This window comes from Rana temporaria, chromosome 4, assembly GCF_905171775.1.
Source record: "Rana temporaria chromosome 4, aRanTem1.1, whole genome shotgun sequence".
Lineage (NCBI taxonomy): Eukaryota > Metazoa > Chordata > Amphibia > Anura > Ranidae > Rana > Rana temporaria.
The window spans coordinates 59,301,272-59,877,987 of record NC_053492.1 but is presented as its reverse complement, the minus strand read 5'-3'; the positions used below and the strand labels follow the sequence as shown (position 1 = coordinate 59,877,987).

General features: G+C 44.9%; 4 protein-coding genes and 1 non-coding gene across 17 annotated transcripts; 3 read left to right on the top strand and 2 right to left on the bottom strand.

Moving 5' to 3' along the window:
• Positions 1-5,134: 5,134 nt before the first annotated feature.
• TDRD6 (tudor domain containing 6) lies at positions 5,135-120,269 on the bottom strand. Of its 8 annotated transcripts, none has more exons than XM_040348449.1 (14): positions 114,540-120,268; positions 93,338-94,132; positions 84,572-84,658; positions 71,924-74,332; positions 70,699-70,776; positions 50,257-50,379; positions 49,969-50,082; positions 49,658-49,780; positions 47,422-47,544; positions 46,070-46,192; positions 40,377-40,496; positions 33,519-33,647; positions 24,442-24,537; positions 5,135-5,529 (listed from the first exon to the last, which is right to left on the bottom strand). In XM_040348449.1, exons 1-14 carry the CDS (start codon positions 120,226-120,228, stop codon positions 5,447-5,449), a joined length of 10,092 nt encoding a protein of 3,363 aa, XP_040204383.1. In that variant the 5' UTR covers positions 120,229-120,268; the 3' UTR covers positions 5,135-5,446. The 8 variants fall into 8 exon arrangements, with proteins under 8 accessions (XP_040204383.1, XP_040204384.1, XP_040204385.1 ...); XM_040348450.1 differs by having other exon boundaries at positions 70,699-70,764; XM_040348451.1 differs by lacking the exon at positions 24,442-24,537 and having other exon boundaries at positions 114,540-120,269.
• Positions 120,270-164,450: 44,181 nt separating this feature from the next.
• On the top strand, positions 164,451-278,994 carry LOC120936244 (24-hydroxycholesterol 7-alpha-hydroxylase-like). 2 transcript variants are annotated; one of them, XM_040348457.1, is made up of 13 exons: positions 164,451-164,793; positions 192,153-192,288; positions 198,339-198,513; positions 228,120-228,269; positions 232,450-232,543; positions 234,934-235,029; positions 237,835-237,925; positions 246,606-246,739; positions 249,036-249,131; positions 254,280-254,368; positions 262,490-262,577; positions 275,457-275,541; positions 278,959-278,994. In XM_040348457.1, exons 1-12 carry the CDS (start codon positions 164,557-164,559, stop codon positions 275,526-275,528), a joined length of 1,458 nt encoding a protein of 485 aa, XP_040204391.1. In that variant the 5' UTR covers positions 164,451-164,556; the 3' UTR covers positions 275,529-275,541; positions 278,959-278,994. The 2 variants fall into 2 exon arrangements, with proteins under 2 accessions (XP_040204391.1, XP_040204392.1); XM_040348458.1 differs by lacking the exon at positions 198,339-198,513 and having other exon boundaries at positions 164,626-164,793.
• A 2,822-nt stretch (positions 278,995-281,816) lies between these two features.
• SLC25A27 (solute carrier family 25 member 27) lies at positions 281,817-329,676 on the bottom strand. Of its 5 annotated transcripts, none has more exons than XM_040348444.1 (10): positions 329,465-329,666; positions 323,889-324,077; positions 320,129-320,213; positions 305,730-305,852; positions 302,108-302,220; positions 299,318-299,402; positions 295,823-295,915; positions 294,328-294,430; positions 293,365-293,449; positions 281,817-282,029 (listed from the first exon to the last, which is right to left on the bottom strand). In XM_040348444.1, the coding sequence occupies exons 1-9, from the start codon at positions 329,595-329,597 to the stop codon at positions 293,378-293,380; spliced, it is 996 nt and encodes a 331-aa protein (XP_040204378.1). In that variant the 5' UTR covers positions 329,598-329,666; the 3' UTR covers positions 281,817-282,029; positions 293,365-293,377. The 5 variants fall into 5 exon arrangements, with proteins under 5 accessions (XP_040204378.1, XP_040204377.1, XP_040204381.1 ...); XM_040348443.1 differs by lacking the exon at positions 281,817-282,029 and adding an exon at positions 289,643-289,839 and having other exon boundaries at positions 329,465-329,664; XM_040348445.1 differs by lacking the exon at positions 281,817-282,029 and adding an exon at positions 292,987-293,153.
• A 294-nt stretch (positions 329,677-329,970) lies between these two features.
• Positions 329,971-452,004, top strand: LOC120936240 (24-hydroxycholesterol 7-alpha-hydroxylase). Its single transcript, XM_040348442.1, has 13 exons — positions 329,971-330,260; positions 345,382-345,517; positions 350,584-350,758; positions 353,349-353,498; positions 355,655-355,748; positions 364,723-364,818; positions 369,417-369,507; positions 379,103-379,236; positions 381,905-382,000; positions 389,088-389,176; positions 405,827-405,914; positions 436,880-436,970; positions 451,919-452,004. Exons 1-12 carry the CDS (start codon positions 330,051-330,053, stop codon positions 436,949-436,951), a joined length of 1,431 nt encoding a protein of 476 aa, XP_040204376.1. The 5' UTR covers positions 329,971-330,050; the 3' UTR covers positions 436,952-436,970; positions 451,919-452,004.
• A 42,632-nt stretch (positions 452,005-494,636) lies between these two features.
• LOC120938737 lies at positions 494,637-494,826 on the top strand. The gene has a single exon (XR_005749202.1). It is a non-coding gene; the product is annotated as a U2 spliceosomal RNA (small nuclear RNA).
• Positions 494,827-576,716: the final 81,890 nt, after the last annotated feature.

Here is a 576,716-nt window from a genome sequence, read left to right as displayed (position 1 = left end):
GAATTCAAGTCCCACGGAGGCAGTGGAGGACACACAGGAAGTCACAAGCCTGACCCCCCCGTACAAACGTACGCACCAGGGAGTGCGTAGCCAACGGACACTGAAAATAAACAACCAAGGGCCGAAATCTGACCCATAACCATACTTATAAGCGGAGTTCCGGCCACAATTTCACTTTTTAAATATAAATACCCCTGTATTACACATCTTAATGGATTCTAGTAAAGTAGTTCTGTAAACTAAGGTCCGTTTTGTTAGGTTGTTTACAGCATTTAGACACTTTATAAAATAGAAATTGACTGGGCCATCTTAAGTGTGTGCATCATGAAGCCAGACTGTATGACTTCCTGGATTCAGCCTTGCAAATCTCGCACATGCTCAGTGCTGCACAAGCAGTGTCAGATCAGGGTTTCAGCACCTGTGCTGTCCAAGTCACATGATTCTTTGAGACTGGGGAATGCACAGACTCCTGGAAAGTTACAACCCACTAGCATTCCCAGGAGTCTGTGCGGTGTAGGTTAGGAAGCATTAAGCACCTAGGTGCAGGAAGTGGGGAAGATTAACTATTCTGCCTAGCAACAACACTTTGAAGGCCATCTTAAAAAAAATATTAAAAAAAATTCGTAAAGGACTAATGACATTTTTTTAAAACTACTGATGTAAGGTTATATATTATGGGTGGAACTCCCACTTTAAGGTGAGAGCTTGGCCCACTCCCCCGCTGTAGGAACAGCAGCATCTGGACAGCACGTATGTGCGGGGGTGTCCCTTTCATCTCGCACACAAAGAGATGTAGGCATCTCCTCCCTTCCACTCTGCGCAACAGGTGAGGTAGAAGCTTCAGAGGAGGGAAAGCGTAGATTTAGGGCGATAGTGACCCCAACGGTGCCACCAACGCATCTGACGCGTCCGCCCAAGGGTCTCTTGACCTGGCCACGAAACATGACACCTTCCGATTGAGACGGGACGCCCGAAGGTCCACGCCTGGCGTGCCCCATTTTTGGCACAACTCTGAAAACACTTCCGGTTGCAACGACCATTCTCCCTGGTCGTGTTTGGCGACTTGGTAGTCTGCTTGACAACTCTGCACCCCTGGAATGTACACGGCCGACAGAGCCGGAGCGTACCTTGTGGCTCACCGGAGGATGTGTGCAACCTCCACCACCGCAGCCGAGCTCCGCGTGGCCCCCTGTGATGGTAGACATACGCCACGGGCCGTGGTGTTGTCGGACTGGATCCTGACCGAACGGTCCCTGCAGACCCAGAAACCACTTGGGGTAGACGCAGGCCTGATAGGCCCGAAGCTTCAGGACATTGACTGGCAGGCGGGACTCCACATGAGTCCAGCGCCCATGGTTGACTGGACACTCCAGAACGCCCCCAGCCGGAGAGGCTGGCATCCGTCGTGACCACTGGCTCGAGATAGCATGGCAAAAATTATTTCTCCGGTCCGAAGGTACCGGAGGAGATGTCAGCCACCACACTAGGGAGGACCTGACCAGGCGACTTCACCCAAAACTTGGTAAACCAGAGAGACGAAGGGAGCTTGTCCCAATGTGACAGAATCTCTTTCTGTAACACTCGGGTGTGAATTGGGCATACGGAACCGCTTCGAAAGAGGCTACCATGGGACCCAGGAATTCTTCTGCAAAAGGCGAAGCGACGACCAATGCTGGGGGGTCGCAAACCGCTGCACCGCAGATTGCAGTGTCTGGAGTTCTTCTATCCGGAGAAAAAACTTGCTTCTGAGGAATCGAGGACCAACCCCAGGTATTCCAGTCGCTAGGACGGAACCAACATTGACTCCTGGACATTCAGTAGCCACCCGAATCTTTTGGAAGGGCTGGCAGGTGATGAACCCATCCTCTCCCAAGTCTGAGCTTAAAGAAGCTCTCAGGAGAAAGTCGTCCAGGTCTCCCACAATAGCGATTCCGCGCTGCCTTAGGAGGGCCAGAATCAGAGCGAGCATCATTGTGAAAACTCGTGGTGCCGAAGCCAGGCTGAAGGGGAGGGCCACATACTGAAAATGGTCCTCTTCGACCACAAACAAGGAGAAACCTCTGGTGTTTTGCAGGTACGCATCCTGAGTACCCAAGGACGCCATAAAGTCTCCCTGATGGAGAGCCGCCACTACCGAGCGAACAATTCCATCCTGAATCTTTGCACTTTGACAAAAGAGTTAAGAGCCTTGAGGTCCATGATTGGATGGACCCCTCCTTTTTTGGGGGACTACAAACAGATTGGAGTAAAAAAAAAAAAAAACTGAAACCGTTCCCTTGAAGGAACCGGTATAATCACTTCCCTGACCAGCAGATCCTGACCAGCCCCTGACAGGGCCACCTGGCGTACCGGAGGAAGCTGGAGGCTGGAAGGAAAAATCTGTTTGGTGGACAAGAGAGAAAACTCTATCTTGATACCCCGAGGAAAGAGGGATCGGACTTTAGCCACACAAGGTGGCATAGTACCACCGCGTAGTCGGAGGCCCTGGAGAGCAAGGGGAGCGTATCCAGGGCCAATTCACAGACAAACTGCAGGCCCTGCACCAACTGGTCAGCCAGGCCCACACAGAGCTCAGGAGCATTATGCGCCTCCAGCTCCTGCAGCAGGGACTTTGCCCGCTCGGTAATTGTCTGTGACACTAGAGCTCCGGCCAAAACCGGTCTCACTGCCGACCCCACTACTGTGAACATGGAGTGGCCACAGCCGCAGCTCTCCTAGCTGCAGGGTCCATAAAGGCGGGAGCCCCTTCCACAGGTAACGTGGTAGACTTGTTCAGTCTGGACACAGGGGGGTCCACTGACGGAGGACTTTTTTATTTTATTTAAAGTCTTCCTCAAAAGGATAACGGACCGCAAAGTATTTTGGTACAGCAAAAACTTTCTGCGTCCGATCCCATTCATTGTACATTATTTTGTCAGGTATGGAACACAAGGAAACACTTTTTGCGGTGTGGGGCAGCTTGCGGAACCCAAAAGGGACCGGTATCGGACGACTCCGCCCTCCTCAAGTTTTTTGAGTACGGCGGAGTTTTTTTACCCCCCTTTCTGGCCATTTGTCGCTTCAATTCTAGCAATAAAACGCCTAAGGACTGCCGTATGGCTCTTCAGAGACCGCAGGGGCACCAAGGGTTAACTCAGGCATGGTTGGGGTAGAAGCCTCTGTTCAGACTCCATGTGGACCCACCGCTTATGCCTCCTTAGTACTGCAAGGTAGACGCCCACCGGTCACCCCTCCCGGTTGCAAAACAGAGGGCAGGGGACCACCAGGGAACTCACCACTCGACCCGGTTGTAGTGTTAGCTGAAGCGCTGAGAAGTGCTGGCTGCGCTGTCCCTCAGGAAGCTATTCGTGGGCTTTTGCTGCGCTATTACAGGCACTAGAGGCCAAGACTTTTCCAAGATGGCCACCGTATGCAGGGAAAACAGCATGCGGGCCACAAGAAAATGGCCACCGACCTATACACACTGCGTCCGCGGTAAAATGGCGGCCATACGCGTGTTTAAAACACACAGTGACACAGCAGAAAGACACAGCCCAGCACATACAGCAACTCCTCCAACAAAAACAACAGCACCTTACAGTACACCGGTCCCCGGTAGTGACAGAACCCCAGGAGGGCCCCCCCCCTTACAGCCGCCACCCAGCATGGGGAAGGAGGGAGAGGAAGAAAGAGAGGAAAGCAGGGTGGACCCTCATTCGACCTCCCCAAGGAAAGCACCAGCCATACCACCTTGCCAGGGCAAGGGGCCACTACTTACCCATCCTGCGACCACCGGGTGGAGGCATTCCGGACAGAATCAACGTCCGCTAAACGGCATGGCTGTCGGCCAGACACACTGCGACAAAGCCATAAAGACCGGTCATATGTGTGCCCTGGAACATGTAGTTCCCCGGCCACCCCTGGAGCAACGGGGCATGTCGTGGACGACCCAGAGCTCAGCTGAGGGCCGGCACACGCTCGATGGCCGAGCATGGGGGGACTCTACAAGGATCAAGATCCAGCCTGTCACCCAGTCGGCAGTTGATAGAAGATATCAGGAACAAAAATGCAGGAACAAAACAAAATAAAAGCAAAAAAAGTACATGGACTCCAGAAGGCCATGTCTACTCCTGAGGCTAGGCAGAAAAAAACTGAAGCTGCTGAGTCAGAGAGTGGGTTATACCCGGGGGACCACACCCCCTGGGAGGAGCTGTATTGAAAAGTGTTTTAACACTTGAAGTGCTGTTTTTTCTGCCTAGTCTCTCTTGGAAGGAAGGATATAATACCCCTAAGGTCAATTGCTGCTGTGTCCGTCCATGAACGGAAGAGAAATTGTGATTTTACTTCCTCACTACCTTTCCGTTTCGGTGGCCCTGTAATATCAAGCTTACACAACCAATCCCCCCCCCCCATGACCCCATTTTGGAAAGTAGACACCCCAAAGTCAAATACCTATTTAGAGGGAGGAGGGACAATGCCCCATCATTGGTGTCAGTGGAAGAAATCTCTCTACTAATCGCTGTATTCTTATCTCCCTCTCAGTAAAACTCTGCCCCTCTAACTCATCTGCTAACCTCTGTCCCCCAAACCCCTCATTTTCTAACCTCTGCCCTCCAACCCCTCCTTCCCATTCAACTCTGCACCCCTCCTCTGCGATCACTTCTACATGCCCCCTATGCTCACCTGCATGCTGAGGTGTGAGCGTAATTTGCATATAAAATCGCGTTTTGTTTCTCTCCCTGTAGCAGCTGAAGGCAGGGGAGAAACAGGATTTTGGCAGGGGCTGAGAGATGCATAGGGCATCGTTCTGCCGTCGGAAAGGTCCCCTTATCGGCTCTCCTGGTCAGTATTCGCTCCATAAAACGGACACACATTTCCCCGTTTTTTTAGGGGGGGGGGGGGGGGTGTCTTATGGAGCGAAACATACGGTATGTTTTATAGAGGAAAGTAAAAAAAAATGTTTTCGTCTTTGTTTGTAAGAATGATATACAATTTCATTTGCATACAGTGTTGCATGACCGCACAATTTTCAGTAAAAGCAGCGCAATGGTAAATAGCAAAAATGGCCTAGTCATGGAGGGGGTAAAATATTACAGAGGTCAAGTGGATATATGATGCAACGCTTAAAATTAAAAAAAACGATATATAGAGAAGCTTTAGTTACCAAAAGCAAGTTTATGACTGTACAACCCATTTACACATCTCCTAGCACTCAAAGCCAGTGTGTGTGATGAGAATAAGAAAAACAGGCATACAAAGAAAATTCAGTACAACTTTACTGGAAAAAAAAAAACAATATCTGCATAGTTTAAACCAAAAATGCCTAAAATTTTCTCACACTTAGGCAACATACAAAACAAGTCAGCTGAACCTAAAGTGGTATTAAACTCCAAACCAAAAATGTAATAGAATACAATTGTTAAAGTCTAACTTGTCTCCATCTGATGGATCATGATCCTCGGTGATCCTACTCATCTTCAGGAAGTACTTTCGCTGCACAGCACACAGGCAGAGCGTATCCTACTGCCTCGCGAGAGATGATCGCAACATCTACATCCAATTAAGAGGAATTAGAAAACATCAATTATTGAAAGGAAATCAACCGATAACCATAACAGATCTTAATTCAAACATCTTAACGTGGTTCTAAAGGCAGATTTTGTTTACCTTAACCACTTCACCCCCAGACGATTTTCCCACTTAATGACCAGGGCATTTTGTACCCAAACAAAATTGAGGTCCTTTTACCCCCCACAAATAGAGATTTCTTTTGGTGGTATTTGATCACCTCTGCGGTTTTTATTTTTTGCGCTATAAACAAACAAAAAAAAATACAATATTTATTTTTTTACTTTTTGCTATAATAAATATCCCCATTTTTTTTTTTTTAAACAAATTTATTCACAGTTTAGGCCGATATGTATGTATTGCAATAAGCGTATATTTATTGTGCAAAAGTTATAGCATCTACAAAATAGGGGATACATTTATGGCATTATTTATTTATTACTAGGAAGGAAAAAAACACTGTTGAAGGCATCTTTTATTCATATCTTGTATAGCAGATGAAATCCAATACAGTCACTTCATGTTACAGAAAACAGGAAAAACTGACACGTTTCACACAGTAAGAAGGTGCTTAATCGTAGCTTAATCAGCTATGATTAAGCACCTTCTTACGGTGTGAAATGCGTCAGAGCCTTTTCCTGTTTTTTGTAACATGTGTCTGACCAAAAATATGTAGAAGAATACGTATCGGCCTAAACTGAGGGGAAAAAAAGTTTTTTTTTATATATTTTTGGGGGATATTGTAGCAAAAAGTAAAAAATATTGATTTCAAAATTGTCACTCTATTTTTGTTTATAGCGCAAAAAATAAAAACCACAGAGGTGATCAAATACCACCAAAAAAAGCTCTAATTGTGGGAAAAAAAGGATGCAAGTTTTGTTTGGGAGACACGTTGCACAACCGTGCAATTGTCAGTTAAAGCGAAGCAGAGCCGAATCGCAAAAAGGGGCGGGGTCCTTTACCTGCATAATGGTCCGGGTCTTAAGTGGTTTAAAGTCAGCAGCTACAATCCAGCGACATGGCCACCCAAACCCTCCATTCTCTCCCCTACTTGTCTACGGTGCTGGCAATACTACTGTGGGCATCCAGCCTAGACAGCTTGCAGCTTCATAGCCGGGGGCGCATGTCTCACTGCACTGTCCTGCATAGCCAGGCAAGCTTCTGGGACCTGTGAGGTGTTCCAGAAGATTGCAGCGAGGAATGGCCGCCTAGACAACCCAAGCGGAAGTGGGAGCTCGTCAGTAATCGTGATGCATCGCAGGATCGAAACAAAGACCAGATAATCGTAATCAAATCGTGAGACCAGTTTTTTTAAAACAAAAAACACAGGATACATGCCACAGCAAACGGGGTACAAGCTGACACGTTTCACACCAAACCTTAGTGCTTAGTCATAGCTTGAAACTATGACTAAGCACTAAGGTTTGGTGTGAAACGCGTCAGCATGTACCCCGTTTGCTGTGGCATGTATCCTGTGTTTTTTGTTTTACACTAAAAGCAACTAGTTTAGGAGTGCGGCTGTCCAGAAATCCTTTCTTCATTTTGCATTATCCTATGCATTGCCAGCACCCGTGGCTTCGGATCAGGTGGTGAGATTTTCCTGATCAGTATCCTTGAGCAGTGATTTCCTCTCTACCCCCTAGTGCTCTTAAAGCGGCCGTAAAGCTACAACGGCTCGCCCAGGTTTGCCAACCTGCCGCAGTAACATAACTGCGGAGGCTGGTCCTTAAGTGGTTAATATATTCTATGCATGAAGGTAAAAAATCCTTTTGAATATAATCCTTCGCTTATATTTACTTGAGCCTGATCTCGACACAGCGATGTGCATGAGAGCAGTGTCTCCCTCATTTGTTTACACAGCCGCGGGAGCCATTAGCTCCTGCTGCTGTCAATCACAGCCAGTGAGCAAATGAGGGGAGGAGTAGGGAGCAGGGCCAAGCTGCACTGTGTGAATGAATGGGGTTGCTCTGTGCAAAACCACTGCACAGAGCAGGTAATTATGACAGGTTTGTTATTTTGAAAAACGTATACTTTTGATATAAAAAGCCCCCTTTGCCCCCTTACAATCTTACAAACTGATCTGATGATTTTAAAGTCCTTCCTCAGCAATGCATGGAAAAAGCAGTTCTTGGGTAGTGAATTGGAACAGCAGGTTCAACAGTCCAGCAATACTGTGAGCCCAGGCTGTGATGGAGAGTGTCACTGACACCCTGGGATCAAAGGACGTGAGTTGGGTGACTGAAATTCTGCGTTAAGCACATATTTCCCCAGGAAATCATACACAGGATTTTTGCACTGGGGATTCCCTGATAATGTAGTAAGGCTAGCATACAGGAGCCAGCGCCTTTGTACGTACCCAAGTGCAGAAGATATTTAAAGCGGTTGATTTACTAAAGGCATATAGGCTGTTCAGCAAGTAAACAGACTTCACTTTTCAAGGCAAGTTGCAAAGAATACCCAATCATGTCCAAGGAAAATAAGCATACAGCTGGGCATCACCTAATGCACTAAACTCTGGGGAAGTTTCCCTTTGAAAATGAACAGTTGATTTCCCTTTAATTAAATCAACCTGCCATAGGATTTTTGTACTCACTAGAAGTCATATACTGTCTGGTTATACTGCTGCCTACAGGACGATTGGATGTTGGCAAAAACGAAATGAAAGGCCAGCTGAGGATAGCCTCTCCTAGCTCAAAGACTGGATGGATGACGTCCTGATTGAGGTGAATGTCTGGAGCTATCTTAGGCAGGAAGGAATTTCTGGGTCTCAACACCACCTCATCTTTGTGTAATACCAGAAAATGCTCTTTAAAGGGTAAGGCCACCAGCTTAGATACTTACCTCACAGAGAAGATAGCAACAAGGAACGCAACCTTGTGAGAGTAGAAAGATTTACAGAATAGGTACAAAATGTGATTTTAAAAGGGCCAATAGAATCAAATTTAGATCCCACAGTCGCCGGAGAGCAAACAGACAGACAGCCACATGGGAGTGGTGCCTGGAACAAGATAGCAAGTGCAGAGACCTGATCCCTCATGATGCTAAGGGCCAAATGCTGGTCCAGACCCATTTCTAAAAAGACCAGGATGTTCTTTTTATTCAGATTAAAGTCTCTCACCTCACACCAAATTAAGTATGTCTTCCATGCGCAGTAATAGACTTTGCAGCAAGTATGCTTTCTAGTTTTGGCATTGTGAGAACCATTCCGTCTCTCAGAACTTGGGTTTCAACAGCCAAATTAAGCCAACGACCATGAAGCAGGGTGGTAAATCAGTTGAGACAAGATCTGGATGATCCAGAAGAGCCCAAGTCTGCCAGAAGTCTCATCAGGTCAGAGTGCCAAATCTGTCTGTCTGGGACAAGGAAGAAATGTCAGGGAAAGAAAGGCACAGATCAGGGTCACATCATGCCACAGAAACACAAGAGTATTCAATGCACCAGCTAGGGGTTCCCTGTACTGTCTAGTTCGTTGTTGAGTCTGGAGGCCAAGAGATCCACTTTCGGCATCCCTCAGTCTTTTTATATGGGTATAGGGACCAGGAGTCTGTAAACATCAGATGCAACAGCAATGTGTTGAACGACTTCTGGACAGAAAAGTCATCAGATTCTAGGAGTGTAGAGATTGAGGTTTCGCCTGGCAAAGGTTTATCACCCAACTAAACCTCTGAAACGTCTTGATTGTAAAGGCTATTTTATCTGCCAGAACCTGTAACAACTATTCCTTCAGCAGGAGGTTGTCGAAATATCCCACAATGGTGATACCCTGAGAATGTAATAAGGCTGGCCCACAAGGGCCAGCACCTTGGGGAATATCCAAGTGCAGTCTTCATCAATGGGAAATTGATCAGTGGCTAACTTTTACAAGTACATACAGGTCTGGAAAGTGCCACAATACTAAAACCAGTGCCCAAAAGGTCTTATTAACAGACCAGCCCCAAAGATCCCGTTCAGTGTGGTCGGGCGTGGCAATCCAAAAGGAAAGATGTCCATACCCCATGGGACACAAGCAAAAAAGTTAGGCGGGTTCCTCCTGGGCTGCAAAGAGAAGGGGCAGCACATCCAGAGATGAAGAAAAATGTGTTGGTTTATTGTAGAGTCAAAGGTTTAAAAAACATGACACACGAGGGTTCCACACTGTTCAGTAGACGCGTTTCACACAAAGTGTTTAATCATTGCTGACTATCACCAGGTATGCATACTAATTTATAGACCAAAGTGTGTGGCTGGAACCAATCAAAAAAAAAAAGACGGGTAAAAATCAATTACCTGTCTAAATAAAAATGTTTAACACACTGTGTGCAAATAGGATGATCTTTTAAAGGAGACACATGCACACCTAGACAAAGCACATATACATGTATATGCAATACAAATGTCAAAATGTCGCGGGAGATAGTTAATCGCATACCAATGTAAAGTAGTATAAACATTGAAAAACATGTATAAAAAGGGGTTAAACCATATACATAAAAAAAAAAAGAATATATATGTATACTTTCAAAAATACAAAAAACACAAACCAGCAAAGCTAGTGATGGAATCATGATAGGAGGAATCTCATATGTAAGAATATATAACACATGCATACATGACAGATTCCCACATGGACCAGAATTTACCAGTAGCCCCTACTGGGTTGACCAACAATTTTATTTTATTTGCTAGTGTCCAATCTTCCTTTACGCAACAGTATAATGTGACAATATCTGGATTCCGGTGCCCATCAAAGAGAAAATGCAGTGCCAGACTGGATCTATACAACCTAAACTTACTGTATATACCATATTTATCGGGGTATTGCGCGCTTCGGCGTATAGCGCGCACCCCTAATGTAGACCAGTTTTTCCTGTAAAAAAAAGATTTTAATACTTACAGTTTTGGTGTCTTGACCGGCGTCCTTGTCCGGTCCGGCTGCGGCCTTGGTGGTGTCCTCCCGGCTTCTCCCGCGCTGTCTCAGAGTCGAATCCCTGCTTCCCGCGCTCAGTTTGAACGCCTCCGCCGACATATACCGAGCGCAGTAAACTCGGGTATATTCGGCCACGCTCGGCTTCTCACGCATAAACGTCACAGAGCGTGACTACGAGCGAAACAAAGCCTGGCCGAATATACCCGAGTGTACTGCGCTCGGTATACGTCGGCGGAGGCGTTCAAACTGAGCGCGGGAAGCGGGGTATTATTTTAAGGGGAAAAAAAGTGCGCGGTATACGCCGATAAATACGGTAGTTATAACTAACCCACATTACAAACCTAATTATTAGTTACTGCAGTATCTGTCCAAAGGGGAATCAGAAGGCCCTAGTCTAAGCCTCAAATTGTAGTGAAACCATGTTAATGTTGACATCACATTTCAATTTTGGTCATAGTCTTTTGACTAAAATGTCATTTTAGTCATTTGTATTCTTTTAGTTGCATTTTAGTCAACTAAAAGCTCCAGTATCATAAAAAAAACAAAAATATAGCTTTTTAACAAATGCGGGGGCATTTTTTCAAGAGGCGGTCTTCAAAAGGGTAACGGACGGCCAGGTGCTGAGGGACCACAAAGGACTTCTGTGGCTTTCCCCATTCCTTATGGGGACTGACCCCTCCGTGGACGCCGCAGCTGCACCATCCAGCTTAAGGGAGTCCCTCACAGCATTGATAAGCGCACTGACAAGTGCCCTGTCCTGCACTGACCCTGGCGAGGGGTCTTGCTCACAAGAAGGTCCTGGTCCATATCCTCTGACAACCCAGAACAGGGGTCCTGTGCCGCAGCCAGGCCCGGGTCTGAGTCAGCGCAATCCCCAGGAGATGGTGGGGGGTGGTGGTGCTTTTTACCCCCCCATATGCCCGCATGCCGCTTCTTCCCTAGCAACAAATGATTTCAGGACTGCGGACAAAGTGTCCATGGGAACCGCAGGGGCATCAGCTGCCACCTCTGGTATGTTTGGGGGGAAAAGGACCAGAAACTGGCTCCATAACACCACAGACAGCTCTCAGGGACCAATTCAAGACCTGAAAAAGCCTGCCCTCCTTGCTGCACTGACCGAGGGGGGGTTACCCAGGGGACTCACCAACCCAGAAAGACTGCTCAGCGCCACCGCCCGCCCTCTGTACACAGCGTGTGTGTGAGGAAAATCTGTCTGTGAGGAGAGTAGTGCTGTGCGCCGTTCAGGAAGCCGCCACTAGAGGCCAGATGCCAGAAATCCACACAAAAATGTCCGCCAGACCCCTCAGAGAAAGAAAAAAAGGGCGCGACCACAAGAAAATGGCCGCCCGCAATATCAACCTGCGCCACATTGCGGCCACGACAAAATGGCCACCAATGGGAAAATGTAATAGAAAATGCAGGCATACTAATAATGGCTTCAGAGCACCGCAATGTGGATGAGAAGGCTGAGGCAGCGAGCCCTTACGAGTATAAGGGGAAATGTGACAGAGCAGGGAAAGGAAGGAAAGGAGAACACCCTAATCCCAGGAATGCCCAGCTGTTCCAACCCACCGAGGCAGTAGGGACAGTACTTACCCGTCCATGCGAGGACCCGCTGGTGCGTTCCTGACAGGCCTACAACCATAGCTGGAGTAGCTGTCTGCCTGGTCCACTGTGAGTGAGACCACAAAACAGCCCAGTCATATGTGGACCCTGGAGCAAAAATAGTATTTTTGTACTCACCGTAAAATCCATTTCTCTGAGTTCATGGACGGACACATCATCATTGACCTTAGGGTTATGTACCTTTTCTCTAGGAGAGACTAGGCAGACAAAAACAGCACTTTTAGTGTTAAAAACACTTTTAAGTACAGCACCTCCCATGGGGGCGTGTCCCCCGGGTACATCCCACTCTCTGGAAGCATCCAGCCTCAGTTCGTAGACAAGCAGTACAAATAAGGAGGGGTTGGTGCTGTGTCCGTCCATGAACTCAGAGAAATGGATTTTACGGTGAGTACAAAAATCCTATTTTCTCTTTCGTTCATGGACGGACACAGCATCATTGACCTTAGGGACGTCCCCAAGCAGTGGACGTCCCCAAGCACATTTCGAGGGGTGGGAAAAAACACAGCAAACCAGGCTTCACCCCAAACAAACCAGAGTTCCTCAACGGAGGAACTTCAACCTTAAACTGCCGCCTGTAAAACCCTGTGGCCAAAGGAGGCATCCGAAGATGCACTCACATCCACCTTAAATTTTTTTTGAGAAGGTGCGGATTGACGACCAGGTCGCTGCCTTACAAATCTGTAAGACAGACGCTTGATGACGGAAAGCCCAAGAGGCACCAATCGCTCTGGTCGAATGCGCCATGACCTGAAAGGGAGGCGCCCGCCCCTTTAGGGCATAGGACTGGAGCACGACTTGTCTGATCCACCTAGAAATGGTGGCCGACGAGACCGCCAGACCTTTTTTAGGACCAGTCACTGACACGAACAGTGAGTCCGACCTCCGAGACGGAGCCGTAGCAGACAAGTACACCCGTATGGCTCAAACCATGTCCAAGGAATGTAAAGTGGTCTCCTTCAGGTTTTTCGGCTGAGGGCATAAGGATGGAAGAACAATGTCCTCATTAAAGTGAAAGGTCGAAACAACCTTTGGAAGGAATGATGGCTGCGGTCGCAGCAGCACCTTATCCTTATGGATGACTAAGTAGGGGGCCTTGCTAGACAAGGCCGCCAGTTCAGATACTCGTCTGATCGAGGTAATCGCTACCAGAAAAAACACCTTTTGTGACAGAGTCAACAAAGGGTCTTTCGGATGTCCCCAAAAGGAGCATCCTGAAGCACCGAAAGGACTAAAATTCAAGTCCCATGGGGGTAGTGGACCTTCTGAGACAGAGTCAACAAGGGGATCTCCCGAATGTCCTCAAACGGAGCTTTTTGAAGCGCCGAAAGAACTAAATTCAAGTCCCATGGAGGTAGCGGAGGCCGCACAGGAGGGGTCACATGCCGGACCCCCTGCACAAACTTACGCACCAAAGAGTGCGATGCCAAGGGTCGCTGAATGTAGACAGCTAGAGCCGAGATCTGACTCTTCACCGTACTCAAGGCTAGAGCCTGATCCACTCCCTGCTGTAAAAACAGCAAAATTCGCGACACAACGTATGTACGAGGGTGCCACTTCATCTCTTCACACATAGAGATGTAGGCCCTCCATGTACGATGGTAAATCTTTCGTGATGTGGACTTCCGTGACCGTAGCATGGTAGAAATCACCGGGCCCGACAGGCCTCGGTCCTTCAACACCTGGCTCTCAACACCCACGCCGTCAAAGCCAGCGACTGTAAAGCAGGGTGAAAGATAGGACTTTGTGACAGCAGGTCTTCTCTCAGGGGTAGACGCCAAGGAACGTCTGCCACCAGCTGCACCAGGTCCGCGTACCAGGGATGGCGCGGCCAATCCGGGCGATCAGGACTGTTGGTATCCCCTCGGCTTCCACCCTGCGTAGCAGGCGAGGAAGAAGCTGCAGGGGACCTCTTGAAGAGACACAACTTGATCGCTCGGAGCTCCAGTACATTGATCGGAAGACGGGACTCCTCCTGAGTCCAACGCCCCTGGGCTGACTGGACACCCCAGACACCCCCCCACCCGGAGAGGCTGGCATCCGTTGTGATCACTGTCCAGTGACACGGCAGAAACGACTTTCCGTTCCTGAGTACCGGAGATGTCAGCCACCACACTAGGGAGGACTTGGTCAGTCGACTCACCCGAATCTGGTAATCCAGAGACGAAGGAAGCTTGTTCCATCGTGACAGAATCTCCTTCTGTAACACTCGAGTGTGGAATTGGGCATACGGGACTGCCTCGAAAGAGGCCACCATCAGACCCAGTACTCGCATGCAAAAGCGAAGCGACACCCATTTGTGGATCACCAACCGCTGCACCGCAGAGTGCAGAGTCTGCAGTTTTTCTGCTGGGAGGATAACTTTTGCCTCCGAAGAATCCAGGACCAACCGCAGATACTCCAGCCGCTGAGATGGTACTAGTACTGACTTCTGTATATTCAGTAGCCAACCGAATTCCCGAAGGGTCCGACAGGTGATAGACACGTCCTCTTCTAACTCTGAGCTTGAGGAAGCTCTCAGAAGAAGGTCGTCCAGGTATCCCACAATAGCGATCCCGCGCTGCCGCAGCAGGGCCAGGATCGGGGCGAGCAATTTGGTAAAAACCTGAGGTGCCGAGGCCAGGCCGAACCACAAATTGAAAGTAGTCCTCTCCGATCGCAAACATTTCTGGTGTTTTGCACATAGGGGGATATGCAGGTACGCGTCCTTGATGTCCAAGGATGCTAGGAAATCCCTCTGATGGAGCGCCGCCATTACTGAGCGTATCGACTCCATCCTGAACTTTTGTACTTTGACAAAGCAATTGAGGGCCTTGAGGTCCAGGACTGGACGGTCCCCATCCTTGGGGATTACAAACAGATTGGAGTAAAACCCCTGAAAGCGTTCCTGTGAGGGAACCGGCACAATCACTCCCCTGACCAGCAGATCCTGGACAGCCCCTGACAGATCCTTCAGGCGCCCCGGAGGAAAAAAATCTGTTTGACGGACAAGAGAGAAATTCTATCTTGTACCCAGAGGACATTACTTCGCAAACCCAACGGTCGGAAAGAAGAGACCTCCACCGAGCCGAGAATTCGCAAAGCCGGCCCCCCACCCGTGTTGTGGGCAGGGGCAAACCTTCAGGCGGAGGCAGGCTTGTTGGGCTTGCTGTACCAGGTGCGCTTTTGTTCTTCAGTGGACGTCTTAGCACCCGGAAAACGTTTTCCTGTCGCACTTGGCGAGCGAAAAGACCGCTTTGGGGTAGTAAATGAGGGCCCTTTCCCTTCCCAGACTGCGGGAGCAGAGTGCTCTTACCGCCTGTGGCATCCTTTATGATGTCATCCAGGGAAGCCCCAAAAAGCCGTTCACCCATAAAGGGTAAGTCCACCAGGGACTTCTTAGAGGACTGGTCCGCAGACCAACACTTCAGCCACACAAGGCGGCGTAGTACCACCGCGTAGGCGGAGGCCCTGGAAAGCAAGGGAAGCGTATCTAGGGCTGACTCACAGACAAATTTTAGACCTTGGACCAACTGGTCGGCCAGGTCAACGCAGGTCTCAGAAGCACCCTGCGCCTCCAGCTCCTGCACCAGGGACTTAGCCCGTTCGGTAAGAGTCTGTGACACCAGAGTCCCGGCCAAAACCGATCTCACTGCGGACCACACCACTGTGAATAAAGAGCGGGCCACAGCTTCAGCTCTCCTGTCTGCGGGGTCCTTAAAGGCGGGAGCCCCTTCCACAGGCAACGTGGTAGCTTTGTTCAGCCTGGACACAGGGGGGTCCCACTGACGGAGGACATACCCTTTTGGGGAGGATTTCCTAAAAAAAAAGTGGGTAACGGACCGCAAAGTACTTTGGTACAGCAAAAGCTTTCTGCGGCCGATCCCATTCCTTGTATAACAAGTCGTCCAGATACGGAACACAAGGAAACACTTTTGCAGTGCGGGGAGGCTTGCGGAACCCAAAAGGGATCGGCATGTCTGATGCCTCCGCCAAATCCTCAAGTTTTAGAGTATCCCGCACCGCAGTGATAAGAGCTCCCACAAATTCCTTATCCTGCTTTGACCCTGAAGCAGAATCATCCTCACTGTCCGGGTGGGTTAAGTCTGCATCCTCTGACATGACGGAAGTGTGGTCAAAAACAGAAGCAGCACCTAATTCTGCGTCAGACACATCCCCAGAAGCAGGTTCAGGGAGGGGGCGCTTTTTACCCCCCTTCTGGCCACTAGCCGCTTCCATCCTGGCAACAAACGCCTCCAGGACTGCCGTCACAGCATCCAGCGAGGCCACAGGAGCAGGGGCACTAAGGGTTAACTCTGGCATGAGTGTGGAAGATGCATCACATGAGGGCCCTGGTGGTTCAGACTCCATGCTGCCCACCACAAAAATGTTTTGCCACCTTAGTAAACAGACCCAAAAACGGGACCCACCGGTCACCCTCCAGGCTAAAATAGAGAGCACGGAACCCCAGGGACTCACTGCCCAGGACAGGCTGTACCGCTGAGCAGAGCTGATAGAGAGTGCTGCTGTGCCGTGTCGTTTCCCTCAGAGAGAAGCCGCGGTGTGCGCGCCGTTATTTCAGGCACTAGAGGCCAAAGAATTTCTAAAATGGCCGCCGACATGCACAAAACAGCATGCGGGCTACAGTAAAATGGCCGCCGAATGCATAGAACCGCGGCTCTGGCAAAATGGCGGCCGTACATGTGCAGAAAACACAGTGAAACACACAGCCCAACACAGACAGAGCACCTCAGTAAAAAAATAGGATTTTTGTACTCACCGTAAAATCCATTTCTCTGGAGTTCATAGACAGACACAGCATCCTTTGACAGTAGGGTTATATCCGCTTCCCTTTAGGAGAGTTTAGGCAGAAAAAAAGGACTTTAAGTGTTAACAACACATTCCTTAGTGCAGCTCCTCCCAGGGGGCGTGGCCTCCGGGGTATAACCCACACCCTGCTTTAGTAGCCTCAGTTCGTAACAAGCAGTACAAACAAAGGAGGGGTGGGTGCTGTGTCCATCTATGAACTCCGAGAAATGGATTTTACGGTGAGTACAAAAATCCTATTTTCTCTTCCGTTCATAGACGGACACAGCATCCTTTGACAGTAGGGACGTCCCCAAGCAGTGTCAAAAAATTTCGAGGGGTGGGAAAATAACACAGCAAACCAGGTTACACCCCAAACAAAACCGGAGTTGCTCAACGGAGAAACTCCAACCATAAACTGCCGCCTGTAACACCTGCGGCCGAAGGAGGCATCAGAAGATGCACACACATCCACCTTGTAAAACTTTGAAAAAGTGTGGATCGACGACCAGGTCGCTGCCTTACACCCCTGTAACACAGAGGCTTGATGCCGGAAAGTCCAAGAGGCACCGATTGCCCTGGTCGAATGCGCCGTAACCCGAAAGGGGGGCGCACGCCCCTTCAGGGCATAGGCCTGAAGCACAATCTGTCGTATCCACCCAGAAATGGTGGCCGACGAGACTGCCAGACCTATTCTGGGACCAGCCACCGACACGAACAGTGAGTCCGACTTCCGGAACGGAGCCGTAGCAGAGAAGTACACCTGTAGGGCCCGAACCACATCCAGGGAAAGTAAAGTGGCCTCCTTCTGGTTTTTCGGCTGAGGACATCAGGATGGAAGAACAATGTCCTCATTAATGTGGAAAGCTGAAACCACTTTCGGGAGAACCAGCACCACCTTATCCTTATGGATGACCAAATAGGGAGCCTTGCAAGACAAGGCCGCCAGTTCAGATACTCGTCTGATCGAGGTAATCGCTACCAGAAAAAAACACCTTTTGTGACAGAGTCAACAAAGCGTCTTTCGGATGTCCCCAAAGGGAGCATCCTGAAGCACCGAAAGGACTAAAATTCAAGTCCCATGGGGGTAGTGGATGGCGCACCGGAGGAGCCACATGTCGGACCCCCTGTACAAACGTACGCACCAAGGAGTGCGCCGCCAAGGGTCGCTGAAAGTAAACGGCCAGAGCCGAAATCTGACTCTTAACCGTACTCAAGGCGAGAGCCTGATCCACTCCCTGCTGTAAAAAACAGCAGAATCCTAGACACCACGTATGAACGAGGGTGCCACTTCATCTCCTCACACATAGAGATGTAGACCTTCCACGTACGTTGGTAAACCCTACGTGAGGTAGACTTCCGTGCACGCAGCATGGTAGAGACCACCGAGCCTAACAGGCCTCGGTCCATCAGTGGGGGGTAAGATCTCGCACCAAACCTAAATTAAATAATAGTGTATATATAGATAATGTATAACCTGAGCTGCAGTCCAAGTGATTGCAAAGAATTCCTGCAATGACGTGAATATGTGAAAAAGGAACGTATGCGCTAGGAAAATTGAGCAATTAGATTAATTATATAACCAATTGGTCAAGATAAAATTATTTTAAGTAACCAGCAATCATAAGTGAATGAAATAATAAAACATATTAATAAAAATAATACTATAAGAAAGATTAATGTCCATCAAAAGTGCAAGACTCCTTATTAAGGGAGATCGTAGACAATAATGTGCAATAAACAGTCCAAACAGCAGTGAGAAAAAACTTGCAGGATGTATCCACTAGTTCTGTGCAGACTTCCACCTCCACCAAAAATAAAGGAAATAATCACCGCAAATAAAAGTGCTTATGGATGGCACCTTACCAGAAGAGGTTGACCTCTTTAACTAAAAAGAGGTCAAAATAAGCATGGATAAACCATAACATCTAGGCTCCAAAGGAATCGATGACGGCAGATCCAGCATCATATAAAGCAAACCAAAAGAGAGATCGCCATAGCTGCAGCTCCAGGGACCACCTGGCAAGGCACAGCTTGAGTGCTCGGAGCTCCAGAACATTGATCGGCAGGCGAGACTCCTCCTGAGTCCAGCGCCCCTGGGCTGACTGGGTGCCCCAAACGCCCCCCAAGCCGGAGAGGCTGGCATCCGTCGCGACCACTGTCCAGTGACATGGCAGAAATGTCTTCCCGGCCCGAAGCACCGGAGACATCAGCCACCACACCAGTGAAGACTTGACCAGTTGACTCAACTGAATCTGGGAATCCAGAGAAGACGGGAGCCTGTCCCAACGTGACTGTCAGGGCTCCATTCCCGGCTCCATTGAGTTCCCGCGCATGCGTGGGGCGACTGGGCACGGGCGCACGTCCGGGCGCAATATGTGCGCGCGCATGCGCGGTACAGCGGCGCGCCGTGTGCGTGGACGCGCGCACGGCCGTGCACGTGACAGCTCTGTGGCCAATCAGAGGACTGGCTCTCCTATTTAAACTGGCCTCATCCCCTGAACAAGTTGCTGGCTTGTCTTCAGCTCCTATGTGCTTACCTGTTGCCGTACCTGCCTGTTTTGACCCGGAATTCCTGACGACTCTCCTCTCACCTGGAACCTCTGACCCTTTGGCTAACGTTACCTGGATTGCTGTTGTCTCCTGCCCCTTGACCTTGGCTTGCTCTCATGGACTCCCTCTGAACTCTCCTGCCCTTGACCCTCGGTCTGTGACTCGGATTTGCCTTCATCTCCTGTGGACCCTACCAGACTCACCTACCAGTTCCTGCCTGACCAACGCATGTCTCCACTCTTCTGCACCTGCCCTGCTTCTGTCAGCTGCACTAAGTCTTCCTGCCAGCTCCCGGCACCGGTGCCTCCTTGTGCCGTCCCTCCTCTGTCCCAACTCCAGGGAGTGGTCTGCACAGGGTCGCAAAGGTGAGCCGCCCTCAGCATCTCGGTCTCGGTGAGTACAGGTTCTGACAGTGACATAATCTCCTTCTGTAGTTCCCTGGTGTGGAATTGGGCATAAGGAACTGCCTCGAAAGAGGCCACCATCAGACCCAGAACCCTCATGCAGAATCAACCCCCAGGGGAAAATGCTAGGGGGCGTCCCAGGAATTCCAGTCCCAGAGACGGGACCAACACTGACTTCTGGACAAAAACAGAAGCCAGCCAAACTCCTGGAGAGTCTGACACGTGATAGACACGGCTCCACAAATGCAGAGTTCTCAGAAGCTCGTAGGAGAATGTCGTCCAGACATCCCACGATAAACCCCCGCTGTCACAGTCGGGCCAGTATCGGGACGAGCACCTCGGTGAAAACCCGTGGTGTCGACACCAAGTCGAGCGGGAGGGCCACAAAAAGAAAATGGTCCTCCCTGACCGCAAAGCCCAGAATCTCTCGTGCTTAGAGCATATGGGAACATTCAGGTACGCGTTCATGACATCCAAGGACGCCAGAAAAAAATCCCCATCCTGAAATTTTGTACTTTACAAAAAAACAAACGAGGGCCCTGAAGCCCAGGATTGGACGGACCCCGTCCACCATGGGGACTACAAACAGATCAGAGTATTACCCCTGAGACCGTTCCATCGAGGGAACTGGCACCATCACTCCCCCGATCAGAAGATCCTGGACAGAGCCAACCGGCGAACCGGAGGAAGCCAGAGGATGGAGGGAAAAAATCTGTTAGGTAGCCAAGAGAGAAAATCTATCTTGCACCGCGAGAAAACAACTTTGCAAAGCCAACGGTCGGAAAGAAGAGGCCTCAACCGAGCCGCAAAGTCACAAAGCCAGCCCCCCACCCGACACGGGTGGGGGCAGACCTACATGCGGAAGCAGTACTGTCCGCAGGCCTGTAAGGCACGCGGTGCCAGGCGCGTCACAGCCCCGCAGCGGGGGCCTTAGCACCCTGCAGACATACCCACCGTGCTGGGCGCACGAACCGCTCGGGAGAGGAGGGCCCTCGCCGACGGCGAGGCTCCTTCCCCTTTCTAGCAGAGGAAGCAGCGTGCTCTTACCACCCGTGGCATCCCTAGGGGTGTCAACCCGGGAGGCCCAAAAAGCTGCCCACCCTTAAAGGGGTGAGTCCACCAAGGACCCTTTGAGGATCGGTCCGAAGACCAGCATGTAAGCCACACGAGGCGGCGCAAACACCCCCATACAGGCGGAGGCCCTGGAAAGCAAGGGAAGCGCATCCAGGACTGACTCACAGACGAACTACAGACCCCGAACCAAACGTTCAGCTAGGTCCTTACAGGGCTCAGCAGCATCTTGTGCCCCCAGCTCCTGCAGCAGGAGCTACGCCCCTCTAGTCAGAGTCTGTGACACCAGAGACCGAGTCAAGACCGTTCTCAGCGGGGTCCCCACAGGCAGGAGCCCCTTCCACGGGCAACGTGGCGGCTTAGCTCCATCCGGACACTGGAGGGTCCACAGGAGGAGAGACCCACCTACTTACAAAGGGGTCGCAAAGCATTCAGGGACTGCAAAAAAATATATATATATATATATATATATATATATATATATATATATACTGCGGTGTAACATAAAAAGTCCAAAGAAGGAACACAGTTGCAGTGCGCTGCGGTTTGCGGAACCCAAAAGGGACCGGTACATCTGGTACCTCCGCCAAAACCACAAACCGTCTAGTTACTGAGCTATAAGCTCTAACCGCAGAAAAAAGGAGCTCCAATAAATTCCTTCGGTCGCGTGGGTTTTTAGCCCGCATACACTGACACCACAGAACCAGAGCCAGACGCAATAGCCGGGCATGGTCTAATGCCAGCGTCATCCCCCGAAGCAGGCTCAGGGAGGCGGCGCTTTTTTACCCCCCAACCAGGCACTAGCTGCTTCAGAAATAACACTCCCTCAACAGAAGTGGCAGGGGGAGGGGCATCAAGGGTTAACTCAGGCCTTAGTGGGGAGGGTAGTACCTAGTACAGGCTCCAGGGCATCCAACCACCGAGTTACCCAAACTGCTAAGCAGAGAACCACCCACGGTCACCTCCCGGCTGTTCTAGCTCTAGTTCTGAGCATGAGGGCCCCCAGGGAACTCACCACCCCGCCTGGTGCATCGCGCTGAGAGGAGCCTGATGATGTGCTGAGAAGCCGGCTGCGCTGCCGACAGTCCCCACGGAGAGATTTGCGGTCTCTACGAGCGCTAAAACGGCCACACGAGGCCAAACGAAAATGAAAGATCCGCTAAACGGCATGGCTGATGGCCAGACACACTGTGACAAGGCCATAAAAGACCGGTCATATGTGTGCCCTAAAACCGAAGTTCCTCGGCCGCCCCTGGAGCAACGGGGCCTGTCGTGGACGTCCCAAAGCTGAGCTAAGGGCCGGCACACGCTCGAAGGCCTAACCTGGGGGGACTACAAGGGCCGAGGACCCAGCCTGTCACCCAGTAGGCTGTTGATAGAAGAATCGCAGGATTAAAAAATGCAGGAACAAAATAATAAAAAGCGAGAAAAATTGCAAGAAAAATTGCAAGAAAAACTCCAGAGTCCAGGACTCCAGAGAGAGCCTGACTCTCCTGTCGGTTAGACAGAAAACAAACTGAAGCTGCTAGAGCAGGGTGTGGGTTATGCCTGGGGGAGCCACGCCCCCTGGGAGGAGCGGCATGAAGGAACGTTTTTAACACCTTAAGTGCTGTAGAATTCTGCCTAAATCTCCTGGTAGGAAGAAGCATAACCCTAAGGTCAATGAAGGCTGTGTCCGTCTATGAACAAAAGAGAAATAGCCCCAGTACAGTATACACAGTACCCCCCAGTAGGACAGCCCCCCCCCCCCCCCGGCAGTCGCAGAGCCCCCCAGGTGGACCCCCACCTCACAGCCACCACCCAGAAATGGGGAAGGAGAAAGAGGAAAGGGAGAGAGGAAAAAGCAGGGCGGACCCTCAGTCGACCTCCCCAGGAATGCACCAGCCGAAATCACCCCGCCGAAGCAAGGGGACACTACTTACCTGTCCTGCGATCACCGGCTGGAGGCATTCCAGACAGAACCAACGTCCACTTGCGGCATGGCTGTCGGCCCGGCACACTGACACAGCCATAGAGACCGGTCATATGTGTGCCCTGGAACATGTAGTTCACCGGCCGCCCCTGGAGCAACGGGGCATGCCGTGGACGGCCTAATGAAAGACTGGCACACGCTCGATGGGACAACTACAAGGATTCAAAATCCAGCCTGTCACCCAGTCGGCAGTTGATAGTAGATCCCAGGATCCAAAAAGCAGGAACAAAAAATAAATCAAGGAGAAAAAAAATAGCAAAAAACTCCAGAGCACAGGACTCCAGAAAAAGGCCAAGCTCTCCTGATGCTAGGCAGATGAAAACTGGGGCTGGATGCTTCCAGAGAGTGGGATGTACCCGGGGGACATGCCCCCATGGGAGGTGCTGTACTAAAAAGTGTTTTTAACACTAAAAGTGCTGTTTTTGTCTGCCTAGTCTCTCCTAGAGAAAAGGTACATAACCCTAAGGTCAATGATGCTGTGTCCGTACAGGAACGAAAGAGAAAAGCCCACGGCCACCACTGGAGCCATGGGGTATGCCGTGACCGACCCAGAGCGTAGCTAAGGTCTGCTCATCCTCGATGACCGGACTGTGGAGACAAGGATCTATGTAATCCAGCCTGTCACCCAGCCGACAGTTAATAGAAGAATCTCAAAAAAAAAAAAATTTCAGGGCGCTGGGCCCAAAAGGGAGCCACGTCCTTCTCCTCTGCTAGGCAAAAAAAAAACTGAGGCTGCATGCTGCAGGGTTATGTCCGAAGGGACCGCCCCCTGGGCGGGGCTGCTCAACTCTGTTAAAGTAACATGTATTTAAATACCTAATATGTTCTGCCTAGTCCTCTCCTATGAACAGGAAGAACATAACCCATATGTCAAGATTTGTGAAGGCTGTGTCCGTTCATGGACGAAAAGAGAAAAAAAAAAAAAAGTTTCCCCCTGCAGAACAAAAGCATAATGTACCAGTATGTATCGCATGCTAGAACGTTATAAAGGACTTGCCTTAAAACAAAGCCATTTAGCAATGTGCTGTCATCTCTGCAAAGGCTTTAATCGTCACTCGGTCTTCCTTCTGGGCTTGGGCTGCTTGATTGGCCAAGCAGGGATGAATTTTTTAGCCGCAGCACACAGCTCTGAAGGAATGGCACGGTATGTCATTATTTCAGAGAACATGCACCAGTGATGGCTGCTGCTTGCTAAATGGTGCACGTTTAGGAGATATTCGTTTTACCTAAAGGTAAGCTTTATTATAAACTCACTTGTTGATCAACATTAACACTGACAGTTTACTGCCACTTTAGCGCACTTACCTTCTACAGTATTGCTCCCTTTCTTCTTGAACCAAAAGGGTATTGCTCCATCAATGGCAAATGAGACTGTGCAGTATATCAGTCACTAACAGAACAATACTGTAGGAGCAAGAGAGTGGTCTCTTTTGCATCCCTGTTGCTGGCGAGTTACCAGAAGCAAAAATGGCATTTGATGGGTTCCTCCAGTCCTCCTAACCTTTTATACACAGCAGACCTCCATATGGTGCCCCCAGGGACGTTACAACAAATATAAGATATTAAGCCTAGTAGTTTACCTTCGACTGATGGGTCACTAACATCGCTGCCACTTATGCTCTCAGTGCTTGATATGACTGCTGGACTGTCTCTGTACACGGTAAATAAATCTGATCCTGTCAAGCAAAATGGTGGTAAAACATAGTGGGTTTCTTTTCACAAGTGATTTAAAAACACATGAAAATAAGCAAAATTTGGTGATAGTTTTCGTTAATGCTGTTTTTTATGTCTGCTGAGACCCGTCTGTGTACCATCACATAATGCTACTGCTGCGTAGGTATACACACACACACACTATATGGCCTCCTGACCATCATACCTAAAAGAGCTTGTTGAACATTCTGTACATAAATCATGGCCATAAAATGTCAGGCTCTTCCACCACTGTTTGCAGCTAAAACTGCCTTCAAGTGATTGTAAAGTCTTGTTTTTTTTTTTCTATTAAAATTACAAACATTTCATACTTACCTGCTCTGTGCAGTGGTTTGGCATAGAGCTGCCCCCAATCCTCCTCTTCTCTGGGTACTTTTTCGGTGCTCCTGGCCCCTCCCTCCTATTGCGTGCCCCCATAGCAAGCAGCTTGCTATGGGGGAACCCAATCCAAGCTGCGGCTCCCTGTGTCCATTCAGACACAGAACTGTGGTTCATCCCTGCCCCCTCCGTCCTGATTGTGTGACTTTTCAGCGGGAGCCAATGGCACCACTGCTGTGTCTCAGCCAATCAGGAGGGAGAGTCCCAGACGGCCGAGACACTCATGGGCATTGCTGGACAGAGATGGGGCTCAGGTAAATATTAGGGGAGCCGAGAGGGGCTGTTTCACATACAAGACTTTATCGTAATGCATTAGGATAAGCCATAAATGTGAAAAGCTGGTATATCCTGGAATGAGGAGGTAAGTAATAAACCTTAATAGGAGAGACCCAACATCCAGCAGCCCCCGTCGGAATAGCAACCACAGTGCGTTGTACCTATCTACAGGGGCTGCAGGACGATGTACTAGCGTTTTAACACTTATGGCTCTCTTGACATTAATGGGCTTATTGGGTTGAATGAACCTTTATTTACCTGATGCCCTTACCTGGGATAGATTCCTTTATTATCGATCTACATTTATATCAAAATCTCTGTGGAAAATCAAAATACTGCGCGGTCACAGTAAGTAGAACAAACAAAAAAAAGGTATCAAATAAATAATACAAGGGGGCGTGGCTTGGACATGGCCGAGTGAGGCAGCAGACTCCCTGAGCTCCTCACACACCGACGCTACAACAGCCTGATCCGGCGGATTCGCGGCCACAAATAGGACGCCAAAGGCATGTCCCAGAACCGGAGAGCCTCCTCCAGGACCAGGACAGCTTTACAGCCCGGAATCGGCACGATCAACGCCTATTTCGGCGGCGGAACGCAGTCGAGTGCTGGGCCATTCAAGATGGCGCCCGGGAAAAGCAAGGGCGCGGATGCTGCAACGAAGCACGCGCTGAGGCCTACTACACCGCCGCAGCACAGGTCCCCCATACAGACGCCGGCACTGGTAAGGGATCCGACCCCCCCTGTCTCCCCAGTCTCCACTGCATCGCTAGGTCAGGGCTCTGACATCGCAGATCTGATGGGGGATAGAGACCTGCGACAGCATCTCCTGTCCCTCCCCACCAAGGAGGACCTGGACCGCTTTGCCACCAGGGTTGAGAGGGCCTTTAAGCAGGACATTGAACAGCTGAAGTCAGACACCACTCAGCTAGGCACAAGGCTGGAGGCCCTGGAGCAGATAGTGGAAGAGGCCTTGCCTACCATCTCCCAGCTAAGGGATAGATGTGCTGCACAGGACAACCATATTGAGAGTCTCATATCACAATTGGATGACTATGAGAACCGTAGCAGGAGGTCCAATATACGCATAAGGGGACTGCCTGAAGCTACTGGGGCCAGGGATATTATCCCTACACTGCAGGGCATTTTCAAGGAACTACTAGGCCTCTCCCCTGCCGAGACTGTGGAAATTGACAGAGCACACAGGGCCCTGCGACCCCCATCGCAAGATGCGGAGAACCCGCGTGATATAATCTGTAAACTACACAGGTACACGGTCAAGGACCAGCTCATGCAGCGAATGCGTAACCGCCCTTTCTTTGACTTTGATGGAGCACGCCTGTTCTTCTACCAGGATTTGTCACGCCGCACCCTGATGCAACGCAGGGCCCTGGGCCCTCTCCTTGAATCCCTACGCTCGTCCAATGCCACCTATAGATGGGGGTTCCCCTTTGTTTTGCAGGCCAGCAGGGAAGGCAAGTCGGCAACCCTACGTACCAAGGATGACCTCCCGCATTTTTTGTCACAGCTACAGCTGGCCCCTGTGGATTTCCCGGACTGGAGGATCAATTCTGGCATTCCGATGGTGGCGATGCCCCAACCATGGCAGCAGGTTCGCCGCTCCCGAGGCCGCAAACGGTCCTCTTCGGCTGCAGTGATGCCGGGGTCTTCAATGGGAGAATGAGACACCACGGAGACGTTAGACTTCCCATCTGGGTCTCCTAGGAACTGACCCTCTGATGTAAATGGCCAGTATGGAGGGGGGCCATTGCAACTTTATTCCCTGGGATATCCCGGGCTTCTTCAGTATCTACAGCTCACATATTGTGGATTGCCTACTCACCTGCCAGAAGCCTGGTGCCTTGTATTAAGGCCCCCTTCAGTTTTTCAATGTTTCATTTTTTGCTACCTTTTCAGCATTTTTTCTTTTTAAGATGGCCTTTTAATACGTGTTATGTGCCCTGCTGTCCGGGAGATACTTTGAGACTTTGTGGAGTCGCAATGCTCCCGGATATATATTGTTTGCTTTTTGCTGTGTGAGGGGTGGGAAACACCTGACTTTCCATGTCCGATCACTTCTCCCACATAGGACTACCCGTTTTGGGTGCCAGCCCAGATTTGGGCGCTTCGCCCAGCCCAGGTGGCCCTCACAAGTTGGGGGGGCTCCCTGGGCTTGGTGAACAGTTTGGGGCTTCTCCTCTTATCGCCTTTGAGGCGTTCGAGTGGCCCTGTTTTATGTTTAATGTGCCTTATGTAATGTCTTTTTTACATATGTGTTTTCTTCTCTCCCCTAACTTCCTCCTCTTCTTCGTCTCTTCTCTTCCTTCTGGACTCTTACCTCTAGCGCTTATTCAGTGTCTGGCGGAGGGATCAGCACTCGCCGACTATAACAAGATGGGGACTGGCGCCTGGACAACCCTTAACGTCAACACATGGCTACGATCAAGGTAGTGTCATATAATGTGCGTGGGCTGTGCTCTCCCAATAAGCGGAATAGGCTCTGGCTAGTGCTTAAGAGATTGGGGGCCCAGGTAATATTTCTGCAGGAGACCCATTTCACCGCCTCCTCGCTTCCTAAACTGCCCAGCCACCTTTTTTGACAATGGTATCTTAGTAACTCCCCTACACCTAAGTCCAGGGGTACGGCAATAGCTGTCCATAGGAATTGCCCGTTCCAGCCCTCTGACCACAAGGTAGACCCCCAGGGGCGCTATGTGTTTTTGAAGGGCACAATAATGGGCCAGAAATACACCTTCGCAACCTTATATGCCCCGAATTCACAACAGATCACGTTTTTGGACCGGGTCCTGGCCCAGCTGAGTGACTTCCGGGAGGGCAGACTGATACTGGGAGGGGACTTCAATGTCAGCCCTGATCCTCTCTTAGATACCTCTGCGAGCAAATCTACCCACTCCCACGCCTTCCTGAAACACTTCAAAAAGACCCTTCAGAGACACACACTGGTGGACTGCTGAAGGGCCCTTCGTGCTGAAGGGAGGGACTACAGCTACTTCTCCAGTGTACATAAAGTCTACACCAGAATAGATTTGATGCTGGTGGATCAGGGTTCTTTGGACCTCCTGCTAGAAGCAACTATTGACCACATTACTATCTCCGACCACGCCCCTATGACCCTTACGATCTCTTTAGCGCAGGCGCTGGCCAGGACTTGGAAGTTAAACGAGAATTTACTTGACGACGTGGGGGTGGTGGCGGGGGTTCAGGAGACTCTAACAAACTACTTTGCTGAGAATGCCAATGGTGAGGTCAGTGAAGGCATCCTGTGGGAAGGTCATAAGGCAGTGGTTCGCAGTACTTTCATCGCCCTGGGAGCCAAACTTAACAGGGAGAGGCAGGCGGACTTCCAGAGGGTACTACAGGCGCTGAGGCAGGCCGAACATAAGCGGACATCGGCCCCATCCGAGCTCTGCCGTCTGAACGAACTTAGACGGCTTTTTGCTAAGTTGCTAGATAGGAAAATCGCTCGTAAACTGCGTTACATGGCCCACGCGTACTATGAATACGGCAATAAATGCGGACGGATGCTGTCGCGTGCGCTTCGAAAGAAGAGGCTTGCAGCTCACGTGCATAAGCTACACTCCCCTAAGGGAGAACCGGCTCAGCACTCCTCAAAGATTGCCTCGATGTTTCGCGAATACTACGAGAATTTATATAATCTGGGAGCCACCGACTCCCCTGCGGAGGTGACCCACAAAAAAACTAAAATTGAGTCGTATCTTGCCTCGATCGGGCTCCCCACCCTGCCCCCTGAACAGGCGACTGGCCTTAAACACCCTATTTCCACGGCGGAACATTTAGCGACTATTAAGTCTCTTCCCTCTGGCAAAAGTCCGGGCCCGGACGGGTTCACGAAGGCGTATTACGAATTTTTTTTTGACAAACTACAGGCCCCCTTATGCACCCTTCTTAACTCACTGGCGTCGGGTGGCCAACTTCCAAGGGAGACTTCGTTGGCACACATTACGGTGCTTCCGAAGGACGGTAAGGACCCTACTCAACCCCAGAGCTATCGCCCGATTTCCCTCTTAAATACGGACCTGAAAATTTTTTCAAAGATTTTGGACAACCGATTGAAACCTCTCCTTCCTGACTTGGTACACGTAGACCAGGCTGGCTTCATACCGGGGCGGGAAGCCAGAGATAACTCAAATAGGGCGATACAGCTGATCCACTGGGCGCGTACACGCGATCGGATGCCTCCATACTTGATACTGTCCACCGACGCTGAAAAGGCATTCGATCGCGTGGACTGGCAGTTCCTCAGCGCGGTTCTGGAGAAGGCAGGGTTGGGCCCACATATGCTAAGCTGGATCTCTACGCTTTATGTCTCCCCTACAGCACAGGTTAAGGTGAACGGTGGTCTCTCGGCTGGGTTCGCGATCCGGAATGGCACGAGACAGGGGTGTCCGCTCTCGCCCCTTTTGTTTGCATTGGTCCTGGAACCGTTGCTGCAAAGGGTCAGATCTAACCCCAACATTAGAGGGGTAAATGTAGGCTCCCTAGAACACAAGCTCTCTGCTTATGCAGATGACATACTGTTTCATGTGGTAGAGCCCCTTGTCTCGCTGCCAGTCTTGATGGATGAATTCGGGGAGTACGGGGAGGTGTCGAACTTCAAGATAAACTATTCGAAATCCGAGATACTGCCTGTCACTGTCCCCCCTGCCTTAGCGTCCTCTTTGAGGGACTCATTCCCCTTCAAGTGGTCCACGTCCTCCATGGTCTCTCAAAGGTTACTATCCTATTTCTTCCACGTAGGGACTTCTTGCTAGATCTCCCAAATGCAGGTTACCCATGTGAAAATAAAATATGCCATGGTGTAGTACTTCCAAATATTTAATAATAAAATCAAAGGCATACACTCACATTTGGTAGAATAAAAATAAATAAGCGTTGCTGTTGTGAAAATTCTCAAGCTGGCCGGCTTTCACTATCCGCCCGTCCTTCCAGATAGTAGCGTAATCTCGTTGGTGACTTCAGCACGCCGCTCCTCCCTACGCCGTTTCGTCAAAAAGCTGACTTCTTCCAGGTGCCCCGGCCGGCTGGAGAATTTTCACAACAGCAACGCTTATTTTTATTCTACCAAATGTGAGTGTATGCCTTTGATTTTATTATTAAATATTTGGAAGTACTACACCGTGGCAGTTTTTATTTTCACATGGGTAACCTGCATTTTGGAGATCGAGCAAGAAGTCCCTACGTGGAAGAAATAGGATAGTAACCTGTGAGAGACCATTGAGAGACCCTGGGCAGGGTTAACAGCCACAGGCGAATGTGATCTCCTTAACAAGAGATCCATGGAAGTCGGTAAGGAGACTTGCAATAAGAGGTGGAGGAACTATATCTATATCTCTTGGCACTTCTTGGGTGTTAATCGTCTAAGTCACGTATACTCCACTTTAAATGGACGATTATTTTCATAATCAATTAGTTGGCCGATTTATTGTTTAGATTAATCGACTAAATCGGATAATCGTAAAAAAAGTGTGGTGTACAATTTTTAGTTAATATGGAAATAAAAGAAAAAGGCAATTTATTCTTAAATATCCATACGCAGTGGTAAATATAAATAAAAAAATACTGTAATTTTAATGCCTTCTATTACCTCCACTTTCTCTGGGTTCAGATGCGGATCTTCCCTGCACAGAGTCTTTAAAGTGATTTTTTTTTTTTTTTTAAACAAACTTGTTATACTTACCTGCTCTGTGTAATGGTTTTGCACAGAGCAGCCCCGATCCTCCACTTCTGGGGTCCCTCACCGATTCTTCTGGCTCCTCCTGCCTTCAGAGTGCCTCAATAGCAAGCTGCAAAGTATAGTATAGAGCGCCCGCTATAGCAAGGTAAAAAAAAAAACTTCTGCCTTTAGAACCACTCACTTCCTGCCCAGGACTACATGTCCCATGAGGCATTGCTCCTCACACTTTCCAAAACCAAAGCTAAATCTGCGCTATCATAATAGTGAGCGGCCACAAACAATCTAGTGAAAAAAGAAAGCAAAAAATATAGTATACAAAAATTGTAGCGCTAAAATAAAATTGAAAAAATGCAAAAAGACACCGATTGTCTCTGTCCAACACTAAATAACAGTGCAATCAAATATAAGTCCATAAATATGTAAGAACTTGGTAGAAGAATGGACCATGTGCAGAAAAATAATCCAAACTCACAGTGATTCACAATAACTTTAGTGAATGAAAACAGGTGCCCACCACCAATTGAAGGGGAGGCTTACCAGATATGTTAAACCCAAGTGAGCGTACGCTCAAAGGGTCAACAAAGCTTAATATATGTAGATGATGGCTGCATCAACAGGATACGCTTGGAATCTTACCTTCCCCTGTCTTGCTTCAAGTGAAGATTCCAAGCGTATCCTGCCGATTGGTTATTCGGTTCCTGTTGATGCAGCCATCATCTACATATATTAAGCTTTGTTGACCCTTTGAGCGTACGCTCACTTGGGTTTAACATATCTGGTAAGCCTCCCCTTCAATTGGTGGTGGGCACCTGTTTTCACTCCTCACACTTTCACATTCACAAATTCTCAGGCACTTAGTGACATGTATGGACGGTGTACTGAGCTGTATGTGTACTGCACTGTATTTCCTGTTATGTGAATAATGCATTCTATATGCAGGCCAACTAATCAACTGGCCGATTAATCGATTATGAAAATAGTTGACAACTATTTACATAATTGATTAGTTGTCGATTAATCGATTAGTTGTTTCGGCCCTAAATCTATCCACACTCCTGGACTGACCAATACTATGGAATGATTGTGATTCAAGTCTCCATGCAGTTTATTGATGGTTATGTACATTAGCTGCATTTTAGCCATTTGTGTTGATTTATCAATGTGTTTTTTTAGAGATGTAAAAAAAATAAAAAATGTTTTTTATATCTATATTTGTATAACTGGTTGGTTGTGCCTAAAAGGTCCAAGCCCTATCTTCTTTATGCATCTGATTATTATGCAATAGAGGAATTCACATAACGTGGCACAATATCATTTGATGTTTTTTATTTATTCAAATATTCACAATTGACATTTGCACTCTATGGATCAGAATTATATGCTAGTATTACTTATATAGTATTAATACAGAGTTATTCATACAGCGCGGCACAATTTATTTTTTGATTTGTCTGACACAGCTTTTGGGAGTGTGGCTAGTGTCAGCAGCGGAAAGAAATGAAATCATCTCTTCTCACTTAATGGATTCTCTTTTAGACCTATAGTCTATCAAAGGGCTCAAAATTTCAAGTCCTGAGCTACTACCCAGGTCTCAAGGGTTACTTGCCACCAGTTGCCCCACCCCGCCCCCAAAAACACGCCCTCATAAATTATCTCATGAAATGACACTTAAATGTTTTATGAAGAATTAAGTTGTAAAAATATTTATTAACAACCACTTTATCAGTGCCCACCAATGCAGCCTTGTGCCCACCTATGCAGCCTACTTGTGCAGGGGAGGAGAGAAACAGGAAAGCCGCCCAGGTGATCAGAATGCAGGGAACACATCGATAACAGCTTTCATTTCAATTGCTGTGTTCCCGCAGCTCAACATCATATACAGCCACGCCCCCTGACCGGGGAACTTTGACTGACCGATCACCCGTCACCAGGATTGGACGGGTGATCTGTCTGTCAAAGTCCCTGGATCAGGAGGAGGGGATGTATATGACAGCGAGCGGAGGAGAACACAGCAATTGAAATCAAAGCGGTTATCGCTGTTCCCTGCACTGCGCTCTGATCACCTGGGCTGCTCGCTCTCTCTCTTTCCCTCTGCGATCGCTGGGAGGACTCCCATTCCACCCAGGCTGCTGGCGGTGCTCGCCCCCGCTCCCAGGCAGCCAATAGCTCGCCAGCCCTCAAAATCCACTCACAAATGGATGTCCAAGGATGCTAAGGGACCAGTCTAAATGTGCAGCACGTCTCACAGATGAGCAGTGGGGAGCCAGCCGTTATACAGCAGGAAGTCACAGCCAGCTCCCCACAGTCAAGATGGTGGTGCTGGGGATCCAAAGACCAGCAAAGAACCGATCCAGGTGAAGACTGCTGGTGTCTATTTATTGAAAGGTAGCAACTACGGCATTTGTTGCCGACTTGAATTTTTGCCAACAGTAGCCAACATACAGTAAATGGTATTTTGGAAACAAGAAGGGATATATAACAGAATGCAGAACACAACTGCAACATCATCAAAAAGAAAACCATTGTTCTGAAGTAGAATAGGTCCTAAATCTAGGAATTGGTAGAGTAACTTACTTCTCTTGCCTCTGTCATCCATGTCCCTTGAGGTGTCACAGAGATCACTTTCATTCTTGTTTTCAGTGCTGGTTATCGCCAATGGTTGATGATCTGTGTGTATACGGCACGGCTCTGCTGATTTTTTATCTGCAAGGCAAGACAGAACTCTTCTTAATGCTGACCTTTTCCCATTTGTGCAGAGACCTTCACATTACTGTGCAGTAAAATAGGAATTTTGTACTCACTGTAAAATAACTTTTCTCTGAGTTCACCGAGTCACACAGTTTAAATACATCCAATCACCTGAAGATAAAGGCATATAAACCATGGTCTACGAATACAAGCCCTGTATCCTGTACTGTACTCCAAGATGTGGAATGTAAAAAGGAAGGCATTTACAAGAAAGACCATTTTTTCACGTGATCGTTATGCAATCACGTCAGGTAGTAAACAAGAGTCATGAATAGAATACATTCATGACATCATTGTTTACTACTGTGTGTGATCTGTGATAGGTCACCAGTGATCACATGGTACGTGGGCCAATATAAATATAAAAACTGTGTTCAAACCACACGTGAGGTACCGGCGCGATCGTTAGAGCGAGAGCAATAATTCTAGACCTCCTTTGTAACTCAAAACTGGTAACCTGTAGACATTTTTATGAGCAGGCGCAATTTTGAATCGTGGCATGTTAGGTATCAATTTACTCAGAATAATATCTTTCACAGTATAGAAAAAATTGGGCTAAAAAAAGTGTATTTATTTCCAAAAAAAATTGCGCTTGTAAAACTGCTGCGCAAATACGGCACGACAAAGTATTGCAATAACCGCCATTTTATTCTCTAGGCTGTCTGATAAAGTAACTTTCTAGCCAAAAAAAAGGATTTTTGAATTTTGAATTCTACAGCACTTAAGGTGTTAAAACCTTTCCTTCATGCCGCTCCTCCCAGGGGGCGTGGCTCCCCAGGCATAACCCACACCCTGCTCTAGCAGCCTCAGTTCGTAACAAGCAGTAAAAAACAAAGGAGGAGTGGGTGCTGTGTCCGTCTATGAACTCAGAGAAATGGATTTTACGGTGAGTACAAAAATCCTATTTTCTCTTTCGTTCATAGACGGACACAGCTATCATTGACCTTAGGGACGTCCCCAAGCAGTGTAAAAAAATTTGAGGGGTGGGAAAAACAACACAGCAAAAACAGGTTACACCCCAAACAAAAACCGGAGTTACTCAACGGAGGAACTCCAACCTTAAACTGCCGCCTGTAACACCCTGCGGCCGAAGGAGGCATCAGAAGATGCACTCACATCCACCTTATAAAACTTTGAAAAAGTGTGGACCGACGACCAGGTCGCAGCCTTACACACCTGTAACACAGAGGCTTGGTGTCGGAAAGCCCAAGAGGCCCCGATCGCCCTGGTCGAATGCGCCGTGACCCGAAAGGGGGGCGCCCGCCCCTTCAGGGCATAGGCCTGAAGCACAACCTGTCGGATCCACCTGGAAATGGTGGCCGACGAGACTTCCAGGCCCTTACTGGGACCGGACACAGACACGAACAGCGAGTCCGACTTCCGGAACGGAGCTGTCGCCGACAAGTAAACTCGAAGGGCCCGAACCACATCCGGAAAATGTAAAGTGGCCTCCTTCGGGTTCTTCGGCTGAGGACATAAGGATGGAAGAACAATGTCCTCGGTAATGTGAAAAGCCGAAACGACCTTCGGAAGAAAAGAGGGCTGAGGGCGCAGCACCGCCTTATCCTGACGGATAACCAAGTAGGGGGCCTTGCAGGACAAGGCCGCCAGTTCAGACACCCGTCTGATAGAGGTAATAGCTACCAGAAAGACCACCTTCTGTGACAGAGTCAGCAAAGGGATCTCCCGAATGTTCTCAAAGGGAGCATGCTGAAGCGCCGAGAGGACCAAATACAAGTCCCATGAAGGCAGTGGAGGGCGCACCGGAGGGGCCACATGGCGGACCCCCTGCACAAACGTGCCAAGGGACGCTGAAAGTAAACAGCCAGAGCAGAAATCTGACTCTTGATCGTGCTCTGGTCCACTCCCCGCTGCAGGAACAGCAGGATCCGGGACACCACGTAAGTACGGGGGTGCCAGTTCATCTCCTCACACACAGAGATGTAGGCCTTCCATGTATGAGGAAAAAAACCTACGTGAGGTAGACCTCCGTGCACGCAGCACGGTAAATACCACCGAGCCCAATAGGCCTCGGTCCTTAAGCCCCTGGCTTTCAACAGCCGCGCCGCTAAGGCCGGTGGCTGTGAAACAGGGTGGAAGATCGGACCCTGTAGCAGAAGATCATTTCCCAGGGGAAGACGCTAGGGGGCATCTGCCACCAGACGCATTAGGTCTGTGTACCAGAAGCGACGCGGCCAAACCGGAGCAATCAGAACTGATAGAATCCCCACAGCTTCCACTCAGCGCAGCAGGCGAGGAAGAAGCTTCCGAGGAGGGAAGGTGTAAAGTAGGCAATAGTGACCCCAAGGAGCCACCAACGCGCCTGATGCGTCCGCCCACGTGTCCTTAAACCTGGCCACGAACCGTGGCACCTACCGATAGACGGGACGCTAGAAGGTCCACGTCCGGAGTGCCCCACTTTCGGCACAGAACCCCGAAACACCTGCGGGTGGAGAGACCACTCTCCTTGGCCCTGTGCAGTGCGACTTAGGTAGTCGGCTATCCAATTCCGTATTCCCGGAATGTACCCGGCCGATAGAGCCGGAACGGACCCTTCGGCCCACCGAAGGATGTGCGCGACCCCCGTCGCTGCAACAGAACTCTGTTTTTGGCCCTTAGCACTGGAAACGCCAGCCACCACACCAGGGGAGACATGATCAGATGACTCAATTGAATCTGGTAATCCAGAGATGACGGAAGCTAGTCCCATCGTGACAGCAAATCCCTCCGTAGTACCCTGGCGTGGAATTGGACATACGGAACCGCCTCGAACGAGGCCACCAACGGACCCAGAACCTTCCTGCAGAATCGCAGAGATGACCGTTTCTGGGTCGGCAACTGCTGCACAGCAGACAGCAGAATCTGAAGTTTTTCCGTTAGGAGAAAAAACACTCCCGCCCCGGCGGAATCCAGTACTGGTCCCAGGTAACACGTGATAGACACGGCTCCACCAATGCAGATTTCGAAGAAGCTCGAAGGAGAATGTCGGCCAGACATCCCATGATAACAAAACCCCCACTGTCACAGCCGGGCCAGTATCGGGACGAGCACCTTGGCGGAAAACCCGCCGAACGGGAAGGACACCAATAAAAATGGTCCCCCCCGACCGCAAAGCACAGAAACTCTGGTGCATTGAGGATACGCGAACATGTAGGTACGTGTTCATGACATCCAAGAATGCCAGAAAAAAATCCCCCTGATGGAGTGCCGCTATTACCAAGCGAATCGACACCACCTGAAAGTTTGCACCTTGACAAAACAAACAAGGGACATGAGGCCCAATATTGACCGGGCCCCATCCTCCGTGGGGACACAAACAGAATGGAGTAAAACCCCCGAGACCGTTCCAACGAGGGAACTGACACAATCACTCCCCTGACCAGAAGATCCTGGACAGCCCCTGACAGAGCCAACCGGCGAACCGGAGGAGGCCAGAGGCCGGAGGGAAAAAAACTGTTTGGCAGACAAGAGAGAAACTCGATCTTGTACCCCAAGGAAACCACTTCGCAACCCCAACGGTCGGAGAGGAGAGACCTCCACAGAGCCATGAATGTGCGAAGCCAGTCTCCCACCCGAGACACGGGCAGGAGAAGACCTACAGGCGGAAGCAGGTACGTCCGCGGACTTGTTAGGCAAGCCCTTTCCAGACCGTGAGACAGCATGTGCTTACCACCCGTGGCATCCACAATGATGCCACCCAGGGAAGTCCCAAAAGGACCGTTCCCCCTTAAAGGCCATCACCAAGGCCTCCCTAGAGGACTAGTCCGCAGACCAGCTCCTCAGCCACACAAGGCGGCACAGAACCCTGCATAGACGGAAGCCCCGGAACGTATACATGGCCGCCTCGCAGAGAAAATTCTGACCCTGAACTATCGTTCAGCCAGGTCCCAAGAGGACTCGGAAGCCCCTTCTTCCAGCTCCTGCAGCAGGAGCTTCGCCCTTCCAGTCGGGGCCTGACCAGGGCCCCGGCCAGAGCCGGCCTCACCGCCCAACCCACCACCGTGAATAGGGAGCGGGCCACGGCCTCCACTCTCCTATCAGCGGGATCCTGAAACGCAGGAGCCCCTTCCACAGGCAATGTGGCGGCCTTGCGCAGTCTGGACATAGGGGGTCCACTGGCGGAGGAGAGACCTATATATATTTTTTTTTTTTTAAATCCCCCTCAAGGGGGTAACGGGTTGCAAAGTTTTTTGACAAACTTTTTGTGGTGCATCCCATTCCTTGTATAACATATTGTCCAAATAAGGAACACAAGGAACCCTTCAGCAGTGCGTGGCGGTCTGCGGATCTAAAAGGTACTGACACGGTGGTGTCTCCACCACAACCTCAATTTTTAGAGTCTCACGCACCACAGAAAAAAACAAGAGCTCCAAAAATTTTGCAGCAGACATCCTCACTATCCATGTGGGCAAGTCCGCAGCCTCTGACATACCAGAACCAGATTCCATGTCAGAGACATCCCCAGAAGCAGGCGCAGGGGGGAGGCGCTTTTTAACCCCCCATCCGGGCACTAGCTGCTTCAAACCTGGCAAGAAAAACCAGGATAGCCAACATAAACAGATGTGGCAGGGGAAGGGACGCTAAGGGTTAACTCAGGCCTAGTGGAGAGGAAGACCTGGCTCAGGTTCCATAGTGCCAGCGCTGAGACACCCCCCTGCAAGGCAGGACAAAAAAATCCCCACTGGTCACCTCCCTGCAGCTAAAGGAGAGCATGGGGGCCTCTGGTACTCACCACCCCACCCGGTGCAGCGCGGTCCGAGAAGGACAGGGTGTGCTGAGAGCCGTGCAGCGCTGTGTCTGTTTTTCCCTGAGACACAGCCGAGGTGATTGCAGCGCCAACAGCCGCCACACGAGGCAGACGAAAATATGAAGATGGCCGCCGAATGCTGAAAAAACAGCATAGGACTACAAGAAAATGGCCACCGGGCTATATAAGGCTAGGCTCCGGCAAAATGGCCGCCAAAATGGCCGCCAATGACGCAGATTTAAAAAGACAGCGATTTTTTTTTTTTTTAGCAACTGTCACACAGAAACACCTCACAGCACACTGCAAAGGCCCATAAGTGAACACCACAGCCCCCTGCAGTGACACACACACAGCAGGGGGCACACAAAGGGAAGGAGGGAGAGGAATAAGGGAGAGAGGAAAGCAGGGAAAACCCTCAGTCGACCTCCCAAGGGAAACATTCCAGCCAGACCACTTACCTGAGTAAGGGGCCGCTACTTACCTGTCCTGCGACTACCCGGCTGGAGGTATCCCAGACAGAACCAACGTCCGCGAACGGCATGGCTGTCGGCCAGACACTGTGACAAGGCCATAAAAGACCGGTCATATGTGTGCCCTAGAACCGAAGTTCCCCGGCCGCCCCTGGAGCAACGGGGCCTGTTGTGGACGTCCCAAAGCTGAGCTGAGGGCCGGCACACGCTCGAAGGCCGAACATGGGGGGACTACAAGGGTCGAGGACCCAGCCTGTCACCCAGTCGGCTGTTGATAGAAGAATCGCAGGACTCAAAAATGCAGGAACAAAATAATAAAAAAGCGAGAAAAATCGCAAGAAAAAACTCCAGAGTCCAGGAACTCCAGAGAGAGCCTGACCTCCTGTCGTTAGGCAGAAAACAAACTGAGGCTGCTAGAGCAGGGTGTGGGTTATGCCTGGGGGAGCCATGCCCCCTGGGAGGAGCGGCATGAAGGAAAGGTTTTAACACCTTAAGTGCTGTAGAATTCTGCCTAAATCTCCTGGTAGGAAGAAGCATAACCCTAAGGTCAATGAAGGCTGTGTCCGTCTATGAATGAAAGAGAAAAGAGGTTTACATAGGACTGTATATATGCAGCCTCTTGGCTTTAAAGCCCACCAGCCAAGAGGCTGCATATATGCGTATGACTGCCAGGAAGAGGTTAATGAGCGTTGAGCCCTCTGTGAAGAAGCAGGGAGCAAGCTCCTGACAGGGACCCACCCCTAATCCTATAGTGGAAAAAGTTGTTTGATAGTGTATTCTGCATGTAACACGATATGTAAATAGGGAAGAAAATCCAATGACTCTTCAGACTCTCTCCCATTCACAAATAATGTTACAGGTCATGTAATTAATGAAATAACTTTTCTGAAAGAAGGAGGTGGCGGGTCCCTGTTGGGAGCTTGTTCACTGCAGATTAACAGAAGACTTGGAGCCAATAACCCCTGCAGGATCAGAGGTGTAAAGAGACAGGAAGAGTATAGGGCATCCTTTCACAGAAAATTTCTACAGGTTTCAGCTACCTGAACATGGGACATACTTCATTATAGGTAAATTAGGTCACTGACACTCGAGAGCGCCCCCCCCCCCCCCCTCCAGCTGAACTACAGATTTAAAGGTAGACTTCAAGATGAGCAAATATTGCCTAAAAACAAGAGGCATGCACATTCGCACTTTAATATTGGTGCGCTTTATGTATTTCTTCCAGATCGTTGCAGTAATTCAGCATGAAGCTTCTCTGTGCAGAAGCTTACTGTAAAAGAGACCGGTCACTGCTGCTCCTCCCCCTTGTGCAGAGAGACTGGTCTTCTATGAACCCTTATTGGGATTACAAGGCCAGATGGTGCACACAAAATGGGTTTATATCCTTTGTGGCTGTTCAGGAATATCTTAAAAGTTTTTATACCTGGTATTTATCTTTCAAGCCATCAAATAGATTAAATAATTTACCTTCCTTATTTAAAGTATCTTGATCAGCCAAAGAATCACCATCACTTTCATACATGACCTCAGAGTCTGTTTTAACCCCCAACTGGTCTCTGTACACTGTAAATAGGTCTGGCTGTTTATCTGTAAAGCAAAAAGATACAAGACACATAATGGTTTCTTGCAACGAAAAAAATAGGATTTTTGTACTCACCGTAAAATCCATTTCTCTGAGTTCATGGATGGACACAGCAGCAATTGACCTTAGGGTTTATCATCCTTCCTTTCAGGAGAGACTAGGCAGAAAAAACAGCACTTCAAGTGTTAAAACACTTCTCAGTATAGCTCCTCCCAGGGGGCGGGGCCCCGGGTATATCCCTCACTCTGCCTCAGCAGCCCCAGTTCGTAACAAGCAGTACAAACAAAGGAGAGGAGGGTGCTGTGTCCGTCCATGAACTCAGAGAAATGGATTTTATGGTGAGTACAAAAATCCTATTTTCTCTTCCGTTCATGGACGGACACAGCAGCAATTGACCTTAGGGACGTCCCCAAGCAGTGTAAAAAAAAATTGAGGGGTGGGAAAAAACACAGCAAATTAAGCTTCACCCCAAACACACCAGAGTGCCTCAATGGAGGAACTTCAACCTTAAAGGGTCACTAAAGGAAAACATTTTTTTAGCTGAAATGACTGTTTACAGGGTATAGAGACAATAATAGTTAACTGATTCCTTTTAAAAATTATTAAAAATAGATAAAAAACAATCATATAAAAGTGCCTGCAGTTTAGTTTCCTTTTTGCTGTTGTTTGCTGGTTCTCTGATGTACAGAGAGCCAATAGAGGGCAGTGATACTTTGTCTAAAACTCCTCAGCACCAATCCAGTTTTGTTTTACACACAGTAATCACACCTCCTTGATTAGTCACCACAGTGAGAAATCTCCCAGTACTGTGGTGATCAGGAGACAACCAGGACAGAACAGTGTCCAGAACAGAGGATTTACAGCAACATCAAAGCAAAAACGAACAATGAGGACATGAAACCAGGACTGCAGTAAGGTAAAGGAAGCTATTTAGCTAAAAAAATAAATTCCTTTAGTGACCCTTTAAACAGCCGCCTGCAAAAACTTGCGGCCAAAGGAGGAATCCGAAGATGCACTCACATCCACCTTGCAAAACTTGAAGAGGTGTGGGTTGACGACCAGGTTGCTGTCTTACACACCTGTAAAACAGACGCTTGATGGTGGAAAGTCCAAGAGGGATCAATCGCCCTGGTCGAATGCGCCGTAACCAGAAAGGGAGGCGCCCGCCCCTTTTAGGGCATAGGCCTGGAGCACGACCTGTCTGCTCCACCTCAAAAATGGAGGCCGACTACCGCCAGACCTTTTTTAGGACCAGTCACTGACACGAACAGTGAGTCCAATCTCCGGAACGGAGCCGTAGCAGACAAGTACGCCCGTAGGGCTCGCGCCACGTCCAAGGAAAGTAACGTGGCCTCCTTTGAGTTCTACGGCTGAGGACATAAGGATAGTAAAACCAATGTCCTCATTAATGTGAAAAGCCGAAACAACCTTCGAAAGGAACGATGGCTGCGGCCGCAGCACCACCTTATCCTTGTGGATGACCAAGTAAAAGAGCCTTGCAAGACAAGGCCGCCAGATCCCAAACTCGTCTGACCGAAGGAATGGCTACGAGGAAGACCACCTTCTGAGACAGAGTCAACAGAGGAATCTCCCAAATGTCCTCAATCAGAGCCCTTTTGAAGCACCGAGAGGGCTAAATTCAAGTCCCACGGAGGCAGTGGAGGACGCACAGGAGGGGCCACATGCCTGACCCCCTGTACAAACACACACACCAGGGAGTGCGTCGCCAACGGCCGCTGAAAATAAACAGCCAAGGCCGAAATCTGACCCATAACCGTACTTAAGGCGAGAGCGTGATCCACTCCCCGCTGCAGGAACAGCAGTATCTGGGACAGCACGTATGTGCGGGGGTGCCATTTCATTTCTGCACACGTAGAGATGTAGGCCTTCCACGTACGATGGCAAACCCTACGTGAAGTAGACTTCCATGCAAGTAGCATGGTAGAGATCTCCAAGTCCGACGGACCTCGGTCCTTCAGCACCTGGCTCCCAACAGCCATGCCGTTAAAGCCAGCGACTGTAAAGCAGGGTGAGAAAAATCGAACCCTGCGACAGAAGATCTACTCTCAGGGGTAGAAGCCAAGGGACGTCTGCCACCAAACGCACCAGGGACGGCGCGGCCAATCCGGGGCTATCAGGATTGCTGGTAACACCTCCGCTTCCACTCTGCGCAACAGGCGAGGGAGAAGCTCCAGAGGAGGGAAGGCGTAGACTAGGCGATGGTGACCCCACGATGCCACCAATGCGTCTGACGCGTCCGCCGAAGGGTCTCTTGACCTGGCCACAAAACGTGACATCTTCCGATTGAGACGGGACGCCAGAAGGTCCACGCCTGGAGTGCCCCATCTTTGGCACAACTCTGAAACACATGTGCAACGACCATTCTCCCTGGTCCAGTGTTTGGCGACTTAGGTAGTCGGCTTGTCAACTCTGCACCCCCAGAATGCACACGGCTCACCAGAGAATGTGTGCAGCCGCTGCGGCCGAGCTCCGCGTGCCCCCTTGATGGCAGACATACGCCACTGCCGAGGCGTTGTCAGACTGCATCCTGACCGGGTCCTGCAGACTCAGAGACCACTTGGAGAGCCGCAGCCTGATAGCCCGGAGCTCCAGGACATTGATTGGCAGACGGGACTCCACCTGAGTCCAGCGCCCCTGGGCTGACTGGACACTCCAGAATGCCCCCAGCCGGAGAGGCTGGCATCCGTCGTGACCACTGTCCGATAGCACGGCAGGAATAATTTCCTGGTCCTTAGTACCAGAGATGTCAGCCACCACACTAGGGAGGACCTAACCAGGCGATTCACCCAAATCTGGTAATCCAGAGACGAAGAGAGTTTGTCCCAACGTGACAGAATCTCTTTCTGCAACACTCGGGTGTGGAATTGGGCATACGGAAACGCCTCGAAAGAGGCTACCATGGGACCCAGAATTCTCTTGCAAAAGCGAAGCAAGGACCACATCTGGGTCACTAACCGCTGGACCGCAGATTGCAGTGTCTGGAGTTCTTCCGTCGGGAGAAAAACTTGCTTCTGAGGAATCGAGGACCAACCCCAGGTATTCCAGTCGCTGAGACGGTACCAACATTGACTTCTGGACATTCAGTAGCCACCTGAATCTTTTGAAGGGGCTGGCAGGTGATGGACCATCCTCTCCTAAGACTGAGCTTAAAGAAGCTCTCAGGAGAAGGTCGTCCAGGTATCCGTCAATAGCGATTCCGCGCTGCCTTACCGATCACCATTGTGCCGAAGCCGAAGGGGAGGGCCACAAACTGAAAATGGTCCTCTTCGACCGCAAAACACAGAAACCTCTTGTGTTTCGCGCGTATGGGAATATGCAGGTACGCGTCCTGAGTACCCAAGGACACCCCAAAATCCCCCTGATGGAGAGCCGCCACTACAGAACGAACAATTCCATCCTGAACCTTTGCACTTTGACAAAGGAGTTAAGGGCCTTATGGTCCAGGATTGGACGGACCCCTTGGATTGGAGTAAAAACCCCTGAAACCGTTCCCTTGAAGGAACCTGTATAATCACTCCCCTGACCAGCCCCTGACAGGGCCACCCGGTGACTTTGCCTGCTCGGTAATTGTCTGAAACTAGAGCTCCGGCCAAAACCGGTCTCACTGCCGACCCCCACTACTGTGACATGGTGATAGCTCTCCTATCTGTGGGGTCCATAAAGGCGGGAGCCCCTTCCACAGGTAACGTGATAAACTTGTTCAGTCTGGACACAGGGGGGTCCGCTGACGGAGGACTTTTTTTTTAAAGTCTTCCTCAAGAGGATAACAGACCGCAAAGTATTTTGGTACATCAAAAACTTTTTGCGGCCGATCCCATTCCTTGTATAATATTTTGTCCAGGTAAGGAACACAAGGAAACACTTTTGCGGTGCAGGTTTTTGAGTATCCCGCACCGTAGTGATAAAAGCTCCAACAAAACGCCTTATCAAGCGCTGACCCTGAAGCAGAGTCATCCTCACTGACTGTGTGGGCTAAGCCTGCAACATCTGACATGACAGAACCAGAGCCAGCAGCAGGGTCTGGTTCAGTGTCAGAGCCGTCCCCAGAAGCAGGGAGGGGGTTTTTACCCCCCTTCTGGCCGCTTGTCACTTCAATCCTGGCGATAAACGCCTAAGGGACTGCTGTATGGGCTTTACAGAGACCGCAGGGGCACTAAGGGTTAACTCAGGCATGGTTGGGGTAGAAGCCTCTGTTCAGACTATGTTGACCCACCGCTATGCCGCCCTAGTACTGCAAGGCAGAGAGCCACAGGTCACCCTCCCGGCCACAAAACAGAGAGCAGGGGACCCCCCGGTAACTCACCACCCGGCCAGGCTGTAGTGCTGCTGAAGCGCTTAGAGTGCTGTCCGCTCTGCGCCGTCCCTCAAGAAGCAATTCGCGGGCTGCAAAATGGCAGCCATACACATGTTTGAAGCAACAGTGACACAGCAGAAAACACAGCCCAGCACACACAGCAACTCCAGTACAACAAATTAATAAGAAGGAAGAAGCTGCTGCTCCAGGTGAGCACACCTGAGCAATCAATGTCCTCTCAGAAACAGGTGGGTGCCTGCAATGCATGAGGCAAAAACTTGAAGGCAGGGTATGGACAGCCGCACACCAATGAATCTTAAAAAAGTAAGCCTTTATTGGTGAAAAAGGAAAGGCACTACAGAAAATTAATAGCACCACACAGCAGCCGTAGTGACAGAGCCCCAGGCGGGCCCCCCCTTAAAGCCGCCACCCAGCATGGGGAAGGAGGGAGAGGGAGGGAGAGAGGAAAGCAGGGCGGACCCTCATTCGACCTCCCCAGGAAAGCACCAGCCCTACCACCTTACCAGGTCAAGGGGCCACTACTTACCCGTCCTGCGACCACCGGCTGGAGGCATTCCAGACACAGACACTGTGACAAAGCCATATGTGTGCCCTGGAGCACATAGTTCCCCGGCCACCCCTGGAGCAACGAGGCATGTCGTAGACGACCTCGAGCTGGGCTGAGGGCCGGCACAGGCTCGATGGCTGAGCATGGGGGGACTACAAGGATCAAGATCCAACCTGTCACCCAGTCGGCAGTTGATAGTAGATCTCAGGATCAAAAAATGCAGGAACAAAACAAAATAAAAGCGAAAAAAAAAAAAAAATAATAATTGCAGAGTACATGGACTCCAGCAAGGCCATGTCTACTCCTGACGCTAGGCAGAAAAAAACTGGGGCTGCTGAGGCAGAGTGAGGGATATACCCGGGGGCCCCGCCCCCTGGGAGGAGCTATACTGAGAAGTGTTTTAACACTTAAAGTGCTGTTTTTTTCTGCCTAGTCTCTCCTGAAAGGAAGGATGATAAACCCTAAGGTCAATTGCTGCTGTGTCCGTCCATGAACGGAAAATAAATAAAAATAAACTGAATACAAAAATGAAAACTAAAATACTGCTGCTCTTCTTTGCACAAGGTAATATCTGGGTTTACAAAGCTGTTTGGGGCACACCAAATGGGTTTATATTCTTTGTGGCTTTTCAGGAATATCTTAAAAGGTTTTTATGCCCGGAATTTATCTTTCAATCCAAGATTTGTATCATTTACCTTCCTTATCTAAAGTCTCTTGATCAGTTGAAGAATCACTATCATCACTTCCATATATTACATCAGGGCTTGTTTTAACCCCCGGCTGGTCTCTGCACACGGTAAATATGTCTGGCCGTTCATCTGTAATGCAAAAGGCACAATAAAAGGTTTCCTTCAAAAACAAAAAAATCAAAAAGAAATCTGAATACAAAAAATAAATAAAACTGAAGCGTGCTGCTCTTCTTCCTTGTACAATATAATGTCTGGGTTTAACCACGTAAGACCCGGACCAAAATGCAGCTAAAGGACCTTGCCCCTTTTTGCGATTCGGCACTGCGTCGCTTTAACTGACAATTGCACGGTCGTGCGACGTGGCTCCCAAACAAAATTGGTGTCCTTTTTTTCCCCACAAATAGAGCTTTCTTTTGGTGGTATTTGATCACCTCTGCGGTTTTTATTTTTTGCGCTATAAACAAAAATAGAGCGACAATTTTGAAAAAAATTCAATACTTTTTACTTTTTGCTATAATAAATATCCCCCAAAAAAATATAAATGTTTTTTTTCCTCAGTTTAGGCCGATACGTATTCTTCTACATATTTTTGGTAAAAAAAAAAAAATCGCAATAAGCTTTTATCGGTTGGTTTGCGCAAAATTGATAGCGTTTACAAAATAGGGGGATAGTTTTATTGCATTTTTATTATTTTTTTTTTTTTACTACTAATGGCGGCGATCAGCGATTTTTTTCATGACTGCGACATTATGGCGGACACTTCGGACAATTTTGACACATTTTTGGGACCATTATCATTTTCATAGCAAAAAATGCATTTAAAATGCATTGTTTAATGTGAAAATGACAGTTGCAGTTTGGGAGTTAACCACTAGGGGGCGCTGTTGGGGTTATGTGTTCCCTGAAGTGTGTTTACAACTGTAGGGGGGTGTGGCTGTAGGAGTGACGTCATTGATTGTGCCCCCCTATAACAGGGATGACACGATCGATGCCGCCGCCACAGTGAAGAACGAGGAAGCTGTGTTTACACACGGCTCTCCCCGTTCTTCAGCTCCGGGGACCGATCGCCGCACTCCAGCGGCGATCGGGTCTGCGGGACCCACGGTCCGGAGCTTCGGACCGGGTCGCGGGCCGGCAACCCACGGCTGGGTACTAGTACAGGACGTACCTGTACGTACATGTGCCCAGCTGTGCCATTCTGCCGACGTATATGTGCAGGAGGCAGTCCTTAAGTGGTTAAAAAGCTGTTTGCTGCACACAAAATGGGTTTATATCCTTTGTGGCAGAGTTCAGAAAAAGATCTTAAAACCTTTTCAAGCCCGAAATTTTTCTTTCAATCCAAGAATTCAATAATTTACCTTCCTTATCTAAAGTCTCTCGATCAGTTGAAGAATCACCACCATCACTCCCATGCATGACCTCAGAGCTTGTTTTAACCAATGGCTGGTCCATGTACACTGTAAATAGGTCTGGCTGTTTATCTGTAATACAAAAGAATAGAAAAAAAAAAGCCACACATACGTTGAATATTTTTGGAAAAACCTTCCCTGATGCCCCACCCTCCACTCCTGAATGTGAAATCTGTGTGTGGATGGGGATGCTTTGGAAATGGGGCTGATAAGTAAATTACCCGGTTTAGGGCTCATGTACACAGATGCAAAAAACACACCATTTATTTTAGTGAACTTTAACAGATCTGAATGCAGATGTATTGGTTTCTATAGGTCCATGCACAAAGCTATGTAAACTTGCTGTACATACATATCCAAAAAAAAAATGGAGAGAAATATGTCTCTAAGGTCATGTGCATGAACAATAAATGACGATGTATGCTTTTAGACATTTGTGTTAAATAAATGTACTCTACTGGAGAGTCTCTTGCCTCCAAGCAACAGAAAGATGCTAAGCTGATTGCCTCAGAGACGTTAAAGGGGTTGTAAAGGAATTTTTTTTTTTCATAATAAGCATCCTTTACCTGCAGACATTCCTCTTTTCACTTCCTCATTGTTCGTTTTTGCTCAGAAGTTGATCTATTTCTTCTCGGTTCTGTTCACTTCCTGCTTGTCTGATTTTTGCTCACCCCCGTGAAGGGAGGCTTTACTGCGGTGGTCAGTGACGTGCTCGCCCCCTCCTGGGAACTACATCTGTGCGGCAGGACGCTCTCTACGTGTTAGAGACTTCAAGGAGGTGTGAATTACTAGGTGTGCCGCAATTCATACTGGGAAATGTAGTTCTTACATGAACGAGCGCCGCAAACCAGGAAGTGAATGAGAGAACAGAAACTAGAACGCCGGAGGTGATATAGATGAAGGAATTTAATAGGTATTTACTCATTTTTTAACAGAATCATTACACTATTCTGTCAGTCTACCTTGCAGACATTAATTTTAGGCAAATTTTTTTTTCTTTACAACTCCTTTTAACGCCCAACATAAGCAAAATAGCGAAATACAAGAGGCACATGTATTCTAAAAGCATAAAGTTCACTTTTCCTAACATGTTACACCTATATTCAGGGTGTAACACGTTACTGATGCAGCTGATCATGGGTGCAATGTTTTACAGGCTCCAAATAAAAATAAATTATACAATTTTTTTTTACATGTTAAAAGACGTGTATTTATTGTTATTCATATTTTTTACAAAAAGGTGAAAATATTCTTTAAGCCTGGTATAGACACGTTGTTTTCTTGGTGAGCTGAATAATAATAATAATAATAATAATAATAATAATAAAAAAAAAAGCAAGATTCCCCCATCCACACAAGCAAAGTGGATGAAGGATGCTTCCCCGCTGTGCTATTGTATTCTGACAGCGGGAATCACTCATCAGCGCTGCAGTTGGCTTCTGTTGAAAAGGGAGGGCCACATACAGATCAAAATTCAGCCAGTCCCTACTAAACCAACCAAATTTTGATCTGTGTGTACCCACCTTTACCTGTATCTTGGTAAGCTTTGAGTAATTTTTTCCAAAAGACCCGTGCAGTAATTCAGCTTGAAACATCACCTGCAGGAGCTTACTGTAAAAAAAACGGTCACTGCTGCCCTTTCCCTTGTGCAGAGACTGGTCTTGTATGCACCCTTCTGCTCTGCACAGGCTATTTACATCACAGTCTGTTACTATTAGGATCCTTTCACACATGCTTGTCCGTTTTCACTCCGCTTGCTCAGCAGGGATCACTCCACTGATTCCCGATGAGCTGACGGATGACAGGTCTGTGCAGACAAACCTGTCAGATATCCACTCTCCTCTATGGGGAAATCAGATGAAAACAGACCGCCTGTTCAGTTTCATCTGATCCGATAGACGGACGGAAAATAGGGTTTCTATCCTTCTGGATTTAGCGGAGCGGATGTCAGCGGATATGTCACCGCTGACATCAGTCGCTCTAAAGAGCTACATGAAGGGTCCACCTGAAAAAACTAACAGGCAAACCTAAATGGTCCGCATGTGTGAAAGGGGCCTTAGAAGGTAGTTTACAAGGTTAGTGGTGCACAGAAAATTGATGTATATCCTTTTGTGGCTGTTGAGAAATATCTTAAAAGTTTTCATGCCTGGAATTTATCTTTCAATCCAGAAATTCAATAATTTACCTTCCTTATCTAAAGTCTCTTGATCAGTTGAGGAATCACCACTATGACTTTCATACATGACCTCAGGGCTTGTTTTAACCGCTGGCTGGTCTCTGTACACTGTAAATAGGTCTGCTTGTTTATCTGTAATGCAAGAGACACAATGAAGGTTTCATGCAAAAAAAATATGAAAACTGCTTCTCTTCCTTGTACAAGGTAATATCTGGGTTTATACATAAAATGGGTTTATACCCTTTGTGGCTGTTCAGAAATATCTTAAAAGGCTTGTATGCCCGGAATCTATCTTTAATCTAAGAATTTAATAAATTTACCTTCCATAGCTAAAGTCTCTTGATCAGTTGAATAATCGCTCCCATAAATGACATCAGGGCTTGTTTTAACCCCCGGCTGGTCTCTGCACACTGTAAATATGTCTGGCTGTTTATCTGCAATACCAAAAACACAATAAAGGTTTCCAGGTACAAGGTAATGTCTAGGTTTACAAAGCTCTTCTGGGGAACTCAAAATGGGTTTAAATCATTTGTGGCAGTTCAGGAATATCCAAAATAATTTTCATGCTCGGATTTTATATCTTTCAATCCAATAATTCAATAGTTTACCTTTCTCATCTAAAGTCTCTCGACCAGTTGAAGAATCACTACCATCACTCCCATGCATGACCTCAGAGCTTGTTTTAGCCACTGGCTGGTCTCTGTACATTGTAAATAGTTCTGTCTGTTTATCTGGAAAGCAAAAGAAACACAAGACACAAAAAAAAAAAAAAAAACACAGGTTGAATATGTGAACAATCTTCCACCTTACAACTCTCGAATGTAAAAATATGTATGTGTGGAGGGGGGCCCTTTGGAAATGGGACTGATTATTAAATTACCTGGCTCATGTACACAGATGCAAAAAACACACCATTTTTATTAGAGACCGTTTTTTTATTTTTAACAGATCTGAATGCAGATGTATTTATATGGTACCCCAGTTGAAGTCTCTCAGACGAAACACGTCGGTATACACGCCAGCTCCAGCTGGCTACCACGCTTTTTTTGATTGCATATTTGGATTTTTTCTTCTTATTCAGTTGTTGAGCTTTTTAAGATTTTAATAAATTGCATTTTATATTTGGATTTACACCATGTGGAGGATTTCCCTTTCTTTTTTTATACATTTGATACCTGGGAAAGTCCTAGTCTGGATATTTAATCTTGTCACATTGGGTCCCTGCTTTGGAGTTAGTGATCCGGTAGGAAGTGCTGCCAGAAGAGAGAGGAGGCGGTTTGCAGATACAGTTCCCTTGAGTCCTTGCTGTGGACATAAGCGCAAGCGATTCACCACTGTATGGTGAGCTGGGTCCACATTGGAGGGTAAGAAGTATTCATTTCTCTCCCCTGCCCAAAGGTGAAGGCACTCCCGGGTGATGTTTCCAAACAGCATACCACTTCTGTCTACATAGACTATTTGAAGTTATTTGTCATTACAATATATTAACTTGTGACGTTCAATCTGGACACTCATTGATGAATTTTATAGTGACGGCTGTCACAGAATTTTTGGACTTATCTCCATTTCAGTGATTATTTGATTTATTTATTTTATCACAGTGGGATTTTCATTTCATGTGTGTGTGTGTGTTTATTACTTATATGACTTTTGGTGCTTCACGAATCTTAGTCATATATATTGTGCACATACACTTTTATGGTCACATGACATATATATTTTAGTGTTCTTAGCGACTTGTTAGTCGCACACATCATATATAGGGTTTTACACCCTATACTCATTCCACTTCTCAGCAATATATAGGCTATAGAGATAGGTCATCCTATTTCTTTAACACATAGCGCTACACTTTAAAATTCCTGTACTGTTACAATTTTGTCTGATTGTTGTGTTAGCAGCTTTTGCATTTTTTCCTCACTTTATAGGTCCATGTACACAGCTGTGTAAAGGTCAGTAAACTTGCTGTGCATCCATATCCGAAAAAAAGTAAAAAAAATAAAGGATGAGACAAACATGTCTCTGAGGTCCTGCACATGAACCATAAATTACGCTGTATGGGTGTAGACATTTGTATTAACTAAATGTACTCTACTGAAGAGCCACCTGCCTTCAAGCAATAGAGAGCTGCTAAGCAGATTGCCTCTGAATCCTACCAATAGTATGCCAGCTTCAAAGCTGAACCCCAACATAAGCAAAGGTTGCCAAAATTAAGGATACGTTCACTTTTCCTAACATGTTACACCTATATTCAGTGTGTAACATGTTACTGAAGCAGCAGCCCACCCCCTTGTTGTGACAGAGGGCCAGGGATCTTTTCCCCACACCTGCTGTCACAATTTTAAAAAACATGGCAGTGTGGGGCTTTGCCCAGCCGGGCCACGTTATTTAGTCACAAAGTTATGTGAATGGGAAAACTGCTATTGTGGCTGATGGCTTGCAGTTCTCAATAAACTACCAGGGAGCTGATGAGCTCTCTAGATAGTTAAGTGATGCTTCCCATTATTCAGTATCTGCCTGCCCATACAAGGAAAGGCAGGCAGCTACACAGAGTCTGCAAGAGCTTAAGATTGCACCCGTGATCTGATGGTCGCTTGTTCAACACGTTACAGGCTCCTAATAGAAGAAATCATAAATGCACATTTTTTTCTACGTGCAAAAAGATGTGCATTTTATTTTATACAAAAAGTGAACTTCTCTTTTAACCACTCAAGGACCGCCTCCTGCACATTTACGTCGGCAGAATGGCACGGCTGGGCACATGTACGTCCTGTGCTAGTACCCAGCTGTGGGTGGCAGGCGTGCGACCCGTTCCGAAGCTCCGTGACCGCGGGCCCGATCGCCGCTGGAGTTCCGCGATCGGTCCCCGGAGCTGAAGAACGGGGAGAGCTGTGTGTAAACACAGCTTCCCTGTTCTTCACTGTGGCGGCGTCATCGATCGTGTGATCCCTTTTATAGGGATACAAAATCAATGACGTCACACCTACACCCACACCCCCCTACAGTTGTAAACACACTTCAGGTCACACATAACCCCATCAGCGCCCCCTTGTGGTTAACTCCCAAACTCTAATTGCCATTTTCACAGTAAACAATGCATCTTAAATGCATTTTTTGCTGTGAAAAATAGGATTTTTGTACTCACCGTAAAATCCATTTCTCTGAGTTCATAGACAGACACAGCCTTCATTGACATTAGGGTTATGCTTCTTCCTACCAGGAGAGATTAGGCAGAATTTAACAGGACTTAAAGTGCTAAAACCTTTCCTTTGTGCCGCTCATCCCAGGGGGCGTGGCTCCCCCAGGCATAACCCACACCCTGCTCTAGGAGCCTCAGTCCGTAACAAGCAGTACAAACCAAGGAGGGGTGGGTGCTGTGTCAGTCTATGAACTCAGAGAAATGGATTTTACGGTGAGTACAAAAATCCTATTTTCTCTTCCGTTTATAGACGGACACAGCCTTCATTGACATTAGGGACGTTCCCAAGCAGTGTCAAAAAATTAGAGGGGTGGGAAAGTAACACAGCAAACCAGGTTACACCCCAAACAAAAACCGGAGTTGCTCAACGGAGAAACTCCAAACATAAACAGCCGCCCGTAACACCTGCGGCTGAGGAAGACATCAAAAGATGCACACACATCCACCTCGTAAAACTTTGAAACAGCGTGGATTGACGACCAGGATGCATCCTAACACCGCTGTAACACAGAGGCATGATGCCGGAAAGCCCAAGAGGCCCCGATCGTCCTGGTCAAATGCGCCATTAACCCGAAAGGGGGGCGCACGCCCCTTCAGGGAATAGGCCTGAAGCACAATCCGTTGGAACCACCTAGGAACGGTGGCCGACGAGACTGCCAGGCCCTTTTGTAGGGCCAGCCACCGACACGAGCAGTGAGCCCGACTTCCGGAACGGAACCGTAACATATAAGTACACTCGTAGGGCCCGAACCACATCCAGAGGATGCAAAGTGGCCTCCTCTTGGCATTTCGGCCGAGTACATAAGGATGGAAGAACAATGTCCACATCTAAGTGAAAAGCCGAAACAACCTTAGGGAGAAAAGACGGCTGCGGCCGCAGCACCACCTCATCCTTACGGATGACCAAGCAGGGAGCCTTGCAAGACAAGGCCGCCAGAACAGACAGACACCCGTCTGATCGAGGTAATTGCTACCAGAAATAAAATCACCTTTTGTGACAATAAACAAAAAACCTCCCGAATGTCCTCAAAGGGAGCATCCCGAAGCACTGAAAGGACTAAATTCAAGTCCCATGGGGGTAATGGAGGGCGCACCGGAGGGGCCACCTGCCAGACCTCCTGACCCAACGTACGCACCCAGGAGTGCGATGCCAAGGGTCGCTGCAAGTAAAAACAGCCAGAGCAGAAATCTGGCTCCTAACCGTACGTAAGGCGAGAGTCTGAACCACTCCCTGCTGCAAAGACAGCAGAATCCTGTACACAACGCATGTACGAGAGTGCCAGTTCATCTCCCCACAGGAAAAAACCTACGTGAGGTAGACTTCCGTGCAGGCAGCACGGTAGAGACCACCGAGCCCAATGAGCCTCGGTCCTTAAGCCCCTGGCTCTCAACAGCCACGCAGCTAAGGCCGGTGGCTGTGAAACAGGGTGGAAGATCGGACCCTGTAACAGAAAATCAATTCCCAGGGGAAGACGCTAGGAGGCGTCTGCCACCAGACGCATCAGGTCCGCGTACCAGAAGTGACGCGGCCAATCTGGACTGATAGAATCCCTACAGCTTCCACTCAGCGCAGCAGGCGAGGAAGAAGCTTCCGAGGAGGGAAGGTGTAAAGTAGGCGACAGTGACCCCAAGGAGCCACCAACGCGCCCGACGCGTCCGCCCACGGGTCCTTAAACCTGGCCACGAACCGTGGCACCCATCGATAGAGACGGGACACTAGAAGGTCCACGTCCGGAGTGCCCCACTTTCAGCACAGACCCCGAAACACCTGCGGGTGGAGGGACCACTCTCCTTGGCCCAGTGCAGTGCGACTTAGGTAGCCGGCTAGCCAATTCCGTATTCACGGAATGTACCCGGCCGTTAGAGCCGGAACGGACCCTTCGGCCCACCGAAAGGATGTGCGCGACCCCCGTCGCTGCAACAGAACTCCGTGTGCCTCCCTGATGATCAACCTACGCCACGGCCGTGGTGGTATCGGACAGGATCCTGAGCGGTCGGCCCTGTAGATCCAGGGACCACCTGGCAAGGCAAAGCTTGATTGCTCGGAGCTCCAGAACGTTGATCAGTAGGCAGGACTCCACCTGAGTCCAGTGCCTCTGGGCTGACGGTGCCCCAAGCGCCCCTCCCCAAACGGAGAGGCTGGCATCCGTCGTGACCACTGTCCAGTGGCCTGCAGAAAAATGACTTTCCGGCCCGAAGCACCGGAAACGCCAGCCACCACACCAGGGGAGACATGATCAGATGACTCAATTGAATCTGGTAATCCAGAGAAGATGGAAGCTAGACCCATCGTGACAGCAGTTCCCTCCGTAGTACCCTGGCGTGGAATTGGGCATACGGAACCGCCTTCGAAAGAGGCTATCAACTGACCCAGAACCTTCCTGCAGAATCGCAGACATGACCGCTTCTGGGTCGGCAACTGCTGCACAGCAGATAGCAGAGTCTGAAGTTTTTCCGTTAGGAGAAAAACACTCCCGCCCCGGCGGAATCCAGGACTAGTCCCAGGTATTCCAGTCCCTGAGACGGAATCAACCCTGATTTCAGGACAATCCAGAAACCAGCCAAACACTCGGAGAGCCTGACACGTGATAGACACGGCTCCACCAATGCAGAGCTCGAAGAAGCTCGTAGGAGAATGTCGTCCAGACATCCCATGATAACAAACCCCCGCTGTCACAGCCGGGCCAGTATCGGGACGAGCACCTTGGCGAAAACCCGCCGAATGGGAAGGACACCAATTGAAAATGGTCCCCCCCCGACCGCAAAGCACAGAATCTCCGGTGGTTTGAGGATATGCAGGTACACGTTCATGACATCCAAGGATGCCAGAAAATCCCCCTGATGGAGTGCCGCTATTACCAAGCGAATCGACACCACCTAAAAGTTTGCACCTTGACAAAACAAACAAGGGACTTGAGGCCCAGGATTGACCGGGCCCCATCCTCCGTGGGGACACAAACAGAATGGAGTAAAAACCCCAAGACCGTTCCAACGAGGGAACTGGCACAATCACTCCCCTGACCAGAAGATCCTGGACAGCCCCTGACAGAGCCAACCGGCGAACTGGAGGAGGCAAGAGGCCGAAGGGAAAATACCTGTTTGGCAGACGAGAGAAACTCAATCTTGTACCCCAAGGAAAACACTTCGCAATGCGAAGCCAGTCTCCCACCCGAGACACGGGCGGGAGCAGACCTTCAGGCGGAAGCAGGTATGTCCGCAGACTTGTTAGGCATGCGTTATCAGGTGCGCTGCTACCCCACAGCGGGGATTCAAGCACCATGTAGACCTACCCCCACCGCACAGAGCGGGCGAAAAAACGCTCAGAGGTAGGCAAGGAGGGTCCTTGCACAGGGCGAGGTCCCTAGCCCTTCCCAGACCATGGGAACAGCATTCGCTTACCACCCGTGGCATCCTCAATGATGCCATTCAGGGAAGTCCCAAAAGGACTGTTCACCCTTAACGGCCATCACCAAGGCCACCTTAGAGGACTAGTCCGCAGACCAGCTCTTCAGCCACACAAGGCGGCGCAGAACCACTGCATAGACGGAAGCCCCAGATCGTATCCATGGCCGCCTCGCAGAGAAAATTCTGACCCTGAACCAATTGTTCAGCCAGGTCCTTAGAGGATTCGGAAGCCCCTTCTTCCAGCTCCTGCAGCAGGAGCTTTGCCCTTTTAGTCGGGGCCTGACCAGGGCCCCGGCCAGAGCCGTCCTCACCGCCGAACCCACCCCCGTGAATAGGGAGCGGGCCACGGCCTCCATTCTCCTATCAGCGGGATCCTGAAATGCAGGAGCCCCTTCCACAGGCAACGTGGTGGCCTTGCGCAGTCAGGACACAGGGGGGTCCACTGGCGGAGGAGAGCCCTACTTTTTTTTTTTTTTTTTTAAAGCCCCCCTCATGGGGGTAACGGGTTGCAAAGTTTTTTGACAAACTTTATGCGGTGCATCCCATTCCTTGTATAGCATATTGACCAAATAAGGAACACAAGGAAACACTTCAGCGGTGCGTGGTAGTCTGCTGGTACTGACACGGAGGTGTCTCCGCCACATCCTCAATTTTTAGAGTCTCACGCACAGAAACAAGAGCTCCAACAAATTCTTGCCAGCAACTGACTGCAGCAGAGTCATCCTCACTATCCATAAGGGTTAAACCCGCAGCCTCTGACATAACAGAACCAGAAAAAAACAGCGATTCTGTGTCAGAGACATCCCCAGAAGCAGGCTCAAGGAGGGGGCGCTTTTTACCCCCCCTCCGGGCCCTAGCTGCTTCAAACCTGGCAAGAAACCCAGGACAGCCAACATAACAGATGTGGCAGGGGAAGGGGCGTTAAGGGTTAACTCAGGCATAGCTTGAGAGGGAGACCTGGCTCAGGTTCCATAGTGTCAGCGCTGAGTCACCCACCCTGCAAGGCAGGACAAAAAACAAACAAAAAAAAACACTGGTCACCTCCTTGCTGCTATTGCAGAGCATGGGGGCCCCTGGTATTCACCACCCCACCCAGCTGCAGAGAGAGCTGAAAACCTGAGGTGTGCTCTGATGTGCTGGCTGTGATGTTTCTGTCACCTCAAGGAAGATTCACAGTGTTTCACAGCACTAAAACTGTTACAGGAGACCAGAGGCTGTGCTGTGTCTGTCACCTCATGGAAGAATCACAGCGTTACCAAGGAGATTTCCAAGATGGCCGCCGTCTGAGGTAAAAAAAAAACACCTCATAGAACACAGCAGCACACAGCAGCACCCCCCAGAATAACAACACAGTCCCCCAACAACACACGGGCCCCGGTGGTAACAAAGAAAACCCTGGAGGCCCCCGTTCACAGCCACTACCCAGTCAGGGGAAGGAGGGAGAGGAAGGGGAGAGAGGAAAGCAGGGCGGACCCTCAGTCGACCTCCCCAGGGAAAACACCAGCCAGACCACTTACCTGAGTAAGGGGCCACTACTTACCCGTCCTGCGACTACCCGGCTGGAGGTATCCCAGACAGAACCAACGTCCGTAAACGGCATGGCTGTCGGCCAGACACAATGTGACAAAGCCATAGACACCGGTCATATGTGTGCCCTAGAACCGAAATTCCCCGGCCACCCCTGGAGCAACGGGGCCTGTCGTGGACGTCCCAAAGCTGAGCTGAGGGCCGGCACACGCTCGATGGCCGAACATGGGGGGACTACAAGAGTCAAGACCCAGCCTGTCACCCAGTCGGCTGTTGATAGAAGTCACAGGATTCAAAAATGCAGGAACAAAATAATAAAAGCGAGAAAAATCGCAAGAAAAAAACTCCAGAGTACAGGGACTCCAGAAGCTCCTGACTCCTCTCCTGTCGTTAGGCAGAAAAAGACTGAGGCTCCTAGAGCAGGGTGTGGGTTATGCCTGGGGGAGCCACGCCCCCTGGGAGGAGCGGCACGAAGGAAAGGTTTTAACACTTTAAGTGCTGTTAAATTCTGCCTAAACTCTCCTGGTAGGAAGAAGCATAACCCGAATGTCAATGAAGGCTGTGTCCGTCTATGAACGGAAGAGAAAGAAGGGAAGTATACATAGTGTAATCCCGTTTCAAATGCTTTAATCACACTTATACATAAAAATCCATCCGGATGTCAACTCACATTTAAACAATTAAAAATCAGCATTTGAGATCATAAGTGTACCACAGTTGCTTCAGTGTTGGATGGTTTAGACAAGGATCTCCTACCGCTCTCTCCTGTGTCAGGCTGCGGGGGCAGACACACTCGTCTCCAGCACTGTAACTGTCCTCACTCGTTAAAGTGAGTGAGGACGGTTACAGTGCTGGAGACAACGAACATCCGTATCAACGAACATTTAACGAATATTAAAAAGAGTTTTCCTAACCACAGCGTGTCAAAACATTTTGCCAGCCACCATGAAAGTGACCCTAGTCTCTGCACTTTTTATGGTATAGACAAAATCGATAGAAATTGGCGAGGCACACACACGCTGCGGAGTGTTTCACAAAATGAAATGAAATGGGTACATAAACTACGTACCATGCAACCATCAGGATTAAACGTTGAACTTGATCTCAACTGTTTTTTGACTGACGATTAACCCAATTTTTCTGCCAAATTTGTTCCGGGAGTTTTTAGAACAATACATTTTTTTTCACTATTTTCTATACTATATTATACATTCTTTTTCATTATTTTATAATGTCATAATTTAAAAAAAAAAAAAATTTGTATAACTTGTACATTTATCATGAATTAGTACCACATTGAATCACATTTTTAGCTTGAATTTATTTTTATTTATATATGGCTTTATTTGTATCCATGTTTTGGATTTTGGACGAAAAATGCACCTCTAGAGGGAGTTAGGGAAACCCCCGTTTTTGGGTTTTTCCCCTTTCCTATATTATCGATAATGTCCATATTTATGGTCTGGTTAACCACTTCGTTACCGAGACTGTTTTTCAGATTCAGTGTTTACGAGACTAAAACAGTTTTTTTTGCTAGAATATTACTTAAAACCCCCAAACATTATATATATTTTTTTTTCTAACACCCTAGAGAATAAAATGGCAGTCATTGCAATACTTTTTGTCACACCGTATTTGCGCAGCGGTCTTACAAGCGCACTTTTTTTGGAAAAAATTCACTTTTTTAAATTAAAAAATAACACAACAATAAATTTGGCCCAATTTTTTTATATATTGTGAAAGATAATGTTACGCCGAGTAAAATGATACCCAACATGTCACTCTTAAAAATTGCGCCCGCTCGTGGCATGGCGTCAAACTTTTACCCTTAAAAATCTTGATAGGCAACGTTTAAAAAATTCTACAGGCTGCATTTTTTGAGTTACAGAGTAGGCCTAGGGCTAGAATTATTGCTCTCGCTCTAACGATCGCGACGATACCTCACTTGTGTGGTTTGAATACCGTTTTCATATGTCGGCGCTACTCGCGTATACGTTCGCTTCTACGCGCGAGCTCGTCGGGACGGGGCGCTTTAAAAAAAATTTTTTTTGCTTTTCGCATTTATTTTTAATTATTTTACAATTTTTAACACTGAAATAAAAAAAAATAAAAAAATTATCACTTTTATTCCTATTACAAGGAATGTAAACATCCCTTGTAATAGAAAAAAGCATGACAGGTCCTCTTAAATATGAGATCTGGGGTCAAAAAGACCTCAGATCTCATATTTGGGCTTAAATGCAAAAAAAAAAAAAAGAAATTTGGAAATGTCATTTTTTCAAATGACAAAAAAAAAAATCTCTTTAAGAGGCTGGGCGGGACTGACGTTTTGACGTCACTTCCGCCCAGCAGAGCTATGGGGGACGGGCGAAGGAGATTTTTCCTTCAGTCTCGTCCCCGCTCAGCTGCCGGATGGTCGCGATCCCCTCCGCCGCTACCGACGGCTCCGGTAAGCGGCGGAGGGCGCGGGACAGCGGCGGGAGGGGGGGGCCCCTCTCCCGCCACCGATAACGGCGATCTCGCGGCGAATTCGCCGCGGAGACCGCCGTTATCGTGTACAGGACCGTCGGCACTAAAGATGGATACCTCAGTTGTGGCAGCAGCTGCTGCCGTTACTGAGATATCCATCTTTAAAAACAGGACGTCATTTGACTATGGGCCAGTAACGAAGTGGTTAAACATTATTTTACATCTTTGGTGCTATCATAGGCAATGATGTATTGAATTAATGTGCTGAGAGTTGCTTTATATCGTATCTGAGTTATATTTTAGTGACCTTGCACGTCCGGAGGGATGCGAGAGTAGCGTTTCTTTGTAAAACCATGCTATCCTCTTGTTGCTTTTTTAATTTCTAATTGCGGGGTTTTCTATTATTATCTTTACAGTCTTATATGTAAAATATACCTTTGTTTAGAGATTACAAGATATAGGACCTGTTTATATGTTTGCTGTATATTTGTGAGTGTTATCGCGGCACCAAGGCTGAACTTACATTTGATTTTCAATTCAACCAATTACCGGCCCGTACATACTACAAATACCATGATGCTTTAGTGACCAGGTATGCCCCCTGATGACGTTAGCATAACGAAACATACGTCGGAGGCAGTCCTGGTCACGTGACGTCCCCCCTGCGCTGTGGAGTGTCGGCAAGGATCCATTGGCGGTGAGATAGCGGCTTCCACCCCCCTTCGAATCCCAAATTTGAAACCGCAGATTGGCGGTAACAAGTCCGTAGCCTCAGTGCCGGGTGGGCACCCCCCAAAGTAAGAGGCCATTTGGCTGTTTTTATGTTTTTTAAACATTTTTAAATAAACGTTATTACGCTTTTTGGTCTTCCTGGCTTTCTTCTCTTGCATAAATATCCCATGTGGAGCTCCTGGATCTGTCTATCGGTTGTCCATATCCTCATGTGCGCAGGCACAATCCTGCATAAGCTGGTGTGACCATCTTTTCATTAAAATGGTCAACTAGCTCTGGTAAGAGCAATTTATATATCAAGCACCTTGGGTGGAATTGAAGTTATTAAGAGCGGTGGTGGCACTTTCTCTCCTTATAAGAAAATCACAACGAACGAAGTGGATTGCAAAATTTTCTTTATTGCTTGGGACTTTTTTTATGTATTTGCATTGATCACATTGGAATTTCACGCTGTGTTTTTTTTCTCAATGTGCAGCGCTGTCTGCAATATATGGGACTTTATTTTGATTCTATTTGTTATATATCTACTCACTAGGGATTGTTAATTAATTGCCAATCTTAGCTGATTGGTTCACGGCACTATACACATTATTTGTATGGGCCTAGCGCCCTCTATTTTCCACTTTCATATATGGGTTCCTAAAGCGCTCGTTTGATTTGTGCGGGGCTGTGAGCGCCTTATTTTAGCCCATCACCAATCATTTGTGTTTTATATATACAGCCATATTACCTACGGTACTTTTAGCTCCTTTTTGTTTCCTGGAAAATGACTGCCATTCAGAATACAATTCTTGCGCAATTTCCTGCTGTTGCTGTGTGGAATGGTCCCTATAGGCTGGGTCTGCAGGACTGTAAAGATAAGTCCCGGACCTCACAAGCTGGATTAGAACTTATGTCCTAACCATCTTGGCTGTGTAGGAATGAATTTCCTGTTTTTCTGTGCAGCATGGGAAGTCTGTTAGGAGGTTTTTGTCATGCAACATTGTCAAAACGCATTGGAAACGCATTAAGAACGCAACACTTGTTCTTTTGAAGTCTATGGAAGCAAAAATGCAAACTGCTGCAGGTAACAAAAGTTCCTGACCCTTTTCAAAAAAAAAAAAAACAGCAGCTGAAAACACACAGATATGAACGGGATCCATAGGAAATCCTCTCAAATGAACTGTAGTGCATTTCAGCACACCGCAAAACGCTTAGTGAACCTAGCCGTAGGAAAAAGAGGACGGAGGGGAGGTGTCTGTACTGTACAAGATAAAAAAGATAAGATATAAAGGCAAGTTTAAATTCATATAATTTCAATTATACAGCACAGGATTTAGATTTAGATTCATTCACCTTGGGAAATCCTTACACAATAAACTGAGGGGTGGTGGGCAACAACAGAGCGAATATAACCACAAAAAAAAAAAAAAAACACACACCTGGTTCTACCATTGCTACAGGTGAGAGTACCCACAGAGTAGGGAGTGGAGATAGGGTAAGCATGTTCAAGAAGAAACACACATGGGTGCAGATTAGAGGCCGATATATCGGCCGATATTTGGCGTTTTTAAATTAATCGGCATCGGCCGATTTGTGCTTTAAAAAAGCCGATTTGAACTTCAGCACCGCGACTTGCAAAAAGCTTCTGTAATAGAAGTCAATGCAAGTTGCCTGAAGCTTCCCGTAGAAGACTTCTCTCTCTCCTGGGCAGCCTGCCAAGTTTTAGAAAAGATATACAATGTTGCTACTTATCAATGAACTGAACTCCGTGTAGGAGAAATCTCAGTTTATTTTATTTTTTTTTTTTTTTTTTTTTTTTTTTTTTTTTTTTTTGGATTCAAGCTCTTTTTTTATTTAAGAATTATAATACATAAACAAATAATACATAAACAAATGATACAACTGGGCATTTCAGTATAAGATAATATATCACGCACTATACTATGGAGCATCCCCCTTTAACCTTAGTCACAACCTTGCTTTCGTCCCTCCTCCTGGTTGTCCGGGGGAGACAACAATGCCACCCATCGCGGTATGTAGGAAAAATAAAAAATAAAAATAAGATTATAACAAACAGAAAAAAAAAAAAAAAAAGAAAAAATAAAAACAAAAAAAAAAAAAAAAAAAAAAGAAAAAAGAAAAAAAAAAGGCTAATCCCTCCCCGTACCCTCCCTCCCCCCCCCCCCCTCACCCGCAGCCACCTCCATAGACTCTACCCTGGAGTCCAGGAAGGATTTCCAGGAGTTCCATGTTCCTAGATATCTTTCCTGTTGATGTCGTGCTGTCAGTACTAGTTCTTCTAGCTTACTAATTTCCTTCACTTTATTTATCCACATCTCTATAGTTGGTGGGGCCGGTGACTTCCATTTCTTTGTAATACATGCTTTGGCTGCATCTAATAGATGACATATACTTGTTTCCTTATATGCTTTCTCGGGGATTGGATTCATGTGTAAGAGATAAAATTCTGGATTTTCTGGTATCTCATATTTTGAGCATAGCTGGAGTATCCTTTTAATCTCTGACCAATAGAATTTTAGCAGGGGACAATCCCAAAATATATGGAGCATCGTCCCTTTGCTTGCCTGACACCTCCAGCATTTCTCTGTCATTTCTGGAAAGATTTTGTTTAATTTTTCTGGTGTCCTATACCACCTTGCAAAGATCTTGTAGTTTGTCTCTTGGGTTCTCGCACAGATTGATGTTTCATGTGTTCGTTTATATAGTCGTTGTCGTTGTTCCATATTAAATGTCTTTTTTAATTCCTGTTCCCAGTCCTGGACACACTTCGGAGGACTGCTCCCTGATTGCGCTAGTATTTCATAGCTCATTGATAGGGTGTGTGTCAATATTCCCTTCTCACTGCACATTTTCTCAAATCTCTTAAGTGGCCTCTCAAAAACCTCTGGATTTGGTAGTGTGTTCAGGAAGTGAACCATCTGAAGTGCATTCCAAAACTTTAAACGGAATTCTTTCCCTTGTTCCATCAAGTCAGCTATTGTAACCCATTTTCCCATTCGAATATAATTAACTACCTGTGTGCATTCTTGATCTCTTAAATGTCGGAAAGCACCCTCTTGGTATCCCATCGGAAACAGGGGGTTGCCTATCACTGGGTATAATGGGGAAGTCCTTGGATCAATACCAATCATAGAAAATGCTGCTGCACATATCTTCACTGTATTTCCCCATATCGGGTTCTTATTTATTTCTTTAGGAGCTGCGGCAAACCACCATGATGCTCTTTCTAATGGTATTTTAGATTGTGACTGTTCAATTTGTACCCATAACTTTGTATTTGAGTGTCTATTCCAATCTACTAATCTATTTAGGTGTACAGCGTAGTAGTATTTCCTTATATCTGGGACTCCAAGTCCTCCCTGTTGCTTAGTATACATTAGTTGTTTTCTTTGTATCCTTGGATTTTTATGTGCCCACACAAATTCAAAGATAACTCTTTGACATTGTTTGAGATATTGCACTGGGATATGTATTGGTAGTGTTTGTAGTAAATAGAGGATTTTCGGGAGTATATTCATCTTAATGATGTTGCATCGACCCAACCAAGTATGGAACCCCTGGTTCCATTTGTCAAGTAACGACTTCACCTTTTGCAGTAATGGTGGGAAGTTTAAGTCAAAGATCTTATCCACTTTCCCTGGTAATTGTATACCAAGATATGTCAGTGCTCTATCTGTCCACTTGAACTTAAATGTTTGTTTTAGGTGTGTTATAGATGTTTGTGGGACATTAACTCCCATTGCTTCTGATTTATTAAAATTGATACTCAAGTTCGATAGAGATCCGTATTTGTCAAATTCCCTCATCAAGTTCGGGATTGAAGTCAGCGGGTTAGTGAGGGTAAACAACATGTCATCTGCATATGCTGTAATTTTGCAGTGGTTCTTCCCTATTTGTATTCCTGAGACATCCCGGTTTTTGCGTACCTTACTCAGAAAAGGCTCTAATGACAGGGCGAAGAGGAGTGGGGACAGAGGGCAGCCCTGTCTAGTCCCGTTCGAAATCTGTAGTGGGTCTGACAATATTCCATTAGCCCGTACCTGAGCCGTTAATCCTGAGTACATGGAGAATATCCATTTTATTATTTTATTTCCAAATCCACCATGTTGTAAGACTGCCCTCATAAAACTCCAATTCACCCTGTCAAAGGCCTTCTCCGCGTCCGTATTCAAGAACACGCATTGCGTCTGGGTTGTATTTGCTATCTGTACTAAGTTGATGGCTTTAATAGTATTATCACGTGCCTCCCGCGTGGGGACAAATCCCACCTGGTCCAAGTGTATCAGATCTGGGATGTATTGTTGTATCCTGTTTGCCAAAACTTTAGCGAAAATCTTAACATCTAGATTTAGTAAGGAGATCGGCCGGTAACTTCCACATAAGCTCAAATCTTTCCCTTCTTTGGGTATCACCGATATATAGGCCAATAAGGTTTGTTTAGTTAAATTTGCCGCTGTCCCCAATGCATTAAATAATTTAATCATGTATTTTGATAACGAGGGGAACAGAGTTTTATAGTATTGACCCGTGTACCCATCGGGTCCCGGGGCTTTCCCCATTTTTATTGAGCTTACTGCCACTTTTAATTCTTCTTCTACTATGGGGGCATCTAATCTCTCTTTGTCTAATTCTGATAGTCTTGGGATATCTGATTCCGTGAGGTATTGATCAATTTGGTCTTGGGTCGGGAATTTACTCTGTATATTGTAAAGAGAGCAGTAATATTTTTGAAACTCTTTTGCTATATCATTTGGCTTCGTAACCTTTGGTTTCTTTGGTGGCTTAATCTGTGGGATATAATTGCTCATTTTCTGTTCTCTTAACAATCTAGCGAGTCTTTTCCCGCACTTGTCGCCTGATTCATATGCAAACTTTTTACATCTCTGTATTGCTGCTTTTGCTTTATAGTACAGAAGGTCCGTAATTTCCGCTCTCTTCCCCACCATCTCTTCCTCTACTATTGCTGATCTAGTTTGCTTATGTCTACCTTCTATCTTGACTAGTTCTTCCAGTAACCTTTTTAGTTTTTCAGTTCTTTTCCTCTTTATTCTGGATCCGTGTTTAATTAACACACCTCTGATGACCGCCTTGTGTGCTTCCCAGACAATTCCTGGGTCGCACTCTGGGGTATCATTAGTGCTAAAGTAGAACTCCAGCTCTTTAGTTATATCTTCTAAGACCTCTTTATCTTGTAGGAGACTTTCATTTAGTCTCCATTGGTTTGGTCTAATTTGTCTTAGGTCTTGTAACTCGTATTCCAAGAAAATCGGTGCGTGATCGGACCATGTAATAGATCCTATTTTGGCTGATCTTACTGAGTGCAGTTGGGCATGTGGAATAAAGAAAAGGTCTATGCGAGAGTATGTTTTATGTGGGACAGAATAAAACGTATAGTCCCTTTCTTTATTATGTATCAGCCTCCATATGTCAATCAACTGGTTTTTATGCAGAATTTGGGTGATGCGATTCCTCGCCCCATACGAGATATACGACTTTCCGGCCGATGTATCCTCTTTAGGGTCTAGCGGGATATTCAAATCCCCTCCCAAGATCAGGTGTCCTTCTGTAAAATCTTGCAGGCGCGTGATCATTTTACCTAGAAAGATTTCCTGTTTTTCATTTGGTGCATATACAGTGGCAAGTGTTACCCCCACTCCTCCTATCCTGCCTTTCACGAATATATATCTTCCTTTCGGATCTCTCATAACATCTTCGTACGTCCAATTAATTCTCCCTGCTATGAGGATAGACACCCCCTTTGACTTAGCCTCCTGGTTTGTCGCGTGATATACTATTGGGTATGTTCTTGTCTTTAAAATAGGGGTTTTATCTTCTCTAAAATGTGTTTCTTGTATATATGCCACATCTACTCCTAATTTTTGTAAATCCTCCATGAGTATCCTCCTTTTTTCGGGTGTATTTAGTCCCCTCGCATTCAATGATAATACGTTTAATGCGTCCATCCTATTTTCCTATTTCCACACCTATGTTTTATTATACTTATGTGGTAAACGTGGGCCAACCACGGAAAGAGAGCGGGGGGGGGTGGGGGAGAGGGGGGGAGAGAGAAAAAAAAAAAAAAAAGAAAAAAAAAAAAAAAAAAAAAAAAAAAAAAAAAAAAGAGAAAAAAAAGGGAAAAAAATTAAAGGGGGGGGTAGTCTCCCCCGTATTCAAGTGGGGGGTCCCCCCTTACTAATATTAGCTATCTTGCTACTAAACACTCACCGTATTAACGGTATTTGAGCGTCGTCCTATGTGTAGGGGCGTGTACCCTGGGTGGCTCCTATGTTATATCTATGTCCTTTATCTTATAGAGATTCAATCTCAGAAAAGAAAAATAGATATATAAGGAAGAAAAAAGAGAAAAGAATCTCAGGACATGGAAATTCCCTTTTAAGAGAGACAACAAACACAAAAAAGAATAATATACAAGAATAAAAAAAAATAAAAAAAACAGTTATCCAAAATCGGAAATTTAAGAAAAATTCCACACGAAAAAAAAAAAAAAAAAGCTTGGAGCTACGGGCCTCTCCATAGCCCCTTTATAGTCATCCAGACTTGCCGAAATACCGTGCCATAAAAAAAAGAAAAGAAAGTCCCATTCAATAGATAAAACATATATTCCCTTAATCATAAACTTTTAGATCATAATTTATCGTATATTATCGTACACATAATCATATACACTTTAGCCTTTACATTTACCCTTTGACTCTTCTTCTAGCCCCCTTGCTGGAAAGGGAAAGGAGGGAAAAAACAAAAGAAAAAACAAAAAAAATAAAAAATGTAGACCGGTCATTAGAAAGCCCCAGATCCCCCCCAAAAAAGTGAAATGTGCTAACGGGGAGAAAAAAAAAAAAAGAAGAAAAAAGAAAAACAAGGGTAAAAAAAAAAAAAAAGAATTTGTGTATTGTGATCTGTGTCCCCCGGGGATACCCTCCCTATACACCCCAAATTCCACCACTGTTACACAATTTCCACCATGTACCACTTGTTAAGTGGTCATGCGGGAAAAAAGTTTTAGTTAATCCACCCTGTAGATGTTTGTGTTCTGTGATGTGCAATAAAATAATATGTGTGTTTTAGTATATGTTGTGTTAACGGTACTTATTATTATGTGATCTAATATCTATCATAGTGTTTATAATTTCTGTATATGATTTAGTGTCTTAGTGCCCTAAGCAGGAATATATACCATATCCCTGGAGTGTCTTATATCCAAAACAAACAGGGAAAAAAAATAAAAAAATACATTAAACAAAAAAAGAGGCTTTCATAGACCCGTCCCTCTTTCTCCCCTACCCTCCCAACCTGTTACATAGCTTTATCCATTATTAGGCCATCTTCATATCATCCGCTACCCATACATATTAGACAACATAATAAACAATCATTTATCTTACTTCTTAACTTATTTCCATGATACCAGTTTCTATACATTGGGCACCTCTACTTCAGACCTCATAAGGCCATTTTACTTGTCCCCCTCCCCCAGCCCCCTTCCATCTCAGTTTAACCATTTAAAGGCTAAATCTTTTTTGACACTTGATGCTTACAAGTAAAAATCCTGTATTTTCTGCTAGAAAATTACTTGGAACCCCCAAACATTATATATATTTTTTTTAGCAGAGACCCTAGGAAATAAAATAGCGATTACTGCAATATTTAATGTTACACGGTATTTGCGCAGCGGTCTTTCAAACACATTTTTTGGGGAAAAAAATATACTTTAACAAAAAAATAAATAAACAGTAAAGTTAGCCCATATTTTTTTTTTCATCCAAAAGTTTTCATTACCTGTTGTTGTGTAAAATATATATATATAAAATGTAATACACAAAAACAGGTAATGAAAACTTTTGGACGAAAAAATAAAAATATGGGCTAACTTTACTGTTTAGCCCAAAAGCGCCTGAAAAATCGGCTTAACATATCGGCCCAAAAAAATCGGCATCATAAATCGGCTATCGGCCGCCGCGATTTCTAAATATCGGCATCGGCCAGAGAAAAACCCATATCGGTCGACCTCTAGTGCAGATCATCCTGTGCAGACAATCCTCTAGCAAAGTCCTCATGGAGAAAGGGTGGGAGGAAGCACCTGAATACCTTATAAAGGCCCTAGGCAAAGTAGCTGTAAAGTGTGTGACCTGTAATGTGATGTTTATCCATCTGACACAAAGTTTTAGCACCATGTTTGAAAAGTTTACAGTGTAAATAGAACACATTATTCCCAGCACATTTCGGGCTTTGTCCGCCATGATGGGCATACCCCAAAGGGGTGATCAGGGTCTGGGTTTAAAAGGGGTGGGCTAATGCAGCTAACTACACATGTTGCACAAAGTGAGTCCACATGTAGGATTCAGTTCCCAAAGCAACATTACAACTGTCCCCATGACGTGGGGGTCTGGGTATGGCACTCCAAGGTTTTACTGAGTTTGGCACACAGGGCTGGACTCAGCCTTACCCCCTGCTCCCTCCTTGTTAACCTTCTGCCTTTAGAACCATTTTAAAAACAAATATTTAAATAGAAATATATATATATAATTTTTCTTTTTTTTAAACCAAAAAGTTTAGCTTCACTTTAAACGTCTCCATATTTTCAGAAATATAAAGCTGCTTGGAGATGGTCTTGTAGCCTTTATGTTCGATACGCTGATCTCAAACAACAACACAAATTCTAAACCCCCAAGGCCAGTCTCTTGTTTCTGGTCCATGATGTTACCAAACAGCAGAATAACAATTTTTCTTCATTTAACTAGGCTGATGGACTGATTACAAGATTGCAGATATGTGTGATACTAACTACATCATGGTGATCCATTTATTTATCATCTTTTCTATGGGTAACAGCAAATCTGTCCAGGCCATTTTAGAATATCTTCGTACAATAAGCAATAAACACAGCAATCACACTTTCTTTGCATTACTCTATGACATACCAAAAGGCATGCTTATACACAAGAGAACCCCTTTATGATTTCATCACTTTATGGAGGAATGAAACGTTGTTTCGATGAACTGTAGGGACACAAACAAATCGGTCGACAACTGGATATAGCAGCAAGGGGGAATCCTTCCTGCTGAGCTTATGTATTCTGATGGCAGGGATACTTCCCCACTGTCAAAATATAATGTTCAGCGTTGCCAGCTATAGCTGTCAGCACTGATCATTTGCCAAAAACCAAACAGGCTAATCGATAAATCAACTTGTGTAACAAGGAACCTGCCCACACATCGAAACTCGGCAGGTCCCTGCTTGGCCAGCTTAACACTAATGCCGTGCGCACACGATCGGAAACTCCGACAAGAAAAGTTTAATGTGAGCTTTTGGTCGAAAATTCCGATCGTGTGTAGGCTCCATGAACCTTCTTCTGTCGGAATTTCCGGCAAGAAACATTTGAGCGCTGGTTCTCAAATTTTCCGACAAGAAAAGTTCTTGGAGGAAATTCCGATCGTCTGTATGCAATTCCGACGGACCAAAAACCATGCATGTTCTGAATCAATTAGACGCATGCTCGGAATCATTGAACTTAATTTTTCTCGGCTCGTTGTAGTGTTGTATGTCACAGCGTTCTTGACGGTCGGAATTTGGTGTGACTGTGTGTATGCAAGACAAGTTTAAGCCAACATTCCGTCGGAAAAAAATCCACGGTTGTCGGATTTTCCGATCGTGTGTACGCGGCATAACAGTCCAATTATTCAGTCCAGCACCTACCTTGATGTTCTAAAGTGTGTGAAGAAGCATATTCTGAATCCTCGCCAACACAGCATCCTTCCACTTCTCCAGGACAGTCTGAAGAAAGGGTTATTTATGCACAAGAAAACAGAAAATACCAAAATAAGCAACAGAAGGACTTTGTACTATATGGATTCCTGTAAGGCAAAGCATGCAAACAGTGCACAGAATGATGAAGAGCTCTCAATATGGTCAAAAACTACCTACCAGGTCCATTTAGGACACATTATAATAGCAAGATGCTCCTTTTGGTAAACATCAAGGGAACAAGGGAAAAACATTGCAATACTTCCAAATCCTGCAGTAAGAGCCGGTTCACACAGGGGCGACCTGTCAGGCGACTCAGCCGCCTGACAAGTCGCAGTCCACAGTAGTCAATGGAACCGTTCTAATAGGAGCGACGCAAGTCACTCCAACTTAGAAAAAGGTTCCTGTACGACTTTGGGGGCGACTTGCATTGACTTCAATACTGAAGTCATTTTGCAAGTTGCCTCTCAAGTCGCCTTGAGATCGCCTTGTCGAGTCGCCCCCAAAGTCGTGCCGCCTGTGTGTGAACCGGCTCTTAGTGCATTGTATACCCTAGTTATCAAAATATTTACATTCAATTGAATAAAACTATCAGTAAGTGCCAGTTCACACTGCTGCGCTGTGAATTTGTTCCTTTTTTTCAGTCCATTCTGAGGTGTGAATTTACCATGTTTTTATTGCGATTTGAATGCAAATTTCAAAAGTAGGACATAGCTGCGATTAATGTTCTAGCCAATGGAATCAAAATGTAAAAAAAAAAGAAAAAAAAAAAAAGGGTGTTCACTTCCTGTTTTTTGTGGAGAATAGTGTGGTGGAATTCGCACACATGTGAACCATCAAATGCGATTCCAGAACGATTTACATTGATCTCTATGGAGACTAAATTCGCAACGCTTTAAACTCGCACAAGACCCTTTTTTTCATTGCATCACATTCGGCGAGGAATTGCAACGCATTGATGCGAACCACCATCTTTGAAAATTATTACTTTTTGGATGACATGCGAATCTAGTTTGTGTTCCAACGCATCGCATTCGTTATTAACAAATTGTGAACCGGCACTAAAGTGTAAAAACTCCTAAAAAAAAAAAAATTAAAAAGGAAGGAAGGAAGAGCTTAATTTTAAGTTTTTACATGGGGACAAAAATATGCATCAAAAGATAAGCATTTCAAATACCTTGTTCTTGAAACTGCCGACCCCTGTGCTGTAATGACACACCTCTGGTAATCTCAGGAATAGTACTCTCTCTCAGGTCTTCATTCGATACATCAATTACACGTTCCCAAACTTGGTTCCCAAATTGTTTGGCTTCCAAAGTCTCTGTGACATCTCGAGAACCCAAAGTGTCTTCACATTCCATTGTGTCCTCACTAGGCCTACAGTCTTCACTTCTCACAAGCTTTGTAATTCCTATGAAGTCTTCCGTTTTGAAAACCTCCTCTACTATGCCTGAGCTCACTACAGTCTCTTCATCCTCAACAGTTTCTTCACTTTTTACAATACTTTCCCCAGTAGCATCATCATCTCTTTGTAACTGGTCATCTCCCACTAGAGCTCTTTCAGATTCTACAGTAACTTGGCTAGATACAACCAGAGATTCCACAGCTGTATTGATAATATCACCCCCAGAGTTTTTACTTTCACCAATGTCAGGAACTGCTACAGCATTGTCCACAGAAGTGAAAGCTTTAGACGATTGAGGTTCACCAGTGTCAGGAACAACCACTGCTACTTCACTGGTCACATAAGTAAAATTCTTAACCTCTTCATTGTCATCAGTGTTACCAGCTTCAGGCTCTGCACTGTCCATGTAATTGATAGTCTCATTTTCTTTAATTTCATCAATGTCTGAAAAATGATCAGCCTCTACCTCTATACATTCAATGTCACCAACAGCTGCATGCTCTACACAGTTCATGTGAGACACAGCCTCCACCTCTTCACTTTCATTAGTGCTTCTTACAGCTACAGCCTCAACCATGTCCACATAAATGATATCTTTAACTCCTACATGTTCACAAATGTCACCAACAGCCTTTACACTGCCATCATAAGCGACAGCTTCAACCTTCTCACATTCCGTAATGTCACCAGTAGTTACAGCCTCTACACTGTCCACAAAAGTGGCAACCTCAACCTCTTCACATTCACCAGTAATTACAGGCTCTACTCTGTCCTCAAGCTCCTCATAGTCAACAATAACTACAGGCTCTACTATGTCATCAACCTCTTCATATTCCCCAATAACTATAGGCTCTACTCTGTTCTCAACCTCTTCGTAGTCACCAATAACTAAAGGTTCTACTATGTCCTTAATCTCAGCATCGTCACCAATAACTAAAGGTTCTACTATGTCCTTAACCTCAGCATCGTCACCAATAACTAAAGGTTCTACCATGTCCTTAACCTCAGCATCGTCACCAATAACTAAAGGTTCTACCATGTCCTTAACCTCAGCATCGTCACCAATAACTAAAGGTTCTACTATGTCCTTAACCTCAGCATCGTCACCAATAACTAAAGGTTCTACCATGTCCTTAACCTCAGCATAGTCACCAATTTCTACAGGCTCTACTATGTCCTCAACCTCTTCATATTGAAGAACTACAGGCTCTACTATGTCCTCACTTACAGCTACAGCCTCCATCATATCCACATAAGTGATAGCGTCAAAGTCGTAATTCATATCAATGCCAACAAACATTGCCTCTACACTGTCCACGTGAGTCATAGCCTCAACCTCCTGACATTCACCAATGTCACCAACAGTTATAGACTCCACACTGTCCATAAAAGTGATAACTTCACGTTCACCAATTGCTAAAGCATCTGTACTGTCAACATAAGTGAATTCCTCAACATGTTCACTAATAGCTATGGGCTCTACATGGTCCACAAATGTGATAGCTTCAAACTCTTGATGTTCACCAACAGCTAAAAAGTCTTCTTCGTTCATGTAAGTAATGGCCTCAACCGCCTCACATACACCAGTGTCACTGAACTCTAAAGCATCCACACTGTCCACAGAAGCCTCTTCACTTTTCTCAACTTCACCCACTACAGCCTCCACAGTGTCCACATTGGTTGCATCTTCATTCTCACTTTCAGCAAGGACTCCAGTAGCTAGAATTTGCATAGTTGCATCCTCATTAATTTCAAGCACTTGGTTTTCAACACATGCGCAAGCTGAATGTTTTTCACGTTCCAAGGTGTCCTTTTCATTTGGCAAGACAAAAACTTTGCTTTTTTCAGTGTCTTCACTTTTGTGGACATGTTCAGGTGTTGGATCTTGTAAGGTATCATCTATTGGCTCTTTACTTTCTATGACAGCTTTGTAAGTTGCAGACTCTTCCGTTTCAAATTCCTCTTTAGCTAGACATTCATGTTTAGTATAGTCATCGTCATATTCCAGGCTGCTGCTATATGATACAAGTAGTCCACCATGACATTCATAGCCAGTTTCAAAAACATCTCCAGCTAGGGTATCTTTGTGAGTAATGGTTTCCACAAGTCTTTCGTAAGCTTGGTCGTCTTTGCTTTCCACAAGATGCTCAATACCCTGATCACCCTCTTCCTCACTTATTCCTGAAAGCATAAACCAATAAAAAATGTTAACCTGCTGCACTTCAGCCATACCATACGTACCTCATTTGCCATCATAGCTCAAACTGTACATTGTGTCTGTTTGTTATTGACATTTTAAGAAAAACGATCACAGTAGGTCTCAGCCTCAACGAAAAATAAGCTTATCCTATACAGGTTCAGGTGCAAAGGACAGTCTACTACTAGCAACCTATGCATTTTCCCAGTAAAGGCTACTTTTGAAGTGTGATCCTGCGATATGGAATGGATCTATAATTCGACTTTCTCAAAATAACAAAGAAACTGAAAACATTACTGTTGTAATATATGTTGGCCGATTTATGTGGGATATATATATATATATATATATATATATATATATTAGGGCTGTGGAAATTAACTATTAATTCATCGATTAATCTTTAATTTTTGTGATCGATCAAAATTATTTTGATTTGTACTCACCTCTCCGCCGGCTTCAGGGAGTTCTGTCGGAGATCCGGTGACGTCACGACTTGCCGTGTCCATCTGAAGGGCTCCTTTGCTGTGCCTTTATATCTGCATGCCGGCGGGACCTTACTATCTGCCACACGCAAGGGCTGTTACACTTCCCCCTATCACTTCCCTCTATTAACCTGGGATTCTACAGCCATCCACTGGGAGTTGTGATAGTTCCCTTCACAGGACATCTACATGCCAACGGACTGATGTTCACTTCTCCTCATCTGGATTCAGCAGTGGCATCGTTGTACACATTTTTATACCAGTATCATACTTAGCTACATGTTTTTATGACTGCTTTTGTTACCGTTTGGTATTACTCGCACCATTTTTACAGTTTATGTAGCTACATCGATTTTATCTCCAGTGCAATATTTATTTTGTTACCTACTTGAAGACTATAAAAGTTTTAATGCTATTCCCATCGAGCGCTGCCTTTGTGTGTTTTTTGTATCCTGCTATCCATTTTTCCAGTGGTTGGTAGCTGCACTGGGAATCAGCCTGCAAGGAGATCAGCTAAAAGTAGTTGGATCTGTATGTGCGTTATAATTAATCGAAATTAGTCGATTAATCGAAAAAAAAAATAAAAAAAAAAAAAACGATTAATCAAACACAAAAATGTTGATCAGTAACAGCCCTAATTATATATATATATATATATATATATATATATATATATATATATATATATATATATATATATATATATATATATATACACACACACACACACACACACACACATACATACTCACTGATTTTAGTATTAAACTTACCTTTAACCACTTGAGACCCGCGCTTTTGACAAAAGACATCAACAGCGCGGCTCTCAGGTGCCAACTGGACGTCTTTGGACGTCATTTAAAGTGCATTACCCGCGCGCGCCTCTGGGGGGCGCGCAGCGGGTAAACACTGTCCCGGCGCATCGCTGAGAAGTCTAAGCGTGTACCTGGCCGCCACGATGTCCGCCGGGTACACGCGATCGTCGGGAACACAGCAGGGACGTGGAGCTCTGTGTGTAAACACAGAGCTCCACGTGCTGTCAGAGGAGAGGAGAACAATGTGTGTCCCTTGTACATAGGGACACCGCATCGGTCACCTCCCCCAGTCACCCCTCTCCCCCCACACAGTTAGAACACACCTAGGATACACATTTAACCCCTTCCTCACCCCCTAGTGTTAACCCCTTCACCGCCAGTCACATTTATACAGTAATTAGTGCATTTTTATAGCACTGATCGCTGTATAAATGTGAATGGTCCCAAATTTGTGTCAAAAGTGTCCGATACGTCAGTCGCAATATCGCAGTCCCAATAAAAATCGCAGATCGCCGCCATTACTAGTAAAAAAAATAAAAAAAATCATAATTCTGTCCCCTATTTTGTAGGCGCTATAACTTTGTAGGCACAAACCAGTCGCTTATTGCGATTTTTTTTTTTTTTTTTTACAAAAATACGTCGAAAAATACTTATCGGCCTTAACTGAGAAAAAAATAGTTTTTTTAAAAAAAAAATTGGGATATTTATCATAGCAACAAGTAAAAAATATATATATTTTTTTTAAATTGTCGCTTTTTTTTGTTTATAGCGCAAAAAATAAAAACAGCAGAGGTGTTCAAATACCACCAAAAGAAAGCTCTATTTGTGGGGAAAAAAGGACGTCAATTTTGTTTGGGAGCCACGTTGCACGACCGCGCAAATGTCAGTTAAAGCAACGCAGTGTCGGAAGCTGAAATTTCGCCTGGGTACGAAGGGGGTTTATGTGCCCAGTAAGCAAGTGGTTAATAATTGACCAGCATCCTTAAAGACAAACAAACAAGATTCGACAAGGTATGGTCCCCATGGATTAAATACCTCCAAACTCCATGATCCTTAGGTCTGACTATTGAAATGGTTTAGATAAATATACATGAATTCCGACTTGATGATTGTAATTTTATTATCTGTGTTTTATTATTTATTTATATATTCATTTTGATTTTTTTTAAGTTATTTTCTTCCCTGGGATGTGTACCTTTTTTTTGTATTGTAATTTCACTTGCATCCAGACTAATATTATTCAATCTTTAATAAAAATATATTAAATCAGAGATTAAAATGTTAGCTGAATCGTCTTCCCCTCACGACACAACTTGTTCCCAAATGGGGTGTCTGAGGGTATCAGATGATTTTCCTAACCATTGAACCTTGAAATAGATTGCAAGGTTTACATATGTTTATTATAATTGTTCTTTCAGTTGTAACCATATAATGACCCTACTTCATATGTCCTACTGTATGGTTGATTGTTTAACCCCTCCTTTTTTTTCTGTTCTTCCTGAAAACTACAATAAAAAAATATTGAATGAAAGTTCTTCAAAAAAAATAAAAACTTACCTTTAATAACAGTCTTCCATTCAGGTATCGCCAGCTGTTGCTGTCCCAGGCAGAGTGCATTTGGTATCAACACCTGTGACAGGAGTTGGCGCTATCCATGAAGCATTGGCTTATGTCAACCCGCTATTCCAGAGCAGGCGGTCGCGGGCCACTGGTTGGGCACCCCGATCTACAATATGGGAACGCAGGACTTCTGCTACCAAAGCCAGCTGCGTAAGCCACCAGACCAGGTAAGGCCTGGTTCTACATGCCAAATTAATCTGTCCTGGGATCGGATTGACTTGTCCCATGGGAGGTTAGGAAACAGCCTTGTAGAGGTCTGGGGTAAAACTGTGCAAATGGAACTGCCCTTGAAGGAGCCTACTATCAGGTCCAGAAGCCATCATGCAAGAGCAGAGACACAAGCAGTCCTAGACTGAAAAGCTTGAACCTAAAAACAGAAAATCTGAAGCTTTTCCTCTTTAAAGAACCACTGTGACCTAAATTGTAGCCAAGACTTAACCCAGACCTTTCTTATGATTAGTTTTTTCCAGCAACCTTTTCTGAAGGTTCAAGATCTACCCGAACCACTGCAATTGCTGGACAGTCAAGGCCACATTGTCAAGACAAAAGCCTGTGCCAAAAGTTCCCTTAAGAGGAGGTTGTGTAAGTATCCATCAATGGCAATGAATGAATCAATGGGAATGAGCACAACAGCGCTATTACTAGGACTAACACTTTGATTAACACCGGAGGTGCAGACAAGAAGCTGAAGTCAGGGCCACAAACTCAATGTAGGAGGACACAGCTAAATTTAGGAAACCGATGTGATGGAAAGATGAAGACATGCAGATCAGAAAGTGCCCCTGGTGAAGGGAAAGCGATGACATATGGTGGATTCCATGCAGAATTTGTGCATTAAAATAAATGCTTTTTGTATGGGAATGGTGAAGTTGGAGAAAACAAATAATAATCCTGAAACTACTCCACCACAGGAACTGGAGAAATGACAGGTTGAAGGTGAATAACCAAGAAGCCCAGGAAAATTACCTTCTGCCCTCAAGTGTCAGAGATGCTTGGAGGGTCTCAATGTGAAAAAAATTAAATAAAAAAAAACACACCACATTTTTGTAAGATCGGGGAAGGCTATATTAAGTTTCTCTTGCTGAGGAAAATGGGTCCTCTTGCCTTCAGCAGTACAATAGATAAATGATATCCAGAAACAATCCAAACAGATGTCCCTCAAAGACCATGCAGAACAAATACTTCTAATACAAATATTTTGCAGTCTAGCACCTTATCCAGGGTCCCCACACATTGGTACAGACAAAAGAACCGTGCAATAGCAAAACTAGAAAGTAGACCTTAAAGCAGAGTAGAGCCGAAACTAATCGATTATTCGACAACTAATCGATTATGAAATTAAATCGATTAAAATTTTCATAATCGATTAATCGGCCATTAACATAATGGGGTTAAAAAAAAAAAAATTAGCCCTTTATAGTACAAAAAAGCAAATCGCTACTGTAATTATTACTTTCACTATCTCACAGTAAAAAAACTGTAGCGATTATTTGCTCTTTTTGTACTTATTTTTGTTTTTTTACCCCCATTATGTTACTAAACATCTCAGGCCTGGGTCACACCTCTGTTTTTTGGTGCTTTTTGCAGAAACACACTACAGTTTATTTACATGTTTTCCTATGGGACACGTTCACATCCATGATTTTTTTTCAGCTGCTGCATTTTTGGAAAGGGCAAGGAGTTTTTAATGCAAAACGGTGCTATTTTTTTTTTTTTTCTGGTTTAATATACTTCAATGGAGAAGCTGCAGAAAAGCATGTAATGTGTTTTTGCAGCAATTTGTGTTTTGTAATCTGCCAAAAAAAAATTGGCCCCAAAAAAATTACAAAAATGCAATTTTTTTTAAGGCCATTATCCGATAAATCAAAACAATAATGAAAATAATCGTTAGTTGCAGCCTTAAAGCGGAGTTCCACCCATTTTTTTAGTGTATATAAAATGCAATACGCAAAAACTGGTAATGAAAAATTTTGTACGAAAAAAAAAATATGGGCTAACTTCACTGTTTAGTTATTTTTTATTTTATTTGTTAAAGTATATTTTTTCCCAAAAAAAGTGTTTGAAAAACCGCTGCGCAAATACCGTGTAACATTAAATATTTCAGCAATTGCTATTTTATTTCCTAGGGTCTCTGCTAAAAAAAATATATAATGTTTGGGGGTTCCAAGTAATTTTCTAGCAGAAAATACAGGATTTTTACTTGTAAGCATCAAGTGTCAAACAAGATTTAGGCCCCATGCACACGAGACGCTGCTAAACTCGAGTTCAGAGGCATTTGGGCATTTTTTTCAACTGCCCCTGAACACATTTAATGTGTCTATGTGTCCATGCACACAATCACGTTTTTTGGCGTTTCAAAGCAGTTGGGTTTAGGGCCATTTTTCCAAACCCAAAATTTTGGGTTCAGAAGCATTCAGCTTTTGCGTTTTAGACGCAAATCGCGGCAAATCGCGGTACCGGCGTTTTGCCGCGATTTCGTTTATAGGCGTTTTTAAAGGTGACCTATTTTTTTACATTAGAAATCTCAAAAATGATGGCAAATGATGAAAAACCATAAAAAAAACATAAATGTAATTGCTTGCATTGCATTGTGGACAATCCACAACTTGTGGCAGGTGACGTGGCCAGTGGACAATCCACAACTTGTGGCAGGTGACATGGCCAGGTGACGTGGCAAGTGGACAACCCACAACTTGTTGTAGGTGACGTGGCCAGGTGATGTGGCAGGTGACATGGCCAGGTGACGTGGCAAGTGTACAATCCACAACTTGTGGTAGGTGACGTGGCCAGGTGACGTGGCAGGTGATGTGGCCAGGCGACGTAGCCAGGTGACATGGCAAGTGGACAATCCACAACTTGTGGCAGGTGACGTGGCCAGGTGACATGGCAGGTGACGTGGCTTGGTGACGTGGCCAGTGGACAATCCACAACTTGTGGCAGGTGACCTGGCCAGTTGACGTGGCAGGTGACGTGGCCAGTGGACAATCCACAACTTGTGGCAGGTGACGTGGCCAGTTGACGTGGCAGGTGGCGTGGCCAGTGGACAATCCACAACTTGTGGCAGGTGACGTGGCCAGGTGACGTGGCAGGTGACTTGGCCAGTGGACAATCCACAGCTTGTGGCAGGTGGCGTGGCCAGGTGACGTGGCAAGTGGACAATTCACAACTTGGCAGGTGACGTAGCCAGTTGATGTGGCAGGTGACGTGGCCAGTGGACAATCCACAACTTGTGGCAGGTGACGTGGCCAGGTGACGTGGCAGGTGATGTGGCCAGGTGACGTGGCCAGGTGACATGGCAAGTGGACAATCCACAACTTGTGGCAGGTGACATGGCAGGTGACGTGGCAGGTGGCGTGGCCAGTGGACAATCCACAACTTGTGGCAGGTGACGTGGCCAGGTGACGTGGCCAGGTGACATAGCCAGGTGACGTGGCCAGTGGACAATCCACAACTTGTGGCAGGTGGCGTAGCCAGGTGATGTGGCAAGTGGACAATTCACAACTTGGCAGGTGACGTGGCCAGTTGATGTGGCAGGCGACGTGGCCAGTGGACAATCCACAACTTGTGGCAGGTGACGTGGCCAGGTGACGTGGCAGGTGATGTGGCCAGGTGACGTGGCAGGTGACGTGGCCAGGTGACGTGGCAAGTGACACGCTAAATACACGTACACTGCTGCTCTCTCAGCTGCTCTGGTCTCACAAAATAGCTGAAATGGTTAAATAATATTGTTTTTTGAGCTTAGGGAGGGTCTTATGATGTTTCTTAACCAAATGCTTATAAACGCAAACGCGGTAAAACGCGGTAAAACGCCGTGAAATTCGCGGCAAAAACGGGCGTTTTAAACGCCGGGTTTTGCGTTTGAAAACTTGTTTAGATGAGTTTGCATTTGCTTCTCGTGTGCATGGGGCCTTAGCCTTTAAAGGGTCACTAAAGGAAAAAAAATTTTTAGCTGAAATGACTGTTTACAGGGCATAGAGACATAATAGTTAACTGATTCCTTTTAAAAATGATTAAAAATAGATAAAAAAACAATCATATAATGTGCCTGCAGTGTAGTTTCGTTTTTGCTGTTGTTTGCTGGTTCTCTGATGTACAGAGAGCCACTAGAGGGCAGTCAGCCAATAGAGAGCAGTGATACTTTGTCTAAAACTCCTCAGCACCAATCCAGTTTCGTTTTACACACAGCTCCTTGATTAGTGACCACCGTGAGAAATCTCCCAGTACTGTGGTTATCAGGAAACAGGCAACCAGGGAGTGTCCAGAACAGAGAGGATTTACAGCAACATGAAAGCAAAAACGAACAATGAGGACATGAAACCAGGACTGCAGCAAGGTAAAGGAAGCTATTTAGCTAAAAAAAAAAATTCCTTTAGTGACCCTTTAATTGGTTAAACTGAGAATTCTCCTACACGGAGTTCAGTTCATTGATAAGTAGCAACATTGTATATCTTTTCTCAAAACTTGGCAAGCTGCCCAGGAGAGAGAGAGGTCTTCTAAGGCAAACTTCAGGCAACTTGCATTGACTTCTATTACAGAAGCTTTTTGCAAGTCGCGGTGCTGAAGTTTAAATCGTTTTTTTAAAGCACAAATCGGCCCATGCCGATTAATTAAAAAACGCCACATATCGGCCGATATATCGGTCGACCTCTAGTTATTTACGAAAGGCAAATCAACTTTGCACTACAAGTGCACAGTGCACTTGAAATTGCACTAAAAGTGCACTTGGAAGTGCAGTCACTATAAATCTGAGAGGTATATCTGAAATAAGGGGAACCTCTGCTGATTTTATTATCCAATCATGTGCAAGCTAAAATGCAGTATTTTTTTCTTTGCATGTCCCCCTCGGATATCAGCGACTGCACTCCCAGTGCAATTTCAGTGCAATGTAGTGCAAAGTAGATTTTTCTTTTTCGTAAATAACCCCCAATGTCTCAGATGTGGATTTAATGGCTGCAGACTGAAACTGGTCTGAACGATTCTTCCATCTGAAGGGATTGGAGTCCATAGAGGATCCACAGAAAGTTCCTGATCCAAACCAGATTAAGCCCAGCATGTACACAACGCTCCCAAAGCGCCCCTGCCCATTGAAATGAATGGGCGGCGCCTTGGCAGTGTCACTTTGTGGGCTCTTTTATTCGCACACTAGCGCGCGGGGGGGGGGGGGTATTGGCCGAAAAACGCCCCAGTGTGAAAGTGCCCTTAGTAGTCGCTCTCAGGAGGACGTGTGACAGTAACAAAGCAGGAGACATGGGAAGTTGTTGTCCAATAACAGGACATGCCTGAAACAGGGACCTTCAAGGCAAGGTATTATTTTACTGAAATAATTAAATAAAAAGGTTACACGGGAGCAAACGGAGCCTTAGTATTTAAAATATTGTACAGAACCCCTTCTATGGATTTTATCAAGACCTAGACCCAAAATATGTACATCACCAACAAAATGAACTGTAGAGTATACGTACTGCCAAGAATCTACATGCAAGAAAATGTGTACTTCCATCTGCCCCCCAGGGTTTGTCTATTACCAAGTATCTGCCCCCACAGAGCTAGTCTACTACCAAGTATCTTCCCCCCAGGGCTAGTCTACTACAAAGTATCTGCCCCCACAGGGCTAGGGTACTACCAAGTATCTGCCTCCAAAGGGCACGAGTACAAGTGCTCGGTATTGGCACCGATACCAGTATCCGTGCAACCCTACTACCAAGTATATGCACGCCAGGGCTAACCAAGTATCTGACCCCCAGGGCTTGGGTACTACCAAGTATCTGACCTCCAGGGCTAGGGTACTACCAAGTATCTGACCCCCGGGGCTAGGGTACTACCAAGTATCTGCCCCCCGGGGCTAGGGTACTACCAAGTATTTGCCCCCCGGGGGGCGCGAGTACAAGTGCTCGGTATTGGCACCGATACCAGTATCCGTGCAACCCTACTACCAAGTATATGCACGCCAGGGCTAATCAAGTATCTGCCCCCCGGGGCTAGGGTACTACCAAGTGTCTGCCCCCAAGGGGCTAGGGTACTACCAAGTGTCTGCCCCCAAGGGGCTAGGGTACTACCAAGTGTCTGCCCCCAAGGGGCTAGGGTACTACCAAGTGTCTGCCCCCAAGGGGCTAGGGTACTACCAAGTGTCTGCCCCCAAGGGGCTAGGGTACTACCAAGTGTCTGCCCCCAAGGGGCTAGGGTACTACCAAGTGTCTGCCCCCAAGGGGCTAGGGTACTACCAAGTGTCTGCCCCCAAGGGGCTAGGGTACTACCAAGTGTCTGCCCCCAAGGGGCTAGGCTACTACCAAGTGTCTGCCCCCAAGGGGCTAGGCTACTACCAAGTGTCTGCCCCCAAGGGGCTAGGCTACTACCAAGTGTCTGCCCCCAAGGGGCTAGGCTACTACCAAGTGTCTGCCCCCAAGGGGCTAGGCTACTACCAAGTGTCTGCCCCCAAGGGGCTAGGCTACTACCAAGTGTCTGCCCCCAAGGGGCTAGGGTACTACCAAGTGTCTGCCCCCAAGGGGCTAGGGTACTACCAAGTGTCTGCCCCCAAGGGGCTAGGGTACTACCAAGTGTCTGCCCCCAAGGGGCTAGGGTACTACCAAGTGTCTGCCCCCAAGGGGCTAGGGTACTACCAAGTGTCTGCCCCCCGGGGGCTAGGGTACTACCAAGTGTCTGCCCCCAGGGGCTAGGGTACTACCAAGTGTCTGCCCCCAGGGGCTAGGGTACTACCAAGTGTCTGCCCCCAGGGGCTAGGGTACTACCAAGTGTCTGCCCCCAGGGGCTAGGGTACTACCAAGTGTCTGCCCCCAGGGGCTAGGGTACTACCAAGTATCTGTCCCCCGGGGCTAGGGTACTACCAAGTATCTGCCGCCCGGGGCTAGGGTACTAACAAAGATTCTGCCCCCCGGGGCTAGGGTACTACCAAGTATCTGCCGCCCGGGGCTAGGGTACTAACAAAGATTCTGCCCCCCGGGAGCTAGGGTACTAACAAAGATTCTGCCCCCCGGGAGCTAGGGTACTACCAAGTATCTGCCCCCCGGGGCTAGGGTACTACCAAGTATCTGCCCCCCGGGGCTAGGGTACAAGTGCTCGGTATTGACACCGATACCAGTATCCGTGCAACCCTACTACCAAGTATATGCACACCAGGGCTAACCAAGTATCTTTACTTCAGGGCTAGAGTGCTACTAAGTATCTGCACCTGAGGGGTATTGTACTACCAAACTATCTGCACCCCAGGGCAAGTGCACTACCAATTATCTGCTCTAAGAATAGGATTATGTGTACCTCTTGCTATAGCCAGAACATAGAGTAATACCTTCTTCATTTTCCATTTGTCGAAGATCCCTTGGTGATGAATCCCCTGTGTCATCTTCAGTCTCCTCTGTATTCAATGGATCGAAACCTAGGGTAATATATCATAAAAAACAATAAATTAAAAAAATGTAACAAGTTCTACATGTTACAAGAGGCAGAGCAAAAATGCCTTCTTTGGTCTGGACAACAGATGTGTCTATTAGGGCAAGTAAACCAACCTGTATGATTAAAAACATACCAACGCTCCATTCTGACTTCAGAACCCACTTAGAAATAAAACAATACTGTTTTATATAATCCTCGTGTCCATAAATTAGTAATCACAGGCAAATCCCTCAATTCCCTGCATCTATTTCTTCCAATGGTGCGAAGAAATGTTGTCCACTTTTCTAACTGGTGGTTAAATAGGGACAAAAAGTCACACCCATAAATATCTGGTCAAATAAATCCACAATCTTAAATGCACGATCAGTCAAAAAATGGTGGTTACTATAGTATATATATATATATATATATATAAAAAAATAAAAATACAAAAAACCTGTTCATTTCTGTAAGTACAATACAAAAAAAAATGGTGTGTTGCTTTTACCTACGGGCTTCACTATTGTCGTTTCCTCTCTGCATTTTCTGGGAAACCTTTTTGCTGATGAACGCAATATATACCTTTGGAACCTTATGAGCTTTGGATGCTTCTTATCCTTGATGTTATCTGTGGATTATCGCCTTCCATCTATACATCCGATTGGAGGTGTGACTGCCATTGACCCCTGCATTATTTGATCTTATATGCTCATAATGATGTCTTTCTGGTAAGCAGTTTGACTGCACAGGGTGTGGTGTGTTTCCATGTCTGCACACTGAAATCTTGGTGGAGGTCCTTCTTTTCAATACTTTGAAGACCATACTTATTTGGACACTGTTTATTTAACCACTTCCCGCCCGGCCTATGGCCGATTTACGTCCGGGAAGTGGTTACACAATCCTGACAGGACGTCCATGGACGTCCTGCAGGATTTCATGCCGCGGGGCGCGCAGCGCGGCGACCGGTGATGCGGGGTGTCAGTCTGACACCCTGCATCTCCGATCTCGGTAAAGAGTCTCTCACAGAGACTCTTTACCACGTAATCAGCCGTGTCGAATCACGGCTGATCACGATGTAAACAGGAAGAGCCGTTGATGGCTCTTCCTCACTCGCGTCTGACAGACGCGAGTAGAGGAGAGCCGATCGGCGGCTCTCCTGACAGGGGGGGTTCGCGCTGATTGTTTATCAGCGCAGCCCCCCCTCGGATCGCCACATGGACCACCAAGGAAGCCCACCAGGGAAGGGCAAAACAAAAAAAAAAAAGTCTGCAAAAAAATAAAAATAAAGCATTTAAAAAAAAAAAAGATGCCAATCAGTGCCCACAAATGGGCACTGACTGGCAATATGAGTAAATCAGTGCTGCCACCCCAGTGTCCATCAGTGCCACCCCACAGTGTCCATCAGTGCCACCCCACAGTGTCCATCCGTGCCACCCCACAGTGTCCATCCGTGCCACCCCACAGTGCCCATCCGTGCCACCCCACAGTGACCATCCGTGCCCAGTGCCCACCTATCAGTGCCCATCTGTGCCACCCATAAGTATCCATCAGTGCCACCCATAAGTGCCGCCCATGAGTGCCCAGTGCCGCCTATGTGTGCCCATCAGTGCCGCCTATGTGTGCCCATCAGTGCCGCCTATGTGTGCCCATCAGTGCCACCTCATCTGTGCCCGTCAGTACCACCTCATCGATGTCCATCAGTGCCACCTCATCTGTGCCCGTCAGTACCACCTCATCGATGTCCATCAGTGCCATCTCATCTGTGCCCATCAGTGCCGCCATATCAGTGCCCGTAATTGAAAGAGAAAACGTACTTTACAAAAAAATTTACAGAAAAAAATAAAAACGTAATTTTTTTTCAAAATGTTCAGTCTTTTTTAGTTGTTGCGCAAAAAAAAAAAAAAAATCGCAGAGGTGATCAAATACCACCAAAAGAAAGCTCTATTGGTGGGAAAAAAAGGACGCCAATTTTGTTTGGGAGCCATGTCGCACGACCGCGCAATTGCCATTCAAAGTGCGACAGTGGTGAAAGCTGAAAATTGGCTTGGGCGGGAAGGTGCGCAAGTGCCTGGTATGGAAGTGGTTAATTATTTCATGGTAGCGCTGCACTTTTCTCACACAGACACAGCGTGGGCGGAAAGAACTGCCAACAATCGACCAGCTGTGATTGGACACAGCTGATCACATGGTAAAGGGCTGCTGTGATTGACCCTTTACCGCAATCTGCGATTAGCTGTGCCCGAAGGACACAGTGGTCACAAGAGTGCGCCCGATGCACACCACAGGGGGCAGGTTTTGGAGGACTTCCATGGATAACAACAAAAACCTGGGGAATGCCCAGGGCAAAACCAAGCCTACTTACCATGGATGCCCACCCAGAACTAGACAACCGCGCTGTAGCAGTCTTCTGACTAAAATGTGGTCAGGAAAGTGTTATCAAGCACATACTGTACTTAGCTGTTCTGAGAGCAGACAGACATGCTTGTTGTAGGTCGGTTAAAAACAAAGTACAGGAAGGATGATAATGCTTGTGATAGGTTTCTTTTAACCTCTTAACCTTGTGGATGACCACAACATAAGACAAGCAAGATTAACGAAACCCTCTAAATACACATCATACAACAAAAAGCCTATTGTAGAACACAATACAAAACACAATGAAGTACCAGAGGCTTCTTTACACTGCTTAACCACTGAGCGACCTTCCCATGTACATTTACTGGCGCAGGATGGTCGCTCTGTGCCAAATCACTGTATTTCCGGCGTATAAGACGACTTTCTGGATGCAAAAACATGCATCCAAAGTCGGGGGTCGTCTTATACGCCGGGTACGGTCTCCGTGCTCACTTTTTTTGCCGGCGGTGACAGTCTCCGTGCTGCGAGCGCGAGCGTCAATGATTTAAAAGACGCTCCTTCTCAGAGTGTTCTGTGATAGGAGGAACATAAATCTTTTCCAGCAGCGCCTCTGTTCTGTGTTCCTCCTATAACAGATGCCTTCTCATCCTCGGACGAGATGAGAAGACGTCCTTGATAGGCGGAACACAGAACAGAGGTGCTGCTGGGAAAATTTGTGTTCCGCCTATCACAGAACACTCTGAAGAGAAGGCGCGGCTTTCAAATTCAAATCAAAAAGTGAGTGTTTGCAGTGATTGCACTGGGGGGCAACAAGTTCAGGCACAGTGGGGGCAACAAGTTCAGGCACAGTGGGGGCAACAAGTTCAGGCACAGTGGGGGCAACAAGTTCAGGCACAGTGGGGGCAACAAGTTCAGGCACAGTGGGGGCAACAAGTTATGGCACAGTGGGGGCAACAAGTTCAGGCACAGTGGGGGCAACAAGTTCAGGCACAGTGGGGGCAACAAGTTCAGGCACAGTGGGGGCAACAAGTTCAGGCACAGTGGGGGCAACAAGTTCAGGCACAGTGGGGGCAACAAGTTCAGGCACAGTGGGGGCAACAAGTGATGGCACAGTGGGGGCAACAAGTGATGGCACAGTGGGGGCAACAAGTGATGGCACAGTGAGGGGCAACAAGTGATGGCACAGTGAGGGGCAAGTGATGGCACAGTGATGGCACAGTGAGGGGCAAGTGATGGCACAGTGAGGGGCAAGTGATGGCACAGTGAGGGGCATGCAATGTAATGGCACAGTGAGTAATGTAATGGCACAGTGCAGTGAGATTTGAAAAAGCCTGTTTCTGTCAGCGGTTCTGGCTCCCCCTCAGCTTCCAGAAAGACTAGTAAGAAGGGGGTAGTCTTATACAGTGAGTATATCCCAAAACCCAAAATTTTCCTGGAAAATTAGGGGGTCGTCTTATACGCCGGAAAATACGGTACCTAGTATGTAGGGGTGCAACGGATCAAAAAAATCACGGATCGGATCGATCCTCGGATCAGGAGTCACGGATTGGATCGATCCTCGGATCAGCAGAAAAAAAAAAAAGACTAATCTTGTGGTGCCCCCCTCCACTCCACTCTGGTGTCCCCCCCCTCCTCGGGTGACTCAAAGACAGGTTCACATGCCTGCATACGGTTGGTCCCAGGTCTGTAGTCAGCGCAGTGATGCGGGGAGGAGTGTAAACGCTGTGCACTGGCAAGCACATGGGGTGGAGCAAGATGGCCGCCGCTCCGGAGCTAGGCCGAAGCCGGGGACTTTCCTACGGCCGAGGCTCCGGAGCACTCCGCGGATCGCGGGGGGTGCCGATCCGAACGGGGTGACCCGTTCGGATCACGGATCGGTGACGATCCGTTGCACCCCTACTAGTATGTGAGCTGACACTTCCAGGTCTAGGGGGCGTGCGCACACTCCGCCGGCAACCCGTTCCTGCTGTAAATGGACATAGTGGGAGCCAACCAGCGGGTCTGGTGGACTCTGTCCACCAGGACTCGCCGATCATTCAGGAAAAAAGCAGAACGGCAGTCTGCCTATGTAAACAAGGCAGACTGACGTTCGGTCAGCAGGGAAGGCTTTGATCCTGGGTTTCTGCAAAGTAGATGGATATTTGCCTTCCTATAGTGAAAGCAACTCCCCCACAGTGTGTAAGCACAACCTAGGCATATATTGTACCCCTTCCCTGTCAGTGACAGGGACGGTAGAGTGACCGTGCATTATTTTTTTAGCACTAATCACTGTATTTGTGTCACTGGTCCCCTAAAGGTGTCTGATTCGTCTGCCGCAATATCGCATTCCCGCTATAAGTTGCTGATCGCTGCCATTACTAGTAAAAGAATAAAGAAAAATCCCATAGCTTGTAGACACTGGAACATTTGCGCAAACCAATCATATGATTATTGGGATTTTTTTTTACCAAAAATATGTAGCAGTAGCAGAATACATATTGGCGTAAATTGAAGAAATTCAATTGTATACATTTTTTTATTGGGTATGTTTTATAGCAGAAAGTAAAAAAAATAAAAACAAAAAAGGTTGTTTTTTTGAATTGTCTGACTTTTTTTTGTTATAGCACAAAATATAAACAAAAACTGCAGAGGTGATAAAATACCACCAAAACAAAGCTCTATTTGTGGAAAGACCAGAAGAAAGCCGAGATCGGCTTTGATTGGGTCTTCACTATGGTAACCCGGAAGTGCTGACACCACTTCCGGAATAGTGGCATCTTAACGACATAATTTTGTTTTTAATTGAAAGTATTCAAAAACACTGATCTAGGTGTTTTGAAAGCTTTCAAGTGCAAGGAGGGATTTGGGGTCTTATAGACCCCAGATCTCTCAATAAAGAGTAAGGGCCCTTTCACACGGGGCAGGTCAGTAATGATCTGCCTCCGTGTGTCCGTCAGCTCAGCGGGGATCGCTCCGTAAAATCCCCGCTGAGCCGTCGGCTGACAGGGCGGTCCCCGCACACTGTGCAGGGACCGCCCTGTTTTTTCTCTGCTCTCCCCTATGGGGGGGGGGTCAGATGAACACGGACCGTTCATCCGATCCGATCTGCAGACGAAAGAAAAAATAGGATTTTCTTCCGTCCGCAAAATCGGATATTTGCGGAGGCGGGTGATTACGGGTGTCAGCGGATGTTCGTCCGCTGACACCCGCATTAACATAGGGACCAATGTATGTCCCGTTTTCATCCGCAAGCGGACGGATGAAAATGCGGACATACGGCCCGCACATGTGAAAGGGGCCTTACTGTCACAAGGATGTTTACATTTCTTGTGACAGCAATAACAGCAATCACAATTTTTTTTTTTTAAATGAAAGCAATAGGTGCAAAATATATATATATATATATATAAAAAGTAAAGTGTCCTTGTCCCACCGTGCAAGTTGAACGTGCGTGGGTCCTGCACTCACGCAAAACGCGATCATCCCACATATGGGGTATCGCTACGAATGTCGGATCGTGGGCAGCAATTCTAGTACCAGACCTCCTTAGTACATCTAAAGTGGTAACATGTTAAGGCTTTTAAAACGTTGCCTATAATTACTACAATTTACATCAATTGTGGGCATGTGCAATTTTAAAGTGACATGTTTAGTATCTATTTACATCTTTTTAAGGCTGCAACTAACGATTATTTTCATAATCAATTAGTTGGCCGATTATTGTTTCGATTAATCGGATAATAGCCTTAAAAAAAAAAATATAGCATTTTAAAAAAATGTAGGGACAATTTGTTGTTGGGCAGATTACAAAAAAACAAATTGCTGCAAAAACACAGTACATGCTTTTCTGCTGCTTCTCCATTGAAGTATATTGAACCAAAAAAAAAAAAAATCGCACAGTTTTGTGTTAAAAAGCCCTTGCCCTTTCCAAATACGTATCAGCTGAAGAAAAAAAATCATGGATGTGAACGTGTCCCATAGAAAAACATGTAAATGAACTGTAGTGTGTTTCTGCAAAAAGCACCAAAAAACAGAGGTGTGACCCAAGGCCTGAGACGTTTAGTAACATAATGGGGTAAAAAAAACAAAAATAAGTAAAAAAAGAGCAAATAATCTCTACTGTAAGGGGTTCATTTTTTTACTGTGGGACAGTGAAAGTAATATTTACAGTAGCGATTTGCTATTTTGTACTATAAAGGGCTAATTTTAGTTTTTTAACCCCATTATGTTTCTGGCCGATTAATCGATTATGAAAATTGTAATCGATTAATTTCATAATCGATTCGTTGTTTCGGCCCTACATCTTTTACAAAAATATTGGGTTATGTATTGTGTTTTTTTGCATTAAAATGATAAAAAAAAGTGTGTATTTTTTCCCTCAAAATTGCATTTGAAAAACCACTGCACAAATACTGTACAACATTAACCACTTAAGGACCGCCTCCTGCACCTATATGTCGGTAGAATGGCAAGGCTGGGCACAAGCACGTACCTGTACGTCCTCCAAGTGCCCAGCCGTGGGTCGCGGGCACGCGCCCCGGTCCGCAGCTCCGTGACCGCGGCACCAGCGGACCCGATCGCCGCTGGAGTCCTGTGATCGGTCGATCAATGTCACACGTCCAGCCCCGCCCCCCTACAGTTAGAAACACATATGAGGTCACACTTAACCCCTTCAGTAGCCCCTAGTGGTTAACTCCCAAACTGCAATTGTCATTTTCACAGTAAACAATGCATTTTTATAGCATTTTTTGCTGTGAAAATGACAATTGTCCCAAAAATGTGTCAAAATTGTCCGATGTGTCCGCCATAATGTCGCAGTCACGAAAAAAATCGCTGATCGCCGCCATTAATAGTAAAAAAAATTTTTTTTTATAAAAATGCAATAAAACTATCCCCTATTTTGTAAACACTATACATTTTGCGCAAACCAATCGATAAACTCTTATTGCAATTTTTTTTACCAAAAATAGGTAGTAGAATACGTATCGGCCTAAACTGAGGAAAAAAAAACGTTTTATTTATATATTTTTGGGGGATATTTATTATAGCAAAAAGGAAAAAATATAAAAAAAAATTCAAAATTGTCTTTATAGCGCAAAAAATAAAAACTGCAGAGGTGATCAAATACCACCAAAAGAAAGCTCTATTTGTGGGGAAAAAAAGGACCCCAATTTTGTTTGGGAGCCATGTCGCACGACCGCGCAATTGTCAGTTGAAGCGACGCAGTGCCGAATCGCAAAAACTGTCCGGGTCCTTTACCTGCATTTTGGGCCGGGTCTTAAGTGGTTAAAAAGTTAAAAATCCATCAATTTATTCTATAGTGCCTTCGCTTTAAAAAAAAATATATGTTTGGGGTTCTAACAAAATTTTCTAGCCCAAAAAACAAAAATCCACAAACAAAAAGTGCCAAAAAATGCCTGGTCTTCAAGTGGTTAAACAACTGTAGTATGAGGCTGTAACATAACTCTGGAAAAAGTGAAGGGGGTCTGAATACTTTATGAAAGGAATGTACCTACTAAATATTGCACAAAGCGTTAGTGTAGCTCTTCTTTGGCTATTCTCTGCACACAACTCGACCACAGCCCCCGCTCCCCCTCAAAGGATTTGACTGCTCTTAGTAAAGGCTGGGAATCCAGGAAGAGAGAACGGAGCTGCCAGTGCAAACAGCATTGGAATGTGAGAGGTGTAGGGTAAAAAAAAAAAGAAAAAAAAAAGAAAGAAAAGAAAGACACCTAGATTTTAGAACCACTAGAAATACAGCACATTTTATAAAGTGGCTACATTTTTGGGGGTTTAGTTTAAAGTGGTTGTACACCCTGTACAACCACTTTTACCTACATGTAAGCTTAGATTAATTACCTGTAGGTGCTCAAAATATCTCCTAAACCTCCACAGTTTAGGACATATTTACAATATTGACAGGCGCCGACAATGGCGCAGGCGCACTTTAAAAAACAGTGATCGTGCCGTTTCTAAGGGAGGTTATGCCACGACTGGTGGCTCCTGCGCGCATGTGCGGGAGTGACGTCATCGCGCCTCCAGCCAATCACAACGCCGGAGCCGTGATACCCAGAAATAACTCTGGGACGACATGTAGCCAGCCGGTGCTGTGTCGGGCACTGCAGTGGGGGTTTCGATCCCAGGTATTACATAATGAGCTAGTATGCTATGCATACTAGCTCATTATGCCTTTGTCTTGCAGGTGTTGTTTACACCCACTTTAAAACCAATGTCCCATTGCCTTTACTTCCTGTTCTATACACACACAAAATAAATAAAGCTTAGAACTTAGATACACATGAACTATATAAACATTATGGTAAATTACAAAGTAAGAGCCAAAGCATACCCATATTACGGTCAGCTTCATCTTCCATACTGGGAATAGGCCAGTCCAACTCTTCAGCGCCAAGCTGCTTTTCCTCCACCGTCTGTCTTTCTTCAGTCATGTCTGGTTTGCTAGATGCTGACTCTGCAAGGTTTGAGTATTCTTTTTTGCCCACTTGCCAGAAACGTTTCATTTCTTCATTAATGTCCATTTCATTATATTTCAGTCTTACAAGTGCCAGAGGAATTTTACACATTTCATCATGTTGTATATCTTCAACAGTCAACTCCAGTACGTCTTCTGTAGCACGTTGGAAGAAATAATCACACCCCTCTGAAGTCCATGTACCGGCAGCAACATTAAATTCAGCAAGACAGCATGGGAAAGCTTGGGTCGGAAGCCTGGCAAGAATGGTAGGAAGCTGTCGAATTTCCTCTTTAACAACATTCTCTACGTTTCCATAGTCAACAAACCTTACAGTAGCAACATCGGCCTCCATTTTGGAAACGAGAGCCCGGTACCAGTTTTGGTCTTCGCTGTACATGACATTGCAGAGGCTGCCAACCTCAATGGTAGCAATAAAATGGTCATCTCTGACAGACTTTTCTCCAGCTTCCTGAACTTGTTTTGCTAGGACATCAAAATCTGTTGTGCTTAACTGGCACCAGAAGAGGCCAGGGCTGTCTACAGAACTTGTAAAGACTTTTACAGTTTTTCCAGTTTTTGGCACGTTCCAGGTGAATGATTTAATGGCAGCAATATTTTCTGGTCTAGTCTGCCATTCAACAGTTGGTTCTACATGACATGTATCCAGTGCTGTAAAAGAAAAAAAAAACAGTAAGACTGTAAAAAAAAACATTTAAGAATGCCTTCCACAAAACATTTTTCTCATCTCATGATCAGGCCACCATCATGTACCCCAATATCTCCTCTAAGGCCTCGTACACACTATAGGTTAACCAGAGGACAACGGTCTGAAGGACCGTTGTCCTCTGGTTAACCTATGAAGCTGACTGATGGTCCGTCGTGCGTACACACCATCAGTTAAAAAAAACGATTGTGTCAGAACGCGGTGACGTAAAACACAACGACGTGCTGAAAAAAAACGAAGTTCAATGCTTCCAAGCATGCGTCGACTTGATTATGAGCATGCGCGGGTTTTTAACCAATGCTTTTGCATACCAACGATCGGTTTTGACCTATCGGTTAGCAATCCATCGGTTACATTTTAAAGCAAGTTCCCATGTTTTTAACCCAAGGTTAAATAACCTATGGGGCCCACACACGATCGGTTTGGACCGATGAAAACGGTCGTTCAGACCGTTGTCCTCTGGTTAACCTATCATGTGTATGAGGCCTTAATCTATACTGATAAAAAAAATATATATATATATAATATATATATATATATATATATATATATATTTCCCAGGTAAAATTAATTTATTAAATGAGATACAGTACCATGTTCAGCACATCTTCCCCTATTATACAATACAAATCCCAATAAAAAAAAAAAATAGCCAATGTTTAGGCCCCTTTCACTGGGGCGGGGGCAGCATCGTCGGTAAAGCGGCGCTTTACCGTAAATTTTGCGGCAATATTCGGCCGCTAGTGAGGCGCTTTTACCCCCTCGCTAGTGCCCGAGAAAGGGTTAAAACCACTGCAAAGTGCCTCTGTAGAGGTATAGCCACGGTGCCCATTGATTTCAATGGGCAGGAGCGGTATACACACCGCTCCAAAGATGCTGCTAGCAGGACATTTTTTTACCATCCTGCTAGCTAGCGCACCGCTCCAGTGTGAAAGCCCCGAGACAGCAGCGGCTGTTTAAGGTCTTTGCAGGCGCTATTTTTAGCGTTATAATGCCTGCAAAGCCACCCAGTGTGAAAGGGGTCTTGGAGATGAACAGCCCAAAATGGCATACTTAAAGCAGTTGTATACCCGCAATTTTTTTTTTTTTTTTTACACCTGTAAGGCAAAAGCTTACCTTAAAACGAGGTGTAGAGAACTTACCTTGTCCACGCCGAGCGAGATGTCACCTTGCCTCGGCGTGTCTTCCGGGTATCGCCGCTCCAGCGCTGTGATTGGCTGAAGCGGCGATGTCTTCACTCCCGCGCATGCACGCGTGAGATTTCATTCCGGCAAGGGCCGGCGGCTGCTTTAAAGCGGTGTTCCGCTGTTTTTTTTTTTAAAGTCGGCAGCTACAAATACGGCAGCTGCTGACTTTTAAAAAATGGACACTTACCTGTCCAGTGCGCCCGCGATGTCAGCAGCTGAGGCTAAGCAATCGCTCGGTCCTCAGCTGCTTCCGCTGCCATCCTCGGTGAGGTTATCAGGAAGTGAAGCCTTGCGGCTTCACTGCCCGATTCCCTACTGCGCATGCGCAAGGATCGCGGCGCACCGTCACTGGTCCCCGCTTTCTCCTAGGAACGTGACAAGCTGGATTCCCCGCGGGGATCAGAACCCGGAAGTGGTGCAGATACCTGTCTCTGCAAGGCTTCACTTCCTGATTCCCTCACTGAGAATGGCGGCGGCAGCATCCAAGGACTGAGCACGCTGGACAGGCAAGTGTCCATTTTTTAAAAGTCAGCAGCTGCAGTATTTGTAGCTGCTGGCCTTTAAAAAAAAAAAAAAATTATTGGGTGGACCTCCGTTAAAGCTTAAAGTATATTTAAACCCCGACAACACAAATATCTCATTTGCCCTGTTAAATGTTTCATAGCATTTTCTTATATCTGTTTGAAAAGTGCAAAAAAATATCTGTTGCTCATGTCAGAAATTCTCAACACTTCCTGTGTTATCTCAATGAGTCCAATTAGCCCTCCTAGCTGTTGTCTTTAGACTTCGGATTAGTCAGGGTTTACTTTCCCTTTAAACGCTGTGCATTGTCAGCTCAAAAACAGGATTAAAGCTGGATAAACACTATACAATTTTCTAAAGTTTTTTCCTTTAGATTTACCAAAACCATATAAACACGAGATCAAACCTAAACTCTTCCATTTGTATACAATCAGACAGGCCCTTGCACTACATAGTTGAAGGTAAATCTAAAGGAAATCGAACAAAAGTTGTATAGCGTGTATCCAGCTTTATGAGCTTAATGCACTTCTGGCTAAGCAACAGACATTTTCCACAACTTACGTGGTCTTAAACCACTTGCTGACTGCCCACAGTACATTAACTGTGGGTGGGCGGTGCATTGCCACGAAATGAGATTTGCCATCGGATGAGATGGTCCGCCTCCATCACATCCTATTGGCTCACTCCTGTCACGTGACATATTTAAACGTCAAGTATCCACGCGAACATCAGTCTCAGCTAGGCTATCATAGGGAGAGGATCTCCTCTCCCTGTGATAGCTGAAGGTGCACGGAGCTATTTGCGTAGTGCTGCGCCTGCGCACTACTACTTTACCTGCACCCGATGCTCTACTTTCTGTTCCCCATTCCCTGAGCCTTAACAGGGGACGGGGAGTAGAGCTGCGGGCGCGGGGTGTAGTTAGCACTGGCGGGAGGCACGCTGACAGCGCTATCGGGCATTGGGATCCCGATAGCGCTGTGGATCTATCGCGCTCGCGGGGAGGCATGACAGCGCTATCGGGCAGAGGGATCCCGATATCGCTGTAGATCCCGAAGTGACATTGTAATGAAGGAGAACATTTATTAGCCTGACATTGTAATAAAGGATAACATTTATTAGCCTAGTAAATGTATGAGCTTCTGTGGCCCGATTCCTCTCTCGGAATCGGGCCACAGAGGCCATGTGAGCTCCGTGCACCAGCTCCGTGCAGCTTCAGCTATCACAGGGAGAGGAGATCCTCTCCCTATGATAGCCTAGCTGAGACTGATGTTCGCGTGGATACTTGACGTTTAAATATGTCACGTGACAGGAGTGAGCCAATAGGATGTGATGGAGGCGGACCATCTCATCCGATGGCAAATCTAATTTCGTGGCAATGCAGCGGCATGTACCGGCAAAGTGACATATACATACGTCATTTTGCCTGTACAGACACAGATGGGCGCTGCGTGACCAGTGCTTATATGAAGGCTATGCGATCACATGATCAAAATGTCAACAAAGCTGTCTGTTATGCATCAACATGATTCATAACAGCTTTGATTCCTTTAGCCCTGGTTCACACTGAATATCACTTTAAAATCATGCTACTTCACTTGAAGTAGCACAATTTAATATCCGCAGGTCAGTGCGATTTGGGGAGTGACTTGTCTGACATTTGTGCAACTTCATGCACGTCCCACCTGAAATAGTGCAGGAACCTTTTTTCCCCCCCAAATCAGTGCGGCAGCGCAAAATGGGAGTCGCGATTTGAACGGCTCCATTGCATATAGGGTGCAACTTATCATGCGATTTAAAATTGCATAAAAAGTTGCACCGGTGTGAACGGGGTCTTACTAGTGAGCTGTGATTGGCCCACAGCTAACACATGGTAACAGAGCCAAACCCAGCACCCTGTACCGTGTGATTAGCTGTAGCCAAATCACTAGTATTCACAGCTGTCATGAACTTAACCCATCTATGACAGTTCAAAGCATTGCTGGCACAATGATCTTCATTGTACCACTAATGGTAAAAAAAAAAATCTGATTAACACTATGGAAACATTGAACTAAAATTAAAGTAAAAAATCTTTTTTTTTTAAAACATGCAATCACCAGTCAATGTCCCTGATCACCGCCACACCAGTCATATCATGACACTGTACTGCACTGGTGACGGTATAAAAATTTAGAATTTTTTTATTTCTTTATTTTCCAAAAAATTGTGACAAAAATTACAATGTCAAAAAAAAATTGCCATGTCTCTTACTAAGACTTAGATCACACCAATGCAGGTTGCAGCTGATGCATATTCCAGACACATGTTGCGTTTTTTCAATACACATTTTTGATCCATTGAAGTCTATGGAACCAAAAACAACCTGCTGGTCCTTGGCCCTTTCCATAAAATGCACAGATGTGAATGTGACTCAGGAAACCACGTTAAATGAACTGAAGTGTGTTTGTGAAAAAACGCACTAAAAATACGAGTGTGAACCAGGACTAAATGCCTACTTTCCAAAAAGGGTTCATTTTGGGGGTATTTATAATGTCCTGATATATTCGGGCCTCAGGAAATGAGATAGGCCGTTAATACATCAGGATTGCTCAATTTTCAAAAATACAGGTGCATCTCATAAAAAAAAATTAATTTTAATAGGGAAAAGTTGGCTTACTGAAAAGTATGTCCATGTGTATACAGTATAGTATGCACTTAATACTCGGGGTACCATTTGCATGAATTACTGTATCAATGCGGTGTGGCATGGAAGTGATCACCTGAGATGCACCTGTATATACCATAGTTTCAGGACTCTTATTTTGATACAGACCAAAGTCATTTATTGGGGATTTTTTTTTTTTAAACAGACATGTAGCAAAATATATTTTGGCCAAAATGTATGAAGAAATTTGATATTTTTTATTGGATACATTTTATAAAAGATAAAAAATATTTATTTATTTTCAAAATTTTCAGTCTTTTTGTTTATATAATACAAAATAAAAAACCCCAGTGGTGATCAAATACCACCAAACGAAAGCTCTATTTGCATGGAAAGAAAAAAATGTGCCTGCGTGGGTTTCCTCCGGGTACTCCGGTTTCCTCCGACATTTAAATACACAGGTATGTTTATCGGATCCTGTCTAAATTGGCCGTGTATGTATGAATGTGTATTAGGGACCTTAGGTTGTAAGCTCCTTGAGGGTAGGGACTGATGTGAATGTACAAAATAGATGTAAAGCGCTATATAAGTGTAGCGCCTTGCTCCTGTTGAGTAGGCGCCATTTGTAAGTTTAGTTATATGAGCTGTAGTTTAGCTCAGAATATTATGCCAAATTGTGGGTTTCTGTTCCAGTTCAGCTGCGTTGCACGTCTTCCACTTGACTGTAGGTGTCGCTGTCACCAGGAGTCAAGGTTGGAAATGCAGTAGGCTGGGTGCATAGAGTGCCTTCTTCCCAGAAACAGCCCAGAAACAGCCCAGTGTCGATTTAACTGACAATTGCGCGGTCGTGCGACGTGGCTCCCAAACAAAATTGGTGTCCTTTTTCCCCCAAAAATAGAGCTTTCTTTTGGTATTTGATCACCTCTGCGGTTTTTCATTTTTGCGCTTTAACCACTTAAGCCCCGGACCAATATGCAGCCTAAAGACCCAAGGTGTTTTTACAGTTCGGGACTGCGTCGCTTTAACAGACAATTGCGCGGTCGTGCGACGTGGCTCCCAAACAAAATTGGCGTCCTTTTTTCCCCACAAATAGAGCTTTCTTTTGGTGGTATTTGATCACATCTGCGGTTTTTAGTTTTTGCGCTATAAACAAAAATAGAGCGACAATTTTGAAAAAAAAGCAATATTTTTTACTTTTTGCTGTAATAAATATCCCCCAAAAACATATATAAAAAAAAATTTTTTCCTCAGTTTAGGCCGATACGTATTCTTCTACCTATTTTTAGTAAAAAAAATCGCAATAAGCGTTTATCGATTGGTTTGCGCAAAATTTATAGTGTTTACAAAATAGGGGATAGTTTTATTGCATTTTTATTTTTTATTTTTTTTTTACTACTAATGGCGGCGATCAGCAATTTTTTTCGTGACTGCGACATTATGGCGGACACTTCGGACAATTTTGACACATTTTTGGGACCATTGTCATTTTCACAGCAAAAAATGCATTTAAATTGCATTCTTTATTGTGAAAATGACAGTTGCAGTTTGGGAGTTAACCACAGGTGGCGCTGTAGGAGTTAGGGTGCACCTAGTATGTGTTTACAACTGTTTGGGGGTGTGGCTGTAGGAATGACGTCATCGATCGTGTCTTCCCTATAAAGGGAATGACGCGATCGATGCGCCGCCATAGTGAAGGACGGGGAAGCCGTGTTTACACACGGCTCTCCTCGTTCTTCAGCTCCGGGGAGCGATCGCGACGGAGCGGCTATAAACAAATAGCCGCGCCGTGGTCCCGGATCGCTCCCCGAGCGGACCCGACCTCCGCATGTAGCGGGGGGGGTCCCGATTGGACCCCCCACCCGCTAATAGGCGAGGACGTACCTATACGCCCATGTGCCTGTACGTGCCATATTGTGGACGTATATGTACATGGGCTGGTCCTTGAGTGGATAAACAAAAATAGACTGACAATTTTGAAAAAAAAAATGAATATTTCTTACTTTTCTTTTTTTTTTAATCGCAATAAGCGTTTATTGCAGGGCTCGACAAATCCCGGTCGCCATGGCAACTAGAAATAGCATCCTGGCGACTTGGCTTGGAAGGTGGCGCCATCTGGTGGTGAGCCGTCGGTATTACGAGTTATTACCACCAGATGTGTGAGCTGGCGCCATCTGGTGGTGGCCGTTGGTATTACAAGTTAAGCATTACAAGTTAAAGCGGTGGTTCACCCTGCTGAACAACATTTCAGCATAAAATTCGGCATCGTAGCGCGAGCTACAGTATGCCGGTCTTACATTTTTTAACCCCGTACTCACTGTTTAATCGTACATAGACGATTCCGTCTGCCGCGGGGAATGGGCGTTCCTAGCAAGAGGGAGGGTGATTGACGGCCGACTCTGGCACGTCACGCTCCCCGAAGACAGCCGGAGTAGGTCTCGGCTCTTCACGGCGCCTGCGAACCTACGAATTTCCCCGCAAATCGCTATCGCACATTTCTGCAAGTGATTATAATTTATTATCGCTGTTTTCTAGCTGATCTAAAACCATTTTTGACATAAAGGGACACTTTTGGACAATCTACAGTTTTTAGGCAGAAATGACATTTTTTATTATATAAAAGTACATGTAGGACACTGGGCAGACCACTAGGGACAAGGGGGGTGTGTATTTTTTACATACAGTACTGTAATCTATAAGATTACAGTATACTGTATGTAATGTGTTTGTTTACTTTTTTGAATTTGGCGCCGTTCTCCGTCCCCGTGCGTCGTAACGTCGCAGGGAACGGAGATCGGCGTCACACGGGGACTGTGAATCGAGCGAGGAGGTCCCGCTCGCTCACACAGCGTGTGGCATCGCTGGATCCAGGGACAAGGTAAGTAAACCATGCCTGTGGATCCAGCGAAAGGTAAGCCCGTCCAGCCCGAGCGTGACTCGGGTTTGCCGATCCCAACATGTAAAACCAACCCCGAGTCACGCTCGGGTTTACCGTCAGGGGGGTTAAACAGCAATTCTAATGTCATTTTTCACAATTTTTCACTGCCATCTCCTTCCCTCTAATTAGAACCCCCAAACATTATATATATTTTTTATCCTAACACCCTAGAGAATAAAATGGTGATCGTTGCAATACTTTGTCACGCCGTATTTGCGCAGCGGTCTTACAAGCGCACTTTTTTGGGAAAAAAATTGCACTTTTTTTAATTAAAAAATAAGACAACAGTAAAGTTATCCCCATTTTTTTTAATATTATGAAAGATAATGTTACGCCGAGTAAATTCATACCCAACATGTCACACTTCAAAATTGCGTCCGCTCGTGGAATGCCGACAAACTTTTACCCTTTAAAATCTCCATAGGTTGCATGTTTTGAGTTACAGAGGAGGTCTAGGGCTAGAATTATTGCTCTCGCTCTTCCAATCGCGGCAATACCTCACATGTGTGGTTTGAACACTGTTTACATATGCGGGCGCTGCTCACGTATGTGTTCGCTTCTGCGTGCAAGCTCGTCGGGACGGGGCGTGTTTTCTGGCTCCTAACTTTTTTAGCTGGCTCCTAGATTCCAAGCAAATTTGTCAAACCCTGGTTTATTGATTGGTTTGCGCAAAAGTTATAGTGTTTATAGTGCTCTATATTTGATCTTAATATCATTTTTAGGGTCATATGATATACGATTTATTTTGGTTTATATGCACTTGGCTTATGATGGACTGATCACAAGCGCAGCTCTTTACTGTTTCTTTAAACCCTAATCCCTCCCTGCTCTACCTATTTAGGAAACAAAACAAAACAAAAAAAAGGCGGAGGTTTTCGCTTCAAGACAGCCAGGCAGCAATTATTCCAAATATACAGATCATATCACAACATGGCCTACTTGTAATAGTTCTTCATGACAACCCTTACAACTGAAGGCCAGACTAAAGTCTACCAAGCACTGTAAACGGGACAGTGACTATATTCACAATAGAGGTCGACCGATATAGGTTTTTCTCTGGCCGATATTTAGAAATCTGGGCGGCCGATGGCCGATATATGATGCTGATTTTTGTGGCCGATATTTTAGGCCGATTTTTTTAATTTTTTTGGTGGCACTGGCTCGTGGCACTAATTGGCACGTGGCCCTAATTGGCACTGGCAGGTGGCACTGGATGGCAATAGTTAGCACTGGCAGATGGCACTGGTTTGCATTGGCAGGTGGCACTGATGGCTTTAGTTGGCATTAGTAGGTGGCACTGGATGGAAGGTGGCACTAATTGGCACTGGATGGTGGCACTGGCAGGTGGCATTGGCAGAGGGCACTGGATGGAAAGTGGCACTAATTGGCACTGGTATTGGCACTGGCAGGTGGCATTGGCAGATGGCACTGGATGGAAGGTGGCACTAATTGGCACTGGATGGCAAGTGGCACCAATTGGCACTGGCAGGTGGCACTGGTGCAAAAAATAAATAAAAAAAATGGTGTCAGACCCCTCTCCCTCCAGTATAGACACCCCCCCTGCCCCCCGTAGTACAGACACCAGAGAGCGGTGTGTGTCCCACGAGCGCAGCCCCCTCCTCCTCTGTGGGTGTAAACAGAGAGGAGGGCCGCCGCACTGGGTGTACCAAGATGGCCGTGGTTCCGGAGCTAGGCCAAAGCTGCAGCCTTTCCTGATGCTGTGACAGCGGCGGCAATCCGCGGATTGACGCCGCGGTCACATCATCAGGAAAGGCCGCGGCTTCGGCCTAGCTCCGGAGCCGTGGCACCGCTAGCGGCCATGTAAAACATCGGCCTAATTTGGATACAAATCGGCCGATGTCGATTTCTCCAAAACTGCCAAATATCGGTCGACCTCTAATTCACAACCTGATGATCTCTTTATACTGCCACCTACAACTTTCTTAATGACCCTCACTCTGTGGGTACATAAACTATAACCCATCGTTGGGGGCGCATGAAGTGTTAAACACAGCATCACTTCACACCAGGAGACCATTACCCCATACAGGTTTCTTTCTCCTGAATACTGATGGTCAGGGGCTCAGCTATGGATTTATGTTCGAATAAACACCTGAAACTGATATGCATAGATTGTATGAAGATCCATGGCTGTATGTCTATGCGTTTGCAGAAACGTTCTACATTCCATTTAACATTAGTTCCTATTAGAGGTCGATCGATATAACAGCCGATTTTTGGCACTTTTTAATTAATCGGCTTTGGCCGATTGTTTTAAAAAAAAAGCTGATTTACTTCAGCTAAACTTGCAAATAGCTTCTGCATCATAGAAGTCAATGCAAGTTGCCTTAAAGAGGTTGTAAACAAAAAAAAACAACACACATGTTATACTTACCTCCACTGTGCAGCTCGTTTTGCTGCGTCACTGGATGTGATTGACAGCAGCGCTGCTTTCAATCCAACCGCTCTAGCCAATCAGCGGCCAGGCTGAGCGGCGAAGAGGATCTCGGGGCTGAGCGCGGGACTTTCAAGGGGTCAAGTGAGTATAACGGGGCCGGTATACTCTGAATTTTTTTCACCTTAAAGCGGGAGTTCACCCAATGATTTTTTTTTTTATCTTTTCCCCTTAGATGGATGCTTGTTTTGTCTAGGGGAATCGGCTAGTTGTTTTAAAATATGATCCGTACTTACCGTTTTCGAGATGCATCTTCTCCATCGCTTCCGGGTATGGGTCTTCGGGAGCGGGCGTTCCTTCTTGATTGACAGTCTTCCGAGAGGCTTCCGACGGTCGCATCCATCGCGTCACTAGTAGCCGAAAGAAGCCGAACGTCGGTGCGGCTCTATACTGCGCCTGCGCACCGACGTTTGGCTTTTTTCGGAAAATCGTGACGCGATGGATGCGACCGTCGGAAGCCTCTCGGAAGACTGTCAATCAAAATAGGAACGCCCAGTCCCGCAGCCCATACCCGGAAGCATCTCGTAAACGGTAAGTACAGCTCATATTTTAAAACAACTAGCCGATTCCCCTAGACAAAACGAGCAGGAATCTAAGGGGAAAATGTGTTATGTGCGGGTGAACCCCCGCTTTAATGCATAGAATGCATTAAAGGGGTTGTAAAGGTTTGCCTTTTATTTTCTAAATAGGTTCCTTTAACCACTTAAGGACCACCTCCTGCAGCTATATGTCGGCAGAATGGCACAAGCACGCACAGGTACGTCCTCTAAGTGCCCTGCCGTGGGCGCGTGCCCGAAACCCGGTCCGAAGCTCCGTGACCGCGGGACCCGATCGCCGCTGGAGTCCCGCGATCAGTCCCCGGAGCTGAAGAACGGGGACAGCTGTGTGTGTAAACACAGTTTCCCCGTTCTTCACTGTGGTGCTGTCATTGATCGTGTGTTCCCTGTTATAGGGAAACACGATCAATGATGTCACACATCCAGCCCCGTCTCCCCCTACAGTTAGAAACACAGATGAGGTCACACTTAACCCCCTTCAGCGCCCCCTAGAGGTTAACTCCCAAACTGCAATTGTAATTTTCACAGTAAACAATGCATTTTTAATGCATTTTTTGCTGTGAAAATTACAATGGTCCCAAAAATGTGTCAAAATTGTCTGATGTGTCCGCCATAATGTCGTAGTCACGAAAAAAAAAAAAAAAATCGCTGCTATTAGTAGTAATTTTTTTTTTTTAAAATGCAATAAAACTATCCCCTATTTTATAAACGCTATAAATTTTGCGCAAACCAATCGATAAACGCTTATTGCGATTTATTTTACCAAAAATAGGTAGAAGAATACGTATCGGCCTAAAATGAGGGAAAAAAATGTTTTATATATATTTGGGGGATAATTATTATAGCAAAAAGTAAAAAATATTGAATTTTTTTCACAATTTTTGCAGAGGTGATCAAATACCACCAAAAGAAAGCTCTATTTGTGGGAACAAAAGGACGGCAATTCTGTTTGGGAGCCACTTTGCACGACCGCGCAATTGTCAGTTAAAGCGACGCAGTGCCGAATCGCAAAAACTGGCCGGGTCCGTTACCTGCCTAAAGGTCCGGGTCTTAAGTGGTTAAGCTAGTGCATTGTGGGTTCACTTACCTTCTCCTTCGATTTCCCTTCTAAATGTTTTTTTTCTTTGTTTGAATTTCTCACTTCCTGTTTCTCCTCAGTAAGCTTTCCACCATCATCTGAGTGGTGGAAAGTCATTTAGAACAGCTTACTACTGAGAAGTGAGAAATTCAGACAAAGAAAACAAAAAAAAACAAAAACATTCAGAAGGGAAATCGAAGGAGAAGGTAAGTGAACCAACAATGCACGAGCTTAAAGTAACCTATTTAAAAAATAAAAAATTAACCTTTACTACCCCTTTAAAGGTGAAAAACGTTTTGCTTTACAACTCCTTGAAGTTTCCTGTGGAGCAACTTGTCTCTGGGCAGCCTGCCAAGTGTGAGAAAAGATACAATGTTTCTACTTATCAACAAACTGAACTCTGTGTTGTGAAATTCTCAGTTTAACCATTTAAAGACTAAATATTTTCTGACACTTGTTGCTTACAATTAAAAATCCTGTATTTTCTGCTAGAAAATCACTTAGGACCCCCAAACATATTTTTTACATAGACCCTAGGGAATAAAATAGCGGTTGTTGCAATATTTTGTCATACGGTATTTGCGCAGCGGTCGCTCAAACGCAATTTTTGGGGGGGAAAAAATACACTTTAATGGATTTTAAAAAACAGTAAAGTTAGCCCGTTTTTTTTTTTTCTTCGTCCAAAAGTTTTGATTACCTGTTTTCGTGCCTGCTTCCTGATTCCCTTACCGAAGATGGCCGGGGCAGCAAGGGAGAGACGGGTAAGTGTCCATGTATTAAAAGTCAGCACCTGCAGTATTTGTAGCTGCTGACTTAATATTTTATTTTTTTGCGGAACTCCGCTACTTTCACACTGGAGCAGACAGGCGTGTGGACAGTAAAAATGCAGCTGGTTTTAGTGGCCATCATTTTAGCTGCGCTATACGGCTGCTAGTGGGGCGCTTATGATCCAGCTAGCGGCCGATGAAGAGGTTAAATGCACCCGTGTAGCACCGCTGCAGAAGCGCTTTGCAGACGCTTCGGCAGCAGTGCCCATTTATTTCAATGGGCAGGAGCGTTGTACACCCCTCCAAAGATGCTGCTTGCAGGACTTTTTTTTTAACGTCCTGCCAGCGCACCACCTCAGTGTGAAAGCCGGCACTTTACAGGCGCTATTTTTAGCCCAAAAGCGCCTGAAAAACACCCCAGTGTGAAAGGGGTCTAACTGTTCGATTTTATGAGATGAAGGAAAAAAAATAATGTAAAATCGGCATAACATATCTCCCCCCCGAAAAAAAAAAAAAAAAAATCGGCATCATATATCGGCCATCAGCCGCCGCAATTTCTAAATATCGGCATTGGAGAAAAACCCATATTGGTCGACCTCTAGTTCCTATGTGTCACGTTCACATCTATGCAGCTTCCATCTGGGCATTTTTGGGAAAGGTGCAAGGACTTTTTTTTCCCCCATGCAGCACGGTGCTTTTTTTGGCTCCATAGACTAATTGAGTTGCATCAAAAATGCATGAAAAACACATGTACATGCATTTTCTTGCATGGCAATAGACACCTCTTCCTAGCAACATTAACACATCCTAGAAAAGCAAAACACATTGAAAAAAAAAAAAAAAATAGAACTGGAAAACAAGCCTCAAAAATGCATTAATGACACATACATAAATGTAAACCTAGCCTTACAGTATAATTCCAGGTAAAACCTGTCCCCTCCCCTTCCTAACACCTGTGCTGACTAACCTGTGGAAGATATAGGGGAGATGGAGAGAAAAAGAGAAAGACCCCTATTTTAAGCTCGCTTTGGTCACATGACTGGCGGACACAGGGGAGGGGCGAGTGCTTAACAGCAGCTGGAAATGCCTGGAATCGCTGAAATCACCCATTGGTTACCATGGTCCATTTGTTGTCATTGCCACGCCCTCTCCCTTTCAGGGGAGCCAGATCACATGACCAGAGCGGGCTGAAAATAAGTATATACATCTTACTTACACAGGTTAGTCAGCATAGATGTTAAAGTGGAGGTTCACCCGAAAAGTTAATTTTTAAGATTAGATTGATGCTCATTTTGTCAAGGGGAATCGGGTAGTTTTTTTTAAATCGAAGCAGTACTTACCGTTTTAGAGAGCGATCTTCTCCGCCGCTTCCGGGTATGGGCTGTGGGACTGGGCGTTCCCATTTGATTGACAGGCTTCCGAGAGGCTTCCGACGGTCGCATACATCGCGTCACGATTTCCCGAAAGAACGTCGGTGCGCAGGCGCCGTATAAAGCCGCACCGACGTTCGGCTTCTTTCGGCTACTCGTGACGTGATGTATGCGACCATCGGAAGCCTGTCAATCAAATAGGAACGCCCAGTCCCGAAGACCATACCCGGAAGCGGCGGAGAAGATCGCTCTACAACGGTAAGTACGGCTTTGATTTAAAAAAAACTACCCGATTCCCCTAGACAAAATGAGCATCAATCTAATGTAAAAAAAAAAAATTCGGGTGAATAGGGGAAGGGAGCTTTTTAATGAATAGTTAAAGTAGAAACTGAAGCTAAAACTAGCTATGCCTAAAGCTGCTCCCACCCCTTCTAGCACCTATACAAGCTATCCTGTAGAAGAAAGATGCATTGCGTGTATTTACCTATTCTCAGAGTGCACTAGTTCAGTCACGTGATCAGCTTCAAGCAGCTGGCTTCAGGGGAGAGGAGGGACAGCCGACAAGGCATAGCCCATAGTGAGCCTATGGGTGGCATCACCACACAGGCACTCCATCCATTGTCTGTGCACTCTCCATTCCCCTGAAGCCAGACACTTGTAGTAGATCACATGACTAGCCCATAGCGCCCTGAGAATAAGTGTATGCATCTTCCTTTTACAGGGTAAAATAGTATAGGAGTCAGAAGGTGGGTGGGAGCAGTTTTGAGCACAGTTAGTTCTGCCCGGAATTCCATTTTCCGGGGGAAACATATGGTTCGATGTAATTTGTCTGATACAAGTTCTTACACTGCTCCAATATTGCAAACCCTCAATACATTTTTTTTTACTGAAAACAGAACAAGGATAATGGAATTCCTGGATTGTTAAACAAGGACTACACAATTGAAGGACCTATGAACATACCACGCAAATAATATCCTAGGCGACAGGTGCTTTCTATTTGAGCCTAGGTTCACACTTGTGTGCTGCAGGACACCGCATTCCTGTGCAAATTACATGCAATATCTGCACATTGTGTTTGGCTTAAATCGCATCAAAACGGTGCAGGACCCTTTTTTTGCTGCACCTGAACTACATCGCATGGGTGTTCACACCCATGCAATCCGATTCTGGCAATCGCACTGTTTTGCGTGCCATTTCGGGGTGTACCGTAGTTTTAACATGGACACCCGCAGCAGATCGCATGGACACATCAGTGTGAACCGAGGCTAAAACTGAAAACCAATAAGGTAGATGCATAAAGCAAGATACAATAAAGGTAAACCTTTGCATTACATACCATATCAAACTTCAGTAATTATATTTTTCAATGTTATAGACAGCAGAAACTGACCTGGTTGCTATTAATAACAGTCTTATTTTTATTTGCTCCATAATGTTAGCAAAGGGAACTGGACTTAACCACTTGCCACTCAGACCCTAGGGAGTAAAATGGTGGTTGTTGCAATTTTCTTTTTTTTTTTTAGCTTCCACGGTATTTACACAGCAATTTTTTAAACGCTGTTTGTTTCATGCATTTAAAAATAAAAATAAACACTAATGCCGTGTACACACGGTCGGAATTTCTGACAAAAAATGTTCGATGTGAGCTTGTTGTCGGAAAATCCGACCGTGTGTATGCTCCATCGGACGTTTGCTGTCGGAAATTTCCGACAACAAATGTTTGAGAGCTGGTTCTCAATTTTTCCGGAAAACAAAAGTTCTTGTTGGAAATTCCGATCGTCTGTAGCCAATTCCGATGCACAAAAACCCTATGAATCAAATTGACGCATGCTCAGAATCATTGAACCTAATTTTTCTCGGCTCGTCGTAGTGTTGTACGTGACCGTGTTTCTTGACGTTCGGAATTTCCAACAACATTTGTGTGACCGTGTGTATGCAAGACAAGTTTGAGTAAACAATCCGTAGAAAAAAAAAAATCCACGGTTTTGTTGTCGAAATGTCCGATCGTGTGTATGCGGCATTAAAGTGACACTAAAGGTTTTTTTTTTTTTTAAATAACAAACATGTCATACTTACCTCCACTGTGCAGCTCGTTTTACACAGAGTGGCCCCGAACATCCTCCTCTGGGGTCCCTCGGCGGCACCTCACAGCATTAGATAACCCCCTAGGAGAAGCGCTTTCCCAAGGGGGTTACCTTGTGGGCGCGCTCGTGAGTCATTCCTTCGGCGTCCCTGGACGCAGAATGTATGATTGGGCCCCACCCCCTGCGTCATTGGATTTGATTGACAGCAGTGGGAGCCGATTGCTGCGCTGCCATCAATCTAGCCAATCAAAGCCAGGACCCTGTGGAGAGGATGGTGCGTCCATACCGAGAAGATGAAGGGGCTGAGGTAAGTAAAACAGGGGGGCTGGTGACTGGCAGGTGTTTTTTCATCTTAATGCATAGGATGCATTAAGGTGAAAAAAAAAACAAGCCTTTACAACACCCTTAAGTTAGCCCGATTTTTTTCCATAATGTGAAAGATGATGCCATGCTTTAAAATTGCACACACTCATGGAATGGGGCCAAACTTCGATACTTAAAAATCCCCATACGCTTAAAAAAAAAAAAAAAAAAAAAAAATTCAAAGGTTACCTGTTTAGACCCCGTTCACACTGAGGTGCTTTGCAGGCGCTATAGCACTAAAAATAGTGCCTGAAAAGCGCCCTTAACTGGTTGCCGAACAGCCGCCGCAGTTCTACGGAGAGAGCCCGTAGCTCTACGTCGCCTCGCAAAGTGGCCACTAGGGACCCCCCCCCCGCTCCTGACTCCCGCGCGTGTGCCAGGCGGTCGCGATCACCGCCGGGCACCCACGATCGCTCGTTACAGAGCGAGGACCTGGCGCTGTGTGTGTAAATGCCTGACCCTCTGTTTATACAATGTATGAACAACGATCAGTCATTTCCCCTAGTGAGGCCACCCCCCCTACAGTTAGAACACACCCAGGGACATACTAAACCCCTTCCCCGCCCCATAGTCTTAACCCCTTCCCTGCCAGTGTCATTTTTATAGCACTGATCGCTATAAAAATGCCAATGGTCCCAAAAATGTGTCAAAAGTGTCCGCCATAATGTTGCAGTACCAAAAAAAAAAAATAATATATATATATATATATATATATATATATATATATATATATATATATATATATATATATATATATATATATATATATATATATATATATATATATATATATATATATATATATAAAAATAAAAATCGCTGATCGCCGCCATTACTAGTAAAAAAAAAAAAAAACCCCATAAAACTACCCCCTATTTTGTAAATGCTATAACTTTTGCGCAAACCAATCAAACGCGTATTGCGATTTTTTTACGAAAAATACGTAGAAGAATACGTATCGGCCTAAACTGAGGGAAAAAAATGTTTTTATATATATTTTTGGGGGATATTTATTATGGTAAAAAGTAAAAAATATAATTTTTTTAAAAAATTGTTGCTCTATTTTTGTTTATAACGCAAAAACTAAAAACCACAGAGGTGATCAAATACCACCAAAAGAAAGCTCTATTTGTGGGGAAAAAAGGACACCAATTTTGTTTGGGAGCCACGTCGCACGACCGCGCAATTGTCAGTTAAAGCGACGCAGTGCCGTATCGCAAAAAGTGCTCTGGTCTTTGACCAGCAATATGGTCCGGGGCTTAAGTGGTTAAAGAGCCGCTCCATTCACTCCAGTGTGAAAGCCCGAGGGCTTTCACACTGGAACGGTGCACTGGCAGGGCGTCAGAAAAAGTCCCGCCAGCAGCTTCTTTGCAGCGCATTAGGATCGGTGAATACACCGATCCTAATGCGCCCCTGCGCATTGAAATCAATGGGCAGCGCCGCCGGCGCTTCTTAACCCTTTTTCGACCGCTAGCAGGGGTTTAAAGTGCCCCGCTAGCGGGTGAAAAGCGCTGCAAAAACTATGGTAAAGCACTGCTAAAAATATCTGCGTTTTACCGTCGGCGCTCGGACGGTCAGAATTTCTGTCAAATGTTTGATGTGGGCTTGTTGTCGGAAAATCCGACCGTGTGTATGCTCCATCAGACATTTGCTGTCGGAATGACAACAAATGTTTGACAGCTGGTTCTCAAGTTTTCCGACAACAAAAGTTGTCGGAAATTCCGATTGTGTGTAGCCTTTTTTCGACGCACAAGATTCCACGCGTACTCTGAATCATGCAGAAGAGCCACACTGCCTATTGAACTTAATTTTTCTTGGCTCGTCGTACGTCTTGTATGTCACCGCGTTCTTGATGTTTGGAATTTGCAACATTTGTGTGACCGTGTGTGCAAGACAAGTTTGAGCCAACATTCCATCGGAAAAATATCCACGGTTTTGTTGTCGGAATGTACGATCATGTGAGTTACAGAGGTCTTGGGCTAGATATATTGCTCTCGCTCTAACATTTGCGGCAATACCTCACGTGGTTTGAACGCCAATTACATATGTGGGCGTGACCTACGTACGCGCTCATTTCTGCGAGTGAGCACGCGGTTATGGAGGCGCTCTACTTTTTTTTCCTCCTGCCATCTGTAAAAACAAATCAAGCGGTTGAACAGCATCATACAGACATCACGACCAAAAGTCTTTGACGTCATATGATGTCATTGGGTGGCAAGTGATTAAAGGGGAAATATACTCAACTTCTCTAGCACTGCCGGGAGACATCACCCACTTTCATTGGCCAGGATGAGATTGCATCACTTCCATGCATGCGTGAGAATTTATCCACCTCAGCCTTACCACAATTGCACACTGAGCTGCACATGTGCTGCTCAATGTACAGGGCATACAGGTGGGTAAAGGAATGTTAAGGCTCTGTTCACATCTTGGCGTATGGGGGGTGACAATTGCGGTATAACCGTGCAAATAGAATCGCAGCACGCCCGTCGTCCAAAAGAAGCTCATATACTTCTTTTGGACAACAGGCGCCCCGTTATTCTGTAAGCACAATTTTACTGCGATTGTCGCCCGACGAATTACGAGAACATTGCGCCCCATTTGGGGTGCTATTGAAATCTAGGGGCAACCCACTGGGAATAAAACAGGCGCCCTGCGTTTTGTCACTATTGCAAATCACGGCGATTCCGCCCCTGATTCGGAGTGCGGAGATGTGAATGGAGCCTTAAAGGGGAGTTCCAGACTTGTTTTTAGGTTTATTAAAAGTCAGCAGCTACAAAAAGTGTAGCTGCTGACATTTGACACTTACCTGCTCCACGGTCCATAAATGCGGCCGCCTGGAGCGTCGCTCCTTTGCCCCCTTTCCGCCAGCACCTCCATTCGCTCTGTGGGCACCCGGCCGTGACAGCTTTCGGCTTCACGGCTGGGCGCGCATGCGCGATAGGCGATCCCCGAGTGGACAGGCGATCTCCTGGGACCGGTCACGTGTCCCTGGAGATCGCCTAGAGGGAGGGGCCGCCTAAGGCGAGAGGAGGAGTCGCCGAGGCGGTCCCTGGGCGGAAAGAGGAAGTGGGACAGGAAGTCCCACTCCTACCAAAGCCCCCATTTCCCCCCCCCCCCCCAAAAAAATGACATGCCAAATGTGGCATGTAAGGGGGTGAGGAGTGCTTAAAGCGAAAGTTCCACTTTTGGGTGGAACTCCGCTTTAAGTGATTGTAAGGCTTTTTGTTTTTTTAAATAACATGTTATACTCACCTCCTCTGTGCAAGGCCCTGATTCTCCTCTTCTGGGGTCCCCCCATGGCACTCCTGGCCCCTCCTCCTCTTGAGTGCCCCCCAGGGAGAGCTGCGTCAATACAGAAAGCAGGACTAGGCCCCGCCCTGTGTCACTAGATTTGAGCAAATGGCTCCTGCTGCCAATCTCTCCAATGAGGACCCGAGACAGCGGCTGGAGCTGCTGTGCTCGTCCCAGTCACTGGAACAAAATCGGGCTCAGGTAAGAAAAGGGGGGTGGGGTCTGGGAAGGAACTGCAGCACAAAAGTTTTTGTACCTTAATGCAATAAGGTGAAAAAACCTTGAGGGTTCAACGACCCCTTTAAAGAAGAAGACACACAGAGGAAGATTTTCTAAAAGTGGAGCGTGCAAAATTTGCTGCAACTTTGCATAGGAACCAATCAGCTTTCAGTATTTTTGTCAAAGCATAAATTGAACAGGTTGAAGTTAAAAGCTGATTGGCTACCATGCAGAGGCAACAGATTTTTGCACTCGTTTTAGAAAATCTCCTCAGAATGTCTCTTCTGCATTAAAAATCCTGTCTGACACTTATTTTTAAGTTACACTTTTGTGGAGCCATTTTTGTCTATTTGGACCGAGTAGCAAATGGTTAAAACCAATATCCCATTACCTTCACTTCCTGTCCTATACACACACAGTTTAAAACTTGGGCCCCTTTCACACGGGGCGGATGCGTTTTGACGGGCTCCGCTTGCTCAGCAGGGATTGCTTCGTTGATCCCTGCTAAGCAGGTGGATGAAAGGTCCATCTCCACTCACTGTGCTGAGACAGACCTGTCAGAGCCCCGCTCTCCTCTATGCGAAGTTTGGATGCAAAAGGACTGTCTGCCCATTTTCATCCAATCCCATCTGATCCGACTTGCTGGATGGATGGCGAACGTAACGCCATATATGTTTGTTTTCAGCAGATTTTGTCGGATTTGATGCCAGGTAGGTGTCAGCAGACATATCCACCGACATCCGCCTCCCCGTAGAAGTCAACGAGTGGCCTGAAAAACGTACAGTCGGATCCAATCGTGTGAAAGGGGTCTAAAGATACACATTAACTATATAAAACATTATGGTAAATTATGAAGAAAAAGCCAAACGCATACCTTTATTATGATCAGCTTCATCTTCCATACTGGGAATAGGCCAGTCCAACTCTTCAGCGCCAAGCTGCTTTTCCTCCACCGTCTGTCTTTCTTCAGTCATGTCTGGTTTGCTAGATGCTGACTCTGCAAGGTTTGAGGATTCTTTTTTGCCCACTTGCCAGAAACGTTTCATTTCTTCATTAATGTCCATTTCATTATATTTCAGTCTTACAAGTGCCAGAGGAATTTTACACATTTCATCATGTTGTATATCTTCAACAGTCAACTCCAGTACGTCTTCTGTAGCACGTTGGAAGAAATAATCACACCCCTCTGAAGTCCATGTACCGGCAGCAACATTAAATTTAGCAAGGCAGCATGGGAAAGCTTGGGTCGGAAGCCTGGCAAGAATGGTAGGAAGCTGTCGAATTTCCTCTTTAACAACATTTTCTACGTTTCCATAGTCAACAAACCTTACAGTAGCAACATCTGCCTCCATTTTGGAAACGAGAGCCCGGTACCAGTTTTGGTCTTCGCTGTACATAACATTGCAGAGGCTGCCAACCTCAATGGTAGCAATAAAATGGTCATCTCTGACAGACTTTTCTCCAGCTTCTTGAACTTGTTTTGCTAGGACATCAAAATCTGTTGTGCTTAACTGGCACCAGAAGAGGCCAGGGCTGTCTACAGAACTTGTAAAGACTTTTACAGTTTTTCCAGTTTTTGGCACGTTCCAGGTGAATGATTTATTGACTGGCACATCTTCCTGTCTTGCTTTAAATTCAGTTGTTACTTTGCCCTTCTCTACTAAGGGTTTTAGTAAATCATTGACACTGCCTCTCTTATCATAAAGATCTACATCCCATTTATCATCTTTCAATTTGATGAATTCACACTGTAATTGCTGGTCAAACACGCGTTCATAAAACATTTCCACTATGTTATGACTGTTGGAGACAGAAGAAGCCCCTTTAGTAGAATTTAAAGAACAGTGAATACTCTGAGCAGGAATGGAGCACAGCTTCTGGGGAAGTTTGTAGATTTTGCAATTGGAAATCACAGATGTGTTACCATAGTCTATATACAGCACATTTAAACCTACAGCACTTTTCTGTTCCACAACTCCTCTGTAGTACAGTTTATCTCCATCAAACAACGCACAAACTACATCTCCAATGTTGACATCCTTTTCAGACACCTCCTCAAAAGTACTCTTGTCACGGTTTAAAAAATCTGAAATCTGGTCCAGTAAGCCAGTCTCTGCAGTCTGTACATAGAAGTCAAACATGTTTTTTGCATGAGAAGCATAAACGCACAGTTTTTCGCCTGGGGAGATACTTCTGGTAGATATTTCACTTATCTTTGTTAGAGGGTGCTTTGGTGTGCTGCCACAAGGCTTTGCAAATGGGTTTGGTTTTAGATGCAACTCTTTACCAAAATTTGGCTTTGAGTTCTGACTTGACGGCTGCTCATAGTATGAGTTTCTTTGTGTGCTCTGAAATTTAGTCACCTCTTTCCTTCTCACACTACAGTCCTGATTGTCTTGGTACAATGCCCTTTTCACATTGCTCTGGAAAGGCAGGGTGTCTCTTTTTTGTGAACTGGGCTCCCGATTGTTTGCATTGTAATCTCTATCTGCATGCTGTTCAAAGGGCATTTGAGTCCCTGGTGAGGATCGGTCTCGTTGTGGCAGTGCAGGTCTATCTGCCTGCTGTTCAAAAGGCATTTGAGTCCCTGGTGAGGATCGGTCTCGTTTTGGCAGTGCAGGTCTATCTGCCTGCTGTTCAAAAGGCATTTGAGTCCCTGGTGAGGAACGGTCTCGTCGTGGCAGTGCAGGTCTATCGGTCTGCTGTTCAAAAGGCATTTGAGTCCCTGGTGAGGATCGGTCTCGTTGTGGCAGTGCAGGTCTATCGGTCTGCTGTTCAAAAGGCATTTGAGTCCCTGGTGAGGATCGGTCTCGTTGTGGCAGTGCAGGTCTATCTGCCTGCTGTTCAAAAGGCATTTGAGTCCCTGGTGAGGAACGGTCTCGTCGTGGCAGTGCAGGTCTATCGGTCTGCTGTTCAAAAGGCATTTGAGTCCCTGGTGAGGATCGGTCTCGTTGTGGCAGTGCAGGTCTATCGGTCTGCTGTTCAAAAGGCATTTGAGTCCCTGGTGAGGATCGGTCTCGTTGTGGCAGTGCAGGTCTATCTGCCTGCTGTTCAAAAGGCATTTGAGCCCCTGGTGAGGATCGGTCTCGTTGTGGCAGTGCAGTACTACTGTCTGTTCTGGCAACATTAGACCCCCGAGTGTGTGAAATCTGCCCTTGGATTGATTCACAAGTTTTTCTCTCTCCGTTTACAGTTTTTGCTTCCTGTTGGGTGAATTTTGGGGATGGTTGACTGCTGGGGCAAAAAGCTGGCTTGCATGCTAGTGCGTTTTTAGGAACATTTAATCCCAATTTGCTTTTGAGAGTTGCATTGATTTGTTCATTACCATCATAGAGTTCCACTAATAACTTTCCATCAGCTTCCTTGGCAACAACTAGTGCCCTCAAAGCTCTGTTCCAAACGATGCCTTCAAACCAAGTCATAACTTCTTCTGGAAGAATCAATGGGATATCAGACAAGGAACATTTAATTGCCTGCATTGGTAAAAGCAACAGATCATGCTCGCTTTGCACAATGGGTTGAAGATCATCAGCTGCAACTTTTTCAGTGTTTCCGTAATCCACAAAAAACACCTCTGCCCCATCGGTCTCTGAACAGATAAAGGCACGATACCACTGTTGGTCAGTGAATTTTGCAAGACACAGTGGTACAGCGCTAGGCAGCTTCAGACGCTGTGTTTTCTTGCAAGATTTTGTAATAGCTTCTGCAATCCTTGCAAGAGTGCCTGTATTCTTTAAAAGTTGGCAGTAAAACTCCAAAGAAGGATTGACGTGTGTGATGGAAACCTCTTCCTCACTTCCCGTTTTAATGTCATGCAGTGAATAGTAAAACGACTGAAGGTGCACAGATGGCGCGAGGGTCTTATGAAAAATGTACGTTGCAAATCCTCTCTTTGCCAAGTTAGCGCAAATGTTTTCAAACGGGGTGTACAGATCCACTATATTAATCAGTTCGTTATCTACAAAAGCTGTGGCAAAAAACATGCAGTGAAATTCCCGCCCTTTGGCCGCTTTTACGGCAAAATCGCAAAAAGCATTTGTGGCTTTATTGTCCCAACAAAAAGGATTATTGCCCAACGGGGCAATTATGTTGTATAGACTGCACTTGAAAGCGTGAGTTTTTACATTAAAAAAGCCGCTTTCCATTGCACGGAGATTTACAGCAGGAACCATCTCTGTCATCCCGTAGTCTACATACAACACTTGTACACTGTTGGATTTGGTTTCACTCACTGGGATCTCTGAAATGAAGCCTCTGTACCATGTTCCATTTGTTGGGCTTTTAGCAAAGCAAGCATTGGCATTAGGTTCAGGAGCTGTGTTTGCAAGGATACAATACATCTGTATGGAGTCCATCAAATTATTTAGAGCAGAGGCCTGTGCTGCATTTTGACACCAAAACAACCCAGGATTTTCTATATGGGAGACGATCACTTTAATAGTCGCACCAGGTTCAAACAGCTGGTCTTCATAGGGTGAATACTGTAGGCGTTCATCATCCGACACGCCTACAGTAGCTTCTTTCTTTTCTGTCTCAGATAAACCCGAAATAGATACAGGCTGGCTTGGGGTAGTCTTTCTACCTCCACTTTCCCCAATCTGCACAGTGGTAAAGGTTTCAAGCTCTTCGTATTTTGCATGCCCAGCCAATGACAATGCTTTCCCTACATTTTTCTCTTTGGCTCTGGATTGATCAAGGACTTCTACCGCATACTTATCAAGATCTTTGGACATTACATATAGTACGAGCTTCCTATGAACAACTGCTACTTTAAAAGCACAGATCGCTTCTGGGCTCCAACTCTCTCCCAAGGGGTAGATGTCAACCAGGCAGCACCTGTTGGCCAATGCCGACAGTTCTTTGAATTCATCCGGCAATTCTTTTATGCTATACCAGTCAATCAACTCAACGTTTCCGTGGTCCAAAAAGTAAACTTTGACTTGCTTATTCTCACAGGCAATGACTTCAGCCCGATAGTAGATACCGTCTTTGAATTTGGCACAGCAGATTTGACCAGGCTTAGGCTTGGTTATAATGCCCTCTAACCTGGAGGCCTTTGTATACATATTGTTAATGAAATCCACCATCTCCTGGTGTTTCTTGGAGTCCTCTTCGGTTTGAACATAAAAATTGGAAGGGTCAAAAATATACTGCACCATAGCGTCATAAAAAGTGCCAGTCTTGAGCTCTACGGTGGAAAATTCAGGGACATAAAAGTTTTCTGCGGGTAACTTTGGGGTACCTATTTTCTCTCCATCTTTCTCAGGACAAAGAGATGCCTGAGCAACGCTGGGAATGACGCAGGTATCAGACTTGGGGCTCCGATTTTGAACTTGCATGCCAAAGAAGTAGTTAAGGTTACACCCATCTGCAGCCAACAGGGTGACCACATACAAGTGTTTGTATGAGTTGAAGAACTGAATTGTAGCGCTCACCTGCTTCCCCTGTAGCAAAGAGCGCAGCTCAGCGATCACAGACAGCTCCCAGTCCTTTCCTCCGTCTGAAATCCCATACAATGCACAACGAAATGTGATCACAGGCAACCGAAGGAACTCCGCCGGCAGCGGACGCAGGCAAGTCAGCGGAACAAGCTCTTCGCGCCCCCAGTCTACATGGATGACCGTGGCCAGCTGGCGCTCTTGGAAAGCCTCCTGCAGCAGCGAGCGGTACCAGCGTCCGTCAGCTCCACGGGACGCACATGGCTGTCCTAGCTTCAAAGGGTTCCGAAAAGCTGGGCCAGTTTCCACGGTGTAAAAATGCTGCATGGCCTCCGAGAGGCTGTGGAACTCCTGCGCCACGCTAAGGAGCTGGCAGAAGATGCTGTGCGGCTTAGACACGTGGGTGACTAACACCTGTTCCGTCACGCCGCTTTCAAGGCGCGGGTAGCAGTAGTCCATGCTTTCTGCTTGCCAGGGACCTCCCCGCCCGACACCGTTCATAGCTGGTATTGGGGTGTGGCGGGTTACGCTGTTACAGCCAAGAAAGGGATGGGAAGGTAACACTGGAACTGTTTTGGCCAGTCCATACAACAGGGCCTGCTGGGCAATCTCACTCGCTTCTAATAGCACCAGTCCTTGTGGGAGCAGATCCTGCACCTGCCCTGTGATGACCTTATCTTGCAGGGAGTAGAAGTAGTTGAGAGTGCTGTAGTTCCAGTGCTGGCCGTTAGGGGGCACCAGGCCGCTAAGCGCGCACACTAGCGTGTGTGGGGGCAACGGAAAGAAAAGAGAGGCCTGGGCCTTGCGCAGCCTGGTGGGGCTCACTGAGGTGATGGTTCCCTCCTCCAGCAAGAGCACCTCACACTCGGCTCCTCTCTTCAATAAAACTTTACAGCGCTGCCACTCTCCGCTCACCTCCACCAGGCACAACTCTCCCAACAACACCGCAGCCGCCGCCTGAGGCCTACTCTGCTCCCCAAACACCGCCGCTTGAGGCGACTGCTGACTCCTGTGCTCCTCCTTTGTGTCCTCCAAACTCCCCCACAGTTTGATTAACGGTACCTCAGCCCGGGCCTCAACGCGACACACCCGCAGGCGGAGAAAACAACCTGCCGCTCCCGCCATACTTTCTCTCCCGCGCCAACGTACAACTGAGACGCAGAAGGCCACGCCCCAAGGCCCCTTGGTGGACGCAACGCGAGGGCGGCGCCATAATGACGTCACAAACCGGCGACTGACTGCTTTCCTGGGCCGGGCGGAACTGGGGCTGCTGACAAATTGTTTCCCGACTTATCACCTTCAACTGAACACTGCATGCAGAGCGTTCCCTTACCGCCGGGTACAGGTGGGAATTGGAGTATCAGTACGGGGGTGCCACTACTACTAAAGATTTATTTACCTAGCAGAACGTAGAAGTGGAGTACCCATACTGCATTCAGAGCTGAGTACTGGTGCTACATGCATTTTATTTAGCAAAGCTGAGTACTGGTATAGTGCATAGTATTTATCTGCTAGAGCAGAGTACTGGTACTACATGCATAGTATTTATTTAGCAGAGCTGAAGTACTAAATGCAGAGTATTTATCTGGTAGAGCTGAGTACTGGTACTTCATGCCTAGTATTTATCTGGTAGAGCTGAGTACTGGTACTACATGCCTAGTATTTATCTGGTAGAGCTGAGTACTGGTACTACATGCCTAGTATTTATCTGGTAGAGCTGAGTACTGGTACTACATGCCTAGTATTTATCTGGTAGAGCTGAGTACTGGTACTTCATGCCTAGTATTTATCTGGTAGAGCTGAGTACTGGTACTACATGCCTAGTATTTATCTGGTAGAGCTGAGTACTGGTACTACATGCCTAGTATTTATCTGGTAGAGCTGAGTACTGGTACTACATGCCTAGTATTTATCTGGTAGAGCTGAGTACTGGTACTACATGCCTAGTATTTATCTGGTAGAGCTGAGTACTGGTACTACATGCCTAGTATTTATCTGGTAGAGCTGAGTACTGGTACTACATGCCTAGTATTTATCTGGTAGAGCTGAGTACTGGTACTACATGCCTAGTATTTATCTGGTAGAGCTGAGTACTGGTACTACATGCCTAGTATTTATCTGGTAGAGCTGAGTACTGGTACTACATGCCTAGTATTTATCTGGTAGAGCTGAGTACTGGTACTACATGCCTAGTATTTATCTGGTAGAGCTGAATACTGGTACTACATGCATAGTATTTATTTAGCAGAGCTGAGTACTGGTGCTAAATGCAGAGTATTTATCTGGCAGAGCTGTGTACTGGAGTTCTGGCACTACATGCAGAATACCTTCATACATGGCAGTGCTAGGCACTGGGGGTACTGCTACTGCATGCAGAGTGTTCCTTACCTGGTAGAGCTGAGTACTGGAACTACATGCATGGTATTTATCTGGCAGAGCTGAATACTGTAACTACATGCTGAGTACTGGTACTACATGCATATTATTTATCGGGTAGAGCTGAATACTGGAACTACATGCAGAGTATTTATCTGGTAGAGCTGAGTACTGGTACTATGTGCATGGTATTTATCTGGTAGAGCTGAGTACTGGTACTACATGCATAGTATTTAGCAGAGCTGAGTACTGGTACTAAATGCAGAGTATTTATCTGGCAGAGCTGAGTACTGGAGTTCTGGCACTACATGCAGAATACCTTCATACATGGCAGTGCTAGGCACTGGGGGTACTGCTACTGCATGCAGAGTGTTCCTTACCTGGCAGAGCTGAGTGCTGGAACTACACGCAGAGTATTTATCTAAGTCCTGTTATTCCATGCAAAATAATTTCTTGCCTGACAAAGCTGGGCAGTGGAGTACTGTTACTACATGTAGAATATTTGTTTACCTATGAGAGCTGAGTACCAATACTGCATGCAGACCAATTTATTATCTAGCAGAGAATTTATCTGGCAAAGTGGAGTACTGGTACTACATGCAGAATAACTTCATAGATGGCCGTTGCAGTATTACTACATGGCAGAGCTAGGCACTGGGGGTACTGTTACTGCATGCAGAGTGTTCCTTACCTGGCAGAGCTGAGTACTGTAACTACATGCAGAGTATGTATTTATCTGGGTACTGGTATTCCATGCAAAATAATTTCTTACCTGACACAGCTGGGCAGTGGAGTACTGTTACTACATGTAAAATAATTGTTTACCTGGGAGAGCGCAGTACTGGAGTACCAATGCTAAATGCAGACAGATTTCTTATTTAGCATAGCTGAGTACTGGTGCTACATGCCCGAGTATTTATCTGGCAGAGCTACAGTACTGGTGCTACATGCAGAATAACTTCATACATGGCATAGATCAGGCATCACTAAATAATGGACCGCGGTCCAGTTCCGACCGCAGCCTCGCCAAATAGTTGCCTGTGTGTCCTCTCCCTGCCGCCAGCTCACCTGCCTGCCTAGTGCTGCTATGCTCAAAGCATGGCAGGCGTGCTGCGCACGGGTCTGTCCCGTCGATATGATTGCTGCACTGCTTGTCTTATTCACACACGATAAGAAGCGCGGCCGCTCTGGACAAAGGGCGGGAATTTTTAAGATAAGAAGCAGGTGATTGGTTGCTACGCAGCGGGGCGGTCCCAGCAATCAATCACTCACCTTTAATGTGAAAAGTCCCACCCTTTTGTCCAGGGCTGCTGTGCTTTCCGTCTTGTGTAAATAAGGTAGGGCTCTATGGGGAGGGGGAAGTGCTGTGCTGGACAGGAGTCCACTATCAATGGGGGTCTGTGATTTGGGGCCACTCTTGTGATGGGGGGCCAGTCTTGTGATGGGAGGTCTGAGATGAGGGGCCAGTCTTGTGATGGGGGGCCAGTCTGTGATGTGGGGGGCCAGTCTATGATGGGAGGTCTGAGATGAGGGGCCTGTGACATACACAGGAGGCTGCGATGTGATGGATATCATGTGGAGTCATAGCACCAATATGACACTTGGTCCTCCGCTAGAATAATTTTTTTTTTTTGTCCAGACCCCCATGAATTTTAATTCACTACCCCTAGCATAGATGGCCATTGCAGTATTGCTACTATATGCAGCATATTCCCTTTCCTAGCAGAGCTGGGTACTGGAGTACAAATACTGCATGCAGACAGATTTCTTATTTAGCAGAGCCTAGTATTGGTGCTACAGGCCATAGTATTTATCTGGCAGAGCCGAGTACTGGTGCTATATGCATAGTATTTATCTGGCAGAGCTGGGTACTGGAGTACTGGTACTACATGCAGAATAACTTCATACATGGCATAGATGACCATTGCAGTATTGCTACTATATGCAGGATATTCCCTTTCCTGGCAGAAGTACTGGAAGTACATGCAGAGTATTTATTTATCTGGCAATGCTGTATACTGGTACTACATGTAGACCAATTTCTTACCTGGCATAGATGGGCACTGCAGCATTGATACTACATGCAGAATATTTTGTTCCCTGGCAGAGCCGAGTACTGGTATTTCAATCTGATTATGTCCTTCTCTTCCAGGGATATATACTGGGGTGCCAGTACTACTTGCAGAATAATATCTTGCCTGGCAGAGCTGTGCACTGACCTAGGGTAGGAGTGCTGAAGTGCCTGCTGTAGTGTCCAAAATTGGGCACTAGGTGTCATGATATTCAATAAAACTAAAATTAAGTTTCTGGTACAGAGAAGGCAACATATTAACGTATCAATATATATAGTAATCATGATACATTAGTGTGTTGCCTTCTCTGTACCAGAAACGTAATCTTGGTTGTATTGTTTGTGTATCATCACTCAGGGCTGATGAAAGGACAATTTCTTGTATTGTGTAGTGCAGTAAGAATAGTAATTATAACTGATAAACTACAGCGCTACTAAATCCAAAATACACCACACAATTAATGAATAAATATAAAAAGCTGCAGTATGTGAAAAGGGTTACCAACCAAACAACAAAATGTGAAAAATATAAACATATGCGCTAAAACAACTAATTTTATGTGATACCTTACTAAGATCAATCCAATTGTGATAATAATTCAAAACCCTGAATAGGGGATTAGTCGTGTTGCCACAGTGGGGTGAAGCACACAAAATATATATAGATGAGGAAAAAAATTAGTGTATAAAAATTAATACAAAGCTAATTAATTCAGAGCATCAAATAGTACTCAATCTCAGAATACCGTCCCTATAGAGTAGATGGTAAATATAGGGTTAAACAATGTTGATTAGCAGCAGCGTGAGAGTGTCACTGGATACAACAGCTCTGTGAAACAGGTATCTCATACTCAGCTTCAAATCACTTCAGTAGCTCCAACGACACAGCCTTGGTCATTAGTGATAGTGCAAAAAACAGGCTTCAGACCCTCTCCTCAATACACCACAGCAGGTTTTGGACATGTAAGAAAAAAGGGGAAACACAATAGTGTAATACAGCCAGACATGACAAGAATAGTGTTACCAGTAGATTTGGGCAGGAAGAATATGTTTTTAAGGAAAACTTGCAGCTTTTGATTGACACTTTGTATAATGACTACAGTAATGCTGCGTACACACGATCGGAATTTCCGATGAAAAATGTCAGATGGACTTTTTTCATCGGAAATTCCGATCATGTGTGGGGCCCATCGGACTTTTTTCCCTCTGTGTTTAGAAATAGAACATGTTTTATTTTTTTTCCGATAGGAAATTCCTATCGTCTGTGTGCAACTCTGGCAGAGAAAAACCCACAAATGCTCAGAATCAAGTCGACGCATGCTCGGAAGCATTGAACTTTATTTTTCTCGGCTCGTCGTAGTGTTTTGCGTCACCACGTTCGGAATTTGGTCTGACAGTGTGTATGCAGCTTGAACGGAATTCCGACGAAAAATTCCATCGGATTTTAGGCCATCGGAAATTCCGATTGTGTGTACGGGGCATTACAGAAATTTGAAATAAACTGTTAGCGCAAACACTGGTACTACCGAAACCTTTAAAAAGCGGGCAATGTATATGTCTAGAAAACAGTCAGTTTTATAGTCTATATAGTGGTGCAAAATGACCAGTCCTAAAAACGAAGGAGATGGGAAGATGGTGGGCGGCAGCTGTCCTCAGAGAAAAGCCAACTCTGTTGGGGGAAAACAAGAAAATGAAAAAGGGAAGCGCCACCTAAGTGCAATATGTCAGATACTATGTTTAAAGGGGTTGTAAAGGTTCGTCTTTTATTTACTAAATGGGTTCCGTTAATAACAGCTGACTATCCGAGTGGTGGAAAGTCATTCAGAACAGCTTACTGAACACCTTACTGAGGAGGAACAGGTAGTGAGAAATTCAGACAAAGAAAAAAAACATTTAGAAGGGAAATCGAAGGAAAAGGTAAGTGAACCAACAATGCACTAGCTTAAAGTAACCTGTTTAGAAAATAAAGAACCTTTACAACCCCTTTAATCTCAAAAGAAATGCACTTACAATACACAATTGCAAAACAGTCTCATGAGGCGCAGTGCGGTCCGATCTCAGGTCCATCTAGATCCACGGATCTGCAGGCAGGGAGAGAAATCCATCCTGTGGCCACCAGGAAACATCCAGGTTCAGCGTGGAGGTGCAGATGGTGTTACCAGAGAGCGGGACCAGGGAGAGCACCGGAAGGAAGGTGAGAGTAGAAACGGGCTACGCGCTCGGAGACAGGCTCCTTCTACAGGCCTACTGGGATACTGCAGGTGTGATGGTGTTTATATACTGTGGCCACCCAGAGAACAGAAAACCACAGCATATTAAGACATCTATAGACTATAACGAAGGTCTGATCCTGAATGATCAGACCTTCGTTAAATTGTGTATAGATGTCTTAATATCACCTGAAAAGCACCTATAAAATTCCTTTTGTGCAGCCCCAGTGTGAAAGTTTGTGTGCTTTCACACTGGGGCGGTGCACTTGCAGGATGGGGGGAAAAAAAGTCCTGCAAGCAGCATCTTTTGTGCGGAGCGGTGTATACACTTCTCCTGCACCGCCCCAAAGCGGGCACCGCTGCCAAAGCGCTTCGGCAGCTGCGCTTTTAACCCATTCCTCAGCCGCTAGCAGGGGTTAAAAGGACCCCAATAGTGGCACTTTACCACTAATGCCCCCCACCCCAGTGTGAAAGCAGCCTTAGATCAGATTTAGCCCTGGTTCACACTGGGTACGATTTGGAACGATTTGAGATGCGATTTGACATGTCAAATTGCATCTCAAATCGGCGGCAATTGTCGGCAATGGCACTGTCCTAATCAGTGCGACGCTGCATCTGCAATTTCAAAAAGTAGTTCCTGTACTACTTTTTGCGATTTCGGGCCGCGATTTACATTAAATTGCGGCCGCGAAATCGCGGTAAAATCGCGCATTTTACTGCGATTTTGAATTCGCAGCAGTGTGAACCTAGGCTTAAGCTTGAACCTCTGTTTATTTTCAGGTACATTAGAGACCTGATTAGTCACTATGGTGTTGATTTGCTAAAGGCAAATAGACTGTGCACTTTGCAAGTGCAGTTGCACTCTGTAAGGGCATTTGATCCCGAGCTTAGTAAATGAGGGTTCACTTTGCAAAGAATACCCAATCACATACTCGCATCACAGAATATTTGCTTGCACGTAATTGGATGATGGAAATCAGCAGAGCTTGCTCTCATTTATTAAGCTCTGCAGCAAATGCCCTTGCAGAGTGCAACGGCAAATCAATCCACTTGGTAAATCGGCCCTCATAGTTTGCCAGCATTTCTTAACCTTTCAGTTGCAACATCCTCTTAAAGCAATCACAATTGCAAGGCATCCCAGTCTAAAATGTAAATATTGTAAATGGTACTTATCAATGGGAAACCTTAGCCTAGAACAATGGCTCCCGCTGCTGCAAATCTGCTAACATGGGAGCGGGGGCAGAGCTGAATCCCACTGTCTGTCAATAAATGCAGCAGTGGGACCCAGGAGTGAGCATGTGTGGGTGCCCCCAGGGAAAGCGGCTTTCTGTGGAAGTACCCAATGAATAGGGGGGGGCCTGGAGCTCCGACGAGGCAGCCCAGAAGTAGAGGATCAGGGCTGCTCTGTGCAAAACAATTTTAAGTATAGGCATGTTTGTTAGTTAAAAAAAAAACGGGTTTACAACCTTTAATCTCGCATCAGAGTCCTCCCTATACATTAAAGCTCCTATGACCTCAGAACCCCACTATAACAGAGTCGCCTAATCACTGAGCTAACCCAGTCTCAGTCCCCCCTTCACATAGGATTACGGATCGACCAATCTAGTTTTTTTTGGTGCCAATACCGATATTTCGGCAAACTGATAGCCGATATTGTCTGCTGATATTCTATACATTTAAGAAAAAAAATGTACACTTTTTTTTTTTTAATTATTTTTTTTTATCACTGTTATTGCTGTTGCAAGGAATGTAAAAATGCCTTCTGACAGTAATAGGCAGTAACAGGTACTCTTTATGGAGGGATCGAGGTTTATAAGACCAATAACCTCTCCTCTGCACTTCAAAGTATTCAAAATGTCAAGATCTGCGTTTTTTGAATACTTTTCTGTGTTTTAAAACCTGGTGCCTTTTAAGATGCCAGTAATTCGGGAAGTGATGACATCAATGCCAGGTTACTAGATCCGAGACCCGAACGAAGCATCGGCTTTGTTCGGGTCTTCGGCCAGCCGGCGGACGTGTCGGCTGGTTGCTCAGGCCTCCTGTTGGGGCAGGAGAGGATGTCCTCTCCCGCTGTTTGTAATAACAGCCGAGCGGCAACTGAGCACGTCCGTTGTTTATTACAATAAAGCCGACCATCTGCTTTAAAGAATGGTACCGGGGTGATGCTTGCAGCTGCAGGCATCGCCCCGGTAAAACCCCCTTGAAGTAATATCGGTCTAGTTTGCAACCGATACCGATTTTTCAGAAAATGCTGATATCGGCCTTACAGATAATCTGTCGATCCCTACATCGGATCCCTGCCTTTTCACTCCAGCGGAGGGCAGGAGGTGGAGGAGATATGGAGGAGGCAGACTGGGAGTAGCCCTGAATGCCTCCTACGTTGGATCTGTGTGAAGCATTGCTATAATGTGGATGGGACGGTGGCCAACAATTGACACTGCATCCTGCCCTAGAGCGTCACTGATAGTTATGGTGCTGGTGGACGACCCAGCCAACACCATGGCAAAACATGACTCTGATCCAGGGCAAACTGGGTCTTGGCCCGGCAACTTTGATGAACCCAAACAGCACCCTGGGTGAAACTATTTGATGGGGGGGGGGCACTTCTCGACAGAACACCGGCTGTCAGAATAAAATAGCTAGAACACCAAATGGCTTTTCCTTTTTTTTTTTTTTTTTTTTTCTTCCTCTCTCCATCTCTTTTACTCCTTTTTTCTTTTTTGTAGTACTCTGGTTTATTACCATTGTTCTTCCTCTATAAACTAGTGGCACGTGGGGGGGATTTGATTTAAACCCTTTAATATGTTTTCTATTTTCTACTGAATAAATACGGGTTTATAAAAGGATTGAAAAATCATTGGAGAGTAAAAATCCGGCATCGGACGTCTTGCCATTAAAAATCTTTATTTAATCCATCAAACCATAAAAAGGAATCCATTTCTAAAAATGTTTCCTTTCAGCCTCCTACATAGGCCTATGTAGAAGGGTGAAATGCATAAATTTTTAGAAATTGATATCTTTTTATGGTTTCATGGCTTAAATAAAGATACAAATGTTTAATGTCAGATCCCAGATTTTTACTCTCTTCATCGAATTTTGGACGATCAGTATTACATGAGTTTCGGCACATATGTCTTGATCTCGCAATGTCTATCCTTATGAGATTTTGGGGTTGTAACAATTCCTTTTGTTTTGAAAAATCATTGCATTCTGTTTTATGTAGATTTTAGACAGCATCAATTTTTTGGGAATTGGAGTTGTAGATTGCGGACTGACTAGGGAGCAAACAGTTTACAATATGTGTAAGACATGCAAAGCAGAAAATAAGCCACAACAAATTTCTTCCATTTAGTGCAAATAGTTTTATATCCATGAACTAGTTTTAGACATCATTTTTATTTTTTATAAATAATTAAATTCTCAAATTTCAGGAGGCCATTTTTGCAGCTTTTCAGAAGTGTAATTGGAAGTAAATCTGCATATCTCTTCTACTTCTACAGTGTCACTTGTGTCTGCTGGTGATCCCTTGTTCTGCTTCTACTTCCCCCTCGCTGAGCTCTGCTGTAAAAGGGACTACAATAAACTGATATCAAAGTCAAAATCAGGTACTTGCATTTTAACAACAATTTTGAACTATTTTAATTACATGTTTAAATCAGCATTTAGTGCTAGAATTAATTTTTTATTTTTAGAACCCCAAACATATATTTTCTGAAAGCAGAGACCCTGGGGAATAAAATGGTAGGGAACCCTTAGCAATTCTAATGAGTATTTAGCCAGGTGTGGTTCATCAAGAGGTAGTTGGATATTATCCCCTAGACGTGTGTGTGTGTGTGTGTGTGTGTGTGTGTCGGTTGGAAACTCTCTCCTGGCCATCCAGTGTGTTGCACTGTGTGTGAGTAGTGATAGGGAATGGTATGTGAATACCCATGTAACTTGGATGTGAGATAAAGAATTCAACTAAAGGTTGAGTATAGGGAAGATGGGGAGGGAAGATGAGAGCGACAGATGTCTTGCGTTGCGTGATGGGCAACAACCCGGTTTTCCCCTGTTGGGGGCGTAGGTGCGACTTGGGGGGTGTTAGCCACCATGGAGTCTCTGTAATGTGTCCAGCATGACCATGTGGTTCTGAATTTAGTGCGAGTGTCTTTAGCTTGGTGAATGAGCCTTTCCATCTCTGCTGTTTTTGTCTACTCGGCAATGCACAAGGCCCATGGTAACTCTAGAGGACCTGCAGAGATCCACAGTTCAGGTGGGAGAATCTGTGCACAGGACAACTATTAGTTGTGCACTCCACAAATCTGGCCTTTATAGAAGAGTGGCAAGAAGAAAGCCATTGTTGAAAGAAAGCCATAATAAGTCCCGTTTGTAGTTGTTGGGGGACACGGCAAACATGTGGAAGAAGGTGCTCTGGTCAGATGAGACCAAAATAAAAAACGCTATGTGTGGGTGGAAACCAACACTGCACATCACCCTTAACACACCATTACCACCATGAACCATGGTGGTGGCATGATCATGTTGTGGGGATGCTTTTCTTCAGCATGGACAGGGAACCTGGTCAGCGTTGATGGGAAGATGGATGGAGACAAATACAGGGCAATATTAGAGGAAAACCTGTTAAAGTCTGTAAAAGACTTGAGACTGGGGTAAAGGTTCCCCTTTCAGCAGAGCAACGACCCTAAACATACAGCCAGAGCTACAATGGAATGGTTTACATCAGGGATATGCAATTAGCGGACCTCCAGTGGGGCAAAACTACAAGTCCCATGAGGCATAGCAAGACTCTGACAGCCACAAGCATGACACCCAGGGGCATAGGCATGATGGGACTTGTAGCTTTGCAACAGCTGGAGGTCCACTAATTGCATATCCCTGGTTTACATCATGGATATGCAATTAGTGGCCCTCCAGCTGTTGCAAAACTACAAGTCCCATCATGCCTCTGGGTGTCATGCTTGTGGCTGTCAGTTTTGCTATGCCTCATGGGAATTGTAGTTATGCAATAGCTGGAGGTCCACTAATTGCATATCCCTGGTTTAAATCAAAGCATATTCATGTGTTGGGTCCAATCAAAGCCCAGACCTAAATTCAAATGAGAATCTGTGGCAAGATATGCTGTTCACAGACGCTCTCTGTCCAATCTGACAGAGCTTGAGCTATTTTGAGAAGAATGGGGGAAAACTGTCACTCTGTAGATGTGCAAAGCTGGTAGGGACATCCTCAAAAAGACTTGCAGCTGTAATTGCAGTGAAAGGAGGTTCTACAAAGTATTGACTTATAATTTTTCCCTCCACTTTACAATTATGTGCCACTTTGGTCTATCAAATAAAAAAACCCAATAAAATACATTTACGTTTTTGGTTGTAACATGACAAAATGTGGAAAATTTCAAGAGGTATGAATACTTCATGGCACTGTATTTGTATCGCTTATATCTGCCTGAGGTTCATCTATAGTACAGTTGCCTGAGTGCAGCCTACCTGGTCAAATATCCCCCCCCCCCCCCCATTAGGATGATTTTCATTGCCCAGCCCTGACTAACAAAGCAAAGCCTTTGTTCCAAAAACATCCTCTGATTCCTCTTGTACTAAATTGTAATGTAACTGTAATGTCTGCCTTCATTTTGTTAAGTGCTGTGCAAAATGTTGGCGCTATATAAATCCTGTATAATAATAATCCTTGCTTACTGTGTATGCACGCTGCTGCCCTATTCATTCCCCTGGGTGAACTGTGTACATGGTGGCCTTCATCTGTCACGTATGGCTAATGCACACGATGGAAAGCGACTAGAGCCTGCATGCACAATAATAACAGGAGGCGTCAGGGACGTTTTCGGAACAAAGACTGTGTGGCGCCAGGCAGGACTACAGAGAAGATCACTTAACAGAGAGGAAGGCAAGTTCTTGACCAGGTATTCTGCATTTCCCAGGTGGGGGAATTAAAGTAGAACTAGAGCCTCCCATTAAAAAATATGTGCCTCAGCAATAAATTATAAGTCTGTGTGCAATTACAGTTTTCTCTTGGTCACTCTGCAAAGTCCCAGCAATAGCTGTACATTTTTCCAGCTTCCCAAGATGGTGTGGTAAAAATGCTGCACAGCTTTTAATTTCAGAGCAGGGTGCCACTTTATAAAACTCTGATTCGGCTACATCTGGAGTATTCTGTCCAGTTCTGGTCACCAATCCTCAAAGGATGTACTAGAACTGGAGAGAGTCCAGAGAAGGGCAACTAAATTAAATGGGGTTGTAAACCATTTTGTTTTTTTGATTTTTTAACATGTCATACTTCCACTGTGCAGTTTGACTTCTGGTAGCTCCTCTCTACATTGAGTGTCCACGTTGGAGATGGCTCTCCTAAGGTGGACACTCGTGTGGGTGCGCGCCCAAGTCTAGCATCTGTGCACAGTTACGTCTGCGAGGACCTCAATTATGAGGGAAAAACTACAAGCACTAAATGTATTCTTCCTGGAGAAGAGATGCTTGAAAGGAGATACGATTGTGATATACAAATATCTCAATGGTGATCCCAGCGTTGGTAGTACACTCCCAGGGAGTGTAAGAGGACACGGGGCCACACGATGAGAAAAAAATGGAAAAGAAGTGGTTTAACCTTTAAAGAGGAAGTAAACTTTCGCTGCAGACTTTTACCTATAAGTAAGCCTATAATAGGGCTTACCTATAGGTAGTGAAAATATCTCCTAAACCTGTACAGTTTAGGAGATGGTTCCAGTGCATGAAGCTGGTGCACTCTAAAGGGATGCCCCACGGGTGTCGTTCCTTCCTACCTGGTGCCGTGAATGACTCTGGTCGGTCAAAGCACTGCAGCCCGCAAACCCAGAAAAAGCTTCGGGAAAGATGTTGGCCGTGACAGCGGTGTGCGGGTACTGCTGCAACAGCTTAATTTTAAGGTACGTATTGCATAATGAGCCCTATGCATACTAGCTCATTATCCCCTTTGTCTTGAGGAGTCTTTTTTTTTTTTTTTATTCTTGTTCTGCTTAGGGGTTTTCACTGTCGTGGGCAGTAAGGATGTGGAACTCTCTTCCATAATTTGTGGTGTCGGCAGGAAGGATAGTTTTAACAGACATCTTAACGAAAACAATTAAAGGGGGTTATGGGCATTTTTACACACACACACACACACCCACACACACCCACACACACACACACACACACACACTGAACTAGATTGACTGCTGTCTTTATTCAATCTGCTAGCACTACAGTGGAGTGAGAAGATGTTGTAGGGAGTGTGGCTATCAACATTATCACTGCTGATTACAGGCATGTAGCTTGTCACTCAGCACCTGGCCACACCCAGTCATGCCCACTGCTTTCTGGAAAGAAATTGCTTTCTCTGGTGCTGAAACCCTCTGACTGTGAGCTGCAGTGTCTGTGTGGGGGGGAACGTGTAAGACACAAATGAAGGAGGATTTTGCCAACTCAGGAGCATCATTCTTTCTTTTTTTTTAAAGGAAACGCCTGCATCACACACTAACTGGATTTGCTACTCGTTTATACTCCACCACTTACCGGAGCCGTCGATAGCGGCTGAGACGACCGGGTCCCCTTACCTGCTTGGCTGGCTGCCTAAATGAGGGGGGGACGATGGCCCCTGCTCGACTCCATGGCGAGGGAGGGCAGAAGCGCCGTCCAAGTCACTTCCGCCCACAGCTCTTAAAGGAGTTTTTTTTTTTTGTGTAAATATGAGATCTGAGGTCTTTGACCCCAGATCTCATATTTAAGAGGTCCTGTCATGCTTTTTTTCTATTACAAGGGACAAGCACCCACATGTGAACACGTGTTCAAACCACACATGTGAGGTATCATCGTGATCGTTGAGCAATAATTCTAGCCCTAGACCTCTGTAACTCAAAACTGGTAACCTGTAGACATTTATAAATGTCGCCTATGCAGATTTTTAGGGGAAAAGTTTGTCGCCATTCCACGAGTGGGCACAATTGTGAAGCGTGTCATGATGGGTATCAATTTACTCAGCGTAACATTACTAGTGTGTGTGTGTGTGTGTGAGATTATATATATATATATATATAATTTTTTTTTTGTTTTTTTTATATATAAAAAAAGGCTAACTTTACTATTGTGGTTTTTTTTTATGAAATTTTTTTTTCAAAAAAAAGTGCGCTTGTAAGACCGATGCGCAAATACGGTGTGACAAAGTATTGCAACGACCACCATTTTATTCTCTAGGGTGTTAAAAAATATAATGTTTGGGGGTTCTAATAAATTTTCTAGCAAAACAAAATGATTTTAACTTCTAAACAACAAATTTCAAAAAGAGTCTCGGTCCTTAACCACTTCCTGCCCGACCTATAGCAGATTGACGGCCAGGAAGTGGTTCTGTTATCCCGTCATATGATTTCCAGCAGGATAACATGCCGGCGCGCACCCGTGGGGGTGTGCAGCGTGGCGATCACGAGTGAGGAGTGTCAGTCTGACGCACCGCATCTCCAATCGTGATAAGGAGCCTCTGGAGGCTTCTTGCCACGTGATCAGCTGTGACCAATCTCAGCTGATCATCATGTGAACCAGGAAGTGCCGATAAACTGCATTTCTCGGTTCGCACTGACAGGGAGAGCCTATCGGCGGCTCTCCCTGTCGGGGGGGTTGGGGGGGGGGGGCATGTCTGTGCTGATAATCAGCTCATTACTTATCAGCACAGCCCACTCAGATCTGCCAATCGGCTGTTAATCGGTGCCCAACAATAATAAAGCAATAATAGTCTGCCAGTGCCCACCACAGTACCAATCAGTGCCCAGCAGTAACATCTGTCGGTAACGAATCAGTACCTCATGATCAGTGCCACCTATCAGTGCTGCATATCGGTGCCGCCTATCAGTGTCCATCAATTCTACACATATATGTGCCAACTCATCAGTGAAGGGGGGAAAAACACAATTTTATGACAAACTAAGATTTATTTATTTTTTTTAATTTTGGAATTTTTTAGTTTAGCAAAAAATAAAAACCCAGAGGTGATCAAATGACACCAAAAGAAAGCTCTCTTTGTGGGAGGAAAATTATAAAAAAATGTAGTTTGGGTACATGACCGTGCAATTGTCATTCAAAGTGTGACAGAGCTGAAAATTGTCCTGGGCAAGAAGGGGCGAAAGTGCCTGGTATTGAAGTGGTTAATTGGTTAATGGACAACGGTATCAAAGGAACAAAAAAAGTAATCTTGTTTTATAACCCAGAATTGTGAACTAAGCATTCTAGAATATAACCGCTGCCATAAGCTGGCTATTCTCCCCTCCGATTTAGTTTCACTTTCCTACTGGGATTCAAATTTTTACTGATTCCATGGCTTAAAGGGGTTGTAAAGGTACAATAGCTTCCTTTACCTTAGTGCAGTCCTACCCAAGATTAGTGGATCGCATGTACTAGGTCAACTCTCCCTCCAGCTTTCTGCCTGTATCTCTGTACAAGCTTTCAGTTAGAAAACTGGCGGAAGTGTCAATGGTCTATGCTGATCAGCACACTTCGAGCCCATTGAGAACTACAAGTTTGTCTGAAGCAAGAGAGAATCACTGTAGATGAATAGTGCGGCCAGAGTAATTTTAAATGTGATGCAGCTGCGGGGGAGAGGAACCCCTGCCCACTGGAACAGGATGGCGCTCTAGGAGTGTTGTGCAGGTGCTTAAGTACATCTTATATGTTGCACCCTAAATATGGGTGTAACATGTTCGTAAAGGTGATACCGACATCACCTCCATAATTTCGGCTAGGGACACATTTTATAAAAATTTTACAAATATTACATTTCCCCCATAGGGCTTTTTATACTCCAATGACTGGCCAAAATCTATCTGACTTCTAGTCCCTTTATAATGTTTTATGTGGAGCTGATCTAGTTGGCTTCATTCACATGGATGTGTGTCCTTGTACTTGCTTCCCTGTGGATCCTGCATTGTATACCCACCCCTCCTCAAATTTTCTATTTACTTTATCTAATACCTTGAGAAAAGGAAAAGACTACCTCCTTGAAATATTCCTTGATAATGTTCTATACCATCACTTATGTTGCCGTAAAGGAAGGTGAAAAAACATCTCATGATACCGGCCCCCCCGAGCCACCGTTTTACTTATCTGACCCCTCAAAAATCCCGCTCTGTCCCGAGATCCTCTTTGCCGCTCAGCCTGGCCGCTGATTGGCTAGAGCCGCTGGATTGAGAGCAGCGCAGCCATTGGCTGGCACTGCTGTCATATCGCATCCAGTGACGCGGCGTGCTGAGGGGCGGGGCCGAGTGATACAGTGAGCGGCTACGGCCGCTCGCTGTATCACGGGAGCGCGCCCGCAAGGACTCCTCACCATGCGAGCTCTCTCGCATGAATGTGATAAGTTCTTGCGGGGAGGACCAGAGACAGCCGCCGAAGGACCCCAGAAGACGTGGATCGGGGCCACTCTGTGCAAAACAAACTGCACAGTGGAGGCAAGTATAACATGTTTGTTATTTTAAAGAAAAATAAATAAATCCTTTAGTGACCCTTTAAAGGGGTTGTAAAGGTTCATTTTTTATTTTCTAAATAGGTTCCTTTTAAGCTAGTGCATTGTTGGTTCACTTACCTTTTTCGTCAATTTCCCTTCTAAAAAATGTTTTCTTTGTTTTCTTTGTCTGAATTTCTCTGACTGACTTTCCACCGCTCAGATGATGGTGGAAAGCTTACTGGAGGAGAAACAGGAAGTGAGAAATTCAAACAAAGGAAAAACAATTTAGAAGGGAAATCGAAGGAAAAGGTAAGTGAACTAACAATGCACTAGCTTAAAGGAACCTATTTAGAAAATAAAAGACAAACCTTTACAACCCCTTTAACTCTCTTCTTTGTGATGTTACTACATTGATGATTACTAAATATGACACGCAGTACTGTTTGTATTTATCATTGTACTAATTCAATAAATGTTTTCTGTGAAAAAAAAAAAAGTGTGAATGTATCCTTTAAATCATAAGCCTTTCTGATTAGCAAAGCTTCAACACTTCCTTGTGGTGTTTTAGGCCCCATGTACACGGAACGCTGAGGCAAAGTCATCTGAACGATTATTTTTTATTTTTTTTTGACACCTTGAAATCAGCGTTTGAAAACGCCTGTTTCGTCGTGTTTGCATGCCGCGTCTAGCGGCATTTTACCACGTTTGCGTCTAGAAGCATTAAGTTAAGATAACATCATAAGACCTTCCCCAAGCTCAAAAAACAGTATTATTTAACAATTTCAGCCATTTTGTGAGACCAGAGTGAGTAGCAGCAGCTGAGAGCGCAGCAGTGTACTTGTATGTAGCGTGTCTCTTGCCACATGTTGCGGATTGTCATTTGCCACGTCACCTGCCACAAGTTGTGGATTGTCCACTTGCCATCATTTTTGAGATGTTTTTTCATGTAAAAAAAATAGGGAACTTTTTTAAAAAAGCTTATAAACGAAAACGAGGCAAAGCGCCGCTACCGCGTTTAGCTTCTAAAACATAGCAATCTTTGGCGTCTGAACCCATATTTTTGCTTTCAAAGAAACACTGTTAAATGCAACTGCCTAAAAACCGCAATAAACGAGACTGTGTACATGGTCACATAGGATAACATTGAATGTGTTCTGGAGCAGTTGAAAAAAAGTGTCTAGCTGCCTCTGAACGCGCGTTTAACAGCGTCCCGTGTACATGGGGCCTAAGGCCCAACTTAATTTTTAATTGGTTCCCCCGATCGTTCTAAAAAGGTTTGCTCCCTCCTGCCTTATCCCACATTTCTATTAGCCTCATTATGATGTGCTCCCTTACTGGGCAATAGTAATCATCCATTATTATTATTATACAGGATTCATATAGCGCCAACAGTTTGCACAGCGCTTTACAATGTTGGGGCAGACAGTACAATTACAATTCAATACAGGATGAATCAGAGGGCCCTGATTCTTCGAGTAGTAATGTACATGAGGCTGGATGTGGGATGAGCACCTCAAGGCTTGTATGTCTGACAGAGGTTTTTGTGTGACAGAATTAGGCAGGCCATATATGGTTTGAATATCGGCCAGTTCAGCAGGAACCGGAGATTTGAATTGTGTATGGGCAGCCTGAAATGTACCACATTGATCAATCAACTTGGGTACAATCAGATTGCCGTGTTTACCTACCGTCTTCTCCAGACGAGGACGCCTTCCCCTGCCCTCCCCAAAGGGACAAGACAATGGCCCGGCAGGAGGGATTCTCGTATCAGCACTGTGTTGATGAGGGAATCCAGTAAATTTCTTTCCTGCAACCCGTGGTTGCAAGAAAGAAATTTTCTCTGTGTATAGCCTGCCTTACTTTAAACTTCACCAGCTGCCTTGGTAGCCAATAATGCCTCTCCATTCACCAGACATGACGTGGCAGTTTGCAGAATTTAGCCATAAAGTCAGTGAATGTCTGGCCACAGTAACTAACCAATAAATGTTTTGCATACCTACAAGACTTCTGCCTAATAAAGAGACTCCAGTTCTGCATTGTACATGAGGACACCAGAGTGCAACCGTTGACCGGATGCTCTTACAGAAGTGGCCTCAGGGCTAGGGCGCATAGCATGGAGCCAGAGCGAGAAGTCATGCCAAGAGTTTGAAGTTTTAAAAGTTTTAATTCTGCGGCAAGCCAATACAGTTTATCGTAAACAAGCAGGTGTATGGAGCATGCATCCAAGTACTATTTATATTAGTAGCCACAGAGCAGACAGTACAGTTTCGGTTCAGAAATATGAAATATATCTTTACATTGTTAAATTCCTTCTGCTCGTCCTGAGAAACCCCAACGGCGAAACGCGTAGATGATGTACAGAGGATACTGTCCATATATACTATACAATTTATATGGTTGTATTATCTTTGTTTTTTTGTTAAATTTCTATTTTTGTAATAAAATGTATATTTTTTTATATATTCCCGTCTTGCCTCCAAAATCCGACCATCAATTGCTACTTCCTTGAGTAATTGCCCCTTCTTTTGTCTTATTAGGAATGAGCTCAGGCGTGTTTGGATCCTAGTCCAAACCCAGCTGAATGATCCCACTAGGAAGCGGTCAATATACTAGGCCAAGCAAAAGCGACCAAGACATTTGCCACCCCGCAGCTACATGTATACATACCCCTTGTATACGTGCGGCTGCGAAACAGGGAATGCTTTGGCTAACCACTTCCCAGAGGAGATGCTCAGATGGGTTCAGAATAGGCTCCAAACACACCTGAGCTCATCCCTATTCTTTATCTTTTAGGGACAGCAGTAGTAAGATCAAAAGTTTCAGTTTAGGTCATCGCTCTTAAAAGATAAGTGAACTTTTGAATTCAATACCCCGGACACAGCCCTACTCCAAAATGTCTATAGGAGCAAATGCTTCAGGTGTGCAGAAGGATGTTTGCACTGTCCATTAAACCCAATTCTTGTTTTGGCACCCTCAACTGCATGTGTTTGTGCAAAACTTGGCCATAAATTATAACCACGGTCTCTGTCTTTAAGTTGGTGCATGGTGCCAATAAAACTAATAATCTTGGTGGCCAAGCCTGGTGCATGGATACTGCAATTCAGAGTAAATGCTGAGCTAAGGGCTTCTATGCAATTGCTAAAGGCCCTCTATTTTTTGAATAAATCCTCTTCCTGCAAAGAAGATAGTGGTTACTCACCTCTCCTGCTGCTCACTTGGCTCATATTTTAAAGAAATTGTCACTGCACTTGTTTCCATTAGCAATTTATCTTCCAAGGAGTCTAGGAGCAAGACATATTTTTTTTTCCTTTTGGGCACTTTCCATACCCAAGTCATATTTCTAGTGAAATAGAATAGTTTATGGACTCTGACCTAGTTATTTCTCAGCCAAGGTTCTGTAGATCCTTTTTTTTTTGTTTACCAAAGTTTATTGTAAATTTAAATGTGAATAAGCATACAGTCAATATTAATTCTGTTCTGTAGATAAGGTTCTGTAGATCCTTATGCCGCGTACACACGATCAGTCCATTCGATGAGAATGAACCGATGGACCGTTTTCATCTGTTAACCGATGAAGCTGACTGATGGTCCGTCGCGCCTACACACCATCGGTTAAAAAAAGCGATTGTGTCAGAACACGAAGGTTAATGCTTCCAAGCATGCGTCGACATGATTCTGAGCATGCCTGGATTTTTAACCGATGGTTGTGCCTACTAACGATCGGTTTTGTTCTATCGGTTAGGAATCCATCGGTTAAATTTAAAACAAGTTGGCTTTTTTTTTAACCGATGGTTAAATAACAGATGGCACCCACACCTGATCTTCCTAATCTGCCTCTTCCCATACCGCGGAAGGTCTTCTTCCTCATCCTCCTTGCGTTGTCTTCTGAGGAATGGGGCGTGCTGCCTTCTGGGAACTGTGTGTATCCCAGAAAGCAGCCGCCCATTCACAAAGCACCGCGAGACTGTCTGTTTCCCTTAGTGAGGATGGCGGCACCGAGAGCTGCTAGGATCGAGGGATCGGCCTTGGGGGGGCCAACATCGCGGGCGCCTAGGACAGGTAAGTGTCCTTATTAAAAGTCAGCAGCTACAGCGTTTGTAGCTGCTGACTTTAAAAAAAAAAAAAAAAAATCGTGGGTGGAACCCTGCTTTAAAGCCCTTTTCATACGATAAGCACGCTCGGATCCGCTTGTCCATTTTTCAGGTGGATCCGAGCGGCCATCCATTGAATTGTGTGGAGCGGTGGACGTCAGGGGAGATGTGTCCGCTGCCATCCAATCTGACAATATCCACTCAAAACAGGCGTATGGCGATATAATCGCCACCCGTCTTGGCGGATCTGATGAAATCGGACATGCTGTCCGTTTTTGTCCAATCTCCCCATAGATATCGTTGGGGCTCTGAGAGGTCCCTCCCTGCTCAGTGAGCAGAGATGGACCTGTCATCTGCCAACTCAGCGGAGAATGGAGTTCAACAGAGCGATCCCCCGCTGAGCTAGTGGAGTACGCTGAGCGGATCCACCCCGTGTGAAAGGAGCCTAAGCCTTCTGTAAACTGGAAGTGATGTCACGACATTGCTTCCGGATTACTAGATCCGAGACCTGATCAAAGCCAATTACGGCTGGTCGCTCGGACCTCCTTGTGGGATGGGAGAGCCCGGGTGATCCGTGAGTGGGGGGGTGGGGGGGTGTCCCCTCCCGCTGCTTGGGGATAATAGCCGAGCGGCTTCCCAAGAATTCCAACCACTGGCTCTACAAAATGTCTGTAGGCCGGGTGCACATGAATTCATCACGTGCACCGACGGGCTGGCCATTTAGCAGCGGTAGGCTGGGTGTGCCCCATGGGCCGTAAGTTGCCGACCCCTGGTGTATACTATATTATTTTTCTTTGAAAGTGGATTTACCCATTAATTATAGCATATATTACTTTTTACGATTTTAGTATATTAATCTTTTTATAATTGTATATTACTTTTTTTTATTATATATTACTTTGTATCTGTGCTAGCAAACCGGTAGAGCTGTAAGCTCTTTTTTGTTTTTCTATTTCTTTACAGCCTGTTCTAAAAAAACCTGTTTTATTGACCTCAATAGCCCAAGGTGAAGTTTACACACACAAGTGATTGACTCATCCTTTATCAATCTGACATCAAACCCTTCATTACAGCAGGCAGCTTCTGGGAGGTTGTCTTGTGATAATCCATAGTGCTCTGGGAATGCTTTGTCATATACTTTATTATTTAATTTATTTTGTAAATAAACATCGTTTCCCCCAAGCCATTATATTTTCCTTTAACCACTTAAGACCCGGACCTTTAGGCACCTAAAGGACCCGGACAGTTTTTGCGATTCGGCACTGCGTCGCTTTAACTGACAATTGCGCGGTCGTGCGACGTGGCTCCCAAACAAATTGGACACATTGGCGTCCTTTTTTTCCCCACAAATAGAGCTTTCTTTTGGTGGTATTTGATCACCTCTGCGGTTTTTATTTTTTGCACTATAAACAAAAATAGAGTGACAATTTTGAAAAAAATTCAATATTTTTTACTTTTTTTTTCTATAATAAATATCCTCCAAAAATATATAAAACATTATTTTTTTTCCTCAGTTTAGGCCGATACGTATTCTTCTACCTATTTTTGGTAAAAAAAAAATTGCAATAAGCATTTATCGATTTTGGTTTGCGCAAAATGTATAGCGTTTACAAACAAGGGGATAGTTTTATTGTATTTTTATAAAAAAATATGTTTTTACTACTAATGGCGGCGATCAGCAATTTTGCGACTGTGACATTATGGCGGACACTTCGGACAATTTTGACACATTTTTGGGACCATTGTCATTTTCACAGCAAAAAATGCATTTAAAATGCATTGTTTACTGTGAAAATGCCAGTTGCCGTTTGGGAGTTAACCACAAGGGGGCGCTGATGGGGTCATGTATGACCTCATTTGTGTTTCTAACTGTAGGGGGGTGTGGCTGTAGGTGTGACGTCATCGATCGTGTGATCCCTTTTATAGGGATACACAATCGATGTCAGCGCCACAGTGAATAACGGGGAAGCTGTGTTTACACACAGCTCTCCCCGTTCTTCAGCTCCGGGGACCGGATCCAGCGGCGATCGGGTCCGCGAGTCCCACGGTCACGGAGCTTCGGACCGAGTCGCGTGCACGCGACCCCACGGCTGGGCTTAAAGAGCCACGTACATGTACGTGCCCAGCCGTGCCATTTTGCCGACGTATATTGGCGTGAATGGGTCCTTAAGTGGTTAAATATAAACTCTACCAAAGTGAATTTGACTTCACTACATACAAGCCAGATGAAATCAGCAGCCTTAATTCTGCCTTTGAATTTAACACGTTGCTTACTTTACAAAACAAAAATCCCGGGAAATACTGTGACATATGGTATTGTCCTTTTTGAGGTTTGTGCTTCTTAGTAGCAAGTGTTTCACAGTGTTGTATGTGGTCAGATCTAAAAGAAAGCACAAAAAAATAGCTGGTCACAGTCTGGTTTATACACAAATCGTGGACTTCTTTTGGTTGAACTGGATTGACTTTTGACTTTTTTCAAGCAAATAAACTATGTAACTATGATAGAGCTCAGGATTCACTGTAGTGAGGTATGACACATGGACAAACATTTACTTTACTTTCATAAAACACAAGGTGAAGTACTGGCAAAAACAACAAACCACAAATGCCTATAATCCCAAATATATGAAGTCAACACTCTGCAGAAATAAAATGTGCAGTCAACAATTCAGATGCAATGAGACAATCGCCACTAAGAAGCAGGATAATTAGAATGGAGGAAAACTACCTGGATTGTCTGTAAGGCTCGGTTCACATTTGTGCGTTGTGAGAATGCACAAATAACGCACTTCCCTTTTGAAGGCACACTGCTGTGCTAATAAAGCTTAATGGCACTCTAATGCACCTTGCTAAAGTGTGCGCTTTTGCGCATGTCGGAACACATGGTGACAAATTACCATACATTTTAATGCAATGAGATTTATTTGAAAACAAAAAGGGTCATGCGCTTCTTTTAATGCGATTTTCCTACTGCCCACTGAAATGGAAATGCAAAGATGTAGAGGTGTGAATGGACCCTAATGGTCTGTCTCTTGAAATAATGTTTTTTAATGCGCAAAATGCAGTCATAATAGCTGTGGTCTCTACACATCCAAACACATACAGTTGTGCTCATAAGTTTACATACCCTGGCAGAATTTATGATTTCTTGGCTATTTTTCAGAGGATATAAATGAAAACACAAAAACATTTCTTTCACTCATCGTTGGGGTTTGGCTAAAATCATTTATTATCAATCAACTGTGTTTACTTTTTTTTTTTTTTTTTAATCATAATCACAACAGAAACTACCCAAATGACCCTGATCAAAAGTTAACATACCCTGGTGATTTTGGCCTGATTACATGCACACAAGTTGACACAAAGGGGTTTGAATGGCTATTAAAGGTAACCATCCTCGCCTGATCTTTTTGCTTGCAATTAGTGTGTGTGTATAAAAGGTCAATGAGTTTCTGGACACCTGACAGACCCTTGAATCTTTCATCCAGTGCTGCACTGACTATTCTGGATTCTGAGTCATGGGGAAAGCAAAAGAATTGTCAAAGGATCTGCGGGAAAAGGTAGTTGAACTGTATAAAACAGGAAAGGGATATAAAAAGATATCCAAGGAATTGAGAATGCCAATTAGCAATGTTCAAACTCTAATCAAGAAGTGGAAAATGGGGGGTTCTGTTGAAATCAAACCACGGTCAGGTAGACTAACACAAATTTCAGCCACAACTGCCAAGAAAATTGTTCGGGATGCAAAGAAAAACCAACAAATAAATTCAGGTGAAATACAAGACTCTCTGTGGTTTCAAGATGCACAATAATGAGGCACTTGAAGAAAGATGGGCTGCATGGTCGAGTCGCCAGAAGAAAGCCATTACTATGCAAATGCCAAAGTATCCTGCTTACAATATGCCAAACAGCACAGAGACAAGACTCAAACCTTTCTACTGGGAACAGCGAGGTGGAACGCTAATGTTTTAGGGATGTGTGAGGCGTGTGAGCTACAAAGGCACAGGAAATTTGATCAAAATTGATGGCAAGATGAATGCAGTATGTTAAAAAATATAAAAAATATTTAATTTTTTATCAAAAAATACTGGAGGATCATTTGCATTCATCAGCCAGAAAGCTGCGCATGGGACGTACTTGGACATTTCAACATGACAATGATCCAAAACCCAAGTTGACCTGTCATTAGCTCAGGGGTTGACAAATTTGCTTGGAATCTAGGAGCCAGCTAAAAAAGTTAGGAGCCAGAAAACGCGCCCCGTCGCGACGAGCTTGCGCGCAGAAGCAAACACATACGTGAGCAGCGACCGCATATGTAAACGATGTTCAAACCACACATGTGAGGTATCGCCGCGATTGGTAGAGCGAGAGCAATAATTCTAGCCCTAGACCTCCTCTGTAACTCAAAACATGCAACCTGTAGAGTTTTTTAAACGTCGCCTATGGAGATTAAGGGTAAAAGTTTGACGCCATTCCACGAGCGGACGTAATTTTGAAGCGTGACATGTTGGGTATCAATTTACTCAGCGTAACATTATTATTAAAAATGGGGATAATTTTACTGTTGTCTTATTTTTTAATTTAAAAAAGTGTAATTTTTTCCCCAAAAAAGTGCGCTTGCAAGACCGCTGCGCAAATACGGCATGACAGAAAGTATTGTAACGATCGCCATTTTATTCTCTAGGGTGTTAGGATTAGAGGTCGACCGATATGGGTTTTTCTCTGGCCGATGCTGATATTTAGAAATCGCGGCGGCCGATAGCCGATTTATGATGCCCATTTTTTTGGGCCGATATGTTAGGCCGATTTTTCAGGCGCTTTTGGGCTAAACAGTAAAGTTAGCCCATATTTTGTTTTTCGTCCAAAATTTTTCATTACCTGTTTTTGTGTATTACATTTTTTATTTATATATATATATATATATATATATATATATATATATATATATATATATATATATATATATATATATATATATATATATATATATATATATATATATATATATATATATATATATATATATATATATATATATATATATATATATATATATATATATATATATATATATATATATATATAAAAAATGTAATACACAAAAACAGGTAATGAAAACTTTTGGACGAAAAAAAAAAATATGGGCTAACTTTACTGTTTAGTCATTTTTAATTTTATTTGTTAAAGTATATTTTTTCCCCAAAAAAATTGTTTGAAAGACCGCTGCGCAAATACCGTGTAACATTAAATATTGCAGCAATCGCCATTTTATTTACTAGGGTCTCTGCTAAAAAAAAATATATAATGTTTGGGGGTTCCAAGTGATTTTCTAGCAGAAAATACAGGATTTTTACTTGTATGCAACAAGTGTCAAAAAAGATTTAGCCTTTAAATGGTTAAACTGAGAACTCTCCTACACAGAGTTCAGTTAATTGATAAGTAGCAACATTGTATATCTTTTCTAAAACTTGGCAGGCTGCCCAGGAGAGAGAGAAGGTCTTCTACGGGAAGCTTCAAGCAACTTGCATTGACTTCTATTACAGAAGCTTTTTGCAAGTCGTGGTGCTGAAGTTTAAATCGGCTTTTTTAAAGCACACCGATTAATTAAAAAACGCCAAATATCGGCCGATATATCGGTCGACCTCTAGTTAGGATAAAAAATATATATAATGTTTGGGGGTTCTAATTAGAGGGAAGAAGATGGCAGTGAAAATAATCGTGTACTTATAGAGCTTCAACATCGCTCTATTGTGGCAATCTCACACCCTTGGTGGGTGAGTTTGGCTACAGAGGTATTTTTCTCTTGAATTGTTTTGGTGCACTGACACTTGGGAGTCCACTACCTTTACACCAACTGGACCCACAGGGTTATTTATTCTTTTAGTTTTGAGCTGATATTTCATCTCACCAGCGCTGTTTATCTTTTGAACTGTTTGTTCACACTTTTAAGATACTCACTACCATTACTTTAAATGGGGTTTCCCTGTTTATTTTAACAGCTGCTAATTAGACAACACCTCTTTCACTTTAGAGGTGTTCTCTCACACTTTATTTGGTAAAATTATATGCCACTTGACACACAGTCACTTTAAAGGTGTTGTTGCAACACTAAGCGCCGGCAGTGCAATAATAGGCCTTTCATTTGCACTCTTCACTTTATTTCCTTATATATCTATTTATTTATTTATTTATATATTTATTTATATATTTTGCCTGGGCCGCTATGGACGCACTACGCTTCTTGAGTGACAGAAATCTGGATATAAGTACCATTTTCACTGTCAATGAGCAAACCACTGCACAAACAAATTTTAATAGTATTTTGACCACCTTGGGAAACACACTCGAAAAACAGGTTAGAACATGGTGGGATATCTGCACGTTGGAGCAATATCTCAAAGAACGTATCATCATAAGGAGTCTTAGATGGGAAGTAACACCTCAAGATGGCCTTGATGATAAAGATTCCATGCTCGAGTGGCTTGAATTCTTCAATGGTGTAGGCCACAAATTACAAGACCTTATTCTAAAAAGGAAGAAAAGGAAGATGATCAAATTAGAGTCAAAGATTAAAGATCTAGAGACATTATTGGACCCTATTAAGGATTCTCAGCAGGTAACAGACTTTAATATTCGTATTAAAAAACGACTTGAAAAAGTTGATAAACCCAAAAAACAAAAACCAAGAAATTTCACCGAGACGTGGGAGATTTCAGGACCAACTCCATTTACCTCTGGCAGCAAAATAATACCATAGAAACAGATGAAAATGATGCAAATATTATGGAGACACAACAAGAACAGGCAAATGGTGAGACACAATCTGCCTCAAACACAGGTCCACATTATGCCAATGGGAGAAATACAGCTCCTACTCCCAATAATCAGTCTACACCGATTAGAAATGACGCCAACCAACCAAGGGGTAGAGGTAGACCTCCCGGGCCATCTAATCGTAACCAGAGACCACCACCCATGGAGACCTACCACCAGGTACCCGTACACAATCGATACGAACTATTACGTGATGAGGGGTATGAACAAAGGTACCCATCACCACGTCCTTTTTTAGGAAGAGGCCGGGGATGGCAGAAAAGGGGCAGGGGGTCATCAGGACACAGGGGGAAACCCACTGCGCAACCCCAATACTATACCCAATACAGAGATCCGAACCAAGTTCCAATACACAGAGACCCACAATGGAGGGACCACCCATATCAGGAACAAGAAACCAGTCACCAACCTGGCCCCTGGAGAAGAGATCCAGAGGTTGCAGAGCAGGGAGACGGACCAAGGACCAGCAAAAAAAGAAGGCTGAGGGATCGAGATTAGGAGGCATTTTTAACCTAACCGATATTATTTTAACCGAAAAGGAGACGAACATTTTAAATTTAGGGCTGAAATGTGGACTTAATCGCCCAATAAATAAGTTTGATGTTTTTATTGATGTACACAAGTACACTAGGAAATTAAATATGAAAAAATATTTTCTAAACAAATATCCTAATGTTACTGACAGAACACCTATACCACCTAACGATGGTGGTCTAATGAATAAGTCACTCTTTAATCCTATGACAGGAGCCAATCAACCACTGGAAGTGTTTAAAGGTCTCCTACTCAGAGATTTGGAACAAATTATCCCAAAAAAGAGTGTAAATCCAAGACACATCAGGGATGGGATAGAAGCATTAGAAAAAAGAAAAGATATTGTGATAAGGCCGGCTGATAAGGGAGGAGGCGTAGTCATCTTGAGTAAAGTCTATTACCACCAACAAATGACTAATATGCTCTCGGAATCAAACACATACACTAAACTAACAAAGGATCCCTCTTTCCAGTATTCAGAAAACCTACGTGTACTGGTACAGTCAGGATATCGCACAAATGCAATATCCATCAAGGAAAAGAAATACTTGATCCCTAGTAGCAATAGAATTCCGACCATTTACACACTGCCGAAGATACATAAAGACATACAACAGCCTCCTGCTAGACCAATAGTAAACGGTATTGGTTCAGTCACATCCCGTGTTGGAGAATTTCTGGACCATTACCTCCAAAAAAGTGTTATCAACACTAAGGCATACTTGAGGGACACTAAAGACCTACTGATACAGCTAGAAGGAATAGATCTAACCGGTCTTAGTGACGTGTATTTGGTCACTGCTGATGTTTCGTCATTGTATACAATTATACAGCATGACGATGCCCTTTTAGCATTAAACTGGGCACTTTCCAAAAGAGACGACATCAGACATAGCCTCAAAGTCTTTTTACGTAATTGCCTTGACTTTTGCCTCAGTCACAATTTCTTCTGGTATAACGACTGCTTTTACCTACAGAATAAAGGAGTTGCTATGGGGGCTAAATTTGCCCCCAGTATAGCAAACCTTTTTATGGCGGAATGGGAGGACAAGACCATTTTTAACACACCGCGTGAGGAGCTTTTATTTTACCGTCGTTATATCGATGACTTATTTTTTATCTGGGCTGGTCCACTTTTAACATTAGAAACCTTTTTAAAAGATCTAAATGCAAATACATGTAATATCCAACTCACCAGCGAGTACAATCAACAGAGTGTGCATTTTCTTGATCTTAATATTTTTAAAGAAGGAAATAAGCTTGGTACTAATGTTTATTTTAAACCGACTGACTGTAACAGTTATCTGCCAATGATAAGCGGCCACCACCCAATGTGGTTAAGGAACATCCCTAAGGGCCAACTGATGAGAGTAAAACGAAATTGCAGTAACGTTCTAGACTTTAAATCACAGGTCAATCTCTTGAAAGAAAAATTTGTAGAAAAAGGCTACGACAACAATAAGCTTGTTCGGACTATAGACGAACTGGCAGTAATACCACGTTCCGACTGCCTATCGACAACTCGAGTACCTGCTAAAAGAAATATTCATGAATGGAGCTTTATATCAGGATTTCACAGTCAGTACAAAGAGGTTGAGATGATCTTTAAAAACCATTGGCACATCCTATTTCTAGACAAAGTTTTAAATACTGTACTTCCAAAGAAACCAGGATTCATATACAGGAAAGCGTCCAATTTTGGTGATAAGATTGTCAAAAAAGTCCTTGATCCTCCAAGAAAACTACCATCATTTTGGGATAAAGAGGCCTTCTTCCCATGTAAAAAATGTCTCCCATGTAAGGAAGCAGACAGATCAAGAGGCACTGTAGAGTCCTTCACTGCCACGTCTAACGGTATCGAATTTAAAGTGAAATCATTTATCACATGCAACACAACACACGTCGTGTATATGCTTGAATGCCCGTGCAAGTTGTTGTATATCGGCCGCACAAAAAGAAAATTGAGAATCAGAATTGCTGAACATGTTGCAAATATCAAATCAGGGTACAAGGACCATAATGTTTCCCTGCATTTTAAACTTTATCACAACAAGAACCCTGCAGGTCTGAAATTTTGGGGTGTCGAACATGTTGAACCCTCCTGGAGAGGCTGTAACCATATAAGGGAACTTTCAAAACGTGAAACTGAATGGATTTTTATGGCAGGCACTCTTGTGCCGAAAGGATTGAATGTGGACCTGGATATTAACTGTTTTATCAGTGACCTCTGATTTTATTACAGTTTCAGTTTTACCCCCCCCCTTTCTTTAGCCATTTTTATTATTTTTTACCAAGTTTTACCAAGTTTTACGTTCCCTGCTTTATCAGTCTCTATTATCAGTACCGGTTATTTTCTACTTTTTAAGATATATATTTTATATTTTATATTTTTTATATATTTATATATAATCTATACCGTCCTTTGACTTTTATCTGCCTCCCGACCCTCTTTTACAGTTCCTCTCTTTTTTAAGCTCTCCTTACCATTATGACTGTATACCGTCCCTGTCCATAAACTTTTGATGACATTAAGCCACATAATATACCAAACTGATCTTCCACTCAAAGATCCTTCTTTTCATTAACAAAATATATGGTAGCTATTACTAATGTCAGTGTGGCAATGCCCACACAAGTTTGGCTATGTAATCGGTATATAAGAGCATATTTTGGTTCACCAACGCACGACGTACACCATATATATATATATATACTGGTACGTATCATTTGTACATCTTCCATGATGTCACCTGGAATTTTTTCAATTTTTTCATTTATAAGCACATTCTCACCGGAAAAATGTGCGTTGCTGTGCATCTTTTATTTATATTTTTTGTACATTTCCGGATCGCTAATCCATTAAATGTCTATTTTCTCTCCATTATCATAGACATGTTGCACTGTAATGTGCACTAACCAGCAAGTCTAATCGAATGTTCTAGATCATCTTCCTCTCCGAATACTTTTTAATAGCTAATTTCATATAAATCCCGAGTTGTCTGATGAGCATCTGTAAACACGCCCACAGCACTCGGTGATTGGGTGAATCGACACCCGTGTTATACAAACACATTCCCTTCCTTTTTACTAGCTATTCTAACAAATACTTGTTAAAAATATCGATGTACATTTCTGCTTGTAGTGAGCATTTACAAATGCTCCCTATACCTATGGGTGACAAGCAACTTCTATATTTATTTATAGGTTTTTTACCTTATTAAATGCAGTAATCCTTCGTTTTTACTATGCCGTTTTTTCACTTTACCCTTTGTGGACTTTACACAGCAAGGCTGAGGTCAGTCCGCCCACCGGATCGGAACAGCACCAATCATGACCAGTGGGCGGTTAAACTGATTCAATAGCCTTTGCTGACAGAGTATAAAGGAACAGTGAATGCGTTAGGTAGCCACGCCCTCTGTTGAAGTCAGGAAGTGACGAAACGCGTCAGGACGTGGCTACAACGACGCTACATACGGACATAGCCTGCGTTCCACCGCGCTCCACCATCCACCAACCTCGATCCAGCGCCTGTCATAAACAGCCTCTGCTCAGCACGCGCGCGGCCCCTGGAGGATATTAAACGGCGGTGACAGCGGTGATCGTATTCTATGCTTATTTTTCAGTGATTTATTGTACGGGCACTCACTTAAGGTTGTTAACTCTCTCAAGATAGGTTAATTTAAGCAATATTGCACTATTTTTGGTTTCTTTATTTGTCTTTCATGACACCTTGCTGAGAACTGTGTCTGACGTACTGATACCTGGAGGACCAGATGGTGTACTTATAGAGCTTCAACATCGCTCTATTGTGGCAATCTCACACCCTTGGTGGGTGAGTTTGGCTACAGAGGTATTTTTCTCTTGAATTGTTTTGGTGCACTGACACTTGGGAGTCCACTACCTTTACACCAACTGGACCCACAGGGTTATTTATTCTTTTCGTTTTGAGCTGATATTTCATCTCACCAGCGCTGTTTATCTTTTGAACTGTTTGTTCACACTTTTAAGATACTCACTACTATATATATATATATATATATATATATATATATATATATATATATATATATATATATATATATATATATATATATAAAAATAAAAAATGTAATACACAAAAACAGGTAATGAAAACTTTTGGACGAGAAAAAAAAAATATGGGCTAACTTTACTGTTTAGTTATTTTTAATTTTATTTGTTAAAGTATATTTTTTCCCCCAAAAAATTGTTTGAAAGACCGCTGCGCAAATACCGTGTAACATTAAATATTGCAGCAATCGCCATTTTATTTACTAGGGTCTCTGCTAAAAAAAAATATATAATGTTTGGGGGTTCCAAGTGATTTTCTAGCAGAAAATACAGGATTTTTACTTGTATGCAACAAGTGTCAAAAAAGATTTAGCCTTTAAATGGTTAAACTGAGAACTCTCCTACACAGAGTTCAGTTAATTGATAAGTAGCAACATTGTATATCTTTTCTAAAACTTGGCAGGCTGCCCAGGAGAGAGAGAAGGTCTTCTACGGGAAGCTTCAGGCAACTTGCATTGACTTCTATTACAGAAGCTTTTTGCAAGTCGTGGTGCTGAAGTTTAAATCGGCTTTTTTAAAGCACACCGATTAATTAAAAAACGCCAAATATCGGCCGATATATCGGTCGACCTCTAGTTAGGATAAAAAATATATATAATGTTTGGGGGTTCTAATTAGAGGGAAGAAGATGGCAGTGAAAATAGTGAAAAATTACATTAGAATTGCTGTTTAACTTGTAATGCTTAACTTGTAATACCAACGGCCACCACCAGATGGCGCCAGCTTACACATCTGGTGGTAATAACTTGTAATACCAACGGCTCACCACCAGATGGTGCCAGCTCACAAAAAAAAAATTTTTTTTTTTTTTTTTTTTTTTTTTTTTTTTTTTTGCCCCCCCTTCCAAGCCAAGTCGCCAGGACCCTATTTCTAGTCGCCATGGCGACCTGGCGCCCGGGATTTGTCGACCCCTGCATTAGCTACAGCAGAATAAAGTGAAGGTTCTGGAGCGGCCATCTCAGTCTCCTGACCTCTATCATTGAGCCACTCTGGGGAGATCTCAAACGTGCAGTTCATGCAAGACAGCCCAAGAATTTACAGGAACTTGAGGCTTTTTTCCAAGAGGAATGGGAAGCTTTACCATCTGAGAAGATAAAGAGCCTCATCTGCAAATACCACAAAAGACTTCAAACTGTCATTGATGTTAAAGAGGACAATACACGGTATTATGAACTGGGATATGTAAACTTTAAATCGGGATCATTTGGGTAGTTTCTGTTGTGATTATGATTTAAAAAGGGTAAACACAGTTGATTGATAATAAATGGCTTTAGCCAAACACTGACCATGAGTGAAAGAAGTTTTTGTGTTATCATTCATATTCTCTGAAAAATGGCCAATAAATTATAAATTCTACAAAGGTATGTAAACTTATGAGCACAACTGTATAAATCCAGTAGATGATGTGCTTCTGCCTTTAGGGAATGCCAAAAACACACAGCAAGCACGTGCAGACTACTACCTTTTTGCTGTCGCAAAGGGGGTAAATAGCACCTGTGCCCAATCTATGGACAGCAAAGTATTTACATTTTCTTAACAAGCCGTAAAAGTGCTTTAAACAATTCTTTACTAAAGACCCCAACAAAGCTCTAAAGTCAGTTTCTAACAGCTCAGAAATGAGTTTACATTAAAGAGCTGGCAAGCTGCGAAGATTCGCTGCTATAGAAAGGAAAATCGAAAGAGTCCACATTTTAGTGTCTGCTCTAGGAACTTTGAAAAATCTATTTCTCCACCATGCCTAAAGCTACAGAGATGAATACAGGCCCGATATAAAGTCTTTTACTGCTTGTTTGAGATATGTAGAGAACTTAGTGTGAATAGCTTGGGCACAGGTCCCGCCTAATTAGGGATGCACCGATATCAGTAAGGCTACTTTTACCCTGGGGGGGGCGGGTGGTGTTGCGGTGCTATTCGGCCTCTAGCGGGGTGCTTTTAATCCCTGCTAGTGGCAGAAAAAGGGTTAAAACTGCAGTACTGTCGTTTTTTAGTTTGAAAGTTTTGCATGTGGCCCCCATGGGATATAAACACTGTCTTGTGGCTCTCAGGTAATTTGACTTTGAGACCCCTGCTCTATAGGAATAGAATGTCATATAATAAAAAAGTGTTTGAGGATAACGTACAAGAGAGGAAAAAGTTGCTGTCTCCTTTTCCAAGTCTCAAATTTGCTCATAGGCCACCATGTGGACTCTGGAGTACACTGTACAAGAAAGAAATAAGGAATGTGAGTCAGACTCGCAACCTTCCAGAAAATAAAAAGATCAATAAAAACAGGGAGTAGTCAGGAGCAGAAAATGAATGCCAGGGTGAAAATGAATGCCCATGTCCTTTAACAATTTTACTGTCATCGCCATATGTAGTACTGCGGTGGTTCCCAAGGGCTGCAGTTGTGTAAATCTGACAAACCAACCATCAGCAGTCAGATGGAAGCGAGCACAGCCAGCAGATCGCTTCACACACCCCATGCCGCCAGATAGAGGGTAGGGAAATTGGAATAGAAGCCAAGCTATTTGACTCGCTTCCAATTGTTTTATACTCATTGGACAAATCTTCTATATAGGAAAGTTAAATTTGGCCTGAGCCAAGTGATCTAAATCATAAAATATAACAAAAAACAGAAACTCGTCCGGGACCTTAAATGAGGTGAATGCGGTTAGCCAACAATTGACAAAGTAAATGCAGTGTCAAAATGTTCTAAAATTGTCATGCAAACATAATGTAAAAATGTAAATTGCAAAGTACACAGGTATTATAAGTATTGGAATACTTTTCATGCCTGTGTATTTTGCAATTTACATTGTATACCATGATACGTGTAATGACATTTTTTACTGTATGTATCATTTCAGTGGCTTATCTATGATTCAGGTTTATGTTTGCATGACAATTTTAATACATTTTAAGACTGCATTTACTTTGTCAATTGTTGGCTAACCGTATTCACCTCATTTAAAGTCCCGGGGCGATCTTCTGTTTTTTGTTGCATATATTGGGATGGAGGTAATTGTGGGTGACACCAGACCTTTTCCTTTTTGTCTAAATCATAAAATATGGCACCAAACAAGGCACTATGATGGCCATGTATTTCAATGGAAAAATTGGAATAAGAAGCCAAGCTATTCCTATATGAAAACCATCTTGGCGCAGCCAAATTCCACTTTTTTTTATACGTTTTATACTCATTGGGCATCCTACTATATAAGAAATTTCAATTTGACCTGAACCAAGTAATATGAATCATAATAATACTTCTGTGGCTCCGGCACAGCTGGTTAGAGATAGACTGCTGCTACTTTAAGCCCTATGGGAAATACCGTAGATGGCTACCTGAGTTTAGGGCATCAACCATTTGATAAATATGTGTTTTGAGAAAAGAGTTACCCTAATTAGCCCACTTATAAACTTAGGTGGACTTTCTGGTTCACCTACCTTATAACTTCGTTGTAGCTGGCCCCAGGGGCAGGAAAAGAGGAAAGGAAAATGCATGTATTTAATGCTATGTTTTATTTCTCTTGTTTTATATGCTGCTATCCTTGATACATATATCGCTGGTATTTATACGATGTGTGTCAGCCTGTATTACTGGAAATTTGACTGCAATGTTCTATACGATATGACTAATGCACGTATTGCATTCTTGTCTGTCAGAAATAAAAAATGTTTTGATAAAAAATAAATATGAATCATAAAATATAGCACCAAACTTGTCAACCTGTTACCAATGCATTTCAATGGGGAATTCAGAATAAGAAGCCAAGCTATTCCTATATGAAAACCATCTTGGCTCACCCAAATTCCACTTGTTTTATACTCATTGGGCATCCTACTATACCGCTGCACCAGGAGTACCCTCAATGTGCAAAAGTTGCTACTTTAAATGAAATTATATATAAAAGTATTTACAATATAGGTTAAATTAAATAGTAGAGCTGATTAAATAAACAATATAAATAAGTGAACCCGGTGACAGATAATTAAACCTCCATACATTAGTAAACAAATAAAAAATAAAATCCGTGATTAAGCAGTCCATCAATGAAACCAAGATGTTTTAACCACTTAAGACCTGGAACTTTAGGCAGCTAAAGGCCCCGGACAGTTTTTGCAATTCGGCACTGCGTCGCTTTAACTGACAATTGCGCGGCCGTGCGACGTGGCTCCCAAACACCTCTGCGGTTTTTATTTTTTACGCTATAAACAAAAATAGAGCGACAATTTTGAAAAAAAATCAATATTTTTTACTTTTTGCTATAATAAATACCCCCCCAAAAATATATTAAAAAAAAAACGTTTTTTTTCCTCAGTTTAGGCCGATACGTATTCTTCTACCTATTTTTGGTATAAAAAAAAAAGCAATAAGCGTTTATCGATTGGTTTGCGCAAAATTTATATCGCTTACAAAAAAGGGGATAGTTTTATTGCATTTTTATTAATTATTTTACTACTAATGGCGGCGATCAGCGATTTTTTTCGTGACTGCAACATTATGGCGGACACATTTCGGACAATTTTGACACATTTTTGGGACCATTGTCATTTTCACAGCAAAAAATGCATTTAAAATGCATTGTTTACTGTGAAAATTACAATTGCAGTTTGGGAGTTAACCACAAGGGGGCACTGATGGGGATATATATGACCTCATTTGTGTTTCTAACTGTAGGGGGGGCTTGGCTGTAGGTGTGACGTCATCGATTGTGGTTCCCTAATAAAAAGGAACACACGATCGGTGACAGCGCCACAGTGAAGAACGGGGAAGCTGTGTTTACACCGATCGCGGGACTCCAGCGGCGATTGGGTCCGCGAGTCCCGCGGTCATGGAGCTTCGGGCCGGGTCGCGTGCTTAAAGAGCCACGTACATGTACGTGGATGTGCCCAGCCGTGCCATTCTGCCGACGTATATTGGCGTGAATGGGTCCTTAAGGGGTTAAATATAAAAAAAATATATGAAATTGTCCTGATGTGAGATCTTCAAAGCTTTCACCGCACCACGTGCAATCAGTGTTTCCACTCCCCTTTGGTTATGCACTCACCAAATAACGATGCCTTGCACTCTCATGCTCGGCAAACCAGTATCAACCCTTAAGCCTCATACACATGCATGGTTTTCTCTGCAAAAAAAGCTGCTGGGAGAGCTTTTTTCCGAGAAAACCGTGCCTGTGTATGGTTTCTCATCGAGAAAACTGCCTAGAATCTCGACGACAAAAATAGAGAACCTGCTCTCTATTTTCTTGTCGTGATTCTCGACAGTGTTTTCCTGCCGAGAAACCAGAGCCTCTGTATACTTACCTGCCTCCCATGGAAACGCATGCATGCTCCATGAGACTTTGGCGCATGCACGGTAGCTTCCAAGGCATAGCGTAGGGTGGGAGTGACGGCATTGAATGTGACGAGCGCATGCTCGTCGTAGTCGATGACGTCGCCGCATTTTTGCCATTCAAAAGAGCGGCGGTTCTTTTGAATGGCCCGAGCAAGAAAGCTTTCCAGGAATCTCGTCAGGAAAAACAACAGTTTTTTCCTGACAAGATTCCCGACCGTGTGTACAGGGCTTAAAAGCGGGTTAGGCATCCAATTATATCCAGATGTGACACCCAATATAATGGATTCTCCATACATAAAAAAAAAAACAAGGTGCTCCAATGGTGCAGTATCTTTATGAAAAGTATATTTCTATTAAAAAGCTTCAAACATTGCACTCACATGAGATACGATCAAATAAAGCATAGAAACATTGACTTGCAATAGCAAGTACTGGCAAAGTGTGGACACAGCGGACATAGCGTGTGTGAACTGAACCTCGCCAATGAGAGGTCGTGCTTTTCGGAACATCAATTCCGGTATAGCGTCAAGCATTGACAACTGGTTGCCATACAGCCAACGTCCTGATGTTTCGTCATCAAGACTTACTCATGGGATTGGCTGTACGGCATGGCAACCTCCCTTTTATAGTGTCCCATCAATTAAGCGGAAAACAACCTACAGCGCATGTGCTAGCAGCGTGTCTCCGCAACCACAATACAACCAGCACTTCCTCTGCTTACATTTATATTGCGGGATACAACAGCAACCACAATTAGCACATATGGTATATAAAAATTACAGAATATAATGTATAGGTGATTCTCATTGCATATATATGAATATACATGAACCAAAAAATAAAATAAATCTAAATATATAAAAAATATATTATAAAACATGTAAACTAACCCAATACCTAATAATCCATTATAGGAACCTATTACTCAACAATGACAACAATCCCATCAACTTAACCACTTAAGGACCCCTTCACGCCGATATACGTCGGCAGAATGGCACGGCTGGGCACAAGCACGTACCTGTACATCTTCTTTAAGAGCCCAGCCGTGGGGTCGCGAGCTCGCCGTCGGCGGCACGCTTGCGACCTGGTCCGAAGCTCTGTGACTGCGCCCGCAGGACCCGCGGACCCGATCCCCACCGGTGTCCCGCGATCGGTCACAGGAGCTGAAGAATGGGGAGAGGGGTGTGTAAACACACCTTCCCCGTTCTTCATTGTGGCAATGTCAGTGATCGTCTGTTCCCTGATATAGGAAAAGACGATCACTGATGTCACACGTCCAGCCCCGCCCCCTACAGTTAGAAACACATGAGGTCACACTAAACCCCTTCAGCGCCCCCTAGTGGTTAACTCCTAAACTGCAATGGTAATTTTCACAGTAATGGTGCATTTTTATAGAACTTTTCGCTGTGAAAATGACTGGTCCCAAAAATGTGTCAAAATTGTCCGATGTGTTCGCCATAATATCGCAGTCACGAAAAAAATCGCTGATCGCCGCCATTAGTAGTAAAAAAAAAAAAAAAAAAAATAAAAATGCCATAAAACTACCCCTATTTTGTAAACGCTATAAATTTTGCGCAAACCAATCCATAAACGCTTATTGCGATTTTTTTTTTTTTTTTTTTTTTTTTTTTTTTTTTTTTACGAAAAATAGGTAGAAGAATACAGATCGGCCTAAACTAAAAAAAAGTATATATTTTTTGGGGATATTTATTATAGCAAGATAATTTTTTTCAAAATTGTCGCTATTTTTTTGTTTATAGCGAAAAAAAAAAAAACGCAGAGGTGATCAAATACCACCAAAAGAAAGCCCTATTTGTGGGATAAAAAGGACGCCAATTTTGTTTGGAAGCCACGTCGCACAACCGCGCAATTGTCCGTTAAATCGATGCAGTGCCGAATCGCAAAAAGGGGCAAGGTCCTTAACCTGCATAATGGTCCGGGTCTTAAGTGATTAAAAACTATTTATAAAGCAATTGAGAGCTAGCTCAATATTTAACCCTCTAAGACAGGGGTGCCAGAGGTGGCACACAGCTACACTTGGGATGGCACATGAGAGCAATCCCGGCAGACTCATCTCCCACATATGAACAGATCAGTGGCTGCATACAGGGAAAGCAGAGCGGCTGGTTCACAGCCACCTCTCTTCCCGCCCACTTTCCTTTCCACATGTGACAGTTCTGCACTCCTCGATCTGTGCAGTGAAGCAGCTGGACACTCCAGGGCCAGGTAGCTCTGCTATTTTTATGGTAATTATGCACTTCTCCTCCGTGGCACCCTGTCTTTCATCCTGAGCCATCTCATGGCCAGCCCTCTCTAATCGGTGTACAAGTACATCTGCATCTGCTACCTCTGAACACTCCTCGGCAGACCAGCATCTGCAGGGGACACCATTATAGCCAGGAAAGTTGAGGCTGTGGATAAAGTTATTGGCTTTGAAGCTGTGAAGGAGCGGCAGTAAAAGCGCCCCGCTAGCGGCCGAATACCTCTGAAAAAATGATGGCAAAGTGCCGCTAAAAATAGCGGCGCTTTACCGCTGCTCCACTGTGAAAGGCCAAAAAAGGGTTAAAAACCACCCGTAAAGCAAGCGGTTCGGCCGCGCTGCCCATTCATTTCAATGGGCAGGTGCGGTGGAGGAGCGGTGTACACACGCAATTACTCTCTCTGATTACGCCCCAGTAGTGATTAAACTAGAAATACCAAGAAGCTCCATGGCGGGAAGGAACTGGAGATTAAATGATTCTCTTATTCAGGACCCAGCGATAATTTAAAAGATCGAGCAAGAGTTGGAGAACTTTTTTTTTGTAAATGATACACCAGAAATCCCTCGGTCAACTCTGTAGGAAGAGCACAAGGCTGTCATAAGGGGAATATTGATCGGGGTCAGAGCGAGGAAGAAGAGAGAGAGGAGAGAAACTCTGTGATTGATTGATTTAATGGATTTATAATGTGCCAAACACTGGCTCATCAGGGCAGCGTCTAAGCGCAGGAAGCATAACTGGAGAAAATCAAATCAGGGAGTGAAAAAAAAAAAAGGGAAAGGGAGAAAATAGAGCAAGAAAGACTAATAAACAGATCCACAGGGAACAACGGGGAGAACTAACGTAACTCGGCATGCTTTCTCTCAAAAAGCCAAGTTTTTAGCCTTTTTCGAAAGGCCATAATAGAAGGAAGTGACCGAATAGAAGCAGGGAGACTATGTCTTATATAGACAGATACAGGACAGATACAGAACAAAATACAAGACCCCAAGGTATCCCAGAGAGACCAGAATTAGAAGCAAAAAGGGTGCAATTAGCAAAACTGCTAGAACAGGAGAATTTTTTTTTTTTAATATTTTCATATAGTAAATAAGGAGAGGTATCAATGGGGAAATAAATCTGGGAAATGGCTTGCCAGAGTAGTAAGGGAAAAAATATATATCTTTTACCCCTAAAATCAAGAACAATCAGGGAGAGATGGTGCATTAGTTAATGCCTATTATGGTTCACTATAGAATGTGAATCAAAGAGGGGAAGACAGAGCGAAACAAGATGCAGAAGTCCATGAGTACCTGCGGGGCCTAGACCTTCCTATGCTGCCATAGAGGAGCTTGAACAACTCAAAGCCCCAATTACCCAAGAAGAAGTAAGGCGAGCAATAAAAAAAATATGGCATTGGGAAAGAGCCCGGTCCCCGACGGTTACTCTATTTTATATTATAAAAGATTTCAAAAGCTTTTGATCCCTAAATTATGTAAATGTCTGAATACTTTAGCAGAAGGAGAAACCCTGTGGGAGGAATCATATACTGTATTTATTGGCGTATAACACTCACTTTTTTACCCTGAAAATAGAGGGTAAACTGTGCCTGCGTGTTATACGCAGGATGTTGTGGAAAGTTTGGTTCCTGAAACTTCCCTCTTAAAGTTGGGGTGCGTGTTATACGCCGATAAATACGGTAACTCTTATTTTAAAGGAAGGGAAGGATCCAGCAGTCCCAGTGAGCTACATGTAAATATCTCTCTTAAATACAGACATAAAGATTTTTGCTAAAATAACTGCAGAGAGATTAAAACCGCTACTACCAAGCTGGGTACACAAATGGATACTTGCTTTCTATCATCATCCAACGGCTAACATTTGAATAAATGGGAATTTATCTCCTCCTTTTGACTTCTCTAATGGGACAAGACAAGGGTGCCCCCTCTCCCCAATGCTGTTTGTAATAGCACTGGAACCCCTGTTAGCTGCAATTCGTAAAAACCCGGATATTAGAGGGGTAATGCCGCGTACACACGATTGGTTCGTCTGATGAAAACGGACTGATGGACCGTTTTCATCAGACAAACCGATCGTGTGTGGGCCCCATTGGTGAAAAAACTAGGAACTTGTTTTAAAATTATCTGATGGTTAAAAAAACGATAGAAAAAAAGATCGTCTGTGGGTACGTCCGTCGGTTAAAAATCCATGCATTCTCAAAATCAAGTTGACGCATGCTCGGAAGCATTGAACTTCATTTTTCTCAGCACGTCGTTGTGTTTTACGTCACCGCGTTCTGAAACGATCGTTTTTTTTTTAACCGGTGGTGTGTAGGCACGACTGATGAAAGTCAGCTTCATCGGATATCTGATGAAAAAATCCATCAGACCGTTTTCATCGGATGAGCCAATCGTGTGTGTACAGGGCATAAGAGTAAGGAAAGGGAGTATAGAGTAGCTGCTTACGCGGACAATCTTCTTTTCTATGTCTCCAATTATAGAATAACAATTCCGATCATTCCTGATGAGTTGAGCTAATATGGAAAGTTGACTAAATAAATTAGTCCAAATCGGAGATTCTGAATATCACTATCCAAAGGGAGGAGCAGCGGGCAATCCAATCTAAATTCACCTTGTTATGGTTATGTTATGGTGTAAGGAGTGACTGGGGTACCTGGGAATAAAATTGACAGCAAGGGGACGATGTTTAGGGCCAACTATATACCAGCACTTAATAAAATTAAGGAACATCTGAACAACCTGAGACATAAGCCCCTTTCATGGATAGATAGAATTAATACCCTAAACATTTATATCTTACCAAGGATTTACATCTTTCAAATGATCCCAATAACAGTACCCCAGGATAATTTTAGGAAATCAAGATCAATGGTACTAAAATATGTCTGGGCACATAAACGCCCCAAGAATACATATGCAACACTGGTAAAAGCAAAAAGGTCAGGGGGATTAGCAGCTCTGGACTTTGAGAAATACTATAAGGCGATCTCTGTCTTCCGGATGCAGGGCCGTTTGAAGGATTTTGGGGGCCCCAATCAAAATGGACATTAAGGCCCCACCAAACCCACCCCCCCCCCCACACACACGCACGCACGCAAACTGAATTCCAGCCAGAGTCCGGACTGACAGGAGGAAGAGGAGCTCGGCCACACTACAGAGAAGGGGAAGTGACAACTCAAGGCAGCAGTGCTGCAGGCTCTCTATAGAGCGCTCAGGCAGCTGCAACATTTTGGGAGCGTGGCAGGGGCCCTTTTTGGGGCCCCGGGCCAGTTCGGGGCCCCAAGCAATTGCTTGGTCTGCTTGCCTTGTAGCGACAGGCCTGCCCGGATGGTAGAGTGGATTCATAAAGCGGAGTTCCACCCAGGAAAACAACATTTGGCCAAAAGTATTAAAAAAATTAAATAAAATAAAAGTGAAAAAAAAAAAAAAATTATACTCACCCGAAATACCTGTTGCTATGCGGAAGTCCGTAATCTGCCTCTTCGGCACCGCGGAATGTTTTCTTCTTCTTCTTCTCCTAGTGAATGGGGCGCGCTGCTTTCTGGGAACTGTGTGTGTTCTCAGAGAGCAGCCGCCCATTCACAAGCCGGCACGAGACTCACACAGGCGTAGTAGGAAATGGGCAGTGAAGCCGTAAGGCTTCACTGCCTGTTTCCCCTAGTGTGAATGGCGGCGCGGGACCTGCATCGATCGTGGGATTGGCATCGGGGGGGGCCATCAGCGCGGGCACGTAGGACAAGGTAAGTGTCCTTAGTAAATGTCAGCAGCTACACTGTTAGTAGCTGCTGACTTTAAAAAAAATAATAATTGCGGGTGGAATCCCGCTATAATAAAGAAGGGAAAAGCTAGGTAAATATGGAGATATCACAAAGTAAAGTGGACCTAGGAAAGATGGTCTGGATACCACGGCAGCACTGGGATTTAGCCACTAGCACAAACCCAATATAAATACTTTTAAGATTTGGGACAGTCTAGGGCAGTGGTCATCAACCCTGTCCTCAGGGCCCACTAACAGGCCAGGTTTGCAAGATAACTGAAATACATCACAGGTGATATCACTTGCTGCTCAGTGATTACAGTATTGTAGTCTGCATCTCCCCATGGTAATACATAAAATCTGACCTGTTAGTGGGCCCTGAGGACAGGATTGATGACCACTGGTCTAGGGATGTATCGCTGGAATTATAATTCACCATTAATATCTATACTGGGCACAAATTATTTTAAGCCAGGGAATGAGGAATATATACAGAAGGCCGAGTACACAAGATCGGTCAAAACCGATGAAAACGGACTGAAGGACCGTTTTCCATCGGTCCAAACCGATTGTGTGTGGGCCCCATCGGTTAGTTATCCTTCGATCAAAAAAATAGGAACTTGCTTTAAAATTGAACCGATGGACGCCTAACCAGTAGGTCAAAACTGATCATTAGTATGCAAAAGCATCGGTTAAAAACCTGCGCATGCTCAGAATCAAGTCGATGCATGCTTGGAAGCATTGAACTCCGTTTTTTTTCAGCACGTCGTTGTGTTTTATGTCACCGCGTTCTGACACGATCGGTTCATTAACCGATGGTGCGTAGGCACATCAGACCATCAGTCAGCTTCATCAGTTCTTCGGACCGTTGTCATCGGATGGACTAATCGTGTGTACGCGGCCTAAAACCTTGGATTGCAAGCATAATTCGTTCCAGAAACATGCTTGTAATACAAAGCTCTTCTATATATAAAAGCAAATTTCCCCATAAGAAATAAAGGAAACTCAATCCGTTCCACCGGACGGAAGAAAAATAGGGTTTTCTTCCGTCCGAAAAACCGGATCCCGACGGACGCGAATGGTTGCGGACATTAGCGGATGCTCTATCCGCTAACGGACGCGATCCCATAGGGATGCATTACAAGTCCGTAAACGGACTTGTAATAAACGGACGAACGGTCCGCTAATGTGAAAGGGGCCTAACTCAGTAACTCGTATGGTTCTTTAACTCGTGTACTGTGTACTCTTGACTTGTATCCAGTTCTTGAGTGTCTCTGTGCCTTGAGCACGCTGATTGGTTGCAGGGAGGGGCCAAGCTCTCTCACTCTAGGATCATATTACCAGACCTGCTCTCCTATGCTATGTATTGAGTGCACAGAGAACCATTCCAAACGGTTCAGTTCACTCAGATAAATCGGTTCAATCAGTTCACTGAAAAGAACCGATTCAAAAGAACGATTCGTTCATGAACCAGACATCACTAGTGGGGAGGATGGAGGAGGACCGGATGATGGAGCTTCGCTCCGCGGTGGGGATCTTGCTGGGGCTCCTGGCCGGCTTGCTGGTGGGATTCCTACTGACCAGAACCCGGCAGAGTGGACCCCCTCCTCCTCCCTGTATACGGGGATGGATCCCCTGGCTGGGGGCAGCGCTACAGATGAGGAGAGAACCCCTGGAGTTCATCCACAGATCCTGGCAGAAGGTCAGTGTACGGGGAGTACTTATACTACATGGCACAGTATTCCTCACCTACAGAGATGGGGATATGAGGAGTACTATTATTTATCTGACAGATCTGAGTACTAATACCACATGGCACAGTATTCCTCACCTACAGAGATGGGTATATGAGGAGCACTACTATTTATCTGACAGATCTGAGTACTAATACCACATGGCACAGTATTCCTCACCTACAGAGATGGGTATATGAGGAGCACTACTATTTATCTGACAGATCTGAGTACTAATACCACATGGCACAGTATTCTTCACCTACAGAGATAGGTATATGAGTTCTGTACTGCTACTATTTATCAGTCAGATCTGAGTACTGGAGTACTAATACTACAGTACATGGCACAGTATTCCTCACTTACAGAGATGGCTATATGAGTACTGCTAGTATTTGTCTGACAGATCTGGTGGCACTGAATGGCATTGGCAGGTGGCACTTGGATGGCAATAGTTAGCACTGGCAGATGGCACAGGTTTGCATTGGCAAGTGAAACTGGATGGCAGGTGGCACTGGATGGCACTAGTTGGCACTGGCAGGTGGCACTGGTTGGCACTAGCAGGTGGCACTGGTTGGTACTGATTGGCAGGTGGCACTAATTGGCACTGGATGGCAATAGTTAGCACTGGCAGATGGCACTGGATGGCATTGGCAGGTGGCACTGGATGGGACTGGTTGGCACTAGCAGGTGGCACTGGTTGGTAATAATTGGCAGATGGTACTAATTGGCAATAGCAGGTGGCACTAATTGGCTCTGGCAGGTGGCACTGGATGGCACTAGTTAGCACTGGTAGATGGCACTGGTTGGCAGGTGGAATTGGCATGTGGCACTGGATTGCACTAGTTGGCACTGGCAGGTGGCACTGGTTGGTACTGATTGGCAGGTGGCACTAATTGGCACTGGCAGGTGGCACTAATTGGCACTGGCAGGTGGGACTGGATGGCATTGGCAGGTGGCACTAGTTGGCACTGGCGGATGGCACTGGTTGGCATTAGCATCTGCAGAGCAGCGCCGCGTGTGTGAAACATTAAGGAGAGAGAGAGAGAGAAGCTAACTGTTATTAGCAAGGTCTGATGTCGGGGGTGGGCGGGACCCAGCAGCTATCCAGCCAATGATCAGGCCATTAAAGAAAGGGGCGGGCCACATACATGTAGCGGTCCGCCCAGATCTCATCCCATTGGCTGGTGTTGGATAGCCGAGTCCCGCCCACCCCGGCATCAGACCTCGCTAATGACAGCTCCCTTCTCTCTATCTCCTTAATGTTTCACGTGGCGTTGCTCTGCAGACAGAGTGTGGAGAACGGAGGACCCCACGTTCCTCCTCCCTTCTCCACACTCTGCTGACACAGGTGCGGGCAGTGTTAAATATCGGCCTAATTTGGATAATAATCCGCCGATGCAGATTTTCTCCAAAATGTCCGAATATCGGCCTGCCGATATATCGGTCGACCTCTATACAGAAGGGCAGAGTACAGGGGGGGCAGAGTACAGGGGGGAGAGGGGTACAGGGGGCAGAGTACAGGGGGAGTTGGGAACAGTAGGGGCTGATGATCCATGGACCGCGTCATGCCATCCAGTATATTTTTTTCCGCTGGCCTTGGTTTTACCTTCAGGGGACTTTTTTTTTTTCCTCCCTGGTCCCATGACTAGATCTTCAACAAAATGGCCGCTGCCCCACGTCCGGTTTTCGGAAGATGGCCGCCGCCCCACTTCCCGGAGCTTGCCTGTTTGGAAAATGGCGACCGTCTGGTTGGATGAATTCCCACCATACTATATAATGCATCCCTAATGTACCTCTCACCACTCCTGAAGAAGTCACGTGTCGTGACGAATACGCGTAAGAGTCCGCCAAGACGTTACCGGAGGTGACGCTTGCGAACTCGCCACTTGTTTTTATGCCTGTTTTTATTGCATTCATGGGAGTACCATAATGTATGCCTTTTTTAATTATTAAAAACTTTTAAAAGATACTGCACTATTGGCGCTTTTTACCTCCCTGGGTGAGGGTCATTGTTGTCCATTGGGTGTGACTCCTGAGGGGGAAAGATTACAGTTCACTGGGACACACTACATTCTGAAACGACTGGGACACCATTGGCTATATTATACATGCTGTTACCTTACAGCAGTAAGGTGGGGGGACACCCTCACTAAAACTTCAAAAGGATATTGGAATTCCTTCTCTGCACCACCTTCACGCTGAATATTTCGGCATAAGCACCAGCACTTTATTGTTGATTGTTCCTTTGATATTTTGATCTTTTAAACAGCTTTGGTTTTTGCTGTTTTCTGCATGGACACTGATGCGATTTCTTATTATCACTTGTGTGTTGCTTTAGGTTTGCTACTATATAGCAGTGCATGCTTCATTATCACTGAGCACTCTGTATTTTTGTATTTTTGATTGGAAGTCATTTTGTATCACCAATATCAGCGATTAATATTTTTTGATGTTCACGTATCAGTTATAGCAACTGTCTTTTCTTTCATTCATCTACCCTATCACACAGCGCAGCACTATTTATTTATTTTAACAATGTTGAGTTTGATACACCTTCAGTGTTGCAGCAGTATTTCCTTTCTATCTTTCTCTTGCCCTCCCCCTTTTCTTTTCCCTCCCCCTCCTAAACCCTTCCCTCCTCTTTGGTAGCGCGGTAATATCCTATCCACTATTTACAGTAGAGCACAGTACAGGGGGGAGAGGGGCAAAGTTCAGGAGGGCAGAGTACAGGGGGGAATGGGGCACAGTACAGAAGGGCAGAGTACAAGAGGGAGTGTGGCACAGTACAGGAGAGAAGAGTCCAGGGGGAGAGGTGCACAGTACAGGGGGAAGAGGGACACAGTACAGGAGGGAAGAGTCCAGGGGGGAGAGGGGCACAGTACAGGGGGGCAGTGTACAGGTGCACAGTACAGGGGGGGGAGAGGGGCACAGTACAGGAGGGACGAGTCCAGGGGGGAGAGGGGCAGAGTACATGGGGGAGTAGGGCACGGTACAGGAGGGCAAACTACAGGGGGAGAGGGGCACAGTGCAAAGAGGGCAGAGTACAGGGGGAGAGGGGCATGGTACAGGAGGGCAGAGTACAGTTGTAGCAGGGCACAGTACAGGGGGGAGAGGGGCACACTACACGAGAGCAGAGTACAGGGGGGAGTGGGCCACAGTACAGGAGGGCAGAGTACAGGGTGGAGAGAGGCAAACAGGAGGCTAGAGTTCAAGCGGCAGAGGGGCACAGTACAGGAGGGAAGAGTCCAGGGGGGAGAGGGGCACAGTACAGGGGAGCAGAATACATGGGGGGAGAGGGGCACAGTACAGGAGGGCAGAGTACAGGGGGAGAGGGGTACAGTACATGGGGGCAAAGTACAAGGGGGAAGGGGCACAGTACAGGGGAGAGAGGGGCACAGTACAGGAGGGCAGAGTACAGGGGGGAGAGGGGCACAGTATAGGAGGGCACAGTACAGGGGGGCGGGGCACAGTACAAGAGGGCAGAGTACAGGGGGTTAAAGGGGAACACAGTACAAGGGGGGAGTTACAGAGCTCTGTGACCTGGAAAGCCTGACTGAAAGAGTCAGGCTTATACAAGTGAATATACTAATGCACAATCCAAAATGTAAATAAAGCTGAGCAGCTGCCAACATGAAAGGGTGTTCCCACACAGTGATAATTAAATAAAAGTATATGTGGCGCTCACTCAATGAGGAATTTTAGGCTGGGCTTCTCCTAAGGGTCACAGGAGTGCAATTCGCTTTGCACTCCTGTGACCCGTTTTCAGCGGAGAGTGGTCTGAAGTCCTCTTTCTGCTGACGTCACTGACATCCGTCCAGGCACCGCGTCATCCCGACTTCCCAAGTCTGGATCCGCCAGCTTGATTGCTGTCCGTCTCAGCGAGCCGCTGAGATGCCCACTCCCCGCCCCTCCACAGCTCAGCGCTCCAATGAGGATCAGAGCAGCAGCAGCGGTGTTCGGTGGTTCGGTTCTCAGTGCAGAGACGCTGGGGGACAGCTGCAGCATTGGACTGATGCTGCATCCACCTAGGTAAGTATGATTAGGCAAAAAAAAACAAAACATATTTCTCTTTTAATATCTTCAATTCATAAAGTGCAAAATACAAAAGTGACAGTGCATCAAATGTCCAATAACATGATCTTCACTCACCGTAAGATGCTGCAGCATTAAAAGTGACAATGCAATACAGATGTGTTCATAAGTTTACATACCCTGACAGAATTTATGATTTCTTGGCCATTTTTCAGAGAATATGAATAACACAAAAACATTTCTTTCACTCATGGTTAGTGTTTGGCTGAAGCCATTTATTATCAAGCAACTGTGTTTACCCTTTTTAAATCATACCCTGAACTAAAGTTTACATACCCTGGTGATTTTGGCCTGATAACGCACACAAGATAACACAAAGGGGTTTAAATTGCTATTAAGGCCCCTTTCACACTTGGGTTTTTTCAGGCGATTTGGCGTTAAAAAAAGCCTATAAAGCGCCTGAAAAAAGCCTCATCTGCAATCCCAATGTGAAAGCCCAAGTGCTTTCAGAGCCCTTTGACACTGCCAGCGCCTGAAAAACGCTGGTAAAGCGCAGCTAAGACCCCTTTCACATGGGGGCATTTTTCAGGCGCTTTGGCGTTAAAAGCTCCCTCAATGGGAAGGGAGCTTTAGGAGTGGTGTATTCAACGCTCCTAAAGCGCTGCAAAGAAGCTGCTTGCAGGACTTTTTTTGATGCCCTGCCATCGCAGCGCCTCAGTGTGAAAGCACTCGGGCTTTCACATTGGGATTGCAGATGCAGCTTCTTTCAGGCGCTTTCTTAACGTTAAAGCGCATGAAAAACGCCACAGTGTGAAAGGGGCCTAAAGGTAACTATCCTCACCTGTGATCTGTTTGCTTGTGTAGCGCCCTGCTACTTTTTATGGCGGATGCTGCCTTAAATTTAGAGGGTAAAAAAGGACGTCAATTTTGTTTTAGACGGAAAAATGGAAAGAAACTGCGCTAAAATGACAGAAAAAAAAATGGAAAGAAAAAGACCTGCAACGTAGTCAGTCTATTCCTTCTAGGTGCTGCGATTACTATGTAAACAATAAATGCAAGAAATAGACATGAGAAAAATATAAATCGCGCTACCTATACCACCCTTCTTGACAAACACAAACGTATACAAGTGGGTAATCTCTGGTGATATATATGAGAAGCTCACTGCTATATTAAAACCGTGACATATGATGGCCACTAGGGTGCACCATGCAGCCACCTCAACACCCCTCAACAATAATAGTGATGATGATTAAAGGAAAAAAAACAACAAATAACACTTAGATCAAAAACCACAAACTGAATTTGAGTTTTAGCTCTGAATGAAAATAATAATAATAAACAGTCCAAAGTATTGACAATAGAAGGTCCATAAAAAGCAGGTAAGATGTCAAACACCCGTGCATCTGTGCCACATTACAGATTGGTTGTAAACGTGTACAAAAGAAGAAAGTGACATGTCCTCCACCAGACTTATAGATTGGCTTTCTACCGGATTTCCACGATCCCTTATGACAGGGGATCAGAAACGGCATGTAATGGGTCCCAATCTCGCAGTTTCAGATATATGCGGTCCTGATGGGTCTCGTTCACAAGAAATTTCACCGGTATCCGTGCCACTGCCCGCCATGTAAGAAACGGTAACAGCCTTTAGATCTAGATTGCTGGCACCAGTAGAGTGTTGCGTAACTGTCCTTCCATCAATTCTCAAAGTATGTGCATTTCTGGGATCTCTGTAGACAGCAACACTATGCCACTGCTTATCATTTAAAGCTCTTTCCGAGTTGCCTTTCTTCAAGGATGGACCATTCCCAAGATCAAAGACATAGTGTATATACCTAGACGCATGTACCACCAAGGAGACCAATCTTCAATACACAGTGAGCCCTAACCTAGAATGGTCCATCCTTGATGAAAGGCAACTCGGAAAGAGCTTTAAATGATAACCAGTGGCATAGTGTTGCTGTCTCCAGAGATCCAGGAAATGCACATACTGTAAAAATGACACTGGCAGTGAAGGGGTTAACCTGTAGGGGGCGCTGAAGGGGTTAAGTGTGACCTAGGGCATGTGGCTTGCCGGCAGCACACGCGCGACCACACGGCTCGCATTTTAAAGGAATGTGTATATATACGCCCATTTGCGCAGCAGTGCCATTCTGTCAACGTAAATAGTCGTGCGCCGGCCGTGAACCGGTTAAAGGATCTGCAGGAAAAGGTAGTTGAACTGTAAAAAACAGGAACAGGATATAAAAAGATACCCAAGGAATTTAAAATGACAATCGGCAGTTTTCACACTCTAAACAAGAAGTGGAAAATGAGGGGGTTCTGTTGAAACCAAACTACAGTCAGGTAGACCAACTAAAATATCAGCCACAACTGCCAGAAAAAAAGTTTGGGATGCAAAGAGAAACCCACAAATAACTTTGGTTGAAATACAGGACTCTCTGAAAACATGAGGTGTGGCTGTTTCAAGATGCACAATAAGGAGGCACTTAAAGTGGTTGTAAACCCTTGAAAACCACTTTGTGCTACAGGTAAACCTATATTAAGGCTTACCTGTAGCTAGCTACCCAGGATATCTCCTAAACCTGCACGGGGCAATAGGGCAAACTGAAGCAATGGCACCTATGTGCCGCTGCTTCAGTCGGTGTGCAGTTACTGGCGGCTTCCGCACGCATGCACGGGAGTGACGTCATCGCTGCTTTGGGTAATCACAGCGCCGGAGCCGCGATACCCGGAAGCAAGCCCCGGGTGACATGTCGGCGGCCAGAGGGGGAGATGAGGACGGCTGCGGGGACTTTGATGTGAGGTAAGTAATTCATAATCAGCTAGTATTCTATGCATACTAGCTCATTATGCCTTTGTCTTGCAGGGTTTTTTTTTGGGGGGGGGGTTTAAGGAAAGATGGGCTGCATGGTCGAGTCGCCAAAAGAAAGCAATTACTACTCAAATGTCACAAAGTATCCCACTTGCAATATGCCAAACAGCACATAGACAAGCCTCAAACCTTCTGGCCAGGGCCGCTGATAGAAATCATGGGGCCCCTTCAGCCTACCGGATGGGGCCCCCTTCAGCCTAACCCCTGACCCCAAACCTGGTCCCTCCTTCAGCCTCACCCCTGGTCCCTCCCCAGAGCCTGCTATAAACAAAAAAAGACTGTCAATTTTTAAAAAAAAAACATAATTTTCTCTAGTCGTCTTCCAGGACAGCCTCTTGAGACCTTGGGCTCCTCCCTCCGGGACAGGAAACATGTACACCCTTTTCTTTAAAGGGCGGTCCTCCAGGTCTCCTCCTCAGTTATTGTGTTTCCTGCCAGAAGGGAAGGAGCACGTTTTTGGGACTTAAAAAATGCTGGACTCCCTCTCGGCCTTGGTACCCTTCTGTTCCTACAGCGGAAGAGGTGGTCACCGATTCCCACTGCTGTCCGACGCTCGGGGAGAGCGGGAACCCTTGACTGACGGCATCCGCCCCCCTAATTCCCCAGTACCTGAGAGCGTTAGCCTTCCAGTCTTGTGAAGCTGGCGGAGGGTACAGCAGCGATGGCGGAGAGAGACGCTTGCTTTGCCATGCCGCTCTGCACTGCAGACTTCCTCCTTCCGGAGCGGCGCTGAGGGGCGGGGCGGATGCGTTCCACAGGGCGGAAGTGCATCATCGGAACGGCGTCATCAAAGGGCGCCGTCGAATATGGTCCTGTTCGATTCAAGCGCGGCAGGGGAAGAAGGCACACGGAGCGGTGTGTTACAACGCAGCCGGGCTGCATAAGGACACCAGGACCAATGGAGGAAGCGAGGGCGGCCACAGACTCCGGGTCCACCGGCTCCGGCGTCTCCCAGGTAAGGGGGCGAGGCTGTTCTTTCCTTACTTCTGGGGGACCAGGTCTGAAGATCTCGGGACCTTTTTCTTTCCCTCCCAGGGTGTGGAACCTGTGGTGGAGGGATCCCCCGCACTTCTTTCTGACATAAGCACAGTGGTGTATAGTCAGGGGGTATTTTCTTCCTAACGGACTGTTTTCTTGGTGTTTCTTTCTGTTTACTTTCAGATCAAAGCTCAGGACAAAACTCCAGTCCAGGCCCCTAAGAGAAAGTGTGCTGTATGTGGGGAAAAATTAAGTTCCAACTGGAAAAAGCCTCTTTGTGCAGAGTGCATCGCCAGTTTGGTTAAAGATGACTCTGCGGCGGAATGCCACAAAGTCTTAGCATCCATTAAGGATGAACTAGCGTCCACCTTTAGGTCCTTCAGAGGATGATGGACAGGGTGCAGATGCCGTCCCCTGTCTACAGAGCCTCTAGTGCTCCATCTTTGGTGGCTCCTGCAGGAGGGGATGAGCCAGAGGAGGAGGAAGCAGGAGGGTCTACACGATCCCAGGCTTCCTCCCAGGTAGATTCTGAGTCAGGCTCAGAGGTAGAGGAAGACTCCTCCAGGGGGGTGAAGTACAAGCTGTCTCTGGAAGATGTGGGAGACTTGCTTAAAGCCATTTATGAGACCCTAGAGATCAGAGAGGAACCGGTCCAGTTGTCTAAGCATGACCAGCTATATCAGGGGTGTGGTGCTCAAATGACCAGGGTTTTTCCTCTTCACAAGTCGCTGGTGGAAGCGATCTTGCTGGAGTGGGAGCAGCCAGAAAAGAGGCCCTTTTTTGCTGGAAATTTGAAATGAAGATTTCCTTTTGACAATGACGCATCACAGCCTTGGAATAAGGCTCCAAAACTGGATGCGCCCTTAGCCAGAGTTTCTAAAAGAACCGATCTGGCCTTTGATGACTTGGGGTCCCTTAAAGACCCTATGGATAAAAGGGGTGATATCCTTCTCAAAAGGGCATGGGATGCTTCCACTATAGCGCTGAAACCAGCACTAGTGGCTACATGCGTAGCCAGAAACTTGGAATGCTGGCTCAACCAGCTTCAAGCCCATATCACAGCCGGTACCTCCAGGCAACAAATTTTAAAATCATTTCCGTTGCTCATGAAGGCGGTAGGCTTCCTAGCAGATGCTTCTTAGCAGTCAGTAAAGCTGGCAACTAGATCAGCGGCATTAGTTAACGCAGCCAGAAGGTCGGTCTGGCTAAAGACCTGGACCGGAGACGCTGCATCCAAATTAAAGCTCTGTGGCTTCCCCTTTTCAAGAGACCATTTGTTTGGTCCCAGCCTCCATGAGGCTTTGGAAAGAATGCAGGACAAGAAAAAAGCCTTTCCCGAAAGAAAGAAAAATGATGGGAATAAACGTTTTTTTCGAGGGTTTAAGCAAAACCAGAAAGATAAGGAGACCCGTCCTAAAACACACTGGTCCAAACCAGAAAGGACGTGGAAGTGGAGGTATCTTGTTCTACCCCCAAATCCCAGTGACGCTCAGGTCCAGGTAGGAGGAAGGTTGGGGGAGTTCCTCTTGCAATGGACAGATTCAACTGCCAGTCCGTTTGTGCAAGATCTCATAAAAAATGGCTACAGGCTGGAGTTCCCCCCCCCCCCCCCCTCCGGTGTTTTTGATCACCCAACTCCCAAGAGATCGGGAAAAAGCAGAGGCATTAGGCCTCCTTCTGGGAGACCTTTTAGATCAGAGGGTCTTAACAGAAGTTCCCCCGATAGAAGAAGGTCAGGGGGTTTATTCCCATGTCTTTGTGGTGAAAAAGCCCCCTGGGAAGTACAGGCTGATCTTAAACCTTCGTCCCCTCAACAAATGGGTCAGGTACAAACGCTTCAGAATGGAGTCGATATTTTCGGTGACCAATCTGATCTTTCCAGATTGTTTTATGGCCACGGTGGACCTCAGAGATGCATATTTTACACATCCCGATTCGCCCGGAATGCCAAAAATTCCTGAGGCTAGCGGTGAGGCTGGGTTCAGCCATCAAGCATCTTCAGGTCCGGCCCCTTCCCTTTGGACTTTCTTCCTCACCAAGAATATTTACCAAAGTCCTAGCAGAGGCCTTAGCGCCCTTGAGACTCCAGGGCATCACGATAATCCCATACCTAGACGACCTCTTGTTCGTAGCCCCGTCAGGCCCTCAACTAGAGAGCGACCTGAAGGTAGCCCTGTCCTTCCTGCGCTCCCTGGGTTGGCTGGTTAACACAGACAAGTCACAGCTGTTGCCAGCCCAAGAGGTTACGTATCTGGGGTACAGGATTTCCTCGGTGGAGAAAAAGATGTTCCTTCCCCAGGAGAAAATTCTAAAACTAGATCAAGCTATTGCACAGCTTCAGACGAATCAGAGAACCAGCATAAGGGAAGTGATGAGAGTTTTGGGCCTGATGTCGGCCTGTTTTCCGGCGGTACCCCCAGTGAGGTTAATCCCCAGGGTGATTCAGAAATTCCTAGAGGAGCCGACAGACCTGATCTTGGTCACGCCTTTTTGGCCCAAACGGCCATGGTTCGCCAGCCTGAGGAGGCTGGCCCTGTATCCGCCTTGGATGCTTCCGGAAAGAGAAGACCTGTTATCCATAGGTCCAGTCCTTCATCCTCGGATAAAGAGTCTGAGACTGACCGCCTGGTTTCTGAAGAGCAACTATTAAAGGCCCATGGTTTTTCAGATAGGGTGGTTAAAACCCTCCTGGAATGTCGAAAACCGATAACAAGGGCAATCTACTCCAAGATTTGGAAGAAGTTTAATTCCTGGAAGATACAGCAGGGGATGGACCAACCTGACATTCCAGTAGTGCTAGATTTTCTGCAGGCGGGGGTGGACTTGGGGTTGTCTGTCAGCACCCTTAAGGTGCAGACAGCTGCCTTAAGTATTTTTTTGGAAACTCCTCTTCAGCAAGATCGTTTTTGTTAGAAATGTTTTCAAAAGCTTGACAAGGTCCAAGCCGGCGAGGGTCAGAGCCTGCCCCTCTTGGGATCTATCACTGGTGCTGAGGGCTCTCACCAACAAACCATTTGAACCTCTGGAGGAGTCTTCACTAAAACATGTTACGTTAAAGACAGCCTTTCTAGTGGCTATAACCTCAGCCAGGAGAGTAAGCGACCTACAGGCCCTATCTATTAGAGAGCCCTTCTTGACAGTTTTTGATGACAGGATCATACTTAGGACAGATCCTAGTTTTTTGCCGAAAGTGGCATCTACCTTTCATAGAACTCAGGATATTATCCTGCCAACCTTTTTTTCCGCTTCAGACGATGATGAGGGGGAATTACTGTCCTTGTTGGATGTGAAAAGAAGCCTTTTATTTTATTTGGAAATCACAAAGGAATTCAGGCTTTGTGATTCCCTGTTTGTTAATTTTTCGGGTGCCCGCAAAGGCCACAGAACTTCAAAATCCTCCATTGCCAGGTGGCTTAGGTCGTTGATTAGCGAGGCGTTTCAGATAGGGGGTAGAGAACCACCTACAGTTAAAGCCCATTCTACCCGAGCAGTAGCAGTTTCTTGGGCAGAGAAAGCCGGAGCTTCCCCGGAAGAGATCTGTAAGGCGGCAGCCTGGACATCCTACTCAACCTTTGCAAGACATTACCGGTTGGACCTGCTGTCAAACAAAGATCAGGCCTTCGGACGGAGGGTCCTCCAGACAGTGGTCCCACCCTAAAAACGAGTAAGTTTCTTGCTTGTCATCTCAAGAGGCTGTCCTGGAAGACGACTAGAGAAAAACCGGAGTTAGGCTTACCGATAACTCTGTTTCTAGGAGTCTTCAAGGACAGCCGTAGTTTTTCCCACCCGGTGTCTATTTAGGAACTGGTATTTCTGGTAATGATCTAACGATGTGTTAGTAGATTGTGTCTTTCAGGATCTTCTGGTATTTCTCGGGCTAACTGAGGAGGAGACCTGGAGGACCGCCCTTTAAAGAAAAGGGTGTACATGTTTCCTGTCCCGGAGGGAGGAGCCCAAGGTCTCAAGAGGCTGTCCTGGAAGACTCCTAGAAACAGAGTTACCGGTAAGCCTAACTCCGTTTTTTTTACTTTCTGCTATAAAACATCTAATAAAAACGTAAATAGAATTTCTTAATCAATTTAGGGCAATATGTATTCTGCTACATATTTTTGTTAGAAAAAAAATCCCAATAAGCCAATGGCGCAGGAGCGCTGCCCCCTCTCTCTCTCCTGCATCGTCACTCAACAATAGATAGATTCATGCATTGCATGCCGCTGCCGCCCCCTAGTCAGCCTGTGGGCGAGAGAAGACATCGAGGGAGCATGGAGGAGGATAGCTGACCCGAGAAAGGTAAGTGCCGGGTGGGGGACAATCTGGCAGAATTTTAAGGGGAAAACTGGCAACATTTTAAGGGGCACAGTGGCAACAATTGATGGCATAGTGTCTGCGTTTGATGGCACAGTGGCGACAATTGACGGGCACAGTGGTGACAATTAATGGCACGGTGGTGATAATTGATGGCACAGTGGCTGCATTTGATGGCACAGTGGCTGCATTTGATGGCACATTGGCAACAATTGATGGCACAGTGGCTGCATTTGATGGCACAGTGGCTGCATTTGATGGCACAGTGGCTGCATTTGATGGCACAGTGGCTGCATTTGATGGCACAGTGGCTGCATTTGATGGCACAGTGGCTGCATTTGATGGCACAGTGGCGACAATTGATGGCACAGTGGCTGCATTTGATGGCACAGTGGTGGCAATTGATTGCACAGTGGCTGTTTGATGGGTACAGTGAGGCTGCAATTGATTTTTTTTTTGTTTGTTTGCGCCCCCCAAAAAAAATTTTGAGCACCAGCCTCCACTGCAATGAGCATATATTGATTGGTTTGCACAAAAGTTATAGCGTGCCATAAATGTGTATGTGCTGCAGAGACCATTCCAATGCCATAATGTGTATGTTATGTGCTGCAGACAGAGACAGATTCAGTGTAATCATTAGATCTTGTCTAAAATCAAAGACACACCTCTGTTGGACACTGGCAGCCCCACGACCTGTTTCCTCACTGTTCCACTTCCAGGACAAATGTCAACTGAGCTGCCTCTGCCGCCACCGCTGTTCGCATCACAGCTTCTCCAGTCTCAGGCCTAGTGGAGAGCAGAGCTGAGCGCAGGTAGGAAAATCACTCCGCCAGGATTAACGTGCGGAGCGCGTGCGGCACGATTTGACATGCGCCCGAAACAGAGCAAATAGTCCCTCCCACCGCACACTCAGTATCACATTACAGAGGGAGAGAGGGGCCCAAAAAAAGATAAAAAAAACAAACAAGCAGTGTTAGTAGGAGGGGTGCGGGGGTCGGATCGTGGTTCAGAAAGGCTTTTCTTTATTTTGCACTCTGTTTGGATTGCCCGGGCCCACCTGCAGAGCCGAGGACACCGGGCCCGGTACAACGCGGTTGGTTGTACTGGCTTATCAGCAGCCCTGCTTCTGGCACAAAGTCATTTGGAGTGATGGGACCAAAATTGAGCTTTATTGCCACAACCATAAGCGCTTAATTTGGAGAGGAGTCAACAAGGTCTATGATGAAATGTATAGAGGTGGATCGCTGATGTTTTGGGGATGTGTGAGCTACAAAGACACAGGAAATTTTGTCAAAATTTATGGCAAGATGAATGCATTATGTTATCAAAAAATACTGAAGGAACATTGAATTCATCAGCCAGGAAGCTGCACATGGGACGTACTTGGACATTCCAACATGACAATGATCCAAAACGCAAAGCCAAGTCGACCTGTCATTGGCTACAGCAGAATAAAGTGAAAGTTCTGCAGTGGCCATCTCAGTCTCCTGACCTCAATATCATTCAGCCACTCTGGGGAGATCTTAAATGTGCAGTTCATGCAGACAGCCCAAGAATTTACAGGAACTGGAGGCTTTTTGCCAAGAGGAATGGGCAGCCCTTGCTATCTTAGAAGATAAAAAGACTCCAAGCTGTCATTGATGTTAAAGAGGGCAAAACGCAGTATTAAGAACTGGGGTATGTAAACTTTATATAATAAAGGTGCTCAATCATAGAAAGTTCATAAATAAAGGTGCTTGTGTGAAGAAAAATAGAATCCAATGAATCCAGATCATAAACAACTTCCACCATCCATAGTGTGCCTGAGGTTTGCCGCAGACTCTCACCTCAGATAAAGACCCTTACAGGTCTAGTTGGACTTGTATATAATATGAGTCTCCAGGATCCAAACAATTAATGCCTACTCCTGGGACCTCCAATCAGACAGGACACGATTTCCACGGATACCAATAATATCTTTAGACAGGTCCTCACTTCCCTCCATATAACGTTCACATGCCAGGAGTCCTCCCTTACCCTACAGTCAGGGCTGCCATCAGGGTGGTACATATGATACAATTGTAAGGGGCCGTGGGGCCCACCCAGGCCAGAAGAAGCAGGACAGGTGAAGGGGAGCCGTGTTGTACACTATAGAAACAATCTTGCAGCTTCTGCTGCTCTCTGTGTCATTGAGCTCAGACATCGAGCTCTTCACTGTCACTTCTGGCTACTATGTGCATGTACACCCCTCGTGTGAGCTGTCTGTACTGTGCTCCCCTGTGTCAGCAACATTTTAGCTTTGTGAAAACGAGCTGGGACTAGGTAGGAAGATTTCCTTTACAAGTAGGAGCTGTGAAGGAAAGGGAGGGGGGCCGTTTTGTACAGGGAGGGGCCAGAGGCTTTTGTGTTTACAGATTTGTGTAGGTGTGGTGCTGACATATATACAGGTGGGAGGGCTGGCATAGCTACAGGTGTGGGGGGGCTGGCATATGTACAGGTGTGGGAGGCTGGCATATATACAGGTGTAGGGGGTTGGCATATATATATATATATGGCATATATACAGGTGTTGGAGGGGCTGACATATATACAGGTGTGAGGGGGGCTGGCATAAATATAGTATTGGGGGGGGGCTGAGTGCGTACAGGTGAGGTGGCCGGTGTGTGGATTCAGTGGGATGGCCTGTGGGCAAGCCCTTGGGAATGTTGGTGGTCAGGCTTGGGGGGGGGGGCAGGCCTAAAGCTGTGTAAGGGGCCCAACAATTTCTGCTGGCTGCCCTGCCTACAGTGCGGCAGCAGGGTGGGAGATGAAGCCAGGAGAAGCTCTGCAGAGGAAGTTCAGTTTCTTTCTGAATACTGGAGAAGTGTATCATTGATTGCTGGTATGCCAGCAGTCCTAGATGACAGCAATAGTGAAGGGGATACTGTGCAAGGATCAGGTGTAAGGAGGGTTCACCATCCTCTATATGGTGTTACCTCAACTGGACACTTCCCGCCGCTGCTCACACTCTGAGTGTCACCCCCTCCCATTCTCCGGGTGTCTGCCTCTCTTCAGTGACAGTCTCCTGCGGGTTCCACTCACTGCTCTCCCGGGTCCTCATGCTGTTCCCATCGGAGCTGTCCACAGGTTCTCAGGGTACAGTCGGCAGTGCTGAGAGGCGCAGAGAGGAGTTGAAGCTCCTCAGCATTGCACTCCTCCTTCCTTCTGCACTACGCCCCCTTTCCCTGGTGCCTCTCCCTGTACCTTCAGGTGCAGACTCTGCATACGTGTAGACAATCAAGGAAGATAGCTGAACAGCCGCACTCCAAATATACACCTTTAAAAACAGTGTTTACAAATCCAGAGCTGTCACAACATGGCTGAGGTAGGTACAGAAAAAAGGTCTAATGTGTTTCACATCATGGTAGATGCTTAGTCATAGCTAGTGACCATAGTCTGAACAAGAATATATATAATGATGTTGGACCAATTAAGGAAGAAAACTCCCCACAGCTCCTCCTATATATAATCAAACTGGAATGGAAACCTGGTTTGCAAAAGAGGACAACACGGAAAAAAAACTGGAAAAACCACACTGGATGTATGGCATAATAAATTCATCAAGTCAATTAGACTATTACTCTTTAATAACATGTTATACAAACACGATATGCACTTCGTAAATGCATAATGATACACTGAACAATGAAAACAGCAAAAAAAACACGACAATTGTAAATCTCTAAATGACCAAAATTCATATTTGTAAAAATGTATATTTATAAAAAAATTTGTAACATGAAAATTACTATATCAAACATTTAATTTACTATTAATATGGAATAATAGAATGATGTATATTTTCATAAAGTCATGCGATCGTTCTCCCCAGAGCCGTAACTAGAACCTTCAGGGCCCCGGTGCAAGAAACCACGAAGGGCCCCACTGACTTCTGGCCAGGGCCCTTCCCACTGATCCGAGGGGCAGCAGGACCTGGATAGGAGGGGGGGCGGGGGCAGCATATGGAGGAACAAATCCCCTCCATTTTCCTCCTGCAGCCACTAAATGCCTATGGGAGGTAAAGGAGGTAAAGCAGGCTTTTAGCGGCTGCAGGAGAAAAATGGAGGGTATTTGTTCCTCTATATGTCCCCCCTATCCAGGTGTACAGGGGCAAAATGTGTGCAATTGCAATTGTGACCCCTGTAGTTACGCCACTTGGATGAGTGGCAGCGGTGGTGGTGGGGGATAGGATGAGTGGCAGCAGTGAGGAAGAGATGGGATCAGTGTCAGCGGTGGTAGGGGAATGGGATGAGTGGCAAGGGTGGTGGGATCAGTGGTAGGGGGGATTGAATGGGATGAGTGGCAGAGGTGGTGAGAGGATGGGGTCAGTGGTGAGGGTGGTGGTTGGAGAAGATGGGTTGGGATGAGTGGTAGTGAAGGGGGGGATTGAATGGGAAGAGTGGCAGCAGAGGTTGTGGTGGTGTGGGGGGTGGATCAGTGGCAGCAGTGGTGGTGTGGGGGGTATCAGTGGTGTGGGGGATATCAGTGGTGGTGTGGGGGGGTGTTATCAGTGGTACTCGTGGGGGTGTGGGGGGATCAGTGGCAGTTGTGGGGTATCAGTAGTGGTGGGGTATAAGTGGCAGTGGTGGGGTATCAGTAGTGGTGGTATCAGTAGTGGTGGTGGGGGTATCAGTGGCAGTAGTGGTGCTGGGGGATATCCGTAGCAGTGTTGATATTTATATCAGTGGCACTTACTCGCAGATCGCTCGCAAGATCACTTGGCTCCCTCTTCATGCTATGTTTTGCTTGGCCGGGCAGAGAGGATGGGCGGGGCCTGTGAGTAGCCATGTGTGCGGTTAGAGAGGATGGGCAGAGTGAGCGGGGACTGTGCCCGTGAGTGGGGGCGAGGAGGATGGGTGGAGAGGATTGGCGGAGACTTTGCATTGTGCCCACGAGTGAGGGCGGGGAGGATGAGCAAAGCGGGCGGAGAGAATAGGCAGAGCGCGGACTGTGCATTTTGCCCATGAGGATGGGCGGGGACTGTGCCCGTGAGGGTGGTGAGGATGGGCGGAGCTTGTGCTGCAGTGTGCCCGTGAGTGTGGGCGAAGACTGTGTGCCCCTGATATATGATCAGTGTATCTCCCAGCGGAGGCGGCCCCCCTACTGTGGTGGAAATCAAGGGCCCAGTCGCAACCACCATTAACCACCATTATCCGTGCATATCAATGCAATATTGCATCACAAGCAATCAGATGCATGAATATAGGACCGTTATTAATCCAATAGAAAACTATTCATAGAAATAAGAAACAACCCCTGGGGGGGAAATAAATATGCCTACTAAAGGTGATGTCAAATTTGGCATTGTGTAGAAAGGAAGTTTACTGGATTTTCACTTTACACACAAGAAACCCAGTAGGCCCCATGTATATGGGACGCTGCTAAACAGACGTTCAGAGGCAGTTGGACACTTTTTTCAACTGCTCCTGAACTCATTCAATGTTATCCTATGTGACCATGTACACAGTCTCGTTTATTTGCCGGTTTTAGGCAGTTGTGTTTCTTTGAAAGCAAAAAAATGGGTTCAGATGCAGAAGATTTCCACATTTCAGACGCTAAACGCGGTACAGGCGTTTTGCCATGTTTTCGTTTATAAGCGTTTTAAAAGGTGCCCTTTTTTTTTTTTACATTAAAAATCTCAAAAATGATGGCAAATGATGAAAAACCATTAAATTTTTTTTTTTAAATTGTAATTGCTTGCAATGATTTATAGACCATTCATATACCCTAATGAGCCCTTGATCCCATCCAATACACCATTAGCATTGCTGTTATCCGAGGTATAATTGGAATTTGACCCACATGTTGTTAGATTAGCAACTTGTGGCAGGTGATGTGGCAAATGACAATCCACAACTTGTAGCAAGTGGACAATCCACAACTTGTGGCAGGTGACCTGGCCACGTGACGTGGCAAGTAGAAAATCCACAACTTGTGGCAGGTGATGTGGCAAGTGGACAATCCGCAACGTGTGGCAAGTGACAATCCGTAGCTTGCGGCAAAAGACACGCTAAATACAAGTACACTGCTGCTCTCTCAGCTGCTGCTACTCACTCTGGTCTCACAAAATGGCTGAAATAGTTAAAAAATACAGTTTTTTGAGCTTGGGGAGGGTCTTATGATGTTATCTTACTAAATGCTTCTAGATGCAAACACGGTAAAACGCCGCTAAACGCGGCTTGCAATCGTGTCTAAATGGGCTTTTAAATGCAGGTTTCAAGGTGTAAAAAAAATCGTTCAGAGGACTTTGCCTCAGCGTCCTGTGTACATGGGGCCTTATGCCGCGTACACACGGTCGTTTTTTTTTATGAAATAAAACAACGTTTTTTATCGTGAAACAAAACAAAGTTTTTCAAACTTCATTTTAAAAAACTATGTTGCCTACACACCATAGTTTTTTCAAAATGCTCTAGCAAAGCGCGGTTACGTTCAGCACGTACGACGGCACTCTGTTCCATTCAAGCTCACGTCATAACTTGCTTCAGAGCATGCGCGGGTTTAAAAACGTTGTTTTAAATGTCGTTTTTCCCACACACTATCATTTTAAATTACACAAAAAACGACGTTTTGAAAAACGACACAAAAAATTGAAGCATGTTCGAATTTTTTTTGGTCGTTTTTCAGAAGACATAAAATGACGTTTTCCCCACACACAGTTATTTTAAATGACGTTTTTAAACGTTTTTATCATGCAGGTAATCATATAAACAGTCCCTCAAATTCCGAGTTGTCCTTTCTACATATTGGACCTGGCATGTAGTGCATGTAATTGCATACACCACATAGCGTGTATCACAATTGATGGGAGATCTAATCCCAAAGGATTTACCTGTGGACAATGAAGTGACACAGTCACCCTCCTTTCACCACTTGAGGCCCAGAGGACGTCATATGACGTCCTGGGATTTGTGAGGCTATATTTGAATGATGCCTGCAGCTACAGGCATCATTCAGATATCGGCATTTTCAGCCAGCGATTTCCTACACCATAGGAATGATTATATCGGCTGTTCCGCCACTTGATCGTTCCTATGGGTGGCAAAAGGGGACTTCCCCCCCCCCCCTCCCGCCGCCCTCTGGTGCTTCTACCGACTCACCTGTGCGATCGGTGAGTCAGTGACAGGATCTGCCGGCCCCTCATGTTGATCATAGAGATTTCCAGGGGACCAGATGGTCGTCGGAGTCTCTATGATCGTCGGAGGCCGAGCGTGTGCATTCAAAAAAACAGCGCCGCTTCTGCTGTGAATCAGTGATCTTTTTTTTTTTTTTAGGCTTCCCAGCCTAGAGGTGAGATGTGGGGTATTATTGACCCCCCCCATATCTCACTGTAAAGAGGTCCTGTCATGCCATATTCCTATTACAAGGGATGTTTACATTCCTTGTAATAGGAATAAAAGTGATACATTTTTTGTCCAAATAAAAAAATTAACAATGTATATATATATATTTTTTTAAAGTGCCCCTGTCCCCGTGTGCTCACACGCAGAAGCAAATGCATACGTAAGACCCGCCCACATATGAAAACGGTGTTCAAACCACACATGTGAGGTGTTGCCGCGAAAGTTAGAGCTAGAGCAATAACCTCCCCTGTAACTCAAAACATATAACCAGTATAACATTTTAAAGCGTTGCCTATGGGGATTTTTAGGTACCGAAGTTTGGCGTCATTCCACGAGCGTGTGCAATTTTGAAGCGTGACATGTTAGGTATCTATTTACTCGGCGTAACTTCACCTTTCACATTATGCAATAAAATTGGGCTAACTTTACTGCTTTTTTTTTAAAGCATGAAACTGTTTTTTTTTTTTCCCCCCAAAAATAACGCGTTTAAAAAATTGCTGCGCAAATACCGTGCGAGATAAAACGTTGCAATGACCGCCATTGTATCCTCTAGGGTCTCTGCTAAAAAAAAAATATATATATATATATATATATATATATATATATATATATATATATATATATATATATATATACATATATACTAGCTGAATACCCGGCGTTGCCCGGTCTTCCTATCTTAACCTTTTGGGGAGGAAAATCATAGTAATATAAATATACCCATCTTTTATATAAGGGTGTAGGTAAGGGTTAATTTAACTGTCATATATTTTTATTTGGCATATAAGTAATATGTGTACCAGGTATTATTGAAATATCTCCAGGCGTACAGAAGTTATGTGGGAACATACATTTCCCATTGATTTGCATGGGACTTTAAACAAAAACCCCGACCCTCACAAATGGGGGTAGTTAAGGGATAAATTAACTATCCTATAGTTTAAGTGGACATATAAGTAACATGTGACCAAGTGTTATCGAAATATGTACAGCCGTTTGGAAGTTATGAAGTAACATGTATTTCCCATAGAGTTGAATGGGACTTTAAAGAAAAACCCCGACCATGGCAAATGGGGGTGGGTAAGGGTTAAACCACCTATCCTATGTTTGTTGCTGACATATAAGTAACATGTGTGCCAAGTTTCATGTTAATATCTTTAGCCGTTTGGACGTGATGCTGGAACATACATACACACGTTGAGTTTTTTATATATATATATATATATATATATATATATATATATATATATATATATATATATAGTGTTTTGGGTTATATGTAATTTTCTAACAAAAAATAGCAAAGATATTATGATTTTTACATGTAGAAAAGTGTCAGAATTGGCCAGGACCTGAAGTGGTTAATAAAGAAGCAATATGAGCAACTGCTAATATACATTGTTCTATTATTATTCCATATTAATTGTAAATTAAATATGTTTGATGTAGTATTTTCATGATACAAATTTTTACAAATATGAATTTTGGTCATTAGAGATTTACAATGATGGTTGTTTTTTGCCGTTTTTCTGTTTGTCTGTGGTATTTTGATTGCACAAAGCATTGCATATATATTCAAATGTATTGTTCAGTATATTATCATGTTTTTACTTTTTACACTGTATATGGTGTTTGTATTAGAAAATGTTATATTAATGCTATTTGCTAGAGGACAACATGTTATTAGAGAGAAATAGTCTAATTGACTTTATCAATTTATTATGCCATACATCCAGTTTGGTACTCCGTGATTTTTCATGTTTTTCATGTTGTCCTCTTTCGCGCACCAGGATTCTATTTCAGTTTGATTATATATAGGAGGAGCTGTGGGGAGTGTTAATTGGTTCAACATCATTATATATATATATATATATATATATATATATATATATATATATATATATATATATATATATATATATATATATATATATATATATATATATATATATATTTAGTCAGACGATTGCCACCAGCTATGACTAAGCATTTACCATGATGTGAAATGCCGTTTTTCACAATGGCATAACCTGGATTCATGCCGTGTTTTCGCGCATGCACAGGGTTCTGCCGGTCCCGCATGCATGCGCGGGAGTGACGTCATCGCCGCTCCGGCCAATCACGAAACAAGGAGCAGTGAAACAAGGAAGTATCTGCAAGAGGACATGGCGGCGGCGAATGAGGAGGACTACGGGGGCTTCAATTTTAGGAAAGTGGCACATAATGAGCTAGCATGCTAGGCAAAGAAAATGTCAAGAAAGACCTTCTAGAACAGTTGAACTTTATTTGGGGTTAACTTTAAATGATTGCAGGTGTGTATTGACTTCTATTTAAAGGGTTGTGTTAATGCATCCTATGCAGTAAGGTGCAAAAACTTCTGACACTGACCGGCCCCAAGCCCCCTCGTTTTACTCACCTGAGACTTTCATTCCCTCGGCAGAGACGCGCTCTTCCTCTCTGCCCGGGGTTCTCGGCTCTTTATTGGATAGATTGATAGCAGCGCAGCCATTGGCTCCCCATGCTGTCAATCAAATCCAATGAATAGGAGGGCGGGCCGAGTCTGGCATTCTGTGTATATGCACGCAAATGCTGGAATCGGGAGCACGCCCGCAAGGTAACCCCCCGAGCACAATCGGAGGACCCCAGAAGACGATGATCGGGGCCACACTGTGCAAAAAAAACTGCATAGTGGAGGTAAGCAAGATATGTTTGTTAAAAAAAAAACAATACAATCACTTTAACATACGTTTGATTGTGATTGCCTAATTCTGAACCTAACTACATCCCCAGTTATAAGACGGTGTGCACACGTATGCAACCACATTATTGTTTTTCTTTTTTTTTTACTTCCCCTCCTAAAAGATTTCAGTTTGTTTTTCAATTGAGTTGTACAGTTTGAATGTCACATTAAAGGTGGAAAAAGTTCTGAAATGATTTATCTTTGTCTCATTTTTTTACGTCACAGAAACCTGACATTTTAACGGGCGTGTATAGACTTTTTATACCCACTGTATGTATACAGTATCTCACAAAAGTCAGTACACCTCTCACATTTTTGTAAATATTTTATTATATCTTTTCACGTGACAACACCGAAGAAATGACACTTTGCTACAATGTAAAGTAGTGAGGGTACAGCTTGTATAACAGTGTAAATTTGCTATCTCAATAAAATAACTCAACACACAGCCATTAATGTCTAAACTGCTGGCAACAAATGTGAGTGCACCCCTAAATGAAAATTTCCAAACCGGGCCCAAATTTCCCTCCCTGGTGTCATGTGACTCGTTTGTGTTACAAGGTCGTAGGTGTGTTAAATTTGGGGTTATCGCTCTCACTCTCTCATACTGGTCACTGGAAGTTCAACATGGCACCTAATGGCAAAGAACTCTGTGAGGATCTGAAAAAAGAATTGTTGCTCTACATAAAGATGGCCTAGGCTATAAGAAGATTGCCAAGACCCTGAAACCGAGCTGCAGCACGGTGGCCAAGACCATATAGTGGTTTAACAGCACAGCTTCCACTCAGAACAGGCCTCACCATGGTCGACCAAAGAAGTTGAATGCACATGCTCAGCGTCATATCTAGAGGATGTCTTTGGGAAATAGACGTATGAGTGCTGCCAGCAACGCTAAAGACATGGATTACTGGAACCATGTCCTGTGGTCTGAGGAGACCAAGATAAACTTATTTGGTTCAGATGGTGTCTTTGTACTTCTCACCTGGTTGCTGCCACACGCTTGACAAGTATGTTATGCCTACAGTCAAGCATGGTGGTGGGAGTGTCATGGTTTTGGGCTGCATGAGTGCTGCCAGCACTGGGGAGCTACAATTCATTGAGGGAACCATGAATGGCAACATGGACTGTGAAAATACTGAAGCAGAGCATGATCCCCACCCCTTTGAAGACTGGGCCGTAGGTCCCATTAGGTCGGAGGAACTACAGATTGCTGGATTGTTACCCCTGAGGGGAAGGTGTCATTAGACCCTATATTGGTTCTCCGTGTGAGTAGAGTACATATAGAGACTGGTGGTGGATACGGTGGTGTGATTAATCACTACAGTTTGGGTTGTCACTTATGAAGACTTTATACACATGCAAGAAGAGTTATTCACTTTGTTTTATATGATTATTCACTTTTTATTTTACTAGCTATTGCTATTTTTGGACTAAAATGTATTTGCTCATTGCAAAATGTTTATACTTTGATCACCTATTTGATAATTACCACTCATTTGTATTCAGTCCCCACATTTGGCTGTGGTTGCGTTCATTAATTCTATTTTAAACAATTAACATTAACAACCCCAGCAAACAGAACCAAACCCTACTAACAAAATCACTAAACAACTAAACTACGGACTAAGTACAACTACTGTATATACATGTCACCTGTCACAAGTTGCAGATTGCCACTTGCCACGTCACCTGCCACATGTTGCAGATTGTTACCTGCCACCAGATGCAGATTGTTACCTGCCACAAGTTGCGGATTGTCACTTGCCATGTCCCCTGCCACACGTAACGGGAGGGCCGTGGGACCCAGAAGCTTTTAGAAAACCTTAGACAGAATATATCTTGGACTACCTGAGATGGGACTATTATGTAATTTATTATTCACAATATATTCCAGGATATCTTGAACTATTACTTGCAAGTTAACAGACAGTCTAAAGGTCATGTGTCTGAGACATCAGTTGTAGTTAATTAGCTCATGTAAATTATGTCAGAGCTGGAGCCAGAATGTCTGACTAAAAGAAGTGTATTGGAGCTTGTTGGGCTCCTTGTGTGATGTTGTGGGTGGAGTTGAGTCATTGTTCATTGTGGTTACTGGAGGATCCTAAATGTATATAAGAGCCTGCTTTTCTCATTAAAGGGGCTATTCGTGTGGAACCTCAAACAGAGCTGTGTGTCTCGTTATTGGGGTTCGTTTGCCTGACTGTGGAGTGTCGGTAGCTGTCTTGAGTTCGGGAATGGAATATTTTAAATGGCGTTAACCCCTGTCCCATTTGGGGTTCCGTTACAGTAACAAGTCAGTAAAGCATGCCAGGGGGTCAAACCAGGAGAGCGGATGAGACAGGTCAGGAACAAGCCGAGTCACAACAGGAAATACAAACAGCAGTAGTACAGAGGCTCAGGAACTCAGGAAGGCTTACGACAATCCACCAATTTGGATCAGACAGTGGCAGCCTTTTATAGGCCAGCAGGAGGATCCACCTGTCACATGATGTGCCTATGGCGCCCATTTCTTCTACTGGCAAGATTGCCAGTACTTCTTCTATGGCCATTTCCTTGATAGATGGCAACCAGATGAGGAGTACAAAGACAAATGTGTCTTGTCTACAGTCACGCATGGTGGTGGGAGTGTCATGGTGTGATGCTGCATGAGTGCTGCCGGCACTGGGGAGCTACAGTTCATTGAGGGAACCATAAATGCCAACATGTACTGTGACATACTGAAGCAGAGCATGATCCCCTCCCTTGGGAGACTGGGCTGCAGGGCAGTATGTCAACATGATAATGACCCCAAACACACCTCCAAGATGACCACTGCCTTGCTACAGAAGCTGAGGGTAAAAGTGATGGACTGGCCAAGCATGTCTCCAGACCTAAACCCTATTGAGCATCTGTGGGGCATCACCAAAGGGAAGGTGGAGTAGCGCAAGGTCTCTAACATCCACCACCTCCATGATGTCGTCGTGGAGGAATGGAAGAGGACTCCAGTGGCAACCTGTGAAGCTCTGGTGAACTCCATGCCCAAGAGGGTTAAGGCAGTGGTGGACAATAATGGTGGCCACAGAAAATATTGACACTTTGGGCCCAATTTGGACATTTTCACTTGGTAGTGTACTCCCCGTTGTTGCAAGCGGTTTAGACATTATTGACTGTGTGTTTGAGTTATTTTTGATGGGACAACAAATTGACACTGTTATACAAGCTGTACACTCACTACTTTACATTGTAGCAAAGTGTCATTTCTTCAGTGTTGTCACATGAAAAGATATAATACAATATTTACAAAAAATGTGAGGGGTGTACTCCCTTTTGTGAGATGCTGTATATTAGGACCCATATTGAATTCTCCACATGGAGTAAAAAATTGACAGCAGTTGCTGAGCATCAACAATTAAAATGATCATGGACTCTGGATTTAATTTAGCACTGCTTTCTGTATTTCCATGGTTGTCTGCTACTGTTGGGTGGCCTTCAAGGGAAGCCTTGCATTGTGGGAGATGCCTCACCAGTATTTTGAGCTTGTTTGAGGTTTTCTTTCATTTGACTACACAGGCAAGTCGAGAAATTCCCAGAACCTGTTTTCAAAAATGACTGCATCCCCAATATTTTCTTAGGTCTATATTAGGGTATATACATCATAGTAGGTTCTCCTATCTATGATCATTCAATGGTGTGGATCTGGAAGTCACCAAGAGAATGGGCTGCAACTTATGATGATATACATATCTGTTCACCATGCATAAAAATAAATAAGTGATCTGTATGGAAAGCCTGATTACCACAAATTCACTGGGCTTGGACAAACTAGTTTTGTTTCATCACTTTTTAACTTACCGTAGTTTATTTCATTTTTCCCCAATTTTCCAGCTTTGTTTAACAGGGTCATTCTAGGGTGCATGACACAGATATATTACAACAAGAGATAAGATTATGAAAGTTTGGAACAGATTGTATGTAGAAATGACTGATCTGAAAGCTTTACTTTGTCCGCTGAGTAGACTTGTGCTCCGTGAAGACACAGCAATCCATCAGAAGACCAGGAAGTAGACCGCTCATTGGCATGTACCATTCGGTGCAAAGAGAACACTTCAAGCTGATAATCAATTTTTAATTAAGAAAAGGATCTGGTACTAGAAAAAGTTTACAATTTCTAATAAAAAAAAGGTTCAGTTAGTATGATCATTTTACTACATGTAGAGGAAATATATTCCCTAGTCTGATATTGTATTGTAGTACGCTTTTAGGTACTTTTATTTATGAGAAGTCAATAAGTGTCTCATATGTGTAGCGCTACCCCCGCAGGAGCCGTTTGGTAATTTAGGTTTTCTGTTCTGTGCCTGAACTCCAAGAACACCCTCAGCTCCCTGACATACCTGGTTGATTGAAAGTTACTGCAAGCACTTATAAGAACACATGTATAGATGCTTTTTAACTTGGCTGTGAAATAACACTTGGAAATAGTCCCAAGACCTTTTAGGCCTTGTACAGACGAGCGAACCTGTTCGATGAAAACGGTCCGCGGACCGTTTTCATCAGACATGTCCGCTCGGAGATTTTGGTCTGATGGTTGTACACACCATCAAACCAAAATCCCCGCGGACCGAGAACGCGGTGACGTAGACGACACCGACGTTCTCTATCGCGCAAGTTCAATGCTTCCACGCATGCGTTGAATCAATTCGACGCATGCGCAGGATTTTGGTACTAACCAGCGGACATGTCCGACGGACAGCTTTCCATCGGACATGTTTCTTAGCATGCTAAGAAACTTTTGTCCGCTGGAAACCTGTCCGCTAGGCCGGAAAATTGTCCAGTCGGCCCTACACACGACCGAACATGTCCGCGGAAACTGGTCCGGCAGACCAGTTTCAGTGGACATGTTCGGTCGTGTGTACGAGGCCTCAGTGGTAAATTAACTGCGGGTTAGCATATTTCAGTGATAGCGTAAAGAGTTCCTACAAACTGTTATAATTTGTTCATCATAGCTAAGTACCTGGCTACACATATTTCATGAATCATCTCCACACTGTCTTTCAGCATGGACCAGTCTTCACTGTAGTAACTACAGGCAACCGACTGACCTGTGTCAGTGGAGACGAAGGAATGTCTGTCTTCTTCAAATCCAAGCAAGTGAGCCTTCCACAGGCTCTGCAAAAACCTCTTCAGCACACAGGTAAACACCAACAAAGCTCAAATGTTCTTTATACCTTTCTGGGTTATACCATCACGATCCAGAGAACATTCTAGGTGCATCAAAACAAAAGTCTTTAGGGCCTGTGACGATGGTTTTTTTCAGATTTGTGTCGATGGCATTAGTGTGATGTCAGTTTTAGTTCATTAAGATTTCACTGACAGGTGCAATGAACTGCAATGTTGTTCTCCTTTTGGTTTTGTATTCTCATAGACTTGCAGAACATTAGGCGCCATCGGTCAGTTCAAACTAGCTGACATTTGGCCCGTGTGTACTGCAGCTGGTCCAACAAAAGCCAGCCATTCATCCGACTTCTGTTGAAGTATGACCAAAAAAGGTCTGCCGGTCAGCATCCAATCAGCACTCTCAGCCGTTGGCTGAGAGCGTTGATCTGTGTTTTTTAGCGTCCCCCCTGTCAGAACACAATTTCTCAGGGGGGGAGATCGCTTTACTGACATTGCATAGTTAGTACAGTGGCTCCTACCGAGCTGTCCCCCGCTGGGTTGAAAAAAAAAAAAATAGTATTTTCTATGCTTTAGTGGAAAAGCCTGTCCACACCAACATGCTGTAGATACGAGGGCTTGCGCTCTGTGTGGAAGCAGTTGTCTCTGCATGGATGTCCTTCTGTTGAGTCTGATATTTAGCTTTGCAATCAGAATATTGTCATGCTATCTGCTGATTGGAGAACTCTAGGTTCGCCACAGACAGACCACTTTTTTACAGGAACGAGAACAATGTTTAGGTATGGGCAAGTAGGGTTTGGGCAAAGTTGTACCACTAGCAAAGAACCCAAGGTCAGACCAACCTTATAAGTAGATCATCAGACAGGATTATACAGTGTACAGGACACTGGGAAGGTGTCCCGTATAGCAGGTACATTTCCCCCGATATTTGAGTAGCACCACTAGCAAAGAACTCAAGATCAGACCAATCTAATAAGTAGATCATCAGACAGGATTACACAGTGTACAGGACAGCTGGAAGGTTTGAAAATGCCATTTCCTGTCACTCCTCTTCTTGCTTTCCACCAGCATCTGAGCCGTTTTGCATGGTGGAAAGCAAAATGTGCTCACCCTCTCCCTATGACTACAGCCCTGCATGAGGATGCTCTCTTATCCCTCACAGGCATGGAGGCTAAGCCTAATGGGAACTATAGTCAGTGAGAATAATGATTCAGAAATGCTGGAGGTGAATAAAACGACTCGATTTCAACAGGTATCAAACTAGTTATAATGCAAAACATTACTTTTTACTTTATCAGCTACTATCAGACTTTAATTTAAGAGGAAATATTTTTGTCTTTACAACCCCTTTAATATAACTCTGCTCCTTCTCTCCTTTCACTCTTTTCCCACACACTAGATCCAGCCCCTTGTTAAAGCTCTCATTGGCTGTGTCAGGGCAGGTACTATTAAGTACCTACTTATGGAAATTTTCCTCCCTGCCAACTACCCATAATTCATTTATCCAATTGGATGAAGAGCACACAATTTGCGGCTGGATTTATAACGTCCGGACTAGTGCTGTGTCTATGTTATTTGTGAGTCCTGTTAGTCATTTATGTTCATGGCAATCTATTTTCATATGATTACATTTTTCAAGAGGTTTTGCATAAACTGCCCTTTTTATATGTCATTTTTGGAATAAAATAATTTTGTATTGATTCCGATTAGATCATTACTTGTTTAAAGCGGGGGTTCACCCTAAAAAAAAAATGTTTTTTTGTCTATCATGCCATGCAGCATACTAGCGCCAGCTACAGTATGCATTTATTTTATTTTTTTCCGCTGTACTCACTGTTTAATCCATTTCAGACTCCCTCGGGGAGTAGGCGTTCCTATCAAGAGGAGAACATGATTGACGGCCAGCTATGGCGCGTCACGCTTCCCGGAAATAGCCGAAATAGGGCTTGGCTCTTCACGGCGCCTGCGCAGTCAGCTCCTAGTCTGTGCGCAGGCGCCATATAGCGCCGTGAAGAGCCGAGACCTACTCCGGCTATTTTCGGGAAGCGTGACACGCCATAGCCGGCCGTCAATCAGGTTCCCCTCTTGATAGGAACGCCTATTCCCCGTGGGTGTCTAAAACGAAACTATTGGATAACACTGTGAGTACAGCACAAAAAAAATAAAATAAAGGCATACTGTCGCTGGCGCTAGTATGCTGCATGGCATGGTAGAAAGTAGTTTAGTTTTTTAGGGTGAACCTCCGCTTTAAATTTAAATGGCAGGAAAGGGTCAAATATAATCTATCACAAAGATATGTAGATAGGATGGTATTAGAGTGGGAAGGGCAATAAGCAAATGGAGACACGATGCGGGATGGATGTTCAGAGAGGGGGGGGTGGGGTGGGGGCGTGTGGCTTGGGAGGTGAGATGGGGCGGGGAAATTTGTAATAATTGGAAATTTAAGCACCTTTTGTATTTTTTAATTTTTATTCCGGGCTAGAATAGGCTCTTTATATTTATGCATGTAATAAGCAAAGCTTTAAAGCATTTTCCTACTATGATGTGAACTAAGATGGAGACAGCGAATGAACACAAAACTGATTAAGTCTTCTGATTGAGTTCTCTGAGGTGAGAAAAAAAAAAAAGATAATTACTTGTTGCTATAGGTAACCGCTTTCAATTAGCCTTCTCTTAGGCTATCCCCTTTCCTTCCCCTTTTATTTTCTTGATATACATACTGGTTACAGCAACAAAACCCAACAGGGTACATGATCAATTATAGGCAGTATTACCGACGACCTATAGATTAGTGGTTTAACTTCCATATCCCCTTTCCCCAATTCCCCACCCCTTTTGAAAAAAAGGTAATGGTGATCCACCTCTACCTTTTTGCACAGTACTAAGGGATGGTTTTACCAAATAAGGCTCCAATGAAACTCCACCAAAAAACATTTCATTCATTTTATGCAGACTGGAAGAACATCACTCTACCAGGATTTGATTGCAGTACAGTGCCTTGAAAAAGTATTTATACCCCTTGAAATTTTTCACATTTTGTCATGTTACAACCAGAAATGTAAATGTATTTTATTGGGATTTTATGTAAAAAACCAACACAAAGTGGCACATAATTGTGAAGTGGAAGGAAAATAATGGTGTTCAAACATTTTTTTACACATAAATACAGTAGGTGACCGCGATATTGTGTCAATCTATTGACCACCTACGTGTCCCGTCGCGGGAGCCAGTGCCGAGCTGGCTCGCCGGGAAGGAAAAGAAACCGACATACGTCCGACTTACAATGAACGGGGATCCGACTTGGATTCCTGCCAATTCTCAGGCACTGTGTTTGTTATGAATTATGAGGGGGAACTCCACGCCAAATTTTTAATAAAAAACTGGCATGGGTTCCCCTCCAGGAGCATACCGGGCCCTTAGGTCTGTTATGGATTTAAGGGGAACCCCCCTACGCCGAAAAAACGGCGTGGAAGGTTCCCCCAAAATCCATACCAGACCCTTAACTGAGCATGTCGCCTGGCAGGTCAGAAATAGAGTGGGGACGAGAGAGCGCCCCCCCTCCTGAGCCGTACCAGGCCGCATGCCCTCAACATGGGGGGTGGGGGGGTGGCATAGAGCACTGAGGAGTGGCAGAGGGCACTGGCAACCCTGGCCGTTGGTTGTCGGGGGCTTATCAGAAACCGGAAGCCTCCTTTAATAAGGGGGCCCCCAGATCCCGGCCCCCCACCCTAGGTGAATGAGTATGGGGTACATCGTACCCCTACCCATTCACCTGGAGGAAAAAAAGTGTAAAAAAAAAACACACTACACAGGTTTTTAAAGTCATTTATTAGACAGCTCTTCTTCCGACTTCTCCACGCTCTCCGGGGGTCTTCTTTCAACTTCGGGGTCTTCTTTCAACTTCTCTGCTCTCCGGTTTCGTCTACTCTCCGGTGCCTTCTTTCTTCTGCCGCGTGATCCGCTATCTTCTTGCAGCTCTTTTACTAGCGGCGGCCCGGTCTTCCCCTTCGTCTTCTTCCATCTCCTTTTCTTCCGATGTTGCCACGACGCTTCCTTCCAGCTGTAATGCTGGGTGTGTGGTGCGCAACGATTTATATAGGTCTCTTATGACGTCACAGTCCCATCAGGTGGTGACGACATAAGGGGCGCGGTAATTATGTCGTCACCACCCAAAACCTCTGCCCCAGTCTCAATTATTTTGCAGACTCTAAAGCCCTGTACACACATTCGGATATCTGATGAAGCTGACTTTCATCAGTCTTGCCTACACACCATCAGTCAAAAATCCGACCGTGTCCAACGCGGTGACGTAAAACACTACGACGTGCTGAGAAAAATGAAGTTCAATGCTTCCAAGCATGCGTCGACTTGATTCTGAGCATGCATGGATTTTTGACTGATGGACTTCCACACAGACGAACGTTTTTTTTTTTCTATCGTTTTTTTATCCATAGGAGAATTTTAAAACATGTTCTATTTTTTTTTCACCGATGGAAAACAAACCGATGGGGCCCATACACGATCGGTTTGTTCGATTAAAAGGGTCCATCGGTCCGATCGTGTGTACAGGGCTTAACCTGTTTTCTTCTACGATTGCCCTGTATTTTGCTCCATCCATCTTCCCACCAACTCTGACCAGCTTCTCTGTCCCTGCTGAAGAAAAGCTTTCCCACATGATGTTGCCACCACCATGTTTCACGGTGGGGATAGTGTGTTTAGGGTGATGTTCAGTGTTGGTTTTCCGCCACACATAGCGGTTTGCTTTTAGGCCAAAAAGTTCAATTTTGGTCTCATCTGACCAGAGCACCTTCTTCCACATGTTTGCTATGTCCCCCACATGGCTTCTCACAAACTGCAAATGGGACTTCTTATAGCTTTCTTTCAACAATGGCCTTCTTCTTGCCACTCTTCAATAAATGCCAGATTTGTGGAGAGCACGACTAATAGTTGTCCTGTGGACAGATTCTCCCACTTGAGTTGTCGATCTCACCATGGGCCTCTTGGCTGTTTCTCTGATGAACTCTCTCTTTGCCCGGTCTGTCAGTTTAGGTGGATGGCCATGTCTTAGTAGGTTTGCAGCTGTGCCATACTCTTTCCATTTTCGGATTATGGATTGAACAGTGCTCCGTGAGATTTTCAAAGCTTGGGATATTTTTTTATAACCTAATGCCGTTTTAAACTCCTCAACAGCTTTGTCTCTGACCTGTATGGTGTGTTCCTTGGCCTTCATAATGTTGTTTGTTCACTAAGGTTCTCTGACAAACCTCAGAGGGCTTCACAGAACACCTGTATTTATACAGAGATTAAATTACACACAGGTAGACTCTATTTACTAATTAGGTGACTTCTGAGGGCAATTGGATCCACTAGATTTTAGTTAGGGGTATCAGAGTAAATGGGGTTGAACAAAAATGCACGCCACATTTTCCTTCCACTTCACAATTATGTGCCACTATGTGCTGGTCTATCACATACAATCCCAATAAAATACATTTACATTTTTGGTTGTAACATGACAAAATGTAGAACATTTCAAGGGGTGTGAATACTTTTTCACGGCACTGTATGTGTCCCTTGTGAGGAATTTCCCTTCACTTCTGTTCCAGTGACATATGGGGCATCGATGTGAGCTGGACTTAGTGTTCCCCATCTATGGAAAGTCATCCTTCAGGAAATCCTCTAGGTTATTCTGCCTGGCTCCCCAGTGGATTGTCCATATGAATGTTTAAAGATTGGACTCCAGAGAGGAGTTAGTCAGTTAATGTCATTTGGATCTGGAAACAATCCCACCATCTTTCCTTTTTTATGCGACTCCAGAGAGGAGAAACAAGTCTTCACTTTCTGTCTTGTCTCCAATACAGGAAGTAAAGGTAAATCTCATTAATGGGGACACAGACAGAAATAAGTGCTTATCAAAAGTTCCAGCTTTTCACCTATCAATCTAATGTAAAAACGACATTTTTTAGTGCCACAATTTCCAGCTTAGGTCCACTCCAGTAATATGAGTTTTTTTATTGCTGTACAAGCAAATAATCCTTTGCATCATCTATGTTTCTCCAAACCAAATAGCGTCCATTGGAGAGGAAAGCTTCAACAAGTCACACAATGACCTCATGAAAATGTCAGCATTTAGGCTGTCGGGTAACAGACTGGATGCGTGTATCACCTTATCGTGCAGTGAGTTTTCCTTGCATCTGGACCAGCTGGGCTCACAGGGCACCAAGGAACTCTACAACCTGACAAGGTAAGAGATAACCCAAGGTTCCTGGTATGGAGGATTTATGCACCTTATGACCTGTGACCTGTATAAATGTTGAGGACTGCAAGTGTTTTATATAGTCACAGAACTAAGAGGTGACTTTTTCAGATAAATCGAAGTCATTGACAGGACTCTGCCTTATCTGGATAAATACATAAGATTATTTTTAACTACAATTTCCTTTTGTTCTTCCCATCAAACATTTCTTCTATTTTTAATCAATTACCAGCAGATGTGTTTTTTTTTTATATCCACAGACTAACAGATTGTTCAATGCTTATCACAACAAATATAAAGTACATACCAGCATTGCATTATGGATTTTTTTTTTTCTTATACAGTTCCATTGGAACAGAACATAAGTGGCAATACAAGAGTACATTCCTAGGTGGCATATCTTACAAAATAATGTACATGTACTGTATGTCTTATTAGTTCTTCAATTTCAAGGTAGTGATTCCTGTTTGCTTTTGTTTGTCATAGCAGGGGTAAGGAAGTGGACTCCAGGCGCCTGAATTTCGGTGGTGGGGGTGTATTTTTGAAGCACCTGATTAGAGCCATAGGCACTAATTGGCTTAAAAAAAGGTAAACTGCATGCACCAGGCCGGTAGTATTATGGTTGGGATTCGCTGGATGGAAGTGATAACCACTTAGCCATGGTGCTTCCCTACTTCAATTCTGTATATGGGACGTGTAACGAAATGTCCCACACTCCGCTTGAGTGCTTTCGTCATATACCACTTCCTTCCAGTCTGAAAATAGATATCAGATATTCCAACTGCTGACAACTACAAACAAGACAATATTTGCTTAATTGCTGAACATGAACTTTTAATTAGAACCAGAATACAAGTCTTATATACAGTAGAAGAGGAGGTGCATACCTCCTGCTCCTATTACTCTGCAATACATTTGTAACCAGAAAGTTATACTAGACTCATTTACATTATAACAGACAGGTGGCTGGAGTTGACATCAGCATCTTCTAACATTATGTGTCCCAACAGTATGAATCTGTCACTCTTTCTCATATGACATATACAGGGTTCCCAGAGTCTGTGTGTCTTGGGGGGAAATGGACCTGAATCCAAGGTAACACCACCTCAATGGTGCCCAGGCATACAGCTCACAAACAGCACCACCGTTCCTCCAAATGCCAGGGCCTATGATCGCAAGGCAAGAGGCTAGCATTCAGCCCTCTCCAAAAGCCTCTGTCCCTGGTGAGTCTGTCACAGGACCTTTACTCCCTACTATGGTTCAAAGGAGAATTGCAGTATATACCATTCCTACAAAAACTCAGTTTAAGTGTATCCCATATTTTAAAAAACAAATAGGTAGATTCACGTACGGCGGCTTAACTTTGTGCGGGCGTAACGTATGTTATTTACGTTACGCCGCCGCAAGTTAGAGAGGCAAGTGCAGTGTTCACAAAGCATTTGCTCCTTAAGTTGTGGCGGCGTAGCGTAAATTGGCCGGCGTAAGCCCGCCTAATTCAAATGTGGAAGAGGTGGGCGTGTTTTATGGAAATTATTCGTGACCTCACGTAAAGGACGCTTCGAACGAACGGCACATGCGCTGTCCGTGGACGTATCCCAGTGCGCATGCTTCAAATCACGTCGAAAAAAGTCAATGCTTTCGATGTGAACGTAACTTATGCCCAGCCCCATTCACGGACGAGTTACACAAACGACGTAAAACGTGAAAAATTTGACGGCTGTCCCGACGTCCATACTTAACACCATGTTTTTGGTGGTTTATTTTTACGCCTGAAAACGCCTTACATAAACGGCGTATCTTTACTGCGACGGCCGTGCGTACGTTCGTGAATAGGCGTATCTTGCTGATTTACACATTTTAGGCATAAATCAGCGTACACGCCCCTAGCGGTCAGCGTAAATAGACAGCTAAGATACGACGGCGTAGGAGACTTACGCCGGTCGTATCTTAGCAATATTTAAGCGTATCTCAGTTTGAGCATATGCTTAAATATACGGCGGCGCAGATTCAGAGTTATGACGGCGTATCTACTGATACACCGTCGTAACTGTACCTGAATCTGGCTAAAATTGTCTTTGACTGGCAGACTTGCAGCCTTAACATGGTTGTAAAGTCAGAAGTTTTTTTATCTTAATGCATTCTATGCATTAAGATAAATAAACTTCTATGTGCAGCAGCCCCCCTCATACTTACCTCAGCCCATTTTGATCAAGCGATGTTGCATGATGGACTCGGCCAGCCAGGACTCTCCCTCTTGATTTGCTGAGATGGCAGCAGTGCTCCATTGCCTCCTGCTGCTATCAAACAGTGAAGTAAGTGAACTAATGAGGAGAGAGGGGAGCGGGCCAGGCCACATCTCCATGTCTAAATGGACACACAGGGCAGCCACTGGGCTGGGGTGCCCCCATAGCAAGCTTCTTGCTGTGGGGGCACTCGGTAGGGGGAAGGGGCTAGAACTGCCAAAGAGGGACCCAAGAACAGGAGGGTCGAGGCTGGGAAGTCTCTAGCAAGAGCCAAATTGCAATGGTGAGTCTAAAGCAAGAGCTCTGCAAGCCTACAGCATGAAGATTCAGCCACAGTGCCCCCTGTGACGGGATGACTATTGCACATCATAACTGAAACAGAACTTGCAGTAGACTTGCTGAATGTTTGCAAAGAAAGTTGATCTGGAGTCATGCAATGCAGACTTGCTGCAATTGTGCAACAAACTTGTGAAGCCTGGCAAGTCTAGCAATAGTTTAGCAAGTCAGTTTCAAACTTGCAGCACAAATGCTTGCCATCTGGGATTGAGAGCCGCTCATTCTCGGGAAAAAATCTGTTGTCTATTATGCCATGCAAACATGGCTGCTACGCTGAGCTACCTTTCCCCAACTACTACTGCTTTTCTTGATTTTGAAGAAGCACATCAGTGTGAAACGTGTCACCTCTAACCCTGTCTGTGCCCTGGTGACTGTCCATTATATGTTCAATAAATCCGTTGGATCGGCGAAGGTTTGCAGCCAATTTCTTCTCTTTTAATTTTATGCTCACAAATGCGAGCCGGGGCTAGCATCCAGTCTTTCCAGCCTTGTGGATCATCTTACTTATCTGGAGCAACAAGCTTGTTTTTTGTTTCCTACTACTGCTGCCCTATTGCCCTGACGTGATCTTCATTTATTTACCATTTCAGAAATGTATACTTACTTACAACTTACTTACTATAACTTTAACTGTTTTGAGCCCTATTATTCCCAGCCTTGTTTCTGATTCATTTGTTAATTAATTTTTTTTTTCATTATAATTGTTATGTTAAAATGATTAATTTCTCATTTTCAGAATTTGTTTTATATATTCAGAATCAATTTGTTATAGGTTTGTGTATCTATACTTTTCATTTGTGTTTTTTTTTATGTACTTTTGATGCTATCTTTTTGTGTTTTCTTTTATACAAGGATATTAATCCTTGTACACATTTGATTGTTTGGCTTTCTTCCTGGACAGCCTAGAGCGGTGAAGGTGGTTGGAACCTGGATTCTTGCCACGATTAACATCCATGTATTTTTTGTTATATCGCCAACCCTTTTCCAGAAGTCTTGCAGCTTAATACAAGACCTGGAGATATGCAGAAACAATTTTATATGTTTCAGATTACGAGTGTCTCCATAACAGGGAGTGAGAGGAAATTCTCTATTAGGGACATAATGGCAATAAAACAATTACAGTGCCTTGAAAAAGTATTTATACCCCATGAAATTCCCCCTGTTCACTTTTGTATTGTTTAAAAGCTCAAACTTTGATTATAAAAAAAAGGTTCAGCTTTTCAAAAAAATTAAATGGTTTTGCACAGAGCAGCCCCAATACTCTTCTTCTCAGGCCCCCGCCGGTGCTCCTGGCCTCTCCCTCCTGCTGAGACCCCCCCCCCCCCCCCAGAGCAAGAATTCCCCTGTAACTGTAGCTAAAATGATCAATGGTGTCAGTTGTTACTTGTCTGTGTATCAGAAATTGCTCATTGCTCAATGAACCCTTAGGCTGCATTCACATCTATGCGACAGCGGCGTATTTTGCCGCGAGTGTGTATCTTTTTTTTTTTTTTTTTTCAGATTCTTCCCATTGCTGTCAATGGGCGAACGCCAATGTCGCCTGAAAAAAAGGGGTCCGGGACTTTTTTTCAGGCGACAGGCGTTCGGCGTCTATGAGATGTGAACCATCTCCATAGACAGCAATGGGAATTCTCCCCTCTAGCGGCAGAAGCGTCCGGCGTCGGGCGTTTTGTCGCATAAATGTGAATGGAGCCTTAGCAACCACTGGAGGACCCCTGCTTGAAAATGTCTGCACTAAAACCTACCGATTGCACTGATGTACTATCTTCTGTAAATTAAAAAAAAAATTAGCGGAGGGTTCCCTGGACCTGAAAACAATGTCATAAGTGGTGAAAAAAAGTACCGCTCCAAGTCCTACAACCTATGCTATGCTCCCGCCCTGTTGCACTGGAATGGTCTTCCATGAAAAGAAATGGTGTTTGGTAACTTGCCACTGAGGTACCGCACATTCCACAATATCACAAAACGGGGCAGAGTCTACCAGTTGAAAAGGCAGCAGCTGCAGTGCTGGCAATTTGGCCAAGCTAGCATTCAGATGCTGAAGATGTGGATGGCTGGGACCGAATTTCTTTCTATGGTTTAGAAACTGGGGTAGGGATATTTGCTTGCTAAAATCGGGGTAGCAGACGAGTTCCGTGTTACTTCTGGTATTTCCAGCCCTTACATGTTACACCACGTCACGTGGCTTCATCAGAGGTGCCGGATTGTTCAGAAATCTTTTCATTTATACACAGAGAGCGGAAGTACAACGGCGGCCATTTTGTGGGTTGGTATTCGCATTGATAATCCTTATTAAAAGGGATTAGACTACTTTAATGTATAGCAGTATATTCCCGGCGGCCATTTTAGCGGAGTGCACGTCTCCTCCAAGGAGCTCGCCATTTTGCAGGTTAGAAACAGTGGTCCAGATTCACAAAGCACTTACGCCGACGTATAACAAGTTTCGCCGTCGTAAGTGCAAATGTGCGCCGTCGTATCTGTGTGCCAGACCCACATACTAATATGCGCCTAAAAACATGCTACACCCCGCCGACGTATCTTGCTTACGCTGGTGTAGGGTGTGCGTACATTTAGGCTGGGAGCATAGTGCCGCTCCCATTGATTAGCCATTCAAACATGCAAATGAGGGAAATACGGCGAGATGCGCGTAAGTTGTACGTCCGGTGTAATGTTATTCCACATAAAGGAGGTGCAACCCAGCAACAGACATGCTCAGGTCTGCACCAGGGAAAACAAGCTGGCGTATTGTGCGTTGGACGTGTGTCTGGCTGGGCGTACGTTATGTTCACGGCGTACGCAGTGATCCGGTGTAGCTTAGGCAGTTGTGCCGGCATGGTTATGAGCAGGTGCAGAGCGGTGCGTCCACGTCACAGAGCATGCGCAGTTCGTGATACGTACCTGTCTGGCGCTCGGCCCATCATTTGCATGGGGTCACGCCCACTTCCACCTACGCCGGCGTATGCCTTCGAAACCCATGCCATGCTGGCGCAGCGTTGGGAGCACTGGCTTGCTGAATGCAATGCTTGCCTCTCTGCACTGCCTTGGTGTAGCGTACAGTGTTTGCTCTACGGCGGCGTAATGTGCGCCTTGCTTTCTGTGAATCTGGGCCAGTGTGTTTGCAGGCTTTTATGGCCAAAAACTGGAATAATAATACATTGGCATAAAATTGACTGCATCAAGTATAACAAGAATTATAACCACTGAAGTCATAAGGTTAAATACAGTAAATAAAATTAAATATATTCTATAAAACATGGCTAATAATGATATCACTACTGGAATATTAATATTACCATTAAAATTGCATGACATTAAAATACATAAAATTGATAAAGTTAAAATGATTTAAAAATGATTTAAGAAACAGTTAAGGTCAAACTCCACATTCATTCCACCAGGTACCATTGTCTGCAAACTATGGCCGGGATTCAGAAAGAAATGCCTATCTTTAGGCGAGCGTAGCGTATCTCATATACGCTACGCCACCGTAACTTTGAGAGGCAAGTCCCGTATTCAGAAAGAACTTGCGCCCGAAATTACGGCGTATATGGGCCGGCGTAAGCCCGCCTAATTAAAAATAGGCTGGTAGGTGGCATGTTGTATGCTAATTAATCGTGACCCCATGTAATTGACGCTCCTAACGAACGGTGCATGCGCCGTCCGTGAAAGTATCCCAGTGCGCATGCTCCAAATTATGCCACAAATAGTCAATGCTTTAGACGTGAACGTAACTTACGCACAGCCCTATTCGCGTACGACTTACACAAACGACGCAAAATTTTACGCTGTCCCGACGTCCATACTTAACATTTGCTACGCCTCATATAGCAGGGGTAACTTTACGCCGAAAAAAGCCTTAAGTAAACAACGTAAATCAATGCGCTGGGCGCACGTACGTTTCTGAATCGGCGTATCTAGCTCATTTGCATATTCTACGCGTAAATCTACGGAAGCGCCCCTAGCGGCCAGCTTAAATATGCACACCAAGATACGAAGGCGTAGGAGACTTACGCCGCTCGTATCTAGGCAACAGTGAGGCGTATCTGATTCTATGAATCAGTCGCAGAGATGCGACGCCTCACACTCAGAGTTACGACGGTGTATCTGGAGATACGCCGTCGTAACTCCTTTCTGAATCCGGGCCTATATATCCACCTGGATTCTTTTTGGCTGATGGATCTGACCAAGTGTGCCCCTCTCCATGGTTTCTTGTATTTTTCTATTGCCCAAAAGGACAAATGTGAGGGGTCTTTATTGTGGAATTGGGCAAAGTGTTTGCTAACATTGGCCTGGATTCAGAAAGCACTTACGCCGACGTATCTCCAGATACACCGCGTAAGTGTAAGTATGCGCCGTCGTATCTATACGCCGTGCCCATAAACTGAGATACGCCTGAAAATAGGCTTCACCTGATCGACGTAACTTTCCTACGCCATCGTATCGTGAGCGCATATTTACGCTGGGCGCATTTGCAGCTCCCATTGATTTTCTATGCACATATGCAAATGAGGGAGATGCGCCGATTCACGAACGTAGTTGCGACCGGCGCATAATATACGCGGTTTCCGTAAGTCGTAAATCCGGCATAAAGTTATTCCCCATATAGGAGGCGCAACTCATGCAAAGGTATGGACCAGGGAACACAAGCCGTTGTATCTTTTGTCGTTTACGTTGTACGTGAATATGACTAGGCGTAGGTTAAGTTCACTTCGTAGGCAGTGATTCGACGTATCTTAAGCAGTTGTTTCGACATGATTCTGAGCATGTGTACTGGGATGCGGCCATGGGACGGCGCATGCGCTGTTCATTTTCAGTACTTCTATGACGCTTGGCCCATCATTTGCATGGGGTCACGCCTCATTAGCATGGCTTACGCCCACCTACACTGGCTTACGCCGAGGAAACCCAGTGTATCTTTAACAGCGAGTGCTTTGTGAATCCAGTGCTTGCCTCTGTGCGCTGCGCCTGCGTAGCGTAAAAGAGATACGGTACGGCGGCATAAATATGCGCCGATGTATGTGAATCCGGGCCATTATGTTTAGGGAAACCTTTTCTTATATTTTTGAATGTGTTCCCTAATCCTGACCATGAGTAGTCTTTTTGTTCTGCCTACGTACTGTAAGTTACACGTACATTATAATACATATACCACCACCTCTGTGTGGCAACTAATAAAATCCTTGATGGTATATGTTTGTCCTGTTTTAGTAGAGGTAAAATCCAGCCTTTTATTTTGAGGTCTTTTTGAATGCCTACATGCATAACAGTATTTGCACGGGACAAATCGTTTACTTGTGAAAAAATTATAACCTTTATTAGGTGGTGGTTCCACCACATTTTTTACATCTATATCTCTCAGTGTCGGGGCTCTTTTGTAGACTATATTGGGCTTATCTGGTTAAATATTTTGTGGCCCAGATTCTCAAGAGATACGATGGCGCATCTCCAGATACGCCGTCGTATCTCTGCCTAGTGCCGTCGTATCTATGCGACTGATTCTTAGAATCAGTTACGCATAGATATTCATTAGATCCGACAAGCGTAAGTCTCTTACGCCGTCGGATCTTAAATGCAATTTTTTTTAGGCCCGCTAGGTGGCACTTCCATCGATTTCCCAGTCGAGTATGCAAATTAGCTAGATACGCGAATTTCCGAACGTACGCGCGGCCGACGCAGTAAAGTTACAACGTTTACGTTAGGCTTTTCCTGGCGTAAAGTTGCCCCTGGGTCTATGAGGCGCAGCCAATGTTAAGTATGGCCGTCGTTCCCGCGTCTAAAATTTATAAATTTACGTTGTTTGCGTAAGTTGTCCGTGAATGGGGCTGGACATCATTTACGTTCACGACGAAACCAATGACGTCCTTGCGACGTCATTTGGAGCAATGCACACTGGGATTTTTTGACGGATGGCGCATGCGCAGTTCGTTCGGTGCGGGGACGCTCTTCATTTGAATGATACACGCCCCCTACCTGCCGAATTTGAATTATGCCGCGTGATTTACGCTACGCCGCAGCAAGTTTACAGGCAAGTGCTTTGTGAATAAAGCACTTGCCTGAAAAACTTGCGGCGGCATAACGTAAATGAGATACGTTACGCCCGCACATTTTTGCGCCTATCTACGTGAATCTGGGCCTAAGTGTCTGTCACTTTTAAGTATGTGCCAGTGTTTTTTATTAATTTTTCAACCTCACGATGTTGTATATTATAATCTAAAATAAGCATTGGTGCCTCCGTATTGCGTTGTTTAGTCTTTGACCCTTGTAGCATTGCTTTCCTATCCATTTTTGATACTACTTCAATCTGTTTCTGAATAAAATCATCTGTGTAACCCTTATCTTTAAATCTATTCCCAATGAATGTGGCTTGCTGTTTAAAATCTTCTTCATGTGTGCAGTTCCTTTTGACTCTTGTAAGTTGTCCCTTTGTGATGATTGGGGTATGAAAAAACTGCGCCCGACTGATAACCCACTACTGCGCCAGATGGAAAGAAGTTGAAGCGCCTAGCTGCTGCTTAAATAAATAGTATGTGAAATAAGGGAATATATTTTGTACATAAAGTGTCAATATAAAACCACAGCGCTATGAGAATAAATTAATATTCAAATCTAAATATGCAAACACAAGTGTACAATGTGATATCACAATGTTAAGTAAATAACTTATAAACTTGTAAACATGCAAAGTAAGTGAAAAAAAGTGAGAAAAAGTTTGTGACGCTACAGAATACGTAACGTATTCAAAAAAGAAAATTCATGTGACTTCAAGAGTAGTTGATCCACTTTCCAGGACTTCCACCACACCTCAGTGTTCAGTGCTCCAATCCCCCTCACAGTGGACACTCACCACAATCATATGCCTCCCACTCTCGTGTTTGGCTAACGAGCTTGTAATAAGAGTATCTCCAGGGTATCACCAATATACATCCAAATGTTAATTCCGAGAAGTTTCCAAAGTGATAATGCAAAACAAGAGAAAAAATGCACAATAGTGTAAAAACGTAAGACCAGTTTATTAAAACACTCAAATGAACCTTCAAAAGTTGCACTCACAAATCAGAATCACAAAAACAGCTTTGTGTGATAGCAGATCACTGCACACTTCAAACTCCTTAACTGTAGATAATAGTGGTCACGGCGGACCCTCGATTAACCGAATGATCTCACCGCAATCCTTGGCACAGCACACCACCTCAAATGATAACTCCTTCACTCGATAACACAAAAACAGCTGAAAGATGGTTGCAAACACTCCTAGATGTAACTTGGAACTTATTTTCTCTCTTTCCTTTTCAAACATGGATTAGGCCACGCCCCGACATGTTTCGACTTCCTGTCTTATTCATGGGTATGGCCAAATCCCCACTTCCCTCTTTTATATATACCTGGGGTTATATAGCAGCGAATCAGAGCAGAGAGTGACGAGACGCCATCCTCTGCTTGTGTGTATCGCTCTATCTGGCAGCGAATACGTCACCGGGTCACGTGCAATGGCGCGTCCAATAGGGTGAAAGCATCGCCGTATCTATGGGCGGGAGCTGTGTATGACGTCTCACTCGTCAGTCCAGCAGCACTGAGCGCAGCCAATCATGCTGCGTATCTCTTGTGACACGTTGCCTTGCCGGAAATGACGAGTGAGTGTTGTCTATCGTCAAGGTGCCGCGTTGTCCTAGCAACGGGGGACGCGACCAGCTGGTCACATGCACGTCGCAGCCAATAAACAATTGATCGCAGCAAAAGCCCAGACGGAAGTGCAATGTACATATGGCACATTGACATATCACACAGCGGTTTACTAATTGTTAAAGAAGGACCATACTAGCAGATCAGTATTAGAATTATTAATTTTTTGTGTGAGTGTAACAGTAATTTTTCAAAAACTAGGGGAATTTAATCATAAATCAGGGGACGGTCTCTCGAGAGTCCCCATGACCACCAATCCCCAGTTATTACACACTAAATAAAAAATATAAAATACAATCAATATTTAAAATCAAATATAAAATTAGCACTATAACTTCGATCTGATATACAAATACCACTACTAGCATTATCTTTAATAAATTAATCTAGACTAAATCAATTCATCAAACACAATGTATACATATACTCACTATTATAAGAGTATTGGGCATCATGCATGTGTATAAGTACACAAACTAACTGCATATAAATTAAAAATACTACTTAATTTGATCAAGGAATGAATGGTTAATGGTGACTATTGATCACAAATGATCCAATAATTCATGGGTGGAACATTTCTGACATCACAATAGTAAGACCAATTAAATAAACATTTGAATAAACATACAAAATGTATGAAAATATAAACTAGATGTCTGACCACATACTGACAATTGCAGAGACAAGGGTTTAACTGGTATCACCCATGCTACTTAGCTAATAGTCCTGCATACCAGTAATCTGGTACAGTCCAGATACGAACTATACGACACATTGTATATTGAGGTCAGTGTTCACCTATAGCATATATCAATAACACAGTTATACAATAAGAACAAAAAAGGAAAAGAAAAAATTGGAGAAATTAAATCTGTCAAGAGTTGTTAATAAAACAATTGAGGTCAACCTCTATGTTTAAACCCCTAGGCTGAAGACATCTAAGCAGGTATATCCACTGGGTTTCGCGTTGTGAGAGGTCCCTAATTCTATTTGAACCCCTCCACCCGAAATATACCACATCAATACCACAGAATTGAATCAAAGATGGATCCTGCTTGTGTCTTTTCTTAAAATGCATTGAGACGCTATGATATTCAAAGCCCTTTTTAATGTTCGCCAAATGTTCAGCGATTCGCACCCTAAGCAATCTCTTTGTCCTCCCCACATAGAGTAGACCACATGGACACCATAATAGATACACCACGTAAGAGGAGTTACATGTGCTAAATTCTTTGATCTCAAAAGCACTACCATCGCTTCCTCTTACTTGACATATCCCCCTGTTGTGTATTTTGACTGTTCGACAACATATACATCTTCCACAGGGAAAAAAACCTTTCAAGTCAATTTTAATGGAGGGAGTTGGGGGGTCCAGAATTTTCCGGACAACTTTATCTCCGAAATTTGGTGCCTTTCGGTAGATAAACCGAGGATGATCCGGTATTATAGTACCCAAATGTGTGTCTCTGGCTAGGATGTGCCAGTGTTTACGAAAAATCGTTTCAACATCCTTGTATTGGGAATGAAAGCCTGTTAAAAAACCCCATTGATGCTGGCTGTTAGACTCAACAGATGCCCTCTTCCTTAAACATTGTTCCCTCGGTACTTCTGCTACATCTCTTATGATGTTATTCAATTTCGCTTCATTGTATCCCTTCTGTACAAATCTCTGTTTCAACATAGTTGCTTGTTCTAAATAGTCTGATTCCTCAGTACAGTTTCTCCTTACTCTTAGGAACTGTCCTTTCGGGATATTGCTTATCCACGCCGGATGATGTCCACTCCGGATCGACAAGTAGCTGTTACGATCGGTTGTTTTGAAATGTACTTTCGTCTTCAATTTCCCATTTAGATGTTCAATGTTGACATCAAGAAAATCTACTGAATTCATACTAATATTATATTCAAGCTTGATGTTATTCTTATTGTTGTTGAGATCTGTCAGGAACAATCTGAGATCCACCTCCGATCCCTCCCAAATTAGTAAGAGATCGTCGATGAATCTGCGATAGAAGATGAGCTGTTGTCTCTGATTGCAGAAGATATATCTATCCTCCCACTCCGCCATAAACAGGTTGGCGAGGCTGGGGGCAAACTTAGCCCCCATAGCCACGCCAACCTGTTGCGAGAAGAAAAAGCCATTGAACCAAAAATAGTTGTGCGCCATGCAGAACTCCAGAGCTTGGCCCAAAAATTTCTTTTGGACATGAGGGATGTCATCCCTCCTACTCAGTGCCCAGTTTAATGCCAGCGCAGCGTCCTCATGCTGGATTATAGTATAAAGGGACGCTACGTCCGCTGTTACCAATATGATGTTGGACCCAGGGTTGATATTTAATAACTCTAAAGATGTTAATAAATCCGTTGTATCTTTCAGGAACGCCCTAGTATTACGAACACTCGGCTGGAGAAACTTATCTAAGTACTCTCCCAACCTAGCAGTCACAGAGCCAATCCCATTTACAATGGGTCGGGCTGGTGGGACTGTTGGGTGTTTATGAATCTTAGGTAACGTGTATATCACTGGAGTCCTACATACAGAGGGGGCTAAATAAGCCTTTTCTTTGGCATTAAGAGCCTGCGTGCGGTATCCCCAACAAACTAGAGCACCCAATTGCGATTTGTAGTCCTCAGTAGGGTCTGAACCCAATCTTCTGTAGGTCACAGGGTCGCTTAACAGTGTAGTCAATTGATTCAGATAAAACTCTTTATCCATAACGACCACTCCGCCTCCCTTATCTGCAGGGCGGATGATGATCTCCTTGTTGTTTTCAAGGCTTTTTATTCCTTCTTTTATAAATTCAGGGTTCACCTTCTTCTTTTGCGGTAGTTCATCAATATCCTTCAACACCAAATGCTTGAAGACCTCGATGTAATGATTATTCGGGTTTTGGGGATTAAATAGGGATCTATTTTTTAGGCCGCTATCTATATGTGCTGGGGCGGCAGTACTCTTAAAAGATGATTCTGCCGGATGACTCAAGAAGTATTTTTTCATATTAAGAGTCCTTATAAATTTATGAGTGTCAATGTACAAATTGAACTTGTTCATGACTCTCCTTGGTGCACATTTTAGACCAGTATTAAGTATGTTCAATTCTTTCAAATTCAACTCTACTTTGCTTAAATTAAAGATCCCTGTACTTAGGTTTTCCTCGGTCTTTTCTTTGGATTGCTTTCTCCGTCCGGCCCTACAGCCCCTTCTTCTCTTTGGGGGTAGTCTCCATTCTTGGGGTGAGGATATGGATGACCATTCCTGTCCCCCCCCTTGTTGTGACCATTGTGAGGGGGTCTCTTTGGGGTTGCTCCTCTCCCCCTCCCCCTCTGCCCTAAAAAAGGCTGCGGTGGATGATGATAATAATTGGGTGCTGGGTGTGCATACCATTGTTGATATTCTTGTTGAGGATAATACTGACAATGGTTCTGTTCACCCTGTGTGTAATAAGGGCGAGGTGATTGATGACCATGACCATATTGATAATCATCTCTCTCTCGTCTAGGTGCTGCAGGTGATTCGAATTGTGGGCCATACTGTCCACTCCCAGAAGCCTGTGAGTCAGAATTCCGTCTCTGATTAGGCAGTAGATGTTCATTTTTCCTCAGTATGGCTTTACTGGTAGTATGTTTAATCGAATCCTTTTTCTGGCTAACGGTATTTAATTTTTGTGTAGGCTTCACTTCCTCATTACCGTTTTCAGCTCTGGCAGCAATTTGCCAAGCATAAATCTTGTCATTTTTAAAATCCTCGGAGTCTCGGTTATATTTCTTAACCTTTCTCTTTTGTGTCTCCCTATCAGTCTTCTCCAATTTTTTCTTCATGTTCGTATTGAATTCTTTAATCATAGCAGAGTCATTAATTGGTGCTAATTTATCTTGTATGATTTTAATTTTTTCATTGATCAAACTTAATTTTATCTGTTTCCTTTTCAGGACCAGCACCTGTAATTCCATCCCCACTTTGTTAAAGAATTTCTTCCATTCATCCATATATTTAGTCTCATAGAGACCATCCTGGGGAGTCACCTCCCACCTTAAACTCCTAAAAATCAGTTCCTCCTTATTATAGTGCTCGAATGTAAACACATCCCACCAGGCTTTAATTTGTTTTTCTAATAAAATTTCCAGGGTTTTTAAAATCCCTGGATAATCCTCCTCACAGTCTGTCATTTCCTGACTGGTGGAGAAGATCGTGTCAGCACTCAATTGCCTATTCATCAAAAAATTGATAGATTCCATGGCTGCTAATAGTTAAAAAGTATAGAAATGTGATGATTGGGGTATCAAAAAACTGCGCCCGACTGATAACCCACTACTGCGCCAGATGGAAAGAAGTTGAAGCGCCTAGCTGCTGCTTAAATAAATAGTATGTGAAATAAGGGAATATATTTTGTACATAAAGTGTCAATATAAAACCACAGCGCTATGAGAATAAATTAATATTCAAATCTAAATATGCAAACACAAGTGTACAATGTGATATCACAATGTTAAGTAAATAACTTATAAACTTGTAAACATGCAAAGTAAGTGAAAAAAAGTGAGAAAAAGTTCGTGACGCTACAGAATACGTAACGTATTCAAAAAAGAAAATTCATGTGACTTCAAGAGTAGTTGATCCACTTTCCAGGACTTCCACCACACCTCAGTGTTCAGTGCTCCAATCCCCCTCACAGTGGACACTCACCACAATCATATGCCTCCCACTCTCGTGTTTGGCTAACGAGCTTGTAATAAGAGTATCTCCAGGGTATCACCAATATACATCCAAATGTTAATTCCGAGAAGTTTCCAAAGTGATAATGCAAAACAAGAGAAAAAATGCACAATAGTGTAAAAACGTAAGACCAGTTTATTAAAACACTCAAATGAACCTTCAAAAGTTGCACTCACAAATCAGAATCACAAAAACAGCTTTGTGTGATAGCAGATCACTGCACACTTCAAACTCCTTAACTGTAGATAATAGTGGTCACGGCGGACCCTCGATTAACCGAATGATCTCACCGCAATCCTTGGCACAGCACACCACCTCAAATGATAACTCCTTCACTCGATAACACAAAAACAGCTGAAAGATGGTTGCAAACACTCCTAGATGTAACTTGGAACTTCTTTTCTCTCTTTCCTTTTCAAACATGGATTAGGCCACGCCCCGACATGTTTCGACTTCCTGTCTTATTCATGGGTATGGCCAAATCCCCACTTCCCTCTTTTATATATACCTGGGGTTATATAGCAGCGAATCAGAGCAGATAGTGACGAGACGCCATCCTCTGCTTGTGTGTATCGCTCTATCTGGCAGCGAATACGTCACCGGGTCACGTGCAATGGCGCGTCCAATAGGGTGAAAGCATCGCCGTATCTATGGGCGGGAGCTGTGACCAGCTGGTCGCGTCCCCCGTTGCTAGGACAACGCGGCACCTTGACGATAGACAACACTCACTCGTCATTTCCGGCAAGGCAACGTGTCACAAGAGATACGCAGCATGATTGGCTGCGCTCAGTGCTGCTGGACTGACGAGTGAGACGTCATACACAGCTCCCGCCCATAGATACGGCGATGCTTTCACCCTATTGGACGCGCCATTGCACGTGACCCGGTGACGTATTCGCTGCCAGATAGAGCGATACACACAAGCAGAGGATGGCGTCTCGTCACTCTCTGCTCTGATTCGCTGCTATATAACCCCAGGTATATATAAAAGAGGGAAGTGGGGATTTGGCCATACCCATGAATAAGACAGGAAGTCGAAACATGTCGGGGCGTGGCCTAATCCATGTTTGAAAAGGAAAGAGAGAAAAGAAGTTCCAAGTTACATCTAGGAGTGTTTGCAACCATCTTTCAGCTGTTTTTGTGTTATCGAGTGAAGGAGTTATCATTTGAGGTGGTGTGCTGTGCCAAGGATTGCGGTGAGATCATTCGGTTAATCGAGGGTCCGCCGTGACCACTATTATCTACAGTTAAGGAGTTTGAAGTGTGCAGTGATCTGCTATCACACAAAGCTGTTTTTGTGATTCTGATTTGTGAGTGCAACTTTTGAAGGTTCATTTGAGTGTTTTAATAAACTGGTCTTACGTTTTTACACTACAGGGAGTGCAGAATTATTAGGCAAATGAGTATTTTGACCACATCATCCTCTTTATGCATGTTGTCTTACTCCAAGCTGTATAGGCTCGAAAACCTACTACCAATTAAGCATATTAGGTGATGTGCATCTCTGTAATGAGAAGGTGTGTGGTCTAATGACATCAACACCCTATATCAGGTGTGCATAATTATTAGTCAACTTCCTTTCCTTTGGCAAAATGGGTCAAAAGAAGGACTTGACAGGCTCAGAAAAGTCAAAAATAGTGAGATATCTTGCAGAGGGATGCAGCACTCTTAAAATTGCAAAGCTTCTGAAGCGTGATCATCGAACAATCAAGCGTTTCATTCAAAATAGTCAACAGGGTCAAAAGAAGCGTGTGGAAAAACAAAGGCGCAAAATAACTGCCCATGAACTGAGAAAAGTCAAGCGTGCAGCTGCCAAGATGCCACTTGCCACCAGTTTGGCCATATTTCAGAGCTGCAACATCACTGGAGTGCCCAAAAGCACAAGGTGTGCAATAGTCAGAGACATGGCCAAGGTAAGAAAGGCTGAAAGACGACCACCACTGAACAAGACACACAAGCTGAAACGTCAAGAAATATCTCAAGACTGATTTTTCTAAGGTTTTATGGACTGATGAAATGAGAGTGAGTCTTGATGGGCCAGATGGATGGGCCCGTGGCTGGATTGGTAAAGGGCAGAGAGCTCCAGTCCGACTCAGACGCCAGCAAGGTGGAGGTGGAGTACTGGTTTGGGCTGGTATCATCAAAGATGAGCTTGTGGGGCCTTTTCGGGTTGAGGATGGAGTCATGCTCAACTCCCAGTCCTACTGCCAGTTTCTGGAAGACACCTTCTTCAAGCAGTGGTAACAGGAAGAAGTCTGCATCCTTCAAGAAAAACATGATTTTCATGCAGGACAATGCTCCATCACACGCGTCCAAGTACTCCACAGCGTGGCTGGCAAGAAAGGGTATAAAAGAAGAAAAACTAATGACATGGCCTCCTTGTTCACCTGATCTGAACCCCATTGAGAACCTGTGGTCCATCATCAAATGTGAGATTTACAAGGAGGGAAAACAGTACACCTCTCTGAACAGTGTCTGGGAGGCTGTGGTTGCTGCTGCACGCAATGTTGATGGTGAACAGATCAAAACACTGACAGAATCCATGGATGGCAGGCTTTTGAGTGTCCTTGCAAAGAAAGGTGGCTATATTGGTCACTGATTTGTTTTTGTTTTGTTTTTGAATGTCAGAAATGTGTATTTGTGAATGTTGAGATGTTATATTGGTTTCACTGGTAAAAAATAAATAATTGAAATGGGTATATATTTTTTTTTGTTAAGTTGCCTAATAATTATGCACAGTAATAGTCACCTGCACACACAGATATCCCCCTAAAATAGCTAACACTAAAAACAAACTAAAAACTACTTCCAAAAATATTCAGCTTTGATATTAATGAGTTTTTTGGGTTCATTGAGAACATGGTTGTTGTTCAATAATAAAATAAATCCTCAAAAATACAACTTGCCTAATAATTCTGCACTACCTGTATTGTGCATTTTTTCTCTTGTTTTGCATTATCACTTTGGAAACTTCTCGGAATTAACATTTGGATGTATATTGGTGATACCCTGGAGATACTCTTATTACAAGCTCGTTAGCCAAACACGAGAGTGGGAGGCATATGATTGTGGTGAGTGTCCACTGTGAGGGGGATTGGAGCACTGAACACTGAGGTGTGGTGGAAGTCCTGGAAAGTGGATCAACTACTCTTGAAGTCACATGAATTTTCTTTTTTGAATACGTTACGTATTCTGTAGCGTCACGAACTTTTTCTCACTTTTTTTCACTTACTTTGCATGTTTACAAGTTTATAAGTTATTTACTTAACATTGTGATATCACATTGTACACTTGTGTTTGCATATTTAGATTTGAATATTAATTTATTCTCATAGCGCTGTGGTTTTATATTGACACTTTATGTACAAAATATATTCCCTTATTTCACAAGTTGTCCCTTTGGAATATTAAATAGCCATGATTTGTGGTGACAACTTCTCATGGATAAGTAACTGTTGGCATCTATATTCTTGAAATGTGTTCTAGTTGTCAATTTGTTATCCATTACTGAGATATCTAAATCTAGGAAATTGACACATTGGTTACTAATATTCCATGTGAGTGAGATGTTCTTGTCGTTGTGATTCAATTTTTGTAGGAATTTTTCTAGCAATTCCTTACTGCCATTCCAGACAATGAGTATGTCATCTATATACCTTTTATATGGTGTAAGTTCCATTGGTATATCTGAGTACACTGAGTCTTCCTCCCACTGTGCCATGAATGCATTTGCCACGCTAGGGGCAAATTTAGCTCCCATGGCAATTCCATTTATTTGCTTATGTAGCGGGGTCGTCCTGTCAGAAGTCTAATGACAGGCTATGCCCACTGGACTTTATTCATGCTTGTAAATATGTGAGTTAACTTTAAGGAGTTATGCATTGTGGGATTGCAAGTAGCGGGAGATATGGACTCCATTGACTCTTAGGAGAAACAGACTACACATCCCACAATGCCCTGCGACATTAGAACATGTGAAACCTCCGCACAGACTTATGGGGGAGGTTACTTAAAGAGAGGGCGCGGCTGATTTCGCTCTCTCGGGACCTGCATCTTCTCCTCTGCGGAGCTGCTGACAGAGCACCACCGTGCGAATAGGCCAGAAGCCTGGGCCTAAATCCACCGAGAGATCAGCCATCCGGAAAGAAGCAAGACTCCAGCATCCAGCCCGTGTTCCCGAAGATCGAAGAGGCAGCCCAGCTGACAACTGAAACAGTGGAGCCACCCCCGTCCGGGATCCTTGTGCTGTGGAGCAGTCCTTCACCAACGCGCGCCTTCTGAGGAGAATTCAGGCGGATCGGCCTGTCGGGTGAGAGAGCATATGCTCAGCTTTTGACTTCCACATAGACAGACACCTTAGTGCCACCCCACAGGCCGCAGACACACGTTCAGCCTCCGGCTGGCTCTTAAAGGCCCAGTTAACTGTTTAAATGTTCATAGAAGTGACTGACGCTGATGCGCGATCAGTTCACCAACGTTTACTGTTCCCGATACTTCGTTGTGTACTTTCTTCCTGATTGCCACTTGTAGATTACAAATTTAACGTGCACTAACCGACCGCAACGTGATATTAACTGTTCTGCGGAACTGCTCGCTAGAGGGAGCTCGCGAGCATAGACTTCCTACTTTAGTTTAAGTGAAGAGCACTATTCTTTAGTTTGACCTTTTATTTGCTATCTTAATTGCTGGTTCCGGCAAAGGGCCCTTGTGGAATCATAGTGAGTCATTACCTAACAGTTGTTTGTAATTCAAATCTATGCCTGTTTCTTAAGTTCACATAAAGTAAACTTATCCTAAATGGATCAATTTTTCCAGTTCTTTTTTGTATTGGTTTGTAGGGTTACCTAATAATTTTGTATAAGTATCTGTATCCTGTAGTTGTCTTTTAATTTCTGTCTGGTATTGTTCCTTAGATTGTACAACTACTCCCCCGCCTTTTTCGGCCGGGCGGATTACAATATCCGATCGTTTCATTAAAGATTGTATTCCCTTTTGAATGTGTATCGGATTAGTGGCTTTTTTAATTATAATTGTGTCAAGGTCCTGTAGCACCAATTTTTTAAAAACATCGATAAAATGGTTATCGTGTACTTATGGGTTGAACACAGAGTTGTTATGTAAATTGCTGTGTTGTACTGAGTTTGTGGTATTTGGTTTAGTGATAGTGGTATTAATAGGATTTCCCATAATATACTTTTTGATGTTAATCTTCCTAATGTATTTTTGGATACCTATGAATGTATCAAATGTGTTAAGACTTTTTGCTGGAGCATATTTGAGGCCATTATCCAGGACCGCGATTTCTTCAGTGGTGAGGGGTGAACCACTGATGTTAAAGATACCCTCCCTCATTATTCGCTGTTTCTTTTTCATTTGGGTTCTCTTTCCCGCTCGGCATCCTCTCTTCTCTCGGGTGTAGTTCTTACTCTGGGTTCTGGGGTTCTCCTTCTCTGTGACCTGGGTTGTTCTTGGTTCCTCCGTCCGGGTGACCGGGGGTTGTCTCTGTAATCTCTTCTGGGTGTATGGTCTCTCCTCTCTCTGTCTAAAAAAAGATCTTTGTTAATGTTATCCCGAAGCCTGGGAAAGACCATGGGGACTGTGCCAATTACCGTCCGATCTCTTTGATCAACACGGATCAAATTTTTTTAAACTAAAATACTGGCCCAAAGGCTTAATACTTTTCTTCAGTGTTGCATTCATCCTGACCAGGCTGGTTTTGTCCCGAATAGGCAGGCATCAGATCAAACCCGTCGGTTAATCTCATTTCGGCGGTTCAGTCCGACTGGGATGGCAGGGGGGTTAGGAGGGGAATGCTGCTTTCATTAGACATCCAGAAGGCGTTTGATTCCTTATCCTGGGACTATTTATTTGACGTGCTCACCCGTTTCGGATTTGGGGGGCGCTTTCTGGGTCTCCTCCACACATTATATGACTCCTCGAGTGCCTCTCTAATGCTCAAGGGATATTTCTCTCACTCATTCACAATTAAAAGGGGAACAAGACAGGGTTGCCCGTTATTGGCGTTATTATTCGCACTAGCGATAGAGCCGTTGGCAATTAAAATTTGCGCTTGTGAGGATGTTCAAGGTATATTTTGCGGAGATTATGAGCATAAATATATACTCTTTGCGAATGATTTGTTGCTGACAACTTCGCCGATCACCTCCCTGCCCAATTTATATGCTATATTACAACCTTTCTCTGACATCCCTGGGTTGACTATTAACCACAGTAAGTCAAGAGCGCTTAATCTATCGTTACTGAGCTCCACTCAGGCTACACTCGAGCGATCATTTTAATTCCGATGGGAATTGGATGCACTCCCCTATTTAGGTGTACATTTGACTTCATCTTTTGATAAGTTATACAGGGGGAATTATCCAGCCCTTTTTAAACGGTTGACAGAAGATTTGGCTAAGTGGCAAATTCACCCACCATCGTGGTTTGGCAGACTACACTCGATAAAAATGAATGTTCTACCCCGATTATTGTACTTTTTCCGTACCTTGCCAGTTTCATTGGCCCGCAATGACCTTAAACAGTTCCAGAATAAAGTTCTGCAATTTATTTGGGGGGACAAGAGACCCAGGGTGAATAGAAGCACTCTATATATGCTGAAGCAGAAGGATGGACTTGGTCTACCGGATTTGCTGAAATATTTCTATGCTGCGCAGGTGGCCCAGCTCTCTAGATTTCATTCTCAACGGGCGCAAGCTATATGGATGGCCATGGAATCTCACTCTTGCGGTTCCAGCCTGATCTCTCATATTTTGTGGCTCCCAGTCAGGGAGTGGCCTACCATATTATGCCCCACTTTATCTTTGTCTTTGGACATATAGGATAGACTATCAAGATTTCACAAATTTAAGTCTCCCCATGCTCCGTTGGCACCTCTGCTTCGAAATAGAGCATTCACCCCGGGTCTCACTCCCCATGCATTTGAATGGTGGACTAATAAAGGTCTCATGAGGATCGCTGACCTCTGTGATCATAGGGGTATGTTATCCGAACAGACTTTGATCGATACATATAATATGCCCCCAGCAGAAAGGTATAGATTTGCTCAGATTTATCATTATGCGCAAACCCTTGCTCGTAAGAGCGACTTAGCTACTCGAACCCCCATGGAACATCTGTGTAGTAATTATGATAAAATCAGGGGTCACATATCAGCGGTATACTCTATATTGCTGATCTTATCTACCGAACTGAACTATATGGTTCAATGGGAAATTGATTTACAAGAAGCCCTTGATTTGGACGAATGGCATAAGATAGCGGAGACAGCTTCTCGGTCTCTTATTAATACTTTGATAATAGAAGCAAATTATAAGGTTCTGCTGAGGTGGTATATGGTGCCGGCCAGATTGGCTACTTTTGTGATGGGAGCCACTCCGCTATGTTTTAGGGGATGTGGCCAGGTTGGCACCACTTATCATATTTGGTGGACATGCCCCAAGGTTAGGAGGTTCTGGATCAGGGTGTACAATTGTATCTACTCCCTCACCCAGATAAACCTGACTAAATCGGCTAAGCAAGCATTACTGGGGTGCGGGGTAGTGGAGGCCTCCAAGCCCTGCAGGCTGATTTTGGCATTTATTTTTATTTCAGCTAAAATAACCATTGCCAGGAATTGGGAGGTTGGCTGCCCTACCATTTGAGCAGTTTAAAGGTAAATTATCTTGGCTGATGCTAAATGAAAGGCTGACAGCATTGGCCCAAGATAAAATGAAATTATTTCACAAAGTATGGGACCCATGGCTTTGCTACCTTACAAATGATCCTATGATGACTTTAGCTTAGTCTTGGTTCTTAGATCAGAAGTCTTTTGGGTGCTGAATTGGGGCTCCTTCTTCCCCCCCCTCTATTTCCTCACTCTCTTTTCCTCTTCTTTGCCTTTGTTTTTAGCATCGTATCTTCTTTGGCGGGTCAGATCCAGGCCTTAAGGGTCAGAGTGACTCCCGATACCAGCGGAGATCGTGGATTTTAATATTGTACTCCGCTACAGTTAGTACGTTTATTAAGGATCATTGTCAGTCTGAATTGGCTTGAGAGGTGCCCGTGTGGTCTGGGGAGTTGTGCCCCCCAATATGTAGATGGGGGTGGGCTCTTTTAGCTGGGCGGTTCACTTGTTCTGATCTGGGATGCAAGGAGGGGCAGTGGACTTTTGGAGGACGTCTAGGGGTGCTCTTGGGTTCCAGTCCACGCTTAAGTTTGTTTACTGTTCATTAATGTTATGCCGGGGGGCCCCTGGATGTCATGACTGAGTTTATTAATCCCATGTACTGTTTTTTAGACTGTACAATGTCAAGTCGAGCTTTATTATTGGAATATATTTTTGTATGACAAAACTTTAATAAAAATTATTAAAAACATAAAAAAGATCTTTGTGTAGGCTGGTCATAGTAATTTTGATAATAGTGCGGGTATGGTTCTTGGTAGTGTCTGGTGGGTTCATATCTATTATGGAGAGGTAAGGGGCTCCTTTCCGGCCTTCTATATTGTTCATAGTGTTGTGGCTGTCCCCTATTATGTCCATAATCCCTTTCTGAATTTCTTTTGTTGTTAAATGTTTTTTTTGTACTGTTTCTTAAAAGGTTTTTTCTTGAACTTTCTTGGAGTTTGATATCCCTGTGTTCCATTTCCTCTGTACTCTTGTTGGGGTCTCGGGTCTCCCACATAATGTTCCCAATTAAGAGTGTGGGTGATCTGTGGAGGTTCTTGTATTCTGACCTCTCTTTCTGGAGTAGAGTATGCGTATAATGGTTGAGGTTTTTCAATTTTAGTTTGCCATTTGAATACTTGATCCAGTTTGTAGTCCGAAATATCTTGTTGATGCTTTTTCATTTTCCTTTGTTGTGTTTCTAGATCTTTAGTTGCCAAATCCTTATTAAGTTGTGAAGCCAATGTGTTAACTTCAGAGGATTCTTTGTACGGTTCCAATTTAGATTTGGTGTCTTCAATTAATTTATCCACCATTTTCATTTTCTTTTGTTTGCATTTAAGGAGGAAATGTAGTGCCTCCAAACTCTTTCCATTAACCCCCTTGGCGGTATTCCTGAGTCTGACTCGGGGTAAGATTTCAATACCAAAAGCGGTATCCCCGAGCCAGACTCGGGGCCGCCTCGCAGCATCCACAGGCACAAGTTACTTACCTTGTCCCTGGATCCTGTGATGCATCCCCACTGTGTGAGCGAGCGGCGTCCTCGCTCGATTCACACAGTGCCTGTGTGCCGCCGATCTCTGTTCCCTGCGACGTTGCGACGCACGGGGGTGGAGAACGGCGCCAAATTCAAAAAAGTAAATAAACACAATACATACAGTATACTGTAATATTACAGATTACAGTACTGTATGTAAACAATACACCCCCCTTGTCCCTAGTAGTCTGCCCAGTGTTCTGCATGTACTTTTATAAAATTATAAAATAAAAACTGTTCTTTCTGCCTGCAAACTGTAGATTGTCCATAGCAACCAAAAGTGTCCCTTTATGTCAAAAGTGATTTTTAGCAGCTAGAAAACAGCGATAATAAGTTATAATCACTTGCAGAACTGAGCGATAGCGATTTGTGGGCAAATTCGTCATAAAAAAATAAAAGTAATGACAGCAACATTTCTGCAACTGAGCAAATTTTAGTGTTTTTGATTTGATTACATTATTGAATATTTTTTTTTTATAATTACATTATTATTTGTTATAATTATTTATAGTTATTTATTATATTATAATTTATGATTTTGTCTTTCAAACTTTATCATACCCGGGATGTCTACTAGACTCTTGTTTGGACAGATTTAAGTGAGTTATTCCTAAGGCCTCATACACACGAGGGGACATGTCCGATGAAAACGGTCCGCGGACCATTTTCATCGGACATGTCCGCTCGGAGATTTCTGTCTGATGGTTGTACACACCATCAAACAGAAATCCGCGCGGACACGCCGCGACGATGACGTGGCCACGCCGCGACGATGACGTGCGCGACCCTGGAAGGTCAATGCTTCCACGCATGCGTCGAATCACTTTGACGCATGCGAGGGCTTTCGGCCGAGCGGACATGTCCGGTGAGTCGTACAGACGACCGAACATTTCCGACGGACAGGCTTCCAGCGGACATGTTTCTTAGCATGCTAAGAAACATTTGTCCGCTGGAAACCTGTCCGATCCGCCGGAAAATTGTCCGTTCGGCCGTACACACGACCGAACATGTCCGCGGAAACTGGTCCGATGGACCAGTTTCAGCAGACATGTTCGGTCGTGTGTACGAGGCCTAAGAATTACAGGCCTACAATGTAAAACACCAAATTTCCATGCAAAATAATTGTACTGCTTTTGGTACAAAATTCCAGACATAATCATACCGCCAGGGAGGTTAAAGAATTGGAACCATTCGTCCATGGAGTCCTTATCAGTTAATCCATCATTTGGTGGGATATCCCATCTCAGCCTTCTTGGAACAATTTGTTCCCTGATGGATCTGTCAAATGTGTTGATATCCCACCAAAGATTTACTTTCTTCTCTAAATTGTGGCCTAATTTTCTAACAAGGCTTTCTAGATCTGTATATCTAGATTTAGTGTCCGTATTGAATACCTCATCTAAATTTATATTTCTGTGATCCATGAAGGTAAACACATCCATGGTGGCTGCAAAAGTGAATGTGAGTGAAGTGCAGGAATAATGTGGGGGTGCTCTCGCGCCACCAAATATATAAATATGTAAAATGCTGCTCAATCTAATTGGGTAAATGAATATAAACCAATAGTGAATGAAATTAGGAAGTGATCAGCGCATTAATGAGTATACAAATACTGAAATCAGGGCTAGAACAGCCTAAAGTGACAATGTGCAATATAAACAAACAAATGTCCCATAGGTGAAATAATCTTCGTGAGTGTCCCGTTTTATATGGAGGGATGGGCGTCCCAGGGTTTCTAGAGAGACTCTTTTCAGAGCCAAGTGTTCAGGGGGCCTGGCTTTACCTAATTTTAAAGCTTACTATCAAGCAGTTATATTAGCACGGATAGCGGACTGGAAATATGCCTCCGCCTCCAAATTATGGGTCCAATTGGAACATTCTTTATGTGGCTCTGATCTCTCTGTGACCCCTTGGATCCCATGCTCTTTTTTTAGAGATCTATCCCCTACTACCTCGCCTCTCACTTCATCTTCCCTACAAATTTGGGATGATCTACATAAGAATTTTACATGGCTCTATAATTCCCCATTAACTCCCTTGATGTCTCACAGATACTTCGCCTGGGTCTCCTTGACTCAGGTTTTCAGAAGTGGTCATCGGATGGCCCTCTCCTATTGTACCATGTTGTCTCGTCCAATTGTCTTAGGCCCTTGTCTGAGATTTTGGGTCACAATTCACTTTCATTCTTAGACAAATGGAGATACAAGCAATTGAGTATTTTTTTCCATACACTACCTCGTCCCTTAAAGGGGTTGTAAAGGTTCATTTTTTATTTTCTAAATAGGTTCCTTTAAGCTAGTGCATTGTTGGTTCACTTACCTTTTCCTTCCATTTCCATTCTAAATGTTGTTTTTCTTTGTTTTCTTTGTCTGAATTTCTCACTTCCTGTTCCTCCTCAGTAAGGTGTTCAGTAAGCTGTTCTAAATGACTTTCCACCGCTCAGATGATGGTGGAAAGCTTACTGAGTAGAAACAGGAAGTGAGAAATTCAGACAAAGAAAAACAACATTTAGAAGGAAAATCGAAGGAAAAGGTAAGTGAACCAACAATGCACTAGCTTAAAGGAACCTATTTAGTAAATAAAAGACGAACCTTTACAACCCCTTTAAGAGGTATCCCAGATCTCAACGGCATAGAACAGGTTTTTCTGCCTAGAGACCCTCCTACACGTTCTATCTCCCAATTTTACAAGGCCCTTTTAGACTTACAATGCCCTTTGTATCCAGAATATCTATCCCGGTGGGAGAAGGATTTGGGGACTACTATTACAAATAAAAAAAAGGATAAGATGCTTAAGCTTACGCATGTCTCTTCCCTGGCTTCTTCCATGACTGAATCTAACTTCAAGCTCCTTACTAGATGGCACTACACTCCTGCCAAGCTTCACCTTATGTTTCCTAGTAATTCTCCACTCTGTTGGAGGAATTGCGGTCAAATTGCCACCCATGCCCACATTTGGTGGTCTTGTCCCCTCATTCGTCCTTACTGGACAGAAGTCTTAAACTTGATATTCCAGATCACTGAGGTACAAATCCCCCTTGAACCGTGGACGGTTCTTTTCCACGCCACCTCTAGACCCATTGGCAAATACAAACGTTCAATCGTCCCACACCTTCTTAATGCAGCTAAAGCTATTATCCCTCGTCTCTGGGGTCAACCTGAAACTCCTTCAATCAAAACATGGTTGCAAAAGATTTCTGAGGTTAGTCTCATGGAAGAACTCACTCACGTTGCAAGAGACACCAGCGAACAATACTCCTTAATCTGGGCGTCCTGGTCTTCATTCATCTCTATACAGTGTTATTTAGATATTATTTCTTCACCCCCTTACATGTCTGAAACCACATGAGGCTTCTTTTCACCAAATTGTGACCCTCTCTCCCACTCTCTGATATGGTTCCTCCTTTTAGCTGATGTCTTACTAATTACGCTCGTTTAGCGATGTGCTCGACACGACTGCCATGTGTCCCGGCTCTCCCCCTTCCCCACCCTTCCCTGCTTGTCCACCCCCCATCTTTTTTCTGCCCTCTTATCTCTTCCTCCCTACCTCTTTTCCATCTCTTTCCTCCTCCCTTTTCTGTAATCTCTCTATCTCTCTTCTTTTTCTTTATTTATAGACAATTGAAACGTTTATGCTCTCTATGATGCATCATCTGTAATATTCCCCAACGTATTACTCTGTAACGATGCTTCTTCAAAGAGTTGATTTACTTTTATTGTACTGTCTATTTCTATCAATAAAAATATATTAAACAAAAAAAAAATCTTCGTGAGTGAGGTAAATAATCTTCCAGAATCTTCTATGATGCTCTTCTAAGTAATGTGCTCACAGATAGATAGCAAACGTCCCTTTATCCATATACATTGGAAAGTAAGTGAGTCTTCAGTACCTTACCAAAGTGAATTAGCGAGTTAATTTTCCACATACTCTCAGGAAGATTATTCCATAGAAATACACCAAAGACTTGGAGAGTTTTTCCACCAACTGCTGCAAAATTATATGGTTTAGGCATAAGGTGGTTTTCATTCGCCGAACGTAAAGATCTTGTGGGAGTATAGTGGGAGAGAGGTGGGCCAAGCAGCAAGGCTCTGCAACTGAAGGCTAGAGAGCCAAGAGTGCGAAAGAGCTGAATGACACAGTCAAAGAACTGGTAAGAGGAGCAGCAGTGCTGCCACCACGTGATGTATATCGGATAGAATGGAGTGATGCTGGAGTGCTGCCAACACGTAAGCCAGGTGGCTTGGTAATTTTGTTCATTCTTGTTTTGTGGAAGAAACCCCTGCATGGGCAACAGGTGTATAAGTGAACTTTTCTTTTATCAATAAAGGTGGGCTGCCACGCCCTAAAACTACAGTTTAGACTGACGCTGCTCATTGTGAATGCACCTGCTACGTGAGTTTAATTCCCCCAATCTTACAATATATATATATATATATATATATATAAATGTATATATATATATATATATATATATATATATATATATATATATATATATATATACGAGACTGACTGTATATACCATATATACGGTATATATATTAGGTACACTGAAGCTAACTGAATAACCTGCCTCCTCAATCTAAATCACACTATCTCCCTGTCCACGCCAACAACACACTACACAGGGCTGATGTGCAGGCAGCCTTATATAGTGTGGGGCGTGGACTTAGTCCCCCTGAGCCATGATTGGCCAAAGGCACCCTGCCTTTGGCCAATTATGGCTCTTTTAGCAGAGGGCGCTGGGATTGGCCAAAGCATGCAAGTCATGGTGCATGCTTTGGCCAATCTGCGATCTCGCAGTGCATTATGGGACGTTCCGCTCGAAATTTGGCGCAAACGCCCCATAATGTTTGTTTTTTGACAAACAGGCGAACACCCAATGTTCGAGTCGGACCTATGTTCGACCCGAACATCGAGCTCATCCCTACTGTTCAGATAGCACTTGACAGGAAGTGAGGAGGCGTTGTATGACCTCCTTACCGCCTGCTTTAACCCTTTGAATCTTGTACCAGCTTGCCGCAACCGCATACATTGCATGTGGCTGTTGGTCACTTGCAGAACAGCCCCATTCACTTCACTCGTTTTGGTGGGTGCTACGCCTGCTGCAAGTGATGGGGGTTATAATTCCTGCTGAGGCAGCAAAGCATCATTGTACATCCCCAGCTGCTGCCTCTGTAGCTAAAGTGGGAGCAGTTGGTGGGATGGTAAAAACTGGTCTCAGCCATGGAGTTTTACCGCCCCCTAAACTGCTAGTAAGAGGTTACCAGTTCAGTGTCCATGTTGTGCTGGTCTGACTTCAGTTGAGTGAGTTCTGATTGGGTAATGTACTTCAATCCTTTACCTGTTTATTAAATATGTCAACAAGAATAAAGAGGAACAGTATAAAACTAAGTTGTATCTTGTTCTCATTGACAGGGAGGTCCTGTACCCCACCATGGTGGACAATCTCTTCGGTAAAGGAGTGTGCCCTACTACCAAGGACACAATAAAGGAATTTTTAGAGCATTTCCAAACCTTTGAAGAAGGATTTGTGTATGGCTCCCAGTTTCCAGAGTGGGTTTTCAGGTAAGGACCTTTCCTTAGTAGAGTGTTAAAGGAGAAGTATGAGGGTTAACAAAACTCCCCTCAGATTGATGAACCACTGATCTCTTAGTTTTCTCTCTCCGCTGTGGTCTGAGAGCAGAGACTGTCAGTCAGTGACTCTCTGCTCTAGCCCTCCAGCACTCACTGGATCACTGGGCCAGGGAGGGAAGAGAGCACCTGGCTCAGTTTCCCAGACAAGTCCTTTATTAAAAAATAAAGTCCAGCGAAGTCCATTCAACCTGCCAGCCGAAAACCCTCCCGTTGCAACAGCTCTTCCTTCATGGGCGGCTCCCGCCGAGTGATGCATCTCCCGCTGTGACAGCTGTTATATAGCTAAGGGCGGGGCCAGCCTCAGCTATACGCATGACCCTTCCCCCCTCTGATGCCAAGGAGGTTTACGTCACTGGGTGTCCCCGCCCTCAGCTATATAACAGCTGTCACAGCGGGAGACGCATCACTCTGCGGGAGCCGTCCATGGAGGCAGAGCTGTTGCAGCATTTTTTTTTTCCGGCGGCACAAGTTAAATGGACATCGCTGGACTTTTTTATTTTTTAATAAATGACTTGTCCCAAAGTGTCTCCTGTCTTTTTTACAATTTTTAACCGGTACCAATTCACATAGGGGGGGATCTGGGGGTCTCCTTGTTAAAGGAGGCTTCCAAATTCCAATAAGCCCCCCGCCCGCAGACCCCCACAACCCCCAGACAAGGTTTGTGGGGATGAGGTCCTTGTCCATATTAACATGGGGACAAGGTGTTTTGGGGTGGGGGGTGCAGAGCCCCCCCTGCCCCAAATCACCCATTACCCCATGTTGAGGGCATGTGACCTGGTACGGTTCAGGAGGGGGACGCTCTCTTGGCCCCCCCATTCTTCCTGCGGCCTGCAAGGTTGCATGCTCGGATAAGGGTCTGGTAGGAATTTTTGGGGGGACCCCTACACCTTTTTGTTTTATTTTGGCACATGGTTCACCTTCAAATCCATACCAGACATGAAGGGTCTGGTATAGACTTTTAGGGGGACCCCTACGCCATTTAAATTGGTATCACTCCACCTGTGACAGGAGGCAGCGCTATACAGGAAGCAAGATGTTCAATGGTAAAAGATAATCACTCCCGAATGCTCAAACCATAACACCGATGTATGGAGAGAGGTAAACAGAAGAAGCACATAGCATAATACTGTAGGAACTGGATTTTTAATAATGGTTATAAACATTTACATGAAAGTGGAAATAAAACAGCATATCGATCAATATGTCCGTGGCAGCAGTTGAATCACCCGACGCGTTTCACAAAAACTTGCTTCGTCTGGGGTATGCTTCCACTGATGCTGCTCCCACTTAAATCTGCATTCTGACCCTGGCACGGAAACACCCTCCGGGGTCCGTGCAATCGGAGACAACTTCCGGGTTAAAGGATCAATTGAATTAAAATTAAATCTCTCATGTAAGAAGCCAAATGAAGGTAAAAACAAATGAAAGAGAAAATAAATAAATTAATATGGCTTATAAACACACCTGTCAGTAGCGACGAGTGTCTAAACCAGGGCAATAAGCACTTCCTAATTATCAGCCAATCGCGCATCGCCGTGCGCCATAGCAGCGGTGTCTGACAGGACTATTGGCCAATCGCGCATCTCATAGCGCCGTAAAAATATCAAATGACGAAGCCCATTAACAGGTCCGAATGGCCATACCAATCATAATCGTCATGTGCTGTAGTGTAGTCACATGCCACATCACGTGGGCTGTGACTTCCTATTAGAGGTAATGCTTCCGTGATGTGGCATATGACTTCACTACAGCACATGACGACTGTGATTGGCCAGGGCAATTCGGTCCAGTTAATGGGCTTCGTCATTTGATATTTTTACGGCGCTATGAGATGCGCGATTGACTGATAATTAGGAAGTGCTTATTGCCCTGGTTTAGACACTCGTTGCTACTGACAGGTGTGTTTATAAGCCATATTAATTTATTTATTTTCTCTTTCATTTGTTTTTACCTTCATTTGGCTTCTTACATGAGAGATTTAATTTTAATTCAATTGATCCTTTAACCCAGAAGTTGTCTCCGATTGGACGGACCCCGGGGGTGTTTCTGTGCCAGGGTCAGATTGCAGATTTAAGTGAGAACGGCATCAGTGGAAGCATACCCCAGACGAAGCAAGTTTTTGTGAAACGCGTCGGATAATTCCACGGCTGCCACGGACATATTGATCGATATGCTGTTTTATTTCCACTTTCATGTAAGTGTTTATAACCATTATTAAAAATCCAGTTCCTACGGTATTATGCTATGTGCCTCTTCTGTTTACCTCTCTCCATACATCGGTGTTATGGTTTGACCATTCGGGAGTGATTATCTTTTACCATTGAACATCTTCCTTTACCTTGGCGGTGTTGTCGTGTGAAGATTGAGTCCTATCCTGATACAGCCTTTGTATACATCCAGCTTGATTGACCCTCTGGGCGTAGGCTCATTTGGGTTCTATACATCTGGTAAGCCTCTACTTTATTGGTGGCGGGTTTAGCACCAGTGTTTATCACGCTCAAAAGAAAATCACCATTGATTTGGAACTATTCACTTTGTTCACTCATCCATCAAGTTTTCTCACTATATATATATATATATATATATAGACATGGACTTTTTCCCCTTTTTTTTATATATTAGTCATTTGATTTTTTATCATCCATATTTTTTAGCGCTACTATTTGTATGTTTCAATCCAGTATTTCAGCAGGACTTTAACAGAACTTAAACACCTTTTTAGTTCCTTTTTTTTCGGGACCTAAGTGGACCCAAAGATCTTAGAACAGAACATTTTACCTAAACACATATTCTGACTCCCAACTTTCAATATATCTGATCATTAGCAACAAACAAAACATTGATGAGTAATCAACATTACATCATTAAGGCCACGTACACACGACCGGTCCAAACTGATGAAAACGGACTGAAGTTCAGTTTCATCGGTCCAAACCGACCGTGTGTACGGCCCATCGGTCTGTTGTCCTTCGGACAAAAATTAGAGAACTTGTTTTAAAGGAGTGAGGGAGGAGGGGAGGTCTTTCGGGAAGAGGGGAGAGGAAAGAGGGGGTTTTCCTTTTTTTTTTTTTATTATTATGTTTTAATGTGTAATAGGTAGATTCAGGTAGGGGCGCGCAAATCTAGGTCGGCGTAGCCTAGCGTGTTTACACTACGCCGCCTTAAGTAAGAGAGGCAAGTACATGATTCACAAAGTACTTGCCTCCTTACTTAGGGTGGCGTAGTGTAAATGCGGCGGGCGTAAGGGCGCCTAATTCAAATGGGTTGGGGGGGGCGTGTTTAATGGCAATGAGGCTTGACCTCACGTTTTTGCCGTTTTTTTGTCACCGCGCATGCGCCGGGCGACTACATTTCCCAGTGTGCATTGCCGTTACGTACGCCGCACGGGCCTATTGATTTTGACGTGGACGTAAACGACGTAAATTCCGATTCGCAGACGACTTACGCAACCGACGTTAAAAATTCGAACCTCGCGGCGGGAACGGTGGCCATATTTTAACATTGTTATTCCACCTAATAGGTGGAATAAGTTTAGGCCTCCTAAGGCCTTACGGAAACGGCGTAAATCGACTGCGGCGGCCGGGCGTACGTTCGTGAATCTGCGTACAAACTCATTTACATATTCTACGCCGACCGCAATGGAAGCGCCATCTAGCGCCAATCCAAAAAATTGCAATCTAAGATAGGACGGCGCAAGCCGTCGTATCTTAGATATGTTTAAGCGTATCTCTGTTTGAGCATACGCTTAAACATAAGTCGGCGTAGATTCTGAGTTAGGTCGACTGATCTACTGATAAGTCGGCCTAACTCTACCTGAATCTACCTATTAGTCTGTAAGTATTTTCTTTTTTTTTTTTATATTATTGGGGATTGTATGTAAAGGCATGTATAATTATACATTTTGATATACTAATGTTAAGTTTCTTGTATGTTTGGAGTGTTGTAAAATTAAAAAACTTTGAATAAAAATTTTTGTGAGAAAATGGCTTCTGTCATGTTCCCAAAAAAAAAAAAAATATATATATATATATATGATGCAAAGGCTTTAGGAATTCATTATTTTTAACCCCAATAGTCCTGACAATCTGATCTCTTCTATTCTGTCTTTCAGAAACTGGTCTGTGTCCAAACAGTGGCTGCTAAAGATGTTTAAAAACATTGTACTCAAAGAAGAAGAAAGTAATCCATCTGAAGACAGTGCTAAGGTAGATTTCTCCTCACTTCCTGTTCTTTTGGGTACATGAAGTAAATGGAAATCATTCCAATGGGGAACCAACATGTGCATTTGGACAACATTGTATGAAACATTTATTAGATTAGGATGATTTTATTACATTTTTTGGTAGTGCTAAGTAGATATTAATAATGTTCAGTGTATCTTATTTTTTTTTTCTTTCAATCAGTTTGCTTACATTTTGTTGGGTTATATCAGGGGTCTCTAAACTATGGCTTGCAGGTCACATCCAACCCACTACAGGACTACAGGCCATTGGCAAATCCTCAAACTGCACAGATTGGAGATTAAGTTCAGCAAAGGCTGCTTATGCTCTTCACTTCAGTCCCCTCCCTAACCCGCCAGCGTCATAGTAACCAATAACATACTTGCACAAGCATCCATAAGGGGATACAAATGTCTCTGTTCAGACCTGCTCCATCTCCCACATCTGGCACCGCTGCCACATAGCTACAGCCATGCTTACAGCGGTAAGGGAAACTCTGATAGAGACCCTGATGGAAGCAGGGATTGATCTGATGGGGACACTGATATAAATGGTCTCTCTTGGGGACACTGATGTAAGGAGGTCTCTGATGGGGACCCAGAGGTAAGGGTGGACTGTACTGTAAAAAGGAAGGGAGGGGAGAGATTTTGATTAGGACATCAAAATAAAGGGGACTCTGATACGAACCCTGATATAAGGGGTCTCTGATAGGAACCCTGATGTAAGGGGTGACTGTGATGTAAAGGGGGAAGGAGACTGATTAGGACATTGAAATAAAGGGGACTCTGATGGGGACACTGAAGGAAGGGGGCACTCTGACCGGGACCCTGATGTAATCAGGAGTCTGATAGGGACCCTGATGTAATAGGGGACTGATGTGAAGGTGTTCTGGTGTGGACCATGATTTAAGGAGGACTCTGATGTAAGGGGGACTCTAATGGGGACCCTAATGTAAGGGTAACTGGTGCAAAGGGAATTCTGATGGGGACCCTAATGAAAGGAGTCTGATGGGGACCCTCATGTAAAGTAGACTCTGATGGGGACTCTATTCTAAGGGGGACTGATGCAAAGGGGATTTTATAGGGACCCTAATGAAAGAAGGAGTTCGATGGGGACCCTGATATAAGGGGGACTCTGATATGGACCATGATGTAATGGTGGACTGATGGGAAGGAGACTCTGATTGGGACCCTGATGTAAGGGTGACATGTTCTGAAATTCTATATATTGTGAGATTGGGGATCTCCTTGCATTGACGGTTGTCTTTTTTTTTTTATTTTTTTTTTTTGCTGCTGTGAAAATGAGGTATCTCGGCAGTGTAGGATTTCTTATAGAGAAGGGTCTTTAATGGAGTCACCTGGAATTGGTATTCTAATATGTTACATAATGTCTAATACACTTGGGTCCAAAAAGATTTTACAACTGAATTGTCTAACCATATATGTCTGAATGTACCCTATGACAAGTATCCTCTAAAGCAGAATACAGAGTTTGGAAGCTTTTTTAATTCTGTGTGCCAGCAACACCTACTTTGTATACTTCAAATAAAGTTTGTACAGAGAAAATAAAAGGAGCTGTGCGCGATGCTCCGAATCGCACACCAAATTGCCCCTGTTTTTTTGTAAATTCGGCCTTCTGTCTGCCATCTCCTGAACATTCTTCTCCACTGTAGCTAGACCAATGACCAGCTTTTACACCTAGCCAAGTTAGTTGACTTTAAAGTGAAGTTGGCCATACACCGTACAATTTTCTTATTCAATTTTATTTAGATTTACTTTCAAGTATGTAGTGCAAGGGCCTGCCTGATTGCATACAAATTGAAAGGGTGTAGGTTTGACCACCTATTATATGGTTCAGGTAAAGCTAAAGGAAAGTTGTTCAAGAAAATTGTATAATGTATGACCAGCCTAAGGACAGAGCTTTAAGCATGTATCTCATCAGTAAGGTTCTGTTGACAAGCATTGTGTTTAAATTGTTCTATATTTCTCCTGTATTTACCCCTGTTCGAACCTGTTTATACCCTCCGTCTGAAATCTCCATTTATAAGCCATTGCTTGTGCACTAGGAGTCTGTTTTGTACCTGTTTGTCTGCACCATCCCATGCTAAACACCTGCTTGTCTGTGCGACTTTCTCTACTATTGTAGGTCATTGCTCAGACCAAAGTTCTGTGGCTCTGCAGGTGCTGTTGCCCTTAATCTGCCTTTTCCAGATTTGCTACAGACAATTAATAAAATTTGAGCTGTCAATGAAATGGGTGCAGACCAGCTCAGAGGGATTAGACAATGCATTGACATTTTTTATTATCCTGGTGAAACTTTTTTTTAAAAAAAGATTCATATGATTTGATCTTTTTCTTTTTCTTGATCTTTTACAGACCTTTCTACATCATCTGCTGGACACTCTGAAGGGAAATTGCCCACATAACTTCTGTCTATTACTGCTCTGGGCATCACAGGCCAACTCCAACCCTGTAAGGGCATCTACATAAATTGTCTCAGCCATGGTAGTTTTTAGCTTGGTGGTGACCCTTTGCATTTGCATAGATGCTTCTAAAAAGAAAAGTCTTTAAGAGGACCTGATCTGTAGAAGTTTTGCCCAAAAAGAAGACAGACAGATTGCAAAGGACTAGTCATTATTAATGCCTGTGGTCTCCCTACAGCTGATCTTTCCCCATACCATGACATGCAATGCCTTGTTCAGTACTGTGTCCCTATGTAGGGGGTAGCTATCTTGGCATCCTCATGTCAGAACTGCCCCACTTGACTGGTGATCTTATAACTAATGGCTGAAAACTCAAGAATCACCAAATCACCAGGGAAGAGGGGGAGAAACTACAAATCCATATCACGAATGAAGCAGGAAAATCCTTGCACTACAGATCCTCAGGTACTGCTTTTCCTCTATTAAAGAGAACAATGCGCAGCACAGAAGTGACTATTATTCAGAGGCAGTTCTGCATTAGATGATCTCACACTGCAAATATACAGCTATGAGAATGAAGACACAGGAATGCCTAAACATGGGAAGCGTGCTTCAGGGAATCCCAAACAAAATGTACATTTTGCAGGGCACAGCTGAGGTGCAGTTATTGTTCTTAGATTTTCTCAGGTGTAGCACCCTCTAGTGTGTGCTACTAGAAGAGTAATGTAGGTAAAAGCATAGCCTGGCTCTAGGATTAAACCTGAGTTAACTAATTGGGTCAGGGTTATTAGAGGCCAGGCCTGGATGACTCAGCCTGGCAGCTCCCTGTTTCTCGGACATTGGAGATTGTTATAGTTCTATTGAGCGGAGGCTAGGAGGGGCTGCTATGAATATTTATGGGACCTCAGCCAATCCCCACAAGTGAGCTGGCAGGGGACAGAGAAATTCCCATAAATAGACATGGGCCATGCCAGCAGGGGGAGTCCGGTGGAAGATGGAGTGCTGAGGAGAGGCTGTTGGTGGCCCTTGAGGTACCCCCCTTTCCCGGGGAGAGGTTTTACCTCAGGCTGGAGCTCGGGAATGCTGGCCATAGGAGGCAACTGGAGGGATTCATGCCGAAAGAGGCAGCGGGAAAGAGCAAGCAGAGACTGTGAGTAATATCAGGGCAGTACAGGGACAACACAAGGGGAGAGACTGTCAGCTGTAATGGTGCTCTATGAAGACAGCAGTGTGCTTAGGCCCCATCAGGCTGATTTGACATGTCAAATCGAATTCGAAATCGGAGTCTATTGACGTCCGAATCAGTGCATCACCAACTTTGCGGCGCCGCACCAATTCCTAAAAGTAGTTTCTGCACTACTTTTGGTTACTTCCAGGGCAATTTCAATAGATATCTGTGCATGAACCCGCACAGATGTCTCTCAAATCGCCCCCCGAAGTCAGACTGAAATGCTGGTTCAAAATCCTGCGAGTTCAGCTTAATTTGCACAATTTCAAACCCGCATTCAGTGTGAACCTAGGCTTAGTCTTCATCCTTGCCCTGGGGAATCTCCATGGAAGTGTGCCAGTCAGGGAGGACTGGGGATGTGTGCCAGTCAGGGAGGACTGGGGAAAAAGGCAGCCAGGTGGGCTGGTGTCTTTTGCGTCAGTAGAACTGGGCTCAGGGTCTACTAGAAGGCAGAAGGATATGCTTGCTGTTCACTCCATATTGTACCACTTTATCCACAAAGGCACAGGATATTCCCAGCCTGTAATGGGCAGTTGCTGAATTAACACAAAAGACTGTCAGTTCCCCTGGTGTGACCAGCAGGAGCTGCATATGTGAACCAAGTTTGTGCAGGAGGAAGGAAATAAAGAACTTTGTGTAAATAAGGTGTAAATAAGGAGGTAGTTGTCCCCTTGTTCATAGTTCTGGACATTTTTCAAGTTCATACCCTCTACACTCCTCTCTGGTACATAACCTCTGTCATACCCTCCACACTCCTCTGCTGTGCATACTGCCCACTGTCATACCCTCCACACTTCTCTCCTGTGCATACTGCCCACTGTCATACTCTCCACACTCCTCTCCTGTACATACTGCTCACTGTCATACCCCCCACACTCCTCTCCTGTACATACTGCCCACTGTCATACCCTCCACACTCCTCTTCTGTACATAGTGCCCACTGTTAGACCCTCCACATTCCTCTCCATCATACTGCACATAGGAAATCTTCTCAGTCCTCATATTTGTTCTGCCCATTATTAGTACTCATTTAATTTTGTGATTTCTACTGTGATGTATGGAGGAACATAAGGGATCTCAGCTACTCTAAATATAGCACTTGTAAAAAAAAGTGTCCCTTAAAAATATTTTTGAAATGTTGGCAACTATGCATTTAGGCACTGCCCAAGGGCCTCTCTCTCTCTCTCTCTCTCTCTCTCTCTCTCTCTCTCTCTCTCTCTCTCTCTCATCCTCTCTCTTTCTCATCCTCCCTCTCTCTCTTTAATTTAATTTGTTATACCAAAAAATTGTTTGTATATTTATTATTTATAAAAGGCCCACCAAAATCCTCAGCACCAGGCCCATGATGTTCTTAATCTGGCCCTGATTGTATGGTGCCGACAGGGAAGGCTCATGGCCAGCAGAATATAATAGCTCAATGTGTGGATAGGAGAATGACATTTTTTTTATAATTTTTTTTTTCTTTCAAACCCCTGTTTGTATGAAAAATATTACCAAAGTATAGGCTGCCTTAGATCCGTTAGTATATGGCTTTAGGTGCTTATAGTATAATTTGAGTAATATAATAATTGTAAAGCTGTTCATTATACCAGCAATTCATTAATGTCTTCATCTTATATTTTTTAGATTACATTTTGGACGCTTGCTTTCATAATTTCGGAGCCAGAGGTTTACAAGAAGGTCATAAATGAAATTACTTCTGTGTTTGGTAAAGGAGGTAAGTATGTTTTAAATGCCAACAGGCATGAAGTCATCTAGCCTAATAAAAGAAAACCAATGCAAACACTACATTTTAGTCCACGTTGTGTGTGTCTGTGGACAAACCCTGCCCAGCTCAAGAGCTCGTCCACACATGTGCCCCCATAGGAAGCGGCTTCCTGTGGTGGTACACGGAAAAGAGGTGGAGCGAGACCTCAGAAGATGAGGTTAAAGCGGGGTTTTAACATTAGATTGAGGCTAATTTTACTAAGCAGAATCAGATGTTTTTTTAAAAATCAATGCAGTACTTACCGTTTTAGAGATAGATGTTCTCCGTGGCTTCCGGGTATGATCTTCGGGACTGGGCGTTCCTATTTGATTGACAGCCTTCCGACGGACGCATACATCTCGTTACCAGTTGCCGAAAGAAGCCGAACGTCGGTGCGGCTCTATACGGCGCCTGCGCACCGACGTTCGGCTACTTTCGGGAACTCGTGACGCGCTGTATGCGACAGTCGGAAGAGCTGTCAATCAAATAGAAACGCCCAGTCCTGCAGCCCATACCCGGAAGACACGGAGAACATCTATCTCTAAAACAGTAAGTACTGCATTGATTTAAAAAAAAAACACCCGATTCTGCTTAGTAAAATTAGTCTCAATCTAATGTTAAAAATTTATTTTTTGGGTGAACCTCCACTTTGAGGGCCACTCTGTATAATACCCTTGCACAAAGCAGGTAAATATAATGGGCGTCCTAACTTTGTGGCGGCGTAGCGTATCGTAGTACATGATTCTCAAAGTACTTGCCTGCTAAGTTACGGCGGCGTAGCCTAAAGCGAGCGGGCTTAAGGGCGCCTAATTCAAAATAGGCTGAGGGGGCATGTTCTATGTTAATTTGTGTTGACCTTACGTGATTGACGTTTTTTTGGAACGGCGCATGCGCCGTCCGCCTACATATCCCAGTGTGCATTGCGGCAACGTACGGCGCACGGGCCTATTGGTTTAGACGTGGACGTAAATGACGTAAATCCCTATTCACGGACGACTTGCGCAAACAACGGAAAATTTTCGAATTTCGACGCGGGAACGGCGGCCATACTTTAACATTACTATTCAAACTATTTGTTGGAATAACTTTAGGCCTGATAATGTGTTACGTAAACGGCGTATCTACTGCGTCGGCCGGGCGTACGTTCGTGAATAGGCGTATCTAGTGATTTACATATTCTACGCCGACCGCAATGGAAGCGCCACCTAGCGGCCAGCCTAAATATTGCACCCTAAGATAGGACGGCGCAAGCCGTCGTATCTTAGATAGGTTTAAGTGTATCTCTGTTTGAGAATACACTTAAACTTAGGTTGGCGCAGATTCCGAGTTAGGTCAACGTATCTACTGATACGCTGGCCTAACTCTATGTGAATCTAGCTAAATATCTTTTATATTTAAGTAAAAGGGGAAAAAAAAGACTTTGCAACCACTTCATTAGTGAAAATACTAATTTATTCCAATGTAAAATCATGTGGAAGACCACAACAAGAGATCTAGCATGTTTTGATGGGCAAAATATGCCTTATTTATAAGGAGTTCAAAAGAATATGAGATGCTGACAAATAACATAATTCTTCACCTAATTGGTTATATAGTTACATAGTAGGCGAGGTTGAAAAAAGACAAAGTCCATCAAGTCCAACCTATGTGTGTGATTTTATGTCAGTATTACATTGTATATCCCTGTATGTTGTGGTCATTCAGGTGCTTATCTAATAGTTTTTTGAAATTATCGATGCTCCCTGCTGAAACCACTGCTTTTGGAAGAGAATTCCACATCCTAACCGCTGTTACAGTAAAGAACCCTTTACTCAGTTTAAGGTTAACCGCTTTTCTTCTAATTTTAGTGAATGGCCAAATTTCTCATAAGAATTCCCTTTTGCAAAAAAGCTTTATCCCTTTTGTGCATTAAAATCATTTACCCTCTCAAGCGTCTCCTCTCCAGAGAGAACAAGTTCAGTGCTCTTAACCTTACCTCATAACTAATGTCCCCCAGTCCCTTTAGTTTTGTTGCCCTTCTCTGGACTCTCTCCAGTTCCAACACATCCTTCCTGAGGACCAGTGTTGCCAACCCCCCGAAGTGAAATTTACAACAAAACTTACAAACGGCACCAATTTTTTACTGGCAAAAAAGCATTAAATTTACTGGCAGGTCCACATTTTTTACTATACGTCGTACCGCCATCTTGCCTGATACCGGAAGTTGCCGCATATGAGGCAGCAACGAGCAGGTGAGCCTGGCTCTCATTACGGGGGGCCATTCTTATATATACTGGAGTGGGCTGCAGTGGAGAGACACCCCCAGATAACGTGTCATTACACAAAACACGTCGGGAAGACTCCATTGCCGCCACATCTTTATTTACCACATGCGATGTAACTTCCATTTTCATGTAAGTGCAATTGCTTATTAAAACCTTTGCTTTTTTACGGTATCACGCTATGTTGCCTCCTCTCTTCTTCTCCATATCTTTTCACTGTTGAAAACATACCTGTGGGCAAGCTGTAAGCCATTTTGGGCTAAGTGCACACTCATCTGGGCGAATGCTACCCTATTGAAGAGCCATTGGTCGGTCTCTTGTTCCTTGAGGAGTTTTCCATGATGTCCTTATTGGTTTAAGCCTGTTTGACTCATGGGATAAATAAATGATAAGCGCTCCAGATATGTGATAAAAATCACAATAAAGGTAAATAAAATTAAATTATAAAAAACGTAAAATATACAAACAGATCCAAGTGAATGAACAGACTATATTAAATACAGAGTCCGTCCAAAAAATAGTGCAAAGGGGCAAACCTCTGGGTACTGGGGATGACTAGCCCTCTGTATGTCCAGATGCGTCAAAAACGCAGTGATGTGCACTAATATTTGTGACAGTCTATAAGACAAGGTGCAATGAGCATGTGTGATAAGTGCTTCCAATGAGTGAATCAATCACAACCAAAGTACCATACCAAGTGTATATGTACAGACACACTCAATGGGCCAGATTCAGGTAGAATCATGCAATATTTGCGTGGGCAAAGAGCAAAGATTTTTCTCTGCGCCCACGCAAATATTTTGAAATGCCCGCGATTCACGGAGCAGTTGCTCCGTAAATTGCGCGGGCGATATGCTAAATAGCCCTGCGTAAGGGCGCCTAATGTAAATGATCCCGCCGGGGGCGGGAATCATTTAAATTAGGCGCGCTCCCGCGCCGAGCGAACAGCGCATGCTCCGTCAGGAAACTTTCCCGACGTGCATTGCGGCAAATGACGTCGCAAGGACGTCATTTGCTTCTAAGTGAACGTGAATGGCGTCCAGCGCAATTCACGGTTCACTTTCGTAAACGACGTAAACTTCATCAGTCCCCTGATGAAGTCACGAGGTACGTGACGTAACGCCGTAGGGAGTCGAGACCGATCTAAACACCCGCACAAGCCGGAGGCCATCGGACGTCAGGCGGCTTTTCGATCGCCACGTCGTCGCGAATTTCAAAAGCAGTTTTGCACCGTTTTTGTATACATTTTTATATTTTTTTTTTTTTCTGTACTACCAATTTGGTACAATAAATCCTGTCCGAATTTTACCTACTACACCATTGGAGGCTGTTTTTCTTCTCCCCTCCCTTACCACATCCCTGACTCTGGATATTTAGCTCGGACATATCGGAGGCACATAACAGCTGGAACAGCCTGAGTGACCAACTCTGGGAGACACGCGAGACGGGATCGCAGCACTGCAGAGACAGTACTATATGCTCACATATAGCACCCTCAAGGTAAGGGCACTATATTACCTGTGAGGACGCACCACCTTTGTTCTGAGTGAAGAGAGCAGAAGCTCAGGAGGTCATCCCTTTATCATCCTCTTATGGACTGTTCATCAATTTATTTATTTATCTATTTATTAATTTTTGCACTTTATTTTGCACCATTTGCACATCTCTGTGCTTCTGGATTCGTCCAGGCACCTAGAGGTTTTCACCTTTGCACCATTTAGAGGTTCATTTGCATTTGTCATATCCCCAGCAGGACATCTACTCTTTTATAGTCATTGAGTGTGTCTGTACATATACACTTGGTATGGTACTTTGGTTGTGATTGATTCACTCATTGGAAGCACTTATCACACATGCTCATTGCACCTTGTCTTATAGACTGTCACAAATATTAGTGCACATCACTGCGTTTTTGACGCATCTGGACATACAGAGGGCTAGTCATCCCCAGTACCCAGAGGTTTGCCCCTTTGCACTATTTTTTGGACGGACTCTGTATTTAATATAGTCTGTTCATTCACTTGGATCTGTTTGTATATTTTACGTTTTTTATAATTTTATTTTATTTGCCTTTATTGTGATTTTTATCACATATCTGGAGCGCTTATCATTTATTTATCCTATTTATCCTTTCGTGTTATGTGAACACTTTAGATATAGCTGCCCCAGGTATTATCTATTCACTATTTTATCATATTTTGTATACTCACAGTAGCGCATTGGCCTTTCTTCTATATTATTCACTGTTTGACTCATGAAATCCCAATGGGAGCAGGTTCTCTATTTTCCCGCCGGGATTCCCAGTTGTTTTCCTGACGGGAAAACTGCGAGGAAGCATACACATGTCCGGTTTTCCCGGCCAAAAGCTCTCCTGGCAATTTTCCTGCCGGGAAAACCGGTCGTGTGTACGAGGCTTGAGACTTCCATAGGAGGATAGCCATGCAGGCAAATGCATCCAGCAAGACACCACATCTGCATGTGTAAAAATACTCCTATAGCAACAGTCTTTAACAGTTCCAAACACAAGACTTAACAGTTCCTTCACTTTTACTGCAATTGCTCCTTGTAGTTCTCCAATACACTGATCTCTCGGTCTCTCACTAGACCCACTGATTCACTGTCACTGAATCCCTTGAGCACCTCCAATCTTTACAGTGGTTTCTTCCTCAAGCGTCACCCCCCCTTCTCTGCTGGGTCCCTAGCTTGACACTCAAGATACTTCTCAAGCTTCACCCTCACTGGCCTGCTTGGTCCCTAGCTTGATACACAAGGCTGCTCTGCAAGCGTCACCTCCGCTGGCTGGGTCCCTGGCTTCATTCCCACTGAAGTTTCCCGATTCCTCACCGTTCCCATCTGGTGAGAATGCTGCTCCGGTACTTGCCTCAGTTACTCACTGTGGTTCCTGGTAATAGGGCAGATAGTCCCTTACTGGCGACAGCTTCCCCTCTACCTCCGACCATGTCAGGTTCTCCGGCTGGCTTCACCCAAATATAAAGGCTCCACCAGCAGACCAAGGGATTCAAGAAAACCCCTGCCCATTGGCTAAAATACCCCATATACCCATAACCTGACTTTGGGTTGCCCTTCTCATATCTAGTACCACCAAGTACCACGTAGTGGTAGAAGAGAAAAAGTGCAACAAGGCCAAACTTAGGGAGAAATCAATGGATCTCTAGCAATCAATCAGGATAACTACTCCTGGCAAGTTTGAACCCCCAATCACGTTCCCCCCCCCCCTTGCTCCCTGTTTTTCCTTCTCCCTCCCCTTTTCCTCCCTTCCCTGTCATCTCAGGCTCCCACTGGCATCCCCCCCCCCCTTGCTCCCCGTTCCCCACCCCCTTCCTTTTCCTCCCTTCCTTGTCATCTCTGGCTCCCACTGGCATTTCCCCCCCCCTCCCTTTCCTTCCCTTGGCCCCTTGCTCCTCCCCCTTCCCCCCCCTCTCATTCAACCATTATACACCTACTTCTCACCCATCACCTTCTTATTTTTGATCACGCGTGTCACCATCCCCCCACTCCCCTCCCTGTTCATCCTAGGTTCGGCCTTAGCGCTCATAAATACTCTGTTTACGTTAGACACACGGGTCCCTCCATGTATGTGTTCACCCCTGGCCACCGTGGGGGTTCTATCTGGCCTCGTCCGCCTTATTCCATCGGCGGACTCGCCTTAGGTGAGCAGTTATACCCATGTCTTTTCCCTGTGTTTATCTACAGTGTTGTTTTAGTCTATTATTGATATATTGTTTAATTGTCTCTAGATCTTCTCCTGACGAAGCGGGTTAACCCGCGAAACTAGTTGAGATACTGCCATAACCCTCAACTCATCGCAATGTTTTCCTCCTTCTGTTCATGGTGTTGTTTGGTTGTGACCATTTTAATTTTGTCAATTGTCTGTCATGTTGTTTTGTGTAATAAAGATTTATATTTTTTTATATATTTTTATTCTAATGTGTAATTTTATAGTGGTACCGCAATAGTCCTAATTGGCCCTTTTTGCTCCCTCTTGGCTCTTTGGTTCGGGGACCTTAGATCCAAGTACCTTATATCTACTCCTGGCAAGTGAGGAGCAATCCTGTCTAAGCTCCAGGGTTCTACATATACAAAACCATAATGTGAAATACCTCCACGCCAAATAAGTAATGATTAAAATTAGGGTTGTCCCGATACTAGTATCGGTATTGGGACCGATACAGAGCATTTGCGCGAGTACTTGTACTCGCACAAATGCTCCCGATGCCTGACCCAATACTTGGTCAGCGGGCGGTGGTTTTGAGCATATAGGTCGGGCAAAGTTTGCAAGCGGAGAGGGCAGGTGTATGTTGCTCTCCCCCTCTGCTCGCCGCGTCCCCCTCTGTGCTCCTGCTGTCCTCCATGCTGTGTCCTGTGTCCCCCCTAGTGATACTGCTGTCGGCGCTCCTCCGTTTTCCTGCTGTCCTCCATGCTCTGTGTCCCGATGCCTGTGTCCTCCATGCTGTGTCCCATGTCCTGTGTCCCCTACCGTGATGCTGCTCTCCCCCCGAGTGATGCTGCTGTCCGCGCTCAGTGTCCCCCTCCATGATCCTGCTTTCCTCATGTCCTCATCCATGCTCTGTGTTGTCCTCCTCCGTGATGCTGCTCCCCCCTACAATGCTGCGTGTCCCGTGTCCCCCCTCCTGCTGCTGTCCCCCTCTGCGCTATGTTTCCCCTCCATGTCCTCCTCCACTCCCTCTGTCCTCGTCAGGATGGAGAGCAGGATGGAGAGCGGAGGTAGGAGCCACTAAACCCGGCTCCTACCTGTTCTGAATGAACAGAATCAGTGATCACTGACTCTGTCCATTCACATAACTGAAGCATCGTAACCTGTGTTTACGATGCTTCAGTTTATGTATGGACAGGAGCCTCTGTCTCCCGTCCATTCATTTCAGCTGAGGCTGCTGAGAAAGGGACTGGGGAACCTGTATCCCTACAATAAATAATTAAAAAAATAAAATGTAAATAATAAAAAAAAACACTGACAATCCACTACCCCCCCCCCCCCCAAAAAACAATATATATATATATATATATATATATATATATATATATATAATCACTGTAAAAATAAAAAAAAAAGTCAGTGTCACATGACATTAAAAAAGTATCGGTATTCAGTATCGGCGAGTACTTGAAAAAAAGTATCGGTACTTGTACTCGGTCTCAAAAAAGTGGTATCGGGACAACCCTAAATTTAAAATATATTCAACTAATGAGAAAAATGCTGCTCCCCTTAAAAAGTGAAAAAACACCTGATTTTTCTAGCATAAAATTAGGCATAGTAGCGCGAGCTACAGTATGTCTGTCTTGATTTTTTTAGCGCGGTACTCACAGTGCAATCGTACATTGAAGATACCGACTCCCCGCAGGGAATGGGTGTTCCTATCCAGACGGAGGATAATTGACGGCCGGCTCTGGCACGTCACGCTTCTCCGGAAATAGCCGAAATAGGCTTGGCTCTTCACGGCGCCTGCGCAGGCGCCGTATAGCGCCATGAAGAGCCGAGACCTACTCCGGCTGTCTTCGGGGAGCGTGACGTGCCAGAGCCGGCCGTCAATCATCCTCCGTCTGGATAGGAACGCCCATTCCCCGCGGGGAGTCGGTATCTTCAATGTACGATTGCACTGTGAGTACCGCGCTAAAAAAATCAAGACAGGCATACTGTAGCTCGCGCTACTATGCCTTAATTTATGCTAAAATGTTGCTATGGAGGGTGAACCACCGCTTTAATGTAAGGAGCCATTTGGCTGTTGTTTTTATGCTTTTTTTAACAATTAAATCAGTATTACTCTATGGATGTCTTACATTCTTGTTATATATCCTGTTTTTAACTATGAGGAAGAGGTTTATCACACTACTTCTGTCATATCCAAATGTGAGCAGGCATTATCCTGCCAAAGCGATATTTGACTTTCTTTTTAATTAAAGAAGTTGAATACATCTGGTAAGCAGATTATTTATCCTTTGCACTTTGGGTGTTGTTTCTCAAGTTGTCTGGTGAAGGATTACCTATTTGTCTGGTGGAGCAATCATTTTCACTCACACAGCAAGATTTTTCTGACACTGGATTTCTATGAACTAATTAATTTTTAGTTGGGACTTTTACTATTACTGGATTTCTGTCACTGGATTTTTATGAACTTTATGATTTTTTGCTGGGACTTTATTGTTCGTAATAAGGAATTTTCACTTATGTGTTTGCTGCAGACTCAAATCATGGTATAATATGCTTGTTAATTAATATCACTGGTTCATATCACCTATTGTGATCTATGAACAGCGCCCCCGATTTCACTTTACATACAAAACCATATTTAATTTTGTTAATGTGATTGAGCAAATAGCTCCCTATAATGTTTGTGTCTCTCTTTGGGCAGGTCAGCATCATTTGAGTATTACCGCGATTGATTTGAAGAAAGTCCCCTTTGTGAAGTCCTGTGTCCTCGAGGCCTTACGGCTGAGGTCTCCAGGAGTGGTTTTCAGGAAAGTGGTAAAACCATTGAAAGTCTATGTAGGTATTTATTTCTAACCTTCTGAAAATGTAATAGCCAATGGGAAGTCATTGTTTTATTCATACCTTCCTACTCTGATAGCAGGTGAAATTGCATACTGTGTTTCTCCATATCATACTGAAGTTGTTTAAATCCTCTTTCGAGGTCTAAATTGGCACTAAGTGTTTGTTGAAATATGTCCTCAATGTTGGTCTGGCGACCTTTCATAAAATTGAATACATCCATGTCTGGGTAGATAAAAAACCATATAGATTTCAAGTGATTGTGAAGAAAAATATCTTGCGCCAAAATATAAATTAATAAATAAATCAATAAACTGCAGCTGCTACCCAAATAATCATAAGATTATAAACAGTGGTATATGTGAGGGTGGGTGCGCTAGTGATGAATACACTATACATATAATTATAGCTAATAACATATATATTAAGTAAAGTGCATGTATACAACAACATCAATACAATTTTCCCAGTGGTAATACTACTTTGCAGGCGCTATAGCACTAAAAATAGCGCCTGCAAAGCGCCCTGAAAGAGCGGCTCCATTCACTCCAGTGTGAAAGCCGAGGGCTTTCACACTGGAGCGGTGCGCTGGCAGGGCATCAGAAAAAGTCTTGCCAGCAGCTTCTTTGCAGCAACCCTGCCCATTGAAATCAATGGGCAGCGCCACCGAACCACCAGCAAAGCGCTGCTGTATCGCAGTTTTGCGGGTACTTTAACCCTTTTTCGGCCGCTAGCGGGGGTTAAAAGCGCCCCACTAGTGGCCGAAAAGTGCCGCAAAAACCACGGTAAAGAGCCGCTAAAAATAGCGGCGTTTTACCTCTTTCGCTCGGGCGCTTTTAGTGTGAAATCAGCCTTACCCTTACCAGATATATTGGACATCTTGTATTAACCTTACTTTAGAGTGCTGGAGTGCTATATGTTCCTTTGCATATACAGTGCATCGGGAAAGTATTCACAGTGCTTCACTTTTTCCACATTTTGTTATGTTGCAGCCTTTTTCTAAAATTGATTAAATTCATTATTTTCCTTAAAATTCTACAAATAATACCCCATAATGACCACGTGAAAGAAGTTTGCTTGAAAAACTTTGCAAATGTATTAAAAATAAAAAAATAAAAAAGATCACATGTACATAAGTATTCACAGCCTTTACTCAATACTTTGTTAAGCACTTAAGGACCAGCAGCCGCAGCTGTACGTCGGCTGTTTGAAGCGATTACCGTTGTTATGGCAGCAGCTAGCTGCCATAACCCCGGTATCCTCTTCCACAGTGGGAGGCTGGCTTTCAAAAGTGGTCTCAGCAGCAGATTCGCAGCAAGATCACTTTAATCGGGGGCGGGAGAGGCCCTCCCTCCCAACGTGCCCTGGTGGTCGCGGCAAGGGGCGGGCTGGGCTGGGGGGGGCAGGGTGGGAGTTGTAGTCAAGCTGTGCTAAAGGTAAGGACCTTATTAGTGCAGCAAACTACATCTCCCAGGAGTCTCAGAGGCAGGTCATGTGGCACGTCAGGGGAGTCCCATGTGACTTGCTCAGCTTGTGGGCTGGGGCCGGGCGCCCCAGCCCACAAGAAGTTGCCACTCCTTTGTTATCTTGGCTTTGTGCTTAAGGTCGTTGTCCTGTTGAAAGATGAACCTTCGCCCCAGTCTGAGGTCCAAAGCAATCTCGAGCAGGTTTTCATCAAGGAAGTCTCTGTACACTGCCACTGAAAAATATTCCCACAGCATGATGCTGCCACCATCTTACTTCACTGTAGGTGTGGTATTGGCCAGATAATGAGCAGTGCCTGGTTTCCTCCAGACATGAAGCTTGCCATTCAGGAATTTTGTTTCTCACGGTCTGAGAGTCCTTCTGGTGCCTTTTGGCAAACTTCAGGCAGGCTGTCATGTGCCTTTTACTGGGGGATGGCTTTGGTCTGGTCACTCTACCATACAGGCCTGATTGGTGGAGTGCTGCAGAGATGGTTCTTCTTGAAGGCTCTCCTCTCCACAGATAAACACTGTCAGAGTAAACATTGGGTTCTTGGTCACCTCCCCTGATCACTCAGTCAGTAGGAAGAGCCCTGGTGGTTCCAAACTTCTTCCATTTATTTTTAATACATTTGCAAATATTTCAAACAAACTTCTTTCACATTGTCATTATGGGGTAGAACTTTTAAGAAAATAATGATTTTTTTCCACTTTGGAATAAGGCTGTAACATAACAAAATGTGAAAAAAGTAAAGTGAATACTTTTCGGATTTACTGCAGTGTGTTGCTAACTAAAAAAAACTCATTGCTGTATTTTGTTCTTTCTGCAGAATTATGAGATTCCTCCTGGGGACATGTTGCTCCTGTGTCCGTATTGGGCTCACCGGGACCCAAAATATTTTCTGGATCCTGAAAAATATAAACCAGTAAGTTTATCAAACACATATATAAGGTGGCTTTGGTATGCAATGTTTAAAGATAAATGAAGCATGTTTAAAGCTAAACTCCACCACCTAAATCACAGTTATGACATGTATGTAGATATAGGAAGGCCTGGGGGAAAAAAGGAAAAATTAGGGGAATAAACATTTTTTTTCAAAGTAAATTTTTGTTTTATTCCAGAAAAATTTGAAATAAGAACAGGTGGGATATGTTGTTTCACAGTGATAAATAGTATATCTATGACATGGTATTCAAACTATATAACATGAAGACCTTAACCACTTAAGACCCGGACCAAAATGCAGGTAAAGGACCAGGCCCCTTTTTGCGATTCGGCACTGCGTCGCTTTAACTGACAATTGCGCGGTCGTGCGACGTGGCTCCCAAACAAAATTGGCGTCCTTTTTTTCCCACAAATAGAGCTTTCTTTTGGTGGTATTTGATCACGGTGCGGTTTGATGCGGTTTTTATTTTTTGCGCTGTAAACAAAAATAGAGCGACAATTTTGAAAAAAATGCAATATTTTTTACTTGTTGCTATAATAAATATCCCCCAAAAATATATAAAAAAACACATTTTTTCCTCAGTTTAGGCCTATACGTATTCTTCTACCTATTTTTGATAAAAAAAAATCGCAATAAGCGTTTATCGATTGGTTTGTGCAAAATGTATAGCGTTTACAAAATAGGGGATAGTTTTATTGCATTTTTATTCATTTTTTTTTTTTTTTTACTACTAATGGTTGCGATCAGCGATTTTTTTTCCTGACTGCAACATTATGGCGGACACTTCGGACAATTTTGACACATTTTTGGGACCATTGTAATTTTCACAGCAAAAAATGCATTAAAAATGCATTGTTTACTGTGAAAATGTTAATTGCAGTTTGGGAGTTAACCACAAGGGGGCGCTGAAGGGCTTAAGTGTGACCTCATCTGTGTTTCTAACTGTAGGGGAGTGTGGCTGTAGGTGTGACGTGATTGATTGTGTTTCCCTATAAAAGGGAACACATGATTGATGACGGCGCCACAGTGAAGAACGGGGAAGCTGTGTTTACACACAGCTATCCCCGTTCTTCAGCTCCGGGGAATGATCGCGAGACTCCAGCGGCGATCGGGTCCGCGGGTCCCGCGGCCGCAGTCACGGCTGGGTACGTGATTGTGCCCAGCCGTGCCATTCTGCCGACGTATATCGGCGTTAGGCATGTAGACAAGCAAATCCTGGAATACAATTCAAGTAACACTTTACTTCTCAATGCAGTTCTCAAACAAGAGAAATATGCATTTCTGCCACTTGGGGGCACGGCAGGGGGAAGTTTTCAGTTTTTAGTTTGCTTGTGGGCTCCATCTTGTACTTCCTACAGTTGGGTGATTGTTGAGATACAGTAGATCAGGGGTGCCCAACCAGTGGCCCGGGGGCCACATGTGGCCCGCTGGGCTCTCTGATGTGGCCCACGACCTCCTGCTCTGGGATGGAATAGATTAGAGTAAAATACTGCTACTAAAGGTAAGTTTATTACTAAAATCCCAGTGTATAGCTTCCTGGGACAACCACTAGTTGGACCCTAGGGAGTCGAGAATATAGCTCATTAGTTTTATTCTTATTTTTTTTTTATTTCTATTTTTTTTTACCATTCAATTAATGATTTAACAGTGGAAGAGGGGAAGGATACGGTAAAAAGGGAACATTGTGTTTTTCCTTGATTATTCTTACGTCATATGGATATATTAACTCTTTTTTGTCTATAGGTTTTATGTTTAGGATCATTTGTATGAGTAATATAATCCGACAGAGCTCGATTGTTATTTCCATCTTTGTCACTTGTGTCTGATACAACATTGTTCATTTTCAATAAAAAAAATATTGAAAGCAAAAATCCCAGTGTATAAATGGGAATATGTGTTCTGCAGTGGTTACTGGGCTGCTTTCAAACGGATGTGCAGGTGCAGAGCAGTGCACCTGCAGGTTACCTGCATTGAGCCATAGACTTCTATTACCTGCAAGTTTGGTGTGCTTTCTGAAAGTGCACCACACCTATAGGATATAATAGAAGTCTATGGCAAAGTGCAGCTAACCTGCAGGAAAGCTACAGGTGAACCCGCGGTGCGGGTAAACAGTGTATCAGTGTGAAAGCAGCCTTAGACCCTACATTCACCTCTAAGGAGTGGCAGATGTAAATGGACTTGTGTCTGTTTACAAACACCTACCTCCAATCTGATCTGCTAAAAAAAGACTTGAGTGGGCTCTATAGAGTAGAGCGGGCTGCCATCCACTTGCTCCATTTATTGTGGCCCGCAACTGGTTACCAAGTCGTTTAAGTGTCCCCCGCTCATCAAAAGGTTGGGCACCCCTGCAGTAGATGATAGTTTCTGTACTCTCATTAGTTGAAAGGTAAGAGGGGAAATGTATCTGACAAATTTTTTATCGTTTTAACCATTCATGTTCTCCATCACAGCATGCTTCCCTTCCCTCCTCTCAGTAAAATGGTGAGACCAACATCTAATTTGGAAACATTTTCACAGTGTAATTTCTGCTGAGAATAAAGCTTCAATTTGCAAATATTGTGAGAATATTATTTTACAAATGCTACAAGATTGGAAGAAAGGAAGGAGATACATCAAGGGTCACTCCCACATAGGGCCCTGATCGCCAGTAGTGATACCCAGATATAACAATAACATGCCGAGGGAATGTCAATGGCTGCATCCCAATTGTGCTCCATATACCTGTGGAGCTGTATTGATTTTAAATGTAATGTCTAGTCACTTTTGTGACTGTCAATTGTTCTATTTTGTAATTTTGTGTTAATATTGTGTTAATATTTTTGTAACAAATTGTTAATTTTTACTAACCAAGTGTCTCGTATCTGGGTACTGCAACAGTCCTATCACTACTGGCGATCAGGGCCCTATGTGGGAGTGACCCTTAATGTATCTCCTTCCTCTCTTCCAATCTCATAATTCAGGATGATGGTACCCACCCCTATTCTTATTATAATATTGAGGCAACCCCTTTCTATCCAAATGCTACAAGGATGACAAAACACATCCTGGCATGCCAGAGATGCCCTAAAGATACTTAAAAAAATACTGTATTCATCGCGGTATAACGCGCTCCCGCGTATACCGCGCACCCCTAAAGTTGCCCCCAATCCTGTTGGAAAAAAAGTTTTTTTTGTACTTACAGTTTTGGTGTCTTGCGCGGCATCCATCGTCGGCCTCGTCGGGTCCGGCGTCCTTCTGCGGCTTCGGGTGTCCTTTTCGTCGGGTCCGGCGTCCTTCTGCGGCTTCGGGTGTTCTCTTCGTCTGGTCCGGAGTCCGTCTGCGGCTTCGGGTGTTCTCTTCGTCTGGTCCGGAGTCCGTCTGCGGCTTCGGGTGTCCTCTTCGTCTGGTCCGGCGTCCTTCCCGCTCGTTTCCAGCGTCGAGTTTTGAATACTGCGCCGACATATACAGAGCGCAGTACACTCGTGTATTGTCGGCAATGCTTGGCTACCCGCGCTGACGTCCTGTACAGCCAGGACGTGAGCGCGGAAGGAGCCGAGACTATCCGACTATACCCGCGTGTACTGCGCTCGGTATATGTCGGCGCAGTATTCAAAACTCAGCGCGGGAAAGCGGGTATCCGCGTATACCGCGCACCAACGATTTTGCCCTGATTTTCAGGGCAAAAAAGTGCGCGGTATACGCCGATAAATACGGTACTTTATGGATTGAAATGATGAGGACCAGAATGAAAGTGTGGGGAGCTTTTCCCTTCAGAGTTATTCCAGAAACACTCAGTTTCTTCACTAGCAGCATCTTCAAGTAAGGAAGTGTTACAAACCACGGCCTCCCAAAAATACACAATCTTTTCATATTTAGATAACATGACACCTGAAAGTCAGGAGAACATTCTTCAAGCTCTTGCAAGAGCAATATATGCTTCTGGATCAGCATTGTCAATAACGAAAAATGCATATTGGCAGGAAGCTTCTAAATTATTATAAAGGAAAGAGGGGTGGTTTCCTGTTGTGAAGTATAGGCGAAATGTTCTTAACATATACAGTCCTTGGTATTCCATTTGTAATAACAATCAGAGATAAAAAGAGCCATTGATTACTGTATACATGCCACTGGCAGGGAAGGGGTTAACACTAGGGGCGATCAAGCTGTTAAATGTGTTCCCTCACTGTGTGTTTTAACTGTGGGGGGATGGGAGTGAATAGAGGAGGAGACATATTGTTGTTTACACACACACATCCCTGTTCTCGCTCTGTCAAGCTCTGCTGTTCCGATGCTTCTCGCTACTCGATCAGAAAAAACACAGCCGGCGTTCAGGACGGAACGCGATGACGTCATGGCACCCTACGATCGTTTCGTCACGATAGGACTTCAACGGGGGATTAGACGGATCTGGCTAATCCCCCGTTGAAGTCCTATCGTGACGAAACGATCGTAGGGTGCCGTGACGTCATCGCGTTCCGTCCTGAACGCCGGCTGTGTTTTTTCTGATCGAGTAGCGAGAAGCATCGGAACAGCAGAGCGGAGGCGCTTCTCCAATCCACCACCTCATGCACAAAATTCACTGCATAATTGTAAGTGCATTATCTATTAAACCATTCTCCTTGTTAAATGTTATACGCTATGAGAGATCCTCTTTTCTTGTCGTTTACGTTATCCTGGATCATATGCTGAGTTCCTGAGTCTTACTGAGATTATCTAGACGGACAGGGTATTGGGAGACCATACTTCCCACAGGCTCCATGAGACTGATGCAAAGCAGTCTTTTCCTTCGGTAAGCAGGCAATCTTATCACACGGGTGTTCTGTTGAAATTTATCCCACTAATAGCAACCAGGAGGTCATCACATTGTTTGTACAGCATTTTTTTTTTCACAAGAAACGATGCTGGATTAAGTCACTTGATTCCTTCACTTCATGGCTTCTATTGACTTATTTCTTTAATACACCAATTTTTTCTCTTGTCTTTCTGGCTTTCTATTCCATTCCAGAAATGAACTTTTTTATTTATTAATTTCATTTAATGAATCCTATATTTATCATTTATTAGCGCTGCACTGTTCTCTGTTTTTATATGTGAGGGTTTACAACCACTTTAAGGCCTCATTGGAAATACTGTGCTTTCTTCCCACAGGAACGCTGGACGGAGGAGATGGTAAACAACAATGTATTTCCGGCTGGCTTTATAGGCTTTGGTGGAGGGAAGTATCCGTGTCCTGGCAGGTCAGTGTAGCTTCATGACATGGAAAAGGACTTGTTAATAAAAACTGCTGCTAAATAAAATAGAAGTGAACCTTGTAACACCCAGTCAGAATCAGGCTGCCATTGTTCTGGTGCAGGTTGGGAAATGAGAGCAGGTATCTAACTGGTTGCTTTAAAGTGATATTACACACATGCTGTTTATTTACATTATCCCTTCTCTTTCTGTATATGCTAAAGTTTGATTGCTGTGCCCTTGGATGGCAATCAACATCCTTGGTACATAAAGTGCCACATCCTAAGTAATTGTGTAGAATATGAAAGAAAAAAAGAAGAATGGACTTTGTAGGCACTATTAGAAATGTAGAAAATGATTTTTAATCTATAAACAAATATAAATACAAAACAAGATGCCTGATGCATCTGATAGAGTTATAAAATACATAGTATTAAAAGAAACAATGTAAGAATATGAAAACCAGTGAGTGGACCACAGGTAGGAGTGAGTGATGGTTGTTGTCACTGTCGCTGATAAGGACTGGTCTAGCCTGGGTCAACACTGTTCAATTCTTGACATGTATATGTAGTGTTCCAGAAGTTGCTCTACTAGTTTCGCGGAAACAAGGCCTCTTCTTCGGGAGCTTAGAAACTATGACATAGAAGATGGTATCAAAAAATAAATTAGAACACTAGTGTTGAGAACATATGCTGAACAATACAACCCACAACTGGGCATTTGAATAAGCATAGAACAAGTATTTACGATATACTGAACAATTTAATGGTGTCTTGGTAGAGTATTTGGTGCGGTCGCGCGCTGTCCAGGTTGGTGGCCCCTGCCCCACTGCACCCAGCCGGGTCAGCGGAGGTGGAACAAGCTCAATGCCAGTGGCCACTGGAGTCCAGAAGATGGTTCAGTCTGCATACAAGGGGGTACATCAGGTAACTGAAAAGGTAAGTCTAGGGGACCCAAAGGTAATATTTAAAAGAGGGGGAGGGGAGGGAAATTGATTTCCCTATATACAGAAAAAACGTCAGCTGAAATCTAGGTAGGCCATTGCTTGGATGGTTTCCCTTTTTTTTCCTCCCAGCAGCGAGTCAGGTGACAGCCATCCACCAATGGCACACGGACTCATCCCATCTTAGTCCCACAGCTCTTCCGCCCATCCAGCGCCCTGGGGCTTGCCCACAATCTCCAGGTGCGCACGCGCCATCGGGTTGCGTGACGTCTGGCACGTCCGCGCGCAGGGTACAAAAACAGCATAGCGAGTGTGCACTCTCCAGTTGTCTTGGGGAGAGCCACATCGCTTATAGTGGAGCCAGCGAGGATCGTACATATACAATACAAACAGGTGAGCTGCAATACCTTCTAGGTCCAATAATACCCTTCCCCCTTAACGTTCTCACCACAACTTGGCAATGTTTCCTGTTATCTTTTTAGACCCACCTGGACCGCAATCCATTAGCAAGGGCTGTATCAGTCCACAGCCTGCTTGTATGCAGGCTGAACCATCTTCTGGACTCCAGTGGCCACTGTCATTGAGCTTGTTCCACCTCCGCTGACCTGCTGGGTGCAGTGGGGCAAGGGCCACCAACCTGGACGGCGCGCGACTGCACCAAATACTCTACCAAGACACCATTAAATTGGTCAGTATATCGTAAATACTTGTTCTATGCTTATTCAAATGCCCCGTTGTGGGTTGTATTGTTCAGCATATGTTCTCAACACTAGTATTCTAATTTATTTTTTGATACCATCTTCTATGTTACTGGGCCATATTCTGAGTAAGGATACGATGGAGTATCTCAGGATACTCCATCGTATCTCTCTTTTTTGGTCCGTGTATCTATGCGACTGATTCTTAGAATCATTTTCGCATAGATACACTTAAGATCCGCCATGTGTAAGTCACTTACACTGTCGGATCTTAAATGTATTTACTCCGCCCGCCGCTAGATGGCGTTTACGTTCAGGTCTCATTTGTTTATGCAAATGAGCCTGATACGCCGATTCCCGAACGAATTCGCATCGTGTAACCGTCGCTAACGTCGTTTGCGTAAGCGTAAACTTACCCCTGCTATATGAGGGGTAAGTTTACGCAAGTCCCACGTAGGCCATGTTAAGTATGGCGTCGGGTCCGTGTCGTGTTTTTCCGTCGGCTACGTCGTTTCCCTAAGTTGTTCTTGAATACGACTTTACGTCAATGACGCACACGTCGGCGTCATTGACGTTTTACGCCGAGAACTGGAGCATGCGCACTGGGCTATTTTAAGCCTGGCACATGCGCAGTTCGTTAGAATCGGGGGCGCGCTTAATTTAAATAGAAGCCGCCCCCTTGGAGATACGTGTGGCTACGCCGGGCCATTTACACTCCGTCGCCCCAAACTACGGAGCAAGTGTTTGGGGAATACAGCACTTGCTCCTGTAGGTTGGGGCGGCGGAGTGTAAATGGCTTACGCGCCGCCCGCGGGAAATCTACGAGAATATGGCCCATAGTTCCTAAGCTCCCGAAGAAGCGGCCTTGTTTCCGCGAAACTAGTAGAGCAACTTCTGGAACACTACATATACATGTCAAGAATTGAACAGTGCTGACCCAGGCTAGACCAGTCCTTATCAGCGACAGTGACAACAACCATCACTGACTCCTACCTGTGGTCCACTCACTGGTTTTCATATTCTTACATTGTTTCTTTTAATACTATGTATTTTATAACTCTATCAGATGCATCAGGCATCTTGTTTTGTATTTATATTTGTTTATAGATTAAAAATAATTTTCTACATTTCTAATAGTGCCTACAAAGTCCATTCTTCTTTTTTTCTTTCATATTCTATACTCTTTCTGTATATGGTTGATGGTGTTTCGTCAGATTAGGCGACACGTCAGAATGGTAACGGAAGTTAAATATGTGACCAGCAGCAGGGGACTATATGCTCCTTCTGCCACTGTTTCCCTTCAAACAGGCTGGGAAAGAGCTAGGTCATATGACAGCTGTACATTGATTAGGAAAACAGGGACTTAGATTTCGTTTTTTTTTTTTTTTTATAAAATAATTTTTGTGCCATTGTTTCATCAGATTAGGCAACCCGTCAGATGTGTAATGGAAGTGATGTTCCATTACCTCCATCTTGCTACACCCCACACTCCTCCATAGTAAGGATACACTGAGAAGGGGGAAAGCGGACATCTTGTTGCACCCATCGGAGTTTTGAATTCTACACATATTTTTAACAGTAAAGTGATTTTATATAGTGAAATACAGTACTTAGAACTGGTTAGATGTTGAATTTTACAAGCAGCGAAATTCTGTCAGATTTGCAAACCTATGAGCTTGCCACTGCTTTTAAAATTTAACATCAAACCAGTCAGACGGAGTTCTAACTACTGTATTTCACTATATAAAATCACTTTACTGTTAAAAGTAAGTGTAAAATGCAAAACTCTGGTGGGTGTAACAAGATGTCTGCTTGCCCCCTCTCAGTGTATCCTTACTGTGGAGGAGTGCGGGGTGTAGCAAGATGGCGGCACAAAACATCACTTCCGTTACACATTCTGATGGGTCTCCTAATCTGATGAAACAATGGCACTGTAATTATTTTATATATATAAAAAAACATCTAAGTCCCTGTTTTCCTAATTAATATCCAGCTGTCATATGACCTAGCTCTATCTCAGACTGTTTGTAGGGAAACAGTGGCAGGAGGAGCATGTAGTCCTCTGCTGCTGGTCCCATATTAAAAAAAAAAAAAAGACAGTCTTTGGAATACAGAGTAAAAAAAATGATATCAAACAGTTTCAAATTAGCATTCAAATATATTTTAAATTATACAATATATATTTTAGATATTTATTATATACTGTATTTTAAAATATTTTATAATGTAGCTGTGCGGAATCAGCACGCCTGCATCACACATTTTAGTGCTTCCCAATGATTGAGGGGGGAGGTAGTGTCTGAAGAATGATTGGACATGAAATTCAGAATAGTTTTGGAAATCACGGCTACACAAACAGAGCCTCGTAACAAATTGTCATTGAGCCTACAGTTCATACCCCTACGAGCTGTCGGGGGGCGCACTAGAGTCAGATACACCAGGGCGTGATCGGACCAAATGAGATGTCCCATGTAATCCGGTAGGGGTGTATCTAGGAGGGACTGAGAAATAAAGAAATGGCCCAGTCTGCTATAGGAGTTGTGGGCTGCGGAATAGTGGCTGTAATAGCTCTCCCGTCGGGTGTTGAATGCACCAGACATCAACTAGGTGTGCGGAGTGTACCAGTGATTTAATGCGTGTCAGTGCAGAGAAAGATGAAGCAACCAGCTACGTCTATAAGGGAGTCTAGGACCTCAGGGTTAAAGGATTTATGAAACGCAATGGAAACTTCTTTAGATTTGGCATGAGGGTTATTACTATGAAACAAAAGTTTGATAATATTGGTTACGCAGGACTGGTATGGAGCCCGTGCGTTTCCTGCAGTAGCAGAATACAGTAAAACCTTGTTTTGCGAGCATAATTCGTTCCAGAAACATGCTTGTAATCCAAAGCAATTGTATATCAAAGCATTTTTTTTTACAGGGTATAAAAGAGAAGAGAGGCACCTAAGTGTAGCAATAAGTTGCTAAATGTTGTACCTTCATTAAATGTAACCATATTGCTACACTTAGAGGCTCCTCCCTTCTTTTTTATACTCAGTTGTGACATGATGCTACTCTTATATCAAGACATCGCTTGTATATCAAGGCAAAATTTATTAAAACATTTTGCTTGTCTTGCAAAACGCTCTCAAACTGTATTTTTCCCTTACTGTATTGGATAGCATTTTATGAAAATGGTAAAGGAATTGGCTCCATTTCTCCGGCACATGAAACCCCCTGCAATTAAAAGATGCCAAGTTAATCGGGCAGACAGTCGCCATAGGACATGAAAGGGAGGAGAGAGAGAGGAGAAAACAGGCAAACCAGGCGTCTCATAGATCAGCAGTTCTCAGCAGATAGAGAGGGACCAGAAAGGGTAAAAAGGGAAGAGAAGGAAGGGAAGAGGTAGAAAAAAAAGGAGCAAACAAAAAAAGAGAAGAAAAAGGAGTGACACAAGAAGGGGAATCTATAAACATACAGGAACATGTGGTATTGTCACTATCACTGTTCAAAAACGATAAGAGAAGACAAAGGGTTGAGTCTATATAGAATCGGTGGGGAATGGGACAAATGGACCAGAGAAAAAAAATAAAATAAAAATAAAAAAGGGGCCAGTAGGTGGCTCCAAAGGACTACAAGTAAACAAAATAAAAACCTTACATTGTGGCATATAGCAGTATACCAGACGGCGCCCATACTGGCACCAACAAAAAGCCTAAGAGGGGTGCGAGCAAAACCCACAGGGCATGGCAGCTCCCGGGTCTCCGGCACCACAGGGTAACAACCATATGTAAAACATAAAATTGGACAGTAAAATTATAAAATGTTGAAGCAAAACAATGATCGGGATCAGGCCAGGGGAAACCCTACATGGTGGAAATATACGATCAAATTGAGGATGGGCAGAAGGAGGAAGTCATTGGTAGAAGGCAATGATGGAATATAATCATACAATTTGAGATTTAAGAAACAGACACGGAACTCTTATGTGGCCCACGGAGCCCTCTGATGTGGCCCGTGACCTCCTGCTCTGGGATGTAATAGAATACTGTTATTAAAGGTAAGTTTATTACTAAAATCACAGTGTATATATAGGCATATCTGTTCTGCAGTGGTTACTGGGCTGCTTTTATACTGATCGATCTGCAGGTGCAGAGCAGTGCACCTGCAAGTTACCTGCACTGAGCCATAGACTTCTATTACCTGCAAGTTTGGTGAGCTTTCTGAAAGTGCACCACTCCTACAAGATATAATAGAAGTTTATGGCAAAGTGCAGCTAACCTGCAGGAAAGCCACAGGGGAACTGCGCTGCACTTGCAGTGCGGGTAAACAGTACAGCGGTGTGAAAGCAGCCTTAGGCCCCTTTCACATAATCAGTCAAACCCAATTGGACCCTCCATTCACCTTACAAACGCTTACCGCCAATCTGATCCGCAAAACGAGTAGGTTCTATAGAGTAGAGTGGGCTGCCATCCAACCGCTCTGCTCATTGTGACCTGCGACCGGTTACCAAGTCGCTTAAGTGGCCCTCACTCTACAAAGGGTTGGGCACCCCTGGCTTAGGCCATCTGTGGTGCTTTCAGTGCTTTCAGTGTCCTCAAAGCGACCCCAATATCTTTCTTTAGATCAGATATTTCCTGCTTGTAAGTTTTTTTTTCTATCCATTTGATACAGTGTTCAATGTCTGTTTTGGTGGGCAGGGACCTGATATAGCTGTGCAGGGACTTCAACTGTGATTCATTGTTTCAGCCCTCACCCGAGCCCAGGGAGACATTAGAGCGGCTTCTGGTGAGCCTAGAGGGATAATCACAGTTCTCAGGGAGGGGGGAATGTCCATGTGAGCTGGGAATGCAGGGCTGAGTCAGAGTGGGCTGGAGATGCTGGCCCCATCTTGGATCCTAGCTGGCGCTGTGCTGCGGCCAGAGATCTGGTGAAAAAGTGCCCCAAATTGCCTCCTTGTCGGTTGCCGCTGGAGCCCTTCTGTGCCTTGAACTTATCCTTCCCCATGTGCCTGAGTAGAGTGGGGTTTCCAAGCGAAATGAAGCCTGTAGAGCCACGGGACTCTGGGAACTATGCAAAGACACGTCTCACTGCTCCATGCGGCAAGCCACGCCCCTGAGCTTATCCTAAGACAACCAGACCGCAATCGGCAGAAGCAAAAAAACATTTGAGGAATAAGTGGACTTTTTGTGGTGCATTAAAGACATACCGTACTAAAACGTTAAAAACAAATTCTTTATTGAAATAATTAAAGTCTACACACCCCTGTTAGAATGTCAGGTTTCTGTGATGTAAAAAAAATTGACTTTCAGAACTTTTTCCACCTTAAGGTCCCCTACAAATTATACAACTCAATTGAAAAACCAACTGAAATCTTTTAGGTGGAGGGAAGTTGCAATAAAAAAATATGGTTGCATAAGTGTCCCCCCAAACTAATACTATGGTGAAGCACCTTTTGATTTTATTACAGTCTTTATGGGTATGATCAGCATAGCACATCTTGACTTGGCAATATTTGCCCACTCTTCTTTGCAAAACACTCCAAATCTGTCAGATTGTGAGGGCGTCTCCTGTGCACAGCCCTCTTCAGATCACCCAACAGATTTTCTATCGGATTCAGGTATGGGCTTTGGCTGGGTCATTCCAAAACGTTAATCTTCTTTTGGTGAAGCCATTCCTTTGTTGATTTGGATGTACGCTTCGGGTAGTTGTCATGCTGAAAGATGAAGTTCCTCTTCATGTTCAGCTTTCTAGCAGAAGCCTGAAGGTTTTATGCCAATCTTGACTAGTATTTGGAACTGTTCATAATTCCCTCTACCTTGACTAAGACCCCTGTTCCTGTTGAAGAAAAACAACCCCAAAGCATGATGCTGCCACCACCATGCTTCACAGTGGATATGGTGTTCGTTTGGTGGTGTGAAGTGTTGATTTTGCGCCAAACATATCTTTAAAATTATAGCCAAAAAGTTGAACCTTTGTTTCTTCAGACCATAACACAGCCAGTACTTGCCATATATTCCTGCAGCTCCTTTAATGTTGCTGTAGGCCTCTTGGCGGCCTCCCTGACTAGTTTACTTCTCGTCTTTTCATAAATTTTGGAGGTACGTTCAGTTCAGTTTATTTAGGGATAATCAGAGGAATTTTAAAAGATGTCAGGTGTGTACTGACTCCTATTTAACACGAGTTTGAATGAGATTGCTTAATTCTGAACACAGCTACATCCCCAGTTATAAGCGGGTGTGCACACTTTGGCAACCACATTGAAAAGGAAAAAAAGGAAAAAAGAGAAAAGTGGAAAAAAAAGCTAAAAAAAAAAAGCTAAAGGGAATTAAAGAATAACCAAAAATGATGCAAAACCATAGCAGAGACGGAATAAGCAAGAAAAACGTGAGCAAGTCTCGCGTCCTTTCTTTTGGTGGAGTCTGAAGTGGTTATAAAAAAAAAAAGCTGTCTATCTTAATTATCAATGGCCAAGCTTACATTGTTTTTTTTGTTTTTTACATGCAGGTGGTTGGCCTTGATGGAAGTTCACATGTTCGTGATTTTATTCCTCTACAAATATGAGTTAGAGTTACTGGATCCACTTCCAAAAATGGTACATGTTTCTATTGCTTATGTGGCTTGTGGTGGGTAAGGGGGAATTCCAGCTATGTAAAATTGATACATAATACATTGGTTCAGCTCAGACCAATGTAAATATATAAACCATACCTGGCCAATGCCCATGGACGCTGGAAACCATTGAAGTAGACACCACTACTCCAGTGACCTCCACTTGTTTTCGGGTCCTGTTTGTGTGGCTGTTCATTGTGAACCATTTTGCATGGGTGCCATTCAGGGCATGCTATGCATTTTCTGAACTAATGCAAAGCATTCTCTGATTAGAAGAGATGGGCGGGCAGAGTGTTGATATCTCACTCTCCACCTTGTCCAATTAGAAAACAATTTACATGCCTTCAGAAATTTCAGCAGTGATTTCTAGCTTTCAGGGTCATTAGTCAGGTTTGGTATATACCTAGCTACATTGATCCCAGCTGGACCATAATTAGTATGTATAAAATGTCCAAACCTGGAATCCTTTAAAACTGACATTCAGGCGGCAAAATATAGTCTAAATACAAGAGACATATGTATTCTTAGTTGAACCTTGCTGTATTTTTTATATTATCTCCACATTTGTACAGTTGTCCAGTATCTATACCTTGTCTCTGTGCAGGGGTTTCCGGTAGTAAAGACCAGTCACTGCAGTCTCTATCTCTGTGAAGGTTGATTGGTCCATCCCCTGTAGCTTTCTACCTTGCCCCCCTCTAGCTATGAACAGTATGCACAGCAAATTTATGATGTTACCACTAAATGTACAAGGTAATATGGTTTGCAAAGGCTTTTGGTGCACACAAAGTAGAATGGCTACTGAAGAATATATGTAATGTTTTTGTTCCCGTAATTCAGCTTTAAGGTGGAACTTCAGCCAATGCAGTAGATTGGGGAAAGTTTAGAATATGGGTCGCAGAGGTCACAGGTGCAACCACACCAATTCTCCAGGGGGCCCCTGCAGTCTTCCTGTCACTGTAACAGGCCAAGCGGAATCCGAGTCAGAGTGCAGACCAGGGGAGCTTTTGGTGCATTTTTAAGTCATTTGTCATTACCTAGTGGGTGGGTCTTCTGTCATTACCAGGAGGGGGAGTAATCTGTCTTTACAGGAGGAAAGGGCCACCTGTGATTATCTGAAGCAGGGGGCTCCTTAAGGAGGGTGTCATCTGTCATTACCAGGCAGGTCAGCAGTCTTTCCCATGAATGAATGAATGAATGAATGAATGAATGAAAGAAAACTTATATAGCGCAGCACATGCGAATTTAATCGCCTCTGGGCGCTTGTTGTTCCTGTCTCCATGATTGTGATTCCTACTGAACCTGACTGAGAGACAATTTAAAGGCTCAGGAACCCTTTGCAGGTGTTATGGCTTAAATAACTGATTAGAGTGTGACACTTGGAGCCTAGAATATTGCACCTCTTCACAATATTCAAATTTTCTGCGATTGTGGATTTGGGGTTTTAACAACTTAAGCCCCGGACCATTATGCAGGTTTTGCGATTCCACACTGCGTCGCTTTAACTGACAATTGCACGTGCGACGTGGCTCCCAAACAAAATTGGCATCCTTTTTTCCCCACAAATAGAGATTTATTTTGGTGGTATTTGATCACCTCTGCGGTTTTCATTTTTCGCGCTATAAACAAAATAGAGTGACAATTTTGAAAAAAATTCGATATTTTTTACTTTTTGCTATAATATCCCCAAAAAATATATAGAAAAACTATTTTTTCTCCCTCGTCTTCCAGGACGGCACGCTGAGAGTAGACTGGCCACCTGACAGGAAACACAATCAAAAAAAGAGGTTAAAAGGCCCCACCCTTCCCGTGTGCCTCAGTTTCTGATTGTGTTTCCCCTACAGCGAAACAGTTTTTTATTTTTCACCTGACCTAAGGCCTGGGGCTGGTGGTCCCCCCCCCGGAGTCTAGACCACAGGTACTGGGTGCTTTTGGGTCCGGTCAAGGTGCTTGCACTTTCCCGGGGGGGTATCCCTTCTTTTTGGTCTAGGGAGGCTGAAAGTGCTAACTAAGAAGAGTGCCTCCCTGGACGCCAGAGCCTCCTAGCTAGCAGGGCTTCCCTAGTGCTCTGAGGCGGCCGTTCCTCTCTCCCCCCCCCCCGTCTTCCCTCCTACCTTACAGGGAGACTTCCCCTCTGCAGCGTGGTGTCGGCTGGGCTGGGCGCCGCTCCGAGCGGCGCCGTCACTTGCTGGGCGCGTATTGATGACGCGCACGACGGCGTGACGTCACTCCGCCCCTACAAGATGGCGGCCTCCACCGACGGATGCCACATTTCGCTGCAGAGCACAGCAGAGGCAGAGCAACACGCAGCCGGGGAGAGAGAAGGGCCGGGCGCCCTCATCATGGAGGACCGTCTGACAGACCTGGCTGCTGAGGAGTCCACCCGGGGTGAGTCCTCCTTGTGTTCGGGGGTGGGGGGTTTCCCCCCCCCCCCTCTTGTTGTAAACCCTCAGCTGTGAGAGTATGTTGCTAATGGGCCTTTCTATTTTACATTAGGTTTTAGGAGAGGACCCTTCTGCCCAGGGGGAAGCCAGTAGATCTTCTAAGCCCCTTAAAAAAATTAAGAAATGTGGGAATTGTAATGATAAGCTCCCGACAGACTATAACAAACCCTTTTGCTCCAAGTGTATCCTTAAACTAGCTGGGAATGCTCGCCACTCTCAAGGATTTTAAATCTTCCTTGAAAAGTAGGGAGTCTGATCCCCATGTGCCTGGTCCTTCGTCTCAGGAGGGATCCACTTCTGCGCGGCTGGCCCGCCAGCGAACTAGGAAGGCTCCTTCCTCTGACTCCGAGGATTCTGAGGTCACTCTTCAGGACGAGGGCCTGGTGGAAAGCCAGGCGGAGGAAGAGGACGAGGATGCCAGGTCTGGAAAATATATATTTTCCGCAGATGATATGGAGGGTCTTCTCGCAGCCATTTACGCCTCTGAGCAGATCCAACATCCAGCGGAGCAGGTTTCAGCCCAGGACAGGATGTATTTGGGTTTAATTAAGCCTCAGTCTAAGACTATCCCAGTGCATCAATCCCTCAAGGATATTATCCGGAGGGAATGGGCTGAGCCAGAAAAGAAACTTCCCAAGTTTAAGACCTGGAAACGCCGTTGCCCCTTTAAAGTTGAGGTGGAGGATACCTTTTTTAAAGTTCCTCGTCTTGACGCATCTTTAGCTCAGGTCTCTAGACAATCCGATCTCTCTTTTGAGGATGCAGGGAGTTTAAGGGATGCCATGGATAGGCGTGCTGATACCTCCCTCCGTAGAGCCTGGGAAGCCAATGCAGCCGCTTTGGGTCCTGCGTTAGCTTCAGCATGCGTCGCAAGGAACACTGCCGCTTGGACTTCCAGGCTGTTAGATCATCTAGCAAGTTCTTCCAAGTCTAGAGAAACTCAAGAGTCCCTCCAGGTGATCGGCAGTGCGGTAGCCTATTTGGCAGATGCAGCTATTGAGACGGTTCGCGCTTCAGCCAAGACTGGAGCACTTATCAATGCTTCTAGGAGAGCTGTCTGGCTGAAAACTTGGAGGGGCGACCTTGCGTCAAAAAACCGCTTGTGTGCGATTCCGTTTGAGGGTTCCCTCCTGTTCGGCACCGCATTAGATCAGGCCCTAGCGAGATCCTCTGAAAAAGGAAATAAATTTCCCTCCAGACCTAGAGCAAATAGGGGGAAGTTTTTTCGTCCCAACCAGAGGAAAACCCCCCCCCCCAGGGAAGAAATCGGCGCCCGGCAGGCGCTGGGGGTTTGGAAAGGATAAGCCAAAGAGTGGGATCCTTTTTTCCAGCCCCAAGCCTGGTGAAAAGGATCCCAAGTGACGAGAGGGTAGGGGGCAGGCTCTCCAGGTTCCTTCCCGCTTGGGAGGAGATAACCAGGAGTCCTCACGTCCTTCAGATCATCAGGGAAGGTTACAGGCTAGAATTCCGCCAGTTTCCTCCCCCCTTTTTTCTCCTCACACACCTACCAGGCGATCCTCGCAAAGCCGCTGGACTTTCCCAGAACGTTGCCAGCCTGGCCGAACAGGGACTCATAGTCCCAGTCCCTCCAAATCAAGAGGGCCAGGGGGTATACTCCCATATTTTTGTCGTTCCCAAACCACTCGGGAAATTCAGATTGATCATCAATCTCAGACCCCTAAACGTTCATCTTCAATACAAAAAATTTCGTATGGAGAATGTTTACAGTCTCAGGGGCCTCTTGTTAGAAGGCGTGTTCATGGTGACAATAGACTTGAGGGATGCTTACCTTCACGTTCCTATTTGTCCGGATCACCAGAGATTCCTCAGATTCGCCCTCACCTCTGCCCAAGGAGTTCAGCACTGGCAGTTCTCGGCCCTCCCCTTCGGACTGGCTTCCAGTCCGAGGGTGTTTACGAAGGTCCTGGCAGAGGTGATGGCTTTTCTACATTTTAAGGGGATCTCCCTCGTCCCTTACTTGGACGACCTTTTGCTCTTCAACCTGAGTCGGGATCAGCTCCTTCTGGACCTGGCCACTGTCATAACCACCCTGGAATCCCTTGGTTGGATCGTGAACAAGGAGAAGTCTTCTCTCCTTCCAGAACAAAGGAAGATGTACCTAGGTTTTCTTATAGACTCCCTAGAAAGGAAGCTTGTCTTATCCCAAGACAAAGCACAGGGTCTTATGACAGCGGTCAGGTCCCTAGTAGCGGCTGTAGATTCCTCTTTCAGAGAAAATCATGAGGTTGTTGGGACGGATGACTTCGTGCATCCCGGCAGTTCCTTGGGCACAACTCCACTCAAGGCCCCTGCAGGCCTTCCTTCTCTCATCTTGGGGGGGAACGGAAGAGACGTTGGATACCAGGGTCAGTATCCCGGTTCCAGTAAAAGACACCTTACAGTGGTGGCTGTTTCCCCAGAACCTTTTAAAGGGTCGTCTGTGGAGTCAGGTCAACCCGATCAAAGTCACTACAGATGCCAGCAGCTGGGGGTGGGGAGCCCATACGGAGGAACTTCGAGCCCAGGGTTCTTGCAATCCCCAGCAAAGGCGGGCTTCTTCCAACTACCGGGAGTTATTGGCGGTTGGGGAGGCTCTGGAAGCCTTCGAGGAGAGAATTCAGGGCCGAGAGGTCCTAGTCCTCTCCGACAACGCGACTACGATCGCCTTTCTCAACCGGCAGGGGGGCACCAGGTCACACTCTCTCCTAGCCCTCTCCCTGAGGATCCTAAGTTGGGTAGAACAGAGGGTGCCCTCTCTTCTAGCGGTCCATATAAGAGGGACCCTCAATCTGGAGGCCGATTTTCTGAGCCGCCAGCCCATCCTTCAGGGGGAATGGGAATTATGCCCGGAGACCTTCAGCTGGGTTTGCCAACAGCTCGGTCGCCCAGAAGTAGACCTCTTTGCGTGCAAGGGGAACAAAAAGGTGAACAGGTTCTTTTCCCTCTCCCGAGAGCAGGGTTCACTGGGGGTGGATGCGTTGGCTCAACCCTGGAGATTCCGGTTGGCCTACGCCTTTCCTCCCTTGAATCTCATCCCAAGGGTTCTGCAAAAATTGAACGCCTCAGACACCAACCTGATTTTAATCGCTCCTTGGTGGCCCAAGAGGTCCTGGTTCCCCACCCTGAAACATTGGGCTCTAGCTCCCCCGCTTCCTCTCCCTCCCCGGGCGGGTCTTCTGCGGCAGGGGCCGGTCTCTCATCCGAACCCAGAATTCTTCAGCCTGACGGCATGGCTCTTGAGAGGTGGAACCTGCAGCAGAGAGGCTGTTCGGAAAAGGTGATAGGAACCCTGTTGGCTAGTCGCAAGAAAGTCACCAGACTCATCTATGCAAGAATTTGGGGGGTCTTTTCGCGCTGGTGCTCCGCGAAACAGATCTCCTACCCTGACATCCCCGTCATCCTGGATTTCCTCCAGGATGGGGTGGAACTAGGCTTAGCCACTAAGACCTTGAGAGTCCAAGTTACGGCCTTGTCCTATTTTTTGGACAGGAGCCTTTCTGGGGATCCTCTTATTAGGAGGTTTCTGACAGCTAGGGACAGACTTTCCCCTATAAAAGTGTCTAGAGTTCCCCCTTGGGACCTCTCCCTAGTCTTGAATCAGCTATCTAAGGCACCATTCGAACCTATAGATAGTATTCCAATTAAATTACTTTCTTTTAAATTTACTTTTTTGTTGGCTATCACGTCTGCCAAAAGAGTTGGAGACATGCATGCTTTTTCCATTAAGGAACCCTTTCTTCGGGTTTTTGAAGACAGGGTGGTACTGAGTCAGGATCCTCTGTACCTGCCCAAAGTGGCAACTAAATTCCACAGATCCCAGGAGGTAGTCCTCCCTTCGTTTTGCGCAGATCCCAAGAATGAGAAGGAGGCTACTTTTCATTGCTTGGACGTAAGACGTTGTCTTTTGATTTATTTAGAGAGGGTAAGTGAGTTTAGGAATTCCCCTCATCTTTTGGTTAATTTTTCTGGTCAGAAAAAGGGTCAGCAGGCAACGAAAGCTTCTATATCCAGATGGATCAGGCAGGCTATCTCTTTATCCTACACCTTAGCGGGTAGACCAGTTCCTGTTATCAAGGCCCATTCCACCCGATCACTGGCAGCCTCCTGGGCAGAAAGAGCAGGAGCTTCCATAGAACAAATATGTAAAGCGGCGACCTGGTCAAGCCAGAATACGTTCGTCAGACATTACAGAGTCGAACTGCTGTCACCGCAAGATCTGATGTTTGGTAGGAAGGTCCTACAGACGGTGGTCCCGCCCTAAGGTAGGCCCGAAGATTGCTTGTTTTTCTCTCAGCGTGCCGTCCTGGAAGACGAGGGAGAAATGACCAGTTACACTTACCGGTAGCTGGATTTCTACGATGTCTTACAGGACGGCAGGCCTACTTCCCTCCCTGTTATTTACTGCTATTCGGAGTTATTTTTTTGTGTTCTAATAGCGGTTACTTATCTACAAACTGAGGCACACGGGAAGGGTGGGGCCTTTTAACCTCTTTTTTTGATTGTGTTTCCTGTCAGGTGGCCAGTCTACTCTCAGCGTGCCGTCCTGTAAGACATCGTAGAAATCCAGCTACCGGTAAGTGTAACTGGTCATTTTTCCTCAGTTTAGGCTGATACGTATTCTTCTACTTATTTTTGGTAAAAAAAAAAATCGCAATAAGCGTTTATTGATTGGTTTGCGCAAAAGTTATAGCGTTTACGAAATAGGGGATAGTTTTATGGCATTTTTATAAAAAAAATTTTTTTACTAGTAATGGCTAATGGTAGTGATCAGCGATTTTTTTTCATGACTGCGACATTATGGCGGACACTTTTGACACATTTTTGGGACCATTTTCACAGCGAAAAGTGCTATAAAAATGCACTGGTTACTGTGAAAATGACAATGGCAGCAAAGGGGTTAACCACTAGGTGGCGCTAAGGGGTTAAGTGTGCCCTAAAGGAGTGATTCTTACTGTAGGGGGCGTGGCTGTAGGCGTGACGTCACTGATCGCCGTTCCCTATATCAGGAAACAGACGATCCGTGTCACTGCCACACAGAAGAATGGGGAAGGTGTGTTTACACACACCTCTCCCCGTTCTTCAGCTCCTGTGACCCGATCGTGGGACACCGGCGGCGATCGGGTCCAGCACGCACAACCCACGGCTGGGTTCTTAAAGGTGACGTACCGGTACGTGCCTGTGCCCAGCCGTGCCATTCTGCCGACGTATATCGGCGTTGGGCGGTCCTTAAGAGGTTAATGTAAGCCATAATCGTCACAATTATGACAATTCACGGCTTGCACTATCTTGCTTTGCATGTAATGAGTATATCTCATATATTAGTTTCACCTTTTAAGTTGCATTAGTGAAATGAACTTTTGCAAAATATAAAAAAAAAAAATGAGTTTCACCTGTACATGAAGAGACAGAAAGATATGGGGCCGCCTATATCCACAGAAGATCTGTGGTTAATTCTCCAAGATGTTAGAAACAACCTACCTGCTGAGTTCCTTCAAAAAATGTGTGCAAGTGTACCTAGAAGAATTGATGCTGGGTTGAATGCAAAAAGGGTGGTCACACCGAATACTGATTTGATATGGATTTCTCTTCTGTTTATTTACTTTACATTACTTTTACATTTTGTTAATTGATAAAAAATAAACCATTAACATTTCTATTTATAAAAGTATTAAAAAATGAGTATGTTTTTTGTAAATCCTGCTTACCTAGGGTGAATGCAGCATTGGTCCCCCCCCCCCCCCGGCTCGAAGACCGAGAACCAAGCGATCAAAGACCACTGATCACTCAGTTCTCAGAGCTTCATGAGCAGAGAACTGGTGACTGTCAGTCACTGGCTCTTGGCTCCGACCCCCCTCCCCCCCTTCATGCTATAGAGCACTGGGCTGTGGAGGGGGCGGAAGCAGGTGGTTTGCTGAGAGGCTGAGCCAGGTGCCAGTCCAGAGAAGTGGGCGGTTCGCGACCATATTGTTGCAATCTTGCCCCAACCTGGACCGGCTCTGTGATGTCAGCTGACAGCGGGCTTCAGCCTGCTGTCTGCTGAAAATGGGTAACAGTAATGCAGCAGGAATTGCACTCCTGTGATCTACAGGAGAAGTACAGCCAAACGAGCTTTGCTGGACTTCTCCTTTAATTTACAACCTTTTTTCACACCTACCTAAAACTTTTGCACAGTATTTTAATATGAGCCCACTTATCAGAGGTGTCCAACATCTTCACACACATACTCACTCATCACGTGTTATAGGGAATTAATTCACCTATTACTGGAATTCAAGTGTTCACCCCAAGGCAGCGCCAATACCCCTACACTATAATAATTGACTTTTACACTCCTCCCTAGGGAGGCTTGCCAGGGGGGCAGCAGCCCATATAACCTACCGTAGCGCGGAATATATTTTACCTGTTTTGCACAGTATTGTGTGCGTGTGTGTGTATACAGTAAATACTGTGGGCCGGATTCAGATACATTGCAGTATCTGTCGGCGCGGCGTAACGTATCTCAGATACGGTACGCCACCGTAACTTAGGGCGCAAGTTCCGTATGCAGAAAGAACTTGCGCCCTTAGTTGTGGCGTAACGTATGTGTGTCAGCGTAAGCCCGCCTAATTCAAATGGGGATGATGTGGGCGTGTTTTATGTAAATTCACTGTGACCCACGACCCATGCGCCGTTCGTGAAACAATCCCAGTGCACATGCTCGAAACTACGCCGCAAGTCGTCATTGCTTTAGACGTGAACGTAACTTACGTACAGCCCTATTCATGAACGACTTGCGCAAACGACGTAAAATTTTCAAAACTCGCGCGGGAACGACGTCTATACTTAACATTGGCTACGCCTCATATAGCAGGGGTAACTTTACACCGAAAAAAGCCTAACGTAAACGACGTAAAAAAATTTGAGTCATTTTCTAAGGTAGCTTAGGGTGCATTCACACCACGATTTTGTCATCCTTTTTTTACTCACGATTTTTGCTTTTAAATCGTCCAAATCTGTATGGCAAAACGGATCCATTCACTGCCATTCATTAATTTAGGTCCCCAAGTGCATCCGATTTGATCCGCATACGATTTGATACGATTTAAAATCGTATCAAAAAACGTGTTTGCCCACGATTTTTGGTCCTGATTTAAAATCGTATTACAATCGGATGCGGATCAAATCGGATGCACTTGGGGACCTAAATTAAATGAATGGAAGTGAATGGATCCGTTTGCCATACGATTTCAAACCTACAATCGTGAGAACAGCAGGAGAAGTGAAGTGACAGCAAGCGGCAGGAGAACTATTCTAGTTCTCATTGTGCAGGTCATTGGGGACAGTAGCAGCAGCAGGAGAAGTGAAGTGACAGCAAGCGGCAGGAGAACTATTCTAGTTCTCATTGTGCAGGTCATTGGGGACAGTAGCAGCAGCAGGAGAAGTGAAGTGACAGCAAGCGGCAGGAGAACTATTCTAGTTCTCATTGTGCAGGTCATTGGGGACAGTAGCAGCAGCAGGAGAAGTGAAGTGACAGCAAGCGGCAGGAGAACTATTCTAGCCCTCAGGGAAGATGAAGCTGATCTCTCCCTGGAGGACAGTCTATGATTGCCATGTTCAGCAGAATAAGCAGGACCATCGTTGTAGCGCCTGGTAATGACTTTTCCACTTTCTCTGCTGCTGCTACTGTCCCCAATGATCTGCACAATGAGATCTAGAAGAGTTCTCCTGTCGCTTGCTGTCACTTCACTTCTCCTGCTGCTGCTACTGTCCCCAATGACCTGCACAATGAGATCTAGAAGAGTTCTCCTGTCGCTTGCTGTTACTTCACTTCTCCTGCTGCTGCTACTGTCCCCAATGACCTGCACAATGAGAACTAGAAGAGTTCTCCTGTCGCTTGCTGTTACTTCACTTCTCCTGCTGCTGCTACTGTCCCCAATGACCTGCACAATGAGATCTAGAAGAGTTCTCCTGTCGCTTGCTGTCACCATCACCTCCGGGCTACTCATGGTGGGAAACACAGGACCCCCTCTCCGTTCACAGCTGGATTCTCAACACACAAAAAGTGCCCAAAAAGTCCGCAGGGTGACAAGATATTCTCCGCTAACGCCGCCAATGTACTAAAGAGAACTGCTGCGATAAAGGTAAAACATTTGCCATGCTAATACAGTATTCCCTGCAGCCACAGAACTAAATTTTCCGTTTAAAAATACAATTACAATAATCGGATTTTTACTTCATTTGACAACAGCAGACTTTTATGGTTATCTATCTCCAAATGTTCTTTTTTGTAATTAAAATACAGTGATCAGCCGTAAGGATTTTGAAGCTGTTTCAGTAGTTCCGATATTAAATTCTGCAAAAATTTTACTTTAGAAGCAAGTACATTTAAAGTACACTGTGACAAACAGCGAGCAAGCAGGCTTTTATTGCAGAAGAGACATGCAACAAAATACAATGTTACAATGTTTATTGAAATTGTACTTATTCCAAAGGCAACATCTTCTCATTTACAGCCAATAGGGTGATAGCTCAATGTAAGTTTTGGGAACTTTGGGAAATGTATAAGCAGAGGGTAGAGGGATATATATTCTTAATTTATTTTTTATAAAAAAAAACAAGCGGAGTGAAATTATTCAGTGAATTTATACATCAGATCGCACAAGTCTGTGAAAAAAAATTAATGACTGTTGTTTGATATAATGTTACTAATGGGAGACAACACAAATTACTAGGAAAGGATTTGTTGGGAACCAGTTTATTGTATATTATGCTACAGAAAGGGAAACCTTGTTCTAAAAAAAAAAAAAAAAACCTACATTATTTAAAATCAGGATCCGATTTTTTTTGACATACGATTACATACGATTTTGACAGATACGATTCCATCCGATTTAACGGTCCGTTTTTCGGATGGAAAAATCGTGATGTGAACCTAGCCTTATGGAAGTGGACAGGTGGCTTTAAAGCCCACTGAATAATTTTCACATAAAAGCCCATCACCAGCTCTACAAATGTTTACCTATTTCTGGCTGCTATAGATGTTTAAAATCTCTGTCTGTGGGCCGCAATTTATATACAGCCCTGGTAGACTAGTGGTTGACTGCAGCAGAGAAAAATCCATCTTGCCTGCCAGGTATATGCTGCGTGGTAAATCTCAGCAATGGATAGATAAAAATACCATAATTTGTCAAGTAAAACACCTGTGTATTTATCTGGAGTTCTGCTTTTTTTCCCCTTAAAGTGGAACTTCACTCTTCCGATCTACATTGATTATGTTTAATCCACTTGCTGCTAGCATTAGTAAATAGATAGGAAAGTATTTCGGCCCAGATCCACAAAGATCTGCCTATCTTTAGGCAGGCGTAGCGTAAGTTACGGCGGCGTAGTGTAAAATGTGTCGGCGTAAGGGCGCGGAATTCAAATGGCTAAGATGTGGGCGTGTTTTATGTCAATACATCTTGACCCCACATAAATGAAGTTTTTTTGGAACGGCGCATGCGCCGTCCCTGGGGGTATCCCAGTGCGCATGCTCAAAATCACGTCGCAAATAGTCAATGCTTTCGACGTGAACGTAATTTACGCAAAGCCCTATTCGCGAACGTTTTACGCAAATGATGTAAACGGAAAATTCAACGCTGTCCCGACGTCCATACTTAACATTGCGTACGCCTCATAGACCCAGGGGTAACGTTACGCCAAAAAAAGCGGTGCGTAAACGACGTAAAAAAGCGCCGGGCGGATGTACGTTTGAGGATCGCCGTATCTACCTAATTTGCATATTCCTCGCGTAAATCTACGGAAGCGCCACCTAGCGGCCAGCGTAAATATGCACCTAAGATCCGACGGCGTACTAAGACGTACGTCAGTCGGATCGAGCCCACATTCAGTCGTATCTTGTTTTGTGGATACAAAACAAAGATACGACGGGGCATCTTGGAACTTACGCGGCGTATCAATAGATACGCCGGCGTAAGTTCTTTGTGGATCTGGGCCATCATGTTTATCAAACTTTTTTTTTTTACATTTGCTTAATTCCTGGTTTCTTGCCTAGGTGCCTTCAGGAGGGCAGTGGGTGGGATAAGGTTTTCTCAGCAAAGCACACCATCCTGCATGCATGCTTGAGCTAAGGGCAGATGGAATCCAGGAAGTAAATGCTACATGAATAATTTGCCCTTACTCAAAATGGTCACAGCCAGAAATGCTAGGGTTTATTTTTCAAATTGATTTCTCAACAAAATGAAGCATAGAGGCATGGATAGATGGTGAAGTTTGCTTTGAATATTACAAATTAATTAAATATTGTTGGCTTATGGAGCTCAAATGCAGTGAATATCTGCTTTAAGAAATAGTATGATGTCCATTTCATAAGTCTTGTCCTGTTCATTGGTGCAGAGAATTACGTTTTCTGGTGTCCTAAAATAGCCCTATCCAATGTTTTACAGGATAATATGCACTTTGTTGGGGTCCAGCGACCCGATGGACCCTTCCGTGTTAAGTATAAGCTAAGAGAATAAATGTGCAAGAAATGTAAGTATTTATAGTTTCTCTATGATGTGACCACTACTTCACCTAATAATATTGTAATGTCCATCCTGCGGAAAACGTTCTGCAGAGAACTACGTAGTTACATAATATATCTTTTGTATTCCATATGTGAAGAATTCTGAGGCCATTCTGTACCCCATTTTGAAATTTAATATTGCATAATTGTGTGTGTGTGTGTGTGTGTGTATAAATAATGTATTCTTATAAAAAAATATATATACAGTGTATGTATGTATGTGTGTGTGTGTATATATATATATATATATATATATATATATATATATATATATATATATATATATATATATATATATATATATATATATATATATATATATAAATATATGTGTGTGTGTACAGTGCATCCATAAAGTATTCACAGCGCTTACATTTTTCCACATTTTGTTTTGTTACAGCCTTATTCCAAAATAGATTAAATTAATTATTTTCCTCAAAATTCCACAAACATCCCATAATGACAACGTGAAAGAAGTTTGTTTGTTTGAATACTTTGCAAATTTATTAAAAATAAAAAAAACAAAAAATTACATGTACATAAGTATTTACAGCCTTTGCCATGACACTCAAAATTGACCCGATGGTCACTCTAAAGCCGCGTACACACGATCAGTCTATCCGATGAGAACGGTCTGATGGACTATTTTTTTTCGGTTAACCGATGAAGCTGACTGATGGTCCGTCGCGCCTACACACTATCGGTTAAAAAAACAATCGTGTCAGAACGCGGTGACATAAAACACAACGACGTGCTGAAAAAAACAACGTTCAATGCTTCCAAGCATAGGTCAACTTGATTCTGAGCATGCGTGGATTTTTAACCGATGGTTATGCCTACTAACGATCGGTTTTGACCTATCGGTTAGGAATCCATCGGTTAAATTTAAAGCAAGTTGGCTTTTTTTTAACCGATGGTTAAATAACCTATGGGGCCCACACACGATCAGTTTTGACTGATGAAAACGGTCCATCAGACCGTTGTCCTCTGTTTAACCGATCGTGTGTACGAGGCCTAACAGAGCTCCAGCATTTCTCTGTGGAGAGAGGAGAACCTTTCAGAAGAACAACCATCTCTGCAGCACTCCACCAATCGGGCCTGTATGGTAGATTGGCCAGATGGAAGCTACTCCTCAGTAAAAGGCACATGACATCATGCCTGGAGTTTGTCAAAAGGCACCTGGAGGACTCTAAAACCGTGAGAAACAAAATTCTCTGGTCTAATGAAACAAATTGAACTCTTTAGCATGAATGGCAAGCGTCATGTCTGGAGGAAACCAGGCACCGCTCATCACCTGGCCAATACCATCCCTACAGTGAAGCATGGTGGTGGCAGCATCATGTTGTGGGGATGTTTTTCAGTGGCAGGAACTGGGAGACTAGTCAGGATCGAGGGAAAGATGAATGCAGACATGTATAGAGACATCCTTGATGGAAACCTGCTTCAGCGTGCTCTGGATCTGACTGGGGCGAAGGTTCATTTGCCAACAGGACAATGACTCTAAGCACACAGCCAGGATGACAAAGGAGTGGCTACGGGACAACACTGTGAATGTCCTTAAGTGACCCAGCCAGAGCCCAGACTTGAACCTGGTTGAACATCTCTGGAGAGATCTGAAAATCGCTGTGCACTGATGCTCCTCATTCAACCTGATGAAGCTTGAAAGGTCCTGCAAAGAAGAATGGGAGAAACTGCCCGAAAATTGGTATGCCAAGCTTGTAGCATCATACTCATCATACTCCAAAAAACAACTATAATTGGTGCCAAAGATGCTTCAACAAAGTATTGAGCAAAGGCTGTGAATACTTATGTACATGGGATTTTTTTTATTTTTAATAAATTTGCTAATATTTCAAACCAACGTCTTTCACATGTCATTATGGGGTATTGTTTGTAGAATTTTGAGGAACATAATGAATTTATTTCATTTTGGAATAAGGCTGTAACGTATCAAAATGTGGAAGAAGTGAAGTACTGTGAATACTTTCTGGATGCACTGCATAGTCCTATGTATATAAAATAATAATTCTAAAATATTAATATTAATCACTTCAATACAGGGCATTTTCACTCCTTTCCTGCCCAGGCTAATTTTCAGCTTTCAGCACTGGCACGCTTTGAATGACAATTGTGCGGTCTTGCGACATGGCTCCCAAGCAAAATTGACGTCCTTTTTTCTTACAAATAGAGCTTTCTTTTGGTGGTATTTGATCATCTCTGCAGTTTTTATTTTTTGCGCTATAAACAGAAAAATACTGGCAATTTTGAAAAAAACACAATATTTGTAACTTTTTTTTCTCTCAATTTAGGCCGATATGTATTCTTCTACTTATTTTTGGTAAAAAAAAAAAATCGCAATAAGTGTATAGTGATATAGTGAGTTTGCGCAAAAGTTATAGCGCCTACAAAATGGGGATAGATTTATGACATTTTTATTTATTTTTTACTAGTAATGGCGGTTATCTGCGATATTGCGGCGGACAGATCGGACACTTTTGACACTATTTTGGGACCATTCACATTTATATAGCGAACAGAGCTATAAATATGCACTGATTACTGTATAAATGTTACTGGTAGGGAAGGGGTTAACACTAGGGGCGATCAAGGGGTTAAATGTGTTCCCTAGGGAGTGATTCTAACTGTGGGGGAAGGGGACTGACTGGGGGAGGTGACTGATCGATGTCCCTATGTACAAGGTACACACCATCGGCCTCCTCTCCCTGACAGGACGTGGAGCTCTGCATTTACACACAGAGATCCACGTCCCTGGCTCTGTAACTAGCGATCGCGGCCTCCAGGCATGCGCATCGACACCCGAGTGACGCGGCGGACACGTGCCCCCTAGTGGCCAGGAGGCCAGATGACGTCATATGGCGGCCACCCAGGATGGTAGAGCCACCTTGAGGCCGTCATATGACTATGGGCGGGATGGAAAGTGGTTAATTACTATGACTATCATAATAAAATTATATAACAAAATAATTTTTTTATACAGTATAATGTAGATTTATATGATTTTAATTGTGTGTGTGTGTATGTATATGTGTGTGTATATATATATATATAATCTCTATCACACACACACACTAAAGTAATATTGTATAATGACTAATATTGTAAGAAAGCATCATGTTAATGTTTTTTAAGTCTTAAAAAATTACAGTGGTTGCAGGTTTAATTAAAAAGCACATTCATAATATATATTTTTTTTTTTTTTTTAAATAGAGTAAAAAATAATTAGAACCTCTCAGTTCATTGGAGAGATTTTCAACTCGTTTTCTCTGTGACATTTTTAACGGTCAGGAAGAGACAACGCAAACAGCAATAATCATGATAATTGTATTATATAATTACACCTTAATTTTTTTTCTTCTTTTCAGGCCACCAGGATAGAGCAAAAGTGACAAACCACATACCAAAAACCGTTCATCTGTATCTTCACCTTTTATAAATGTTTTCTTGCTCTTTATAATTTTGTACCACTAGTATTTATACCAAAAAAATATTCAAAGCTGAATTTTGGAAAAAGTCCTCCTTTGCAATGGGGTAACACTGCTAGACTGGTCCTGGCAGTCTCTTCTCCCATTTCAGTGGTCTAAGGTCCTATGATGTCACCAAGACTGATTTAACGACCATAACCCTGGAAAAAACATGGCTCAACCACCTGGTCTTACTGCCACGAGTCCTCAGTCTATGTTCACATTGGGCTGATTTGGCATGCTATTTGACATGCCAACAATAGCACCGTAAGAATCAGTGCGACGCCGACTTTGCGGCACCACACCGATTCCTAAAAATAGTTTCTGTACTACTTTTGGTGACTTCAGGGGCAATATTAATAGACATCTGTGCATGAACCCGCACAGATGTCTGTCAAATCACCCCCGCAGTCGGACTGAAATTCCGGTTTGAAATCAATCACCTATAGATGCCTTTAGCTAGATTCAGAGAGAGTTACGGCGGCGTATCAGTAGATACGCCGTCGTAACTCTAAGCGTATTCTGGAAACCATATACGCTTAAATTAGGCTAAGATACGAGCGGCGTAAGTCTCCTACACCGTCGTATCTTAGGGTGCATATTACGCTGGTCTCTAGGTGGCGCTTCCGTTGTTTTCCGCGTCGAATATGCAAATGAGCAAGATACGCCGATTCACGAACGTACGTGCGCCCGTCGCAATTAGTTACGCCGTTTACGTAAGAGATACGCCGGCGTAAAGATAAAGTTGCTCCCTAGGTGGGGCAGCCCATGCAAGGTATGGATGTCAGAACAAGCCTATCTTTTTACATCGTTTGCGCAAGTCGTACGCGAATAGGGCTGGACGTAATGTACGTTCACGTCAAAACCAATACGTCCTTGCGGCGTACTTTGGAGCAATGCACACTGGGATATGTCAATGGACGGCGCATGCGCCGTTCGTTAAAAACATCAATCACGTCGGGTCACGAGTCATTAACATAAAACACGCCCCCCTGTTCCTCATTTGAATTAGGCATGCTTACGCTGGCCCATTTATGCTACGCCGCAGTAACTTAGGAGGCAAGTGCTTTGTGAATACAGCACTTGCCTCTCTGACTTACGGCGGCGTAGCGTATATGCGATACGCTACGCCGCCTCAAAGTTAAGCCAGTCTTTCTGAATCTGGCTACTTGTTTTTTTTTCTCTGAATGAACCATCTTGTGGAGAGAAGAGTCTATCTATGCTTACAGAAGTGGAATGCCTGAGATTGTAAAAAGGGAAAGTGTTCCCATAGGGGGAGTTTAAGCTTGCTGTTTTGCCAATTTGTTTGCATTATAATTATATTGCACGTAATTCTATTTTAAATATGATTGATTTTAAATATTTTTGGACATGGGATATGTATTGAGATGCTTTTTTCAATAATTTTTTTTTTTTTTTTGCATATTTTATATACAGTGCTGGTGGTAGAAATCAATTACATGGGCTACTGATAATTATGGGGCAGATCCACAGAGCGAGTACGCCGGCGTATCTACTGATACGCCGGCGTACTTTCAAATTTCCCGCGTCGTATCTTTAGTTTGAATCCTCAAACCAAGATACGACGGCATCTGGGTTCGATCCGACAGGCTTCGTACGCCTTCGGATCGCAGATGCAATACTTTGGCGTCCGCTGGGTGGAGTTTGCAAATTAGCTTTTTCCGACGATCCACGAACGTACGCGCGGCCGTCTCTAGTCGGCTTTTTCCGGCGTATAGTTAAAGCTGCTATTTTGCGGCGTATAGATAGACTTGCCATGTCAAAGTATGGCCGTCGTTCCTGCGTCGAAATTTGATTTTTTATTTTTTTTCCGTAAGTCGTCCGTGAATAGGGATGGACGTAAGTCACGTCTAAGTTCAAAAAAATGACGTCGTTGCGTCATTACGTAATTTAGTGCAATGCACGGCGGGAAATTTTAAAAAACGACGCATGCGCATTTCATTCGGCGCGGGGACGCGCTTCATTTAAATGAAACCTGCCCCCAACCCGCCCAATTTCAAATCCGCCGACAGAAATACACTACGCCGCGAACTCAATGAGGATTTGAAAATGCGCCAGGTAAGGTACGGCGGCGTAGTGTATCTCTGATACGCTGCGCCGTTCCACATGTATGTGGATCTGGCCCTATGTATTTATCATAAGGTATTTCAATGCAGCTGCTAGATACATTTAAATATCAAATTTTTTCCTATACACACTAGTAGCACAGAGTGGTTGATTTATGATTTATTTCTAAACATTTGATATGTTTTCTATTGTGAATAAAATAGGGATTTGTGAGATTTTAAAAATCATTGATTTTTTTTTAGGTTAAAGTAGATTTTACACAGCTTCCAAGCTTTTTTGGAATTGGAGTTGTATATTGCAGACAGACTTGAGAGCAACCAGTTTACAATATATTTACAGTGGGAGAAAAAAGTTACAACAAATTATTAGTTACATTTAGAGTAAATAATTTATATCCGTGAAGAATTTTTCTTCTTTATAAAATAAAAAACATAGCTTAGAAAATTCTCAGAAATTCTAGGTGGCCATTTTTTCAATTCCTCAGGAAATTAGTGTATATATCTCTTCTTATTCTTCTTCAGTGGCACTTTTGTCTTCTGGTGATCCGATTCCTGTCATTCCACAGAACAGATGAAAATAACATATACTGTATATGGTTTATAAATACATAAATATGTTGTACACTCACCAGCCACGTTATTGAGTACACCTGTTCAATTGCTTGGTAACACATATTGCTAATCAGCCAATCGCATGGCAGCAACTCAATGCATTTAGGCATCTAGACGTAGTGACGACGACTAGCTAAAGCGAGCATCAGAATGGAGAATAGAGAGGATTCAAGTGACTTTGAAAGTGGCTTGGTTGTTGCTGCCAGATGGGCAGGTCTGAGTATTTCGAAAACTGCTGATCTTTACAATTCAGCAGGTTTACAGAGAATGGTCCTAAAAAGAGAAAATATCCAGTGAGCGGCAGTTGTGTGGATGAAAATGCCTTGGTGATGTCAGAGGGGAATGGGCAGACTGGTTTGAGATGATAGAAAGGCAACAGTAGCTTAAATAACCACTCGTTACAACCAAGGTATGCAGAATATCATCTCTGAATGCACAACACATCGAACCTTGCTGCAAATGGACTACAGCAGCAAAAGACCACACCGGGTGCCACTCCTGTCAGCTAAGAACAGGAAACTGAGTCTACAATTTGCAGCCTACCTGAGTATTGTTGCTGAGTATATCCATCCCTTTATGACTACAGTGTACCCATCTTCTGATGGCTCCTTCCAGCAGGATATATAATGCACCATGTCACAAAGCCCAAATCATCTCACTGCTGGTTTCTGGAACATGACAATGAGGTCACTGGACTCCAATGGCCTCCACAGTCACCAGATCTCATCCAATAGAGCACCTTGGGATGTGATGGAACGGGAAAACCACATCGTGGATGTGCAGCCGACAAATCTGCAGAAACTGCGTGATGTTATGTCAATATGGAGCAAAATCTGAGGAATGTTTCCAACACTAAATCTATGCCACGAAAAATGATGGCAGTTCTCCACAACAATTCCTTCAAAAAGTTATCAGAATAACAAAGAAAATACAAAAAGGCAATATTATCTTATGTGGGGACTTTAATGCAACGATGGACCCTACTCTGGACACCACTAAAGGGATCCAATCCAAACGAAGAGGTTTGAAGAACATCTTCTCACAAGAAGACCTCCATGATCCTTGGAGGTGTCTCCACGCAACAGAAAAGGACTTTACGTTTTATTCAAATGTCCATAAATCCTATTCTAGGATCGACTTCTTCATCACTGACAGAGCTCTCCTCCAGAAAACCACAGATGCCCATATACATAACATAACATGGTCTGACCATGCTCCAATCTCTTTAATTATTGATCTAGCCCAACAAAATTCGAAGCATGTTCTTTGGAGGAACAATACATATATTTTGTCACATAGAGGAGCTCTGGCAGAGATGAAGGAAAGACTAGAAGAATATTTTAAATTTAATGACAACGACGAAGTCTCTATCTCTAGTATATGGTGTGCCCACAAAGCTTTCTCCAGAGGAATGCTGATACAATTGACGTCTAGGGAAAAAAAAAGGCGGTCACAGGAGGTAAATAATCTATTAGTGAAAATAGACAAATTAGAGAAGGAACACAAGCTAGCCCCCAAACACATCCTCCTCCTCCAACAACTTAATGAAGCCAGACACGAGCTTAGAGCGACTTTGATCTCTGATCATGAAAAATACCTCAAAAAACTAAAACTAAACCACTACTCCCAAGGAAATAAAGCGGGTAAGTTACTTGCCATGCAACTACGTATTAGACAGAACAAACAGAAAATCCATGAAATTGTTCACCACAAGTCAGGAAAAGTATTGTATAACCCACAGAGTATAGCTGATGCGTTTGCAGAATACTATGAGGGCCTATATAATCTAAAAAAAGATCATACTGTCACCCAACCAACCCTAAAAGATATAACCCAATTTCTTGATAAACTTAACATCCCTACAGTAGATTCCGCTACATTAGAAAAATTAAATGATCCTATAACAGTAAATGAAATCAAAAAAGTAATCTCAATGTTACCACTAAATAAAGCGCCCGGTGCAGATGGCCTATCTAGTGAATACTTTAACCACTTAAGCCCCGGACCAATATGCAGCCTAAAGACCCAAGGGGTTTTTACAGTTCGGGACTGCGTCGCTTTAACAGACAATTGCGCGGTCGTGCGACGTGGCTCCCAAACAAAATTGGCGTCCTTTTTTCCCCACAAATAGAGCTTTCTTTTGGTGGTATTTGATCACATCTGCGGTTTTTAGTTTTTGCGCTATAAACAAAAATAGAGCGACAATTTTGAAAAAAAAGCAATATTTTTTACTTTTTGCTGTAATAAATATCCCCCAAAAACATATATAAAAACATTTTTTTTCCTCAGTTTAGGCCGATACGTATTCTTCTACCTATTTTTAGTAAAAAAAATCGCAATAAGCGTTTATCGATTGGTTTGCGCAAAATTTATAGTGTTTACAAAATAGGGGATAGTTTTATTGCATTTTTATTTTTTTTTATTTTTTTACTACTAATGGCGGCGATCAGCAATTTTTTTCGTGACTGCGACATTATGGCGGACACTTCGGACAATTTTGACACATTTTTGGGACCATTGTCATTTTCACAGCAAAAAATGCATTTAAATTGCATTCTTTATTGTGAAAATGACAGTTGCAGTTTGGGAGTTAACCACAGGGGGCGCTGTAGGAGTTAGGGTGCACCTAGTATGTGTTTACAACTGTTTGGGGGTGTGGCTGTAGGAATGACGTCATCGATCGTGTCTTCCCTATAAAGGGAATGACGCGATCGATGCGCCGCCATAGTGAAGGACGGGGAAGCCGTGTTTACACACGGCTCTCCTCGTTCTTCAGCTCCGGGGAGCGATCGCGACGGAGCGGCTATAAACAAATAGCCGCGCCGTGGTCCCGGATCGCTCCCCGAGCGGACCCGACCTCCGCATGTAGCGGGGGGGGTCCCGATCGGACCCCCCACCCGCTAATAGGCGAGGACGTACCCATACGCCCATGTGCCTGTACGTGCCATATTGTGGACGTATATGTACATGGGCTGGTCCTTAAGTGGTTAAGGCATTTGAAAATATGCTTTCTCCATACTTGACCAGATTGTTTAATCAAGCTGTCAACACCCGCTCATTCCCTAAGGAAATGCTTGAAGCAATTGTCATCACAATACCAAAGCAAGGGAAAGACCCGACATCTCCAACTAATTATAGACCTATCTCGCTACTTAATTCTGATTTAAATTTTTTTGCTAAGGTTCTAGCTAATCGACTATTAGAAATTACTCCTTATCTGATTGAACCAGATCAAGTTGGATTCGTGAAGGGACGTCAAGGCCCGGATAGCACCAGACGGATGATTAATCTACTTAGCCATGTAGAGCGCGGTCGGATGCCTTCTCTGCTTCTCGGACTGGATGCGGAGAAGGCATTCGACAGAGTGCACTGGGGATATGTAGCGGAAACCCTTAAGAAATTTGGTCTCACAGGATTTATTTTTGAAGCCATAATGTCTCTCTATACTACACCATCTGCTAGGGTATTTACATCGGGAAGTATATCTAAACAGTTTAGTCTCTCAAACGGTACTAGACAGGGATGCCCCTTATCACCCATTATATTCTCATTAGCAATTGAACCGCTGGCGATATCTCTCAGATCTAACCCCAATATCGTAGGAATCAAGGTCGGTCAAATAGAACATAAATTGGGATTATTCGCGGACGACGTTCTTTTAACTTTATCCGCTACCGACACACTACTAGAAGAGGTAACCGCTATCCTAGATAAATTTGGATCAGTCTCTTATTATAAGATTAATCATAGTAAATGTTTTGTACTACCTATGAACATCCCGCCAGACCTAGTTGATAAACTAAAACAACAATCTAGCTACAATTGGGACAAACCCTCCATTACCTATCTTGGGATTCAACTTACTTACCCACCTAATAAACTGTATGAAGCAAATTATCCCTCCTTATTAACTCAAATCACTCAAGATACACAGTCTATTAAAAAGACACAACTATCTTGGATTGGAAGAATAGCAGCCTTTAAAATGAAGACGTTACCAAAAATTCTATATTACTTCCGCTCCCTCCCCATCCCATTACCGACTAAATTTTTCACACAAATTAACTCGAAATTGAGCAACTTGGTCTGGTTGGGAAAGAAACCTAGAATTGCTTTATCTACTATGTCATTGGTTAAAGCTAAAGGAGGCCTAAACCTCCCAGATTTACGCCTATATTACTTCGCCTCACTCCTTGATCAAATGAGATACTGGTTCAGATATTCAAATGATAAATTATGGTTGAACGTTGAACGAGAAGTGTCTAAAGGGAAGGATCTATTTTCCCTTTCCATGGCCTGCTATGCTCTACCAAAAATTAATACACCCAACTTCCTAACAATTAGAGCTACTCTGGCAGCCTGGAAGTTTGCTCTAACAAAATTACAGCCGACATGTAACCCAGTCCTAATGCCAATACCACTAGGAGTAATCGATTACTGTAAAGTAAGAATTACTACCACACCCTGGTCCAAACAGGGAATCAATTTTTTTGATCAGCTATCACCCGATGACATACATAAAATAACGAATAAACTCATAGCCAAACCGTTCAATAAAAACTTTGACCCAAAGAAAAGTGTGGAACTCCCTAGGGCGCTGTGGGAATTCTTCACTTCCTATAAAATAAGTGGGAAGAGAGGCATATCCCATATATATAAACTACTTTCATCTTTTCCAATTCAAACCAAAACTTTAAATATGATTAAATGGGAGAAGGATCTATCACAAACTTTTACGTGGGAAGAATGGCAAAAAGCCATCCATATTAACAGTTCTTCTTCTGCATGTGTAGAACATTGGGAGAACGCCCAGAAAATACTAAACCGCTGGTATTTGACCCCTTACAGACTATCCAAAATATTCCCTAGCTCCTCCCCCATATGCTGGAGATGTGAATCCCACACTGGCAATTTGTTACATACCCTCTGGGATTGTAAAACCTTATCTAGCTTCTGGAATAATGTATCCTCCTTTATCGCATCCTTCACTGGTAATCTAAAAATACTCACACCTGAATTAGCCCTACTAGGTTTAAATCTAGATGTCTATCCTCCTCAATTTAGAACTATAGTTGCCAACTTCCTTACAGCAGCGAGACTCACCATAACAAAACTATGGAAATCTACCTTAGCACCTAACTTATCTGATGTTGTCCAGAGACTCAATACTCAGGCTCACTATGAGCTAATGTTAGCACATAGGAAAGGAACCATAAGTAAATTCATTAAAAATTGGAATGAATGGATTACTCATCCTAGGGCCTCAAATTTTCTGAAGAATTTTAATAATTATTAAGTGTGTTCCTGAACGACTACACTCCTAAACTAGACCGGATGTAAAAGATAACTTCCTACTCACCTTCCCCTCCCCTCCTTCCCTTGATACCCCTTTATGTTAATTTTGATTTTATTAAATAATATAAGATAATGAGCCATAATCCCTTGTTTACAGCATGATCCCGTTGGGGTAAACAGGGATTGCTAGTTACTTGTTTAAGCATCTGACCACTATCCAACTGGACTAAGGCCCTATATGGTTACTGTTTAGTAAAATGATAATTTGAAGCCTACCCAGGCACACTGTTGAACACATAGTATGACTAAGAAACTGTTGTATTGTTATGACTCTTATTTGTGCTTTATTGTGTATCTTTGAAAAATACAATAAAAAACATTTGAAAAGAAAAATGATGGCAGTTCTGAAGGAAAAAGGAGGTCCAACCCGGTACTAGCAAGGTGTACCTAGTAAAGTAGCTGGTGAGTGTACATACACACAAACCTAAACACAAATTATGTATTTACAGACTGCACAAATGTGTGGTGCACAATTGCCACGTTGCCGGTCTTTCTCTCTCTGGTTTCAGAAAATTACGAGTCACTCACTGTCCTTGAACAAGCAGACGGCAGAAAAGTGTAAATCCGTGACCATCAATGGATTTTTTTTTTAAGCCAACACTATCTACTCACGAACATTGAGCCACCAGGTCTTTACAATCACATTACAGTCAGCTGCCTCCATGTGTTCAACTTCAGGCAGAAGCTCCTCTTGGACAGCTTGTACCACCCACTAGCTTATCCACGTCCAACGTGTTTCACCAGTCACAGGCTGTCAAGAGCTTCCTATTACCAAAGCCCAGAAGCTGGCCACGATGTGATTGTAAAGACCTGGTGACTCGCTGTTAATGTGCCCTTGGCTTATGTACCGTATTTATCGGCGTATACCGCGCACTTTTTTTCCCTTAAAATAAGGGGGAAATCGTGGGTGCGCGATATTCGCCGATACCCGCGCTCAGTTTGAATGCCTGCGCCGACATATACCGAGTGTAGTACACTCTACTACATTTGGCCAGGCTCGGCTTCGCTCGTGCTCACGCATAAACGTCACAGAGTGTGAGCACGAGTGAAGCTGAGCCTGGCCGAATGTAGCCGAGTGTACTGCACTCAGTATATGTCAGCGGAGGCATTCAAACTGAGCGCGGGAAGCAGCGATTAGATGGGGAGAAGCCGGGAGGACACCACCGAAGCCGCAGACGGACGCCGGACCCGACGAGGCCGCCGATGGACGCCGCACAAGACACCAAAACTAAGTACTAAAATGATTTTTTTTTTACAGGAATTGCGGGTCCACATTAGGGGTGTGCGCTATACGCCGAAGCGCGCAATACCCTGATAAATACGGTACATTTGAGTAGAGAACGCTGGCTTGATAAAATTCCCTTGGTGGGTACCGCATTACACTATTGTGTTGCCTTCTTTTTCTCTAAATGAACCATCTTGTGGAGAGGAGAATCAATGCTTTCTGAAGTGGAGTTCCTGGGATGGTGAAAAGTGAGAGACTGTTCCCATAGGGCGAGTTTAGGCTGATGTTTTCCAATCTGCAAATTGATTTGGTGAGTAAATCTCACTTGGGTGTGGGGTCACTGTGCACAGATTTGAGCACCTTTTGTGGAATGAAGACACAACACACTTTGCACTGAAGATAGAACCTGATTGAATAAACTTCTGCACTATTAAACATTTTTTCATAACTATAGTGCACTTAGCATATTCTATATTATTACTCTGCTATGACTGATTTTAAATTTAACAATTTTTGGACGTGGGATATGTATTGCGATTTTATGCTTGTTTTGAATAAGTAGGAATTTCTGTGCCTTTTTTTTGCACATACAGCACTGCTTGGTATTTATTTATAAAGGGGTATTTTAAAAGGTAGCTGCAAGTTAAATGCAAGTATCAATTACCATTTTCTTCCTCTACACATTTGTATCACGGAGTGGGGATTATATTTAAACATTTAATATGTTTTCTATTGTGAATAAATATGGGTTTACAAGATTTTAAAAATCATTGGAGAGTGTAAAAGTCCAGCACCAGGACGTCTTGTAATTAAAAATGTATATTATTATTTAATCCATCAAACCATAAAAATAAATCAATTTAATTAATTTTTTTACGTTTTAGCCTCCTACATAGGCCTTAGTCATACTAATTATGACTAAGGCCTATGTAGGAGGCTAAAACGCGTACATTTTAAAAGGAATGGATTCCTTTTTATGGTTTGATGGATTAAATAACAATAACAATTTTTATTGTCAACATCCTGGTGCCAGATTTTTACTCTTCATTGGATTTTGGACGATCAGTACTACGCGAGTTCGGACACAAATGTCTTGATCTCATCCTGTCTATCTATGAGATTTTGGGGTTGCAGCAAATTCCTTTGTTGCTTTGAAAAATCATTGCATTCTGTTTTTATGTAGATTTTAGACAGCATCTCAAAGGTTTTGAAATTGGGATTGTATATTGCAGAATGACTTGGGAGCAACCAGTTTACAATATATTTAAGACATGCAAAGCAGGAAAAAAAGCCACGACAAATGTGTTATTTAGTGTAAATAATTTATATCCATGAACAATTTTTTTATGCATATAAAAATTAAAGAAATAATTAAAAGATTCCCAGAAATTTCACGAGGCCATTTTTGCAGCTTTTCAGAAGTGTAACTGGAAATAAGACCGAATATCTCTTCTTATACTTCTTCAATGTCACTTTTGTCTGCTGATGATCCCATTCCTGATCCTGTCATTCCACAGAATAGAAGAAAGTTACATATACTGTATACAGTATATATATATATATAATATATATACACACACACACAGTGCCTTGCGAAAGTATTCGGCCCCCTTGAACTTTGCGACCTTTTGCCACATTTAAGGCTTCAAACATAAAGATATAAAACTAATTTTTTTTGAAGAATCAACAAGTGGGACACAATCATGAAGTGGAACGAAATTTATTGGATATTTCAAACTTTTTTAACAAATAAACAGAAAAATTGGGCGTGCAAAATTATTCTGCCCCCTTAAGTAAATACTTTGTAGCGCCACCTTTTGCTGCGATTACAGCTGTAAGTCGCTTGGGGTATGTCTCTATCAGTTTTGCACATCGAGAGACTCAAACTTTTGCCCATTCCTCCTTGCAAAACCGCTCAAGCTCAGTGAGGTTGGATGGAGAGCGTATGTGAACAGCAGTTTTCAGTTCTTTCCACAGATTCTCGATTGGATTCAGGTCTGGACTTTGACTTGGCCATTCTAACACCTGGAAATGTTTATTTGTGAACCATTACATTGTAGATTTTGCTTTATGTTTTGGATCATTGTCTTGTTGGAAGACAAATCTCCGTCCCAGTCTCAGGTCTTTTGCAGACTCCATCAGGTTTTCTTCCAGAATGGTCCTGTATTTGGCTCCATCCATCTTCCCATCAATTTTAACCATCTTCCCTGTCCCTGCTGAAGAAAAGCAGGCCCAAACCATGATGCTGCCACCACCATGTTTGACAGTGGGGATGGTGTGTTCAGGGTGATGAGCTGTGTTGCTTTTACGCCAAACATAACGTTTTGCATTGTTGCCAAAAAGTTTGATTTTGGCTTTCATCTGACCAGAGCACCTTCTTCCACATGTTTGGTGTGTCTCCCAGGTGGCTTACTTTAAACGACACTTTTTATGGATATCTTTAAGAAATGGCTTTCTTCTTGCCACTCTTCCATAAAGGCCAGATTTGTGCAGTATACAGGGACTGATTGTTGTACTATGGACAGAGTCTCCCACCTCAGCTGTAGATCTCTGCAGTTCATCCAGAGTGATCATGGGCCTCTTGGCTGCATCTCTGATCAGTCTTCTCCTTGTATGAGCTGAAAGTTTAGAGGGACGGCCAGGTCTTCGTAGATTTGCAGTGGTCTGATACTCCTTTCATTTCAATATTATCGCTTGCACAGTGCTCCTTGGGATGTTTAAAGCTTGGGCAATCTTTTTTGTATCCAAATCCGGCTTTAAACTTCTCCACAACAGTATCTCGGACCTGCCTGGTGTGTTCTTCATCATGCTCTCTGCGCTTTAAATGGACCTCTGAGACTATCACAGTGCAGGTGCATTTATACGGAGACTTGATTACACACAGGTGGATTCTATTTATCATCATTAGTCATTTAGGTCAACATTGGATCATTCAGAGATCCTCACTGAACTTCTGGAGAGAGTTTGCTGCACTGAAAGTAAAGGGGCTGAATAATTTTGCACACCCAATTTTTCAGTTTTTTATTTGTTAAAAAAGTTTGAAATATCCAATACATTTCGTTCCACTTCATGATTGTGTCCCACTTGTTGTTGATTCTTCAAAAAAAAAATTACAGTTTTATATCTTTATGTTTGAAGCCTGAAATGTGGCAAAAGGTCGCAAAGTTCAAGGGGGCCGAATACTTTCACAAGGCACCGAGAGATAGATATATAGATTTTGTGTGTGTATATATATATATATATATATATATATATATATATATATATATATATATATATATATATACACACACACACACACTTTTTTTTTTTTATGAAATGCTCAATTGGCTAGTTGTCCGTCTTCTCTCTGTAACTGAACAAGCATGTAGCAGCTAAAAATCTGACTTTTAAATCTGCTTGTTCTAATAAGCATTTAGTGCTCAAAGTTTGTAGAACCCCAAACATTATATCTTTTCTGAAAGCAGAGGCCCTGGGGGAAAAAGTGGTTGCAATTTAAATTTTCTAAGTCACAAAATTTGCACAGTCGCTGGACGAGAAACCATTTAATCACAAACTGCGTATGGGGATTCTTTACTGCTATAGTGGTAAGGATGTAGAACTGCCCTTCTACAATTGATGGTGTCAGTGGGGGAATGTTGAGAATTTAAAAAAGCTATTTGTGAATGCACTATACAGAAATATGGGAAACATAATTACAAACACACTCATACACCAACGCAGATTGAAATAGATGGATTGAGATCTTTATTCAATCTTACCAATTATGAAGCAAAAAAGAGAACTTCATTGTTAGGGTTTATATACACTTGAGAATGTATTAATGACTACAAAGCTACAGTTACAAGGCCTTGAAAAAGTATTAATACCCCTTGACATTTTCCACATTTTGTCATGTTACAACCAAAAAGATAAATGTATTTTATTGGGATTTTATGTGATAAACCAACAGAAAGTGGTACATAATTGTGAAGTGGAAATTATAAATGCGTCTCAATTTTTTTTTTTTTTACAAATAAATATGTGAAAATTGTGGCATGCATTTGTATTCAGCCCCCTTTACTCTGACACCCCTAACAAAAATCTGATGACGTCATATGACGAAACGATCAGCAGGATGCCACGCTCTGCGCATGTGCGATCGTTTCCATGGATTTTTACAATGGTTTTGGCTTGTTTTCAAACTGGAGATTCAGCTCCAGTGCAAACGTACTGTATGTATGCAGCACTTGCCAATAAACAGATTAAAAGACAATATTACACTATTCAGAGTCTCTCGTCTCGATACATATTTTACACACCCTGTTGCTGAGGCTGTCCGATTCCCTGGTTGCTGATTACTTTCCAGTGCACCTAAAGGCTTTTGGTGAGGGATGCCTGGATACTCCTCCATTGAATCTTTGAATTCAAACAAGCGCTTTGTGACCCCCCTGAGCAAGTTGTATTGAAGCATTCTGAATTTACTTGATAATGTTCTATACCAGGGATATGCAATTAGCGGACCTCCAGCTGTTACAAAACTACAAGTCCCATCATGCCTCTGACTCTGGGTGTTATGCTTGTGGCTGTCAGTCTTGCTATGGCTCATGGGAATCGTAGTTCTGCAACAGCTGGCGGTCCACTTATTGCATATCACCGTTCTATACCATCACTCAGGAATTTCCTTGAAGTTATGTTGCCTTAATATACACTGTACCTCCTATTTGGGTTTTGATGCTTTTGCTTACTTCTTTGTGATGCTTACTACATTGATGATTACTGAATGTGACATGCAGTACTGTTTGTATTTATCATTGTACCAATTTAATAAAAGTTTTCTGTGGGGGAAAAAAAAAGTAAATGTATCCTTTAAATCATAAGCCTTTCTGATTAGCAAAGCTTCAACACTTCCTTGTGGTGTTTAAGGCCCAACTCCAAACATGACGTGGCAGTTGGCAGAGTTTAGCCATAAAGTCAGTGAATATTGGGCCCTAGTAACTAACCAGTAAATGTTTTACATACCTACAAGACTTCTGCCAAACAACTTACCTAATAAAGAGACTCAGAATGAGCTAACCCCTACAATACGTCTTATCTGCTCATAAGTCAGCCAGAAGACCAGTGACCAGGGAGCCTGTAACAAAAATGAATATAAGATACACTCCCAGATGCAAACTTTAAAATGTTTGAATACCCTTGCAGTCCCCCTGCCCCCCAACCCAGCACCCTCCTCTGAACTACAAGGGTTAGGTGCTTGTTAAGTCTAGGGGAATAAGCAGTTACTCATACCTTGCTCCAGCACTCTCACCTTTTCTCTGACACTTCAGGCTGTAAGTGGGTCTGTCATCCTCATATACAAAGCAGGACTACTGGTTCTGCACTGTACATGACGACATCAGAGTGCAACCATTGACGGGATGCTCTTACAGAAGAGGCCACGGGGGTTGGGCGCATAGCATGAAGCCAGAGCGAGGAGTCAGGTAAGTAGGCAAGTATTACAGCTTAAGCTGGCCGTACACAGATTGAAAATTGTCTAGTTCCAATTTCGATCCATGTACGGCTAGGCTGGCTGTACTAAAGTCGATTTATAACTAAAAGAAATTAAAAAAACACCATAAACACAATGAAGCAGGGCAGTGGGAGCATTAGGTTTTTGTGCCATTTTTCTTCAACTGGATCTGGGGTTTTAGTCAAAAGGCAGATGCACTTATGAATAGTTCCAAATATCAGCCAATTTTGGCACAGAACCTTCAAGCCTCTGATATAAAGCTGAAGGTGGATTTCACCTTTCAGAACCACAACGACCCAAAGCATACCTCCAAATCATCAAAAAAAAGAATGGCTTCACCAAAGGATCAAAGTTTTTGGACTGGTCAAGCCCAGACCTGAAGCCAATTGAAAATCTGTGGGGGTGACCTGAAGAGGGCTGTGCACATGACAGATTTGGAGCACTTTTGCAAGGAAGAGTGGGCCGTCCCATTTTTCTTAATAAATATTTGTGAAAGTTATTACCATTCTCATCCAAGTGGGAACGAATCCTTTGTAGAGGGACAAGAATCCCTCTCCTCGCACAGCTTGGATGAAACAGTCAGTGGAAGACTTGTACAAGATTCCCCTGGGGAGAAAAAATAAATAAATCACAAGACATAAATACCATTAAATCATTCAACAGATTGTTTATTCTAAATAAGCTCAGGCAGGTTTGGATCCTAGTCCAAAATCACCTGAATGATCCCGCCAGGAAGCGGTCACTGTACTAGGCCAAGCATAAGCAACCGAGGCATTCGCCACCCCATAGCTACATGTATACACACTCCTTGTATATGTGCAGTTGTGAGACAGGGAATACTTTGGCTAACCGCTTCCCAGAGGAGATGCTCAGGTAGGTTCAGAATAGGATCCAAACACACCTGAGCTCATCCCTATTCTTTATCTTTTAGAGACAGCAGTCTCTAGAAGCAGTCTTCAGAAACCAACACGGAGGAGGTAATGTAAGCCCTTGGCAATCTTATTTACAAATCAGGACTGCTGGTCCTGTATTGTAGTATGGGACCATGTTGTAGAATGGTGTGATCATTCAGGAAGTGAAGAGGAGTGACATTGGGGGGGGGGGGGACTTGTCTTATGAAAAGGAGAAAGCTTGCAGTAGTGAAGAATAAGTTGCACTGCAAAAGGTTACTTTTCCTAAAGCCCCAAATTCACCTTTAAAATGACCCATTATTGGCGTGTGCTCTCTCACCTATAAAAACATCAGTGTGTCTCTAATTGATATTAGTTTCGTATTTTTCATACTTGCATAAGTTAAACGACACACTTTGTCTTTTATATATACTGTATTTTTCGGCGTATACCACGCACTTTTTTCCATGAAAATCAGGGCAAAATCGTGGGTGCGCGATCCCCGCTTTCCCGCGCCGAGTTTGAATACTGCGCCGGCATATACTGAGCGCAGTACACTCGTGTATAGTCGGGCATGCACGGCTCCTCTCGCGCTCACGTCCTGGACGTACAGGACGTGAGCGCGAGAGTAGCCGAGCCTGCCCGACTATACACGAGTGTACTGCGCTCAGTATATGCCGGCGCAGTATTCAAACTCGGCGCGGGGATCAAGCGGGGAGGACGCCGGACCCGACGAAGAGGACACCCCCGAAGCCGCAGACGGACGCCGGGCCCGACGAGGCTGCCGCGCAAGACACCAAAACTGTAAATACAAAAATCTTTTTTCCACAGGAATGCGGGTCCACTTTAGGGGTGCGCGCTATACCCCGATAAATACGGTACACACTTATCTTTATTCATGTGACATTGGTATTGTATGCTGATGTATACTTTGATGTTGCACAAATTTGTAAACGACTGTTATCTTACTTACAATACTGGTATGTAATGTGTACACTGTGGCTATTGTCATTATTGTGTCGTAAATTTCTAATAAAATGTAACCTTTAAAAAAAAAGGAAGAAGGGGTGTTGAGGAAAGGCTGCAATAAATGAACGTTGACACATACCGGCCATGTTTGTCTCTAGGCTGGTTCATTATTCGGGTCTTGATAACATCAGCCGGGGTTCCCAATGTAGCAGCCACCAGACCTGAACATATACTGCTCCAGACACACCAAAACATAAAAATAAATGACTGGCGTTGGGTAGATTGGATGCAGGCATTGTAACAAAACTACAGCAACAATTCTGACTGGTTGACAGTTTTGTCCCTCCCTCTCCAAGAGTGCTGCTGTGCAGGGAACTGCAGGAGGCTGATGGGAAGACAATACAAGATACTTAAAAAGGAAAATGATATGTTCTGGGTGAAGTTTTTAGAAAATTTGTATACTGATATTTTATATACGTTTTTAACCTAGATTTTTTCAGGGCTGTGGAGTCGGAGGAAATTTTGGGTACCTGGAGTCGGAGTCGGAGTCGAGGAGTCGGGGGAAATTTTGGGTACCTGGAGTCGGAGTCGGCAAACAATGCACCGACTCCGACTCCTACTAAATTTAGATTGGAATAAAAAAAAAAAAAAGCAAGTTTAAATGTCCCAATTCACAAAAAGTTATAATTAATGACTTCTCTACTGTAAGAATAAAGACCAATGCATGCAGTGCCTCACGTAACCGCAAAACGAACACGTTAAGTGACCGTGAAGAAGCATGCTTTTCATGTGCTTCACTATATGGCACGCAACGCACAATTAGGAGCTGCAATACTTATACTTTCCATAGTGTTGTGTTCTGCTGTTACAGGGAACGCATGTTAGAGAACCAGTAAGTGTCCAAATAAAAAAATTCCAACAGGAGTTTTATAAAGCACTAAAAGAAGTTGAAAAGTATGATCGCTCATCAAAACTTACTGTTGAAGAAGCCATCCTTGTTTATCCAGAGATCGTTAGTGATGTGGCCAGAATAGTTACTGCAATGCCACCCACCCAAGTCAGTGTCGAAAGATTATTTTCAGCCCTAAAAATAATAAAGTCTGACTTAAGAGCCTCTATGAAAGAGGCAATTCTCTTCCTTAGAACTCTACATTGAATTGATTTGCATTTGCTAAGCCTATAACTACATTTCAAGATTAATATAAACCATTTCTAGGTTTTACAGATTTTGTTTTTGGTTCATTATAGATAAGCTTTGTTTTTCTTCTAAAACAACCAAATAATGTGGTTTGTATTTTTGAACTGGTAAAGATCCTGTTCCTGATGTTTATGCCTGCTGCTACTATCCAGCCACTTGATTGATTAATACATTTTTTTTTATAAAACTTTGTTTTCATTGTGTTTGTCTTTTGCTTAAACTGTGCAATACAGTAGACTGTTGGCTTCCCAGCCAGTAGTCCTGTGGTAGGTTGCGTTTCTTTCCCTCAAGGAATGTATAAAATACATTTGCATATTAATACAGAGGAGTCGGAGTCGGAAGTACATAAAACTGAGGAGTCTGAGTCGGAACATTTATCTACCGACTCCACAGCCCTGGATTTTTTAGAAGTTACATTTAAAATGTGTAGTTGACTTATTTCACGCTCACCCCAAAAAATGTTATTAAATAAATAAAAACAAAAAACAAACAGAAATAGCGATCAACCTACAAAATTACGTGTATAGATACATTTAAAACGAGTGCATTAATAAAAGAGCTGTGTGTTTGACCATGTCTTGTACAGACGGATTCTGAATTGGAGGGTCTTCATTATAGTCATCTGGTGCACACTTAGTATTCGGATGGAAAAAAGCTACAGTGTCTGCATCCATTAACCCTTAGAGGGTATCTCACCACAAATTAAATTTCCGTTGCAAAGGATGCCTACAATGTGACTTGTATTTTAGGGCAATCATGCAAGCTGGGAATTACATTTTTCGAGGAGTTCCGTACACCACGGGTGTATATAATACCTCTAGGTTGTCCTATTGCATTGAATTTTACAGAAAGCTACTGTGCTGGAAAATCATTTTTAATAATATTATAGGAGAAGTTTAGCTGTACTTCACCAATTCATTTTGCACTCCTGTTACTCGTTTTCAGCAGAGAGCAGATTGAAGTCTGCTCTCTGCTGACGTCAACAATGTCAGTTCAGGTACTGCGTCATCCTGACCATGGAGTCTGAATCTGCCAGGTGCCTGGACTGACAACTGGCTCAGGCTCTTAGCAAGCCGCTGAGAGGCTGAGCCGGCCGCTCCCCGCCCCTCCACAGCTCAGCGTTCCAATGAGTAAGGAGGGAGAACAGCAGAGATCTGTGACTGACAGTCTGCAGCTCTCCGGCCACGGAACTCTGAAAACTGAGCGATCAACGATGTTCGATCGCTCCGTTCTTAGTGTAGAGGTGCCGGGGGACAGATGCAGCATCTACCTAGGCAAGTATAAATGTGCAAAAAAAAAAAAAAATTAATTTACTTCTCTTTTAAATGATAACGTCACCTTTTGTAACATGTTACAATTGCAGCAATAGTGTAGGCTACACTATTATTTTTATTCACCCTACCACTAAAATCTCTACATCTACAGGCATCCATGATCTAAGACTAACCTAGCTGGCCCTGTAAAGAAGAAATTAGTATACCTTTTGTGAAGCCTCTCCGGTCTGGTCTCCAGCGGTGAAAGCTTTGCAGAGGAGACAGCCGACAGTGGCTGGGAAATTAATGGCAAGTGACGTCACCCATAGACTTACTATGGGGCTTCCATTGTCAGTTGCCTCCTCTGCATCCACCCACACAGCGAAGCCACTGCTGACAGCTCAGCAGGGGACCAGACCGGAGTGGCTTCAGAAAGGGTATGTATACTTATTTCTTCTTTACAGAGCCAGATGATTCGTTCCACAACCATTATTCAGAAGTCCTTCCGTTTATAGTCCATATAAAAAGATTATAGCAATGTGAGGTTTTGTAACCATATAATGTCCATCCACAAATGGAAGCCTCCCCAAGAGGATTAGAAGCAAAATCCAGCAGGAGCTACAGAGTATAAAAGAGAAGAGAAGCGCCTCCAAGTGTAGCAATATGGTTACATATATTGAAGGTACAACATTTAGCAAGTGACATGGTTGATGATTAGGAGAGGTACATCTAAGTATGCAGGCAACCGGGGTAAAGCTGTCCACATAGACCGTCATCCTCACCGCCGGCTCTCACCGCTGTCCGTCTGCAATCGTGACTGGAAAGACTATCTTGCAGTAGAGCGATCTAAAAGCGAGGCTTGAACCGCTTGTGGCGTGCAGCGTGGAAGGGACAACGTTGATGACGGGGCCAAGGATGGTCTATGTAGACAGCTTTACCCCGGATGTCTGCATACTTAGATGTACCTCTTTTAATCATGTGAGTTGCTAAAAGTTCAACCTTCATTAAATGTAACCATATTGCTACACTTAGAGGCTCCTCTCTTTTATACTCAGTTGTGACATGACGCTTCTATTATATCAAGACATCGCTTGTATATCAAGTCAAAATGTATTTAAAAATGTTGCTTGTTTTGAAAAACACTCTCAAACCAAGTTGTTCTCAAACCAAGGTTTTACTGTACCTGGAAATACTGTGACATATGCTATTGTCCTTGAGGTTTGTGTTTCTTAGTAGAAAGTGTTTCACAGTGTCGTATGTGGTCAGATCTAAAGAAAGCATAACAAAAAAAGTTTACTTATGAAGTCAATATTCTGCATAAATAAAATGTGTGGTCAACAATTCAGATGCAATGAGATCACCACTAAGGATCGGGATAATTAGAATGGAGGAAAACTACTGTACCTGGATTGTGTGTAAGGCTAGGTTCACATTTGTGCGTTTTGAGAATGCACAAATAACACACTTCCCTTCTGCAGGCACAGTGCTGTGCTAATAAAGCTTAATGGCACACCTTGCTAAAGTGTGCGCTTTTGCGAGTGACAAAACACATAGTGACAAAATTACCATACGTTTTAATGTGTTGACATTAAAAAAAAAAAAAAAAAAAAGTTGGTCAAGCACTCCTTTTGTGCGATCTGCCCACTGAAATGAACAGGCTGTCCTAAACAAAGACGCAGAGGTGTGAATGGAGCCCAATAGTCTGTCCCTTAAAGCGGTTGTATACCGCAAGACTTTTTTTTTTCCCCTGCAAGGTAAAGTCATAATGTGCTAGTATGCGTCGCAGTTTTCTTTTCTTTTTTTTTTTTTGCCAATCCCGGAGTTCTGCTTCAAACAGTAAAAGCTTTAAACAATTCTTTGCTGCAGCACTATGAAACATTTTATTCTCAAAAGACCCCCAACAAAGCTCTCAAGTGAGTTTCTAATGCCTCGTACACACGATCGGTTTTCCTGATGGGAAAACTGCCATGTTTGCTTTTGGTTGGGAAATTCGGCCGTGTGTATGCTCCATTGCAGTTTTCCCGACAGGAAAACTGCGAGCAAAAAAATGAGAACTTTTTCTCTTTTTTTCCCCGCCACGATTCTCTGCATTTTTTGCTCTGCAGTTTTTCTATGGAAAACACTGCGGTGGAGCATACACACGGCCGGTTTTTCCGACCAAAGCTCTCATGGCAGTTTTCCTGTCGGGAAAACCGGCTGTGTGTACATGGGGAAAAGCAACCCAGCAGGTTCTCGGTTTTCGGAGGACTTTTGACCGCCGGGAAAACCGATACGTACGAGGCATAACCGTTTCGAAAGGTTGGCATTAAAGGGCTGGCAAGCTGCAAAATCTTGCTACAATAGAAAGTAAATCGGTAAAGAGTTCAAATTTTAGTGTCTACTCTAGGAAGGTTGAAAATGTATTTCTCCACCATGCCTAAAGCTACAGAGATGAGTAAGGGCCGGTTTTAAAGTGCTTATACTGCTTGTTTGGGATATGTAAATAATTTAGTGTGAATAGCTTGGACACAGGTTCCTTTTCATGTGTAGCAAGTCAATTACTTGGCCATATTTTGGAGATCACAGTAGTTTCATAGTGATAACACCAAATATTAAGAGGTCTATGTATTATATGTTCACTGTACAAATGTAACAAACATCTGTACAGTCAGCACAAAAACTCCCTGCATTTCTCCAATAAAGGTAGTTCCTATATCATCAGTGCAATCCAGTGGTCAGAATAAAGCTTTTCCCCCCAGAAACACCTCGATCAAAAGAACAATGCATTATGTCCACTAGATGGTGTTGACAATATATGAATGAAATGTTTTGTATGTAGACCTCAAAATGAATTTTTGACAGCCCTTCTGTGTCAGATATACAGATTCTTAGCTTTACTCTTCAAGAGCCTAAACTGACAGCAGAGATAACGAGACAGGCAAGTTTTTAAGTGATTCTAAAGGCTGAAGGTTTTTTACTTTCGTGCTTTCTATGCTGAAGGTAACAAAACCTTCAGTATGCAGCCCCCCCCCCCTTCCCTAATACTTACCTGAGCCCGATCTCAATCCATCACTGTGCACAAGAGCAGCGGCTCTCCCAGCTCCCTCCCTCCTTATTGGCTCAGAGACACTTGTTCGCTCCCGCTGCTGTCAGTCACAGCCAATGAGAAGGGAGTCGTGCTCTGCGTGTCCTATGGACATGCAGATTAGGGCTCAGGTTTGAGCACACACACACACACACACACACACGTGTCCACATAGCAACCGGCTTGCAATGGGGACCCTCAGCAGAAAAAAAAAAAAAGGGGGGAGCTCTACAATTAACATTTCATACTTGCCTCCTCTGAGAAGTTGGTTTTGCACAGAGCAGTCTGGATCCTCCTCTTCTTGGGTCCCTCTTCTGTGCTCCTGGCTCCTCCCTCCTGTCGAGTGACCCCACAGCAAGCAGCTTGCTATGGGGGCACCCAAGTCAAAGATCCCCGTGTCCATTCAGACATGGAGCCCCGACCCCGCCATGCCCCCTTTCCCCCCGATTGGCTAACTGACTTTGATTGACAGTCTTGGGAGCCAATGGCACCGCTGATGTGTCTCAGCCAATCAGGAGGAGAATCCCGGACAGCTAAGACACTTGTGGACATTGCTGGACAGAGATGGGTCTCAAGTAAGTATTTAGGGGGTGCTGGGGAGGCTGCTACACACAGAAGGTTTATCTTAATGCATTAGGATAAAATAAAATAAAAAGTCTGCCTTTACAACTCCTTTAAGCAATTAAATCCATTTTTTTTAACAAAAAAATATAAGGGACTCTGCTTTGAAATTCAAGGGTAACTGGACTTCCCCAAGCTCAAAATTAGCTTTAGTGCTTGAGACCATATCCACCGTTATTATAATGAGGCCCATTAGATGCCTCTATCATGCCAATATCATACAGCCACTTGCATGCATTGCACTACTAGATACAGAAAGAGGTCATGTCAATAAAAAGGTCTAGTTACCTCCCATATTTACCAGTGCAGCTCTCTGAACATTCGGCACCCAGCCAGCCCACAGGCCACGAATTCCCCCTTTAGATAGAATGGTCACAAAAGCATGATAAACGCCTCGGACTCTATGAATGATGAGAACACAAACAAATCAGAAGTCACAGGGAGAAGAGATGTTGTCCATAGCATAGTACAGACAAGGAAGAGAGATGAGAAGTTTGAAGGAGCCAAGCGAAGTGGGGGCGACCGGCTGTTGGACACATGTGGGGACAACACTGGATGGTTTTGTAACACTAGCAAAAAAAAATCGATTTAGATCTCTCATTCATCAAGTTGCTCAGACTCGGACCAGAGTTGATTGCAGTTAACAATCACCGATAGTCTGAATAAGCCCTAACTGTTAGAAATGTATCCTACTCCTCCTTTCTCATCACTAGGGTTGAAAACAATTCTACTTAGAAAAAAAAATAAAGATCGAACCACAATTTTTGACCGATATTCCACTAATATACTGTATGGCCATCTTAAATGGGTTGTAAAGGTAAAAAAAAAAAAAATGGCCCTAAATAGCTTCCTTTCCCCTAGTGCAGTCCTCCTTCACTTACCTCATCCTTCCATTTTGCTTTAAAATGTCCTTATTTCTTCTGAGAAATCCTCACTTCCTGTTCTGTCTGTAACTCCACACAGTAATGCAAGGCTTTCTCCCTGGTGTGGAGAAAGCCTCTTGAGGGGGCGAGCAGGAGGGTCAGGACGCTCTCTACGTTGCAGATAGAGAAAGGAGCTGTGTGTTAGTGGGCGTCCTGGCACTAAGGTAAAGGAAGCTATTTAGGGGAAACATTTTTTACCTTTACAACCCCTTTAAGTGACTGCCAGCGGTCTGTTGAGAGAAATATATATTTTCTAAGATTAGTTTTGAACTTTTACTTTTGCTAATCTGAGGTCATGTCCCCGTGTTATTCATCTTAGCTTCAAAGTCAAACTACTGCCCTCCTAACCCAATGTGTTCCTGTGAGGTCCTAAGATATTATATAGGTGATGAATGATGCAAACAAAATCTACCGTAAGGGCTCCTGTTTTTAACACAAACCATTAGACAGGATAATTCAGTTGGTTGCAGGCTGGTTGGTAAGATGAGCCGGAAAATGTTCTTGGTTTTGTTTGACATGCGTCACCCTTCCATGTGCTCCTTGCTGTGAAGGCCAGTTATAGGTGAGGGCAGTGGCCATTTGTTTGTGCTGTTGAAATATTGGTGAGGGGACGCACTGGACTCCTTTTGCTGCCATTGTGCTATATGCTGGGTGTCCAATGCACCCCCTGTGCTCTCCCTGCCGCCCCAAGGCCAGGTTCCACAGTGCACCCCCTCCCCGCCCACCGACCCCCCCCCCCCTAAAATCAACGGAGAATTGCAACCGGAGGGAACAGGGGCGGCACGGTTATTTGAAAATGTGTGCAAACTAGCCTAATTTATTCCCCCAGCTATTCTACAACACATGAACTTTATATTTTTTTTTTATAGGTTCATTCAATTCTATTCATAGATGACATAATTATATGATATTATTTCAATCAACTTAATTTCTCAATTACTTGTCGTCAAATAGCTGTCATAAAGCTATGATTATGACACTTCATGTTACATAATCGTATCCTAAAATATGCTAGGTTATCTATTTTCATTTACATTTATAAAAGAGTTACTTTCCTGAATGATTACACCTTTTTTGTTCTGTTAATGGAATATCTATTTCTATTATATTATTATATTATTGTATATGCTCGGTTAATGGAATTTTGTTGATAATGATAAAATTCAATAAAATATTTGAAACAGAAAATGTGTGCCAACTAAACCTTTTTGGGTTTTATTTGTATTTTAAGGGGATTACTAGAAATGAAAAAACACCAAAAAATATAACATTTTACATTTTCCTCTTCCCTGTCACAATACGGACAAAACAATGAGAAAATGCATTGTTACAATATATATGATATGAGATTACACAATGAGAATTTTTTTTTTGTAATTCTCCTCGATTACACCTCATAATTTATCCCTCACTCTTTTTCTTCCTCTAATTTTTTTAAAAGCCAGCAGCTACAAATACTACAGCTGCTGACTTTTAGAAAATGGACACTTACCTGTCCAGCGCGCCCGCGATGTCAGCAGCCGAGGCTGAGCAATTGCTCGGTCCTCGGCTGCTTCCGACGGCATCCTCGGTGAGGGAATCAGGGAGTGAAGCCTTGCGGCTTCACTGCCCAATTCCCTACTGCGCATGCGCGAGGATCGTGGCGCGCTATCACTGGTCCCCGCTCTCTCCTGGGAACAGCGTTTTCCAGAAGACAGCGGGGGAGGGGGGGTGGTGTGTGACGTGACGAGGCTGGATTCCCCGGAGTCAGAACCCAAAAGTGAGTGCAAATACCTGTCTCAGACAAGTATCTTCACCCCCCTCCCCCTGAAAGGTGCCAAATGTGATACTGGAGAGGGGTGGGGGCTAGATCCAAAAAGCGGAGGTTAACTTTTTGTGTCTGCTTTAACAAGAGAAAGTACCTTCTCTGCAATTACTGTGTTGCTCTTTTTTACTCCTGGTAATTGTCCCTCCTAAACTGCCTGTATCTCACCATGTAATATATGATAAGAAATTGTTAAAACCCAATAAAAAAAAATAAAAAAATACTGAAAAATAAACCAACTTTTTGAAACCCATCCCGCAATGACAGATGCTTCCGGGGTTGTGGTCAACGAGGAGATAAACTGCACACGTGGTGGTCTTGCCCCCATCTTGTAGGATTCTGGTCAAGGGTCTTTGGCCTACTATCTTCCCTATTTCACGTACCCTCCTGCAAGGACCCCAAAAGTGCATTACTTCATTGCCCAATCCCGGGCCTTTTCTCTCACCAGCAGAAACTAGCCACATTCTTATTTATCGCTGCCAAGCGAACAATAGCGAGGGCCTGGAAAAAACCTTCTGTCTCATTTTCAAAAGGTAAAGAATACCTTGACGACCCTTAAGATCTATTAAAAAAAAGTCCAGCGTCCTCCACACTTCCCATGCAAAATTCCTTAAGGTGTGGGCCCCGTGGTGGTCCTACGCACTCCCTACTCTACATTTGACTAGTCTAGGACTCAATTTAATTTGACCCTGTCTCCAGCCTGGGGGACCCTCCTTTCTCCTTCCCACTCCTTTTCTGTTTATGGGCCTTTTGCTTGCTGCTCTGTTCTACTACCACCCAGTAGCCCCCCTCCTCCACCCCACTGTTGTGTGTGTTGTTTTTTTAATTCCTGTTTTTTTTCAAATTAGTTTTTTTTTTTTTTTTTATTTTTCCCACTGCTGTTCTACGGACAACTCCGCTCCCCCTTGTCTGCCTTAGCCCCTGGGTCTCACGTCTCGGCGCATTACACACTGACCCCCGGCTGGTGGGTCGATGTCAGTTTATAATCTATACCCTCATAATATGTGTTATCATGTACCTTTACGTGAACTCCTTTCTTACTGTATGTTTCATGTCCATATCCCCTGTGTGGGAATTTGTTATCTGGTTTCCCCCGTTTTATATCTCAATAAAAATACTGTACCGAAAAATAAACCAACTTTTTTTTTAAATCTGCTCCAGACTATAAATTAGACACACTGACCGGGGAGGTTTTCCTTCAAGCCGTCTCTTTCCTTCCATCTGCATCTGTACTTTCACCAGATCTGTAGGACTAGCGAAAAACTGACCAATAGCTCCAGCCGTCATTCCTCCTACAACAGACTTCCTGAAATAATAAAAAAAAAGGAGGACACAAGTAGAATCAGAGAACTGTACTATTCTGGTATTCTCATCTTCTGGAGTGATACCAAAACTAAGGCTATGGAAATAAATGGCAGTGTGATCCTTGGTTGTAAAAAACCACCCTCTCTGAGCTTCACTGCCTACACGTATTGAAGCACTGGAGGGAAGTTGTATGCACAGAATCACATGATAGGATTCTACAAGTCACATCCAGAAGCCCTGTGAAAAGCCTCCTAAATCTGGATGCAATTAATTTTGTTCTAGTTATAAACTAAGTGGACCTTCTGCTCTTCATACAGTTAGGCTGCATTCACACCTGAGCCTAGGTCGTTTTTTCCGGCATTTTTGTCGCGCATATTCATGCTTATTTGCACGTTTGCATACAGTGTCGTCCGACGTTTTTGTACTTCGACTTTTTTTATTTTAGCCAATAGGAAAAATTATCATCTTTTCATCACTTGTTGCTATGTTGGTAGATTTTTTTTTTATCTTCTGCCTGGATGAAATGCTCTATTGATTAAAGCGACAAAAACGCCCGTAGCAAACGCTTGTTGTCGTGCTAGTCGCTTGAATCGAGCGTTTCCATTACTTTCTATGGGAAATAGAAACGCTCAAAAACGCCCAAACCGCCCGATTCGCACGCGACAAAAAAGGGCTCGGAACTTGTTTGAGCTTCAGGCATTCGGCGTCAGGCGTTTTGGTCTGGAGATGTGAACCATCTCCATAGGGAATAATGTATTTTTTCCCCTCTAGCGTTTTTGAGCCTTGCGCTTCAGGCGACAAAACGCTCAGGTGTGAATGCAGCCTGAGGCCCTGTACACATGATCGAACATGTCTGCTGAAACTGGTCCGCGGACCAGTTTCAGTGGACTGATCCGACCGTGTGTACAGCCTAGCAGACAGGTTTTTCCAGCAGACAAGTTTTAAAGCATGCTTTTAAACTTGTCGGCTGGAAACCCGTCCGTCCGACATGTCCGCTGGTTAGTACACCTAACCAGCGGACAGAAATCTCCTGCATGCGTCGAATGGATTCGACGCATGCGTGGAAGTATTTTACTTCCTGGTTTGGTGACGTGGCGGCATCAACGTCACCGCCACGTCACCACGCTGTCTGTTTGCGGGGATTTCGGTTTGATGGTGTGTACAGCCATCAGACCGAAATCTCCGAGCGGACATGTCCCCTCGTCTGTACGAGGCCTTAAGGTCATGGCACATTAGTTTTCACCAGCTAGAGCAGGGATATGCAATTAGCGGACCTCCAGCTGTTGCAGTACTACAAGTCCCATGGGGCATAGCAAGACTCTGACAGCCACAAGCATGACACCCAGAGGCAGAGGCATGATGGGAATTGTAGTTTTGCAACATCTGGAGGTCCGCTAATTGCATATCCCTGAGCTAGAGGATTGCTATATAAAGCAGGGTAAAGCTCGCCCATTTCCACACAGTGCTCCCTCACTGGTTGGATGAACGAGGAGTTCCTCTGTTGCTGATTTTGCAATGTTTCCATTAGCCAACAAGCATTGACTTGCGTACCCAGCCATCCTGGAAATGGCGCATGCAATCAGGTGAGTAATTTCTCTGCACTTTCCAGCCAGGATCAGGTATTGTCCTTGGACCTCACAATTCTTGGATAGCAATAGAAGCTCACTGGCTTACCTAGATGCTCTTTAAAATAGTTTTTTTTTTATTTTTTTATTAAATTTGCATAGCTGGGTCCAATCCTTGACCCAGGCTGAGTTTTGTGTATCTTGAGCCAAGCCACAGCTGCCAGACTCCAGACAGGGGAAATGTTGAGGTTGTGCCAAATAGGTTTAACTTCTGCTGTGTATGAAACTAAATCGAACCGACTCCGCAGTTTTGCTGGACTGATATTGGCATCCAGAACAAAATGAAAAAAGTTGCAAGAGAAGCTACTAGTATCCGGCCTATTAGTTGATACTTTTAGATTGTGTGTGTGTGTGTGTGTGTGTGTGTGCGTGCGTGTGTGTATACCAAGTTCTCCTAGCAGAGAAATTGTTCACACCGGTTTGTAATGGACAGTGGCTCGGATTCAGATACGAGTTACGACAGCGTATCTCCGGATACGCCGTTGTAACTCTGAGTGTGCCGGGTCGTATCTATGCGACCGATTCGTAGAATCGGTTACGCATAGATTTCCCTAAGATCCGACCGGCGTAAGTCTCTTACACCGTCGTATCTTAGGCTGCATATTTACGCTGGCCGCTAGGTGGCGCTTCCGTAGATTTCCACAAGGAATATGCAAATTAGGTAGATACGCCGATTCAGAAACGTTCGTCCGCCCGGCGCATTTTTTTACGTCGTTTACGTAAAGGCTTTTTCCGGCGTAAAGTTACCCCTCATAAAGCAGGGGTAAGTCATGTTAAGTATGGACGTCGGAAACGACCGAACAGCGTCGTATTTTACGTCGTTTGCGTAAGTCGTTCGCAAATAGGGCTGTATGTAAGTTACGTTCACGTCGAAAGAACTGACAGTTTGCGGCGTAATTTGGAGCATGCGCACTTGGAAACGTTCACGGACGGCGCATGCGCCATTCATAAAAAAAAACGTGAAATACGTGGGGTCACAAGTAATTTAAATATAACACGCCCACATCATCCACATTTGAATTAGGCGGGCTTACGCCGACACATTTACACTACGCCCCCGTAACTTAGGGTGGAAGTTCTTTCTGAATACGGAACTTGCGCCCTATGTTACGGCTGCGTAATGTATCTTTGATACGTTACGCCCGCCCATAGATACGAAAAAATATCTGAATCCAGGCCAGTATATTTAAAGGTCTCTGCTGCATAAAACTTGCTTAAAGCGGAGTTCCAGCCACAATTTCACTTTTTAAATATAAATACCCCTGTAATACACAAGCTTAATGTATTCTAGTAAAGTTAGTCTGTAAACTAAGGTCCGTTTTGTTAGGTTGTTACAGCATTTAGACACTTTATAAAATAGAAATTGACTGGGGCCATCTTAAGTGTGGGCATCATGAAGCCAGACTGTATGACTTCCTGGATTTCAGCCTTGCAGATCTCGCACATGCTCAGTGCTGCACAAGCAATGTAATAGTTTTCAGATCAGGTTTCAGCACCTGTACTGTCCAAGTCACATGATTCTTCGAGACTGGGGAGTGCACAGACTCCTGGAAAGTTACACCCACTTCATTCCCAGGCGTCTGTGCGGTGAAGCTTAAGCACCTAGGTGCAGGAAGAGGGAAGATTAACTATTCTGCCTAGCAACAACACTTTGAAGGCATCTAAAAAAAAAATTTTTTTTCTTAAAGGACTAATGACATTTTTTTAAAACTACTGATGTAATGTTATATTTATGGGTGGAACTCCACTTTAAATATCTGGAGAATGTATATGTAAGGCACTACCTTCAGTCCTAATCCAGTCTTTGGGAGCTCAGAATGATGTGTAGCAGTAAATAAACCAAGAGAACTGTTTCCTGAAGGTTATTCCTTCATATGGAGAAACAATAGATCCCAGTGACCAGATCCAAGCCCAGTTATGGAGAAGAGGTTGGTATGCAAACAAGGGGATTAGTTCACATTAGAGACTTATTGTTGGGGATTACAGGAAGGATTGGTGTGCAGGTTAGGGTTAAATGTATGGTTACTGTGAAAGTTGAGGTCACAGGGAGGGTTAGTGCGAGGGTTAGGTGGGGTGGGGAGGGCACTTTGAGGGTTATAGGAAAGGGTTATTGTGAGGACAAAAGGTTACATGGAGAGTAAAGTCTCATACACACGATCAGATTTCCAGACAACTGTTTGTCAGTTATTTGTTGCATGCTAGTCAAAGCGGTTACTCATCATTAGGGATGGGTGAACGGTTCGGCCCGAGGATAAGTTCGGGCCGAACTTTGGTTGTTTGGGTGTTCTGGTGAACACCGAACAATATGCTGAGTTCGGGGAAAATGTTAAACCGCGGAAACCCGTTAAACTCTATGGGACACTAACATGAAAAATCAAAAGTGCTAATTTTAAAGGCTTATATGCATGGTATTGTCATAAAAAGTGTTTGGGGACCCGGGTCCTGCCCCAGAGGACATGTATCAACGCAAAAAAAATAAAATAAAAAAAAGGTTAAAAACGCCTGTATTTTCGGGAGCAGTTATTTAACCACTTAAGGACCCCTTCACGCCAATATACGTCGGCAGAATGGCACGGCTGGGCACAAACAAAATAACGGACAAACAGTTGTCTGGAAATCTGATCATGAGGCTTTACTCTCCATGTAACCTTCACGCAACTGTACGTGTCTCTTTAAGCACAGTCGTGGGGTCGCGAGCGACCCAGTCCGAAGCTCCGTGACCGCGCCCGTGGACCTGATCGCTGCTGGAGTCCCGCGATCGGTCACCGGAGCTGAAGAACGGGGAGAGGTGTGTGTAAACACACCTTCCCTGTTCTTCGTTGTGGCAGTGTCAGTGATCGTCTGTTCCCTGATATAGGGAAAGACGATCGGTGACGTCACACGTCCAGCCCCGCCCCTATACAGTTAGAAACACATATGAGGTCACACTTAACCCCTACAGCGCCCCCCAGTGGTTAACTCCTAAGCTGCAATTGTAATTTTCACAGTAATCAATGCATTTTTATAGCACTTTTTGTCCCAAAAATGTGTCAAAATTGTCCGATGTGTCCGCCATAATGTCGCAGTCACGAAAAAAAAAAAAAAAAAAAAAAAAAAAAAAAAAAAAAAAAAAAAAAATCGCTGATTACCGCTATTAGTAGTAAAAAAATATATATATATTAATAAAAATGCAATAAAACGATGCCCTATTTTGTAAACGATATAAATTTTGCCCAAACCAATCGATAAACGCTTATTGCGATTTTTTTTTACCAAAAATAGGTAGAAGAATACGTATCGGCCTAAACTGAGGAAAAAAATAAGTTTTTTTTAATATATTTTTGGGGGGTATTATAGCAAAAAGTAAAAAAAAAAATATTTTTTTTCAAAATTGTCGCTCTATTTTTGTTTATAGCGCAAAAAATAAAAACCGCAGAGGTGATCAAATACCCCCAAAAGAAAGCTCTATTTGTGGGAAAAAAAGGACGCCAATTTTGTTTGGGAGCCACGTCGCACGTATAAAGTATTTTTCCCGTGTTTAGAACAGTCCTTGCACAAAATGACATTTCTAAAAAGGAAAAAAAGTAATTAAAAACTACTCGCGGCTATAATGAATTGTCGGGTCCCGGCAATACAGATAAAAGTCATTGAAAAAAAACGGCACCAAAATTAAAAATAAATAAATAAATGTGTGGGGGTCCCCCCAAATTCCATACCAGGCCCTTCAGGTATGGTATGGATATTAAGGGGAACCCTGCGCCAATACAATTGTTATTTTTTTTTTTTATGACATAGGGGTCCCCCTCAAAATCCTCAAAGCAGAACCTCATCCCCACAACCTTTTCCCAGTGGTTGTGGAGGTCTGCGGGCGAGGGGCTTATCGGAATCTGGAAGCCCCCTTTAACAAAGGGGACCCCCAGATCCCGCCCCCCCCCCATGTGAATTGGTAACAGGTACCCCTACCATTTCACAAAAAAGTGTGTTAAAAACCACAGGAGACAGCTGTGGTTTTTAAAAAGTCCTTTATTAAAAAAAAAAAAAAATTCCAGCGATGTAATCCATTCTCGAGCGTAGGATACTAAAAAAGTAAAAAAAAACAAAAAAAAACACGATTCTGCCTCCATGGGAGGCACACGCCGAATAACGCTCTCCCGCCATGACAGCTCTTAAATGGCTGACCCCCGCCCTCCTCTGACACAACGGGGAAACGCCGCAGGGTTACCCAGTGACATGTACGGGTGACTCCGCCCCCCTCTGACGCAGCGCGGGTTTCTGTGCATGCAGCTTTTGTCGGATGAAAAACCAGAATACATTTTTCTTCCAATTTTCGTATCGTGTGTACAGGTCTTTAGGGTTGAAGTTACAGGAAGGGTCCCTTGCGGAGGATACATGGATACCAGGCTTCCCTATCAGAGCTACTTTTCTTGCACTCAAAGATGGCTTTCACTGTTAGCTTTGCAATAATGATCACTTGGTTTATTGGATTATTGGTTGAACTGGATGGACTTGTGTCTGCTTTTTCAACCAGACTATTTATTATTTAGGTACTTATATAGCGCTGTCAATTTACGCAGCGCTTTACATATACATTCACATCGGTCCCTACCCTCAAGGAGCTTACAATCTAAGGCCGCGTACACACGGTCGGACAAAAACGATGAGAATGGACCGAGGTTCAGTTTCATCGGTCCAAACTGACCGTGTGTATAGCCCATCGGTCTGTTGTCCTTCGTTCCAAAATTTTAAAACATGCTTCAAAATCGAACCGATGGCCTGCTGCCCGATCGGTCCAAACAGATGGTTAGTACAGAAAGCACCGGTTTAAAACCCGCACATGCTCAGAATCAAGTCAGAAGCATTGAACTTCGTTTTATTCAGCACGTTGTGTGTTTAACGTCACCGCGTTCTGACCCGATCGGTTTTTGGAACGATGGTGTGTACGCACATCAGACCATCAGGCCACTTCAGCGGTGAACCGATGGAAATGGCCCATCGGACCATTCTCATCGGTTTGGAACGACCGTGTGTACGCGGCCTAAGACAACTATGCGGCTTGCAAGTTGAAAGTTCATAATAACCTTCAGACTTCAGATGCCATTGGTGTCTGAAGGTGGCAGTGTGCATCTGTCTTTAAAATCTGTCTGTAATTGTCTTAAAATAACAGTATTAAAAAGATAATTGAAAATAGAAATGTACATGTTTGTGCCTTTGATAGCATATGATGAAAACTGAGGAGTTTTTCTTTTTGTTTTAAATTAAAACAATGTACATAATTAAAGGAGAAGTACAGCCAAAGCTGTTCTGCACTCCTGTGACCTGTTTTCAACAGTCCGCTGTCTGCTGATGTCACAGAGCCGGTCCAGGCTCGGGCAAGATCGCGACACTGGAGTCTGGATTCGCCCACATGCCTGGACTGGAACCCGGATCAGCCTGTCAGTGAGACACTGAGAGGCTAAGCCGGCCGCTCCCACCCTCTCCACTGACTGACAGTCAGCAGCTCTCTGCTCAGGGGGCTGTTAGAACGGATCGATCTGCAGTGTTAGAGCTGGCGGGGGACCGATGCTGCATCAACCTAGGCAGGTATAAATCTGCAAAAAACCCAAACCCCATACTTTCCTTTTAAAATCCTAGGAGTCCTTTAAAAAAATTGGAAGTGGGTTGAATGATGCTTTCACACCTATGCAGTTTGCTTTTGATGTGTTTCTGCAGTGCTTTTTGCGGTACGTTGTTGCCACGTTTTTATGTTTTTTTTCTAGTCAATTTGTTGTTGCTTTTCTGCAGATTCTCTGTCTATTAAACCAAAAATGCAAAGTTTTGAGTTTTAAAAATTCCCTGATCCTTTCAAAAAATGCAGGGTCTTAAATAAAGCCTAGATGTGAACTTGGCCAAATAGAAAGCATGTTAAATGGACTGCAGTGCATTTCTGCAAAAATCACTAAAAAAAAAAAAAAAAACACTGAGCTTAGGGCATCCTGGACCCACCCCAACTTGTGACTGGACAGTGAAAGGAGAAGCAGTACAATGATGAGCTCATCTCTCTGCTCCTGTCAGCATATGAACTGACTGGCTCCTTGCACTGCTTCTTCCTCTCACACTCCAGTCCAGCTGTACTTGGACTGCAAGAGGCCGATACTAGGTCAAATTCAGGTACTTAAAATGATGCATTAAGAAATACAGAGCTGCTTTATTATGCATCTTTTATAACTGCCTGAAGTTCAGCATTAAGCAGCTTTGCAATGCCCCTAGGCGTGAGGAACCAGTTATCTGTCTATAGGGATGTGATTAGTGGCCACCTAAAAACATAGGGCCAGATTCAGAGAGAACTTACGCCGACGTATCTGTTGATATGCCGCGTAAGTTCTAGGATGCGCCGTCGTATCTATGCGCCGTATTCTTAAAACCAGATACGCCTGAATTCTGGCTCTATCCGACCGACACAAGTCTCCTACGCCGTCGTAACTTGGGTGCATATTTACGCTGGCCGCTAGGGGCTCTTCCATTGATTTACGCATTGAATATGTAAATGACCTAGATACGTCGATTCACTAACGTACTTGTGCCCGTCGCAGTAAGCTACACCGTTTATGTAAGGAGTACGCCCGGCATATAGTTATCCCTCATAAAGCAGGGGTAAGTCATGTTAGGGTATGGATGTCGGAACAGCCGTCGGATTTTACGTCGTTTGCATAAGTCGTACGTGAATGGGGCTGGGCGTAGGTTACGTTCACGTCGAAAGCATTGAGCCGACATATCTTAGGGCAGTGATGGCGAACCTTTTTGAGCCCGAGTGCCCAAACTCCAACACAAAACCTAATTTTTTTTTGAAGTGCCAACACTGCAATTAAACATGAATACCAAGGTTTTCGTTTAGAAAAATCAACTCGTACACTTGTCCAAACTAATTAACAGCTTTTGTTTTAAAAGAAAAACACAATAACAGAGCTTTCTATTAAACATTTTTTTTTTATTGAAAAAGATTCTCAACAACTGTACTTGTGCATGTATTTTTGGATAAGGATACATTTGCAGATCGCTGGTAAAGATGCCTTTGCTGATCGCTGGTAAGGATGCCTTTGCTAGGCATTTTCAAAGATGGCTTTGCTGGGCATTTCCAAAGATGGCTTTGCTGGGCATTTTCAAAGATGACTTTGCTGGGCATTTTCAAAGATGACTTTGCTGGCCATTTTCAAAGATGACTTTGCTGGGCATTTTCAAAGATGACTTTGCTGGGCATTTTCAAAGATGACTTTGCTGGGCATTTCCAAAGATGGCTTTGCTGGGCATTTCCAAAGATGGCTTTGCTGGGCATTTCCAAAGATGGCTTTGCTGGGCATTTCCAAAGATGGCTTTGCTGGGCATTTCCAAAGATGGCTTTGCTGGGCATTTCCAAAGATGGCTTTGCTGGGCATTTCCAATGATGGCTTTGCTGGGCATTTCCAAAGATGGCTTTGCTGGGCATTTCCAAAGATGGCTTTGCTGGGCATTTCCAAAGATGGCTTTGCTGGGCATTATTAAAGATGCCTTGGTAAGGCATCTTTAAAGATGCCATTGCTGGGCATTTTTAAAGATGCCTTGTCTGGGCATTGGTAAAGATTGGTAAAGATGCCTTGGCTGGGCATTAGATGCCTTGGCTGGGCATTGGTAAAGATGCATTTGCTTACACAAGGGATAGAGATCTACAATGCTGTGATGGGTACAGGCACAGTATACTTTGCATAGCTAAAAGACATTATTGAACATAAGCAGAGGATGAGTCTAATGATCTATTGCTGGGCATTATTAAAGATGCCTTGGCTGGGCATTGGTAAAGATGCCTTAGCTGGGCATTGGTAAAGATGCCTTGCCTGGGCATTATTAAAGATGCCATGACTGGGCATTTTTAAAGATGCCTTGGCTGGGCATTGGTAAAGATGCCTTGCCTGGGCATTATTAAAGATGCCATTGCTGGGCATTTTTAAAGATGCCTTGGCTGGGCATTGGTAAAGATGCCTTGCCTGGGCATTATTAAAGATGCCATTGCTGGGCATTTTTAAAGATGCCTTGGCTGGGCATTGGTAAAGATGCCTTGCCTGGGCATTATTAAAGATGCCATTGCTGGGCATTTTTAAAGATGCCTTGGCTGGGCATTGGTAAAGATGCCTTGTCTGGGCATTGGTAAAGATGCCTTGGCTGGGCATTGGTAAAGATGCCTTGCCTGGGCATTATTAAAGATGCCATTGCTGGGCATTTTTAAAGATGCCTTGGCTGGGCATTGGTAAAGATGCCTTGCCTGGGCATTATTAAAGATGCCATTGCTGGGCATTTTTAAAGATGCCTTGGCTGGGCATTGGTAAAGATGCCTTGTCTGGGCATTGGTAAAGATGCCTTGGCTGGGCATTGGTAAAGATGCAATGACACATTTTTGTTTTTTTCATTTTAGCCCTTTGGATTCTTCTTTGCAATTCTTGTAGATTAGAATCTACAGCAGCTTCCAGACCCAGCAGAGCAGTGGGCATTTTTAAAGATACCTTGGCTGGGCATTTTTAAAGATGCCTTGGCTGGGCATTGGTAAAGATGCCTTGCCTGGGCATTATTAAAGATGCCATTGCTGGGCATTTTTAAAGATGCCTTGGCTGGGCATTGGTAAAGATGCCTTGCCTGGGCATTATTAAAGATGCCATTGCTGGGCATTTTTAAAGATGCCTTGGCTGGGCATTGGTAAAGATGCCTTGCCTGGGCATTATTAAAGATGCCATTGCTGGGCATTTTTAAAGATGCCTTGGCTGGGCATTGGTAAAGATGCCTTGTCTGGGCATTGGTAAAGATGCCTTGGCTGGGCATTGGTAAAGATGCCTTGCCTGGGCATTATTAAAGATGCCATTGCTGGGCATTTTTAAAGATGCCTTGGCTGGGCATTGGTAAAGATGCCTTGCCTGGGCATTATTAAAGATGCCATTGCTGGGCATTTTTAAAGATGCCTTGGCTGGGCATTGGTAAAGATGCCTTGCCTGGGCATTATTAAAGATGCCATTGCTGGGCATTTTTAAAGATGCCTTGGCTGGGCATTGGTAAAGATGCCTTGTCTGGGCATTGGTAAAGATGCCTTGGCTGGGCATTGGTAAAGATGCAATGACACATTTTTGTTTTTTTCATTTTAGCCCTTTGGATTCTTCTTTGCAATTTCATCCAAACAGGCTACAAATCTCTCCAAGACCCGTCCTCTGCTTAGCCATCGTACATTATTGTACATAAGTAAAGTATTATACTGTGCCTGTACCTCATCAAGAAGTGCTTGAAACTGTCGAAAATTAAGAGCACGAGCCATGATGTAATTCACCATTTTTGTGACATCCTTGAGGATATCGTCTAATATTTTGCTGCTTTCCTTGGCACAAAGAGCTTCTTGATGTATAATACAATGAAATTGAATGACTGGGTGCTTTGCTTCTTTGACAAAAAACTGTATGAAACCAGATGTTACCCCCACCATGGAAGGTGCCCCGTCACTAGTAACTGAAACCACTTTTTCTGGCCTTATGTCTTGTGAGACAAAAGCCTCCATCACAGCATTGTAGATATCTATCCCTTGTGTTCTTCCAGGCAAAGACAACAGTTTCATGAGCTCCTCTCTCATGGTGTCACCAACAGCATAACGCAAAATTACTGCTAGCCTTGCATGATTATTTATGTCTGTGCTTTCATCCAAGCACATGGAGTAACAGGCTGCCTTTTGTAAGTCAGTGGTGAGCTGCTGACTAACATCACTTGCCATACGCAGGACTCTATCTTTAACAGTATTTCTGCTAAGTGGCATTTCAGAGATTCGTTGCTTAATTTTGTCCTTGTTTGGAAATTCATGAAAAAGGGAATTACTCACAGCCAACATGGCCGTTTTGATAAAATCGCCATCAGAGAGGGGCTTTCCATGTTTTGCTATGCACAGTGAAATTTCAAAGCTGGCATTTGCCAGATAATTTGTTTTAGAAAGATAGTTGCAAAAACTACGATACTGGCAGTGATATCTCTTCAATTTCCCATCAAGAAACTCTTTTCTTTCAGCTACACCAAGTTCGGCAACACTTTTGTGGTTGGTATCAAAATGACGTTTGACACTAGATGTGCGAGATACCACACTTTCACTACACAGAACACATAACGCTTTCCCATTGCGTTCAATCACTCCAAATGACTGTGTCCAGGTCTCTTGGAATGATCTTCCACTATCTGTTTTTAATTTTGCTTTTTTTGATGTACTCATTTTTGGTTGTTCATGTCTACAAAAAACACAAAATGTATAAAATAAGGATGGATGAAGCACCCAATACAAATCTATCCCTACCTACCTATACCAAAAATATTATTGCAACATTTCACAAAAAAGGTAGAACAACTCACGGTTTTGTAGACAGATATACATCGTCCAATATCCTGTGAAACAAGAAGTCGCGCTGTGCCGCTGCTGACACCGCTATGCTGGGTCTGGAAGCTGCTGTAGATTCTGAATTGCAAAGAAGAATCCCAAAGAGAGGGCTGTAATGAAAAAAAAAATATGTTTTCATTGTTGTCCATAGGGACACAGGAAACTACCATAGCCCGGGGGCCAGATGTGACCCTTAGCAACTTACGTTTCTGTAATGTAGACAGATATAAGCTCAAATCGTCCAATGTCCTGTGAAACAACAAGGCGTGCTGTGCCGCTGCTGACACCGCTCTGCTGGGTCTGAAAGCTGCTGTACATTCTACAAGATTTGCAAAGTAGAATCCCGGAGAGAGGGCTGTAATGAAAAAAAAAATATGTTTTCATTGTTGTCCATAGGGACACAGGAAACTACCGTAGCCCGGGGGCCAGATGTGACCCTTAGCAACTTACTTTTTTTAATGTAGACAGATATAAGCTCAAATCGTCCAATGTCCTGTGAAACAAGAAGTCGCGCTGTGCCGCTGCTGACACCGCTCTGCTGGGTCTGGAAGCTGCTGTAGATTCTACAAGAATTGCAAAGAAGAATCCAAAGGGCTAAAATGAAAAAAAAAAAAAGTGTGTCATTGTTGTCCATAGGCCAGGACACAGGCCCAATAACAGCAATGAGGGGGGTAATATGTTTGCAAATGACACCTAGGCCCAATAACAGCAAACATATTACCCCCCTCATTGCTTTTATTGGGCCTGGGTGTCATTTGCAAACATATTACCCCCCTCATTGCTTTTATTGGGCCTAGGTGTCCTTTGCAAACATATTACCCCCCTCATTGCTGTTATTGGGCCTGGGTGTCATTTGCAAACATATTACCCCCCTCATTGCTTTTATTGGGCCTAGGTGTCCTTTGCAAACATATTACCCCCCTCATTGCTGTTATTGGGCCTGGGTGTCATTTGCAAACATATTACCCCCCTCATTGCTTTTATTGGGCCTAGGTGTCCTTTGCAAACATATTACCCCCCTCATTGCTGTTATTGGGCCTGGGTGTCATTTGCAAACATATTACCCCCCTCATTGCAAATGACACCTATGCCCAATAACAGCAATGAGGGAGGTAATATGTTTGCAAATGACACCTATGCCCAATAACAGCAAACATATTACCTCCCTCATTGCTGTTTTTGGGCCTAGGTGTCATTTGCAAACATATTACCTCCCTCATTGCTGTTATTGGGCATAGGTGTCATTTGCAATGAGGGGGGTAATATGTTTGCAAAGGACAACTAGACCCAATAACAGCAATGAGGGGGGTAATATGTTTGCAGAACAAAGTTTCCCAAGTCAGTCAGCAACTGTCAGAACACCCACCAGCGAGATTAGCTAAAGTAATTGTTCAGCAAAATTTTACATTTTAGATTGGGTGATGTTAGCAGGGCAACCCATAAAACGACCCAGGTATCCCATGTCTAAATAGTATTCGAGTAATAAGTATTCTTACCTTTGTCTGCAGCTGAATCAAACTGCGCAATGAAGAAGATGGCTTCACGAGTCTTGCAGCTCTTTCCCGCCGTGCGTCTTCTCCTCATGCTCCCAGTCACGCCCAGCAGCACGTCAGGCAGTGGATGATCTGAGAGCTTTCATTGGGTAGCAAGCTAACACGTGACCTCCGGGCGCTCATTCTAAGTTACGCCCACTCGGACACGTCACCGCTAGCACAGGGTAGTGTGGGAAATGTAGTTTCTAGTTGCGGTTGACGATTTAATTTTTTTTTCTTTGACATTTCTGCATTGTCACCGCGTGCCCACCAAAACAGCTTGCCGTGCCGGGAGCGGCACGCGTGCCACGCGTTCGCCATCACTGTCTTAGGGAGTATATGCGACGTGATTCTGAGCATGCGCGCGCATGCAGCGTTCGTTTCGGGAATTCATTTACATGGGGTCACGGCTAATTTTAATACAACACGCCCACTACCTTCCTAATTTGAATTAGGTGGGCATACGCCGGCCCATTTACGCTACGCCGACGTAACTTAGGGAGCAAGTGCTTTGTGAATACTGCTCTTGCCTCTCAGAGTTACGTCGGCATAGCGCATATGAGATGCGCTACGCCCGCACAAAAATACGCCGCTGTCTCTGAATCTGGCCCATAGTGTTGCCAACAGGTGGAAGCCAGTAGTGCCCATTGTGAGCTCCAGCCTTGTCCATACACAACACCTAATCACTCTATAGGAATAGAATGGTAATATAATAAAAAAATAGAGTTTGAGGATAACCTACCAGAGAGGAAAAATGTCGCTGTCTCCTTTCCCAGATGGGGAGTCTCGAATTTGCTCATAGGCCACCATGCGGACTCCGGAGTATACTGTACAAGACAGAAATAAGGAATGTGACCCACAACCATCCAGAAAATTAAAAAAATCAACAAAAAACAGGGAGTAGCCAGGAGCAGAAAATGAATGCCCATTAGAGGGTCACCCATGTCCTTTACCACTTTTACTGCCACCGCCAAATGTAGTACCGTAGAGGCTTTGTGGGGTTTTTACACACACTCCTGGTGCCTGCAGGTAAGTAAATCTGACAAACCGACTGTAGGCTGTCAGATGGAAGGGAGCACAGCTGGCAGATCTCTTCCACACATCCTTGTATGCATTTGTCCCGTCCCCCCCCCCGCTATATTTTTTGGACTCTATATGCCCATTGGTGGCCCGTGGACCATGGACTGGCATAGCAAGTGCGGCTGGGTAGAGGGAGAGGGAAATCAGTGAATGTCTGTTTTCTGATCTCCCCTTCCTGCTTATGACCCAGAAGTGAACGGTCCCCAACAGGTATGGATAGAGATTAAGCTAATGGAGTGGGATATGCACTCTATTAGGTTTACTGGAGGACAGGTGGGACATCGGGGGTCTTTTAGATCCCTGATGTCTCATTAAAAAGAACCTGTCACCAGAAAAAAAAGGCACCACATGGGTAATTTTTGACCCCTATGTGATGAAAAAAAATAAAAAAATAAAAGAAAGTTACACCCAAGCACCAAAAATCCCCTCCCCAAAAAATTTAGCTCCCTCCACCCCCACATACACGAACGTTCGAATGTAAATGCACGTGTTGGTGGCTCCTAGGTTTAAAAATTATTCTTATTATATAGGATTTATATAGCGCCAACAGTAAGCTTCCCTGATTAAGTGAGCTTTCAAGGATCGCCTAAAGGCAGGCAGCGTAGAGGCTGACTGGAGGATGGGAGAGGCTCTGGAGAAGTCCTGGAGGCGAGCATGGGAGGAAGTAACAAGGGAGCTAGAGAGACGGAGGAGCGGAGGGGACGATTTGGGTGATATCTGCAGATGAGGTTGGTAATGTAGCTGGGGGCAAAGTTGTGGATGGCCTTGCATGTTTTTGAAAATGTTGATTACAGTATATACACACAAACAATATAAAAAAAAAAAAATTATATATATATATATATATATATATATTATTATTCCACAATGAGAGCACCAATTAGTGACCATTATTCATGGTTAACTCTACCTAATGGCCTGTAGGGGCTTTTAAAGCCTTGCCTATGGAAAATATAGGGTACTGAAGTTGGTCCCCATTTCACAGGCACATGCAATTTTAAGGTTTAATTATCCATTTACTTGGCGCAACCTAATTTTTTATATTTTACCATCAAATTGGGTAATTTATTGTTTGTGTGCCCTAAAATTAACTTTAGTCTAATGGACATTTTGCATTTCTAAACCATTGCACTAGTATTGTGTGACGTTATATAATTAGAACAACCACTATTTTATTCTCTAGGGCAGGGCTGGCAAACACAAGGCCCGCCGGACCTTGTAATGTGGCCCGCACAGCAGCCTCCTCATTTTGGCAGCCCAGTCCCGCGAGCGGCGCGGCAAATTAGCGCATGCGCGGCCAGTCAGTCTAAGGACAGGCATAAACATCTTCCCCTTACTGTACCGCTCTGTCTCCACCCGTCTCGGCTTAGGCTGCCACTCTGGCCTCCGCCCTGTCTCCGCCTTCACCGCTGCCTCCGCTCTGTCTCCACCCATGTCGGCTTACAATGCCGCTCTGGTCTCCGCCTCTGCCATGTCTCCGCCTCCACCACCGCACCGTCTCCACCCCGCCTCCCCAGCCTCTCCAGCCAGCGATGCCGGCTTTTTTAGCATGCCACTGACTGTGCATAGTAGCAGAGATTGTTGGCAGCTTTTTAGGCATTTTTTTCCCCCACCCAGCGGGCTGTGTCCTGTGGCTTGTCTTAATAAAGTGTGTGCTGCTATTTTACAGTTATGGTGAAAAAAACAAAACAAAGTACTGATACTAAACACAGGAGATCCGCCCACAGAGGGATGGTACCACTATAGCCCAACAAAAAAAAAGTACTATAGCCCAATACAAAGGGAGGGAGCCGCCTATACAGGTAGGTACCAGATCTGGGCCAGGTAGGAGAGAGTACAGATGTGAGGAATTTTTAGGCGCAATCCTGACCCCTGCACTGTATACGTAGCGCAATCCTGACCCATGTACTGTGTACTTAGCACAATCCTGACCCATGTACTGTGTACCTAGCGCAATCCAGACCCATGCACTGTATATGTAGCGCAATCCGACCCATGTACTGTGTACTTAGCGCAATCCATACCCATGCACTGTATATGTAGCGCAATCCCGACTTATGCACTGTATATGTAGTGCAATCCTGACCCATGCACTGTGTACTTGGTGCAATCCTGACCCATGCACTGTATATGTAGTGCAATCCTGACCCATGCACTGTGTACTTAGTGCAATCCTGACCCATGCACTGTGTACTTAGTGCAATCCTGACCCATGCACTGTGTACTTAGCGCAATCCTGACCCATGCACTGTGTACTTGGTGCAATCCTGACCCATGCACTGTGTACTTGGTGCAATCCTGACCCATGCACTGTGTACTTGGTGCAATCCTGACCCATGCACTGTGTACTTGGTGCAATCCTGACCCATGCACTGTGTACTTAGCGCAATCCTGACCCATGCACTGTATATATAGTGCAATCCTGACCCATGCACTGTGTACTTAGTGCAATCCTGACCCATGCACTGTGTACTTAGCGCAATCCTGACCCATGCACTGTATATGTAGTGCAATCCTGATCCATGCACTGTGTACTTAGTGCAATCCTGACCCATGCACTGTGTACTTGGTGCAATCCTGACCCATGCACTGTGTACTTGGTGCAATCCTGACCCATGCACTGTGTACTTAGTGCAATCCTGACCCATGCACTGTGTACTTGGTGCAATCCTGACCCATGCACTGTGTACTTGGTGCAATCCTGACCCATGCACTGTGTACTTAGCGCAATCCTGACCCATGCACTGTATATGTAGTGCAATCCTGACCCATGTACTGTGTACTTGGTGCAATTCTGACCCATGCACTGTGTACTTGGTGCAATCCTGACCCATGCACTGTGTACTTGGTGCAATCCTGACCCATGCACTGTGTACTTGGTGCAATCCTGACCCATGCACTGTGTACTTAGCGCAATCCTGACCCATGCACTGTGTACTTAGTGCAATCCTGACCCATGCACTGTGTACTTAGCGCAATCCTGACCCATGCACTGTGTACTTAGTGCAATCCTGACCCATGCACTGCGTACGTAGCACACCCGGCCCTTTGAGGGTAACCATACTGCTGATGCGGCCCCCGATAAATTTAAGTTTGCCACCCCTGCTCTAGGGTATTTGATTTCATAAAATACACGTTTGGGGGGTTTTATGTAATATTCAGGCAAAAACGTCTGTTGGTGAAAGGATTAGAAGACAAATATTTATATTGCTTTCGGAACAGGGGATCTGTCCAGGCCGTTCTAGTAGATTACATTATTTGCTCCATAAACTTGAAGCTTCAGTTAAAATGATAAAAGGATTTTTTGGCATCTATGTCCCCAATGAGATCCGTCCTTATTTTGTTTCCTGGTGACACCCTCCTTCTCACACTGTCCCAGAATAAATAACGCCTTCTTATCAGAGGACTTTCCAGCTGGTTACCTATGTGGCGATAGACGGCAGGTGTAGCCCCCTGCCAGAGTTTCAGTAAGCCTTCCTCCTGCACTATGCCAACTGCAGTGCGCACCATCCCTCTATAGGGCCCCGCCAGGCCGGCTTCTCCACCTTGCTTCAGGGCCGCTTCTCCTTGGATTTGTAGGCGAGTTTTGGTCAGATCCAGAGGAAAGGTCACTATTGGCAGAGACAAAGAACATCTATTACCCAAAGCCTACAAAAACAAAAAGGATACAAGTAACAAAAGCCCATTAAAATTATAATAACAAAACCAGCTTTTGCTGCAGTATTCACCATCAACCCAGAGATTTCCTTTTTTCTGCCTCCAGATGTCCTCAACCTGATGGCCAGCATCATTGAACCCAATTCCTCAGAGCCCAAGTTGTCCTGGACCCACAGCCAGTATAAGGGAGAGGCAGCACAATGCTGAACCCATCTATCACTCTGCTCTCTCCTCCTATCGGCATCATTCTTGTGACCACATAACAGATTGGCTACTTATGTTGCTTCTTCCTCTCGCACTCCAACCGTGTTATATAGGGATATCAAGACGCTATTAACATGCTTGCATTAAAAAAAATTAAATTAACCACTTAAGACCCGGACCTTTAGGCAGCTAAAGGACCTGGCCAGTTTGCGATTCGGCACTGCGTCGCTTTAACTGACAATTGCGCGGTCGTGCGACGTGGCTCCCAAACAAAATTGGCGTCCTTTTCTTCCCCACAAATAGAGCTTTCTTTTGGTGGTATTGATCGCCTCTGCGGTTTTTATTTGTTGCGCTATAAACAAAAAAAAAAAGAGCGACAATTTTGAAAAAAAAAAACAATTTTTTACTTTTTGCTATAATATCCCCAAAAATATATTAAAAAACATTTTTTTTCTCATTCTAGGCCGATATGTATTCTTCTACATATTTTTGGGGAAAAAAAAAAAATCGCAATAAGCGACTGGTTTGCGCAAAAGTTATAGCGCCTACAAAATAGGGGACAGAATTATTATTTTTTTAATAATTTTTTTTTTACTAGCAATGGCGGCGATCTGTGATTTTTATTGGGACTGCGACATTATGGCGGACACATCGGACACTTTTGACACATTTTTGGGACCATTCACATTTATACTGCGATCAGTGCTATAAATATGCACTAATAGAAAAAAGGTGGAGTTGCGCTAACAAATATAATGGTGGTGTGTATCAAAAGAAAAACATTATGATAAAATATTTTTCTCAATATTGAAAACTGAAAAATCTTAACAAAAAAATGTGATAACTGTGATCAAAAAATCATAAGTCATTCGTGTGAGTAAACAAGAACATAGGTGATTTGTTCAAAGATGGTGGAAAAATCTGGAAAGAAATCAAACGGTGATTCCCTATAGAGTCCTTTATCACTTGTTCAAGTATAGGAGTCATCTACTTGTTGCAATGCCCTTGCGGGCTTCAATACGTAGTAGGGGTGTAACGGATCAAAAAACTCACGGATCGGATCGATCCTCGGATCAGGAGTCACGGATCGGATCATTTTCGGATCAGCGCAAAAAAAAAAAAATGTGTGTGTGTGTAATATATATATATATATATATATATATATATATACACACACACACACACACACACACATACATTTCACGGGTGGATTAAAGAGGAAGCAGGTGAGGCTGTTTGGGACTTGTTAAAAGTACAATCTTGATGTTTTTACAGATATATATATATATATATATATATATATATATATATAGCTGTAAAAACATCAAGATTGTACTTTTAACAAGTCCCAAACAGCCTCACCTGCTTCCTCTTTAATCCACCCGTGAAATGTGCTCTCCCCCCCCCTCCTCCTCTCACACTAGTGCTTCTCTGCTACTATTCCCTCTCCATGTCGGCTTGCCAGAGCCCAGTGCACAGCGTGACACGCCTCCCCGGGGAGGCGGGGAGGCGTGTCACGCTGGGCTCTGGCAAGCAGACTGGGTGGAGCAAGATCGCTCCGGAGCTAGGCCGAAGCCGGGGACTTTCCTAGGCCTAGGCTCCGGAGCGCTCCGCGGATCGCGGGGTGTGCCGATCCGAACGGGGTGGCCCGTTCGGATCACGGATCGGTGACGATCCGTTACACCCCTAATGCGTAGGTACTGTAGGACTAAGCGCCCCCTCCATATTCGTCTGAACGAACACTTAACGAATATCATGAGTGGTTATTTCGACCACTCAGTGTCAAAACATTTTTTGCTATGTCACAACAAGGACCCTAAGGGCATTATATGTGTTGGCATAGACAAATACCAGGCACATTGGAGGGGTAGTGACCTGGTAAGGAGCATCTCAAGGACCGAGATGTTGTGGGTACATACTTTAAAGTGCTATGAGCCTCACGGTTTAAACATCGAGGTTGATGTCAATTGTTTTATAGACAACTCCTAGCTTTCATTTTTGTGCACCTCTGCTGTAGGCCTTGTTCAATTTTCGGGGTGTTTTGGTATCCGTTATGATATTTTTAATAATGGTTTAATCACTGCAATTTATTTACATGTGTAATGGTTTGCCAATTTTTTTATTCATTTTTTATTTGAGCATTGTATTTGTTTGTAATGATGAACCATGTATATCTTGATGGACATGTGTCTCCAATGTTTGCTTTTCATTGAGAAAGTGTTTTCTGTACGGTTTTGTACATGTTTGCAATATATTTCTCATCTATGGAGACATATTTTTATTTTCTTTGTTTTTAATAATTAATATATTTTTTAATTTTGTGGCCAATATGATATTTGAGTAACCTTTTATGACTAAATTTTTGGCACAGATTTGGCTGCATCATTTATACCACCATCCATGGTGGTTACGAAATTACCAGTATGATGGTTTTTAATAGATTATGCACGCAATATAAAATACACCATTCTAAATAATTGACTGTCTGTGACAGAGGATATTTCCCTAGTCTGGCAGACGATATTTTATTAATTAACCCAGGTTCCTGTGGCTCTTGCGGCTTCTGTTCCGACGGATGCTGATGATATGTCAAATCATTGGTGTCCGCAGCGCTCAGGGGACTTCCTTTCTGTTTTTATCGTTTCCCTTAAGTTTTCCCTTAACCAAGATGGCGGACGGCTTGCCATTTGGGACATGTGTCCATCATTTGCTCCGCCCGCTGTTGTGTATATAACGCGGTGACGTGGGACGCCTCCTCATACCCCGTGAACAAGTCTGATTGGACGAAACGTTGGGAGGAGGCGTGCTGACGTCACCGCGAGAGAGGAATTCGTTCCATTACCGGCCGGAATTGTTTTATGCTGTTTTATTTCAACTATGCTGTAAGTGCATTACCTTTTTACATAATAAATCCCTAAATGATGTCACACTATTGTGAGTTCTCTTCCACATGTGTATACAACATCTAAATATTCGTTTGAGGATCGATCTGTCCATTCCCTATCCTGCTGCACACATCTCATTTGCTGTTTACGCTAGCCATCCCTAGGGCTCTGGTAAGGAGCAGTGTGTACTGTGGTGGTGGTCTTTCTGTTTCACTGTTGGTCTGCCAGTCACTGGGTGATATTTATCATTGGTGTTCCATACAGTATCACACTATTTTTTGTATATTTGTTTTTTTCTTGGAAACTCTGCTGGAGAACCTATTGTGAGGATCCTAAAGATTCCGATCCCCTGTGCAGTCCAGGTGTGTGGCTGCTTGCTTGGCCTTATCCTTAAGGATCAATCTATCTGGTAAGGGTCATCAATACCAGATATTTGGGATCCATGTTCACCGTTTGATTTCTTTCCAGATTTTTCCACCATCTTTGAACAAATCACCTATGTTCTTGTTTACTCACACGAATGACTTATGATTTTTTGATCACAGTTATCACATTTTTTTGTTAAGATTTTTCAGTTTTCAATATTGAGAAAAATATTTTATCATAATTTTTTTCTTTTGATACACACCACCATTATATTTGTTAGCGCAACTCCACCTTTTTTCTATTGTTCACTTTTGTTTGTATAAACATTTGAGTTTGCGGCTATGTATATTTTTACTTGATAAGCGCACTTTTTCTTCTTTTTGTCAAATATGCACTAATTACTGTATAAATGTGACTGGCAGGGAAGGGGTTAACACTAGGGGGCAAGGAAGGAGTTAATTGTGTACCCTGCATGGTGTTTCTAACTGTGGGGGGAGGGGACTGACTGGGGGAGGTGACCGATCTGTGTCCCTATGTACAGTACAAGGGACACAGCATCGGTCTCCTGTCTGTCAACTGTATATTTGTTTTTACTTGTAATAAACTTTTTTACATCACTTTGTATATTGTTTTTTTTTATCATTCCTGAGATAGTCCATTAATTCCTTGGGTGGGAACGCTACAGGGTTAGCTTCAGCAACTACACCCTTGGCCCCACCCCCTTCTGTTTCTATTTAGTGTCTGCTTAAAGCTTGTAGGAGGAGTTCATTCTTCTCTGACTGTCCTATGAGGAGGCATGACCCCTGCCTGGACATTGCTGATTGGCCCTGTGCGGACTCTCCCAAGAAAAAAAATACACACCAAACCGAGCATGCGCAGAGTGCCCACAGGTTCCATACTATCAGGAGATGGATTGGGGACTGTGGAAGAAGGGGAGGATCAGAGAAGACAGGATCAGACAGCATTTTTAACACAATGCAGAGGATTGACCCCCTCGGGTTTCACAGTGAGTATAACAAGCATGCTTTGCTACATAGACACACTGATACAGATAGCCCTTACGCCGGCGTATCTATTGATACGCCGCGTAAGTGCTACGAAGCGACGGCGTATCTTCTTTCTGTATTCAGAAAGCTAGATACGCCAGAATTTCCCTGAGATCCGACCGGCGTAAGTCGCTTACACCGTCGTATCTTAGGCTGCATATTTACGCTGGCTGCTAGGTGGCGCTTCCGTATATTTCCGTGAGGAATATGCAAATTAGGTAGTTACGCTGATTCAGAAACGTACGCACGCTCGGCGCATTTTCTTACGTCGTTTACGGTAGGATTTTTCCGGCGTAAAGTTACCCCTGCTATATGAGGCGTATCCTATGTTAAGTATGGACGTCGTTCTCGCTTCGAATTTTGAAAGTTTTACGTCGTTTGCCTAAGTCGTTCGCGAATAGGGCTGTACATAAGTTAGGTTCACGTCTAAAGCAATGACAATTTGCAGCGTAATTTCGAGCATGCGCCGTTCGTAAAATACGTCAAATACGTGGGGGCACAGTGAATTTAATAAAACACGCCCACATCATCCACATTTGAATTAGGCGGGCTTACGCCGGACCACAGACGTTACGCCGCCGTAACTAAGGGCGCAAGTTCTTTCTGAATATGGAACTTGCGCCCTAATTTACGGCGGCGTAACGTATCTGAGATGTACCAATGTATCTGAATCCTGCCCACTGATTACAGGGGTCTTCTATTATGACTTTCCCAGCTCTACAGAACTCCTGCACACTGTCTCTATCATTACCATCGTGCAGCACTACAAGTCTCAGCAATCCCTAAACTTGTGTAGAGCTCCGCCCAGACCACCCCCCATACTACACACAGTGCCAGTACCTAGCTCGGCCACGCTGGCGGCACAGGCGGACAGGACGAACTTGCTGAGCCGGGGCCATGAGTCCGGTAGTGTCCTCTCCCTGGCTGCCATCTGGGGTGTCCATGGAGGGTCACCTATGGACCGTGACGTCATGTGTCTAAGAGGATGACGGGAAATGTAGTTCTGGACATGCCTTGCTGCATGTTACGCGGCTTACTCGCCCACAGACACGCCCATGTGCCCAGCCCACAATTGTGATTGGTGAGTAGAAATCTCCACTCCTCTCGGCATGTTCGTGACTGGCCCGCCCCGCAGACACGCCTTCTAACACACCCATGTGCCCAGCCCACACTTCTGATCGGTGGGTATCTCCACTCCTCTCGGCATGTTCCCTGACTTACCCGCCCCGCAGACACGCCTATGTGCCAACCCACACTTCTGACACGCCTATGTGCCATCCCATTGGTTGGCCGGGATCTCCCTCTCTTAGACACGCCCCGCTCCTCTGACATTCGGGAGGTCTCCAGTCTGTGTGGCCCCGCCCCTTCCCTGCTCTGTACTGGCGGTACTCTGTCAGGGGGTGACAGGTGCCTGTCTGTGGGGAGGATGGAGGAGGACCGGATGATGGAGCTGCGCTCCGCGGTGGGGATCTTGCTGGGGCTCCTGGCCGGCTTGCTGGTGAGATCCCTACTGACCAGAACCCGGCAGAGTGGGCCCCCTCCTCCTCCCTGTATACGGGGATGGATCCCCTGGCTGGGGGCAGCGCTACAGATGGGGAGAGAACCCCTGGAGTTCATCCACAGATCCTGGCAGAAGGTCAGTGTACGGGGAGTACTTTTTTTTTGGGGGGGGGGGCTTTTTACATACAGTGCCTGCCGCTTCTCGGCGACAGGGTGCCGACATCTCGCACTCGCTGGAATAGTAAAAGCCATTCCAGCAAGCACGTCATAGAAGCGACGGGAGATCCGACTTGGATTCCCGCCAATTCTACACGTGTGCGGCGTTTGGTATGAATCCTGAGGGGGAAGTCCCCGCCGGATTTTAAATAAAAATCCGGCATGGGTTCCCCCCTCAGGAGCATACCAGGCCCTTAGGTCTGGTATGGGTTGTAAGGAGACCCCCCCCTACGCCGAAAAAACTGCGTAGGGGGTCCCCCTACAATCCATACCAGACCCGTATCCAAAGCACGCTACCCGGCCGGCCAGGAAAGGAGTGGGGACGAGCGAGCGCCCCCCCCCCTCCTGAGCCGTACCGGGCTGCATGCCCTCAACATGGGGGGGCTGGGTGCTCTGGGGCAGGGGGGCGCACTGCGCCCCCCCCCACAGCACCCTGTCCCCATGTTGTTGGGGACAGGGCCCCTTCCGGACAACCCTGGCCGTTGGTTGTCGGGGTATGCGGGCGGGAGGCTTATCGGAATCTGGGAGCCCCCTTTAATAAGGGGGCCCCCAGATACCGGCCCCCCACCCTAAGTGAATGAGTATGGGGTACATCGTACCCCTACCCATTCACCTGCAAGAAAAGTGGTATAAACACAAATAAAAAAACACAGGGTATTAAAATATTTTATTAGTCTGCTCCGGAGGCCGCCCCCTGTCTTCTTTAGCTCTTTTCACCAGGGGGGGGGCTTCTTCTTTGACGTCTTCGGGTGGGGGCCGCTCTTCTTCGCCGCCGTCTGGTTCTCTTCCACCGCCGGGGGGGGTCGCTTTTATAAAAGCGCCCACCCCCGGCGGGTTTCCTCCGACGTCTTCGGCGGGGGGTGGTGTGCTTCTCAGGGGGGGCTTCTTCTTCTGCTATCCGGGGGGGTCTTCTCCGCTATCCGGGGGGTCTTCTCCACTCTCCGGGGGTCTTCTGCTATGTTCGCCGCTCTCCGCTGTTGACTCGGCGCACCCCGGTTCTTCCTCCCGCTGTCCGGTGCCTTCTCCTTCAGCGCTGAACGTCTTCATCTTCTTCTTCTTCCGTGCTGTGACGTCTTCTTCTTCCGGGCTGTGACGTCGTCTTCTTCTTCTCCCGATGTTGACACGTCGCCTCTTCTCGCTGCAATGACGGGTGCACGGCTTGCATCTTACTTATATAGGCCTCACAGTCCCATCATGCTCCGTACCTACCCATGTGATACCTACCCACGTGGGTAGGTACCGGAGCATGATGGGACTGTGAGGCCTATATAAGTAAGATGCAAGCCGCGCACCCGTCATTGCAGCGAGAAGAGGCGACGTGTCAACATCGGGAGAAGAGAAGAAGAAGAAGACGACGTCACAGCACAGAAGAAGAACACACCGGAAGGAGAATGCACCGGACAGCGGGAGGAAGAACCGGGGTGCATAGAAGAAGACCCCCGGAGAGCGGAGAAGACCCCCGGATAGCGGAAGAAGAAGCACACCACCCCCGCCGAAGACGTCGGAGGAAACCCGCCGGGGGGGCGCTTTTATAAAAGCGACCCCCCCGGCGGTGGAAGAGAACCAGACGGCGGCGAAGAAGAGCGGCCCCCACCCGAAGACGTCAAAGAAGAAGCCCCCCCCCTGGTGAAAGAGCTAATAAAGAAGACAGGGGGACCCCATATCCATTCACTTAGGGTGGGGGGCTGGTATCTGGGGGCCCCCTTATTAAAGGGGGCTCCCAGATTCCGATAAGCCTCCTGCCCGCATACCCCGACAACCAACGGCCAGGGTTGTCGGGAAGGGGCCCTGTCCTCATCAACATGGGGACAGGGTGCTCTGGGGTGGGGGGCCCCAGAGCACCCAACCCCCCCATGTTGAGGGCATGCAGCCCGGTACGGCTCAGGAGGGGGGGGGGGCGCTCGCTCGTCCCCACTCCTTTCCTGGCCGGCCGGGTAGCGTGCTTTGGATACGGGTCTGGTATGGATTGTAGGGGGACCCCCTACGCCGTTTTTTCGGCGTATGGGGGGTCTCCTTACAACCCATACCAGACCTAAGGGCCCGGTATGCTCCTGAGGGGGGAACCCATGCCGGATTTTTATTTAAAATCCGGCGGGGACTTCCCCCTCAGGATTCATACCAAATGCCGCACACGGCGTTAGCGGATCGGATGGTAAACGGATCATCCGTTTTTCGTCCGTTCCGTTTTTTTGACGGAAGAAAAATAGGGTTTTCTTCCGTCCAAAAAAACGGAACTTAACGCAGACGGATGCTAACGGACGTTAGCGGATGCTCATATGCTAACGGACGTTAGCGGATGCTCATCCGCTAACGGACGTTAACCCATAGGGAAGCATTGCGGTCCGTTAACGGACGTCCAAAAAACGGACGAACGGAACGGACGTGTGAAAGAGCCCTTAGTAGTTGGATTCTTACTGATTGTATGGGGTGGACAGGTGTCTTTATGCAGCTAATGACCTCAAACAGGTGCATCTAATTTAGGATAATAAATGGAGTGGAGGTGGACATTTTAAAGGCAGACTAACAGGTCTTTGAGGGTCAGAATTCTAGCTGATAGACAGGTGTTCAAATACTTATTTGCAGCTGTATCATACAAATAAATAGTTAAAAAATCATACATTGTGATTTCTGGATTTTTTTTTTTTTGATTATGTCTCTCACAGTGGACATGCACCTACGATGACAATTTCAGACCCCTCCATGATTTCCAAGTGGGAGAACTTGCAAAATAGCAGGGTGTTCAAATACTTATTTTCCTCACTGTATGAGTACTACTATTTATCTGAAAGATCTGAGTACTAATACTACATGCACAGTATTCCTCACCTACAGAGATGGGTATATGAGGAGTACTACTATTTATCTGACAGATCTGAGTACTAATACTACATGGCACAGTATTCCTAACCTACAGGCAGGCCCGGATTTCCCACAAGGCCACTGAGGCCAGGCCTTGGGGTGGCAGGGCGCCAAGGGGCGGCAGTGGCATGGAGTCCCCCGACGCCCGGAACATACAGTTAAGGGCGGTAAGTTAAGGAATCCTAGGACTCCTGTTTTGGAGGTGACAGGGTCAATAAAGAGAACATGTCACCTCCAATTGCTATTACACAGGGAATTGTTTTCTCCTGTGTGATAGCAAAAAAAAGTTAAGTGAAAAAAAAAATTGATAAAAAATAAATAAATAATAAGAAATAATAATTAAATTAATAAAATAAAAATTGAAAGAATAAGAAAAATAATAAGAAAATTATACAAAAATTTAAAAAAGTAAGCGACAAGCTACAAAAAAAAAAATGTGCTAAAAAAGTAAAAAAAAATGTAACTAACCGCGCCGCCCATTCTCCGTTGATTTGGGGGGGGGGGGGTTCGGTTGGCGGGGAGGGGGTGCATTGCGGAACCCGGCCTTGGGGCGGCAGGGAGAGCAAATCCAGCCCTGCCTACAGGGATGAGTATATGAGGAGTACTACTATTTATCTGACAGATCTGAGTACTGGAGTACTAATACTACATGGCGCAGTATCCCTCACCTATGGTCAACCGATACCGATACTAGTATGGGGACATCCCTAATTTGAACTCATGAGTCCCTCAAAGCCTGAGTTTTTCAAGAAAGAAGTGCTGACCACTAGCCTATTGGGCATAGCACAATCATACATAGAAAATACATTTACTAGTGTTTGATGTTTCTTCTCCCTGTGCCGTCTCTCCTGCCACCGCCGTCTTCTCCCGCTGCTGTGTTCTTCCGCGCAGCCGGTTACCCGCTAATAAAAAAAAAAGCTGCTCTTCTGTGGCAGTCTTCTGTGGCCATCCGATAACGTCACCCGGAGAGCCCACTCCATGGCTATGTAAGAGACGCCACAAAGCGGGTGACAACACAGTGGAGGAAGACCGCCACAGAAAAAGAGCAGCTTATTTTTTTATTAGCGGGTAACTGGCGTTGCAGAAGAACAGCTCAGGTAGAAGATGGAGGGAGAGACAGCATCTAGAGAAGACGGCTCAGGGAAGAAGACGGCTTGGAGCTATTTTACAATAAAGGACTTGTCAAAAACCGGCTATTGATTTTTAATTTTTTTTACATTTCACTGCTTTTTTTGGTGAACAGGTAGGGGTACGATGTACCCCATACCTATTCACATAGGAGGGCAGGATCTAGGAGCCCCCTTTCTGATTCTGATAAACCCCCTGTCCACAGACCGACAACCACCGACCAGGGTTGTCAGGAAGAGGCCCTTGTCCCCATCAACATGGGGACAACGTGCTTTGTGGCATGTGGCCTGGTACGGTTCAGAAGGGGAGGGTGCTCGCTAGTTGTCGTCGTCGTTCCTTATCCTAAACCTCCAGGCTGCATGCTCGGATAAGGGTCTGGTATGGATTTTGGGGGGCCCCACGTCCATTTTATTTGACATTTTGGTGTGGGGTTCCCCCTTAAAGTCCATACCAGATCTGAAGGGCTCTGCAAGGTACTAATGTTTGAACATCAGTATTCATTTCTAAAAGTTATTGCATTTATTTTGCGCATATTTGTGCGTACACATATCCAAATAATTTCTAGTTCTCAGAATGGAGTTTTCACCTCTGCTTTGTAGAGAGATGGGGCAGTATGTTTGAATTGGCGCTCATGTGATCAGACGTTGCTTTCCAGCTTGCAGCTTTACCTTGTTCTTCTAAATACTCCATATTCTGAAAGGCATTGTGCGTCACTGGGAAATAATTAACCTACTTCACCTATGTGCTGCTGTTTTTCACAGAAAAAAAAATAGGAAGCATGTTCATGAATGCTAAATGTCAACAGTAAGAAAACTCAGCGGGCCAGATTCACAAAGGACTTACGACGGCGTATCTCCACGTACGCCGCCGTAAGTCCGAATGTGCGCCGTCGTATCTTTGCGACTGATTCATAGAATCAGATACGCCTCACTGTTGCCAAGATACGAGCGGCGTAAGTCTCCTAGGCCGTCGTATCTTGGGGTGCATATTTACGCTGGCCGCTAGGGGCGCTTCCGTATATTTCCGCGTCGAATATGCAAATGAGTTAGATACGCCGATTCAGAAATGTACTTGCACCCGTCGGATTTAGCTACGCCGTTTACGTAAGGCGTCGGTCCGGCATAACTTTACCCCTCATAAAGCAGGGGTAAGTCATGTTAGGTATGGACGTCGGAACAGCGTCGTATTTTACGTCGTTTGCGTAAGTCGTACGGGAATGGGGATGGGCGTAGGTAACGTTCACGTCGACTAAGCATTGAGCCGGCGTAACTTAGGGAAAACATTTGACGTGATACTGAGCATGCGCGTGCATGCACCGTTCGTTAGGCGCGTCATTTACGTGGGGTCACGATTCATTTCCATACAACACGCCCCCTACCAGCCTACTTTGAATTATGCGGGCTTACGTCGGCCAATTTACGCTACGCCGCCACAGCGGCGTAGCGTAAATAGGATACGCTACGCCCGCACAAAGATGCGCCCAGATACGTGAATCTGGCCCAGCATTTTTAGGTATACAGGCATTTTGTTCTGTACTTTTACTGATTTAAAGCGGAGTTCCAGCCACAATTTCACCTTTTAAATATAAATACCCCTGTAATACACAAGCTTAATGTATTCTAGTAAAGTTAGTCTGTAAACTAAGGTCCGTTTTGTTAGGTTGTTACAGCATTTAGACACTTTATAAAATAGAAATTGACTGGGGCCATCTTAAGTGTGGGCATCATGAAGCCAGACTGTATGACTTCCTGGATTTCAGCCTTGCAGATCTCGAACATGCTCAGTGCTGCACAAGCAGTGTCAGATCAGGTTTCAGCACCTGTGCTGTCCAAGTCACATAATTCTTTGAGACTGGGAAAGTTACACCCACTACTCCTGGAAAGTTACACCCACTACATTCCCAGGAGTCTGTGCGGTGTAGGTTAGGAAGCATTAAGCACCTAGGTGCAGGAAGTGGGAAGATTAACTATTCTGCCTAGCAACAACACTTTGAAGGCATCTAAAACATTTTTTTTTTTTTCGTAAAGGACTAATGACATTTTTTTAAAACTACTGATGTAATGTTATATTTATGGGTGGAACTCCACTTTAAATAGAGCCCATTGTATTTCAATGTGCCAATACACACTGGTTCATAGACATGCGCTGCGTATAGATGAGTAAAAATAAAAAAACAGAAATCTGTGTTTCCAGTCAGTATTTTTTGCGCATATGCATGTAAAATGTTAATTTGAAGAGGTGAAAACACCATTCTGAGAACTAGAAATTGTTTGGATATGTGTACGCACAAATACGCCCAAAATAAATGCAATAACTTTTGGAAAGGAATACTGATGTTCAAACATTAGTACCCTGTGCAAGTATCCTATGTGGATTTATAGTCGGACAAAAAGAAATAAAAAAAATTAAGAAATAAAATGGCGCAGACTCAAGGGACCACTTGGTATTTTTCCAGCTGTCACTCTTCTATCTTTCATTCCATAAATGGATAAACTGTATTATTTTGAAATTCATTTTATCAGGCTCCACTAGCCTACTGGCTAATGTAGGAATCTGACCCAAAGTAAGCAACTTTATCTTTATGTGAGTTGACTGATATCTCTGATTGTATTGGACTTGTACCAGGTGCTCAGGGCCATGAGATCACTTCAAATAAAATTACCATGTAAAAGTTCAAAGTTTGTGTCTCAAGGGTTTACACATTCCAAACTTTTTTTCAATTAATTTTTTTCTGCAAAATCCAGTCTTTTTGCTTTCTGTAGCTCCTAATAAATCAAGTTGTGACATTCCCTGTAAGGTTTAGCTACTGTAATATGGGTAGGCCTTTGAGCAGATTTGAGTTGGTGTGTTATATATATATATATATATATATATATATATAAAATTACATACACAGCCCTCAAATTTTCCACTCGCCTACTCGCAGTTTGCGAGTGGAAAATTAGGTCTTGCGAGCTGGGCTGCCTGCCTGGGAGAGCACCGCCGGCGGGGTTGATCGTGAGCATGGAGGAAGAGGAGAGCTGTGGGATAGCACGCTGTTACGGTGCTTACATGATGTCTCTGCTCTGCTCGACACAGCTCCGCCTCCTCCTGACCTGCGCCTGTGATAGATAGAACGCATCGCAGCAGTGGACCGGCGTTCTATCTATCACAGCCGCAGGTCAGGAGGAGGCGGGGCTGTGTCGAGCAGAGCAGAGACATCATGTAAGCGCCGTAACAGTGTGCTATCCCACAGCTCTCCTCTTCCTCCATGCTCACGATCAACCCCGCCAGCGGGGCTCTCCCAGGCAGGCTGCCCAGCTCGTAAGAACTAATTTTCCAGCAGAGCGGAGACAATCATAATGTAAGTGCCGGTAACAGTGTGCTATCCCACGGCTCTCCTCTTCCTCCAGCAATGCATTCCTCAGCCCAGGCGAGGTTGCAATGGGCACAGTATGGCTGCAATGGGCACAGTATGGCTACAATGGTCACAGTATGGCTACAATGGGCACACTATGGCTGCAATGTGCGGCTGCAACGGGCACAGTATGTCTACAACGGGCACAGTATGGCTACAACGGGCACAGTATGGCTACAGCGGGCACAGTATGGCTGTAATGGGCACTGTAAGGCTGTAATGGGCAACGTGGGGCTGTAACGGGCACAGTGTGGCTGCAATAGTGGGCACAGTGTGGCTGCAATGGTGGGTGCACAGTGTGGCTGCAATGGTGGGTGCACAGTGTGGCTGCAATGGTGGGTGCTCAGTGTGGCTGCAATGGTTGGTGCACAGTGTGGCTGCAATGGTGGGCACAGGTGAGGCTGCACTGATAAAGTTGTAATATTTATTTTTGTAACTTATTTTTGCATAAAACATTTAAAGCGGATGTTCCGCCAAAAAAATATATTAAAAGCCAGCAGCTACAAATACTGCAGCTGCTGACTTTTAATATTAGGACACTTACCTGTCCTGGAGTCCAGCGGCGTCCGCCGCAGAGGACGAGCGATCGCTCGTCACCCTGCTGCTCCCCCCTCCATCCACGCTGAGGGAACCAGGAAGTGAAGCACTCCGGTTTCACTGCCCGGTTCCCTACGGCGCGAGTCGCGCTGCGCCCGCCGATTGGCTCCCGCTGTGTGCTGGGAGCCGAGTGTTCCCAGCACACAATGGGGGGGCGACGGGATGTGACGCAATGCCCGTCTTTTGCCCGTGAATGTCGGGCCGGAAGTGGGTGCAAATACCTGTCTTTAGACAGGTATCTGCACCCCCTCCCCCCTGAAAGGTGTCAAATGTGACACCCACCGGAGGGGGAGGGTGCCGATCAGCGCGACTCCACTTTAGGGTGGAGAACCGCTTTAAGTGTCATTTCATGAGATGATTTATGAGGGCGTGTCTAGGGGCGGAATTAGGGGCAGGGTAGGGATTGAGTGGGGCACTGGTGGCGAGTAACCTTTGTGGCCTGGCTAGTAGCTCAGGACTTAAAATTTTGAGCCCTGTATATGTGTGTATATATATATATATATATATATATATATATATATACACACACACATATATACACACTATATATTACAAAAAGTATTGTGACGCCTGCCTTTACACACACATGAACTTTAATGGCATCCCAGTCTTAGTCCGTAGGGTTTAATATTGAGTTGGCAAACCCTTTGCAGCTATTAGAACTTCAACTCCTCTGGGAAGGCCGTCCACAAGGTTTAGGAGTGTGTCTATGGGAATGTTTGACCCTTCTTCCAGAAGCACATTTGTGAGGTCAGGCACTGATGTTGCGAGAAGGCCTGGCTTACAGTCTCTGCTCTAATTCATTCCAAAGGTTTTCTATTGGGTTGAGGTTAGGACAGGTGCAGGCCAGTCAAGTTCCTCCACCGCTCATCGATGTCTTTATGGACCTTGCTTTGTGCACTGGGGCGCAGTCATGTCAGAACAGGAAAGGGCCGTCCCCAAACTGTTCCCACAAAGTTGGGAGCATGAAATTGCCTAAAACATTTTAGTATGCTAACGCCTTAAGGGTTCCCTTCACTAGAACTAAGGGCCAAGCCTAAACCTTGAAAAACAACCCCCACACCATAATCCCTCCTTCACCAAATGATTTGGACCAGTGCACAAAGAAAGGTCCATAAAGACATACTGTAGATGAGAGAGTTTGGGGTAGAGGAACTTAACTGACCTGCACAGAGTCCTGACCTCAACCCGATAGAACACCTTTGGGATGTATGAGCCAGGCCTTCTCGTCCACATCAGTGCCTGACCTCAGAAATGCACTTCTTTAAGAATGGTCAAACATTCCCATAGACACATGTTATTCTGTACACATGATAATTTGATCAAGACTTATTTTTAAGTTTAGAATTAATCTTTTTTTTTTTAAAACACATATCATGACAAAACCATTGTACAAACGTTGGCCTTAGCTTTTAGGCCTCATACACATGACCGAACATGTCTGCTGAAACTGGTCCGCGGACCAGTTTCCGCGAACATGTTTGGTCGTGTGTAGGCCCGACCGGACAATTTTCCGGCCGACCGGACAGGTTTCCAGCGGACAAATGTTTCTTAGCATGCTAAGAAACATGTCCGCTGGAAGCCTGTCCATCGGACATGTCCAACGGTCAGTGCGACTCACCGGACATGTCCGCTGGCCCGAGAACCCGTGCATGGCGTCGAAGTGATTCGACGCATGCGTGGAAGCATTGAACTTCCGGGTTCGCGCACGTCGCCGCCACGTCACTGTGCTGTCTGTCTGCGGGGATTTTGGTTTGATGGTGTGTACAACCATCAGACCAAAATCTGCTAGCGGACATGTCCGATGAAAACGGTCCGCGTCTGTACGAGGCCTTAAGAGACAGACACGACTGTGTATATCTCTTAATATTTGGAATATATTTATTTCATACTTATAAATAATACAACTCCAATTTGCCCTGCCATATATTTAAATGGTTTTAGAATGTATATGCAAAAACAATTCAATTACCAAAAAGGTATACATGAAAAGATTAATACTTTACCAGGACTTAAGAATTCTGTCGTTTTGAGACCAAGTAGGTGTCCCGCAGGACCTCTTTCAACATTCCTGCATCTCTCTATTATCTCCTCATCTCGTCTTACAAGACTTTCTCCAGATTTCCTCTAGATCTTAGCCTCTCAGCATCCTTTGGCCTTCTTTAGCCTGCTATGTGTAACTACTTTTATCCCACCGAAAAAGTGTGTGTGTCACTACTACATAATGGATGGTGCAAAATGACGAGCTGTTTTCATGTTACCATCACAACCATGTATGTGCTGCCATCTTGAATTCTTTAATATTTTCCTCTCTAGGGAACAGTGTTGTATAAGAAATTACTTTAAATGTTATTTTCGTGACCTTCTGACTGTGGCTTAGTAAAACACCATAAACTGTCTAATGTTGACAATCATGTGCCAATTCCCTCCAGACAGGCTGTAAATGAAAGTGAAGTTATGATTCTAACGATAAGCATAACAGTTATTCATGAACATTCTCATTAATAGGATACCGTGTTTGCAACCTTTATCATAATATATATATATGCATTAAGGGGTTTAATGAATATCCAAACAATACAATATGAAAATATTATGAAAGAAACATTATTATTTAAAATATAAAATACAATAGTTTCATTTGTGAATAAGCCCTCTTGTTTCGTGGCTCAATTCTGGAAATACCAATTAGGTCTGTAAGCCCATGGTTTCCTTATCTTGTTTAACTAAGACCTTTCAAGATTTATAACCTGGGAAGATGGTACACTGGGTCCTTAAAGAAAAAAAAAACTCTAGTAACAATAGGGTAGATTCACAAAGGGCGCCCTAACTTTGCGGCGGCGTAGCGTATCGTGTTTACACTACGCCGCCGTAAGTTAGCGAGACAAGTACATGATTCACAAAGTACTTGCCTGCTAAGTTACGGCGGCGTAGCCTAAATTGGGCGGGCGTAAGGGCGCCTAATTCAAAATAGGCTGAGGGGGCGTGTTTAATGTCAATTTGGCTTGACCTGACTTGATTGACGTTTCTTTGGAACGGCGCATGCGCCGTCCGCCTACATATCCCAGTGTGCATTGCGGCAACGTACGCCGCACGGGCCTATTGATTTAGACGTGGACGTAAATCCCTATTCACGGATTACTTACGCAAATTACGTAAAATTTTCGAATTTCGACGCGGGAACGGCGGCCATACTTAACATTACTATTCCACCTATTTGATGACAGGTATTTGCACCCACTTCCGGCCACACAGACGTCACCTCCCCCCCCCCCCCCCTTGTGTTCTGGAAACACTCGGCTCCCAGTACACAGCGGGAGCCAATCGGCAGGAATAGCGCGACTCGCGCATGCGCGGTAGGGAACCAGGCCGTGAAGCCGGAGCGCTTCACTTCCTGGTTCCCTCACCGAGGATGGCGGGGGGGCAGCAGAGTGACGAGCGATCGCTCGTCCTCTGCTGCGGATGGTGCTGGACTCCAGCACAGGTAAGTGTCCTAATATTAAAAGTCAGCAGCTGCAGTATTTGTAGCTGCTGGCTTTTAATATTTTTTTTTTCAGCGCACATCCGCTTTAAGAGAATGGGCTGCAACTTTAAGATGCTATACATATTTGTTTACACTCTCTCAGCATTGCTTTGTCAGCTAGTAGACTAGCCCTTCGTGAAGTTATAGAGTTGGGCAGTGAAGGGCCGAAACAGGCACTGCCTCCCAGTTTAGAAACAATTTTAGAGACAAAAAAAGCGGGACTTTTAAGGTGCCGAAGAATAAAATATATAAGAAAAAATATATTCCCAATTTTTATTTCATAAAAAATTTAAAAGGTAATAAGTTATCACATAAACATGCGATTAATGCAGCAATACAGCCACTTCTGCTCTACATGTTTCACCCAGAAGAGCTTCCTCAGGAGTCTTAAGAGTGCTGCATAGAGTTGATACTATAGATCAGGGGTCTCCAAAGTACGGCCCGCGGGCCACATCCGGCCCGCTAGGAGGTTTTGTCCGGCCCGCAGCTTCAGTCACCAGACTCACTGCAGGAACGGAGTCTGCTCGAATTGCGGGGCTTGCTTTGCCTTCTGACAGGCATTGAGGGAGTGTCCCAACAAAGCCTGTGTTTCAGTGCAGACCTGCTGCTCCTCCCAGCTCCTCCCCCGGAGTTAGATTAAGTTTCGTTTTTGCTGTAACAGCTTGTCCGTGTAAGAGGGGCGGGACCCGGCAAGTGCAGTGTGTGTCTGCTCTAAACCAGCTCTTCAGAGAAGCAGCACAGAACACACTGATCTACGGGGAATAGCAGAAGGTGATGGGGAGAAAAATGTGCTGGAGGAGGCTGGGCTTCACACAAGTTAAGAGGGGGGCTCTGATGGGGATGTAGATGTTCAGGGGGGTGTGGAGGGACTCTGATGGGGGAGACACATTTGTGCAGGGACTCTGATGGGGGAGACACATGTGCGCAGGGACTCTGATGGGGGGGAGACATGTGTGCAGGGACTCTGATGGGGGGGAGACACGTGTGCAGGGACTCTGATGGGGGGGAGACACGTGTGCAGGGACTCTGATGGGGGGGAGACACGTGTGCAGGGACTCTGATGGGGGGGAGACACGTGTGCAGGGACTCTGATGGGGGAGACACGTGTGCAGGGACTCTGATGGGGGAGACACATGTGTGCAGGGACTCTGATGGGGGGGACACATGTGTGCAAGGACACATGTGTGCAGGGACTCTGATGGGGGGGACACATGTGTGCAGGGACTCTGATGGGGGGGACACATGTGTGCAGGGACACATGTGTGCAGGGACTCTGATGGGGGGGACACATGTGTGCAGGGACTCTGATGGGGGGGACACATGTGTGCAGGGACTCTGATGGGGGGGACACATGTGTGCAGGGACTCTGATGGGGGGGGACACATGTGTGCAGGGACTCTGATGGGGGGGGACACATGTGTGCAGGGACTCTGATGGGGGGGGGGACTCTGATGGGGGGGACGCAAGTGTGGAGGGGCTCTGATGAGGGACGCAAGTGTGGAGGGGGCTCTGATGAGGGACGCAAGTGTGGAGGGGGCTCTGATGAGGGACGCAAGTGTGGAGGGGCTCTGATGAGGGACGCAAGTGTGGAGGGGCTCTGATGAGGGACGCAAGTGTGGAGGGGGCTCTGATGAGGGACGCAAGTGTGGAGGGGGCTCTGATGAGGGACGCAAGTGTGGAGGGGGCTCTGATGAGGGACGCAAGTGTGGAGGGGGCTCTGATGAGGGACGCAAGTGTGGAGGGGGCTCTGATGAGGGACACAAGTGTGAGGGGGTTCTGATGAGGGACACAAGTGTGAGGGGGTTCTGATGAGGGACACAAGTGTGAGGGGGTTCTGATGAGGGACACAAGTGTGAGGGGGTTCTGATGAGGGACACAAGTGTGAGGGGGTTCTGATGAGGGACACAAGTGTGAGGGGGTTCTGATGAGGGACACAAGTGTGAGGGGGTTCTGATGAGGGACACAAGTGTGAGGGGGTTCTGATGAGGGACACAAGTGTGAGGGGCTCTGATGAGGGACACATGTGTGAGGGGCTCTGATGAGGGACACATGTGTGAGGGGCTCTGATGAGGGACACAAGTGTGAGGGGCTCTGATGAGGGACACATGTGTGAGGTGCTCTGATGAGGGACACATGTGTGAGGGGCTTTGATGAGGGACACGTGTGTGTGAGGGGCTCTGATGAGGGACACGTGTGTGAGGGGCTCTGATGAGGGACACAAGTGTGTGAGGGGCTCTGATGAGGGACACAAGTGTGAGGGGGTTCTGATGAGGGACACAAGTGTGAGGGGGTTCTGATGAGGGACACAAGTGTGAGGGGGCTCTGATGAGGGACACATGTGTGAGGGGCTCTGATGAGGGACACATGTGTGAGGGGCTCTGATGAGGGACACGTGTGAGGGGCTCTGATGAGGGACACAAGTGTGAGGGGGCTCTGATGAGGGACACAAGTGTGAGGGGGCTCTGATGAGGGACACAAGTGTGAGGGGCTCTGATGAGGGACACAAGTGTGAGGGGCTCTGATGAGGGACACAAGTGTGAGGGGGCTCTGATGAGGGACACAAGTGTGAGGGGGCTCTGATGAGGGACACAAGTGTGAGGGGGCTCTGATGAGGGACACAAGTGTGAGGGGGCTCTGATGAGGGACACAAGTGTGAGGGGGCTCTGATGAGGGACACAAGTGTGAGGGGGCTCTGATGAGGGACACAAGTGTGAGGGGCTCTGATGAGGGACACAAGTGTGAGGGGCTCTGATGAGGGACACAAGTGTGAGGGGCTCTGATGAGGGACACAAGTGTGAGGGGGATCCTTTTTTTAATCCTACTGTATTCCATAGCTGAGGAGTCATTTTTAAATAGCTTCTTTTTTTTTTCGGCCCGCGAATATCTGTAAAATATACAATGTGGCCCTCGAAGTAAAAAGTTTGGAGACCCCTGCTATAGATGAAAAGAACAAACATGTATGAACATTTACAGATATTTAATTTCAATATAGTTTACATAACAATTTTCATTTTTTAAATTTCACCAAACTTTTCGTATATATCTATATATTGAACTAGGGGGACAGGCCTACCAGATGCTTAAAAACAAGGATTTGACGAATCAATTGAGTACGAGAGTTCCAATGTGAACATATCAAGAAAAAAACACCTAAAACATAAGAAATAATTGAGTAACCTAAACCATCGAGACATAAACTAGCCTGTCTTTGTGTGAAAGGGTATTCAGCTACTGGAAATGGAAAAGGAGATAGAAAATTGAAAAATTATTCTGAATCAGCGGCAATCCCTTCCAATATAGATGCTTATTAGATCCACCCTCCGTCCAGAATCCAACCAAAGATTCCTAAGGGAATAAGGATGCTTTAGTAGGATAAGTTTACTAAATGCAGATGAAGCATATTGCCTAATTCATGCAGTCTGATATAGTAGTACGCTGTTAGGTACTTTTATTTATGATCAATCAAGGTACTTTTATTTATGATCAATCAATAAGTGTATCACACATTTCATGAATCCTCTCCACACTGTCTTTCAGCATGGACCAGTGTTTACTGTATTGGCTGCAGGCAACAGATTGACCTTTGTCAGTGGAGACGAAGGAGTGACTGCCTTTTTCAAATCCAAGGAAGTGAACTTTCCACAGGCTGTGCAGAAACCTGTCCAGCACACAGGTAAACACAGACAAACAAAACCACCTCAACATTCTTTATACCTTTTTCTTTTTGGGTTATACCATCCTTTTCCAGAGAAAAATAAAGCAAAAGGTGTGCAAAGAATTGGGGCCTGCGAGGACCAACTACAGTCTTGTGCCAATGGAATAAGTGTGTTCCTCTTCTCAGATGAGGGTAATGCCCTTTTTAGCTCCTGCTCCCAGTTAGGTAATGGGCAGTAAAGAATAAGGTATAGCTGACAGTTATACCAGATATACAGCCATGGTACCTCTACTTCACATATATTTTAAAGGGGTTGTAAAGTATTAAGTTTTTCACCTTAATGCAAACTTTGTTTGCTGCAGCTGCCCCCCAGAGCCCCCCTTTTACTTAACCTGATCCCGATCCATTCCAGCGATAGACACAAGCCCCCCAGGGAAAGTGGCTCTCTGTGGGGGCACCTGATGGAGGAGAGGGGCCTGGAGCGCCGGCAGAGCACCCCAGAAGAGGAGGATCACGGCTGCTCTGTGCAAAACCCTTGCACAGAGCAGGTAATTATAACAGGTTTGGAACCTTTTCCAACCCCTTTAAGTTACCGTATTTTCCGGCGTATAAGACGACCCCCTAATTTTCCAGGAAAAAATTGGTTTTGGGATATACTCACTGTATAAGACTACCCCCTTCTTACTAGTCTTTCTGGAAGCTGAGGGGTAGCCAGAACCGCTGACAGAAACAGGCTTTTTCAAATCTCACTGTGCCATTACATTACATTCCTCACTGTGCCATTACATTACATGCCCCCACTGTGCTATCACTTTCCCCCACTGTGCCATCACTTGCCCCCACTGTGCCATCACTTGCCCCCACTGTGCCATCACTTGCCCCCACTGTGCCATCACTTGCCCCCACTGTGCCATCACTTGCCCCTCACTGTGCCATCACTTGCCCCCCACTGTGCCATCACTTGCCCCCCACTGTGCCATCACTTGCCCCCCACTGTGCCATCACTTGCCCCCACTGTGCCATCACTTGCCCCTCACTGTGCCATCACTTGCCCCCTCACTGTGCCATCACTTGCCCCCTCACTGTGCCATCACTTGCCCCCTCACTGTGCCTGAACTTGCCCCCTCACTGTGCCTGAACTTGCCCCCTCTCTGTGCCTGAACTTGCCCCCTCTCTGTGCCTGAACTTGCCCCCTCTCTGTGCCTGAACTTGCCCCTCTCTGTGCCTGAGCTTGCCCCCACTGTGCCTGAACTTGCCCCCCAGTGCAATCACTGCAAACAGTGCCATCACTCACTTTTTTCTGAATAGACTTCAGGCGGTGCGGTGCAGTGACAGTCTCCCTGCTGCGAGCGTCAATGATTTAAAAGACGCGCCTTCTCCTCAGACTGTCCTGTGTTCGGCGGAACACAAAATTTCCCAGCAGCGCCTCTGTTCTGTGTTCCGCCTATCACAGACGTCTTCTCATCTCGTCCGAGGATGAGAAGGCATCTGTGATAGGAGGAACACAGAACAGAGGCGCTGCTGGGAAGATTTGTGTTCCACCTATCACAGAACACTCTGAGGAGAAGGAGCGTCTTTTAAATCATTGACGCTCGCAGCACGGAGACCGTACCCGGCGTATAAGACGACCCCCGACTTTGGATGCATTTTTTTGCATCCAGAAAGTCGTCTTATACGCCGGAAAATACGGTATACCTGTTTGCTGATCACAGTGTATATGTACTTATTGGTGTTTTTTATCTATTAAGAATAAATAAATCTCCTGAGAAAGCGAGTCATCGCGAAACATGTCAAGCTCAAACATCTCACACTGACCTATTCCAATTCTGCTGGAGATCGCTATATGGCTCTGGCTTACCAGCTGGCTCTTGTCAAGTTTATAGAGTTGGGTTAAACACAGTAGTATGACAAACCTATTTTATGGGTGTTTATGGATATATATGTAATTTTGTAATAAACTTTTTAGATTTTTTATGACTGGTGCCTAAAAAGTCCATGTATTTTCTTATGTAAATGTTATAGGGATTAGGATGTGGCACCCCCTTACTAACATTTATGCACCCACAGTACCACCCTGTGATGGTGTAATTCAATACAGGTCACAAAGCTCCGATCGGGTCCAGGTACAAAGATCAGAGGGGCATATCCACAAAAGAGATACGACGGAGTAACTGCTGTTACTCCATCGTATCCCTTGTCCTAACTATGGAACTGATCCACAGAATCAGTTTCCCATAGTTAGGACGAAGATCCGACAGGTGTAATTGAATTACACTGCCGGATCTTAGGATGCAGTACCGCATCCGCCGCTGGGGGCATTTCGCGTCGAAATGCCGCTTCGGGTATGCAAATTAGGACTTACGGCGATCCACGAAGCTATTGCGCTTTGTTTTGTCGCCGTAAGTTTTAGTTTGCAAGTGCAAAATTAGGGCTGCTTTTACAAAGTGTAAACTGTTTACACCATGTAAAAGCAGACCCTTCTTCCTCGCGCCGCGCTTTTTTTTCGATTTTTTTTTTTTGCCGCCGTATCTTTTTTTTTTCCCCGACGCAACTTTATTGACCCGTCGCGATCCACAAAGCCCGACGTAACGTAATTTCGCGCTATGCCCGTTGGGAAAATGACGTCACGAGCATGCGCAGTACGGCCGGCGCGGGAGCGCGCCTCATTTAAATGGGATTCGCCCCCTGATGATGAGGAATGCCTTGCGCCGGCCCGATTTAAGTTACTCCACTCAAAATTTCTAGGTAAGTGCTTTGTGGATCGGGCACTTAGGTAGAAATTTTGCGGCGGTGTAACTTAAATCGGAATATTTAAGTTAAGCCCGTTTTTTGAGGATATGCCCCAGAATTCCCAAATTAGGTCCAGATGTACAGTACAATACAAAAGTTTTAGGCAGGTGTGAAGAAATGCTGTAAAGTAAGACTTCTTTCAAAAACCTATATGTGAATTGTATGGTTTTTATTAATTTAAAAATGCAAAGTGAGCAAACAGAAGAAACGTCAAAAAAACAATATTTGTTGTGACTACCCTTTGTGCAAGTGTAATGCCTAGTACACACGAGAGGATCGATCCACGGAAACGGTCCGGAGGACCGTTTCCGCGGATAAATCCTCTGGCGGATTTTGATCTCATGGTTGTACTAACCATGAGATCAAAATCCCCGCGGAATTCCCTCCGCGGTGACGTGTCGTGCCGTCGCCGCGATGATGACGCAACGACGTGCGCGACGCTGTAATATAAGGACTTCCACGCATGCGTCGAATCATTACGACGCATGCGAGGGATGGAATCGGACGGATTGATCCGCTGAGTCTGTACAGACCAGCGGATCAATCCACTGGACTGGATTCCAGCGGATAGATTTCTTAGCATGCTAAGAAATTTTGATCTGCTGGAAATCCATCGGCCCGAAAAAAATCCGCGGATAAATATCCGCTGGGTTGTACACACCAGGGGATCTATCCGCTGAAACCGGTCCGCGGATAAATTTCAGCGGATCGATCCTCTCGTGTGTACGGGGCCTAAGAGTCGGTTCACACAGGGGCGACCTGTCAGGCGACTCAGCCACCTGACAAGTCGCGGTCCACAGTAGTTAATGGAACTGTTCTAATAGGAGCGACAGAAAGTTGCTCCGACTTAGAAAAAGGTTCCTGTACGACTTTGGGGGCGACTCGCGGCGACTTGCATTGACTTCAATACAGAAGTCATTTTGCAGGTTGCCTCTCATGTCGCCTTGCCGAGTCGCCCCCAAAGTCGTGCCGCCTGTGTGTGAACCGGCTCTAAGAATTGATGATGGTTTAAAGCCAAAAACAGGGATTTTTTAGGATTAGAGTCAAGTGTATCAATTACCAAGTAGACCAAGCAGATGCTAATTATCAATTCCATATGTAGATTGAAACAGCCATTAACTGTAACAGAAACAGCTGTGTAGGAGGCTTAAAACTGGGTGAGGAACAGCCAAACTCTGCTACTAAGGTGAGGTTGTGGAAGACCGTTTCATGTCACAATTCATACACCATGGCATGACTGAGCACAGCAACAAGCCACAAGGTAGTTATACTGTATCAGCAAGGTCTCTCCCAAGCAAAGATTTTAAAACAGACTAGGGTTTCAAGATGTGCTATTCAATTTCGAACATGCTCTATTTTTTCACAACGTTTTAAACGGGTTGTATAAAAATAAAGAAAACTAGCATTGGGACTTTAAATGAGGCATATGAAAAACATACGCCTCCATCCCTGTTGTATACAAAAAAGAGGGGAGATTTTGGGACTTTAGATGCGTTTTTAAGCAAACAGTAAGTATAAATAAAGTTGTAAACGTTTTTAATCAGGCTCACACTTACCACCCAAACAGCAAGCCAAATTCAACTGTCTAACTGTACATTAAAAGCAGAGGATTGGTTGCACGCATTTGCAAGTACATGATTAAGCTGCAGAGCCATCGCCAAGGCTCTCTGCGTTGGCTTGCTGTTTGGGTGGTAAGTGTGAGCCTGATTAAAAACGTTTACAACTTTATTTATACTTACTGTTTGCTTAAAAATGCATCTCATCTAAAGTCCCAAAATCTCCCCTCTTGGTTGTATAAAAATTGTCGTTTGTGTGCTTTAACGACGTGAAAAACCTGCGCATGCTCAGAAGCAAGTTATGAGACGGGAGCGTTCGTTCTGGTAAAACTAGCGTTCGTAATGGAGTAAACACATTCATCACGCTGTAACAGACAGAAAAGCGCGAATCGTCTTTTACTAACACAAAATCAGCTAAAGCAGCCCAAAGGGTGGCATCATCCGCATGGAACTTCCCCTTTATAGTGCCGTCGTACGTGTTGTATGTCACCGCGCTTTGCTAGAGCATTTTTTTATAACAATCGTGTGTAGGCAAGGCCGTTTTAATGATGAAGTTGAAAAAAAACTTAGTTTTTTTCTAGAGCCTGAAAAACGTTGTTTTTTACAACCCGAAAAATTATCGTGTGTACGCGGCATTAGTGTTGAAGTACCTTTTCCTGCCATTGAGACTCTCATGAGCTGTTTTACTGTACAAGAAAATAATCTTTCGCATCATCTATCTTTCTCCAAATCAAACAGCGTCCATTGAAGAAGAAAGCTTCTACAAGTCCCATGGTGAAATCATGAAAATGATGACATTTAGGCTGTCAGGTAACAGACTGAACACGCATATGGCCCGATTGTGCAGCGAATTTTCCTCACATCTGGACCAGTTGGGCTCACAGGGCACCAAGGAACTCTACAACCTGGTGAGGTAAGAGAACTAACCCAAGGTTGGTATGGAGGATTTATGTGCCTTATGACCTGTGACCTGTATGAATGTTGAAGACTGCAAGTTGACTGTGTTTATATTGTCACAGAACTGCAAAGTGACGGGACTCTGCCTTATCTGGAATAATACATAAGATTCTTTTTAATGGGAATTTCTTTTTCTTTTTTTGTACTTCACATCAAACTTTTCTTTCATTTTTAACTACTTTCCTACTGGGCCAATTCTCTCCTACATACAAAAATCTGCATTTTTTTGCTAGATAATTAATTGAAACACCCAAACATGATAGATCAGTGGTTCTCAACCTGGGGGTCGGGACCCCCTCGGGGGTCAAATGATGATTTGCCAGGGGTCACCAAATTCTGGGCTGTTCCTGAAGCCCGCACTGTTCTCCCAGGAAGGGGGATGATAAGAGGGGGAGGAACAAAGAAAAAGGGAGAGAAAGGATAGAGAGCAAGAAAGACAGTTAGAGGGAAAGATGGGGGAAAAAAAACAAGGAATTATGATAGAGAGAGATAAAAGGGAAAGAAAGGAGAACAAAGAGAAAAAGTGGTACATCCTAAAATGTACCATAAGGGGTTTTAATACTGTACGAGTGGAAGGAACTCGGGGAGTGCTAAATTTCCGCGGGTTAGGGGTGCAAATTACTTGTCTTGCCTTGGGTGCTTTCAACCCACGCTATGAAAATAATTTTACTGTTAGGGGTCCCCACAACTTGGGAAATTTTATCAAGGGGTCACGGCACTAGAAGGTTGAGAACCACTGTGATAGATAGATAGATAGATAGATAGATAGATAGATATAGATATGTGTGTGTGTATATATACTATATTGTCAAAAGTATTGGGTCACCTGCCTTTACACTAACTTTAATGACAAGGTCCTTATAGGCATTGATGAGCCAGTTTGGGGTGGAGGAACTTGACTGGCCTGCACAGAGTCCTGACCTTAACCCGAAAAAACACCATTGGGATGAGCCAGGCCTTCTCTGTCCAACATCAGTGCCTGACCTCACAAATGCACGTCTGGAAGAATAGTTAAATATTCCCATAGACACAATCCTAAACCTTGTGGACAGCCTTCCTAGAAGAGTTAAAGCTGTTATGGCTGCAAAGGGGGAGCCAAATAAATATTGAACCCTACGGGCTAAGACTGGGATGCCATTAAAGTTCATGTGCATGTAAAGGTAGGCGTCCCAATACTTTTGGTAATATTCTATATATCTGTTCTAGATATTTTATACATGGACAACTTCTATCCTAATTTTTCATGTTTTGTTGCCTCAGAACCTGGAATTAACATGAATTGTTTGAGGATTTGCATCATTTAATTTACAGAACATGCCCACAACTTTGAAGATTTTTTTTTTATTGTGAAGCAAACAACAAAGAGAACAAAATAACCGAAAAAGTCAATGTGCATAACTATTCACCCCCCTAAAGTCAATACTTTGTAGAGCCACCTTTTGCGGCTATCACAGCTCCAAGTCGCTTTGGATAAGTCAGCAATCTATAAGTCTGACCACAGATTTTCTAGTGGATTGAGGTCTGGACTTTGACTAGGCCATTCCAACACATTTACACGTTTCCCCTAAACCACTCAAGTGTTGCTTTAGCAGTGTGTTTGGGGTCATTGTCCTGGTGGAAGGTGAACCTCCATCCTAGCCTAAAATCACAGGTTTGTGGTACAGGTTTTGCTCAAGAATATCCCTGTATTTAGCACCATCCATCTTTCCCTCAACTCTGACCAGTTTCCCAGTCCCGACTGCTATCATATTAACAGTTTTTTTTCTCTCTCAAATAGCATGTGCATACCACAAATGACACCCCGAAATACATTCTGTTACTCCTCCTGAGTATGGCAATACCACATGTGTGAGACTTTTACACAGCGTGGCCACATACAGAGGCCCAACATTGAAGTAGCACATTAAGGCGTTCTAGGAGCATAAATTACACATCTAATTTCTCAACCACCTATTACACTTTTGAAGGCCCTAGAGCACCAGGACAATGGAAACGCCCACAAAATGACCCAACACATAGCGTGTATAAAGCAAATATGACACCCCAAAATACTACTCCTCTTGAGTATGACGATACCACATGTGTGAGACTTTTACACAGCCTGGCCACATACAAAGACCCAACATCCAAGGAGCAACATCAGGTGTTCTAGGGACATAAATTACACATCTAATTTCCTGACAACCTATCAAGAAGGCAGTGGCCTCCTCACCTTCTGCTTTAACCCCTTTAAGACCGCAGTTGCAAAGAAAATCATTATGGTCACAGCATGTGTATACCCCCAGTTGCTGCCTCTACATCTAAAGCAGGAGTGGTCTGTGTGGTGGGAAAAACAAAGCTCAACTATGGGCTTTTACCACACCTCAACCACTAGTGTGAACTAGTCCTTAATAACCAGTTTGGTGTCCATGTTGTGCTGGTCTGACTTCAGTAGAGTGATTTGCTAGGTGTGGGTACTTTTGTTTCTTTAACTATTTTATTGAATACATCAACAAGAATAAAGACAAACGGTAGAAAACTCAGTTGTGTCTTGTTCTCATTGACAGGCAAGTCATGTACCCCGCCGTGGTGGACAATCTGTTTGGTAAAGGAGTGTGTCCTACTACCAGGAACGCAATAAAGGAATTTGAAGAGCATTTCCGCACATTTGATGAAGGATTTGAGTATGGCTCCCAGCTTCCAGAGTGTTTTTTCAAGTAAGAACGTCTACTGCTATTAGTACAGTGTTAGGGCTCATGCACACTGTATCTCAAAGAAGCAGCTCCTACAGGCTTTTAAGCTTTTTTTAGCTCTCATTTTTTTCTGCTTTAAAAAGCCCCTTCATGTTAGCCAATGTGTCCATGCACACTGTTACTTTTTCAGGAGTTTACAGATGTATGCTTTTACAGACAGAACCCCCCCACCAAACTCATGTTTTTGAGAGGAGCTTTTGAGCAGAAACAATGCCCAGACACGCAAAACACGCAATAAAATACTGAAAAAGTATGTAGCACTACCCCCGAAGGAGCTGCTGGTTTGATTTGGGTGGCATATTACCTCTAATTCTCCGCCGTCTAGGGTACTGGATGAGAGCTGTAAGAAAGTCAATGTCCACACTGTAGGTATCTTTTTCTGTGCTTTATTACCCAACGGGGTAGAAATGGTAAAAGTAGTAGTAGGTGAGAAGATAAAAGAGGTGGTAGGTAATGGATTTAGGCGTATAACTGGGTTTCAGAAACAGTCCTGCTTCCAACGACAACTTTCGTCGCCACTCTAACCAGAGTGGGTATAGTGCATCTGGATAGGCCGCTCTCACCGGACTGGCAGCCAGAATGTCACTCAGAACTTTAGCAGTCTCTGCCACAGACCTTCCCAAAGGTGGAGATATTCTCGGTCCAAAATCCTACTCAACACTGAATTAAGCACCCGGATCTCCCTTGAACAGCTTTAGTAATCTCGGGACTGATAGGCAACTATCGTCCAGCCTCAGAAACGATGTGTCCTTCGATGAAGCAGTAGGCCTCTCCTGAGATACCAGCCTCGTGCTCGGTATTCCCTCAGATAGGTTCTTCATCGTTCAGCTTCCTCCCTTGGGACGGACAGTACAGGACAACTCTACAACCACAGACTCATATGTGTTTCTAACTGTAGGAGGGCGGGGCTGGACGTGTGACGTCATTGATCGCCTTTCCCTATATCAGGGAACAGAAGATCAATGACATTGCCACTGTGAAGAACGGGGAAGGTGTGTTTACACACACCTCTCCCCGTTCTTCAGCTCCTGTGACCGATCGCGGGACTCCTGCGGCGATCAGGTCCGCGGGTCCCGTGGCTGCGGAGCTTCGCACCGGGCACTCGTCCGCGCGACCCACGGCTGGGCACTTAAAGAGGATGTACAGGTACGTGATTGTGCCCATCTGTGCCATTCTGCCGAAGTATATCGGCGTGAAGGGGTCCTTAAGTGGTTAAAGGAGAGTTACACACAAAAAAAAAAAAAAAAATGTAATCCAATTAAAAGTCCTTTTTTTATTATTATTTTTTTTTACCACTACTATTCCTTTATACTGGCTTTTAATATCTTCAAGAGCAACAATTTAGAAATTGAATAATGAAAGGTTTAGCCCTTTGTGAAAGATATAGTGCATTTTATGTACAACTATGTAGAACAGACCACAATGAGAGACAAATGATGAAAGAGGGACAGAGGGACTTTCAGATGGGGGACGGTCCCTTGAAATCCGGGACAATTGGGAGCAATGTACATATACATTCTGGGACCCTGTAGTGAGCTGTGCATTTGTTTTTCACTTGGCCCTTCTCCTCATAACCAAACTTTGCAAAGTGAAAATTTATCAAAAAAAAGATCAAATCTCATATTTACCAAAGACAGCATCTGCTTACCTGAAAAATAAAAACAGCCTATAAGTTTGCACTTTGTTTACCTTGCCTGGTAATATACAATGCCACAATCATCTTTGATAAATAAGGCATGATTAATTCAGTGTTTGATCATGTAGAGCAGTGGTCTCCAAACTGCGGCCCGGGGCTCGGAAGCGGCCTTTTGCTAGATTTTATCCAGCCCTTGGGGCATTATTCCTCCTACTGATACCAACAATGGGGGCATAATTCTTGCCACTGACACCAACAATGGAACACTTTTCCTCCCACTGATAACAATGATGGGAACCCTTCTACCCACAGTCCAGCCCCCCTAATGTCTGAAGGACAGTAAACTGGCCCCTTGTTTAGAAAGTTTGTAGACCCCTGCTGTAGAGTAAATATTTGTCATTGTATCTACTTCACATCAAGCTAGGCATACAGAACAAAATTGGCATAGGCTGTATAATCTGATCTCTCCTACTCTGTCTTTTAGAAACTGGTCTCTGTCCAAACAGTGGCTGCTAAGGATGTTTAAAAACATTTTACCTGAAGTAGAAGACAGTAAACCATCTGAAGATAGTGCAAAGGTAGGCTCCTTATTTTAAACATTTAAAGTGTAGCTATATAGCTGGATTCAGTGTCGTTTACGCCGGCGTATCAGTAGATACGCCGTCGTAACTCTGAATCTACGCCGTCGTAAATTTAAGCGTATTCTGGAAACCAGATATGCTTAAATTAGGCTAAGATACGAGCGGCGTAAGTCTCCTACGCCGTCGTATCTTAGGGTGCATATTTACGCTGGCCGCCGTTGTTTGCGGCGTTGAATATGCAAATGAGCAAGATACGCCGATTCACGAACGTACGTGCGCCCGTCGCAATTAGTTATGCCGTTTACATAAGAGATACGCCGGCGTAAAGATAAAGCTGCTCCCTAGGTGGCGCAGCCCATGCAAGGTATGGACGTCGGAACAGGCCTATCTTTTTACGTCATTTGCGTAAGTCGTACGCGAATAGGGCTGTGCGTAAGTTACGTTCACGTCAGTGAACAGGCAGTGTTCGATGTATCTTAGGCATTCTATCCGACGCATGCACACTGGGATATGTCCACGAACGGCGCATGCGCCGTTCGTTAAAAACGTCAATCACGTCAGGTCACTAGTCATTAACATAAAACATGCCCCCCATTTACGATACGCCGCCGTAACTTTGGAGGCAAGTGCTATGTGAATACAGCACTTGCCTCTCTGACTTACGGCGGCGTAGCGTATATGCGATACGCTACGCCGCCTCAATATTAAGCCAGTCTATCTAAATCTGGCTAATAGTCAACATTTTTTTTTTCGTTCTTAGGGTCATAGTCAGCATTTTTCTTCCTCCAAATAAGGGGAGTCGAGTTAATGCCACAGCTCAATTCTGGTCTCAACTAACCACAGCACTTTCTCCCAATCCTTCTCTGAATCAAAATTGAGGGCCAGATTCTCCAATAATCTGCGGCGGCCTCGCGTAAGCTATTTACACTACGCCGCCGCAACTTACTGGAGCAAGTGCCGTATTCCTCAAGCACTTGCTCCATAGTTTGTGGAGGCGTAGTGTAAAAGGCCCGGCGTAGCCCCGCGTATTTCAAAGGGGGCGGCTTATATTTAAATTAAGTGCACCCCCGTGTCACGTACCTGATGGGAGACTGAGATGACGAGGTCGGCCTCTCTTGTATCTCCCGCCCTGGCACCGCTGGAGATGAAACAGAGGACACCGAGGGACAGGAGGAACACGAGTGCCTGCATATGAAGACTCCGACAGCAGAAGCGGGAGGTGCGAGCCGGGATGAGTAGGAGGCACTCCGCGGGAGCAGCGACACTGGATATCAGATGAGGTGTAGTTCCTGGAAGACTTGTAGCAGGAAGTCGCAGGAGCAAGTCGCAGACACTGGGGGGTTGCCAGGACTCAGCACAGGAAGCAGATGCGGGGTCATACAGAAAGCCGGGTCAAGTGGAAGGCGGGCAGCGAGGTACCAAGCAGCAGGCGGTAGCAGTGTCAGGTGAATAGCCAGGATCAGAAACCGGTAGTCAGGGGATAACAGAGTTCAGGAACGGGGTCAGGGCAAGCCGGGTTCAGCAACAGGAGATCAGCAAGGTAACAGCAAGATTCAGGGTATCAGGGTACAAGCTGAAGACCAGTCAGCACTGCCTGATGGTCAGAGCTCTCTTTTTATAGGCATCAGGAAGGATCTTCCTGTCACATGATGAGCCTATGGCTCCCATTTCATCTACTGGCAAGATTGCCAGTACTTCTTCTATGGCCATTTCTTCTACTGGCAAGATTGCCAGTACTTCTTCTATGGCCATTTCTTCTACTGGAAAGATTGCCAGTACTTCTACTACGGACATTTCCCTGACACTCCGTCCTTTCCTTACACCCCGTTTCGATCGAACTGCGCATGCGCCGGGCTAAAAATAGCCCAGTGCGCATGCTCCAGTTCTCGGCGGAAAACGTCAATGACGCCGACGTGTGCGTCATTGACGTAAAGTCGTATTCAAGAACGACTTAGGAAAACGACGTACCCGGCGGGAAAAGACGACGCGGAACCGACGCCATACTTAACATGGCATACGTGGGACTGGCGTAAGGTTACCCCTCATATAGCAGGGGTAACCTTACGCTTACGCAAACGACGTAAGCGACGGTTACGCGACGCGATTTCGTTCGGGAATCGGCGTATCAGGCTCATTTGCATAAACAAATGAGACCTGAACGTAAACGCCACCTAGCGGCCGGCGGCGAATTACATTTAAGATCCGACAGTGTAAGTGACTTACACATGTCGGATCTTCAGCGTATCTATGCGAAAATGATTCTAGGAATCACTTGCATAGATACGCGGGTCAAAAAAGAGAGATACGACGGAGTTTCCTGAGATACTCCGTCGTAACTCTACTGAGAATATGGCCCTATGACCCTAAGAACACCATCCCTACAGTCAAGCTTGGAGGTGGAAACTTTCTGCTTTGGGGCTGTTTCTCTGCTAAAGGTACAGGCCGACTTTGCCGCATTGAGGGGCCAATGGATGCGGCCATGTATTGTAAAATTTTGGATGAGAACCTTCTTCCCTCAGCCAAAACACAGAAGATGGGTCGTGGATGGGTCTTCCAGCAAGACAATGACCCAAAACATACCGCCAAGGCAACAAAGAAGAAGCACATTAAGGTCATGGAGTGGCCTGACCTTTCTCCAGACCTTAATCCTATAGAAAATTTATGAAGGGAGCTGAAACTTCAAGTTGCCAAGCGACAGCCAAGAAACCTTAAAGTGGATGTAAACTTGATTCATGAAATTTGACCTAAGCACATATATTTGCAGTTTTTTCTTATCTCTCTTCAAAGCCCTAAGTCCCGTGTCTCTTCTGTAAATAGATTAGCAGAGAGCTTGACTTGTCACAGCACAGCTCTGCAAGTCTCTACCTATGTGGAGTGGGTGTGTGCCTTTCCTCCAATCAGCTGTTTTGGCTGTATGCCAAGAATCCACTCTGACAATAAGATATGATGTGTACTTTCTAAAGAATATATAAAGGTGAAGACAGCAGATATACATGTAAAACTTATGTAGGGAGATTTCTTTCATCTCTGTATATCATCTGAGGCTGTTCACTTCACTGGGTATATGTGAGGGTTTACATAAACTTTAAGGATTTAGAGATCTGTAAAGAAGAGTGGACCAGGAACCCCTCCTGAGATGTGTGCAAACCTGGTCACCAACTACAAGAAATGTCTTGCAACTGTGCTTGCCAACAAGTGTTTCTCCATCAAGTACTAAGTCATGTTTTGCTTGGGGATCAAATACTTATTTTACTCACTGAACTGTAACTCAATTTATAACATTTGTATCGTGTTTTTTTTCTGAATTTTTGGTTGATATTCTGTCTCTATCATTTTAAAATACACCTATGATAACAATTATAGACCCTCCATTTCATTGTAAGTGGGTAAACTTACAAAATCTGCAGGGGATCAAATAATTATTTTTCCTGCTGTAGATTACAGGCTTTAGCAGCTTTTTTTTATTTTGTGTGCCAGCAATATGGAGAGACGTGTTCACAAAGCAGTCAGGAATTATGTCTGTTTTGTATGTCAGTTCTTTTTACATTTGTGAGCAGACAATTTCGAATAAACAAATATCCTATTCAAATATATTGGTCAGTTTCCGATCACCTTTGTAATTAAAAAGCACAATTGTAGGCCGTGAAGACACTACTATCAAAAGTCTTATCAACAAATTATATATTTTATTGGTGGAACTACCTTGAACTACTATGTTATCTCCTTCAGTACAAAGTACTGTAATTTTTTTTTTGAAGAATCAACAACAAGTGGAACACAATCATGAAGTGGAACGAAATTTATTGGATATTTCAAACTTTTTTAACAAATAAAAAACTGAAAAATTGGGCGTGCAAAATTATTCAGCCCCCTTAAGTTAATACTTTGTAGCGCCACCTTTTGCTGCGATTACAGCTGTAAGTCGCTTGGGGTATGTCTCTATCAGTTTTGCACATCGAGAGACTGAAATGTTTGCCCATTGCTCCTTCCAAAACCGCTCGAGCTCAGTGAGGTTGGATGGAGAGCGTTTGTGAACAGCAGTTTTCAGTTCTTTCCACAGATTCTCGATTGGATTCAGGTCTGGACTTTGACTTGGCCATTCTAACACCTGGTCATGTTTATTTGTGAACCATTCCATTGTAGATTTTGCTTTATGTTTTGGATCATTGTCTTGTTGGAAGACAAATCTCCGTCCCAGTCTCAGGTCTTTTGCAGACTCCATCAGGTTTTCTTCCAGAATGGTCCTGTATTTGGCTCCATCCATCTTCCCATCATTTTTAACCATCTTCCCTATCCCTGCTGAAGAAAAGCAGGCCCAAACCATGATGCTGCCACCACCATGTTTCACAGTGGGGATGGTGTGTTCAGGGTGATGAGCTGTGTTGCTTTTACGCCAAACATAACGTTTTGCATTGTTGCCAAAAAGTTCGATTTGGTTTCATCTGACCAGAGCACCTTCTTCCACATGTTTGGTGTGTCTCCCAGGTGGCTTGTGGCAAACTTTTAAACAACACTTTTTATGGATATCTTTAAGAAATGGCTTTCTTCTTGCCACTCTTCCATAAAGGCCAGATTTGTGCAGTATACGACTGATTGTTGTCCTATGGACAGAGTCTCCCACCTCAGCTGTAGATCTCTGCAGTTCATCCAGAGTGATCATGGGCCTCTTGGCTGCATCTCTGATCAGTCTTCTCCTTGTATGAGCTGAAAGTTTAGAGGGACGGCCAGGTCTTGGTAGATTTGCAGTGGTCTGATACTCCTTCCATTACAATATTATCGCTTGCACAGTGCTCATTGGGATGTTTAAAGCTTGGGAAATCTTTTTGTATCCAAATCCGGCTTTAAACTTCTCCACAACAGTATCTCGGACCTGACTGGTGTGTTCCTTGTTCTTCATAATGCTCTCTGCGCTTTAAACGGACCTCTGAGACTATCACAGTGCAGGTGCATTTATACAGAGACTTGATTACACACAGGTGGATTCTATTTATCATCATTTGTCATTTAGGTCAACATTGGATCATTCAGAGATCCTCACTGAACTTCTGGAGAGAGTTTGCTGCACGGAAAGTAAAGGGGCTGAATAATTTTGCACGCCCAATTTTTCAGTTTTTTATTTGTTAAAGTTTGAAATATCCAATAAATTTTGTTCGACTTCATGATTGTGTCCCACTTGTTGTTGATTCTTCAAAAAAAAATACAGTTTTATATCTTTATGTTTGAAGCCTGAAATGTGGCAAAAGGTCGCAAAGTTCAAAGGGGCCGAATACTTTCCCAAGGCACTGTGTGTATGTGTGTGTATGTATATGTGTATATATATATATAATATATATATATAATAGACATGGGCGCCGTCAATAAATTTGTTTAGTTTCGTTCCGTTCCGTTTCGTATTAGCCGTTAATTCGTATTTCGTAATTCGTGTCCGAAATTCAATTTGGATTCGTACGAAATACGAATTTTTGGTAGATTCGTTACATTTTCGTAAAATTCCAAACATTCGTCATGATGAATTTAAAAAGCAAACCCAGGAAGTCAGCAGTGCTGCTGACTTTCTGGGTTTGCTTTTTAAATTCATCATAATGAATGTTCGTAATTGTTACGAAAAGTTAACGAACTTAACAAGAATTTGTATTCAATCCAAATTGTCACACAGGGAGATGTGTTTCATCTCTGTATATCATCTGAGGCTGTTCACTTCACTGGGTATATGTGAGGGTTTACATCATAATGAGCACAGCAAGGAGTACAGCCCCAGGAGGAAGTCAGCACAGGGGTGGTGGCCCCAGGAGGTAATTTCGTATTTCATAAAAATTCGGGAAGCATAGCAATTCGGATTTCGGATGCTTCCGAATGTACGAATTTTCAGAAATTTGCACAAAAGGAATCGCACATGTCGAATATATAATACACATATATATATGCCACCAGTTGCCCCGCCCAACCCCTACCCTGCCCTGCCCCTAATCCTGCCCCTAAACACGCCCTCATATATTATCTCATGAAATTACACTTATATGTTCTATGCAGAATTAAGTTATAAAAATTAACAACAACTTTATCCATACCCAAAAATGCAGCCTGCATGTGTCCGCCAATGCAGCCCGTGTCTGCCAATGCAGCCCGTGTCCGCCAGTGCAGCCCGTGTCCGCCAGTGCAGCCCGTGTCCACCAATGCAGCCCGTGTCCGCCAGTGCAGCCTGTGTCCGCCAGTGCAGCTTGTGTCCGCCAGTGCAGCCCGTGTCCGCCAGTGCAGCCCGTGTCCGCCAGTGCAGCCCATGTCCGCCAGTGCAGCCCGTGTCCGCCAGTGCAGCCCGTGTCCGCCAGTGCAGCCCATGTCCGCCAGTGCAGCCCGTGTCCGCCAGTGCAGCCCGTGTCCGCCAGTGCAGCTTGTGTCCGCCAGTGCAGCCTGTGTCCGCCAGTGCAGCCTGTGTCCGCCAGTGCAGCCTGTGTCCGCCAGTGCAGCCTGTGTCCGCCAGTGCAGCCTGTGTCCGCCAGTGCAGCCTGTGTCCGCCAGTGCAGCCTGTGTCCGCCAGTGCAGCCTGTGTCCGCCAGTGCAGCCTGTGTCCCGGTTCTCAGTGCAGCATGTGTCCCCAGTTCAGCATGTGTCCCCAGTTTCAGCCTGTGTCCCCCCCCCCCCAGTTTCAGCCTGTGTCCCCCCCCCCCAGTTTCAGCCTGTGTCCCCCCCCCCCCCCAGTTTCAGCCTGTGTTCCCCCCCCAGTTTCAGCCTGTGTTCCCCCCCCCCCCAGTTTCAGCCTATGTTCCCCCCCCCCCAGTTTCAGCCTATGTTCCCCCCCCCCCCAGTTTCAGCCTGTGTCCCCCCCCCCCCCCCCAGTTTCAGCCTGTTTTTCCCCCCCCAGTTTCAGCCTGTGTCCCCCCCCCCCCAGTTTCAGCCTGTGTCGTCGTCCCCAGTTTCAGCCTGTGTCCCCCCCCCCAGTTTCAGCCTGTGTCCCCCCCCCCCCAGTTTCAGCCTGTGTTCCAGCGATCGTAGGGGATGAGAGGGGAGAGCCGCCAACCGCCGCCTGGCTAATTAGAGCACTGGGGAACATAACAGCTTTCATTACAATAGCTGTGTGTTTCCCCGGCGTGCGGCGCCATATACAGCCCCTCCCCCTTGTCCGGGGAACTTTGATAGACAGATCACCGTCCCAGGATTGTGAAAGCTGTTATGTTCCCCAGCGCACTAATCAGCCAGGCAGCGGCGACAGCGGCTCTCCTCTCTCTTCCCCCTACGATCGCTTGGACAAAGGCAATACAACCCGGCCCGATGGCGGTGCTCGCCCCCCCCCCCCCCCGCTCCCAGGCAGCCCAGACTCCCCCCCCCCCCCCCCCCCTCAAAATCCACTCGCAAAATGCGAGCAGGCGAGTGGATTTTTTGAGGGCTGCTATAAATAATAACATGTTATTCGATTTTTACTCCAGGAGTATATAATGAGTTTGGAAATTCTAGAGAAATCCTTAAATAATGCATTCAAATTTAATTAAACCCATTAGATTTTAGTCGACTAAATGAAAATTGGAATTGATTTAATTCTAATTTTATTTTCGTTTTAGTTTTTGTCACTGCAAACATGCAGCTAAAGAAAACTGATGAAAATATTTTCGTCAATGAAATTAACCATGGTCTCTTGTGGAGGATAGCTAGATTTGCTAAGATTATGTCTGACATCCATTGGACCTTCTTCTACACTGCAGCTAGACCAAGCTCCAGCTTTAACACCTAGCCTTGTTAGTTGACTTTAAAGAATGGCCAGAGCTTCAACCATGGGCCTCACCAACAGGTTCTATTTGACTTCCATTGTTTCTACAATGTTCTGGATTTCTACAGTGTGTTGGACTGTACCTGTCTATACCATCTGTCTAAAATCTCCATTTATCAGCCATTGCTTGCTTACTTGTCTGAAACTAGGGAGTAGATCCACGTACCTGGGCGCATTAATACGCTGGGCGCAGCGTATCTAAGATATTCTACGCCGCCGCAACTTTTTTTTTTTTCGAATCCACAAAGAATTTGCGCCGTAAGTTACGGCAGCGTAGTGTATCTCTGGCGGCGTAAGGCTGCGGAATTCAAATGGATGTAATGGGGGCGTGTTTTATGTTAATACGTTGTGACCCGACGTAAACAACGTTTTTTTTAACTGCGCATGCGCCCTCCGTGGGGGTTTCCCAGTGCGCATGCTCGAAATTAAACCGGAACCAGCCAATGCTTACGACGGTGACGTCATTCTACGCAAATTCCTATTCGCGAACGACTTACGCAAACAACGCAAAAAATTCAAAATTGTACACGGAACGACGGCCATACTTAACAATGCGTCCGCCTCATCAACAGCAGCTTTAACTATACGCCGTAAAAAGCCGAACGAAAACGACGTAAAAAAAAATGCGCCGGCCGGACGTACGTTCGTGGATCGCCGTAAATAGCTAATTTACATACTCGACGCGGAAATCGATGGAAACGCCACCTAGCGGCCGGCGAAATATTGCATCTAAGATCCGACGGCGTACTAAGACGTACGCCTGTCGGATCGATCCCAGATCCCGTCGTATCTTGTTTTGTGGATACAAAACAAAGATACGATGTGGGAAATTTTAAATTACGCCGGCGTATCAATAGATACGCCGGCGTAATCCTTTTGTGTATCTGCCCTAGGAGTACCTGTTTGTCTGCACCAGTCCTGATCATTTGCTTGTCTGTGCTACTTTCTCTACTGTAAGCCATTGCTCAGACCACAGTTCTTTGGACCGTCAAGTGCTATTGCCCCTGTCCTGCTATCACCAGTGGGTCCACCAAGCTGCTTGACACCTAATTTTCATAGAAAATGGTGATGGTGGGGCAGATGGTCCTGCTTCAGATGTTGAATAAAATTACAGCTGTCAATAAAATGGGTACAGAGGGAGTCAAAGATGCATGGACATTTTAAATTACCTTGGTGATTATTACATTTGTATGATTTTTCGATCTTTTACAGACCTTGCTGCATCATCTGCTGGACACTCTCAAGGGAAATTCCACACATAACTTCAGTCTATTACTGCTCTGGGCATCGCAGTCCAACGCCAACCCTGTAAGTGCAGCTAGATACATTGTCTCAGCTAAAGTACCATTGTAGAGAAGGAGAATGTGTTTTATCTTTGTAGCTTTGGGTGGTGGTGGCCTTTTTTACATTTACTTCTAAAAAGAGAAGTCTTTAAGAGGACCTGATCTGTGGAAGTTGACAGAAAGCAAAAGACTAGTGAACTGCATTGCCTGTGGTCCCCCTGCAGCTGATCTTTCCTCATTATGGACATACCATGTCTTGTTCTGTGTCTCCGTGTGGAGATAGCTATCTGCAGGGCTTTGGAGGGCTCTGCATCCTCATGTAAGGCCTCATACACATGATAGGTTAACCAGAGGACAACAGTCTGATGGACCGTTTTTCATTGGTCAAAACAGATCGTGTGTGGGCCCCATAGGTTATTTAACCATCGGTTAAAAAAAAGCCTAACCGATGGGAAAAAAACGATCGTTAGTAGGCACAACCATCGGTTAAAAATCAAACGCATGCTCAGAATCAAGTTGATGCATGCTTGGAAGCATTGAACTTCGTTTTTTTTAGCATGTCGTTGTGTTTTACGTCACCGCGTTCTGACACGATCGTTTTTTTAACCGATGGTGTGTAGGCGAGACGGACCATCAGTCAGCTTCATCGGTTAACCAATGAAAACGGTCCATCGGTCCGTTCTCATCGGATGGACTGATCGTGTGTACGCGGCATTAGAGCTACCACCCGATGACTGGTAATCTAAGCTTAGGAATTAGCAGGGAAAAAGGTGTAGAAATCAAAGATCCAAAGAATGAATGAAAAGAAGCAGGGAGATCCTTGCACTGCAGATCTCAGATACAGCTTCCTCTCCAGGAAGGAGAATAATGAGCAACACAGTAGTGACTCCCTAAATCTCACTCTGCTGAGACTAGTATTCATAGGCAACTCTGCATTAGATGATCTCACACTGCAAATATACAGCTGTGGGAATCAAGATCCGTGCCTAGCCTTGGGAAGTGCACTTAGAAGAATTCAAAACAAAATGTACATTTTTCTAGGCACAGCTGAGACGCAGCTATCATTTCTAGATTTACTAGAGAGGAAGGGGTTTTTACTGCTGTCATGTGCTCCAGTAGATCCATTCTCTCACTTCCCATCCTCCTGACAATGTTTAGTGGACAGAAAATGAGGGGAACTCTGCAACACCACAGATAGAAATTTAATTAAAAAAACACTTTCTTAGTAGAGTAGAGATACCTTGAATCTCTGTCACCTTGTTTGCAGTCTGTGTCCCTGTGGCAAATTTTGTCTTACTTCCTGTCTGGTAAAACTGTTGTCAGCAGGACAGGAAGAGAGGATCTAACCGCATTCCTGACATGTTTCGCCCCGATGCGCTTATTATTATACAGGATTTATATATCGCCAACAGTATGGCAGTGTTTTACAACATGAGGGCAGACATTGCAGTTATAATACAATTCAATACAGGAGGAATCGGAGAGCCCTGCTGATGGACCGTTTTCATCAGACTAACCGATCTTGTGTGTGGGCCCCATCGGTTAAAAAACTAGGAACTTGTTTTAAAATTATCTGATGGTTAACTAACCGATAGAAAAAAACTATCGTCTGTGGGTACGTCCATCGGTTAAAAATCCACGCATGCTCAGAATCAAGTCGACGCATGCTCGGAAGCACTGAGCTTCATTTTTCTCAGCACGTCGTTGTGTTTTACGTCACCGCGTTCTGAAACAATCGGGTTTTTAACCAATGGTGTGTAGGCACGACTGATGAAAGTCAGCTTCATCGTATATCTGATGAAAAAATGCATCAGACCGTTTTCATCGGATGAACCGATCGTGTGTACAGGGCATTAGAGCTTTCAATCTAGAAGGAAGCTTATTCATAGAGGCTATGTTGCTTACTGGGTAATTTTTTTGTTAGAAATTACTGTAAACCCCCTAAAAAGTATATATTTTCTAAAAGCAGAGACCCCGTAGAATAAAGCTGCAGTAGTTGCAGTTTTTTTGTATTGCATAATTATTCACACAGCATATTTTCAGGAAATACACTAAAATTGTAGTTTAAACACAATATTATATCCCGGGTCATTAGTTGCAGGATATATCAGGGAACAGAAGTTTACCGAGTTCCTCCTGTTATCACTGTACCGGCAGTTACCCGTGGTTCAGGGTTTCCTGGAGAAGAGGGAGAGCCTAGGAACAACTGTGGGTGCTGCTACCATGAAAGAGGAGGTGCACTTTGAGAGCACCATATCCAGATCACTTCTGTGTATTGTAAAGCCCTTCGCTGGCTTTTAAAGCCAGTACCAGGCTTGATTCAACCACTTGGCAGTGGCTGTCTTTAATATTAATTGAATCCTGAGCAGATATTTTCTTTGCCTCAAAAATTCACATATCAACTATTTGCGGGCAGTGCCCTTTTGCCGCGTGTTAAGGACAGCCCCGTGTCTATCATGCCGTTAGTAAACAGACCTTGGTAGACAAGTGGGTAAGCTCTTGCTACTGGCCAGTTGTGGCTGAATAAAGTTTTTTCTCTTACATTCATTGATGGACACCGCTCTCTTCTTTTCTTGACCATAGGGTTTATAGCTCAACCATCAGGAGTGGAATGCCGTTCTGCTCCTGTAGATGGCACTGTAAACCCTATGGTCAAGAATAAAAGAGAGCTGTGTCCCTCAATGAACATAGAGAAAAGGATTTTACAGCAAGTAACAGAAAATCCTGTTATTTGGTGACAACATCCATTTATTAAGATATACAGGGTTTTATTAATAAAAGAGTGTGATAAGATCATTTCAATCCTTTTTTTTGTTTCCAAAAGAAATGTAGTCAGAGCTTCCTTTTATTCACTATTATTCCACAAGAGGATTCTGACTAGATGCTAAAGGACATTACAGACCTAGACAATACAAAACTATACAGACCTAGACAGTACTATACTATACAAACCTAGACAATGCTATACTATACAGACCTAGACAATACAAAACTATACAGACCTAGACAGTACTATACTTTACAAACCTAGACAATGCTATACTATACAGACCTAGACAATACAAAACTATACAGACCTAGACAGTACTATACTATACAAACCTAGACAATGCTATACTATACAGACCTAGACAATACTAATACTATACAGACCTAGACAGTACACGATACTATACAGACCTAGACAATACTATACTATACTATACAAACCTAGACAATGCTATACTATACAGACCTAGACAGTACTATATTATACAGACCTAGACAGTACTATACTATACAGACCTAGACAATACTATACTATACAGACCTAGACAATACTATACAGACCTAGACATTACTATATTATACAGACCTAGACAATACCATATTTTACAGACCTAGACAATACCATATTATACAGGCCTAGACAATACTATATTATACAGACCTAGACAATACTATATTATACAGACCTAGACAATACTATATTATACAGACCTAGACAATACCATATTATACAGATCTAGACAATACCATACTATACAGACCTAGACAATACTATACTATACAGACCTAGACAATACTATACAGACATAGACAATACTATACTATACAGACCTAGACAATACTATACTATACAGACCTAGACAATACTATACTATACAGACCTAGACAATACTATACTATACAGACCTAGACAATACTATACTATACAGACCTAGACAATACTATACTATACATACATAGACAATACTATACTATACTATACAGACCTAGACAATACTATACTATACAGACCTAGACAATACTATACTATACAGACCTAGACAATACTATACTATACAGACCTAGACAATACTATACTATACAGACATAGACAATACTATACTATACTATACAGACCAATACTATACTATACAGACCTAGACAATACTATACTATACAGATCTAGACAATACCATATTATACAGACCTAGACAATATCATACTATACAGACCTAGACAATACTCTATTATACAGATCTAGACAATACTATACGATACGGACCTAGACAATACTATATTATACAGACCTAGACAGTACTATACTATACAGACCTAGAAGATACTATACAAACCTAGACAATACTATACTATACAGACCTAGACAATACTATATTATACAGACCTAGACAATACTATATTATACAGATACAAAGATTCAGAGCCATGCAGGTCCCCTTTGTCACATGCCTGACGAAGGGTTCCTGCCTGCGAAACATTGCTTGTGTACCTTTGTGATGGGATCTCTCTACAAGGTTTTGGACACCATTTGAAGATCAATGGTGTTTTGGCAAATATGCATATTTATCTATACTAACCACAGAGCATAATTGTTGAAGACCCTTTTATAAGTGAATCCAGTTGTCCGACAAATGTCTTATTTTTTATTATGTCAGACAGTCTCTATTGACCGAAACAAGCAGATTCTCCCTTCTTCCAGTGCACTACAGAACAAGGACAAGACGATTCTGATTAGCTGCTATGGACAATAAGGGATGCCTGTTTTCTCAGATACATTAGTATATCCAGTAGAATTTGTTGGAAGACTGTTCTGAACACCAGCAGGTCAATAATGTCTTCACCATCTATCTATTTTAGATTACATTTTGGACACTTGCTTTCATCATTTCGGAGCCAGCGGTTTACAAGAAGGTCATAAGTGAAATTACTTCTGTATTTGGTGAAGGAGGTAACTATGTTTTAAATGTCTAAAGATGCATGAAGTCACCAGGGACAAAGGTATTAAAGTATATCTAAACCCAAAACCAGAGACTGCAATTTAAGTTGCAGCTTACCAGTCCTTAGTTGTGGGGGGCTGCAAGGGTTTCCTTTATTTAGGCTTTTTTTTTATACTTTATTTTCCCTTGGTGATCCTGCCAGTAACACACTTCCTGTCCTAGGATGACAAAGCTCTCCACACCCAATTTACGGAGGAAAAGTGTCATTACCCTAGGTTGGTCCTCTGATTTAGTTAATTGCATTGGTTTTCTTTGTTCAGGCTTTCACATCTAAAGTCTGATTATCTGCAATATATTAGTTCTTGGGTTTAGATACACTTTGAAAGTGCCACGAGACGGGAGATGGCCAACGTCAGATCCATCATCTGTAAGATAGTTCTGTAAATATCACAATAAATTGTCATTCTAGCCTTGAAATGTGTTAAGTATTTTCCTCTCATATTTTAGTAATAATACTCCCTCTGGGGCTAGCAGTCACATTCTATTCTTATACCCTTGTCCTTGTTGTATAACTGATATTGAAATAATTATAGTGTTAAAGGTTTTTTTTTATTTTTATAACAAACATGTTATACTTATTTATACCTATTCTTTGCAATGGAGCGGTGCGCTAGCAGGACCGCTCCAAAAGATCTGCTAGCCGCATCTTTGGAGCGGTGAAGGAGTGGTGTGTTTACTTTCACCGCTCCTTCCCGCTGAAAGCAATGGGAAACCGCAGCTACAGTAGGTGACCGCGATATTGTGTCAATTTCGCTCCCTTTCTCGGCGCAGGAGCCAGCGCCGAGCCGGCTCGCCGCGATGGGTAAAAGCCGTCATAGAAGCGACAGGAATCCGGCTTGGATTCCCGCCAATTCTAGCCACGGCATTTGGTATGAATCATGAGGGGGAACTCCACGCCAAATTTTAAATAAAAAAACGGCATGGGTTTCCCCCCAGGGGCATACCAGGCCCTTAGGTCTGGTATGGATTGTAAGGAGAACCCCCTACGCCAAAAAAACTGCATGGGGGTCCCCCCATAATCCATACCAGACCCGTATCCAAGCACGCCGCCCGGCCGGTCAGGAAAGGAGTGGGGACGAGCGAGCGCCCCCCCCCTACTGAGCCGTACCAGGCCGCATGCCCTCAACATGGGGGGGTTGGGTGCTCTGGGGCAGGGGGGCGCCCTGCGGCCCCCCCACCCCAAAGCACCCTGTCCCCATGTTGATAAGGACAGGGCCTCTTCCCGACAACCCTGGCCTGACCATGTGCTTTTCCTAATCCAGCGAGTGCGAGATGTCGGCACCATGTCGCCGAGAATCAGTGCGATGCCGTCGTGCTGTAAACACATTCTCGGTGACAGGTACTGTATACATTCCGGCGGTATTGACCCTTTTTCGGTCGCTAGTGGGGGGTAAAACTGAACCCGCTAGCGGACGAATACTGCCACAATTCCGACCGTAAAGCACCACTAAAAATGGCGGCGCTTTACCGCCACCGCAGCTCCTGCCCCAGTGTGAAAGGGGCCTTAAGGAAACCGCACGTTTTATTAGTATTTTCAGAAGGAATTCTTTGATGCCATTTCTCTCAGTGCTACTTTTCTTGGTTAGCACTTTTGCCTAGCAGCACGAGGGTCATCAAGTCCATTCCCAACCACGGTACTACCTGCATGGAGTTTGAATGTTCTCTCTGTGCCTGCATGGGTTTCCTCTGGTACTCCAGTTTTCATCACACACCCCAAAGACATGCTGGTAGGTTAATTGGTTCCTGTCTAAATTGGCCCTGGTATGTATATATGAATATGAGTTAGGGACCTTAGATTGTAAGCTCCTTGAGGGCAGGGACTGATGTGAATGTATAATATATGTGTAAAGTGCTGCATAAAGACATAGTGCTATATACGTTTAAAGAGGTTGTAAAGGTAAAACAAAAATCCCTAAATAGCTTCCTTTACCTTAGTGCAGTCCTCCTTCACTTACCTCATCCTTCCATTTTGCTTTTAAATGTCCTTATTTCTTCTGAGAAATCCTCACTTCCTGTTCTTCTGTCTGTAACTCCACACAGTAATGGGACACTTTCTCCCTAGTGTGGAGAAAGCCTCTTGAGGGGGGAGGGGGTGAGCAGGAGTGTCAGGACGCCCACTAACACACAGCTCTTTTCTCTATCTGAAAAGTAAAGAGTGTCCTGACCCTGTTTGCTAAATATGTTGGGCCTGGGGAATGCCTGCAAACTGCAGTTCTTTGCACTTTGGGGTATGTGGACACCTCCCAACTTTTTGAGATGGGAATGAGGGACACCTATCAGAAAAAGTATGCAGGCATAGGACACACCCCTTGTCACGCCCCTTTAACTGCTTGCCGACCAGCGCACGACTATATACGTCGACCGCATGACACGGACAGGCAGAAGGACGTATATATACGTCCCCTTAAAGAAGCCGGCATTGTGGGCGCATGCGCCCCTGCCGGGAGCTCCGTGACTCCGACCGCGGGCATACACCGAGTCCGCGGGCATAGCCACGATCGTCTCACGGTGAGGAAGAACGGGGAGATGCTGATGTATTTAAATTGTTTTTATTCTTTACTCATAGGAAAAATCTTTACAAACTTTTTTTTTTTTAAATCAACCTCTCATATATAGTTCATAGATTCTTCACACATAAAGACATATACTTTAACATACAGTATACATGCAACATAATACATACAATAAGTATTTGTGTGGGTACAAGGCTAGATCCATCCTTATAATCCTAGATTTATTATGGGGCTTATATTATATCTTAGCACCTTTTCTTTCTTTTTCTCCTTTTTGTTCTTCCCTTTTTTCTCCTCCTTTCCTATTCTACCTCTCCTGCTATTAACGGGCCTCTTGGTAGTAGAATAGTCATATCTACCAAGCTTCTAACCCGACATATGCGCATTGGTTTACACTCCCATACCCATTTAACATAGCAAGAGGGGAGGGGAAGAGGGGGGAGGGAGGGAGAAGGAAAAAAAAAAAGGGGAGGGGGGAGAAAACCGGGGGCGGGTAGGATTATCAGGGTGTTTTCATATAGTCTGCATCAGGTCGTCATCACCCCCCCCCCCCGCATTCCACCCATCACCTTGTGTATACACCTATGTGAAAAAAAAAAAAGGAGATGCTGATGTAAACGAGCATCTCCCCGCTCTGCCTAGTGACAATGACAGTGATCACCGCTTCCTGTAATCGGAAGCGGTGATCACTGTCTTGTCAAACACAGCCCATCCCCCCTAGAGTAAGAATCACTCCCTAGGGAACACTTAACCCCTACAGCGCAACCTAGTGGTTAACCCCTTCACTGCCAGTGTCATTTTCACAGTAATCAGTGTATTTGTATAGCACTGATCGATGTAAAAATGACAATGGTCCCAAAAATGTGTAAAAAGTGTCCGATGTGTCCGCCATAATGTCGCAGTCACGATAAAAATCGCTGATCGCCACCATTACTAGTGGGAAAAAAAATTATTGATAAAAATGCCGTAAAACTATACCCTATTTTGTAGACGATATAACTTTTGTGCAAACCGATAAATAAACGCTTATTGCGATTTTTTTTTTTTTAGCCAAAAATATGTAGAAGAATACGTATCGGCCTAAACTGAGGGAAAAAAATGTTTTTATATATTTTTTGGGGATATTTATTATAGCAAAAAGTAAAAAATATATATATTTTTTTTCAAAATCGTTCTATTTTTGTTTATAGCGCAAAAAATAAAAACCACAGAGGTGATCAAATACCACCAAAAGAAAGCTCTATTTGTAGGAAAAGAAGGACGTCAATTTTGTTTGTGAGCCACATTGCATGACCGCGCAATTGTCAGTTAAAGCGACGCAGTGCCTGATCACAAAAAGTCATTGACCAGCAAAATGGTCCGGGGCTTAAGTAGTTAAAGGAGAATTGTACAAAAAACAAGATTGGTTAAACCCACAAGTGCTTTTTTTTACCACTACCACTTCCTTTATATTGGCTTTTAGGATTTACAAATGCAACAATTTAGAAATCAGATGAAAGGTTTAGCACTGGAAAACACTTTTTGATAGATAAAAAGTGCATTTTATATACATCTATATAGATCAGACCAAAATGAGGGACAAATGAGAGAAAAGGGACATTGCTCGAAATCAGGGACAGTTGGGAACTACGTATGTGATGTAGGCTCCCTTTGCTATTTAACCATTCGGTGTCTGATTTTGGATGATCGTCAAATGTAATTTTAATAGTGACCACTAGATGGCAGTGGTTGACTGCAGCTGACCTTCCAGTCTCCCTGTGTTTGGATGGAAGGTTAATTTGTCCTTATGGAATGTTAATCATGGCTTTCAGATTCCCCTTTATCACCGAGGATTTGCGCCTATTTGTAGGAGAGGACAATTGTGCTATTTCGAATGAGAAGAATACCTGACCTGCCAAAATAAGGCTTGATGCTGTTAGGAAAATATTTGTCCATGTGTTCCATGGAATTTAGAAGGTCTTTTCATCATACTGTAGAACGCCAGTTATTTATTTAACCCTTTTAAATTATGTCAATTCTTGGACACATTAATAAAAGATAGAATATTGCCCAAAAAAAAAATGTAACCCTATCATAAGAACGGTGGTCTTCGCTATGCAAAGTCCTCGCTGTGTCTTAGTTATGGCTTCCGAAGCTTGTTAGTGGCTTCTGCGGAGATCAGCTTTCATTCATTTGTGAAGTCTATCTAAATCTGCTGGCGCATCTAACACAACCCTCTCCCCGGATTGATCATGTCACAGCCCCGATCCAAAAATCGAACGACAAATCAGTTTTTTTTTTGTTTTTTTTTTGCATATTGAACATAAATAGCTGGATTCACGTAGACCTGCCTAACGTTAGGCAGGCGTAGCGTATCTCATATACGCTACGCCGCCGTAAGTTAGAGAGGCAAGTGCTGTATTCACAAAGCACTTGCATCCTAAGTTACGGTGGCGTAGCATAAATGTGCCGGCGTAAGCGTGCCTAATTCAAATTGTGAAGAGGTGGGCGTGTTTTATGCTAATGAATCGTGACCCGACGTGATTGACGTTTTGAACAAACGGCGCATGCGCCGCCCGTGGACGTATCCCAGTGTGCATGCTCCAAATTACGCCGCAAAGACTCATTGGTTTCGACGTGAACGTAAATTACGCCCAGCCCCATTCACGGACGACTTACGCAAACAACTTTTTGGTGGAATATCTTAACGCCTGAAAACGCCTTAGGTAAACGGCGTATCTTTACTGCGACGGGCAAGCGTACGTTCGTGAATAGGCGTATCTCGCTGATTTACGCATTCTAGGCGTAAATCAGCGTACACGCCCCTAGCGGCCGGCGTAAATAGACAGCTAAGATACGACGGCGCAGGCAGTCGTATCTTAGCTAGATTTAAGTGTATCTCAATTTGAGAATACATTTAAATATACGACAGCCCAGATTCTGAGTTACGACGGCGTATCTACTGATACGCCGGCGTAACTCTACGTGAATCTGGCTAAAAGAGTTTACTAAAGTTATGAAAATTCTTGTATGACAGAATAAAAAATTGGAACTGATATCATGTGTTGTAGCGTATTTGTATTGTATTTTAGAACGACAACTCTTCTGATTAAACAAAAATTGTCTCTCTCTACTAACGATCCGATTATCGTACGATTGATTCAAAAGCTGTTTTCGTCCGATTCTCAGATCATGTATTCATGCCTTAAAGTGATCCGATCGTTTTTTTTTTTTCTTTAAATAACAAACATATCATACTTACCTCCACTGTGCAGTTTGTTTTGCACAGAGTGGCCCTGAACATCCTCTTCTGGGGTCCCACAGCAGCTTCCTCAGCCCCTTCCCGCATCAGATAACCCCCTCTGGGAAGCGCTCTCCAAAGGGGGTTACCTTACGTCCACAGCCACCGAATGCAGGACACGGCGTCGGCCCCCCCCCCGGCTCCCGCGTCATTGGATTTGATTGGTTGACAGGAGCCAATGGCTGTGCTGCAATCAATCTATCCAATAAAGAGCCGAGAACCCGTGGAGCGAGCGATGGCGGGATAGCGCCCACGGAAATTTGGGGCTCAGGTAAGTAGAATGGGGGCTCGGGCACTGCAAGGTGTTTTTTCAGCTTTATGCATAAAAATAAGAAGAAAATATTTTAGGATTGGTGAATTGCAATACATTACACTTATTTAGGTAGATTCAGAAAGAGTTAGGCCGGCTTATCAGTAGATAAGCCGACCTAACTCTGAATCTACGCCGACGTATGTTTAAGCGTATGCTCAAACAGAGATACGCTTAAACATATCTAAGATAGGACGGCTTGCGCCGTCCTATCTTAGATTGCAATTTTTCGGATGGCCGCTAGATGGCGCTTCCATTGTGGCCGGTGTAGATTATGTAAATTAGTTTGTACGCCGATTCACGAACGTACGCCCGGCCGCCGCAGTCGAATTACGTTGTTTCCGTAAGGCCTTAGGCGGCCTAAAGTTATTCCACCTATTAGGTGGAATAACAATGTTAAAGTATGGCCGCCGTTCCCGCCGCGGGGTTCGAATTTTTTACATCGTTTGCGTAAGTCGTCGCACTGGGAAATGTAGGCGCCCGGCGCATGCGCAGTTACAAAAAACGTAAAAAACGTGAGGTCAAGCCTCATTACCATACAACACGCCCCCCTCCAACCCATTTGAATTAGGCGCCCTTACGCCCGCCGCGTTTACACTACGCCTCCCTAAGTAAGGAGGTAAGTGCCTTGAGAATCATGTACTTGCATCTCTTACTTAAGACGGCGTAGTGTAAACACGCTAGGCTATGCCGTCTTAAAATTGCACGGCCGTACCTGAATCTACCTAATTGTTTTTGGGTTTAGTACAGCTTTACCAGCAGCAGCTTACTTGTTTATGTGAACCCTAACAGTGAACTGCTCTGATTTGCTCCTTTTTGGTCTGTTTAACCACTTCAGCCCCGGACCATTTTGCTGGTCAATGACCGGGCCACGTTTTGCGATTCGGCACTGCGTAGATTTAACTGGCAATTGCGCGGTCGTGCGATGTGGCTCCCAATCATTTTTACTTTTTGCTATAATAACTATCCCCCAAAAATATATTAAAAAAAAAATTTTTCCTCAGTTTAGGCCGATACGTATTCTTCTACATATTTTTCTAAAAAAAATCGCAATAAGCGTTTATTGATTGGTTTGCGCAAAAGTTATAGTGTCAACAAAATAGGGGATAGTTTTATGGCATTTTTATTGATATTTTTTTTTACTAGTAATGGCGGCGATCAGCGATTTTTATCGGTACTGCAACCTTATGGCGGACACTTCGGAGACTTTTGACACATTTTTGGGACCATTTTTATAGCGATCAGTGCTATAAAAATGCATTGATTATTGTAAAAATGTCACTGGCAGGGAAGGGGTTAACACTAGGGGCGAGGAAGGGGTTAAGTATGTTCTCTGGGTGTGTTCTAACTGAAGGGGGGGTGGGACTGACTTGGGGAAATGACAGATCGCTGTTCATACCGATCGCTCTTCCGCATCGCTCTTCCTCTGCTGCGGACGGCGCTGAACTCCAGGACAGGTAAGTGTCCTAATATTAAAAGTCAGCAGCTGCAGTATTTGTAGCTGCTGGCTTTTATTTCCCGCGACGAAATTTGAAAATTTTACGTAGTTTGCGTAACTCGTCCATGAATGAGGCTGGATGTAATTTACGTCCACGTCAAAACCAATACGTCCTTGCGGCGTATTAGGAGCAATGCACACTGGGAGATTTCCACGGACGGCGCATGCGCCGTTCGTGAAAAACATCAATCACGTCGGGTCACAGTACATTTACATAAAACACGCCCCCTGTTCCAAATTTGAATTAGGCGGGCTTACGCCGGCCAATTTACGCTACGCCGCCGCAACTTACGGAGCAAGTGCTTTGAGAATACGGCACTTGCCCGTCTAAGTTGCGGAGGCGTAACGTAAATCGGATACGTTACGCCGCCGCAAAGATACGCCGCTGGATGAGAATCTGGCCTCCTGTATTTATTACTGTGATGCAGTCAGGCTGCGTATGCAGTAATACATATGCTTCTTTTTTTTTTTCTTTGTTTTTACATACTATCTTGTGCTGACAGCATGCTAGAGAGCCAGACTGCTGCTCTCACACAGAGGGCCAGATCTCCATTGGCCCAATTGCACTCCAATCAACAGGGCTGCTTAGGAAGTATGAGCGCTATAGGTTAATTCACTTTGTATGCACGATTACCCTTTGATTTGCTTTACACACAAAAGTCAAAAAATTCCAAGAGATTTTGGACAATATCATGCTCCCAACTTTGTGGGAACAGTTTGGGGACGGCCCCTTCCTGTTCCAACGTGACTGCGCACCAGTGCACAAAGCAAGGTCATTTATGTTGCAAAGTACAATTGATAGGTGCAGCCGAGTCAATTTAGATCAGACGTTGTGTAGTAACAGGAGCTGGCTTCTTTATTGGAACATAACCACGCAGTGAAAAATGTCACTGCACATGGTAAGAAGAACACTGTGGGCTAGATTCAGATAGGTTAGCGGATCTTTGATCTGATTTACGTTACGCCGCCGCAATTTTTTGAAGCAAGTGCTTTATTCAGAAAGCACTTGCCTCTAAAGTTGCTGCGGCGTATCGTAAATCCCCCGGCGGAATTCAAATGCCGCGGCTAGGGGGCGTGTACTATTTAAATCAGGCGCGTCCCCGCGCCGATCGAACAGCGCATGCGCCGTCCGCAAATTTTCCCAGCGAGCATTGCTCCAAATGACGTCGCAAGGACGTCATTGGTTTCGACGTTAACGTAAATTACGTCCGGCCGTATTTGCGAACGACTTACGCAAACGACGTAAAAAAATCAAATTTCGGCGCGGGAGCGACGGCCATACTTAACATAGGATACGCCGCACTTACCCCTGCTATAGCAGGGGTAACTTTCCGCCGGAAAAAGCCAAACGCAAACGACGTAAAAAAAAAGCGCTGGGCGGTCGTTCGTTTCTGAATCTGCGTAAATGCTAATTTGCATATTCGACGCGTAAAAGATATGGAAGCGCCACCTAGCGGCCAGCCTGGAATTGCAGCCTAAGATCCGACGGTGTAAGTCACTTACACCTGTCGGATCTTAGGCATATTTATGTGTAACCTGGTTCTATGAATCAGGCGCATAGATACGACGGCCGGACTCAGAGATACAACGGCGTATCAGGAGATACGACGGCGTATCAGGAGATACGACGGCGTATCTTCTTTCTGAATCCGGCCCACAGACAGGAAAAACAAAACCAACAAGTACATCACTGTGGACAGGAAATATAACACATCATAGAAAATACATAGCATAGCATATCACTGAGCATTAGCGACATCTTGTGTCCTTTTTCTAAACTGCATTCAATACAATAGGCTAAGCTGATGGTTTGTTGTATCTCCAACAATTTATTTATTTCCTGCTCCTGATGATTTATTAAAAACTTTATACATAAAAGTTTATTGCATTTCTTGTTTCATTGAGCAAATGTCCGTCTTTAATTTTTGTGTCTCTCTTTGGGCAGGTCAGCATCCTTTGAGTATTACCGAGGCTGATCTGAAGAAAGTCCCCTTTGTGAAGTCCTGTGTGCTCGAGGCCATACGGCTGAGGCCTCCAGGAGCGATTGCTAGGAAAGTGGTACAACCATTGAAAGTCTATGTAGGTATTTATTTGTAACCTTCTGTAAAGCGTAATAACTAGGGTTGTCCCGATACCACTTTTTTAGGACTGAGTACAAGTACCGATACCGAATACCGATACTTTTTTTTAAATGTGTCCCCAAATGCAGCCATGTCCCCCCACAAATGCAGTCATGTCCCCCCCATATATGCAGCCATGTCCCCCCATATATGCAGCCATGTCCCCCCCATATATGCAGCCATGTCCCCCCCATATCCATCCATGACCCCCCCATATGCAGCCATGTCCCCCCCATATGCAGCCATGTCCCCCCCATATGCAGCCATGTCCCCCCCATATGCAGCCATGTCCCCCCCATATATGCAGCCATGTCCCCCTATATATGCAGCCATGTCCCCCCCATATATGCAGCCATGTCCCCCCCATATCCATCCATGACCCCCCCATATGCAGCCATGTCCCTCCCAAATGCAGCCATGTCCCCCCCAAATGCAGCCATGTCCCCCCCATATGCAGCCATGTCCCCCCCATATGCAGCCATGTCCCCCCTATATGCAGCCATGTCCCCCCCATATGCAGCCATGTCCCCCCCATATGCAGCCATGTCCTCCCCATATGCAGCCATGTCCCCCCCCATATGCAGCCATGTCCCCCCCCATATCCAGCCATGTCCCCCCCATATGCAGCCATGTCCCCCCCTATATCCAGCCATGTCCCCCCCATATATGCAGCCATGTCCCCCTTACCGTACATGCTGCTGCGCCGTGCCGCCGCTTGGTTAATACGGGCGGGGAACATTACAGCTTTCATTTTAATAGCTGTAGTCTTTCGCGCCGCGCTGCGTATAGACACTCCCCCTTGCTCGGGATTGGACAGTTCACCCGAGCAAGGGGGAGTGTCTATACGCGGCGCGGCGGGAAACACTACAGCTATTCAAATGAAAGCTGTAATGTTCCCCGCCCGTATTAACCAAGCGGGGATGCGGCGTAGCGGCGGGATGTGTCGATGGCGGCAGCAGCGGGGGGGGGGCGAGTATTCTATTTCGGTATCTGGGGTATTTGCGGGAGTACGAGTACTCCCGCAAATACTCGGAATCAGTCCCGATACCGATACCGATACTAGTATCGTATCGGGACAACCCTAGTAATAACCAACCAAGAAATGCTTGTTTTATTTATATCTTCCTACTCTGGTAGAAGGTGGAATTGCAATGTGTATAGATATAGAAAAATACATTATAAGTAATCACACAATCTCTGTTTGCAGCTGCATAAGGGGCTTAGAGACCTGGGGGTGGAGAGCTCATACCCCCTGCTGATTGGAGACCTTTAGCTCCGACACAGCAGGGGACATGTCACACCTCTGCAGAGAGACCACTGCTTCCACACAGAGATCAGTGTGCTAGCAGAGGGCAGGGTTTTCTAAAGAGAGCAATCAAATAAGACCATACACCTCTTTTGTTTGGATGCACCAGGAATGTATTTCGCTGATTTAAAGGAACCGCTTATTTGGCCTTTAGGTAACATGCTACTTGATCTTTCTATGTTTTTAGGTGTCTTTATTTTCTGCCCTTTGTGTTATCATCTGTGCATTGCATCCAGTAAAAAGGAGTCTATTTCCTTTGCTGCTGTATACTCTCTATTCATGTATGCTATTGTGCTTTCACTTAAAGCAGAGGTTCCACGGCAAATCGTTTTTATTTTTTGGTTGCATTGAATTAATTTTTAGATCACCAATTAGTACTCACGTGTTTGGTGACTTCGAACCTCCCCTGTCTGTTTTTGGGCAAAAGATGAACTTTTAAAATCAGCTATATGAAGTTTCCATTTTGCTTGTGGGCATTGTGAAGCCCACAAGCACTGACTTCCTGGAAGCGGTGGACGGTGTTCTGCCGAAGAAGGACCCCCCTGTACCGCTCAGGCGCGGCACGAACCTCAATGGAGTTTGCGAAAGTAGTCGAACATGTAGAGCTACGAGTTGGCTCTACACGGCGCCTGCGCAATGACTAGGAACCGTGTAGAGCTGACTGCGCAGGCGCCGTGTAGAGCTGACTCGCAGCTCTACATGTGCGGCTACTTTTGGAAACTCTGTTGAGGTTCGCGCCGCGCCTGCGCAGTACAGGGGGTCCTTATGCGCCGGGGGGGGGAACTTTTTCGGATGGACATGACACATCTGGGCGAACTCCCAGATTACATTGCGCCTCAGAATAGAAACGCCTACTCCTGCGGGAGTGAGTACCCGGAAGCCGAAATTGACATAATACGGTATGTACAACAGGAAATAAAAAGATGTGGCTACTGGACATGTTAGTAGTGTAAGGAGTGTGCTCGTATATAGATGTTATTTTGGGTGACACTCCGCTTTAAGCAGGCCATAGACGGATCAAAATTCATCCAGTTTAGCAGGATTACCAGACTAATTTTGATCAATCTATGGGTAGGCTGGTTGTACTGAAGTCAATCTATCGATCAACTTCAGTACAAACAGCCTGTTGTATTTTATTTTGCCTGATCACTGCCAGCGGCTATAGCCACCAGCACTGATCATTGTATTCTGCTGGCTGGGAAACCCCCCTCCATCTGCAGAACACAATAGCACAATAATGTATGGCCTGCTTTAAAATGACAGGTTGAAGATTTGCAGTCTGCCTGAAATAACCCATTGCTTTATTTTGTTCTTTCTGCAGAATTATGAGATCCCTCCTGGGGACCTGTTGATGTTGTCTCCTTATTGGGTTCATCGGGACCCAAAATATTTTCCTGATCCTGAAAAATTTAAACCAGTAAGTTACCAAATGGGCACACTAGGACACATGTATAAGGTGGCTTTGCTATGCAGTGTTAAAGCTAAGCTGAACTCCACCCAGAAGCTGAAGCACAGTTCAAGGACATGCAGTATATGTGAACTGTTTACCCTGTCAAATGATTTTCAGGTCTGTTCAGCCAGTCTGGTGATTCACACATTCTACCACCCATAATCAGCTTGGTCACCTTCCCACCCCAGACATGTAAACAGTCCGTTGAATTTACAAACACTGGCCCGGATTCAAGAAGCAATTGCGCCTGTGTAACCATAGGTTACACGGCGCAAGTGCTTACTTGTCCCGGCGTTACGAGTGCTCCTGATTCAGGAACATCGTAACGCCGACTGCAGCCTAAAATCTGCGTGGCATAAGGCTCTTATGCCACGCAGATCTTAGGCTGCATTCTTGCGATGGCCGCTAGGGGGCGCTCCCATTGTGATCAGCGTGTAGTATGCAAATTGCATACTATCAACTGATTCACAAACTTGCGCGGGCCCTGCGCAAGCCAGGTACAGAGTTTCTGTACGGCAACTTTAGCGCAAGGCTGCCCTTTCTAATAGCAGGGGCAGCCAATGCTAAAGTATAGCCGCAGCTCCCGCGCTGTGAAATTTGAATTTCACGGCGTTTGCGTAAGTGATTCGTGAATGGCGCTGGACGCCATTCACGTTCACTTTGAAGCAAATGACGTCCTTGCGACAATGCACGTCGGGAAAGTTTCCAGACGGAGCATGCGCTGTACGCTCGGCGCGGGAGCGCGCCTAATTTAAATGATTCCCGCCCCCGGCGGGATCATTTACATTGCGCGCGCTTACGCCAGGCAATTTTGACGGCGCGCCCTCGCAATTCACGGAGCTACTGCTCCGTGAATCGAGGGCAGCGCAAAATATTTGCGTGGGCGCAGGGCAAAATCGTTGCCCTGCGCCTCCGTAACTAAGGGGCAAATCTACCTGAATCTGGGCCACTGTATTTAAGCACATAAGCTCCGTTTTGTGTTGAAAATAACTGTGAAATGTAAAACTCTGGTGGGTGTAGCAAGATGTCCGCTTGCCCCCTTCTCACTCCATCATTACTGTGCAATGGTGTGTGGTGTAGCAAGATGGCGGCGACAAAACGTCACTTCCGGAGCATTCTGTGATAGGGAGCCGAATGTGACACTACACCGGAACTACCATCAACCGGAACTGGTAGACGGAAACACTTGAGCGCGACGTCTTACTATCGCAAAACACAGGACCAAAAAGAGGCTTGAAGCACAAAGGGTGGAGAGCAAGTCGAGGAGAATGGAGAGAGGATAGCTGTCGTCTTGACAACGTGTATCGGGGCGTGACCCTTCTTCAGGTCACATTTTGGAGCGAGAACAACAGGTTTTCAAGAGGCATGAAAGAGGCCATCTACATCAAACTGGTACAACCATCTCTAAACAGAGGTGGGAGTCTTCAACATCACCTGCCTTCCACACGGTGGTGGACTGGCTTGGTCACAAATGTTTTTAACAGTTTTAACATCTCTACCCCTTTTGAATGCAAATCACACCTTCAGATATGCAAATTGAATTAACACTTATGTACAGTACACTTCCTGACACCAAGGGGTTGATTTACTGAAACTGGAGAGTGCAAAGACTGGTGCAACTATGTATGGTAGCCAATCAGCTTCTAATGCCACGTACACACAATCGGATTTTCCGTTGGAAAATACATCTTTCCTCTCAAGCTTGGATTGCATACACACGGTCACACAAAAGTTCTCTGAACTTTCGACCATCAAGAACGCGGTGACGTACAACACTACGACGAGCCGAGAAAATTAAGTTCAATGCTTCCGAACATGCATCGGAATTTTTCGCGTCGGAATTGCTACAGACGATCAGATTTTACGATAGGATTTTTTTCTGTCTGAAAATTTGAGAGCCAGATCTTTTGTTGGCAGGAATTCTGACAGCAAAAGTCCAATGGAGCATACACATGGTCGGAATTTCCGTTCAAAAGTTCACATCGGACTTTTCCTGTTGGAATTTTCGATCGTGTGTACGGGGCTTTACTGCTTGTTCAATTGTTTCTTCATAGAGCTGCACCAGATTTTGCACTCTTTGGTTTTAGTAACTCAACCCCCAATTTTGTATCTACGTTGTACAACAGGGTGGTTCCAGGACTTTGACACCTTCCATCCTGTTCTTGGACAGTACTTGGTGTTTGGATTAAGGTACACTATCTATGCTACCTGTGTGGATAACAATGCTGGGGTTTCTTCCTGGACCTCTTTGAAACTGAAAAAGCTGCTCGGATAAGCCATGAAACATCATCAAACTTACAGAATGAGCCCAGTTAAATGTGACTAAGTATTGGAGATATAGGGGTAGATTCAGGTAGGAGATACAATGGCGTATCTCCAGATACGCCGTCGTATCTCTGAGTGTGAAGCGTCGTATCTTGGCGCCTGATTCAAAGAATCAGATACGCCAGAATTTGTTTAAGATACGACCAACGTAAGTCTCCTACGCCGTCGTATCTTAACTGCATATTTACGCTGGCCGCTAGGTGGCGCCTTCGTCGATTTACGCAAGGAATATGCAAATTAGGTAGATACTCCGATTCAGAAACGTACGTCCACCCGGGGCATTTTTTTACGTTGTTTACGTTAGTCTTTTTCCGGCGTAAAGTTACCCCTGCTATATGAGGCGTATCCTATGTTAAGTATGGACGTCGGGCCAGCATCGAATTTTCCGTCGATTACGTCGTTTGCGTAAGTCGTTCGCGAATAGGGCTGTGCGTAATTTACGTTCACGTCGAAAGCATTGGCTTTTTGCGGGTTAATTTGGAGCATGCGCACTTGGTTACGTTCACGGACGGCGCATGCGCCGTTAGTCAAAAATGTCAAATACGTGGGGTCAGCCTTCATTACCATACAACACACCCACTACATGTATAATTTGAATTCCGCGGGCTTACGCCGAAACACATACGCTACGCCGCCTTAACTTAGGGCGCAGGTTCTTTCTGAATACAGAACCTGCCTCACTAAGTTACGCTGAGATACGCTACGCCCGCAGAAAATTAAGCCAATCTACCTGAATCTACCCCTTAATGTGCAGGGTGGAAGCCCCTCATATTGGCACCAGGTGTTCAGATTCAGAAACGTAAGTGCAGGGATCTCAACAACCAGTTCCAGAGAGGCAAAATAAATGGTCAGGTGGGCTAATTCTCCAGCTTTTGCCAAAATCTTCAATATCCGTTTCGAGTGGACTGATCCTCTAACCTTTCTTTTGACTAAAATCAACTGTAGTATATGTTCATCGCAGTGTCCAGTAGGGGTACTCTGACGTCATTTTGTCTAGCTGTATAGTATCTCTGCATGATGAGGGCCCTCCACATGGGAAGAAATCAAGTAGAGGGTTACGAGGGCACCAGCGCCTCCTGACAGGGCCGATCCTAGGCAGGGTGCACAGGGTGCATTGCACCCAGGCGCCTGCAGAGGTAGGGGCGCCGAACATCTAACAGACTCTCTAACAGAAGCCCTCTCTGTGTCCATCACAGAGGCCCTTCTCCAGGTCCCAATAAAGTACTTTGCTTCTCTTCCTGTATTTTGTTAATTGTTAAGAGATCATGTAAGGATCCCAGGTTAATGAAGACTTCATGGGGGAGCATATCTGTGGTCATTGCCATAGAAACATTTGTAAAGGGGAGGAGTTATTAAAATGACGACGCCCATGTGGGGGCACCAGAAATATTTCTGCACCCAGGCGCCTGTGACCCTAGGATCGGCCCTGCCTCCTGAGTCTTGCAAGGCTACCTGGTCTGGCTGAGGGCCCCGGCCCAGGAAGACAGAGAGCCTGCGGTGTTAATTGCCCCCTGGGAGTGGCAATCTGGGGGTGCTCCTAGTATCATTATTGGTTTTGGACCCCATTGTAAGAACGACACTATACCACAACACCACTGCCTTTTTTCTTTTTCCTACACATTGCCTCATGGACTTGGTCAAGACTGGGGCATTTTTTTTTTTTTTTTTTACCAGGCTTAAAGTCCTAGCTATTGTATGTAGTCTTCATATTTATTGATGTCCATGTATTGTTACTGCACTTATTTCTATGTTTGTTATCACTCCTACACTCCTATCACTCTTACAGGGTTGAACATAAATATCAAGTACAACGTTTAGGAACTACAACCATTTTTATACACAGACCCCCCTATTTTCAGGGGTTCAAATGTATTTGGACAAATTAATTTAATCATAAATAAAATGTTAATTTTTTTTAAATTTTGTTGAGAATCCTTTACTACCAATGATTGGCTGAAGTCTGGAACCCATGGGGCCAGATTCTCTTAGGAGCGCGTAACTTTGTGCGGGCGTAACGTATCTGATTTACGTTATGCCTCCGCAACTTAGACGGGCAAGTGCAGTATTCTCAAAGCACTTGCTCCGTAAGTTGCGGCGGCGTAGTGTAAATCGTCCGGCGTAAGCCCGCCTAATTCAAATTGTGAAGAGGTGGACGTGTGGTATGTAAATTATCCATGACCCGACGTGATTGACGTTTTTCACTTACAGCGCATGCGCCGTCCGTGGAATATCCCAGTGTGCTTTGCGTCAAAGTTCGCCGCAAGGACGTATTGGTTTCAACGTGTATGTAAATGACGTCCAGCCCCATTCACGGACGACTTACGCAAACTATGTAAAAATTTCAAATTTCTTTGCGGGAACGACGGCCATACTTAACATTGGTGCGCCGCACTTACGCCACCATATAGCAGGGGTAACTTTAGGCCGGGAAAAGCCTAATGTAAACGGCGTAACTTTACTGCGTCGGCCGGGCGTACGTTGGTGAATTCGCGTATCTAGCTGATTTACATATTTTGACGCGTAAATCAGCATACACGCCCCTAGCGGCCAGCGTAAATATGCAGTTACGATCCGACGGCGTAAGAGACTTATGCCTGTCGGATCTAATAGATATCTATGCGTAACTGATTCTAAGAATCAGGCGCATAGATACAACGGCACAACGCAGAGATACGACGGTGTATCTGGAGATACGCCGTCATATCTCTTTTGAGAATCCGGGGCCATGGACATTACCAAAGACTGGGTTTCCTCCTTTCTGATGCTTTTCCGGGCTATAACTGCAGTTGTCTTCATTTGTTCTTTGTTTGTGAGTCTTTCTGCCTTACGTTTTGTCTTCAGCAAGTGAAATGCATCAATTGGGTTGAGATCGGGTGATTGATTTGGCCATTGCAGAATATTCCACTTATTTTCCTTCAAAAGCTCCTGGGTTGCTTTTGCAGTGTTTTGGATCATCCGTCCATCCAATCAACTTTGCTGCATTTGGCTGAATCTGGGGTTACAGTATATCTCTAAACACTGCAGAATTCATCCGCCTGCTTCTGTCTTCTGTCACATTATCAATAAACACCAATGACCCAGTGCCACTGGAAGTCATGCATGTCCATGTCATCACACTGCCTCCCCCATGTTTTACAGGTGATGTGTGCTTTGGATCATGAACTGTTCCAAGCCTTCTCCACACTTTTTTCTTCCCATCATTCTGGTACAGATTAATCTTTGTTTCTCCCCTCCAAAGATTGCTTTTCCAGAACTGGTCTGGCTTTTTTTAGATGTTTTTTTTGGCAAAGTCTGGCTTTTCTATTCTTCAGGCTTATGAATGGTTTGCACCTTGTGGTGAACCCTCTGTATTTGCTCTTGTGAAGTCTTCTCTTGATTGTAGACTTTGACAATGATACGCCCACCTCTTGTAGAGTGTCCGTCACTGAATGTTGTGAATGGGGTATTCTTTACCATAGAGAGGATACTGCGATCATCCATCACCTGTCTTCTGTGGATGTCCAGGCCTTTTTTATGTTGTTGAGCTCACCAGTGCGCTCTTCTTTCCCCAGAATGCACCAAACTGTTGATTTGACCACTCCTAATGTTGCTGCTATCTCTCTGATGGATTTTTTTTTACTTTTTGAAGCCTTACAATGGCCTGTTTCACTTGTATGTACAGCTCCTTTGAACGCATGATGTAGGTTTACATCAATAGATTCCAAATGCAAATACCACACTTAGAATCAACTCCAGGCCCTTTACCTGTTTAATTGATGAAGAAATAGCGAATAAGTCTTTTTGATTACATTTTCCAATTACTTTTGGGCCCTTGAAAAAAAGGGGAGGGGGGGTTGGCTATTCTTAGGCCTTGTACACACGATCAGTCCAAACTGATGAAAACGGACTGAAGTCTGATGGTCTGATGTGCCTACACACCATCAGTTCAAAATCCGATCGAGTCCAACGCGGTGACGTAAAACACAACAACGTGCTAAAAAAAACGAAGTTCAATGCTTCCAAGCATGCGTCGACTTGATTCTGAGCATGTGCGGGTTTTGAACCGATGCTTTTGCGTACTAACCATCGTTTTTGGCCGATCGGTCATCAGTCCATGAGTCCGATTTTAAAGCAAGTTTTAAAACTTTGGTCTGAAGGACAAAAGTCTGATGGGCCATACACACGGTAGGTTTGGACTGATGAAACTGAATGTGTGTACAGGGCCTTAAGAGCTGTAATTTCTAAACCCTTCCTTCAATTTGGATGTACAGTGCATACCCTTATAATAAACCCGAGAGTGTGCACTTTCAGCCCATATCCATTATATAACTATAGCTTCAATATGTTTTGGTAAATACCTGGAAAAAATAAAATTGTGCCTGTGTCCAAATATATATGGACCTAACTGTACCTGTAGTGCGGTGAAGTGAGGTATTGAGGAGCTGGGCCAGCACAGAGATTAATTCGACGCTGTCAAAAGAAGAGCTTGCTATAATGTGCAAGGAGGGGGCTGTGCTAGGAAATTGGCTCTTCTCGGCATAGTAAAATTCCTACCAAAGTCAAAGACACATTGCAATTGATTAAAAAATAATTTAGAGTAAGAAAAGTTGTTGCTCAAAGAGAGAGAAACCCAGTGACCATTTTTAGTTGGGACCTGCTGCCCTGAGCACTGTCGTTTCGTATCTAGGAGGGGAACATTGGGATTATTTATTTAAGGCCTCATTGGAAAAACTGTGTTTTCTTCCCACAGGAACGCTGGACGGAGGAGATGGTAGACAAGAATGTTTTTCTGGCCGGCTTTATAGCCTTTGGTGGAGGGAAATATCAGTGTCCTGGCAGGTCAGTGTAACTTCATGACATGGAAAAGGGCTTGTTAATAAAAAAACTGCTGCTAAATAAAATAGACGTGCACCTTGTAACACCCAATCAGAATCACGCTCGGTGAGCGTGCCCGTGGGTCCCCGCGGACTCGATGTCTGCCGCGATCGTGTCACGGAGCGGCAGAACGGGGAGATGCCTATGTAAACAAGGCATTTCCCTGTTTTGCCTATCACTGTCCTGTCACTGGTATCCCATCCCCCCCACAGTTAGAATCACTCCCTAGGATCACTTAACCCCTTGATCGCCCCCTAGTGTTTAACCCCTTCCCTGCCAGTGTCATTTACACAGTAATTGGTGCATTTTTATAAAGCACTGATTGCTGTATAAATGACAATGGTCCCAAAATAGTGTCAAAAGTGTCTGATGTGTCCGCCATAATGTCGCAGTCTTGATAAAAATCACAGATCGCCGTCATTACTAATGAAAAAAATATATAAAAAAATGCCATAAAAGTATGCCCTATTTTGTAGACACTACGGCAGGGATTCACATACATCGGCGCATATTTATGCCACCGTAGCGTATCTAATATACGCTGCGCCGACGCAGCGCAGAGAGGCAAGAACAGAATTCACAAAGCACTTGCCTCCCAAACTGCGCTGGGTTTCCTCGGCGTAAGCCGGCGTAGGTGGAAGTGGGCGTGAGCCATGCTAATGAGGCGTGACCTCATGCAAATGCTGGGCCGAGTGCCAGACAAGTACTTAAAATGAACATGCGCCGTCCCGTGGACGTATCCCAGTGCGCATGCGCACAATCGCATCGAAACAACTGGCTAAGATACGTCGAATCACTGGCTACGGTATGAACGTAACCTACGCCCAGCCCTATACACGTATTACGTAAACTACGTAAATAACGACGGCTTGTGTTCCCTGGTCCATACCTTTGCATGGGTTGCGCCTCATAGATGGGGAATAACTTTACGCCGGACATGCGACTTACTCAAACCGCGTATATTATGCGCCAGGCGCAAGTACGTTCGTGAATCGCCATATCTCCCTCATTTACATATTTGAATAGAAAATCTGTTGGAGCGCCAAATGCGTCCAGCGTAAATATGCGCCCACTCTACGCTGGAGTAGGCAAGTTACGCCGGTGGACTGAAGACTGTTTTAAGGCGTGTCTTAGTTCTGTGGGCACTGCGCACAGATACGACGGCGCATATTTACACTTACGCGGCGTATACGTCGGCGTAAGTGCTTTGTGAATCCGGGCCTATAACTTTTGCGCAAACCAATCAATATACGTTAATTGCGTTTTGTTTTTTTTTACCAAAAATATGTAAAAGAATACATATCGGCCTAAACCTGAGAAAGAATATTGTTTTCTTATATATTTTTGGGGAATATTTATTATTAGCAAAAAGTAAAAAATATTGCTTTTTTTTTCAAAATTGTCGCTGTTCTTTTGTTTATAGTGCAAAAAATAAAACCCACAGAAGTGATCAAATACCACCAAAAGAAAGCTCTATTTGTGATGGGAAAAAAAGAACGTCAATTTTGTTTGGGTGCAACATCGCACGACGGCGCAATTGTCAGTTAAAGGGACGCAGTGCCATTTCGCAAAAAAATGGCCCGGTCATTGGGCGGACAGTTCTTCCGGGGCTGAAGTGGTTAATAAACTGACCTTTTTCACTTCCAGCTTCTGCTGGCAGCACTAGGCTGCTAGGAAGGTCCCAGGCGACGTGCGCTTGGTATCACTCCACCTGGGACAGGAGCAAACGCTACAGAGAAAGCATCAGTTTATGTAGCTCCGCGGCCGCTTCCTTCCTCCGCTGCTGGTGCCAGCTCCAAGCTGATGCTCTGGGATGGTTGGTCAGCAGCCTGTGATCTGGACTTGCCAACCCACCATCCCATGAGGTCCCGGGCCACATCAGAGGGCTCTGCAGGCCACATGTTGGGCACCTCTGTTTAAGGGCTTGTTTTGCACTTTTGTTAGCCCTCTGAAGAGCGATTGGGGTAGATTATTAGGTAGATTCAGGTAGAGTTAGGCCGACTTATCAGTAGATAAGTCGACCTAACTCAGAATCTACGCCGACCTATGTTTAAGCGTATGCTCAAACAGACATACGCTTAAACATATCTAAGATAGGACGGCTTGCGCCGTCCTATCTTAGATTGCAATTTTTCGGATGGCCACTAGGTGGCGCTTCCATTGCGGCCGGCGTAGAATATGTAAATGAGTTTCTACGTCGATTCACGAACGTACGCCCGGCCGCCGCAGTCGATTTACGCCGTTTCCGTTAGGCTTTAGGCGGCCTAAAAGTATTCCACCTATGAGGTGGAATAACAATGTTAAAGTATGGCCGCCGTTCCCGCCGGGAGGTTCGAATTTTTTACGTCGTTTGCGTAAGTCGTCCGCGAATTGGGAGTTACGTCGTTTACGTCCACGTCGAAATCAATAGGCCCGTACGGCGTACTTAGCCGCAATGCGCACTGGGAAATGTAGGAGCCCGGCGCATGCGCAGTAGGCAAAAAACGTTGAAAACGTGAGGTCAAGCCTCATTGCCATTAAACACGCCCCCCTCCAACCCATTTGAATTAGGCGCCCTTACGCCCGCCGCATTTACACTATGCAGCCCTAAGTAAGGAGGTAAGTGCCTTGAGAATCATGTACTTGCCTCTCTTACTTAAGGCGGCGTAGTGTAAACACGCTAGGCTACGCCGTCTTAAAATTGCACGCCCGTACCTGAATCTACCTATATGTTTCTGAGAGCATATGAGGAGGTGTTCTGTTGCCTCTTCACTGTCTGGTTTAACCCCCAAAAGCTCACACCTGCCCAACACAATTACTTGCTTTGCACGCAATTGCGGCGCAGCCCCGTTCACTTGAAGTACTGCTTGCCATATATGATCAGATGCAGGGGGGGGATAGTTTTTGCTGCACTGCGATGCAAAACATCACGGCGGCGGCATGTGTAGGTTCTCATTCATGGCTAAGCAGATTGGGGAGGCGGTAGAAACATGGCTCAACCGCCCGTTTTTACTGTCCCCAACCACAAGTGTAAACTAGCCCTTAGAGCATTTTTATATACTTGAATTATGATAGACCAGAAATGAATACAGGGCCATATTCTCCTACATTTGCGGCGGGCGTCGCGTAAGCTATTTACACTACGCCGCCCCAACTTACAGGAGCAAGTGCTGTATTCCCCAAACACTTGCTCCGTAGTTTGCGGCGGCGTAGTGTAATTGGCCCGGCGTATACCCGCGTAATTCCAAGGGGGCGGCTTGTATTTAAATTAAGCGCGCCCCCGTGCCGTTCGAACTGCGCATGCGCCGGGCTTAAAATAGCCCAGTGCGCATGCTCCAGTTCTCGACGGAAAACGTCAATGACGCCGATGTGTGCATCATTGACGTACAGTCGTATTCAAGAACGACTTACGAAAACCACGTACCCGACGGGAAAAGACGATGCGGACCCGACGCTATACTCAACATGGATACGGCGGACTTGCGTAAACTTACCCCTCATATAGCAGGGGTAAGTTTACGCTTACGCAAACGACGTAAGCGACGGCTACGCGACGCAAATTCGTTTGGGAATCGGCGTATCAGGCTCATTTGCATAAACAAATGAGACCTGAACGTAAACGCCACCTAGCGGCCGGCGGCGAATTACATTTAAGATCCGACAGTGTAAGTGACTTACACCTGTCGAATCTTCAGCGTATCTATGTGAAAATCATTCTAGGAATCACTCACATAGATACGCGGGTCAAAAAACAGAGATACTCCGTCGTAACTCTTCTGAGAATATGGCCCATAGTCTTTTTCTTGATTATTAAAGCTGCCATAAACACTTCATTTATGTCCCCCTGCTGGGTCATTGCTGCACCCGCTGATTCAGAAAAGTTTCCAGCATGCAGGTTTGCTCACAGCCACCAAACCGCATGGTTCTGCAATAATCCTAGTGAGATTGTTGGTGTCGTTTTTACTTTTTACCTCTAGATGTCTCCACCTATCCAGGAAATTAATAAAATCACCCTTGCATTGGGGCCCTTCCGCACGGCAAGAATTAATTTGCTGGCTTAGTCTAGGGGTAGAGGATTAAAGTGATTGTAAAGTCTCATTTAAAAAAAAAAAAAATATATATATATATATATACTTAGCTGCTCTGTGTAGTGGTTTTGCACCAGTGACCAGGATCCTCCTCTTCTCGGGGTTCCTGGCTGGAGCTCCTGGCCCCTCCCTCCTGTCGAGTGCCCCCACAGCAAGCAGCTTTCTATGGGGGAACCCGGGCCGATCTGCAGCTTGCTATAGGGGCACCCGGGCCGGGTTTCAGCTCCGTGTGTTCATTCAGAGAAGGAGCTGCGGTTCAGCCCTCTCTCTCCTGATTGGCTGACTGACTTTGACAACAGCGGGAGCCAATTACGCCATTCACACTCCTGCAATATTGCTGGATAAAGATGGGCTCAGGTAAGTATGAGGGGGGCTGCTGCACACAGAATGATTTTTATCTTAATGCATAAAATTTCATTAAGATAAAAAAACCTTCTGCCTTTACAACTCCTTTAAGTAATACTTACCAGGCTCCCCCCAGTGCTGCGATTGGTCTCTGTAAGCTGTGACCAGCTCCAGTCGCACTCCAGCCTCCTCTGCATGCAGGGTTAATGTCTCTGTAGGGTACATGATAATGCTGAGACTTTGCCAACAGGTCGTAGCTTGGGGAAGAGGAGGAACACGCTAGAGACAGCCAGAGCGAGGAATCGGGTAAGTGATGGTCTCACAGTCAACACTGAGAGCAATGGAAGCCGTAGGCTCCTGCTGCTGTCAGTCAAGGGGGCGTGGCTTACCAGCATTGTGTGTGTCTATTGATGCACAAAGCCCGCACAAAAGGCTCCCATAGCAAATGGCTTGCTGAGGGGGCACCCAATGAAAGGAGAAGTGGACAGAGCTGGCATAACACAGAGCAGGTAAGTATAACTTAAAGCTTTTTTATTATTAATAAAATAAAAATAACCACTTGCCGCCAGCCCACCGTGAAATGAAAGAGGGACAGTGCGGCTCTCATTCTGGGTAGACGTCATATGACGGCGCACACGAATGGGGAACGGGCGCGCAGCGATCAAAGCCGTGCCGTGTTGCTGGAACACGGCACGACCCTGATCTCTGTAAATAGCCGCTGACGCTTAACCATTTGATCGGCTGTATCCAATCAAAGCCGGTCACATGTAAACACGGAAGTATCGGTAATCATGTGTGGCGAGGAGAGCCGATCAGCGGCATCTCCTCGCAGGGCACAGCAAGGCAGTTAATCAGGGCACTGACAATAAAGAGCCAGCATCAGTGCCCATTAGTGATGCCATTCAGTGCTGACTTTCAGTGCCGCCCATCAGTGCTGCCATCAATGCCGCCTATCAGTGCCCATTAGTGCCGCCTATCAGTGCCCACCAGTGCTGCCTATCAGTGCTCATCAGTGCCCATAAGTACGGCATATCAGTGCCACCTAATCAGTGCCGTCTCATCAGCGCAGTCTCATCAGCGCACATCAGTGAAGCAGAAAAAAATCTAATTTACAAAATTTACTGACAGAAACCAAGAAAAACTTTTTGTTTTTCCAAAATTTCAGTTCTATAATATCAATAATGGGGACATCTAGTAGTTGAAAGTGAGATTTCCAACAAAAATCTCACTGTCTATCAGTACCCACCAGTGCCGCCTATCAGTGCCCACCAGTGCCACCCATCAGTGTCGCCTATGAGTGCTCATCAGTGCCCATAAGTGCGGCATATTAGTGCCTCCTCATCAGTGCCACCTAATCAGTGCCCATAAGTGCCACCTCATCAGTGCTCATCAGTGCAGTCTCATCAGCGCACATCAGTGAAGCAGAAACATTTCTAATTTACAAAATTTACTGACAGAAACCAAGAAAAACTTTTTGGGCTAGATTCACAAAGAGTTAGGCCGGCTTATCAGTAGATAAGCCGACCTAACTCAGAATCTACGCCGACTTATGTTTAAGTGTATGCTCAAACAGAGATACGCTTAAACATATCTAAGATACGACGGCTTGCGCCGTCCTATTTTAGGTTGCAATATTTCGGATGGCCGCTAGGTGGCGCTTCCATTGCGGTCGGCGTAGAATATTCAAATTAGTAGATACGCCGATTCACGAACGTACGCCCGGCCGTTTACGTAAGAGATAGGCCGCGTAAAGTTAGAGCTAGGCCCTAGTTGGAATAGTGATGTTAAGTATGGCCGCCGTTCCCGCGTCGAAATTCGAAATTTTTACGTTGTTTGCGCAAGTCGTCCGTGAATAGAGATTTACGTCGTTTACGTCCACGTCGAAATCAATAGGCCCGTGCGGCGTACTTAGCCGCAATGCACACTGGTCGTAAGGTCAAGCCCCATTAACATAAAACACGCCCCCTTACACACATTTAAATTAGGCGCGCTTACGCCCGCCCGCTTTAGGCTACACCGTCGTAACTTAGCAGGCAAGTACATTGTGAATCATGTACTTGCCTAGCTAACTTACGGCGCCGTAGCTTAAACACGCTAAGCTACGCCGCCGCAAGTTTAAGGCAATCTACCTGAATCTACCTATTCTTGTTTTTCAAAAATGTCAGTTCTAGAATATCATTAATGGGGACATCTAGTGGTGGAAAATGAGATTTCCAACAAAAATCTCACTAAAGGGAGACCAACACCCTGCTACATGCTTGTAAGTTTTAGTTTTTTGTTTTTAACAGACATACAGATCATGTTAAAGCAAGTATGTAAGAGCGTCCGTGAAGTTTAGGAAAAAGATAATTTAGAATGCTTCTTTTGACATGCGTTGTTGACAGTGTATGTTTTATGTTTGTCCTGTGTGTGTTTTATGTTTCGTGTGACTGCTCACTGTGTGCTGCTGAGGCTTCCTGTCATCAGGTTATTTATACCTCCTAGAGCAGCCATGAGGCGGTGTTTGAAGAATAAGGAGGCCACTTCACGTGCAAACAGCCGCTGATGTCACAGGGCCCTTATCTCAATTGCCGCTGGCTGAAAGAAGCGATGTAACTTTTCCAATGTCTGGCTGGCGCCAGGCCAGGGCGATATGTGTCTCTTCTTCTCTTCGTCTGCCGCCATTTTACTGATGGGCCACATTTGCCCTATGAGAACTGTTCGCTGAGACCTGTATAGAAAAGATGTATGTATGGATAAGGCCCATGGTGTGACTGTAAAAGAAAATATTATGTCAGATATAAGTTTAAAGTACTGTATTTATCGGGGTATTGCGCGCTCCGGCGTATAGCGCGCACCCCTAATGTGGACCCGCAATTCCTGTAAAAAAAACATTTTAGTACTTACAGTTTTGGTGTCTTGCGCGGCGGCCTCGTCGGGTCCGGCTTCCATCTGCGGCTTCAGTGGTGTCCTCCCGGCTTCTCCCGCGCTGTCTCCCCATCGAATCGCCGCTTCCCGCGCTCAGTTTGAACGCCTCCGCCGACGTATACCGAGTGCAGTACACTCGGCTACATTCGGCCAGGCTTGGCTTCGCTCGTGCTCACGCTCTGTGACGTTTATGCGTGAGCACGAGCGAAGCCGAGCCTGTCCGAATGTAGCCGAGTGTACTAGACTCGGTATACGTAGGCGCAGGCATTCAAACTGAGCGCGGGTATCGGCGTATATATCGCGCAGCCACGATTTTCCCCTTATTTTAAGGGGAAAAAAGTGTGCGGTATACGTCGATAAATACGGTAGATCTAAACTGAAATCTTATAAATGTTCTAACATGTTAATGTCATTTCTAATGCCGCGTACACACGACCGTTTTTCGGGTTGTAAAAAATTACATTTTTAATGGTCTAGAAAAAACGACGTTTTTTTCAACCCGATCGTTAAAACGGCCTTGCCTACACACAATCGTGAAAAAAAAAATGCTCTAGCAAAGCGCGGTGACGTACAACACGTACGATGGCACTATACAGGGGAAGTTCCATTCGGATGGCGCCAACCTTGGGACTGCTTTTGGTGATTTTGTGTTACCGCGTGTTAGTAAAAGTTTGGTGAGAGACGATTCGCGCTTTTCAGTCTGTTACAGCGTGACGAATGTGCTATCTCCATTAGGAACGCTAGTTTTACCAGAACGAGCGCTCCCATCTCATAACTTGCTTCTGAGCATGCACGTTTTTTTCACGTCGTTAAAGCCTACACACGATCGTTTTTTATGACGTTAAAAACGACAACGTTAAAAACGATGTGAAAAATTAGAGCATGTTCTAAATTTTTAATGCCTATTTTTTACATCGTAAAAAATGCTCTGGAGCCCACACACGATCGTTTTTAATGACATAAAAAACAAAACATAATTTTTTACAACCCGAAAAACGGTAGTGTGTACGCGGCATAAAGCTGTTTTCACTGCCAGAGTTGTTTTGGCATTTTTTTTAGCGCTGTTACTGGTTACAATTTTAGTGTTCGATTAATCGTTTTTTTTTTGTTTTTTTTTTGTGATTAATCGACTAATTTCGATTATTTATAACGCACATGCAGATCCAACTACTTTTAGCTGATATCCTTGCATTGCAACTCTGCATTATTAATTCTCTGAAAGAAGCCACCCTAGAGAATAAAATAGTGGTAGTTCCAATTTTTTATGTCACTTGATATTGCTGCAAAGGTCTAGGAAAAGCAAAGTTCCAGTAAAAAACACACTAAAGTGAATTTTAGGGCAAACAAACGCAATAAACTACAACATTTTTAGTAAAATAAAAAAGACGAGGTTGCACTGAACAAATAGATACCCAACATGTCAAACTTTACGTTTGTGTACGCACGCGAAATGGTGACAAACTTCAGTACCCTATATTTTCTGAAGGCGACGCTTCAAAAGCCCCCTATACCTAATCAGGTTAGTGTTACTGAGGAGGTCTGGAGCTAGAATTATTGCTCTCATTCCGGCGTGCGCGGCAATATGTAACATGTATTGCAATCAATGCTTTCACATGTAGGCGCCCCGACGCGTGCGTTTACATTTGTATGCAAGTATATGTGGAGGTCCTCAAAGTTGTTGTTTTTTTTGGGGTGGGGGGGGGGGTTATGTGCTTGGGTGGTAACTTTATTTGTTTGCAAAAAAAATTCATCACATAGGGGACAAAAAGTACCTTATGTGTTGATTTTTAGGTGCCATTCTTCTTTTAAACCTACATGTCTCCTTTGGGCTCATCTGAATGTAATGCAATGCACATCGCACAAGTCTTGTTTTCTCACAAACATGTTTTACTTGCCTGCTGTGTGCAATGGTTTCTAGATAAAGAACGGGAATAGTAAGACCAGGAGAACGAGTGCTGGGAAAGGTTATGTCACCACTTTGTGCGGCTGTCTTCCGGATCGTACGATAAGCTTCTCTGTGCTGAGGATAATGTTATTGTTCAGCCCGCACTGCACAACTAGCCAGGGAGAAGAGGTGAGCGCTGTGGGGAGACCAGAGATGGGTAGGGCAGAGGAGTTTGGGGGGGGCCAGAAGAACACGGGGGGGACCAGAGGAGCATGGGGGGCAGAGGAGTTTGGGGCGGACCAGAGGAGCCAGGGGGGAACCAGCAGGGCATGGGAGGACCAGAGGAGCATGGGGGGATCAGAGGAGCACAGGGGGCCCAGAGGAGCATGGGAGGGGGGAGGAGAAGTTTGGGGGGACCAGAGAAGCATGGGGGGGCAGAGGAATTTGGGGGGGCCAGAGGAAACGTGGAGGGGACCAGAGGAGCAAGGGGGAACCAGCGGAGCATGGGAGGTCCAGAGGAGCATGGGGGGGACCATAGGAGCAGGGAGGGACCAAAGGAGCAAGGGGGTGACCAGAGGAGAACGGGATGACAGAGGAGCATGGGGGGGGGGGGACCAGAGGAAAAACAATATCTAAAAACTTCAGCTTTTATTTTCTAACTATTCTTTTTTGCTATGAGTTACTTGATTCCTGGGCTGAGGATGCAAATAGGTCTCTATCTTTGTAGCTCTATCAGCATACAGTATACATCACATTATGGCAGTTCTTTTTATATTTTAAGACGGTATAAAAAATAAATGATAAATAAATAATTTCTAAATCTGAATTCCCCTTTAATTGTCCTGGTCTGGTTGCTGAGCATTTACTTTTACAGTTTTGGGAAATACTCGTAGCCAAGCCAGATATCAAACGCATAATATAATCTTATATCCGTTTTAGCGTACACGGCATTTGAACCATCTGTGTTGCTAATTAAATGGCTTGTTTCCACCTTTAATTACTAGAAAGGATTACAATGGACATTTTTTTTTGATGTTGGCAGAACGGTGGGTACACAATGTGTGTGTCCAGGGAGAAGCCATCCTGTTCTGTGTAGTTCAGTATTGTGTTGCATTGATTAAAGCTGCTGAAGCTACAGAGGAATTAAGAGATGGGGAACAGAAGAAAGAATTCACAGGGGATAGAGGAAAAAGGAGACAAGAAAAGAATGGGAAGAATAAGAGAAAAATTAGATGCAGGAGAGACTAGTGGGCAGAAAAAAAGAAGACGCAGGAATCCCTGTAACAAATCATACTGCTCTTATTTGCACGATCATCCAGAAAAGAGTTAAATACATTCCAGAATATCTCCCACATTTTCACACAGTCTGTTTCTTTTTTAAGCTTCAGTCTGGTCCTGAAAGGCTGGAGGTCACTTTATCTCTTGGGAATCATGCAGACTGAATAGACTGTCTGACTTGTTTATCTCTGTGTGTAGTGGATGCTGTGGTATTACAACGCAACAGGCCTCCTGTACCAGTAGACTAGCCCTGGACATGCCAACAGTAGACTTTTTCTGGACATGCTGACTGGCCCTGGACATGCCACCAGCAGGCTGGCCCCGGACGTGCCACACATAGGCTGGCCCTGGACGAGCCAACAGTAGACTAGTTCTGGACATGCCAACTGGCCCTGGACATGCCACCAGTAGAAGGTTACAACCAAAACAAAGTATTTTTTTCCCTGTTTATATAGCCCTGGCCTTGAACGTGCCACACATAGGCTGGCCCTGGACGAGCCAACAGTAGACTAGTTCTGGACATGCCAACTGGCCCTGGACATGCCACCAGTAGAAGGTTACAACCAAAACAAAGTATTTTTTTTCGTTTATATAGCCCTGGCCTTAAACGTGCCACACATAGGCTGGCCCTGGACGTGCCAACAGTAGACTAGCCCTGCATATGCCAAAACTAGACTTGTTCTGGACATGCCGACTGGCCCTGGATGTGGGACCGGTAGACTGGCCCGTGGACGTGCCAACAGTAGACTTGTTTTGGACATGCCAACAGTAGACTAGCCAACTGGCCCTGGACGTGCCACTGGTAGGCTGGCCCTGGACGAGCCACTGGTGGGCTTGCCCTGGACGTGCCACAGGTAGGTTGGCCCTGGATGTGCCACCAAAAGGCTGGCCCTTGACGTGCCAGATGTAGGCTAGCCCTGGATGTGCCAACAGTAGACTAGTTCTGGACTGGCCCTGGATGTGGCACCAGTAGGCTGGCCCTGGACATGCCACCCGTAGGCTGGCCCTGGACATGCAACCCGTAGGCTGGCCCTGGACTCTTACCAGTAGAAGGTTATAACAGAAACTCATTTATATAGAAAAAAAAACTGTGGTGATTAAATACCTACAAAGTTCTATCTGTCTCAAAAAATTGCAAAAATTTAATTTGGGTACAGTGTTGCATAACTGAGTAATTGTCATTCAAAGTGTGACAGCGCTGAAAGCTGAAAATTGGCCTGAGCAGGAAGGGGGGTGAAAGTGAAAAATAAACACAAAGCGGCGCCCTCTAAGCGTAGCAGTAAAGTAGATTTAATACAAATGTGTAAAAGTATATAAAGAACCTACTCACAAAGCAGGTATAGAAACAGGCATGGGTACATATATGTTGTCATCTGCAGGGATCCGGATAGAGGCGATCGTCACTCGCACTGGATCACAGTGTCATCCTTGCCACAGGCGGCAGCGTTGGCGGGGGCCTGAAAGCTCTCGGAACTCAAGAGAAGGGTGCTTGTTTCCAGGTGTGCTGCGTTGCTGAACGTCACTTCCGGGCGGGGGAGGATGCGCACGTTCGGAACATTCGTGTCCCTTCATCAGGCAAATCTTGGGGGGGGGGGGTGAAAGTGTCCAGTATTGAGGTGATTAAATAATTGGTTGTTCATTGCCTAAAGTTCCCTCCAGTCTTGAGAAACTGATATGTGTGTGGCCAATAATGGCAGCCAAGGTGAGGACTGGGACTACTGTTATTTTTATGGCCAGACCAGTCTTTAGGCCAGCCAGAGTGGTGAAGCCTACTTTCTGCCAAGATGGACACCATTTAGTGTGGGGGTCGGCAACCTACGGCCTGTAGGCCGCACCCTGCCCGCCGCTGCCAATTGCCTGGCCCATCAGTGCACGTGATGAATTCACATGCACATGACATGCAGACATTTTAACCCCTTCACGCCGACTGTACTGTTTTATTAAAGCCGGCAGTTGGTTTTCTTGGCATAACAACCGATGTGGCTAAGAAGCCGCTCGGCTGTTGTCCCAAGCAGTGGGAGGGAGCGTCCCCCCCCTCCCACTGCCTTCCGCGGCTCGACTGGCTCTCCCATCCCACCGGGAGGCCCGAGCGACCAGTTGGCTTGTCCGCCGTCTGGCCGGAGACCCTAACGAAGCCAGAATCGGCTCTGATTGGGTCTCGACTATAGTAACCCGAAAGCAATGTCATGACATCACTTTCGATTTACAATAGACCTAAAGGCTCCAAATTAAAAAAAAATGACAGCATTCAATACAGCCATATTTGGAGTTTTGAATGCTTTTAAGTGCAAAGGAGGGATTTGGGGTCTTATAGACCACAGATCCCTCCATAAAGAGTACCTGTCACTGCCTATTACTGTCACAAGGGATGTTTACATTCCTTCGAACAGCAATACAAGTGATCATAATTTTATTTACACAGGGACAGTGTAAAAAAATTATAAAAAATTAACACAGCTGGGTGGGGTGGTGTAATATGCAGAGCGGGGCTGGGTAATATGCAGGGGGGCTGGGTAAGAGGGGGTTTGTGTTATGTGCAGGATGCAGGAGGGTGTGTGTAATATGCAGGGGGGGCTGTGTAATGTAAAGGGATCCAGAGGTACAGGGGCTGTGTAATGTAAAGGGGTCCAGAGGTACGGGGGCTGTGTAATGTAAAGGCGTCCAGAGGTGTGGGGGCTGTGTAATTTAAAGGGGTCCAGAGGAGCAGGGGGCTGTGTAATGAAAAGGGGGCCAGAGGAGCGGGGGCTGTGTAAAGTAAAGGAGTCCAGAGGAGCAGGGGACTGTGTAATGAAAAGGTGGCCAGAGGTGTGGGGGCTGTGTAATGAAAAGGTGGCCAGAAGTGCAGGGACTGTGTAATGAAAAAGGGGGCCAGAAGTGCGGGGACTGTGTAATGAAAAGGTGGCCAGAGGTGTGGGGGCTGTGTAATGAAAAGGTGGCCAGAAGTGCGTGGACTGTGTAATGTAAAGGTGGCCAGAGGTGCAGGGCTGTGTAATGTAAAGGGGGCCAGAGGTGTGGGGGCTGTGTAATGAAAAGGTAGCCAGAAGTGCGGGGACTGTGTAATGTAAAGGGGGCCAGAGGTGCGGGGGCTGTGTAATGTTATCTTCATTTATTAGCAGGGTAATATGGCCCTCCATGCATTCACATACATTGACTCCGGCCCTTTAGTGGAAAAAGGTTTCTGACCCTTGATTAAGCGCAAAATCTAGAGACAAAGGACACATTCCCAAACCCCCCGGGTCAGTGGACCATGTAGAATTAATATGCGAAAATTACTGGTTTAACTTATAAGTGCATTTCATTCCCCACCCCTTACTCGTTATACTGGCTTTACAAAATAACAAATGTGTTCCATTGGTGAGATTTCCTTAAGCCCTGTACCCACGACCGGCAATCCCGTCGGGGGAAAAAAAACGTTGGTATTCCCGACGGGATTCCTGACAGGCTTGACTTGAAAAGCCGTGTATACACACGGCCACACAAAATCCCACCGTTCTGTTGAATGGCAAGAATGCGGTGACGATATCGACTACGACAAGCCGGTGTTTTGTCACATTCAATGCCGTCGTCGCCATCTTGCTACACCCCACACTAACCTTGTATGCTACCGCGCATGCGTCAAAGTGTTATTGAGCATGCATGGTTTTTCACCGCATACAGACAACCAGTTTTCTCTGCAGGAAACACTCTGCCGGGAAACCTGACGAGAAAATAGAGAGCAGGGAAAAAACTGCTAGGGAGCATACACACGGCCGGGATACCCGGGCCAAAAGCTCTCCTGGCAGTTTTCCAGCCGGGAAAACTGGTCGTGTGTACGAGGCTTTATACTTCCTGTCCTGTAAACGAAACAGGAGGTGAGAGGAAATCTCTACAAAGTGGGGGAAACTCCCTCTTGGACGGTTGACTCTCTATTGGAAAGTTCCCCACTGTGCTGGTGACAACCTAAAATTCTGGGATTTTCCTCACTTTAGTCCCAGTAACAGTGGTCAGCAGAACAAATAGAGAGAGTCGGTCCACCTCTTGGTGACACAGGCCCAGATTCAGGTAGAATGGAGCAATATTTGCGTGGGCAAAGAGCAAAGATTTTTCTCTGCGCCCACGCAAATATTTCGATTTGCCCAGCGATTCACGGAGCAGTAGCTCCGTAAATTGCGCGGGCGATATGCTAAACAGCCGGGCGTAAGGCTGCCTAATGTAAATGATCCCGCCGGGGGCGGGAATCATTTAAATTAGGCGCGCTCCCGCGCCGAGCGAACAGCGCATGCTCCGTCGGGAAACTTTCCCGACGTGCATTGCGGCAAATGACGTCGCAAGGACGTCATTTGCTTCTAAGTGAACGTGAATGGCGTCCAGCGCCATTCACGAATCACTTACGTAAACAACGTGAAATTCAAATTTCACGAGCGGGAAGCGCAGCTATACTTTAGCATAGGTTGCCCCTGCTATAGCAGGAGCAACCTTGCGCTAAAGTCGCCGTACGGAAACTCCGTACCTTGCGTGCGCAGGGCCCGCGCAACTTTTGTGAATCGGTGGTAGTATGCAATTTGCATACTATACGCCGATCACAATGGCCGCGCCCCCTAGCGGCCAACGCAAGAATGCAGCCTGGGATGTGAAGGCATAAGGAGGCTTATGTTTGTCACATCCTAGGCTGCATTCGGTGTAACGAGGTTCCTGAATCAGGAGCACTCGTTACACCGGAGCAAGTAAGCACTTGCGCCGCGCAACCTATGGTTGCGCGGGCGCAAGTGCTTCTTGAATCTGGGCCACAGATGGCAATAAAAACTTGACAGAGGTTCTAACCCCCTCGCCACTATATTTGCCTTAAAGTGGTACTAAAGTCTATGAGGCGATTCAGTTCGCATGCGTTGCGCTATACAAGTCATTCATTCATTCATTCATTATGGGCCAGATTTTGGTAGATCGCCGCATCTTTGCGGCGGCGTAACGTATCTCATTAACGTTACGCCGCCGCAAGTTTTCTGGGCAAGTGCTTGATTCACAAAGCACTTGCTTGTAAAGTTGCGGCGGCGTAACGTAAATCCTCCGGCGCAAGCCCACTTAATTCAAATGATCCGGCTAGGGGGCGTGGATCATTTAAATTAGGCGCGTTCCCGCGCCGAACGTACTGCGCATGCGCCGTCCCTAAAATTTCCCTAAAATTTCCCGACGTGCATTGAGCTAAATGACGTCGCAAGGACGTCATTGGTTTTGACGTTAACGTAAATGGCGTCCAGCGCCATTCACGAACGATCTACGCAAACAACGTAAATTTTCAAATTTCGATGCGGGAACGACGGCCATACTTAACATTGACTGCGCCTCATATACCCAGGGGCAACTTTACGCGTCGCAAATCTTACGTAAACGTCGCAACTTCACTGCGTCGGTCGGGCGTACGTTCGGAAATTCGCGTATTTTGCTAATTTGCATACTCGATCGGGAAAACGACGTCGGCGACACTGAGCGGCGAAAAAAAAAATGCATTTAAGATCCGACAGCGTAAGAGCCTTACGCCTGTCGGATCTAATGGTTATCTATGCGTAAATGATTCTATAATTCAGGCGCATAGATACGACGGGCGGACTCGGAGATACGACGGCGTATCAGGCAATACGCCGGCATATCTCTTTTGAGAATCTGGCCCTAAATGTTTTTTTTAACTTGCTGCATTCTCTGCATTAAGGTACAAAATGCCTTGTCCCTAAACACTTACCTGGCTCCATGTCTTCGGCTCCAGCACCACTCACCTTACTTCCTGTTTCACAGGAGAAACTTACGGTAGTGGAGTCATAGGCAGTCAGTCAAGCTCATGTGAGTATTAAATCGGGACATGGCTACCGGTGCTGTATGTATCTATAGACGCACACAGCCCAGGTGAGGACAATATACGTACGGGTGCCTGCTAAGCACCTGGCTTGCTACAGGAGACCTCTGATGGAGGGAGGAGCTGACAGTGCCAGGCGAGGAGGAAATTTCAATGCACAGAGCAGGCATTACCTTTTTTATTATTTGTAGCCTTTAGTATCAATAGCTAAACTTACATTGTTTTTTTGTTTCTTTTTTAATTGTAGACTTTAATTACACATTATTATCTATAGGCAAGCTTACATTGTTTTTGTATTCTGAATGCAGGTGGTTTGCCTTGATGGAAATTCACATGTTGGTGGTTTTATTCCTCTACAAATATGAGTTCCAGTTACTGGATCCACTTCCCAAACAGGTACGCGTTTCTATTGTTTATGTGGCTTGTGGTGTTAGTGGTTGTAAAGGCTCATGGTAGATTCACGTAGAAAGGATTAAAGTTACGGCGGCGTAGCCTAGCCTGTTTAGGCTACACCGCCGTAAATTAGCTAGGCTAGTAGTGATTCACAATCTACTTACCTGCTAATTTACGGCGGCGTAGCCTCAAATGAGCGGGCGTAAGGGCGCCTAATTCAAATTGGTTGGAGGGGGGCGTGTTGTATGGAAATGAGGCTTGACCTCAAGTTTTTTTACGTTTCTTGCTACTGCGCATGCGCCGGGCGCCCACATTTCCCAGTGCGCATTGCGGCTAAGTACGCCGTACAGGCCTATTGATTTCGACGCGGACGTAAACGACGTAACTCCCGATTCGCAGACGACTTACGCAAACGACGTAAAAATTTCGAACCTTGCGGCGGGAACGGCGGCCATACTTTAACATTGTTATTCCACCTCATAGGTGGAATAACTTTAGGCCGCCTAAGGCCTTACGGAAACGACGTAATTCGACTGCGGCGGGCTCGCGTACGTTCGGGATTTTTACCTTCATGCATTCTGTGTGCAGCAGCCCCCTCTAATGCGATCTGCATTGCTTTACATTTAGTGGAGCCCGGAGGAGACATGCAGGGTCTTTTAGAAAATAAAGGGAACTGAAGTTTGTTGTCATTTTACGCACTCATGCAAATTTTAACGTTTGACATGTTGGGTATCTATTTACTCTGTGCACTCTCATCTTTATTTTATCAAAATAATTGGGTCATTTATTTTGTGCGTTTGTCCTAAAATTCACTTTAGTATGTTTGGTTTTTTTTTTACTGAAATTTTGCGTTCCTAGACTTTTGCGGTAATATCAAGTGACATAAAAAAATTGAAACTACCGATATTTTCTTCTCTAGGGTGTTTGCCTTCAGAATCTATATAACGTTTGTGGGTTTTTTGTAATCTTCAGGCCTAAAATTATTTTTTTAAATGTGTGCAGCGAAAGGGTTAAAGGAGTTGTAAAGGAAAAAAATGTTTTGCCTAAAATGAATGTCTGCAAGGTAGACAGACAGAATAGTGTAATGATTCTGTTAAAAAACGAGTAAATACCTATTAAATTCCTTCATCTATATCACCTCCAGCATTCTAGTTTCTGTTCTCTCATTCACTTCCTGGTTTGCATCGTTTGTTCATGTAAGAACTACATTTCCCAGTATGCATTGCGGAACTCCCAGTAATTCACACCTCCTTGAAGGGCCAGATCCACATAGCGAGTACGCCGGCGTATCTACTGATACGCCGGCTTACTTTCAAATTACCCGCGTCGTATTTTTAGTTTGAATCCTCAAACCAAGATACGACGGCTTCTGGGTTCGATCTGACAGGCGTACGGCTTCGTACGCCTTCGGATCGTAGGTGCAATACTTCGGCGCCCGCTGGGTGGAGTTTGCGTAGTTTTCCGCGTCGGAAAAAATTAGCTTTTTCCGACGATCCGCGGCCGTCGCATTCTCTTACGTCGTCTCTGGTCGGCTTTTTCCGGCGTATAGTTAAAGCTGCTATTTTGCGGCATATAGATAGACTTGCCATATTAAGTATGGCCGTCGTTCCCGCGTCGAAATTTGAATTTTTTTTTTTTGCGTAAGTCGTCCGTGAATAGGGATGGACGTAAGTCACGTCTAAGTTAAAAAAATAACGTCGTTGCGACGTCATCTCGCGCAAAGCACAGCGGGAAATTTCGAAACGGAGCATGCGCAGTTCAATCAGCGCGGGGACGCGTTTCATTTAAATGAATCACGCCCTCTAATCGCCGATTTGAATTCCGCCGCCAGAAATGCACTACGCCGCGGGAACTTACGGAGCAAAATCTTCCTGGATTCGACTTAAAGCCAGGTAAGATACGGCGGCGTAGCGTATCTCTGATACGCTGCGCCTATCCATTTCTATGTGGATCTGGCCCGAAGTCTCTAACACGTAGAGAGCGTCCTGCCGCACAGATGTAGTTCCCAGGAGGGGGCGAGCACGTCACTGACCACCGCAGTAAACCCTCCCATCACGGTGGTGAGTAACAATCAGACAAGCAGGAAGTGAACAGAACAGAGAAGAAATAGAGCAACTTCTGAGCAAAAATGAACAATGAGGAAGTGAAAAGAGGAATGTCTGCAGGTAAAGGATGCTTATCATGAAAAAATAATGTTTTCCTTTACATCCCTTTAAATGCGTGGGCACCATTACCTTCTAAACGGACAGTCTTTTCCAAATCATAACCTTTTAGATTGTAAGCTCTAATGAGCAGGGCCCTCTGATTGCTCATGTACCAAATTGTAATGAAACTGTAATGTCTGCCTTCATTATGTGAAGCGCTGCGCAAACTGTTGGCACTATATAAATCCTGTATAATAATAATAACCTACTGCTCCCATGTCCTGCCTTAATTAACCACTTCAATACCAGGCACTTTCACCCCCTTCCTGCCCAGGACAATTTTCAGCTTTAGTGCGGTCGCACTGTGAATGACAATTGCACGGTCATGCTACACTATACCTAAACACATTTTTTTATAAATTTTCTTCCCACAAATCGAGCTTTCTTTTGGTGGTAATTGATCACCACTGGGGTTATTTTTTGGTAAACAAACTAAAAAGGCTGCCATTTTTTTTTAAATAAACATTTTTCTTTGTTTCGGTTATAAAATGTTGTTTTCCTCTTCACTGGCGGGCACTGATGAGGCGGCAGTGATGGGCACTGTTGAGTTTGCACTGATAAGTTGGCACTGATGAGGAGGCACTGATATGTAGAATTGATGGGCACTGATAGGCGGCTCTGATATGCAGCACTGATAGGTGGCACTGATAGGAACTTACAAGCGGCTGTGATGGGCACTGAAAGGCGGCTGTGATGGTCACTGATAGGTGGTACTGATTGGCACTGATGGGCAGCACTGATGATGAGGTACTGACAGGTGTTATTGTAGGGCACTGATTGGCACTGTGGTAGGCACTGATTGGCACTGTGATGGGCACCTATAGCAGCAGGGGCACATGACCTCACATCCTGTAAGTGTATTTGTTATTTTACTCCACCTAGAGTTTTCCGGGAAATAATTAAATCTACCCTTGCAGTTGGGTTCCCCCTTAACCTTAACCCTTGCTTCTGCAGGCCCCTGCATGACCAGTCTTCCAAAGCCGCTTCTCTTTGGAAGACATTCACACTCTGACATCATTACATACAACCCAGGACCAACAGTCCCGCATTGTAAGTAAGGACACCAAAGTCTCGTCCAAAGAGCTGAAGGGAAGGGGTGAGTGCTGGCTGCCTGGGGAGTGAGCCACAAGTTAAGTAAAAAAAATAGCATTTAGTGCCTGTTCACATTGACTGCAGCTTTAAAACTGTGCGACTTCATCTAAAATCGCACAATTTGAAAGCCATATGCCAGGGCCACTTCAGGTGTGACTTGGAAGACATCTGTGCGGCTTTATGCACAGATGTCTATGCAAGTCGCACCCGAAATCACAGATACTACTTTTTCAAATCAGCGTCAGGGCCGGCCCTATGATGGGACCGGGTGGTACCATGGGTACCAGGCAGCACTTTTAGGGGGGCAGCATACTGATGCCCACCAGCCCGTTCCGCTACCCAAATAAAATTGATGTCCTTTTTTTCCCACAAATAGAGCTTTCTTTTGGTGATATTTGATCACCTCTGCGGTTTTTATTTTGTGTGCTATAAATCTATATATTTTTTTAACTTTTTGCTATAATAAATATCCCCAAAATTTAGAAAAATAAACTATTTTCTTCAGTTTAGGCCAATATGTATTCTTCTACATATTTTTGGTACAAAAAAAAACAAACACAATTAGCGTACATTGATTAGTTTGCGCAAAAGACATTGTGGCCGCGGGCAATTCACAGGTCCCTTTATACTCCTGGATACATGTATAGAGCCATGGGATGTAATTTTATACGCCTATATGCATGTACAGAGCCATGACAGGCCCTCTTTATACATCTATAGAGCCTTCACCCCTCTTCGCCACCCCACACCTTGTATATATCACCCTCACTTCTGTCCTCTTCTTATTACTGCACTCACCAACTCATGCTAATTCTAAAACCAAATGCCCAATGCTCCAAATCGCTGGGGCATGTCCCCTCATATAAATCGCATTCCCACATTACCTCCCTCACCCTTCTACTTCTCCTATCCTCTGGTGATGTCTCCCCAAACCCTGGCCCTCCATCTAACTGTGCTCAACACACCCATTACCCTACACCCTCTGGATGCAGTCACAATCCACACAATCTAGTTCCCATTTCCCTTCTTCCCAAGACCAGACTCCCTTTCTCTTGCGCCCTTTGGAATGCTCGCTCTGTCTGTAACAAACTCACCCCCCTCCATGATCTCTTTATCGCTAACTCATTTAATCTACTCGCCATTACTGAAACCTGGCTTCATGAATCCGACACTGCGTCTTCTGCTGCTCTATCCCACAGTGGTCTTCTTTGGACTCACTCCCCCAGACCCAGTGGACGCAAAGGAGGGGGTGTTGGAATCCTATTGGCCCCACATAGCACCTTTCAGGTGCTTCAGCCACCTCCCTCTATGTCACTCTCCTCATTTGAGGCGCATTGCATTCGTCTCTTCTCCCCAGTTTCTCTAAGGATAGCTGTCATCTACCGCCCCCCCGGTCCAGTATCCTCCTTTCTTGATGACTTCTCTGCCTGGCTACCCTACTTTCTCTCTTCTGAAATCCCCACAATCATTCTTGGCGACTTCAACATCCCTACTAATGCTAACACTCCTGCAACTTCCAAACTTCTCAGTCTAACCTCCTCTTTTGACCTGAAGCAATGGATACATGCTCCTACTCACTCTGAAGGCAATACTCTTGACCTTGTCTTTTCCCACCTATGCACTCTATGCAACCTCTCCAACTATCCTTACCCCCTCTCTGATCACTACCTTATTAAATTCACTCTCTCCCTCTCCTCCGTCTCCTCTCCCCCCAAATGCCTAACAGTTACTCGTAGAAACCTTGACCATATCAACCCTTCTCTTCTATACTCTGAGACTGACCACCTCTATGACAAAATTGCACTACTGTCCTGCACCGACCTAGCCACTTCAGTCTACAACACTTCACTTCTAGCATCACTGGACAGACTGGCCCCTCTCACTACACGCAGAATAAGGCCCCGTCCCCTTCAACCCTGGCAAACAAATGATACTAGAAGTCTGAAAAAACATAGCCGTGCTCTCGAGCGCCTGTGGCGCAAGACTAAGTCCCAGGAAGACTTCGCCCAGTATAAATCTGCCCTCCAAATATACAATTCTAGCCTCTTCACTGCCAAGCAGACCTATTTTATCACCCTTATTAAAAACTTATCATCCCGTCCCCGTCAACTCTTCTCTACCTTCAACTCTCTGCTTCGTCCTCCATTGCCTCCACCCACTAACTCACTCACCGCCCAGGAGATCGGCAATCACTTCAAGCGGAAGATTGATACAATTCGCAACGAGATCTCTACTGTTCAGATACCCTCCACGCCTCACGCCTCATGCCTACAGGTACAGTCATTACTTCCCTCTTTCAACCCCACCACTATAGACGAGGTCGCTAAATTACTTGCTAACGTCCATCTTACCACCTGTGCTCTGGATCCTGTTCCCTCGCAAATGCTACGTTCACCCTCTGGCTCGATTCTACACTCTCTAACCCACATCTTCAATCTCTCTCTCTCTTCTGGCATCTTCCCTAACTCTTTGAAACATGCACTAGTCAGCCCCATACTTAAAAAGCCCTCACTGGACCCGTCCAATCTTGACAACCTACGCCCCATCTCCTTGCTCCCCTTTTTATCCAAACTCCTTGAACGTCTAGTCTACAACCAACTGAGCGTCCACCTTGCTCAAAATAACCTCCATGATCCCCTTCAGTCTGGATTTCGTCCTCAACAATCCACAGAAACTGCTCTCCTAAAACTAACAAACGACATACTAACAGCCAAAACTAAGGGACACTATTCTGTGCTCCTACTCCTGGACCTCTCTGCCGCCTTCGATACGGTTGACCACCCACTCCTCCTCAAAAAACTCCACAATTTTGGTCTCCGTGACTGTACTCTTCGCTGGTTCTCCACCTACTTATCCAACCACACCTTCAGCGTTGCTTACAACTCTACTTCCTCCTTTCCTCTTCCATTCTCTGTTGGGGTCCCCCAAGGTTCTGTTCTTGGACCTCTCCTATTTTCTATCTACACCTCCTCCCTGGGTCAGCTGATAGCCTCCCACGGCTTCCAATACCATCTTTACGCTGATGACACTCAAATCTATTTCTCTACCCCTCAACTCACTCCTTCATTCTCCTCACGTATCACTAATTTACTATCAGATATATCAGTTTGGATGTCACACCACTTCCTCAAACTCAACCTTTCCAAAACGGAACTTATCATTTTTCCTCCCCCACGTGCCTCTTCCCCTGATCTCTCTGTCAAAATTAATGGTACAACTATCTGCCCATCCCCACATGTCAAGGTCCTAGGAGTAGTCCTGGACTCTGAACTCTCCTTTAAGCCTCACGTTCAATCACTGTCCAAATCTTGCCGCCTCAACCTTCGCAACATCTCCAAAATACGCCCATTTCTAACCAATGACACCACAAAACTCTTAATTCACTCCCTGGTCATCTCTCGCCTCGATTACTGCAACTCCCTCCTCATTGGCTTACCTCTGCATACTCTATCCCCCCTTCAGTCCATCATAAATGCTGCTGCCAGACTAATCCACCTTACCAACCGCTCTGTCTCTGCTACTCCTCTCTGTCAATCCCTCCACTGGCTTCCGCTCATCCAACGAATTAAATTCAAAATACTAACAATTACCTACAAAGCCATCCACAACTCTGCCCCCAGCTACATCACTGACCTAGTTTCTAAATACCAACCTGTACGTTCTCTTCGTTCTTCTCAAGACCTCCTACTCTCTAGCTCTCTCATCACCTCCTCCCATGCTCGTCTCCAGGACTTTTCTAGAGCCTCTCCATGCCTATGGAACTCCTTACCCCAATCTATCCATCTATCTCCTTCTCTATCAGCTTTTAGAGGATCCCTGAAAACCCTTCTCTTCAGAGAAGCCTACCCTTCCCACACATAACTGTATTTTCATTTGAGTCCATCTGATCATCCCCCACAGCTAACTACCCTTTGTTCCGCTTGACCCTCCCTTCTAGATTGTAAGCTCTAACGAGCAGGGCCCTCTGATCCCTCCTGTATTGATTGTATTGTGACTGTACTGTCTTCCCTGATGTAAAGCGCTGCGCAAACTGTTGGCGCTATATAAATCCTGTATAATATAAATCCTCTATAATAATGACAGGCCCTCGTTATACTCCTTTTATACATGTATAGAGCCATGACAGGTCCTCTTTATACTCCTATATACATTTATAGAGCCATGACAGGTCCTCTTTATACATCTATAGAGCCATGACAGGCCCTCGTTATACTCCTTTATACATGTATAGAGCCATGTCAAGTACTCTTTATAGTCCTATATACATTTATAGAGCCATGACAGGTCCTCTTGATATTCCTTTACATGTAAAGAGTAAAGACAGGTCCTCTATATACATGTATAGAGCCATGACAGGTCCTCTTTATACTCCTTTATACATGTATAGAGCCATGACGGGTCCCCTTTAGTTATCATGATATAAAATAAAGAATGTGGGGGCCTTTTGGTTGGCGTGATTTTTTTTTCTGGGGGGGGGGGGTAGCATTTTATTCTTGGTACCAGGCAGCACAATGTCTTGGGCTGGCACTGATCAGCGTGGCACCGCAAAGTCGCAATGATTTAAACGGAGTGATTGCAGGCAATGAGCTGCGACTTGTCATACGATTTGATCTGTCAAATCACGACAAGTCGCTCCAATGTGAACTGGGGCTAAAAGCTACTGCAGGCAAAAGGGGCATTTGACCCCTGCAGTGTAGGGGTTGTTGCCCCACAAGATTAATTTAAATTTTTCTCTAGAGTTCAGCTTTAATTATCCCCCCTCCACTGTGTACAGCAAGTTATTGTCACATTGTTTATTTCGGCTCTCAGGTACAAAATGATATGTGGATCGCCGGGCATCTCGTTAACTTAATCAGCCCACAGAGGCAGTGGAAAGTCCAGGTCACCCCTGAGCTCGGCAGTGTGATGTGATGCCGACCATGGCCTGGCATACCTGTCATTGTTGAGTCATGATTCACAGTATGAAAGGGGAAAGTGAGTGTTGAGAGCTGGGCGTGTGCTGGATTCATTCCACCGCCATGAAAGAATGATGACCTTCACTGGTATTGCTAGCGTTTTTCCTATCATGTAACATTGTGTGTGGGAGAAAAAATACCAACTGCACACAATACCTGGCTGACTGTAGCAATACCTACCAGAAGATTATAGGTGGGTATCCTAGAGCCTTCCAGGGTTGGCCAATGTTTCCTAAGCCATAATCAGGGTTGTATTTACTTTGAAGTGGACTGTTAAGTCAAAAAGTGCAGAGTTGCTTTTTTTTCTAGAGAACATTTATAAATAGTAATAGTAAAGATTTATCTTTTGTCTGGAATTCCTGAAAAAAAAATAGCAATGTATGTCCTGGTAACGCATCATAGCTGTATATCTGCAGTATGAGATCTAAGACATTGTTACCCCTGACTGCTAGTTATAGGAGGTATGCAGTGAGATTTGGTCATGTCATTACTGTTCTGCTCACTGATCTCCTTTGCTGGAGGCTTGGGCATGAGGAAGCAAAGCCCTGCCTTTACCAGTGTAGCGCCTTGCTCCCATTGAGGGGGCGCTATGTGTTAAATTATAGTTGTCTGAGCGGTAGTTTGGCTCAGAAGGATTATGTTAAATTGATGGTTCTGTTTCAGTTCAGCTAGGAAAGGCAACAGGCTGGATGCATTGGGTACCTCTTTCCAGAAGCAGCCCAGGGGGCGTGGTCAACCCACTGTGCATTTTGGGGAGGGTACTTAAAGAACGGACACCGGTTTGGCGGGGTCTTCCGATCCTGACCTGATGGCCCTCCTGGCCTCAGGTGATGCGTGAGTTGTCTTATGGTCTCGGGGCCGGCTGAGAGTAGGCACGGAGGTTGCCTGGGCATACTAGTCCAGGGATGGTCCTTCACTATCTCACCTACGTCAAGGGAGTTGAACCACTGGGATTCAATGGAAGGACTTATCCTGTCGGGTTTTACCTCACTGTGCTGCCGGGTTGGCTGAAAGATTTTTGGTACCGTGAGTCGTGGACTCTATTGAAATTTCTACAAAGTGCTTGAGTAGTCCCACGATCTTGTGGCAGAAGATCGTAGGACGGCCCAACGAACTTATCAAGTCTGTGGCAGAGACTTTAGCGAGCTTCGCACCAGCTTCTAGGCCAGTGAGAGTTGGCCTATCTGGTGGTTGCTGGAATCCAGCGTGGAATCAAGTTAATCCTCTGGATCTAAGTTTGTACCCGTGATCCGCAAAGCAAAGGTACCTGAGTCTCCCCAACCCTCAACCCCTCTGTTGGAGAACTTCGTTTAATAAAAACCTTGAGCCTAGGTTCACACTGCTGCGAATTCAAAATCGCGGTAAAATGCGCGATTTTACCGCGATTTCGCGGCCGCGATTTCGCGGCCGCGATTTGCCGCGATTTTTCCGCGATTTCGGCCGCAATTTAATGTAAATCGCGGCCCGAAATCGCAAAAAGTAGTACAGGAACTACTTTTTGAAATCGCAGATGCGGCGTCGCACTGATTAGGACAGTGCCATTGCCGACAATTGCCGCCGATTTGAGATGCGATTTGACATGTCAAATCGCATCTCAAATCGTTCCAAATCGTACCCAGTGTGAACCAGGGCTTAAAGAGACTTTGTGTTGGTGCAGACATTTCTTATGGTCAACTCTTCAAGGAGAACCCCTGAGACGAACGTATGGAACAGTAAGGTAACGACAGGCCCAAATCTAAACCAGCAGCTCCTTCGGGGGTAGTGCTACACCAGTATGGCAGCCTCCACACACTGTAGAGTCACAATGCAGAAAAAGGCAAAGCAGAACAATAATAGGGAATCGATCAGCTGCAGGGTGACCTTAAGCAATACTGGTGACTAGTCTTTTGCCCTCTGCCTGACGTTTTGTGTATAGCCTCCAGGGTTCCGTGCAACTTTAACCACTTCAATATTGGGCACTTTCACCCCCTTCCTGCCCAGGCCAATTTTCAGCTTTTAACGCTGTCACACTTTAAATGACAATGGCGTGGCCATGTAACACTGTACCCACATGACATTTTTATCTTTTTTTACCCCACAAATAGAGCTTTCTTTAGGTGATATTTGTTCACCACTGTTTTTTTTTTTCACTTTTTGCTACAAATAAAAGACCAAAAAAAAGTCTGTCTTTGTTTCTTTTATAACATTTTGTAAATAGGTAAGTCTTCTCTTTCACTGATGAGGCGGCACTGATGAGGTGGCACTAAAATACAGCACTGATAGGTGACACTGATATGCAGCACTGATAGGCGACACTGGTATGCAGTACTGATAGGTGGCACTGATAGGCAGCACAGGTAGGGGACAATGATGGGCACTGATGGAGAAGAGGCATTTAATATGAGGTCCAGTCAGGATAACTGATCCCCCCTCCGCTGTCTGCTTCTATAGGCGGGGCAGGAAGGAGTTAAACCCATTCAAGAACCAATGCCCAGGGCAGCAGGGTAAATGGAATGCACCAAGCCTTGGGACTTGCACACCATGAGAATTTTTCATTGTATTTTGTATCCCTCCTCTGGCCAGCTCTGACCAGATGTGGCTTCATTCAGCAAGAGAACTATACTTTTTAATAGAAAAGATGGTAGTGAAGTGCTGGACCAGGGGCTTGAAAACAAATGGGGCTTGAGGTAAAAACGTAGACGGCAGCCCTCTATAAATTGGGGTATCCGTAAGAGCCCCATAAACTGTATGAGAAATGTAGTGTGGCATGAAACTAGTATGAGTCTAGTAGGTATCATTGTAGAGGACAACAGAAAAAAACACACGTTTCACTTCCCCATTAATCAGGGCTTCAAAGGCCAGCATATAGTTTGTATTACAACTGTTTTGTGTTGCCAGTCAGTCTGCCAGCTCAGTGCTGCCAGCTGTGATATATTACTGTTCACTTTTTTTAATGCCAGTCTTTTAGGCCCTGATGGAGTTCCCGAAATGCGTTGGATTTATTCGGTTTGTTTTTTTATGGCACTCTCATCCTTTTCTACATTCTCAGGCGGCGAGAGTCAATGGAATGTTGAAAGTTGTCTTTCCATATATATTATCCACTTAAGCCCCGGACCAATATGCTGCTAAATGCCCAAAGGCGTGTTTACAATTCGGCACTGCGTCGCTTTAACTGACAATTGCGCGGTCGTGTGACGTGGCTCCCAAACAAAATTGGCGTCCTTTTTTCCCCACAAATAGAGCTTTCTTTTGGTGGTATTTGATCACCTCTGCGGTTTTTATTTTTTGCGCTATAAACAAATAGAGCGACAATTTTGAAAAAAATGCAATATTTTTTACTTTTTGCTATAATAAATATCCCCCAAAAACATATATAATTTTTTTTTTCCTCAGTTTAGGCCGATACGTATTCTTCTACCTATTTTTGGTAAAAAAAAATCGCAATAAGCGTTTATCGATTGGTTTGCGCAAAATTTATAGCGTTTACAAAATAGGGGATGGTTTTATTATTTTTATTTTTTTTACTACTAATGGCGGCGATCAGTGATTTTTTTTGTGACTGCGGCATTATGGCGGACACTTCGGACAATTTTGACATATTTTTGGGACCAATGTCATTTTCACAGCAAAAAATGCATTTAAAATGCATTGTTTATTGTGAAAATGAAAGTTGCAGTTTGGGAGTTAACCACAGGGGGTGCTGTAGGAGTTAGGGTTCACCTAGTGTGTGTTTACAACTGTAGGGGGGTGTGGCTGTAGGTCTGACGTCATCGATCGAGTCTCCCTATAAAAGGGATCACTCGATCGATGTGCCGCCACAGTGAAGCACTGGGAAGCCGTGTTTACATACAGCTCTCCCCGTTCTTCAGCTCCGGGGAGCGATCGCGAGGGGGCGGCTAGAAACGAATAGCCGCGCCCTCATCCCGGATCGCTCCCCGCGGGTATCGGACCGCCGCATGTAGCGGGGGGGGGGGGGTCCCGATCGGACCCCCGACCCGCGGAAAGGCGGGGACGTACATGTACGCCCATATGCCTGTATGTGCCATTCTGTGGACGTATATGTACATGCGGCGGTCGGCAAGTGGTTAAATAACCGCACATTCTAGCAGTAGTTTGTACCTAAATAATTGCATGACACAAGAGGCAGAGCTTGTACAATAGGACTTTCTCAGCCAAGTGTGCCCAGGACACCATGATGTTTAAGTATGGCTCAGCCTGCAACTTAAACAGGCTGTTCATGCTGGACAACCCTTGAATATGACTGAATTAAAACAATTCTGCAAAGAAGAGTGGGCCAAAGCTTGACACAACCAATTATTAGGTTTAGGGGGTAATTACTTTTTCAAACAGGGCCAGGCAGGTTTGGACAGATTTTATCCCTCAAAGAGGAAGTAAATCCTGATGGAATTTACTTCCTCTTTTCCCTCTTTTATAGTAAAAGCATAATGGGCTAGTATGCACCGCATACTAGCCCATTATGTGAAATTTACCTGCAGAGGAAGCCCGCAATGTCACCACTGTCCCTGCTGTGTGGGAGCGTCCATTTTCACCCCTTTTCCTTCCGGGGGCTGCGGACTACAGCTTCCTGACTGTCCAGAGTCACGTGACGTCACTCCCACGCAGAAGCCGCCAGTCACAGGACAAGCCCTTTAGAAACGTCACAATCGTGCCCTTTCTTCAGTGTGCATCCGCTGATGACGTCGGCGCAAGTGTATATGATAAATATCTCCTAAACCGTGCAGGTTTAGGAGATATTTCCAGTACCTACAGGTAAGCCTTAATCTAGGCTTACCTGTATGTAAAAGTGGTTGTACTGGGTGTACAACCACTTTAAAGAGGAAGTAAACCCTGTTGCAATCTGATCACTGGGGAAAGGAAACAAAGGAAATGCTTCCTCCTGTCTAGAGATGGCTGATGACATCAGTCACTTAAGTTATTGAGCAAGGTCATTGTGTAGTGCTCAATGTTGTGTGTGTGTGTGTGTGTGTGTGTGTGTGTGTGTGTATGTATATGTATATGTGTGTATATATATATACATATACATATATATATATATATACAGTAGATATAGTATATATATTTACAAAACACTCAAGCACTGCTATTTAATTACATATATATCACCAGGCATTTGTTTATACAGACGTGTTACTGAAAAGTCTACCTTAATGCCGTGTACACACAATCATTTTTCGGCATGAAAAAAAAGTTGTTTTTCAGCATGTCCAAAAAACGATGTATTTCCAACTTCATCATTAACCACTTAAGGACCGACTCCTGCATATATACATCAGCAGAATGGCACGGCTGGGCACATGTACGTACAGGTACGTCCTGTACATGTACCCAGCCGTGGGTCGCGGGCGCGCTCCCGCGACCCGGTCCGAAGCTCCGGGACCCGCGGACCCGATCGCCGCTGGGGTCCCACGATCGGTCCCCGGAGCTGAAGAACGGAGAGAGCCGCGTGTAAACACGGCTTCCCCGTGCTTCACTGTGGCGGCTGCATCGGTCGTGTCATCCCCTTTATAGGGAGACACAATCGATGACGTCACTCCTACAGCCACACTCCCCTACAGTTGTAAACACACACTAGGTGAAACATAGTTAACTCCTAAACTGCCATTGTCATTTTCACAGTAAACCATGCATTTTTATAGCATTTTTTGCTGTGAAAATGACTGGTCCCAAAAAAGGGTCAAAATTGTCCGTAGTGTCCGCCATAATGTCGCAGTCATGAAAAAAAACCGCTGATTGCCTCCATTAGTAGTAAAAAAAAAAATAATTAATAAAAATGCAATAAAACTATCTCCTATTTTGTAAACGCTATAAATTTTGCGCAAACCAATCGATAAACGCTTATTGCGATTTTTTTTTTTACCAAAAATAGGTAGAAGAATACGTATCGGCCTAAACTGAGGGGAAAAAAACGTTTTTTTTATATCTTTTTGGGGGATATTTATTATAGCAAAAAGTAAAAAATATTGATTTTTTTTCAAAATTGTCGCTCTATTTTTGTTTATAGCGCAAAAAATAAAAACCGCAGAGGTGATCAAATACCACCAAAAGAAAGCTCTATTTGTGGGGAAAAAAAGGATGCCAATTTTGTTTGGGAGCCACGTCGCACGACCGCACAATTGTCAGTTAAAGCGACGCAGTGCCGAGTCGCAAAAAGGGGCAAGGTCCTTTGCCTGCATTTTGGTCCGGGTCTTAAGTGATTAAAGATAACGTTGCCCACACACCATCGTTTTTAAAAAATTGGCTGCTTTAGCTGATTCCGTGTTAGTAAAAGACGATTCGCGCTTTTCTGTCTGTTACAGCGTGATGAATGTGCTTACTCCATTATGAACGGTAGTTTTACCAGAACGAGCGCTCCCGTCTCATAACTTGCTTCTGAGCATGCGCGGGTTTAAAACGTCGTTTTAGCCCACACACGATCATTTTTTACAACCCGAAAAACGACATTGTTTAAAACGACGTTAAAAAATGCAGCATGTTCGAATTTTTTTTATTGTCGTTTTTCAGAACCTGAAAAATGATGTGTAGCCCACACACGATCATTTTAAATTACGTTTTTCAAAAAGGACGTTTTTTTCATGGCGAAAAATGATCGTGTGTACGCGGCATCAGACTCCTTTCACACCGGATGCGCTTTTCAGGCGCTATAGCGCCTGTAAACACTGGGGTGCTGCGCTGGCAGGGCGTCAAAAAAAGTCCTGCCAGCAGCTTCTTTGCAGTACTTTAGGAGCGGTGAATACACTGCTCCTAAAGCGCCCCTGCCCATTGAAATCAATGGGCATCGCCAGCAAATAGCTGCGATTTACCGCTGACACCCAGGAGCTGTGAGTGTGAAAGCACTCTAAAGTAGAATTCCAGCCAAACTAGTCTTAAACAAGTTCCCTCTCACCTCCTTACACCTATACTAACTAACCTGTGTAAAAAAAGATGTATATATTTACCTTTTTTCAGTTTGCTCCGGTTCAGTAACATGATTTATCTCCCCTGTGTCAGACAACGGTGGCTGCAGGGGAGAGGAGAGATAACCACCAACGGCTGCACCATGGGAACCTAAGGATAACATCATCACTCCCGGCTTGTCCACTCTCCCCACTCGTCGTCCACTCATTGTCCACTCTCCACTCGTCCGCTCTCTCTGCTCCTTTGCAGTCGCCGCTGGCTGACACAGAGGATCATGTGACCAGAACGAGCTGAAAACAAGTATATACATTTTTTTCCACAGGTTAGTTGGTAATGGTATAGGCGTTAGAATATATTGTTTTCTCCAGCAGCATACTTGAGGTCTATTGGACCCCAAAACAAGTGTTTATTGCGGATTTTGAAGTGAAGAGACCATTGTGTTGCATCCCAATACAGTATCCCGAATTGGAAGTCGTCCTCCAGGACCCCAAGCATTGGAAAATGAATCTAGAGATATAGAGGAGTAAATCTGCAGCTCTGGAATCCTGGGACAGCAGAACACGACTGTCCAGCAGAATTCAGGCATGTGTTCAGATAAGAGTGGAGATTTCCAGGAACAGGAATGTTGAACTCAAATGACACAAAGTGCCAAACAGAGAGATAAATCTGTGCTGTGACCTTCCCGATCCTCTGGCTTTACATCTTTCTGAGTCACTAACTGAGAAAGAGTATACAGCAGTATGAGTCAAAAAGTGCAGAGTTGCTTTTTTTTCTATGGAACATTTATAAATGGTAATAGTAAAGATTTATCTTTTGTCTGGAATTCCTGAAAAAAAATAGCAATGTACTTCCTGGTATGTGAATGTGCCTAGGCACGCATCATAGCTGTATATCTGCAGTATGAGATCTAAGGCATTGTTGCCCCTGACTGCCAGTTATAGGAGGTATGCAGTGAGATTTGGTCATGTTATTACTGTTCTGCTCACTGATCTCCTTGCTGGAGGCATGGGCATGAGGAAGCAAAGCCCTGCCTACCAGTATGGCAGCTTCCACACACTGTAGAGTCACAATGCAGAAAAAGGCAAAGCAGAACAATAATAGGGAATCGATCAGCTGCAGGGTGACCACAAGCAATACTGGTGACTAGTCTTTTTCCCTCTGCCTGCCGGTTTGTGTATAGCATCCAGGGTTCCGTGCCACTTTAACCACTTCAATATTGGGCACTTTCACCCCCTTCCTGCCCAGGCCAATTTTCAGCTTTCAACGCTGTCACACTTTGATTGACAATGGTGTGGCCATTTAACACTGTACCCACGTGACATTTTTATATTTTTTTACCACACAAATGTAGCTTTCTTTAGGTGGTATTTGATCACCACTGGGTTTTTTCATTTTTGCGCTACAAATAACAAAAGACCAAAAAAAAAGAAAAGTCTGTCTTTGTTTCTGTTATAAAATATTGTAAATCGGTCCGTTTTCTCCTTCACTGATGAGGCAGCACTGATGAGGTGGCACCACTAATGAGGTGGCACATACATTGATGGGCACTGATAGGCAGAACTGATATGCAGCACTGATTGGCACTGATAGGCAACACTGGTATGCAGCAATGATGGGCACTGATAGGTGGCACTGATGGCCACTGATAGGGGACAATGATGGGCACTGATGGAGAAGAGATTCTTGAGAGGGGACATGATTTCAATGTGCAAATACCATACTGGTGACCCCACAATAGGGATAACACTTTTCCGCAAAAGGGAATTTAATAAGACATGACATTCACTAAAATTAGAAGAGAAGTGGTTTAATCTTAAACTGCGTAGAGGGTTCTTTACTGTAAGATCAATAAGGATGTGGAATTCTCTTCCACAGGCGGTGGTCTCAGCGGAGAGCATCGATCATTTAAAAAAATTATTAGATAAGCACCTGAAAGACCACAACATACAGGGATATACAATGTAATACTGACATATAATCACACACACATAGGTTGGACTTGTGTCTTTTTTCAACCTTGCCTACTATGTAACTATGATGGGCACTGATAGATGACACTGATAGGCAGCACTGATGAGGAGGCACTGACAGGCATCCCTGATTGGCATCATAGGTGGGCACAGATTGGAATCGCTGGTGAGGCACTGGCGGACATCACTGATGGGTCTGCACTGATTATCAATGCAGACCCCCCCTGTCAGGAGAGCCGCTTATCGGCTCTCCTCTACTCGCGCCTTGTCAGCGGCAGTGTCACAGGCTATTTACCAAGATCGGAGATGTGGTGTATCAAAGCGACACACTGCACCGCCGCTCTGCATGCCCCCGTGGGCACGCACGAGCGGCTTATGCTGCTGGACTTAATATGACGCCCAGTCAGGACACCCCCCTCGGGTGTTATTCTGCTATAGGCCGGGCAGAAAGGAACTAAAGCCATTTAAGACAAAATGCCAAACAGAGATTGCATTTAAGTCAGACTCTGGATCTACATCTGGGTCAGTGGCTTAAAATATTGAAGCCTATGAATCAGATTGATGTTAGGTAAGTAGCAGAAGGAGATCAACAATGGCAGCACATGTATTCATTTAAAGTAGATGTAACTCTAACTTAGGGCTCCCAAAACCTTTCTAACAAAATGCCATTGTCGCACTGTTTGGGTGCTGAAATGTAGTCAGCAAGGGTAAAAACATGCCCAACTTCGAGGTCAGTAGCAATAGAAAAGCCCCTATGTAGTCACTGATAGTAATTAATGCCCCTGTGTCAGTGGTCAATGGAGTATTAAATGCCCCTGTTTCAGTTGTCAGTTGAGTATAAAACGCCCTTATGTCAGTATCATAGAGGGGAACAGTGCCACTGTTTCGCAGTGGTCAGTGGGAGGAATGGTGCCCCTGTGTTAGTGGGAGGAATGGTGCCCCTGTGTAAGTGGGCGGAATGCTGCTCCTGTGTTAGTGGGGGGAATGGTGCTCCTGTATTAGTGGAAGGAATTGTGCTCCTGTGTTAGTGAGAAGAATGGTGCTCCTGTGTTAGTGGAAGGAATTGTGCTCCTGTGTTAGTGAGAAGAATGGTGCTCCTGTGTTAGTGGGAAGAATGGTGCCCCTGCATTAGTGGGAGGAATGGTGCCCCTGCATTAGTGGGAGGAATGGTGCTCCTGTGTTAGAGGGAGGAATGGTGCTCCTGTGTTAGTGAGAAGAATGGTGCTCCTGTGTTAGTGGGAGGAATGGTGCCCCTGCATTAGTGGGAGGAATGGTGCTCCTGTGTTAGTGGGAAGAATGGTGCTCCTGTGTCTGTGGGAGGAATGGTGCTCCTCTGCCTGTGGGAGGAATGACCCTCTGTGTCAGTGAGAGGAATAGTGTCCCTGCGTCAGTGGGAGGAATGGTGTCCCTGTGTCAGTGGGAGGAATGGTGTCCCTGTGTCAGTGGGAGGAATTGTCCCCTGTGTCAGTGGTCAGAATTGTCCCCTGTGTCAGTGGTCAGAATTGTCCCCTGTGTCAGTGGTCAGAATTGCCCCCTGTGTCAATGGTCAGAACTGTCCACTGTGTCAGTGGTCAGAATTGTCCCCTGTGTCAGTGGGAGGAATGGTGTCCCTGTGTCAGTGGTCAAAATTGCCCCCTGTGTCAGTGGTCGGAATTGCCCCCTGTGTCAGTGGTCAGAATTGTCTCCTGTGTCAGTGGTCAGAATTGTCTCCTGTGTCAGTGGTCAGAATTGTCTCCTGTGTCAGTGGTCAGAATTGTCCCCTGTGTCAGTGGTCAGAATTGTCCCCTGTGTCAGTGGTCAGAATTGTCCCCCTGTGTCAGTGGTCAGAAATGTCCCCTGTGTCAGTGGTCAGAATTGTCCCCTGTGTAAGTGGTCAGAATTGTCCCCTGTGTAAGTGGTCAGAATTGTCCCCTGTGTCAGTGGTCAGAATTGTCCCCTGTGTCAGTGGTCAGAATTGTCCCCTGTGTCAGTGGTCAGGATTGTCCCCTGTGTCAGTGGTCAGAATTATCCCCTGTGTCAGTGGTCAGAATTGTCCCCTGTGTCAGTGGTCAGGATTATCCCCTGTGTCAGTGGTCAGGATTATCCCCTGTGTCAGTGGTCAGAATTATCCCCTGTGTCAGTGGTCAAAATTGTCTCCTGTGTCAGTGGTCAGAACTGTCCCCTGTGTCAGTGGTCAGAATTGTCCCCTGTGTCAGTGGTCAGAATTGTCCCCTGTGTCAGTGGTCAGAATTGTCTCCTGTGTCAGTGGTCAGAATTGTCTTCTGTGTCAGTGGTCAGAACTGTCTCCTGTGTCAGTGGTCAGAATTGTCCCCTGTGTCAGTGGTCAGAACTGTCTCCTGTGTCAGTCGTCAGAAATGTCCCCTGTGTCGGTGGTCAGAATTGTCCCCTGTGTCAGTGGTCAGAATTGTCTCCTGTGTCAGTGGTCAGAATTGTCTTCTGTGTCAGTGGTCAGAACTGTCTCCTGTGTCAGTGGTCAGAATTGTCCCCTGTGTCAGTGGTCAGAATTGTCTCCTGTGTCAGTGGTCAGAATTGTCTTCTGTGTCAGTGGTCAGAACTGTCTCCTGTGTCAGTGGTCAGAACTGTCCCCTGTGTCAGTGGTCAGAATTGTCCCCTGTGTCAGTGGTCAGAATTGCCCCCTGTGTCAGTGGTCGGAGGGTGATAAATGGCACCACTTTGTCGGTGGGTGAAGAATAGTAGCCTTCTATCAGTGTGGGTTCTAGTGCCTCTGTGTCAGAGTTCATGTCATGGCCAGGAGTATACTGGCACAATATAGTTGGATAAAAAAAAGGAATCTCTTTTACAAATGACGCAATTTTATCTAACATCCTTCCTTTGAACCAAACAATAGGCCTGAACACCTGAAAGCTGTGTATTTATTGATGGGGTTTCATTCTGGCTGCAGTAAACATCAAAGCCCAGCATTTGTGGGCCAAACAAGCCTGTACTCCTATACCGTACTGTAAAAGTACAGTCAGAATATTCAGCACGTTGTATAATCTTCCACCGCCACATCCGGTACCCTGCATTTGTATAGGTTCTGTGATATCCATATTCAGTATTACATAAAGCCTGTACAGAGAAATCCAGTATCTCACAAAAGTGAGTACACCCCTCACATTGTTGAACACTGAAGAAATGACACTTTGCTACAATGTAAAGTAGTGAGTGTACAGCTTGTATAACGGGGTACATTTACTGTCCCCTCAAAATAACTCAACACACAGTCATTAATGTTTAAACCGCTGGCAACAAAAGTGAGTACACCTCTTAGTGAAAATGTCCAAATTGGGACCAATTAGCCATTTTCCCTCCCCGGTGTCATGTGACTTAGTTAGTGTTACAGGGTTTCAGGTGTGAATGGGGAGCAGGTGTGTTAAATTTGGTGTAATCGCTCTCACTCTCTCATACTGGTCACTGGAAGTTCAACATGGCACCTCATGGCAAGGAACTCTCTGAGGATCTGAAAAAATATGAGAAGATTGCCAAGACCCTTAAACTGAGCTGCAGCACGGTGACCAAGACCATACAACAGTTTAACAGGACAGGTTCTATTTGGTTCATGGTCGACCAAAGAAGTTGAGTGCACGTGTTCAGCGTCATATCCAGAGGTTGTCTGTGAAAAATAGATGTATGAGTGCTGCCAGCATTGCTGCAGAGGTTGAAGCGGTGGGGGGTCAGCCTGTCAGTGCTCAGACCATACGCGGCACAATGCATCAAATTGGTCTGCATGGCTGTTGTCCCAGAAGGAAGCCTCTTCTAAAGATGATGCACAAGAAAGCCTGCAAACAGTTTTCTGAAGACAAGCAGACTAAGGAAAGGGATTACTGGAACCATGTCCTGTGGTCTGATGAGACCAAGATAAACTTATTCGGTTCAGATGGTGTCAAGCGTGTGTGGCAGCAACCAGGTGAGGAGTACAAAGACAAGTGTGTCTTACCTACAGTCACACACGGTGGTGGGAGTGTCATGGTCTGGGGCTGCATGAGTGCTGCCGGCACTGGGGAGCTACAGTTCATTGAGGGAACCATGAATGCCAACATGTACTGTGACATACTGAAGCAGAGCATGATCCCTCCCTTCAGAGACTGGGCCGCAGGGCAGTATTCCAACATGATAACAACCCAAAACACACCTCCAAGACGACCACTGCCTTGCTAAAGAAGCTGAGGATAAAGGTCCCCAGATCCAAACCCTATTAAGCATCTGTGGGGAATCCTCAAACGGAAGGTGAAGGAGCGCGAGGTCTCTAACATCCACCAGCTCTGTGATGTCGTCATGGAGGAGTGGAAGAGGACTCCAGTGGCCAGAGGCAGCTCTTTAATTAGGCGGTCGCCTAAGGCCTCGCACTCACAGGGGCCTTGCGGCCTCCTAACTTGCCCAATGGATTACCACAGTTTTGAGTCAGGGGACCTTAACACTGATGTGCTCAGGCAGCGTTAAGAGCCCTGACTCAGGAGCGGGGCCGCCAGCGTCCCTAACAACCAGTAAATATCGGTGACACCACCCCTTGTGACGTCAATGACCCAGCATGCCCTCAGTCAATGACGTCACAAGGGGGCGGGTTCACCAGGTGACATCACTGGGTGGCCCCCGCCCCTTAGTTATTACAGAGCAGGATCTGGGGGCCGCCATGTTAAAGGGGGCTTCCAAATTCCGATAAGCCCCCTGCACGCAGACCCCCACAACCACCGGCCAGGGTTGTGGGGAAGAGGCTTTTGTCCTTGAATTATTTTTCCCATCATGGGCGTGGGCAGGGCCTCATGTCAAGCTTTGCCTAAGGCCTCACAAAGCCTAGAGCCGCCTCTGCCAGTGGCAACCTGTGGAGCTCTTGTGAACTCCATGTCTAAGAGGGTTGGAATATAATGGGGCCACACAAAATATTGACACTTTGGGACATTGTAGCAAAGTGTAACTTCTTCAGTGTTGTCACATGAAAAGATATAATAAAATATTTACAAAAATGTGAGGGGTGTACTGACTTTTGTGAGATACTGTAGGTGATAAATGGGGCATTTAGGAAGTTTTTTTTAAATGTCTGTCTATGGCAGCGATTAGTTAGAAGGGGAAGGCAGAAAAATGGAAAATGTACAAAATGTGATCTGCTTTACATGCAAAAATAATAAATAAATTAATGATAAAAATATATTCGTATAAAATTCTGTGTTGTCAGTCTGGCCATTAAGGTAACCCTGCCATACTACATAGCCAGTAAGACTGAACCACCATTTTCTAATACAGCTCTGCAGGTTTATGTGTCATTTGCTTGCTCAGTGAAAGACTTGCACCACTCTTCAGCAGGGCACCGCAGTCCACGCTAGTGGAATGTGCTGCAATGCACATCCGTTGAAAGGCATGTTTGGCAGCCATTTAGAATGAATGGCACAGCATCATACCAACACATTACACATACAGGTTCTGGTAAGGCACACGCTACTGCAATGCCAAATTATGAATCTTGGTAGCCTGCCAACCCTCTAATGTAAATACACAGCAGGTGTTTCTAAGCTAAACTGATTGAAAGACTGACTAAGCTTAGTTGTCACTTGGTGTTAAGGGGCATTAAAACCAGTAAGTGTAGCCCTTTTCCCAAATTGCAAAGGCAACCGGATAGGGTTCTGTACCTGTCAAAGCCACAATGCTTTGGTTCGTGGCACCGCAAGAATTATAGCCTCTGTCCCGCTTGTCGAGGAGTACTGACTTCCGACATGGATCAGCGAGTTTTGGGAGGAGGAACTTAACTGACCTGCACAGTGTCCTGACCTCAACCCCATAGAACACGTTTCGGATGCATTAGAGGACAGACTGCGAGACAGGCCTTCTCATCCAACATCCAGAACCCAGGGCTGTATCCTGGCCTAGGCCAACAAGGCCCAGGCCTAGGGCAGCACGTTGCAGGGGAGCAGCATAGAAAGAGTACCCGCTGGATTGCGCTACACTTTTAGTGTTACTGGACAGAGAGGCAAATTAGTCTAGTGCCCCCATAAAGCAGCCGCAACTGTGGGGGGGAGGGCGGAGCTTCTAATTTTGACTGTCCTATTATCCTGAACCACAAACCTTCCTCACTGTGCTATGTATTTTCTGCTGCACCATTGGCATGGTTATATCTTCTTAGTCTTCTCCATAAAATTTGCAGAATTTTGTGCCTAAAGTAGAACTATAGGCAACACTTTTTTTTAGTGAAGGGCGGGTCTTAAACAGCAAGGGGTGTGGCCTTGACAGGAAGGGGTGGGTCATATTTAAATTAGGGGGTACACGAGTTTAGTCAGGCCTAGGGCAGCACAAAACCTAAATAGACCCCTGCCAGAACCTCACAAATGTGCTTCTGGAAGAATGGTCAAACATTCCCATAGACATTCCTAAACCTTGTGGACAGCCTTCCCAGAAGAGTTGAAGCTGTTATAGCTGCAAAGGGTGGGCCAACGCAATATTGTACTCTACGGACTAATAGCCAGATTCAGGTACGTTTACGCCGGCGTATCGATAGATATGCCGTCGTAACTCTGAATCTACGCCGGCGTTAATTTAAGCGTATTCTGGAAACCAGATACGCTTAAATTAGGTAAGATACGAGCGGTGTAAGTCTCCTACGCCATCGTATCTTAGGGTGCAATTTTCCCACTGGCCGCTAGGTGGCGCTTCCGTTGAGTTCGGCGTAGAGTATGTAAATGACTAGATACGCCGATTGACGAACGTACTTGTGCCGGCGCATTTTTTTTTACGTCGTTTACGTATGGCTTTTTCCGGCGTAAAGTTATTCCAACAAATAGCTGGCCTAGCCAATGTTAAGTATGGCCGTCGTTCCCGCGTCGATATTTGAAAATTTTACGTTGTTTGCGTAAGTCGCCCGTGAATGGGGCTGGACGTAATTTACGTTCACGTCGAAACCAATACGTCCTTGCGGCGTACTTTGGAGCAATGCACACTGGGATATGTACATGGACGGCGCATTCGCCATTCGTAAAAAACATCAATCACGTCGGGTCACCAAACATTAACATAAAACACGCCCCCCCCCATCCTCATTTAAATTAGGCGCGCTTACGCCGGCCCCATTTATGCTACGCCGCCGTAAGTTAGGAGGCAAGTGCTTTGTGAATACAGTACTTGCCTCTCTGACTTAAGGCGGCGTAGCGTAAATACGATACGCTACGCCGCCTTAAAGATACGCACCTCCTACCTGAATCTGGCTATAAGACTGGGATGCCATTAACCACTTGCCACAAAATCACGTACCTGTAAGTCAATTGATTTTTTGGGGTGAACCTCCACTTTAACAACTACACAAGCTGGACCAATGTAATTATGTAAAAAATTCCATGTCTGGAATTCAGTTTTAACCATTCCTACTTCTCTATCCAATACGTTTTGGCTTTACATACATAATGTATTCATAGCTACCAATGTTTTTCTTGAATATTTGTCTTCAGTTCAGTTTTCAGGTGAAATATATCCTGTGTAGAGTTTCCTTTATCCTCCCTATGAGAAGTGTAAGATTTCTCTTTAATGATGTGACAAGGTAAGGCTGAATCTGGTTTCACAATAGGAAATTCATCATTGAAAGTGTCAGTGTCGTATACCAGTAGCGCCATTCTCGAGTTCCTCAGATAATCTCCTTAATGAGTGTACAGGAAGGATTCCAACTACAGTACATCATATACCACTTGTAGGAAAACCATGACTCCATGTTCAGCAGCCGACTGCCTTTATTCCAGACCGCAGGATCCCTGTAAAGTAATGTCTGATTGTTCTTAAAGGACTACTATAGTGAAAAATAATGTATTCTGGTGACTATAAGGATATTATTCAAATATGAATTCCTCCTTTTTTTTTTTTTTTTTAAACAGGCCATTTTTCTTAACATTTATATACAGACCAGGAAAATTGACAGTAACATGGATTGGGAGAAATCATATAACACTGGCAGGTGTGCATACAATGGACATATCGTTTTTTTTACTTTTCTAGCGGGGCAATTTTTTAACACGCAAATTAAAATCTGCAAGTTTTTGCAAGAAATTTACTTTAAACCCCTATACCAGGGGTGTCTAAACTTTTTTCAAAGATGGCCAAATTTGATGAAGTGAACATGCGTGAGGGTCGACCATTTTTGCCTGACATTCTTTAAACTATTAAAATTTGGTCTAAGTGTGTTTGTTCGAGCACCAATACACTGCCCAACAAGAATTCTCAGGCGTGTTATTTGGGTGTATATATATATATATATATATATATTTACACTGTATATACTCAAGTATAAGCCAACCCAAGTATAAGCGCGAGGCACCTAATTTTACCACAAAAAACTGGGAAAACGTATTGACTCGAGTATAAGCCTAGGGTAAGAAATGCAGCAGCTACTGTAAGCGGAAAAGAGGGTCAACAATGCCCATTTGCACACCTCACTGTGCTCAACCTCACTGTGCCCATTACAACCTCATTGTACCCATTGCAACCTCACTGTGCCCATTACCTCACTGTGCCCATTACCTCCCTGTGCCCTTTACAACCTCCCTGTGCCCATTACAACCTCACTGTGCCCATTACAACCTCACTGTGCCCATTGCAGCGTACCTGAAATTCTTGACACGCTGCGCTGTGGGCGTCCATGTTTTTAAAACTTGCGGCTTCCCCCTGGTCCCGTCCTGTTCCAAAAACTTGACTTATACTCGAGTATATATGTTATATCTTTTGTGACCCCCAACGAATCCTGATCGCTGCTCAGGACTAAGGATGAGCTTGGGCGTGTTATTTGGATATATCGTATTTATTGGCGTATATAACATGCATCTTCACGTTAGGAGGGAAGTTTCGGGGATTTTTTTAAAAAATAAATAAATATCAGTGTTCATCATTGCAGCCTAATCAGTGCCCATCTGAAGCCTCACCATTGCCATGAATGCAGCCTCACCATTGCCATGAATGCAGCCTCACCATTGCTATGAATGCAGCCTTACCATTGCAATCATTGTGCAGCCTTATCATTGCAATCAATGTGCAGCCTTATCATTGCAATCAGTGCAGCCTTATCATTGCAATCAGTGCAGCCTTATCATTGCAATCAGTGCAGCCTTATCATTGCAATCAACGCAGCCTTATCATTGCAATCAATGCAGCCTTACCATTACCATCAGTGCAGCCTTACCATTGCAATCGGCGCAGCCTTACCATTGCAATCAATGCATCCTCACCATTGCAATCAATGCAGCTTTACCATTGCCATGAATGCAGCCTCACCATTGCCATGAATGTAGCCTCACCATTGCCATCAGTCCCGCCTGATCGATGCCCATCTGCAGCCTCAGAGGGGACGGGGGGGGGGTGGTACGAGCGCCAACAGATTACATACTGGAGAATCTCCTGTTTACTCGGCGACCTCTTTATTACAGTCCTATGATAGACAGAACAGTTGTCCAATGGCAGCCCAGGAGATGGGATTTCCTATTACAGACACCGCTAAGTAAACAGGAGATTCTCCTGTATGTAATCTGACAGCATTCGTCCCGCCCCCTTTGAGGCAGCGCCGATAAATATAATATTTACCACATTAAACCGAAACGTGGGCCGCAATTGGCCCGTGGGCCGGACTTTGGACATGCCTGCTCTAAATAATTCTATATTTTCTAAAAGCAGAGGTCCTGCAGTGCAGAATAAAATAGTAGCAGTTGCAATTTTTTATGTTGCATGATATACTGTTTATCAAATGCATACTTTTAGGAAAAGTATACTTTTAAGACCAGATACACAAAAATACATTTTAGTTTACACAAACACATTATAATACCTCTTTTTTTTTGGTGAAAGTAAATAAATAAATAAAGATGGTGTTGCATTAAGTAAATAGATACCAAACATCTCAAGACTCGAAATTGTGAAAAACTTTAGTATCTATAATTGTCCCATAGGTGAGGCTCTAAAAGCCTTTATAGGATATTAATATAGAATCAACCATGAATTATGTAACAATAATCATTATTATCATGCTGGCATTCACAACAATACCTCACATATGTGGTGCAATCACCGTTTACATATTCGTTAGTGGGGCACCGAAATGAAAAAATTCGAAAATTCAGGATGCACTTGGCCGAAACTGAAACCAATATTGACGGTTTAAAAAAAAAAATTTGATTTATATAAATAATTGTATTATATTCAACCCTTTAATTAATATAATGACGTTAAATGAATATGAATTTATTACCACCTATTATTTGGCACCTTTTTAACCACTTAAGCCCCGGACCTTTAGGCAGCTAAATGCCCAGGCCAGGTTTTGCGATTCGGCACTGCGTCACTTTAACTGACAATTGCGCGGTCGTGCGACGTGGCTCCCAAACAAAATTGATGTCCTTTTTTCCCCACAAATAGAGGTTTCCTTTGGTGGTATTTGATCACCTCTGCGGTTTTTATTTTTTGCGCTATAAACAAAAATAGAGCGACAATTTTGAAAAAAATTCAATATTTTTTACTTTTTTGCTATAATAAATATCCCCCAAAAACATATATAAAAAAAAAATTCCTCAGTTTAGGCCGATACGTATTCTTCTACCTATTTTTGGTAAAAAAAATCGCAATAAGCGTTTATCGATTTATAGCGTTTACAAAATAGGGGATAGTTTTATTGCATTTTTTTTTTTTTTACTACTAATGGCGGCGATCAGCCATTTTTTTCGTGACTGCGACATTATGGCGGACACTTCGGACAATTTTGACACATTTTTGGGACCATTGTCATTTTCACAGCAAAAAATGCATTTAAATTGCATTGTTTATTATGAAAATTACAGTTGCAATTTGGGAGTTAACCACAGGGGGCGCTGAAGGAGTTATGTTTCACCTAGTGTGTGTTTACAACTGTAGGGGGGTGTGGCTGTAGGAGTGACGTCATCGATCGTGTCTCCCTATAAAAGGGATCACTCGATCGATGCAGCCGCCACAGTGAAGCACGGGGAAGCTGTGTTTACATACTGCTCTCCCCGTTCTTCAGCTCCGGGGAGCGATCGCGAGGGGGCGGCTAGAAACGAATAGCCACGCCCTCATCCCGGATCGCTCCCTGAGGCTTACCGACCACCGCATGTACCGGGGGGGGGGGGGGTCCCGACCCCGCGGAAAGGCAGCGACATGCGGGCACATTGTTCTGCCTGTCCATGCCATTTTGCTGACGTATATGTACATGCGGCGGTCGTTAAGCGGTTAAAGTGGTGCTAAAAACCCTGCTTGCTGCATTTTTGGTGCATACTTGGCAAATCGCACCAAAAACCCACCTCCCCCAACCGCAAAAACCATGCATCAAAAAGGCACTTGTGTTGTGTTTTGACTGCATTTTTTTGAGCCACATGACCTATTAAAAATATATCTAAAAATATATACTGCACTCATCCAATGTAGTACCAAAAGTGGCAGCCAACACAACAAAGGAATAAATTGTGTAAACAAATAAAAATAAAAGTGCAGCGCCAAGCATGAAGCCTAACCATATAAAGGCAAGGATATGAGGATAAAGTGCTAATGCGGTATATCCAAGCACACATCTGACATGTGAAAATAGCACAAGAAATAATAAAGTTCAATAGTGAATAATGAAATTCATAAACACAATCAAATTGTGTATGTAGTGTCCATCCACATGAATCCAGCCATCAGAGCTTATGAGAGAAATAATGCCTGTTAATTTCCCGATGTAACCGTATCTACGATCCCATTCAGAGGCGTATTCAATCAACAGGCTGAGAGAAGATTAAACACTCTTACCAGATGAGGTGGACCCAGGAGCGCCGTACGGTGGTGGGTCGGACACGCTTAATCAACCCAGTGGATGGGGAACGGCTTCTCTCAATGGCTCTGGACCGCGATTCTCCACGTTGGTGGTGATCCGGAAAGCAACTTCAATCCTGGACGTGGAAGTGGTAAACCACTATTCCTTATAAGGCATATGATGGACTCACCATAGAGAAAGAAAAAACAACAAGAGGACGCCTCCTCATAGTGTAAAAAGTACAAAATGTATTGTCCAAAAAAGGTGATTAGCCAAACATGAACACACTCAAATAAAAATGCTTAAAAACAACAGCAAAAGAAAAAGCCAAAAATGCAAAAATTATTAAAATCCCTGTAATCGAAGAAAATAGCACAGCAAGTAATGGCTGGGGCCAATGTATGTGCCCGACCGGTTTCGTGTAATGACACTTCAACTGGGTAATACGATATGAAAAATACACCATAATCGCAGCAAAATCTCAGTAAATTTGCGGCCATTTTCGGCAGCCATTATTGGCACAACGCTGAAAACCTGTTTTTTGGTCGATAATTTGGGGGGGGCAGAAATTTCGGTGCATCACTAATTTTCGTCTGTATGTGCGGAAGTTAAATTTTTTTTTTTTTTAGTATTATCATTATTATTGTTTTTAATTATTTTATTGCAATGTAATAATAAAAAAAAATAAACATTTAACTTTATTGCTATCACAAGGGAGGTAACATGCAAAAGTGATCAGGTGGCTATACAGCCACCCGGATCACTTTACGTTTTTATGACAACTGAAGAAAATCCATGCCAAGCTCACAGCTGCAGCAGCAGTCTTGAGCTGGTCTTGAACACCAGGATGTTTATAAACTACCTTGGTATTAAAAAAAAAATATATATATTTTATAAAAGCCTAAAAAGTGCTAGCTGCAGTTTAATTTGTCTCTCATTTAAATAGGAACTCTCCCTCCCCCCCTTTTTTTCTATCCCATCTTGTCCACTGGGTTGTCTTTAAAAAAAACATACTCACCTGGCCCAGCTATGTGCTGTAATCCATTGCTCCACCATCACCTTGTCCGATGTCACATCTTCTTTCCTACATCATAAGGGGCCCCTCCCCCATGCATCATGCCCCCTTAGGACTTGGAAAGGCTAAAGCTGCAGTGGTCTTGGTAAAAAAAAATATGTGGTAAAGGAATGGAAAGGTGCAAACTTATCTGTTTTGCTTTTTTCCATTTAATCCATTGAGTAAATAACACGCACACCCAGCACTGCCTCTATTCACTTGCCTCAGCGTGTCATTGTTAAACAGATGTGGGTATAATAAATTTACATCACGTTTTGGGGGGGGAGATGCCAACATTTTGTTGGCATCTCCAAGCTGGAAAATTGGTCTATTGGACTCCTTATTATTCCCCTGCCTTCCATTGAAGGTAATATAGTGTAGATTGTGCTGCATTAGCTTCATCCCCAGAAGTAATGTAATACAAATGGACATTTGCTGGGCTCCCTCTGTTGAACCTGCCATGCCGGTCCCAGGCAGGAGGTGGGTCATTTCCTAGGGCAGACTTTAAAACCACCTGAATCACTAGGGCCCCTTTCACATTGAGGAGTTTTTCAGGCGGTACAGCGCTAAAAATAGCGCTGCTATCCCGATTGAAAAACTCCTTTACTGCAGACTCAATGTGAAAGCCCGAGGGCTTTCACACTGAGGCGATGCGCTGGCGGGAGATAAAAAAAATCTCCTGTCAGCAGCATCTTTGGAGCGGTGAGAGGAGCGGCGTGTATACCGCTTCTTCACCGCTCCTTCCCATTGAAAACAATGGGAAACCGCGGCAATACCACCCGCAATGCGCCTCTATATAGAGGCGCATTGCGGGCGGTATTAACCCTTTATCGGTCGCTAGCAGGGGTTAATACCGCACCGCTAGCGGCCGATTCCCGCGGCAATCCCGGCGGTATAGCGCCGCTATTTTTAGCAGCGTTATACCGCCACCGCAGCTCCCGCCCCAGTCTGAAAGGGGCCTAACACCTGGAAGCCCATTGCCTGCTCTACATATGTAAACATACTACTATGGTCTTAAAATTGAACTTTTCTTATATTTTACAGAGTAATCTGCATTTAGTTGGAACCCAGCAGCCTGATGGACCCTGTCGTGTTACGTTTAAGTTAAGAGAATAAATGAAGAGCCTCAAGAAATGTAAGTATTTATAATTTCTCTATGACAGAGGTCTCCAAACTGCGGCCCAAGGGCCAGATGTGGCCCTTTGCTAGCCTTTATCCGGCCCTTGGGGCACAATTCCTCCCACTGACATGAGGCACTATTCCTCCCATTGACACCAACAATGGGGCACTATATTATCCACTGATACCAAGATGAGATACTATTCCTCCTACTAATAGGGGGAATACTCCTCTTCCTATTGACCACCAACCCTGAAGCCATATATGTTCTCACTGATGCCGAGCCCGTGACTTTTTCTTCCCTTGCTGGCCCCAATCCGGCCCTCCTAAAGTCTGAAGGGCAATAAAGTGGCCCTTTGTTTGTAAAGTTTGGAGACCCCTGCTCTATGACAAGACCACTAATTCACCTAACAATATAATAACGCTCATCCTGCAGAAAACGTTCTTTTTTTTTTTTCAATAAAATTTTTATTGGTATATTTAATAATACACAACAGAAGACAAAGTAACAATCGTAGTTATTCAGAAACATGCAATGAATAAGCATACTTAGGTTTGTATAATACAGTAGGCATAAAAGTATAAATATCAGTCGATTGAGTAAGAGATAAAGTAAGTAGAAGGAACGTATCAATTTATCCTGGAAGGAATTTTTGTTCGTTGTATAATAAAACTTGAGAGATAAGAAAGAACAAAAGAAACAGCGATACTAATTCATGGAGAAGAAACTCTTAAAAAGCAGAAATGTGCAACAGAGTAGCACAATCATATAATAAATGTAATAAATGACACGTTAGGTCACAGAGAACTCAAAGGTGAACAATAATAGCTATGTGTTATTTGCTAACCCAGTTTTTCCAGGGGGCCCATGAGATAGTATGCTTAGGTAAAGTAAATAAAGACACAGCCATCATTTTCTCGTACGTGTAGTGGATATTAGTTAAGTCAATGGCATCCAAGATAGTGGGAGGATATGGATCTTTCCATTTTCTGGTTATCGAAAGTCTGGCGGCCATAAGTAGATGAACTATTGAGCACCTTATATTTGCTGAAAAATTTTCGATACCCAGAGAAAGCAAAGCCAAGGCTGGGTCTGGATCTATCCGTTTTTCAGATAAATCAGAAATAATTTCGAACACCTCCCCCCAATATTTCTTAAGTATAGGGCAACCCCATAAAATATGTAGGAGATCTCCTCTGAATCCACATAATCTCCAACACCTGTCTGACTGTTGTCCACCAAATTTTGATAAAACATCTGGGGTATAGTACCATCTCAGTGTGAATTTAACAGATAATTCCCATAGTGTAGTGCAACTAGAGGTAGATTGATTAAGTTTGCATGCGACAAGCCATTGATCATCTGTGTACGATCGTCCCAGATCTCTCTCCCATTGAACATGTGATGAGGATTTAGAGAAGCTCTGTTTTTTCTGGAGCAAATTGTAGAAAACGGAGATACCCTTTTTTCTGAGTTCTAGTGAAGTTAAATAGGACCACATTACGGGATGTACAAAAGTAGTATTTAAGTGTAATTTGCTTATACATTTTACTATGAGTGAGTAATGGGGTTGGCACCAATTTGGTAAATCGAAGTCGGATTGAATGGCTTGGAATGTTTTAATCTCTTCTTTGTGGAAAAGGTCATGTATGTGGTTAATACCATGAGCACTCCAAATATCCAGTGGAATGTGTTTCAAAACTAGGCTTAATACTTTCAGTGGGGCATATACTTTAATGGTAGATTCGGAGGGGTCCATGGATTTTAGCACTTTAAGCCAAGTAGTAATTGATAGCTGCATAGTGGGGGGTAGAAAAGTAGGGATTTTAATCCCCAACTCGGCACCAAACAACCACAAGGAAGCAGAGCCATGGATGCAGAAGGAGGTTTCAATTCGACCCCAGGCTGTTTTGGGATAAGGTTGAAACCATTCCTTTAGTTGGGACAGTATAGACGCATGAAAGTAATCACGGAAATCGACATAACCCACTCCACCCCATTTTCTATGTCTGATTAGTTTGTGGTGTGCGCATCTTGATTTCTTCCCGTTCCAAACGTATTTAGAGAGAATTGATTGTAAAGATTTAAAGAAGTGAACCGGGATGTGTATAGGTAAACAGCGAAACAAATACAATATTTGTGGGAGGTGTATCATTTTGAATGCCGATAATCTGCCCCACCAAGATAATTCATGTTTGCCTAGATTTGTTAGGTCAGATATCAATTTTTTTTTTAGAGGAATATAGTTCTGTGTGAAGAGAGATCTAGTAGACCGGGTTAGTTGTATCCCTAGGTAAGGGATGCTGGTTTCAGCCCATGAATAGGGGAACTGAAGCTGGAGTAGGCCGTTAGACACAGCGTCAATTCCTATATCCATGGCAAAAGATTTGTTTTCATTAACTTTATAAAAGGAAGTATTACCAAACCAGGCCAATGTTTTTTGAACCTCTGACAAAGAAGAAAACGGGGAGGACAACATCAAAATAATATCGTCTGCAAATAAACTAATTTTATGCGTACAATCACCGATAGATACACCTGAAACTTTCGGATTAGATCTAATGTGTTCAGCTAGAGGTTCTATCATTAGATTGAATATCAAAGGGGACAATGGGCATCCTTGTCTTGTGCCGTTAGTGATATTAAACGGCTTAGACAGCATGCCAGAGCAAAAAACTCGTGCAACGGGGTTAGAGTATAAGGCGAGAATTGCATTGAGAATAAAGCCCTCAAAACCAAACTCCTGTAAAGTAAGCGTCAGATAGGACCAATTGACCCTATCGAACGCCTTCTCTGCATCTAAAGATAAGAGCAGAGAAGGCGTTCCAGTAGCATTGATACTATGGATAATGTCAATTAATCGTCTGGTCGCGTCGGAAGATTGTCTTCCTCTAGTGAAACCAGTTTGATCTAGATTAATTAAATTAGGGAGGAGGTCAACAATTCTATTGGCAATCATTTTTGCATAGATTTTCAAGTCTACATTTAGTAGGGAAATTGGGCGAAAATTTTGTGGGGAAGTCGGATCTTTACCTGGTTTAGGCAGGGTGACAATAAGCGCAGACAGCATTTCTTTCGGGAATGTAGACTCAGATGCGGAGTGATTAAATACTTCTTGTAAGTGGGGAAGAAGTAATTGTTGAAACGTTTTAAAATATTCAATGGAATATCCATCCGGACCAGGAGCTTTTGCTTTAGGTAAAGAATTAATGGTAGAGAGAATCTCAGCTTTATTAAACGGACTATTTAAAAGTGTAAGTTGGTCTACCTCCAATTTGGGTAGTTTGATGTGTGATAGGAATGACCGTATCTCATCAGTGGAGGGATGATGGATGTTGGTATCATTGGAGAGATTATATAAATTACTGTAATAGGAACTGAATGAGTCAGCAATGAGTTGGGGGTCAATAATTTTATCTTTCGAGATTGGATCATAGAGATGAGAATTTTTTGTCTTTAGCCTATGGCCCTTTACTCTATTGGCTAGGAGTTTACCTGCTTTGTTATTCGCAAAATACGAGCGTGCCTTCAGTTTCCTGAGATTAGAATCGTAAGATTCCATTAACACAGATCTCAATTCATTCCTAATTTCATATATCTTGGATTTGAGAAAAGTAGAGGCCCTGGATTTATTTTCAGTTTCGACATCTGCTAATTTTTTGGTGAGTTCATCAATCTTAGATCTCCTCTTCTTTTTTGCCCGTGATCCAATCTGAATGAATAGACCACGAACAAAGGCTTTATGTGCGTTCCATATTGCTACCGGATCGGGCACAGAGCCAACGTTGTCCGAAAAGAATTCAGTCAATTTTTGAGACAAGTATTTTATATTATCGGGTTGTTGTAATAAAAAATTATTAATGCGCCATAAATATGATTTGTTATTGGAATTGACGTTTTTAAGCTTAATGCTGATTGGAGCGTGATCCGACCACGTAGCAGTATGGATGCGGGATTCCAAAACATTTTGAAGCAGCCACTTGTCGGATATGAACATATCAATACGGGAGTATGTGTTGTGACGCTGGGAGTGGAATGTGTAGTCCCTCTCAGACGCGTGACAACATCTCCAAATGTCATATAACTCGTTCTTTGCTAAAAATGCTGCAAGAGGGGAAGCAAATCTCTTAGCAGTTGAGGATGTATCCATATGTACATCTGGTACCAAATTAAAGTCGCCACAAATCAAAAGATTGCCTTTTTGCATGTCTATAATTTTTTTCATAGTGACCTTGTGAAATTTAATTTGCCTTAAATTAGGTGCATATAGATTTACTATTGTATATAAAACATTATCCAATGTACATACCAAGATCAAAAACCTTCCTTCAGGATCAGCGTATTCATTTAAAAGCGTGAAAGACAATGAATCTCTAATAGCAATTAATACACCCCTCTGTTTGCGGGCGTAATCTGCTTTAAAAATATGCGGGTAAGAGTTATGGCGGCACTGAGGAGCGCTGTCTCTAGCAAAATGCGTTTCCTGTAAGCAAAGAACATCGCAATTCAGAGACAGCGCTGTTTTCCACACTGCGGCCCTCTTAGCCGGGTGATTCAGACCATTTGTATTTATAGAGAGAAAGTTGATAGACATCACAAATCGAAGAATGTGTGCTGTGTGAGTGATACTTACTAGATGGGATTACCTCTAGGCGAAAAGGATCAATGAAAAAACGAAAGATGTCCAGAAGTATGCACTGTCAGGGAACACGGAATCAACCAGTCGTTCTGTGACAGCTGCAAATAAAAACTAAAACAAAAACAAAATCAAAACAAGAGATTAAATGAAACAAAACAAAACAAAACAGAATAAAATAAACCCAAAACAAACAAACAGAACAGAATGGCCACAATAATAGAAGTGGCAACAAATTTATATCATAAAGTCGCTCAGCATAAGTCATAAAAGACAAATCGATATTACGTGTACTTTGTGGAGCGATCTAGTGCCTACAACGTAATATCGAGGAGGTCGGGTGAAATCAATAACCGACCTAGATGGGGGGTAATGTTCAACAGGTTAGAGTAATATAAAAGAAAAATAGCATGTCGGATATTAGGGGGATGTACTGACAGCGTAAAAGGATGTATAGGACTTATAGCAAAGGATAGCATAGGGAGGGGATAGAAAAGAAAGAAATGCATCAAAGTGGGAGATCAGTAGCATTTCATCTTTCCCTGTTCACACGATGATTAACCAGATGTTGATTGTCGAGGCTTTTTCCAGGTGGGTTTCTGTCTTCTCTGTAGGGAAGAGATGGAGTAATACCCCAGGATCGTAGCAATAACATGCCATCCTTAGGATTGGACAAAACGGTGGTTGAACCATTGTGGGTGATAATCAGCGTAGCAGGATGCTTCCATTTATACAGAATCTTGTGGTCACTCAAAGCTTTGGTAGTTGGTTTAAGTTGTCTTCTCAAATATAGAGTGTGTTGTGACAGGTCTGCGTACATATGAACGTCTTTGTAAGGACCAGGAAGTACAGAGAGGATCCTAGCTTTCGCCAGTAGCTTTTCTTTCGTGGGGTAGAAATGAATCCTCATGAGTACATCTCTAGGAATATTTGCGTCCATATTTTTGGGTTTGGGAATACGGTGAATTCTATCAATCAATCTTTCCATCTGGGTGATTTCCGGCAGCAAATTGGCAATTAATTCATCCGCATATGTATTTAAACTGTTGGGGGGGATTGTTTCAGGGACCCCCCTAAGTTTAATATTGTTTCTCCTTGAACGGTCTTCGAGGTCAGCGAGCTTGGCCTTAATTTTATCGTTGTCGCATGACAGGTCTCTATAAGCTTCCATAAGACCAGTGACATCATCTGACTGATCTTCTATTTTGTGTTCAACATTGGCCACTCTGTCATTTAAACCCCGCAATTCATTAGAGAATGAGTTCATCATAATTGAGAAGCTGGACATGAGAGATGTTTGCAGTGAAACTAGCATTTCTTTCATGGTAGTGTCCAGTACTGGCTGTCCCACAGTGGGATAATTTGTTATTAATGATGCGTCACAAGGTCTAGCCAAGGTTTGCTGCATATGTGACATACCTGGTGTCAGAATAGCAGCTGCGTCATCGATCCTCCTCCTTGATTTAGCTGGGCTGTGTGATGAAGGGCTATGCAAGGGGGAGCTTCTGATGATGGAAGGTTGTTGTACGTCTTGCCATTGAGCTTCCTCATCATCAGGCAGATCAGTGTATGACGCAGGCTTCTGTCTCACAGCAGCGGTAACTGCGTCATCAAACAGTACTGTACTCACAGCGCCCGGCATTGCTGATGGTTCTGCTGATTTTTTGTTCAGACCTTTTTCTTTTTTCTTTCTTGGAAGCATTGAACTTGTCCCGCGGGTATTCGCCGACAATTACCGGCTGTTTTAAACGTCCAAAACGATCTATTTGCCGCTGAATCCCCGGTTCTCCGACGGAGCTCACAGCTCAGGCGTCCATCACTCTCGCCTGCAGGCCACGCCCCCCCCCAGAAAACGTTCTTGAGATAGCTTTGCAGTAACATAATGGATCTTTGTATGAGTTTGTGAAGAAACACTGCTATTTTTTCAATACCTAAACCAATCTATAAGATAGTACCTTACAAAAGTAAGTACACACATCACATTTTTTTTAAAAATATTTTATTATAATTTTTCATGTGACAACACTGAAGAAAATACACTTTGTTACAATGTAAAGTAGTGAGTGTACATCTTGTATAACAGTGTAAATTTGCTGTCCCCTCAAAATAACTCAACACACAGCCATTAATGTCTAAACTGCTGGCAACAAAAGTGAGGACGCCCCTAAGTGAAAATGTCCAAATTGGGCTCAAAGTGTCAATATTTTGTGTGGCTACCATTATTTTCCAGCACTGCCTTAACCCTCTTGGGCATGGAGTTCACCAGAGCTTCACAGGTTGCCACTGGAGTCCTCTTCCACTCCTTCATGACGACATCATGGAGCTGGTGGATGTTACAGACCCTGCGCTCCTCCACCTTCCGTTTGAGGATGCCCCACAGATAATCAATAGGGTTTAGGTCTGGAGACATGCTTGGCCAGTACAATCACCTTTAGCCTCAGGTTCTTTAGCAAGGCAGTGGTCGTCTTGGAGGTGTGTTTGGGGTCGTTATCATGAGAGGACAGCAAATTTACACTGTTATACAAGCTGTACACTCACTACCCACTTTTGTGAGATACTGTATATGGAATGCCTACAGGTGGCTATATTGTAAGAAAGTGTAATTTTAACATTTTGTCCGTGTAATGGTCAGGGGTTAACACCGTTTACGATCTTCCATTCCATCGCCCCACGACAGCTTATCCGACAATCCCGCAGACAGGACCCATTCCATTCCCCAGAATAAAGACGAGACACACAGCTCTGTAATTTCTAGTTACAAACGAATGAATCCTTTAAAGGTACACTCAGCTTGTTATATACAGTTACAAGCATGCTACAGGGACAATGAAACTCTCCACCCCCAACATCACACAATGGGGGCTTCAATACACATTCAGATGGGCTAATTACTAATCATTATCCAGACAGTCTGGCTCTGCGATAAGTTATCCCCACCTGTTACACAAAACACATTACTTTACTAAACATAATTGACATGCTAATTCACTATACCTGAAAGGTTAGACTTTTTGGCACTGAATCTAGAGGAGTTAATTACTACAGCTGACAAGTCACATTCCACATCTTATCAATAGACTTTCACACAATACAGTGTCATTAGCATCACACAATGAAAAGGTCTGTAGAAGCAGACCTAGTTAGCATAGCACAATGAAATATCTTAGGAGCCCGACTCAATTAACACCTCAAAAGTATGTGTCCCCACATGAATGAATACTGTCCTATTGACCTGTTGGGGTCAGAATAAACAACTTGTAATATCTCAAGATATCCTGCAATATATTAATTATCATTAATGTCCCATCTCATGTAATCCGAGATATCAGTTCTCAGTCATCCTATGCCCCTAAGGGACATAGGATGACCCTAGACCCAAGAGTCATTGGTGAAGCTGGCACAGGAGTACCCCGCATCCTTCAAAAGTCTCTGGGTGTCACGGGCCATTCCGTTACAGTCAGTTTTAGAAAATGACAGTGGTTTCAGATTTAAATAAAAGGGTCATTCTTATAATCCTAAATTCCTATTTTTCTATTTAGTTTTGAATACAGTAAAGACGAATTAGAACCTCTGACGAGAGAAATTTTCAACTCACTTTCTAGGCCCGGAGCCGTGGCCTTTCCTAGCGTTATGGTCGCGGCTCCGGAGGTAGGCCGAAGCTTAGGAAAGGCCGCGGCTTCGGCCTAGCTCCGGAGCCGCGGCCGTAACATTAGGAAAGGCCGCGGCTTCGGCCTAGCTCCGGAGCCGTGGCAATCCGCGGATCACAGTGTGTTCCGATCCGAAGGGGGTGACCCGTTCGGATCACGGATCAACTGTGATCCGTTGCACCCCTACTAAGGTATGGACCAGGGAACACAGCTGTCATATTTTATGTCGTTTACGTAGTACGTGAATAGGGCTGGGCGTAGGTTACATTCACGTTGTAGGCAGTGATCCGTCATATCTTAGGGAGTAGTTCTGACGTGATTCTGAGTATGCGCACTGGGATACGTCCACGGGATGGTGCATGCGCCGTTCGTTTTAAGTACTTCTATGACGCTTGGCCCATCATTTGCATGGGGTCACGCCTCATTAGCATGGCTCACGCCCACTTCCACTTACGACGGCTTACACCGAGGGAACCCAGCGCAGTTTGGGAGGCAAGTGCTTCGTGAATTCGGTGCTTGCCTCTCTGTGCTACGTCGGCGTAGCGTATATTACATACGCTACGACGGCATTAATATGCGCCGATGTATGTGAATCCGGGCCTATATATATATTTTTTAAACCAGAGGCTCTAAAGAATAAATTGGTGGGTTTTACATTTTTTTTTGTCACACGGTATTTGCGTAGTGGTTTTTCAAATGCAGTTTTGGGGGGGAAATGCACTTTTTTTAAAACTTTTAATGCAAAAACACACAATACATAACCCAATTTTGTTGTACAATATAAAAGATAATGTCATGCTGAGTAAATAGAAACCAAACATGCCATGCTTTAAAAATGCGCGCCCCTGCACAAGGGCAACAAACAACGTAATTTTTACTATGTGTAGCGGCAGCTGTTTTTCTCTGCTGGCCCTGCTTTAAATTTAGAGGGTAGTCAGAAGAATAGTTATCTCTGACTGATTTGTTTTTAAATGTGGGCCTCTGTTCCAGCCATGGCTGTACTGCAGGTGACCACTATTGTTGTCTGGGGTGTCGGTTCCACCCCAGGCCAAGGGTGGCAGCAGTCAGATCAAGGTGTGTTGGGTATTCTTTCTTTCTTTCTTTCTTTCTTACGCCAGCCGATTTACGCTACGCCGCCGCAACTTACGGAGCAAGTGCTTTGAGAATACAGCACTTGCCCGTCTAAGTTGCGGCGGCATAACGTAAATCGGATACGTTACGCCGCCGCAGAGATACACCGCTGGACGTGAATCTGGGCCATAGTGTACAGAGCCAATCCAAGCAGCACTGTGCCTTGTGATGACTGTGAACATCAATCAGAGATCATGGCTGTAAACAGTGTAGTGATTACATCTAAGAGCCCTGAGAGTAAGCTGAATGAATGAATGATTACAAACAGCAGATATTCAAAGTATACATTGATTGTAGGATTGTTTTATACACTTTCACCCTCTCCTCCTACTCCTCTCCCATATGTCTGATCTATATCCTGTCTCTATGTGATACCTGTACATTAGCCCCTTCTCCATCAACTGTATGGAATCTGTACATTAACCCCCACAACTCCTCCCCCCTCTGTGTATGAACTGTACATTTAATGTATCTAGTACCGTACACCATTACCAAGCTCCATGTTTAACCTCAATATCATTATAAAAAAAGTGGCAAAAATTAGATTACCTTAAGGTGTCTACTTTCCTAAATTCCTAAAAGGATCATTTGGTGGTTTTCATACTATCCTAGCATTTACGTTTGATATGTTTTTAGTAGAGGAAGTTTTTTTTTTCAAAATGTATTTGCTAGTTTGGGGTATTGAAAACACTCATGTACTCCCCTCCATGCTTCCCCTGTTGGCTCTAAGCCCGAGAACGGATTGGTCACATGATCACTCAGCTTTCTGTCTTTATCAGAGAGGAGAGCAGCAACGGCGGATCCAGGGGGGGGGCAACAGGGAAATTGCCCCCCCCCCCCCGAGGCAATCATGTCACATTGGCTTTAAAAAAAAAAAAAAAAAAAAAATTTTTTTTTTTTACTTTTTTTTTTTAAACTGCTTTGTGGCAACGGCGGATCTAGGGGGGGGGGGCAACATGGCAATTGCTCCCCCCCCCCCGAGGCAATCATGTCACATTGGCTTTAAAAAAAAAAAAAAAAAAAAATTTTTTTTAATATTTTTTTAAAACTGCTTTGTGGCAACGGCGGATCCAGGGGGGGGGCAACATGGCAATTGCTGCCCCCCGAGGCAATCATGTCACATTGGCTTTTAAACTGCTTTGCGGTGCCTGCAGCTCCCCCTGCCGAGTCTCTAACTCTCTCTCCCTCTCTCATCACCAGGGCTGGTAGGCTGCCTGTCCTGAGGCTGCTTTGAGCTGTAGCTGACTGCAGCACTCCCCTCTCTCCTGCGTGTATGACATCGGGCATCTCTGGCTGTGTGTGAGAGCTGGATCTCTGTTCGGCTGTGCTGCCTGTGCTAGACCTGCTCGTGTGATAGTAGATGGAGATGGAACACTGATTGAATCAGTGTTTTGTCTATCACACAAGCCCGTCTAGGGTGGGACTTTGCTAGAGCCGAACACAGACCTACAGCTCCTGTTTGTTCCATGACACACGTCGGGAGAGGAGATACCTGCTGTGTGTGATCGAGGCAATGCCATGGTGAGTGCCATGCACAGTGTGGCTGCATTAATAGACAAAAGTGGGGCTGCATTAATAGACAAAAGTGGGGCTGCATTCATATACAAAAGTGGGACTGCATGTATATACAAAAGTGGGACTGCATTCATATACAAAAGTGGGACTGCATTCATATACAAAAGTGGGACTGCATTCATAGACACAAGTGGGGCTGCATTCATAGACAAAAGTGGGACTGCATTCATATACAAAAGTGGGACTGCATTCATAGACACAAGTGGGGCTGCATTCATAGACAAAAGTGGGGCTGCATTCATAGACAAAAGTGGGACTGCATTCATAGACACAAGTGGGACTGCATTGATATACAAAAGTGGGGCTGCATTGATATACAAAAGTGGGTCTGCATTGATATACAAAAGTGGGTCTGCATTGATATACAAAAGTGGGTCTGCATTGATATACAAAAGTGGGTCTGCATTGATATACAAAAGTGGGACTGCATTAATATACAAACGTGGGACTGAATTTATACACAAAGGTGGGGCTGCGTTCATATGCACAGTGAGGCTGCAATGGTGGGCACTGATGAGGCTGCATTGATCTCTTGTACCATGTGTTCAGTCTCTGACCATCCCTTGTACCATGCCTGCAGTCTCTGACCATCTCTTATACCACGTCTGCAGTCTCTGACCATCCCTTGTACCATGCCTGCAGTCTCTGACCATCTCTTATACCACGTCTGCAGTCTCTGACCATCCCTTGTACCACGTCTGCAGACTCTGACCATCCCTTGTACCACGTCTGCAGTCTCTGACCATCCCTTGTACCACGTCTGCAGTCTCTGACCATCTCCTGTACCACGTCTGCAGTCTCTGACCATCTCTTATACCACTTCTGCAGTCTCTGACCATCCCTTGTACCACGTCTGCAGTCTCTGACCATTTCTTGTACCACGTCTGCAGTCTCTGACCATCCCTTGTACCACGTCTGCAGTCTCTGACCATCCCTTGTACCACGTCTGCAGTCTCTGACCATCCCTTGTACCACGTCTGCAGTCTCTGACCATCTCCTGTACCACGTCTGCAGTCTCTGACCATCTCTTGTACCACATCTGCAGTCTCTGACCATCCCTTGTACCACGTCTGCAGTCTCTGACCATCTCCTGTACCACGTCTGCAGTCTCCGACCATCTCCTGTACCACGTCTGCAGTCTCCGACCATCTCCTGTACCACGTCTGCAGTCTCTGACCATCCCTTGTACCATGCCTGCAGTCTCTGACCATCTCCTCTACCACGTCTGCAGTCTCTGACCATCTCTTGTACCATGTCTGCATTCTCTGACCATCTCTTGTACCATGTCTGCAGTCTCTGACCATCTCTTGTACCATGTCTAACGTTTCTCTGACCATCTCTTGTACCATGTCTGCAGTCTCTGACCATCTCTTGTACCATGTCTGCAGTCCCTGACAATCGTCTACAAACTATGGGATAGATTTATGGCATTTATATTTAAATATTTTTTACTAGTAATGGCGGCGATCATTGATTTTTTAGCGGTACTGCAACATTGCAGCGGACACATCGGACACCTAATTGAGTTCTGTAAGCAACACCTTATTTTCTGTCAGTGCCCCTCCCGAGACTAGACTCTGGATCCGCCCTTGGAGAGCAGTGACTGTTAGTTGCCGCTCTCTGCTCTGCCCCTCCAGTGCTCACTGGAACGCCAGGCTGGAGAGGGGGCAGATGCAGCTGACTTCTGTTCTCAGCCGTGCACTGATAGTTGGGGCGTCTGGGTGGATTCTGGGAATATGGCCGGGATCCTTCCAGAGCCTGAAACGGCTGTGTATTGTCAGCTGATTCTGGGTCACAGGAGAGCAAATGCAAGTGCCCGCCTGTAACCCAGAAGTTAAGAATGGCCAAAAAAGCTTTGACCCTACTTCTCTCTTAAATACTTGAATACTACCAAAAGAAAGTGTTTAAAAAAACGATATAAAATTAATTTGGATAAAATGTTGCATGATGGGGTAGTTATCAGTCAAACTATCACAGAATACTGCCTAGTAATGAAGGGGTGGTACAGGGCACGACAAATCATAGTTACAGTCAATTAATATGGATTACAGTCAAGTTTTTGCTAAATTTTAAACCCCTTTAAATATTGCAGCAGTTACACAGCATAGTTCGCTCACCCGCTCAGTAACATAACTGTGCCTCTGGCAGCTATTGCCCCTTTGCCACCCCTCCCTTAGTGTTTTTTCCATAAATAACAACTGAAAAAAAGAGCAGTCATAATGTTATGTTTCTGTGATCTTTTAGGGTCTGACGTATGAAAAGTGCGCTAAAAATATTTTTAGGAGGGGTGTGGGGCTGCTGCTTTAGTAACATTTTTACATCCTAAATAAGGGTGTAACAAGTACCATGTTACTAAAAGTGAACTTATCCTTTAACGTGATTGTAAAGTTTTGTTTTTTTTTTCCTAAAAAATACCAAACATGTTCTACTTACCTGCTATGTGTAGAGGATTTGCACAGGGTAGCCCCGATCCTCCTCTTCTTGGGTGTCTCTTCTGTGATCCTGGCCCCTCTCTACTGCTCAGTGCCCCCACAGCAAGAAGCTTGCTATGGGGGCACCTGAGCCAAGTCATAGCTCCCTGTGTTCATTCAGACACGGAGCCCCGCCTCCTCTCTCTTTTGATTGGCTAGCTGACTTTGACTGACAGCAGTGGCGCCATTGGCTATGTCTCAGCCAATCCGGAGGGAGAATCTCGGATGGCTGAGATACTCGTGGACATCGCTGGACAGAGAGGGAACTCGGGTAAGACCCCATACACACTATTTCGATTTTCTGCAGATTTTTGTCTTCAGATTTACCAAAACCATGTAGTGAAAGGGTCTGCCTGATTACCTACAAATTGAAACTCTTAAGGTTTGACCTCATATTATATGGTTTTGGTAAATCTGAAGACAAAAATCTGCAGAGAATCGAATGCCTCGTACACACGACCAGGTTTTCCGACGGGAAAACTGCGCGCTTTTGGCCAGTAAACCCAGCCGTGTGTATGCTCCCTCGCAGTTTTTCCGAAGGGAAAACTGCCAAACCCGCCAGCAAAAAAAAGAGAACCAGCTCTCTTTATTCCCGTCTGATTCCCGACTGACTTTTTCCCATCGGAAATCCCGAGCGTGTGTATGGGGCATAATAGTGTGAGGGGGGCTGCTGCACACAGAAGGGTTTTTGTCTTAATGCATAGAATGCATTAAGGTAAAAAAGAAACTTCTGCCTTTACAACCCCTTTATGGTTAGTCAGATTTCCAAACCTCCTTGAACCATCTCTTGTCCCTAAGGTTATTTCAGTGCCTCTGGAGGACAGGTTCAAAGGATTCTATTTAAACCTGTTCACAGTACCAAAACCTAACTGTGTTATTTGTTCTGTCATGGACCTAAAATCCCTAAGCAAGCACCTTCAGTTTATGCATTTTTGAGATGGGAATATGGGCACTGTTGGGACTGCACTGATGATCAGTGCCCTGATTATCACTGTAGATGTCCCCTTTCACACTTGCCGGTTACTGGCTATCCTCTCCTGTGACAGTGTGAGGAAAGGAATGCCGATAAACGGCAAGTGTGTTTACATTGTGATCAGCTGTGATTAGACACAGCAGATCACGTGGTAAAGGGCCGCTGTTATTGACCCCGATCTCTCATCAGGTGTGCCTGAAGGACGCAGCAATCACAGAGCTGCCAGGTGCGCGCCGCAGGGGGCGCGGTTCTGGGAGGACGTCAATAAATGCGCTCTCAGAACTGGGCGGCCGTACTGTATCTGTCATCTGGCTATAACGTGGTTGTCAATTGGGTTATTTTTAGCTTACTAGGCAGAAGTACCTAATAAAGTGACCGTTTTGTAATACATTTAAAAAAAATAAATGTACATTTAAAAAAAAAAATTCTAAAGTGGTAGATTTCTAGAATTTCTCTATTAGAATTGTGTAGTGTTATTGTGTGATAATTTTATATATAAGTACACCATTTTTGTCTTCTTTTTTCTTCAGGCAACCAAGATAGAGCCAAAGTGACAAACCACAGACCAAAATGAGTTCATCTGTATCTTCACCTTTTATAAATGTCTTTGAATTTGTTTTATGTTGTTCTAATAATACAAAATGATAAAGCTGAACTTTGGAAAAAGTCCTCCTTTGCCGTGAGGTAAAACTGCTAGACTGGTCCTGGCAGTCTCTTCACCCTTGCATTCCAGTAGTCTAACGTCCTATGACGTCACCAAGACCGATGTAGAAAAATAGATAAAGGTCTGGTGTCACCAGAGACACAGTAACTGTCCATATTAAAAACGCACAAGCATCATGTGTATACCCGACGCGTTTCGCGAAGCTTAGCTCGCTCTTCAGGGGTAGATGCTCGTGGTATACCTAGAATGAAAAGATAAAGTATGTAGTATGATATAAACGGCACAAGGTAAGGGGGGGCCTTCATATGGAAAACCCCATACTCACCAATGGACATAGCCAAAGACCGATGTAGGGACCATAACCCTGGAAAAACCATGGCTCAACCACCTGGTCTTAATGTTGCCTGTGTAAACGAACCCTTAAGCCTCGTACACACAGGCCAGAATCTCGTCAGGAAAAAAACGTTGTTTTTCCTGACGAGATTCTTGGCAAGAATCTCTTGCCGCCCGAGTGTACACACAGTCATTTCAAAAGAACCGCAGTTCTTTTGAAAGACAAGAACACAGTGACGTTGTCGCGTACGACGAGCATGCGCTCGTCAGATTCAATGCCGCCACTGCCATCTTGCTTCACCCTACCTATGCCGTGGAAGCTACCGCGCATGCGTCAAAGTCATTTTGAGCATGCGCGGGTTTCCACGGCGACAGGTAAGTATACAAACTCTCGGGTTTCTCGTTGGTAAACAGGCTGACAAGAATCCTGACGAGGAAATAAAGAGCAGAAATCTGAAAGCCTCGTACACACGCTCAAACCGAGCGTGTATACGAGGCTTCAGGCTGCATTTACACCTGAGCGTTTTCAGCTTGTAAAACGCCCAACAAGCAAAATTCAATTCATTTAAATGGCCCCTGTTTCGAATGTGAGCGTTTTGCAGCCTGAGGCAAAATGCCTGAAGCTCAAAAAATGTACATTGCCTTCTTTTTGGGCAGATTGGAGAAATTTTTCTGCTTTTTACATTGGTGACCTGTGCAAAATTGTGGCAAATATGCAGTAAAAAAACTTTGGGCCAGATTCACAAACGAGATACGACGGCGTATCTACTGATACGCCGTCGTATCTCTGTTTCTAACTATGCGACTGATTCATAGAATCAGTTACGCATAGCTAGCCCTAAGATCCGACAGGTGTAATTGAATTACACTGTCGGATCTTAAGGATGCAATTCTAGGCCGGCCGCTAGGTGGCGAGGCCATTGCGGCCGGCGTAGAATATGCAAATGAATACTTACGGTGATCCCCGAACGTCCCGTCGATCTAACTCTACGCCGTTTCCGTCAAGTTACGCCGCGTAAAACTAGGGCTGAGCCCTAGTTGTCTTAAGCCATGTTAAGTATGGCCGTCGTTCCCGCGTCGAAATTTAAAAAGCAACGTCGTTTGCGTAAGACGTCCGTGAATGGCGCTGGACGCCATTTACGTTAACGTCTAAGCAAATGACGTCGGTGCGACGTCAGTTAGCGCAATGCACGTCGGGTAATTTACCCGACGGAGCATGCGCAGTACATCCGGCGCGGGAGCGCGCCTAATTTAAATGGGACTCACCCCATTCGATTGGGCCCGCCTTGCGCCGGACGGATTTAGGATACACCGCCGCAAATTTCCAGGTAAGTGCTTTGTGGATCGGGCACTAACTTGGAAAAATTGCGGCGGTGTAACTTAAATCAGAAAAGTTAAGTTGCGCCCGGGCTACGTGAATCTGGCCCTTTCTGCCTGAAAACTAAACGCTCAGGTGTGAATGCAGCCTTAAATTCAAGCAACGGTTCATGTGACTAATTGGCTTTTAGGAATTACAACCCTAATTCCAAAAACATTGGGAAACCGACATAAAACAGAATGCAATGATTTGCATATCTCATAAACTCATATTTTATTCATAATAGAAAATAGAAAACATATCAATTGTTTAAACAGAAAATTTAGTTTTAAGAAAAAAAAAATTAAAATGGCTGCAACACAATTTAAAAAAGTTGGGACAGGGCAAGAAAAAGCTGGAAAGTAAGTGGTACTAACAAGGAAGAGCTGGAAGAACATTTTGCAACTAATTAGGTTACCGTATATATACTCCAGTATAAGCTACATTTTTCAGCACATTTGTTTATGCTAAAAAAGCCCCCCCCTTGGCTTATATTCGAGTGAGGGTCTCCTGCTGTGTCAGTCTTAACTGTTCGGCGGCCATCCATTGTAACAAAGACCCGCCTCCTCCTCATCCGTGATAGACGGAACACTGATAACAATGTCGGGAAACTGAATCAGTGTTACGTCTATCAGGGACGAGGAGAAGGCAGGGCTTTGTTACAGTGGAAGGCTGCCCGAATGCAGTTGCATGACACAGCAGGAGGTCAAAGGCACAGTGAGGCTGCATATGGGCACAGTGAGGCTGCAGATGGGCACAGTGAGGCTGCAGATGGGCATTGTTGACCCTCATTTCAACTTACAGTAGCTGCTGCATTTCCCACCCCAGGCTTATACTTGAGTCAATAAGTTTTCCCATTTTTTTGTGGTAAAATTGGGTGCCTCGTCGGCTTATACTTGAGTATATACGGTAATTGAAAACAGGTCAGTAACATGATTAAATACAAAAAGAGCATCTTAGAGAGTCAGAGTGTCTCAGAAATAAAGATGGGCAGAGGTTCACCAATCTATGAAAAGCTGTGTCTGAAACTTGTCGAACAATTTTGTAATAATGTGCCTCAATGTAAAGCTGCAAAGACTTTAAAAATATCATCATTTACACTACAGAATATCAAAAGATTCCAAGAATCTGGAGAAATCTCTGTGGGCAAGGGACAAGGCCAAAACACAATATTGGATGTCCTTGATCTTCGAGCCCTCAGACGGCACTGCATTAAAAACAAGCATGATTCTGTGACGGGCACACTTCATAGGCTCAGGAATAATTCCTAAAATTACTGGGGTAGATTCAGAAAGCAATTACGCCTGCGTATCCATAGATATGCAGCATAATTGCTAAGTAGCGCCGGCGTATCTACTTTCTGTATTCAGAAAGCTTGATACGCCGACTGTAGCCTAAGATACCACTGGCATAAGGCTCTTATGCCGTCGTATCTTAGGGTGCATTCTGACGCTGGCCACTAGGTGGCGCAACCGTAGTTGTCTGCGTAAAGTATGCAAATTGCATACTCACGCCGATTCACAAACGTACGCGCGGCCGGCGCTCGTTTTTTACGTCGTTTGCGTACGTCGTTTTCGCCGTAAGTCTGCTCCTGCTATTAGGAGGCGCAGCCAATGGTAAGTATGGACGTCGTTCCCACGTCGCGATTTTCTAATTTTGCGTCGTTTGCGTAACTCGTTCGTGAATGGCGCTGGACGCCATTTACGTTCCCGTCGAAGCCAATGACGTCCTTGCGACGTCATTTACCGCAATGCACGTCAGGAAATTTTCCCAACGGAGCATGCGCAGTACATTCGGCGTGGGAACGCGCCTAATTTAAATGATCCACGCCCCCTACGGGATCATTTAAATTACGCACGCTTACGCCGGCCCCTTTTACGATACGCCGCCGCAAATTACGGAGCAAATGCTTCGTGAATGAAGCGTAGCTCCAGTAATTTACGGAGGCGTAGCGTAAAAACGATAAGCTGCGCCGCCGCATCAGTGCGCGCTCCTACCTGAATCTGGGCCACTGTGAACACACTTTGCCGTGCCATTAAAAAATGCAAGATAAAGCTCTATCATGCAAAGAAGTCATATCTGTACATGATCCAGAAAAGCCATTGTCCCCTCTAGGCCAAAGCTTGTTTAAAATGGTCTTTTGCAAAGGGGATGAATTGAAATTTGACATTTCTTTTGGAAACCATGGTCACCGTGTCCTCTGGACCAAATAGGAGAGGGACCTTCTGGCTCGTTATTAGCGCTCAGTTCAAAAGCCGGGATCTCTGGTAGTATGGGGTGCATTCATGCATTTGGAATGGGCAGCTGGCACATCTGGAAGGGCACCATCAATGCTGAAAGATAGGTCCAGGTTATAGAGCAGCATATGCTCCCATCCAGACATCTTTTTCAGGGAAGGCCTTGCATATTTCAATAGGACAATACTAAACCGCATACTCCATCTATGACAACAGCATGACTTAGTAGTAGAAGAGTATGGGTGCTTAACTGGCCTGTTTGCAGTCCAAACCTTTCACCAACTGAAAATATATTGGTGCACCTTGAAAACAAAAAATACAACAAAGACCCCAGACTGTTGAGCATTTAGAATCCTATATCAAGCAAGAATGGGACAACATTCCTCTTCTAAAATTCCAGCAACTGGTCTACTCCATTCCCAGACGTTTACAGTTTTGTTAAAAGAAGTGAGGATGTTACACTGTGCTAAACATGGCCTTGTCCTAACTTTTTTGAGACATGTTGCTGCCATCAGTTTCAAAATTACCTTATTTTTTTCCTTAAAATTATACATTTTCTCAGTTTAAACACTTGATATGTTTTCTATTGTCCTATTAAAGAGGAAGTAAACCCTGATGGGTTCTTTCCCTGCAAAAGTAAAGCATAATGGGCTACTATGCATCGCATAGTAGCCCATTATGTGACACTTACCTGCAGTAGAAGCCCGCAATGTCACCGTCTTCCACGATGGCAGCGAGCGTCCATCTTCACCCTCTTTCCGGGGGCCGCGAACTCCAGCTCTCTGACTGGCCGGAGTCGCGTGACGTCACTCCTGCGCATGCGCGGGAGCCAGTTTTCACTGCATGACCCCGGCTTGAAACGGCACAGCATGCCCTTTCAAGACGGCGCATTTGCCATTGAAGTCGTCGCTTGGGGAAATTGCAAATATCTCCGAGACTGTGTAGTTAATCTAGGCTTACCTGTAGGTGTAAGTTCTCCCTGAGGGTTTACAACCATTTTTAAGGGGAATCCTATCCTGCCTCCAACTAACAACTGAACTTTTAATTCTTCCATCAGCTCATTCCTTACAGTTATTACCTTTTGTGCCACTTGCCCCACCCTATTATATTCAAAGCTCTTATGAGCAGGGCCCTCTTGACTCTCTTGTATTTTATTGTATTTTATTGTATTGTAACTGTGTCTCCTTTTATATTGTAAAGCGCTAAGCAAACTGGTGCTCCTATCTGAATCCTGTATTATAACAATAATAGTGATGGTATTGTGAATAAAATGTGGGTTTATGAGATTTGCAAATCATTGCATTGTGTTTTTATATAGATTGTACACAGCTTCCTAACCTTTTTTTGGATTTGGGGTTGTATTGGATAGCCAATGAAGCTCCAGTACTATGTTTATATTTCAGCCATAGGCTTATTCATTCTAAAATAACTTTGTCATTCCTTAAGATTATTATCTTCCAAGAATTATGATGTACCGTCTTCCAAGAATTTTCTGTATACATATACGTCGGCAGAATGGCACGGCTGCGCAAAGCAACGTACCTGTACATTGCTTTAAATTTGTCCCAACTCGATGTTCGCTGGGTGCCCGCGATCGTCTAATGGAGTGGCAGAACAGGGAGGTGCCTATGTAAACAAGGCATTTCCCTGTTCTGCCTAGTGACATGGCAGGGATTTACTGCTCCCTGTCATCGGGAGCAATGATCGCTGTCATGTCACTGGTAGCCCACCCCCCTACAGTTAGAACACATCCCTAGGACACACTTAACCCCTTCATTGCCCCCTAGTGTTTAACCCCTTCCCTGCCAGTGTAATTTACACAGTAATCAGTGCATTTGTATAGCACTGATCGCTGTATAAATGACAATGGTCCCAAAATAGTGTCCGCCATAATGTTGCAGTCACAATAAAAATCGCAGATCGCACCATTACTTATAAAAAAAATGCCATAAATCTATGCCCTATTTTGTAAACGCTATAACTTTTGCGCAAACCAATTAATATGCGCTTATTGCGATTTGTTTTTTACTAAGAATATGTAGAAGAATACGTATCGGCCTAAACTGAAAAAGAAATTATTTTTTTATATATATTTTCTGGCGATATTTATTATAGCAAAAAGTAAAACTAAATTCAGTTTTTTTTTTTTTTTCAAAATTGTCGCTCTTTTTTTGCTTATAGTGCAAAAAATAAAAACCGCAGAGGTGATCAAATACCACCAAAAGAAACCTCTATTTGTGGGAAAAAAAGGACGTCAATTTTGTTTGCGCGGTCGTGTGACGTTGCACCCAATTGTCAGTTAAAGCAACGCAGTGCCGTATCGCAAAAAATGGCGCGGTCATTGGGCAGCCAATTCTTCCGGGGGTGAAGTGGTTAAAGAAAAACACGACTAAAAAAATAAAAATAATATTTTTTTTCCAGTTTGATTAGTGATCATTTTAAAGCTAGCAATAGATACAAAGTGCCAATTTTAATCTTTCCTGTTTATCGTGACACTAAAGTTATGTTTCCAGTACAAAATGTCAGAAAAGTGAAAGTACATGCGATACCTTTCGTTGAGCAACAGAATAAATTATATAGTCGATATTTTCTCGAATGCTTCTCTGTGTCAGGTACATTGTCAACACTTTATTTCTGCTACAAAGTGTGGAAACATTATTCGCAAATGAAATGAAGGCAAAAAATACCTGTTGATCGGCCACAAAAAGTCAATGGGCTCCTAACTTCCTGCTGGGGCTGACAACACAATACCTCTGTTGCATTAATTTCTCAGCCATTGTTGCCTGCTGGACTAAAGAACTCCTATCCCCACTATTCTCTGTCCCTCTCCACATGCATACATTGATTTATTTCCCAGGAGAACCATGCAAATGCCTTTACTCTTAAAAGACTGTCAATACAGTATGTGTAGGGAAAGCACTCTTGGGAAATGTAGTTCTGGCGTCATGCCTACAGCAATAGGAGCTAAACTACCAGCAGCTGGTCCTGCAAAAGTTTTGCAAGTCTGGCCACTGACAACGGATCTGCTACAAAGACCAGGACATCAACTATAAACCAATTATGTTGTGTGTGTGGTGCCATGTTACCAAAGCCAGACTGATTTCATGCTACCAATTTAATGCCATGTTACAGTGGATATAAAAAGTCTACACATCCCTGTTAAAATGGCAGGCAGACAAAGATAAATCATTTCAGAACTTTTTCCACCTTTAATGTGACTTATAAACTGTACTACTCTGTTGAACAACAAACTGAAATCTTTGGCCGCGTACACACGATCAGTCAAAACCGATGAAAACGGACTGAAGGACCGTTTCATCGGTTAACCGATGAAGCTGACTGATGGACAGTCGTGCCTACACACCATCGGTTAAAAAAACGATCGTGTCAGAACGCGGTGACGTAAAACACATGACGTGCTGAAAAAAATGAAGTTAAATGCTTCCAAGCATGCGTCGACTTGACTCTAAGCATGCGCGGCTTTTTGACCGATGCTTTTGCATACCAACGATCGGTTTTGACCTATCGGTTAGGCGTCCATCGGTTCAATTTTAAAGCAAGTTCTCCTTTTTTTGACCAAAGGATAACTGACCGATGGGGCCCACACACGATCGGTTTGGACCGATGAAACGGTCCTTCAGTCCGTTTTCATCGGTTTTGACCGATCGTGTGTACGCGGCCTTTTAGGTGGAGGAAAGTAAAAATAATAAACTAAAATAATATGGTTGCATAAGTTTGCACACCCTTATACTAATACTTTGTTGAAGCACCTTTTGATTTTATTACAGCGCTCAGTGTTTTGGGGTATCAGTCTATCAGCATGGCACATCTTGACTTGGCAATATCGGCCCACCCTTATTTGCAAAAACACCCCAAACCTGTCAGATTGTGAGGGCATCTCCTGTGCACAGCCCTCTTTAGATCACCCCAAAGATTTTCAATCGGATTCCGGTCTGGGCCATTCCAAAACTTTAATCTTCTGGTGAAGTCATTCCTTTGTTGATTGAAATGTAAGCTTTGGGTCGTTGTCATGCTGAAAGATGAAGTTCCTCTTCATGTTCAGCTTTCTAGCAGAAGCCTGAAGGTTTTGTGCCAATATTGACTGGTATTTGGAACTGTTCATAATTCTCTCTACCTTTACCTTGACTGAAGAAAAACAGCCCCAAAGCATGATGCTGCCACCACCATGCTTCACTGTGGGTATGGTGTTCTTTTAGTATTGTGCAGTGTTGTTTTTGCGCCAAACATATCTTTTGGAATTATGGCCAAAAAGTTCAACCTTGGTTTCATCAGGCCATAACACATTTTCCCACATGCTTTTGGGAGACTTCAGATGTGTATTTGCAAAATTTAGCCGAGCTTGGATGTTTTTCTTGGTAAGAAAAGGCTTCCGTCTTGCCACTCTACCCCATTGACCAGTCATATGAAGAATACAGATTGTTGTCACGTGTACCACAAAGCCAGTACTTGCCGGATATTCCTGCAGCTCATTTAATGTTGCTGTAGGCCTCTTGCCAGCCTCCCTGACCAGTTTTTTTTCTCGTCTTTTCATTTATATTAATTATAGAGGGACGTCCAGTTCTTGGTAATGTAACTGTTGTGCCATATTTTCTCCACTTGATGATGACTGTTTTCACTGTGTTCCTTGGTGTATCTAATCCCTTGGAAAAAAAATTGTACCCTTCTCCTGACGGATACTTTTTAACAATGAGATCCCTCTGATGCTTTGGAAGCTCTCTGGCTTTTGCTGTAGGATGCAACTAAGAAAATGTCAGGAAAGACCTACTAGAACAGTTGAAATTTATTTAGGGTTAATCAGAGACACTTTAAATCATGGCAGGTGTGTACTGACTCCTATTTAACATGAGTTTGAATGTGTATGCTTAATTCTGAACACAGCTACATCCCCAGTTATAAGAGGGTGTGCACACGTATGAAACCACATTATTTTATTTTTTATTTTTACCTCCCTTCCTCCCTATAAGATTTCAGTTTTTTGTTTTTATTATTGAGTTGTACAGTTTATAGGTCACATTAAAAGGTGGAAAAAGTTCTGAAATGGTTTATCTTTGTCTCATTTTTTTTTACATCACAGAAGCCTGACATTTTAACAGGGGTGTGTAGACTTTTTATATCCACTGTATCAGGGTGGTGCCATGTTGCAAGTATGCCAGCCTTCTCCCATGCCTTTCCTTTGCTTGTAGGAGATAATTGCAGTATTCTGTAAGATGGGTGCAGTGCTATGTTCAAAGTACAGTATCCGATGGCAACCAATCGGAAATTTCTTGTATTTAGATGAGAAACTACATGATGATTGGTTGTTATAATTTTCACTTGGTTTTCACATCTTGCCCTTGGTAACAGGTCCTAAACTGTCATTTTCATGGGTATACCTTAATTAAAACGTTGAGTTTATTCTGCATATATTTTGTATGACATTTTATGTTTAATCTATGCCTGGACACGGCCATTTTTAACATTCCAAAATGCTAAACTCAACATTTCCATGGATTATATAATTGTGGTGACATATCCAAGTTCATATTTGTTCAGTTAATTATATGTAAAAAGGAACTGAATTAAACACAAAAATCTGACGTCATGCAACGCAGCGCTAGATGGCCTGCAGATAATCAGAATCCACTTGACATTTAAAGTCTAAATCAGGAAAAAAAAAGTTTAGAAAGTGATATTCAAACACATATCACTTTATCTCACCTCACTTGGACACAGTAGTGTATTTAGGTTTCATGCTGTCCTAGGCCTAACTAAACTCATGCACCCCTAATTTAAATATGGCCCACCCCTTTCTGTCAAGGCCACACCCCTTGCTGTTTAGCAAGAGAAGAGGAGAAAAGAGAAGAGATGGGTGACCTCGTTGTCGGTCTTCTCCTTCATTGTCCAATCACAGGCCTCTACCTTGTTTTCCTTTCTTGAAGACAAACAGGCATTTTCAGTGCATGATGACATGTTAAAATATGTAATGAAATATATTTTTTTATTAGTAAGGGTACATTCATGTCAGATGCAACGGGACTTGTTGGCTATTCCAGAGCAGCCCCACAGCACAACAAGGTAAAATTCCTTGTCTCTTGTGTGCCCAGTTCACACCAGTGCAATGTGCTGGTCTGTAGGTGGTGTGTGCTGAAAAAAAGTGTGAGACAATCAACCACCTCGTGCCACACAGCGGCCAACTGAACTCTATGAAATGTCTGTGTAAAATTCAAATAAAGTTCCTAAAAAAAAAGATTGGAGTATCGGCACTGCAATGTTGTGTTGTAACGCAGTGGCTGGTGAGAATTAGCCCTGAATGAAGTTGGGAAGTGGTTTTCTCCTGTAACCTCATGGTCAATGCTGGGACTCGGCAACTGTTTTTAGCGGGTTGCCTGGTGTGACAGGAGTCACTTTGGGCAGGGGGCCTGTGGAATCCAGCTTCCCTTGGGGAGGTTGGGAAACCCCTTTTTCAGCTCCCCAGGCCCCTCTTATGTGTTAGATACTATGGGGCAGATCCTCAAAGAAATTATGCCGGCGTATCTCTTGATACGCCGCGTAATTTAAAATTTTGTGCGTCGTATCTTTGTTTTGGTATCCACAAAACAAGATACAACGGCATCTGGGTTAGATCCGACAGGCGTACGTCTTCGTACGCCGTCGGATCTAAGATGCAATTTTTCGGCGTCCGCTAGGTGGCGTTCCCGTCGTAATCCGCGTCGAGTATGCAAATTAGCTATTTCCGACGATCCGCGAACGTACGACCGGCCGTCGCATTTTTTTTACGTCGTTTCCATTTGGCTTTTTCCGGCGTATAGTTAAAGCTGCTACGGCGTACTCAATGTTAAGTATGGCCGTCGTTCCCGTATAATTTTTAAAATTTAACGTTGTTTGCGTAAGTCGTCCGTGAATGGGGCTGGATGCCATTTCCGTTCACGTCGAAACCAATGACGTTCTTGCGACGTCATTTGGAGAAATGCACCCTGGGAGTTTTTAAGGACGGCGCATGCGCAGTTTGTTCGGCGCGGGGACGCGCTTCATTTAAATGAAACATGCCCCCTACCCGCCGGATTTGAATTCCACGCCCTTACGCCGCGATAGATACGCTACGCCGCCGTAACTTACGGCGCAAATTCGTTGAGGATTCAAACAAATGCAAAGTAAGTTACAGCGGCGTAGCCCTGCGCCGATGTACGTGGATCTGCCCCCTTGTGTCTATTAGGGGCACAGGGTGACCGAGAAAATGATGGACAGCTACTTAATGGACTCTGCAAATGTGGTTTGGGTTACTTCAAATGGGACAGTAATATTTGTCAACAATATCCCTCAAGAAATATATGAAGAGAAGTTGATTGCACCTTTTCAGACTGAGAGGCTCATGGCAGATGTTATTATGATAAGCAAGCCGCCTGGTGCTAGTGGTCTCCTGTTATTTTCTGTTTATTAAGGTGTTATGTGTTTTCTGCTAAGAATGTCTGTCCTATGGTTAATTGTTAATTGAAAATGGGGGGAGAGTATGGGACTTTATATGAATCATGCAGCCAAGGAGATACCACGACACGGTGTGTCTGGTAGGTAATACATAATTGATAAGAACCACATATGTTACATAATAGCACAATGCATAACAAATGGATAAAGTACCGTACATATAGTTTATCCCATACAAATTGTTAACACGATAATGACATAACATGGTAACATGTAAGTTCATATTGTAATCATAGATAAAAACCAAACTCGTGTAATTGTTAATTGGATCACCTATTGTCTGATTAATTACAACATTGTCTGGGTGGGCATTGAGTCACCTAGACTGGTTTAAGTAACTAGTTAATTCGCTCATGCTAATTATGTTTCTGGTTACAGTTTGTATTGTTCGGGTAATATGATCAGGAGGGGACTGTTCTCCTGTGGGGTATAAAGTATGTGTCTGAGTTTCAATAAACGGTTCCAGTTCTCATACAAGCTATTTGTCAGTTAGTCTTGTATGCTATTGTATGGGACATTCCAGGCAGATGCGCCTGGTGAAGCCATGGTCCTGCGGGTACCCGCTGCGATAGGAACGAGAGCACAAATTCGCACCAATAATTGGCAGATGCGAACGCCTATGCACATGCATGCATATTAGCCGTTGCTGCACTGGTGCCAAAATGGCCCATATAAATACAGCAGCTGCACAACTGCAAAGTGACACCCGTCACACCTGGAGATAAAAAGGTTCACACTGGTGCAGTTTTTTAACCACTTGCCGACCCACGTATTGTAAATGTACGTCCTCTTTTTAAAGATGGATATCTCAGTAACGGCAGCAGCTGCTGCCACAACTGAGATATCCATCTTTTCAGCGGACGGCCGTGTAAACGATAACGGCGGTCTCCGCGGCGGATTCGCCGCGAGATCGCCGGTATCGGTGGCGGGAGAGGGCCCCCCCCTCCCGCCGCTCTTCTGCGCCCTCCGCCGCTTACCGTAGCCGTCTGTAGCGGCGGAGGAGATCGGATGCTGCAGCCTGAGCGGTGAGGACTTGAGTGAGGGCAAGATGGCCCCCACCCGTCCTCATAGCTTTGCTGGGCGGAAGTGACGTCAAAACGTCAGTCCCGCCCAGCGTCTTAAATGCACTTCTTGCATTGAAGTCTAAATATGAGATCTGAGGTCTTTTTGACCCCAGATCTCATATTTAAGAGGACCTGTCATGCTTTTTTCTATTACAAGGGATGTTTACATTCCTTATAATAGGAATAAAAGTGATCAATTTTTTTTTTTTAATTTCAGTGTAAAAAGTAATAAAATAAATAAGAAAACCAAAAAAATTTTTTTTAAAGCGCCCCGTCCCGACGAGCTCGCGCGCAGAAGCGAACGCATACGCGAGTAGCGGCCGCATATGAAAACGGTGTTCAAATCACACAAGTGAGGTATCGCCGCGATCGTTAGAGCGAGAGCAATAATTCCAGCCCTATGCAACCTATAGAATTTTTTAAACGTCGCCTATCGAGATTTTTAAGGGTAAAAGTTTTACGCCATGCCACGAGCGGGCGCAATTTTTAAGCGTGACATGTTGGGTATCATTTTACTCGGCGTAACATTATCTTTCACAATATATAAAAAAATTGGGCCAAATGTATTGTTGTCTTATTTTTTAATTAAAAAAAGTGAATTTTTCCCCAAAAAAGTGCGCTTGTAAGACCGCTGCGCAAATACGGTGTGACAAAAAGTATTGCAATAACCACTATTTTATTCTCTAGGGAAGTGGTCTCAAAGTACCGGCCCGCAGACCAGTTATAAATGGCCCGCAGGCAGGGTGGAAGTGGGGGGAGCAAAGAGTAAAAAAAAAAATATATATTTTTTTTTTTTTTTTTTTTTTGGTGAGCTGGTGCTATCTGGGGGTGAGCCGTTGGTATTACAAGTTATTACCACCAGATGTGAGCTGGCGCCATCTGGTGGTGGCCGTTGGTATTACAAGTTAAGCATTACAAGTTAAACAGCAATTCTAATGTCATTTTACACTATTTTCACTGCCATCTTCTTCCCTCTAATTAGAACCCCCAAACATTATATATATTTTTTATCCTAACACCCTAGAGAATAAAATGGCGATCGTTGCAATACTTTCTGTTACGCCGTATTTGCGCAGCGGTCTTACAAGCGCACTTTTTTGGGAAAAAATTACACTTTTTTTTAATTAAAAAATAAGACAACAGTAAAGTTATCCCCATTTTTTTTAATATTATGAAAGATAATGTTACGCCAAGTAAATTCATACCCAACATGTCACGCTTCAAAATTGCGTCCGCTTGTGGAATGCCGACAAACTTTTTTACCCTTTAAAATCTTCATAGGTGACGTTTAAAAAAATCTACAGGTTGCATGTTTTAAGTTACAGAGGAGGTCTAGGGCTAGAATTATTGCTCTCACTCTACCAATCGCAGCGATACCTCACATGTGTGGTTTGAACACCGTTTACATATGCGGGCGCTGCTCGCGTATGTGTTCGCTTCTGCGCGCAAGCCCGTCGGGACGGGGTGCGTTTTCGGGTTCCTAACTTTTTTATCTGGCTCCTAGATTCCAAGCAAATTTGTCAAACCCTGACTTACACCAGTGCTGGTGGTAATAATGCGCTCGCTGACACCAGTGCTGGGGGTTAATAATGTGTTCGCTGACACCAGTACTGTTGTTTTTGAAGTTTGAAAGTTTGCATGCAGCCCCCCATGGCATATGAAAACTTGTCTTGTGGCCCTCAGGTAATTTGAGTTTGAGACCCCTGCTCTAGGGTGTTCGAAAAAAAAAAAATATATAATGTTTGGGGGTTTTAAGTAATTTTCTAGCAGAAAAAACTGTTTTAGTCTTGCAAACACCAAATCTGAAAAACACCTAAGGTCTTTAAGTGGTTAATAAGTAACCTAAGAACTCTAGTAAGGGCTAGTCATATTGGGGAAAAAAAATAAAACTGCATCACACTTAACCTTTTACCTAAATGTCCAGATATGATTGAAGACCGGTACTCTTGATTAACCAGGGAGAAAAAATAAAGACTTGAATACTTAGCACCGCGGAGGTAAATCAATGCCCACTGCTACCTATTACTCAGGAGACTTCTAGCTGCTGTCTTCTGATATAATGCAGAGGAACATCCACAAAATCTCTTGGGATGTGCTCCGATATCTGTTGCTAATAAATTGGAACGGACAGAACTGTAAATCTTTCCATCAACCTTTGCCCCTTACTTTTCTATACTCCAGTGACTCCCGGCTGTAAATGATGTAGCTCACCAATATAAGATGATCAAGGCAGCACTGCCAACAATTTTCTGGCACTATGGCCCTTTCAAATGACCTGCGCCGAATAAAAAAATGCTTTCCACCAGTTTCGATAACTTTACTGACGTGCGGCAGATTCAGGTAGTTATTAATAGCACCATTTTTTCCAAAGTGGAGCTATTATTGTAGCAAAAAAATAATTACTTGCAGTTTGTAGATAATAAAATTGGAGGAAATTGGGAGCTACTCTAACTTGGCATACAGAGACAGGCAGAATTCCTGTACAGTGAATGGCATAGTGTAGCAGAGCGGCATATTTGCTGCTGGTACCATCTCCCTGTCACTAGTTGTTAAGGGCTTCACAGCCGACAGCCTCCTAGCAGTATGCAGAGCCTGTTGGGGAAGCTGAAACACTAGTTCCCTATCAGGTCCACTCCTTTCCTTGCAGTTGGCAGCAAAACGTAAACAGATTCTATTGCCAAATGCAGGCTGTCTATTGACTAAGGATCCAGGCCACCACCTGCTGTCAATCACAATGGGAGAAGACCAAATGGAGAACTAGTATATGTGAATCTCCATCATGCTTCACCCCCCCCCCCCCCCCAGGTACAAAACTCCCCGCTGCTGTGCTGTCTGATAGGTGCAGCATCAAGGAGGAAGGGCAGTTACATGTGTGGATATTCCAAACTTGGCGCACCTCCACACCTTTTTCGTGCCATTTTTGGTGTTTAGCGATCATTTGACTATCTCTTGCATTGCTTCCATCCTCATCGATGATGAGTGTGTAGCGCCTGGTTACTTCTAAGAACCGGTGCTAGTTTAAATTTAGAGGGGGTCAGAGAGTTAGTTAGCTCTGACCAGGCTAATTTGTTCAAATTCGGGTCTCTGTCTCAGCTTGGCTGTACTGTGGGCTCATTCTGTCGCTTCTGGGGTGCTGATGCCACCCAGGACGACAGGTGGCAGCAGTGGAGTCGAGGTTTGGGTGTTTTTCCCAGCAGCCTATTAGGAGGGGTTTTCCTCGCTGTGCATGCTGGGGGAGGGTATTTATGGGGCAAACGCCATTGATCTGGGTCTTCTTCCAGTGTGGCATCCACCTTTAGGGTAACCACATCATGGCGCCCCGGCGAAATGGCCTTCCGGGCCGGGGTGCGCATGCCACGCAGTGTTCCTGGTTCCGGGACCATGTTGGCCCGGAACATTTGAGCGGTGACTGGGCCCCAGTGATCGACTGGGTCCCCAATCCTGAGAAGATCCCATGCGTTGTTCCTTTGAGAGGAAGCTGTTCGTGAGGAGTCCGTCTGAGGAGAGGCTGGCAATCCAATAGGGTCTCGACCACCCACCGGGGATCAAGGTAACCGAGTACTGAAAGGCTGGACGTTGGTCACCTATTAGTCGGTAACCTAACTGCAAACTACCTGAAGGAGATCCAGGCACAAATTCTATCAAGGAGGATTGTCTCCGCTATCTCAATTCTAAGGAGGGTCTGTGGCAGAGACTTTTCCCTCAAAATTCCTAATGATACTCTGGCTGCCAGGTCAGTGAGAGAGGCCTGTCCAGGTACACTAAACCCACTCTGGCTAGAGTGGCGAAAAATAAAGTGTTGTTGGAAACAGGACTGTTTCCCTATTGCTGAATCTGCTATTTCTCCTTCTGCTGAATCTCTACTCTTCACCACAAGTTTTATTGTTTTTACCCGGCTGGGTAATAAAGAGCACAGAAAAAGACACCTGTCGTGGACATTCTGTTACTACTACTTTTACCAAACACACCTAGACGGCAGAGGAGCCACAAGGTAACATGCCACCCAAAACAAACCAGCAGCTCTTTCGGGGTAGTGCTACACATGCTGCGTAAATTCAGGGTTGATTACGGGGCACTGGGCAACTCGCTGCCACTCGGCATTATGTCCTGAACCCTGCAGGACAGCACCCAAAATCCCAAGACTGTCCTATAGGATCTATTGGGTGAGTGGTGCTCTGTACATGTGCATTAGTACACTGACACTAGGTGTGCTTACAGGCCAAGCAAGTATCTAAGCTTCTTACCTCATGTTGCCCAGCGCTGTGACTTCTTTCCAGCTACCCTATACCTGGGATGTTGTTGTTCCTGCTTTGCCTGTTGCCCATCTGGCTGACTCTTCTCATGTCTACTGCCCCCTGTTACTGGCTTTGCTTGTTCTTGTTCTTGCTCTGACCCCTGCCTGGGTAATTACTAATCTCTTGCCTGCAGTTTGCCCTGACCCCGCCTGAATAGGGACTACTATCTTGCCTGCCACCTGCCCTAAGCTTTGCCTGGATACCAACTACTATCTTGCCTGCTCCCTGCCCTGACCACTGCCTGGATGCCAGCTACTCATATAAAAATAAAAATTTGACTGGGAGTGCGATATTGTTTGGATTGGAGTGCCATGGAGGCGCATGCGCGGCAGACTCCGGGATGGCAGCCTAAGCCAGGAGCTCCGCACTACCGCAGCTGATCGGGTCTCCTAGTGGGGTACACAGAGCGCTGAGACGCAGGATTCTGGATCCCCCCGATGTCCACTGGTTTGGCCCGGAGAGACCTGGGACCGCAATTCAGCGCAGAAGCCGAGCGGGCCGAATCCAAGATGGCGGGCGCCATGCAGCCACACACGCCGCTCGTGGAGGACGCGCCGAGATCGCGGCAGCCCCTGGCCCCCGCTACTTTGATTTACACCCCGAAGACACCTGTGAGTATTCCTCAAGCTGTGGCACCTTCCCCAGCCTCCACAGAATCACTCATTGGGCAGACTATGGAGGAATTTGGGGCCTAGCTCTGCCCAGACCTCAGATAGGCATGATCTTGCTTCCCTGCCACAAACAGCGGTCCTTACAGTCCCTGATCTTCTTTCTCACCTAACAGCATTATTAGACAAGGACCTCACACAAACTGCTGCTTAGATTACTGGTGATATCAGGAAGGATTTTCAAATGCTGGGTGCAAGGATGGACACTATTGAAAACAAGCTAGATATGACTGTTTCCAGGAACCATACAGAATTCTGATCATATTCAGTTCCTTCAGGATCAATTGGATTTCGCTTTGTCCAGGATTGATGACCTTGAAAACAGGTCCAGAAGAGAAAATTTTTGCATCAGAGGTCTTCCAGAATCGATCACGGACACTGTAACAGTTGTCCAAGACTTTCTCAAGCAATTGATACCAAACATCCCTTCGCATAAGTTAGAGATTGATCGTGCTCATAGATCTTTAGGCCCTCCGAGAAAGGACGCTCTTCCCAGAGACATTGTGGTGAAACCGCATTTCTTTTCCATCAAAGAAGAGGTGATGAAACTAAGTCGTTCACAATCTTCTTTATCTTGTCGCGGTCACGCTATTCAAGTCTTTGCTGATCTATCGCCAACAACGATACAAAAAAGGAGATGTCTGAAACCTCTACTGAATATCCTGTCTCAGTGTGAGATAAAATACAGGTGGTCTTTTCCCTTTGCCCTGAAGTTTGATCTCATGGGGAAAACACACTCTTTCCGTAGCCTCCAGGAGGGTAAACGACTTCTGCTGAACCTACACCTCATTTCTCAAGATGCGATGATGGACTTTGCCAACTCCAATTCAGGTTCTGTAAAACGCCCGTCTCCTATGAGCCCACTTACCAGTGTCTGGAACAAACCTAAATCCAAACGACCTAAGGATGCTAGGCCTCCTTAATGCCTTGAGGTCTTGGGGTTCCTTATTACAACTTTTTCCTCCAAGTGATTGTTGGGAATGTGTTTTTTTCTTTTTTTCCTTGATCCACTCGGGGATAATTCTTTTTTTTCTCCATATACTTTTCTTTTGCTACGAAAAGTGTCATTTGGACTTTTGCTCATCTGCCTTGTGTTCTGTTATCCGGCTAATATGTTCTTTAAATTAATAGCTGCTCCTATGCAAAGATTTCTAGTTCCCCATACTTTAGCAATTACTTAACCTTTATTTTTTATTTTTTAGGCGATCTGCTGCTGGGGTAGTTCTGCTGTGCCTCCACCTAATCCATGGACCAGGTTTTCCCTTCTCCGTGGATTAGGTTGCCACCCCTTAAGCAGAGTGTGGACATGTTTTGTGACTTTGATAGCGACAGACTATTTTGTCCCTGTTGCTCACTCAGGACCTCAAAAGTCCTGAGCTTATCTCTCCTCTCTCATTTTCTTTTATTCTTTATTACCTGTTTCTCTTTTTCAGTCCTCCGCCGGCCTCCTAACAGAAGGTACATCTCTCGGGGTTTGTTCTCTCCTCATGACGCTAAGTCTCACGGCAGAATTCTGAACTTCCTACAGGTAAGTGGCGTTTGGTTGTTGATAGATCCCACTCCTAGGCTCCATGATGAGTGACACCATACATTATACTCCGTTAAGAGTGGCGACCCACAACGCTCAAGGGTTGAACTCCCCTATTAAACGTAAAAAGGTCCTTGACTATATGAAATCCCGTAGAATTGATATCATCCTTTTCCAGGAAACACATTTCCCTGCCAGGTATAAACCCCCATTTATTCATGCCCAGTTCCCATTATTTTTTCTCTCTAACGCTGAGGATAAAACTAGAGGGATGGCTGTCCTCTTTTCGAAAAGTTGTAGGTTTTCTTTGAAAGCTGAATATAGGGACAGTGTGGGTAGATTTATTTTAGTTAAAGGAACGATAGATGGACATTTATATTCCTTTGTATGCTATTACGCCCCTAATTCGGGCCAATCTAAATTTTTCCAGACTCTCTTTAAGACTCTAGATCCCCACCTTAAGGGTACGATTATTTTCGGTGGAGATTCTAACCTTACCTTTGACAAGAGTGTAGACAAATCTAAGCCCCTGCATGCACAAATTGTCCGCCCAGCCAGGATTAGTTCCAAAGTAGCAAAAATGATTTACCAGCAGGGCCTCATAGATATTTGGAGGGAAATGAATCCTACAACGATAGATTATTCAAATTTTTCCTACGCTCATCAATCCTATTCTAGGATAGACCACCTTTTGGTCTCTAATCCCTTTTGTTCTTAAATCGTATATTTCTGATACGGTATGGTCGGATCATTCCATAGTAATTATGTCTTTTGTTAATCAGACTTCCCATCCTGCAGAGACGCTTTGGGCAGCACATAAGGCCACGATTAGGGGAAACTGATTCAAATTTCCACTTGATTAAAGAAATCTAGACAGCTAGATGTAGAGAATCTTGAGAAATCCTTTCTCTCCCTCCAAGCAGATCACAAGAGAAATCGCAACCAGGTGCCGGTTTCTCTGTTAGATAAAGCCCGTCTGGATTTGAATCTAGCGTTAACAGCAAATGCGGAAAAGGCTATTAGATAAATAAAATAATAAATAAAATTATAACAAGACTAATACATCGAGACCAAACTGGGTTTATACCGGGAAGATCGACTAGCATGAACATCAGGAGGGTATTTCTTAATATACAAACACCAACAGAGAACAAAGGTACAAGAGCAGTAATGTCCTTAGATGTAGCAAAAGCTTTTGATAGCGTGGAATGGGAGTATATGTGGCACACATTAGAAGTTTTTGGGTTTGGCCCAGTGTTTATTAGGTGGATTAAAACGCTCTATAACGGTCCCAGTGCGAGAATTAGGGTCAATAACGATTATTCAGGTAAGATTCAGTTAGAGAGGGGTACGAGGCAGGGGTGCCCATTGTCACCCCTACTATTTGCGCTGGTAATGGAACCACTGGCCATTGCAATAAGGGCAGACACAAAAATGGAGGGATTCGTGAGGCCGACAGGGGAGGAGAGAATCGCACTCTATGCGGATGATGTTCTCCTCTTCCTCGGGGACACGAATCAATCCATTAAACAAGCAATGACTATATTTAGAGATTTTGGGAAACTATCAGGATCGGTAATAAACTGGGAGAAATCAGCATTAATGCCGATAGATCCAACAGAGAGTCAAACTTCAGTTGAAATCCCCCAGATGAAGAAAGTGGAGATAATGAAATATTTAGGAATATTCATAACAAGCGATCCCAATAAATACATAAAGTATAATTTAGTACCCCTTCTGTCTAAATTTAAAAAGAAAATCCAAATATGGCGGTATCTACCCCTATCAGTGGCAGGGAGATGTAATTTGATTAAAATGCTGTGGATGCCCCAATTATTGTACATATTGCATAACACACCAACATGGATAGATAAGAAGTGGTTCAGGAAAATAGATACATCGTTCAGAGAACTAATCTGGAAAGGGGGTCAATCTAGAATCAAGTTGCAAACACTGCAATTACCTATACGAGAGGGAGGAATGGCAGTACCCCACCCACAATGCTATTTCTTGGCAGCACAGCTGCAGCACATAGGGGTGAGAACTAAATCAGGAGGGGATACAAATTTGGGATTGATGTTTGTAGGGGCACCCCATAAGACAGCGGTGGAGGTACTGGAGGCCAATTCCTTTACTAATAGAATCCCAACGGTTAAGATGGCCCTCAAAGTGTGGAAAGCAGTAAAGAAACTAGGAGGACAGGAAGGAATGACAGAAAACGCACCACTCTGGGATAATAGGAATCTCCAGGAACTGGAGTCAGTAGGGAAAATTAATGAATGGGCAGCCAAGGGGATCACTAGATTGGCACAGTTATATGAAGGAAGAACTATAAAAACATTTGCCACAATCAGAAAAGATTATGATGTACCTAAACATACATTTTATAGATACCTCCAAATCAGACATGCTCTAGATGTTCAGTTTAATAGAGTAGGGCCAATATGGGTTAAGACCCCTGTCCTTCAGAAACTGAATAACTGGAGTAAGATGAAGGGATTTATCTCTGAGGCATACTCATACATATGCAAGGAGAGCATTGAAGGCCCAGAAAAACTTAAAAGTAGAGTAAAATGGGAGGAAGACCTAGGGATTATAAGAGAGGATCAATGGAGGAAGGTATTGGAAAGAGGACACTCGGCTACAGTCTCGCCAGCACAGAGATTTTCCTTCCTGATGCTGATACATAGGACATATTACACACCTAAGAAATTATTTAAATTCGGATTGAGAGTGGATGCAGGATGCCCCAGGTGCCAAGAAACAGGAGATTTATTGCATATGATATGGAAGTGCCCGAAACTGTTCAGGTATTGGAGGGGGATACTGGACATCATTAGCAAGATATATAAAATAAAGTTGGAGATGAACCCCAGATTATGTATCTTGGGTCTAGGGGAAGAAATAAGTAGAATGACCAGCACATCAAAAGCAGTGTTGAGATGTTGCTTTCAGGCAAGAAAGCTAATAGCTCAGAGGTCGCAAGCAGCGAACCCTCCATCAGTAAAGGAATGGACTAACGTAGTCACTGAGACAATCTGGAAGGAGAAGGTGGTCTATACCAGGAGAGGGAATATCAGGGAGTTTTGTAAAATGTGGAACCCTTGGTTGGAAGAAATGAGATACCCAGTGTGAAAGAAAACCTAATAAAGCGGATGATTAGAGCAGGGAGGGGGGAGGGGAGGGAGGGAAAAGGGTAAAATAAAAGGGGGAATATAGAAGACATGTATGAAATATGTGAAATAGAAATGGCAAAAAAAAAAAAGATATATGATTGTAACCACCTGTTGTTTTTAAAGATGATGAAAATGAATAAAGAATAATTAAAACGGAAAAGGCTATTAGATGGAGTGGGGCGAGATATTATCATCAGAGGGACAAGGTAGGCTCTCTCTTGGCCTCTAAACTTACGCCTAGACCTAGAGTGCATGTTTTCCCTAAGATCAGAATAGGGGGTAAACCCTTGACTGCTAAACCTATTAGCATAATGGAAGAGTTTCATCGATTTTATGAGGACTTGCATCGCTCCCGTGGTGCGTTAAGCTCCTCGGAGCTGTCCAAATTTTTTGAAAACCTCCCAACTCCTAACCTGTCAACGGACCATAGAGATAGAACGGAGGCTCCGTTCTCCACAGAGGAGGTGCTGGAGGTAATTAAAAACTTGAAAACGAATTCTGCCCCAGGCCCAGATGGCTTTATTACAAAACTTTTGCGGGCACAGTGGCTCCCTATATGGCTAGATTTTTTAATTATTCAACCAGAGGTGTTCCTCTAGATGGGCAGCTAAATTCTGTGTTTATAACCATCATCCCTAAACCTGATAAAGATCCGGCTGAAGTAGGCAATTATAGGCCAATATCTCTGATCAATAATGATCTGAAAATAATGACTAAAGTGATGGCTAACCGCTTGGCTTCCTTCATAAGTATTTATGTACATAGAGATCAGGTGGGTTTTATCCCAAACAGACAGGGCCCAGATCAAATCCGGAGAGCAATTGATATTGTGTCACTTTTACAATCTGGTTGGGATGGCGGTTCTAAACAAGCCGGTATGTTATTGTCACTCGACTTACAAAAAGCGTTTGACTCTGTCTCGTTGTCGTACCTGTTTTCCCTTATGGAGCTTTGGGGTTCTGGTCCTAGATTCATGGGTCTCATTAGGTCACTTTATTATTCCCCCCTAGCTAGGATACATTTACAGGGCATTTACTCAGATCCCATTAAAATAGCAAGGGGTACTCGTCAAGGTTGCCCGTTGTCCCCGTTGCCCGTTGTCCCCGATCCAACTCTGATATAGCGGGTGTCAAGTGTGGCCCCAACATTCACAAGTGTGGTCTATTTGCGGATGACCTTATCCTTTTTATCACTTCCCCTACCACTTCTCTCCCTAGAGTATGCAAATTATTGGATGACTTCCACAATTTATCAGGCCTAAAAGTAAATTTTTCTAAGTCTCAAGCACTTAATATTTCTCTTCAACCTTCTTTAGTGGCCCAGTTGAAAGAAACATTTAATTTTCAATGGTCTGACTCTTTTATTAGGTATTTAGGAATACATCTCACTCCTACTTTTGAACAACTTTATTCTGCTAACTACCCTCCATTGTTCCGGAAATTGGAAGCGGATCTTAAAACCTGGTCTAGTTTGGAACTATCCTGGCTGGGACGGATTAATTTAATTAAGATGACCCTTCTCCCTAGGGTACTTTACCTGTTCCGTTCTCTTCCGATTTTAATTAGAAGGGATCATTTACGTTCCTTCCAAAGCAAAATTATTAAATTTGTGTGGGGCAAAAAGGGTTATAGACTCTCAAAACACATATTATTTAGGTTGAGGAGGGAGGGTGGTCTGGGTTTACCTAAACTCTTCTGGTATTTTCAGGCCGCGCGTCTGGCTCAGCTTTCCACGGTGTATTCTAGGATGGCTAGACCAGACTGGGTAGAAATGGAGAGACAGGCGGCTCCCTCTTTTCCCCTTGTTTTTCTCCTTTGGCGTCCCCCAAAAACTCCTCCAATCCTCTCCCCATCCCTCTCCCATACATTAGCCTTTTGGGATAAGCTAAAACAGCCTTCCTCTCTAGTTTCCTTTTGTAAACCTTTGGCCCATTTATTTCACAATCCGGACTTTCCCCCTGGGATGGATATTAGAGCCTTTAGATTGTGGTTAAATAAGGGGATGTTCCGCATCGGACATTTTTCACTTCTGCGGGCCCCATCTCCCTTACTAAGTGTATTAAAGATTTAGACCTCCCTGATTCTGAGCGCTTTAGATTTTCACAAAATTCTCACTATATGGAAGACAAAACCTATTCCACCCCAATTTTCCCCATATGAGCTTTGGTGTGGTCAAGCTACGGAGCAGAGGGGTGGGATCTCGATTATCTACTTGTCACTTTCCCATTCTGATGTGAAACTTACTTACATGACTGCCTGGGAAGCTGATTTGCAGGAGGACTGGAACTTGAATACCTGGCACTCGGCCTTCTTTCGATCCTATAAAGGTATTCTTAATACTTCCCTCTTGGAAGCTTGCCTTAAGATTATTACTAGGTGGTGTTTGACCCCGTTGAGACACAAGGATTTTTCCTTCAGCGTCTCCTCTTTGTTTTCGGGGTTGTCAAATGGAAAGCACAATGTTACATGTCTGGTGGGACTGCCCTAGGATTAGAGATTTCTGAAATAACATTTTTTATATGATCTTTAAGGTTACAGGGGTCAGGGTTCCGAAGTCTCCTTCTATAGCTCTCCTAAATTTCCGAATCCCTAAGATTTCAAAATATGTCCAGAAACTTATATTTTACATTCTTTTGGGAGTCAAGCTTACTATAGCGAAATCCTGTAAGCTTCCTAGGGTTTCTCTTCGAGCTGCCAAACACAACATTTCTTGGATTATGTCACAAGAAAAATTGGTGAGCTTTTTATTAGATACTTTCCAACAGTTTGAGGAGACTTGGGTGCCTGGGCCACATATGTAGGCAACAGTTAACCTCGGGAGAAGATGTAATTTCTTGAACTACTATGGGCGTTCTGGCGGAGGATCTCTTTTCTTTTGTCTCCTTTTCTTTATCTACTTTTTCTGGTCTGTTCTTCTTTTTCTCTTGTTTTGAAGGATCTTCCTTCTCGTTTCTGTTAATGATTGACTAAGGATAATTTTTTGTATCTGTTGAGGGGTTCTACGAATCCAGGGCAGTCGTTGTTCTAGTCGACACATGTTAGTTCGGTCCTCTGGTCGCTCACACAGTCAGATCCCTTTAGGGGTGTGAGTGATATAGAGGCCTGATTGTGTGATTCCTTTTATGATGATTCTTCTTTTTATGTATGTTTTGTCCTGTTTGCAAATACCATTTACCATGATAGTTGTTTTGCCTTTTGTCTGTATGATGTATGCTCTGATTGTACTGGATTTGAGATTTGCAATCCTGTCTCTCTCTTGTATTTGCTGATTGTTTTTATCTTTTCAAAATAAAAATCTTTTGAAAGTAGATTGGAGTGCCACACATCATTTGGGCAGGGTGTATTCACAATGCATATTATTCAGAAAATAATAGAAAAATGTGAACACCCACAGGTTTATTCTTAAAATGAATTTATTAACCACTTCCCGACCCCCGCATGTACATATACGTCCACAATATGGCACGTACAGGCACATGGGCGTACACGTACGTCCTCGCCTATTAGCGCGTGGGGGGTCCGATCGGGACCCCCCCCGCTACATGCGGAGGTCGGGTCCGCTCGGGGAGCGATCCGGGACCACGGCGCGGCTATTTGTTTATAGCCGCTCCGTCGCGATCGCTCCCCGGAGCTGAAGAACGAGGAGAGCCATGTGTAAACACGGCTTCCCCGTCCTTCACTATGGCGGCGCATCGAACGCGTCATTCCCTTTATAGGGAAGACACGATCGATGACGTCATTCCTACAGCCACACCCCCAAACAGTTGTAAACACATACTAGGTGCACCCTAACTCCTACAGCGCCACCTGTGGTTAACTCCCAAACTGCAACTGTCATTTTCACAATAAAGAATGCAATTTAAATGCATTTTTTGCTGTGAAAATGACAATGGTCCCAAAAATGTGTCAAAATTGTCCGAAGTGTCCGCCATAATGTCGCAGTCACGAAAAAAATTGCTGATCGCCGCCATTAGTAGTAAAAAAAAAATAAAAAATAAAAATGCAATAAAACTATCCCCTATTTTGTAAACACTATAAATTTTGCGCAAACCAATCGATAAACGCTTATTGCGATTTTTTTTACTAAAAATAGGTAGAAGAATACGTATCGGCCTAAACTGAGGAAAAAAAATGTTTTTATATATGTTTTTGGGGGATATTTATTACAGCAAAAAGTAAAAAATATTGCTTTTTTTTCAAAATTGTCGCTCTATTTTTGTTTATAGCGCAAAAACTAAAAACCGCAGATGTGATCAAATACCACCAAAAGAAAGCTCTATTTGTGGGGAAAAAAGGACGCCAATTTTGTTTGGGAGCCACGTTGCACGACCGCGCAATTGTCTGTTAAAGCGACGCAGTCCCGAACTGTAAAAACACCTTGGGTCTTTAGGCTGCATATTGGTCCGGGGCTTAAGTGGTTAAAGAAACAGCATAGTGATGTACATGTGGTGTATTATGGCTTTCTCCAATAAAGTGCAGTGTCTCTTAATATTGCTGTATCCTTCTAGATTGCAGGACTCATCCCGCCTCTGAGACAGTACCCCCCCAAAAATATAAGCCCACCTTCACTAAAACCTAACCCCCAGTGATCCTACCTAAAACCCCCCCTAGGATCTGGGACAGCAAGGTCGAGACCACTACTGCGGAACAGACTCCCCAGATGCATTCTAGAAGGGTACGGCAATATTGAGGAATACTGCACTTTATTGAAGACAGCCATAATGCACCACATGCACATCGCTATGCTGTTTCTTTAATAAATTCATTTTGAGAGTAAGCTTGTTGTTGTTCACGTATTTTCTTTTCTTTTTCTTTTTTCTTTTCTGAATGGATGCCAACTACTCTCTTGCCTGCTGCCTGCCCTGACCTATGCCTTCATACCAACTACTCTCTTGCCTGCTGCCTGCCCTGACCTCTGCCTTGATACTGTATCGCCTATAGTACTGGTGCTAGTTAAATGTAAGGGTAGATCAGAGTGTAGTTAAACTCTGATCCAGATTGTCAGTAGCAAAATACGGTCTTTGTCTCAGCTTGGCTGTGAGCCCATTCTGCTGTTCTGGGGTGTTCTTCCAGCCCCGGTGCTGCAGGTGGCAGCAGTGGAGTCAAGGTTTGGGTGCTCTTTCCCAGCAGCCAATCACGAGGGTTTGTCCTCGCTGTGCATGCTGGGGAGGGGTATTAATGGGGCAGACGCCATTGGTTATGGGTCTTCTTCGTCCAGTGTGGCACCCACCTTTAGGGTGGCCATATCACGGTGCCACGGCGTTATGGCCTACCTGGCCGGGACGTGCGTTCCACGCGGTGTTCCTGGTTCCGGGGGCCATGCTGACCCAGAGCATCTGAACAGTGACGGGGACCCAGTGAGTGACTGGGTTCCCACTTTGAGGATCCCAAGCTGTACTGCTGTTCGGTGGAAAGTTAGTCTGAGGAGCGCCATTGAGAGGCTGGCGGTCCAAAAGGGCCTGGACAAACCACCGGGGATTGAGGTAACCGGACACCGAGGGATTGATCATCTGTCGGTCGGTACCTGGGCGACAAGTTGAAGGAGATCCAGACGCAACTCAATTAAGGAGGCATATCTCCAAGAATTCAACCCAGAGAGGACCTGTGACAGAGGTATCTTTCTGAGGCTCATTGAGAGGGGTCTGTGGCAGAGACTTTCTCCCAAGTTCAAGTTCACCAAGGAGGGTCTGTGGCAGAGACTTCATCCTATAATTGTCCGAGTGATACTCCGGCTGCCAGGTCAGTGAGAGAGGCCTGTCCGGGTACACTAAACCCACTCCGGCAGGAGTGGTGCAAAGAAGTGTTAAGTTTGGGACTGTTTCCTATCATTACGCCTGAATCTGCTATTCTCCTATCTTCTTCAGCTTTACTTTCCTCACCACAAGTTTACTGTTTTTACCCGGCTGGGTAATAAAGAGCACAGCAAAGAGCACCTGTCGTGGACAGTCCTTTACTTCTACTATAATGCAATACGCATCATTCACCCCTAGGAATTTCGGAGGAGCCATGAGGTAACACGCCGCCCAAAAATCCAGCAGCTCCACTGGGGGTAATGCCACAATACCAACTACTCTCTTGCCTGCCACCTGCCCTAACATCTGTTTGAATTCCAACTATGCTTTAGCATGCCGTCTGCATTGACCCTACTCAAACTTCCTGTCTCCACAGTTGCAACAGTGCAACTCTTTGGTGCGGCAACCCTGGAGGTTACATTGCAATTGCAAAAAATTACCCTCTTGCCACTGGGGTCATCAGCTCGTCACTCCTTTATGGGGTGCTCCATGTTATCGCTTAGGCCCCATACACACCATAGAATCCATCCGCAGATAAATCCCAGCAAATGGGTTTCAGCGGATAGATCCTATGGTGTGTACACGCCAGCGGATCTTTTTCCGCGGATATATCTCCCCTGGGATGGATTCCAGCAGATCGAATATTTGCTGACATGCACAACATATCCATCTGCTGGAGTCCATCCCAACGGATGGATCCGCTGGTCTGTACAGACTCACTGAATCCATCCGTCCGAAGAGATCCCCCGCATGTGTCGCAATGATTCAACGCATGCATGGAATTCCTTATATGACAGCGTCGCGCACGTCGCTGCGTCATAATCGCGGCGACGGCGCGACACGTCATCGCCAGAGGATTTCGGCGCGGATTTCAATGCGATGGTGAGTACACTCCATCGCATTAAAATCTGCTGAAATCCTCGAGAGGATTTATCCGCGGAAACGGTCCGCTGGACCGTATCCGCGGATAAATCCTCCCGTGTGTATGGGGCCTCAGACATCATGCCTTGGGTGAGCCTGCATAACCTGCCATTGAAGTAATACGTTGTCGTCCATCATCTGGTTGAACTATATTCCTTAGTGGCAAACTGCATGTGCACCTAGCTGCGATTTCAGGCAAGTGTAACCCAACCAACAGAGGTACTACTTTTCACAGACTGGGACATGCCTTTAAAGAGACTACTTTTGCATCTGGGAGACGGTTATCAAAATGAGATTAAGTAGTTGACAAGATCGCAACTGTCTGACCTCAGGGGGGGATATTTGCTCCTATTCTCACCTACAGAGGTCATTTAAAAAAGGGGCATGTATACATGCTTTATAAGCAAGCCTGTACAATCAATTGAAGTCCAATTACTACAAAAGCTATCTCATGACCGGGTCTCTTTAAAGGCATGTCCCAGTCAAACTGAAACATTTTGCAAGTAAAGCAGACTTTGGTAACACTGGGCCACAATGTCACTGTGTGGTGTCACCTGCTCGCCTCCATTGCTTCCTCAGCAGTAAGAGAGGACAAACAGTGATTAATATGTGCCGCATTATGCAATGTACGTATATTTCTCTGTTTAACACAGCTGGGGCATCCCCGGTCTCTGTGCTGAGTAATCCCACGAGCACCAGTGGAGCCCTGAGTGCTGCTGACTCATCCCATCAGTCCCTGGGAGAGAGCTACCTATGCAGATTCTGCACCAGGTACTGATAGGTGAAAAGGCTGGGGACACCAGAATAATCTGTCATGTCATCTATTCTGCAAGCATTAAAGAAAGGGAGATCCAAGGGTAAGTCTATAAGAGCCATGCAAGAGGTAAGCATCTTTTATTTCTTACAAGAGTCATGCAAACTGCTAGCAAAGTGCAATGAAACCCTATTTTGGGTAGAAAGGGGTAGAGTTCCATGCCCTGCTGGGTCTTCACTAAACTGCTTTACTTTTCCCCTTATCTAAAGCACAGCTGAGACTAAGGCCCAGATTCACAAAGGAGTTACGACGGCGTATCTCCAGATACGCCGTCGTAACTCTGAGTGCGGGCCGTCGCAACTCAGCGCCTGATTCATAGAATCAGATACGCCTCACAGTTGCCTAGATACGAGCGGCGTAAGTCTCCTACTCCGTCGTATCTTAGGGTGCATATTTACGCTGGCCGCTAGGTGGCGCTTCTGTATATTTCTGCGTCGAATATGCTAATTAAGCGGAGTTCCGGCCACAATTTCACTTTTTAAATATAAATACCCCTGTAATACACAAGCTTAATGTATTCTAGTAAAGTTAGTCTGTAAACTAAGGTCCGTTTTGGTTAGGTTGTTACAGCATTTAGACACTTTATAAAATAGAAATTGACTGGGGCCATCTTAAGTGTGGGCATCATGAAGCCAGACTGTATGACTTCCTGGATTTCAGCCTTGCAGATCTCGCACATGCTCAGTGCTGCACAAGCAGTGTCAGATCAGGTTTCAGCACCTGTGCTGTCCAAGTCACATGATTCTTTGAGACTGGGGAGTGCACAGACTCCTGGAAAGTTACACCCACTACATTCCCAGGAGTCTGTGCGGTGCATTAAGCACCTAGGTGCAGGAAGTGGGAAGATTAACTATTCTGCCTAGCAACAACACTTTGAAGGCATCTAAAAAAAAAAAAATTTTGTAAAGGACTAATGACATTTTTTTTAAACTACTGATGTAATGTTATATTTATGGGTGGAACTCCACTTTAGCTAGATACGCCGATTCACGAACGTACGTACGCCCAGCGTATCAAGATACGTCGTTTACGTAAGACATACGCCGGCGCAAAGTTACCCCTCATAAACCAGGGGTAAGTCATGTTGGGTATGGACGTCGGAAACGTACGAACAGCGTCGTATTTTACGTCGTTTGCGTAAGTCGTCCGTGAATGGGGCTGTGCGTAGGTTACGTTCACGTCGACTAAGCATTGAGCGGGCGTAATTTACTTTGAAAATTCGGCGTGATACTGAGCATGCGCGCGCATGCGCCGTTCGTAAAAAGCGTTGTTTACATGGGGTCACAACACATTTACATACAACACGCCCCCTAACAGACTAGTTTGAATAAGGCCGGCTTACGCCGTGTCAGATACACTATGCCGCCGTAACTTAGAGCGCAAGTTCTTTCTGAATACAGGACATGGCGCTCTAAGTTACGGCGGCGTAGTGTATCTGAGATACGCTACGCCCGCCTAAAGATAGGCGTTTGTATGTGAATCTGGGCCTTAGTGAATAAAATATTCCTGGAAACCAAATTAAAGTGATTGTAAATGATCACCTTGTAAAACAACCCATTCCGTTTAAAATAGAAATGAAAGGCAAAACATTTGTGTATAGATATAAAAAAAATATATACTTTATCCCTTTTTGATTACATTCCCTCTGTTCTCAGCTACATAAGAGCTGGGGGGGAGTAGAAACAACAGTACACTGATCTTCCCAGAGAGAGGCTGTGCAGGGGAGGCGTGTCAGTACAAGTCTGATCATTGGAGGAGAGCACACTGAGTTCCCAGCACAGCTAGAGAACTGATCACAATGTGCTCTCCTGCTTGGTGTGGTCAGTTTTTTTTATATTAAAGCAGAGGGACTGTCAGGAACACCAGAGATGTTACATTCATTAGGCAATACAAAGAGAACAGGAGACTTTCTCATATAAGTGCAAGGTACAGCAGGCACATATCAGGAATATGAAATGTTGGGGTAACAAACGCTTTAAGCACGAACTTCACAGTGCCCAGGTTGGGCACACATGATAGAATCACATGGCTCTAAGCGGGGCAAACTTCTTCTATAGAAAGCTGGGCTTGTTACTAAACAATACACTTGCCTGAAATTTCAAAGATGCAAGGACATTCAGAATATATTAGCAGGAATCCTAGCAAACTAAATTAGCAGGGCATCCAGGTGCTAAGGCTGACCACACAGTAAAAATGTATTTCCTGCAACCAGGGGTTCCACAATTCCCCCATCAACACAGACAGGGGACTCCCTCCTGCCCAGCAATTGTCTTCTCCTGGCAGGGGGTCGAGCTGGGGGAGCTGTTCCTGCCAGGAGAACTCAGTGGTTATTGCTAGCGGCTATATGAGAGCTGCCTTCCGTGAATGTTCACTGTTCAATGTTTTGCATCTGAATACACAGAGTTCCCTTTTTGCATCTGAACTCGCAGAGTCCCCTTACACTGTAAGGGGAGGGGGGGGGGAGACTCTGCAGATTCTGATGTAAGGAAGAACTCTGGGGACTCTAACATAAGGGATGCTCTGGGAACCCTTATTTAAGGAGGAACACTGAGAACTCTGATGCACGGAGAGAATTCTGATGTAAGGGGGAACACTGTGGCCTCTGGTGTAAAGGGGAAGTGAGATATAAGGGGTGCGCTGAGAACCCTGATTTACTTTAGTGTACTCACCCCTTGGTAGTCAGCACCTCTCAACCAGATATATCTGAGGCTGCTGGACTTCAAATTTTTCGGCCCCGATGTACCTTTTCTGAGGCAGAGTGCCGGGGATTGGAGTGTGGGCAGTTACAGAGGGGTAGGGGTGGGAAGAAGAGGAGCAGATCGAGCCCTCTCTCCTCTCCCATCTGTGTGTGTAGTGGGGGGGTGTTAGTGTTGGCTTGTGGCAGTGTGAAAGAGATGGCTTGTGGCAGTGTGAAAGAGAGTGTAACAGACACTCTCAGCTTAGACAGCTGGAGTCAGCAACCCTGCTGGGAGGCCATAGTCCAGTCTGAATAATGTGTTCGGGTTTCAGGCAGTTGGAAACCCGGACACATAATTCCAAACCTGAACTGTCCGGGTGAATTCCAGACAGATGGCAACCCTACCCATCTGTCAGCATCTTCTGCTGTGGTGAGCTTATATTGTGTCTCTAGCACAGGAAGAAACGAGAAATCTCCCAAATAGGGGGTAACAGGGGTCTTTACCAATCTCTACTCCATCCAAAAGTTTATACAAAAAAGTTTTGGCTTTACATACACTTTAAGGCCTAAGTCACGTGGATTATTACAGGTACATGCATACACTTAACCAGACCTCAAATTTTCCACTCGCCTACTCTAATTTTGCGAGTGGAAAACGAGGTCTGGAGAGGAGCTGCGTTGCCTGGGAGTGGGGGGGGGGGGGGGGGGGGGGCGAACACCGCTGGCGATCGGGGCTAATCGCGAGCCGTTCTTGCAGTAATTCCCCCGATGGCATAGAGCAGGGGTCTCCAAACTGCGGCCCGAGGGCCGGATGTGGCCCTTTGTGAGCCTTCATCCGGCCCTTGGGGCAGTATTGCTCCCAACGATATGAGGCACTATTCCTCATAATGACACCAACACTGGGGCACTATTTCTTCCACTAATAGCAATGATGGAGCACTTTTCCTCCTCCAACTGCCCAGCAGCATTGGGGGCGTGTTTATTCTCACTGATGCTCAGCCCTTGGGGCATTTTCTACCCCCCACTGGTCAGAATCCGGCCCCCCTAAAGTCTGAAAGACAATAAACTGGCCCTTTGCTTGAAAAGTACGGAGACCCCTGGCATAGAGGAAGAGGAGAGCCGTGGGATCGCAGAGCGGTATAGCCCGCTGTTACAACTTGCATTGAAATTTCCTCCGCTCTGCTTGCTCCCACAGCCCCGCCTCCTCCTGACCCCGCGCCTGTGATAGACAACACATCTCAGCATTGGACCCGCATTCTGTCTATTACAGGGTCAGGAGGAGGCGGGGCTGTGGGAGCAAGCAGAGCAGAGGAAATTTCAATGTAAGTTGAAACAGCGTGCTGTATCGCTCTGCGATCCCACGGCTCTCCTCTTCCTCTATGCTCTCTGCCATCAGGGCGATCACTGGGAGAACGGCTCTCCCCTTCTACTGTCATAATCTGGCCACCAATGGGAGCACGTGAGTCTTCTATGGGGGCAAAGTGAATCTGCAGTGGGGGCACGGTGAATCTGCACTGGGGGCACGGTGAATCGGCAATGGGGGCACGGTGAATCGGCAATGGGGGCACGGTGAATCGGCAATGGGGGCACGGTGAATCGGCAATGGGGGCACGGTGAATCGGCAATGGGGGCACGGTGAATCGGCAATGGGGGCACGGTGAATCGGCAATGGGGGCACGTTGAATCGGCATTGGGGGCACGGTGAATTGGCAATGGGGGCACGGTGAATTGGCAATGGGGGCACGGTGAGTCTGCAATGGCGGCACGGTGAGTCCGCAATGGGGGCGCGGTGAATCGGCATTGGGGGCACGGTAAATTGGCAATGGGGGCACGTTGAGTCTGCAATGGTGGCATGGTGAGTCTGCAATGGTGGCACGGTGAGTCCGCAATGGGGGCACGGTGAGTCCGCAGTGGGGGTACGGTGAGTCCGTAATGGGGGCACGGTGAGTCCGCAGTGGGGGTACGGTGAGTCCGTAATGGGGGCACGGTGAGTCCACAATGGGGGCACGGTGAATCTGCAATGGGGGCACAGTGAATTGGCAATAGGGGCACAGTGAATCCACAATGGGGGCACAGTGAATCTGCAATGGGGGCAAAGTGAATCTGCAATGGGGGACGGTGAGTCCGCAATGGTGAGCACAGTGAGTCCGCAATGGTGAGCACGGTAAGGCTGCAATAGTGGCCACGGTGAGGTTGTAATGGTGGGCACGGTGAGGCTGCAATGGTGGGCGCGGTGAGACTGCAATGGTAGGTGCGGTGAGGCTGCAAAGGTGGGCGCGGTGAGGCTGCAATGGTGGGCGCGGTGAGGCCGCAATGGTGGGCACAGTGAGGCCGCAATGGTGGGCACGGTGAGGCCGCAATGGTGGGCACGGTGAGGCTGCAATGGTGAGCGCTGTGAGGCTGCAATGGTGAGCGCGGTGAGGCTGCAATGGTGGGCACGGTGAGGCTGCAATGGTGGGCACGGTGAGGCTGCAATGGTGGGCACGGTGAGCCTGCATTGATGAGCACAGGTGAGGCTGTGCTGAGAGGAACTGATAAAGTTGTTGTTAATATTTATTTTTGCAACTTCATTCTGCATAAAACATTTCACAAGATAATTTCTGAGGGCGTGATTAGCGAGAGAATTAGGGGCGGGGTAGGGGTTGGGTGGGGCGAATAACCCTTGATGCCTGGCTAGTGGCTCAAGACTTGAAATTTTGAGCCCTGCACCAAACTCAAGCAGCAAGAATCAATCAACGCATGTGGCAGATCCTCAATCTGTAAAAAGTAAGACAAGCCGTGAGGAGAGGAGCCGTGACTGTTTGCAAGAGAGGAGCCGTGACTGTTTGCATGTAAAGCCACAAACAACGATTACATGGGTTCAGGGGCGGACTGACAACTCATGGGGCCCTCAGGCAATAGAAGATTTTGGGGCCCCCGGGCTTACAGATGGACACCACGCCAGGAGGCAGTGCAGCTCAAATCTCTGGATTTTCACATCAAAAGCATGTCAGTTTCAGACATATCAGGGACAGATTATAAAAAAACACAGATTTTTACATACTGTCCCTGGTTTTACTGAGCCTGGCAACCCTGATGGGGCCCCCTAGTGGTATGGGGCCCTCGGGCAGTGCCCGAGTGACTCAATGGTCAGTCCGCCCCTGCATGGGTTACATGGGTAGGGATGGATGTCCAAGTCTGCAAACGTCTGTGTCCAGGATCGCTCAACTGTCCCTAACTTCAGGAATCTGGTGTATGTAATCGCCTGCGTGAAGGAGGCCGCCAATGTTGACATCGTAGTGATCCGTTCTCTAGCAAAGCAATGGTTTCATGTGTGACTGAAGTGTACCCTTAAATAACCAATCCGTTATATATGGACTTCTCAGACAGGATTGCAATAAATTACATACAGGTATAGGCTCAGCAGAAGAGTCCCTAGAAGCCCTTGTTGATAACCATAGGGTTAATAATAAAAAAAACATTCTGTTTCTCCTTTGGTGTATCATTTTTGTATTTTGTAGCTAGTTCCCTCTGTGTAAATGAATCAGGTCCATCTTTCATCAATGCCTATTCTCTGGGGTCTGCCATTTGCAGCGTTATTATCATTCCTTTGACCTTTCTGAAATATTTAGGACCTCACGCAGACTGAATGCTGGAAGAATATAAGAGGATATTCAATTACTCTATTATACAGAACTACAAGGGAGGCGCAGGTTCTAGAAACAAACCTGGACTGTGTTTGAGCCCAGCATTTAAAGCCAGACACCCCCCCCCTCCACCTTGGAACACCTTCGCCCCCATAGAGAACCAGCACAGCTTTTTTTTTTTACCCCCCAACATTGAAAAAAAAAGTATGGGAATTTTTATTTATTTTTTTATCATACTTACCTAGGTAGCATACCTAGCATAGGTCCGATGCTGCATCTATCCCCTACGGGCTCACTCAGAACCGAGCGATCAAACACCGCTGATCGTTTGGGTGTTTTGGCTCCCCCCCCACCCCCATGCTCATTGGAGCGCTGGGCTATGGGGGGAGTGGTAGCAGCCGTCTCGCTGAGAGGCTGAGCTTGGTGTCGGTCCAGGCTTGTGGGCGGATCCCAACCATATGGTCGCGTTTTTGGACCGTCTCTGTGAAGTCAGCCGACAGCGGGCTTCAGAATGAACTGTGATCCACAGAAGCTTTGGCTGTACTTCTCCTTTAAGTATAAAAATGGAGCTGGGGCGGATCCAGGAGGCAACAGGGCAATTGCCCCTTGCAGAGAAATTAGTGACGGCCGGCTGGTAAGCGGGTAGGCCAGTCAGTGGGCTGGCGGGTGAGTGAACAGCCAGGCCAGTCAGCGGGTGAGTGAGCGGGCAGGCCAGTCAGCGGGTGAGTGAGAAGGGAAGGCCAGTCGGCGGGTGAGTAGGCGGGTGGGCCAGTCAGCAGGTGAGCGGGCGAACAGGCCAGATGGCAGGTGGGCACTGGGCAGGACAGTCAGCAGGCCGGAAGCGGGGAGCAGAGAGATGACATCTTTCTCCAACGCCCACCCTGCATCACTGCAGTTCCACCCTCACTGAAGACAGGTGAAGCGACAAGTCACAATCCGCATCTGAAGGCAGGTGATGTGGCAAGTCAATGGAAAGGAAGATAATTTGTGCCGCATTGACTTCTATTGCATGCAATACCGCATGTGGCCTGAGAGACTGCGCCACCCCATTGGCTTGAATCCTGCTTGTTTTGCGAGAGAACACTCAAAATACCAAGTCAGGATTTTAAAAAAAAGTTGCTCGTCTTTCAAAACACTCGTTAACCGCGTTACTTGTAAACAAAGGTTTCACTGTATATAGATCAGTTCAAAATGAGGAGGAAAGACGGACAGAGGGACTTTGTTCCAAATCAGGGACTGTGCTTCAAAATCAGGGACAGTTTGGAGGTATGCTAACCTGAAAGATTGTTTTGTTCAATAAAACTGAGAGGTACACTCCAATGGAAAAAAGAGACTGAATACTTACCTCTCCTGCTTATCCCCCCCCCCCCAAGCTAAATGCTGCCCATTGCTTTGAGAAAGGAATGACATGGATGTCAGGAGGAGAAAACAATAGACAATCACTGACGTCACACGTCCAGCCCCGCCCCCCTACAGTTAGAAACACATATGAGGTCACACTTAAGCCCTACAGTGCCCCCTAGTGGTTAACTCCTAAACTGCAATTGTCATTTTCACAGTAAACAGTGCATTTTTATATCACTTTTTGCTGTGAAAATGACAATGGTCCCAAAAATGTGTCAAAACTGTCCGATGTGTCCACCATAATGTCGCAGTCACGAAAAAAATCGCTGATCGCCGCCATTAGTAGTAAAAAAAAATATTAATAAAAATGCAATAAAACTATTCCCTATTTTGTAAACGCTATAAATTGTGCGCAAACCAATCGATAAACGCTTATTGTGATTTTTTTTATCAAAAATAGGTAGAAGAATACATATCGGCCTAAACTGAGGAAAAAATTATTTTTTTATATATTTTTGGGGGATATTTATTATAGCAAAAAGTAAAAAATATTGCATTTTTTTAAAAATTGTCGCTCTATTTTTGTTTATAGTGCAAAAAATAAAAACCGCCGAGGTGATCAAATACCACCAAAAGAAAGCTCTATTTGTGGGGAAAAAAGGACGCCAATTTTTTTGGGGAGCCACGACCGCGCAATTGTCAGTTAAAGCGACACAGTGCCGAATCGCAAATAGGGGCAATGTCCTTAACCTGCATAATGGTCCGGGTCTTAAGTGGTTAATATAAAGCGATTAAAAACACTCACATTTGAGTAGAGATAATCAGGCATGTCAAGGGTTAAAAAGGGTTAAATGTGTTTCATCCGCATTAGTCCTGGTGAAGTGTGAACATCACGGGCTGATGGTGGAGATTTGGGTCCTGTAGCAGTCCTGTCTGCACTGAATGTGTACAGCGCTGGTCGGCGGCTGGGACGGGGATTGTGGAGGCTCCGTGATGTTGTCGTCACTTCCGGGGTTCAGGCTGGCGGGCGGCATTTTAGATTGCTGGGCCATTTACTCTTAGTACATCCCATATTTATTGTTTTGCGATCAGATCCTGTATAGAGTCTTATTAGTTTTATGAATGAATTATTGTTAGAGATCATTTATTAATTCTATTTGATTAATGTTCTTTATTTTACCATCTAGATTTGTCTATAATTATCCTCTAAACCATCGCTACCTCTTTTTTATATATATACCATTACTGATCCCCATGGTTTGCATAAGTTGGGTGTAAGTATAGATATTAACAGTGGCGGCTGGTGCTGAAATTTTTTTTGGGGGGGGGGGGGCGCAAACGAAAAAAAAAAAAAAACTGTGCCCATCAAATGCAGCCAATGTGCCATCATTTGTCACCACTGTGCCATGCAATCAAACGCAGCCACTGTGCCATCAATTGTCACCACTGTGCCATGCAATCAAACGCAGCCACTGTGCCATCAATTGTCACCACTGTGCCATGCAATCAAACGCAGCCACTGTGCCATCAATTGTCACCACTGTGCCATGCCATCAAACGCAGCCACTGTGCCATGCCATCAAACGCAGCCACTGTGCCATCAATTGTCACCACTGTGCCATGCCATCAAACGCAGCCACTGTGCCATCAATTGTCACCACTGTGCCATGCCATCAAACGCAGCCACTGTGCCATCAATTGACACCACTGTGCCATGCCATCAAACGCAGCCACTGTGCCATGCCATCAAACGCAGCCACTGTGCCATCAATTGTCACCACTGTCTAATGCCATCAAACGCAGCCACTGTGCCATCAATTGTCACCACTGTGCCATGCCATCAAACGCAGCCACTGTGCCATCAATTGTCACCACTGTGCAATGACATCAAACGTAGCCACTATGCCATGCCATCAAAAGCAGCCACTGTGCCAATTGTCGCCACTGTGCCCTTTGTCGCCACTGTGCCCTTTGTCGCCACTGTGCCCATTGTCGCCACTGTGCCCATTGATGCCACTGTGCCCATTATCGCCACTGTGCCCTGTATAATGCCCCCCCCCCCCCGCCCGGCACTTACCTTTCTGGGGGTCAGCCATCCTCCTTCCACGTCCCTCGATGTCTTCTCCCGCCCTCGATGACGCTTCAGCCAATCAGGTTACCGGTAACCAGAACCAGTGAACCTGATTGGCTGAGACGCCTGTCAGTCTTAATTAAGGAATGCACCACCCGTACGTCCCTTAGATAAGTTTCCGGGAGCCGAGGGCTGTACTCGCTGACCCGCTGGCTCTGATAGGCACTTCCGCACAGCCAACCAGCTGCCGTTATTCAGGTGGCTGGCGCTCACCGTCTGGCCATCTGAATAGTCGGCGGCAGCGGCCGGCAACAATAACATAGATTCATGCAATGCATGAATCTATGTTATTGTAATCAGTGGCGGTGCGAGAGCCAGAGGGGGCGGCGCTCCAGCGCCCTCTATAGACGCACCGCCACTGGATATTAATAATCTTAATATAGTATGCAGTATTAATATAATATACTGTACAGTCTAATAGAGTTTATATATAGCCTTAAATCAATCACCTTGGTATATGTTCTTTTTATGAACCGATTTTTAACATTTGTCATTCCTAGTTGTGTCACCAATGTTATCATTAGTACTATAGCTTGGCCACTCCCCCATGCTGCTGTGCTCTAGCTTGTGTGGTCTCCATGACTACCTGAGCCGATTGCCACTCCCCCCTTGCCACTCCCCCACACTCCCCCTTACCTCATGGTATAAATTACCACATCTAGGATGGCCACCTATCAAGCCTAAAGAAGGGACACGTATGTCCTGATCGCGAAGCGCCGGCTGCCTGTCTGAATCCCCGGAAGTGACAACAACATCACGCCTGATTATATCTCTACTCAAATGTGAGTGTTTTTAATCCCTTTATATTAAAGATGTTTTAAATATGCTGCACTTAGAGGGCGCAGTTAATTATGAAACCACTCCCATTACACTCCCTGTGCCCAGAGGCACAGACAAACACACAAGTATTTTTTCAGAATAACAAAAAGTAGTAATCTGCAACAAAGATTGTTATAATCCTTGCAATGTACATTGATCACATAGAGGGGAATGTTCTTTTCTCAACAAAAGTGAAGTTACGCTTTAAAGCGGAGTTCCACCCAAAAGTGGAACTTCCGCTTATTTGTTTTCTCTCCCCCTCCGATGCCACCTTTCGGGGGGAGGGGGATAAGGACACTTGTCTTCTGGGAGTCCGCACCGTGGCCCATGATGTCACCGCGGGGCTCCCTGCTTCTCCCCATGTCACCAGTAGGAGAGATGAGTATTTCCCATCGGCTCCGCACGGCTCCGGCGCCCCACCACCTCAGGCCAAATGCGGTACTGCACACCGCCGTGGCTTAAATCCTGCTCGTTTTGCGAGACAACACTCGCAAACCGAGTCAGGATTTAAAAAAAAACTGTGCTCGTATTGTGAAAAACGCTTGTTAACCGCGTTACTCGCAATCCGAGGTTTCACTGTACTTTAAGTTGTTTTGCCTGCAATATCAGATTTGACCACTAGATGGAGCAAGTGGTAAAATTTTTTTTTTTTGCATTAAAGCGGGGGTTCACCCTTAGAGGGCACTTTTCCCCCTTAGATTCCTGCTCGTTTTTACTAGGGGAATCGGCTATTTATTTTAAAATATGTGCAGTACTTACCCGTTTACGAGATGCATCCTCTCCGTCGCTTCCGGGTATGGGCTTCGGGAATGGGCGTTCCTTCTTGATTGACAGTCTTCCGAGAGGCTTCCGACGGTCGCATCCATCGCGTCACGATTTTCCGAAAGAAGCCGAACGTCGGTGCGCAGGCGCAGTATAGAGCCGCACCGACGTTCGGCTTCTTTCGGCTACGAGTGACGCGATGGATGCGACCGTCGGAAGCCTCTCGGAAGGCTGTCACTCAAGAAGGAACGCCCGCTCCCGAAGACCCATACCCGGAAGTGACGGAAGAAGATGCAGCTCGAAAACGGGTAAGTACTGCTCATATTTTAATACAAATAGCCGATTCCCCTAGACCGAACGAGCAGGAAGCTAAGGGGATAAAAAATTTTTTTTTACAAATGGGTGAACTCCCGCTTTAACTGTTCACCTTTAACAAAAGTTCCCATCATTCTTCAGTCTGATGAAAAGAAACAAGTGCATCCTGGGTACTCAGACTCCATCTTGGAGACTGAAAGAAGGAACTAAATATTAGAGCACATGTTGGACTAAAACTTGCATCTCCTAAATGCAGCATCGTTGGTGAGAAGTACTTTTCGGCATCTACAGCCTAGCTTATTCATTGTATTTCTGTATATTTCATATACTGATTATATGTGCCTGTATATGTTTTCTCTCAATAGTTTCACCCACCCTGTTTTGTTAATAAAGCTTCAAGATTACACTCAGTCTTACACTCAGGGTTTAGCTGCATGTCGAGCTACACACAGGGAAATGTGTAGCGGGGACAGAACAATATCACTAACATCCCAAATGGTTGCTCTTCGTTTGCTTACTCACTCTATTATGTTGACTCATCGGAAAACCACATAAAATTACCTTTTTTTTTTCTTAATATTTATTTGTGGTCATGTGACCACTAATCCTCCAGGACTACTAGAGCTCAGTCAATAATTTAGCCAATGCAGGAAGCCTCTGACGTGTCTGAGGCTATTGAATACATGATGAGGTGGCTCTGTTTCCTGGTGATGACAACACTCGGGGGATCAGCCAGTTCAATAGTGGAAGATACCCATTGTCAGACTGGCACAGGAAATAAGTTTATTGTTCAGGGGAAGAGCAGGATCAACACGTAAAATCTATATACTGTGTGATGTAAGGCTGTAAAAGTGGAACATAAAGTCAATAAGCATATGTCATGGAAAACGTGCAAAAGACAGTTTATCATTTTGGCTGGAGAAACACTAAATTGACCTTTTCCAAAAAAAAAAAAAGCCAAGGGGTTCCAGTAGATAATAAAAAAAAACTGTGCAGCTTTGTAAAATGTTTGTTAATGTTATTACCATGCCTGCAGGCCATTTGGGTTCCCAAGAAACCTGGATGAAAAAATCCCAATTATAGCTCCTGATATGACGCCTGCCCGAAAATCTCCAAACAACTGTTTTCAAAGCCTCACAACAAGCCAAGAAGTGAGGGTTGCTAAATGGGAGTTTTTCAACCAGGTTTCCAGGGACCCAAATAGCCTACAAATATGACAATGACATTAACCACTTAAGCCCCGGATCGCTTCTCGGCCTTTTGGTTAAGCTCAAGTGTAGTATCTGTTCTTATCAGTTGCCAGTAGAGGGCGCTATGCTAACCGTCCTTAGTACACGGCGAGGTGGGAAGGGATTAAAGTGGAGGTTCACCCTAAAAACAATTTTTTTACATTAAAAAGTACAATAGTAAGTACATTTCATTTCGGAAGTTTTTTTTTTTTTTTGCTCTGTACTTAGCTTTATATCCGGATTTTGTCCAGGGCTTCCGCGTTCTGACGACTCCGGGACTGCCCGTTCCTATCCCAGCCTCAGGGTTCCGATGCTTGCGGGACTGGGCGTTCCTATCCTTCCGTTCGATGATTGACGGCTTGTAAAACAGGTGACCTGTCGCACAACGCGCGTCACCAGATTTCCGGAAATACCCGAGCTAAGAGTCGGCACTATACGGCGCCTGTGCCCGCCGTGTAGAGCTGACTGCGCAGGCGCCGTATAGTGCCGACTCGCAGCTCGGCTCTTTCCCGACGTCTGGTGACGCGCGTTGTGCGACAGGTCACCTGTTTCACAAGACGTCAATCATCGTACGGAAGGATAGGAACGCCCAGTCAAGCAGTCATCGGAACCCGGAAGCCCTGGACAACATCAGGATATAAAGGTATGTACCAAGAAAAAAAAAAAAACTGCCAAAATGTATTGTCCTTAATATGCTGGATCTGCTAGATGCAATACATTTGTTTTTTTTGGGTGAACCCCCGCTCTAAGGTGGCAGATGCAGAACCTGCTGGCGTGGAGGTGAAAGCCTTCTGATCGGAACGGAGAAACATGAGGACGAAGCTGAAGGGCTGGGATCCCTGGCCTTCTGGCCTGGATTTGATGCAGTTCCTAACCTTGCCAGTTTCTCGAGAGGGAACGTCGACCTCACCCTACTGTTAAGGGGGGGTCATACCATACGGCTAGTACCTCCCGAGTATAATTGAGGTAGGGAGCGAAAGAGGCGTAAGGACCCTCTCCCTGACCTTCCGGAGCTCTCGATCCTTCCAGTTAGGGAAGGGGGCTGTGACTGTCCGGGCTGTTGGTCGGGGTTCGTTGAAAAGCCTATGGTGATGTGCCCCTGGAGTGGCAGTCCAGGGGTGCCGTAACGACACTAGTGTTTTTACCAACACTTTTGCTTTTTGGTACCTTGGTCACATCACCATACCACCTTTTTTACACCTGCCTCTAGGGCCGGGCCTTTTGGCGAGGACCAGAGGATATTCTAATTCCTGGCCGGAGGGCCGGACATCGTATTGCACGATGGTCACTTTTCACTCTCCCTTATCTTTCTTTCTCCCCACTTTCTTTTTTATTTTCCCCCGTGTTTGTCACTTTATGTCTTTTTTAGTTTGGTGCACGTTATTTGTCACTGTGTGATTAGTAGGGTGCCGGTCCTCGGGCCAGCCCTGAACGTCTTGGGAGCGGGTGGACATGGCATTCTGGCTTAGTTCGCCTGCTCTCATGGGGTCTCCCTTCGGGGGAGCCCCACCTAGTACTGGGAGGGTTCTGTTTAGGCAGACCCTCCAAGGAATGGGGTCCGTGTCGGCTTTGGCTGCTCGGACCACTTGAGTACCTCAGTCCCCGTCTGGAGCCTAACGCCCCGGGGATCAGGGTCAGGTCCTTCTTGCGAAGGACCGTTTGACGCAGCACCCGTTGCACATTTTTGTGATTCACTCTTTATGTGTGTGCACATTTTTTCTGCACCGGGTGGAGTTTTTGGGTGTGTTTTGCACGCCAAAGGCTTTTCAATAGAAAAAACTTAAGCCCCGGACCATTTGCCTGGCCAAAGACCAGGCCACTTTTTGTGATTCGGTCGTGCGACGCTTTAACTGACAATTGTGCGGTCGTGCGATGTGGCTCCCAAACAAAATTTACATCCTTTATTTCCCACAAATACGGTTGTATACGAAAGTTTAGGAACCCCTGACAATTTCCATGATTGTCATTTATAAATATTTGGGTGTTTGGATCAGCAATTTAATTTTGATCTATCAAATAACTGAAGGACACAGTAATATTTCAGTAGTTAAATGAGGTTTATTTGATTAACAGAAAATGCGCAATATGCATCAAAACAAAACTAGACAGGTGCATAAATTTGGGCACCCCAACAGAAAAATCACATCAATATTTAGTAGAGCCTCCTTTAGCAGAACAGCCTCTAGAAGCTTCCTATCGCCTGTAACGAGTGTCTGGATTCTGGATGAATGTATTTTGGACCATTCCTACTTACAAAACATCTCCAGTTCAGTTAGGTTTGATGGTTGCCGAGCATGGACAACCCGCTTCAAATCAGCCGACATATGTTCAATGATATTCAGGACAGGGGTGGCCATTCCAGAACATTGTACTTGTCCCTCTGCATAAATGTCCGAGTAGATTTTGAGCCGTGTTTTGGGTCGTTGTCTTGTTGAAATATCCAGCCCCGGTGTAACTTCAACTTTGTGACTGATTCCCCAGCATTATTCTCAAGAATCTGCTGATATTGGCCCAGATTCAAGAAGCACTTGCGCCCGCGCAACCATAGTTGCGCGGCGCAAGTGCTTACTTGCTCCGGTGTAACGAGTGCTCCTGATTCAGGAACCTCGTTACACCGAATGCAGCCTAGGATGTGACAAACATAAGCCTCCTTATGCCTTCACATCCCAGGCTGCATTCTTGCGTTGGCCGCTAGGGGGCGCGGCCTTTGTGATCGGCGTGTAGTATGCAAATTGCATACTACCACCGATTCACAAAAGTTGCGCGGGCCCTGCGTACGCAAGGTACGGAGTTTCCGTACGGCGCCTTTATCATAAGGTTGCTCCTGCTAATAGCAGGCGCAGCCAATGCTAAAGTATAGCTGCGCCTCCCGCCCGTGAAATTTAAATTTCACGTCGTTTACGTAAGTGAACCGTGAATGGCGCTGGACGCCATTCACGTTCACTTAGAAGCAAATGACGTCCTTGCGACGTCATTTGCTGCAATGCACGTCGGGAAAGTTTCCCGACTGAGCATGCGCTGTTAGCTCGGCGCGGGAGCGCGCCTAATTTAAATGATTCCCGCCCCCGGCGGGATCATTTACATTAGGCGCCCTTACGCAGGGCTAATTAGCATAGCGCCCGCGCAATTTACGGAGCTACTGCTCCGTGAATCGCTGGGCAAATGGAAATATTTGCGTGGGCGCAGAGAAAAATCTTTGCTCTTTGCCCACGCAAATATTGCTCCATTCTACTTGAATCTGGGCCAATGGGTGGAATCCATGCGACCCTCAACTTTAACCAGATTCCCAGTACCGGCACTGGCCACACAGCCCCACAGCATGATGGAACCTCCACCAAATTTTATTGTGGGTAGCAAGTGTTTTTCTTGGAATGCTGTGTTCTTTTGCCACCATTATACCCATTATACCCCTCTTCTGGCCTTAACAAGAACTGTGCCTGTGGTCTTCCATTTCCTCACTATACTCCTCACAGTGGATACTGACCCCTTATATCTCTGCGATTACTTTTTGTAGCCTTCCCTTAACCACTTCCTGACCGCGCTATAGCAAAAATACTGCTACAGCGCGGTTGAGTTGTTTTGACACGACGTCCCTGGGACGTCCTCGTGCACTTCCTCGTTTGCGCGCCCCCTGAGACGCGCTCGCGGAAGTTTCCGTGCTCGCCGGGTCCCGGGGACCCGACGCAACACGGATCACGGTGAAGAGCCAATGATAGCAGCTCTTCACCACCTGATCGCTCCCTCCAATGAGGGAGCAGAGAAATGTAAACAAAAAAAGGTCATCCTGAGGTCTTCTCTTCTCTCCTCACACCGATACATCGATTTTTAAAGTGAGTGAAAATCTACATTGTGCCCAGCAGAGCCTAGCAGTGCCACACAGTGCCACTACACTACCCATCAGTGCCCCTACAGTCCCCACCAGTGCCACTACAGTCCCCACCAGTGCCCCTACAGTCCCCATCTGTGCCACCAGTGCCACTACAGTCCCCACCAGTGCCACTACAGTCCCCACCAGTGCCACCTCTGCCACTTCAGTGCCCATTGGTGCTGCTAGTGTCTGTCAGTGCCACTACAGTACTCATCAGTGCCGCCAGTGCTCCATCAGTGCCACTATTGTGCCCAGTGCCACTACAGTGCTAATATCCCCCAAAAAAATGTTTTTACCAAAAATATGTAGCAGTATACATTTTATGAGGAAAAATTACTTTTTTGCAAAATGTTATGATAGAAATTAGGAAAAATTCTTTTTTTTTACCAAATTTTCGTTCTTTTTTCATTTATAGCAAAAAAAAAAAAAAAACGCAGAGGTGATCAAATACCACCAAAAGAAAGCTCTATTTGTGGGGAAAAAAGGACAAAAATTTCATTTGGTTACAGTGTTATATGACTGAGTTATTGTCATTCAAAATGTGAGAGCACCGAAAGCTGAAAATTGGTCTGGTCAGGAAGGGTGTTTAAGTGCCCGGTGGTCAAGTGGTTAAACCATAATGGAGAACAATCTTTGTTTTCAGGTCATTTGAGTTGTTTTGAGGCCCCCATGTTGCCACTCTTCAGAGGAGAGTCAAAGAGAACAACAACTTGCAATTGGCCACCTTAACCCCTTCCCTACTGAGTCATTTTTTTTTATTTTCCCCCCGGAAACCTCCCTCCGGATGGACGTCATATGATGTCCTGGGCTTCCCGGGTGGCTAGGGGGCGCGTGCGTGCCCGCCGCATTGCCCGCAATCACAGCAGGACCATGGATCTGTGTGTGTAAACACACAGATCCATGTCCTGTCAGAGGATAGGAGACCGATGTGTGTTCCCAGTACTGAGGAACACACATCGGTCTCCTCCCCTTGTGAGTCCCCTCCCCCTACAGTTGGAATCACTCACTAGGGAACATATTAACCCCTTGATCGCCCCCTAGTGATAACCCCTTCCCTGACAGTCACATTTACACAGTAATCAGTGCAGTTTTATAGCACTAATATATAAATGTGAATGGTCCCAAAAACGTGTCAAAAGTGTTAGATGTGTCCGTCGCGATGTCACGGTCACAATAAAAATCGCCGCCATTACTAGTAAAAAAATAAATAAAAATGCCATAAATCTATTCCCTATTTTGTAGATGCTAGAACATTTGCACAAACCAATCAATAAACGCTTAGGGTCCTTTCACACGGGGCGGATCAGTAATGATCCGCCTCCGTGTGTCCGTAAGCTCAGCGGGGATCGCTCTGTATATCCCAGCTGAGCCGGCGGCTGACACTGTGCAGGGACCACCCTGTCTTTTCTCCGCTCTCCCCTATGGGGGGATCGGATGAACAGGGACCGCGTGTCCGTGTTCATCTGATCCGATGCGCAGACGGAAGAAAAAATAGGACATTCTTCCGTCTGCAAAATCGGATCTTTGTGGAGGCGGGTGATTATGGGTGTCCGCTGACACCCGCAATCACATAGGGACCAATGTATTTCCATTTTTCATCCGCAAACGGATGGATGAAAAAGCGGACATACAGTCCGCATGTCTGAAAGAGCCCCTATTGTGATTTTTTTTTATCAAAAATATGTAGAAGAATATGTAGCGGTCTAAACTAAGGAAAAAAATTGTGATATTTATTAAATTAAAAATTATTGTGTTTTTTTTTTCAAAATTGTCGCTCTTCTTTTGTTTATAGCGCAAAACATTAAAACCTCAGAGGTGATCAAATACCACCAAACGAAAGCTCTATTTGTGGGGGGGGGGGGAAACGAAAGATTTCATTTGGGTATAGTGTTGCATGACCGCGCAATTGTCATTCACATTCGACATTGCTGAAAACTAAAAATTGGTCTGGGCAGGAAGGGGGTGAAAATGCTCTGTATTGAAGAGGTTAAATACCTTTTCTCATGATTGGATGCACCTGTCTATGAAGTTCAAGGCTTAATGATCTCACCTAACCAATTGTGTGTTCCAATTAATCAGTGCTAAGTAGTTACAGGTATTCAAATCAACAAAATGACAAATTTATGCACCTGTCTAATTTTGTTTTGATGCATATTGCGCATTGTCTGTTAATCCAATAAACCTCATTTCACTACTGAAATATTACTGTGTCCTTCAGTTATTTGATAGATCAAAATGAAATTGCTTAACCAAACACCCAAATATTTATAAATAACAATCATGGAAATTGCCAGGGGTTCCTAAACTTTTGTATACATCCGTAGAGCTTTCTTTTGGTGTTTTTTTTTTTTTTTTTTTGAGCTATAAACAAAAATAGAGACAATTTTGAAAAAAAGCTATATTTTGTACTTTTTGCTATAATACATTTTTTTTTTAAAAAGCACATTTTTTCTCAGTTTAGGCCGATGTGTATTCTACATATTTTTGGTAAAAAAAAAATCGCAAAATTGCAATAAGCGTATATTGATTGGTTTGCACATAAGTTATAGGGCCAGATTCAGGTACAATAGCGCCCGTGTAACATAAGCCGTTTACGTTACACCGCCGCAAGTTTTCAGTTTTAGTGCCCGATCCACAAAGCACTTACCTGGAAACTTGCGGTGGTGTATCGTAAATACGTCTGGAGCAAGGCGATCCAAATCGAATGGGCGGGTAACATTTAAATTAGGCGCGCTCCCGCGCCGGACCTACTGCGCATGCTCTGTTTCGAAATTCCCACCGTGCTTTGCGCGAACTGACGTCATTTTTGCGATCGGCGACGTGCGTAGCATACTTCCGTATTCCCGGACGTAATACACAAACGACGTGAAATTTTAAATTTCGACGCGGGAACGACGGCCATACTTTAGACAGCAATACGTTTGCTGTCTAAAGTTAAGGCACCCAAAACGACGACTAACTTTGCAACGTGAAACTAGACTCGCTGCGACGTAGCGAACGCGAAAAACCGTCGTGGATCGCCGTAACTCCTAATTTGCATACCCGACGCTGGTTTACGACGCAAACTCCCCCCAGCGGCGGCCGCGGTATTGCATCCTAAGATCCGACAGTGTAAAACAATAACACCTGTCGGATCTTAGGGATATCTATGCGACTGATTCTATGAATCAGTCACATAGATACTCTGAGAGATACAACAGAGTATCTGCGATACTCCGTCGTATCTCCTTTGTGAATCTGGGCCATAGCGTCTACAAAATAGGGAATAGTTTTATGGCATTTTTATTAATATATATTTTTTTTTTACTAGTTATGGCGGCGATCAGCGATTTTTATCGTGACTGTGACTTTATGACGAACACATCAGACACTTTTGACACATTTTTGGAACCATTTTCATTTTTACAGCGATCAGTGCTATAAAAATGCACTGATTACTTTGAAAATGACACTGGCAGTGAAGGGGTTAACCACTAGGTGGCGCTGAAGGGGTTACGTGTGTCCTAGGGAGTGATTCTAACTGTTAGGGGGAGGAGCTACCAGTGACACGTCACCGATCACAGGGAACAGTCACTAGACAGAACAGCAGAATGCCTCATTTACAAAGACATCCCCCTGTTCTGCCTTTGCCGACCGCAATCGCAGGTGGGCAATTTGACGTGCTGGGCGGCAAATTTAAAGGGACGTACAGGTACGCCCATTTGCCTGCCCGTGCCATTGTGTCAACGTAAAAGTGCGTGCGGCGGTCACTATGTAGTTAATGAACATTTTACAAAATTCCTTGACTGCATATACTGTTTTATGAAAAAAGTGAACCTAAAGTATAACTAAAGGGAAAAACTGTTTTTTTTAGTGTTAGATAGATTGGAGAAGGATTAGGCTCCTTGTCAGTTTGTATTGCTCCCCATTAGGGAGATTCGCCCTCTCTATTTGTTCTGTTTACCATTATCATTGAAAGTGAAGGTAAAAGAAAATCCCACATTTTGCGTTGTCCCCAGAAAAGTAATAGTGGGAAATTCTTCCAATGGGGACACTAGTTCTAGTGACCTGGGGGTCCCCAAGTAATTCCCTTAATTTGCAGGGATTTCCTCTCACTTCCTGTTCAGCTTACTCTATACAATTTTTTTTTGCCTATAGTTCTACTTTATCTTTTAACCGGTTCCCAACCAGCCACCACAGTTATACATGGGTGGCTCCCCTGGGCGAGCCGCCGTAGCTGTACGTCGGCCCTTTAAGAGGCTGTAGGAGGCGCGCCCGCAGCATGTCCCTGGAGCCAATGGGAGTGCGTTGGCACGATGACCGGCGGGCAGGGCTGTCTTAATGAGAGGGCACACCTGGGCACTGCCCAGGGGCCCCAGCTGCATGGGGGGGCCCCTGCCCTTTCCCCAAAGCAGATGGTCCTTGACCCCTGGCTGCCCCTCAAATTGGGGCAGCCCGGGCTGCCCCTCTACATCCCAGATATCCCCCTAGCCCTCTGACCCCTTTACACCCTAGATATCCCCCCAGCACTCTGACCCTTCTACATCCTAGATATCCCCCCAGCACTCTGACCCTTCTACATCCTAGATATCCCCCTGGCACTCTGACCCTTCTACACCCTAGATATCACCCCATGACTCTGTCCCCTCTACACCCCAGATATCCCCCCAGCACTCTGACCCCTCTACACCCCAGATATCCCCCCAGCACTCTGACCCCTCTACACCCCAGAAATCCCCCCAGCACTCTGACCCCTCTACACCCCAGACATCCCCCCAGCACTCTGACCCCTCTACACCCCAGATATCCCCCCAGCACTCTGACCCTTCTACACCCTAGATATCACCCCATGACTCTGTCCCCTCTACACCCCAGATATCCCCCCAGCACTCTGACCCCTCTACACCCCAGATATCCCCCCAGCACTCTGACCCCTCTACACCCCAGAAATCCCCCCAGCACTCTGACCCCTCTACATCCCAGACATCCCCCCAGCACTCTGACCCCTTATACACCCTAGATATCTCCCCAGCACTCTGACCCCTCTACACCCCAGATATCCCCCCAGCACTCTGACCCCTCTACACCCCAGATATCCCCCCAGCACTCTGACCCCTCTACACCCCAGATATCCCACCAGCACTCTGACCCCTCTACACCCCAGATATCCCCCCAGCACTCTGACCCCTCTACATTCTAGATATCCCCCCAGCACTCTGACCCCTCTACATCCTAGATATCCCCCCAGCACTCTGACCCCTCTACACCCTAGATATCTGCCCAGCACTCTGACCCCTCTACATCCTAGATATCCCCCCAGCACTCTGACCCCTCTACACCCCAGATATCCCCTACCTCCTACCTTCTTGATTTATGTTTACCCACATTGTCTCCATTGTAGGGGCCCCAGACCATTTCTTTGCCCAGGGGCCCATGATGCTATTAAGATGGCCCTGCTGGCGGGCCCCCGCGATTGCTTGTGACAAAGCAAGAACCGGGATCTGTGTGTGTAAACACACAAATTCCGGTTCTCTCAGGGGAGAGGAGACAGATTGTGTGTTCCTTAATAGGAACGATGATATGTCTCCTCCCCTAGTCAGTCAGCTAGAACACACCTAGGGAACACAGTTAACCCTGTGATTGCCCCTAGTGTTCTTCCCTTCCATTCAGAAAAGGTCAGAAAACCTCGAAAATACTCTGTTCCCGAGCCTTTCCAAGGTGTTCCGAGTTCAGCTGAGCTGTCCTCGGGCCTTTCTGGCACCCCCCCCCACCTCTGGCCACATGCAGTAGTGCATGGCATTGAAGTCAATGCAGAACAAATTATTTTTGTTTTCATTGACTTCTATGGGAAACTCACTTTGATATGCAAGTACTTCGGATTACGAGGATTCTGCTGGAACTGATTATGCTCGTTTCTGTTGCATTGCAAGTTAGAGACCTGACCTGAACCTGGTAGCTCTCCCCCACTTTGTGTCTGTTGTCCCCATGTTGGCATTGTGTCCATCCTAGCATTTGCTGTGGCAGAGCAGTGTAGGACTGCCCATAAGAGGGATTACTTTGATGCAGTTGGCCAGCACAAACATGTATTGCAATATGTGTGAACAAAAAATCCCCATTTTTCATTGCAAAGTTTGCTAGAAAGCAGTGGTGGCCCGTCCATTAGGGGCCACCTCACCCTCCTCCCCGCACCTCTACCGCAGTATAAAGTAATGCCACTGATCGCGTGGGGAGGGGGTGGCTTTAGTGCGAGAGGATCGCCGCTGTGATCAATTGAGAGAACCCTAAATGGGAGTACCACTTGGTATAACGTTCCACCCTGCAGCTGGACAGGGCCAAGTCCGGTACACAGAATGCATGTGGCACAGCGTTCAGCCCATCCAGGCACAATGTATTTTCACCTGCCATAGACTTTGACACCTGTGCCTGAGCACAGTAAACTGCTGGGATAGAATGCACACAGACTATACTCATAGACCCCTTTCACACTGGAGCGGTTTTTAGGCGCTATTGCGCTAAAATTAGCACCGGCAAACCGACTCTAAACAGCTGCTGCTGTCTTTCCAATGTGAAAGCCCCGAGGGCTTTCACACTGGAGCGGTGCGCTAGCAGGACGGTAAAAAAACTCCTGCAAGCCGCATCTTTGGAGTGGTAAAGGAGCAGTGTGTATACTGCTCCTCCACCGCTTCTGCCCATTGAAATCAATGGGACACCACGGCTATACTGCCGGTAATGCGCCTCTGCTTTCTCGGCCGCTAGCGAGGGGGGGATGGGGCAAACTGCTCTGCTAGAGGCCGAATAGCGCTGCAAAATTGGTGGTAAAGCACTGCTAAAAATGGCGGCGCTTTACCGCCAACGCCGCCCCCACCCCAGTTTGAAAGGGGTCTTAGTGTGCAAGTAGCCTAAAAGGTTGAAGAGCTGCAAAGTCACTGCTGGGAGGGAGAAGCTGAACTACACAGAGAAAGCAAAATTGAGAAGCTTCTGTTGAGAAATTTTAGGATAAATTACACCATAGTGTCTGAGACTACAGAGATTGTTTTCAAAGTTACTGATTAGTAAGAATATATCAATATTTGAGTGCCCATTGCCTGGCCATAGCTCTTCTTTTTTTTTAACCACTTAAGGACCAAGCCTCTTTTTGACACTTGTTATTTACAAGTTAAAATATTTTTTTTTGCTAGAAAATTACTTAGAACCCCCAAACATTATATATATTTTTTTCAGACACCCTAGAAAATAAAATGGCGGTCGTTGCAATACTTTATGTCACACTGTATTTGCGCAGCGGTTTTACAAGTGCAATTATTTTGGAAAAAAAATATTTTTTGACAACAGTAAAGCTAGCCCATTTTTTTTTATATTGTGAAATATAATGTTACGCTGAGTAAATTGATACCCACTCGTGGAATGGCGACAAATTTCGACCCTTAAAAATCTACATAGGTGACGTTTATACATTTCTACAGGTTTCCAGTTTTGAGTTACAGAGGAGGTCTAGTGCTAAAATTATTGACCTCGCTCTACGATCGTGGCGATACCTCACATGTGTGATTTGAACACCGTTTTCATATGCAGGCATGAATTACGTATGCGTTTGCTTCCGAGACACGAGCTAGGCGGGACGGGGCGCTTTACTTTTTTTTATTATTATTATTATTATTATTTTTTACACTGTCCTTTTAAAAAAAAATGTTTTGGGTCACTTTTTTTCCTATCGCATGGCGTAATTGCATATAGTGGAACAAAAAAAAGGATGGGACCCCAAATTCAGCCCTGAAAGCAGAAAAAGGTTTAAACTCTTGCTCAGAGAATAACTGATGGGCATACTTGAGGTCAAATTGCGCCCAGCATTGGGGTCCAGACATTTTATACAGTTCTCTTAAATTTGGGTTATACCACAAGGGGGCATATAGCTCTTCTTTAACATGGCCTCCCAAGTCCCAATGTTCTGAGATGGGGAAAAAAGGACACATAGCAAAAAAACATGTGGGCAGAGAACAGACACATGCCTTGCGGACTATAAGACCCCTTTCACACTGAGGTGCTTTACAGGCACTATAGCGCTAAAAATAGCGCATGTAAAGCACCTCTCCTTTCACTTTAATGTGCGCTGGCAGGACGCTAAAAAAAGTCCTGCAAGCTGCATCTTTGAGGCTCTGTATACACCGCTCCTACAACGCCCCTGCCCATTGAAATCAATGTTCAGCGCTTTTAACCCTTTTTCGGCCATTAGCAGGAGTTAAAAGTACTGCAAAAACGACGGTAAAGCGCCACTAAAAATCGCGGCGCGTTACCGCCAAATGCCTGGGCGCTGCCAGCGTGAAAGTGCCCTAAAGAATAGAGATTGGTTAGACAATTTCTTTTGTTTACCACTACTTCTCTTTTGTACTGAATTTTGTACTCTGTACTTGCAGGAGATGGTTTGGGGGACAGTGGAAGAAGGGGAGGATGAGAGAAGACAGAATCAAACAGCCTTTTTTTATCCAATTCAGAGGATTGACCCCTTAGGTTCCATAGCGAGTATACAAAGCATTACTGCATTTACAGACTGATATTACTGTTGTGGGTTTAGTAACACTCTAAATGAGAGATTTTTTCTTGGAAGTTATCAGAACACTATGGGGCAGATCCTCAAAGAAATTACGCCGGCGTATCTCTTGATACGCCGCGTAATTTCAAATTTGGCGCGTCGTATCTTTGTTTTGGTATCCACAAAACAAGATACAACGGCATCTGTGTTAGATCCGACAGGCGTACGTCTTCGTACGCGGTCGGATCTCAGATGCAATTTTTCGGCTTCCGCTAGGTGGCGTTCCTGTCGTAATCCGCGTCGAGTATGCAAATTAGCTATTTCCGACGATCCACGAACGTACGACCGGCCGTCGCATTTTTTTATACGTCGTTTCCGTTCGGCTTTTTCCAGCGTATAGTTAAAGCTGCTATATGGTGGCGTACTCAATGTTAAGTATGGCCGTCGTTCCCGCGTCTAATTTTGAAAATTTTACGTCGTTTGCGTAAGTCGTCCGTGAATGGGGCTGGACGCCATTTACGTTCACGTTGAAAACAATGACGTCCTTGCGACGTCATTTGGAGCAATGCACCCTGGGAGTTTTTACGGACGGCGCACGCGCAGTTCGTTCGGCGCGGGGACGCGCTTCATTTAAATGAAACACGCCCCCTACCCGCCCAATTTGAATTCCACGCCCTTACGCCGCGAGAGATACACTACGCCGCTGTAACTTACGGCGCAAATTCGTTGAGGATTCAAATCAAAGCCAAGTAAGTTACAGCGGCGTAGCGTATCTTACATCTGCGCCGGGCGCAGCGTATGTATGTGGATCTGCCCCAAAGTGGACAAATGAAGAGGGACAGGGGGAATTGGTTCTAAATAAATTGGGCTATTTATCTATAAAAGCATTTTGCTGAACTGTTTTCACCTTTGTGGAAATGTTACAAAAAGTACAGAAATTGCCCAGAGCGGCATTGGAAAATGATTAATCTCCATTAACCAAGAACCAATTAAAGAAAAATAATTGAAGGAAAATTGGTTCTGACCTCTCATAAATTGCTACCTAGGCCTTAAAATACCTTCTGCTGTATAAGATGCTAAAATATTTACTCAGCGAACGTTATATGAGTCATAAACAGTCATACGAAGCAGAGAGTAATGTAGTCATCATTTCTTAAAGTATTGATCTTTTTTAATATTTATGTGCCGTAATGCTGGCTGACGTCAGTATGGTGCGGCCCTGCGGTATCTAGCAACACTTTACCTGCCTAAAATAATCCTCATTCCGTAAGACAGGGCAAAAAAAGCAACAGTAACGTACAAAGGACAGTAATCCATAATAACCAATCACAAATCATTTCTTAAATGAAAACTCCAACGTCATTTAGAAATTGATATAGCGATTGCTGCAAAATCCAATATCACTTACCAGCATGCTTAAAGGGTAACTGCACTTTTGTGGGGAAAAAAATGAATTTAGCATATACAATTGCTGTACAAGTCATATTGTAAGTGAACGTTATTAAAAATCACCTTTCCTTTTCAATCAGCAGTGCTATCATTCTGGAAAATGCAATATGGCTACCTGGAGGTGTTTTGTACACAGATGTGGCTAGATTCAGGTAGGGCGGCGCATCTTTCAGGCGGCGTAGCGTAATGTATTTACGCTACGCCGCCGTAAGTCAGAGAGGCAAGTACTGTATTCACAAAGCACTTGCCTCCTAAGTTACGGCAGCGTAGCGTAAATGGGGCCGGCGTAAGCGCGCCTAATTCAAATGAGGATGAGGGGGGCGTGTTTTATGTAAATGGATGGTGACCCGACGTGATTGACGTATTTTACGAACGGCGCATGCGCCGTCCGTGGACATATCCCAGTGTGCATTGCTCCAAAGTATGCCGCAAAGACGTATTGGTTTCGACGTGAACGTAAATTACGTTCAGCCCCATTCACGGACGACTTACGCAAACGACGTCATTTTTTCAAATTTCGACGCGGGAACGACGGCCATACTTAACATTGACTAGGCCAGCTATTTGTTCGACTAACTTTACGCCGGAAAAAGCCATAAGTAAACGATGTAAAAAAAATGCGCCGTTCACACGTACGTTTCTGAATCGGCGTATGTAGTCATTTACATATTCTACGCCGAACTCAACGGAAGCGCCACCTAGCGGCCAGCGTAAATATTGCACCCTAAGATACGACGGCGTAGGAGACTTACGCCGCTCGTATCTTAGCCTAATTTAAGCGTATCTGGTTTCCAGAATACGCTTAAATTTAGGACGGCGTAGATTCAGAGTTACGACCGCGTATCTACTGATACGCCGGCGTAAAGCTTTCTGAATCCAGCTAATGATGTTCAGAACGACCCCCTAGATATGTAATGTCCTGCTTGTGTGATTGGCTTACTGATTTTCCCAGACATCTGCATTAAGATACAATTCAGATTTTGGGTATCCCCAATGTAAATTTTGGTGAGATACTCCCAAAGGGAAATCACATCAAAAGGGATGTAGACCCTGCCACTTTCCTCATTAGAGCCATTCAAGTGCTACAGCTGTTTGATAATTATAAAATCACTCTCATTGGCCCGGATTCACGTAGAATCGCGTATCTTTGTGCGGGCGTAACGTATCCTATTTACGTTACGCCTCCGCAACTTTTACAGGCAAGTGCCGTATTCTCAAACGAAATGTGGTAGATGTGGGCATGTGTTATGTAAATTTTATGTGACCCCACGTAAATTACGCTTTTTACGAACGGCGCATGCGCCGTCCGTGAAAGTATCCCAGTGCGCATGCTCCAAATTAACCCGCAAGAAGCCAATGCTTTCGACGTGAACGTAAATGACGCCCAGCCCTATTCGCGAACGACTTACGCAAACCAGTTTCCGCGGACGTGTCCGACCGTGTGTAGGGCCTAGCGGACAGTTTTCCGGCCTAGCGGACAGGTTTCCAGCGGACAAAAGTTTCTTGGCATGCTAAGAAACTTGTCTGCTGGAAACATGTCCGTCGGACATGTCCGATGGTCAGTACGACTCATCAGACATGTCCGATGGTTAGTACGACTCATGGGACATGTCCGCTGGTTATGACGTATAACCAGCGGCCGAATCAATCCCGCGCATGCGTCAAATTGATTCAACGCATGCGTGGAAGCATTGAACTCGCGTGATAGAGAACGTCGGTGTCTTATACGTCACCGCGTTCTCTGTCCGCTGGGATTTTGGTCTGATGGTGTGTACACACATCAGACCAAAAGCTCCCTGCAGACATGTCCAATGAAAACGGTCCGCGGACCGTTTTCATCGGACATGTCTGCTCGTGTGTACAAGGCCTCAGGCCTAGTACACACGAGAGGATTTCCACCTCTCAAGGATTTCCACGGATTTGGATCCGATGGAGTGTACTCACCATCGGATCGAAATCCGCGCCGAAATCCCCTCGCGATGACGTGTCGCGCCGTCATAAAAGGAATTCCACGCATGCGTCGAATCATTACGACGCATGCGGGGGATCCCTTCGGACGGATTGATCCGGTGAGTCTGTACAGACCAGCGGATCAATCCGTTGGGATGGATTCCAGCGGATAGATTTTAAAGCATGTCTTCAAATTTTTATCCGCTGGAAATCCATCCCAGGGGATAAAAATCCGCGGAAACAGGTCCGCTGGATTGTACACACCAGGGGATCTATCCGCTGGAGCCGGTCCGCAGATCAATTCCAGCGGATGGATCCTCTCGTGTGTACGGGGCCTCAGAGTTACGACGGCGTATCTGGAGATACGCCGGCGTAACTCGTACGAGAATCCGGGCCATTAGGTTCATTTTTTACATTGACACGGAGAAACAAACAGTTATTTTTCAAGATAACAAAAGGTACAACCCTATAACAAAGTTTGTTAAGCAATGTACATAGATCTCCAAAAAGGGAAATGTTTATTTCTCAACAAATGTGGACTTATTCTTTAATTAAAGAGTAAATTGTATCACGTCTGTTTTTGGCACCTTGAAAAAAGAACTAACAGTGGGAATGGCTTAAAAAAGCATTTTGTTGGTCAGTGGTGAGAGGCTCTTTTTGTTGGTGGTCAGTGGTGAGTGCCCCCTTTTTTTGGTGGTCAGTGGTAAGGTCCCCTGTTGTTGGTGGACAGTGGTAAGGTCCCCTATTGTTGGTGGACAGTGGTAAGGTCCCCTATTGTTGGTGATCAGTAGAGAGACCTCTGTTTACTTGGCAGTCAGTGGGGTTGCTTCTTACGATGATGGTCAGTGGTGATTGCTGCTTACATTGGTGGTCAGTGCGCCCTTTTGTTGATTGCTAGTGGTGAGTGCCTCTTTTATTGGTGGTCAGTAGTGAGTGCTCCCTTTCATTGGTAGTCAATCATCATTAATTCTATTTAAGTGGTCAGTGGCGATTCTTACATTGATGGCCAGTGCGGAGTGTTGCTTAGGTTGGTAGTCTTTGAGTGTCCCTTTTTTGTTGGTGGTCAACAGTGCGATCCCCTTTCATTAGTGGTCAGGGGTGAATGCTTCCTTGTCGCTGGTCAGTGGTGAGTACCCCCTTTTGTTGGTGGCCTGAGGTAAGTGCCTGCATTTGTTGGTGGACAGTGGTAAGGTCCTCTTTTGTTGGTGGTCAGTGGTAAGGTCTCCTTTTGTTAGTGATCAGTGGTAAGGTCCCCTTTTGTTGGTGTTCAGTGGGAAGGTCCCCTTTTTTTGGTGATCAGTGGTAAGGTCCCCTTTGTTGATGGTCAGTAGTAAATTCCCCTTTGGTTGGTTAATGGTAAGTGCCTCTTACATATCTGGTCAGTAGTATCTTTTCTCCTGATGATCACTAGAAGGTGCGGACTTTCATTTGTGGTCAGTGGTGCTGCCTATGTTGGTGGTCAGTGATGAATTACTCTTTTATTGGTAGTCAGTGGCGAGTGCCCTTTTTTTGGAGGTCAGGGGTGAGCGCCCCTTTCATTGGTGATCAGTAGTTCGCCCTGGTAGTCAGTGGGGGGTGCTCCTTACGATGATGGTCAGTGGTGATTGCTGCTTACATTAGTGGTCAGTGGTCAGTGCACCCTTTTGTTGATTGCTAGTGGTGAGTGCCTCTTTTATTGGTGGTTAGTATTGAGTGCTCCCTTTCATTGGTAGTCAGTCGTGATTAACTTCTATTTAAGTGGTCAGTGGCGATTCTTACATTGATGGCCAGTGCGGAGTGTTGCTTATGTTGGTAGTCTTTGGTGAATGTCCCTTTTTGTTGGTGGTCAACAGTGTGATCCCCTTTCATTAGTGGTCAGGGGTGAATGCCTCCTTGTCGCTGGTCAGTGGTGAGTACCCCCTTTTGTTGGTGGCCTGAGGTAAGTGCCTGAATTTGTTGGTGGCCAGTGGTAAGGTCCCCTTTTGTTGGTGGCCAGTGGTAAGGTCCCCTTTTGTTGGTGGCCAGTGGTAAGGTCCCCTTTTGTTGGTGGCCAGTGGTAAGGTCCCCTTTTGTTGGTGGTCAGTGGTAAGGTCCCCTTTTGTTGGTGGTCAGTGGTAAGGTCCCCTTTTGTTGGTGGTCAGTGGTAAGGTCCCCTTTTGTTGGTGGCCTGAGGTAAGTGCCTGAATTTGTTGGTGGACAGTGGTAAGGTCCCCTTTTGTTGGTGGCCAGTGGTAAGGTCCCCTTTTGTTGGTGGTCAGTGGTAAGGTCCCCTTTTGTTGGTGGTCAGTGGTAAGGTCCCCTTTTGTTGGTGTACAGTGGTAAGGTCCCCTTTTGTTGGTGGTCAGTGGTAAGGTCCCCTTTTGTTGGTGGTCAGTGGTAAGGTCTCCTTTTGTTGGTGGTCAGTGGTAAGGTCCCCTTTTGTTGGTGGTCAGTGGTAAGGTCCCCTTTTGTTGGTGGTCAGTGGTAAGGTCTCCTTTTGTTGGTGGTCAGTGGTAAGTGCCTGAATTTGTTGGTGGCCAGTGGTAAGGTCCTCTTTTGTTGGTGGTCAGTGGTAAGGTCTCCTTTTGTTGGTGGACAGTGGTAAGGTCCCCTTTTGTTGGTGGCCAGTGGTAAGGTCCCCTTTTGTTGGTGGTTAGTGGTAAGGTCCCTTTTGTTGATGGTCAATAGTAAATTCCCCTTTTGGTTGGTTAATGGTAAGTGCCTCTTACATATCTGGTCAGTAGTATCTTTTCTCCTGATGATCACTAGAAGGTGCAGACTTTCATTTGTGGTCAGTAGTGCTGCCAATGTTGGTGGTCAGTGATGAAATACTCTTATATTAGTAGTCAGTGGCTATTATGTTGGTGGTCTTTGGGGAGTGCCCACTTTTCTATGGTAGTCACTGACTCCTTTGTTGGAGCAACTCATATGTTGAATGCATTAGATTAAACCCTGTTGGCAAAAACCAGGCACAGAGATGGATGCCAGCTATTTGACCCCATAACAGATAAGGATTCCCAGCAGCCCCCAGTTGTGACATATCAATATACAAAAGATGAACAAAGTAAAAGAATTTCAATATACTGCTCCCCCAGACCGCCCACCTGAATTTGTACATTACAGCAGGACGTGCAACTTCTCTGATGCTTTCATTCGCTGCAACAGAATTTGAAACTTGGGTTGCAGAGTTTGACGAGTGGCACTGCCTGTCAGACTTGCCATTTGAGATCAATGAGGCCACACTGCAAGCCAAAACGTTTGTCTCGCAGGTGCAGCGCAGTCCCGCAATGTAAAATTGCCATTTGCCAATTTATAAAAAAAGGAAAAACAAAAAACAGAACTTGAGGGGACAGCAGTAGCTCATCCTGAACGCCTGGTACCTGCTGCTATACCGCCCCCTGAAAAGCGATCCACCACAGATTACTTTTCAGAAGTTGGTAAGCATTACCGCCAGTGTGAAAAGCACTTCGAAACAATTTCATGAAAAATAGATTACGGGGCCATTAAGTAGGGGATGTGTATGGATTATATGTGAAGAATAAGGATATTGTTTAGTGTCACTTTAACTTTATCTCTAAGCCCAGTCATTAAAATCCTTTAATAACTCTAAAACATTCATGCATTTGCAAAAGTTGTTTTCGTTCTTTTTAAATCTACAGCTTTCAATAAAAAAAATAAAAATAGCTGGTGATTCGGAATGAGCAAAATCAAGAGTTTTTGTTTGCTTAAAATTTTTGAGATTTTTGGCAACATTCATTGGAATTCATGGGGAAGATGAAATCAAAGTTGTTTTTGGCAGTTTGGGTGCCATTGGGTTTTAAACGTCTCCTGAGGGTTACAGAAGGTACTTTCAACTATCCTGGACCTGTCCTTGTGCCAAAAAACAGCTGTTGATTAGTCTAATGCCGCGTACAGACGGTCATTTTTGTGATGAAAAAAAACAACGTTTTTGAAAACGTCATTTAAAATGACCGTGTGTGGGGAAAACGTTGTTTTATGTCTTCTGAAAAACGACAAAAAAAAAAAATCGGACATGCTCGATTTTTTTGTGTCGTTTTTCAAAACGTCGTTTTTTGTGTCAATTAAAATGATACTGTGTGGGCAAAACGACATTGAAAACGACATTTTTAAACTTGTGCATGCTCTGAAGCAAGTTATGAAGCGAGCTTCAATGGAACAGAGTGCCGTCGTACGTGCTGAACGTAACCGCGCTTTGCTAGAGCATTTTGAAAAACGATGGTATGTAGGCAACGTCTTTTTTGAAAACGAAGTTTCAAAAACGTCGTTTTATTTCATGATTTAAAACGTCTTTTTTTTTTCATCACAAAAAACGACCGTCTGTACGCGGCATTAGTATTTGACATTTTTTTTTACGGGTTAAATAAATACAAAAAAGTGACCACAAAATCAAAATCAAAATCCATACTGGTACTCTTTCCATGAAGGTCAATGTTCAGGTAGATATATTGCATATATATTATTGTTGGCGCTGTAAAAATCCTGTGTAATAATAATAATAATAATAAAAAAAAAATATATATATATATATATATATATATATATATATATATATATATATATATTATATACTGCAGACATCCCAACCTGCAAAAACTCATTTCAGGGAGGTGAAGTTTCCCGCCGTCCTTCAGTGCCATCTCACCAGTGCAGCCTATTGGTGTCCATCAGTGCCACCTCATCAGTGCCCACCAGTGCAGCCCATCAGTGTCCATCAGTTCCACCTCATCAGTGCCCACCAGTGCAGTCCATCAGTTCCCACCAGTGCAGCCCATCAGTGTCCTTCAGTGCTACCTCATCGGTGCCCACCAGTGCAGCCCATCAATGCCTACCAGTGCAGCCCATCAGTGTTCTTCAGTGCCACCTTAACGGTGTCCACCAGCACAGCCTCAGTGTCCACCAGCGGAGTGCTCCTGGCTCTGTCCCGCCCCCTCCCCATGCCACAGACAGACGTCAGAGCAGCCCGAGTACTCCGTTCGGTCTCTCGTGCTGCTCTGTCTTCCATCTGTGGCTGAGTGACAGGCCGAGCCCGGAGATCGTCCGGCGCTCTGGGGTGTCCGGGAGCTCACAGCCAAATGCGGGAGACTCGGGATGTCTGATACTGCATATACTGTACATCTATCTATCTTATATAAAACATTTCTTACATAAGGTTTGTATAGCTTTGATGTTGAGTATAATAAAGTTCAATTTTTTTCAGCCCCGGAGGATTTGGCTGCCCAATGACCGGGTCATTTTTTGTGATTCGGCACTGCATCGCTTTAAGACCCCTTTGGTACTGAGGAGTCTTTCAGGCGGTACAGAGCTAAAAATAGCGCTGCTATACCGCCTGAAAAACTCCTGCCCAGCAACCTCAATGTGAAAGCGGAGGGCTTTCACACTGAGGCGATGCGCTAGCAGGAGAGAAAAAAATCTCCTGCTAGCAGCATCTTTGGAGCGGTAAGAGGAGCGGCATGTATACCGCTCCTTTACCGCTCTTTGCCATTTAAAACAATGGGATACCGCGGTAATACCACCCGCAATGCGCCTCTGTAGAGGCGCATTGCGGGCGGTATTAACCCTTTATCGGCCGCTAGCGGGGGTTAATACCGCACCGCTAGCGGCCGAATCCCGCGGCAAATCCGACGGTATAGCGCCGCTATTTTTAGTGGCGCTCTACCGCCACCGCGCCTCACGCCCCAGTGTGAAAGGGGCCTTACTGACAATTGTGCAGTCATGCGACGTTGCACCCAAACAAAATTGACGTCCTTTTTCCCCACAAATAGAACTTTCTTTTGGTGGTATTTGATCGCCTCTGCGTTTTAAATTTTTTGCGCTATAAACAAAAAAAAGAGCGTCAATTTTGAAAAAAAACAACATTTTTAACTTTTTGCTATAATAAATGTCCCCCAAAAATATATACATTTTTTTTCCCTCAGTTTAGGCCGATACGTATTCTTTTACAGATTTTTGTTTTGCACAAATGTTATAGTGTCTACAAAATAGGGGATAGTTTTATGGCATTTTTTATTATTATTATTGTTTTACTAGTAATAGTGGCGATCTGCGATTTTTATCGTGACGATATTGCAGCGGACACATCAGACAATTTTGACACTATTTTGGGACCATTGTCATATATACAGCGATCAGTGCTATAACAATGCACTGATTACTGTGTAAATGACACGGGCAGGGAAGGGGTTAAACAGTAGGGGGCGAGGGAGGAGTTAAGTGCGTCCTAGGGAGGTATTTCTAACTGTGTGGGGGCTGGGCTATGAGTGACACGACACTGATCACTGCTCCCGATGACAGGAGCATAAGATCAGAGTCCTGTCACTGGGCAGAACAGGATGAGGCAAAGGCATTTCCCTGTTCTGCCTCTCCGTGACACGTCTGAACTGATCGTAATACAGGTCAATTAAATGGCCACTCTAAATAGATTGTTTTTGATCGGTCGCATTTGCAATCAATGCTGCATGAAACTTGATTTAATTTTTATTTTTTTGTCACACTATATTATGTTATAAATAGTTTTTGTATTATTGTTTTTTGATTATTGTAAAATTTGGTTATGTGTTCATTATTGTCAGAGCCACTGTTGAACACTGGTGATTATATAATCCCCTGAAGAAGCCATTGTTTGGCGAAACATGTAGGGAGTGACATGCATCAGTGACCATGCCATGCATTCGTATACGTTGGCCAGTACCACTGTCTGTATAATTACTCTGCTTATTATTTAATCGACAATGAATTGTTAGCTTGCGGTCGCTCGTACTTTGATCGCTCACAGATCGGTGCATGTATGGCGACTTCAAGGCGCATGCACGTCTGAACTGATCGTAATACAGGTTAATTAAATGGCCGCTTTTAATTGATTGTTCGTATGTTCAATCAGGTCATTTAAATGGCCACATTTTTTTCTTAACAAGAAATAATGGCCGCTTTTAATAGATCGTTTTTGATCGGTCGTATGTTCAATCAATACTGTATGTGTTGCGCCGTTGGATGTTTTTATCAACAATGAATCGCTTGCTTGTGATCGCTCGTACTTTGATCGCTCACAGATCGGTGCGTGTATGGGCACTTAAAGGTGCATGCACGTCTGAACTGATCGTAATACAGGTCAATTAAATCGCCGTTTTTGATCGGTCGTATGTCCAATCAATACTGTATGTGTTGCGTCGTTGGATGTTATAATCGTCAATGATTCGCTTGCTTGTGGTCGCTCATACTTTGATCGCTCACAGATTGGTGTGTCTATGGCCACTTAAAGGTGCATGCACGTCTGAACTGATCGTAATACAGGTCAATTAAATCGCCGTTTTTAATAGATCGTTTTTGATCGGTCGTATGTTCAATCAACACTGTATATGTTGCGTCGTTGGATGTTTTTATCAACAATGAATCGCTTGCTTGTGGTCGCTCGTAGTTTGATCGCTCACAGATCGGTGCGTGTATGGCCACTTCAAGGCGCATGCACGTCTGAATGGATCGTAATACAGGTAAATAAAATGGACGTTTTTAAAAGATCGTTTTTGATCAGTCGTATTTTCAACCAATACTGAATGTGTTGCGTCGTTGGATGTTTTTATCAACAATGAATCGTTTGCTTGTGGTCGCTCGTACTTTGATCGCTCACAGATCGGTGCGTCTATGGCCACCTCAAGGCGCATGCACGTCTGAACTGATCACAATACAGGTCAATTAAATGGCTGTATTTTTTTTTTTAACAAGAAAAAATTTCCGCTTTTAATCGTTTTTGATTGGTCGTATGTTTAATGCTGTATGTGTTGCGTCAGGTCAATTAAATGGCCGCTTTTAATAGATCATTTTTGATCGGTCGTATATGCAATCAATGCTGTATGCGTTGTGTTGTTGGATGTTTTAATCAACAATGAATCGCTTGTTTGCGGTCGCTCGTACTTTGATCGCTCACAGATCGGTGCGTGTATGGCCGCTTCAAGGAGCACCCCCCTCTGTCTCCTGCACCTCCTTACAAATCCTTTGTATAATGTGTGTCGCCGTGCTCTGTTGTGTGTGTGTGTGTGTGTGCGGAGGCTGCATTGTGCTCTCCTAACAGCGGGCAGAAGTGGAGTCCTCAGGTTCACAGCACACAGGCAGAGAGAGTGGGAGTGGAGTGGGCGGCTGCCCATTGGCTGCCCTGTGTGACACTCATGCAGTGGGAGTGGGCGGGCTCTGTGTACAGGAGCACAGTGTACAGGGACAGAGCAGAAAAGGACGTGGAGCACACAAGAACAGCTCTGCAGGTAGGAGAATGACAGGATGACAGGGGATTGGCATCATGGGAAGGAAAGGGGGGCTCAAGCCTTTGTTGACAGTTGATTAATTTGCAATGCACTGATTTTTTATTTTTTTTGGTGCTTCCCCTCGAAGGGTTAAATCTGCAAGCGACTAAAAAAAAAAAACCTCAGGTGCAGCTGTGCCCGTAAAGGTGCAGGGAAGAGATGACGGGTGTGCGTGGTGATAGGGTGACACGGGGGACACACACTGCGGTCTACGGGATGAATAGACTTTCTCTGGGAATAGGAAGCAGCGATCGGCAGCGGGGACTGATTATCTCCGCAGCCTCTTCAATGATCTGGTCTGGGGGGGGGGGGGGGATACAGGGCTTAATATAGAATGATGCTGCATGAGAAGGGACCGTCGGGGCAGCTGGGAACTTTCCATAGGAGCTGACACTCGTTTTGTGGCAGATCTTTATTTTGCAGATCAGAAAATTCCATTTGAGAGTCGGAAAAGACATCTTTCACCATGCACCCTGGTCCGCAGTCAGGGGCTCGGAGGCTACCAGTTGCTCTCGGCTCCCTTTGGTCGATGACGTACCCGTCGCAATGATTGGAATGATAAAGCACACCAAAGTAGCATAAAAAAAGGTTTGTATTAGAAAAACAAAATGACAAGGTATAGTAAAACGCCATCCCAGGACTCTCATCATTACACATAATGCAAACTGCTGACCATTACAGACAACAGGTCCATATCCAGGACCAGGATGGTGACAACACACACCAAGACGTTGTCAGATTTCCTTACTGATCTATTGTATTTGTTATTTGTACGTGTTGTCACCATCCTGGACCTGTTGCCTCTCTGCATTGCATGCCTGGAATTGTCAGTAGCTGCAGTCTGTCTAGTGATAGGATAGATCAGGGATGGCTATCGCTCAGGTTTTACTATATATCTCATTACTATGTGATACTATATCTTGTGAAATCTTTCTAATACAAATCAATTTATGCTTCTTTTGTTGTGCTAGTTGTATTATGTTTACATTGGCTTATTTTGGGACTTAGATTATGCCATTTTCTTTTCTTTAAACATGGTTTGTAGGAAAGAAAAACGATCGATTCCCCCCCCCCCCCGAATCTCTCCGTTGCGCTATTGTATTCTGACAGCGGGAGGTTTCCCCACTGTCAGAATACAATGATCACTGCTGGTAGCTTTAGACCCCTTTCACACTGAAGCGTTTTTTTACAGAGTTTTAGGCTCTGTTTACACCTAGGCGTATATACGCCTGAAGCGCGACGCCGCAGCAACCCCTAATACGCTGGAGGGATGATTTTACATTGCTCTCTATGGAGATGGTTCACATCTCCACGCCGAACGCCGAAACGCTGCAAGGCTGAAGCTCAAAACAAGTCCCGGACCCTTTTTTTCAGGCGGCTTTGGCGTTCGGCATAGGAGATGTGGACCTGGGGTAAGGCTGCATTCACAATCGCGGCGTTTTGTCGCCGCAAATCGCGGTACAAAACGCTGCAATTCGCGGGACAAGATGCCGCGATTAGGTACGCCAATGTGTGAATGCAGCCTTAGCGTTAAAAATAGCGCTCTTAAAACGTTTATAAAACGTTCTCCATGGTTCTTAATGGACCCTTTCACACTGAGTCCTGCAAGCGGCATCTTTGGAGCAGCTTTTGAGCGCTGAAAAAAACGCTCCAAAAACACCCCTCTCCATTGAAATGAATTGAAAAGCGCTGTAAAAACGTCTTACCCTTTCACACCAAGGTACTGCAAAAATGCCCTAAAACTTTAGGGTCTTAGCAGTGCTTTACCAGCACATTGGGATTGCAGATGAGGCTTCGCTCGAAAAACGCTTGAATAACGCTGTAATAACGCTCTAAAAACGCTTGAATAACGCTCTAAAAACGCTTGAATAACGCTGTAATAACGCTATAAAAACGCTGTAATAACGCTCTAAAAACGCTTGAATAACGCTGTAATAACGCTCTAAAAACGCTGTAAAAAACGCTCTAAAAACGCTCGAATAACGCTATAATAACGCTGTAATAACGCTGTAATAACGCTCGAAAAACGCTCGAAAAATGCCCCAGTGTGAAACGGGCCTTAGCCATTGACAGCGATCACATGATAAAAACCTGACAAGCTGGTTGTACTGAAGTGAAAGTCCCGTACACATGATCAGAATATTGTACAAAAAAATACTGCTTTCGGCGCAATCTTTTGATATTCGTACGCAGCTTTTGTCCAAATTTTTTCGAAGGGACAAACACGAAAATTTTTCCCGTACGATACCAGATTGTACGCTTTTCATTTAAAGGGGTTATAAACCCTCCAGTTTTTTCACCTCAATGCATAGAAAAACCTATTGTAGTGCACCAGACCCCCTCACCTGAGCCCGTTCATTCCCACACCGGAGACGCGCACACCCTCTCTGGCCGGTGTCTCAGCTCTTGATTGGATAGATTGATAGCAGTGCAGCCATTGACTCCCGCTGCTGTCAATCAAATCCAATGACGTGGGCGCCAGGGACAGTGCCGAGTCCTGCTGTCTGTGTCTATGGACACAGCAGCAGGACACGGGAGCGTGCCCGCACGGGTTCCCCGAAGGAGAGCGCTTCTCCACTGGGTCACCTGATGCAAGGAGGAACAAGGAGCGCCACGGAGGAACCCCAGAAGAGGAGGATCGGGGCCACTCCGTGCAAAACAAGCTGCACAGAGGAGGTAAGTATGACATGTTTGTTATTTTAAAAGAAAAAAAGGGAACCTTTAGTGTCCCTTTAATCAGTTCAGTTTTCATCAAAAAAATACAATACAAATACATGACATCACTTCCGAATTTTTATTCTGTTATACGATAATTTTCGTGTTTTAGTAACCTATTCGTTTTTGAAATAGAGACTAGCATGGAAAAAGAAAAAAATGGACAATAAAAAAACGGACGATTCGATAATTTTTTAAAATAACAAACATGTCATACTTACCTTCACTGTGCAGTTGGTTAAAGCGGAGTTCCGGCCACAATTTCACTTTTTAAATATGAATACCCCTGTAATACACAAGCTTAATGTATTCTAGTAAAGTTAGTCTGTAAACTAAGGTCCGTTTTGGTAGGTTGTTACAGCGTTTAGACACTTTATAAAATAGAAATTGACTGGGGCCATCTTAAGTGTGGGCATCATGAAGCCAGACTGTATGACTTCCTGGATTTCAGCCTTGCAAATCTCGCACATGCTCAGTGCTGCACAAGCAGTGTCAGATCAGGTTTCAGCACCTGTGCTGTCCAAGTCACATGATTCTTTGAGACTGGGGAGTGCACAGACTCCTGGAAAGTTACACCCACTACATTCCCAGGAGTCTGTGCGGTGTAGGTTAGGAAGCATTAAGCACCTAGGTGCAGGAAGTGGGAAGATTAACTATTCTGCCTAGCAACAACACTTTGAAGGCATCTAAAAAAATTTTTTTCGTAAAGGACTAATGACATTTTTTTAAAACTACTGATGTACTGTTATATTTATGGGTGGAACTCCACTTTAAGCACAGAGTGGCCTCGATCCTCCTCTTCTGGGGTTCCTCAGCGGCGCTGGTAGCTCCTCCTTTTCTCGAGTGACCCGTCGAAGAACCGCTCTCCTTCGGGACACTCGTGTGGGCACGCTCCTGAGTCCTGCATCTGCGTCTATTGACATAGAAAGCAGGACTCGGCCCCGCCATCCGCGTCATTGGATTTGATTGACACCGGCGGGAGCCAATGGCTGCGCTGCTATCAATCTATCCAATCAGGATGCGAGACACCAGCTAGAGCTGGTGTGCTCGTCAACCGGGAGAAAAAGACCGGATTCAGGTAAGTAAAACGGGGGCACTGGGGGGCTGCAGCATGACAAAATTTTTTTCACCTTAATGGATAGGATCTCGAACCCGAGTGCCTCTTCTGTGTCCATTGACACAGACAGTGGGACTCAGCCCTGTCCCCCGCTTCCTCGTCACTGGCTTTGATTGACAGCACTGGGAGCTAATGGCTCCCGGTACCCCAGCAAGACCCAGACGTGAGGGGAGAAACGATCTGCCGACGTGCACAGCGCTGGATCCAAAGGTGTCTCAGTTAAGTAAAGGGGGGCTGAGGGGGTGATGCTGACACCTAAACATTTTTGACCTTAACCACTTGCTTACTGGGCACATAAACCCCCTTCGTTCCCAGGCGAAATTTCAGCTTCCGGCACTGCGTCGCTTTAACTGACATTTGCGCGGTCGTGCGACGTGGCTCCCAAACAAAATTGACGTCCTTTTTTCCCCACAAATAGAGCTTTATTTTGGTGATATTTGATCACCTCTGCGTTTTTATTTTTTTTGCGCTATAAACAAAAAAAGAGCGACAATTTAAAAAAAATATATATATTTTTCACTTGTTGCTATAATAAATATCCCAATTTTTTTTTTTAAAAAAACTTTTTTTTTTTCTCAGTTAAGGCCGATACGTATTTTCCGACGTATTTTTGTAAAAAAAAAAAAAAAAATCGCAATAAGCGACTGGTTTGCGCAAAAGTTATAGCGCCTACAAAATAGGGGACAGAATTATGTTTTTTTTTATTATTTGTTTTTTTGCTAGTAATGGCGGCGATCTGCGATTTTTATTGGGACTGGGATATTGCGACGGACGTATCGGCCACTTTTGACACAAATTTGGCGCCATTCACATTTATACAGCGATCAGTGCTATACAAATGCACTAATTACTGTATAAATGTGACTGGCAGGGAAGGGGTTAACACTAGGGGGTGAGGAAGGGGTTAAATGTGTATCCTAGGTGTGTTCTAACTGTGTGGGGGGAGGGGGGTGACTGGGGGAGGTGACCGATGCTGTGTCCCTATGTACAAGGGACACAGATCGGTCTCCTCTCCTCTGACAGCACGTGGAGCTCTGTGTTTACACACCGAGCTCCACGTCCCTGCTGTGTTACCGACGATCGCGTGTACCCGGCGGACATCACGGCCGCCAGGTACACGCATCGGCTTCCCAACGATGCGCCGGGACAGTGTTTACCCGCTGTGCGCCCCCCAGAGGCGCGCATGGGTAATGCTTTTAAATGACGTCCAAAGACGTCCAGTTGGCACTTGAGAGCCGCGCTGTTGATGTCTTTTGTCAATAGCGCGGGTCTCAAGTGGTTAAGGCAAGGCATGCCTTAAGGTAAAAAATGTTTAGGCTTTACAACCACTTTAATGATTGACTTCAGTACATCCAGCCCTGCCCATAGATAGATCAAAGTTTTTGCCAGTTCCTGCTGAACCAGACGAGTTTCGATCCATCTACGGCCAGCTTTAGAGCTCATTCACACTAGCTTTGCTGTTTGAAGAGTGATTTGCATTGGGACTGCTCTGCAGAGAATATTTGAGAGGCAGCGGTGAGGAGACGATGTATTGCCCCCTCCCCAGCTACTTTAACCCCTTTACTCCCACACTAGTATGCCACAAGCACGCACCTTGCACTTGGGAAGCAGCCCCATTCACTTGAATGGGTCCCATTTGGCAGACACTACACCTGCCAAAAGCAACAGGGGTAGAGTTGCCACCCTTTCTTCAAGCCAAACCCGAAAACACTTTAGCAGCCTGGGGGACCTTTGGGTGCCCCAAGGAGAGTAGTAATACAGTGTGTATAGCGTGCCACAGCAAAAAGTGGGTGTGGCCAAATTGCTCTTGCTGACATCATAACCCTGCCCCCCGTCATGGCAAACCTGCGCCCAGATGGCAGCCTGCAGTTCCCAGATGGAAACAGATTTGTGTGTGACTATCTTAGTTAATTGGGGAGCCACAGCCTGGTCTGAATAATGTGTCCAGGTTCAGTCCACCTGAAACCCGGTGATTCAAGATGATTCAAAACCCGGACCTAATTCCTGCATGTGTACACCCTGGGCTGATGCCTCTTCAGCTATTGCGGGCAACGGTTTTATCCACCCCAACACCTTCTGTGAACAAGCCCTAAAAGTGATATTAAAGGCAATTTTTATATAAAAATAACAAAACATGTTATACTTACCTGCCCTGTGCAGTGGTTTTGCACAGAGCAGCCCCAATCCTCCTCTTATAGGGTCCCCCCCCCACCGGCGCTCCTGGACCCTCCCTCCTGCCGAGTGCACCCATAGCAAGCAGCTGCTCTGTGTGTCCATTCAGACACAGAGCCACGGCTCAGCCCCATTCCCTCTCTGTCTTAATTGGCTAGAGGTAGAGGGCCAGATTCTCGTAGAATCGGCGGCCGCGTAGTGTAAGCCATTTACACCACGCCACCGCAACTTACTGGAGCAAGTGCCGTATTCTCCAAGCACTTGCTCCGTAATTTGCGGCGGCGTAGTGTAAATGGCCGGGTGTATGGCCGCGTAATTCAAAGGGGGGCGGCTTGTATTCAAATTAAGCGCGCCCCCGCGCCGATCGAACTGCGCATGCGCCGGGCGGGAAAATAGGCCAGTGCGCATGCTCCAGCTCACGACGGAAAACGTCAATGACGCCGACGTGAGCATCATTGACGTAGTCGTATTCGCGGACGACTTGGTAAAACGACATAACCGACGGAAAAAGACGACGCTGACCCGACGCCATACTTAACATGGCATACGGCGGACTGGCATAAGGTTACCCCTCATATAGCAGGGGTAACCTTACGCTTACGGAAACGACGACGACGCGGCGCAAATTCGTTCGGGAATCGGCGTATCAGGCTCATTTGCATAGTCAAATGAGACCTGAACGTAAACGCCACCTAGCGGCCAGCCGTGAATTACATTTAAGATCCGACAGTGTAAGTCACTTACACCTGTCGGATCTTGGCTGTATCTATGCGAAAATGATTCTAGGAATCACTCGCATAGATACGCGGGTCAAAAAAACAGAGATACGACGGTGTTTCCTGAGATACACCGTCATAACTCTGCTGAGAATCTGGCCCAGAGTCTTCAGGAGAGCGGAGGCTCTTGTGAACGTCACTAAATGAATCGTGAAGGGACTCCGATAAGTATTGGGGGGGGGGGGGGGTTGGGGGGCTACTGCACACAGAAGATTTTTCACCTTCATGCATAGAATGAATGAAAGTAAAAAACCTTGAGCCCTTAGAACCACTTTAAAGTGTTAAACCTTTGCTGATAAAAAAATAAATATGCTAGCATACCTTATCTTCTTGCTTTCTCCCTGTCTCCTTTTTTTGCACAGATATTTAGCAAATTTGGCTTTGTAAAGTTTGGTGTCCATAATGTCCGCTTCAAGGGTGGCTTCACTGGCTTGCAGGGTTTCCACAGAGCCACCCTGTTATGCGCACTCCCGGCTGGGTCTTTTTTATTTTACGCATGCCTGGGTGCCAGCCTTAGGGAATACATGGGCAGTGTGGTAGGGCCTCCTTCTGATTGTGCTTGCTCGGGTGCTGGGCATATGGCACACAAAAGCAGTGTCGCTGGGGTTCTTAGCAATGTGTCCACACAGTGTGACAGGGGGTCCTTCTCATTGTTCGTGCCTGCATTGGGCCCACAAGGGCAGTGTGGTTAGGGGTCCTTGGTGTGCCTGCTTGGATGTCGTGCTGAGGGTGTGCATGCGCAGTGTGCACAGGGTGCTTATAGTGCCTAGGGTTTGCAGTGTGACAGATAGACAAGGGGTTTGATTTACTAAATATACTGTGCAGTTTGCAAGGGTGCTTGCTCCAGAGCTTAGTAAATGAAGGGAAGCTTCAGTTTGCAGGAAGTAGATTTGTAGTGCACGCTGCCCAACTGGAAGTTCAGGGAAGTGGCTCTGTGTGACCTGGAGGTGAACATCAACGTATGTAAATGCTGGACACAAATATAAAGCAAAAAATGTTACAGGGCATGAATAAAAGTTAAAAATTAAAAAACGCTGAGGTTATAGTCTCTTTTCTGGGCTTTAGCATGCCCACTATTTGCTTAAAGATCTGTAAGGCCCCGTACACACGACCAGATCTGTCCGCTGGGATTGATCCGCGGATCAGTTCCAGCAGATAGATCCGGTCGTGTGTACGGCCTAGCGGACATTTTCCAGTGGATAAAAATCCAGCCGACGGATTTTCAGCGGATAAAAATTTCTTAGCATGCTAAGAAATCTATCCGCTGGAAACCTGTCCGCCGGACTTATCCGGTCGTCTGTACAGACTCCGTCCGATCCCATCCCTCGCATGCGTCGTATTGATTCGACGCATGCGTGGAAGTATTTACCTTCCAGGGTCGCACACGTCGCCGCGTCATCGTTGCGGCGACGGCGCGGCCACGTCACCGCGGATGTATTCCGCTGGGATTTTGATCTGATGGTGTGTACAGCCATCAGATCAAAATCCGCCAGAGGATTTATCCGCTGGAAACGGTCCGTCGGACCGTTTCCAGCGGAAATCCTCTCGTCTGTACGAGGCTTCAGTTTCATATAATGTATGCAGACTCATTCTAATTACTATATTGATTATCTGCTGCCTTATATTGTCCTGTAAGCATAAATCCATGCAACTGATGACTAATTTATATTGCTCATCAAACGATTGCAGATTATTATCATCAGACGTTAATTCATATTTTACATTCTGTGCGGCTCATTGCCACCTGTCATAGTGTAATGAGACTTACATGTAGCCGGGGACCAGTTAAAGGAAACAGGTCAGTGTATAGGCCAGACAACTAGAATCTGCAGGAAGGGATTGCCAATCACAGCCTCAGTGTGTCTTTCCTGGAAAGGTTGCTTTAATCGTTTTGCTGCCTGAGCAATTTTCTTTATTTGTTTGCGCACAATAAAATCTGCATTTTTGGCTAGAATATTACTTAAAACTCTCAAAACATTATACATTTTAAAAACGCAGAGAATATAAAGATGGTAGTTGCGTTTTTTTATGTTGCATGCATGATATGAAGTGATGCCTCCAATTCCTTAATTTTCTGTTCTAGGGTGACAACACTTCCTGAGCTGCTTCCTAACCAGGAGCAGTGTTGTCCTCATAGGATGTGCTCTGGGCCAAAGCTTGTACATGCTGATGTACAGCCGTCATGTACAGCTTGATCGCTTCCTTACAGTTTCAGTGCCACCCATAAGCCTGGTGATTGGCAGCAGCTCCTGAAACGTACTAGATGCGCGCTGGCTCGCCACATCATTGATGAGAGATGGATACCCACATCTATGCATCTAGTGGGTATTGGGGGATCTGATGGTGCTTATTTCAGATGATTGCAAAATCAGCAAGCGGTGTGGCCTTGCAGTGGAGAGAACAAATAGAATTGTGGAATGCATCACTAGGGAACACCAGCAGGAGGAAGAAGGTCCCGATTCCTCTATATAGATTCTCCATTAACACTATAGAGATCACCAACGGGTGGAAGGAGGTCCTGATTCCTCTATATAGATTCTCCATTAACAAACACTATAGAAATCAATCACCAACAGGTGGAAGGAGGTCCTGATTCCCTTGGATAGATCTTTAGTTATCACTAGAGGGATCACCAACAGGAGGAAGGAGGCTCTGATTCCTCTATATAGTTTTTTAGTGATCACTAGAGGGGTCACCAACAGGAGGAAAGAGGCTCTGATTCCTCTATATAGTTATTTAGTGATCACTAGAGGGGTCACCAGCAGGAGGAAGGAGGTTCTGATTCCTCTATATAGTTATTTAGTGATCACTAGAGGGGTCACCAGCAGGAGGAAGGAGGTTGTGATTCCTCCATATGGATCTTTAGTTATCACTAGATTGGTCACGATCAGGAGGAAGGAGGTTCTAATACCGCTATATAGATCTTTAGTTGTCACAGAGGGATCACCAGCAGGAGGAAGGAGGCTCTGATTCCTCTATATAGTTATTTAGTGATCACTAGAGGGGTCACCAGCAGGAGGAAGGAGACTCTGACTCCTCTATATCGATTTTCCGTTAACACTATAGATCACCAGCAGGAGGAAGGAGGTCCTGATTCCCTTATTTAGATCTTTAGTTATCACTAGAGGGGTCACCAGCAGGAGGAAGGAGGTCCTGATCCCTCTATATAGATCTTTAGTTATCACTAGATAGGACCTCCTTCCTCCTGCTGGTGACCAAATCCTCTATATAGATCTTTAGTTGTCACTAGAGGGATCACCAACAGGAGGAAGGGGGTTCTGACTCCTCTATATAGATCTTTATTTAGACTTATGTAGCACCATCTACCGTAGGTAGGTGCTAGAATGGGATTTTTCTAGGTAGACTGTCGGCGCAGGTAAATTTAGGCAGGCTTATGCTTCAGGCTAGGCCTGCTTGTTTTGATCTGGGGGCAGGGAGTGGTTAGTGTAGCAGTGGGTGTGGCTACCTGTGCTCTAGTTCTGAGGTGCCTGCCCTGTCTCTAAGGAGATTGTTCTAGAGAAGGAGGCAGGGCCTAGGACTGGAGTGGCAGGCAGCTCATGTGAGAGCAGGGCTCAAGTTTTGCGGGAACGCGTGGGAACGGAGTTCCTGTACTTTCTTTACAGCAGGAACTCAGTTCCCTTTGCAGGACTAGAGCAGCCGAGCCGCCCGAGCCAATCCTTCACTAAGCGGCGATGCCCAGCTCGAGTCACTATCAGGGGCAGGCAAACCTTAGTAATCCTTTATGTTACTGGCCGCTTCCTGTATATGGATTCATCAGGTAGTGTGCGGGTATTCCGTCACTTCCTTGATGCCACAATGTCTCCTGGGAGCTTTTGTCATTGTTCCCAGGAGACATTGCGGAGGTCTGCCGCGAGTTATCGCAGGATTTAGAAAGAACTTGTTTTACAGTTACAGGTACACTGGATCGGAAAAAAGAAAACATGCGGTTTAGTAATTATGCATATGAGCGTATCATTTTTTTTTTTTTGGTGGGGGAGTGGATCTTGGGTGGGAGTTCCCACACTTTTTTCCCCAGGACTTGACCCCTGTGTGAGAGTAATGAAGAAAAGCTCTTAAAAATAAGTAGTGTTGATCATATCCCCCCTTATTCTCCTCTTCTCAAGAGTGAATACATTTAGTTCTTCTAATCTTTCCTCATAGCTGAGCTCCTCCATGCCTCTTATCAGTTTGGTTGCCCTTCTCTGCACTTTCTCCAGTTCTCCGATATCCTTTTGAGAACTGGGGCCCAAAACTGAACTGCATATTCCAGGTGAGGTCTTACTAATGAGTCGAGTCGTGCTGTGCTTTCCGAATGGCCCCGTCGTTTTCTGGGATTCATACAGGTCCCAAAAAGCAAAGGGGGGAGGAGGAGGGGCCGATGATGATGTACCTTTGCCGTGGCGAGGTAGGACAGAAATCCTTCAGGAAACAAAGAAAAAAAGAACATCTGAAAACAGGGTGGTGGGGGGTAAGAGTGTTCGATTGATTAAGACCTAGTTTCCATTTAGCCTGGAACTCCGCTTTAAGGGCGCTGGCTGTAGTGTCCTCTACTGCTTACGCCTACAGTCAGGTCCATAAATATTGGGACATCTACACAATTCTAATCTTTTTGGCTCTATACACCACCACAATGGATTTGAAATGAAACAAGATGTGCTTTAACTGCAGACTTTCAGCTTTATTTTGAGGGTATTTACATCAAAATTAGGTGAACTGTGTAGGGATTAAAACAGTTTGTATATGTGCCTCCCACTTTTTAACCACTTAAAGCGGTGGTTCCCCCTAAAACAAATTTCTAACAATAGATTCGTAAGACCCGTTACACTGCGGGTAGGCTGGCTTTTGTTTTTGTTTTTTCGTACATACCGAGATCTCGCCGTTTCGTCCCTTGGCGGTGGGCGTTCCTAGTTGATTGACGTTTCTCCGACGGGCGCATGCTGCGCGTCACGACTTTCCGACAGAAGCCGAACGTCATTGCGCAGGCGCCATATAGAGTCGGCTCTATACGGCGCCTGCGCAGCGACGTTCGGCTTCTTTCGGAAAGTCGTGACGTCACGTATGTGCCCGTCGGAGAAACGTCAATCAACTAGGAACGCCCACCGCCAAGGGACGAAACGGCGAGATCTCGGTATGTACGAAAAAACAAAAACAAAAGCCAGCCTACCCGCAGTGTAACGGGTCTTATGAATCTATTGTTAGAAATTTGTTTTAGGGGGAACCACCCCTTTAAGCCCCGGACCAATATGCTGGCTAAAGACCCAAGGTGTTTTTACAGTTCGGGACTGCGTCGCTTTAACAGACAATTGCGCGGTCGTGCGACGTGGCTCCCAAACAAAATTGGCGTCCTTTTTTCCCCACCAATAGAGATTTCTTTTTGTGGTATTTGATCACATCTGCGGTTTTTCATTTTTGCGCTATAAACAAAAATTGAACGACAATTTTGCCAACTTTTTGCTATAATAAATATCCCCCAAAAACATATATAATTTTTTTCCCCCCTCAGTTTAGGCCGATACGAATTCTTCTACCTATTTTTGGTAAAAAATAATCGCAATAATCGTTTATCGGTTGGTTTGCGCAAAATTTATAGCGTTTACAAAATAGGGGATAGTTTTATTGCATTTTTATTTTTTTTATTTTTTTTACTACTAATGGCGGCGATCAGCGATTTTTTCGTGACTGCGACATTATGGCAGACACTTCGGACAATTTTGACACATTTTTGGGACCATTGTCATTTTCACAGCAAAAAATGCATTTAAATTGCATTCTTTATTGTGAAAATGACAGTTGCAGTTTGAGAGTTAACCACAGGGGGCGCTGTAGGAGTTAGGCTTCACTTTGTGAGTGTTTACAACTGTAGGGGGGTGTGGCTGTAGGTGTGACGTCATCGATCGTGTCTCCCCTATAAAGGGGATGACGCGATCGATACGCCGCCACAGTGAAGCACGGGGAAGCCGTGTTTACACACGGCTCTCCCCGTTCTTCAGCTCCGGGGACCGATCGCCGCACTCGAGCGGCGATCGGGTCTGCGGTCCCGGAGCTTCGGACCGGGTCGCGGGTGCGCGCCCGCAACCCACGGCTGGGTACAAGTACAGGACGTATATATACGTGCTTGTGCCCAGCCGTGCCATTCTGCCGACGTATATGTGCAGGAGGCGGTCCTTAAGTGGTTAAGGGACCAAAAGTAATGGGACAATTGGCTGCTCAGTTGTTCCATGGCTAGGTGTGGGTTATTCCCTCATTATCCCATTTACAAGGAGCAGATAAAAGGTCCAGAGTTAATTTCAAGTGTGCTGCTTGCATTTGGAATCTGTTGCTGACAACTCTCAATATGAGATCCAAAGAGCTGTCTCTATCAGTGAAGCGCGCCATCATTAGGCTGAAAAAACAAACCCATCAGAGAGATAGCAAAAACATTAGGTGTGGCCAAAACAACTGTTTGGAACATCCTTAAAAAGAAAGAATGCATCGGTGAGCTCAGCAACACCAAAAGACCCAGAAGACCACGGAAAACAACTGTAGTGGATGACCAAAGAATTCTTTCCCTGGTGAAGAAAACACCCTTCACAACAGTTGGCCAGATCAAGAACACTCTCCAGGAGGTAGGTGTATGTGTGTCCAAGTCAACAATCAAGAGAAGACTTCACCAGAGTGAATACAGAGGGTTCACCACAAGATGTAAACCATTGGTGAGCCTCAAAAACAGGAAGGCCAGATTATAGAGTTTGCCATACAACATCTAAAAAAGCCTTCACAGTTCTGGAACAACATCCTATGGACAGATGAGACCAAGATCAACTTGTACCAGAGTGATGGGAAGAGAAGGGCATGGAGAAGGAAAGGAACTGCTCATGATCCAAAGCATACCACCTCATCAGTGAAGCATTATGGTGGTAGTGTCATGGTGTGGGCATGTATGGCTGCCAATGGAACTGGTTCTCTTGTATTTATTGATGATGTGACTGCTGACAAAAGCAGCAGGATGAATTCTGAAGTGTTTCGGGCAATATTATTATCTGCTCATATTCAGCCAAACGCTTCAGAACTCATTGGACGGCGCTTCATAGTGCAAATGGACAATGACTCGAAGCAGACTGCGATAGCAACCAAAGGGTTTTTTAAGGGAAAGAAGTGGAATGTTATGCAATGGACAATGGACACCGACGTTCGGCTTCTTTCAGCTACTCGTGATGCGATGTATGAGACCGTCGGGAGCCTGTCAATCAAATAGGAATGCCCAGTCCCGAAGACCATACCCGGAAGCGGCAGAGAAGATCTATCTCTAAAACGGTAAGTACTGCTTCGATTTAAAAAAAACCACCCGATTCCCCTTGACAAAATGAGCATCAATCTAATGTTAACAAATTTTTTTCGGGTGAACTCCCGCTTTAAAGCAGGGGTTAACCCAAAAAACACATTTTTAACATTAGATTGAGGCTAATTACGGGAAGCACAATCGGGTGTTTTTTTTTTAAATCAATGCAGTACTTACCGTTTTAGAGATAGCTGTTCTCTGCCGCTTCCGGGTATGGTCTGCGGGACTGGGCGTTCCTATTTGATTGACAGCCTTCCGACCATCGCATACAGCGCGTCACGGGTTGCCGTGACGTGCTTTAACATGACTTACACCTGCTTTATGAGGCTTAACTTTACGCCTTACGTAAACCGCGTATATTAATGCGCCGGGCGCAAGTACGTTCGTGAATCGGCGTATCTCACTCATTTGCATATTCTAATCGTAAATCAATGGGAGCGCCCCTTGCGGCCAGCGTAAATATGTGCCCACGATACGACGGCGTAGGAAACTTACGTTGGACGTAGAAAGCCTTTTTTCAGGCATATCTAGTTCTATAGGCACGGCGTATAGATACGACGGCGCACATTGACACTTACACGGCGTATCTGTAGATACGTCGGCGTAAGTGCTACGAGAATCCGGGCCTATGTTTTTAATTTGTACTACTATTGGACGAGGTCAATTCAGTTTGTTGCAGGCTGGCTGGAAAGTGAGCTGGGAATTTTTGTTTGTTTTTTGACATGTGTCGCCTTTCCATGTGCTTCTTAATGCAAAGGCCATTTGTAGGTTGTGGTGGTTGCCATTTGTTTGTTCTGCTGCATATAAACCACAGGGGATGTCCGCTCGGCACAATCGGCATACACAAAATGCCTTGCAGTTTTCTAAATCAATGCAAAGCGTTCTCTGATTGGACGAGATGCAGAGGCAGAATGGTGATGTCACAATCTCCAGGCACAGTATATAGAAGACAGCAGCGATCACTGTAGTAATGGCGAATACTACAGTGATTTTCCGCTTCTACCGATATACCACAGATATTGAATAAGCATACTTGCATTGGTCCAGGGTGGACCAACGTAACTATACATTCAAATCCATACCTGGAATTCAGATTTAACCTAACAATGCATTTGATTAGAAATTCAAGATTAGATAAATCTTTTTTTGGAGGCGAGTTTAATTATACTTGAAATAGCAGCGCTCCTCGCAGTGACTAAAAGAGGAAATGCTTTGAAATTCTGCATGTAAGACCCATCATTTTAAACTGCAATGTCAATATTATTAGGCCCCTTTCACACAGACGCTGTTTTGCCACAGTTAAAAGCACTACAAATGTTTTGTGAAATTCAAGGCTCCAGGCACTGCGATTAGCTGCATTTGCACATTGCGATTACGTGCGTTTATTTGCGGCCGCGTTTAGCTGCGGTATTCATTTCCATAACAACTCTTTTATTTTTTGTTGTTTTTTTTTGGGTCCCTTGATTCTACCCATGATACATTTCGTCCCAGTTCGGTGTGACAAATTTGTATACTTCCTCCCACTTTGACCTCTTCAACACTCGGTCGGCATATCCAGGGCATTCTGAGTCCCATAACTCTGGTTGGGCATGCACCAGGGCTATAATGGCCTCATGAAAGATGTCTCTAGCCACCATGCTGTCTTCTCCTCTTTCCTCTATCCCTAGTACTTCCTGTGTCATTTCCCAGGTATACCTAATGATTATGATGTGCTTCCTGTTGTTCTTTTTTTTTTCTCACGCCGCTATCCACAGTTGACAAAAAAAGACTGCCAAAATAGGAGGTCAATTCAGTTTGTTGCAGGCTGGCTGGAAAGTGAGCTGGGAATTTTTGTTTGTTTTTTGACATGTGTCGCCTTTCCATGTGCTTCTTAATGCAAAGGCCATTTGTAGGTTGTGGTGGTTGCCATTTGTTTGTTCTGCTGCATATAAACCACAGGGGATGTCCGCTCGGCACAATCGGCATACACAAAATGCCTTGCAGTTTTCTAAATCAATGCAAAGCGTTCTCTGATTGGACGAGATGCAGAGGCAGAATGGTGATGTCACAATCTCCAGGCACAGTATATAGAAGACAGCAGCGATCACTGTAGTAATGGCGAATACTACAGTGATTTTCCGCTTCTACCGATATACCACAGATATTGAATAAGCATACTTGCATTGGTCCAGGGTGGACCAACGTAACTATACATTCAAATCCATACCTGGAATTCAGATTTAACCTAACAATGCATTTGATTAGAAATTCAAGATTAGATAAATCTTTTTTTGGAGGCGAGTTTAATTATACTTGAAATAGCAGCGCTCCTCGCAGTGACTAAAAGAGGAAATGCTTTGAAATTCTGCATGTAAGACCCATCATTTTAAACTGCAATGTCAATATTATTAGGCCCCTTTCACACAGACGCTGTTTTGCCACAGTTAAAAGCACTACAAATGTTTTGTGAAATTCAAGGCTCCAGGCACTGCGATTAGCTGCATTTGCACATTGCGATTACGTGCGTTTATTTGCGGCCGCGTTTAGCTGCGGTATTCATTTCCATAACAACTCTTTTATTTTTTGTTGTTTTTTTTTGGGTCCCTTGATTCTACCCATGATACATTTCGTCCCAGTTCGGTGTGACAAATTTGTATACTTCCTCCCACTTTGACCTCTTCAACACTCGGTCGGCATATCCAGGGCATTCTGAGTCCCATAACTCTGGTTGGGCATGCACCAGGGCTATAATGGCCTCATGAAAGATGTCTCTAGCCACCATGCTGTCTTCTCCTCTTTCCTCTATCCCTAGTACTTCCTGTGTCATTTCCCAGGTATACCTAATGATTATGATGTGCTTCCTGTTGTTCTTTTTTTTTTCTCACGCCGCTATCCACAGTTGACAAAAAAAGACTGCCAATACCTGCGGTTAGATGAATATAGCTGCGCTACATCGCACCTGGACGCATTAAATTCTATTTTTTCTTTCGCACCAAACCACATGTAACAAAATCGCTGGTAAACGCTGTGTGTGAATGTGGCCATAGGAAAGCATTGTGTGCTTTTAGCTGCGGTAGAAAAATTTAAAATCCACAGCTAAAAGCACCATTCTATCCGTCCGTGTGAAAGGAGCCTAACCAGTGATAGGGCCTGCTATTGCTTGCCCATGCTTAGCTAGCTTTACCAAGCTTTAGCATATTGTTAACATTTCTTTTTGCATTTTTAAAGCTGTTCTGGTACATCTCTCCAATGCTCCCTGGGTGATCATATCATACATAATAAATTGCCTTCTGGGGGCCGAGAATGCCAGTTCATGCTGAACAAGGCATTTGGTGAGCGATTATTCAGCATTGTCATTTCCCGGCATTACGAGCAGCAATGCAGTTGGGATGCAAGAGGGAGTTGCAGGAAACCTGTAGAGAACTGGCTTATTCTCTGCACTGGGCTCCCTGTGGCCATCTTTGGGGAGACTGTGTCTGAATAAACTATGGGCCGGATTCAGAGAGAACTTATGCCGACGTATCTGTTGGTAAGTTCTAGGATGCGCCATCGTATCTATGTGCCGTATTCACATTACAAGATACGCCTGAATTTTGGCTTCCTACGACCGACGTAAGTCTCCTCCGCTGTCGTATCTTGGGTGCATATTTGCTAGGGGCGCTTCCATTAATTTACGCATCGAATATGTAAATGAGCAAGATATGCCGATTCACATACGTACTTACGCCCGTCGCAGTAATCTACGCCGTTTACGTAAGGCGTACGTCCGGCGTAAGTTCACCCCTCATAAAGCAGGGGTAAGTCATGTTAAGGTATGGACGTCGGAAACGTCGGAACAGCCGTCGTATTTTACTGGGGCTGGGTGTAAGTTACGTTCACGTCGTACGCATTGAGCCGTCGTATCTTAGGGAGTATATGCGACATGATTCTGAGCATGCGCCGTTCGTACGGCCATGCATTTACATGGGGTCACGATTCATTTTAATACAACACGCCCACTACCTGCCTACTTTGAATTAGGCGGGCTTACGCCGGCCTATTTACGTTACGCTGGCGTAAATATGGGAACAAGTGCTTTGTAAATACTCAGCTTGCCTCTCAATGTTACGTCGGTGTAGCGCATATGAGATGCGTTTCGCCGGCACAAAGATACGACAATGTACCTGAATCCGGCCCATAGAGTTTTCCTGAGACTTGGGCAGCCATATTGGACCTAGAGAGGCTATATATAGGCATACCCTGTGCTGTGGGGAGTGTGAGGTAAAGACAGGCTCAGCATAAGGTAAGGTGGTTGTGGAGAAGGGTCAGCTTAAAGGGGTTGTAAAGGAAATTTTTAAATTTTTTAAAAATAACAAACATGGTATACTTACCTCCACTGTGCAGCTCATTTTGCACAGTGTGGCCCCGTTCCACGTCTTCTGGGGTCCCTCGGTGGCTGTCTCTGGTCCTATGCGCAAGTACTCCACACATTCATGTGAGCTCCCTTGCATTGTGTCGAGTCCTTGCGGGCACGCTCCCGTGATACGCCGAGCGGCCATAGCCGCTCACTGTATCACTCGGCCCCGCCCCTCGGCGCGCCGCGTTATTGGATGTGATTGACAGCAGCGCCAGCCAATGGCTGCGCTGCTTTCAATCCATCCGCTCTAGCCAATCAACGGCCAGGCTGAGCGGCGAAGAGGATGTTGGGGCCGATCGCGGGACTTTCGAGGGGTCAGGTAAGTATAACGGGGGGCTGGGGGGGGGGGCGGTATAGTCGGAAGTTTTCTCACCTTATTGCATATGTAGCATTACCCCCGAAGGAGCTGCTGGTTTGTTTTGGGTGGCATGTTACCTCATGGCTCCTCCGCCATCTAAGGGTGTATGGTGAATGTAGTAGTAACAGAATGTCCACGACAGGTGTCTTTTCTGTGCTCTTTATTACCCAGCCAGGTAAGGTAGAGTTAATAGTAGAAAGAGAACAGCAGATTCAGGCGTAATAGTAGGGAAACAGTCCGGTTCACACATGTAATTCTTATTGCGCCACTCCTGCCTAAGTGGACTTAGCGTACCTGGACAGGTCTCTCTCACTGACCTGGCAGCCAGAGTATCACTCGGAACTTAGTGGAAAAGTCTCTGCCACAGACCCTCCTTAGGATTGAGATAACGGAGGTGATTCTCCTTAATAGAATTAGCCTGGATCTCCTTCAAATAGCTTACAGGTTACCGACTGATAGGTGACCAACCTCTCAGTGTCCGGTTACCTTGATCCCCAGTGGTTTGTCGAGACCCTTTTGGATCGCCTGCCTCTCATTGGCTCTCCTCAGATGGACTCCCCACCAAACGGCTTCCTCGCTTGGGATCTTCAGAATTGGGAACCCAGTTGACTACCGGGCTCCCCGCCACAGCTCAAATGATCAGGGCCAACATGGTCCCGGAATCAGGAACACTGCGTGGCACGTTCACCCTGGCCTGGAAGGCCATTTTGCTGGGGCGCCGTGATGCAGTCACCCTAAAGGTGGGCGCCGCACTCAAAGAAGAAGAACCAGACCAATGGCGTATGCCCCATAAATACCCTCCCCCAGCATGCCCAGCGAGGAAATTCTCTCCTGATTGGCTGCTGGGAAAGAGCACCCAAACCTCGACTTCACTGCTGCCACCTATCGTCCTGGGGTGGGAACAACACCCCAGAAGCAATAGAATGAGCCCACAGAACAGCCAAGCTGAGACAGAGACCCACATTTGAACATAACAATTGGATCAGAGTCAGTTAACACTCTGATCCCTCTCTAAATTTAACCAGCACCGGTACCTGGAAATAACCAGGCGCTACACATAGAATGCATTAAGGTGAAAAAACTTTTACCTTTACAACCCCTTTAAGGTTGGACCTATAATCCCTTGAAACTACTTTTACCAGTATACACAGCACCCTATCTGAGAGACCCACTTAAAGTTTTGTGGACCCATTTAAAGGGGCAGCCCTAAAAGTGGGCTTAAACCAAACAATTCTACCGACCTGACACCACCAAATCTCTAAAGAAGGTACAGAACAGTTGTGATGGAGATGGGTACAGATATGATCGAAGAAAAGCAGTTGTCTTCCGTCTGTTAGGACAGACATGTCCCCATGTATGCCCAAGAAAATGCATTCAGTGGGGGTTATTTACTAAAGGCAAATCCACTTTGCACTACAAGTGCAAACTACAAGTGCAAAGTGCACTTGAAATTGCACTAAAAATGCACTTGGAAGTGCAGTTGCTGTAGATCCGAGGGGGACATTCAAGGAAGATAAAAATCAGCATTTTAGCTTGCACATGATTGGATAATAAAATCAGCAGAGCTTCCCCTCATTTCAGATCTACCCCTCAGATTTACAGCGACTGCACTTCCAAGTGCAATTTCAGTGCAATTTCAAGTGCAAACTGGATTTCCCTTTCGTTAATAACCCCCATTGTGTAGAATAACATGCAGCAACCAGAATTCTTCTTGCATTGATGTAACTACAGTTTTAACAGGTTGGATTTTTGGTTTTCAGATCTTCGTATATAAAGCTGGCCATGCACATGACAATTTAATTGACCGATTCCAGTTTTTGGTCAATATTGTCAACTAACTGAAAACTCAAAATGGTGGCTACAATTGACCACAATGAAATGGAGTCCAAGGGGGAGATTCACAAAGGGATACGACGGCGTATCTCCTGATACGCCGTCGTATCTCTGAGATCCGACGGTCGGATCTATGCGACTGATTCATAAGAATCAGTTACGCATAGATCTCCCTTAGATCCGACAGGTGTAAGTGACTTACACCCTGTCGGATATTAGGCTGCAATCTTTCGCTGGCCGCTAGGTGGCGTTTCGTGTTTTACTCGCGACGAATATGCAAATGAGGAGATACACCGATTCAGAAACAAACGCCCGCCTGTCGTTTTTTTTTTACGTCGTTTGCGTTTGGCTTTTTCTGGCGGATAGTTACCGCTGCTATATGAGGGGTAGCAAATGTTAAAGCGGTTCTCCACCCTAAAGTGGAGTCCCGCTGATCGGAACCCTCCCCCCCTCCGGTGTCACATTTGACACCTTTCAGGGGGAGGGGGGTGCAGACACCTGTCTAAAGACAGGTATTTGCACCCACTTCCGGCCACACGCTACGGGCAAAAGACGGGTTTTTCTGACTTCCCGTCTGTCGCCCGTTGTGTGCTGGGAACACTCGGCTCCCAGCACACAGCGTGTGAGCCAATCGCCGCAGCGCTTCACTTCCTGGTTCCCTCAGCGTGGATGGCGGGGGGAGCAGCAGAGAGACGAGCGATCGCTCGTGCTCTGCTGCGATCGGCGCTGGACTCCAGGACAGGTAACTGTCCTAATATAAAAAGTCAGCAGCTGCAGTATTTGTAGCTGCTGGCTTTTAATATTTTTTCCCCGTGGCACATCCGCTTTAAGTATGGCCGTCGATCCCGCGCCGAGTTTTTAATTTTTACGTTGTTTGCGTAAGTCAGTCGCGAATACGGATGGACGTAATTTACGTTCACGACGAAACCAATGACGTCCTAGCGACGTCATTGGGAGAAATGCACGCTGGGAAATTTAGCCGGCGGCGCATGCGCATTTAAATCGGCACGGGGATGCGCCTGATTTAAATACTACACTCCCCCTAACCACGGAATTTGAATTCCGCCGGGGGATTTACGATCCGCCGGCGCAAGTTTCGAGGTAAGTGCTTTGTGAATACTGCACTAGCCTCTCAAAATTGCGCCGGCGGATCGTAAATCAGATAGATTACGCGGATCTAAAGTGCCGCTTATCTATCTGAATCTACCCCCAAATTTGCATGATCAAACCTAGAACACTTTCTACGAGATTACTTCAATTTAACACAATTTCCATCAACATTTGTTTTGATAAACTCTTTTGAAACTGTCATTCCAGTTGTATAAACAAAAATGTTTTTGCTATTGACAGTTCTTCTCTCTATAAATTTAGCAATTTTTTAAATGGTTAATGTAGAAGCATAGATAAGAAAAACAATTGTAAAAAGTTTACTGGTTATTGTTCTATTTTTTTCCGATGGAATTCCGTAGGAATTTCCATGTGATTTGGCCGGGCAAAGGCCCGATCGTGTGCGATATTAAGAGTCATCCAAGCTGTAGGTTAGTTTTCTCCTCCTGTACCAAAGGGGGACCGATAACTACTACGTTGATATTAGCACCACACATGTCTTAATAGGTTAACAAATTGCCTTCTATATTACACTAGCTCTCTTGAACTGGCAAGCGGATACACAAAAGAACTAAAAAATGAGGGTGCGTATACCCATGCACCAATAGCCAATGGGGCAGAAAAAGACTTCACCTTTATTCGATTTTTAAATAAATCAGGCGAAACAAGTGTGTGTTAGTGTGTATACTTTTAGGGTAGGGGACATGAGCATTAGGGAGACAATAATATATAATTTCTTCTCCACTACTGCAACAATGGAGGTGGAGATCCCACCCAATAGGTATCTATATGTTCCTCACATTATATCAAATAGGGGTGTAATTGGAAACAAGAGAATTCCCTCTCAGCAGTGTTTCAAACAGTGGTGACTGGTCATTTTTTGGAGGGGCGGCGGCAAACAAACTCCTCGGCGGCTTCCTCCTCTGCGGCTTTACCCTGTGTCTCCTCCCCCTCGGTCGGCTTCACCCTGCGTCTCCTCCTCCTCGGTCGGCTTCACCCTGCGTCTCCTCCTCTTCAGTGGTTTCGTCTTCGGCGGCCAATACGATCGCTTCTCATCTTGGCTAATTGGGTCTTAACCACTTGCCGATCGTCCTATTACAAAATGAAGGCGGCAAAGTGGTTTCGATAACCTGACCAGACGTCATATGTCGTCTTCAGGATATTGAGCTGCTGCGCGCCCCCGGGGGCGCGCATCGCGGCGATCATTGTTGTGGGGTGTCAGTCTGACACCCCGCAACACCGATCTAGGTAAAGAGTCTCTGACGGAGACTCTTTACCACTTGATCAGCCGTGTCCAATCACGGCTGATCACGATGTAAACAGGAAAAGCCGGTAATCGGCTTTTCCTCACTCACGTCTGTTAGACGCGAGTAGAGGAGAGCCGATCGGCTGCTCCTCTGACAGGGAGGGTTGTGCTGATCACCACCACCACCAGAGGTATGCCACCCTAGACCACCAGGGATGACAATCATAAAATAATAATGGATGCCAATCAGTGCCACCTACCAGTGCCCATCCATGCCGCCCATCCATGCCCAATTTAACCACTTGCCGCCCGCCAATGACAAATTGACGTCGGCAAAGTGGTTGTAGAATCCTGACCGGACGTCATATGACGTCCTCAGGATTCTGAGCCGCTGCGCGCCCCCGGGGGCGCGCATCGCGGCGATCGTTGTTGCGGGGTGTCAGTCTGACACCCCGCAACACCGATCTCGGTAAAGAGTCTCTCACGGAGACTCTTTACCACGTGATCAGCCGTGTCGAATCACGGCTGATCACGATGTAAACAGGAAGAGCCGTCGATGGCTCTTCCTCACTCGCGTCTAACAGAGGGGGGGGGTCTCCTGACAGGGGGGGGGTCGCGCTGATTGTTTATCAGCGCAGCCCCCCCTCGGATCGCCACATGGACCACCAGGAAAGCCCACCCTGGACCACCAGGGAAGGGCAAGAAGAAAAAAAACGGGGCAAAAAAAAGTCTTAAAAAAAAAAATAAAAGTTTGAAAAAAAAATAAAAAAGTTTGAAAAAAAAAAAAAGTCTGGAAAAAAAAAAATAAAGATGCCAATCAGTGCCCACAAATGGGCACTGACTGGCAACAAAAGGAAAACAGTGCCGCCCCACAGTGTCCATCAGTGCCGCCCCACAGTGTCCATCAGTGCCACCCCACAGTGTCCATCAGTGCCACCCCACAGTGCCCATCAGTGCCACCCCACAGTGCCCATCTGTGCCACCCCACAGTGCCCATCAGTGCCGCCCATGAGTGCCCATCAGTGCCGCCTATGTGTGCCCATCAGTGCCGCCTATGTGTGCCCATCAGTGCCGCCCATGTGCCCATCAGTGCCGCCCATGTGCCCATCAGTGCCGCCTATGAGTGCCCATCAGTGCCACATATCAGCGCCCATCAGTGCCGCATACCAGCGCCGCCAATCAGTACCACCTCATCTGTGCCCGTCAGTACTACCTCATCGATGTCCATCAGTGCCATCTCATCTGTGCCCATCAGTGCCGCCATATCAGTTAATGGCACAGTGGCTGCGTTTGATGGCATGGCACAGTGGTGACAATTGATGGCACAATGGCTGCATTTGATGGGCACAGTGAGTCTGCAATTTTTCTTTCCGTTTGCGCCCCCCCAAAAATTTTGAGCACCAGCCGCCACTGCTCCAAACTATGGCCTTCCAGTTGCTCAGGAACTACAATTCCCATCATGCCTAGTCATGTCTGTAAATGTCAGAGTTTTACAATGCCTCATGGGATGTGTAGTTCCGCAACATTTGGAGGGCCGTAGTTTGAAGATCCCTGTGCTATAGAGTAGCACCATTAGATGGACTGGCCAGTGGCCTGTAATGATGTGCTAGACTATCCTTACATTAATTAAATCCACAATAACACTGTAAGGGTGAAGAGGGGACTATTGAAAGGTTAACACAAAATATATATTTGAAATCCACCTTCCTGCTGCAATTTATAACTATCCAATTGACTGACCAGTGATGTATGGTTATCTACCAGGTATCTTCTTGGTCTATGTCTACAAAGGTATATTGCAGCCACCCAAACAATATCAATTTGACTAGCCAATTACCGTGGTATGGTGTCATGTTTCCAAGCCACTCGGTCTTAATAAAAAAATAATCCCATTATGAAATACTACGCAATCCCCATCCTAGTAAAACCATACCTCACCCCAAAATTAAAGTGAAAAATAAATAAATAAGGTGCAGTGAACTAACTAAACTTGTTTCGCTCATAAAACAAGCTTCGTCAGGAGTACAAAAGAACATCTGTGCACCAAATCAAACAGACAAACATATAAAGCACATGGTGATAAAAAAAAATGGCCACATATGTCTTAATACCAGCATGGTATGATTGCCTCTGACTGTGAATTATAAAAAAGTGGAATTTATTACTATATGCTCTAGTTGTCATACTCTAGGACCTTTATTATTTGCCATTATTTAAATTTTCCTGAGTTTTGGATCTTTCGAAATTTCCTATAAAAAAAAAGAAAAAAAATTCATACTGGCAAGCACGTTCTACAAGCCTAATTTCGACTTTACAACCAACATGATTCAGGAGGTCGATTAAACTTGTGGGTGGTAAATTACTTTTGTTTCTGGCAATTACTTTTAATTGAATTTGTAATTCCTGGTGGATAAAACGTTAATGAAATTAATGGATTGAAAATTGGCAATTGGCAAAAAATGGACAGCACAAAGGGCACCTGCAAATAAGATTCTTGATTTGTAATATACAAGAAATATTGGAGTTTTCTGGGTCATGTAATCATTACACATTCTGCTGTGTATATTATGTATTAGGAATATAGAGATAAATAGATATTTAAACCCAAAATCGAGTGACATAGAGGGCCAGATTCTCGGAAGAGTTACGACGGTGTATCTCAGGAAACACCGTCGTATCTCTGTTTCTGAGCCCGGGTATCTATGCGAGTGATTCCTAGAATCATTTTCGCATAGATACGGCCAAGATCCGACAGGTGTAAGGCACCGTCGGATCTTAGATGTAATGCGACGCCGGCCGCTAGGTGGCGTTTACGTTCAGGTCTCATTTGACTATGCAAATGAGCCTGATACGCCGATTCCCGAACAAATTTGCGTCGCGTAGTCGTCGCTTACGTCGTTTCCGTAAGCAAAAGGTTACCCCTGCTATATGAGGGGTAACCTTACGCCAGTCCGCCGTATGCCAAGTTAAGTATGGCGTCGGGTCCGCGTCTTTTTCCGTCGGTTACGTCGTTTTCCTAAGTCGTTCTTGAATACGACTTTACGTCAATGACGCTCACGTCGGCGTCATTGACGTTTTCCGTCATGAGCTGGAGCATGCGCACTGGACTATTTTTCAGCCCGGCGCATGCCCAGTTCAATCGGCGCGGGGGCGCGCTTAATTTGAATAGAAGCCACCCCCATTGAATTACGCGGCCATACGCTGGGCCATTTACACTACGACGCCGCAAATTACGGAGCAAGTGTTTAAGGAATACGGCACTTGCTCCGGTAAGTTGTGGCGGCGTGGTGTAAATAGCTTACGCGACGCCGCCGCAGGATATACGAGAATCTGGCCCAGAGGCTCTACACATAAATGGAACAGAGAATGCCTGTTTTGTGACCCCCTGTTATCAAAGATATTTATTTATATTAAAGTCCAACTCCAGGAAACTTGAAAATTCTCCCCTGCAGTCAGTGGCAGCCGGTGGTATATTTTCTTGGGGGGGCGGCAAACAGTGCACAGCCAGCCACCCCCAGTCAGGTTCCCAGCACCCTCCACCCTGGTCGGGGTTGGTCGGTTCACCCACAACACTTACCCCGGGCAGCGCTTCCCTCCAGGCAATGGCCAGCCAGCTTCCCCTGCGTCTCCTCACCATCATGGCGTGGCATCTCTTCCCTCTCCCAATAGGGTAGCTTCTCCTTTTGGCCAATCAGGAAGAGGGTCTCAGGAGGCTGAGAGGCAGAATCAGTGTGACAATAGTGATTATTAATTTGCTATTGTCTCACAACTGGGTGGGCTTCGGGTGCAGTGCTCTGCGCTCCAAGTCCACCCTTTTTTTAAGCATACTAGAGCCTCTAGCTCAGATCATGTGCTTCTAAAAAATAATAATCATACATTGGAATCCATTCTTCCAGTGCCCTGAGTGTAGATCAGGGGGACGGACTCAAGGATGGACCATTTCCATCGGACATTTTTCCTCCGGATTTTGATCTGATGGCTGTACACACCATCAGATCAAAATCTGCGCGGAAAACATCCGCGGTGACGTGGCTGCACCATCGCCGTGACAGATCCGCGATAGATCCGGTCGTGTGTACAGGGCCTAAGGCTGCATTCACACCTGTGCGTCGGTCGTTCATTCGTTTTTTTAGGCGTTTTTTTCCGGCGTTTTGTCGCGCGTATTCATGCTTATTTGCGCGTTTGCATACAGCGTTGTCCGACGTTTTTGTACTTTGACGTTTTTTATTTTAGCCAATAGGAAAAATTATCATCTTTTCATCACTTGTTGCTATGTTGGTAGATTTTTTTTATCTTCTGCCTGGGTGAAAAGTTCTATTGATTAAAGCGTCAAAACGCCTATAGCAAACGCTCGTTGTCGCGCAAGTCGCTTGAATCGAGCGTTTCCGTTACTTTCTATGAGAAATGGAAACGCTCAAATACGCCCAAACCGCCCGATACGCGCGACAAAAAAGGGTCCAGAACTTGTTTGAGCTACAGGCGTTCTGCGTTTCAGCGTTCGGCGTGGAGATGTGAACCATCTCCATAGAGAATAATGTTATTTTTCCCCTCTAGCGTCTTTGAGCGTCGCGCTTCAGGCGACAAAACGCCTAGGTGTGAATGCAGCCGTTTGCCAAGAGAACATTCCCCACACATTTACACCACCAGCCAGAACACAAGACAGAATGGGTCAATGGATTTAGACTTTGTACACTAAATTATGATGGCAAAGCCCACATGTTACAGCAGAAACCAAGAATCATCCAATCCGGCAGTGCTTTTTCAGTCTTCAGTCGTCCAGTATTGGAATACCATTAACAAACTCCTGACCTAAAAAGAAATTACTGATGGTTCCACATATATAGCTCCCAATTGGCTATCATTTGGAGGGCCTGTCCATCTTTTAGGGCCAAATCCCTCCATCTTCCCTCCTCAGTTGTCCATCTTGTTGGTCTAATGTAAGGACATCTGTAAATTTACTGATAAATATCAAAAAAATTATATTCATTCAACCTCTAAATTATTGTTTTTGTTATTTTGAAAAGCCAGTATATACCCTGTTTCCCCAAAAATAAGACCTACCCTGAAAATAAGACCTATCATTATTTTCCAGGAGGGCTGCAATATAAGACCTACCCCGAAAATAAGCCCTAGTTAAAAATGCTTGTAAAATCCTAAAATCCACTCTATTACAGTAGTATATAATGTACAATGTGTGTGTTTCTGTAATATAATTGTGGGGAAGAGAGCTCCGGCGGGTCACAGAAGCACAGAATGGCGCTATAACAAAGTTATTTGGCACAATTATATTACAGGAACACGCACATTGTACATTATACAGGGTGGGCCATTTGTATGGATACACCCGGGTGGGCCATTTATATGGATACACCTTAATAAAATGGGAATGGTTGGTGATATTAACTTCCTGTTTGTGGCACATTAGTATATGTAAGGGGGGGGGGGGGACTTTTCAAGATGGGTGGTGACCATGGCGGAAACCATTCCCATTTTATTAAGGTGTATCCATATAAATGGCCCACCCTGTATAATACTGTAATAGAGTGGATTGTAGGATTTTACAAGCATTTTAACTCAGTTCACACTGGGGATTCCTGACAGGCAGGGAGGGAGAGGGGGAGAGAAGACAGCACAATACATAGTAAGACCTACCCCGAAAATAAGCCCTACTGTGTCTTTTGTTGGCATAATTAATATAAGACCCAGGCTTATTTTCGGGGAAACACGGGTAGGCAAAGTGGTGGTGATAAAAAGCATCAATCATTTGTTGCATATTAAAGTAGAACTGAACTCAAAAAGTGATGATTTGTTATGGGAACATCAAGAAATGTTGAAGAATTCCAGATATTGATATTTTACAAATAGTTACATAAGTCCAGCTTGGACCAATGTACTTATGTGTATACTATATGTGGGCAATGCCCCTGGAGACTGGAAATCACTGAAGTAGATACTGCTACTCCAGTGATCTCCACTTGCTTCTAGCTCTCACTCCGAGTGGCAGCCCTGCTGATTGGATAAGGTGGGGTGGCGACGTCACACTCTCATCTAATCAGAGAATGCGTTGTATTCATTCAGAAGTGCAAGGAAATCTATTAATGGCACATGTGCTGAGCAACCAATCTATTGTGTTTACAACGCAACAGGGTGGCACTCACCACAGGACTGGGCCAGGTTCCAGGGGCATTGGCCAAGCTGGATCAATGTCACTATGTATAACATATCCATACCTGGAATTTATTTATGTTTGTGCCCAAAGCAGTACCCTGAAAATTTACCTTTGGCCTGGAATTCCATCTGAAAAGTAGCAGAACTCTTGAATGTGCTTGTGCCTATAGCCTCATATCTGTATATCTGCAGTGTAAGCTCTAATCTCAGGAGATCTGGAGTGAGGTTTGTTGACATTAGTATAAAAAAATTTGTTATTATTCAATATAAAAAATAAAGAATTCTGGTATAGAACCCCTTCAATTATACATAAATTCAACCCAGATACATCTCCCTTGTGTTGGAGATGTAACATTGCCCCAGGGACCTTATTACACATATGGTGGGAATGCTCAGCAATTGCCAAATTCTGGAAGGAAGTCCATAGACTGATTACGCATATTACTACTTTTACTCCTGACTTCACTCCAGCACAATACCTGCTACACCTTTCTAGCCTCTCCCACTCGACCTACAAAAACACCATAATTATACACTTAATTAACGCAGCGAGACTATGTATCCCTATCAAATGGAAACAAACTCTCCCGCCATCCATTTCGGAATGGTTGCGCAGAGTTAACCACATTGCCAGCATGGAAGAACTTATACACCAATCAAGGGACTCATCTAAAGCTTACATTGATATGTGGTCATGTTGGTCACACTTTAAGACATCGGCCGAATATCTGAAGTTAATAAAACCTTGAAAATCCAATGTGACACCGATATTGCTTTATACCACTGCAATATGTATACTTCTTATTTCATGGTGTATTATCTTAGACCTGATTTAAATTGCCAATAATTGATTATTGGACTTAGCTATACACTTTCTTCCCCTACCTTTTCTTTTCCTTTCCCCTTCGTGATTCATTTTCATTGTTATGTGCTACAGTGCACAGTTTAGACTACTTTCTGCTTGTCAATTTGAAAATACTTTTATTCTGTCTTATTGATGGTTCTTAGATGCATAAAATGTATATGCTCTCTTCATATGAATGTTTGTATCATTATATCCTGAAAATCTAATAAACACAATTCAAAAAAAAATAAAAATAAATAAAGAATTCAAAGTAACCAAGCATTCGCTGATATTTCCAGGCAATCTAGCAACGGCATACCTGTCTCTCTTTTTAGTTTGAATAATTAACATATTTTTGATATCAAAGTCTTTTTTATTTTGTTTAGTGTATTTTACAACATTTGTTCTGTCCTGAGGAAGTGGTAGTGACTGTGAAACACGTTGACAACAGTGCAGGAAAGATGCCCTGTCGAATCCTCTAAGCGGCAACTAGAACACTAGAGCATTGTGTAAATTGTACGTCAGTGATCCCTCTGGGGGGCCCTAGCCCGAATCTATGAGCAGTGTTTCTATATTTGTTTTATATATGGTTTCTCTTAACCTGTGAATTCCACCCATATAAAAGTCAGCAGCTACAAAAAGTGTGGCTGCTGACTTTTAATAATCTGACACTCATCTGTCCCACGGTCCAGCGATGCGGGTGTACGAAGCCCCGTTCCTCTCCCCCTCCTCTCCACGGCGCCGGTGACTTGTCCTTAAGGTTCCCCTAATGGGAAAGTTCCTTCAAGGACTGCGCAGGCGCAAACTTCCCGACGGAAATCTCCGAACCTCGCCCGGCATCCAGGCTCATTCTTTAACATCCCCGTGGATTGGAGGATGTTAAAAAAAGAGCCAGGAGGCCGAGCAAGCGGAGCGATCCGTCGAAGCGAGGACGTAAGGCCGACTGGCGACTTTCCTCGAAATCCACATCTCCCTGGATGCCGGCCGAGGTTCGGAGATTTCCGTCGGCAAGTTTGCGCCTGCGCAGTCCTTGAAGGAACTTTCCCGTTAGCCGGAACCATCTCGGCAGATCAGATTGCGCCTGCGCAGGAACTTTCACGATAGCCGGAACCATATCGGCAGATCACCGGCATTCTGACTGTAGGCGCCTGGCTGTGACTTCACAGCCGAGCACACACTGCGCATGCGCGAGCTGCACGCTGTGATTGGCTGGGCAATCTTCTGGGACCTGTGTGAAGATTGCACAGAGGGAGGGGGGAGAGGTGAAGAGCCGTCACAGCTCTGTGTGTCCATTCAGACACAAAGCTACAGTTCGGCCCCACCCCCTTTCTCTCCTGATTGGCTAACTCACTTTGATTGACAGCAGCGGGAGCCAATAGCGCCGTTGCTGTGTCTCAACTAATCAGGAGGGAGAATCCAAGAGGGCCGAGGGACTCTTGGACATCGCTGACAGAGATGGGGTTCAGGTAAGTATTAAGGGGGCTGAGGGGGCTGCTGCACACAGAAGGCCTTTTATCTTAATATCTTAATGCTTAAAATGTATTCAGAAAAAAATGTTCTGCCTTTACAACCCCTTTAAAGAGGTTGTAAAGGTACATTTTTTTTCCTAAATAGCTTCCTTTACCTTAGTGCAGTCCTCCTTCACTTACCTCATCCTTCCATTTTGCTTTTAAATGTCCTTATTTTTTCTGAGAAATCCTCACTTCCTGCTCTTCTGTCTGTAACTCCACACAGTAATGCAAGGCTTTCTCCTTGGTGTGGAGTAGGGTGCTCACATGTCCCAGATTGCCCGGGACTGTCCCGTAATTGATATGTCTGTCCTGGGTCCTGGGCAACCTTATTCTGGGACAATACAATGTCCCGGAATTAAATAGAGGACACAGCCACCCCCTACTAACTAATAACTACATTTCCAGAACTGGTTGCTAGGGTCGGCGCTGCCTGGCGTCTTGCAACCAATGACAATTTACTCTCAGACAGTGAGGCCGGGAGCGAGGCCTGCGCCTAGTGCAGCGCTGCTGTCCCCACCCACCTCTACACCTCCTTCTTCCCCGGCACCCAACGGCAAGCAGCAGGGACTGGTGTGATTCTCCAGATAGTGACGCCACTCCTTTCCTTCTACGCACGCGGCTCATGCAGAAGGAGTGGCAGTGGCACTGCATCTGGTGGCAATCGGCACAACCCCGAGACTACATTTCCCCCCGCCCCCTCATCTTTTTTTGGGGAAGCTGAGAGAGGGGGTGTGTCCCTGAATGGCAGTTTGGAAATGTGGTCGCCCTAGTGTGGAGTGTCGTGCTCGCCCCTTCGCTTGGACTACGGGAGAGTCAGGACGCTCTCTACGTTGCAGATAGAGAAAGGAGCTGTGTGTTAGTGGGCGTCCTGACTCTCCTGCAGTCCAAGGGAAGGGGCGAGTACGACACTCCACACCAGGGAGAAAGCCTCACATTACTGTGTGGAGTTACAGACAGAAGAACATGAAGTGAGGATTTCTCAGAAGAATTAAGGACATTTAAAAGCAAAATCGAAGGCTTTTTTTCTCAGAAAATAGGTGCAGGAACTCAACCACGACCCCGTTCAGATTTCACAAACAGTAGAAGGGTATTAAAGGGGCATTAAATACCAGGATTGCATTACATACAGAGTGCAGAGTTCAGGTGGTTACACACAGAGTGCAGAACTGTCACTTGTAAACACAGAAACCAGACTTCTGTGTTTACAAGTAATTGTGGTGAGCGGGCAACAAAGGGTCTGAGCCAAAGGGAGAGGGGGAGAGAAAGCCCTGCTAAGGACTAAGGTAAAGGAAGCTATTTAGGAAAAAAATTTGTACCTTTACAACCCCTTTAAGCATGTTTTAAATATGTATCTGCACCATGCTTTTACAGAGGCTAATTAGAAAGCTAAGTGAAATAGTAAAAATATAACGCAGTAATAAAAAAAAAGGAGACCCCCCCCTATACTTTTGTGCACACACACATACTGTATCTAGGAATATGTTCACTTAGGACATGCGTGTGTAAGTACACAGCAATTGCACAACACATATTAGGTACACTGCGCACACGCAGTAATAAGGCTTCTTTTCCATGGACATTTTTACAGACACTTTTTTAGCCTTTTTTACAGCTTAAAAACGCCTGTCCATGTTTTTTTTTTGTGCGTTTTTTGAGCGTTTTTGAGCGTTTTTAAGCATTTTTGAGCGTTTTTAAATGTCTGGCGTTTTTACAGCTCTAAGGCTGAGCTCAAAAACGCTGCGGCAGCGGTTTTTAGCGTTTTTGCAAGTTTTTAAGCGTTTGAGCGTTTTTTAACGTCTGGCGTTTTTACTGCTCTAAGGCTGGAGCTTCAGAACGCACTGGTCCTGTTTTTTTTTTTTTTGCAGCTTGAAAACGGCTCAGCCATCTACAGCTCAAAAACGTCATGGTGGGCATGAGGCCATAGACTAACACGGAGAGCCGTTTTTAAGCTGCAAAAAAAGCTCAGAAAAGTGTCTGTAAAAACTTTCAAAAACGTCCATGGAAATGAAAATAAAATGGTGAGCTGTAAAGATTTTTGAGCATGTACAATTTTTGGCATTAATATTTTTTGCCATTCTGGATAGTATGTGTTGGTGTGCACTAAATTTGTTTTAGTGTACTTTAAATTAAAAATATATATTTGATAAAAATGTCCGTAGAAGTTTGGTCTTTGAGCGATATGATTTATTTATATATAAAAAAATATAATAATATCATTTATTTATAAAAAGATTGTAGTGCAACCATAGGTGTGCACAGCCTATTGCATTAGGGTGTGCACCCCAGACCACAAACAAACACATGCATGTGTATCAGCAGAGCAGTGGAATGTTTTTTAAAATGTTCTATTATTTTTATAACATTTTTTTTAGGACCCCCGTTGGGAGGCTTTGGTGAAGTGTTAAGGGTTAAAAAAGACCCCTGATGTCACTTTTAAGACAGAGAAGGGAATTGAGGACATTGATTCATCAGTCCCTTTCTCTGCAGCCTCAGCTGCACTGGACAGTACACGAACAGGAAGTGGTCTGTGCTGAGGGGCTTCCTGTTCATTCACAAATTGAAGGATAGTAAACATAGTTTACTTTGCCCAGTTAACAATGAACACAAGAGCGATCGGTACAGATCACTCACTGTGTTCATTTAGAAAAGGAAGGTGCTGGTAAATCGATATTTACTGGCCCCCTTCCCCTCCACTTCATCCTGAAACATCCCCTGCAGCAGCCAGTGGGAGAGGAGAAGAGGGAAGCTGGAAGCACTTCAGGGTGGTAACAGGGGGCACCAGAAATCAGGGGGAAATTGGCATCACATGTGGTGATTAGGGTGTGCCCGGGCACACCCTGCACACAATGTGCGCACGCCTATGAGTGCAACTTTCGATGCACGCTGGCCTCTTCTTTAGACATTTACCATAAAGGAGTCAGTATGCCTTGAAAGCCTGCCCGACAATCTTTTAGTCAGGCTAAAAATGATATAATTGTGAATCCAAGTCCACTTCTGCCAATGCCTAATGTGATATAATACTCTGCGTTTAAAAAATCTATATGGTTTTGGAAGTTATAGGTAATTTTTAAGCAAAAAAAATTGTCTTTAACCATTTGCCCACTGCCTCACGTACATATACGTTGGCAGACTGGCATGGGCAGGCAAAGCAACGTACTTGTACGTTGCTTTAAATCTGCCGCCTAGTATGCGTGCACCCGCCGCGAGCTCTGTGACCATGCCCGCGGGACCCGCAAACTCTATGTCCGCTAGTGTCCCGCGATCGTGTCATAGAGCGGCAGAACGGGAAGATGCCGATGTAAACAAGGCATTTCCCTGTTCTGCCTAGTGACAGGACAGTAATCTACTGCTCCCTGTCATCAGGCGCAGTGATCACTGTTGTGTCACTTGTAGCCCAGCCCCCTCACAGTTAGAATCACTACCTAGGACACACTTAACCCCTTCCTTGCCCCCTAGTGGTTAACCCCTTCCCTGCCAGTAATCAGTGCATTTTTATAGCACTGATCGCTGTATATATGACAATGGTCCCAAAATAGTGTCAAATGTGTCCGCCACAATATGGCAGTCACGATAAAAATCACAGATCGCGGCCATTACTAGTAAAATGCCAATGCCATAGAACTATCCCCTATTTTATAGACGCTATAACATTTGCGCAAACCAATCAATATACGCTTATTGCGATTTTTTTTTACCAAAAAAAATTAGAATACATATGGGCCTAAACTGAGGAAATTTTTTTTTTTTTAGATATTTTTGGGGGGATATTTATTATAGCAAAAAGTTAAAAATATAGGGCCAGATTCAGAAAGACTTACGACGGGCGTATCTGTAGATACGCCGTCGTAAGTACGAATCCGCGCCGTCACAACTTTAAGCGTATGCTCAAACTGAGATACGCTTAAATGTTGCTAAGATACGACCGGCGTAGGAGACTGCATATTTACGCTGGCCGCTAGGGGCGTGTACGCTGATTTACGCCTAGAATATTTAAATTAGCTAGATACGCCAATTCACGAACGTACGCCCGGCCGACGCAGTACAGATACGCCATTTACATTAGGCTTTTTCCGGCGTAAATTTACCCCTGCTATATGAGGCGCAGCCAATGTTAAGTATGGACGTCGGGCCGGCGTCAAATTTTCCGTTGATTACGTCGTTTGCGTAAGTCGTTCGCGAATAGGGCTGGACGTAATTTACGTTCACGTCGAAAGCATTGGCTTTTTGCGGGTTAATTTGGAGCATGCGCACTGGGATACTTTCACGGACGGCGCATGCGCCGTTCGGAGAAAGCGTAATTTACGTGGGGTCACAATACATTTACATAATACACGCCCACATCTTCAACATTTGAATTAGGCAGGCTTACGCCGGCCTATTTACGCTACGCCGCCGCAACTTTGCTTGGTGAATACTGCACTTGTCTGTCAAAGTTGCGGAGGCGTAACGTAAATAGTATACATTACGCCCGCACAAAAATACGCGGTCCCTACCTGAATCTACCCCATAGCTTTTTTTTTTCAAAATTGTCGCTCTATTTTTGTTTATAACACAAAAAGTAAAAAACGCAGAGGTGATCAAATACCACCAAAATAAATCTTTATTTGTGGGGAAAAAAAGGATATCAATTTTGTTTGGGTGCAACATTGCACAACTGTTCAATTGTTAGTTAAAGCGACGCCAATTCTGCCCAATGACTAATGGTTATGACTCGGCCGTTAAAGGATCAAACTTTTGGGATTTAATTTTTTATTTTTTTTGTGAGTATAAGTATTTTTTCACTCTTGTGAATCATTTTAAAATTCCATTTAGACTAAGGATTCCAAAAGCCCAAACAAGTGCCCTTGTATATTGTATTCTTTCAATTGGGGGGCAGAAAATATAAGGACAATGCATTACAAATATAAGGGCATTTGCAGGACAGACATGTAGAATACATCTATAGAGAATGCATAGCTTGGAAAAAAGTTGCATGCTATTTCCAGCAGCGTATTCCCTGGAGAGATGGGGATTAGCATTTATAGAGAGTGTGCAGGGTGGAAAAAAGTTGCATAGAGTCTATAGAGAGTGAGGCAAGGCTCTTATTACCTTGCAGGAATTGTAAATAGAATGTATTATGAATACCTTTATAGTGTTTCTTATAGGAATCTACTGTTGTTTTCTTTTAGCAGCAAACAAAATTGTTTGTTCAGTTTTCTAAAGTATATGTGAAAGTGATTAGCTGTGGCCAGTCTATGCACATTTAGATATTTGGGGATCTGTTCCCCCATCTGTCTGGTGGATCTGATGGCAGTCGGGTGTAAACAGACAGTCAGGCCGTTTACATCTGAGTGCCCATAGGGAAGAGCAGGCTGTGTCTGTGTCCACTGTGCATGAGCAGACACAGACCAGCCATCTGTCTGCTCAGTGGGGATCAGTGTACATATTCCCTGCTGAACAGGCAAACTCCAATGGAGCCCACCCCGGGTGGAGGGGGCCTTAGCGTTTAGAAGGCCGTAAGTGAGAACCTTAGCTATACAGAGAAAGTAAAAGTAAAAATGAGAACCTTCTGCTGCATATAAGGATTACCGTATTTATCGCGGTATAACGCGCTCCCGCGTATACTGCGCACCCCTAAAGTGACCCCCAATCCTGTGAAAAAAAAGTTCTTTTTGTACTTACAGTTTTGGTGTCTTGCGCGGCGTCCATCGGCGGCCTCGTCGGGTCCGGCGTCCTTCTGCGGCTTCGGGTGTCCTCTTCGGCGGGTCCGGCATCCTTCTGCTGGTTCGGTGTCCTTCTGCGGGTCCGGTGTCCTCTTCGGCGGGTCCGGTGTCCTCTTCGGCGGGTCCGGCATCCTTCTGCGGCATCCTCCCCGCTCATTTCCCGCGCCGAGTTTTGAATACTGCGCCAGCATATACCGAGCGCAGTACACTCGGGCAGGCTCGGCAACTGTCACGCTCACGTCCTGGACGTGACCGCGGAAGAAGCCGAGACTGGCCGACTATACCCGAGTGTACTGCGCTCGGTATATGTCGGCGCAGTATTCAAAACTCGGCGCGGTAAAGCGGGTATCGGCGTATATCGCGCACCCGCGATTTTGCCCTGATTTTCAGGGCAAAAAAGTGCGCGATATACGCCGATAAATACGGTAGTTACTCTGCAATGGCTGCAGCTACCGGGATTTATAAGGGTTCATTCATACAACAATTACAATTACAATTACATTTAGTATGGTGCTTCTGCATTAGCCAGAGGAGCTGGAATTGTTTAGTTCAGTCTGCTCAATATTCCACAGGCTGGGAGCTTGATTACTTCCCCCTGAATCTAGGAGAAGCTTCTGGACGTTAGTGCCGGAGGATGCAAATTTTTGGCCTGAATATTTAGTAGGGCCTATCTGTTCCCTGGGAAGGCGTGCCCAGATGGTGCATGGGTTCCTGTTAAATAGGCTGTGGTCCAGAGGAGAGTGTCTTTCCCCTGTGTAGGAATGGATCTGTTAGCACCAGTGGCTCCCTGGAGCACCCCTCGGCTGGATGATGAACTTCGCCATTGGGGTTGTGCTTTTGGACTTTGAATGACTGGGAACCCATGAGAAAATACTCCTCTCCTGAGCTGGATTTTTTTATGGTCTCAAGCAATGAAACTACCCCAATCTTCCACAACTTGTCCTACATTTTTGGTACCTGGTCCTCTGTTCACACAGACTGTCCTAACTGGTTATAATTTCTATGGAACATACTTGTGCTACTATCTAGATGCAGCCTCACTGTGCCCATCTGCAGCCTCACCAGCCTCACTGTGCCCACCTGCAGCCTCACTGTGCCCACCTGCAGCCTCACTGTGCCCACCTGCAGTCTCACTGTGCCCATCTGCAGCCTCACTGTGCCCATCTGTAGCCTCACTGTGCCTTTGACCTCCCGCTTTGTCATGCAACTGCAGTCGACGGCCTTCCACTGAAACAAAGCCCTGCCTCCTCCTCGTCCGTGATAGACGGAACACTGATTCAGTTTCCCAGCACTGTTATCAGTGTTCCGTCTATCACGGATGAGGAGGAGGCGGGGCTTTGTTACAATGGACGGCCGCTGAACAGTTAAGACTGACACAGCGGGAGGCTGTTATTATTTAGACCAAAAAAATCAACTTTTGTTAAGCCAGCGGTGCCAGAGAGGGTCACCTACAGGTTGACTTTTGATATTTGAGCTACATAATTTATACTAGTGTACTTCCACAGGTCTACTTACCTCCTCCTGTAGCAAAAATATTGGCACCAAATGCACTTGGTTCTGCATTCTAAACTTCAGCTGTAGTGGTGCCAACCAAAATTGATGTGTGTTTGCCATGATGTATTATGCTCGGTTTGTTTTCACATTTTAAAAAGTATTTGGTTTGGTGCTTTCTTTTGAGTTCTATCTTTTTTTTTGGAGTAGAGCTACTTATCCAGGAATGTGTTTTGTGTCCCTGTCTCTCTAAGTTGACAGTGGGAATTGAAGAAATAATTCCGGACGGCTGCACTTCCAAAAATCCTTTTATTGAAGCTTCAAATGACAAGTGGTTGACAGATGGAGAAGGGGACAAAGAGATAGACGCGTTTTGCGCATATTTTAGCGCTTAGTCTTTACCGGGTAATGACTAACCTGGTACATTACCTGGTAATGACTAAGTGCTAATATTTACGCAAAACGCGTCTACCTCTTTGTCCTCTGCTCCATCTGTCAACCACTTGTCATATGAAGCTTCAATAAAAGGATTTTTGGAAGTGCAGCCATCCCGGAATTATTTCTTCATGTTACACAGCATGCGAGCTGAGATCGCACCTCACTAGTGTGTATGGGGATCAACCAAAGACTCACTCAAATGGAGCAGCTTTTCTTGTTTCATGACAGTGGGAATAGTTATCTTCAGAATGGTCCTGAAACCGAACCTACAAAAATAACAAGGGTTCCTGATTTTGAATGCCTCCCTTAACCACTTACCGACCGCCCACTGTATATATACGTCCTCTTTTTAAAGATGGATATCTCGGTAACGGCAGCAGCTACTGCCACAACCGAGGTATCTATCTTTTCAGTGGGCGGGCCTGTAAACGATAACGGCGGTCTCTGCGGTGGATTCGCCGCGAGATCGCCGTTATCGGTGGCGGGAGAGGGGCCCCCCTCCTGCCGCTCTCCCGCGCCCTCCGCCGCTTACCGGAGCCGTCGGTAGCGGCGGAGGCGATCGGGTGCTGCTGTCTGATCTGTGAGGACTCGACTGAGGGCAAACTGGCCCCCACCCGTCCTCATAGCTTTGCTGGGTGGAAGTGACGTCAAAACGTCAGTCCCGCCCAGCGTCTTAAAGAGACAATTTTTTTGTTGTCATTTTTTTAAATGACAAAATTTCCACTTTTTTTTTTTTTTTTTCATTGAAGTCTAAATATGAGATCTGAGGTCTTTTTGACCCCAGATCTCATATTTAAGAGGACCTGTCAAGCTTTTTTTCTATTACAAGGGATGTTTACATTCCTTGTAATAGGAATGAAAGTGATACATTTTTTTTTTATTTCAGTGTAAAAAATTATAAAATCAATACAAATAAATAAGAAAACAACAAAAACATTTTTTAAAGCGCCCCGTCCCGACGAGCTCGCACGCAGAAGCGAATGCATACGCGAGTAGCGCCCGCATATGAAAACGGTGTTCAAACCACACAAGTGAGGTATCGCCGCGATCTAGCCCTAGACTTACTCTGTAGCTCAAAAAATGCAACCTATAGAATTTTTTAAACGTCGCCTATCGAGATTTTTAAGGGTAAAAGTTTGACGCCATGCCACGAGCGGGCGCAATTTTTAAGCGTGACATGTTGGGTATCATTTTACTCGGCGTAACATTATCTTTCACAATATTTAAAAAAATTGGGCCAAATTTATTGTTGTCTTATTTTTTAATTCAAAAAAGTGATTTTTTTCCCAAAAAAAGTGCGCTTGTAAGACCGCTGCGCAAATACGGTGTGACAAAAAGTATTGCAATGACCGCCATTTTATTCTCTAGGGTGTTAGAAAAAAATCTATATAATGTTTGGGGGTTTTAAGTAATTTTCTAGCAAAAAAAACTGTTTTAGTCTTGTAAAAGCCGAATCTGAAAAACACCTTCCGTCCTTAAGTGGCTAATGGATCTCAGAGAGGGGGATGCAAATAGTCACTTCAAGAGAGGCCAAAGTTCTACCAAAAAGCACCCTAAAGAACCCTCTAAGCCTTGCCACGGTGTATTGTATTGTTTCAATACTTCCAAGATCATTTTAGAAGCTCCTGCATTGATTTCACTTGTGTGATGGAGTTACCCTTTAACCTGTCCATTTATGTGTACAGACCTTTACATCAGGCCTGAAGAGATTATAAAGCAAAGAGGAGACCACGGGATTTGGACAGAGGGGCAGGGATGTCTGCAGTTTGAGGACACATGTTGTTCTCTGCATAATGCATTGGCAGTACACAGAGATAACCTGCAGGAGATGAATAGATCAGTTTCAAAATATCTGATGTGTAGTGTGCTGCGGTATTCTGAGAGCTCCACAGAGAGATGGAGGAAAAAACAGTTATAGGGGTTTGTCCTTGAAAACTGCACATAACATGCTTAAAGCGGTATTAAACTGCAGCCTTTTAAAAAAAAAAACATAACCTGCAAGACAATGCTATAATGCTATGTAGCGCCCCCTTACTTTCAGTATGGGCACTACGCTAAAGTTAGTGGGGGAATGAGAGAGTTATTTTGCTCCCATTCATAATTTGTTAAATTTTGGGCTGCTGTCATTCCTGAACTGTCCTGTAGGTCAGTCTGCACTCCAGGGATGCGATCCCATCCCTGGGCGGCAGTTGGCGCTAGAGGGGTTCTGGCAGAGCCACTTTTCCCCATCAGCCAATTAGAGGAGTTTTCCCTCGCGGGGCATGCTGGGGGAGAGTATATCTGTGGCAGACGCCATTTTTCTTGGTTCTTCGCGGGTTCCTGGTTTGGCACCCACCTTTAGGGTGTGCGCACATCGCGGGTCCCACCACTATGGCCTACCTTGCCTGGGGTCACGCGCTACGTGGAGTTCCAGACTCTGGGCCCTCCTGGCCTGGAGTGACTGATGCCGACAAGGGGCCCCAGTGACCGACTGGGTCCACCTTCTACTGAGGAGATCCCAGGCTGTATGCCGTTCGGTGGGGGGTCGGCTTGAGGAGAACCCGGAGGCAGGTTATCCAAAAGGGCTTGAACGAACCATCAGGGATCTGGTGACCGGGACATAGACAGGTACACTTCCACTGCCAACCGGTGACCCTAACTTAATCTACTGGGAGGATTCGCTCAATCCATTGAGCTCAATCAAGAGCCGGGTCTGTGGCAGAGGCCCTAGAGCCAGGCCTGTGGCAGAGGCCTGTTTCTCCCAGCAACCTAAAGTCACACTTCGGCTGCCAGGCTCGTGGCAGGAGTCTGTCCGGGGGCACTTCACCCACTCTGGCTAGAGTGGCGACAAACTGTATCTACTACTACTGAGAGCAGGATTGCTCTTTCTCATATCCAGGCCTGATACTGAAAAGTTCTCTTGCTTCATCAACCTTTTCTCTCTACTTCATGTTGATGTTGGTCATGTTGGGCCGAAAATAAAGCATTCAGAAAACCTTTATTTGATGACTGGACATTCGCTTACTCATCTACTCTTCACCCCTAGACAACCGTAAGAGGTAACTTAATACGCCGATCCCAAAACAACCAGCGGCTCCTGCGAGGCTAGCGCTACAGCTAGTATGCATCATATACTAGCACATTATGAAATGCATACCTTGGAACAAAGCCCTCCAGCGGTACGCTGACAGGGCTTCCATCTTCACCCAGTTTTCCTTCCGGGTTAACATGTTCTGGCCGTCTGACTGGCTGAGCCGTGATGACGTCCTGTGCATGCATGCAAGAGTCACGGCCGCGGCACAGAGATCTGAAGGTATGGCACGGGTATGTCACCGGCTGCATCCCGTGTAAATATCTCCTAAACACTGCAAGTTTAGGAAATATTCACTGTACCCCCAGGTAAGCCTTATTATAGGCTTACCTGTAAGGTACAAACTTAAAAAAAGACTTTACTTCCACTTTAAAGTGACACTAAACTCTATTTTAAAGAAGTCATATTCAAGTATGTATTCCTAACTCAAAAAAAGTACATTCTGTTGATCTTAAATTTCCAAATTCCATTTTTTTGCTCCTTTGATCCAACTTCCTGTTAGAGGGCTGTCGAAAAAGGTGGCTACATTCTTTTTCCGTGGCCCCACTGTATGTAGGAAAGAAGACATCCTCTCTTGTTCACTTCCAAGATGAACTATGGACTATGAACTGTGGGAGTTGTGGTGTGCATAGAGCATGTGGTAAGGTAATCTAATGGGAGTGGTTTCATAATTATCAATCAGCTGCTGCACCTGCAGGGGTCGAATGGGGAAAATTGGACGATCGGTCGTTTTGTTATAGTGTGCACCCGACTTTAGACGTGATTTCCCATTGGGAGTATCTCACCAAAAAGGACATTTTTGTTGCAGGGGCTGCCTGAAATTTGACTTGTATCTTAGTGCAGACTTCTGGGAAAATCGGTTAGGGTTAGGGTTAAATGGGTTAGGGTTTCCCATTGAAGAATATGGCTAGGACTCAGGAAATGGAACAGGGACCTCCCCCAGAGGTCAAAGGTCAGAAGGCGGGTTCCCAGAGGTCAAAGGGCGTGGCTGACCCACCCCCACCAAAGTGTACCGCCTACCCCAACTAAGTCGGGGAATTAACAAGTCGGGGAATTAACAAGTCGGGGTAAGCGGTTAGGGTTAGATGGGTTAGGGTTAGAGGATTAGATGCGTTAGGGTTAGAGGGTTAGGGTTTCCCATTAAAGAATATGGCTAGGACTCAGGAATTGGAACATGGACCTCCTCCAGAGGTCAAAGGTCAAAAGGCAGGTTCCCAGAGGTCAAATGTCACAGGGCGCGGCTGACCCACCCCCACCAAAGTGTACCGCCTACCCCAACTAAGTCGGGGAATGAACAAGTCAGGGTAAACGAGCCAATCACATGTAGTGCCCTGCTCATAAGGAATAGGCGTTATAATGTAAATTTAGTGTTGTCTGAATTGCAAATAGTTCAGAAATTATATTTCAAAGCTAAATTAGCTTCTGTTCCAGTTTAGCTGTGTTGTGTGCATTTCTCACTGTTGCCAGTAGGTATCGTTGTTTACCACAGGCCAGTGTGAGAAGTACAGCAAGCTAAGTGTAGTGTATTGGCTATTCTTTCCCCGGAAACAGCCCAATCAGGAGCTTCTTTGTAGCTGGGCATTCTGGGAGAGGATATTTAAAGGGTCACTAAAGGAAACATTTTTTTTAGCTGAAATGACTGTTTACAGGGTATAGAGACATAGGTCCAGATCCACAGACGAAGTAGATACGCCGTTGTACTTTCAAATTTCCCGCGTCGTATCTTTAGTTTGAATCCTCAAGCCAAGATACGATGGCTTCTGGGTTAGATCTGACAGGTGTACGTCTTCTTACGCCTTCGGATCTAAGATGCAATACTTCGGCGTCCGCTGGGTGGCGTTTTCCGTGTTGGGTATGCAAATTAGCGATTTACGACGATCCACGAACGTACGCGCGGCCGGCGCATTTTCTAACGTCGTCTGCAGTCGGCTTTTTCCGGCGTATAGTTAAAGCTGGTATTTTTCGGCGTATACATAGACTTGCCATGTTAAGTATGGCCGTCGTTCTCGCGTCGAAATTGGAATTTTTTTTTTTGTGTAAGTCGTCCGTGAATAGGGATGGACGTAACTGACGTCTAAGTTAAAAAAATGACGTCCTAGCGACGTCATTTAGCGCAATGCACGGCGGGAACTTTCGGGACGACGCATGCGCAGTTTATTCGGCCCGGGGACGCGCTTCATTTAAATGAAACCCGCCCCCAGCCCGCCCAATTTCAAATCTGCCGCCAGAAATGCACTACGCCGCCGTAACTTACGGCGCAAAATCGCTGAGGATTCGGAAATGCGCCAGGTAAGGTACGGCGGCGTAGTGTATCTCTGATACGCTGCGCCGTTCTACATGTATGTGGATCTGGCCCATAATAGTTAACTGATTCCTTTTAAAAATGATTAAAAATAGATAAAAACCAATCATATAATGTACCTACAGTTTAGTTTCATTTTTGCTGTTGTTTCCTGGTTCTCTGATGTACAGAGCCAGAGAGCCAATAGAGGGCAGTGATGGTTTGTAAAACGAAACTGGATTGGTGCTGAGAAGTTTTAGACACACAGTAATCACACCTCCTTGATTAGTCACCATAGTAAGAAATCTCCCAGTACTATGGTTATCAGGAAACAGACAACCAGGAAGTGTGCAGAACAGAAAGGAATTACAGCGACATCAAAGCAAAAATGAACAATGAGGACATGAAACCAGGACTGCAGTAAGGTAAAGGAAGCTATTTAGCTAAAAAAATTAATTCCTTTACAAACCCTTTAAGGGACAGAAGCCATGTGATTCTCTCTCTGACCTCCTGGCCTAAGGTATGTGACAATTTCTGTCTTCTGCCTCGGGCCCTGCCAGCTCTAGGCTGTGGTACTACATGTAGGCCCCAGAAGTCTGACTGGGGGGCCTACTAATCCAGAGGTGGTCCTGTGCTGTCTTGACTGCGGGAAGAAGCTGAGCAACTGGGAAGATCCAGGGGAGGACTTTTCTTGGAGGGAACCGAGCGGAAGGCTGGTTTCTCAAGAAGAGCCTGGTGACTCATTTGGAGGACTCACCCAAACCAATTTACCCTCACAGTAGATGGCTTAAAGGTTCTGGTACTGTGTAACTGTAAGAAGCAGTAACCTTTAACCTGGAACTGTATTTCCTCCATTTCATGCCTGCTCCTGGATCCAGGCAGACTCATACAGAGAAGCTCTTAATACATTCCTGGACTAGTGATGGAATTGTCTGAGAAAGGCCATTGATGCCCCCCTTGCCTAGAGGTACTTGCTGAAAACCACGGTGTACGGGTGGTGCTGTGGATGTATAAAGCAACGTGCCACATCCTAATATATTCAAAGTTTGTGAAATAAAAGAACTATGGGCCTTTTAGACACCAAAACTACCAAAGTTCTCTGTGGTCGTTGGGAGTATTGAGCTGTCTGCTGCCTGCTGGTAACCTTTAAAGCTTGGACGTGTCCTTACACTTACCTTGGAGGTTTTTCAAAAGTTTTGTGACCTAGCCATGGTCGAATGGCTGAGGTGAGGGGCCATCTTTAGCTATTGGTGAAGGAACCTTCCTGTCGATCACAGCTTTTTGAGATTCAATCACAATCAGTCACTTCATTATTTGGAGCACTTTTGGACTTTTTTCACTGATGCACTTTTATGGATTTCTTTTTGTGTTAATATTAGAGTTATATATATATATATATTTTATATATAATTTATATACATTATCTGATCATCAATTGTGTTATTACTTAATTTTATATGTTTTGCGCTGCACTTTATTGTTATTGATCATTATTGGGATTTCTATTTGAATTTATCCTCCAGTGCTGGCTTGCATTTTTTAAAGTTTTTTGTGTATTTTCCAGCGCGGAATTTCTTCTTTATTTTTACTGTGTAACTGTGCTTCAATCTACCAACTACTGGTCACACAATCCGGTGGCAGAGGATTATACAGCAGTTTCAATATATTTCTAAGTCTGTGGCAGAGACTTTGTCCGTGCATCATACCGATCGTTAAGTCTGTGGCAGAGCATTTGTCCGTGCATCATCCCGATCGTTAAGTCTGTGGCAGAGACTTTGTCCGTGCATCATCCCGATCGTTAAGTCTGTGGGAGAGACTTTGTCCGTGCATCATACCGGCTGCCAGGTCGGTGAGAGAGGCCTATCCGGGTGTGCAAGAAATCCGCTGATAGAAAGTTGTATTTGTCTTTTGGATCCTAAAGTTCCTCAGTGATCTGCAATAAGGTATCTGAACTTCCCCTAACCCTCCATCCCTCTACTACTGCAAGTTGGGTTTATTAAAAGCATTGAAAATAAGACTAAGTGATTTGTGCATACGTCTTTTCTTCAATATAGACTCTTAGGCCCGGATTCACAAAGGAGTTACGACAGCGTATCTCCTACGCCGTCGTATCTTAGGGTGCATATTTCCGCTGGCCGCTAGGTGGCGCTTCCGTAGATTTCCGCGTAGAATATGCAAATTAGCTAGATACGCCGATTCACGAACGTACGTGCGCCCGGCGTATCAAGATACGTCGTTTACGTAAGACATACGCCGGCGTAAAGTTACCCCTCATAAAGCAGGGGTAAGTCATTCCAACCAGAAGTGACGGTATTGCCGGCCGGAGAACCTGTCGTGGTCGGAGGTAGAGGGGAAGCTGTCACTACTAAGGGATCAACCACCTTATTACCAGGGTCCACAGTGAGTAGCTGAAGCACGTACCGGAGCAGTATTCTCAAATTCAGGGACAGTCAGGAGGTATGCGCTGATCTCCACTGGAGGCAGGATGGAGTCCCATGGATAAGGTGACCAGATTTTTTTAATTAAACCTGGGGACATATTTTTTTTTACTAGTAATGGCGGCAATCAGCGACTCTCTGCCCATTGCTGCCGCCGCCACCACCCACCTCACAGCCTGTCAAGCCTTAGGCTTCATTTCCATGGACGTTTTTACAGCCACTTTTCTGAGTGTTTTTTGCAGCTTAAAAACAGCTCTCCATGTTAGTCTATGGCATCATGCCCACCATGACGTTTTTGAACTGTAGATGGCTGAGCCGTTTTTAAGCTGCAAAAAAACAAACAGGACCAGTGCGTTCTGAAGCTCCAGAGTAGAGCTGTAAAAACGCCAGACATTAAAAAACGCTCAAACAAAATTAATTCAAAAAAATAAATGAATACATAACATGGACAGGCGTTTTTAAGCTGTAAAAAAGGCTAAAGAAAGTGGCTGTAAAAACGTCCATGGAAATGAAGCCTTACTCTCCGGGCTCCGGCTACTACTGGGTGGGGAGCGGAGGAAGATCACTCCACCAGGGAAGGCAAGGAGATAAGCAGGCAGGCGGCTGGCCGGGAACTTGAGCCAAGAGAGAAGAATATGCGAGCGGAGCTGGATGGGCATGCACCCTGAAACTGAAGAAATTTTCCCTCCGCTCGGACCAGCACATGATAATCAGAAAGGGGCGCAGATAATGGAAAAAAATAGACCCCCTCTAAGCTAGTGGCGTAGCGGGGGTCTGTAATTTAGATTTTTTTTTTTTAATTCTGCACTGACCGGGCCAGATTCACAAAGGTTAGCGGATCTTTAGATCCGTGTAACCTATGTGTTTTAAGATCCGCCCTCGCAAGTTTGTGAGGAAAGTGTCAAATTCACAAAACACTTACCTCCAAACTTGCGACGGCGGATCCTAACTCCCCCAGCGGAATTCAAATTCCGCGGCTAGGGGAGTGTCATATTTAAATCAGGCGCGCTCCCGCGCCGATTTAAATACGCATGCGTCGTCCGGGGAATTTCCCGGCGTGCATTGCTCCCACTGACGTCAATAGGACGTCAGTGGTTGCGACGTGAGCGGGACTTGCGACGCGCGTGTTCGTGAATCGGCGTACGCAAACGACGTAGGAAATTTCAAAATCGACGCGGGAACGACGGCCATACTTAACAATACTTACCCCTGCTTTTAGAAGGGGTAAGTATATGACGGGTACCGCGCTACGGAAACGACGTAAGAACACTGCGTCGGGTCCGCGTACGTTCGTGAATTTCGCGTATCTCGCTGATTTACATATTATTCAGTGTAAATCAGCGGGAACGCCCCCGGCGCCATTTTTAAATCAAAAAAAAGATCCGACAGTGTAACACAGTGTGACACTGTCGGATCTCAGCCCTATCTATGCGTATCTGATTCTATGAATCAGGTGCATAGATAGGACTAGTAAAAATCCGAGATACGATGGTGTATCTGAGATACACCGTCGTATCTCTTTTGTGAATCTGGCCCACCGTCTTTGAAATTGCCCCAGCCTCTGTTCAAATCCAATCTGGGGACAAAACCGGGCACAGACTTGGTCAAGGGACAGTGTCCTTTAAAGCGGTAGTTCCCCCTCCAAAAATGTTTTACCCTTAGATTGATGCTCATTTTGTCTAGGGGAATCGGCTAGTTGTTTTAAAATCGACGCTGTACTTACCGTTGTAGAGGGCGATCTTCTCCGCCGCTTCCGGGTATGGGTCTTCGGGAGTGGGCGTTCCTTCTTGATTGACAGGCTTCCGACGGTCGCATCCATCGCGTCACGAGTAGCCGAAAGAAGCCGAACGTCGGCGCGGCTCTATACGGCGCCTGCGCACCGACGTTCGGCTACTTTCGGAAAATTGTGACGCGATGGATGCGACCGTCGGAAGCCTGTCGGAAGACTGTCAATCAAGAAGGAACGCCCATACCCAGAAACGGCGGAGAAGATCGCTCTCTACAACGGTAAGTACAGCGTCGATTTTAAAACAACTAGTCGATTCCCCTAGACAAAATGAGCATCAATCTAAGGGTAAAAATGTTTTGGAGGGGGAACTACCGCTTTAATCCAGAGACTGTCCCTGGAAACCGGGGATGTCTGGTCACCCTACCCATGGAGGTTGGTTGATTCTCCTGTGGAAGATTAGAAGCAGGATGGAGACCTATGGAGGATCCTACTGGAGGTGTCTGTGGGGGTTTGGCACTGGAACCTATGTGTGGGAGTTGGGTGCCTCTCCTGGAGATAGTTGGGTGCTGATAACATTACTCACAGAAGGATCCTAAAATGAAGGAGTTTCAGATTTGACTTAAAGGCCCTGTTTTTGTTTTTGTTGACCCAAGAGTGACTGGTGCCCATCTGTTTACATGTCCTACAATTCTCATGTAATCTACCTCTGAGGTGAAATGTCAGCCCACCCGGTCTCTGGGGGTTACCGCCATGCCTCTGGGGGTTACCGCCATGCCTCTGGGGGTCAGAGAAGTGCTACAAACTTGCCCCTAAGGTTGACTCCTGGGAGTGAGTTACAGCAGACAGTGCCTTGGTTTCGTACTTCGGCTAGGCTTTCATTTGGCTTATTTTGGTGTCAGGTTTAGCTGGCTAGTGACTGTTTCTTTGCCAACAAAACAGGGCTTAGACACCTAATACCAGGCGGAATTTCCACAGCACTGCTCTGGTATTTTAATAAGGCTAAAACTTTTTAGTTAAAATGAAACCCTATTCATCAGCCCGAGGTCAGTGCTCTGTGTTAATGGGGATTATTCACCAGGATTAAGAATAGAGGCCTAGGAACGCTTTTATAGCCTCCCTTCGCAGAAACAAAGATGTTAAAACAGAAACAAAAAAATGGATGCTAACCAGCAGTAAGGCTAGGTTCACACCTGTGATTCTTCTTCTTCATGCATTTTTTAGTGTGTTTTTGCAAATTTTCGCAAGCTTCTATGTGCATTTTAACCACCTGACCTCTGTTATGTTTCACCCTCTTCACGAACAGGGCATTTTTTCCTATGCAGCAATGCGCTACTTTAACTGGCAATTGTGTGGCCATGCAATGCTATACACTAATGACATTTATGGTTGCACATTTTGGAAAAGTTTCTGTTATAAAACATCCAATTAAAAAAAAAAAATCGAATTTCTTCATAAGTTTAGGCGAAAATGTATTCTGCTACATGTCTTTGGTAAACAAAATCCTAATAAGTGTATATTAATTGGTTTGTGCGAATGTTATAGCATTTACACAGCTATAGACGCTATGCTGTAATGGCAGTTATTAGCGACTTATAGTGTGACTGTGACAGTGTGGTGGGCAATCTCGTGCTAACAGACCCTGGCTGGGAGGTACGCTACTGACACTAATACAGTGATAATACTGTACACTGTACTAATGACATTGGCTGGGAAGGGGTTAACACCGGGGGTGGGCAACCCAATCGATCGGCGGCAACCTGTCGACCATGGGTAGGTGACCGCTGTCCCCGTCTTTTACTTCCAGCTGCCAGTCCTTCTCTCTCTGCCCTCAGTCTCCCCCGCTGCGCATTCGGTCCTCCACTCACCCCACCCCAGCCTCCTCCGGTGCTGTCATCAGTGAACAGTGGAGAACGAGAGGCAGCAGATCTCAGCACAGGGTTGGAGGAGAAGCTGCCCAAGTTAACTTAACCCGCAGGTGATTGCTGCTAGGTCCTAAGCAACCAATCACCAACTTGTTAATATGAAAAGCCACTCTGCCAGCTCCCACTCCTGCCCTCTGTCCAGAACTGTGCTGCTTCTCGGTTTCCTGTATGCACAAGTAGGATGCTATAGGAGGGAAGGGAGAAAGAGGACACTACTGTGTGTGTGTGTGTGTGTTCTGCATTCTGAGTGTAACGCACTACTTAACCCTGCATTCTGAGCGCAATGCACTCCTGATCCCTGCATTCTGAGCATAACGCACTGCTGATTCCTGCATTGTAAGCGCAAAAAACTCCTTAACCCTGTATTCTGAGAGTAGCACACTCCTGATCCCTGCATTATGAGCGCAACACACTCCTTAACCCTGCATTCTGAACGTAAAGCACTCACAATCTCTGCATTCCGAGCGCAACACACTCTTTAACCCTGCATTCTGAGCATAACACTCCTGATGCCTGCAATCTGAGCGTAACGCACTCCTGAACCCTGCATTCGGAGCGTAACACACTCCTGATCCCTGCAATCTGAACGTAACGCACTCCTGAGCCCTGCATTCCGAGCATAACACACCCCTGATCCCTGCATTTTGAGCGTAACGCACTCCTGATCCCTGCATTCTGAGCGTAACGCACTCTTAAACCCTGCACTCTCTTGTAATACTTTATTTTTGTGTTCACTGTGTTTGTGATCTAGATTTGGGGTTAACAATGTACCATCACCTGCAGTAGATCACAAAGGCAGTGCATTTTGAACACACATGGAACATGCGTTTCTGGCATCATGTTCTGGTGTGAACTGGCCCTAACAATAGGACAATGTGCCCAGGAATCTTTGACTTCATCAGTGTTGATCAAGTAGATCTCCATCTCTCTAAGGTTACCTACCCCTGGGTTAACATCTAGGGGCAACCTAGGGGATAAACTGTGTGCCTAAACAATGTGTAATGTGTGCTGCTTTTACGTACAGATCTGGCTGTTTTTTCTCCCTGTGTTGCAGAGAGAAGAAACAGCCAGATCACTGTTCACAGTACACAGAGTTTTGTGTTTTTGTAAATCCGCTGACATCTGCCAAAATCATTGGCTGAAATCAGCTTTTAAACTCGTACTGTTTCCAATCAGGGCACTGGTGCTCTCTGTGCCGCTCGCCCGCAATAAAACTACTGTGGACGGGTGGCAAGTAGTTAATGCCTGTTCAGAAGAGACCTACAATTGCTTTCTTTCTGTGTGGTCAAACGTAGACAGGGCCATTTTCAATGTGGGTAATACGTTCCATTCATGGGTACTATGGTACTACTAACAGGCCTTGTTGCCCTTTATCTTATTATGCCTTGTACACACGGGCAAACATGTCCGATGAAAACGGTCCGCCGGACCGTTTTCAGCGGACATGCCCGCCCGGAGATTTCTGTATGATGGCTGTACACACCATCATACAGAAATCCGCGCGTACACAATACGCGGTGACGAGGCCGCTCCGTCGCCGTGACTGGAAGTTCAATGCTTCCATGCATGCGTCGAAGTGATTCGGCGCATGCGAGGGATGGCGGCCGCTCGGACATGTACGGTAAGTCTGTACAGACGACCGAACATGTCCGACGGACAGGATTCCAGCGGGCATGTTTCTAAACATGTTTAGAAACATTTGTCCGCTCGAAAACGGTCTGGCGGACAAATGTACGCTGGAAACCTGTCTGCTTGGCCGTACACACGACCGAACATGTCTGCTGAAACTGGTCCGCGGACCAGTTTCAGCAGACATGTTCGGTCGTGTGTACGGGGCCTTAGTGTGCATCCCAGACGCCTAAAGGAAGCCATTACATGTACCTCTTTAGTGCATGCTCAGTTCCATGACCCCCACTGTGCCCCGTATGCTCTCAGAAGAACCAGTTAACCGCTTTCCAGAAGTAATAATGGAGGTAATTCTGATGCATCTGCAAACACTTTACTTTCCAACTTCATGGTGGGCAACAACAGGGCACACAGTTATGGCATGTGTACCAGAGCTTCGAAATCTAGAATACATCATTAGGTCACATATAACTTCAGAAAATTGTAATTTCCATTCGTAGTTTTGTCACCATGAAGGTTGACTGGGGTCGGCACTTTTTACAGTAGAGTTTACTTCTAGTCCTGTTCCCCACTTTAGTCCCATTCAAGGTGCCAGGAGTCAGGACCTCTCCAGGTATTCCCCAGCTGGGGAATACCAAACACTGGGAGGGTAAATCTTTGCAGGAAGGGCCCCACCAAGTCCCATCGTGGCCAAATACGGAGCTAAGCTCTTATCCCTTGCACTCTCTACCCAAACTCCTCCCACCCGGTAACTCACTTACTATATATTTTCTAAAGGAGGGCGACCCCTAGTTGCCAAAACCTAAAGTTCACTAACACCCCCTTACACGTAACTGTTCCAATCCTTGTACACCTCACATCATTGACCACACCATGTTTGTAGGTGTTGTCGGATGAGTAACAGAGGAAGGGGGCTACCAGCTGGATTACCTTTTCTTTGTCAACCAGGCTGTGATCTTTTCACTTCCTTGTTATATGTAGCCTGTAGATTAGAAGAAAGAAAGTCATCGCTCCAGGTGGGTCTACTATATGGTCATGCACTGGTACAGGATTCCAAGGGTGCTGGCGGTGCACTAGGCAAGCATAAAGGTTGAATGAAGGATGGATGGATGGATAATAAAAGACAACCTGTACGGTTTTTGGAGTGCGGCCATCCATCCTTCATTCAACCTTTATAGCCTGTAGATTAGGGGCCAGATTCACGTAGCTCAGCGGATCTATAGATCCGCTCGATCTACGTGAATTAAGATCCGCTCCCGCAAGTTTAGGAGGCAAGTGGCTAATTCACAAACCACTTACCTCCAAACTTGCGACGGCGGATCCTAAATCCCCCAGCGGAATTCAAATTCCGCGGCTAGGGGAGTGTCATATTTAAATCAGGCGCGTTCCCGCGCCAATTTAAATGTGCAGGTGTCGTCTGCGAAATTTCCCGGCGTGCATTGCTCCCCACTGACGTCGCTAGGACGCTTACGTAAACGACGTCCGTCCGTATTCGAGAACGACTTACGCAAACGACGTTAAAAAATTCAAATTCGACGCGGGAACGCCGGCTATACTTAACATTGGCTGCGCCTGATAAAAGAAAGGGTAAGTATACGACGGGTACGCCGCTACGGAAACGTCGTAAGAAGACTGCGTCGGGTCCGCGTACGTTCGTGAATTTGCGTATCTCGCTGATTTACATATTATTTCTTGTAAATCAGCGGGAACGCCCCCAGCGCCATTTTTAAATTTAAAAATAGATCCGACAGTGTAACACAGTGTAACACTGTCGGATCTAGCCCTATCTATGCGTATCTGATTCTATGAATCAGGCGCATAGATAGGACCAGTGTAAGTCAGAGATACGATGGTGTATCTGTAGATACACCGTTGTATCTCTTTGTGAATCTGGCCCTACATGTTGGTAGGAGGAGGTGTCTTGATGCCATGCATCAAAATGAGTCAAAAATGCCTGTACACTTTTCACTGCAGTCTATGGATTCAAAATTGCACCTTCCTGCGCCATATGGCCCCTCTCACACGGGGCGGATCCGTTGCAGCGGACCGCCAGCTCAGCGGGAGATCTCTTTGTTGATCTCCGCTGAGCTGGCAGATGACAGGTCCCTCTCTGCTCACTGAGCGGGGAGGGGCTTGTCAAGCGCCGCTGCTTGTCTATGGAGAGATCGGACGAAAACAGACAGCATGTCTGTTTTTATCAGATTTCACCCAATCCGATCCGCCAGGACAGATGGCGACATATCGCCATACGTCTGATTTAAGCGGATCGGATGTCAGCGGACATGTCACCGCTGACATCCAACGCTCCATAGACTTGGATGGAGCGCCCGTTCAGGTCCGCCGAATAAACTGACAGGCGGACCTGAGCGGTTCGTCCGTGTGAAAGGGGCCTAAGGCTCAGTTCACACCTTGTGCATGCCAGGGGTGTGCACAAAACCATATGCTTTCCCAACACACAAAAAAACGATTTAAAGCGGAGTTCCGGCCACAATTTCACTTTTTAAATATAAATACCCCTGTAATACACAAGGTGAATGTATTCTAGTAAAGTTAGTCTGTAAACTAAGGTCCGTTTTGTTAGGTTGTTACAGCATTTAGACACTTTATAAAATAGAAATTGACTGGGGCCATCTTAAGTGTGGGCATCATGAAGCCAGACTGTATGACTTCCTGGATTTCAGCCTTGCAAATCTCGCACATGCTCAGTGCTGCACAAGCAGTGTCAGATCAGGTTTCAGCACCTGTGCTGTCCAAGTCACATGATTCTTTGAGACTGGGGAGTGCACAGACTCCTGGAAAGTTACACCCACTACATTCCCAGGAGTCTGTGCAGTGTAGGTTAGGAAGCATTAAACACCTAGGTGCAGGAAGTGGGAAGATTAACTATTCTGCCTAGCAACAACACTTTGAAGGCATCTAAAAAAAAAAAAAAAAAATTCGTAAAGGACTAATGAAATTTTTTTAAAACTACTGATGTAATGTTATATTTATGGGTGGAACTCCACTTTAACAGACACAATAAAGTGGTTGTACACCCTTGCATATCCCCAATGAAGGGACTATCCTCAGGTGATGCATAGACATTAAAAAATCCCAGATCATTTTAATAGATTGTTTCTGATTATATTTTAATCAGTACAGTGTATTATTATTATACAGGATTTATATAGCGCCAACAGTTTGTGGTCAGCGCTTTACAACATCAGGGAAGACAGTACAGTTACAATACAATTCAATACATGAGGGGTCCGAAGGCCCTGCTTGTTACGGCTTACAATCTAGAAGGGAGGGTCAAGTGGAACAAAGGGTAGTAGCTGTCGGGGATGATCAGATGGACAAAATTAAAATAGAGGCCTGGATTCAAGAAGCAATTGCGCCTGTGTAACCATAAGTTACACAGCGCAATTGCTTACTTGCCCCGGCGTAACGAATGCTCCTGATTTAGGAACCTCGTAACGCCGACTGCAGCCTAAGATATGCGCGGCATAAGGCTCTTATGCCCGCATATCTTAGGCTGCATTCTTGCGATGGCCGCTAGGTAGCGTTCCCGTTGTGCTCAGCGTATAGTATGCAAATTGCATACTAACGCCGATTCACAACGTTGCGCAAGCCCTGCGTACGCAATTTACGTTGTTTCCGTACGGCGGTTTTTGCGTAAGGCTGCCCCTGCTATTAGCAGGGGCAGCCAATGTTGCGTATACCCGTCGTTCCCGCGTCACGAAATTTGAAAGTTACGTAGTTTGCGTAAGTGAATCGTAAATGGCGCTGGACGCCATTCACGTTCACTTTGAAGCAAATGACGTCCTTGCGATGTCATTTGCCGCAATGCACGTCGGGAAAGTTTCCCGACGGAGCATGCGCTCTACGCTCGGCGCGGGAACGCGCCTAATTTAAATGATTCCCGCCCCCTACGGGATCATTTAAATTGCGCGCACTTACGCCGGGCATTTTGCCGGCGCGCCCACGCAATTTACGGAGCTACTGCTCCGTGAATCAAGGGCAGCGCAGTAATTTTGCGGGGGCGCAGGGCAAAATCGTTGCCCTGTGCCTCCGTAAAAAAAAAGCGCAATTCTACCTGAATCCAGCCCAGAGTTGTTAGGTGTGGGTAGGATAGGCTTCTCTGAAGAGGAGGGTTTTCAGGGATCGTCTAAAAGCTAATAGAGTAGGAGATAGATGGACAGATTGAGGTAAGGAGTTCCATAGGCTTGGAGAGGCTCTGGAAAAGTCCTGGAGTCGAGCATGGGAGGAGGTGATGAGAGAGCTAGAGAGCAGGAGGTCTTGAGAAGAAAGAAGAGAATGACTAGGATGTTATTTTGAGACTAGGTCAGTGATGTAGCTGGGGGCAGAGTTTGGATGGCTCTGTAGGTAGTTGTCAGTATTTTGAATTTAAATGTTGCATTGTTCGATGTATTAACTGATAACGATGCAATCACTCTAGATCACCTGGATCAATCACAAATCCATATGTGAAAAAACGCATGACTTTTCTGTGGCTCCCGTCCCCTTCTGATTCGCAGTGAATTTATTTTGTGAAGCAGCTTCTCATTATGAGGTGACATAGAGTGTGCTCCGCTCTCCTCTGCTCCCATCTAACATGCACAATTATTTTGACTGGTGTTCTGAGCTGTACTTCCCTGCAGCTTTCGTGGCTTTGCTGTTACAACAGAACGTAATACGCAGTATAATTCGAGATTTTCCTAGCTTGTGACGGAAAATATTGATTATATGAAGACAGGAGGCGAGTATCTTATGCATTAATCCTTCTTTATTAATGCTCACAGCAGAAGTGTAAAACCTTTAACGAATGTAATAAAAGAAAAAACTGGTAGAACCACACCTCCCAGCAGTCCCATGGCCTAAACCACTCCCATTCCAGTCTCTATAAATGGACTGCTCTCACTAGAATCTTCCTCTTTCTTGCGTGAATAGGAGGTGTCGTTTCTTATTCTCCGATTACCGACTCCTCGGCCAGCCAGCCCGCGATTTGTAACCGAAGACCTTCAAAGGAGGAATGTCGCAGGACCCGACTGTGTCGACTCACAGTACTTGTTGATTGAACCGAACAGGGGAACATCACCCTAACCATAGGTCAACCGAACGAACGACTCCGGGTAAACGAAAGTCAGTAGCCTGAAATAGAAGACCCAAAACATGAAAGGGTTGGGAAGGGAGGGAAGATACTCGCCTCCTGTCTTCATATAATCAATATTTTCCGTCACAAGCTAGGAAAATCTCGAATTATACATCAGACAGGAGGCTCATATCTTATGCAAGTTCAAAGCTAACACAGCATAAATATATACCAAAGAAAAGTCAAAACATTACATAGCAATCAAACATCATAAAACAGACATGGCAACATGATCCTCCGGTCTGAAATAGAAAAAACGGAAGACTGATTCAGAAGACCAATCAGCCGCCATTAACAGCTCAGAGAGTGAGCCTCCGGTCGCCATCACCTTGGTAGCCATGGCCCCTCTGGCCGAATGTGCTCCGAACAGCGTGATGTCTATACCCGCCAACGCCATGGTGGACCTAACCCAGCGCGCTAGAGTGGCGGTTGTGACCGGATGATGAGGTCTGACGTAAGAAACTAATAGTTGGGAGGAATCCGGACTACGTAGATCCACGGTGCTAGCTTCGTATGCTTGTAGGCATCTAACCACACAGAGTCGTGGATGTGAAGGGAAGAAGGGATAAAAGACCGAGTGTAGGCCGGTCTTTGTCCTGCGGACTATCGTGAACTTGACGCCTTGGGGCGAAAATTGTCGCCTAGAGATGTCCAAGGCTCTAACGTCGGAAACGCGCTTTATAGAAA

Bases quoted from the DNA above. Each gene is read 5' to 3' on its own strand.
- LOC120936244 (XM_040348457.1), top strand. From the start codon at position 164,557: ATGAACCAGACATCACTAGTGGGGAGGATGGAGGAGGACCGGATGATG. The intron at 198,514-228,119 runs GTAAGAGATAAC...TCTCATTGACAG, and splicing joins GAACTCTACAACCTGACAAG to GGAGGTCCTGTACCCCACCA. The intron at 237,926-246,605 runs GTAAGTATGTTT...CTCTTTGGGCAG, and splicing joins TTCTGTGTTTGGTAAAGGAG to GTCAGCATCATTTGAGTATT.
- LOC120936240 (XM_040348442.1), top strand. From the start codon at position 330,051: ATGGAGGAGGACCGGATGATGGAGCTGCGCTCCGCGGTGGGGATCTTG. The intron at 330,261-345,381 runs GTCAGTGTACGG...ACTGTCTTTCAG, and splicing joins TCCACAGATCCTGGCAGAAG to CATGGACCAGTGTTTACTGT. The intron at 405,915-436,879 runs GTACGCGTTTCT...TATATTTTACAG, and splicing joins TGGATCCACTTCCCAAACAG to AGTAATCTGCATTTAGTTGG.
- TDRD6 (XM_040348449.1), bottom strand. From the start codon at position 120,228: ATGGCGGGAGCGGCAGGTTGTTTTCTCCGCCTGCGGGTGTGTCGCGTT. The intron at 50,380-70,698 runs GTAGGTGCTGGA...TTTGCTTTCCAG, and splicing joins ACACACTTTAGAACATCAAG to ATAAACAGACAGAACTATTT. The intron at 40,497-46,069 runs GTAAATGATACA...TTTGCTTTACAG, and splicing joins AGAGACTTTAGATAAGGAAG to ATAAACAGCCAGACCTATTT.
- SLC25A27 (XM_040348444.1), bottom strand. From the start codon at position 329,597: ATGACGTCACGGTCCATAGGTGACCCTCCATGGACACCCCAGATGGCA. The intron at 295,916-299,317 runs GTACAGTAAAAC...TGTCTGGAGCAG, and splicing joins ATATGTCACAGTATTTCCAG to TATATGTTCAGGTCTGGTGG. The intron at 293,450-294,327 runs GTAATAACTTTC...TTTTTGTTACAG, and splicing joins TTCCCACTTGGATGAGAATG to GCTCCCTGGTCACTGGTCTT.